Below are 545,316 nucleotides of genomic sequence, written 5' to 3'. Positions count from 1 at the left end.
ACTTGAAGAAATGGCCGCAAATAACCCGCACTAGCATGTTTAGCTACTTCACTGACTCAGTTGCTTCGGATGCAGATGCGGGTTTTCTTCCGTTGGCTTTTTGTCCACACAGTGAAATGATCACATATGAAGCATTTTGGTTTCTCTGTTCAAGTTTAGAATTTTTAGCCAAGTTCTTTTTGTTTCCTTATCTGTCAGTAGGCGATGAAAACTTGCTGCAGCCACAAACTAAACTTGGTCTGATTAGAGTACAACCAGGAGCAGCACAACAGTTACCCCCCAAAAAACCTTCCAGGAATAAGGTGGATAATTCTCCAAAATTGTTTATAGACGTATTGTGCATTTTTGAGCGATACAGATGAGAATAAATTCTATCGTTAATCTCTTTGTTAAATAAATAAAAAGTATTACTTATTTAACCCTCTATGTAGGGCAAGTCTAGAGTATTCACTCCCCTGGTTGGAAAATCCACATACTGGTTGAAGTGAGGGAGAACAGTCTTCATGTTGGCCTGGTTAAAATCCCCCAGCAAAGATGGATAGATATATCTATTTATATATAGTAATGGTAATATTAATAATAATAATTATTATTATTATTAACATCCATCCATTATAAATCACACTAAATCTTTTTGGACTGTGGGAGGAAGCCGGAGCGCCCGGAGAGAACCCACATATGGACATGGAGAACCAGAAAACCCCATGCAGACAGAACCAGGCTGGGATTCAAACCCAGGACTTTCTTACTGCAAGGCAGCAGTGTTACCCACTGAGCTACTGTGCAGCCCTGATGTTTTATTCACACCAAAGGAGAATTTAGAACTAATTAACCAAACAGTGATGACTTTAGATTGTGGCAGGAAGCCGGAGCGCCCGGAGAGAAACCTGCAAACAGGATGTTAACTTTTGATAGTTTATTCACAAAATTCAATGTTTCTTCTTCCTAGTGTCCCTTATATAACAGTAGGCTGACAGGAAGGAGAGGGGGGGAAGACATGCGGCAAATGTTGTCGGGTCCGGGAGTCGAACCCGCGACGACCGCGTCGAGGACTCAAGGCCTCCAAATACGGGTCGCGCTAACCCCTATGCCATCACGGCACACTCCCGGTCCCAACTGATTTCCTCTTCTTCTGAGGTTGAGCTATCCCAAAAGGTGTAGTTTTTCTTTGGGGGAATCAGTAACATCCTGTTATAAATTTCTTCCTCTTCTGGGGTAAAAGTGCACCGTCCGGGGTAGCGTTTTATTTGGGAACTGGGTACTTGTGGTTCCAACAGTCTTTCTTCATCTTTTGCGTTCAGGGCAGTTTTGTGTTTGTCTCCTCTGCCTGGAGCTCCACTGCTGCTCCTGCGTGTTGAAGCTGGGGAACATTTAAGGTCAGAGACCCTGGAGGATGTGCCATTTCTCGATGTCTTCTCTGAACACTCCGGACATAAAATTGTTGAAATCGAAGGCTGAGCTTTGAGATTCGCCGCAGAAGAAACTTCCCCAGCCGGGTCAGCTTGATCTCTGGGAACTGATGGAAGCCCGTCCCAAAACAAGTCTCTCTCAACATCCTGGGAGCTTGAGAAAGGACTCAGACTTTGGATAGAAGAAACTTCCCCAGCCGGGTCAGCTCTATGTCTGGGAACCGATGGAATCCCGTCCCAAAACAAATCTCTCTCCACATCCTGGGAGCTTGAGAATCGATTCAGATTCGCCGCAGAATAAACTTCCCCAGCCGGGTCAGCTTGATCTCTGGGAACTGATGGAAGCCCGTCCCAAAACAAGTCTCCCTCAACATCCTGGGAGCTTGAGAATCGATTCAGATTCGCCGCAGAACAAACTTCCCCAGCCGGGTCAGCTTGATCTCTGGGAACCGATGGAATCCCGTCCCAAAACAAATCTCTCTCCACATCCTTGGAGGTACTTTTGTCCGAGTCATTTCCAGGAAAGAAATGGTCGAATACTTTCCTCATTCCTGTCGTCACCAGATATCCTAGTCCAAAACCAAGTGGGAAAGTTAAAGGGTATGGCATTTTGGAAACACAAAAATCCTCTCTAGACACAAAACCTGAATCTCACTGAAACGTTTGGATTCTAACTGATGTGTTGAGATTCAAGCAGTTAAAGCCTCAGAACTTCTTTGATCTGTTGTGATGTTCATGATGTCATCTGTGACCTCATCAGTGAGGTCACTGTGGTTCTGGGGAGGGTCCTGCTTCTGATCGTTGCTATGGGAACGAACAGATAAGTTCTGCCCGACTCAAACTGAAATTATGACCAAATATTTAATAAGTAATTTTTTTCCCATTTATTTAACATGAATTGATTAACAATAGATTTCTACCTTGGTTTTCTGTACCTGCTGCCATATGAATTGTCTTTATCCATTATTAATTTGGTTCTGGGAGGAAATTGTTCAGATTTTATAAACATTTGCAAAACAAAATTTTCTCTAATCTTTGTTAACTCTATGTTAATGATCAAATTTTATATATTGTTGTTGCGCAACACCCCCCCCCCCCCCCCCCCCCCCTCTTCAGTCTCTCTACTCTCTCACTCTCTACTTCCTCTTCTGAGAGAGGAGATGTGCTACCAGCTCTCCGTCTGTCGGGTTAATTGAGTTTCCTAAATCTGCTGGGTTTTATCCTGTCCAGAACTGAAGTAAACTCTGTTTAAGCTGGCATCGAGAAAAGAGTCGCCTGGTTCCTGACAAACTACATCCAGGTGTCCCAACTTTCTTCCCCCTGTGAATTAGCCAGACTGAGCAGCCTGCAGCCAACTAGTTTCACAGAGCTCACCTGTTAACGGCCGCTCTTCTCTTTATGACAACTGGCACTTGGTACAGAACCAGGTTGGTTTTAGTGACTTGGCGAGTCCCAAGGATGTTGTTTTACATATGGGCTACCAGCAACCTAAAAACATTTTCCACTTTTTCCTCTCCAGAATCAAACATCAGAGCTATTTTACAACCATCAAAGAACTTTAAGGTGACTCATTAACTGAATGTCCACAACATCTTTTAGATTTTCTTTATGCTAAATATTTTATTAGTAAGGCATTTTTGCAAGGGTCAGTACAGCTTAATTCAGTAGCAGAAATAATCAAATAAGTAAAATCAATCATCTAGTCTATCTTTCCCTAATGCTGACACTGAGAACTAAAAAAGGGAACCTTTGAGAGAGACGGACGGAGTTTGGCTTTTCAAACCCCAGACCTGGCCTGATGATGAAGAAGGTGCTGCAGCAGGAGGAGGAAGTTGATCGGCGAAGGCCGGGATCTCTGTAGGTCTGATGAGCTTCTTCTCCGCATGGATGGTGAGGTCACACAGGACTTGGGTGCTTGTCTTTGCCTTTGTCTTCATCTTTGTCTTTGGGGTCTGAACCCAGCTGATGAGAGAAGTGCGATTCAAAGCCACATGTTGCGGGGCTAACGGGTTGGTCCCCATGCGCAGGACAGTCTTCGGCTCTGTGACCCCAGCTCTTCTTCAGCTGCAGAGTTCTTTGTCCAGTCTCGATCTTGGCTCGAAGCTGCCTGGAGGATCCAACCAAAGATTCCTCTTTTGCACCCACCTTTTATAGGGTTTATCCACCCTTTTGGTGCGTTTGCATTGGCTAGCACTGTTGCTGTGCTTGTTTCATTGGCTGTCTGCTTAGACAGATGATCTCATATCCATCACTGTTTTACAGACATTATGTCTTGATGTCTGTGCTAATGTCTCAGGGTTGCCCAATGGTCCTCCTACGTCCGTTGCCTGCACAACCTTTTCTTTGAAACATTTAAGTTGTTCAACAACCTGTTTCCAAATAAGGCGTTGATCATCTCTGCTCTCCTGTTAGTTCTTCTTTTTCCCTTAACCTTTCACCTTTCACCTACCATCTACCTCCAACATATCAGTGATGTTTAATTGCAGTTACACCTTTTTACACCATTTCAAGTTCAATGTCAAAATGGCATTTATAACTTCTTTAGCTTCTCTGATTTAGCATTCATTTATAATTTTATAACCATAACTTATTAATTACTCTTATTATAATCTTAATGTGAGTTATTACAGATGTTTTCTGAAAAGAAACCAATAATAATCCATGATTCTAATTATTTGATACCAAAGTTACAGTTACTTGTTTTACTTGCAAGCATTCCCACAAATGTAAGTGTAAGTATTATTACAAGTAAACCAGTATTAATATAAGTATTTTACTTTGAATCTTATCCAATTACTCAAAATGTTTAGACTTTCATCCTTTAAAACTTTCATGCTTTAAAATAAGGAATAGTCTCAACTATTTTTATAAATTTGCAGGCTGGAAACTTACTTCCTCTTTTTCCAGGAAACCTGCTCTTCCTGTTTAATGAATCTCTCTGTCTGACTATGATTTATTATGATTAGATAGAAAAAATGAATAGAATTAAAGCAAAGTTTGCAGGAGACAAAAACAACACACCAGATTTATTTTATTGATGTTTAAGTCTACTGTTGGGTCACTTGAGTGATTCATTTTAAAGATAACTTTATTTATTATTACTGTTAAACTTAAATCTCCAGCATGGGGAAGTTTTCTTCACAATATTTTATACTACCTTGTACTGAAATGATCAATAATGATGTAATTTGTTGAACAACTAATATTGGGATTGATTAAACTCAGATCTTAAACAAATAATAATTGAATAGAAAAGTATCACATATATGTATATAGATCTATATAGATCTCTCTATATATATATAGATAGATAGATCTATATAAATAGATAGATCTATATATGTGTAGATATATAGATCTATATACATATATAGATCTATATATACAGTACAGTATACTGTCTGTACTGTATATATAGATCTATCTATCTACCTATATATATAGAGAGAGATCTACAGTATATAGATCTATATACTGTATGTCAAAGCCACAACTGAATGAAAGACATAAGAAGTAAGACAAGACATGTAGGGAAATGCTTTTCTTCAGCGGGGTCAGTGAACCTGGTGAACGAACGTTAATGGAGGTTAACACTCAAAACCAGTTTGAGGCTGCAGAATGCTTGAATCTGTTGCAGAGATTCACCTTTCACTAGGAATCATATCCATCTGGTAAAAAGGTCTAGTCAAAGTCCAGAGTTAAATCCAAAAGCCTCAGCAATTTTACAAAGAGGAATGGACAAATATTTCAGTCTGAGTAAAGGTAGTAGAAATATACCTCAAAGTGTGTAAATGCAGGGAAAGTTGGTTTTCCAAAATATTCGCTCAGTTGAACTGAAGATGGTCAATCTGAAATTAAACACGCTGAAGTCTCTGGATGAGATGCAACATAATGTAAAACAAATTCCAGGGGTCTAAAACTTTACAATGGCACTTTATAAAAGATAACCAGGATTTGTCTACAGGTAGTCTGGATTAATTTATGATGCTGTGACTTAAAATATTAACACAACAGAAGTGTCATGTTTCCAACCCGACTGTCACAACCGCAACGTAACCTTCAAATACAACAATCAAGATGCCAAGACTGTACAGGACTGTTTTACATCTGACACAATCTGTGCAGAACTCAGTTTCTCACACGTCTTCTGGACAATCTGTTGGCTTGGCTGGCGTGTGACTCCGTCGGCTGAATGCACTTAGATGATAACTAAGCATGCAGATTCTCAAGGTAAACAGCAACTTTCTCCTCCTGATTTGTATGGAAGCTGTCAAACAAAGCTGTGGTAACATTTCCACTGTCAGCTGAGAAAAATGCAGCTCAAACTGTTAATTTAGCCGTTCCCGAAATTTAGGTCCGGACCCAGCTGTTGCTTGTCAGACACAATGTGCTGGAGATGGATAGGAGAAATAATCACAAATTAAAAAATGTTCTCTAAAGATCAGTGAGGTTGTTTGTCATGTCACGATGTCTCTGTTGAGTTTGTTTATTAGCACATCAGTAAATATCTGCACATTTTGACAAGAGACAGCAGTGGATGAATATTTCTGCTGCTGTGTGTCAGAAAAAACTGCTGATCTAAGTCAATTGGAAATATTTTTTTTCAAGTTTCAGGATCAATGAACAAATCTTTTTGATTAAAACAATTTATACACTTAATGGCTCTGATATCATCTATAAATTAGTAACACCTTCTGATGACTTCCAAATCTCCAATACTCTATGAAAACAAAATAATTTCCTTCTGTCTAAATAATGTGTAAAGGGACGAACAGTAAAAGGTGAAAAGATGTTTACTGGTGTCTGAATCTGGATAAAAGTTGTTGGCTTTGTTCATTTTGAGCAAGTTAAACAAGCTAGCCAAAACTGACTGTCACTGTCTTTATTTTGGCTGCATTCAGACAGCAGCTATGAACTAAACAAAGTCATATGTCCACACAACTTCCCCACTCAACTAATTGGATACACCTGTTCAATTGGCCAACCACATGGCAGCAACCCAGTTCATTTAGGTCTCTATCTGTGGAGAATACAACCTGCTGAAGTTCAAACTGAATATCAGACCAGACAAAAACCAGACATTTAGTTACCAGATGGATTGTTTTGGTCTAGTGAGATCTCTCTGGTTAAAGGACAAAATATCTGGCGAGCTGAGGTTCAGTGGATGAAGATACCTCTGATTAATGTCAGAGGTAACAAAGGCAATAATAGCTGAAATGACCATTTTCACAACACCTTATAACTGAGAAATCCCATGTCTGAATGAATAAGATGTTGAACCTAAAAGCAGATGAGCTACAGTAGCAGAAAACCAAATCAGGTGCATTTTCTTGACATCCTTTAGATCTTTTAGATAAAGTAAGTTTTATTTAAAGTCCACAGCTACTTGGTTGTTGTTTCTGATCATATGTGCATTCTTCTTCTGAGGGCTACTTTCAGCAAATCGCCTTTATGCCTTGCCACATACTCCTGGTGTTGCTGGTGTCGTGGAAGAACTCCTTTATTTTCCGACTGTGGGTTCGCTTTGCTAACCTGATAGCACGGTTCAAGTTGGCTCTCGCTGTCCTCAGTGCCTCCTTGTCGCCAGACTTGAAGGCTGAGTTCCGTGCTTTTAGCATTTCCCGTACCTCCTTAGTCATCCAGGGTTTTTGGTTGGCCCGGGTGATAATGTTCTTAGTGATGCTGACGTCCTCTGTGCACTTGTTGATGTAGGCTGACACCGTCATGGCGTACTCATCGATGTTGATCTGGTCGTTGTAAGTGGCTGCTGCCTTGAACATCTCCCAGTCAGAGCACTCAAAACAGTCCTGAAGTGCCTCCATGGCCCCCTCAGTCCACATTCTCACCTGCTTCACTGTAGGTTTTGTTCTGATCAGCAGGGGCTTGTATGCAGGAATTAGCATAACAGATAGGTGGTCTGAAGAGCCAAGGTGGGGGCGGGGGGGCTGCTCTGAATCCTTCTTTGATGTTGGTGTAGGCCAGGGGTCGGCAACCTTTTCTAGTCAAAGAGCCATTTGGGACCGCCTCCCAATAAAAAGAAAGCATTTGGAGCCACAACCCATTTTGACGTCATATGTATAAAACCTACAGTATATGCTATGTACAAAAATCGATACTATGTTGCGTTTATGAAATCAACGAACTGCTGCAGAGAACACAAAATTTTATTTCTGCATGTAACAAAACGCATTTTACACTTTGTTGATGCTCAATTTCAAACAAAACACCCTCTGTCTATTTGGGTCTTTGTATTTAAGAAATAAAAATCGAAACTTACCCAACCAGCACTGAAGGAAACATAGAAACAGAATGCAGTCACCTGTCCTCCTCTTATTCAGGAGATAAAAATCTAAACTTATCCAAATATTATCCACCGGCACTGAACGAACCAAGCAAACCAAAAAATGCGCAGTCTGCTTCTGTGTCCCGTAGTACGGAGCCCCCTAGGGGACATGGGGAATTTTTTTCTTTTGCGTTCCCTCGCAATATTGTACTGGTCAGTTATGCAGCATAATTGAATACTGCAAGCCTTTCTTACGGTGGCGCCGTACTTTCTGTTTTAATATAAGGTTATGTGAGGTTTTTCCATGAATGTTAGAATCTTTTTGTGAAATATCTGAAGTTTTATATCTTTCTTTAGGATAGAAAGGCGCCACAAACCTACGATATAAACAGAAACCTTCCGTAAGTAGGAAAGAAATAAAAATACATCCTAATTTGGACTATTTCTGAGTTATTATCGCGGGTAATAAATCATCTGACAGTTTCGATTGTGTCTCTGTTGTGTTCTAGTCTGAATGGTTTAAAGAGCTGCTTTCAGTGCCGCTCCATCTCAGCCTTAACAGACATAAACATGCAGTAAAAAATAAATCAATTTTCAATCAGTGTTTTGCACCAAACAGTTTTTACTATTAACAAGTTTTTATTATTAAAAACACGACAAACTAATGATGGTAAAGGGATTAACTCTGGATTAACTCGGGGAATCTCATCTGTCTGTGTATCAATCAACTCCAAACCTTTTCTTTGTTCTGTCACAATTATCGATTTATTCCATTTTGATGATCAGGCTCCAAACTTTGCAAGGACTGACCGCCCCGCTCACCGCTTCCTCACACACACAAAGCCAGTATCCTTCCCATTCATACCTGGTGACGTCACTCCCACGTCGACACACCTAAGTGTCAAAGCCTCCTGCTCCTGTCATATCAATAATTACTTATTTCATTCATATGGCTCTTACAGAGCCTCAGTGAAAACTTGTTTATTATTATTAACTGTTTGGTGCAAAACACTGATTGAAAATCGATTTATTTTTTCCTGCATGTTTATGTCTGTTAAGGCTAAGATGGAGCGGCACTGAAAGCAGCTCTTTAAACCATTCAGACTACGAACACAACAGAGACACAATCAAAACTGTCAGATGATTTATTACCCGCGATAATAACTCAGAAATAGTCCAAATTATAATGTGATTTTATTTCTTTCCTACTTACGGAAGGTTTCTGTTTATATCGTAGGTTTGTGGCGCCTTTCTATCCTAAAGAAAGATATAAAACTTCAGATATTTCACAAAAAGATACTAACATTCATGGAAAAACCTCACATAACCTTATATTAAAACAGAAAGTACGGCGCCCCCGTAAGAAAGGCTTACAGTATTCAATTATGCTGCATAACTGACCAGTACAGTATTGCGAGGGAATGCAAAAGAAAAAAAATCCCCATGTCCCCTATGGGGCTCCGTACGCTTCAGCCTTTCGCATCAGCTCCGAAACGGCCTTTTTTTCTCTCCTCTCCCTCGGGATATTTTTTTTAGCAAAGACAGAGTGTTTGCTCTTGAAATGTCTTTCAACATTTGACTTCTTGTTGTTTGCCAGTCTTTCGCCACATATTAAGCAGACTGGTGAACCAGTTTCATCAGCGGTGAAAGCAAAATGATCTGTCCACGTAGCATTAAATGTTCTGCCATCACTGTAAGCATGGCCCATGGGACGATCCACTTTTTTACTCTTGAATAAAATATGCATGAACCTTTGGGATGGATTATGAGTCTTTATTTTTCATTGAGCACACACACATTCTTGTACCACTCAGAGGACTCTCTGTGTATTGACTTCCATTTATGCCAAATGGAAGTCAATACATATATTTTTCCTTAATCCTAACAACTGAGTGTGTTCCTAACCTTAATCAAAACTAATCAATAAAAAATAATCCACACCATACTTCTAGAATTGAAATTAAAAAGTGAAGACGGGAAAATGTTGTCACTCCACAGATGATCTTTGATTGTTGGTGAAAAATGTCCTCTATATGTAGCATATACAAGCGCACACAAACACACTGACCACTGCAAAGGGTTCTTCAGAATCTATACAAGCTCTTCTTCTTTTGTCATTGCCTCCTCTCCTTTTTTTACTTGTCTTTTTCCTACTTATCTGTGAAACATTATTTGTAAACCGTAAAAAGAAAACCTGTGGATAACACTGGGTACTTGTAAATATGTGGTCAAATGCATACACAAATATGAAGAAATTACATATAAAAAATAAAAGTACACAATTATAATTCAAACAAACGTTAAATTTCTGCACACAATTTTTTTTTTAACTACAACCTCACAAATCTGACCATTAGGAATTCAAACCCTCTTAGTCCTACAAATATTAAAGAAGTACGCACGAGTCGCCTGATACACAGATAAAACTGCATTTACGCACTGATCCGGTTATGAGGGCAAAAGCATTTTTGACTCATTTCACGCTTCAAACAGCCTCAGATTTGTGCATAAGTGGTGCGTTTAAATGCTGGTGAAAAGCTGGGTCATATGATTTTTACTCGGAGTCTAGTGTTTTCATCCTCTGAACGTTTGTCACTGTGCTTGTGCCGAAGTGGCAAAGACGTTATTTCGTTGGAAAAGGGAATATTTACGTACTTCTTTATCCACCTTATTCCGAGCCCCCATGAGGCTTTGCGTGATTTGTGGGCGCGACTTCCGCCGCAAACCGGAACCGCCGTTTGTTTACATGTTAGCAACTCGCTAACCGGCTTTCGTCAGAGCTTTTAGGCTATAAAACATGTGGGAACTCCAGCTATCAAAGCTTAAATGTGGCAATATTGTTTTACCGCTACCTACAGCTAATGCGGGGAGGGATGGCGACTTGAAGAAATGGCCGCAAATAACCCGCACTAGCATGTTTAGCTACTTCACTGACTCAGTTGCTTCGGATGCAGATGCGGGTTTTCTTCCGTTGGCTTTTTGTCCACACAGTGAAATGATCTCATATGAAGCATTTTGGTTTCTCTGTTCAAGTTTAGAATTTTTAGCCAAGTTCTTTTTGTTTCCTTATCTGTCAGTAGGCGATGAAAACTTGCTGCAGCCACAAACTAAACTTGGTCTGATTAGAGTACAACCAGGAGCAGCACAACAGTTACCCCCCAAAAAACCTTCCAGGAATAAGGTGGATAATTCTCCAAAATTGTTTATAGACGTATTGTGCATTTTTGAGCGATACAGATGAGAATAAATTCTATCGTTAATCTCTTTGTTAAATAAATAAAAAGTATTACTTATTTAACCCTCTATGTAGGGCAAGTCTAGAGTATTCACTCCCCTGGTTGGAAAATCCACATACTGGTTGAAGTGAGGGAGAACAGTCTTCATGTTGGCCTGGTTAAAATCCCCCAGCAAAGATGGATAGATATATCTATTTATATATAGTAATGGTAATATTAATAATAATAATAATTATTATTATTAACATCCATCCATTATAAATCACACTAAATCTTTTTGGACTGTGGGAGGAAGCCGGAGCGCCCGGAGAGAACCCACATATGGACATGGAGAACCAGAAAACCCCATGCAGACAGAACCAGGCTGGGATTCAAACCCAGGACTTTCTTACTGCAAGGCAGCAGTGTTACCCACTGAGCTACTGTGCAGCCCTGATGTTTTATTCACACCAAAGGAGAATTTAGAAACGAATTAACCAAACAGTGATGACTTTAGATTGTGGCAGGAAGCCGGAGCGCCCGGAGAGAAACCTGCAAACAGGATGTTAACTTTTGATAGTTTATTCACAAAATTCAATGTTTCTTCTTCCTAGTGTCCCTTATATAACAGTAGGCTGACAGGAAGGAGAGGGGGGGAAGACATGCGGCAAATGTTGTCGGGTCCGGGAGTCGAACCCGCGACGACCGCGTCGAGGACTCAAGGCCTCCAAATACGGGTCGCGCTAACCCCTATGCCATCACGGCACACTCCCGGTCCCAACTGATTTCCTCTTCTTCTGAGGTTGAGCTATCCCAAAAGGTGTAGTTTTTCTTTGGGGGAATCAGTAACATCCTGTTATAAATTTCTTCCTCTTCTGGGGTAAAAGTGCACCGTCCGGGGTAGCGTTTTATTTGGGAACTGGGTACTTGTGGTTCCAACAGTCTTTCTTCATCTTTTGCGTTCAGGGCAGTTTTGTGTTTGTCTCCTCTGCCTGGAGCTCCACTGCTGCTCCTGCGTGTTGAAGCTGGGGAACATTTAAGGTCAGAGACCCTGGAGGATGTGCCATTTCTCGATGTCTTCTCTGAACACTCCGGACATAAAATTGTTGAAATCGAAGGCTGAGCTTTGAGATTCGCCGCAGAAGAAACTTCCCCAGCCGGGTCAGCTTGATCTCTGGGAACTGATGGAAGCCCGTCCCAAAACAAGTCTCTCTCAACATCCTGGGAGCTTGAGAAAGGACTCAGACTTTGGATAGAAGAAACTTCCCCAGCCGGGTCAGCTCTATGTCTGGGAACCGATGGAATCCCGTCCCAAAACAAATCTCTCTCCACATCCTGGGAGCTTGAGAATCGATTCAGATTCGCCGCAGAATAAACTTCCCCAGCCGGGTCAGCTTGATCTCTGGGAACTGATGGAAGCCCGTCCCAAAACAAGTCTCCCTCAACATCCTGGGAGCTTGAGAATCGATTCAGATTCGCCGCAGAACAAACTTCCCCAGCCGGGTCAGCTTGATCTCTGGGAACCGATGGAATCCCGTCCCAAAACAAATCTCTCTCCACATCCTTGGAGGTACTTTTGTCCGAGTCATTTCCAGGAAAGAAATGGTCGAATACTTTCCTCATTCCTGTCGTCACCAGATATCCTAGTCCAAAACCAAGTGGGAAAGTTAAAGGGTATGGCATTTTGGAAACACAAAAATCCTCTCTAGACACAAAACCTGAATCTCACTGAAACGTTTGGATTCTAACTGATGTGTTGAGATTCAAGCAGTTAAAGCCTCAGAACTTCTTTGATCTGTTGTGATGTTCATGATGTCATCTGTGACCTCATCAGTGAGGTCACTGTGGTTCTGGGGAGGGTCCTGCTTCTGATCGTTGCTATGGGAACGAACAGATAAGTTCTGCCCGACTCAAAACTGAAATTATGACCAAATATTTAATAAGTAATTTTTTTCCCATTTATTTAACATGAATTGATTACAATAGATTTCTACCTTGGTTTTCTGTACCTGCTGCCATATGAATTGTCTTTATCCATTATTAATTTGGTTCTGGGAGGAAATTGTTCAGATTTTATAAACATTTGCAAAACAAAATTTTCTCTAATCTTTGTTAACTCTATGTTAATGATCAAATTTTATATATTGTTGTTGCGCAACACCCCCCCCCCCCCCCCCCCTCTTCAGTCTCTCTACTCTCTCACTCTCTACTTCCTCTTCTGAGAGAGGAGATGTGCTACCAGCTCTCCGTCTGTCGGGTTAATTGAGTTTCCTAAATCTGCTGGGTTTTATCCTGTCCAGAACTGAAGTAAACTCTGTTTAAGCTGGCATCGAGAAAAGAGTCGCCTGGTTCCTGACAAACTACATCCAGGTGTCCCAACCTTCTTCCCCCTGTCATTTAGACTGAGCAGCCTGCAGCCAACTAGTTTCACAGAGCTCACCTGTTAACGGCCGCTCTTCTCTTTATGACAACTGGCACTTGGTACAGAACCAGGTTGGTTTTAGTGACTTGGCGAGTCCCAAGGATGTTGTTTTACATATGGGCTACCAGCAACCTAAAAACATTTTCCACTTTTTCCTCTCCAGAATCAAACATCAGAGCTATTTTACAACCATCAAAGAACTTTAAGGTGACTCATTAACTGAATGTCCACAACATCTTTTAGATTTTCTTTATGCTAAATATTTTATTAGTAAGGCATTTTTGCAAGGGTCAGTACAGCTTAATTCAGTAGCAGAAATAATCAAATAAGTAAAATCAATCATCTAGTCTATCTTTCCCTAATGCTGACACTGAGAACTAAAAAAGGGAACCTTTGAGAGAGACGGACGGAGTTTGGCTTTTCAAACCCCAGACCTGGCCTGATGATGAAGAAGGGTGCTGCAGCAGGAGGAGGAAGTTGATCGGCGAAGGCCGGGATCTCTGTAGGTCTGATGAGCTTCTTCTCCGCATGGATGGTGAGGTCACACAGGACTTGGGTGCTTGTCTTTGCCTTTGTCTTCATCTTTGTCTTTGGGGTCTGAACCCAGCTGATGAGAGAAGTGCGATTCAAAGCCACATGTTGCGGGGCTAACGGGTTGGTCCCCATGCGCAGGACAGTCTTCGGCTCTGTGACCCCAGCTCTTCTTCAGCTGCAGAGTTCTTTGTCCATCTCGATCTTGGCTCGAAGCTGCCTGGAGGATCCAACCAAAGATTCCTCTTTTGCACCCACCTTTTATAGGGTTTATCCACCCTTTTGGTGCGTTTGCATTGGCTAGCACTGTTGCTGTGCTTGTTTCATTGGCTGTCTGCTTAGACAGATGATCTCATATCCATCACTGTTTTACAGACATTATGTCTTGATGTCTGTGCTAATGTCTCAGGGTTGCCCAATGGTCCTCCTACGTCCGTTGCCTGCACAACCTTTTCTTTGAAACATTTAAGTTGTTCAACAACCTGTTTCCAAATAAGGCGTTGATCATCTCTGCTCTCCTGTTAGTTCTTCTTTTTCCCTTAACCTTTCACCTTTCACCTACCATCTACCTCCAACATATCAGTGATGTTTAATTGCAGTTACACCTTTTTACACCATTTCAAGTTCAATGTCAAAATGGCATTTATAACTTCTTTAGCTTCTCTGATTTAGCATTCATTTATAATTTTATAACCATAACTTATTAATTACTCTTATTATAATCTTAATGTGAGTTATTACAGATGTTTTCTGAAAAGAAACCAATAATAATCCATGATTCTAATTATTTGATACCAAAGTTACAGTTACTTGTTTTACTTGCAAGCATTCCCACAAATGTAAGTGTAAGTATTATTACAAGTAAACCAGTATTAATATAAGTATTTTACTTTGAATCTTATCCAATTACTCAAAATGTTTAGACTTTCATCCTTTAAAACTTTCATGCTTTAAAATAAGGAATAGTCTCAACTATTTTTATAAATTTGCAGGCTGGAAACTTACTTCCTCTTTTTCCAGGAAACCTGCTCTTCCTGTTTAATGAATCTCTCTGTCTGACTATGATTTATTATGATTAGATAGAAAAAATGAATAGAATTAAAGCAAAGTTTGCAGGAGACAAAAACAACACACCAGATTTATTTTATTGATGTTTAAGTCTACTGTTGGGTCACTTGAGTGATTCATTTTAAAGATAACTTTATTTATTATTACTGTTAAACTTAAATCTCCAGCATGGGGAAGTTTTCTTCACAATATTTTATACTACCTTGTACTGAAATGATCAATAATGATGTAATTTGTTGAACAACTAATATTGGGATTGATTAAACTCAGATCTTAAACAAATAATAATTGAATAGAAAAGTATCACATATATGTATATAGATCTATATAGATCTCTCTCTATATATATAGATAGATAGATCTATATAAATAGATAGATCTATATATGTGTAGATATATAGATCTATATACATATATAGATCTATATATACAGTACAGTATACTGTCTGTACTGTATATATAGATCTATCTATCTACCTATATATATAGAGAGAGATCTACAGTATATAGATCTATATACTGTATGTCAAAGCCACAACTGAATGAAAGACATAAGAAGTAAGACAAGACATGTAGGGAAATGCTTTTCTTCAGCGGGGTCAGTGAACCTGGTGAACGAACGTTAATGGAGGTTAACACTCAAAACCAGTTTGAGGCTGCAGAATGCTTGAATCTGTTGCAGAGATTCACCTTTCACTAGGAATCATATCCATCTGGTAAAAAGGTCTAGTCAAAGTCCAGAGTTAAATCCAAAAGCCTCAGCAATTTTACAAAGAGGAATGGACAAATATTTCAGTCTGAGTAAAGGTAGTAGAAATATACCTCAAAGTGTGTAAATGCAGGGAAAGTTGGTTTTCCAAAATATTCGCTCAGTTGAACTGAAGATGGTCAATCTGAAATTAAACACGCTGAAGTCTCTGGATGAGATGCAACATAATGTAAAACAAATTCCAGGGGTCTAAAACTTTACAATGGCACTTTATAAAAGATAACCAGGATTTGTCTACAGGTAGTCTGGATTAATTTATGATGCTGTGACTTAAAATATTAACACAACAGAAGTGTCATGTTTCCAACCCGACTGTCACAACCGCAACGTAACCTTCAAATACAACAATCAAGATGCCAAGACTGTACAGGACTGTTTTACATCTGACACAGTCTGTGCAGAACTCAGTTTCTCACACGTCTTCTGGACAATCTGTTGGCTTGGCTGGCGTGTGACTCCGTCGGCTGAATGCACTTAGATGATAACTAAGCATGCAGATTCTCAAGGTAAACAGCAACTTTCTCCTCCTGATTTGTATGGAAGCTGTCAAACAAAGCTGTGGTAACATTTCCACTGTCAGCTGAGAAAAATGCAGCTCAAACTGTTAATTTAGCCGTTCCCGAAATTTAGGTCCGGACCCAGCTGTTGCTTGTCAGACACAATGTGCTGGAGATGGATAGGAGAAATAATCACAAATTAAAAAATGTTCTCTAAAGATCAGTGAGGTTGTTTGTCATGTCACGATGTCTCTGTTGAGTTTGTTTATTAGCACATCAGTAAATATCTGCACATTTTGACAAGAGACAGCAGTGGATGAATATTTCTGCTGCTGTGTGTCAGAAAAAACTGCTGATCTAAGTCAATTGGAAATATTTTTTTTCAAGTTTCAGGATCAATGAACAAATCTTTTTGATTAAAACAATTTATACACTTAATGGCTCTGATATCATCTATAAATTAGTAACACCTTCTGATGACTTCCAAATCTCCAATACTCTATGAAAACAAAATAATTTCCTTCTGTCTAAATAATGTGTAAAGGGACGAACAGTAAAAGGTGAAAAGATGTTTACTGGTGTCTGAATCTGGATAAAAGTTGTTGGCTTTGTTCATTTTGAGCAAGTTAAACAAGCTAGCCAAAACTGACTGTCACTGTCTTTATTTTGGCTGCATTCAGACAGCAGCTATGAACTAAACAAAGTCATATGTCCACACAACTTCCCCACTCAACTAATTGGATACACCTGTTCAATTGGCCAACCACATGGCAGCAACCCAGTTCATTTAGGTCTCTATCTGTGGAGAATACAACCTGCTGAAGTTCAAACTGAATATCAGACCAGACAAAAACCAGACATTTAGTTACCAGATGGATTGTTTTGGTCTAGTGAGATCTCTCTGGTTAAAGGACAAAATATCTGGCGAGCTGAGGTTCAGTGGATGAAGATACCTCTGATTAATGTCAGAGGTAACAAAGGCAATAATAGCTGAAATGACCATTTTCACAACACCTTATAACTGAGAAATCCCATGTCTGAATGAATAAGATGTTGAACCTAAAAGCAGATGAGCTACAGTAGCAGAAAACCAAATCAGGTGCATTTTCTTGACATCCTTTAGATCTTTTAGATAAAGTAAGTTTTATTTAAAGTCCACAGCTACTTGGTTGTTGTTTCTGATCATATGTGCATTCTTCTTCTGAGGGCTACTTTCAGCAAATCGCCTTTATGCCTTGCCACATACTCCTGGTGTTGCTGGTGTCGTGGAAGAACTCCTTTATTTTCCGACTGTGGGTTCGCTTTGCTAACCTGATAGCACGGTTCAAGTTGGCTCTCGCTGTCCTCAGTGCCTCCTTGTCGCCAGACTTGAAGGCTGAGTTCCGTGCTTTTAGCATTTCCCGTACCTCCTTAGTCATCCAGGGTTTTTGGTTGGCCCGGGTGATAATGTTCTTAGTGATGCTGACGTCCTCTGTGCACTTGTTGATGTAGGCTGACACCGTCATGGCGTACTCATCGATGTTGATCTGGTCGTTGTAAGTGGCTGCTGCCTTGAACATCTCCCAGTCAGAGCACTCAAAACAGTCCTGAAGTGCCTCCATGGCCCCCTCAGTCCACATTCTCACCTGCTTCACTGTAGGTTTTGTTCTGATCAGCAGGGGCTTGTATGCAGGAATTAGCATAACAGATAGGTGGTCTGAAGAGCCAAGGTGGGGGCGGGGGGGCTGCTCTGAATGCTTCTTTGATGTTGGTATATGTCAGGGGTCGGCAACCTTTTCTAGTCAAAGAGCCATTTGGGACCGCCTCCCAATAAAAAGAAAGCATTTGGAGCCACAACCCATTTTGACGTCATATGTATAAAACCTACAGTATATGCTATGTACAAAAATCGATACTATGTTGCGTTTATGAAATCAACGAACTGCTGCAGAGAACACAAAATTTTATTTCTGCATGTAACAAAACGCATTTTACACTTTGTTGATGCTCAATTTCAAACAAAACACCCTCTGTCTATTTGGGTCTTTGTATTTAAGAAATAAAAATCGAAACTTACCCAACCAGCACTGAAGGAAACATAGAAACAGAATGCAGTCACCTGTCCTCCTCTTATTCAGGAGATAAAAATCTAAACTTATCCAAATATTATCCACCGGCACTGAACGAACCAAGCAAACCAAAAAATGCGCAGTCTGCTTCTGTGTCCCGTAGTACGGAGCCCCCTAGGGGACATGGGGAATTTTTTTCTTTTGCGTTCCCTCGCAATATTGTACTGGTCAGTTATGCAGCATAATTGAATACTGCAAGCCTTTCTTACGGTGGCGCCGTACTTTCTGTTTTAATATAAGGTTATGTGAGGTTTTTCCATGAATGTTAGAATCTTTTTGTGAAATATCTGAAGTTTTATATCTTTCTTTAGGATAGAAAGGCGCCACAAACCTACGATATAAACAGAAACCTTCCGTAAGTAGGAAAGAAATAAAAATACATTATAATTTGGACTATTTCTGAGTTATTATCGCGGGTAATAAATCATCTGACAGTTTCGATTGTGTCTCTGTTGTGTTCGTAGTCTGAATGGTTTAAAGAGCTGCTTTCAGTGCCGCTCCATCTTAGCCTTAACAGACATAAACATGCAGTAAAAAATAAATCAATTTTCAATCAGTGTTTTGCACCAAACAGTTTTTACTATTAACAAGTTTTTATTATTAAAAACACGACAAACTAATGATGGTAAAGGGATTAACTCTGGATTAACTCGGGGAATCTCATCTGTCTGTGTATCAATCAACTCCAAAACCTTTTCTTTGTTCTGTCACAATTATCGATTTATTCCATTTTGATGATCAGGCTCCAAACTTTGCAAGGACTGACCGCCCCGCTCACCGCTTCCTCACACACACAAAGCCAGTATCCTTCCCATTCATACCTGGTGACGTCACTCCCACGTCGACACACCTAAGTGTCAAAGCCTCCTGCTCCTGTCATATCAATAATTACTTATTTCATTCATATGGCTCTTACAGAGCCTCAGTGAAAACTTGTTTATTATTATTAACTGTTTGGTGCAAAACACTGATTGAAAATCGATTTATTTTTTCCTGCATGTTTATGTCTGTTAAGGCTAAGATGGAGCGGCACTGAAAGCAGCTCTTTAAACCATTCAGACTACGAACACAACAGAGACACAATCAAAACTGTCAGATGATTTATTACCCGCGATAATAACTCAGAAATAGTCCAAATTATAATGTGATTTTATTTCTTTCCTACTTACGGAAGGTTTCTGTTTATATCGTAGGTTTGTGGCGCCTTTCTATCCTAAAGAAAGATATAAAACTTCAGATATTTCACAAAAAGATACTAACATTCATGGAAAAACCTCACATAACCTTATATTAAAGCATAAAGTACGGCGCCCACCGTAAGAAAGGCTTACAGTATTCAATTATGCTGCATAACTGACCAGTACAGTATTGCGAGGGAATGCAAAAGAAAAAAAATCCCCATTGTCCCCTATGGGGCTCCGTACGCTTCAGCCTTTCGCATCAGCTCCGAAACGGCCCTTTTTTTCTCTCCTCTCCCTCGGGATATTTTTTTAGCAAAGACAGAGTGTTTGCTCTTGAAATGTCTTTCAACATTTGACTTCTTGTTGTTTGCCAGTCTTTCGCCACATATTAAGCAGACTGGTGAACCAGTTTCATCAGCGGTGAAAGCAAAATGATCTGTCCACGTAGCATTAAATGTTCTGCCATCACTGTAAGCATGGCCCATGGGACGATCCACTTTTTTACTCTTGAATAAAATATGCATGAACCTTTGGGATGGATTATGAGTCTTTATTTTTCATTGAGCACACACACATTCTTGTACCACTCAGAGGACTCTCTGTGTATTGACTTCCATTTATGCCAAATGGAAGTCAATACATATATTTTTCCTTAATCCTAACAACTGAGTGGTGTTCCTAACCTTAATCAAAACTAATCAATAAAAAATAATCCACACCATACTTCTAGAATTGAAATTAAAAAGTGAAGACGGGAAAATGTTGTCACTCCACAGATGATCTTTGATTGTTGGTGAAAAATGTCCTCTATATGTAGCATATACAAGCGCACACAAACACACTGACCACTGCAAAGGGTTCTTCAGAATCTATACAAGCTCTTCTTCTTTTGTCATTGCCTCCTCTCCTTTTTTTACTTGTCTTTTTCCTACTTATCTGTGAAACATTATTTGTAAACCGTAAAAAGAAAACCTGTGGATAACACTGGGTACTTGTAAATATGTGGTCAAATGCATTACACAAATATGAAGAAATTACATATAAACAAATAAAAGTACACAATTATAATTCATAACAAACGTTTAAATTTCTGCACACAATTTTTTTTTAACTACAACCTCACAAATCTGATCCATTAGGAATTCAAACCCTCTTAGTCCTACAAATATTAAAGAAGTACGCACGAGTCGCCTGATACACAGATAAACACTGCATTTACGCACTGATCCGGTGTATGAGGGCAAAAGCATTTTTGACTCATTTCACGCTTCAAACAGCCTCAGATTTGTGCATAAGTGGTGCGTTTTAAATGCTGGTGAAAAGCTGGGTCATATGATTTTTACTCGGAGTCTAGTGTTTTCATCCTCTGAACGTTTGTCACTATGCTTGTGCCGAAGTGGCAAAGACGTTATTTCGTTGGAAAAGGGAATATTTACGTACTTCTTTATCCACCTTATTCCGAGCCCCCATGAGGCTTTGCGTGATTTGTGGGCGCGACTTCCGCCGCAAACCGGAACCGCCGTTTGTTTACATGTTAGCAACTCGCTAACGGCTTTCGTCAGAGCTTTTAGGCTATAAAACATGTGGGAACTCCAGCTATCAAAGCTTAAATGTGGCAATATTGTTTTACCGCTTACCTACAGCTAATGCGGGGAGGGATGGCGACTTGAAGAAATGGCCGCAAATAACCCGCCCTAGCATGTTTAGCTACTTCACTGACTCAGTTTGCTTCGGATGCAGATGCGGGTTTTCTTCCGTTGGCTTTTTGTCCACACAGTGAAATGATCACATATGAAGCATTTTGGTTTCTCTGTTCAAGTTTAGAATTTTTAGCCAAGTTCTTTTTGTTTCCTTATCTGTCAGTAGGCGATGAAAAACTTGCTGCAGCCACAAACTAAACTTGGTCTGATTAGAGTACAACCAGGAGCAGCACAACAGTTACCCCCCCAAAAAACCTTCCAGGAATAAGGTGGATAATTCTCCAAAATTGTTTATAGACGTATTGTGCATTTTTGAGCGATACAGATGAGAATAAATTCTATCGTTAATCTCTTTGTTAAATAAATAAAAAGTATTACTTATTTAACCCTCTATGTAGGGCAAGTCTAGAGTATTCACTCCCCTGGTTGGAAAATCCACATACTGGTTGAAGTGAGGGAGAACAGTCTTCATGTTGGCCTGGGTTAAAATCCCCCAGCAAAGATGGATAGATATATCTATTTATATATAGTAATGGTAATATTAATAATAATAATAATTATTATTATTAACATCCATCCATTATAAATCACACTAAATCTTTTTGGACTGTGGGGAGGAAGCCGGAGCGCCCGGAGAGAACCCACATATGGACATGGAGAACCAGAAAACCCCATGCAGACAGAACCAGGCTGGGATTCAAACCCAGGACTTTCTTACTGCAAGGCAGCAGTGTTACCCACTGAGCTACTGTGCAGCCCTGATGTTTTATTCACACCAAAGGAGAATTTAGAACTAATTAACCAAACAGTGATGACTTTAGATTGTGGCAGGAAGCCGGAGCGCCCGGAGAGAACCTGCAAACAGGATGTTAACTTTTGATAGTTTATTCACAAAATTCAATGTTTCTTCTTCCTAGTGTCCCTTATATAACAGTAGGCTGACAGGAAGGAGAGGGGGGGGAAGACATGCGGCAAATGTTGTCGGGTCCGGGAGTCGAACCCGCGACGGACCGCGTCGAGGACTCAAGGCCTCCAAATACGGGTCGCGCTAACCCCTATGCCATCACGGCACACTCCCGGTCCCAACTGATTTCCTCTTCTTCTGAGGTTGAGCTATCCCAAAAGGTGTAGTTTTTCTTTGGGGGAATCAGTAACATCCTGTTATAAATTTCTTCCTCTTCTGGGGTAAAAGTGCACCGTCCGGGGTAGCGTTTTATTTGGGAACTGGGTACTTGTGGTTCCAACAGTCTTTCTTCATCTTTTGCGTTCAGGGCAGTTTTGTGTTTGTCTCCTCTGCCTGGAGCTCCACTGCTGCTCCTGCGTGTTGAAGCTGGGGAACATTTAAGGTCAGAGACCCTGGAGGATGTGCCATTTCTCGATGTCTTCTCTGAACACTCCGGACATAAAATTGTTGAAATCGAAGGCTGAGCTTTGAGATTCGCCGCAGAAGAAACTTCCCCAGCCGGGTCAGCTTGATCTCTGGGAACTGATGGAAGCCCGTCCCAAAACAAGTCTCTCTCAACATCCTGGGAGCTTGAGAAAGGACTCAGACTTTGGATAGAAGAAACTTCCCCAGCCGGGTCAGCTCTATGTCTGGGAACCGATGGAATCCCGTCCCAAAACAAATCTCTCTCCACATCCTGGGAGCTTGAGAATCGATTCAGATTCGCCGCAGAATAAACTTCCCCAGCCGGGTCAGCTTGATCTCTGGGAACTGATGGAAGCCCGTCCCAAAACAAGTCTCCCTCAACATCCTGGGAGCTTGAGAATCGATTCAGATTCGCCGCAGAACAAACTTCCCCAGCCGGGTCAGCTTGATCTCTGGGAACCGATGGAATCCCGTCCCAAACAAATCTCTCTCCACATCCTTGGAGGTACTTTTGTCCGAGTCATTTCCAGGAAGAAATGGTCGAATACTTTCCTCATTCCTGTCGTCACCAGATATCCTAGTCCAAAACCAAGTGGGAAAGTTAAAGGGTATGGCATTTTGGAAACACAAAATCCTCTCTAGACACAAAACCTGAATCTCACTGAAACGTTTGGATTCTAACTGATGTGTTGAGATTCAAGCAGTTTAAAGCCTCAGAACTTCTTTGATCTGTTGTGATGTTCATGATGTCATCTGTGACCTCATCAGTGAGGTCACTGTGGTTCTGGGGAGGGTCCTGCTTCTGATCGTTGCTATGGGAACGAACAGATAAGTTCTGCCCGACTCAAACTGAAATTATGACCAAATATTTAATAAGTAATTTTTTTCCCATTTATTTAACATGAATTGATTAACAATAGATTTCTACCTTGGTTTTCTGTACCTGCTGCCATATGAATTGTCTTTATCCATTATTAATTTGGTTCTGGGAGGAAATTGTTCAGATTTTATAAACATTTTGCAAAACAAAATTTTCTCTAATCTTTGTTAACTCTATGTTAATGATCAAATTTTATATATTGTTGTTGCGCAACACCCCCCCCCCCCCCCCCCCTCTTCAGTCTCTCTACTCTCTCACTCTCTACTTCCTCTTCTGAGAGAGGAGATGTGCTACCAGCTCTCCGTCTGTCGGGTTAATTGAGTTTCCTAAATCTGCTGGGTTTTATCCTGTCCAGAACTGAAGTAAACTCTGTTTAAGCTGGCATCGAGAAAAGAGTCGCCTGGTTCCTGACAAACTACATCCAGGTTGTCCCAACCTTTCTTCCCCCTGTCATTTAGACTGAGCAGCCTGCAGCCAACTAGTTTCACAGAGCTCACCTGTTAACAGTCGCTCTTCTCTTTATGACAACTGGCACTTGGTACAGAACCAGGTTGGTTTTAGTGACTCGGCGAGTCCCAAGGATGTTGTTTTACATATGGGCTACCAGCAACCTAAAAACATTTTCCACTTTTTCCTCTCCAGAATCAAACATCAGAGCTATTTTACAACCATCAAAGAACTTTAAGGTGACTCATTAACTGAATGTCCACAACATCTTTTAGATTTTCTTTATGCTAAATATTTTATTAGTAAGGCATTTTTGCAAGGGTCAGTACAGCTTAATTCAGTAGCAGAAATAATCAAATAAAGTAAAATCAATCATCTAGTCTATCTTTCCCTAATGCTGACACTGAGAACTAAAAAAGGGAACCTTTGAGAGAGACGGACGGAGTTTGGCTTTCAACCCCAGACCTGGCCTGATGATGAAGAAGGTGCTGCAGCAGGAGGAGGAAGTTGATCGGCGAAGGCCGGGATCTCTGTAGGTCTGATGAGCTTTCTTCTCCGCATGGATGGTGAGGTCACACAGGACTTGGGTGCTTGGTCTTTGCCTTTGTCTTCATCTTTGTCTTTGGGGGTCTGAACCCAGCTGATGAGAGAAGTGCGATTCAAAGCCACATGTTGCGGGGCTAACGGGTTTGGTCCCCATGCGCAGGACAGTCTTCGGCTCTGTGACCCCAGCTCTTCTTCAGCTGCAGAGTTCTTTGTCAGTCTCGATCTTTGGCTCGAAGCTGCCTGGAGGATCCAACCAAAGATTCCTCTTTTGCACCCACCTTTTATAGGGTTTATCCACCCTTTTGGTGCGTTTGCATTGGCTAGCAACTGTTGCTGTGCTTGTTTCATTGGCTGTCTGCTTAGACAGATGAGCTCATATCCATCACTGGTTTACAGACATTATGTCTTGATGTCTGTGCTAATGTTTCAGGGTTGCCCAATGGGTCCTCCTACGGTCCGTTGCCTGCACAACCTTTCTTTGAAACATTTAAGTGTTCAACAACCTGTTTCCAAATAAGGCGTTGATCATCTCTGCTCTCCTGTTAGTTCTTCTTTTTCCCTTAACCTTTCACCTTTCACCTACCATCTACCTCCAACATATCAGTGATGTTTAATTGCAGTTACACCTTTTTACACCATTTCAAGTTCAATGTCAAAATGGCATTTATAACTTCTTTAGCTTCTCTGATTTAGCATTCATTTATAATTTTATAACCCATAAACTTATTAATTACTCTTATTATAATCTTATGTGAGTTATTACAGATGTTTTCTGAAAAGGAAACCAATAATAATCCATGATTCTAATTATTTGATACCAAAAGTTACAGTTACTTGTTTTACTTGCAAGCATTCCCACAAATGTAAGTGTAAGTATTATTACAAGTAAACCAGTATTAATATAAGTATTTTACTCTTTGAATCTTATCCATTACTCAAAATGTTTAGACTTTCATCCTTTTAAAACTTTCATGCTTTAAAATAAGGAATAGTCTCAACTATTTTTATAAATTTGCAGGCTGGAAACTTACTTCCTCTTTTTCCAGGAAACCTGCTCTTCCTGTTTAATGAATCTCTCTGTCTGACTATGATTTATTATGATTAGAATAGAAAAAATGAATAGAATTAAAGCAAAGTTTTGCAGGAGACAAAAACAACACACCAGATTTATTTTATTGATGTTTAAGTCTACTGTTGGGTCACTTGAGTGATTCATTTTAAAGATAACTTTATTTATTATTACTGTTAAACTTAAATCTCCAGCATGGGGAAGTTTCTTCACAATATTTTATACTACCTTGTACTGAAATGATCAATAATGATGTAATTTGTTGAACAACTAATATTGGGATTGATTAAACTCAGATCTTAAACAATAATAATTGAATAGAAAAGTATCACATATATGTATATAGATCTATATAGATCTCTCTATATATATATAGATAGATAGATCTATATAAATAGATAGATCTATATATGTGTAGATATATAGATCTATATACATATATAGATCTATATATACAGTACAGTATACTGTCTGTACTGTATATATAGATCTATCTATCTACCTATATATATAGAGAGAGATCTACATTATCTAGATCTATATACTGTATGTCAAAGCCACAACTGAATGAAAGACATAAGAAGTAAGACAAGACATGTAGGGAAATGCTTTTCCTTCAGCGGGGTCAGTGACCTGGTGAACGAACGTTAATGGAGGTTAACACTCAAAACCAGTTTGAGGCTGCAGAATGCTTGAATCTGTTTGCAGAGATTCACCTTTCACTAGGAATCATATCCATCTGGTAAAAAGGTCTAGTCAAAGTCCAGAGTTAAAATCCAAAAGCCTCAGCAATTTTACAAAGAGGAATGGACAAATATTTCAGTCTGAGTAAAGGTAGTAGAAATATACCTCAAAGTGTGTAAATGCAGGGAAAGTTGGTTTTCCAAAATATTCGCTCAGTTGAACTGAAGATGGTCAATCTGAAATTAACACGCTGAAGTCTCTGGATGAGATGCAACATAATGTAAAACAAATTCCAGGGGTCTAAAACTTTACAATGGCACTTTATAAAAGATAAACCAGGATTTGTCTACAGGTAGTCTGGATTAATTTATGATGCTGTGACTTAAAATATTAACACAACAGAAGTGTCATGTTTCCAACCCGACTGTCACAAACCGCAACGTAACCTTCAAATACAACAATCAAGATGCCAAGACTGTACAGGACTGTTTTACATCTGACACAATCTGTGCAGAACTCAGTTTTCTCACACGTCTTCTGGACAATCTGTTGGCTTGGCTGGCGTGTGACTCCGTCGGCTGAATGCACTTAGATGATAACTAAGCATGCAGATTCTCAAGGTAAACAGCAACCTTTCTCCTCCTGATTTGTATGGAAGCTGTCAAACAAAGCTGTGGTAACATTTCCACTGTCAGCTGAGAAAAAATGCAGCTCAAACTGTTAATTTAGCCGTTCCCGAAATTTAGGTCCGGACCCAGCTGTTGCTTGTCAGACACAATGTGCTGGAGATGGATAGGAGAAATAATCACAAATTAAAAAATGTTCTCTAAAGATCAGTGAGGTTGTTTGTCATGTCACGATGTCTCTGTTGAGTTTGTTTATTAGCACATCAGTAATATCTGCACATTTGACAAGAGACAGCAGTGGGATGAATATTTCTGCTGCTGTGTGTCAGAAAAAAACTGCTGATCTAAGTCAATTGGAAATATTTTTTTTCAAGTTTCAGGATCAATGAACAAATCTTTTTGATTAAAACAATTTATACACTTAATGGCTCTGATATCATCTATAAATTAGTAACACCTTCTGATGACTTCCAAATCTCCAATACTCTATGAAAACAAAATAATTTCCTTCTGTCTAAATAATGTGTAAAGGGACGAACAGTAAAAGGTGAAAAGATGTTTACTGGTGTCTGAATCTGGATAAAAGTTGTTGGCTTTGTTCATTTTGAGCAAGTTAAACAAGCTAGCCAAAACTGACTGTCACTGTCTTTATTTTGGCTGCATTCAGACAGCAGCTATGAACTAAACAAAGTCATATGTCCACACAACTTCCCCACTCAACTAATTGGATACACCTGTTCAATTGGCCAACCACATGGCAGCAACCCAGTTCATTTAGGTCTCTATCTGTGGAGAATACAACCTGCTGAAGTTCAAACTGAATATCAGACCAGACAAAAACCAGACATTTAGTTACCAGATGGATTGTTTTGGTCTAGTGAGATCTCTCTGGTTAAAGGACAAAATATCTGGCGAGCTGAGGTTCAGTGGATGAAGATACCTCTGATTAATGTCAGAGGTAACAAAGGCAATAATAGCTGAAATGACCATTTTCACAACACCTTATAACTGAGAAATCCCATGTCTGAATGAATAAGATGTTGAACCTAAAAGCAGATGAGCTACAGTAGCAGAAAACCAAATCAGGTGCATTTTCTTGACATCCTTTAGATCTTTTAGATAAAGTAAGTTTTATTTAAAGTCCACAGCTACTTGGTTGTTGTTTCTGATCATATGTGCATTCTTCTTCTGAGGGCTACTTTCAGCAAATCGCCTTTATGCCTTGCCACATACTCCTGGTGTTGCTGGTGTCGTGGAAGAACTCCTTTATTTTCCGACTGTGGGTTCGCTTTGCTAACCTGATAGCACGGTTCAAGTTGGCTCTCGCTGTCCTCAGTGCCTCCTTGTCGCCAGACTTGAAGGCTGAGTTCCGTGCTTTTAGCATTTCCCGTACCTCCTTAGTCATCCAGGGTTTTTGGTTGGCCCGGGTGATAATGTTCTTAGTGATGCTGACGTCCTCTGTGCACTTGTTGATGTAGGCTGACAACCGTCATGGCGTACTCATCGATGTTGATCTGGTCGTTGTAAGTGGCTGCTGCTGCCTTGAACATCTCCCAGTCAGAGCACTCAAAACAGTCCTGAAGTGCCTCCATGGCCCCCTCAGTCCACATTCTCACCTGCTTCACTGTAGGTTTTGTTCTGATCAGCAGGGGCTTGTATGCAGGAATTAGCATAACAGATAGGTGGTCTGAAGAGCCAAGGTGGGGGCGGGGGGGCTGCTCTGAATCCTTCTTTGATGTTGGTGTAGGCCAGGGGTCGGCAACCTTTTCTAGTCAAAGAGCCATTTGGGACCGCCTCCCAATAAAAGAAAGCATTTGGAGCCACAACCCATTTTGACGTCATATGTATAAAACCTACAGTATATGCTATGTACAAAAATCGATACTATGTTGCGTTTATGAAATCAACGAACTGCTGCAGAGAACACAAAATTTTATTTCTGCATGTAACAAAACGCATTTTACACTTTGTTGATGCTCAATTTCAAACAAAACACCCTCTGTCTATTTGGGTCTTTGTATTTAAGAAATAAAAATCGAAACTTACCCAACCAGCACTGAAGGAAACATAGAAACAGAATGCAGTCACCTGTCCTCCTCTTATTCAGGAGATAAAAATCTAAACTTATCCAAATATTATCCACCGGCACTGAACGAACCAAGCAAACCAAAAAATGCGCAGTCTGCTTCTGTGTCCCGTAGTACGGAGCCCCCTAGGGGACATGGGGAATTTTTTTCTTTTGCGTTCCCTCGCAATATTGTACTGGTCAGTTATGCAGCATAATTGAATACTGCAAGCCTTTCTTACGGTGGCGCCGTACTTTCTGTTTTAATATAAGGTTATGTGAGGTTTTTCCATGAATGTTAGAATCTTTTTGTGAAATATCTGAAGTTTTATATCTTTCTTTAGGATAGAAAGGCGCCACAAACCTACGATATAAACAGAAACCTTCCGTAAGTAGGAAAGAAATAAAAATACATCCTAATTTGGGACTATTTCTGAGTTATTATCGCGGGTAATAAATCATCTGACAGTTTCGATTGTGTCTCTGTTGTGTTCTAGTCTGAATGGTTTAAAGAGCTGCTTTCAGTGCCGCTCCATCTCAGCCTTAACAGACATAAACATGCAGTAAAAAATAAATCAATTTTCAATCAGTGTTTTGCACCAAACAGTTTTTACTATTAACAAGTTTTTATTATTAAAAACACGACAAACTAATGATGGTAAAGGGATTAACTCTGGATTAACTCGGGGAATCTCATCTGTCTGTGTATCAATCAACTCCAAACCTTTTCTTTGTTCTGTCACAATTATCGATTTATTCCATTTTGATGATCAGGCTCCAAACTTTGCAAGGACTGACCGCCCCGCTCACCGCTTCCTCACACACACAAAGCCAGTATCCTTCCCATTCATACCTGGTGACGTCACTCCCACGTCGACACACCTAAGTGTCAAAGCCTCCTGCTCCTGTCATATCAATAATTACTTATTTCATTCATATGGCTCTTACAGAGCCTCAGTGAAAACTTGTTTATTATTATTAACTGTTTGGTGCAAAACACTGATTGAAAATCGATTTATTTTTTCCTGCATGTTTATGTCTGTTAAGGCTAAGATGGAGCGGCACTGAAAGCAGCTCTTTAAACCATTCAGACTACGAACACAACAGAGACACAATCAAAACTGTCAGATGATTTATTACCCGCGATAATAACTCAGAAATAGTCCAAATTATAATGTGATTTTATTTCTTTCCTACTTACGGAAGGTTTCTGTTTATATCGTAGGTTTGTGGCGCCTTTCTATCCTAAAGAAAGATATAAAACTTCAGATATTTCACAAAAAGATACTAACATTCATGGAAAAACCTCACATAACCTTATATTAAAACAGAAAGTACGGCGCCCACCGTAAGAAAGGCTTACAGTATTCAATTATGCTGCATAACTGACCAGTACAGTATTGCGAGGGAATGCAAAAGAAAAAAAATCCCCATGTCCCCTATGGGGCTCCGTACGCTTCAGCCTTTCGCATCAGCTCCGAAACGGCCTTTTTTTCTCTCCTCTCCCTCGGGATATTTTTTTTAGCAAAGACAGAGTGTTTGCTCTTGAAATGTCTTTCAACATTTGACTTCTTGTTGTTTGCCAGTCTTTCGCCACATATTAAGCAGACTGGTGAACCAGTTTCATCAGCGGTGAAAGCAAAATGATCTGTCCACGTAGCATTAAATGTTCTGCCATCACTGTAAGCATGGCCCATGGGACGATCCACTTTTTTACTCTTGAATAAAATATGCATGAACCTTTGGGATGGATTATGAGTCTTTATTTTTCATTGAGCACACACACATTCTTGTACCACTCAGAGGACTCTCTGTGTATTGACTTCCATTTATGCCAAATGGAAGTCAATACATATATTTTTCCTTAATCCTAACAACTGAGTGTGTTCCTAACCTTAATCAAAACTAATCAATAAAAAATAATCCACACCATACTTCTAGAATTGAAATTAAAAAGTGAAGACGGGAAAATGTTGTCACTCCACAGATGATCTTTGATTGTTGGTGAAAAATGTCCTCTATATGTAGCATATACAAGCGCACACAAACACACTGACCACTGCAAAGGGTTCTTCAGAATCTATACAAGCTCTTCTTCTTTTGTCATTGCCTCCTCTCCTTTTTTTACTTGTCTTTTTCCTACTTATCTGTGAAACATTATTTGTAAACCGTAAAAAGAAAACCTGTGGATAACACTGGGTACTTGTAAATATGTGGTCAAATGCATACACAAATATGAAGAAATTACATATAAAAAATAAAAGTACACAATTATAATTCAAACAAACGTTAAATTTCTGCACACAATTTTTTTTTAACTACAACCTCACAAATCTGACCATTAGGAATTCAAACCCTCTTAGTCCTACAAATATTAAAGAAGTACGCACGAGTCGCCTGATACACAGATAAAACTGCATTTACGCACTGATCCGGTTATGAGGGCAAAAGCATTTTTGACTCATTTCACGCTTCAAACAGCCTCAGATTTGTGCATAAGTGGTGCGTTTAAATGCTGGTGAAAAGCTGGGTCATATGATTTTTACTCGGAGTCTAGTGTTTTCATCCTCTGAACGTTTGTCACTGTGCTTGTGCCGAAGTGGCAAAGACGTTATTTCGTTGGAAAAGGGAATATTTACGTACTTCTTTATCCACCTTATTCCGAGCCCCCATGAGGCTTTGCGTGATTTGTGGGCGCGACTTCCGCCGCAAACCGGAACCGCCGTTTGTTTACATGTTAGCAACTCGCTAACCGGCTTTCGTCAGAGCTTTTAGGCTATAAAACATGTGGGAACTCCAGCTATCAAAGCTTAAATGTGGCAATATTGTTTTACCGCTACCTACAGCTAATGCGGGGAGGGATGGCGACTTGAAGAAATGGCCGCAAATAACCCGCACTAGCATGTTTAGCTACTTCACTGACTCAGTTGCTTCGGATGCAGATGCGGGTTTTCTTCCGTTGGCTTTTTGTCCACACAGTGAAATGATCTCATATGAAGCATTTTGGTTTCTCTGTTCAAGTTTAGAATTTTTAGCCAAGTTCTTTTTGTTTCCTTATCTGTCAGTAGGCGATGAAAACTTGCTGCAGCCACAAACTAAACTTGGTCTGATTAGAGTACAACCAGGAGCAGCACAACAGTTACCCCCCAAAAAACCTTCCAGGAATAAGGTGGATAATTCTCCAAAATTGTTTATAGACGTATTGTGCATTTTTGAGCGATACAGATGAGAATAAATTCTATCGTTAATCTCTTTGTTAAATAAATAAAAAGTATTACTTATTTAACCCTCTATGTAGGGCAAGTCTAGAGTATTCACTCCCCTGGTTGGAAAATCCACATACTGGTTGAAGTGAGGGAGAACAGTCTTCATGTTGGCCTGGTTAAAATCCCCCAGCAAAGATGGATAGATATATCTATTTATATATAGTAATGGTAATATTAATAATAATAATAATTATTATTATTAACATCCATCCATTATAAATCACACTAAATCTTTTTGGACTGTGGGAGGAAGCCGGAGCGCCCGGAGAGAACCCACATATGGACATGGAGAACCAGAAAACCCCATGCAGACAGAACCAGGCTGGGATTCAAACCCAGGACTTTCTTACTGCAAGGCAGCAGTGTTACCCACTGAGCTACTGTGCAGCCCTGATGTTTTATTCACACCAAAGGAGAATTTAGAAACGAATTAACCAAACAGTGATGACTTTAGATTGTGGCAGGAAGCCGGAGCGCCCGGAGAGAAACCTGCAAACAGGATGTTAACTTTTGATAGTTTATTCACAAAATTCAATGTTTCTTCTTCCTAGTGTCCCTTATATAACAGTAGGCTGACAGGAAGGAGAGGGGGGGAAGACATGCGGCAAATGTTGTCGGGTCCGGGAGTCGAACCCGCGACGACCGCGTCGAGGACTCAAGGCCTCCAAATACGGGTCGCGCTAACCCCTATGCCATCACGGCACACTCCCGGTCCCAACTGATTTCCTCTTCTTCTGAGGTTGAGCTATCCCAAAAGGTGTAGTTTTTCTTTGGGGGAATCAGTAACATCCTGTTATAAATTTCTTCCTCTTCTGGGGTAAAAGTGCACCGTCCGGGGTAGCGTTTTATTTGGGAACTGGGTACTTGTGGTTCCAACAGTCTTTCTTCATCTTTTGCGTTCAGGGCAGTTTTGTGTTTGTCTCCTCTGCCTGGAGCTCCACTGCTGCTCCTGCGTGTTGAAGCTGGGGAACATTTAAGGTCAGAGACCCTGGAGGATGTGCCATTTCTCGATGTCTTCTCTGAACACTCCGGACATAAAATTGTTGAAATCGAAGGCTGAGCTTTGAGATTCGCCGCAGAAGAAACTTCCCCAGCCGGGTCAGCTTGATCTCTGGGAACTGATGGAAGCCCGTCCCAAAACAAGTCTCTCTCAACATCCTGGGAGCTTGAGAAAGGACTCAGACTTTGGATAGAAGAAACTTCCCCAGCCGGGTCAGCTCTATGTCTGGGAACCGATGGAATCCCGTCCCAAAACAAATCTCTCTCCACATCCTGGGAGCTTGAGAATCGATTCAGATTCGCCGCAGAATAAACTTCCCCAGCCGGGTCAGCTTGATCTCTGGGAACTGATGGAAGCCCGTCCCAAAACAAGTCTCCCTCAACATCCTGGGAGCTTGAGAATCGATTCAGATTCGCCGCAGAACAAACTTCCCCAGCCGGGTCAGCTTGATCTCTGGGAACCGATGGAATCCCGTCCCAAAACAAATCTCTCTCCACATCCTTGGAGGTACTTTTGTCCGAGTCATTTCCAGGAAAGAAATGGTCGAATACTTTCCTCATTCCTGTCGTCACCAGATATCCTAGTCCAAAACCAAGTGGGAAAGTTAAAGGGTATGGCATTTTGGAAACACAAAAATCCTCTCTAGACACAAAACCTGAATCTCACTGAAACGTTTGGATTCTAACTGATGTGTTGAGATTCAAGCAGTTAAAGCCTCAGAACTTCTTTGATCTGTTGTGATGTTCATGATGTCATCTGTGACCTCATCAGTGAGGTCACTGTGGTTCTGGGGAGGGTCCTGCTTCTGATCGTTGCTATGGGAACGAACAGATAAGTTCTGCCCGACTCAAACTGAAATTATGACCAAATATTTAATAAGTAATTTTTTTCCCATTTATTTAACATGAATTGATTAACAATAGATTTCTACCTTGGTTTTCTGTACCTGCTGCCATATGAATTGTCTTTATCCATTATTAATTTGGTTCTGGGAGGAAATTGTTCAGATTTTATAAACATTTGCAAAACAAAATTTTCTCTAATCTTTGTTAACTCTATGTTAATGATCAAATTTTATATATTGTTGTTGCGCAACACCCCCCCCCCCCCCCCCCTCTTCAGTCTCTCTACTCTCTCACTCTCTACTTCCTCTTCTGAGAGAGGAGATGTGCTACCAGCTCTCCGTCTGTCGGGTTAATTGAGTTTCCTAAATCTGCTGGGTTTTATCCTGTCCAGAACTGAAGTAAACTCTGTTTAAGCTGGCATCGAGAAAAGAGTCGCCTGGTTCCTGACAAACTACATCCAGGTGTCCCAACCTTCTTCCCCCTGTCATTTAGACTGAGCAGCCTGCAGCCAACTAGTTTCACAGAGCTCACCTGTTAACGGCCGCTCTTCTCTTTATGACAACTGGCACTTGGTACAGAACCAGGTTGGTTTTAGTGACTTGGCGAGTCCCAAGGATGTTGTTTTACATATGGGCTACCAGCAACCTAAAAACATTTTCCACTTTTTCCTCTCCAGAATCAAACATCAGAGCTATTTTACAACCATCAAAGAACTTTAAGGTGACTCATTAACTGAATGTCCACAACATCTTTTAGATTTTCTTTATGCTAAATATTTTATTAGTAAGGCATTTTTGCAAGGGTCAGTACAGCTTAATTCAGTAGCAGAAATAATCAAATAAGTAAAATCAATCATCTAGTCTATCTTTCCCTAATGCTGACACTGAGAACTAAAAAAGGGAACCTTTGAGAGAGACGGACGGAGTTTGGCTTTTCAAACCCCAGACCTGGCCTGATGATGAAGAAGGTGCTGCAGCAGGAGGAGGAAGTTGATCGGCGAAGGCCGGGATCTCTGTAGGTCTGATGAGCTTCTTCTCCGCATGGATGGTGAGGTCACACAGGACTTGGGTGCTTGTCTTTGCCTTTGTCTTCATCTTTGTCTTTGGGGTCTGAACCCAGCTGATGAGAGAAGTGCGATTCAAAGCCACATGTTGCGGGGCTAACGGGTTGGTCCCCATGCGCAGGACAGTCTTCGGCTCTGTGACCCCAGCTCTTCTTCAGCTGCAGAGTTCTTTGTCCATCTCGATCTTGGCTCGAAGCTGCCTGGAGGATCCAACCAAAGATTCCTCTTTTGCACCCACCTTTTATAGGGTTTATCCACCCTTTTGGTGCGTTTGCATTGGCTAGCACTGTTGCTGTGCTTGTTTCATTGGCTGTCTGCTTAGACAGATGATCTCATATCCATCACTGTTTTACAGACATTATGTCTTGATGTCTGTGCTAATGTCTCAGGGTTGCCCAATGGTCCTCCTACGTCCGTTGCCTGCACAACCTTTTCTTTGAAACATTTAAGTTGTTCAACAACCTGTTTCCAAATAAGGCGTTGATCATCTCTGCTCTCCTGTTAGTTCTTCTTTTTCCCTTAACCTTTCACCTTTCACCTACCATCTACCTCCAACATATCAGTGATGTTTAATTGCAGTTACACCTTTTTACACCATTTCAAGTTCAATGTCAAAATGGCATTTATAACTTCTTTAGCTTCTCTGATTTAGCATTCATTTATAATTTTATAACCATAACTTATTAATTACTCTTATTATAATCTTAATGTGAGTTATTACAGATGTTTTTCTGAAAAGAAACCAATAATAATCCATGATTCTAATTATTTGATACCAAAGTTACAGTTACTTGTTTTACTTGCAAGCATTCCCACAAATGTAAGTGTAAGTATTATTACAAGTAAACCAGTATTAATATAAGTATTTTACTTTGAATCTTATCCAATTACTCAAAATGTTTAGACTTTCATCCTTTAAAACTTTCATGCTTTAAAATAAGGAATAGTCTCAACTATTTTTATAAATTTGCAGGCTGGAAACTTACTTCCTCTTTTTCCAGGAAACCTGCTCTTCCTGTTTAATGAATCTCTCTGTCTGACTATGATTTATTATGATTAGATAGAAAAAATGAATAGAATTAAAGCAAAGTTTGCAGGAGACAAAAACAACACACCAGATTTATTTTATTGATGTTTAAGTCTACTGTTGGGTCACTTGAGTGATTCATTTTAAAGATAACTTTATTTATTATTACTGTTAAACTTAAATCTCCAGCATGGGGAAGTTTTCTTCACAATATTTTATACTACCTTGTACTGAAATGATCAATAATGATGTAATTTGTTGAACAACTAATATTGGGATTGATTAAACTCAGATCTTAAACAAATAATAATTGAATAGAAAAGTATCACATATATGTATATAGATCTATATAGATCTCTCTCTATATATATAGATAGATAGATCTATATAAATAGATAGATCTATATATGTGTAGATATATAGATCTATATACATATATAGATCTATATATACAGTACAGTATACTGTCTGTACTGTATATATAGATCTATCTATCTACCTATATATATAGAGAGAGATCTACAGTATATAGATCTATATACTGTATGTCAAAGCCACAACTGAATGAAAGACATAAGAAGTAAGACAAGACATGTAGGGAAATGCTTTTCTTCAGCGGGGTCAGTGAACCTGGTGAACGAACGTTAATGGAGGTTAACACTCAAAACCAGTTTGAGGCTGCAGAATGCTTGAATCTGTTGCAGAGATTCACCTTTCACTAGGAATCATATCCATCTGGTAAAAAGGTCTAGTCAAAGTCCAGAGTTAAATCCAAAAGCCTCAGCAATTTTACAAAGAGGAATGGACAAATATTTCAGTCTGAGTAAAGGTAGTAGAAATATACCTCAAAGTGTGTAAATGCAGGGAAAGTTGGTTTTCCAAAATATTCGCTCAGTTGAACTGAAGATGGTCAATCTGAAATTAAACACGCTGAAGTCTCTGGATGAGATGCAACATAATGTAAAACAAATTCCAGGGGTCTAAAACTTTACAATGGCACTTTATAAAAGATAACCAGGATTTGTCTACAGGTAGTCTGGATTAATTTATGATGCTGTGACTTAAAATATTAACACAACAGAAGTGTCATGTTTCCAACCCGACTGTCACAACCGCAACGTAACCTTCAAATACAACAATCAAGATGCCAAGACTGTACAGGACTGTTTTACATCTGACACAGTCTGTGCAGAACTCAGTTTCTCACACGTCTTCTGGACAATCTGTTGGCTTGGCTGGCGTGTGACTCCGTCGGCTGAATGCACTTAGATGATAACTAAGCATGCAGATTCTCAAGGTAAACAGCAACTTTCTCCTCCTGATTTGTATGGAAGCTGTCAAACAAAGCTGTGGTAACATTTCCACTGTCAGCTGAGAAAAATGCAGCTCAAACTGTTAATTTAGCCGTTCCCGAAATTTAGGTCCGGACCCAGCTGTTGCTTGTCAGACACAATGTGCTGGAGATGGATAGGAGAAATAATCACAAATTAAAAAATGTTCTCTAAAGATCAGTGAGGTTGTTTGTCATGTCACGATGTCTCTGTTGAGTTTGTTTATTAGCACATCAGTAAATATCTGCACATTTTGACAAGAGACAGCAGTGGATGAATATTTCTGCTGCTGTGTGTCAGAAAAAACTGCTGATCTAAGTCAATTGGAAATATTTTTTTTCAAGTTTCAGGATCAATGAACAAATCTTTTTGATTAAAACAATTTATACACTTAATGGCTCTGATATCATCTATAAATTAGTAACACCTTCTGATGACTTCCAAATCTCCAATACTCTATGAAAACAAAATAATTTCCTTCTGTCTAAATAATGTGTAAAGGGACGAACAGTAAAAGGTGAAAAGATGTTTACTGGTGTCTGAATCTGGATAAAAGTTGTTGGCTTTGTTCATTTTGAGCAAGTTAAACAAGCTAGCCAAAACTGACTGTCACTGTCTTTATTTTGGCTGCATTCAGACAGCAGCTATGAACTAAACAAAGTCATATGTCCACACAACTTCCCCACTCAACTAATTGGATACACCTGTTCAATTGGCCAACCACATGGCAGCAACCCAGTTCATTTAGGTCTCTATCTGTGGAGAATACAACCTGCTGAAGTTCAAACTGAATATCAGACCAGACAAAAACCAGACATTTAGTTACCAGATGGATTGTTTTGGTCTAGTGAGATCTCTCTGGTTAAAGGACAAAATATCTGGCGAGCTGAGGTTCAGTGGATGAAGATACCTCTGATTAATGTCAGAGGTAACAAAGGCAATAATAGCTGAAATGACCATTTTCACAACACCTTATAACTGAGAAATCCCATGTCTGAATGAATAAGATGTTGAACCTAAAAGCAGATGAGCTACAGTAGCAGAAAACCAAATCAGGTGCATTTTCTTGACATCCTTTAGATCTTTTAGATAAAGTAAGTTTTATTTAAAGTCCACAGCTACTTGGTTGTTGTTTCTGATCATATGTGCATTCTTCTTCTGAGGGCTACTTTCAGCAAATCGCCTTTATGCCTTGCCACATACTCCTGGTGTTGCTGGTGTCGTGGAAGAACTCCTTTATTTTCCGACTGTGGGTTCGCTTTGCTAACCTGATAGCACGGTTCAAGTTGGCTCTCGCTGTCCTCAGTGCCTCCTTGTCGCCAGACTTGAAGGCTGAGTTCCGTGCTTTTAGCATTTCCCGTACCTCCTTAGTCATCCAGGGTTTTTGGTTGGCCCGGGTGATAATGTTCTTAGTGATGCTGACGTCCTCTGTGCACTTGTTGATGTAGGCTGACACCGTCATGGCGTACTCATCGATGTTGATCTGGTCGTTGTAAGTGGCTGCTGCCTTGAACATCTCCCAGTCAGAGCACTCAAAACAGTCCTGAAGTGCCTCCATGGCCCCCTCAGTCCACATTCTCACCTGCTTCACTGTAGGTTTTGTTCTGATCAGCAGGGGCTTGTATGCAGGAATTAGCATAACAGATAGGTGGTCTGAAGAGCCAAGGTGGGGGCGGGGGGGCTGCTCTGAATGCTTCTTTGATGTTGGTATATGTCAGGGGTCGGCAACCTTTTCTAGTCAAAGAGCCATTTGGGACCGCCTCCCAATAAAAAGAAAGCATTTGGAGCCACAACCCATTTTGACGTCATATGTATAAAACCTACAGTATATGCTATGTACAAAAATCGATACTATGTTGCGTTTATGAAATCAACGAACTGCTGCAGAGAACACAAAATTTTATTTCTGCATGTAACAAAACGCATTTTACACTTTGTTGATGCTCAATTTCAAACAAAACACCCTCTGTCTATTTGGGTCTTTGTATTTAAGAAATAAAAATCGAAACTTACCCAACCAGCACTGAAGGAAACATAGAAACAGAATGCAGTCACCTGTCCTCCTCTTATTCAGGAGATAAAAATCTAAACTTATCCAAATATTATCCACCGGCACTGAACGAACCAAGCAAACCAAAAAATGCGCAGTCTGCTTCTGTGTCCCGTAGTACGGAGCCCCCTAGGGGACATGGGGAATTTTTTTCTTTTGCGTTCCCTCGCAATATTGTACTGGTCAGTTATGCAGCATAATTGAATACTGCAAGCCTTTCTTACGGTGGCGCCGTACTTTCTGTTTTAATATAAGGTTATGTGAGGTTTTTCCATGAATGTTAGAATCTTTTTGTGAAATATCTGAAGTTTTATATCTTTCTTTAGGATAGAAAGGCGCCACAAACCTACGATATAAACAGAAACCTTCCGTAAGTAGGAAAGAAATAAAAATACATTATAATTTGGACTATTTCTGAGTTATTATCGCGGGTAATAAATCATCTGACAGTTTCGATTGTGTCTCTGTTGTGTTCGTAGTCTGAATGGTTTAAAGAGCTGCTTTCAGTGCCGCTCCATCTTAGCCTTAACAGACATAAACATGCAGTAAAAAATAAATCGATTTTCAATCAGTGTTTTGCACCAAACAGTTTTTACTATTAACAAGTTTTTATTATTAAAAACACGACAAACTAATGATGGTAAAGGGATTAACTCTGGATTAACTCGGGGAATCTCATCTGTCTGTGTATCAATCAACTCCAAACCTTTTCTTTGTTCTGTCACAATTATCGATTTATTCCATTTTGATGATCAGGCTCCAAACTTTGCAAGGACTGACCGCCCCGCTCACCGCTTCCTCACACACACAAAGCCAGTATCCTTCCCATTCATACCTGGTGACGTCACTCCCACGTCGACACACCTAAGTGTCAAAGCCTCCTGCTCCTGTCATATCAATAATTACTTATTTCATTCATATGGCTCTTACAGAGCCTCAGTGAAAACTTGTTTATTATTATTAACTGTTTGGTGCAAAACACTGATTGAAAATCGATTTATTTTTTCCTGCATGTTTATGTCTGTTAAGGCTGAGATGGAGCGGCACTGAAAGCAGCTCTTTAAACCATTCAGACTACGAACACAACAGAGACACAATCAAAACTGTCAGATGATTTATTACCCGCGATAATAACTCAGAAATAGTCCAAATTATAATGTGATTTTATTTCTTTCCTACTTACGGAAGGTTTCTGTTTATATCGTAGGTTTGTGGCGCCTTTCTATCCTAAAGAAAGATATAAAACTTCAGATATTTCACAAAAAGATACTAACATTCATGGAAAAACCTCACATAACCTTATATTAAAGCATAAAGTACGGCGCCCACCGTAAGAAAGGCTTACAGTATTCAATTATGCTGCATAACTGACCAGTACAGTATTGCGAGGGAATGCAAAAGAAAAAAAATCCCCTTGTCCCCTATGGGGCTCCGTACGCTTCAGCCTTTCGCATCAGCTCCGAAACGGCCTTTTTTTCTCTCCTCTCCCTCGGGATATTTTTTTTAGCAAAGACAGAGTGTTTGCTCTTGAAATGTCTTTCAACATTTGACTTCTTGTTGTTTGCCAGTCTTTCGCCACATATTAAGCAGACTGGTGAACCAGTTTCATCAGCGGTGAAAGCAAAATGATCTGTCCACGTAGCATTAAATGTTCTGCCATCACTGTAAGCATGGCCCATGGGACGATCCACTTTTTTACTCTTGAATAAAATATGCATGAACCTTTGGGATGGATTATGAGTCTTTATTTTTCATTGAGCACACACACATTCTTGTACCACTCAGAGGACTCTCTGTGTATTGACTTCCATTTATGCCAAATGGAAGTCAATACATATATTTTTCCTTAATCCTAACAACTGAGTGTGTTCCTAACCTTAATCAAAACTAATCAATAAAAAATAATCCACACCATACTTCTAGAATTGAAATTAAAAAGTGAAGACGGGAAAATGTTGTCACTCCACAGATGATCTTTGATTGTTGGTGAAAAATGTCCTCTATATGTAGCATATACAAGCGCACACAAACACACTGACCACTGCAAAGGGTTCTTCAGAATCTATACAAGCTCTTCTTCTTTTGTCATTGCCTCCTCTCCTTTTTTTACTTGTCTTTTTCCTACTTATCTGTGAAACATTATTTGTAAACCGTAAAAAGAAAACCTGTGGATAACACTGGGTACTTGTAAATATGTGGTCAAATGCATACACAAATATGAAGAAATTACATATAAAAAATAAAAGTACACAATTATAATTCATACAAACGTTAAATTTCTGCACACAATTTTTTTTTAACTACAACCTCACAAATCTGATCATTAGGAATTCAAACCCTCTTAGTCCTACAAATATTAAAGAAGTACGCACGAGTCGCCTGATACACAGATAAAACTGCATTTACGCACTGATCCGGTTATGAGGGCAAAAGCATTTTTGACTCATTTCACGCTTCAAACAGCCTCAGATTTGTGCATAAGTGGTGCGTTTAAATGCTGGTGAAAAGCTGGGTCATATGATTTTTACTCGGAGTCTAGTGTTTTCATCCTCTGAACGTTTGTCACTATGCTTGTGCCGAAGTGGCAAAGACGTTATTTCGTTGGAAAAGGGAATATTTACGTACTTCTTTATCCACCTTATTCCGAGCCCCCATGAGGCTTTGCGTGATTTGTGGGCGCGACTTCCGCCGCAAACCGGAACCGCCGTTTGTTTACATGTTAGCAACTCGCTAACCGGCTTTCGTCAGAGCTTTTAGGCTATAAAACATGTGGGAACTCCAGCTATCAAAGCTTAAATGTGGCAATATTGTTTTACCGCTACCTACAGCTAATGCGGGGAGGGATGGCGACTTGAAGAAATGGCCGCAAATAACCCGCACTAGCATGTTTAGCTACTTCACTGACTCAGTTGCTTCGGATGCAGATGCGGGTTTTCTTCCGTTGGCTTTTTGTCCACACAGTGAAATGATCACATATGAAGCATTTTGGGCTCTCTGTTCAAGTTTAGAATTTTTAGCCAAGTTCTTTTTGTTTCCTTATCTGTCAGTAGGCGATGAAAACTTGCTGCAGCCACAAACTAAACTTGGTCTGATTAGAGTACAACCAGGAGCAGCACAACAGTTACCCCCCAAAAAACCTTCCAGGAATAAGGTGGATAATTCTCCAAAATTGTTTATAGACGTATTGTGCATTTTTGAGCGATACAGATGAGAATAAATTCTATCGTTAATCTCTTTGTTAAATAAATAAAAAGTATTACTTATTTAACCCTCTATGTAGGGCAAGTCTAGAGTATTCACTCCCCTGGTTGGAAAATCCACATACTGGTTGAAGTGAGGGAGAACAGTCTTCATGTTGGCCTGGTTAAAATCCCCCAGCAAAGATGGATAGATATATCTATTTATATATAGTAATGGTAATATTAATAATAATAATTATTATTATTATTAACATCCATCCATTATAAATCACACTAAATCTTTTTGGACTGTGGGAGGAAGCCGGAGCGCCCGGAGAGAACCCACATATGGACATGGAGAACCAGAAAACCCCATGCAGACAGAACCAGGCTGGGATTCAAACCCAGGACTTTCTTACTGCAAGGCAGCAGTGTTACCCACTGAGCTACTGTGCAGCCCTGATGTTTTATTCACACCAAAGGAGAATTTAGAACTAATTAACCAAACAGTGATGACTTTAGATTGTGGCAGGAAGCCGGAGCGCCCGGAGAGAAACCTGCAAACAGGATGTTAACTTTTGATAGTTTATTCACAAAATTCAATGTTTCTTCTTCCTAGTGTCCCTTATATAACAGTAGGCTGACAGGAAGGAGAGGGGGGGAAGACATGCGGCAAATGTTGTCGGGTCCGGGAGTCGAACCCGCGACGACCGCGTCGAGGACTCAAGGCCTCCAAATACGGGTCGCGCTAACCCCTATGCCATCACGGCACACTCCCGGTCCCAACTGATTTCCTCTTCTTCTGAGGTTGAGCTATCCCAAAAGGTGTAGTTTTTCTTTGGGGGAATCAGTAACATCCTGTTATAAATTTCTTCCTCTTCTGGGGTAAAAGTGCACCGTCCGGGGTAGCGTTTTATTTGGGAACTGGGTACTTGTGGTTCCAACAGTCTTTCTTCATCTTTTGCGTTCAGGGCAGTTTTGTGTTTGTCTCCTCTGCCTGGAGCTCCACTGCTGCTCCTGCGTGTTGAAGCTGGGGAACATTTAAGGTCAGAGACCCTGGAGGATGTGCCATTTCTCGATGTCTTCTCTGAACACTCCGGACATAAAATTGTTGAAATCGAAGGCTGAGCTTTGAGATTCGCCGCAGAAGAAACTTCCCCAGCCGGGTCAGCTTGATCTCTGGGAACTGATGGAAGCCCGTCCCAAAACAAGTCTCTCTCAACATCCTGGGAGCTTGAGAAAGGACTCAGACTTTGGATAGAAGAAACTTCCCCAGCCGGGTCAGCTCTATGTCTGGGAACCGATGGAATCCCGTCCCAAAACAAATCACTCTCCACATCCTGGGAGCTTGAGAATCGATTCAGATTTGCCGCAGAACAAACTTCCCCAGCCGGGTCAGCTTGATCTCTGGGAACTGATGGAAGCCCGTCCCAAAACAAGTCTCCCTCAACATCCTGGGAGCTTGAGAATCGATTCAGATTCGCCGCAGAACAAACTTCCCCAGCCGGGTCAGCTTGATCTCTGGGAACTGATGGAATCCCGTCCCAAAACAAATCTCTCTCCACATCCTTGGAGGTACTTTTGTCCGAGTCATTTCCAGGAAAGAAATGGTCGAATACTTTCCTCATTCCTGTCGTCACCAGATATCCTAGTCCAAAACCAAGTGGGAAAGTTAAAGGGTATGGCATTTTGGAAACACAAAAATCCTCTCTAGACACAAAACCTGAATCTCACTGAAACGTTTGGATTCTAACTGATGTGTTGAGATTCAAGCAGTTAAAGCCTCAGAACTTCTTTGATCTGTTGTGATGTTCATGATGTCATCTGTGACCTCATCAGTGAGGTCACTGTGGTTCTGGGGAGGGTCCTGCTTCTGATCGTTGCTATGGGAACGAACAGATAAGTTCTGCCCGACTCAAACTGAAATTATGACCAAATATTTAATAAGTAATTTTTTTTCCCATTTATTTAACATGAATTGATTAACAATAGATTTCTACCTTGGTTTTCTGTACCTGCTGCCATATGAATTGTCTTTATCCATTATTAATTTGGTTCTGGGAGGAAATTGTTCAGATTTTATAAACATTTGCAAAACAAAATTTTCTCTAATCTTTGTTAACTCTATGTTAATGATCAAATTTTATATATTGTTGTTGCGCAACACCCCCCCCTCTTCAGTCTCTCTACTCTCTCACTCTCTACTTCCTCTTCTGAGAGAGGAGATGTGCTACCAGCTCTCCGTCTGTCGGGTTAATTGAGTTTCCTAAATCTGCTGGGTTTTATCCTGTCCAGAACTGAAGTAAACTCTGTTTAAGCTGGCATCGAGAAAAGAGTCGCCTGGTTCCTGACGAACTACATCCAGGTGTCCCAACCTTCTTCCCCCTGTCATTTAGACTGAGCAGCCTGCAGCCAACTAGTTTCACAGAGCTCACCTGTTAACAGTCGCTCTTCTCTTTATGACAACTGGCACTTGGTACAGAACCAGGTTGGTTTTAGTGACTCGGCGAGTCCCAAGGATGTTGTTTTACATATGGGCTACCAGCAACCTAAAAACATTTTCCACTTTTTCCTCTCCAGAATCAAACATCAGAGCTATTTTACAACCATCAAAGAACTTTAAGGTGACTCATTAACTGAATGTCCACAACATCTTTTAGATTTTCTTTATGCTAAATATTTTATTAGGAAGGCAGTTTTGCAAGGGTCAGTACAGCTTAATTCAGTAGCAGAAATAATCAAATAAGTAAAATCAATCATCTATGGCATGGCGTTGCCTGTAATAAATTGAGACCGTTTCCCTGGCTCCTCATCTCTAGGGCTCTTAATTTGGCAGAGTTTGCTGAAGGTTTGCAGTTTCCATCTAATTGACAAAAACCAGCTGTATGGTATCTGCAACACAACAACAGCAAGAACATAAAGTAATTATACATATAATTTCTACGTCATATGCGACGTTCAGCTCGCTAAATTAGCTCTTATCAGTAACACTGATGAATTACACTGCAAACATGCAAAACAATCACAACAAGCACCGTTGCAGGAATTGCATCATAACATGACTAAACATGTCAACATCGTATGAAACAACATAATCTCACGTTTTCAGTTACGCATACAAAGTTCCTTACATGTGTGTGTGTGTATATATAAGAATAATATAAACTTTGGACTATGGGAAGAAGCCGGAGGAAACATCATTTTGGTGCTATATTCACTTTTCTTTTCTTTTTTTTTGCTCACACCCATGGAGACGTTAGAGAGATCGATTGACAAAAGTCTTGATTTTCGTCCGTGACAGGAAAACAACACGGTGTCTTTAAGTTGTAGGAGACAATCTCTGACTGCTCACCTGGCAAGTTCGAAGGGAGGTCAGGGTCACACGGCTGCGCTGAGCCACCCCCCCACACTGATCACACTCACCAATGTACTCGTCACGCATGTGCTGGATAGACCTTGTCTCGTGCGATTTTAATTGTTTCTTATTCAATGGAAACATAAAGTTCTGTTTTTTCGACATTGACTGAATAACAGCCAAATTTCTGTAATGGAAACACAGCCTGTGATCAGGGGCCACATAAAATCAATACGAAGGCCTACCAATGACCCTCAAGCCACACTTTTGACACCCCGGTGTTAAAGAAGGATCCAATTCAATTGACAGTTTGGAGGCGGCTAGAGCAGATTGAGACTTCCAGTAGAGTGTGTTTTGTTAGTCAGAGTAATCAGCAGCTGGGGAAAAAGCCCTGGAGGACTTGGTGAGAGAACAACAAGGTGAGCTTGCACAACCGACTCTTTTTTTAAACGGTCGTGCAAGGAGACGGCGCAGAGCTCCACGCCCATACAAACCCACACACTTCCCAAGAAAGACACGGGCATCAAAATTAAACTCCATGGAAAGGAGGAATCAAACCTTCCACAGCACATCTGGACTTGTTCGAAAAAGGCTTCCGATTGTCCCCGAGTCTTTCGCAGTTAGAGAGGTTTTCTTCCCACTCGTTTCACCGTCACTGTGCTGGGAGCCAGGACAAACTCACACAGTTTCTGTCCGGAAAGCATCAACGTGAACAGGCAGACTGAAGACTATTGTTGTGTGGGGGGAAAAAAAATATTAAAATTACTCAAATAGAAGTAAAATAGTACAGTGTAGAAAAAAAAATACTCCTAAAACTACAGCTTCTTTAACTCTGCAGAGACGTGGCGCCAAAACAAGTGGCTATACGAAGCATCATTGTGCACAATTACCACTTAAAACACAATAAAACTTGTTGAAATGTTTCCTTTTAAAGTGTAGGCTCAGGGAGAGTGAATCAAGGTTAGCACATCTACCTAAACCTAACGACATAATAAAAACTGAAATTGAGAAAACATTTTCGTTATCTGAAATAAAAACGGTAATTAAACTATAACCACCTGGAACTATCATGCGTTTATAAAACCATCTAAAAATACTGAAATTACAGATATAATATCCTTAGCTTACGTGTTTATGAATGTATTTATCCGTCTTCCGAACTGATGAGAAGTTGATCCCCCCCAGTTCCCCCCAACAAGAGCAGTTTATGTCAGCTGTCGGCAAATTACGGCACTCCACACATGCGGCACTTAAGCTAGTCCGCAAAATGGCGACAGTAAAGTTGGTGCGCCAGAGTCACTTCTTTGTTCAGCAATAATTTCAAACATTTTTATTTTATTTTATTTTATTTTTTGTTGAGTATTCATTACACAATCGATGTAAACAAACATAATCACAATACTTTCAACTTTTTGACTTCTGCACCAAAAATTAAAAGTATGACAAAACTGAAACTAGTACCGTAACTGAGAAAAACTGAAATTGAAACTAAACACTGTTAAACTAATGACTAACAAACACACCTTAAAAACTAATTTAAAAGCCAACTGAATGAAATCATGCTAAACTATAATGAAAACCACAAAACTGTATAACACTAGTGTGAAACATATGCTGGGCACTTGTAATCTTTAAGCCACCATAAGATCTAGTGTTTTATCTCCGTCCCTTACCATGACTCAGGCTGATTACGATCAGCGTTCCAACAAGGTCTGACCTGATCTCTGTGTAAACCAACCTGGGCCAACCCACTTATTACACAGAAAACAAATGAAGGTGCTTAGAAGAAACTGAAAGTGGCTGAAGGAGGCGGACTCAGACGGGCAGAGGCAGAAGAGGCTCATTGCAGTACAGAAGTCACTCCAGTCTTTCAGTCAGAGCAACCAGAGAGACCAAGGTGAGTCCCTGCATTCATTTATTTCTCTTTCTCTGGTTTAACAACATATTTTTTTTAGTGCTGACTTTGTAGTTCTTCCTCTGCTGCATTTTATGAACACAGAGATTTTGACCACCCCTCAGGTCAGCGGTTTTGAGATAGCTCCGCTTTTCTAATCCACCGCTTTAAGCTCTGACCATCATATTGTGTTCACAGAACAAGAAAAACAGGTTACGTCAATTCTTTGCGTATTTTATTTTCACAGGATGTCATTCAGTCACAATTTGTTTCCATTTCTTTAGCGGACTCTGAAAAACAGCCTGAAATCTTTTCAGAACATTTTCCAACAGCCAAGGTTGATTCTCAAAGAGCTGCAGGCTGAAAACTTGGATTAGATATTTAAATCAGCAGCACATATGGCAAATGTCTGATTTGCAAACATAATAAGCTTTCAATTTCACTGCACGCCTCGCCACATTTGTTTTGCAAGCTCCTCTGCACCTGGAGCTCTATTATTAGCTGAAAGAGAAACCACCATCCTTTTGAGGAAAGACTCAAACTGTGGTGTCTGACCAGATTTCAGATTATGAAAACACAAAATTCAAAACAATTTGCTTTAAATATCTTATAAGACTTGAAATAAGACAAAACTAACTTACAAGTGACTTTTTTAGCAAGATGTATAAGGTTGTTTTAAAGGGGCAGTGTGATGTAAAATTTCTTTTTTGGAGCTTTGCAACATGTTATAATGCTATTCCCACATCAAAAACATACCTGGAGTGTTGCCTTTTTCCTTTCATCTCCCATGACAACCATTCAGCTGTGCAAAACACCTGCGTGGACCTAGCTCCGCCTACAATGACAAAGCTCCGGCAGTCATCAAGCTTCTGTGTTTTTATAACAACTGAAGTTAAAGTTATTTGATGGTTCTATAAAATGGAACTATGTGCCTGGAAAACATAACACTGCCTCTATAAGTGAGTATTTTTCATCAATACACATAAACTAGTCCCTTATCTATATTCAAGACAAGTTAATTAAGTTGGTTAGATATTTGCACTAAAAAACTAGACAAAAATACTTGGTAAGTTCTGCTGGGTTTTTTTTAGCGTACCTCACTGAGCTCACAGACTTTCTTTTTTAATCTTCGGACAGATGCATTGCCTTAGAGATGAGGACGCTCTTATCCCGTCACCTCGTGGAAGTTTACCAAAAGTTTGCGGTGCATTGGTGGCTACCATAGCAACCGGGGGACTCCTGCTTCTGTCTCCTGGTAGGCTAATTCACCTGGTAGCTTTAGCAACACTCATAGTGACTCTTGGGCCCCTGCTGCATGGACTCTATCTGCTGCTTGAGGAGCTGCTGCACCATTCAAACACAAGGTTAGCATGTCTTGATGTCTTCACTAACTTTCAGCTCGGTTTGGCGTTTTGACAAAGACTTCCTCTCATGGCTGTCAGTTATTAGACACTTTAGATATTTCAATATTACTTTTGTACTTTGAGGTCAGATCATAGAGAAACCTAACAAGCCTAATTGCATTGCTATTAAGCATTGAGTCCAGTCTGATAAAAGTCTCATTATCAAGTCTTTTGTAACCTCTAGCAAGTTTTGTCCCCATGTGTTAAGCTCCATCCATGTTGCCATCAACTCTGACTAGCTTCCCTGTCTCTACTGAAAACAATAACCACGCAGCATGATCCAGTACCATTCTAGGATGGCGTTTTCAGAGTGATGTTATTTTGCTGTAATGTAACATTTTACATGTAGAAAAGTTGATATTGGTCCCTCTGTCCCCGACTTGTCCTGTTGGAGGATTTAAATTGTGCTACCATAGTACATGTGTCTGTTTGGACCTGTGACTTCGTTCTTCGTGCTTTCCTTCTTGACGTTTGTCAGGTACCGAGGTCGGTCGCTGCTCGGCCACGTCCTGCCAGCCTGTGGATTGGGGCCCAAGACTCTGCTGGCGGCAGCAATGGCCGCCCTCCTGCTGTACCTCACCAGGCACTCTCTGATGCACAAAGGCCAAAGCTGGGAGCTCGTTGTTCTGGTTCCTGTGCTTTACGCGCTCTTCAAATGCCTGGGAGTCCTGGTAAGATACAGACTACACACACACACACACAGTAGGAGTTTTTCTGCTTCTTCTTTGTTGTCATTCAAAAAGACTAAAATGTGCCTAAACCCTACGTTCAGAGCCAACCATTGGTTGCTCCAGGCAACTAACAGTTGACTCTACGCTCTACCAAGAACGGGCTCTGCTTATTTGTTCCTTAGACTCATTGTGAGGTCAGATGTGTCTGTTCTTTGCCTTCTAGCTGATTGTAAAAACAACTTTCTTGCTACTCAGAAAAGAAGGTCCTTAAATGGCCTTTTTAGTTTGCTCCGAATATTTCGGAAGGACTCCGCTGTCTCCTGAGCTGAGGTCCGTGTGTGTGGCTGTGCAGGGTCCGTCGGAGGTGGAGGTGTCGGACATCTGCGAGGAGAGGAAGATGAACGTGGCGCACGGCCTGGCCTGGTCCTTCTACCTCGGTTACCTGCAGTTGGTGCTCCCAAGTCAGTAGCGGAGCACAAATACACGCAAGCATACTTTTCCACATCGTTTCATGTTACAGCCACAAACTTCAGGGTCTTCTATTTGGATTTAGCTTCATAGCAGTGAATATTTATGAATCAGAAATAGAAGGGTTCAGGATTTTCCAAATACTATAAAAAAAAACAATTTGGGAAGTGTAGTATGCATTTGTTTTTAACCTGTTGAGTCAATATGTCTGTCCTGTCCTCATCCTTCATTGCCTTGTTGGAGTCGACATTCAGAAAAGCTCCTCTCCAAAATGACCACACCAGCTGTGTTCTCTTAACTAATGCCAATTGAATTATGGTAAAACTGAGAAGTGAACATATAAACTTTCATTAATACAGCACTTAAATCTACAATAAATTTGCTCTGGAGAACATATTGCAGCTCAAACTTGTAAAAGTTCCTGTAAAATAAACGCTGTCTCCTAATTAGCTGAATTACTTTTAATAAACAGAAATATTAACTGCAAATTTTGGTTACATACCAACAATGCTTTCAAATATCATCTCCAGCTTGAAGAGGTTGGAGTGTTGCTGAGAGAAAGCCATGCTTTCAATAATAATGGCAGACTCTTGAATGCAGTACCTACTTCTGCCACTAGATGTCAGCAAAGTGAACATTATTACAGCATATTACCGGGACATGTCACGAAACTGACGGGCAACGGCACAATATTGTAGAAATATCTTTCACTGCAGTTGAAACTGTAAGTTTTTGTTCACTCCAACAGGTTTTCTAGAACTTGAATAAAACACAGTGATGTTTGTGTCGGTACCATAACAGTTCAGTGGGGGGTTTATAAATACTTGTACAAGGTTAGCTCTAAGAGAGTCTGTATGGATCCGTGCAGGTTTGGAGAAGTCCATCGATTCTTTCCGCGGCTCTCATCGCGACAGCTTCTGGGGTCGCGGCTCCCAGAAGCTCCTCATCCTCATTCCACTTAACGCCAACATATCGCACAAGCTGGAGGACGAAGACGGCAACATCCAGTTCTACGACAGCCTCCCGAACAGCGAGCTGGACAGGGCCGGGGTCCGGGGCCGCGTCTACAAGCACAGCGTCTACAGGGTGAAGGACAAGCGCGGGAAGGTAGGTGAACGTAAAGAAAACACACTTCTCAGGTGTTCTGAGTCTGCTGAGTGTTTGTGCTGCGATTAACATGAATGGGTTTTAGCCACAAATGGCACCTTTTCCAATACGGTGCCATTTGTAATGTGAACTTTATTCACTCCAACAGGTTCTAGAAAACCTGTTGGATATTTGGCAAATACTCAAATTTGAGGGCTTGTCTGAATGGAAAAGCAACAATTTCTTCAAAGCAAATGAAAACATTAGTATTTAGAGGTTTAAATCAAATTCATAACAGATTTATCAGTCAGAATTATGTGGCTGGTTTCCAATGTTTCCGGAGTTTTAGTGTGAAGCTTCGACCAGCTGATAATTTCATTTTTATTTTAAAAACTAGGACATAAGAAAGTATAACAAAATTAAAAATAGTTGTTTTTAGCTTTTGTGCTCTGATAATTGACGATCATCATAGGTTAAATTACACCATAAGTATAAGAGAGTGTAGTCACTTCAGACTTTTACTAGTATAATATAAAATAAGTAAATATTCTATTTGTTTTTCTTTTGTTATTCTTCCTGAAGCTTAAAAGTTTCACAGGATATGAGAAGGACTTCGTCGTCAACGAGTACGTGGAATAAAATCAAACGTACATATTTTTGTCTTATTGTATGAAGTGGAATCAGACAAAGCTTCTCCTGTTCTAGCCCAGTTACAATCAAAGTTATTTCTATTAGCAAAATTCCGCAATAATGACAAAATATGCCTTCAAAATCAAAAATAGTGGCATTGAAACTCTTCTGGCAGCTTGTTTTTTCCCCCCTGCATTACCGCCACCTTGTGGCCAAACATTAAAATTCACCCACAAGGAACTTGAGGCACCATAACAGCGTCATCTGAATAATTGAATAATTACACTCATTATACCGCAAAAATAATCTATGAAACATGTTTCCATCTTAGTGCCCGTCTTTATTCATGTTTCTGAACTTTTGGACTTGGAGGAACATTTCAGAAAAATAATGTACGTTATTAATATTGTGCTGTGATGTAATTAAAACCCTGCCTTTTGTCTGTGTGTAACCAGGCCCATGACTGCGCTGTGGAGTATGCGACCCCTCTGCTGACTCTGTACCGCATGTCCCAGGAGAGAAGCGCAGGTTTTGGGGCGTCTGAGCGCAGGCAGCAGGTCCTTCTCTTCTACCGGACCCTGAGGGACGTTCTGGACCAGTCTCTGGAGTGCCGCAACCGCTACAGACTCATCCTGATCAAAGGTACCAAACTGCCTCTACAGTTTTTCTCAGTCGCTTTGGGGCATTTCTCACAACAGAACTGAAAGTCTCAAAACTACTTGTTCAATCGTCAAGCCATTGAACATAAAAAAAAAGCAGTTTTATATTCCTGCGTAAGTGGTTATGTACAATTATCTGCTTTTTTTCTACATTTTCAATTGGTTTTACTCAAGTTGATTGAGATGAATATTAAACGGGTCTCTGTTGAATTGTCTCAACATCCACATTTAAGCAAAAGTTCGTCGAATAAGTCTTAACATGCAGAATACTTGAAAAAGTTGTCATAATGTGTCAGTGTGTGAAGCATTAGATCGACCAATTTTCTGAAATAGGTTGAAAGTGCATCTCGTTAACCATCCACTAGCAAATATCTAGTGTATATAGCCAGAGTACAACACAGTGCTACATTTCTGACAATGGAAGGACAAGGACTTGGACGCGGTCAGCAGCCAGAGAAGAAGAAGAGGAAAAGGAGAGAGGTTGTGATGCATAAGCATAAGCATGAATTTCGTCCAGTCTCCTGCCATTGATCACCCATAATAACAATTTACATTTCCTGTCATCAAAACTTTAGCCATACATAGTTTAAGAGAGAACATCCATCCCCCTTGGGTACATTGCAATATCGACAACATGACTAATCAAAGTGTCATATCCGAACGCAATGAAACCAGGACTTGCCATTCTGAGACACTGACATGTTCACCGACGCAGATATTTACTTTTGAGAGATGAACTAAGGATTTTGAGAAATGGTGTTTTGGTGTTTGTACAAATTGTTTTGAGAAATGCGTTTCCTGTTTTGCAAATGCCAAGGGGGATTTGAGAAACGCAAACATGAGAAATACTCTGATCTAATCCCTGCAACCCCAGAATCATGTTTGGAAAATGTGAGAATCAATATTACTTCTTTTCTGTGAGATGGAATTACGAGGGGAAACGTTTTCTCAAAGCTTCTTCAGAATCTCAGAAACCAACAGCGACAATAGAAATCACATGAAGTTACTGAGTGAAATAGAATAGTTTGAAACCCTAAAACAAAGGTTGAAATGCATCTTCCTCCTGTAGATGAGCACGAGGACGACCCTAACTTCTTGTCCAACACTATCCTGCGGCATCTGGAGCAGCAGAACAAAGAGGAGTTCTGTCTGAACGGAGCGCCGCAGCGGGAGACCAACAAACCCGTGGAGGTGGAGGACTGGCACAACTCTGAACAAATGAGCCGAGAGCCCACGCTGATGATCAGCCTGGACAGGCCTCAGCCTCTGAGAGGGCCCGTCGAGGACACAGACAGCTTCAGAGCAACTTAAACTGAAGCCCACGGGCAGAGGAACACACACACACACACACACACACACACACACACACACACACACCACTGCCCTGCCCCACAGACTAGTTCCTGGATTTCAGTCAACACTCATTGGAGAACTTAAAGCAGTCTGACTTGTCATTATCAACCTGTGTTGTGTTGCTGTTGCGTGAGTTTCCTGCTTACGAAATTCATAATCTGGATTTTAAAACAAACAGACTTTGAATCGGCGAAGCTGTTTACTGTGTCTTTCTTTATTTCCCCCCCAAAATGTGTTAAATCAATTAAAGCAAGCCCACAGCATCATGGACCCTCCGTTTACTGCAGAACTCGCTTCACTTGGGTCCAAAGAATAAAACTAACTTCCTCTGTCCCTGTGATTCATCCCACAGAGACGAATCATATTTATTTAGGTGCATTTTAGTGTTGGCCTCTCATCACTAAAACTATTATTTTCAAATGTATTATTAATCCTGTTGAACATGCTCTGTGCTAGAGGCGTGCTACACGCAATATTTTGGTTTTGATCCAGTACGAAGTAAAACCTGAGCCAGTATTGCCAATACTGATACCGATACTTGATTATTTAAGCTTGATACATCACCAAACGCAAGACTTTTAGGCGTTTGTGGTTTTTTTCTGTAACTTATTTTATTCAAACGTAGGTTAGAATTTGGACAAAGTTTACAGGTGTATAAATGTATAAATGATAAACAGAAAAAGAAAACAAATCTCTGTATTTCTTACAGCAAAAAAAAAAAAATTATTCTGCAACCTGTATTCAGAAAACCAGTCATGTTGTGAAAACTGGAACATTTTACTTGAAGAAGTGAAAAAATATATCTTTTGTTTGTGTAAACTCGTTCTTTCAAAGAAATCTTATTTAGTTAGTTTTAATAAATGAATAAAAAGCAGATTTTGGTGCAGCAAAGTTCACTTTTGAGGAGAAGTCATGGGTTAGATGTGATCCTGTGTAAATGAAATTAAAGAAAATGTAAAAAGTGTGGTTATTAAAAAACAAATACTTTCTTGTACCCAACATTTTTCAACTGTAAGATTTGAACTTGCCTGTAATATTTTTGCCCCAACTAAAAATACAAAACATCTTCATCTCCTTCCACCTCCTGTGCTTCTTGAATTGCAGTTGAACGCTGCACAAACTTTTTAGGCCGACCAGAGTTTTGGTCCGCATCAGAGTTCGATTGCGCGTTCACGCCTCGCCAAACGGACCAAGACCGGCCCTCCAGGACCGACTTTGGGCACCCCGGAAACGACCGGGACCCTTTTCCCCCGAACGCGGAAGCTGACGTGCAAAAAGCCCATTGAACATGGTGTCAGGAGATTCATTTATGTGTGAACAGATATACAAACTGAACTACTTTTAAACAGCTTGCTAAAATGTAAAGCTAATAAAACACGAGACAATGTCGATTGGGAATCATGTTAAATTAAATGTATTGGCTCGTTATTTGGCGGAGACTGTAATGCGCGGGACCTAAATCTGTTTTCCCATGTTCACACGCAAACACACATACTGGGTTTTGTCAAATCTCGACTACGGTCGGAGTTTCTTAAAATATAATGAATCCTTTTTAGTGACGTTAAAAAGCATTTGCTTGACTAAAAGGCCAAAACACAGATAAATGTATTCGGTTTCCCAGATAGGCCTGAGTTAACGTCCCAGTACAGACATTCTAACTCAACACACACACACACATCTTTATATATGAGAATTAACATGATAGCATAAAACTTGACCTGGTCATGCTGATGATCTTAGCGTGCTTTAATCAAATAAGAATAATAATTAAAAAAAACAAAAACAACAGCAAGGCCCTCGTGGCTGCAGTCATGTGAGACTACAGCAGGCAGGTCAGACCTGTTCACCAGCAGCACCAGCAGCTGACACAGCCAGCACTGCTGATGACGGACGGTCACAACCAGGTCAGTGGGCCAGTGTTTACACTCCTCAGATTAATAACAAAGGCAGAACGCAATCATCTGCAAGCTGTGAAGAAAAAAAAAGAATCTAAATCTACAAAAACACCAGCTTTTATCTCCCTAAGGTATTTTTTTAAATTCTCATTTGCCTTCAGCTTGAGATTTTAGACAAAGAATCTGTGAAGAAGATGCCAAGTTCAGCCAATAAATATGAACGTCTTTACACTTGAAATTACAATTTTAGAATGGGAGGAGTGGATTCAGTTGTAAGACAACATTTCGATCTGTTCACCTGATGACTGTGACTCATATAGTCGTACTCTGACGGTTTCAAGCTTACTTCCTCTTGTCACGTGTCCATGTGTCTCAAGGCATTTAACCCCACTTTGCCTACTGATTTGCATATTGGTATAAATGTGAGTGAATGCGGCTCTAATGTAAAGTGCTTTGAGTGGCCAGTAGGAGCGGAAAGACGCTGCATAAGTTCAGTCCCCATGTCGTTTGATCGACTCGTCAGTCCAAACAATCAAAATTGAAAGTCACCACCGCCAGACATGAGCTTCAGAAGACGAGTCTTCCAACTGAGAACAGGCTGTAAATGTTGAAATAACATCTGAAATTTAACTTATGTTTAACTCAAGTCAATATTCAACACAACGAAAGAAAATCTGGATGGAAATCACTGCACCTCCTATCGTTCCCTTCCTGATCCAAACAGCCTTTCACCCTCTGGTTCCTTCTAAACAACACAATCTCTCTACCTTCACAGCTGATTCTCCCCGGCACGGCTTCCGTATCAGGTTCTGTGTCAGGTTCTGCTGCTGTATCAATCTTCCAGACCACGGCACTGAGGTCCTCTGGTTCTGCTCTGCATCCACAGAACCAGAACCAAACACGGAGAAGCGGCATTCAGCTTCTACGCACCACAAATCTGGAACAAACTTTCGGAAAACAGAAAAAACACCCGAAACAGTAACAGTGTTCGCATTACAAATGTACGTGAAGACTTGTCGATATTCCGAAATGTTGAAAAAAAAAAACACAATTATGGCGTTTCCATTAACTGCGAAACAAAATGAAAATCACACGTGAATAAGTTTGTTCATTAAAATCATGCCACGCGTCCTGGTGTCGTCTTCTTTGTCGTTTTCATCAGCAGTAACATCCGGTTGTTGACCATGTGACTCGTGTGACAAGTGTTCCCATTGCGGTTTAGTGAAATACACACAGCCGACAAATCCCATCATGCAATTTTTGTTTTTGCGAAAAACAAGTTTTTTTTTCTAAATTGTCATGTTTCCATCATTTATTTTCGGAATTCCAGTTTGAGAAATTATATGGTCAATGGAAACAGATTTCATTGAAATCAGTGCTATAAACCCACCTGTCTTTAGTTGCCTTTCATTAGTATTAACTGGAATATCTATCAATATATTTAATGAGCATAACAATTTTGATGAAGGCATTTAACAAAATGTAATGTTTATTGCTTCTTTCACCATTGGTGACTGTCTGATGTTTTAATGATGTAAAGCATTTCGAACTGCATTCTTGTTGCTAAAATGTCCTACACACATAAACTTGACTTGACCAGAACCAAAGCAAACATGCAGATACTGATTTTTACACCATCTGTGTATAAAAAAACCCAACATATTTGTGTTGTTGCTGTTTCAAAATGAAAAAAAAGAAACTGATTTTGTTTGTATTTTTGGCTTAGTAGTACGGAAGAGGATTAGGGCCACCGGAAAAAAAAAAAAAAAAGAATTCTGAGATTAAAGTCAGAATTCTGAGATTAAAGTCAGAATTCTGAGATTAAAGTCAGAATTTTTTTTCTTTTTTCGGTGGCCCTAATCCTCTTCCGTATAGTAGATATTGAATCTGCAAAAAAAAAAAAAAAAACATCTCACAACATTAGTTTTCTAGTTTAGTTTTCAGCGTATCAAACAGTGTGACTGTGTTGTAAGGGCATCCATGTGCTAAACTGCCCTGTCCACAGACCGGATGTGTCAACACTGAAAACATCCGATCATCATGAAGTAACAATTTAACAAGGAGTGCTGCAAGGATGTTACTCGGCTCTATTTCGTTCTATGTTCGTTCTCTAACTCTTAGCTGCTAAAACTTTGGATGATTTTAATATCCAGGAAATACTCCCAAATTCTGCTGTGTACTGGTGGCGTGACCACAGTGGCGTGACCACACTCTGTAATTCCCCTACACTTCCTCAGAAAGACACTTCCTCCTTGGTGCTCCGTCTCTCTCTCTCTCTCTCTCTCTGTCAGACTGCAGCAGCTCTGGCTGTGATTGGCCGCCTGCCGTGGCGTCACAGCCACAGCATTTCTGGGGAGGGTGACTCAGGTGAACGAGAATAACCTGAGAAAGACGTCCTCCCCCTTCAAGTCACGCCAGCACAGCGAACTTTGGACCTTAAAGGAAGGACCTTGTTTCCATCTGTTTGACTTATGTTGAACTAGTTTCACATATTTCTATTTCAGACAAGAGCAAACTTGTTCTCAGATGTCAGTTTCACCCTGAAAAACACACTATATTCCCAATAGGCCAGTTTTCAGTGCTACAGAGGGTCTGTTAGCATAAATAAAAAGTTAAAAAGTGGAATGTTTTCTGTTTAAAAACCCGACTTGGAGTCTGCAGACGACTCCTCGCTCACCTGGTCATTCTACGTGACTCTGGTGATGACTTCATGGATCGGGAAAAATAGAAAGTTTAAAAAAAACCCAACAGTTCTTGTTCACGCTGCCGCTGGTCTTTCACCAGGTGTGTGAGTGACGGTCTACGCCGTCGTGAGTCAGACTGAGTCTTAGTCACCTGGCTGTGAGTAACGGCGGGGTTCGCTTCACCTGTAGTCTACACACAAACACGAGATAACGCTCGAAGCTTTAAAGCCTTAAATCACCTGGATTCACACGAAGCAGCTGGGCTTACCGAGGACAAACATTCACAAATCACTCAAGATTTCTGGAGTTAAAAAAACGGACAGTTTAAAGGTACAACGTGTAGTTCAAAAGTATTCATAGCATTTATTTTACTCTACGTTTCATCGCTCTGTTAAGCCGAGAACAGAACTCCGATTTCAGTCGATTCAGTTCAACCAATTACCTTTTTAAATTCCCATATTTACAAAGCATATTCGCCTGTGTGTGATTTAATCAAGGGGGAGCCTGATAGTGCGACCTAACACTTCACATTTTGATGAAAATATCATCATGGGGAAACATGGTGGTGGCATCACCTCGCAGTGGAGACGATTCTTCTTCTTTTCTTTTAAGTTAATGAAAAGTGGATGCAGGTAAGTGCAGCGTAACCTAGCAAGAAAAACTGGGGCGACGGTTCAGTTTCCAGCAGGACAATGACCCTGAACATTCAGCAAGTGCTACAATAAAATGATCAAAGCATATTCACGTGTTAGAATGACCTAGTCAAAGTTCAGACATAAAAAAAACAGTGGTGACGAGACTTTAAAGCTGCTGTTTGCAGACACTCTCGATACAGTACAATGGGTATTGTATCGTTTATCATTTATCGCGATAGATTTCTTATTGTGATGGAGAATTTGATTTATTGTTGTCACAATGAATTCCAAATAATGATGTTTTAAAGGAAAAAATGCTCCGTGTTCTTTGGATTGTTATTATTTACTACTTCCTCCACTGTTTGTCCAATGAGAGCATCAATAAATACCAATAACTTTGAAAATATCTAGTGTGTGCAGTTTAGTGATACAAATCAGACTTAATTATGAGATTGGTTTCCTAAAGAATCGTGTTTCATATGGGAATGTTTTTCAAGAGCAGTGTTTATGTTCGCGGGCTCTGATTGCTGTGTCATGAACTCACAGCCATACAGTTTCCTACAAAAAGACATAATAAATACTTCTTTGTCACTTTTATTGTTATCACATTAATGCCGCTAAGTATCGCTATAAAAAATGTATGTCCATATCACCATCCCAGCCAAAACTATTAACCTTTAGCTGGGCAAATGGGGTGGACAACATACTCCAAAAGGTATTGGTAGGCAAAGTTTCCATTTAATTTCTTCAGCAGTCCAACTTTCTAAACTAGCGCTCCCATAAAAATAATAGTTTGGTTCAGATGCATCTGAATTCTGACGTAATTCACTTCCGTAGTGAATTACAGAAGCTACTTTACTCATTGCAATTGTAGTAAGTGGTCAACAGCAGAAGGGGAAGTTTGATTCTGAATCACCGTGGTGATCAGCTCCTCATTCGACACTTAACACGCTACACACAGAGATGAATTTCACTCCAAACCTCAATATCTGTGAGTCACGTCTAGGATCTTTCCAACACGGCTAATGTGAGTGTCGAAAGGTTTCACATTTGGGAAAAGTACAGCTGCATTCATCAAGCATAAAAAATGAACAAGAAATATTAAATGAACGACAAAGGAGAGTTCGAGCTTAGTTTTGTTGACTCAAAATATAGAACTATTATATAGTGCCGCTAAAACCGAAATTACACACTTTACCAGAAGAATATATCTTTAATCCTGATTTCCGCTGAGCTGAACTATGATAATCAGTCCATGATTGTGAGATTTTCCATCCATTATTCATTCATTATTGAATGAATAAACCTAATCTTAAGTCTATATTTTAAGAACAGAATCTTAAATGTTACTTTTTGAACATGTGTTTTTCGGTGTCACAAAAGAGCAAAGCAGATAAGATGGCAATACAATAAAACTCTTGAAATTCTATTATGTTTTTTTTTTTTTTTGTCATTCATTAAAAACTTTTGATTTAAAACCTACAGTAGGAGTTGACCTGTATAACTTTAGATGTAAAACAAAAATAATAATAATTAAGATTATTTTTCTATGCTATGTTTTAAGTTGACAATATAACTGTTTAAAATACTGAAACAGTATAAAAAATATTTTGCTTTCAAATATTTTGTCTTATCTGTATAAAATTTGCCGAATACAATGAAGAGTTGAATTAAAATCGAGGCTCAGTTTCCAGACGAATTTCCTTCACAAATAAATGCAAACTATTAGACGCTCTGTATTATTTCCTGAATTATATATTCCTCGATAGGAAGTTCTGTATTACACAAATTATTTAAATATAGTTCAGAATATCTTGCTGCCTGTAAACGAAGTAAATTTCACGCTATTGTAGCATTCAGACTGACGTAATCCTCCGCAGCGGTTGCTTTTCCCTGGTTTACGTGACAGCTCTCAGCTGCAATCCGCAGATAGGTTGCGTGAGCCTTTGAGCAGGAAGCTTCTGGATTCAACCAGCTAAGCCCCGCCCCCCCGGGCTGATGCAAGAGGCCCCTCCCTCTCTGGTATAAAAGCCTCGCGCTCAGCGCAGCGAGCAGCTTCAACCGTCTGACTACATGGAAGAAACACCGAGAACACAACTGGAGGAGACGCCGGAGCTCGACGGACTGCAGTCAGGATGGTCTATATCGCCGCTATGCCCTTTGGACACGGAGTGTCTGTCTTGACGGAGGAGGAAAGCGTGGTGGAGATGATAGGAAAGTACTTCTTCCACCACAACTCCCCGGGCCGCGGGTCGAGTTCGGCCCGGCGGGGAAGCGTTGAGAGCTGCGATGAGAGGGACGGCAGCTGGCCTTGTAAGTAGCATTTATATACTTGATACTGGTTATGCTGTTAATCTGCAGCAATATGAAGATTAAGAGTTTTAATACGTTTCTCTACACTTTTGAATGAATAAAAACATACGTTAATAGTTGGCTTATAGATATTTCTTTTAAATAAAATTACCTATATAATATGGCGGATGACAAATTGATCTAGCTGAAAACTAGCAGCTCTTCACTAAAGTCAGTGATGTTCTGACCTGTAAAATGAGCGTTAAAAGGACTCGACCCGGATGATGCAATGAAGTGGTTCTAACCTTTGACCTCTGTCTCATCACAGCCGCAGATTTGGATGCTGGTGTTGAGGATGAACAGCAGCTCCTCCATCAGGACCTGACCCGGCAGATGGAGTGCTGTCTGACGGAAGCCAAGCCGTCCGTCCTGCGCTGCCAGGTGCTGCTGCTGCCCCGCAACATGATCACCAGGGTCGGGCACCACATCCTGCTCTCCTCCGCCGATGAGCCCTGCGGGCTCCGGGGCGCCTCCATCAGGCTGTACGTTGAGGGCAAAGACGGCCTCAAGTCTGTGGGGACCGTCGTTCCGGACCCAGATGTGACCCCGACCTTTGAACTCTCTGTGGTGTTCAAGGTGGACAAGGAGGATGGCTGGCACATCTTTGATTCTGGAAAAGTGCTGAAGCTGAGGCCGGAGTACCGGCTGATGAAGAGGAAGCTCTACTCCTCTGAAAGTCCCGTGATCCACGAGTTCAGCTAGTGGTGGACGGGGACTGCAGTCATTTCAGTCCATAGTGAATGTAAGGCTGTGTACGCTGTGACGTTTCTGTTTTGATTAACTCTAGTTCATTTTATATATTAAGATAGCTGAACCTTTTTGAGCAGGCCCTCAAACTGACTTTGTTTTTGTTGCTTTTTCACTAATTGTCAGTATTTTGCACTGCGAGTTGTCTGACTGCTTAAATTTCAATCCAGTACTGGGCTGGTTTCACTACTGAAGTGTATTGTTTTTGTATTTTATTTGAGACTTAAACTGTGCAATAAAGTATTTATATGACGTTTTATGTGGGCATTTTGTTTCTTTTGCTAAATAAATGTCAACTTCACTCCTTGGTCTTAAGCCATTAACTGGATTTCTAAAGGCTGAGGCAGAGGACTGACCCCCTTAACTATCATTAGGAAACAATGGATAGCAGGTTGTCCACATCCTTAAGTTGGCCTTAAATAATTGCAAGTATTAACTTATCATGGCAGGACTGTTCTCTATTTAAGACCCGTGTGCCGACATGTATATTGTTCTGTGACTCGAGACTGAGGTTACAGTAACAAGCTAATGCTAGAGAGCTGTGTCATGTTAGTCCCCAGAAATTTTAGCTTTGTTATAAATTTGTCCATCTGTTGAGGGGTCTTAAACTTATTTGAAACCTGTATAAACTCTGGATAGGTGACAAGCTTGAAGATGGACTAGTCAACTTTGGAAAAATGGCATGACCAATGCAGTCATTGCTGTTTTAGTCATAGGCTAGGCTTCGGTTCTGCTCGCCTTAGCTGCAAAGTGAAACTGTTAAAGCTTTACAGTGGGATACAGCAGAATAACCAAATCAGGGTTGGACCTGCTCCTCCCACAGAACAAGAACAGGCCGTCGAATATGAAACCACATGAGGCAACTATCATGTGATGAGAAACAACCCTGTTTAAAATACTTTAACTGTTACACACAGTACAGTATGCTAGCTCAGTCACAACTCTAAAACGAAACCTACAATAAAAAAAAACAAGCAAGCCACTCTGCCCTGTTTTACATTTAAATCAAATCTTTTATTTAACAAATGTACACCAAAAAACATACATACCCTCACTATATGATCCTTCTCAGGTACAAAACTCAACTTTGTACTCTACCACAACACCAGCATGTTCTTATGCCATTTACAGAGCGTTCACACTCACTCACACACACAGGCTACTTCCTAAGTGATGATCAGGGATGAGTAGTCTCAGCAATAATAAACTTTGCCCACCTTGTTTCATAAAATGAGCATATACTTGTTTTAGCAAAATCCTCAGAGGTCATCAGGTTTAAATTTGCTTGATGTCAGCAGGAGGAAGGAGAATCCTTTAGAGACTTTGTGTTTTCAGAGCCGACTTCTAAAGATGAAACCAAATCCTGTTGGCAAGGACTAACTGCAGATCCAAACTTAACAACAGTTTAATGTAATACAGTTAATGAGTTTTAATCCGAAGTGGAACTTTATGACTGAAGTGTTCTCTTGACTTAAATCATGCTTTGGAAAAAGATCTGCAGATATTTAAAGGTATATCCATCTTCGGTACCCTAAAACATGCTAATGTATGCTGTGGCCTAAAGATCGGAAGCATTAATAAAGAGGAAAAGAAAAAAATGCCCAGTGAATTATACTTCAACATGGCCCAAACTGATTAATTGGTCCTGTGTGGCATTGGTCCAACATGCAGAGCTAATAAAACGGCTATTAAATCCTAAGAACATCACGTTCAACACTGCTGCCATCCAGTGTCTTTACATCCACCTTTCAGAGGACACAGTTAGGTGCAGGACAGACTCAGACAGACTGTACTAACATACAAAATGTTGAGTGGGATCCAATCTAGCAGGTAGGACTCAACCTGCCGTTGATTGTTGACCCCAAACAAGCAGCTGCTGGTGAAAATGTTCTCGTTAGAAAGTTTTCATTCAGTTTCATCAAACGGAAATGACTACTCGGGACCCTCGCCAGATACGCTACACACTGGGGTGCAATTCGAAGGAGCTGCGCACTAGCCCCATCAGACACAACCAGGCCACAGGGACATCAGCCATTTCCAGAAAAGCATCCCAGAAGCTACTTCTTCATTTTGAGGTCAGCTTCCATGGCGCTGCGGCGACCCCTGGTGCCTCCATCCTGCAGTGAGAGAGACAGAAAGGGAATCATTGCGTCAAGGCGCCAAGGTCAAAAGATCGGAGACCTCGTTACGTGATCGAGATCCGCACAAATACACGGCATGGTCCAACCTCGGAGGGCTTCCTCCCCACACGACGGACAAAACGGAAGAAAAATAAGGATGGCTGAAAAAAGGGAAAATTAAAAAAAAAAAAAAAGATACAAAGAAGAAAATAAAATAGAGCATGCAGAGAAAGAGAGACACTGAGAAACGCATGTGAAAAAAATGGAAAAACAGGAAAGCGGCGTGGACTGAGAGTTTGTACGATGAGAGGGTACAGGGAAGTTTGCGTGTGTGATGTGATTAAACTACGTGGAAACAGAAGCTAGAGTGTATGAGGGCGTCTGGAGATGATGGCTGGTTTATGAGCCTCAGTGTTTGGAGCAGCAACAGCCTGACACATTTTGCGTGACTGTTTCCCCATCAACCAAAGCAAAAGGCAAAGTCATGCTGAACAAAAACCAAAAAACTGCAAAAACCTTACAGCTACCCGTACGTGTCGGTCCTGTCACATTAAATCGCAATAAACGTTTTTTTTTTTTTTTTAATCAAAAGCGGAGAAAATGTGAAATGTTTCAGGCATCGTATTTAGGATTAAAAGTTATCGACTAACGATTTAATTTAACGAATAATTGATAGGCGTCCGTTTTCTCTTGCATCAAGGGTTGACCGTCTTTCCACAACATAAAGGGCTAATTTGTCATATTATGCTGAATATATGACAAATACACTTTGTGTCAGCCGAAGTTATTACTGATCTCAAATCAAATTTGTGGTTTTCTCTCTCATTAAAGTTGGACATATTTCTAAGATATAACCAAACAGAACCACTTAGTTTGCTCAATAGAAACATAAAAGATGAAAATATGCGACACACTTAATTCCCTATGAACAGAGAGATGTTCACACAGAAGCACTGTGTGTGCTTGCTTTTGAATTTATGTTAAAACTTCGCTCGATAAATTTAATTAACTCACAACAGCCCTCAAAAATAAATGTTGTTGGGCGTGCCGTGGTGGCGTAGTGCTTAGCGCGACCCGTATTTGGAGGCCTTGAGTCCTCGACGCGGCCGTCGCGGGTTCGACTCCTGGACCCGACGACATTTGCCGCATGTCTTCCCCGTTTCCTGTCAGCCTACTATCTAGAGCCCACAAAAGACCCCCTGGAGGGTTAAAAAAAATGTTGTTGATTGAAATTATGGTGTTTCTTAAAATTCTCCATCTTGTTATATTTTTTTCTGCCTTCGCCTTCGTAACACACATCAGTAATTTTTTAAGATAACGCTGCTTCACCATGTAGCACGGCTAAATGAGCGCTTATGGAGAACGAACCGTGGTTATATTTCACAACAGAACCGCATAAAGTCCATTTTTACCTCCCACGCTGGACTCTGTTTGGACCGTTTCTCTTTATTGTTCTGTTATGATGACTCCGCCATCTTTAGCACTGGCTCTGCTTAAGGATGACCAGCCGCGCCCTCTGCTGGTTGGCGGGCAAACTACAACACTAAGAGAAGATCTAGGCGGACGTAATTTGTTTATCGACTGGAACTAATTTTAATCTAGCAAACCATTAATCGTCAATTAATCGTAAATCGAATAATTGTTTACACTGTATGTGTAAAACTGGTTGATTTCTGCATCTGTTTAGTGTTGGATGCCAGTGAAGAAGAAAAGTGTCACATATGGACGGAGTGAGTGATGTTTGCGCTGAGACCTGGTTCTGGTGAGATCTGAGGGAAGAACCTGAATACTTACAAAGAGAGAGAGAAGGAAAGCAGGAGAGGCCATTGGGACACTGTCCTGTAGGAGGACAAACATCGGAGTGAAAAAGAGAAAGCAAAGACACGCAGGCGTGAGAAAGCAAGTTTCATTGGAGTTCCAGTCAGACGAGACGCCGAGGGGTGGGGGGTTGGACCTCATCAGGTGGGAAGCGCAGAAACACACATATCCACAAAACATCAGGATGACACGTCAACACTTTAGCAAGTTCAGATTTGACATTACAAGACAAGCAGGTGAATACGGAAATTTACGTCACAACTCCCATCAAACTATACAGATTTTTTTATTCAAAGATCCTCGCTGAGGAGACCGTCCAGACTCCCACGTCTAGCTCCAATGACGGAGGGCAACGTGCACGACTACGCAAAGAAAGTCCTACTTTAAATGATCTGCGGACACACAAGCATGCAGGTGGAGACAAACAGCTGCAGCCAAACATACAGGACGCGCATCAACTGGGATGTCGACAACAATCGTTCCAATGAGGCAGCGCCGCGGGCAACGAGCAGGGCAAACAAACTATCACAGATATGTAACAAAGGCATGTCCAACTTTTGACGTGCATGTGGAAGCAAAAACAATGGATTCCTGCCAAACTTTTACTGACTTCTAGGTCTGAATGTGAGGCGAACGGAAAAAAGAAAAAAAAGGACCCAGTGGCGGTTTATGGTGACATGGCTTTCTGACCAGGGCGGCACAACCCAATAAATAGAAACAACCACCAAAAATGAAGGAGTTTGCTATTAGTTAAGGATTTAAGTTGTTCTTTCATGCGCAGCTCATGGTCTAAACTTAATGGTCATCTTTAGGAGGCTTGTCCACATGGAAAGAACCGCCCCTGGGTCTACTACTAAAATACACATCGTGATGGTGATGGGAGGAACAAAGATCTGTCATCAAAGTTAAACTATGTTCAATAAAAACAGCTTTACATTATTATTGCACAAACATAAATCAACATAAAAATCTGTTTTCACTGACACTGGGCTCGCTGCCCCCCCTCTCGGTCAGGATTTCTCTCGTACGTCCAGGCTGCATCACAAGGACTTACCCAGAAACCGATGACATTTATTTAAAACTGAATCTGTCTCACAAAAGAAAATAAAAACAAAATTGCTGTTGGTCCACAAAAGTAACAAGAAATAATTGGGCTAATAGTTGTTAAATTTTCTACAACTGATGAATTTTTTTTTCTATTATTAAGTGGAAAAAACATTATTAAAATGTTGCGTTTATTGGTCATATTATTACATTTTAAAAGAAGCATAAACCCAGAACTTTCCACCTGTCAGCCAAAGTAAGAGCATTTTAAATTACAAAACAAATATAGGCAGAGTGAGATGTGCAGGGTTCCATCGTCTGTCCAAAATATGAGACTTGTTCATCGGCGCTTGGTGAAACATTTGATCTTTCAAATAGATAATTTGACGTGATCTTAATGCAACAAATGTCTAAAATCTCATCCATAAGGGATATTTCTCAAAATGTGTCGATTAATCATATTAATCTTGATTAGCAGATTTCTGAAATTATCAACTAATTCAGTAATCGATTAATCGTTAACTGGAATATACAGATCCAAAAACGGCCATTTGATGAAAAAAATCCCCCAAAACTCCAACATATTCAGAGCAGTAATTAATCCAAAACTGTACAAAAACTATATACATTTTGCATTTAAGATAAAAAGAAATCTTTGTCTAAATTCTTTATTTTTTTTGCCAAAACTCCTTGGGTGGCGGTTTTAGCTTCATGTCATTCAGATTTACTAAAAGATTGCATTTTAGGTTAGACAATGTTTATTTTCTTATTCAAAAAAAGGAGCTATTAGCTAGTTTGCATCCTTTATTGTATTTCTAATGTATAAAAAGGTGGTTAAATAAAAAACATGTGTAAGATGTGCAATTTGTTTTATCCGATAAATTGTCAGAACAATCGATTAATCGATAAATAAAATAATCACTAGCTACCACCCTATGGTTCATCAAACCACGGTAAACTTTTTGATGCGTCCTCCAGTTTTACCCTCTTTGGGCGCAGAGTAATTACGTTTCTGGAGAGTTTTTCACCTACAAACACGGTTTATAACTTCAAATGCTCTGTAAAGTAAGCTCCTTCTCCTCCTTCTCCTGCCGCTCAACCCACCTTCTCGGCCGGCTCCCCTGGTTTGCGGTTTCCCTCCCTGCCGCGGAGGCTCTTGGCGGAGATGGCGCTCTCCGAGGTTTGCATGATGAGCTGGGTGGCCAGGAACTGCTGGACGTGCTCCAGGACGTCGCGCTGCATCTCCAGCGCCATGTGGTACACGTCGTGGTCCGACGAGTTGTACATGATGGCGTTCTGGAACATCAGCATGATGTCTCGCTGGAACTCGGCGGTGGTGCGGATCACGCCGGACTCGATGTTCTTCTTTATGGCCGACAGGTCCATGGGTCTGCCGAGAGATTTATTTAGATTTAAAAAAAAACAAACGGGTACATTTGTTTATCGTATGTTCGCTGAAAAGTAGATCTTTAATGGGTATTGTGTTTTCTGACCTGTGCACTATGCTGTGGTAACCCGGGGCGATGTCGTCTGACACAGGCTGCAAGAAGACGCTGGCGTACCTGCAACCGGCATCACATCTGCTTTAATACTAAACTAAAATCAGTTCCACGATTGACAATTAAGACAAAAACAAAGAAAACACTCGTGCTAAATGTGGCTAACAGGGAAGTGCTGGCAGTGTGTGATGTTATTTAGTGTCTATGCTTGCCAACAAGCATCACCTGTGGTTGGCTGCAGCTCTCCACACCAACATGATGGCTTTCTTCCAGATTTTCTGCGCCTGGACGGCCTCTTGGTCTTCACCACACGTGGAGCTGATGCACATGAAAGAAAGAGAGAGACTGTGTTAAGATTTAATTTCTGGAAAATCAGAATTTTTTTTCCCCCACCAATCAACTGCTTGGATTTTCATAGTTCAGAGTGATGTAAGCACAACCAGAGACAACCAACGCTTGTCACACAACAATTTTGTGTGACAAGCATGTTTTACTCCAATTCATAAAATTAAGAATGTTGAGCATCTTGTGAAGTTATACTTTGGTATAAGTTTGACGGATAATAGTTGGTAGAAATACTTATCTGAAGATTTTATTTTTAAGCCATAGTCGCCCAGGTCTACACAACAATAATTGGAAATATGAAGTGGAACACCAGCTGCGTTACCATTGGTCATATATTTGTGCAATTTACTTGACATTTCAAAAGTACATTTGCTTAATAGAAACTCGCCAATTTCGTCGTTTTTTTCCAATAAAATGTTTTTGACCGTATTGAAATTGGTTTATTATACAAAACTGCATTAGAAACACCAGTCATGTGATCAACAACCGGATGTTGCCATTTTCACAAACCATGAAGAAGACGACAGGAAGTATTTAGAAAATGCGTGGCGTGTTTTTTGTAATAAATTGTTACATGAACAAATTATTCACCTGCGATTTTAACGGTTTAAAATTTAATGGGAACACTGCTATGGCGAAATTGTGTTTTTTCAACATTAGCCGAATATCGAGAAGGTTTTGCGAACATTTGTAATGAAAATGAAGTTATAGAAAAGTGCTAAAAGTATTTAAACGAGCTTGTTGTGATGTAGATTTTATAAATTTGATTTTTAGTGCAACTTTTCTTGTGTAATCTGTCCGATTAGAGCAGGGGTGGGCAACTCCAGGCCTCGAGGGCCGGTCTCCTGCAACTTTTAGATGTGTCTCTGCTTCAACACACCCAAGTCAAATAATGAGGTCATTAGCAGGACTCTGGAGAACCTGACTGCACTTAGGAGGTGATTCAGCTGTTGGGATTCAAGTGTGTTGGACCAGGGAGACATCTAAGAGTTGCAGGACACCGGCCCTCCAGGACCAGGATTGCCCACCCCTGGATTAGAGTTTTTAAAGTTTTGTTTTTGGTCGGCATGTCGGCCAACCGTGCACCTACAGCTGGGAGGAGGAGGCTGGGCTGCTGGCCAGGGAATCCACGGTGTAGCGCTGGGACGGCGGGCCGTAGCCATCTTCGCTCTCGCTGGCAGCCCGCTCCACCTCGGACAGGTACGGACCCTCGCCCTCCCCGCAGTCCTCCTTCAGCTCCATCCCGTCGTCCGGGTCGCCTTCGCTCCCTCCCTCCTCTTCCTTCACCTCCAGAGAAAAACAAATGGAATCGAGTTTTCCATGTAAATAAGAGCCGTCGGTGGATGCTGGCGTGTTGATGTGGGTTACCTTGGACTCTTTCCCAGACACGGAGCTGTCTTCTGAGTCTGCAGAAGGAAAAAAAGTTTAAAAAAAAACAGTTTAAGGAAAAACAAACATGAGCTTTGTTTCCGAGTATAAACATCCAGGCGTGTTCCCCACCGAGGCAGGGAGGGTTGGGCTCCGGCTGGCTCCAATCCTCTCCTTCAGTCTTCACTGTAGCTTCAGCAGCCTCCTTCGCACCGGCCACCGCCTCCTCTGTGACTTCGCTTCCTGCCGCGCCGTCGTCAGAAGCCAGCGAAGAGTTGACGTCGCTTCCTGCCGCCTCGGTTCCCTCGCCGCTTCCCTTGAACTGTTCCTCCCTTTTGACGTCGGGCTGGCTCTGCGTCTCAGGGCCGCCGGAAGACGGAGCTGGTGCGGCGGAGGCGTCCTGGTTCTCCTGAACCGAGGCGGCGTGCCGGACCGGAGGCTCCGACGGCTTCAGGTCCTGGGTCTCCCACGGCCCAGGGAGGGTGTGGCCTTCTGAGACGGCTTCCTCGCACAGAGACAGAGCTGCTTCCACGGCGGCGGCGTCTAAAGCCTCCACCGAGTCATCCACCTACGATAACAAACAGAGAAAAAGAAAAATTATTATTTCTTTTAAGGATTTTTTTGGCTTCAGTGGCCTTTAATTTGATAGTGAATCTACAAGAAAGGAGGCTGTGAGCGAGGGGGAAGATGTGCGGTTGACATTTTTGACTTCTGAAACTCAGAAATTTTCTAGAAAAAAAACCCCCAAGGATTTTCTTTGGGTTTTTTTATTGGAAGTTTTCAACTTGGAGCTCAGAAATGTACATCCTTTTCCTAGAAAATTTCTGAGATTAATCTAAAAGTTTATGATTTTTTTCTCACAAATGTTCAACTTTTTTCTGTTTTTTTCTTGCAAATTTCTGACTTTTAGACCTCATAAGGTTACAAGACTTCTCTAGAATATTTCTAAGATTAATTTCAAAGTTTTAGTTTTTTCATTTTGCATCCCACACTAGATTCTGTTTGGACCTGCTGCGTCCAAAAAGTCAATTTCTCTTTTCCATTCTGATATGGCCATCATCTCTTTTTCTTACAACTAGCCCCACTAGTGACCAGCAGAGGTGGGGACTCGAGTCACATGACTTGGACTCGAGTCAGACTCGAGTCGTTAAAATCACGACTTGAGACTTGACTTGAAAAAATGCTCAAAGACTCGGACTTGACTTTGACTTTCATGCCATTGACTTGGGACTTGACTCGACTTGAAGCTGTTTACTTGAAAAGACTTGATATTTTTTACTCAAAGTCTTAAAATTTAAAACACATTATTTATAAAGTGGCGTCATTAATTAATTTCACTCATTCCGTATCAATATGCGCAGACCGTCACTATGGTTTTCCTCTCTCCTTATGTATGTATGTGTACGTAGCTGCAGCACAACCAATCAAATTAACAGGATTTGGACGTTTAAAAAAAACGCGGCAAAGCTGCAGAGCTCAGGGAACGAAATACGAAATAACCGCTCGAATATGCTTCCGCGAGTAATTTCTTTTGGCTACGTAGGTTATGAACTTTCGACTAAAAAACGAACTGCAACTTGTAAAACATGCAAGAAGAGAATATCGGATGGAGATGCCACGACGTCCAACTTTGTCCGGCATTTGAAGCTTCACAAAGATCGGTAGGTGGCACTTTTCTTTTGCTGTAAGATAGTTGACTTTAGCTAACTTCGTGTTAGCATGTGTACTCCGGGTTAAACTGGTGATGATTTACCATAAATCCGGTCCTTCAAATGCCTCCACAAATAATGTGCACCGTGTTAGCTCAGGAAGCCGGTGGATAGTGAGCGGGGCTCCGGAACAGAAAGCAGATTCTGGACCTGAACACAGGGAACAGAGTCTCTCTGTCCCATCATGATGATGAGCCGGGTCTAGTATCATCTAAGGATGGTTGGTGTATTTGAAGACATCTACGTTGGGAAATTATATTGACAATATATTGTTTACTGCAGTCAGTGCATTAAGTCAACTGTTTTTGACTTAATGCACTGACCGGCGTGACTGTCACATGTCGCACAGAACCCATTTCCAAGTAGTATAGCTTTGCTGGGAAAAAAAAAAAAAAGACCAAATACAGTGACTGTCCCAAATAAATTTTGTGTTTAGAATATCTGTCCCATATTTACGGAGGACTGAAACTAACATACTTAGAAATAAAAGCAGAAAAATGAATGCACCAGACCTTCCTGAGTTTACTTGTGATAACTTCATTTATACTTATTTCATTTTTTGAAAACTATGATTGTTGTAGTGTTGATGTTTATTTATGAATAGAAGGAGTAAACTGAAGTCAAATGTAATTCATGAAAGGCTGTAATTTATTTTCTGACATCTGTTTATTTCTGACAGATTTGAAGAATACCAGATGAATAAGAGGATCACAAATGAACCTCAAATACATATTTTAAAAAGAACAAATGGTCTAATATTTGAATTTTATGTATAATTGCAAATTATTAAAAAAATAAAAATAAAAACGACTCGAAATGACTTGAAATTAAAGGTTCCTGACTTGAGACTTGACTCGACTTTTGCGTGTCTTTACTTGAGACTTGACTCAGACTTGAGGACAGAGACTTGAGACTTACTTGAGACTTGCAACACAGTGACTTGGTCACACCTCTGGTGACCAGCGTCGCCCTCTACTGCATGGAGGTCAAACTACAACCCTAAAAGATCAAGTGGACTTCCATTTGTTAATCGATTAGAACCAATTTCTATCTAATAAACCATTAATCGACAATGAATTGTAACTCAATTTTTTTTGCATCCCTAATACAAATAGTTTAGAAAAGGGACTCTATGATCATATCGTCTTCTTCCCTTATGAGAAAATTTTGAGAACGTATAACTTTCATAAAGTTTTTTTTGTGGCATGACTTTATCTTTTGCTTCTTTTTATTTTTTCAAACCTCATGACTCAACCAGAGCTAATACGTTATACATTAGCGTATGGACTGTTTGTTCCTTTTATTTTGTTATTTTTTTACCGTTCTACTGAGACAGGGTCAAACAGCCACATCGTGTAAACATGAAAGGATGACAGCCCTAAATCCCTCAAACCCATTCTGTTGTGATAAACTGCCGTTGTAAAACCGTCATATTTACATTCTCGGTCTTGAAAGCATTTATTTGGCGAGAGACACGCCCGTACCTTCTCTTCTATGATGGCGATGATGTCTCCCACAGTCTCCAGGTCCAGCTCGTCCCCCATGTACGACACAGCTACCAGATCCTCATCTGCTAGCCCCGTCTCCTCGCTGAGCTCTGCCTTCACCGCCGCGTCTGCATCGCCCTCTGCAAACAGACATTAAAGTATCGACAAATGCAAATAGGTTTACACTTTATTCAGAGTTCATTCTGATTACCCAACTGGTCAAACTAGACCCACTCAAGCTGCTCCGTTTACTGTGATTGTTTTTTAATTTTATTCACTATAACATGAGTACAGAGTAGCCATCTCAAGATATTCTTATCCAAAAATCGCAAACTACAAAAAGGGTTTGATAGATCATAGAAGACAGTCTGCCAACAATAATTATGTTATGAAATAAGCAAAGCAGGAGGTATTCACTTGATTTATGAAGTACCTTAAAGGACTAGTTCAAGAGTTTTGAAGTGAGGTTCAGTTAAATGGTTATAAATAATTAAATTACTGGACTCCAGTAGAAAATGTCCACCTCTCCCAGCATTAAGCAACTACAGACTTTTAACTTCAGAGTGGTTTATGTCAACACTATTTTATAAACCTTTAAATTCTCAACATGTTTACACAAGGTTATTATTTATGCAAAAATGTATACTTATTTACACAGGAAATGAAAGATGGAGGCTGTGCGCCACCAATGATCTTCCTGTGTGAAACACGACCTGAGGACAAGCATGTGACTCATTTCTGATCAGAGCAAACCAATAAAATAGTGTCTCACTTAAGTCACTGGAATATTTTGTATTACGCAGCAAATTTGATAAATCAATTTGATCAATTCAACAATTTTTTTTTTGTTTTTGAAAATGTAATTATTTGGAAAATATGGATTTTTTTTTCTCTCTCACTGATGCACTTCCTGGGTTTCCAGAGTGATGTTAACCCACCAAAGAACAACCATCTTGTTTGACGAGCGTGTTTTATGGCTTCTATTCATTTTGACTTTGAATTCAGATCAACTCCCAGAAGTAATTATTGAAATAAAAGTCGTTTTTTTTAAGGATATCTTCTGTCATTTGTAAAAAAAAAAAAAAAAAAAATTCAGAGAAAAGTGAGGACATTTTTTCGTGTGACTAAAATCGGAAAAAAAGTTTTGTTTTAAAAAATGTAACATTTTATTTTTAAACCATGTCTCTCTGCCCTACTTGAAACATTTTACATGCCAGCGTTTCGAGTAGAAAGATCACTGGTGATGCATAAAACTCTAACCTCCATCTCCAGTGTAAATAACTGTCAGCTCATAATTAAAAAAGAAAAACATCAACTGAATGCTAACATGACTATGGTTTTAAGGGCTCATAAAACATGATGTTTTTAGCATTGGAGTTGCTAAATAATCTTTAGTCTTCCGAGACTAGCCGTTAGCTTCATAATAGATGATTTTAGAATTGATTTTTTAACTATTTATCTATTCATTATGCTTCTTAAAGTAGGACCAGAGTTTGAATTTTGTACTATTTTGTACCATATGAGCTGGTATGACAACACAGTTCCTTGAATCCTCACAGGGCTAAAAAATGCCTCTGCATCCACAAGCTTTCATTTGAGTCTGCTTACCGGTGAAGACTTCATGACGGGGGACTAAAGCAGCAGCTGCGGCTGCCGTCTGCACACCGTTGGTTAAACTCGGCGCCGTATCTCCTTCTGATACCTGACGCCAAAAAAATACATCAAATACACCAGGCCAAATATAGAAACAAATAAAAATCCTTACATTTACACAACTTACAAGTCAAAACTGTCAAACAGCTATTTTTAAAATCTAAAATTTGCTAATTCAATTCCAATTAATCGCCAGTATGTTTCTTGATTGTTATTTTGTTAGCACTCACCAGGCGTGGGCTGGCTGAGATGAGGTTTCCTTTCTTTAGCAGCTCCGATAACAGAGGCGACGGCGGCGGCGTGGCTTTCTGCGTCAAGAGTCTCTTCTGAGGCGAGTCCTCCGCCAGAGAAGCCGGGCCTCCGTCTTTTGGCCCCGACACCGGAGGCTCCGCTGCCGGCAGGAGCACGCCCACCCCCTGAGCCTGATGGAGATGGGTGGAGGGAGTCACTCGTCTTGTTGAGTCTCCCGCAAATTTACACCTGATGTCCGGCTGAACGGTTTCCTACCGCCAAGTGGACAGCGGTGTCCTCCGAGGGGGCGCCTTCGGTGTCCATGGGTGGCGTGGGGACCACGGAGTCTGCCTGAGCGTCGTGGGTCGAGGGGCTGGCCCCGAGGGGCGAGCGGACCGTCACGCTGGGGAGGCGCTTTGGCGTGTTCTTCATTGCCAGACGCGCTGTGTGACACACATGGGGGGGAAGCAGAAAGGAGCGACTTTAGATCTCTCGATGAGGAATTCAAAAAGCTGCTACACTGACAATCAGTCATGGATCATTAATAAATATTTTTCACACAGGCCAAAGGACACATGAAGCAATACATCCCGGTACATTCGCTGGTGGCAAATTTTGGACACGATTAGTCGGATTAATCGTAATGGATTGATTATTGAAATAATCATCAACTGAATTAGTAATCGATTAGTCGCTAACAGGAGTTTACAAATTCAAAAAAAAGTCCTTTTGCTGACGGAAAAACACACTCAGAGCAGTAATTCATCCAAAACTCTACAAAACATTTACACAATTTGCATTTAAGATAAAAAAAAAAAGTCTGCAACTATGATAAAACCAAAACTCCTTAAGTGGCCTGATTTTAGCTACACTGGTTAAAATACTGCATATAAAAAAGATACAAATTTGTTTATTAAAACGTTTTGTTTTTAATTAGGGTCAAATTATTACTGACAGTTTTCTTACAAAGGAAAATGTTCAGTACGACAAAGCTTTTGTCTTTTTTGCAACCAAACACTTCTAAGGAGTAGAACCACATCCGTCCAGACATTTTCACTGAGAAGCCGACTTCGCTGCACCCAAAAATCAGCTTTTAAATCATTCATTGAATTTGGCTAAACATTAGCAAGCGTTTTGAAAGAAAGCGACCGAAATCTTGTTTTTAATAACAAATAAATAAATCAAATCATTTGTTGATTTTTATTTTTTTTTCCCCTCGCTCCATGACTTCTTTTGACTTGACAATTTTGGCCTATGTGACAAAAAGTCTAGTCAGCCCCGTTTTAGTATTTATATCCTTCCTCTGAGAATTCACTGTGTGACTTTAGTGCTGAATCTGCTGCGACATAAACCAAGCTGCAGCCGCCGCCTGCAGCTTCCCGTCTTAAATCCAGTGGAAGCAGCAGGAAGGCCGATCGGTCGGTGTTTACAGCGAACGCTCTGGACCTACCTTGGTACGCCATCTCTGTGGCTTTCCTCTTCTGCTCTGCCTCCTCCTCCTCCTGCTTCTTCTTTCTGGAGTTGGAAAAACAAACGCAAAGTTTAAAATGTGAGGCGTGAGGCAAAGGAAATGAGGACGGCTAGCTTGTTGTAAAGATTGTGACAACATTGGCCTTGCTTTAGAGCTGAGGGGGAGGACTTCTGCTGGAAAACGAACTAAAAATTCTGGAGAAGTTGATTTTAAGAGCAGAAGCGGTAGAGGTCAGTAAATAAGAGCTAACCCTGGGCAGCTTACAACAAGATATTTTTCCCATGTTTTAAGTGACATAATCTGCTAGTGGAACCAGTACGTTTTCATCAATATTAAGGAATTATTAACTTAAAACAAACTCCTATATATTGCTGAAAAGTTATTTGCAAGTTAGTTTTGTCTTATTTCAAGTATTTAAGATATTTGCACTAGAAACTAGAACGAAGATACTTGGTAAGAGTTTGTGTTCTTGCAGTGAAATCCGATCCCCTTTAATTACCGTACAGAGGTTGTGCTCACTGTTGCTCTTCAGATCTTTAAAGAAATTTTTTATCGTCGCAACAGAAAGAGACGGAAAGAAGTCTCAAGGGGGGAAAACAAACCAAACATAAAAAGCATCGGAAATTTGACTGCAACTCTTTGCAAAAGGTGCCGCAAAATCAGGAATTTTAGGCCACAACAGTCACAAGGAAACATGGCGACATTCTGGAGGGGCTACAAAGGGAAGAGCCTCACTGTGTGATTTCTGCCCACAAGTCCTTGAGCTGGGAGTCCATGTGACCCGTCTGGATCAGTTCCACCTCCTTCTTCAGCTTCCTGTCAGGACAAGGACAGCAAATACAGAGGAAATCATTTTTATTGCGCCATCATGAGTTTCTATTACGCTTAGTTTCATTCGTCGCAATAAAAGCAGTAACTTTGAATTAATGCACTAATCAGCACACTGTGTATCAGTATGTCCACCTACCTGTACTGCTCCTGCGTGTCTCTCTGTAGTCTTTTTAGCTCCTCGATCCTTTCAGTGGTCAGCCTGCGGACGATGACATCTTCGATGGTCTCCACCACCTCGCCCTTCTCCCCACGCTTACGCCTTAGAACAAGACAAGAATGTTTAGAGCGCCTGTCGCTTTAAGTCGGAAAAGTCAGGAATCAAATTCTGCAACGGTGACGACGCTGCGCCGAAGCACTCACTTTGGAGCTTCCGTGGCTTCCAGCAGCTCGGAATATTGTGAGGCACAGTGCTGAGAAGCAAAACAGGAAATTAGCCAAGTTAGCTAGAAAGACTACAATTCAACACGAGTGACTCCTGTGGCTGGGAGATGGAGAGAGAGAGGGAGAAAGTAGTGGGTTATCGTCTCTCTCTCTCACCTTCTGAGAGAACCAGTCGGGAGGACGACCAGGCTCAGAGAAAGGCTTGATGGCTCTGCTCACAGACACCCTGAAAGACAAATAAAACAAAAATATAAGATAACACTTGACCACCGTAGAGGGAATAGGAGGGGGGGAGGATTTAGTTTGTCCCACCACAGCACACAGTAGAAACAAAAAATAAGTAAATAAATAACATCTTAGAAATAAACAAGAAAAAATAATGACTGTATTGTGGCGTATACAATGTATATATTTCACACCAAAATGTATACTTTTATTGTGAAGGGGAGAACGGCTGCATTGTGGGCATCGTTGGCGGATAATAGCTGGATAAATCGCCAGCCTTGGGTTTTGTTGGGCCTGCGTTCGGCTCCAAAAGAGGACCGGCGGTTTTCTTTAGCCGAGTCCATCTGAAAAGAAGCCATGGTGGCCGACTTATTAAACCCCCTAGTCCAGGGGTGGGCAACTCCAGGCCTCGAGGGCCGGTCTCCTGCAACTTTTAGATGTGTCTCTACTTCAACACACCCGAGTCAAATAATGAGGTCATTAGCAGGACTCTGGAGAACCTGACTGCACTTAGGAGGTGATTCAGCTGTTGGATTCAAGTGTGTTGGACCAGGGAGACATCTAAGAGTTGCAGGACACCGGCCCTCCAGGACCAGGATTGCCCACCCCTGCCCTAGTTGTTACCGTTAGGTATTTCAATTGTTTTGTCTGTTGCTGCTGTTTAGTTTTTCCTTTGTGTGTGTTTTCTTTTATGTACTTGTGATGTTGTTTCGAATGTTATGTGTTTTTGTGTTTATGACACTCTGTGTGTTCAGGGGGGGCCTGTGTGGCGGATACAATGTGTATATTTCACACCCGAATGTATACTCTTATTGTGAAGGGGAGAGGGTGAGGTGAGAAGACACCAACGGTTGTCCTACATTCTATTTTTGGTTTTGAGTGGAAGACATTCAGAATAAAACAAGACTTAAATGATTATTTTGTCTTTTTCCACAATATTACCCTACAATGAAAACAATGAAACACTTTTTTTTAGCAATGAGAACAACAAAGACAGTAATATCAAATCAGATAATTTAAGTCCTCTTTGACTTTTATTACTGTAAAATAGCTTGTTGCATCTCTATGCTGATATTTAGGAGTGTTTATTTTCAAATTAATATAAGCAGGGAAACCTTGCTTAGAGATCATATCTGTGACACCTCAGTTTCCCACTATATCACCTGTTTTAATAGCCAGACAATTTAACTAAGCACCGTCTTGATGGACCTTGTTTGTCTCTTACATCTCTGATCATATATGGTTGATAGGGAACAAATTTACTACAAATGACAAATACTTTCATCGATTTACCAGTTTTGGTCTCCGCTCCTCATCACAGATGACGCCAGGCACAGTTTCTCCCTGATTGACCACGGCTCCGTGGGTCCCACATTCACAATCTTGTGTTCTGTAGCAAAAAAAAAAAAGAATTAAAAAAATTACAAACATCTAATATGTTTGTTCATTTGTAAATGGAGAACGAACTAAACCAGACATAAAACTTGAATTTAGATCATATTTTACAAAAATGAAACTTAGTAAGGGTATAAAACGGCTACCAATAGCAACGGAAGCTGGCAACGTAATTAGAAACGCGAGGATAACTGCAGCATGTTTGACGTAAACAAGCAGAACTAGCTTGCTACAGCTAGCCACAATACTCTAATTAGCCTGATATTGTCTGCTGGACGATTAAAACTCCTAACTTAGCTGAAACGCAAACAAGGCTTATCAACACATAGCTGGCAATATCTCGTATTATTTTACAACCAAGATAAAACGGCACAGTAACGTCTAAATTCTAGCGTTAGCTTAGCAATGTTTGGGGGGACACATTCATGGGGCACACACACATAGCGGTGATATTTGGGGCAGCGAGGCTGCTGTGTCTTTACAAGCTGGGCGAAATACGTCCCCTATGTTATTTTTCCTTCACTGATCCCTAAACGTCTCGAATAACATTAAAAACTATATTATAATATTACTTACTGCCGATGCCGCTCGCCATTGTTTTTACGACGAGACTCCTGGCACAACATCCGCCGGACAGATTTGGGTGATGCACACAACACGCCGCCGTCCTCCCGAGCCAGTCAGAGAAATAATACACTAAAAAAAAAAAAAAGCCCTGAAGCAAAAAACTAGCACGGGAAGTGTCAAAAAGCTGTTTATGCTGTTTCAAATTATAATTAACAGAAAAGGGGCTTTCAAACATCCATCTGCGTGTAATCTATATCATTTGTTTCTATTTTGTTTTGTTTTGTAATAAAGTTCCTGAAATAAATGGGCTTTTCAGTGATATTCTGATTTATTGAATGTGTTTGTACAATAAATACTGGAAGGTGGTCAGTGATATTAACTAATAATCCACATGTCATCTAGACAAGTACAAGTAGTTTTTAATTTCAATTACATTAGTTAATACCTATTAAAGCAGCACTATGAGATGTCATTTTACTGGGCACGGTGATTGCAGGAAAGACTGCAGACTGCTCATTAAATTTAAGAAATCTATATTTTTCTATGTTTCGGTTGAACATATCAATATTATAAATATCCACACATATAAAAATATTTTTATTATCCATTTATCTCTAAGCTTTCTATCCAATATCTGAATATTTCAATACTTGAACCTGGAGATGTGTACATAAGTGATATCTTTCTTCTTTTTCTATCTAAATCTGTAAGACATCCCAGAAGGCTATCAAAAGCCCGCGTCATAGCCTCTACCACCTTAAAATTAAAATTCTGATAAACATTTTTGACATCACCTCCATTTTTGTTCTGTCTGTTGTATATGAATTCATAGCATTCCATCTCAAAGTTGACTTCTCTTTCAACAATTGCTGTTATGTTTAATGAATGTTGAAATGTCTGCAGATAACCCCTGCTGCTATTAAAGTTTTTATTTAAACTTCAGCTACTGCAGTGAATTCTAGAATAATTTAGCTACAAATTTAGTATTATGCTGATCATTGCTGTAGTAGTGACGTGCATTATTTATACTATTTATAATGGAAACCCTGTAAATTCTAGACACTAACGGATACCATAGAATTGCACAAAAATCCGTGAGGGACGACGGAGTCCCTGCTCGAAATTCTGTGAAAGAGGTGTACGGAGCCTCGTGCCAGAAGCTCATTAAAATGCTGTTTACATCGTTTTAAACTGCGTGATTGTGAGCGTGAGTGGGAATAAAAATAGCAACAGGTATTTTGTTCCATATAACACAGTAGGAGTGTAACAGGTAAACCTTTATGGATGCAAACTCGACTAAAACCCACCTGTTTAGGATTGTATTTGAAACATAATCAATTACAAATTTATTGATGGAACCTGTTTTGATTGTTGATTCTATGTTGCATTGTGTTTCTGTGTTTGATATGATATGTAAAGCACTTTGAAATGCCTTGCTGCTGAAATGTGCTATACAAATAACATTTGATTGATTGATTGATATTATTAAAAAACCTTTTGGTTCTGGTGTTTTTAGCCCGTGGAGACCCAGCACAATTATTTATACGATATGCGAAGGCGCCCGACATACCAGAGGATCTCGTCGTGTTGCATTTCTTGGAAAACAAGAAAATCCAGTACTTTGACTTGCTGTTTTTTTTTTTTTGTTTGTTTTGTTTTTTACACAACCAAATCCAGTATTTGCAAGAAACACTCTGACTGGATAAAGTGCAGCATTTCCCCCCACTTTCACTTCTAGATTGGACTTGTGACACTGTGGCCATTTCTCCCAAGATGCCTCCGTACATGTGTCGCGTGCTCTACTCCTTGCGCCACCAGTGTGCCGCCATTTTTTTTTTTTTAACCATTACTCCGGTACGGTATGACTACTCTCTTCCTTGTAGGCTGTTGCGTTTTATTTTTTTTTTTAAATTTTTAACAAACACGTACTCGTATATCCCTAGCGTTTTCCTGTACCTTCGCATATCGTATAAATAATCATGGCCGCCAGTCCAGCCCTGCCACAGTAAACACGTAATGTGATTCAGAGCAGCAGAGGAAACTCAAAAAGAAAAAAAAAAGACAATTCACACTCATTTAAATATTGGAAGTCTTTATTTCCACAAGACTAAGAAATGTTTAATATACATTTTCTCTTACAATTTAACATCTATCTCATCTCGTTTTCTTCCATAACATTTTTTTTTACTCTGACAAGTAAAAATCTGGTGTACTGTTAAGGCCTCTTTTAGAGACATCTAGAAACGGCTGCTCTCTATTTACACATCATTCATACTTTTTCAGTCAGTCAGTCAGTCAGTCACCCTCTCATCAGAGAGCGAGTCCATTCTCTTCTTGTGGGCCAGAGGCAGGCGGAAGGATTTCTAACACCTGTCCAAGTTCGACTTTTCTTTTCCTTTTCTAATTATTTCAGTCATGGGACTGACATTTCTCTGTGGATTGAACATCCAGCAGCCGGACCGTTTCCTGCCAGCTGAAAAACAAAAAACAAACAAACAAACAAAAAAAAAAGAAGAAAAGAAAAAAACGCCACTGCTGCCCTGGCCTGCAAACAAAAGACATTCACCACTGTCACCTGAAACATTTCCTCCGAATGCTTCTTTGACAACTTTGCTCTTCCGGCGCGTGCACAAAACCCTCGCAGAAATGTTTGCGGAACATGAAAACATGGGAAACGTAATGGCAAATGAAGCTGAAGCGCAGCCTTGCTGTTCTTCCTTATAAAGGCTGCGGTACTTTACAATACGTTGCATAGAGATTTCATCAAATCCTTCAAAAACAAGATTGTTAAATTGGAAAATGGTCTAATGTTTACGTTTTTCCTAAGTAGCTTTTTCAGAGCAGAAAAAAAAAACAATTTTTGCTAAATTGTTATTCAAACCCATTTAGTCCATGTAGTAACTTGATTTAAAAATTATTTTTCAACCTATGTTTTTGCTCATCTGGTTTTGATTAATTGAATACTACATCATTCTTTTCCAATCCCGTTAAAATACAGACATAAGTTACTGTACAAAACGCTGGATTTTACGGTTGAAATGTCGAGGATAGGCCGCAAATTACAAAACATCTACATTCTTTGCTTTAACAAATAAAAAAAAAAACAATTAAAAAAAACAAAACAAGAAATGACAAAAAAAAAAAGTACCAAAAAAGTATGAAGACATTAACATTTTGTATGCGCTAATGATTTTTAAAGTAGGTAGATTAAACGGGTGAGTGAATGACGCGGGAAGAATTTCGTAAAATCTACCGTAGTACCAAATGTATTCTTTCATACCAAATAATAAAAAAAAAACGCCAACAACCCTGTAATAAACTTTGCAGATTTTTTTTTTTTTTTTTTTTTTTTTTAAATCAAAACACTCTCCGGTTGATCCTCCAAAATGCTCCGACTTCGCCCGACTCGGACCGTTGCAGAGCCGGACCGCCTTGTGATGAACTGAGCTAACTCGACTCGTGACTCGCCACCTTCTTCTGGGCTGTCGCCGGGGGAAACGGGGGACCGGCTCTTCCGGACCGACTCCGTGTCGCCGGCTTGCATTGAGAGTATTCATGAGGTATGAGATGAGCTGTGCAAGGTGTGGAACTAAAAAAATATATGAAAAAAAAAACCAAACAAAAAAAGAGGGAAGGTTTAGGGTGTTACGATACGCTGACATACAATAACCGGGAGGAAGTTGAACACCTGTTTTGCAACATCTTCCTGTCATTCTGAGTGATGAGTGCTTGAGTGAAAAAAACAAATAAAAAAAATCATGATTTGATAGGCTGATTATCCAGAGTAATTCACAGTTTGCATGTTGTATGAATGATCCATGAGTGATGGACAGCAAGAACATCATCAGAAATATGAAGATGCCTCAATACAGGCACTTCCTGTTCAACCAATCATTGATATCGCTGGGGAGAAAAAAAAAAAAAAAGGCACAATTTGCTATATGTTTGTAACGCTGCAAGCAGAACCTAAAGGAAGTTTATGAAACTGCGAGGTGGGGGGGTAAAACAGGTGGATTTTTCAGACGAAAAATCCCCCTGCCATACACTGATGTCCTTACAAACATACAAATAGTTAATAGTGAAGTTATTGTAATATCAAGAAGATTCTCTCCCCCCCTCCCTCATCCGCCCCAGTCTGAGGTCCTGAAGGCAAGTCTTTTTAAAGTCTCTCTGACAGGGCTCCCCTTCATTCTTGTAATCCTGGTTGATCTTCTCTTCCTCTCCCGTCCTGATGGTCTTTATCTCCAGTGGGGGGCGAGCAGGGCCAGGGCCGGCCCGCAGAGCGCCAGCGCCGGCGCCAGGCTTCCCCGCGAGGACGGCGATGACGAGCCTTTTTGCACCGGTTTGACCCTGGGATTCTCCGGGTTCTGCGAGGTGGAGATGTAGATGTCGTTATCGCCGCACGACGGGGAGTCGCAGCCACTGCCGCTCTCGCCGTCTCCGCTAGCGTCATCATCTGTTGAAGAAAAAACAAAAACCAAAAACAAAATGGTCGGGTCAAAGAGGGTTCCTGTTGGTCAAAATGTTCTGGAGTTTTCAGCTCAGCTTTAAAGTGGACATATGAGTTTAAGGTTTAAATATGGAAGCAAACAAAAACAGAAAACAGACTGACAAGAAAAGGGAGGATGGATGAATCTGAGCCTTCAGAGCCACATAAAGATGATTACAAAACCAGCCTTCTATCCTGAAGAACATTTCCCGGATTAAAGGACTAATATCTCAATCTGACTATATAGCTTGTGAACAAACAGGAATGGAAAAATACATCTGAAAATAAGAAAAGTTTCTCATTCACATACTTTTTCCTCCTTTGAACATAATTAGACTCCCCACCCTCCCAGACTGCGCAGGAAGAATAGATAAAGCTCCAGAGGAGATGATCGGTTATGGCACAGATAGTGAAGGTGGCTTGGCGCCCTCACCCGTTTCAAAAGTCATGTCGTTTCCACTGTGCGCCGCTTTCAACCGGTTCGTCATGTCCTTTAAAACCGCAATCTGGGTGCGGATCACGACATCTGGTTTGGTAATGTCCACCTCAACGTCAGGGTTTGAAACCTGATTGGCCAGCCCGTTGCCAATCACATCCGATTGGTATCTAAGGAGGACAGAGGTGTGATTGTCAGACATACTCAGCAGTTTTCTATTTAACGTAAATAAGAACAGGGCTTGTACACTTTTCTCATAATAGAAGTCAAGCACTTTTCAAGGTAAGTTTTCAAACTTTTCTTGCACCACACTTTGGAGATAAAAACAATAGAAAATTAAGTTTCAATTCACATAGATATATAATTTATTACTGTTATTAATAATGTCTTGAGATCATTTTCTACATTCTACAGCAGGAACAATGCAAACCAACATATAACAACATCTTATGTCTTGAAATGTCTCTCTTACACACATACCCTATACACCCGATTGGTTTGAGAAAGTTACAAAAATCATAATAAAAAATGTTCTATGTTAATAAATAAAAATAATTTTGGCAATTCTAACAAACCTAAAACAAGAAAGGTTTGGTCTGATTTAACTTCCGAAGGTGAGAGAACAAATGTCGATATCTTTAAATATCTGACTTCAACAATAAAAAACGTTTTCCAAATTTAGGCTTTTAGTCGAAATTCTCTTCATTCCCAAACTGCATAGTTTGAGTACCAAGCACTTTTAATGAATTTATTCAGAAATTAAACACTTCCCAAACCTTGAAAACTCCCTCAGTGAAATTCAAGGAGTTCCAGCACCGTACAAACCCAGTAAAAGTAATTCTGTTTTTTCTCTGACCTGCTTTTGGCTGTACCGTTCCAGCACTCGTCGCCAGGTGCGGTCCTTTCCGCTGCGCACACCGTCTCCGGCAACGTCGACCAGAACTTCTTTGCGTGTTTCAGCTTCTTCTTCACCTCCGTCGTCTGTGCGGCGCAAACGAAGCACATTTTAGGCAACAGGACAAACACAGAGCTGCGGCTCATTGTCCGGTTCCTCACCAGCCGATCTAAACTGGTCCCAGCGGCGGTCGTCGGTCTCGCTTCTGGACTGAAGGGCCGGAAGCGGCCGGTGAAGCCCGTTTCCTTCCCTGACCGCTTGGAGCGGAAGGCCTTGTTGGGTTTGGGCGTCCCGCATCCCTGGAAGACCTGTTCAGGGAGGAGAGAGGCTCGGTAAAATGGAATCTGCCGAGTTGGAGGTTCTGGACAAAACGGTGGCGCGGAGGCGGACCCTCTGCGAGACTTGCACGCTGTTCTCCTGCATGTTCATGATGGCCTCGGAGATCTTGACATCGAGGGGGTCCATGACGGACTCGAAGTTGAAGGGCCCTTCGAGCCTGTCGGCCAGGCCCACCATGGCATCTGGAAAGCACAACGCAAGGACTCTCAATCCAGAGCTCATTTTTCACTAGAAATCCACAAATTCCACAACATATTCTGCTCTTTCATGAAAAATACATCAACGTGAAAGGAAAATGGCTGACAGAGTTTCTATATATTTAAAATATGTAACATTATATATCAATTAGCAGCTAATTAGAAAAACGTGGGGTGTATTTGTACAGAGAATGAACGCTCTGCCAATTTTCCCCCTTCAAAACAGCCTCAGATCGGATGAGAGTCAGAACATCTGATTTCAAATCAAGCCAAGGATTTTCAATTAGATTAAGTGTAGACTTTGACTATACCATTCTAAAGAGAAATATGATTTGATCAATCAACCTCTACATTAATTACTTTGGCAAAAAAAACATGGTAAACGAATTAATCAGGGTTTCACCAACTCAAATTTAAAACTTTTTAGACCGATAGGAATGAAATGTAAGACTTTTAATCAACAGAAATGTACAAAACAGTTTTTTTAAAAAAGAAGGTGTATTTCATATATACTGCCAAAGCTTTTTTTGACCAAAAACAAACATGTTACTTTGTAACATTGTAACAACAGAAGTGAACCGGTGACAAAAACAAACCTGGCAACTGGCCTTACCAATGATGGATGCAAAAGCGCTTGCTAGCTAGCACGTGTACATTAGCAGCTAATTAGCAGTAGCCTCAAGTCACAGAACTAAATGAAGAGGTCTGTGTGTGACTCAAATGTTTGCCTAACAAAAAAGTCCCACGAGAAATATAAACTTCATAAAGTATCAGATTAAACGGTCTTCTCAAGACAAAATTTAAAACATATTTAAATTTATATATTTTTTAATGAATTTCAGACATTTTAATGCCTTATTTTTTGATTCATAAATTTAAGATTTAAGGATGCGCCTGTTCATGCTTAGACATAACAACAAATGCAGATCTAAGTAGTTTGTCATTATTTTCTCAAGGAATGGTTACTATCTGCCACGACTGAATGACACTAAAACAGCAGAATTCCTTTAGAACTGCTTTTCTTGTCATTAGGTTGTAAATGATGTGCTTTTTCTTTTTACATCATTCAAATATCAAAATCCTGAAGAAGAAAATGCATTCATCCTCTTCCTGTGAGAATTTTATGTTTTACTTTATTTAAAAATGTAAAATCTAATCAATCTTAGCTAAAATCAAAATTAAATGGTGGTTCTTGACATGACAAATTTCTGAAGGAAGATATTTATCAAAAACGTTGTTTATTTAAAATTGGTCATGGTTATTTGTACTGTTAGTTTTCTTTTACGCAGTCTTGTTAGACGGTAAAAACTATGCCACAGCCTTTTGTTTCACACGTTTGTTATGCAACAATTCAAATTAAACGTTTACTCATCCTTCTTCCTGATCTTCCTGCCGTTTCTTTGGTCTACATGATGCCGTTTGTTCTCTAATATTATTCACTACATTCTATTTAGTTGAATATTAAATGTGCACCACACTCCAGATTTATTCTTTACATAATTTCCTTGAGCATTTTAGTCATGCCCTACTTTGTGTTGGTCTACAACATAAAATCCATTTAATTTTTTCAGTTGCAATAGGCCAAAAATGTGGAAAACGAATTATGTTCACCCGTATACTCTGTATGCTCTTGCATGCCGTTACTAAAATCTACCACTAGGTGGCAGCAGTTCATAAGTGAAATTAGAGCACAGACGCTGCAGCAGAAGAGGAGCAAACAGAAAGCGGAGCATAATAAACAGAGTGGAGAATAGAGGAGATGTGCACCACCCTGAATGTAATGGACCAGATCTGAGTGTGTTTACACTAAACAATAACAGCTTTCATCCTGCAGCCAGTCACATGTACACCCCTCCCTCTCCCTTTACATTACAGTAAATAAGCCACATGTTTGTACAAGATGTCTAACAAAGAGGACCTTCAAACAAAACATTCCTGTTTAGGTTAAAGTCTGAACTGGATTGTGACAGAAGATTCAATTTCTATCAATCTCTGGTGGAAAATGGGAATAAAAACAGAAACTATTACGATCACAAGAATTGGTATTATGGTCGCGTTAGAAGTCTTCTTACCGAGGAAGTTGTTCCACTCCGTGTCCAGGTCAGCCTGGTTAGCCAAACACCCCCGCATCACGTTCAGACAGTAATTCTGGCAGGGCTTCAGGGCCACTTGGCCGGAGCAGTAGGGACAGTACAACATCTTCATGGCTGCTCGAACACAGCTGGGAGATGCGCTGACCTGGAGGAGGTGGGAGGCTGTTAGGAAGGCGGTTTTCCACCAAACCTCAGCGAGACAAACTCATCCAAGATGCATACTTGGACTAGGAAACGGCTTAAACATTTCATTTTATAGGGCTAGGTCCACCAAGCAGAATAATCTAATCATCAATGAATCACATGGAAAAACATGTCAAACCAGTACAGTCAAAGAGGTTTGTGTTGAGACTGGCTGTCTATTGCAACCGCAGCTGGCGCAAACACAAAAGATATGAAGTCAGAGGCTCTGAAGGGAGGGGTCGGCCGACTTCTACTGCCTTTTTTAGTGAAGACAAAAAAAGCTGCGTTCGCTTACCGTGGACACCTTATTCACCACGTCTGGCATGAGGGCGAGGCCTCTCACGAAGGTGCGCGCGGCCACGAAGGCTCGCGTCATCTGGATCCGCATCTTGCGCGGAACATCGCCGAAGGGCTGCAGCTGCTCCGTGTGCTGGCTCACGCACTCCATGTAGGCGTCGCTGAACTCGTACTGGACGTTGACCAGCCGGAACATCCTCTCCAGGAGGTCGGCCCAGAAGTCCGACAGCATGGATTCCAGGTTGACGGCGGAGCTGCCGGAGACGTAGTAGCGGGTCAGCGAGGCGAAGAACTCCGTGAACAGCTGGGAGTTCTCTATGTACATCTTGCCGTAGGTCCGCACGAACATGTTGTGCAGTGACGTCTGGGAGTTTTTCAGGAGCTCCTTGAAGAACTCTGTGGAGAGAAGAAGAATGCGCCTTAGAGGACATGACGGAAACAATCTGAGCATTGTTTCAACTTGACAACTTGTTTTCACACACGACAGTCCAGAAAAATGGTAAATGGCCGGTGCTTGTATAGTGCTATTTAAGTCCAGAGGCAGGTTTAGTGTTTTGCCCAAAGACGAATCAAACCAGCAACCCATCGATTGCGGGACAAACTTCTACCACCGTTGCCACCATCGCTCTGGTAAGCTCAGTTCGATTGGGGACCAAAACTGCAACATCTGTTACATTTTCAGCTGCTGGGATTCACTCTCACACTGCACTGTAAACAAAATTGGAGTAGCGTTGGATTTTTAGCGGCTGTTTTGTCTTTGGCGAAAGACCACAAGATATTTCTCCCACTAGAGCTGAACTCTCAGAATGTCTGGATTGTATTTACCCAGAATGCCCTGCACTTTAGTTTGTTTCCTGCTTTTGGAGCGGTCTTCGGACTGCTCGGCGTTCGGTTAAACCGAAACAAGACCTAGATTTGTCGGCGGACCAGAGTTCACGTTTTTGGCGTGCATCAGAGTTCACACTTCTTCAAACCAACCAGACTTTCTAGGCAAATGAGATTAGGCTTAGATTAAAGCGGACTAAAAAGAGCAGGTGTGAATGCACCCTTATGATCCCAATGAGGAAATCAATGGTTTACAATTACAGATTCCTTTTTGAACATTGTCTATAGAAAGCATTCTTTACAACACTCTTCAAAGATGTTGAAAAAGATACCCATACCTTTCAAATGTCTCTCACTACAAACTTCAAAGGATTTTATAGGGGTTTTATATGACAAATCAACAAAAAGAACGGCATCATTGTGAAGTAAACAGAACTCCGTCACCGAATCCGTTACAACCTGGCTGGAGTTCATACCGTTTGAAGCCTGACTGACGTTTTATGCACTTCACCATTGCTGACTATGCCCGACAGCGAAACGGCAACAAAATCTGATAGTTAAAAGGCCTCTGGGCCGAAGGAGGGGGACGGGACGGTAAATGGTGGAGCTGCATCATGTTGGCCGCTGCGCCGCCTCTCCATTCAGCAGAGTTATCTCTCCGCATCAACGTGAGTTAAACTGACCACCATCAATGGCATTTCTCTGTTGTCACATTCCATTCGCTTTCCCTTTCTGCCAACCTCTCTTGGACTGTCCTTCAGAAGCCTTTTCAATAGGATTACTGAATAATGCGACCCCCTCCTCCCGGTTCGCCTTTGCATAGATGGACCTGTAGCCTCCACACCCCGTCCACCTCCATCCAGTCCTGCATCTCCCTCCCTCCCTTTGCTGCTTTCACTTCATCAGTTCCTTCAGAGAGCTCTCTTCACTAGAGACAGCGAACAATGACCTACTTCATCTTGAGGAATGTCCATCACCCCCCACACCACCGCCACCCATAATCCAAGCCTCTTCTCCCATGGTCACCCCTCCTCCTCACCCCTTAACTTTCTTAATCTGAACAAAATGAGAATTCCTCAGAGTCCCTGAAAATGTTTCGCCTTATGTTTCACACGCATGCAACCAAACACTGACCCCTCACACACATACACTTTGACAGTTTTTTTTTTTCTAAAATCCACTCTCCTCCCCCTCCCACCCACTTGCTGACCCTTGTGGATAAAACTCGTGTCCCGTTGCAGTATCTCTGGGTGCCCACAGCGTGGCTTTGAAATGTAAAGTTCCCATGCTCTCACAGGGGGAGACACAAAACACACACACACACACACACTCCAAGTAGTGCTGTCACTTCCACTTCAGACTGACACATTAAGAAGAAAAAAATTAGATAGACGAGGGGGTGAGGGCATCTTGGGGCGGGTTAAGTTGAGGGCTTTTTTTAACTCCAAATCCCCACTGTGTCGCCAAGGTTACCGGAAACACTGCAGCCCCTCCATTTACCTCCACACCACCACCGCCTCCCCTCCCTTCCTTCAACACCCCCCCCCCACACACACGGAGAGCCAGGGGAGAGGGCACCAAGTTCCACGCTCCACTGACAAAGATTAAAAGTAAACGGTCCACCCCCATCACTGGAATGTCACAGTAGGCACAAGTTGAATGTCAGTGGAAAACACTGAGCTGGAAGATGATGCAGTGCGGTTTATGTCCAGGGTCCCAGGCATTTCCACAAAGCTCATTTCATCCATTTCGAAATGCATAAACACTAAAACTCTCCAATAAGTTTATTGGGGAGTTTACTCATTTGCACGAGTCAGAACTCGTTTGAGAATGCAAGAAGCCCACAAAAAGGTCTGAAGGAAGGAAGTGAAAGAAGGAAGGAAGGGAGAGAGGGACAATGAGGAAGGAAGGAAGGAAGAAAGGAAAAGTGACCAAGGAAGAAAGAAATAGCAAGGAAAGAATGAATGAAAGAATGAACTGGAATTACCAAGAAGGAACAAGTAGGAAGAAAAGAATGGTAGTAAAGTGAAAGAGGAAAGATATTGGAAAAGATGAAAGAACAGAAGACAAACGAAGAAATGACAAAAAACACTGGAAATGAGGTGAAAAACTACAGAGCGACAGAAGCTTGGAAAGAAAGATGGACAGCTGAAGATGGACATGGAAAAATGCAACAAACGACAAGAAAAAAAAGGAAAGATTTCAGGACACAAGAAATGGCATTGAATGAAAAAAAGACTAGAAAAAAAACAGCATTTCACCCCCCAAGGACCAAAACATCTAATCCCATTTACTGCCTTCATCGAGCAGGAAATGGGATTAGATCATCTCAATTTATACATCACAGCAACTGATAGTCACTAAACCCAGAAAGACTGATCAGTTTTAAAGCATTTAATAAACACACGAGGAAGCAAATTTAGTGTTTGAGTTGTTGGTCACTGACCGATCAAGAGGAAACTGATATTTGAGTCTCTGACTGCATTACTGGTGAATCTCTGTGTGTGAGTGTATACTTGTTTAGTTATTCTTCTTAGGACCATTTCGGTCAAATTAACCGACCTTATTAACCAACCAATGGGCCTTATGGGGACCAAAATTCACTTTTTCCACTTGTGATACAGATATCTGAGGTTTCGCATTGGCTGAAAAACTGTGCTGGATTGACTACAAGCCTTTGACTTTTTTAATACAGACAAATGTACTGAATTTCAAATGTACTTGATAACTCTGCACCAGGACAGCATACTTAAATACACCGTTGGCTTCACAAGCTTGGTCAGCTATGTAAACACAACTTTCATGTGTTCACTGTATAATGAATAATAAAGAAACTGAAACTGACGAACACAATAGACTGACTGACGTAGCCAAACATGTAAAAATAAACTGAAAAACGTTCTTTCAAATGGCCCAGGAAGTGAAATTAGTAATTAAACATAAAAAAATAAAGCCCGACGTCGCTCAGAGTACAAAACATAGAATTAGACTTAGTAGATCTGGGCTCTGCTTTTAGGGTTAGGTATTTGTTAGTAATGGTTGGGGAAAATGTCTGGGTTAGGCTTTACTGAAATGAATGAAAGTCGATGCAAAGTCCTAATGGGGTAGAAATACAAACTAGTGTGTGAGTTGTTGTAGAGTCTATCTTTTCCTCTATCTCTTTTAGCCTCTTAACTGCTTACACGCACATGCTGCAACTTACATAACCATGTCTATGTGTGACTGCCGGCAGTCATGCATAAACAGACTGAAACTGATTAGACTACCGTTTAGGGAGGGTACAGATTGCAGAGAAGAATAAAAGCTAAACTCAAGCTACAATCTTTGCCTCACTTGGTTCCATCCATAAGGTTTGCAAAGCGTGGCCCAGCGCTGGACGGTGAATGTATCTGTTCTATTTTTATGACATGTATGGCTTGTAACATTTGATAATTTTTCAGGATTAAAGCCTGTTTTCATATAATCAAATCGCATTATTTCTCAAGGTAATTTACACTCAGGGGTTCTGGTCGGGTCCTGAAACTGGTACACGGACCTGGTGGAGCACAAAGACAAAAATGAATGAACTCCAGCAGAGTGCACCATGTTTCTATATCCTTGTGGGGACCTTTTCCCATCTACCTTGTAAGGTTGTGGGGACCAATCTGGGTCCCCATGAGGGGAAACACTGTTTTTGGGTTAGGTTTAGGAGTAAGGTGTGAATTGAGTTTTGGTTAGGTGTTGGGCTGTAGAAATGAATGGAAGTCAATGGAAAGTCCCTACAAAGATAGAGGCACATGACTGTGTGTGTGTGTGGGTGTGTGTGTGTGGGTGTGTCAGCTCTAAGGTCTTCTAGTCAGAGCTATGAGCAGCACTAACCAGGTTTCTTGCGCTGCCATTAAAACTCAGTTTACGACAAGGAGCCGTCTGCCAACAGGCCGTGGCGCTCAGGAGCTTTTCCATTAAAACACCGCTTGTGGTTCAGCCAGCAGTGTGAGAGAATATGGGTGAAGGGTCAAACAGCAGAGAGGGAGAGGGGACATGGTGGGGGGGAGAGATGGCGTCTGAGTATCAACCCCCTTCACTTCCCCCCTCTTTCATATAACCTCGACCGTCAGCGTTTCAGCATGTAGCGGAGATGAGCAACGATCCATCACAGGAATAGAGAAGCTGACCCATCTCCTCCCACTTCCTCCGGCGTGGAGATTCCCACTTCCCCCCCGTCTGCCTGGCCCCCACCACCACACCACCCACTGGTGGCCTTATAAACCCTGCTCCTCCCAGTCCCAGTCCAGGCAGTAATTGCATCCTATTTGTGCCAATTAGTCGTTGAGCTCCTTCCCCCCATCTTTTTCGGACGGTATGGGATTCCGTCCCTCCTGCTGTTGGATCACCCCGCTCTGTGTGTGTGTGTGTCTTAATCCAAGTGTTTAATTCCCAGACATGGACTCGCTCTGCCGGACGGGGGTCAATGCAGCAGGGACAGAGGGTCCAAGGCCAGGACAAACACCGTGGAGCGGGGCAGAACTATTTCTGGCTTCGGGTCGTAATTGGCTGTGACTCTTCGCTCCGGGGCGCACGACGAGAGCCGACCTAATCACCGTTTCCTGAGTTTGTCCGCCTTCACGTAGCCATGTTCATGTGAACACGCTTCCCCTTCCTGCTCTGGCCGGCATCGTCGCCACCGGGGTTACTCTGGAGGTGAAGACTTTCCCCGTCCCGACGGGAGACGTTAGGAGTCAAGTCCAATGGATCGGGTAGAAGAGACGGCAGCCGAAGGAGTGAAACGATCCGCAGGGACTCAACGAAACTATTTAGCTTCAGTGTTTTGGCCCTTGTACACCAAAAGCTGACATTTGTCTGGGTGAAACATCTGGAAGGCACGAACCCTCCGGCTTATTTAGCGCCTAATCCAGCGCTGTCAAACTCTGAGGTTTTATTTAGTTAGACTTGTCCATCAGTGAAGGGTCACTGTGGAATATCAGGCCTCACATGTATTTGCTATCAACTGTCAGATCCTTGGCTACAACACACTATCAGGCGTTCCAGCTCGTCCGAGGTCAGATGTTTTACTGAAGGAGTGAAACAGAAAAAGGAGGGGAAAAAATCCTGTTGTTTCGCCTGTCACGATAAATTTTGCTGGACGACAAACGCTTCCAAAGTTATTGCGATAAATGACGATGTTGTTGTTTTGAGACCATTTTGGAGTTGTATAACAATAAAGGCATAATAATGTAAGGACACCCTCTGAAAGAGCAATAGATTTTAATTTCTAGCAAATTTAACACTAGAATATGTCAAATGTAAATAAACAAAAACTATTTACTTGAAACAACAAATAAAATGGATACTGAAGTCTCTGTAAATGAAATTGCCCTTCAAAAAAGGGGCTAGTTCAGACCAGATTGAAGACTTTAGTCATCCAGTCTAGAGACGAGAAAAATAAACAATCAGGCAAACGGAAATTATTGAGCTTGTTTTATTTTATCATGCGATTAATTGATTTATTGTGGCAGACTAAGCTGTAGGTTCTCTGGTACTCAAATTATGTCTCAAACCTTCCTCAATTTTTTCTAAAACTTATTTAAAGTGCTTAAAAAACATACTGTGTTTACAGCACTATAATTCTGTTGGTTTTTGGTTTTGAGCCATTATATTGATCAATTTCCAGTATTTGAATTTCCAGTCTTTATCCTATGGATTGGTGCATTTTATCATCGACTCTGCAAAAGGTGACACGATTGTAATTTTCTGTCCGATCACAGATGTTTAAAAAGCCCGACCCGCCAGTTCCAATTTTGTCCAAAACATATTTTTCTGTCAGAAAAGTCACTAAATTTGATAAGTTGCTAAGTTGTAGCTTCCTCAAAAGTATCAATAAATATCAGTGAATTAAAAAATAGGATCCAGGGTGTGCCGTGGTGGTGTAGCGGTTAGCGCGACCCGTATCTGGAGGCCTTGAGTCCTCGACGAGGCCGTCGCGGGTTCGACTCCCGGACCCGACGACATTTGCCACATGTCTTCCCCCCTCTCCTTCCCTGTTTCCTGTCAGTCTACTGTCATATAAAGGACACTAGAGCCCACAAAAGACCCCCTGGAGGGGTAAGAAAAAAAAATGATCCAAAGGAGTTACTGTGTGCAGTTTAGTGGTATAAATCACACTCTTTTAAGTAAGTGGCGTCCTGGAGAAGAGTCCATATGAGAATTTCTTTTAAGGACGTTTGTATGTGTGGCGTTATGAATGAAGTGCCATGCAGCGAAACTATAATATAATAACTACCAAATAATTTCTTTTCCCTCATAATCTTCATCACAGTAGCATTACAAAATATTCAGATCAAATTCTAAGTCCAGATCGCCCATCCCCAGACTGGTAAGCTTTCCAAGCTGTGCCACGTTTGAACAACTTTATCACTCCATTCCTGCATGCGCAGCAACGTCTGGCTGCAGACCGCTGGGCATCTGGCTAAAGGAGAGCCGCAACATTCCCCCCTGACTCATCACAGACAAACTCAGCTGTTTGGAAACATTTCTGGTCAATCATGGCTGTTACTTTCTGCAAGTTAAAACTGGTTGAAAACTACAAGAGGCTTCTCTACGTCAATCGGGCAACTTCTGCTAAATATCGACTCAATAAAGAGCAGAAGAGCCGAAACAGCGTCGTTTTTCCCAACAAGCATTAGTAACCATTTTCCTACTCTTTAAAATCAGCTGGTTACAGACACTTCCAATTTACTACAATAAAATGTTATTTTAGTGGGAACAACTTTTGTTTTTCTGTTTTGTTTTTCAAACTATGGTTAATATTTTTGTAAGTACCCCCACTCTGAAACTCGGCCATGTTTTCACGAGGTTATCACCCCATGAGAGTCTCTATGGTCCCACGCCTGCTTGGCTGTAAATGAAACACAGATGCTTAAGTGACTGTATTAAATCTAAACAAAGTCAACTAAACACTTGAACACACAATTTACTAATACTACTACTAATAATAATACAGACGACAGTGTCATGAGAACATTGCTTTATTCTTTTAATAGTCTCTTTTCTGTGCAGTCGAGCTTTACTCTCTGCTCAGTTGTTGGACAATAAGTTGAGACTGGATGTCCATTTGGGTTTTAGTGCCGAAAGTTGCCTCTGATTCTGGATCAAATGTCAGTTTTAGTTTATACAAGTCACTGCAGGATTTATGTGAAGAGAGCTCACAAATCAACAGAACTGATGTGATCATTTGCTTAAGTTTGCCGAGTTCACAGCTGAGTGGACGCATTCAGAAAAGTGTGGCAATGTGGCCCGCTGAAGGCGCATACGTTTAAAAAAAAAAAGAAAGAAAAAACCAGACACTCCTTTGGTTACTTAAGAAGAAGAATTACTTTATTCATCCCAGCAGGGAAATTATTTCGCAGTTACAGCAAGAATTATTTTTTTAATACACAGATTAACACACACACGACGGGAGCTGCGTCTGCAGGCAGCCAGCGCCATTTTTGAAGGAGGACATGCGGCAAAGGTCGTCGGGACCGGGAGTCGAACCTGCGACGTCCGGGGGGTCTAAGGCCTCCAAATATGGGGCGTGCTAACCCCCTGCGCCACCACAGCACACCACAGTTTGTTTTTTTTTAACGGAAACGATCTATTGTGATCATGTTTTCACTTCATGGTTGTCTCATTTTGATGCTCTCAATGAATTCAACAACTTGCAGGAAAACCCCTACAAAAGCTCAGTACGCTCACTTCAATATGGAGCTCTATCAACTCACAAGAGTACGTGGTCAATGTACCTGCTTTTAAAAACTGTTGACTTACTGTATGTGCATCATAGTATGTTTAATGGGTCTGAACATTGTACTTTTATTTTTTTCTCAGTTTTACGATATGTTTAGATTTTCTGCAGTATGATGTTCTGCTGTATGATGTCTTAATGTTTTCTCAACAGGTCGGCGTTTTCAATCAACTTACCTGGTTAAATAAAAGTTAAATGACATAAACAAAATGTTACAATACATTAGTAAGTAACTTTTATTAAAAAAAAACACATATATTTTTAAAAAAACTGTCACCATGTCGTGACAGTACGATATAAGAGATGATCTGTGGGAAAAAAAACAAAACTAAAAACAAGCTCCACTGCTTTGTCCCAGTGGTAACTAGAAAAAACCAATCAAAGCCAGGAGGCGGGCCTTAGTGCTGCCAATCACCGCTCACACACCAGCGCTTTCTCTCTGCTACTCTATGGCGAGTCCACCACAACAAAGCTTGCTATGAATGCTAACGCTACTTAGCATGGTCACCAGTGATGGCAGACAGTTTATCTGCCAATGGCACATTTATCACCGCGTACACAAGGATGACTGACAGCGCTGAGACCCTCCTGCTGGCTCTAATTGGTTGTTTTTGACCAGAAGTGGTGCATTTTTTCAGACAGCAATAGAAGCACTGAGAAGAACAAATATGTGAAAGCCCCATTCCTTACAGAAGTTACACACTGCAGCTTCAAGGGAAAGTCGAAAGGAAATCTGGTGACATCTGCTTTTGAATCCTATCGTAGGGGGTTTCCCAATAAATCAGGTTATTTTCTCATTGGACAAATTATTAAGACAGTAAATGATGGATGGATCAGCCAGTGAAGTCAGGCCTAAAATATTCCTTCAAACTGCCAGAAGACAAAGGGAGATGGGTGGAGGAGGCAGACAGGAGAGCATACATTAACACACGAAGTGTAAAGTTTAATTTGAACAAGTTGGATGGAAAGGGTAAAAAAAAATAAAAAATGAAGAGGGGGGGTGGATGTTTAGGAGAGAGGCATGAGATGGGCCCAAAGGGCAGCAGGAGAGGAGGAGAGGAGGGTTGGGACAGGCCGAGCCGCCGCATTCCTACACGTCACATTCCTCCTAACATCTGGCTGCAATACACAAGCTCCCTGTTACCGACCATCCCTCGCTGCCTTTCACAGACACATAAGATCCCGAGGTCCCTGACCTGCAAACGCGCAGGAACATATGTGCACACAACACTCTGCCAAACTACGTTCCCCTTAACAAGCCAAATTCCAGCGCCGGAGATCAAATGTATTCCCCTGTTCTCCGGTCAGTCCTACTGGGACCCTCGGCGTCGTCGTTGCGGAGTGACTCCGCGGCGATGCAGCGGGGGGTAAAGGCCAGGGGAGGAGGGTGAAGGGGGGTTCGGAGCCGACCTGCTTCCTCTGTGAGTCAGCGCTGCAGCATGTTCCCATGCGCTCCGGCCCTCGGCAGGCGAAACCCGATCCCGATATTTACAGGCGGAGGAACAGGAAGTACAGGCAAGACAAAATCTGAAGATGTGTGTGGTCCGTCTGGAGTCTCTCTGGAGAGAAGGGAATTCAGCACAACGTTTGGGGTCGGGGGGTTGGGAGGTAAGACGCTGGTAGACAGGTGGACGGACTGGCGGACACAGACCCTACTGTCTTTGAGAAGTGGGCTGGCAGGTGGAGGCGTCCTTCAAAAATCGCTTAGCACAGCTACCGCAACACAGGGACGGTGGCGCGCCGTGGGCCGACGAGCTGCTGGTGTAAACGCGGTGTGTGTGTTTGTGTAAGAGTGTTTGCTTACTGTCAAAGTGGTCGTGTCTCTGTTTGAAGGTGGATTGTAGACTGGTGCTAAGCCGGGACACGGGAGCTTTGATCTCCGTGTGGCTCTGCTGGCTCAGCTTGTCCTCCATCTCGGCCGTGCAGCAGGTGAAACCCTGCGGACACACCTTCAGCGGCGCTCCTGCAACACACCAGACGCTACAGTGAGACTCAGCCACCAACACACACTCTGTTCAACCAATCATCGTCTAGAACAAAAACCTTTGTACATCTTGGACCTGTTAACTTTTTGTCACATTACAAGAGAGTTTAGATCAGGCCTAAAAAAATGCAATCCAGGGATTATATCCAAGCCCAATCCAAAACGACTGATTAAAGACAGACAGGAAGACAAAAAGACAGGAGACAAAGACAGTAAGACAGAAAGAAAGACAAAAAGACAGACAACACAATTGGGAACCAATAGTTGAGCATGCTTCCTTTTTGGGATCTAGACTTTAAGGAGCTAGGTGAGGGGCTTCACCCTTCACCAAATCAAACACACCTTGGCTGTTTAGCCCCCTTCACCGCTCCTAATTGTAACACTCAGCACAGCAGCCTTAAGCTGGCCCACTTCACAGAGCGCGCCTCTTATCCTGGCCCTCCTCAGTCTGATTGATAGTTTAGTGCTGGAGCTCTTTTCTGAGTGTTGGGTCCTTCTGAAACAGGTTTAAAGAGATCTCTCTGGATTAACTCCTCACCCACTTTGCAGGTTAGATGTCCAATTTCAGCCTCAGGCATAATGAGATGCTCATACCTTAAATGCTTAGTTTCCCCCCCCATCTCTGGCTTTCGACTGCCATCCATTAAATAAAGATCTTAAAAATATCCTCCACAGGCCAATGTGTCCGATTTCCTAACAGCACCCGGGTCATGGACTGTTAGCTTTTCTAATCTGCTTCTGTAAACAAAAACAAAAAAAACCTAAACTCTCTCTGCTGGCAGACAGAGATGCAGAAATATTTTTTTCCCCCACTGATCAATGGTCAACATCTGTATCGACATGGGAGCAAACTGGAGCCAGAGAACGTTTTGCGCAACGACTTTGCTACGTCCCGACGTAAATAATGCGTTTGACCAGGAGCAGGCAGTCCGCTTTGTCGAGTTGGACGTCGACCAGAGGTTCATGGGAGGACGAACGCAGCGCCGCAGCTGGAATAATGTTTGGTTTTAAACGTAGCTGTTGGAATTTCAGAGAACACAGGGATCCTTTCACTGCATCTCAGCACCAGCCGTCTGTTTGGTTTCCCCCGCCGGCTTGTTCTCGCTCGCCGTCGGCAGGAACACGTTTCTATAACTTGATGCTGTGCCGCGTTTCGGCCTCATTAAAGCAACGCTGTCCTCATTTGATCGGGCTCCAGGTCAGCTTCCCCAATTAGCTACACGCTGTCTGAAGCTTATACAATCCTCTACGTCTTAAACCGTTTCGCCGTTTGTCGCATTACGAGCAAAAACGTCACAGGATTTTACTGGGATTTTATGACGGAGCAAAACAAAGTACCGTAGTTCATCTTTTTTTTTTTTTTAAAGTAGAAATAATTATGTTTTAGAGGAGAGGTCTGTAGCCTCTACAACCAAAACAGACATTTTGCTCTCAGGACAGACAAATAAAACGGGTTTAAGACCGCGAATGTCACAAGACTTTTTGGGGGAAAAAAGAAATATCTACTTTAGGACATTTCTTGTCATTTTTGTCGGAACAGCGTTTTACTTCTAGTTTTACGATCAAAACCAATGAAACATAAAAGTGAATGGATATATATCTGTAAGATGTGCAAATTTTTGAATTTGATTAAACAATTACTCGTCAGAATAGTCAATAGGAAAAAAAAGATAATCGACTAAAATTACTTGCAGCCCTTATCTGAAGGCAACTGGTTGCACTAGATTTCATTTAGCTGTGTCAGCATAGATACAGGCTTAAAAACAAATCCAAGGCACTTTTCAGATTCCCTTTCTTACATTTCACTATTAATACATGCTGTGTTTCTATGTCACACAATCCCAATAATCCACATTGAAGTCTGTCGTTGGAAGCTCAACAAAACATGAATAGGTCAACGGGCTGTGGATATTTTTGCAAGATCCTGCAGATTAAACTAATGTTGTCTCTACCTGAACAGAGAAGGTTTATACATATATATATATAATTTCTCTGCTTTCCTCTTTCTTTGTAACTTTGTAGGATTTTAAACAACTTCCAGCAATACAAGTATCCAAACAGCCGAGGGAGGGATGCACCACGGCGCCATAAACTGGACCCCTCAGTCTGGGACCAAATCCAAAAAACCCTCCAGTCACTCCATCCCTCTCAAACCTCTCCTCAGGCCCATCCCTCTGCTTCCAACACACACACACACCCCTACATACATACCCCGGCACAGTTGGCAGCGCCTACCAAAACACATTCACACATCACATCACTACTCGACACACGGCTCTTTATGCACTCCTGATTGGAGGTGCAGGGACACCCACACACACACACACACACTTAAAAGTTTTAGGTGAAACAGCCAGCCAGTCTCTCCTCTAGTGGGGCCCCCTGCTTGCCCACAGCAAAGGCGCACAATCCGAAGGCTATATCCATGTGGAAAATAGCCCTAGTTACCAAAGTACACAAATAAAAGTTGAGATGGTCAGTATTTCACAGGAATGTCTGCACACATGTGACACTGTTACCTCAAAGGATTCGCTTCTTGACGAGGTAAGACTGGAAGACGAACTGGTTTTTCCCCCTCAGAATGAAATAATAACAGGTCTTCTGAGAAAGAAAAAAAATCATGCCGACATTTCAGCTTCAAAGCCTTTTTCTTCTTTCTTTTTGGGTTAATGCATCAGTTGTTCTGAACCGCCTCTGACATGAATAGTCCTGTGTAATGTCTGAACCGGCTCTCTGGTTTACTACAGGAATCCCTTCGGGGGCTGAGGGTCTCTGTGTCTCTCTCTCTCTCTCTGGTTTCCCAAGTAATTTAGGAACTAACGAGACAAAGTGCCGCGCCATTGTTCCGGTGTCACTTAGGAGAGAGAAAAGTGCCGTTTATGGCTCGGCGAACAAGACGGCGGCATGCTGTAAACAAACCTGCGACTGCGTATCGTGGCGTTCATTTGCTCCGCCGCATCTCCTTTGTTTTGTTGGGGGTTTAAACGGCTCATAAAATAAGTCACTTCCCTTTGACATTGTCCTGTCGCTCACACTCCGTTCTCAGAGGAAGAGCGGAGGAGGAAGAAGAGGATGAAGGGGGGGGGGGCAGTAGAGGTGAAAACGCCTCGAGGACAAAAAACAGATTAGACACCTCACCACCTCGCGTCCCTCAGCTGCCATCCTGTGTCCCCCGAACCGGATGGACCTCGTAGCGCCCACCGCCCTGCAGGCTCAACCAGAGAGGTCAGGGGTCAATGGCAACTCCTCCGAGAGAGGTTGTGTCTTCTGACCCCTTCCCCCTCTACTCGGCCAGCCAGAATATCCACTGTGCAAGGTAATTTGTGCTTCAATCATGACAATAACCCCGCTAACACGCACACAGAGTGTGGCTCGAACTTTTGCCTGACAAAAAAGTCCTGAGAGAGAAAAAAAAAATACATAAAGGATATAAATGGTGACCAAGCATAAACCTTGGCTTCTTATCCTGCTTTTAGTAAATTATTGGTTTGTAAAGTAGTATTTTTTTAATAATAATGTTAACGTACCAAAATAAAGTGAATCTGAAACTCTGAATATGAGATTAAATAGCCGACCTACATAAGGTCAACTTACATTTTGGTTCATAACTTTAAGACATTTTAAGGCCTCGATTTTATGTACATGAAATTAAGGAGTTTCTAAAGATTCATTGACACTTTTGTTTTCAACATTATTCCCTAACAAAACAAATTCCTAAAAATGGGACCTGCTCTTGTACTCATCCCCCCCACTGCTCTTATACCACCAAATAAAATCAGATACAACCTACAGTCATCAGAAGTTTGATAATCAGTAACGCACACCTAAAAAAAACATGGACTTTATCTGAACTGACAAAAGCAGCTAGAAGGGCTGCAGAGGTGAACAGCTCAGGTGGCAGAATTTACACAAATCTAGCTTTTATTGCAAAATGGAAGCCATAAGAAGATCTGTTTGCCTGTACGGCTGACATGTGAAAGACGGTGCCTCGGTCTGATGAGGAAATTAAGTTACGGGCAGACATGCAAAACATCACGGGCGGTTGGAAACACTCGACAGCACCCTAAACGCATCGCCGTCTCTGTGAAACATAGCGATGGCGTCACTTTTATTCAGCAGAGAGGTGGTTCTTCAGCTGTATCTAAACAGATTCATTCAGCAGAACTGCAATGGAAATACTTTTTTCACATCACACAAGTCACCTGATCAACAGCCGGAAGTTACTACAGGTGAAAGCGACAAAGAAGACGACAGGAAGTGGTAGCAGGATGAAGTTTGTCACTGGTTCCACCAGAGCTCTCACAGCATGGCACAGTGTGTCATTAAAACGTGTTGAAAACATACTGTAGGTCTTCTGTAAAACTGGAAAATACAATATTCCCAAAACACTGCGCAAGTAGTAGCTCCCACGTAGGCGGGGTTCGTCGCTCCAATGCCTGAATGTCTCCTCTGATGTCTGATAGATGGCCAAATTACGAATATATCTAATGCGGCTGTGTTGGAGAATGTTTTTTCCCTTCCCCGACATTAGCAGAATATTGACAAAGATTTGCACACGTTTGTAATGGAAATGCAGCTGCTGTTTGGAGACGGGCCATCACTGAAGCCTTCCTTCTCAGTTTCCATAAATATGAGGAAATTCATTGCTAACACATCAACTCTAGATGTCATCTAACATAGAAGAAGATGGTTCAATTTGATTAAAAATAACAATAATAATTCTCGTTTCTCTGAGTCATCTGTGAAGGCAGAAAACGTGTTCAGCAGCTTACAGTATCCAAAACAGCTCAGGAATGAAGAGGTAGACGTAATTACATAATTGGCAATTATAATGAAGCTCCCTGCTGAGGCATGTGCAGGAGGACTGCTGCCGGTCTGCAGAGTTGTAAATCTGCAGCTCCTGTTGCTCTCCTCCGTCTAAAGGGGGAGAAATCATCAGACGGGCTAACTTGACGGCCCCGACTTTCTCCTCTGCCCCACATCCTGTCGCATAGACTCAGAAGCGCTGAATGGAGAAGCGAATGCTGCTGCTGCCGCCGCCGAGCTCTGAGGTGTGAAGTTTTGATCTGCATGACATCCTTTGTGAGAACAATGATCAGCTTTTTGTCTGTGGGCCGAAAGCAGGGGCTGGAAGGTGTAACCATGATGAGATAAAGTGCTTATGTTGTTATGAAAAATGACTCCTTCCTGTCATTTCTCGGTTACAAACCCAAGGTGTTAAAAACAAAAAGAAACCCAGTTTCTTTCATCTGATATTTAAAAAAAGATGTTTTTTTCCACACGCTGCTCTGTTAAAAGCATTTCTGGAAAAAGTCTCTGATGAGGTTTCTCGGTAAATAGCTGCTACAAACTGTTCTGCTGAAGGAAAAGGCCTTTAAAAGAAATTTAGGTTCGTCTTTTTGACAGAAACCAAAATTAAACTAATTTGGCTTTTATCAACTGTTAATTTCTTGGAAAACCAATTATGTTGTCGGCGTTGGCAACGGAACGTCGAATTAAATCCAACAAGCTTGCAGCCTCGTTCCATTTAATTAGAAAACTAGAGAAATGGCCTTCAAATTCAGACAGAAATTGGTCCAAAAAAAAAAAAAAAATTAAGTGACAGCTACCCACTCCGTAGTGCTATTTTTTTTTTTAGCAGAAAGTTGAGAAAAATCCAATTCCATTGCACCCTAACCCCATTAAAAGAATTCCTGTAGTTGGGTAAGAGCTCGGTTTTTATTTAGAGGACGAAAGCGCACACGGGGGAGTTCAAACATTCACGCTCTGCAGCTCGGTGCGACCGCAGACTCCCGCCTAAAGCCACCGGCAGCAGTTTCAGTCTCACTAAGTGCACGCTTCTAAATACAGTTGATGCTCATCTCCACCGAGCACCAGGACATCAGCTTCACTGCTGGAAATACACAGAAGAACTAAAAAAAAAAACACAGCGCGTCACACAACTATTGAGTGTGATGTTTAAATCTCTTATGTTCCTGTCCTCTTTGGAATCATGTACGGATGGAAACAGACAATTATTAAACCCGATGTTCGTATAGTAGCAATCAGGGCAGGACAACACATCCACCTACTCTTTGTGCGCTTTATATATGGTAAGTGTCATAACCAGAACATAGCCAGAACAAAGGTTTTTTAGGCTTCAGTGCATAAAAAAAGTCCAAAAGACACAAGATATGCTGGGAGGGAAACTCCTCAATCTGAATGATGTGCTTCAATAAAGTGGTATGTATAAAAAGGAAAATAAAACGCCCACTGCCGTTTTCGCATTTGTCCTTTTAAGAGGTTCACTTTGCTCCCGCTTAGTTCTCCAAAACCCTGACTAAATGACTCACTTTGCTCTTTAAGTGAATGTTTGGAGTTTTGCGTGGGTTTATTTACTGGTGACATAAGGAAGAGTCAAGCGTTGAGAACCTGCACAGACAAGCCAGGCTGACGAAGGTTTCTCCTTAGCTCGTTTAGGTCATGAGCAATGTTTAGCTTCTGGAAAACCTAGTGTGTTTATGCACAGAGTGGAGGGAACGGTGTTTGGAGCAAGGCACCAGCAAAATCAAGAGTTGTGAACAAAAGTGCTCTCAAGACACGTCTACGTCCGGTAGAGGTTTGGTAGCTTCACTGAACTAGGATCAAGAACCGCACCGTACTTTGGCGGTCAAAGGTACGGCTTTAGCCAGTCAACCTCTCATGGTCAGCTAAGCAGGGTTGGTGGCATCAACTAACTTACTCACGCTCCATCCGGTTAGCTAGTAACAACCTGTTGAGTGTGTTGCATAGCAGTGTAATGCTGAACCAACAGACTTGGATGTACTTCACTCCTCTCAGCGGACGTTTGCACAAAGGTACGTGTTTATGGCCGCGCATTCATTGATGCACTGACTTGCACAGGAAACTGCTCAACAAGTGTTCACACTGAAGTCCCAAGAACTGAAATCATCAAACTTGCTAGCATCCATTCGGATTGTGGGCAATTATTGAATTTGTCATAAGAAATGAAGCAATTGGTAGGCTTGACTAGAAAATCTCAATCGTTCAGGGTGGACTTAAAAATGAGAACAACAGCTCAAGAGGAAATTGTGGATAATAGAGGAAAGGTCACATCACTAGGTTGGCAGTATTTCAGATAGTTGAAACAAAAAACGAATCAATAATCATTGATAGACTGATATGAATTGCTTGTATCGGGGCATGTTCTTCAGCCATGTTGCCCACCCCTCCTCTAGTGCAAAAAAATTATTTCCCCACTAAATTGGTTAACTTGTTTCTACCTGCAATCAATCAGAATTTTAGGAATTTATTTGGGGAGAAACCAAAATCCCTGATGGACAAGTAGCTTAAAGAAGCTGTAGTGCTTCTATAGATCTGGTTGTGGAGAGATTTCAGGTGAGCTGCCGTACCTCTCACACAACTTTCAAACGACGGACATCCCTGGTATAGATAAGATTGGCAGAACAGCAGCAGCTCCCAATCAGAACCCATTCCTCACTGACCTACAGCTGTTGAAAACAAGCTAGCAGGCTGAAAATAGACTGACCGTCCTGAGCAGACTCACTGTTGCGGTTTCACACCTTGATTTTGTATGCAGCTACAGCACCAGTGCCCTGCTTACAAACACACACCCTAGGTTACTGCTGGACAGTAGGTCAAAACCAGATCCCAAAACAGTTCAAGAAACTGGAATCACAAATTCTTTGATTAGGACCTCCATGAAACAAGGTAAGTTAAAGTAACAGAAATCGGATGAGTTTTAGCTTTGTTGCCATTTTGTCACCAGCTGTTTGGAAACAGAAAGTACCATAAAATACCTAACAGTAGCTGGCAGCCGTCAAGTCACACTGACAAAAACACACTCTGGACACAAGTATAGAGAGAAAAGGACTCAAACGTAGCCATTTTAAGCACCAGTCAGGTCTTTAAGTTGGAATTAGAGACCACACAGATGTTTACCAGTTAGTACAGTGGGTCCACAGTTCAGTATAGTCGTTGTGGTATGAAACTTAAAATTATCTGCAAAATTTTTTGCTCATTTACAAATTTCTTCATATAGCATATCAAAAATATTTAAAAGAAAAGGAAGCTTGGGAAGCTGAAAAACCAATGCTATTTGACCTGCTATTGTAAAGCTGCTGCTGTTTGTAAAGCAGCTAATCAAGGAGTTTATGGTTATGCTAATACAGTTTCCACTGTAGGCATTCATGGACTCTAAGATACAGGGGTTGGATAATGAAACTGAAACACCTCTCATTTTAGTGTGGGAGGTTTCATGGCTAAATTGGATCAGCCTGGTGGCCAATTTTCATTAATTGCACATTGAACCAATAAGAGCAGAGTGTGAAGGTCCAATTAGCAGGGTAAGAGCCCAGTTTTGCTCAAAATATTGCAATGCACACAACATTATGGGTGACATACCAGAGTTCAAAAGAGGACAAATTGTTGGTGCACGTCTTGCTGGCGCATCTGTGACCAAGACAGCAAGTCTTTGTGATGTATCAAGAGCCACGGTATCCAGGGTAATGTCAGCATACCACCAAGAAGGACGAACCACATCCAACAGGATTAACTGTGGACGCAAGAGGAAGCTGTCTGAAAGGGATGTTCGGGTGCTAACCCGGATTGTATCCAAAAAACATAAAACCGCGGCTGCCCAAATCACGGCAGAATTAAATGTGCACCTCAACTCTCCTGTTTCCACCAAAACTGTCCGTCGGGAGCTCCACAGGGTCTATATACACGGCCGGGCTGCTATAGCCAAACCTTTGGTCACTCGTGCCAATGCCAAACGTCGGTTTCAATGGTGCAAGGAGCGCAAATCTTGGGCTGTGGACAATGTGAAACATGTATTGTTCTCTGATGAGTCCACCTTTACTGTTTTCCCCACATCCGGGAGAGTTACGGTGTGGAGAAGCCCCAAAGAAGCGTACCACCCAGACTGTTGCATGCCCAGAGTGAAGCATGGGGGTGGATCAGTGATGGTTTGGGCTGCCATATCATGGCATTCCCTTGGCCCCATACTTGTGCTAGATGGGCGCGTCACTGCCAAGGACTACAGAACCATTCTGGTTCAAACATTGTATCCTGAAGGCGGTGCCGTGTATCAGAATGACAATGCACCAATACACACAGCAAGACTGGTGAAAGATTGGTTTGATGAATATGAAAGTGAAGTTGAACATCTCCCATGGCCTGCACAGTCACCAGCTCTAAATATTATTGAGCCACTTTGGGGTGTTTTGGAGGAGCGAGTCAGGAAACATTTTCCTCCACCAGCATCACGTCGTGACCTGGCCACTATCCTGCAAGAAGAATGGCTTAAAATCCCTCTGACCACTGTGCAGGACTTGTATATGTCATTCCCAAGACGAATTGAAGCTGTATTGGCCGCAAAAGGAGGCCCTACACCATACTAATAAGTTATTGTGGTCTAAAACCAGGTATTTCAGTTTCATTGTCCAACTCCTGTACATTTGGTGTTTTAACTATTATCAGGGTCTGCTGTAATGGGCTTACAAAAGCAGGCAAATCGCAAAGTTAAGCTCCAAACAAAATCTTAAAATATCATCTTAACACTAAATTCCTGCTGTACAGCGACTACTTTCACACGTGGGATAACGTTGTTTCTGCTTATACAATCCATACCCATACATGGGTATACAATCCATACCCATACATGGGTATGGATTGTATAAGGATCCTTAGGAAAACATTTTAAATGCAGTTTTTATATTCATCTTCCTATGTTATATCTTCAAAGAAAGGTCAGAATCTGCTAAATTTGCCATCAGCTTTACTTAAAGTGGATTTTGGCCACAAAACTCTTATTGGTGCCTCTGTCCTCAGGTCTGGGGGCGGGACAATTGTTTTTTATCCATTAACCGTTTATTAATTTGTGGGAATTAATTTTCTTGATTTGTGGGAAATGTGGATTTTTGTTTTACCAACGCACATCTTGGGCTTCCATAGGTCAGAGTGATGTCAACATGCCCAGAGAGTAGCCATTTTGTTTTACAGCATGCATTTAGCTGGAGTTTGAATTTGTGTAAACTCCCAGAAGGTATGATTGAAATAAAAATACGCTTTTAAAAAGTTTTCTGTCATTTGAAGAATGGAAGACGAAAACAATGAGAAATCTTGGGTTTGGCATGAAACAATCAGAGATTTCCCTACTTTAAAAGATGACCCTTTCTAAACCAGTTGTTTGTGGTATGTGGCTGTAACGAACAGCTAAAGCTCTTAAACAGCTGCTTACGGCACTCTGTGCAGAGTGGCTGCTTCCTGCTCTCGCCAAAAGACGAGGAGACGTGCTCGTACATGATGACAGAAAGGTTTGAGCTGATTAAATCTTCTAAAAAGACAGCAAACCACACAACTAGAAGAGCTGCAGTGCCCTGTGCACCAGAAACGGACCCGACTCCGTCTTAAAGCTCTACCAAAGTGATTTGACCCGACATGCAGGAGGGGCTGACGCTACTATGAATCTTGAAAATCCCCTTAAACTTGAACTATGCCTCTTAGTTTTGCCGTAATATTCTGCACGCAGTCAGCTGAGCATGGCTTACATGATGAGTCAGAGCCCTGGTGCCGATACGAGTCATGATTCACCAGATGCGTCAGAGGTTAACGCCGACGAACAACTGCACAGAGCATCAGCAAGTCCCATAAATAAAAAGATCTAAGCCAGGGAGGAAACCCCTCAGTAGTACTGAGAGCTCTGAAAGCACGAGTTCTGCTTATGACATGAGAGATTTATGCCACTCAGAACAATGCCCACAATCCCTTTATGAGTCAGGAAGCTCTGCTTTAGAGCAGTGAATGTTTTCAGCTTACTAGCCCAACACTATATTCTGGGTAATATCTGTTTCCTTAAATAAATCAAAACCGCTCCAAAATACAGATGTTAAAATATTAAATAAATTTACAGTGCCGTGTAAATATTAAAAAAGTTACACGGCACGAGAAGGAAAGAAAGAAGGTCACCCATAAGTCACAAAGCAGGACTCATTAAGCTCCGCAGCATTATATACAGCTTTTTAAAAAATTTTTAAACTGAGCACTTCAGAGTGAAGAATTATCGCATTAAAATGTTAATCTCTGCCAAATCTTCCCTTCTTTTCCTCCTCTGTATGAATTCCTTTCTAAAAGCCAGTCAATTTAGCAAACAATGCCCACGCTGGGATCCATAAATCTGAGCCTGCTGCCACCGGAGTCCATTTCTGATTGCTAAACCAGTCGGGGCGTCAGGCCAATTAAAACTCTCCATTTGTGAAATTCCACAACGCCGTCATCCATGAACATTTACCCAGAAGCCCCTGGGGAGATTCCACAACATTGCCCTGGCCTCTCGCTCTGTCTGTCTGTCTGTTGCCCCCCTGCTCCCTCTCTCCCTCCCTCTCTCTCTCTCCGTCCTGGCCCAGCATCTCTGGCTTTGTCTCCACACACAAAAGCTCCCTGCCTACACCACTTCCCAGGTCACCGCTTTGTCGCAGCTTCAGCTCGTTTCCAAGTAGTCCAACAAGTCACAAACCACAATCCAAAACTCTGCTCTGGAGCTAATCGTTGAACACACACACTTGGTATTGACCAGTTTTAAGGTGTTGCAGGGAGTTTTTTTAAAAATTAGGGTTTCAAATTGTATTTTTCTTATTGTTCTTAAAATGGGTTTCCAACAAAATTCCCAAAATTCTAGATTTTTCCTCAATCATGAATGATATTCTGCTAGGGTTGGGTGATTTATTTGAATTTTTGGTTTATGAAGTTTACATTTTTGGGAAGAAAAATTTTGATTTTCTTTCCCACTAATGCAGTCCTTGGGTTTCCATAGTGCAAGGTGATGTCAGCGCATCCAAGGCCGCCATCTTGTTTGACAAGCTGTGTGCTATGGTTTCTATTTGATTGGACTAGTTTGAATTCATTTCAACTCAATGACAAAATATAAGGGTCAGGCTACATTTTTGGGTATTTCATGAGAACAAAGTCGAAATAATACAAGAATAAAGTAGGAATTTTGTGAGGATTCCAACACACAAAACAAATTGTTCCAAGGTTTTTTTCCCCATTACAACATTTTTCTTGTCATTTTAAGACATTTTTCTGGTAAAACAGCAACTTTTACCAGACGGCCCTAATACGTTCTTCATAGAACTCTCAGAAGGAACGAATGAAATAAAAGCAACTTTTAAAAAATATTTTCTACCACTGAAAATCCCAGACCTCTCGTGACTGTGTAACTTTCCTGCTGCAAAAGTGATGCCAAAAAAAGCAACAAAGTGATCATAGCGCTCAGACTAATGCAGCAGAGCCCCTTCCCCACCTGTTGCTGTACACTGCCAGTAAGCTGCCTGAAAGAATACTGCTACAATCGTGATTAATCTAAATCACTGTCTCAGTCATCAAAATAAAACTGCATAAATATGAATTGAAGTGCAATAATCAGTTGGAGCAGGAGTGGGAATGATCCTTGCTTTTATTTTAATTAAAACAACTTTAAATCACTTAAGTCCAACCCATAACTAGATACCCACCTGGTTTAGATGAACTAAAAAACAAACATTTAACACGTCAAAGCAGCAATATATTGAACTGAGTTTTCTGTCCGGCCGTACAGCGGATGATGGTTGGACGTCGTAAACGACACACAAAGCATTGGTAACTTGTTTCACTTTTTCCTAGTTAAAAAGAAAACTGAGGAGAAGCTTAGGTTGCACAGGGAACAAGTATCAAACATAACTTTACTTTACAGTACTTTACTTTACTTTAAAGGGATAAACACTACAAAATGCACATCACTTCTAATGATTTTTTTCAATCACCTCTAGTTATCTTCTATAAAAGGTGATCTAGAACCTTTCCCTGTGTCTCTCTCTCTTCCTTTCTTGGTGTCTGAGCTTCATATCTGCAGTGTTTGTCCTGCAGCTTGTTTAAACGTCGAGTTCGACTTCGATACTTCACTCCACCCGCGCACCTTTGTTTCTGCACTGAAGAGCGAGAGACGTGGACTGTTATTTTTAAGATTCGCAAAGGACGGCGGCGATTTTACAAAGTGGAAGAACAAGTTGCAGCACAGCGTGATTATCACCAGAGACGACGGAAGCAGAGGGAGAGGAGGGGGGGGAAAAAAAGAAAAACGGGGCACAAAAGACCTTCCTGGCTTGTTCCTCTACATCGGGCCTCCATCTTTCCACTGACTCATGGCACACTAATGAAAACAGACTTTAAAGGAGAAGATGAAAAACACTCTTTACTTAAGGCCAAGTGCTTTACCAAGGGACCCTGCACAAACACGGCTTTGCTGTCAGAGAAACGGCCTACTGTTGAGCTTACAAATAGGCTCTCTTTAAAACGTGCTTTGCGCACTGCGTGAGACCAAATGGACGAGGACATCTGAGGGGGGTTGGAACTGCTGGAAGGCCCGTTGTACCACAAAGATACAATCCCCACTCAAAATAAATGAATTTGTTAAAATTTAGAGTTTTACAGGAATTCTGGCAAAAAAAAAAAACCAAACAAACAAAAAAACGCGATTAGTTTTGGGTGGGTCTCATTTCAGACGGATAGAAACCTGAAAAATGCAACATTTTCCCAGTCCCCGAAGGACGAAAACATCAAGTTAGTTATTTTTAATACCAGGGAGTTGTTTACAATAAAGTTCCTAGAAGCCATTTAAAAGAAAACTGTTTTCGAAAACATGTTTATGGTTCACTCAGACTGCGAGGGAGAAATAGAGAGCAAAACTTTCAGCAGATAACAGAAAGCTGCTCCTTTTTATTCTTTTGGGCTTTCCACATTTTCTTAATTTAAAATGCTGGACTTGCACACAACTAGGCCTGTCACAATAACAAATTTTGCTGAACGATTAATTGTCTCAAACATTATTGCGATAAACGATAATATTGTTTGAAGACCTTTTTACACTGACGTAATAATGCATGCGATTTCCTGCCAAAGATAGATACTTTATTTTCAAAAGAACACTAAACACTGGAACTGATAAACAAAACAACCAAACCAACCAAAAATAAAATAAAATGGATTCTCAGTCTCCATTAACAAAAAACGCACTTGAATAAAAACTAAACAACATAAAGTAAAAGTGGAAATAAATACTGCATTCAACCAAAAGAGTGCAGATTATGAAGTCTGTATATTATGTTGCCCTTCAGTAATAATTAGATTTAAATAGAGAAGATGGGCACATCAACTACCTGATGCAATAGTTCACACTACATGAATTTTTGCTGCTATTTTTCTCCTTACAACAATCTTAGAATGTTGGTCTTTCTAAGATTGTGTGGTGTGTTATGGTAGATCATTGTTGCCGCTCCGATCTAAATCAGGGGTTTTCCCGACTGGGAGCTTTAACTCAACCTGTTGAATGTGACAGGCAGCCAATCAGAAAGCGCGGATTCTCCTCAGCGCTTTCTGAGGGGAAATTACGGAGGAGAATCCCAAACAGCTGACACGACGCAACCCGAAGTCCAGCGGACATTGGAGATGATATGTGGAAACAACATTAATGTTTATTCAACATGCAAAGAATACAGAAATGACAAGGGGAGGAGTTGGAGCGAAATTGCTACGCAGTTGATAAACCCGGTAACTTTTTAGCTGTTCTTCGTTAACGTGACGTAAATAGGTTCTAATGATTTTCATTCAGTCAGGACTTTACGCTGACATTAGCCACATGCATTGCAGGTAGATTGTAGTAAAGCATTGATTAATGCCTGGTTTTAAAATTAGTTAACTGGACTTGTAGCCATTATTTTGTGCCCATTGTTGGACACCACACGGCAGGACCGAACCCGATCGAACCGTTATACCTAGGATTTCTGTCGGGTAATGTGTGGTCTGTCAGGTTTTGAAAATGGGCCGACAATCGGCCGACAGATCTAAGATCGTGCCATGTGCGCTGGGCTTTACACTAAGGAAATGAGGAAGGGGGAGTCTATGGAGAGCACCGGAGTTGAGCTTTTTTTTCATTCAGTGTCATTAGCTGAAAAAGGCCGGAAGAGACGATAATGCCGATAATTGAAATTAGGTCGATAGTTTTAATTTATCGTGCGATTAATTGATTTATTGTTTATCGTGACAGGCCTACACACACCTATAGGAACAATGACTTAAGGTAAAGTGAATTCATTTTCTATGATGTAGACACAGAGACTGGTGTTTACAGTCAGCAACAGTATCTGCAACTGCTGTCCTAAGATGCTAACAGTTTCAAATGTCAAGTGCTACCAGTTAGCATCGACGAAAGCACTGTGCAGCAAATGACATTGCCAACAAAAGAAAACTCAAAGTTAGCAATCGTATCAGTGTTTAAGACAGAGAAAGTACAAAACACTATTTTGTTATGTGTGAAAACATGTCAGCAGCTCTATAGGGCTGTGAGAAAGGGAGAGAGAGCAAGACTTTCAGGTGAAAACAGGAGAGCTAAGAGTAAAGCAAAGTTGTTTCATCTTATTAGGTGTTGGACCTGCATTTGTCAAGGAGCAAGATGAAAATGTTGACAGACTTTTGGGAAACTCAGTTGAGGGAATGACAAACCTTTTCTAGGAAATCCACACAAAGCCTCTTATTCTAGTAATGACTAGCAGTCCCTCCAGGATGTTGCAATGTTTTTGTTACAACTTGAAATGACTGTAGTCAAATTCTTTTAAGCTTTATTTTTGCCATAATGTGGTCTGACAAAATGTTGGAATTGTCGCAAATGATCTTCCGAAAAACAAAGTGAAAAAAAGACATGACTTTAACAGTTGGTATTTAAAGTGTAAATTATATTTTCAAGACTTTCTTCAAATTGGATTTTATATGAATAAAGTCGTGTCTTGAAAAGTTGTCGAAGTACAAAAGATGAATTCCAAACTAGTCATTCAAGTTAACGTGAACTGTTTACATAGAATCAGCAAATCCTACAGAATATCTCAATGTTTTTTGTAAAAACAAAAAAAAAAAAAAAAAAAAGAAAGGCAAATGTCAATTAGTGTCTCATGCTTTCATCGCGTAGTTTCGGCTTCAAGAGACGTCGTGAAACAGGAAGTTAAATTAGAAGAAGGCTAAGGGGATTGGTGAAAATTCAGAGGAGTTGCTGTGATTTAGTCAGAATTGCAGAAAAAGTTGTGGTGACTGGTGAAAATTATAAGTCTGCTCAAGATTTGCATATGACGACTGAATTTGCATTAATAGTTGCAATACCCCAACTTCCTGTAGGAACTGGAAAACCTCTCTCAGCCCAGCTTACCTGAGTAATCACAGCTATAAAATGTGAACACCAATTTAAAATGTCGCCTTTCAATCACTTCGCTTTATTTTGAAGTCCTAAAATTTGCTTTTACATCCACTGCCGTCATAAAATCACAACTGCCAATACAAATACTTAACCAACAGTAGGAAAGAAAGAAAAGGTAAGAAATCTGAATGGTCAAAAACTTCTTAAATTTGTCAATTCTGAACTGATTAATCTCTCCAAAATACCCAAACAACAGATAAATAGAGAGTAGGTCTGTCTGATAGCAAATTTTACTGGACAACAAATTGCCCCAGAAATTATTGCGATAAACGACAATTATTTTAATCATTTTAAAGTAATATATTGACATTTTACTAATAATGGAAGTTTGCCAGCTCAAAGACTGATCAATTTTAAATGAACATTAGATCCTGGAACTGAAAACACAGCAACCAAAAACAATAAGTAAAAACCACACACAACCAGAACCATAAATAAAATGGGTAATGATGTCTAAGCAAAATCTGTATTTAAAAAAAAAAAATTATATATTAGAATCAAACTTACTGGAGTCATTTTAAATTCACCATGAGATTAATTGAAGAGCTGCTGATTGCGACAGGTAAAGAGTTTTGAAATGATCGTCTGCATCTGACCAGATGTTGAGGCAGGACAGAGGCCTGGCGAAGCCCCCCCAGGCAGAATGAGGTCAGGTACAGGATCCGATTTCTGGAAGCTCAAAGCCACAAAAGAGCAACAAAGATTCTGATATACCTGTTGGGCTTTAGGATACTGGACACCGGCGGGGGCGGTGGGAAGAGAACCACTCATCGCTGCCTGTCAAAGGGACCTCGAAAGCCTAAACCTTAAGCTACAAAGGTTTAATGGGGCCTCAGTCATGGATGGCTCAGTCTGTTCCCGATGACATGCTCTCAATGTGTCAATAAATCAAAGCTACTTGCTGCCCAGAAGACTCCCATTATTCCAAAACCCTGCGCAGATTCCTGCATTCCCACACTATTTGTTTTATTGCAAATAAAAAAAGAAGAAAAAAAAAAAAACTCATCTAATGATTTGCAGATTTGGACCCATCATTGTAGAAAATATTTGATCCTTTCATGTGTGGGTTTTTTTCCTCTTTTTACAGCCCCGTTCTCCGGTCGGCGCTAGGCCAGAAGGCTGTCTGCCGTTTGAAAATCAGAGTTCTGACGAGCTGCTTTTAACACATGGCATCAAACGCAGTCAGCTATGCGAAGCGGCTGAAGACACGGCTCGTTCTTTTCTCTTGGACAAAAAAAAAAAAAAAAAAAAAAAAGGCTGAGGTTTTGATCTCCAGCCCTGTAATTTATAAGAAAATGAGTCCAAGAGCGAGCACCGCAGAGCGGGACTGCATAAATATTAGGAAACCTATTAGGCTAACTGAGTTTTGGATATGCGAGCCGAGAGAGAGGCTCGTCGTCAGTGGGAGTCTTGATGCAGGCCTTGGGTGTGATTAGCGGGAGTTACGGCTCCTCTGGCCTGTGCCCAGCAGCGAGGCTTCGGCCCAAACGCCCCGAGAAAGCCCCTGGCTTCGCTCCCCTCCGAACCGCCCAGGCCTCGGACAAGCCCCACAAACCCAAACGATGACCACGACTATCAACGCCGACACGCAGCGGGCCGTGGCTGCTCCCAAGAAATTAAAAACCTCCATTAACCTCGGTAGGGTTACACCTACACGCCCACACGCGCCACTGGGGAACTATGTGGTGACATGACTTCACACTCCACTCTGGCAGGCTGAGATCAGAGCCGGTGGCTGTTTGCCACACTCCTCACAGCTGGCTGAGTGACACCACGAGCGAGACGAGCATCACAAAAGAAACAAACCACTGCTCAAATATCAGAGAGGATGGTAGAAAAAAAGAAGAAGAGATGACAACGGACTTGAGAGAGCATCAGTAGAGTCGATTGTTTAAGAGGAGATCATGTAGCGCAACGTAGAGCCTCAGAGGAGTTGGCCACAAGCAGCCGCAGGGGTGAACTGATCCGAGGTTATTCTGGATGAAGTTTTTCCTGACTGATACGGGTTTCAGTTTTTCCTGGAGGTCCGATCTGCTGATTTAAAAACAACGCACTTTCTTCCCCTCCAGCTACTCAAACCAACAAAGTGCAGCAGCGTGTTTTCCAATAAGTTTGTAGTTCTGAATCCCACAGAAGTTGAAGGATAAGGCTATTCTCAGTTTTAGAAACAAAGTATGATCAGTGCTGCCACTCCCACACCTGTTGCTCCACATTGCCTAGCAACTGACTGGCAAGATTTTCAACTTGTAGGCCAGATTTCAGTCGGGAAATCTCAAAAAGCCTCTCGAGACCAAACGTGAGTTCAGAGGAAACAAACATGGCCGACAGAGAAGAAGCGACAGTGATAGTTTGTGGACTTTGTCCAACAGAGAAAAACAATAGAAAGAGACGTCTACAGTGTCCACCGAAGTTTCTGATGCGCCATAGAAGTTGCTTGTTCGTCAGTGTTTCCGTCACCTCCCTTTCTGATTGGCTACACGTCACATTCAACAGGCTGCATTCTCGTTTGTCCGCGAGCGCCACCACACACATTGCAACATTGGGTCGAGACGATCCAACGTCGATCTAAAATCAGGGATAATCGGCAGAGCGATCCTGACGTCCTTCATGACAGACCACATCACTCTTAACACACCACACACAACACGAACAACTCAAGATCATCTTAATGGTCATTTCAATAATCAGATTGTCGGAAAGGGAACATTGGAAAGAAAAAAAAAACCTTGAACAAAGGTTATTCAAGTCTATTTATTTAAGCTGCAAATGTATATTCTAACTGCAAGAATATATTAGCTTTAGAAGCAGTGTGAATTACTGTTCAATCAAAGCAACTAGATAATGGATTGGAAATTTTGAAAATGTTGTATTTCCATTCAGGAATCTTATTCTGACCCATGCCAATTGTAAGTCAAGTATTTTTTTTAAAGTTTCATAATAAAATAGTGGGGAAAAATATACACTTGGTACAAATCATAATTATAGGGAGTTTGGTGCCTCAGGCGATGTTTATCTTGGAAGAACATCCTCTACATATTCACATCAGCACATATTCTGAACCAGGAAAGCCAAAAGAAAGCCCAGCAAAAGCAGTGGAGATTACAGAGAGGTGTGTTAGAAGAAGCCAAGAAAGGAAGAACCTGTAAGGAACAACAGAAAGGAGCAAAAAGAAAATAAAAAATCATCACTCAGGGATGAAGACAGGAAAAGAAGGGAAGAGAACAAAACCTCCCGCAGGAGCAGCTAGAGAGGGAACAGTGGGACAAGAACATGAACTGACATGTTAGTCAGGACAGATGGGGAGGAAGAGAAATGGCCAACTTTTAACAGCCTGCAAACAGGATGTGTTAACGGGGAACTTCATTGGTGGATGTGGCAGGGGGGAGGGGATCGCTCAGCTCAAAATACGGAAAACCACAAAGCCAGATCAGGATTTCTCGCAGTTTGCTGTGGCCACCAAAAGGATGGAGTCGAGTTTAACTGTGGTCACGAATGCTAAAAATACTCTGACGTGGGTCCTTTCGGGGGAGGAAACCTTTATTGAATCAAGGTGAGGCAGCCATGTGTTTGTAAAAATGCATGTATGTATCCAGTCAGATTCAAATATTCCTTGTGGACCAACTTTTCCCCTGGAAAAATCACTTTGACCCAGAGGAAAAAAAAGCTTTCCTGTCAGTCAAATCCTCTCTCGGCTCTTCCAGCGCTCTCTTTGTTGCCCTGTGTTCCCAGTTCCAGGACTCCTGTGTGCAGGTCTTGGTGGTCCGGTGTGGAATGTGTTGAGAGGAGGGGAGGGAAGGCGAGCCTTAAAAAAAAAAAAAGAGAGAGAGAGAGAGGGGGGGGGTGCTCAATTGTTCCCACACAGAGCATCCACCCCCTACTGATCTGTCGCTCACTTGTCCTTTTTCATTGAGGGGACTGAAGGCACGGACCGAAGCAAAGGATGTGAAGTGATGGAATAACGGACACTCAGCCAACACACACACACACACAGCTATTGAGCTGATGCTACACTCAGAGCATACTAAATGAGCGTACCAGAGGAACTTAACATTCACCCGTTGCTGAGGACTCTTCCTAAAGACTAAACAAGTTCTTGGATGTCAAAACTATTTCCACACAGCTAATTTCACCAACATTCCTGTAGCTTTGGCCGTGCTCGGTCTTGTGTTGGGAAGGCTGGGATATGCTGGTTTGTTTTGGGACGGTGATAAAGCAGCTGTTGCCAGCCATGCAGCAGAGGATGCCACAGCAGCCCCGGAGATCTCAAGGTGGCCATGCTGTGATAGCACAACTCAGATAAGAACTGCCACATGTTTCCACCCCGTTTCCCTTCTCTGACCCCATCTAGACACGCACAGGGCTTTTCCGGAGACAGATCTGTGAATGTGAACCACAGTTGTGTGTTTCCGCCGGAAGAATGAGATTTCCTAACGCCAAATCCAGTCGGGCACTGTGGAATACCAGGTTCATCCGCACGAACCACGACACTGCCCGTGGCCTCATCCTATGAGTAGGAGTTCGAGTAAGAGTTTGTTTGTGGGTTGCTGGCTCGATTCCCACTCTGTGCACCTCTGTTGTTGTGTCTTTGGGCAAGGCACTTCATCCACATTGCCTGATGGTGGTCAGAGGGGCTGGTGGCGCTGCTACATGGATGCAGATGTGGCTGTAACCCAAGGACTGAGTGTAGCGTACAGGCCATTTGCCATTTCAAAGGAGCAACAAACATGTTGGACAACGGGTGAAGGGTTTTCTTCCATGTTGTGTAACGCATTCCATCAATGACACGTTGACGGGATTCCAAAAACCCGTCCCCAAAAACCCGTTGCTTGGTTTCCAAAAACCAACGGTAACAGGCGTTGGCGCTCAACAAAACACCAACATTCAGAGGCAAATGAACCAAAACCTGTTCTAGAACAAGAGCCCACACACACACACACACACACACACACCCACACCCACACACACACACAGCGGCTATGTTTACGCTGCAGATTTGAATGAAATCTGATTTTATTCGCGTGCTTGTTCATACTGATGAATGATGCGACTGTGATATGACTTATGTGTGAACGGTTCACTGCCCCAAGGCAGCGACCAGCATGCGCAGAAGAAGAACGTTGACACAGCAACGCACCGTTTACAGAAGTAATAATGGATGCTCCCATATTTGGATCAGTTTTAAAGTTTATTCAGCAATGAGAGCCAACAGGATTGTCACAAGATCGTAACATATATGAAACTAGTGAAAAGAAAGTACAACTAATAGAAACAGAATTTTGTGGTGCACTGACACCAACGTCTGTAGAAAAGTCTGTTTGAATTTGTGGGAGGAGCTAAGAGTTGTGGGATTGTGGTGTGATGCACTTCACTGGAACAGAAAAGAACTGAAGCAGAAATGTTTATGACAGATCTGGCTTCTTCTGGACGTGTTTCAAATCAGATTTTTGGAGGGGTTGAAAAGATTGGAATTGGGACATTCAAACTGCTGTGAAAAAGTCAGATGTTGGTTACATACGAGTACATTTAAAATTTTTAACATCTTGATTTGGGTCACATTCACCAGACCCAGCAGGTGAATGTGACCCAAATCACATTCACCTGCTGGGTGAATGTGACCCAGCCCCAGCAGGTGAAGGTAGATGGCTAGGCTCCCCCATCTTCACAGGGCCCCAACATAATGAAGCTTAAACTCAATTATAGATCATTAAACTCTTGACAGGTAAGATGTCAACACCAGGAACGATCAAACTATCAATGCTTTTAGCCGACTAGAAGATGAAGTGCGGTAAAAATGTTTTGTTTCATTCTCATTAAACCAAATGCGCAAAAGCACAAGTGTGAACTGAAAGCAGATGTGATCTGTTTAAACTTAAGCTATGCTAACAAACACAAACTCAATAACATAATCTAAAGCCGCCTCAGAAAATGTGCAGAAGAGCTGAATTGGTTCCTGGCACAGCGTTGCAAGGACTCAGCTCATCACTCAGGAATGTTATCAGAGCTCATTGCTCATGCTTTGGCTTTTGCTGCCGTTTTATTATCCAGCCCTGCAAACATTTTTTCTGTAAACAAATCATTGATATTAATGTTTGTGCAGCTTATTCCACCGTGGAAAAGGCTCCGTTTCGATAGTGAGAACTTTTTATAACACATGCATGAACAAAGACTGAACCATAGCCCTGCTGTCAGAGGCTTAAAGACTAGATGCACACATAAGCCACATTTAACATGCAGTGAGTAATTTCCTGACTTCAGCGAGTCAGATTTGTAGGTGTGAAATAGTGATTCTGAAGTCCTTCGACTAAATGTGAAACAACTTCTTACAAACTTAGCAAAGGTTAGACCGCTTCTATGTTCCAGTTATGATTTCTTGAAGGATGGAGCTTCAAATGGTAAAACTAAGGTCATGCTGAAGCAAGAAGTTGGCTTGCTGAACGATATGTGCATCCCACAAGCTTTTAGGCATCGTTTTGGAAAACTTAGAACCCTAATTTTTATTTCTACAAACAAAGCAAAAGTTTCAAGAATCAAGCAAAAATAATCATGTCTTGGTTTAATGTGGTTTTTGTGACTGTCCTAATCCAAGGTGATTCCAATGCCAAGAAACACTGACAAATGTTTCTTTGTGTTTTCATAAATGGAATAAAGGTTTCACTACCCTTTTTTTTTTTTTTTAAGAATCTCTGTTTAATGTGAATTTGATACAATCAGCAGCATCACTTACAGGATCCAAAGTGATGCAATGTGGAGCTTTGTTAGCCAGCAGCCTTCATCACTTACAGTACCTTTATTGTGAAAGGTAAATTCAAGTACTACCCTCCTTTCTTTAAAATAATGACGTTAAACATAGACATAAGGTAATAAACTTGAAACATTTAAGTTTCAAATCCAGCGCTTATTGTCGCATCTTAAATTTGCTTCTCTAAAAACTATTTACAAAATGTGTTTGAATATGAAAATGTTGCCAACAGTAGTAATTGCGACTAAAAACATAAAGTCACACATACAAATTATTTCAATACAAATGAGGACCTTTTAGAAACGCAACAGAGAAAAGTTTGAAAATTGGAAAATTCAGTGTGTTTACCAGCAGTCGGCTCTCCTGAACCAGAGCCAACCTACCTTCACTTCAGTAAATAAACACGTGAAGTAAGGCTGTTAGATACTAGGAAATTGAACTGGAATGCTATAATTTCCAACGCTATGACCTTTGGCATCTTTAGAGCCATCAAAGCGTGCTGGGTGGAGACATTTACTACAGTCAGACTCCATACAGCAGGATTGATATCTTATTAGGATCCATTGTGGTTATTCATGGTGACTGTAAATGAAAACAACAAATATTGTGTTTCAAATCGTCCTTTGAAATGTGTCCATTGATATTGCAGTGATGCATTGTGCAGCCATTCCTTGGATCTCTGTGTGTTGCTAAAAACTGTAGATTCGCTAGAAAACCTTTAGCTCTGGTGAATTCCCCTCAGCAGAGGCTATCGGCAGTTGCCTTCAAAACAAAAGCCGCTGTTTGGAGAAAATAAAAATAAAAAGCAGCCAAGTTATATTTATGTGCACAATTACCACCTTGTCAATTTTTCTGTTTAATTCTTGCCTGGTTGTGGTAAAGCTGGTCCTGATCTCCAGCAGGTCAACGGACGAGTGGGTTGAGCGAACACCGGACAGGCCCCCAATCAAAGGTTTGTGCATGTGTAATTATAAGTACCCCTGCTCCAACACACTTGAATCAAATGAATAATTAATGACCAGGCCTTTGCAGGTGTGTTGGAACAGGAAAGTGAATTAAATACTTTTTTTAGACAATTTAATGACTCAAAATTAAGGAAAGAACGGTCACTAACTTGCTAATATTACAGTGCGTGATGTGTGGTGTTGGTCCAAAAATGTCCCCAACTCCACACACCGATAGCGTAGCGTTGTAGATACACAAGCGACCCGAGAAGCCAGGCCACCTGCTGGTTGTGGAGACGTTTGCAGGGCCAGAAGAGGAGCAGAGTTAAAGCCAAGCCAGTTTCAAGCCATAGCAGCTGTTTTAGAGACAAGATTAATAAATGTACAATTTTGAAGAACACAGATGGACTGTAAGGGGATTATTGACTACTGGAATGGGACTTCATAGCAAAAAAAACAACAACAACAAAAACTATAATGTGTTTATCTAAATAGCGTTGTTGTAGAGTGTGTGAAAAATACCTAACTCACTTTCCTTTTAATGAGAGCTATCGGTAAATAAGCTTAAGACAATACAAGACAACACAATAAAAATGCAAGATGACTTTTTGACTACAGCATAAATTTCTACTGCTGCTGTGGGGAATCCAAAAAGACTTGACATTTTTCTAATGAAGAATCAGAAAACATCTTTAGGCCTTAGATTTGACCTCAACAGAGGAAGTTGAACACTTGGCCAATGGGTAATTTGTTAATTATTACAGGAGTGAGAAACCTAGACGCCTGTTTTGAGCAGAGCCACTCATCCTGATCTTTGGACTAAAACAAAAAATGCCTGCAGACCTTGCACCCTCGTCCGCACCGCCTTTATCTAATCTGCTGAATGTCCCAGCAATGGCCAGCCTGTTATTTCTCCAAACGGTTACACTTCTGAGAAAGCTGCCTCCTCTCCGTTAGCTTAGCGGGAAAGATTCCTCGCAATGCGGGACTGAAGACGACAACCTCTCGATCCGGCCGACGAGCTGTGGTCATGAACACTTCAAGTTTAGGCACAGGTATGATCAAGAGATTTTACTTCATAAAGAAAAAAACCCAAACAACAACAACAGCGCATTGAAGAATCCAGCTAAGCAGTGAGTGCACTCGCTAGTTCCCTCAAGAATTCAAAAAGTTATGGTTTCAAAACTGTTCCTGTGGTTTAAAAACCTTCAAATGAGAAGGAAGAGAAAGAGTCAGAATAATAGGTAATCTTATTTTTGAGATTGTATTTAAACTCCATGATGTTGCTCATCAAAGCGAAGTCTTTCCAGGAAGAAACTATCCAATAGCTGGGACCATGTGGCTTCATGTGGTGACGTCACTTCAAGCTATTGTTATGACTTTGGAGTTAAAGTATTTTTGACTTGACACGTTGTTGTATCCATGTTTGAGACTCTTATTTTGAAGCACAAAGGCAAACAGTGGCCCCACTGTGTTGAAAGAGTCAGCTAACAAAGTAGCAATGGGGCATTTTTTAAATTTAATATTAGTGTGTTAATGTTGTTGTTTAGCTATTACTGACTGGAACCAATTCTAACAACAAGACTTTCCACATTGATGTGATTGTACAGATTTCTCTCTCTATTTAGAGGAAATATGGATGTAAAAAGATATGGTATGAAACTGAGTGAGAGGCGAAGGGAAGAAAAAGTCTGAAGGTTTTCATTTCTCTAAAAGGCTCTGTTGGAGAGTGAAAGGATAAAGGCACAGCTTCAACCTAAATATTTCATATTTAATAGCCAGTTAAACTGTCTGCATACACTGCCTATGGTCCTATAAAGTAGAGAGAGGTAAATATAATTCTATGTGACTTAAATAAGTTGTAGCCAACAAAAGGTGCATTCACACCAGGCCTGTTTAGTCCGCTTTTATCAAAATCTAGTTTGTTTGTCTAGAACAGGGGTGCCCAAAGTCGGTCCTGGAGGGCCGGCATCCTGCACGGTCCTCCTGGTGGTACCAACAATCTTTTCAGCATGTCAGTCTTCTTCCTAGGCCTTCTAACAAGCCATCATTGGATCCAGGTGCGTTAAACCAGGAAGAGAACTAAAACGTGCAGGATGCCGGCCCTCCAGGACCGAGTTTGGGCACCCCTGGTCTAGAAGGTCCGGTTCATTTGCAAAAGCGTGAATGGGAAATTAAACCCTGATCAGGGCCAGAAAAGCAAACTGTGGAGCACAAACCTAGGTCTGGGTTTGGTTGAAGTAAGCTCTGGTGCCGTTTAAAAGCCAAGCGAACTGGAGTGCGCTCCAAAAGCAGGAAGCTAACCACAGCGCAGGGTATCATGGGTAAATACAACCAAAACAAACGTGTGAATCTAGCACCAGCGGGAGAAATGGCTCAAACTTTTACCAAACAAAACCGAAATCCTCAAAGGCTAAAATCTCACACCACTCCGTTTTTATTTACATTTTGTGAAAAAGAAAGTTGCGCTCAGCGTCGTCCTTAGACGTTTTCATGTCATTTATCTCAGTCGTTCTTGGTCCAGCGTCACCACAGGCGAAGTGGTTTTTCAAAAGTTTTAGTTCGCTTGATGTAGAAAACAAAGTGCAGGAACACTGCCTGAAAACTTTTGTCAAAGTACAAGTGAAAAAGAACAAATGGCACTGACGATAAAACCAACTGTAATAATCAAACTCATAGCAGACGAGGAGATAATCATTGCTGTTATGATTTAAAACCGATTTGATCATTTGGCCCAAGTTTACACTGTGATGCCATGACGATGCTGAGTTTTAGTCAAGGTTTTCACACGGTGAGGCTCTTACTTCTAATCTACAAGCAAATAAATTAATTCTCAGGATCTTCACCACTCAGCCAGTGAAAGCCTGTTGTAGTTTAAAGAATCAAATACAACAGTTGCACACAGTATTAGTTGAAAGTCAGGCAGCAAAAACCACCATTTACATTTTCCATGATTGCCAACATTATTTATTCACTGTGTTGGGGAAATTTACTTCCCAATTTATGCAAAATATTCCACCACAAGCCACAAATAAGTCATCCTCTGACAGACAAAAAGAAAACTTGGAAGCCAAGTCTTGAACCGGTTCCATGAGAAGCGGTTCAGCTGATACCATGGGATAACGGAGGAATTTACCAAGCAAGCCTGCTGTTCCTCCGTATCACTTCATTCCGTCTAAACTCGAGCAGTCTGGGTTTCCACTGCAGTTTCACCGCCTAAAAAACATTTCACCGACTCGTGTCTGGTTTCAGATAAAGCGGTGGGTAATTTCGATGGTAACGCACATTAATTCTTATCTGTTGGCTGCCAACAACAATTTGAGAGGCTTGCGGTTCAAAATGCGATCTCTGAATGTCTGTCTCCACCGAGAACTCATGTTCCACACGCTGGATTTATGATGTTTGCGCCAAAGCAAGGGCAAGTCCAAATCTACTTGCATTAAAACCAAGACGAGTGAATCCTTTCTCGATGTGTTGTTGTCACACACGTCTATCGAGCCGAATGGAAAGGGAAATTAATTCAGGATGAGCATTTTGACAACTTCACCGAGTTCAAATTATTGCTTAATTATGAAGTTCAACCAGACATTTTGAGGGTGTATCTGGAGACTCTTAACAGTCTTCCCCCCCCCCCCATTGAATCATTTACTACAGTGTCTATCAAGGAGAAACATCCAAGCCTGGATAAACAGTGTCTTCCATTATTCAAGCATTCATAACCCTTCAACACATTTTGTTTTGTTAGAACCGCAACCTTCAGTGAATTTTATTGGGATTCAGCAAGAAAGACCACAAGAAGTTGTGAAGAGAAAGAAAAATAATCCACGGTTTCCCACACTTCTTGTGAACACAGCTCTGAAGTTGAAATTTTTTTAGGTACGTCCAGGGGTGGAAATTAAAACTTTCTCCGAAAGTTTTTTTTACCAGGATCTCAGACATTTCACCAGCCACTGTTTTTATTTCTTCTTTCGATTACAAACCCCACAAGTACAAGCAAATGATAGGAAATGTATGATTTATTCTTGACTCTATGAAAACCAATTTACTGACAATAAGTTTACCATACACATGAACAGAATAATAAAACATAAAGCATGGACACCTAAACAGGGTTGTAGTGCAATAAGTGAATTTGAAGTAATTACTAACGTCAAACTTTAACTACACAATCCTAACATTCTTACAATCATCTGTTGAACATTTCCACATTTTGGCAACAACCCTCCCTGATAGGATTTATTAAATATGTGTCTAGTCATTTTTAAAATATTTTTAAATTGTATCAATAACTGTTTTCTGTGTCATTTGTTTTCCCTTACTTTTTACAATTATTACTAAAATATCTCAGAACATGTTCATTATTAATTCCACTTGCCATCATCATCATCATCATCATTCTTGTGTTACTCCAGAGTTTTTCTGAGTACCTGGAGCTTAGTGTTAGCTTCCCCCTCACACACACCTGCCTTCCTGCCTGCATGAAACCTTTTCTTCATGAACATTTTCACGCAGCAGCAGCTAACCTGAACTCTTCCTCCATCTATCTGTCCCAAACATTCTTCTTCTTCTTCTTCTTCTCCCGCCCCACAAAATGTAAAGCCGAAGCTCAGTCAGACTGGTGAGAAAAGCCTCCATCCCTCTCATGCTGCAGCCACCACCATGTTTCACTGTAAGGATGGCGACTATACAGCGACAAAGTTTTATCACCATAGTTTGCGTCAGTATTGTGATAACGATAAGAATGATTTATGTCATTTTTACTTAACTTTAGGCCACCAGTCACATTAAGAAGTGAAATCTGTAGCTGCATTTAATAATATTGATGCTCTCACGCAACAAACAGTGGAGAAAATAGTAAAACTACCAATCCCGACAATACAGACAGCTTCAGGGTGTTTAAACACAATTATTTGGAATTTATCATGACAATGTTAGAAACAATTTCTTATTTTGATAAGAAATTTATCACGATAAATGACAAACGATATGGTAAAGGTCTACACCTTGTTTATCATTAAAGAAAATGCTATTACAAGAATTTTTACTTATTGTCGTCTCGATAAATTTCAATTATTGGTGTCACAAAAGACTGAAGGAAATGTTATTTTTACTATATTCTTCACTGTTTGCTCCACGAAAGCATCTATAAATGTCAGTAAATTCAAAAACACAATCAAACGCAGTGGCTGTGAGCCGCTTAGCGACAAAAATGACACCTGGAGACGAAATGTTTTTTGTGTTTAAGCAGCTGTGAATGTTGTGCCAGGAAGTCCAAGCCATAGAGTTACCACAAATGAAGCAATAAATAGCAGTTTTATCCACCTTTTTCTTTTTTTTTTGTCGTCATCTCAATAGTGCCACAAAATATTGCTATAAAATCCTGCGTCCATATCGTTCACGCCTTATTCATCATGATGCACAGTAGTTGTTTTCCCACCACTCAGACTTGAAATAGTTAATCAGAGGACCTTCTTCCACATCTTTGCTATGTGTCCTTACATTGTTTTCTTTGAACATGGCACCTTTTCTTTGAGCAATAGTTCACAAAAATTGGATTTTCGGAGTGCAAAAGGTAAAACTAATTCCTCCATGAGAGGGGCGTGGTTGTAATATTTTAAAAAACGTAAAGTATAGGTGTCCCAATCCGATCTTGATATTGGTCCAATATCAACCCAAAAAAAAAAAAAAAAAAAGCAAGAATTTTTAGACTGCATCTAAAATCGCAGATAGACGCAGTTCGCCCCAGGATTCCACTCCAGCATTTCTATCCAGCAGCACATGTATCCCACATGCAGACCCACTGGTTAATAATAAATGATAAACGACCCAGTCAGTTGTTCTCTAACTACTGTTATTGACTATAACTTTATCAAGCGTTTTCCAACTTTCCACGCTACAAATATGTAATAAAAGTATGCATCGTTTGCATCGATATTGCATCAGGTCAACATCGGCATCGGCCAACACTCAAAGCAGCTATATCGGTATCGTATCGGCATGGGAAAAGTTGCATCGTAAAGGGAATGAATACTTTTACAAGGCAGCGTACATCTGAAAAGCTCATTTTGTCTCCATGCCATCACACACACGATTCTTCTACTAGTGGTGTTTGGCGTTTGCAGATTTGCTGAAGTGCTTTCTGTGAGAAACAACCAGAAAAAAAAAAACCCACCAAGGAACAAAAAGGACCTAGAAATTTGCAAGATGACAAAATAGGCTGTTTTATGCTTAAAATTACAACAAAAAGCTTTGAGTACGACAGAGAAAGAAATTAAACCCAAGTTTTGATATTGTGCACATCAAAACTTGATAAGAGATACGAACAGCCACAACCAATCAACGGAAATCACACCAGAGCATAACCCTGGAGCCACTTCACAGCTGCCAACAACACACTAATCGTTTAACTACTGTTAAAATTAAAAGGTGATGGAGAAAGGTGGGGGAGGGTTTAAGTATGCAGGGCACAGAGGAATTTCAATCCTCCTCCCCTCCTAACCCCTGCTTTCCCCTCAAAGCCTTCACTGTAACAGCCCCCCTACCCAAGTTTCCATTACTTGGCTGCATCCCATGATTGGCTTCATTGACTTGCCCTCCTGCCCCCGTCTAATTCCCAACACATCAGGCCCCTCTTCGCCGGTGCCCTTCGTCGCGTCATGTGCTCTCGTCTGGGCCACGTTCGGCTCAAACAGCGCCAAGCTTCGACCGCAAAAAGCGAGGACTAGCGGAGTCAGAGGAGAGAAATCCACAAGCCTTGTTCACGAGGAATGTTTACTAAATCACCGCAGGCCGCCTGCACCTCACAGCTGCAGGAGCCTCCGCCGAGGAAGCCTGGAAATAAACACAGGCCTGGCCTCGTTCAGCAGGGAGTCGGGCTTTTCTGTCGATTATACCCCCTCATATTGTTATGAATTAGCTGCAAGTATTTCCTACATGGAAAACAATGTTTAGCCATGGGAGAGGTAAGGTGTCGCCACTGCAACACCTACAGTACAGCAGGAGATCTTAGAGATATATAGCTGATGGATAAATTCAGTCCATTTTGTGTCTGACCAGTCCTGGACCTGAAAATCTGATTTACTTTCTACTAGAAAGAGTTTTATGTCAGCATACGACAAGAAAATGAATGCATGGTAGAAAAATTACTGTTTTTTTGCCAGTTCTTGTGGGATATTCGAGTACAAAACGTTCACCTATTTTGGTTTTTACTTTACATGTTTTATTTACAGATCCATTTGTGACTTTCAGGATAACTTGGATCTGTTCAAATCTATAATGCTGGGATTCGATTATCCAAGATTGAACACAGATAACTTTAATTTGTGATTCTGAATTCTATTAAGTAGACATTTCAATCCTCTGCTTGACCTATAAGCTACCTCCAGCTAAAAACCAGGCATCCAACGTAAACGCCACATGCATAACTCACTAAATCCTAGAAATAGCATTGAGATCACAAATGACAAGTTTAACTTTTGAAGGGTGCTTTTTCTGTTCGTTCAAACAAATCTAAATTATTAAAGTATATGATAATGGTCATCTAAAAACACATAAATGTAGACTGTGAAAAAACAAACAAACTTGGAAACTCAACCTTTATCTCACCCTTGATCAATTTTGAATTTTTTTTTTTAAAGGATAGAAATCAAATTTCATGTTTTTCAAAATTCTGTACAAAACAATTCTCAAATGTTTGACTATTTCCAAGTAAAATGTTGTTACCAAGTTTAACAAGCAAAGTTTCAAAAATGCCAATAAAAAAAAAAAAAGAGATTAATTGCCTTGTGCCTTCTGTGACGTCACCAGAGGCACATGCTTGTGGAGGCTGGTTTCTCGGAAATAAATTTTTAATAATAAAATAAATTAAAACAATTTATCAACTCTGTAATTACAGACACATACCAAAACACGTTGTCGTAAAAAGTGACTAACGTGATTCTGATTCATTTCACACGAGCAGCTTTAATGCAACAACAGCTGAGCTGCTGCAGTTTTCAAGACCTGGACGAACTTAAAGCGGTTTAAAAAATAAAAAAAGAAGAGAGAGACATATTTAACATGTTTTTTTTTGTTAGCTAAGAATAGGAAGCGGCTAAAACGGTGACCGAATGTTTCAAGCCAGTTCACCGGAGTTATTAAAGCCAACTTTCCCAACTTAAAAACGTAAAACAAGAGCAAAGGGAAATCTTTACAATGAAGCCCCCCCGGGGCAGCTTCCCCCTCCCCGCCTCGCTTGAGGAGCCTGCGGGGCTTAAAAAGCAGAGCTGAAGGGTAAAACTCACCGTTGACCACTTTGTTGGGGGCATCGTTCATGTTAAAGCCTTTGGAGGTGAACGCCTCCCGAACCTCGTTACAGTTTTTCAACTTTGGCTCCGCGGTCGCCGAGGCGGACAACACAGCCAGCGTGCAGACCGCACACAGCACCGACAGCGACTTCATTTTAAGGTTGTTTTTTGTTGGGTTTTTAAAAAAAAAAAAAAAGATGTTTTCAAAAATAATAAAAGCCGTAAAAAAAATAATAATTAAAACTTAGAATAGGTAGACGGCCTCCCAGGTGTCCTGTGTGTTTTTTAGTTAAGGCAAAGTTGGTGAGTTTCCTCATGGAGATTTTCTTCAGCTCGACAGAAACTTCCTTCACGGCAGCTCCCAGGCCAGCTCTCCGGCAAACAATTTGGGAGCCAGAAAAGAAAAGAGAAAAACACCACCAAAAAAAAAAAAAGTCTAAACCCTGTTAAAACGTCGCAGGTTTAAAAGCAACAGGTATTAGTTAAGTATCAAGTCCCAGACTCGACAAGGGGGGAAAAAAAACTTGTGTGCGAAAACAGCGAGCTGAAAAAAAAAAAAAAACTTTCTCTCCAACTTGAGGCAACAATCACAGCCTCACACACAAACTGCTTCACGGCGTCGACGAACGGATAAACCACGGGAGGACAGCGGACCGCAGAAAGTTGCCGGAGGAGAGCTGGGTTTCTTCTGTCTTCCCTTTTTCTTCTTCTTCTTCTTTTCTTGCTTTCTTTCCCAAATTTAAAGACGCCGTGGTTTCTGCGGCACAGGACGCTGGGCTGTTTGCGACTCGTACTGGGATCCAGATGCGAGTAAAAAAAAAAAAAAAAAAAAGCCCCGGTGGACAGCCAGGAGCGAGAGCGAGTTCCGGGGACAAAGAGCCGGAGAGCGGGAACACCAGGGCTGGAGTGCGGAGCAGGGACTCTCCCCGGCCTGGCCTCGGTCACCCTGCTGTCTGTCTAGACGAGAAGGAGAATCACCGGTGCTGAAAACCAGGACTGGAGCTGGGGGTGGAGCCACGGGCTCCGCTCATTGTCGGACAAAACTGAACAAAATGAAAAGCGGAGAAAGAAAGAAAGAAAAAAAAATCTCAATATGTGCAACTGGAAAGCACTATATCACATAAATATATATCAAATTTACAGCATAACCATGAAAACTGGTGAAAATAGAGATAAATAAATATGCAGTACAAAATGAGGAGTCACGTGATTTTCAGTGCTTTTTTGAATTTCTGTACATTACCAACACAAACATACCAGAACAGACCAATGTAACAGAAATGGAGGAGAAATTACACAGTTTCAGTTTTTTGTTCTTCATAAAATCTAAAATGTGACATGCATTTGTCTCTAGGCCTGCCGCAACAAGAAATAAATCAATTAATCACATGATAAATGAAAACAAACTGAATAATGTCCATTTGCATGATTTATTGTTTTTCTTTTTTTTCTCCCTCTTTCTGCCAAAAACTGGACGACAAAAGTCTTCAGTCCGGTGCTTTGGTCTCACCCAGATGTTTTTTAAGGATAATTTTGTTAACACATTGTTCACTTTATTTGTTGTTTCTGTTGTTTTGTTTATTTACGTTGGATATTTAAAATGTCTTCCACTTCCAGCGTTAAATGTCCATTAAAATTGAAAGTTTATTGATCTCTGATAATGTCTTCTTGCATTATTATACCATTACCATTATATTACTTTAAAATGGTCTCAAAACAACAATATTATCATTTATCGCGATAACTTCTGGGACAATTTATCGTCCATCAATATTCGTCATCGTGACAGACCTAGTTTTATCCCGCCCTCTTTACTCCGATGCCCTTAAATAAAGTCCAATGTGACCAAATAACATCCCCAAATCTGTGTCATTTAATCTCAGCTGCTCTTTGTTGGAGAGCATTAGAGAAGAAACAGCATCATGAAAACAAAGGAACACAACAGTTGGAGAAATTTAATGAACAGGTAATGCATAAAACAATATTACATTTCACACAGTCATGTAAGGTCAAACCAAAACTGAACTTTGCCTTTTTGCAAAAACACTGCACTTTGTTATTCTCACTGTAAAATACAGAGGGAGTAGCATCATGCTAGGGGGATGCTTTCCTTTAGCTGGGACAGAGAAGCTAGTTAGAGTTTATATGAAAAAGGAGGACGCTAAATACAGAGCAATGCTAGAAGGAAACCTATTAGAGGCTGTAAAAGACTTTCAACACTATAAATATACAGCCAGAGATACAGTATAATAGCTTAGGGCAAAGCAGAGTCATGTTTTAGGATGGCCTAATCAAAGTCAAGACTTAAATCCAACCAAGAATCTGGGTCAAGACTTCAAAATTGCTGTTCACGGACACACTCTCCCAAAAATCTGACTATTTCCCAAAGAACAAACAAATAATTAAATCTCTAGACGACGAAAGCCGGCAGAGAAAACTTAATTGCAGACAAATGAGGTTTGTACAGTACGGCACTTACTCAGAAGTAACCGACACAAAACACTGATGTCTTCTGACTTTCATTTGTGAAGTGATGGAGAGCTCTGCATCACCTCCCTACCACCAAAAATCCAAATGAAACACATTGAGGTTTGTCACTGTAATGTGGGAAAACTGTCAAAACGTCCAGGGCTACATTAGCAAGGCGCTAATGCGCCGGACATGGCTCAAATCCTGACATGTTTTTGTGACTGCGGGGTAAAAAATAAAATACAGGCCTGTTTCTAACACAAACAGAGAGGCTTGTGTGCCGTTAGCAGTGAGGGAGTCGTGTTTCTGCCGTGCAGCCACCCGTCATGTAACCTGTCGCCGTTTGCAAAAGACGTAGATGTGTCTGACGCCGCTTTCTGACTGTGACCTTTGCCCTACTTTTAGCACAGATTTTTTTTTTTTTTTTTTAATAATGCCAAGCATTATTTATAAGACGTGAAGAATGATTTGCTGGCATAAGAAGGAATCACAACCTACTATTCAAAACTTTATGAATAATAACATCTTTTTTTTTGATGAGACACAGAGAATACCAAGGTATCATCTGCATAAAGTATGAAAATAGGGAAAAATGTTAAATTAGTGATAAAGTAGGGCAAAGGTCTACTTTTAGCACTATTTATTTTCACATAATGCTAAGTTTTATTTAGCATTCATTCTTCACATGCCAGAAAAGAATGAATCACTGCTGTGTGAAGGAATCACAATGTACAATTCAATGTTTTATACGTACCAACATCTTTTTTTGATGAGAAACTGAGAACACCAAGGTGTCGTCCGCATAACGTCTAACAGCGAAAAATGCTAAATCAGTGCAAAAAGTAGACCTTTGCCCTAATTTTAGCACTGATTTTTTTTCTTTTTCCAGACAGTACTAAGTTTTATTCATAAAATATGAAGAATGAATCACTGGCATATAAAGGAACCACAACCTACTATTCAAAGCTTTATGAAAAATAGCATCTTTTTTTTGATGAGAAACTGAGAACACCAATGTGTCGTCTGCATAAAGTCTAATAATAGGGGGGGAGGAGGAAAATGCATCAAAGGTACAAAAATTATTGGGCACAAAGTTGATGTTTGTATTCTGTTATAGTGGGGGTGGAGGAGGGAAAGGGAAATCATAAGACTTTTCACCCCCTGTGATTTGAACATGCCTGGACTTGTGGGGTGCTTCTGTGTGTGCGTGCACATGTCCCTTTGGTTTGGTTTGGAATAAGCGGCACTTGGCAGAATGACATTCCTCCCTTTGTGTCTGCATTCCTGAGGCAGCTCCATTCATTCTGTGCGACTGCCGCCGTCGCTGCTGCTGAGTTTGCCGAAGGAGCAGGAGGAGGATGCTGGAGCTGTGCGCATGGGAGAGCGTGGGCCCGGCCATCCTCTCAACAGCCCCACAAAGGCTAAGAAAATGGTTTAGTGCCATGGTAATTAGACATGAATGAGCTCTGAATGACACGACATGTCTCAGGCTTTTCTTTTTTCTTTTCTGCGACTGAGGAATTTCCAACATCCAACTTGGTAAAAAAAAAAAAAAAAGAAAGAAAGAAAAAAAATAAATAAATCGGACCGGACTGCAGAACTCTTAAGCTCCTGAATGCCAAAGTTATTTTGATTTCTATGCACTGTTTGATGACCCTTCCAACTCTTGAAGGCACTGAGGGGGTCTAACTAACTGTGTGTGACTGTGTAATTATTCAGAAAAATACATCTGGAAGAGGTAGTACTGAACAGCCACACATCACAGTTGACCTTTCACAAGAACTGCTTTCTTTCAAGTCCCTTTAAAAAAAACAACTTTGCAGGACTTTTAGATTTTGCCACAGCAATCTTTTACACTGAAGGATGGATCCAGGGATCTCAGCTCACTGACTATTTTATTGTCAAAGCAGCAGTATGTCATTTTCATTTAAAAATACATGTTTTTTTTATATATTTGTTGAAACCGTCACTATGTTGTGACAATATGGTGTCAGACAGATAATCTGTGGAACAAAATCCAGCTCCACTGCCTTCTCCCAGTGTTAATTAGAAACAACCAATCAGAGCCAGGGGGAGGGTCTTAGTGCTGTCAATCACCCTTATGTACGCTGTGAAATAATCTGCCAAAGGAACTGGAACTTTTTCCATCAATATCAAGGAATTACTTACCTAAAACAAGCTCCTATATGTTGCTGAAAAGTTACTTTTAAGTTAGTTTTGTCTTATTTCAAGTGGACTAAGATGCTTGCTGTAGAAGCTCGACCAAAACAATACTTGGTAAAATTTGGTGTTTTAGAAGTGTGCTGACAAGGGCTGAAGGGCCGCTCAGACAGGAAGAAGCCAAATGCACCTGATTGAAAAACGTGCTTAGGAGCAAAGCTTACTTTTTGGAAGCATGCCCTTTGTTAGCTTTGTCTTATAAACTAGTCAAAAAAAAAACAACACTTGGTAAAGTTTTGTGTTTTTGCAGTGGATTTCTCTTATTTCAACTGACGTTTAAATAATTTTATTGTTCACGTGAGCTATATCCTAACTTTGTACAGCGGAGGGGTTAAAAAAAACAACCCAACTTCCAACTGATTACTTCATTGATCAGGAGACTCTCACTAAGATACATAAGCTCATGAATTGTACAGTAGTGAGTCACAGACAAAACTGCCCCGCCGATATCCTGCCGACTAACACTGAAGTGACCTTTCGCTCTTGGAACGGCGGCTGTTCCGGCATCGCCCCGAGTATTAGCCTAAGAAATCACGCGGACCCTGCATTTCAATGGCCATTTCTCAAGCCTTGCGTTAGCATTCAGAGAGCAAACCCCCCCATCCTGGGCCAGCTGCTGTTCTCCCTGCTCATCTCCTCATAATCAGCCTCTCTTAACACCTTAAGAGCTGCAATCCAGCTCAGGGTGAAAAGCACAGCTGGACGAGGATGGCTTTTTTTAAAAAAAAAAAATTATTCTTATTATTTTTCTTAATCTTGATCTGCTGGGAAGAAGGTGTGTGGGTGTGACTCACTACACCAGAGGGTTTCGGTGTGTAGAGTGTTTGCAGAGACAAGACGTGGGGAGCTGACCTCGTTAGGAGAGCAGACAGACTTTGAGCGCAAACAATTAGGACTAATGAAGCTTGTTTCATTGTTTCGGGCGTGAATGAGCGTCTGTTACCTGGCAAAGGTGAACGTAATCAGGCCCGTTTAATCAGTGAGCTAATTCGCTAGTTGCGGAGCCCCGCGTGATCCGTCAGAGGAGAGGGGAGGAACAGAAACGAAACGGCAGAGAACGGACGCACGCACACGACCCGCACGTGGCGTGGCGGATTTGTGGAACTCCCAAGTCAGGGGAACCGTAAATTTCATGATTCACGGAGGGCTTTGAAGAGAGGACGAGGGTGTAAAAAAAAAAAAAAAGCACATGGAGCAATATAGCTGCAGCACGGTTTGTCCTCTTCGTCACAGCGTGCCGTCCATTTTCTTTGGGTTTTTTTTTTTCTTGTGGAACAATCATCAAATTGTCAAACCTGTTGCACTTCACTGTGTTTTATTGCACTGGGAAGTTGTGTTTTTTTTCCTTCCCACAAAACACCATTAAGGTTTTTAATACATTTTTTAACTACCCGCCTGCATGGTGAATGACTTCTTTAAACTCGCTGAACAACAAGCATCTTCGCGACGCCGTGCTTGAGAAACAAACTCTTAAAAACGCTCCTACGAGCACGAGAGTGGCACTCAGGCAGCAATATGGCCGACCAAAGAGTCCTGCGGAGGATAACAAAGAAAAGGCAGACGCAGTAAATCAAAGCGATTTATTTGGAGCTAGAGCTTTTATTCCGGCAGCCTTAAGAGTTATTTGTTGCATTTTAACTTTTTCCCTCATGCTCTAATGATAAGTCGGGCATGAGTCAGGGTGATAAGGCTAAATTGCTTTTTTTTTGTGTTCCCTAATTAGTTCAGCCTGAACATAATTGATTGTTTTTGTGTTTTTTTTTTTTCCACTACCTAATCAGAAGTCGGTGGTTTCTCTGGCAGTGACGTAATCCTCCGTTGAAACCATGTTTGCGGTTAGCAGAGCAGCTCGTTCACCGCGATGGAATGGGCCGGTCTCTTAGCTAGACTGATTCTGTCAGACTGCTGTTCTTGGGCAAACCTGCTGAACTCACATTGACATTTTCAGAAATGTAAGCTACTCAAAGGGGCAGTATCGTGTAAAACTGACTTTACTGAGCTTCACGTTATAATTTTATTCCCTCATCAAAAACACACCTGGAGTGTTGATTTGATTCCTCCATGCATGTTTTAAGAAATCCTTCAATCTCCATGGCAACCATTCACTTGTACAAAATGCCTGGATGGACTTAGCACCGCCTTCGAGGACGAAGCTCCTCCTCTGAGCTTCAGTTTCAAAGCTTCAGCTTCACAGAGCAGCCCTGCCCCACTGGGCTCCTTCAGACTAGCCAGCAGCAATTAGCAAACACCTGGTGGAACTGCTGAGCTCATTATATTCGCTGCTTCTCTGTTAGAGGAGCCATGTTGTGAGGACTACCTGAAGGCGGAGTTTCAGAAAGAGCAGGAGCTTCTTAAAGAGACAGAGGCAAAATTTCAAGGTGTTAAATTACTAAGTTATTTTTTAAGTTATATAAACAGATTTGAACAATAACTGGAGGTAACATAGTTACTTGATCGTGTTATGCGCCTAGAAAATACATAATACTGCCCCTTTAAGCAAGTGAAAGATAAATTGCACCGTCTGGAAACATTTTGTAAATCATACTGAAGTGTTCAGACACCTTGAACTTTTCATGCTTCACATTCCAACCTGGAGCTTCAAAGCATTTTGAGATTAACTGGAACAAAACAAAGTATTGCATAAATGTGAAGAGGGAAGGGAGAGGCATACATGCTTTTCAAAACTGTCCAAAAATCTGAAGTCTGGATTGGATTTGTATTCCGTCCCCTTTACTGTGCTACCCCAAAATAGAAATTAACAAACCGTTTGCGTCCAGAAGAACAAACGGCATCGTGATGGCCAGGGAGCGCAGCAGACATCCACGGCGAGAGAGGCAGAGAAGGTTAAAAACAATACTCCAAATCGTCAACAGTAAAAGTTTGGCTCAACTGCTGATCTACCAAGACATGGCCGTCCAACTAAACTGAAACTCTACAGAAGGAGAGCATTAATCCAGGAAGCAGACAAAGAAGAGCAGGCAAGTACTTTATCCTCTGGTTGTACATTTCAAATGTCGATATTCTGCTAATGTAAAATATACTGTATATCTATATATATAACATTTTGCAATTGTGATGTTTCCATTAAATTTGAAATGCAATTAAACTCACACGAATAAGTTTGTTCACGTGGCAAATCACTATAAAGCACACCACTCCAACATCCTCCTCCCACTTCCTGTCGTTTTCTTCATCTTTTCCTCCATTAGTAACATCCGGTTGTTGATCACATGACTCCTGTGGCGCGGAAAAAGTATTTCCATTTCAGCCGCACATCCACCTCATCCTAGCGCTTTTTTTTTTTTTTTTTTTACATTGCCGTGTTGCCATTAAGCAAACTTATTTTCGTAATTCCAACTTGCGCAAGCTGCCGGTAGGCATGCGGCAAAAGATCTGCTTCTTGGCAAATGCCGGTTCTACGAAGTGTTTATTCATGTGGTCCGGACAAAAATACATGCCATACTTTTCAGATTTATGCTCGTAAAATAATGCGAAAACCCCGTGTTGCTTTCACTGAAAATATGAAATACAGAGGTCTGTAGCTGTAACATGACAAAATGGGAACAATTAAAAAAAAAAACGCTCTTTGTAAAGTAATGCGCTAAACCTTTACACACTTCGTGGCTTCAAGTGCCGCAAAAAGAACAAAAAAAGTATTAATTAGCTGCGCAGAAGCAGTGTTAATAACGTAACATCACAAGAGCTGCGTTTTGTTGCTCTTGATTAGAAAAAGAGGCGACAGTTTTCAGAAAAAGAAAGAGAACTTCTCCGTCTGTCCACCGGCGCACAGCCCGTCAGCTGTTGTCTGAACCACGAATCGCCTCCTGCTTGTTGAAAGCCGCTTAACGTCCGCGAGGAAGCATCGCGTCTGCGGTGCCGAGCAACTGACACCGGAAACACTTAGGACGTGCGCGATTACGCTGAGCGGGTCTCTGGCATTAATAGCCGCGCCGCTGCGGCGGGAACACGCCAACATGACCTCACACGTTCTGGAGAAAAGTCGACAAGCTCTCAAGAGGACCAGGCAGCGCACAGCATATGTTCATGTTTCCTTTTCTCCTCTTCTGACTCGGGCCGAAGCAGGCGGCGCCTGGTGCCGCAGAGAGGGACTGTGGAATGACACATCCCGGTTCGGTGTGGTTGTTAACAGACCGCGCCTGACCCCACCCTAATGTAATGACGGGTTGGGCTGGCTGTGAAGTCTAACAGGCTTTAAAATGGGACTGTACAGAGGTGTTTCCTCGAAAAAACTAAATCCCCACACATACTGCTCCGTGGACCACTACAGGAGAGAGGGAGGAGAGAGGGAGGAAGCGTTGGCTAACATTAAACAAGTTAAAAGCATTTTTTTTTTTTTAGCTGCTAAAATGTGTTTAGCTTGTTTAATATTTGTAAAAGTTGTACTTTTACAAAAATCAAAGTCGTTTTCCTCTATCTCTGTTAAAACTGTCATGGTGTGACAGTATGAGGCAGACAACTTGTGAAAACTGTCTTTCTCCTCCGCCTGCTCCCCGAGCTGCTGCTGCGCTCTGAACAAACGCACCCGGACGAAAACAACCAATCAGAGGCAGGAGGAGGGTCTTAGCGCTGTCGATCATCCTACTATACACACTGCTAAATGCGGAGAAACAACGTAGCCGTTTAGGAAATCTGTTTATCCGCCGTCATCGGTGGCAATGCTATTTAGCGTTAGCATTCATGACGGGCTATGCTGAGACCTAGACCCTCCTCCTGGCTCTGATTGGTTGTTTCTGGCTTGAGCGGCGTATGGGAGAAGGCAGAGGAGGTTGATTTGTTTTTCACAGATTATCTGTTTTATGCTATACCATCACAACATAATGATATGTAAAAAAGTTTTATAAGAGTTACATACTGTAGCTCAAAGCATGGCTTTTACAGACTGAATAAATACTGATTTATGGATTAACAGAAATGGAAATACAAAAAATGACAAGAAAATAACTAAATCCTTCCATCCGCAATCAACAAGTGAGAAATGAAAATAATGTAATAAAGAAGTAACGAACAAATAAAACAAATGTGATGTAATTCATTAAATCGTGCCAAATCACTTCAAGCACTTTTCTACAAATAATGTTACATATATTCTATACAAGTGAACAACAGGTGATTAGCACGTCAAGTTTGTTTTGGGGCCTCGTACTTTTGTTTCAAAATGCTGGTTACTTACATCCAGCCACATAAATAAATCTGTTATTGATTAATACATTTTGTTCTCAAGGAAATTTTTGTCATAAACACTTTTTTCTCCCCCATTTAATTTAAATCTACTTGCAAATGAACTCTTTTACATTTCACATGCCTTCCTGCTTACGTTTACATATCAACACTTAGATTACTGTTATGACTTTAGTGAGACACATAATACTTACTTAAGGTGGACTGCAGGACTCTCTGTGATGGATTGCTGAAATGTCCAAGTCCACATTTTCACTCCGACTACTGGAAGAGTCATAGACAATAAATGATGGATGGATGGCCACACGTCTGATGTTATGGAGTCGCATTTTCTGAAAGCTTACCATAATCAAATAAAAAAACAAAAAAAACAAACATCTAAATCACGTATTATTAATGTAAGTGCAGAATTCACAGGACGCCTTTTTATGAGCCAGGTCAAAGTGCATCTGCAGAGCGGCGTTTTCTGTCCTCTGTGAAACCACTGAAGGAGCTTCTACTGCTATAAAATAATAATCATTATTATTATTTAATGCAGAAAGAACTCCAGGATCGGTGATTCTGCGTTTGTTTCTCTCTCCGTTCTGCGGCGGATGGACTGATTTTTACGCGGCTCCCCTGACCAAACATAAATTAAACAAATTAGGACAAAAACCATGACCTATAAATTCAAATCCGCTCACAAAAAAAAAAAGTTAGACGCAACACAAAGGGATCCTCTTTTCTAAGCTTTCTGAGTTTCTCCTGTTGTCATGGTAACCAGGAGCCCATCCACTCATTGACTTGTGAAGTTCACTTTGGTGCACCCAAATCTGCTTTTAAATGCTGCATTAAAAAAAAAAACGTGTTTTGAAATGAAGACTGACTTAGATCCTGTTTTGCTGATGAGAACCGATAAATTTTTTTGTAGATTTTCTTCAAAATTACAAGCAAGCTGGAAGTCATTTAGCAAGTTCTGGATCCATGATCTGGTTCCCATAAAAAAACAACAACAAAAAATTTGGAGTTTCATTAAAATACCTTAAAAAAATGTGACATTTCTGGCGATTTTAGTTATTAAAAATGTGACTTTTTTTTGGCCCGTCATATTTTTGTTGACAGTTGTGGCCAAAGTGACAACGTCTGAACAAAACGTTTTTTTTTACCCCTGAAATGAACCAAAGTGTTTAAAACTAGGACAGAACTGAATTCGAATACGTGCGTTTGATTGAACTGGACTTACTTCTGCGTATAAAGTGGATCAGTTTGTCTTGGAAAGTGCATTGAAATGATGTTTGCTGTGAATGCGAGTTTTCCCATGTATGAATGGTGCAAATTTATTTCAAAAAAGTTTTCTTTTTTCCCCTGTAAACCGTATGATTTACTGTAGATCGCAACATTTAATTGAGTTTTTCTTTTGAACAGACAATAATTTTAACTTTAAAAACAACAACAACAAAAAAACCCAAACAGTGAAATGATCTTGGTTTATTCTTGCTTTGTACTTTCCAGCGAGTTAGAAAACAGTCTGGCCTGCTGCTCCGCTTGCAGGCGGGAAACCTGCGTGGGAAGGAAGCCGCGCAACGGTTTATAATCACTTCCTCTTGCTATGACAAGTTAAACCTGCAGCTCCGAGCAGTCCGCAGAGTCCAGTTTTTGTTTAGCGTCTCTCTGCACATCCATCCTGCTTTCTGCAATACAAACAACACGGGAGCTGGTCTTGTTTTTTTTTTGGCCACACTTCCTTTTAAAATCCCAGTAAAATTAAACAAACAATAACATGAAATGGGACTTTCGACTTGTAGCCCAAAAACCCCGAAGAGACCCAGGGATTAAACGCAAACGTCAGGATTTTGAAAAACCGGCTAGCTGAATGCACGCAAGCACACTACTGAGTTGCACCGTTTCTGTATATGCCATTTCAAAACTTGCCTGATGCACAGGGCGAATGAATAAGCGAGAAAGTTGTAGCGACGTGTCACATTCCAAACAGCGGATCGGCTCACGAACTAAGAGATGGCAAATTAACACATTTTTATAAACGTGGCACCAACACAGGAACACACACACACATCTGTACAGCTGTCAGGCTGAGTCACACACTTAAAGCTACCAGCTTTACAAAACGAAGCAGACTCCGCTCGTAAGAGTGAGAAAGAAAAAAAAAAAAAATCAGACAGAATTCATTTAGTTCATCATATAAACACCCAAACAGGAACGATCAAGAGTTAAAAAGAGATATTTATAGAACAGCTTCTGAAAGGACACTGCATCTTTAAAGGGATAGTGGAGAATTTTTCAGATGAGGTTCTGCTGAGAAGTAATGAGTAGTTAATGTCTTGCCTCCTTCGGCATCTTCACTTGTCGTGAATCCGGATTAGCTAGTCTAAGAGGCTCGAGCTAACGGTTCATCAGAGAGGAGCCGAGATTAAAAACAACGTCTGTCTCAAGAACTCTAGAGTGGTTTACGCAAATTCTATTTTATGAACCATGTAAACATTTGTCATGTTTACATTGGGACATTTTGAACACCAAAGTCAAAGATTATTTAAACAGGAAGTAGAGACAGGAAGTGGCGCCGCACCAAAGATCTTGCTGTGTGAAACGTATTGAGAATAAAACATTTCTATTAAAGTGGCAGTATCATGCAAGATCAATTTTTTTTTTTAGCTTTATATCATGTCAAAAACAAACCTGGAGCATTGCCTTGATTCCTTCATGCATGTTTGAGAAATCCTTTAATCTCCATGGCAACCATTCAGGTGTGCAAAACGCAGGGGTGGACCTAGCTCCGCTGCCTCAGATATGCAGTTTCCGAGCTTTTGCCTTGCAGGGCTGCCCTAACCATCGACTCTCCCACTCAGCCCCTTCAGACTAGCCAGCAGCAGTTAGCAAACACCTGGTGGAACTGAGCATCAGCTGAGCTCATCATAGGAGCTACTTCTCAGTGAAACGCTGGTAAAAACGTTGTTAAAGGGTTAATGGAGGAGCCATGTTGTCATGACTTCCTAAAGACGGAGTTTCAGAACGAGCAGGAGCTTTTGAAGAAACAGAGGCCCAATTTCAAAGCGCTAAATTACAAAGTCAAATTTCTTTTAAGTCGTATATGATATTTATAGCGTTTTTATAACAACTAAAGGTTCTGCACTTGCTTGATTGTGTTATAAAATGACACCATGTGCCTGGAAAAGTCATAATACTGTCCATTTAAGAGTACTGTAACTGTCCAGCTAAAATGTGGTTGGAGTTTAGTGAGTCATTCTGGTTTGAACTTCTGGGTTATTTTTTGTTGCTTTTCATTCTTACATTTCAATATTTTGATCACTTTAATTTCGGGTCATGCTTAATGTTTCTGAGGCTTATTTCGTTTCCCTGATCTCACCGTTTCCCCAGTGGATTCATTCCACACCAATTAGTCATTTTCCCTCAGCTCCTTCAGTCTCTAACAGATGCAACCCTGCTCCCTCTCCCCCAATAGTCCCTCTTCTTGGTTTCTCTGCTTCCCGTCTTAGTTCTCTCCTTGCTGGATTAAACTTTTGATCTCCATGTCTGCCTGTTATTCCTGCTGTGGTTCATTTAATTCTTCTTAGTTTACTACTATAACTCACATTCATAACAAATGTCACCTCAAGACACTTTAAAAGACCCAAGAGACCCAGTTTATTTGCAGAACAATACAGTCAGTCCAACCCAATTATGAAATCAAGTTAAGAGTTATACATCCCAGCTGGATCCCTGCTCTAAAGAGTGTTTTTAAGTTTAGTTTATCTATGAACCTGCCTTCATCATGCCTGGAAAATGCACGCAAGCACACTACGTCTAAAAAAATTAGACACTAGTCTAAAGACAAAGCTCTTTAGACCAGGGGTCTCAAACTCAATTTCCCCGGGGGCCGCTGGAGGTAGAGTCTGGGTGAGGCTGGGCCGCATTCACACACATGGTCTCCTCAGCCGAACCTTTCTGATTGCCTATTACCATATTTGGCCGTAGTCAGGCGCTGTAACAGCCGTAATTGTGTAGTGTCTCTTTAAGATACTCTAGTATTGCTAATGATGTCAGAAGTATGCGCCACGGCTTCTCTGTAGAGAGCGTGGGAGAAACGTGCTAGACGGACATGTTAGCTCCCTAACTTTTTAGTAATGTTACAGGTTGTTTGGACGCTGCTCAATTTTCATGTCTGATAATATAGCAGCCGTTCAACCGGCTTTGTAAGGTTGGTGAAGAGCGTATTTATGAAAGGACAACACTGTGGAATTCCCAGTACCAGTGTGGTTGTGAGTTTTTGACCGTCCTGACGAATCTGCCGCCTCCTCTCCTCCCTTAAACACAACCCAAGCGTTACAGCGCCTAACCTTAATTACGTTACACTGATCAGCAGCTTCGTCAGCAACCGTCTAGACTGGATGCTGAAGCACGTGGAGCGGGAGCGGCCGCGGAAATTGCGCATGTACCGCATGCAAATAATGACAAATAGAAAATGCAAATAGGCCCGGCCGATGTCCCGCCCCCGAGAGCAATATACTCCACCGTGATTGGTAAGTTCGTTCAGCTCCGCACACAACACTGAAAAGTGCCAATTATATCAAACTCGCGGGCCGCACTAACATTAAACTTTCATATTAAGGCGGGGGCCACAAACTATCGTCCCGAGGGCCGCAGTTGGCCCGCAGGCCGCGAGTTTGAGACCCCTGCTTTAGACAGAACTTGTAGAAGTCCATGTTGGTTGAATCCGGCCCACCATAACTTTTAATGTGACCATCTAGACTAGACAGACACGTGGATATGAACAGAGCCTTTAGGATAATAGTTGTGGGCCTAAATATTCTTGTATCAATCAAATCAAAGCAGTTTTTGTCTGCAAAGTCCCAAATTACATCTATCTGGCCCTCCAGTTTGTCACCTTCCAGAGATCGCAGAAATTAACGCAAAAGCAACATATCCCCCGCATAATGCATAATTGTGAGTTTATTGCAAATATTTCACAAATATGGTCAAAAACATCAGGTATAAGTATTGCCAATGTGGCAGTATTTCTTACTGCCACGTTGGCAGTAAGAAATACCAAGGCTGGAAGTAAGGCTCCAGCCTTACTTCATGTCAAGTTGAGGTATGTGATCAAAATTGGGAGTAAGAAAAAGTCACATTTGTTGTCATGCATCAAGACAAATATTGCATAATTCATTGTAAATATCTCTAAAGTAGCTTCACAAATTCAGTTATTTAAATTGCAAAAAAAAAAATAAAAAATCACAAACACGACTGAAAAATCCAGGAGGGTGGGATCAATGTGAAAACATTTCAGTAGTATTTAGTTTTAAAGGAGCAGTGTTGTGTTTTTTCCAGGTACGTAGTGCCTTTTATAGCACAATCAAGTAACGACGTTACCGTCAGTTGTTATGAAAACACTCTATCAAATATGACTAAAAATAAATTTTACTTTGTAATTTAATGCCTTGAAATTGGGCCTCTGTCTCTTTAAAAACTCTTGCTTTTCATGAAACTCCGCCTTCAGGAAGTCATAACAACATGGCTCCTCTATTAACCCTTTAACAACATTTTTACCAGTGTTGCATTGAGAAGTAGCTCCTATAATGAGCTCAGCTGATGCGCCGTTCCACCAGGTGTTTGCTAATTGCTGCAAACTAGTCTGAAGGAGCCGAGTGGAGGGGGGAGCTCTGTGGGGCAGAAAATCGGCTTGGAAACTGCAGCTCTGAAGAGGAACTTCACCTAGAAAAGGGGAAGCAATGGGCCTTCCCGTCCCTTCATCTGTTTTATACAGCTTAATGGTTGCCATGGAGATTTAAGGATTTCTCATTGCATGAAAGAATCAAGGCAAGACTCCAGGTATGTTTTAGATTAGGGACTAACATTATAGCATGATGTAAAGCTCAAAAAAGTCAGTTTTACATAACACTGCCCCATTAAGAAGTACTTATCAAAGGCAGACGCAGCCGCTAATTAATATTTTAAGAGTTTGTTATTGGATTTTATCAATACATTCTTTCACAGTTCTGGCCCTTTAAAAACAGTTGTGAACCAACTGTTAGTTTCTGCCTGGATCAACCAATTTGAATTCACGCTAATCGAAGATCGTTACCTACAGCAGGTAAGACGTTTACATCACATAAGCATTCAGCAGAACCTTGTTTGAAAGCAACTCTGGACTTTCCCTTTAAGTACTTTGATTCCCTATGAGCTTTCAGGTCCAGTGCTGGCAAGAGTTTCCCTCATAGTCATGAGGGAAGATGGAAGCGGCTGACGCTCGGCCCTTCCAGCTGGGCTACCAGTCGGTACAGACAGAGGTTGCACTTATTTACATGTCCACAGTTTAATAAATAATCAGCTTCTCTCCTACCTTGTTGCTATAGAGACAAAGTCAGTATATGAGCATATGAAGCCACAGAGTACAAAAAAGTAAAGTTTGCCAGCTGGAAGTGTCCTTATTTACAAGACGGGATATGGAGTGTGCTTGATTTTGAAACGTCGGACAAATTTGAAAGAAGGAAAACTATTGTTAGAGTAGGAGAAAAAAAAGGGGGTTTTGGTTGTTAATACTTCCTTTGATGGGGCCGCCGGTGTTTTAGAGGTCCAAAAGATTCATCACCTTCTACGTGTTTGTAAGGAATTTATAGCTAAAACAGAGGGCAGAAGGCCGGCTCCGTCAGTGGCGCCAAAGCAGGAGGAGAGCGAGCGTCGCTGGCAGCACGGGGACCAGGCCGCTCCTCGGCAACGGAGCCGCAGGTGACGGGGCCCCTCCCATCCCGGCGGTGGCCAGCCGAGGGGTCAGCAGCTGCTCCTGGAAGGTGAAGTCATCCAGGTTATCAGCGAGGTCTGAGGGGAGGCAGAGAGAGAAAGACAAAAGTGAGCGACGTAGGAGATAATGGGGGCGAGGTAGAGGAAAGAGAAACATGAGAGGGACGGAGAAGTTTAGAACAAACTCGGAGATGGAAACGGAAAAAACACACGCGATGCCGCGTCGGGACAGACCGGACCTCCCTCCCTGCCGCTCCTGCATATAACCAGATTTTAAACGCTATTGCTGCGGACGCACGTCGAACAGCGTCGCACGTTTGTTTAAGTTGGAGAGACTACCGAAACGGGCGGACTTGAAGGGTGCATCTGATGGAAACAGAAAAAAAACCCCAAAAAACACCACAGAGGCTGCATGAAGTCATGTCTCAGACTCAGGAGGAAAAAAAGAGCCAGAAATGTTTGACTGATGCGTGCCATCTGTGTGTCGGCTGAAAGCTCACTGAAACGTGGGGGGAATTATCTTTTATGACGCAACAGATGCTCTTCGCTGAAACAACCGATTTGTGGAACGGTGCTGAGTTCGGGAGAGAGCAACTCACAACACTTTGAAGAATGGGTAGTGCTGCGTATGTTTTCGGTGGCTCCGCGGAGGATGATTTGTGGCGTTCAGAAATAGCTGAGATGGTATTTACGACAGCTACAAACGCCGTTTCCTCATGTCTCGGTTTAAAACCGTGGGGCCGTAAAACGGCATGTTTCCGTCTGCGAGAATGGCAACACTACGTACAGTAAAAACTGTTTAGGGAGCGTTGCACCAAGATACTCTGTCAAGATACCTACTATTTTAAATAGACGGCTTTGGTAGGATCAGTCTGAAATGTCTTTTGGACAAAAATGCAGTTAAAACAACACATTTACATATAAACAACTGCTTTTTCTCACATTAAGCAAAACTTACATTTTACAGTTTTAGGCTAGTTAAGATGATCAACACTATTTCTACTTCCAGATTGCCAGAATAATGGGAGAAATACGTTTTTGAGGGGATTCTTTTTAAACTTTCTCCAAATTCAGATGCTTACCCTACATTTTTATATACAGTAGGTCACGTTTCCAAAAGGTAAGACTGACGTCCCTAATCACGTTTCCAAAGTACAATCAGTTTTTTTCATGTTGCTTTAGGTACATTTGGCTTCTTCATCTCTGAGTGGCTTTTCATCCCACGTCAAAAACAGAAAATCTTACCAAGTATTTTATCTAGTTTCTAGTGGAAATATTTACTTAAAACAAATTTTTGTAACTTGCTGAAAAGTTACTTTTAAGTTAGTTTAGTCTCAGTTCAGGGCAGCACAGTGGCGCAGTTGGTAGCACTGCTGCCTTGCAGCAAGAAGGTCCTGGGTTTGATTCCTAGCCTGGGGTCTTTCTGCATGGAGTTTGCATGTTCTCCCTGTGCATGGTGGGTTCTCTCCGGGTACTCCGGCTTCCTCCCACAGCCCAAAAACATGACTGTCAGGTTAATTGGTCTCTCTAAATTCTCCCTAGGTGTGAGTGTGTGTGTGCATGGTTTCTGTCCTGTATGTCTCTGTGTTTCCCTGCGACAGACTGGCGACCTGTCCAGGGTGACCCCGCCTCTCACCCGGAACGTTAGCTGGAAATAGGCACCAGCACCTTCCGACCCGACTAGAGACAAGGATGTAAGAAAATGGATGGATGGACTCAGTTCAAGTGTACTGAGATATTTGCACCAAAAACTAGATGAGATACTTGGTAAGATTTGGTGTTTTTTGCAGTGTTCAGGACTTGTTTCACTGAGGATATTGATCACGTTACCAGCTTAAGTCAAACTCTTAAAAAGACATTTTTCTTTTGTTCTACAATTGAGTAACACATCCCTGAAGATTTAAAACTTAAAACTATTAGGACTAGTTTTTGGAACCTGTTAATGACCAGATCATTTTTGACGTGTTCTGATTCAGAATACCGACAAACTAAGAGAGACTTTATTTCTGTTGGCTGTGGCACAGCTAACCTGACTATTGAGTTCAACAAATGAGAAATCGAGCTGGGTTTGTGACGTGAAACCAGAACCAAATAAAGTTGGGTATCGTCCTAGTCAAAAGCAAACGCAGTATAAAGTTTGTTTAAAAAGGTCGAGTGCTTCCGAAGAGAAACTTTATATTTTTTTTTATGACTCTTCTGAATTTTTCTAAATTTGGAAGCAGAATCTGTGCTGTGATGATAATCTAAAAAACAAACAAACAGAAAAACCTCAGATTTTACTTTGGTGCCAGTTTGATTGATAGTGTGATTTTTGAATGGTTGTAAATGCCCGCCACATACACAGGAAGTGGAAGATTTTGCTAATGTTATGAATTACTAGCAACAAAAAAAGAGAAAGGGGAAAAAAGGAAAACCTTTACTTTCCTTATATATTTGTTTCTTTCTTTCTTGGTTTCCCTTCTCTTTAGCAGTAGTAGCAGCTTCTTGGACACCTGCTGCCCTCTTCTTTCTTACTGCCGTCTTGTTTTGCATCCATAGCTTTTTCCTTACTGTGGATGCAAGTAAGAAGAGCAGGAGGACTGTGAGCAGGAGGACTCACAGGCAGATCCTCCTGCCTGTGAGTGTGTCTGCGGGTGTGTGTGTGAGTGTGCTATCTTGTCTAGCAGATAGCAGTGAGAGACTGAAATGAAAGAAGCGAGTTATGAGGCAAGCCAGAAGGATATCAGAAGTAAAGCTGCTCCGCAGCGAGGAACGCCAGGTATGAGGCGCGGAGTCCCCAGTCATGCCAGACGCAGACCAAACACACGGTACACGCTGACGAGTTTTTGAAATATCCTTCACGGACTTGGTTGCTCAGCATCATTCCCAGCATTTGGATTCTTCCACGTCCTATCGCTTCGGCTGCAGATTTTGAAGTGCTATAGGGATGTTATACGATTAAAACAAACAAAAGAGAGTAAATTAAGAGGCGGAGGGATTTTTTTTTTATGAAGGGAAAGAATTCAGTATTATGAAATATATGTTTTTTCAGCTTTAAATCATAATGTTATTACCTAATCAAAAACACATCTGGAGTGTTGCCTTGATTCTTTAATGCAAGTCTCAGAAATCCTTTAATCACCATGGCAACCATGCAGCTGTGCAAAACAGTTGTACCTAGCTACGCCTTGGAGGGGTAGCTCTGCTCCTACAGACTAGCCAGCAGAAATTAGCAAACACCTGGTAGAATCTACTGATCTCATGAGCTGCTTCTCAGTGAAACGCTGGTGAAAATGTAGTTAAAGGGTTAATGGAGGAGAAATGTTGTGATGACTTCCTGAAGGCGGAGCTCCAGAAAAAGCAGGAGTTTTTAAAGAGACAGAGGCCCAATTTAAAGGCATTAAATTACAAATTCAAACTTATTTTAAGTCATATTTAATACAGATAGCATTTTTATCACAAGTGAAGCTTGTGCTATAAAGTGATACTATGTGGCTGGAAAATACATAATCTTGCCCCTTTAATAAAATACATTGTAGTTTCAGGTTGACGTGACAAGAAATAAAGAGTTTAGGAAGTGTGAATCCCTTCGTAGGACTCTGTAACTCTCTGAGTTCTTACAGTCTGTGTTAATCTGCGGAGATGTCAAACTAAAGCGGACGCTCGGTAAGAGTGCCGGGTGACAAAAGGGAGCAGTTAGGAGTCTGTGGAAAAGCTTTGCTCTGGTAGAGACACAGAGCATGAGGCCCTTTCCCTCACGCTGTCCATCGCCCTCGGGCCTCTGCGCCGCCAGGCTCCGTCTTAAATAGAGGAACGAGGCAAATAAATAAACCTCCGAAAGCTCCAAACTGCATCTCCCACGAATTCATCCGCAGTTACGACATCTTTTGAGCCGCGGCCCGAAGGACAATTAACTTTTCCCCCCGCCCCCGCCGTGTCCCCTGACATGGCAGTGGGCAGACATTCTCTGGGGCTCTGAAAGGGCGATTTGTCACTTTCGACAGCGGCACACTGTACCGCCGAGCCAATTAAGCTCAAGGTGCAATTCGATACAGCTTTTATACACAGTGTGGATAAGGGGCAGGGCGGGGAGTTGAGGAGCGGGGCGCGTCTGCATTTGTGTGCGGATGATTGAGTGGGGTGGATGTGCCCGTCCCAACGAGCGCTGTGTGAAAAAGCGAGAGACAGAGTGGAAGGACATTGTTCCCGCTGTTGCTGCTGCTATGCAGCGGCAATCATGTGAAGGGAGAAAAAAGAAGAAGAAGAAAAAAGCCTCTGTTTCTGAGAAAAAGAGAAGAAAAAAAAATCCCAGGGAGTGAGAGAGGGTCTTTTTCTCTAGTTTAAACACACGGACGTGAGCGGCACCACAGAGGGGCCTTGTTCCGCAGGATTTTAAAAACAACTCAGTTGGGACTGAGCTCTATGCAACCTAGATCCCTGCACAGTGCTATACGCCAGGCTGGGACTAATAATATCCTGGTATAATTAGTGACCAACACCTGTGGCTGTGTTTCTAGACCTAAATGCAGACAGGGTGGGAGTGAATCGCACAGACAAGAAAAAAAAACTAAAAACAGACAGAAGTCGTCCATATTCATGTTCCTCTGGTTCACTTTTTCCTTTTATGGCCTCGTGGGGAGGAGTGACAATTAGACACAGTATTTACATGCCTCACATTTTTTTGCATTTGTCACGTTACAACCACAAACTTGTTATCAGATAGAGCAAAACAAGGTAATGATTCTCATCCTCTTCACAGGGAGTTTCAATTTCTTTTTAGTCCCTAAATGTAGGACAAGGCAGATTTAAAGAGGCAGTATTGTGCATTTTCCAGGCACAATTCTGAAAATATTTAGTCTACTCTGTTTACTCTGCAAAGTCTTCTCTGACTTTGCAGAGTAGACGTGCCTAGATTCTTGATGGTAGCGATCAAGAGACTACGCTACCATCACTTGTTATAAAAATGACATGGATATCAAATATGACTTAAATAAAATTTTTCATCGTAATTTAACTCTTTAGGTGGGACTCTGTCTCTTTAAGAAACACCTGCTCGTTCTGAAACTCCGCCTTCAGGAAGTCATCACAACATGACTCCTCTATTAACCCTTGGTATAACATTTTATACCAGCATTGCACTGAGAAGTAGCTCCTATAATGAGCTCAGCTGATGCTCAGTTCCATCAGATGTTTGCTACTTGCTTCTGGCTAGTCTGAAGGAGCTGGGTGGGGGAGTTGAGGGTGTGGGCTGCTCTGTGAGGCGGAAGCTCAGCTTTGAAACTGCAGCTCCGAGGAGGAGTTTCGCCTCAAAGGCGGCACTAAGTCAGTGAAGACATAAAATCCCAATAAAACACGCTAAAGACTGTGTTTGTTGTCGTCCTGTGAGTGATTAATGTGAGCCCTGTAAGGTCCCTTCAGGTTTTCAGGAGGACACAGGCCTCCTGCGGCGCATCCATTCAGATCTTACGTTCTCAGACGCCCTCACACTGCAAAAGGGACACCACCTAGCTGGAGCATCCCTGCTAGTTCCACCCTGACTTCAGGAGCTCAAGTTACGACCGAGGCGAAGGGTCAACGGTCCAACCATTGACTGGTAGCCCCATGAATGAGCAGGCCTAGTAGTCGCACGCAAGCCAACAACCGCGGCCGCATTCAAGCTTTAAATTTATGTTGTCTTTAGTGACCAGTTCCTGTCGAGAACAGAATGCGTGCAGACACTGCGGGTCTCTTAAGGCGGGGAGCGGATGTTTGTTTGGATCACCCTGACAGGTCAAACAGAGGCTGGAGTGCAAGTCCCATGTGTGTCGTAGTGGCCTTTCTGTCTGTCTGTCAGAGCAACAGAGGGAGGGCGGGCGGAGGGGGGAAGAGAGTCTGGAGTTTTGTTTTCAGCGGACGCCTACGGCTCGCCGTTTACAGTTGTCACAACAAGCAAACTATGTGGGGGAAAAAAATGGCTACAGGTGAAGATTACATGTTCTGGAATCGATCCGACACAGTCTGGACACATGTTGACTGAATTTGACTTTGCAGAGTAGACGCGCCTTGGTAGCTGGTTGACACATTGCTACAAGCCCTCTGGAGAGAGTGCAGCTTCACGGTGCTGTACAGTTTATTCAGCACATGTGTGCTGCACGCAAACTCCTTTTTAGGGTCAGATAAGTATGTGGAATGTTAAGTCTCCAAACACAGGTGCTTCTTATGAAACGGGAGAGATGGTTTAGATTGCCGCTGCATTGGCAGACCGTGTGTTCACATGGCACACCTAAAGCAGTCGAATTTGATTTAGGCCCTCGAGGCTGGACAGCTTACATTATGGTTCCTGAAGTAAAGCAAATATTTTATCAGTTTGGGTCAGTTCTGTGGAGCAAAAGTTTGAATGGATTTTGGACTCAGCACATTTGGGGGGGGGGGGAAACAAAACAAAGGGGCTTTGTGCAGTTCCTGGCCCGGAGCCACCAAGAAATATAAAAAAATAAAAAATAAAAAATTACATGACTGACCAAATCTGCAGAGTTTGGTTTCCTAAAAGAAGCTGCGTTTCCATTGAGCGTAAAATTGCGCAAATTGGAATTATGAAAATAAATTAACTTGATGGAAACATGCCAATTTAAAAAACAAACAAAAACCTCACTTTTTACGATCCAACATTTTTTCGGCTGTACTGAAATTGGTGCGTCTCGTAAAACTGCAATGGAAACACTTGATCCACATCAGACAAGCCACGTGATCAACAAGCGTTTGTTAAAATTGGCGGAAAAGGTGAAAAAGATGATAGGAAGTGGGAGGATTATGATGGCGTGGCTAGGTCTAATTAATCGCATGATGAATTAAAACCAGCTCAATCATTTCTATTTGCATGATTTATTGCTTTTTGTCCAAGTTTGGTAGAAAACCTGTCATCCAGTTTTTGGTAGAAAACTGGATGACATAGGTTTTCTGTTAGTCATTTTATTAGTTGTTTCTGTTGAAGATATTTAAAATGTCTTCCAGTTCCAGTGTTAAATGTTCATTAGAATATAAAATGCATTAATCTTTGAGATTGTTAATATTATTACTTTCATATCACTTTAAAATTGTCCCAAAACAAAATGATCGTTTATCGCAATAACTTCTGGGACAATTTATCGTCTAGTAAAATTTATTGTGACAGGCCCACTCTTGGCATACCTTTTCAGGACTTATCACATTAAACTTTTTCATGTGTGATTTTAATTGCATTTCTTATTTAATGGAAACCCCAAATGTGTTAAATATTCAACACAGTTATGCGCAGATTTGTAATGGAAATGCAGCTGCTGGTCGTTGGCCGGTTTGTCACTTTGCATAAACAGTGCGGAGCCGCTGCTCATTGACAGACTGGAGCTGGATGCCTTTGTCTGGGTGGTGGGGGGGGATGACAGTCTCACAGACCAACAGGCCGACCACAGGGGCGCACAGAGAGGCTGGGAATGTCGAGCCAAGACAAACGAGACGGCCGCAGGAGGCCCTGCCCCGGGCCTTTAAAACAGCGCCGCTCCCTGAGCCGCTCCTGCCTCACAGCTTCCCCAGCGCTCGCTGTTATTCCAGGCTGAGGGACACTCCCATAGAGAGGGCCAGAATGTGAGACGGGGGAGACGTCATGGCACAGACTGCTGCGGATGTAAAGACACAATAACGTCTGGATGTCTTTCAAACTGGAGTGGAGAAAAAGTACAGTGCAGTCTAATGGGACTGACACCTGTTAAACGTGTTCCAGTCAAGTCTAGCTTCTTTGTTTCAGCAGCAAGGCAGCTGAAACAAAGAAACTATTAACGCTATTAACAAAATACAGAAACCAATTCTGAAATAAGCAAGAAACATTACATTTTGTTCAATTCTATCATCAAAATCATCTAATATACTGATCAATGTTGGGGAATTCACAGTGAGTAGTTGTCCTGTCAACAGCCTTTCCTCACTGAACTGTGGATCAGGGTTTTCATGAGCCTCTTGATTGCTTCCCTAAATGACATGTTGTCCTTTGATACCAGTTTAGGTAACCAGAGTTTCAGCAAGTCAAACTTTTAAGAATTTTTTAATGCCACCTTGAACCAAACTATTAACAACAGGGATGGTTGGGGGATCATGCTGTATTACAATCAAGCGTAGCATTTATTGTGAAATTTCTGGCATCTGTGGTTGGCTCTTAGCAGTGGGTTTGTGCTTCTCACACTGCATGACTCTCTATGGTGATAACCCCTGTAACCCCAAGCTTAAGCATTTAGGTTTTTTAAATTATTTTTTTACAGAATGCACCGTGGCTTCAGATTGGTTGGCAACAGAAGTGAGCCAGTGGCATAAACGTTCGTCGTCTAGCCAACTGACAATAAATTTACACTTACCCATGTCTGACACAACAACCCTGCTGTATTATGCTTGATTGTAATACAGCATGATCCCTCAACCACCCCTGTTATTAATAATTTGGTTCAAGGTGGCATTAAAAAGTTCTTAAAAGTCTTAAATTTGACCATTAGCAGTTGGTTGATTATAGATACATGACTTTACAGACGTGCGGACACCGTGTTGACAGCCATGTCTTGGTAGCTTTCCAGTTGTGCCTGTTCTTCCTATTTTCAGACAATGTATTGAACAATGCTTGGTCAGACGCCCAAAGCTTGGAAATAGAGGCTAACCCTGCTTTAAACTTGTGGTGCTCCTTGGTCTTCATGATGATGTTTGTTCTCTAACAAAGCTTGGAGGCCTTCACAGAACACCTGGATCTACGCCCAGATTAAACCACACCAGTTACCAACAACGCTGCTTCTGGACGCCATCTGCTCTGGTTTTTGTTAGGGAGCAAATGGAGCTTAATAAAAATGCCTGCGAATCCTTAAGCATGTTCAAAAAACCGTGTATCATTTTCCTTCTACTTTACAGTTATGAGCTACTATGCGTTGGTCTATCCCAATAAAAATCGCAATAAAACACACTGAGGTTTGTGGTTGTAACATGACAATATCAGGGGAATTTACAAGGGTGTGGACACTCTAGCAAGACACAGTAAGTGGAATCAGAAGACAAGTTCAGAAAAAAACAAAAAAGAAGATACAAATCTGCAGAACTCTAACTCCAAACCCCACGTCTAATGCCGTGGTTAGCTCTGATATGACTGGAATATAACTCATCACAAAGACTCTTTGTGGCTGGTGGAGAAAATGCAAGTCAAGATCCATTAGTTATATTGCATTGGCGAGGGAATAAACAGCAGCCTGCACTCACTGACCTCGCCGTGCACTGTCCAAATTACATTGACTTCAATGTATTTTTAGTCTCCACTTCCAGTTAACGGCTCACACCATCATAAATAGGAGAACAGGCCCGAGGCGGAGGAGAAGCTCGGAACAGACACATAAATTTTCGCCACAAAATTCCTCACAGTAGCAAAGCTGCGATGGTGGAAAAAGGCGCACACGGCTGAGTGAAGTAAAAACCATAACAAATCACACATACAAAGAGTTGATTCTGTCCTGAGAGGAAGCAGCTTGTTCAGGGTGGGGCGCGGTAGAGCGCCCTGCGAGGAGCTGAGGTTAAGGCTCCGTGGAGGGTCAGAGGTTGGCAGGGAGCCCTGTCTCCGTGTCAGGACACAACGGACAATGACGGCTCTTATCAGCGCCAGAGACATTCTTCGGATGCTGCCTTTATCTTCTTGCGGCTAAAGACCTGATGCACGTGTTTCCATTCTCCTCCCAGTTCCTGAGGTTAGTCCAGTTAAGGAGACGTAGCTGGCACATTGAGATGGATTCGTAGCGGAAATTTTCCAACCAATGAGCGGGCAAATCCCCCCCACATTCCTGCAGCGAGGCAGACTAGGACCGAAGGCACATGCGACAATTTGACCGCAAACTGTGAGGTTCTTCTGTGCAGTTTCACTATCTGCCTCAGCCCTTTCTAGTGGTTCACTTGTGGTTCTCTTTGGCAGTTCAGAGCGAACTTTACAGGGAGACTCCTGCGATGCTCGCAGGGTCTTTGGGTTGCTTTCAAGAACGGTCTGGAAAACTGAGCCGAAGCAGGTCAGAGGAAAGGGGATGGAGGGCAGGGCAAAAAAAAACGAACAGAAGGAGAATTTAGGATGCAGGTGAGAGCGGAGGGTGAACACGAGAAACGCAAACCGCTGAAAGCCTCGACCAAACTTTCAGGACGTTTCCACAAAATGGCTTCTGTGTGTCCCTGTGGCGGCCAGCGGGCCTCGAGAATGGCCCCGCTGTGTGCGGAGTGTTTGTGGACCGCGGCGGAGCTGATGGACACGACCCAGGAACGGGCCTGGAATCAATTTACTGCATCCAAAAAGTGCCTGTGAATGTAAATAAAGCTCTTGAGCAAACAAACGCTTTTCCAAGAGGCACAGTCGCAAACATAGAAAAAAAAAAAAAAGAGTACGGTGCTTAGAAAAGGAACCAACTACTGGAGGGCCCCCCACCCCATCACATGTACTCTGAGAACCGAGTCAACTCTGCGCTCGTATCCACAGAAATTAAAACCAAGGGTCTTCATCCTGCCTTCGGGATATTCTTAAGGGTTTTATCTCTGGACCGATTTGGGAAAGCTTCAGAGTGAAAGAGCATTAAGGGTCCAATAAGAGGATAATTTCATCCATTCCTTCCTCTCCTCCCTCCTTTTTCCTCTCTTCCCCCCTATCTCCCACTCCACTGTCACCCCACTCAGACGCAGAGCAGGGAACGCTCATGGGTTGCTTCAGTGAGAGCGAGATGAGAGGCTGCAGATCCAACTAGCCGTGCCTGTTTACACAGATGGCAGCCGGCTACATCATTTTTGCAAGAGGCGTGGAAGCAGCAGGAAAGGAGAGGGACTGGCTCAATTTAAACAGACTGTTTAGAAACTACAACAGGGATGGTCACTGAGAACGTTGGGTCAGAACATTTCCAGTGGGTTACACGTCATCAACCACTATAGGAAAAAAAACCCCTGCTAAGCTACCCTACAAATTTGACATTTTACAACTTTTCAATCTAAAAGAAGGTTTCCTAAGCTGTGGTGTAACAATGCTGGTTGGGTCATGTTTAGCAATACCAAGTCATCTACCACAAGGTAAATAAAAAGCTAACTAGCTACAGAGTTAACTGGCTACAGCCAAAACGATGAGGTGGTGAAGCAATACCTCATCGTTCAGAAGGAAACTACTCAAGAGAAGTGAAGAAGAGAAAACTTCAAGGACTTTAAGAGGACCACAGTGAACTAGGAACAAGTGCTGATGGCTACGCAATTATTCAAGTAAACCATAACCTGTGGGATATGCTAACTGTTGTGCTATGTGACAAGCTAACAATTAACAATACAACCTAAAAGGCTGTACTTGTTTTTTTTCCATTTTATGGTTTTGTTCCCTTCAAACTGAACATAACTTTATGAATGTGTACAGCACTAAGTCAGTAAAAGAGCTAATGAGACACAAAAAGAAGCACAAATTACAGTACAGCTAAAACAACATTTTAAACAAGCGGTAGCCATTTTACATGAAACCACTGCTACCGTATTTTTCGGACTATAAGGAGCACATAAAATCCCTATATTTGCAAAAAAATCGGCAATGCTCCTTATATTCCAGTGAACCTTATGTATGAACATACCGTATGTTTTATTACAACTTTGGTAAGCGACGAAGCCACTCCCCTTGATTGTCGAAGCATAACCGCTGCTGGTCAGAAACCTCGTGGACTCAGCTTTCTATGCTGTCTAGACAGACTTGTTTTGGGGTGGCGAACCACTTCTCAACTGTCGTCCGAGCTTTCACGAAGGCCGGAATCATGAATGAACAGCCAAGCAACAGCAATGAGACTGAATCGGATGATGACGATGAGGGATTCGGGCTTGCTTGATGCAGCTATCGCCCAACTGTTAAATAATAATTTGGTTCAAGGTGGCATTAAAAAGTTCTTAAAAGTCTTAAATTTTAAAAGAAGGTTTCCTAAGCCACACCTGTTCCTCGAACAGCTGTTCGAGGAATTCGATGGATTCGTAGAAGATGAATGATTGAAAAAGTGAGTGTACTTTTTTGTGTAATATTGACAGCTATTGTTAAAGATTTGAATAAAGTCTGACCTATCCGACTACCGTATTTTGTTTCGCTTTATGCGCCTTATAATCCGGTGCGTCTCATATATGAAAATAGATCCGTTCACTCATACTGCGTCTTATAATCCGGTGCGCCTGATAGTTCCAAAAATACGGTACTTGGAATTCATGACTTCAGGCTTTTTTCTTGATTAATCAAACTTGAATGTTGTACATTTAATCTGAGTGAAACAACCATTACCATGGTGCATACATGCTGTATAATTCTGACAGACTGATAAATCTAAACACTTTGTTCTTGGTGGAGTTGCAATGACTGATGAGCTAATCAGCTAGTCCGGTGGATTGACCCAGTTGACATGGTAAAATAACAATACTTAGGTCGTAAAATTACGGACTGTTAATATACGTTAACATAGCATTCTATCCCATTATGCTTTTCAATTTGAGTAAATTTAAATAGCTAAAGTCAGCTAAAACAGGAAGATCAGGTCTGGCAAGCTGTTAGCTTCCACAGCTTCAGCTGCAAACAGCTGCTAACAGAAGTTGATAGCTTGTCTTTGCTAACAGCTTATGTTAAACTTCTAAGCTTGGAAAACGTACCTAATTTAAGAATACTTGACTTTATTCTACTTCAGGTAGAGGAACCGTCACAGATGATAACTTCACAGAACCTCATGTCAGAAATATGCAACTATCCCTTTACATTGTTACCCATGTAATGCGTGGTACGATCATTCTCCTTTAGGTAAACGTTGGTTACAGAAGTTGAACGTGGATCTTTTGTGTAACCCCAGAGGATTCAGGCCATGTGGGCACCCACATCCAGATTCTTCCTCCTCAGACACCTGCACTCACATCTGGATTGTCTGAGCCTCTCTCCCTTTGGCGAGGCCTCACCTGCAGCACACAAGCTGTAGCTGGCTGCCACGTTTCTCCTGCAACAACATTCATGAAGCTGTGTGGCTCTGGGAAACCAGACAGAGCTGCAAAACTGCAGGAACAAACATCCAAGTTCCCTTGATATCAACAGTATGAATTATGGCCGCGTTGATGAAGACATGTGGCGAACATTAGGGTGCGGGACCGGCGCCCGGTGACTCACCTATCCCATCAGGTGTAGTGGGGGTCAGGGGTGACAGCTGCAGCTAATTAACATACCAGCTTCCTGTACTGGCAGCGTGGTAATTCCACCCACATACGGAGCGAGGAATATTTAGGTTTTCTCAGTGTATCAACCTTTGCAGGTATCAAAGGTGTTTTTGTCTCGTTCTGTTCTATCCCCGTGTTCTTTCATCGCCTCCCTCTTTCCTTATGCGCCTTTGTTCCAGCCTAAAAAAAAATAAAAAATTGGAAAAATTTGAAAGGTGAGCCCGGCCATGCCTCTCATCGCGAGGTGCGTGTTTCACATAACGGGAATATTTCCACTTTGGGTTTCCCTGACCACTGGGAGCTGATAAAATTTTTTTTAAAAAGCTACGGATCGCCGAAAAGGAGCGTTGCTTCAGTGACCGAACGTCTGATCGCGAGAGCGGAACAACAGCTCTGTTCGCTTGTCAGGGTGGGAGCTGAGAAACAAAGTTTTACTCCAGCGCATACTGTTTTTTTAACATTCTCGCAAAGGGCCAAAAAAACTGATTAGCCCACCTCTTCGCACGCAGTTAGTTCCTGAGGAGTTGTTCTAAGATCCCTGAAGTGATTTTGCCCAGAATTTCGGCGCTCTCGTCTCGGTTCATCTCACCTCTCACCTGGAAACTAATGATTAATGTGACCGCCACAGAGACGGATCAATTTAAATCCAATTTCAGCCTAATGTATTCTGAATCAACAAGTTTCTGAAGCAGCAGTACATCTCTGATCTGACAGCAGGAGAGGTGGGGAAGTCTATGAGAGTATGAAGAGAGAGTGAAACCTGTGAGGTGAGGTTTTTTTTTGTGTGTGGGGATGGTGGCGCGTTCTTTTGTTCTCCGCAGAGGCGGTACAGTCGGGGAGCAGGTGTGCATGAAAGCACAGAAACACAGGTGAGCCCTTATCAGGAGCACGTGGAATCCAAGATGAATGGATTTAGGGACAAAATTGAATCCCAAACACCACCAACAGATTACTCCGTGGGCATTCCCACCGATGGAGGTGGGGCATGTGTCCCTTTTTAGCTACGGGACGGATCTGGAAATAGTCACCCGACGCTGAAGTTAGAAAAGGAATCAGCTGACATTACATCAGCTTATTTGAAACAATGCGCAAGCGACAATTTGTATGAATCATCTGACCGTCTCCATGGCGATCTGACTCCATCACATGGGCGAACATATGACTGACTTTAGCAGATCTAAGGGTGGTTGGCAAACTCTAAAACCTACAGCCAGTATGTTTGATGTGTGTTGTAGAAGCACACATAGCACATTGTTATATTTTACCAAATTACAACCACAATCTGCCGCTTATTTGGGACTTTATTCGATAGAGCTACACAAGGTAGAGTAAAACAGAAACGTTAAAAGGAAAAATGATTTTTTGTTGTTGTACCAGTCCCTGTGAGTCAATACGTTATGGTTTATGTCGCTACCAGCTTCTGACTGAAATGTTTTGCACAAGTTTGCAAAATACCCCAAGATCCCTCAGATTGGATGGAGATCGTCTTCAGACGTTAATGTTCAAGTCTTGCCACAAATTCTTGGCAAAAGTTATGTCTGGATTTTGACAGGACCATTTTAATACATGAATATGACCTGATCTAAACCAGGAATCTGCAACCTGTGCAGCCCAAACAGCCATTTGTACAAAAAAAAAAACAAAAAACAAAAACAAGAATGCACTAAAGTTGATCTGAAGTTGTTAAACTACTTACTGTAGGCAGGTAACCCTGTTGAGGATAGAAACAAGGTAAGTAGCGCGCAGAAGTTCACTAGACTATAACAGCATGTGGGCGTGGCTCCACTCTGCTCCGCTCCTGTCAGTCACTCATCCCAGATGATTTGCACTTGACCCACCCTGCGGTCACAACAAGCGGCAAAATGGAGCTGGAGAACGCTAAACAAAAAACAAAAATGCCAGAAGTTACACTGCTTACATAAATGGTGGTCTAAAAACAAAAGCCGTAAAATCTCAATGGAAATAATATGTTGGGTTTACTTCTGCCTCCGGTCTGTAATTGAAGCTAATTAGTCGGATCGGGTTCAGACACAATGCCTATGGGTTCGGGCCGGGTCGGGTTGGATTCTTTTAGGCTCGATCTAAACTATGTTCCAGACTCATTGATAGTAAGATTTTAAAAATTACATACAATTCCTCCTTTAAAGCTACTTCTGAAAGAAATGTAAAAATTGTTTATTTAGGGCGTGGAATACAAGAGTGTAAAGTTTTATATACTTTTTTTTTTGTATTTTGACAAAAAATTCAAAATAAAAATTATTTTTGTCCAAAAAAAAAAAACTTAGCCCATTAGATTATAGGAAGGTAAAAAAAAATCTATAAGCTTTCTTACAAAACATAAAAAAAGATAAAACGGTGTGAACACTTTTGCGAGACCCAGCTCAGTGCCTTACTGTAGGTCTCTCTTTAGGGGTTGTTGCTGCACGGGGGGTCCCCCGTCCTGGAATAGCTGCACTGGCCTGGAATGCTGTGGGGAATGTTTAACCGGGCGCTCTGATTGGTCGGCGGGGGAGGCACGTGTGCATCTGTGTGTGAGTGTGTGAGCGGCGTTAGTTATGAGACGCTCATGGCTGAGAAGAGATCAATCATCGCGCCTGTTTGGGAACATCGTCGGTGTGGTCAGCAGGTTGACAGGGAAGCTGTGTCGGGGTCCCAGCCATGTGTCCGTCCTGTCTGCACCTTGTTGTTGTGGCTTCCACTACCTTTCCCCCCTTCCCCAACTCCAGCATGTAAAACACATATGTGTGTGTGTGTGTGTGTGCCTCGCCTTAGATCCGTGCAGGGGCTTTGTGAAACCAGATCCGGCTCGTCCATCTCAGAGGAGCGGAGCACAGACAGGGAGCCCATTAGGCCTCGTGCTCTACAGGTTGACCTTTGAACTCCAGCCCCCTCCCGTTTGGCCAAAAGGGAACCGAGCGGGGTCAGCGTTTTTTTGCCAAGTCATCGCGAGCTATCGGCAGCTATCTCTGCCAGCGAGCGGGGCGGACTACTCAGGGTCTGCAGAGCGGTGACGCATGAGGGGAACGCACAAAACGGGCTTAATTCATGGCTCTCGCAAGAGATCAGATCAAAGTCTAAAGTGGAGCTTTCAGCAGCCTGTAAGTCAGGGCAGGCGGTGTGATGACTCCGCGCTGAGGCCAGCAGCAAAGGGAGAGAGGGCATCGGACTCTCACGGCCTTCTGAGTGAACCCCCAGTTCCTCTCCCTCCGCCCCCAACCCGACGCTCTGGGCCTGGCAGACCCAAACCTCCGCCACTGGAGGACTACTCCCACCACGGTGACTGCTCAGCTGCTCTGGATTTATGTCGGCAAATCGAACTCACTCGTTGCTCCTTTCTGGCTGGGTTCATCTTCTTTCTTCCAGCAGTTTAAATCTTTTTCATTGTTATTATTATCTACAGCTGAAAACAGGATAGTTATATACAACACACAAAAAGATGCAGTATCTTTTTATCTCAAAGTTTAAGGTATAGGGGGAGTATTATGCGTTTTCCAGGCACTTAGGGCCATTTTGTACCACAATCGAGTAACAATGGTAACTTCAGTTGTTATAAAAATGTTTTGGATCCTTCTGCCCACCTCTGCTACAAACCTGACTCGGTTGCAGCAGTTCTGTCAGGAGGAATGGACCAAAACCCAATAAAGTTAATGTTAGACACTTTTGTAAAGATACTAAAGAAATTCCTGTAAACTTCAAAACGTTTAAGAAAGTAAAGAAATCTTTAAAAAATTCTCTCTCGTTGTAATGCCATTTAGAAGACAAAAATAATTCCAGTCATCCTGAAATTATTCAGGATAATTTCAGGACTTGAAACTTAAAACAAGAACCTGATTTAATCTCAGACCGTGAGGAAACAGCAACGGTCTGCTCGTCTTTTGCCGACCGTGTCTGACATTTTTCGTGAATGCTGACGCCAACGAGTTGCCGGCTACCAGCAGAAGTGTCACGTTGGTGTCAGCATGCGCCGTAGCCACGTAAATGCCCCACTGCCGAGCCCGGGGCTGTGATCTCACCAACTCTGGATCCGTCCACTAGCTCACCAGCATTTAAGTAAATGGCTCTGATTGAGTTAGTGGGCTTGATTGTAAATAAGTCATTGCCCGGGCTGAACGTTTCTTTCTCGCAGCCGTAACTATGAATCCAATTTCGAATAAAAGCAAGTGACGGATCAATATATCACCTCAAAACCAATATTATAATTTATTGTGATAACTACTTGCGCAGTTTATCATCCAGCTGATTTTGTTGTCGTGATGTCGCCTTTTGTGCGTCTGACCTGTGAAGATCCGTAGCCGTTTGCGTCTCGGAGGAGGCCCCAGCCCCGACACCTCGGCGCACTCGTCCTCGTCGTCGCAGTCGCCGCTTGCAAACCCCTCGTCGGCGTCGGCTGCGGCTCCTCTTGAACGCGCTCGCCATCGCTTCTCGGACACCGTCACCATGTTGAGCAGCTGTGGACGGGGAAAAGCACAGAGGTTAAAGGAAGCCGAGCCGCACTGGGCGCTTTGTCACATGAGAGAGCCAAGCAAAGTAGAGCATCATTTCCAGGTGAAAAGAAAGTGATTCATGGTTTTTCAAAATATTTTACTAAGAAAAAATTTTGTAATTTTCATTTAAATTCTGACACTCCTCAATAAATGCTCAGTAAAACTGCTTTGTTACATGTCTCCGATATTTTTGACTCTTCATCTGCTTAAAACCAGTGGGACTGGATGTGAACATCTGATGGATACAACCAGTTAAGTAAATCACAGGCATCTCTTAAAGATATGAAAATCTGGAAGAGTTCATTTCATGCCTTGAAATACTGAGAAAAGTCGTCGTCTTTGGACCAGAACCTTTGAACAAACAATCCGCTTAGTCAATCAGTCGATCTTTATGTTATTAAAATTGGCTTAAAGTGAAGAATCTCTGCGTTATTTTTGACCACAATATATCATTTAAATCCCATCTGAAGCAAGCTTCCAGCTTTTTCCTTGTTTCATCTGCAGAATGTTGCCAAAATTAGAAACGCCCTGTCCAGGAGGGAGGCTGAAACACTCGTTACTTCAAGGCTGGACTACTTTAATTCTTTACTGTCCAGGAAGTCCAAAATAAAATGCAGCTAAAAGCCTTCAGCTGATCCTACATGCCGCAGCAAGAGCTCTGATGAAAATTAGAAAGAGAGATCATATTTCCCCTATCTTAGCTTCTCTTTGTCGGCTCCTTGTTAAATCCAGAATAGAATTAAAGATTCTCCTTGTCACAAATAAACCCTGAGGTCATCCTGAGCCATCTCTGTAGACGCTGCTATTGGCTTAGGCTGCTAGAGGACGTAGTTACCACTTTTTGTCTTTGCTACGTTTTCCTACTACTCTCCAATTTTCATTATTTGTTGTTATTTCAGCTTTTAACTTCACGTTCTCTGAACCTACATATCATCTTCCTTCCATTTCACAATTATGCACTGCTTTGGTGTTGGCCTATCATGTGAGGGGCTCTACATTAACGGTTTATCAAAGCTGGGGCAGAGAAGTAAGGCTTGTCTCCGGGCCCAAGCATGTTCTGCATCATTACAGGAGTATGAGGGGAATTCCAGACAAAAACTCGGCGAGATCTGAGGGTATCGCTGTTTACCAAACGCTTACAATCACCAGGCAGCAAAGCAGGTCTTTTTTTTTTGTGATTTCTGCCAGTTTTGTTATTTTTATCCAAACGTGATTCACTCAAACGGCTGCGGCTCTCGGTCCATGTAATTTACTGGTAGAAAAATAAACTGAGGTGAGCGCACTGGGGCAAACTGTGCGCTTACTGGCAAACACTGTTGTCTACGGCGGTCGTCACAGGGTAACGGCGCAGAAACACACACAACGGCCGGGTGAAAATCAAGGTCTAAGGATCCAAAATTAAAGAATGCTCTGGGAAAGACTGGAAGGAGTGAACGCTTCATGTTTGCTGTGCTTGTAGGCTACGGCTCACCGGGTCACGTAAGGCCGCACTCTACGGCAACCAAAACAGACCAAAAAGCAAGACAAAAAGTGCAACAGCCCTTATGAGACAAACACAAACTGAGCAAGTCGGAGAAAACCGATTTAACAGGAAGTGCATCCAGGGCGGACACAGAAGTAAAAACAGAGATGTTTTCCAGTGAACTTTAGTGAAGTTTGTTATATGTTGAACAACTGGTGAACGAATTAACTCAGAAATGAAGTTCTGAGCTCAGCAATGCAAGGTTAGGAGCTTCTTGAGTCCTTATGAAGACACAGCAACCTGTAATTGTTTTTACCAAATAAATAAGTGAAAATAATAATAATAATAATAATAATAATAATAATAATAATAATAATAATAATAAAGAAATGAATCTGTCATTATTTGTTTGTGTTGCTTTTCTTCAGAATCCAAAGGCAGGTGAAAAGCTTTCAGCAGATTTTTCACAAAAAATTTAGAAAAATTACATTTTCAGTTTTAGGATATTTAATTAGTGGAAATAAACAAACTATTTTTTTTTTTTAAAATCAGGAGTTCACACTGGGCAACCAAAACCAGACTGTGGGTCTATTATCACCAGGGTTACTAAGTAATCAATCAAAATGAGTTGTTTCTGCAGTTTTGATGAGCAGAGTGTTAGTGTCTCCTTTTATTTTGAAAAAAATAAAAACCTGCCCTTCTGTTGGTGCTTCAGGAGTAACAGTATAAGCAGCTAAAAGGTGTAGAAAGACAAACGTCAGCGGTGAGAGAAAAAGGTGCTTTAAACAAACCTTTTTTATTCATACTGTGCTTTTTAAGTTAAGAGCATCAATAAACATTCATTTAGTAACTCTTACTTATGCCAGATGTTCTTCAAAATGGTGTAAATAAGAAAACTATCAAGGCTGGTGATCTGAGCTTCAAGAAATTGCTCCAAGCAAAACTGAACAGACCTAATCTTAACCACATCTGCAGTCAGAGAAATAATTGAAGTTTGAAGCAACAGGAAGTTGGTCAAACCGGGCCAGTGGAGAAGATACCAACACACAGCTAGCAGGACAGTGTGGCTTTAAAAACATACGTAAAGATCAATCACAGCAGCAAACTATGCAGGTTTATATGAAACAAAATAATCATTCAAAGGAAACGAACCCCATGCAAAGTGTAAAGTATGGTGGAGGATGTGTGATGCTGTGGGCCGGTTTCTCTTCTCTGGGGATGTTGTCAGACTGCATAGTATCATGAACTCGTAAAAGAAATTTGGTGGTTTTTACTGGCAAACTGAAAGTGGATCCTAATTGGGTCTGTCAAGAAGGTAATGATTAAAATCCAGATGAACGCAGGAACGGTTCAAAACACAAAATCTAAACGTGGGATAAACCGGATAAAAGAGACAACCCAGGCATGTAGTAGTGGGGATTTTATTAAATTTGAAATTCTGATTGGATTTGAAGTCTTTTAGCGTAATGCTATGCAGCTGCAATAAAAGTATATTTAAGCCCAGGCTTTTTACATACACTGAAAAATCAGAGCAATCGAAATGTACTGCGTTAATTGGTCACAAGTAATCCAGTTCAGTTTATCCAAGTTCATTTATTGGGTTTATTAAGTGGTCGTGTCAAACAAATAGTTTGACACAATTACTTGTGACCAATTTTTTTTTTTTAAGTTGGGGCTCTTATTTTTTTCAGTACACCTTTACTGCAATAAGTTTGGACGGTGTTGTTTGTTAAAAAAAAAAAATCCCCAGAATGGATAAATGTGTGATGGTTTGTAGCTAACCTTCAGAGCCAGGCTCGTGTTCCCCTCCGGTGCCGTAAAGCACTGAGATCCGTGCCAAAGCAACAGATGTGTCAAATTCCAGCGGCCTGCCCTCCGACCGGCGTTTCATCTAACCGCGCTGCCTCCCGCTTGTTTGTGTTTTATTTATTTCCTTCCTCTCTGCACACGTCAGCATGCATTTTTTGGTTGTTGTTGCATCTTCTGGTGGTGGTGGGGAGGGGGGGGGGTTCTGTGGGAGAAAATTGGGTTCGTATGGCCTCGTCTCAGGTCGGCTGCGACGTCTGGCTGGGCTCAGACGTCTCATTTGTGTGCGCGAGACAGAAAGCGGAGGTATATAAAAAAAACGAGTGCTAATTACGTCATTATGTCAGTCCGGAGATAAACATGCCTGCTCCTGCCGCTCGCGTACACAATCTGGGTTTTGGATGTGGCGTAAGCGCCAAAGTTTAAAGTGGGAACACACATCATTCTGTTCCCAGCAAGGCCGCCCCAACAAACCTCCATTCATTTCCCAACATTGAGGCCATAGATGGACGATGACCGCAGCGTTTCTGCAACCCTGCTCACTTTAGACCAAGGGATGGACAAACAGACTGCCAGGCAGCAGGAGGAGGAGCGTTTCCACCTCTGTTCGAGTTAGTAGTACGTAGAGCAAGGCGTCACCTGTCCAGAGAACCGAGCCTGCTGAGGAGTCACGTCGAAATGCGCCGTTATCTCCCAGAAATAAACCCTCACCGTGATGAATAAGACTTTAATGTAGGACAGCTTGTAGATAGCAAAAAAAGGAAAGGAAATAAAATGTCTGAGTTTAAAATTTCCTTCAGGCAAGTCAAAAATTTAAGAGAAAAAAATTCTGAAATTAATCTCAGAAATATCCTAGAAAAATACTTGAAAATTTCTGAGTTTGAGAAATTGATGTGCTGGAAAAAACTATATATTTTTTGATTAATCTCAGAAATGAAAAAAAAAAAAAGTTTGTGAGCTTCAAAAGTTGAACATTTGTAAGCAGAAATTTCCTCCAAAATACAGAATATAGAAATTTTCCAGAAAAAAAACTTGAAATTGTTTTTCACATTTTACTCTTTTTTTGGAGAAAATTTCTTAATTAATCAAAAAAAAAAATCTGAGTTTGTTTCTAGCATTTTTTTTTTTTTTTTTTTTTTTGAGCTCAGAAATGTCAACAAAAAAAATCTAAATATTTCTCAGATTATACTCAAAATTCTGGAGTTTTTTTCTAGCAACTTTTGGAGCTCAGAAATTTCAACGTTTTTTCTTTTACTTTAAAAAGTCTGACAATCTCATTTTGAGTATTTTGGCAAAATCCACTCCTTTCTTCTTCTACAAACAGGAGCGCTAATACGCCGTTGTATTAATGTATTCAACCTTTTTGGCACGAGTTGAATGCATTTCTTCGACTTTCCGCAACGATTTACTGAACTCCTGAAATTCCTTATCGTGGTTTGCAACTTGGGAACTAGCTGGGACTCACCACCTCTAAAACCTTGTTAAAGGGCAAACGGTTGTAAAGATGTTCAAGTGAGGTATTTCAACGCAACCAGAAAGAAGGCGAAGGAGTGCAGGAAAAACCCTTCACAAGAACCACTTGGCTCTTTTAAGAGCTCGGTATTTGCACGTTTGCATCAACAGCTCGCCACATTCAACAGAGAAAAAAAGTGTAAAATAAAATGTGTACAGCTGCAGCTTTGGCTTTGGAGGTTTGCAATTTTTGTGTGGATCTTATTCACATTCGACAGCATCATATTAGATGTTATGAACCATGAATAAAATGTTACTCTGACCCAACAGAGGGAAGAGGTAATGTTGGTAATAAAATGTGTTAAATTCCACGTTGTTGCCAAAGGAAAAGCTGCAGTCATTGCAAGTTCATCTTCTTTGGCCTATGAAGACTTAGTTCATCACCAGTGCAGAGGTCGATGGAAAACCATGACTTGGCTGCTAAGATATGAACAAGTTATTTTTGCAGGTCAAAGTCAAGTCTCAACGATTTGAATCAAATCACTTCATAGCTCTAATGGTCTGTCATGTCACTTAGGTTACATGGTTTGCATTGTGATATGTACAGATTGATCATTAGCTTAAAAACTAAATATTTGCAGATTTTACTGCAATTTTACTTTTATTCATAGATTTTTTCTAACAGATTTGAAAGAAAATGCTAATCGGGCCACGGCCAAACGTTAGCAACTTGGTAACGTTTAAAACTTCAACAGAGTCCACGCCTCCAGGAAGCAACCGCTTCTTAATAGTTGAGAGTCCAGACCCTCTGGACTTAGTGAAGCATACATGGGGGAAGTTAAAATACCTAGCTACAATGCTACTTAACATGCTACTTGCCAGCATCTCCAAAGGAGCCAATCCTGAAGTGTCATCCATTTTCCTTGGAGCTGATTGGCTGTCTCCCCAAGAGCAGAAATAAGAAAGACTATAGATATTTGGTCCTGCAGGAGTGCTAAGGTGGTTTACACTGTGTATTAATCCATATCAAGGTAGACTTTGTGTTTTCAGAAAGTTTTAGAGAGTATTTTTGGATTTCAGCTGCTGAAGGATCCTTTTGTTTACATGTAAAATTGCCAGGTCAGAAGTTGCCAGCAGAACTCATGCAGCTGTGGCGTGATCGAGGGATAACAACAGAGTTTAGGTTAAATAAACGACCCAGCAGTTGGTAGAAGTGTCGAAGCAATGCCGCACCAAGGGGCAGCGTAATATTATCCTTTGGAGACCATATAAATGTTTAATAAGAATATAATAATAATTCTCAAGGCAATTCCGGATAAATTTTCCTGGCTGACCCACAGACAGAGAGACAAACCAACAATGCCATTTTAATAGGCCACGGGGTTAGCGCGGCTCCAGCTACCGAGAACCCGATGTTCTGCTTCCTGACACTCGCAGGGTGAAGCAGAGTTGAGAAAATACCAACGATGGAAGCACATGAACCAAAGTTGAAAATAGTGCATGAAGAAGCGAACTGGCTGTGGCGCAAATGAGCCGTGTCTCTCCCCACAAAGGGATGACTAGTTCTGGCTGAGTCCGCCTTGGCGGGCTGCTGCCCGCTGACTGCCTGACTCGGCCACAGCTGCGGCGGGCAGGGAGGGGTCGCCTGGATGTTTGTTTTGAAAGTGACGCTGCACTTTTGGCGTTGCTGAGCCGCTGCCCGATCAGCTCTGGGCCTCCAGAGTCACCACAAGAGAGGGAGAGAAAGAGAGAGAGAAACCGCGAGCCGGCTCTAGATGGGACTCTTCTGGATTACAAAAATGTTGAAAGGAAAATAAGGCATGGAAGAAACGTGTAAGCTCCAACTATGATGCAGGGTTTTTTGGACAGACAGCTGGACTCGGAGAACGTGTAATCAGTGCGACGGCATGAGTCCCGCAGACCGCAGGGTTCACCTCCTTTTAGCACAAAAAGCCCACGCAAACGGTGCAGAAATGTCGCACGGAGCCCCTAAAGCATGTGGCCTGATTGCTCAGGTGACGAGGGGCCAAGACGCGGAAACACAGAAGCCGCAAGGCTGTCACTGCCTCCCGACACGACATGAACTGCACACACAGGGTCACTGTTTGACACGACAGCCGCAGCTGAGCCTCCGAGCCGCGCCGCTCGATCCGCGCTGACGGAAATCAACCTGCAGCCCGCTGGGCTATCAGCTGCGGGAGACAACACCGAAGCGCACATACAGCTGAAACCAGAGATGGTGGAAAGAGACGCAACATTTTTTCCACACTCTTGTTAAATCATTAAAGCTGGGGTATGCAACTTTAATTAGAAATATGTTGTTTTTCAACTTATATGTCATGACATTATAGTATGAGACAGTTTGTGAAAAAGGTTTAACTCCTCTGCCTTCTTCCTGTGGTTCTAATGCCATCTGCATAAAATACACCACTCCTCATAAGAAACATCCAATCAGGGCCAGGACGAAGGTCTTAGCGCTGTCAATCATTCTCACGTATGCACTGCTCACACCCTCCCTAATGCTCTTTTCTGTTACTGGTTGCCTTCCTGTGAAATTCCACTCGATTCTCATCTCCCTTCACCACTCAGTCTGGGATTTCTCCCATTGAGCTGGATTCTCTCCAGTATAAAGTGCACCAGTCCCTCCTGCAGCAAAACATGATCCTGCCATCACCGTGCTTCAAAGTCGAGATGGTGTTCACACTTCTTCCTTCATGTCAGTACGGCCAAACACTATTTTGTCTCATCACACCAGAGAACAAATCTCCAAAAAAATAAATGCTTTGTCCCTGAGTGCATTTGGACCACAGACTATTAGGGCCACACTCAGAAAAATTTAAACATAAAAGCATAAAATGATGAGAACAAAGTCATAATTTTACAAAAATAAAGTCATACCATCATCACTATTTGATACAACTTTACTCTTGTATTATTACAACTTTATTCTTGTGATACTATAGCTTTATTTTTGTTTGACATTATTCCTGTAACTTTATTTTTTTTTAGCATGGCCCTAATACTCTGTAGTACATTTGTAAACTTCCATTTGACTTGTAATTTGTTTTTGCTTTTGTTCTGTGGTTGATTTGCAGAATTCACACCAAAACAATCTCAATCTCTTCACATTTGAAAAGAGCAAAAAATTTTCTTTTTTTTTTACCAAATGAAAAATATCTTGTAAGCCTAAGTGACCTAAAACACTAAACTCAGATGAAGGGGGCCAGGGGGGAGGAGGGAGGAGGTTATGTTCTTTTTTTATTGAATGCAAATAACTGGTGTCAGCTGCTTGTTTCAGAGTAACACATTTAGAATCTGTTTAGACGAGTGCGGTAAGCTGTGGAAGGCAAAGAGTAAATGCAGAAACTGTGTTTAGAGAAAGGGGGCCTCCTCTGTGGCCGTGATTGGGATCAGGGCCCGCGGTGCGTCCCTCCTCTCTCTCCTTTTCCTTTAACTAGTCCGGACAAGCCCGCATGACTCGGGCCAGACGGAATCTGCTGCTCTGAATGTTTCTATCAATGCCTCGACTCATCTCGTCTGCAAATCTAATCTGCAAAAACTGAAGCTCCAAAACAGACTACTTACTGCGCGCTCCTGACAAAAGCCGGGGCCTTCGCCATCTGATGTTGATGCTTTTTCCCCATAATTGTGCCGAGTTGAAGGCTTAAAATGCAGCCAGTCATCGCGGGCTGTTTTCCAGAGAACATAGCGACGACAGACTGGCCTGATTTGAAGAGTTTCAGACTCAAACCTGCTCTCATCGCAGGAGTTTGGGATATTAATGAAACATGTGGCGGGGAAAATCTGCCGCTGAAAAGTTTGGCGTGAAATTGTATACATCCTCCCCGCTGAGTTGAAGTTTGTAGAATCACCTTTGGCTGCAGTTAGAGCTGCTGGTCTTTTGGCTGTTTTACGTCTTCTATAGAGACTGACATTTGTCTCTTTCTTTCTTTGTCCAGTGAACATTAACAGCTTTGTGTATAGGATTAAAAGAGACACAAATATTTCCTTCTATTTGTAAGGAAATAGAAACTATTTCTAACATGTTTCTTGAATGTAAGCAACTTGCTTATTTTGTCAGGAGACATTTTAAGAAATGTTGAGTTCATTGGTGTTAAGTGGCTTTTATAGTTGGTGCAGGTTACACAAAAACGATGTGCAGCCTGCACATCTTTTTTGAGACTATTAGGGCCACACTCAGATTTACTAAGTGTAAATTGTTGAATTTTGATGCAATATTACCGGGGCGAAAAGGTGACACAATGTTCACTTTGATTAATAAAAACAGAGTTTCTGGTTTTCTCAATGATTAACAACCTGACTTAGTCTTCCTCTCAGTCAGGTTGCAACAATGTTGCCTGTTTTGTGGTTGGTTTTTAACTCTGTGTTAATGTGAATGTTTTACTTAGGGTGTAAAATTCCAATGTCATAATGCGTATCAATTGAAAAATGTGTTAAAATTAAAAAAAAAAATCTCACAAAGCTTGTTTGACCTATACATCTAAGGTCAAAATTAAAAAAATTAAAGGTTTGAACATTGATGGAACCATGCTAACAAATATGTCTGATCTAAACCACTTCATTATGTTTAGGGTAGTAGTCCTTTCAAGATTGCTCTGAATTTGCTGAAGAAACGCCTCTCCGTAGCATAATCCTGCCACCACCTTGCTTGATTGTGAAGGTGTTTCCACATGTTTTCCCCACCAACAATGTCTTTATTTGTTGCTTTTTCCACATATTTCCCCAAACATGGGTCACAAAACCATTCCAAATGTCTACAAATCCCAGAATGCTATGGCTGCATCCGAATAACAGAACTTCCAACATTTTTTCAATAATAATTCAATTGTCTTCCACGCAGTATTTGACTCTGACACCCATGGTTTATCGCATGAAGTCCCAAGAAAATACATTGAACTTTGTGTTGATAACATGAAAGCTCAATACTTTTGTGAAGAATAATAATAATCTTTTAAAAAAAGGATAGAGGCTGGTATTTCAAGCATTTTCTTTTGGCATTTTTAAAGGAATTCTTTCTCCATGTTGAGGAAATAACTATAAATTTGTTGTTTGCAAGACTTCCTGTACAGGAGGTAACAGCCTTCGGCTAAAGAGACTCAGTATTACTTAGCGGAAGCTGTGTGGTGTTATCCAGTACAGGGAGCGGTTCATGCAACAATCAGCTGTTAGGACTCCAAGGGACAAAGCCTGCCTCTTTTTTAAATTAAAGTCCCAGACTCTGATGCTGATACCCAAAGCCATGGCTGAAGCCAAAAAAAACCCATCCTCACCACAGATGAGAAGCGTCTGAGCTGTAGTAGAAAAGCCAAGAGGTGCAAGTGGCGAAGACCAAATCTTAGAATTGGGTGAGAATAAGGGATAACCCACGGGACAAGAGTCATCAGGCCCCAGAAAGCTCTGATTTCGGAGAACCAGTCCCAGATCAACAAGCAAGAATAATAAACTCCAGTTCTAGTGTGTTTATCAGAACAAATTCATTTCACTTGAGAGCAGCCTCATGAGCTGCCAGACTCCAGATTTGTTGTTTTCCTCTCACTGTGGGCTCCCTGCTCTGTGCCTGCACCAGTCAGATCCACTCCTCGGTTGGACACACAGAGCACTGACTTGTTTACCCAATCGGTCTTGGACTCCGGGATGATGTAGACGACCACTAATGCGGTCTTACTCAAGAATGTGGAATTGCTTCACTTTGTAAAATGACTGCATCGGATGAGCTGTGCCTGTTTTTAAGAGCACTGCAAACTCAATAAGCTTGAGTCCCATTAAAGCAATAACTGTACAAAACTTTTAACATGTCAGATAAAGACTTTATAGAGAAAACTGTAATTAGGGTTAGGATTTAGTAAATCTACAGATAACAAATGTTACAAAGCGACTGGTTGTAATAGCATGATCTCATGATTTTCAGTTGGATTTAAGTTGGAGACTGGGATGGCCATGGAAGAAGTTGGGTTTTTTGTTGTCTTGCGATTAATTTCTGTGTTGATTTGCACAAATGTTGTCGATTATTCTTGGGAAACACATAAACTGGCCATTGCCTTTTTATGCAGTTCCATTCAATTCCCATCTTCCTTCCCAGGTGAGGCTAGGATTTCTCCAATTGGCTTGGATTTGTCCGGTAGATTTTCTACCGGGCCAATCAACGTACAGAAGACAAAGTTGTTAACGATGACGTTGATTATCTGCACTGTTTTAGAATTGTAGTCTGCCTGTAGTTTTAGCAATGGTAGCAAAGAAATTGAAGAAAGTTCAGTCCATGTTTGCTATGCTTCCAAATATTGAATTAGCATCAACAGTCGCCTCATTCGGCTCAGCACTTCTCTCTTCACAGAGGAGAATGGTTGTTTGCAGCGCAGGCAATTTCCGGTAAGCTTCATAGCGTCGAACTGGCGCGTTACATATGTCACTGGCAAATGTTAGCAATTGGTTAAAATTGAAAACTTCAACAGAGTCTACGCCTCCAGGAAGCAACCGTTTCTCAATAGCCGAAAGTCCAGACCTTCTGTACAAAGTCAAACAAAGAACAAGAATGACCCAATTTAAGCTATTTGGGGCGACATTGGTATTTGAATGTCTGAATGAATGGCTGAATGTAGAGTAAAGCACTTTGGAGTTCTCTGGGCTAGACAAAGTGCTTTTCAAGTACACTTCAGACACAAGATTTAGAGACAAGGGAGCCACTGTGGCTAGGTGGGTAGGGTAGTCATCATCTTGTAGTCCAAAAGCTGTAGGTTCGACTCCAGCAATCTCTTGTCTGATGTTGATGTGAACACTAAAGGCACTAAAACCCAACTTGCCTACTCGTCTGATCTGAATATCGGTGTATGAATCTAAGTGCAAATGGGAGAAAGTGGCTCTAGTTTAAAACACTTTGAGTGGTCAGTATGACTAGAAAAGTTCTGCATACAATACAATTCAGTCCAATTAGTGTATCTAAGAGATTCTGGTATTTCACAGGGTTCACGTCGTCACTCCAACAAGGTTCCCACTGCTTTTTTTAAGGGCAACATCACCACCATACTTCATAATGGACATATTCCTCATATCCTTCATGCCAAGCTAACCAGGAGAGTTTGTTACTAACCACAGCACAAAGTTTCAGTTAAATTCCCAACAAACTCCATATGTTTATGTTTGTAGTGGTTGGACAGGAAATGCCTTTTTTCCCCCAACAAGTGAAAACAAGATGCTGCCGTTTGCTGCAGATTTGGCTGCCCTATTTGATTTTTTCACACACTGAACAATAGATATGCATTTCAGTTCAAACAATCTCAACTGCTTCATTTGGCAGCCGCAGTCTTCATTAATATGAACAGAACTATTAGAAATGCACGAAGTCAAAGCTGCACCAGCTTGTCCACCAACTTTGTTGCCTTTGTTTCTCTTACAAATCAGTAACCCGTGGTTTTATTTCCAGCATGTATAACTCTCTGATTGTTTGCATGTCTTTCCCCATTAGAAACTTCTTAGCAAAGCGTGAAACACAATCAGAAGGCAGTTTTATTACCCGCAGAACTTGTGCTCGGGCCGTAAACTCAATTCACCTTCTATTTCGACAACAGGACCTAAATGGCCCTTTTATGTTGCAGAACAACAGACATACTGTAACTCTGATATGGTTTCCAGACAATGATTTGCAAACAAACGAAATGGTGCATTATATTATGCTGTGATGATCTGAATGTTTACTATTTGTTTCAGAGTTAATTTATATAGGATAGTTCAAGCCATAAATGCCCCACATGTGCACAACTACTACAGCATTCACACAACTGCTGCTCAAATATGGCAACATTGACCCAATAATATTGCCCCATCTTGTGCAACACGAGTACATTCCCTTTCTGTGCAGGTGAAGATTCACTCGCCTCAGAATGGCAGATCTTTGAAACTGACAGCATGACCTACTTTCTTAAGGTCCTTTTTTAAACAAAGACCAAAACATATATTAGGTACAGAGAACCTTTCTTTCAGATATGCATAATGATTGCAATATATTGCGCAGCGCTGCTCTAAATATTCAGAATTTTTCCTTTAAGACCAAAAGTGTACAACATATTATAAACCAGTGTAGTAACCAGGAGCTAATGCTTGGGTCAACCAGCTTACACAAACACGCTGCCTTTCAGCACTCAGACATCTTCTTTTTCGTTTTTTTTGATAAATGGAGGAAATGGACTTTCCTTCCAGCTAATCCCCACATGTCCAGGGAGCTGCTGGCTCCGTCTCATCCAGGCAGATGTCTGCCCCCCCCGTTCGGAGCTGGGAGCTTGACACAACAGGCATGCGAGTGGAAATGAATGAGGCACTTCTCGGGAGAGAAGAAACAGGCGGAGAGTGAATCATGGAAAGCTCCTCGGGCCGGACAGAGCGGCGTTTTGGGTCGGCTCGTCCTGGCCCGTGTTCCCACCGGCTCCCCTCCCCTCGTTACTCAACTTTTATTAAATCTGAAGAGGGAGGGGCAGAGCGAAGGAGGAGGTTGCTATTTCATTCTTGTCCCTGTTTTCTTCCCCCCCCCCCCGAACCCGCTTGTCCTCTGCTATCTGTTCAACACTTGAGAATGTCATGAAACGGGTGCCCAGCCTCAGACGGTTAATGCAGACAACATTAATTTCCTGCTGTTCATTCCAGTCGGAAACAAAAGTCTCAGAAAAGAAAAAAAAGGAGGGCTTTAGTCCCCGCATTAAACTGGGCGTGTGTCCACTCCACCTTTCTGACTCAGCTTGTAAATCTATTTCCAGATTTCCCTGCTTTAAAAAAAAAAAAAAAAAAAAAAATTCCGGCTGGGTTTTTTAAATGTGTCTGGCAGGAGCGTTAGGACTCTGCTGAGCACACTCTCAGACCTTACAGTTAAATATGCAGCAAATTGTCGTAGTCCTCCGAAACAGAAAGAATGGAAAGTTTCGCTCTGGCTCAGTTCGGATCAGAGGGCCGCGTGAGAGCGGAGGGTTAACATTTGTAATATATCTGGTATGACAGCAATTTTCAGTGTGTTTTGTGAGGCTAACCAAATGAAAATCTTGACTTATGTCTGTGAATGTGGCTGATTGTGAGTTCGGGGTTTAAATGTTTAAGAAGTCTCCTCTTCCTGCACAAGCCTCTGGTTGCTAAATCAGATTACGCCTCTTTAAGACAATCTCTTTTTGTCTGCTGCTTGTCTGCTTTGCACGTTATCGCCGTGGCGTCCAGAATCACGTGTTGCTAAGAGACCGTTTGTGTCGGGGTCAGCAGATGGTCGCTGGGCGTCCCGCGATCACACCTACTGGAAGACAGGGGGCGCTTCGGTGGGTAACAGGACGCAACTCTAAAACTTTTCACATATTCTGTCACTTTACAGTCGGAAACTTTTATATTTTTTTACATAACGAAGTAACATGAATGTTAAGTGGAAGAACTTATTTTTTTTTACAAATTTGCAATGGGTTACAAGAAAATTTATAAAAACAACTAGTTTAAGAAGTCATTTTTTGAGGATAACAACCACAAACCTAACAAGATTCAAATAAATTCACGTAAACAGCACAGGTGGGCAGGCCAATCCAAAAATATCAATAATATTGATACAGAGCAGGTATCAGTATCGGATCAATATAGGAGAGATAAAACTGATACTATTTGAAAATTGATTTTATTTCTGTATTGTAGTTTGTCAAACCTAACTCTAAAAAGATTTAATTTTGATTTGCTCTCAAATTATTTGTTTTATCGCACTGTTTTGGACGGCATGCACAACTAGCACTCCAGGTACTCCGGCATCCACATCACGATACATGGTGATGGAAGAATCATGCTGTGGGGATGCTTTTTTTTCTCCTCCTGAAGAAGAAAGTAAGAGTTAATTGTACGATGGAGGAGCTCAAAATAGAAAAAAAAAAATCTATTAGAGACTTGAAAATGGGGGAATAGATTCAATTTCCAGCAGTATATTCATCCTAGAATGTCCTAATCAAAGTCCAGACATAAATCAATAACTTTGTTAGCTTATTTAATTGAATAAGATTTCTTAATTACCTGTATTGTTGCTGTGTTTGTAATTTGTTGTATCAAAACAGGCCTCTCTTGTAAATGAGATCTCGGATCTCAACTTGTAAAAATGAAGGTAAAAAAAAGCATTAAAAATGTCCACAGTTGCTTTCCATCCAAACCGAATGAGAGGAATGAGCGACAATATTCAGCCTTTTGATTCACAAAGGTGGCAGAGACCGAACACCGCAGTACTTGCAGCTGCGATTGCAGGCAAAGTTTGCGGTCACACATGAAAGCGTTGGCCGCTTTTTATTTAACAAACAACATCTTAAAACCACGTATGATTTTTCCTTCCACCTCAATTACGCACTTTGTGTCGGTTTATTACATAAAAAAAAAAAAAAAATCCTAATTAAACATCCTGAAGTTTGCGGTTGTGACAAAATGTGGAAAAGTTTAACAGTTTTGGGAGACACTGTAAAAAGCAGGGTGGAGTGACAAGCTTCACCGGGTCATCTGCAAAAACCGCCAACCGCTGTCGTCATCCATCTCGCCTAATGATGGATAAAAACCCGAGAATAACAGAAAAGAGGTGATGAAAAGAGAAATGAGGGACAGAACAAACTACTACTAAAAAAAAAACATAGCGGTTGGAGGGGGGTTCGGACGGGATGAGAAGCAGTGAACATGTGGGGGAATGGAGGAGCGCAGGTCGGGGAGAGGCGCCACAACTGAGCCGTGGACCCCCTGGGAGAGCGCTGCCATCCCAAACAAAAGGCAGAGCAGGAACACAGGAGGTCTCTGACCCTCGCGGAGAGACCCTCTCGTGACCCAGAAGAGACAGGAAACAGGAAGTGCGACCCCTGACCTCTGCAGGGGAGGGATCCTGTTGTACGGCAACGTGTGGCTGTGCCCGGCGATAACAGGCCCGGGCCGCGCGGATCGAATCGGACGGGCAACAGGAAGACTCGGCTGTTTGTGTTCCTTCAGCTTGACGGCTGAATGAGAAGAGAGGAAGAAAAAAAAAAAACATCTACTGGCAAAGAGCAGAATTAGAAAAGAGATGATAAGACCTCAGCTGTGATTCCTGGGACGAAAGGTCAACCTTTAAGTTTCACCAACTCAAATTTTAAACTTTTTAAGATTATTTTATAAGACCTGTGTGACAACAGAAAATTAAGTGTACAAAAGTAAAATAACATATTTTACATAGTAGTCCCAAGCTTTTTTTTCCCCAGAATGCACTGCATTGGCAACAGAAGTGAACCAGTGGCAAAGACTAACGTACTGGTGATAATTTACACTTACAAATGATTGAGTTAGCGAGCTAGCTAATAGCTAGCTTATTAGCAGCTATTTAGCGGTAGCTGCTGTCACCTCGAGTCAGAATAGATTGAAGATGTCTGTGTGTGTCTCAAACGTTTGCCTGACAGAAAACTCCCACGAAATAAAATACTACATAGTATACAAGATTAACCGTTTCTACCAAAACAAAATCCAAGATCTGTGATAAATGCATTTAAAGCCAACTTACATTTTTTAAATGAATTTAAGACTTTATAAGGTCTTAATTTAACATTTATTAATTTAAAACGTTTTAAGGATGTGCACACATCCGGCCGTAGGCTGAGCCGGATTTATAAAGGGCTTAGAGGGGGTCTCAAAATACTTCTTTTTTTTATTTGCTTTTATATAAAGTACAATGCAAGACAAGTGTTTTGCATTGTACTTTATATAAAACTTATTGGACCATATCAAATGAATTATTCTAACATTTTTATTAACATAAACAATACTCAAGTATTAGAAAATTAAGATTTTTTTTATGAACATCATGGAGCAACTATTAAACCTACTGCATCAATTCATGAATAGGACTACGTATTAAAGCTGCAGTATGTAACTTTTACTATGTTTTTAATATATTCATTGAAACTGTCAAGTTGTCATGACAACATAAGATGAGACAGATAATCTGTGAAAAAAATTAAGCTCCTTCACCTCCTCCCAGTGCTTCAACGGACCTTACCAGAGGGGCCGCTTTTCATTGGCTGATGTCCGTTCTACGTGGTCACGTGCGTGGCCGTCTCACAAACACACTTAGCTTCCCGTTAGCTAAGTACAGCATAATGGCAGAACTGATACAACTTCTACACCTTGAAGCCTGTCTGCTACACAGTCTTACGTTAGCTAAACAGATCAATATGTAATGTGTCTGTATCTGACATACACTAAAGATTTTATTTTAGCAGAAAAGGCTTTGGACTAAACTGTTACTCGTGTTAGCCACGCTAGCACCAAGTACAGCTAGTCAATCAACCATCGCTGTGTTCAGGGAAGCGCTGATTAATAATCGAGAAATAAATATCAAGCCTGGAAACTTGATACCGTAACGGACTGAATGTTATGTTTTTAACGTAATCTTTGCTCGTCTTGAGGGGCGCAGGCGGTTGCCACGGTAACGGGTGTGCTTAAACTACAAAGAGAGAGAGAGAGTAAAAAGGTAGGAGTGGTTTTGAGTTGATCACCTGTTCGGGTTATTTTACCTTTGTTTACCTTTGCTGTGGCGCATTACAGCCGCTGTAGTTTCTAAACGTTGGACTAATTACCTCGTTCGTTTGTGAGTTTACGTCATTCACAACAAACATAAAATAGAACAAATATATTTCATAAAATTTTAACAAACAAATGGCTTCTACCGCGGTAATTATGTGAAATTAACTTAATTATATCCCAACTTCTGAAGATTTGCCTTTACCTTTACAGAGCTCTTTGGTTCCTCCTATCAGTCTGTAGCTTCTCATATTGACGTCATCAAACCAAATTTCAGATCTACCATAACTAGTGTTAGCATTCTTAGCATGTTTGGTTGTAGTGAGCTAGCTGTAGTGTAGCAGCGTGAAAGATGAAGCTTGTAAGCAGAGCGTACACGAGAATGATTGACTGCGCTAAGGCCCTGATTGGTCGTTTCTGACTGAATTGTGGGAGAAGGCAAAGGAGTTTGATTTTTTCGCACATTATACAGTCAACACATAATAATTTTAACAAACAAGAATTGTAATTCGCATTAGAAGAAGAATTTTACTGTGGTGGATAGGGCACCAAAACACAGGCCCACATCGTTGTAGATGCGGCCCTGCTCAGTCAGAGGAGTGGTAGTGGGGGGCTGGGAGGAGCAGAGAGATTGATGGTGGAGGGGGGATGAGGAGAACGGGTGAAGTAGAGGTATGGAGGTGAGGAGGAGTGGATGGCAGCGGTAGTAGGGATGGTTGGGCCTCATTATGAAGCAGACTAATTGGAAGGAAAAGGGCCCTCACATGTTCTGTCTGCCCTCACAATCAGCAGGGGAGGAAGCCAGAAGGAGAGGGCTCTGGGAGTGCACCGGAGGGTGTGAGGGGGGTGGAGAGGCTGAGTTAGATTTCTAGAGTCAAGGAACCATAACCCGGCAGAAAACAAAGACAGTGTGCTTCGGTGCGGCCGCCCCGCAGCTCCTCGCAGGTTTACACCAGGTGTCACACTTCACTTAAACAACCCTCATGGCTTATTCCTGCTCACAAACATGGCAGCATTACAACACCGCTTCTTCCACCCCCACACCTGCCCACCCACCCTGCTCTGCATCCTGAGCAGCCATACTTCACTTCACACACATAAAACCGAACCGAGCCAGAGTACCGAGGCCCTGAGGGTGTGTGTGTGTGTGTATTAAATGACGCTTCAAAAACCCCTCGGTAAATAACATCAGACGAAGGTGAGGCTCTTTGACGGCGTCAGAAGGAGAGCATTTACAGGACAAGGTGTCAGGCCCGGTCTGACACCTTTGGCGTCTGTTTGGAAACCGGCTGAAGAGCGTCGCTTTATTTAAACCAAGCCTTTTCCACATCCCCGTTTATCACGGCTTGTGAATGTCAATCTGCTGCAAGTTGCATTTGCAGATTACTGCCCGTAAATCACGTGGATGAGGAACGGCCACGGCGTGGGTGATGCTGCACGCACGCGGAGTGTTTTTGGTTTGCGCGCGCATGTCCGGGATCACAGAAAGCGAGGTTGCATGATGGAATTTTGCGGCACTCGGGATCTGGTTTATTTTTCCATCCCCGGATTCCTGACCTGTATACCTGCAGGATTTTCCCAGGTTCTGGCTTCAATTAGGCTGGGAAGGCGCTAGCGTAGGGTGGGAGAGTGTCGGGAGTGGGTGTAGGGGGCTTGGAGGGGGGTTAGGTGAGGGGTAAAGGGGCGACAGAGCTGGAGTCTGTCACACACAACTCAGCACAGCTGTGGAGATGGAAAGGGAGGTGTCAAACATTCAGAGAGGGAATGATGGAGGTCAAAACTAAGAATACAAAATCACAGCTCCGAATTGAAATGTGACAAGTTTGAAAGTGAAGACGATCCAATAATAGACACTTTCAAGAGTCACATTAAAATTAAAATACCACAAACTGCAATGTATTTAAATTGACATTGGGTTTTAATCTTATTCCCTCATCAAAAACATACCTAAAGTGTTGTTTTGATTCCTTCATGCATTTTTGAGAAATCTGTGAATCTCCCAGCTCTTTCAGACTAGCGGCAGCAACAATTAGCAAACACCTGTTGGATCTGTGCATCAGCTGATCAAAGGAGCTACTTCTCAGAGAAACGCTGGTTAAAACGTTGTTAAATGGTTAATGGAGAAACCGAGACAGAAGCCCAATTTCAAGGCATGAGATTGTAATGTTACTTTTATTTTAAGTCATGTTTGATATGCTTGATTGTGCTATATTAAGTTTCCCCCAGAAAACCTGCTGAGCCCTGTGGTTGGGGCAATCGGCAGTCATTCATCCAGCAGCCCGTTGTGTTTTTGAGTTAAAAAAATGTTTAAAGTTGACAGGAAATTTTAAAATACCACTTGATAATTATGTGTTATTGGAAGATTAGTATCTGAACACCAACTATAAAGTCTTAAAAATGCAAAGATTAAAAAAATAAATAAATAAATAAGCCATGCTAAGCCTGGTGGGGTAACAAATAAAGCCTGGTGGCCCACCCTGTATAAATTGCACTATGTCCGTAAAACAATTGCCCCTTTAAGATGAACACAAAGTGGTACAAAAGAAAAATAGTGCATGATTTTCATGTATTTTTACTTTTCTTTTCAAATCGAAAAATGAAAATTGTGTCCTGCAAAATCCACCTTTGACACTTTTTTCACAAAATAAAACCGACTAGATTGGACTTTGAGCCGTTCTAGCACATGAACATGTGATCGATCTAAACCCTTCCCTTGTTTCTCTCTCTGTATAGCTGGAGGTTTCCAGCCTTTTAGCAGGTTTTCCACCAGGATTATCTGTACTTCAACAGAGTACTGCCACCCCTTTATTTCGCCGTGGGAAATAAAGAGGAGGCAGTACTCTAAACCCGTTGATTATCTCTGACCTGAAAACAGCCAACCAAAAAGATCAATAGGTATTAATATGATTACTGTTTCCGTATTATTCGTCATGCAGCTCTACGAAGAGCATCGAATCGAAAAGAAGAGTTTGCTCAAATAATCCCACGAGGCTCTACCCTCCAAATGGCAAACTCATCTGACAAACGAAGCGCTCTGTAATCAAAAGCCAATCACATAATTGGCCTATTTTGCCACTAGCTCCAACATCTCCTGCCAGATTAGTTACTCAGAGGAGAAACCTGATGCCCTGGGAAGTTAAACAGATGTTTTCAGGGGGAGGAAGAAAAAAAAAAAAGAGAGAAAATAAACCAATCCCACCAGAACAAGAAGACATCTTCCAAATAAATATCTTCTAATTTGGGCAGACTGTGTGCAGAAATTCACTCGGCCCCCAAAAAAATCAGAGTCTGGTTTGCTTTACGGGGAGAGGGGGAGAGAGAGAGAGAGAGAGAGAAGGCACAGAGGTTCGCCAGCGTGGCATCAGAGTTATCTTCAAACTGACATGAGGAGGCGAGTTAAACGACGTCCGTCTTTATCCGCTTCAGCTTGCCGTGTGCACAGGGTGCCAACACACGGACGGGGACCTCGCATGGGAATTTGTTGCACAGATTCCTGCGGCCGTGTGGGAGACGACGACTCGCAGCACGAAGAGAGCGCTCTGTTTAAAGATTCCTAGAGAAGAGGAGGCATTTAAACAAAGCCGAGAGGCGGCTCTCCTCTCCCATTTAGAAATGTTGCCGACTCTCTTGGCCGACGCTCAGTCATGACATCAACCGCCTTGGGCGTGAGAAAACAGTGTTTTACAAGCCGAGGCGACCGGCTTAGAGTGCTCTCTCTCTTTCTCTCTCTCTCCCTCCCTCCCCTCTTGGTGTTAAGTTTAGGTTCGCTCAGGCACAAAGGCAAAGCAGTCCGCCTGCCAAACCATAGGTGCCTCCGCCAAATGCCTGATCAACATCGACCACAGTTGGGTAGAAACTAGTTGCTCATTTACATTTACTTGAGTAACTTTTTTTGAAAAAAATGTTAATTTTATGAGTTTTTTTACTAAGCTGTACTTTTAACTTTTACTTGAGTAAAAGTTCTGTGTTCTCTACCCACTCAATGAAAATACATGTTTTAACTAAAAATTGACCAGGCACAGAAACAGACCTTTGCCTGATTTTGTTATTTTTTGTTACCTGTACAAATTATTGTCATTTTGGTCCTTAAAATACCAAAGTTTCCAGGTAACTTTATAATTTGGTCAGTCTGATTACATACGTTTTAAATGTTAAATCATTGGTTGTTTGATCAGTAACTTCAGCAGACTTTTTACCAAATAATTTTTTACTCTTATTTGAGCAATTTATTGAACATCTATATTTTATCTTTACTTCAATAAAAAATATGTTTAAATCTAACTACTCTTACTTGAATACAGTTTTTGGGTACATTGCCCACCTGTGACACCAACCATGTGAGAAGTGACGCATTTCCGTCGCCGCATTTTCGTACAGCTGTCATCACGGAGCATTTACGACAGAAATCCCCCCCTGAAACAATCAAAACTTGGAGGGAAGTTGATTCTGGCCCCCTCTCGCCCCCGCCTTCAGTGTTTGAGTGTGCAGTCCCTGGATTTTTAAAAAGCACAGCCTGACATGCTGTGGTCTGGGGCTAATTTGAAGTTTAAAAGTGGGTCAGAGCAAGCTGGAAGAACCACTGATTATGCTCAGTGTTTCAACCAAAAGGAAGAATATTGCTCATTCGAACGGAAAGTGTTTGCAGGATGAAGGCGTCTCAGAAGAGCCCCAAAGGCCGGCGTGTGGGTGACCCAAGCCCTGAATGCATCACCCGGCGACAACGCCTCAAAAAAGTGTTTATACCCTTTGAATTCTGTCCACATTTCATCATGTTACAACCACAGATTTTAATGTATTTAATATGACTTTGAATTGTAATGCGCAAGGCGAAGTGTTGTGTCCGTTTGCATGAAGCCTCTTTGTGCAGCAATTATTTTTTTTTTGCAAGACCATGCCATGGCAGAAACTTTAAAAAATAATTTTTGCAACTTTGACTGCAACCTTTTGAAAAATGAGCAATTTTAGGCTGCAACAATCACAAAAAATACATCTCAACATCCTGCAGCACACAGTCAGAAATATGTTGTCCAGATCAAACCATAGTCATGTGTTAAAAATGGCCCAGTCAAAGTCCAAGCCAACAATCTGATTAGAATTAGCAAAAAAAATTCAAGAATTGGCATAAGAAAAAAAAAAATCATTCTAATATGCAACGCTAGTGGAAACACGCCCCAAAAGAGAATAATTTCTTCCCAATTTACAACAATAATGCCGATAATGTTGCTCTCATGCATAGAATTTCAGAAGAGAAAAGTAAATTGAAGTCTGTGGCTGTAAAATGGCAAAAGATGAAAAGTTTTAACGGGTGCAAATAGTTTTGCGGTTCTGCTTGTGCTCTGAACGCAGCCAGACCCAGGAGAGTCCACGAGATCAGCTGGTCAACAGCACCGAGCTGCTCCGCTTTCAGGAACATTACACATTATCTAACTTCTGGCCCGCCTTCATACACTGCGCATAAAAAAAACAACAACAAACAAACAAAAGAAAAAAACAGGACATGAAAGTAATTATCTGTGCGCTGAGGGCTGCTCTCTCACATCAGATGGTTAATTAGTCTGTTCCCTTTCAGCCGTGCCTCATCCAGAGCCGCTGGTCTTTCAACTGGGCGGGAGGCGGAGGCCTTGTAAAACTGCTTTTAACTAAACAACATCACTTTCCCTGGTGCCCGCCGAGGATGTTTAAAATACGCAAGCCGAGAGCAGACAGGGCCATGAAACACCGAGGACAGTCAATAAACACTTAGCGGCATTAGAACGGTTTCGCCTCGCTGGTGACGTGTGACATCATATTTTCCCTTCGACAGACTCGGTGGCGAATATGAGGGGAAGTTTGCGCAGCTCTGCCGAAGTGAACAACTTCTCTTTTTTTTTTTTTTTTTACAAAATCCCCCCATTTTAATGATGGTGGCGGGGAGCTGAGACCCATCGGACCGGGTTCACGTTAAACAGATGTCTGCCTCAGGGTCTCTAAGGGCTCCAGGTGTAAGAAAAAAAAACAAAAAAAAGAAGACTGAATCAGCAGGGGCAACGTCTGTTAGTGTGCTGTGTGAAGATCCATCAGGAAACTCAAGGTTTATTTTTTAAAGGAACCAGTCTGCCACTGGTTCCTTATTAGCGCTGAACAAGCTGAGAAATATGCGATGGCGAGAAAAGCAGTCTCATTAGAAACAGACAGAATTTTTATCCTTTGCAATGTTTACTTTTTTTTTTTACTTTAAATTTCCCCTGCAAAAACTTGCCTGCAAATGTAGTGACTGAAGCCTAAGAAGTCAGTTTAAAGGGCAGTATCGTGCATTTTCTAGACACAGGCTCATTTTATAGCCCAATTAAGTAATATGTTGACTTCAGCTGTTATAAAAATGCTGGATGTATCAAATACGGCTGAAAAGAAATTTGGCTTTGTAACTTAACGCCTTAAAATTGGCCCTCTGTTGCTTTAAGGAACTTCTGCTGTTGTTTTGTTTATTTTTGGATGTTTAAGATGTTTTCCAGTCCCAGTGCTAAACGTTCAACAGATTTTAAACTTTATCGATCGTCGAGAATGCGTTCTTGCGTCATCATGCCGTTAAAATAACATTACTTGAAAATGGTCTCAAAACAACAGTATTATCGTTTATCGCGATAACTTCTGGGACAATTTATCGTGCAGTAAATTCTGTTATCGTGACGGGCCTAGGAATAACATCATAACATGACATAAAGCTCAAAAGAGTCGATTTCACACAAACTGCCACTTTAACAGCTTGAACTCTTAGCAGCGCTACATAGCTAGCTAACTGTCACGTGAATTAGGGAGCGTAATTTAATTGGCCAAAACCTGCCAGCATTACGTGAGGTCCGGTTTTCAACTATGAGTCTACTGTTATGTGCCTAAACGAGCAGAAATCCCCCAGACTGTGTTATCAGATGGTAAAACTAAAACATGCTAGCCTCATTAGATGGCAAAGGACTTGTTGAAGTCATCCTGACAACCTTAAAAAAAAAGATACAGAAAAAGGCAACCTATATGCTGGACTTAATTTGATTCAGGACTGCTGCACAACACAGCAAGGCATGTAAGACCAGCATAATGATGATTGGTTTGTAAAAAAAAAAATAGTTATCTGATTTTTGCAAAAAAGAAAAAAAAACCACAGCTAGAAGCCAAACAGCCTCGCTGCACATAAAATACTCAATCAAGCGCAGCGATTCTTCTGTCAGATGTTCATCCAGCGCACTGAAGTGAAGATCTGATGAGAAGCTGGAGCTGAGGAAGAAACACTGAATTACTTCACTTTAAAGTCATCAGATATGACTGTAAAAGCTCCCATGTGGATATAAAACCTGCAGAAATATCAGGAGGTCATGGAAACACCAATCAGAGCCCCCCATAAATGTCAGCATGCGCCACACGTCACCCCATCGGCACGAGCCAATTAGAGAACAGAACAAGGTTACAGAGAGCATTTGATTTGAATGAGTCCATGTGTTTAAGGTATTTTGTGAATGGCTGTAGGAAGTACAGCTCAGCCGTTTTACCAAACTACCTCTCTCTCTCTCTTTTTCTTTCCCCCTATCAAATCTCCACAGGAGCCAATCAGAAACCTGAGCTTCCTCAGTAAATGTAACGGCGCAGGGACGACAGCTGGTCCCTGGAAGCGCAGGACGACGATTCCACCGGAGTGTGTCCAGGGTTTTATGACTAAATGGTGACTGCCTGATTCAATGTTTCAGAGTTTTTTTCTTTTTTTGTTTGTTTTTTGCTGTCACTCTCTATTTAAAAATAAAGTTTTATATGTCATGAAAAAGAAAATCAGCAAGGGAAGTAGTATGTCCCACTTTTATGTTCAGGCACGTTTCAGTTACAAATGTTTGCAAAACTTGGTAGACATGTCGCTAATGTCGAAAAAACACAATTTCGCAATTGCTTCCATTTAAGGGGCGGTATTATCCGTTTTCCAGCCTCATAGTGCCAATTAATAGCAAATATATCAAATATGACTTAAGCGAAAGTTGACTTTGTAATTTAATGATGTGAAATTTGGCCTCTGTCTCTTTAAGAAACTCCTGCTCTTTCAGGAAGTCATCACCCCCTGAGGAGGTGCTTCGTCCTCGAAGGCGGAGATAGGTCCACCCCGACGTTTTGCACAGCTAAATGGTTGCCATGGAGATTAAAGGATTCCTCAAACGTGAATGAAAGAATCAAAGCAACACGCCAGGTATGTTTTAGATGAGGGAATAACATTAAAACACAACGTTAGTTTTACATAACACTTTCCTTGTTTTATTCATTTCTTGCTGCGTAATGTTACTTTGTGGTTTTTATCTCTGTATTAATGTACTTTAAAATCAACCTGCTGATGGGACTACAGATGGAAATATCCCACCTGGCTATAATCTCATGCATTTACTTGTAAATGTTTATTAATACATAATGTCCCATTTTTAAAAAAAAACCTTGAAGAGAGTTGGAGATAAAGACACGATAGAAGAAAACCTGGTAGAAGCTGCATAACACTTGAGGTTTTCTCCTTCCAGCAGAAAACCAGAGCTACAGTGGAACAGCTTACAGCAAAGCATATTCATGTTAGAATGGTCCAGTTAAAGTTCAGACCAGCAATTTATTTAGCAAGCTTCAGAAATCTACAATGGTAAACCCATAGAGCTGTAACTGCATCTAAAGATGATTCTGCTAAGCATTGGCTCAAGAATGCTCTATATAAATAGAAAAAAAGCCACTTTTTGTAAGAGTTGTAGAAATAAAGTTGCAAAAACCACTTCTCAATTACGCATTACTTTGTGTTGGTGAGTCGCACTAACTCGCAATAAAACTCACTGATGTTTTTGGTGAGAAAGTGTTAAAAGGCTAAAAAAAAAGTGTGTGATTGCCGTAGCGAGGCACTACAGCTGTACTATATTATGAAGCTCTTCTCACAATTTACACCCTGCTCTTGACTTTCCGAAAGGCCCCTCTGACACGACGGCGAGGAACAGGAAGACTTACAGTACTTCAGATGTGCGTCGTATCCGCAGAGCCCTGGGCTGTTTAGCTTGGCTCTACAGTTTGGGAGCTGTTCCTGGTATTAGAGGATGTTTCTCAGGTGGAAGTTTTGAAAACTAGCCTGGGGCTTAAGGGGCCAAAGCCCTTCCAGAGCCAGATCTGCAACAGATATGTACGGAGGCCCGTTTGAAGGTGGCTGGGAGGGGAGTCTGCCGTATATAAATGGAGTAAAACAGCAAGAGTAAATGAGAAATGAAGCACATTGTAATGCTTTCGTTGAGAGTCCCTGGCTGTCAGTCAGAAGGGAGGCGACGGGGTTCCTCAGATCTGGCAAATAAAAGGGGGGAGAGGGAGTGTAATCCATCGAGACGTGGGTCTGCTGCGCTAACAGAGTGCATGCATGTGAAGCTGGAAGAGTGCAGGTGGCCGGCTGGGTGTGTTGACAGCTACAAGTGGCAAGATGCTGGCAGCTCCGGCTGATCTGCAGGGCTGATACATCAATCTAAACAGGCGCAGTTTGATCTGGCAGCAATCTCCAGGCTCAAGCGGCGAAATCCAGAGGTTTCCATCAGAGACGAGTAGGGCTGCAACTAACGATTATTTTAGTAATCGATTATTCAACAGATTTTTCCAGTGATTAAGTTGCCAATTAATCTAACAATTAATCGATCATCTAAAAAATCTGCACCTTATGCAGATTTTTTTTAACCTCTCCAATGTTTCTTTTAGACAATCACTTCTCACATCATCATGTGAAAGGTTCACCTCTTTCTGCCTGACTTGGCGTCAAACAGCGTAGGTCTGAGCAAGCTTCATTATGTTGGTCATTTTTTATATTAACCAATTTATTATAGGACAGAAAAAGGTGTTTAACTCTCCCTCAGTCTTAAGAGACGGGGTCCATTCGAGTTTACCCTGTGTGCGGTCCAGCAGGGTGGGACCGATGCCACCTGCGCTCTCTTTGTGTCGTTTCGGGAACTGACGGTATGACTGGACAGTCACCCCGCCGTTGTCCGACCGTGACATTTGCCGCGCTCCTCCTTGGCGTCACGCTAAGACTACAGGAGTGTTAATTGATTTATTTATTTTTTTAAAACAGATTTTGCACTGGGTGAAGCTAAAATTGTTACCTGATTTCGGTGTACAACATATTTACAGACAAAGGGTTTTTTTCCCCATCTTGAATGCAAAATGTTTGTATTTTCTGGCCAGTTTTGGCTCAATTACCGCTATGAGATTCAATAATCTGCCTTTTTTGGAGTCTATATCCTCCAGTTAATGATTAATCCATTCCTAAATTAGTTGACAATAACTTCAATAATCGATTAATCTGGATTAATCGTTCCAGTCCTAGAAAATAGGCCACGAAGCAAATTTTAAAAATGTTGGTGAGTATAGATTTTGACGTAGATGAGCTGAAGTGGAACTCATCTCTTTGTTTCAGGAGAGGAGACACGCAGAAACACGCCATGTAAAGGAAAGTTCAGAAATTCCTGCTGCCAAAGCACATTTGGTGCAAACAGAAACCGAAGCGCTGGGCCCTTCAGCTCACCTGGTTGATGTGTTTCAGTTTGTCAATGATCTGGCTGATGACCGGCTCCGGCTGCTTGTTGCTCTTAGACTCCGAGGCGGGATGAAGCCGTTTCTGGCTGGGCCCGGCAAACCTGAAAGAAAAAAACAAAACAAACAAGAAAAACAATAAGTGTTGCTGAATCTTTCCTCTTTTTTCCTGTAATCTGTGCTTGCAAAAACCACAGTGAGAGCTGCCATGTCTCCCCAAATACGGTGTTTATCACCATCTAGTGTCGGGAAAATTGATGACAGGTCTGAGACGTTTCCTTCCAGAAACCTGAAAAGTCCATTTGTAACTGAGCTCTGACTGAATGGAGAGCTGAGCCCTCAGTGGAGAAACATTTCTAAAGTTAGAAACAGTGTTTTCCAGGATTTAATGTCTTAAAATAGATTTTGTGGTAGATAATAAAAAAAACAACAACAATGGAATCCAAATGGGATTTTCTGGACAAGATTGAACATAAATCTCCACCAGCCTCTGCGCGTAATGGGTCTTAAGCTTCTAATAAGTGGATTTACACGAGCAGTTTATGCACATATTTTGTCGAGATGAGGCAAAAAATAAAAATAAAATCCTCACACGGTTTCAGTCATTATGCAAAGTTGAGTTGGAGATTAATTTTATGCATATTAACTTGCCACTTAGCGTTGCTTTAATCATCCGTGTCGATGCAACGACTTCAGGAGAGATGCGCTTCTGAGCTGCTGCTGCAGCTTGGAGGGTGAATTTAGCTCAAGCAGCCAACAGGCGAGTGCTTACAAGCCTCCATGTGTACCTTAGGAAGCGCTGCTCTGTTGACTCGTTCGTGTGCGTGCGTGTGTGTTAAGAGGAGGAGGAGCTGCTGTGTCTAAAAGGTGTGTCCTCTCCCCCCAGACTTTCATGCTGAGACTTTCCTGCACACGTTTGCTGAGTTCAGGCGGCGCCGCGATTAACCCGTTCCCAGCTTTCAGATTAGCTACTGCTTCCAGGTACTACCAGATTTTTCCATCCATCTTCTAACACCCTTGTCCCTAGTGGGTCGGGAGGTGCTGGTGCCTATCTCCAGCCAGCGTTCCGGGCGAGAGGCGGGGTTCCTGGAGAGGTCACTAGTTTTTTTTTCATTATCACAACAGTGCCAGGAAATATTGTGATAAGATTTTAAGTCCATAGCACTACTTGACAAGACTTTAAAAATTAGCTTTAGTTTGTGTGTTCATCTGTTTCACACTTTATTACTTTATGTTTATCTTCTGTAAAGACCATAGGGAAGTGTGTTAAATTAACAGATATGTTTTTCCAGCATTAATACAGAGGGTGGAGCCAGGGTTGTGTATTTTAGTCAGCATTGAGCTTTTTAAATCTGGATTACTCCATAGATTTGGAAACAAATGACATTTAAGGCGCTGCGAGGCAACACGTTAAAGTGTTTTTTTTCTTCTTTTTTTGCAGATTGCATTGTTTTTGTGATCAAACTTAAACTGAAACACAAATGTGGTTGTTTGCAACCTGAACCCAGATCCGGTTGGAGATGAAGTATCATCCTCTGCAGTAAATGATTGAAACCTGAATGTCTAACTCAAATCTGGACTCTTTTCTTCTTCTTCAAAGAAACTCAGTAAGCCTCAAAGAGCCTTGAGATAAAAATATATGAAGGCATATGTGTGTGTGTGTATGTGTGTGTATGTGAGGTCATTCTCTGCTCTCATCTCTGTGACACTGACCTGACTGCTCGCCCTCACACACACACACACACCTCTCTCCTGACGTCTGCGCTCATCACTCTTTCCCTCTATACTCAAAGTCAGACTTTTCATTAAACTCGAATTACGTTCCCCCAGTTATTTATTCTCCTTATTAGCCATGATCTCATCTCCTCTCAGCTCCTAATTATCACATTAATAATGGAAAGATGTGTGATCAATTAGTCAGAGGAGAAAGAGAAAATATGGGTCGAGGAGAGAGGATCTGGGGAGAGGGAGATGGAGTGAGAACGGGGAGCCGAGGCAGGTTAGCATTTCATGTGATAAATGCCACTCAGATAATTTTACCACAGGATCATTTAACACGCATCGCCGCGTTTCCCCACCCACTCCGTCTCTCTCTCTGTTTGTTATCCAGTCTCTGTGTTGCCGCCTGCCGAGCTGATCAGATGGGTAAACTCCTGCGATAAACTAATCTAATCACACCCCGATTACCGCACTATTACGCCCAGTCTGACCGGGACCAGCGCCTCCCACACCGACACAAACAGACGAGGAGGAAATAGGAGTCCAGGTAATGGAGTGTGGAGTCTGACACGTTCATATCACCTGATGGATCACGCCTCCACCCGGTCCCGATAAGGGCAGGCAGGCGCGCAGGTCACGGTGCGCTAACACTGCGGCTGCTACTGCGGATGGAAGAGGAAACCAGTTTTATCTGGAAGGGTCGGTAATTGAAACTCAACAGCAGCTTTATTAGTTTTCTGGTTGTTATAAAGGAGCTAATGTGGTCAGCACCGGTTCAGCGGTGACCTCACGCAGAATGGGGTTTGATTGTGTGTGTGGGGGTGTGTGTGTGGGGGGGTGGGTGTGTGTGTGGGTGTGTGTGGGGGTGTGTGTGTAGGAGTGTTTCATCGCAAGCAATCAGTGCTCAGCTTTCATGGTCGCATATGGAGGCTCACACTGCAACTGTGTATGGAAAATATGTCCAACACTCTACCTTAGCCTCAAACATTTTTACATGTTTTATTCATAGCTACATTTCTGAAAGCGGTTGTCCACTCCCTTATGCTGGTTTTGTATGAGGGTCTAACAATCACATGTTTAAGATTTTTATGACCTTTTTAAGAGAACAATGAATGAAATTTAACACCTGTATCACGGCAGAAATGCACAAGAGAAACAGCCATTACTGCTGTTTTTGCCCTTTTTAAAATGTATCTATACACAGAATGAATGTAGCGTTGTTATGGGTTGGCAACATAAAAGAAATGGTAGCAAGGACAAAAGTCATCCAACCAACTGGTGTTAAATTTGCACTTAAACCATGACAGTCGCAAAAAAGCTAGCTAGCTTTTCTCCTTCTGTTTTCACTGCATGACCCAGAACCAATGCTGCTAATTTAGCTGCTAATATACCTGTCAGTTAATGTATTTATTTAAACTGGGACAATGTACAACATTAAACCACATGAGGAGAAATGTACTGCACCAGGTTATAGATAAAATTGCTAATTTCCACCTTTAGTGCCCAGAGGGAAATTAGCTAGCAAGCCTAACCAAAGCTAGTTAGCGAGGGTATTTTAGCACCTGGTTAGCTTCAACCTCCATGAGTCATAGTAGCAGCTATGATAAATAACTTATTTTAAAGGTTTAGTGATACAAAGATAAACTTACAAGTCTTTCAAGGACAAAAAACAAGCATGGAAAAGGAAGAATCCAGCACTGATGTATGGACAGAGTCGCTAAGTGACAAAAGAGGCAGAAACTCTAATCAGCTGTGATAAGAGGGATAGCAGAGAGACTGGAAATGATCTACGAAATAGAAATTCAAGAAACAGAGCAAAAGAGTATACCAAGAAACTAAACATAATATGGCAAAATCTTAGAAACAATATTAAACAGAGAAATGAACTGAATATGGCAAGACCTGTGGAACACAACCCAAACGAGACAATCAAACACAAACAATAACCAAAACCCAAAGAATGTGAAATTAGTACCACAATAGACGAAGACAAGCATAAAAACCACCAATAAGTGGATGAGGACAACATGAACTTAGATATTTAACACTGATTATTACAAATTCCTAAGAACAAGGTATGTTATTTAAGAAAACTTTACTGAAAACAAATCAAAGTCTCGTGTCGTCTGAAAACGTATGGCTTGTGCGTATTTTTTATTTACTTTTTTTCCCCCAATTTGGCTGAAATTAGAAAAAGCAAATGTAACAGAAAGTTTTGCTGTGCTAAAGTATAGATAACTAAGAGTTAAATGTTGGTTTATTTTTTAAGTTTAAACATTTGTATTTGTTTTTTTTGTTTTTCAATTAACATTACGGCTCCATATTTTAGCTCCTTACTGGAGCTTTTATCACTCCTTGTGATTTTCCAGCATCATTAGATCCAAAGCAGGTAGGGAAGCCGGATTCTGCATCGCATCTCTCTCACGCCTATCGGCGAGGCGCTCTTTGATGTGGAGCAAAGTGTTGCTCCTCTGATCTCGGTTCCAGGTGGGGTGGTAAACACACGCCTGATTAAAAAACAAACAAACAAAAAAGAAAAAAACGCCTCATTTAGCGCCAAACGCCGCTCCTAAAGCATGTCGGAGGCGTTCAGCAGTCGACCTCTCCGGAGCTCACCCCTTTCCCCTCCTCCCCGCCTCGTCTAAATTTAACAGCGTGAGACAATGCGCCTGGTCCGGGTTTCTGGAGAAGGTCCTAAGAGAGAGGGGATAATGAACGACGATCCGGAATAGATTGAAAACGAATCCCGGCTATATTTGCAGGCGGAATGCCCTCGCAGATGACACAGGAGAATTGCTTGCTGCAGGACGTTGTAATCTCTCCATCATTTTGTCTCCCTGCCTGCCTCCCTGCCACGCTGCTATCGCGCCGTTCGGTCCAGCTTGCAATCATCCCCTCAGGACAGCTTCGCCCTCCTCTCGCCAAAAACTGATGTCTCCTTCACAGGCTGATGCCAGCTTTATGGAAAGATAAAAGAAGTTTGAGCAAAGATGGGAATTTAATCTTTGGAAGGCAAGAGGAAAAATATTAACCCGCAGGGGACTCCTATCTCAAATTTGTTAAGACTCATAATTAACAAAACAAGCGAGGAAGAAACAGATGTGTGTATCTGCCCAGGCTAAAAGTATGCAATGTGTAACAGTTTTTTTGTTTTTTTTACATATCTGTTAATCATTTTTGCTGTGACAGTGTAATCTAAGACCAATAATCTGTGTAAAAGTCGAGATCATTTGTCGTTTCCCAGTGCTACCACAGAAACAGCTCAGTCAGAAACAACCAATCAGAGTCAAGAAGAGGGTCTTAGCGCTGTCAATCAAGCTTATGTGAGCATGGCTCACAACCTTCCCTTTCGCTCTCTGCTAAGCTGCAGCTTCTTCCTGACAGCAGAACCTGTTACTAATGCTAAGGCTAGTTAGCATAGTGGTGGATAAACAGTTTTCCTGTAACAGTAAGTTGTTTCTCCGCCATTAACACATTTAGCAGCGCGTACAAAAGGTTGATAGACAGCGCTAAGACTAGGGTTGCTGACTGTCCCGAATTTTTAGTCAAGTTGAAGTGTGCCATACGGTATGCTCTTTCAACCGTATTTTTATTGCCATCTGTAATTTGTATTTACAAACACTAGATGGCACTCCTCCTCTTACTCAACATGACCTACATAAAAAAAGTAATGTGGAAGTAGAAAGCGAGTCTCTGGAGGAGAATAGCAACACTTAAATATTCTTGCATGGGCAGATGTAACGCCAATGTTGGGGAAATAAGAAATACTGCGGGATGACGTAACAACGGACGAACTTGAACTGTATTTTGGAGGTGCTGAGTTGGCAACTTAGCTAAGCCCCTCCTCTTGCCTATGATTGGTTGATTTTGATAGGGAGCTGTGCATTTTTTTTAAAGCTCATTATAGTAGCTCAGGGAGGAGGTGGAGGATCTAGATTTTTCTTTCATAGATTATCTGTCTCACACCATTAAAACATGGTGACAGTTTTAATATGTAAAAAACTGATTTAATAAATAAGTAAAAGTTACATTCTGTAGCTTTAATGGGGAAAAGTGTGCAACTGGAGCCACACAACAGGGAGCAAGTGAAAAAGCGCTCAAAGCAATCACAGTTCTGCAGGGTGCAGGAGATGTGCTGGAGGCGGGAGGCAGAACAACGGAAACAGCAGTTAACTGCACGAGGAGAAGGGGACAGCACGCTTGACATTTATAACATCCCATAGAGCCAAAGTCAAGATTTACACTCACACTCAGCTGGAGGAGAAGGAGAGAGGAGGAGGAAGCCCTTCAGCTCGGGGAAAACTTACCCTTCAAGTCACCTACGCGCTCCGAGACGTGAAATCAACCCGCCGGATCGAGGATCTGCTCGTGAGCCGATACGCTTTAAAAGCTCCGTGGATTTCCCAGCAGATGCGCTCAGAAATAAATGCCATTATTAATCCGTACCTGTCTGTCATCTCCTGTCCGTTCCAGCAGAGGGAGTTGTTCGCCGCGGCGAGCTCCCGACTGCACAGCGCCTCCCCGAGGCCGCTGTAGAAGGAGCTGAAGCTTTTCAGGTTGGTGATGAACTCCCTGAGGTGAAACGGAGAGAGAGACAAAGAATAAAACTATCACAGAGATAAAGAGAGAGAATTCAGCTTAATAAGACTGAGAGCAAGTTGATTAGATCCACCCCGACGCCCCCCCATGAGACGCAGAGATTAAAAGGGGCCAGAATAGGCGGCTGTCTCTGCTCCTTAATTGACATTAATCTGACCATTTGGAGACTGAAGCCTGCAGTCCTGCTGGGCAATTACGGCGCTCAGCTGGGGTCTCGAGTGGAGAGAGAAAGAGTGTTACAAGGAACCTGGTGAGACTGTGAGGAGCCACTTTGCATTTTACATTAGAGATCAAAAAACAGCAGGGCATCACTGGGAATTTAAAAGACAACGATACATGGTTTTAAAGATTTCTATTTAAAAATCTCTGCTTTCCTGAATCTTAAGAGTGTGGCATGCTTTTATTTTCAGCCATTACTCTGATCCCCCAACATCAGCAAATCCATCTGTGTAAATTATTTTCTTGTTGAAAGAGCCACAAGAAGCCAAACTTTCATTAAACTTTGACAAAAATATAAAACACTACAAAATGGACAAATTATTCCAACCAATTGAAGTATATGAAATTATTAGATTTTTAGCAAATTTGTTCAGAGCACAACCAGAAAATTCATCTTAAAGTTATTTGGTGTCCCGCCCCTTTCTTCTAACGCCACCCTGGGCAACTGCCCGCATCAAAACCCGTCCCTGTTTCCAGTGATTTCCTCACCTGCGGAGTCCAGCCAGCGTCTCATCGGAGTCTGAGGGCTGAGCGTCCCGGGTCGCAGATGCAGCAGGAGGCTGATGGAGAGGAGGGGCCTCTACAGAGCGGGAGGCTCGCTTCGTAGCGTGTCCACACATGCCGCTCACCTGCGGAGCAGAGAGGAGGAGAAACCGACACTGAGTGAACGAATTAACTTCCCTCTTCTCCCTCCAGCTTCAACCTGTTTATTTCATCTCCTATAAGAAGGGATGCTTTAGAAAACAAGAACCTGTCAGCAGCCAAACCGGCGGCACTTCTTCTTCTTTTTTCCCCCACTGAGCCCCTCTGCAAATTGTCATCTGTTTTCTGTGTGTTTATTTTTGGTAAGGAAGAAAGCAGTGGGGGTGAAGATGTGGGGGGCTAAGGGGGGCATTGTATTTGCATAACAAACAATTCACTGGATCCTCTGCCAGCCGCCTTGTTCAAATTTGTAATCATAACTCTCCCCGCCAAAAAAAAAAACACGAGCAGGAAACCGAGGCCTCCGGTTCGTCCTGTCTGTCCGCGCACTGTGGCTGCCATTGTGTCGTCCATGTGGGATGACATTACAATAACAAATAAGGAGTCCCTCTCTGTCTCCCGGAGATAATGGAGCTGGCACATTCTTTTCAGGTGTAATAAAAATGCAAATGGCTGCTAATGTTTAGCTTGTGATTTAATGATTTGGCGGATCCTTAATTTCCCCCGGGGATGCCGGCCCAGGCTTAATTCTGCCATGTAATGTTAACAGCTAATTGTGCCCGGCTTCCCTTAAAGCGAGCTGCCTGGAGAGACTGCAGCTGAATACCAATGGGTCCGGACGGAGCAGCACCGTAAGTCTTCATTTGGTTGTAGCAAAGGGCCACAAGCTCTCTCACACACACAAAATCGTGTTTTAATGACTTGTGGGGACTTTACATTGATTTCCATTCATTTTCAACAGCCCAGCTCTTACCCTAACACTAACCATCACATACCAAACTCCCTAACCCAAAAACAGCATGTCCCCTCATGAGAGGAACCCACATTGTAGACAGAGATAGGTCCCCACAAGGATATGAAAACAAGGATATCTCTCTCTCTCACACACACACAAACGTATGGACATGGTCGTGCGCGAAGACATACATGTTTTACAGCTTAAACAAAAGTTCTTTCATCTATTATTCACTTGAATAATGCACCTGAACCCATTAACATGACAGTGCTACATCATACACACTCACACACACACGCAAGCAAACACACACGTTACTTAAGCATTTATATTCAACAAATGCTGACAAGCGAAAGTGCTTATTGTCAAGAACACCGATTTATCAGGGTTAATCTATTCAGCGCTGCAACAGCACACACACACACTCCACCCTAACAAACATCAGGTCATCACCATGGCGACTTCCCTTCACTTCAGAGCTGACATCTAACCATAACGAGGAACACTGAATGCAGTTTAAGTCCCGTTCGGATGGATCCGCGGTGCCTGTGAGGCCGACTTGTCCTGACAACATCCGGGTTTAGAAAATGAGCGGATTGTGGGGAGATACGTGCGGTACGTTGCCAGGAGTATTACGATATCACTCCATATCGGTGAATCTGAGTGTTACAATCACTTGGATGTTTGAAAATCGAGCAGCTACACATTCAAACTGCTTCTGCAGACATCGGTGACTGTCTGCAAAGCTTAGAGTGACAGAACAGGACTGGGCAAAATTCAATAAAATCTTGCATGTTTAGTTTATTGTTGAGCAGATTAAAAAATTGCACACTACATTTATTTATACAGTTTTATTCATCCATCCATTTTCTAACACCCTTGTCTCTAGTGGGTCAGGACGGGTGCTGGTGTCTATCTCCAGCTAACGTTCCGGGCGAGAGGCTGGGTACACCCTGGACAGGTCGCCAGTCTGTTGCAGGGTAACACAGAGACAGACAGGACACAACCATGCACACACACACTCACGCCTAGAGAGAATTTAGAGAGACCAATTAACCTGACAGTCATGTTTTTGGACTGTGGGAAGAAGCCGGAGTACCCGGAGAGAACCCACGCATGCACAGGGAGAACATGTAAACTCTGTGCAGAAATACCCTGGACTGGGAATCGAACCCATGATCAAGGCAACAGTGCTACCAACTGCGCCACTGTACAGCGACAGTTTTATTCAATTAAAGTAAAATTTTGACGCAACCAAAGTGGTTTCCACAAGATGATTTTGGTTCTTCTGGTAAAAAGTTAATAAACAACGTCCCTAGGCGCAAAGCAGAGTTCGCTGCCACTGGACTCCAATTTTTCTCTTTTCTTTCCCTACAATATAAAATAAGAAATAAAATAGTTTTTTTTACTTGATCTTTATCGAAAGGGTCATGCAGCTCTACGCTAATCATATTAGTAGAATGGAAGGTAAAAATGTCTCTCTGGATTGCAAAGGGCTTGCTCTAGAGCAGGGGTCTCAAACTCCAGTCCTCGAGGGCCGTAGACCTGCAGTTTTTAGATGTGCCACAGGTACAAAACACTGGAATGAAATGACTTAATGACCTCCTCCTTGTGTAGATCAGTTCTCCAGAGCCTTAATGACCTAATTATTCTGTTCAGGTGTGGTGCAGCAGAGGCACATCTAAAAGTTGCAGGACTGCGGCCCTCCAGGACTGGAGTTTGAGACCCCTGCTCTAGAGTGACGCATCACGTCTCCAATGAACAAGTCTGGGTTTGGCAGCTGCTAACAGAAGACTACTTTCCTGACTGCAAGAGTAAAGTTTGGTGGAGGGATATTCAGGTGTGGTGTTGCTGCCCCCTTAGTTCTGGTGACAGGATGTCTTGACGCAGCAGCAAACGCGCTCATATATTTTGGTTTGTTACATACTCCCAACTTTGGGAGCGGCTCTCTGTAGTTGCTACATGACTGTACACCAGAGCACATAGCAAAGTCCATGAGGACACGGATGAGCAAGTTTGATGTGAAAGGACTTGACTGGCCTGCTGTCCTCAACCTGACAGAGTACCTCTGGGATGAATTAGAGCAGACACGGCGAGCTAGGGCTTCTTTCCCAATGCTCTCCTGGAAAATCAGTCAAATATTCCCATAAACATGGCTTCAGAGTTCACGGACAGCCTTCCTAGGACAGCAGAAGCTGTTGTAGCCACAAAGGATATTGGGCCAACTCCATGTTGAAGCCTTGTGCATTATGTGTTTTCCAGGCACATAAAGCCATTTTATAGCACAATCAAGTAGCTATGTTACCTCCAGTTGTCATAAAAATGTTCTATATATATCAATTATGATTTAAAAGACATTTTACTACTAATCACCTTTAAATTGGGCCTCCGTCTCTTTAAAAAGCTCCTGCTCATTTTGAAGTTCTGTCTTCAGGAAGTCATCACAACATGGCTCCTCTATTAACCTTTTAACAAAGTTTTTACTAGTGTTGGACTGAGAAGTAGCTCCTATGATGAGCTCAGCTGATGCTCTGTTCCACCAGGTGTTTGCTAATTGCTGCTGGCTAGTCTGAGGGAACTGAATGGGACTCCGTCTCTTGGTAGCTCAGAGAAGCTGCGTCCTTGAAGGCGGGGCTAGGTCCACCCAGGTGTTTTGCACCGTTTAATGGTTGCCATGGAGATTAAAGGATTTCGCAAACATGCATGAAAGAATCAAAACAACTCCAGGTTTGTTTTTCATGAGGGAATAACATTATAACATGGTGTAAAGCTCAAAAAAATTAATACTACATGATACTGCCACTTTAAGAATGGGATGCCATCAAAGTTCACGTGAATGTTTCTTAATGCTTAAGGCAATGTAGTTTGTCGAGACTTGAACTCAGATCCGAGTACAATTTGCTGTGACACAAAGTAAACAGGTGTTCATATGTATTTGTAAAATGTTTTTGTCTTTTTTCTCCTTTATTTTGTAATGCGTTGTTGTTGCTCACAACCAGCCTTAGATGTAACAACATCTCCAGTGACTTTGTGTATCCGCCTGACTCTACCAATCACTCAATCTGCAGACACCTACAGTGATGCTGGTGATTTGCTCCCAGATCTCACTCACAACTCCTCGACCCAAACGCTCTCTGGTGCTGCTGGAGAGGCTACTAGCTTCCAAACTTCCACGACAAACATAATAAGCAGTTTGAATATTATCTGAAAGCATTTTTCTGAACCATCTGAATGATCTGCCCTAGTTCAGTGTTGGCGTTCAGAGTGCATGAGGGTCATAAAAAAACTATAACAACTTATTTCCTTACTGATTCACAGCATTAATGTCCTAAGCTAAAATACATCTGCCTCGATGTTCCATCTACATAAAAAAATATGTTATTAATTAAAAAAGAAATAGCCGTGATTGCTTTACTGTGCAGCTCAGACTGCTCAATCACTTGTCATTCAGTCTGAGATGAGAGACAATCAGACAAGATTGATGAGGAAAAGAGTGTTGGAAAAATGCTAATTATACATTTATGCTCATCAAACAATGCAGTGACAATATATAAGATGATCCTGCTACCGAAAAGCAAAGAAACTTCAGTCACTTACCTGTAAAGCATGAGGGACAGTATTAGAAGTAATGACATCATGTCTCTGATTTAAGCTAAATAATCACTCCTTTAGAGCAAACCAAACTATTCTTATACGTCAGACTTATCGAAATAATAAATCCCAATTTAACTACAGACCCACGATTTATCAGTATTAACATCGGTATCGATATCATTTTTTTAACATATTGGTATTGGTCTGACAAAGTCAATATTAAAACGGATATTTATTTCCATCTTGTTGCCGTTTGTTTCTGGAGTGGAGGAGGTTGGTCATGTGACAGTGATACTTGTGCAGCGAAGGATTGTGGGTAGTTTAACTGAAGAAGACAAGTAGTGGTGACGTCACTGGTTTGGCCGTTCTTTTCAAGATGTCAAAAGGGCAGCAAAATATAAGCAATGTATTGGTAAATATCGGTTATCGGTACCGCCAACCTCTGCTGTCCCATGCATTAAATAAAACCGACATCTCTGATCACCAACAATCTAAACAGCGTCCATGGAGAAAATACCAACAACACTGTAAGGTGCCTCTCTGTCCGTTTCTCTGCCAGCTCATTTCCTCCCCTCACATCTTCCTCTCATGTAACTCTTTCATCTTTGCGGGGCCCGCAGCGAGCGCCGCCGCTCCCGCAGGCCATGATTAATGCGATCGGAGCTGCGCTCGCCTTTCTGTTTACGCATTCCCGGGAAGCCGGAGGGGACTTGTGACACGAGCAGGAGAGGGCCCAGAGGGAAGCAGGGACTGATTCAGCACACAGACTCTGCCCTGCCCGATTGTTTTCAGATTCTTCCAGGAAGGGGGGAGGCTCATTAGCCAAGCATGAGCATCACCCAGGCCTGGACAGACACAACCAACAGGAGAGTCTGCCGATAAAGCCTGGCTCTGCGGGGAGAAGCGGAAAATGTCTGTGCGCCTCTGTCCATCCCAAGCAGTCCACCTCGCCGACACACACCGTCACACACATGTTCTGCTGAGCGTCTGCTCCTCAGCGTCTGTGTGGCACTTTGCTCGTGCAAACACGCCGTAAAGATAATCTCTAAACAAATCAATGGGAATGCCCATGGGCCAGGAACAAATTTATGATGAGGCTTTTACATTGTCCTTGATCATGAGGATTTACAGCAACTACAAAAAGAGAAAAGAGCCTCCGTCCATTGGTGAAGCTGGAGAATATCCGATGAGGACCCAGTCAGTCCTCCTCCACCTCCTCCCTCTTCTTCTTCTGCTCCCAAATGGACTCTCGTCACCAGCGGTAAAACTGACAACTGGTGAAATCCATGTGTTATTTCCACTGAAGACCTTTCAAAGGGGGGATAGTCTTAAAGTGAGTAAAAAGTCAAACGATATCCAGCTGTCACAGTTATCTCCAGAGGAAAAGAGCTCTGGCTGTGTTGAAAATGAAATATTGTCTTCCACTGCTTCACACTGATAAACAAAAGAAAGAAAAGAAGTTGCACTGTAAAGAAAAAGTTTCATTTAAAACCTTCCCAACTCCAAACTCTAATTTAAAAGTGGGTCTCTGTTAGGCAATTACTATTAACTATTTCCTCTCAATAGGAATCACACTGTAAGGATATTAGAGTCAGATGCTAGCTAGCATTAGCTTTCACTTGGTTGGTATCAAGGTGCACCGAGGTCTCCAGTTATTCTAGTTTAACATTCTGGGGAAAAAAAAATCTAGTCTCATCAAAGTTGTGGAGCATATAGTAACACGGTTCTGCACCTCCGCCCAAACAAATCCAGTCTAACCCAGAACAAACCTATAGATATCATCTCCAAGTCCACGCCCGAAGTAAACCTGACATATTTATACTGTATTTAATAATATTTTACTGCTTTTGTTTTTAGACCACAATTTACACAGCTGTGTAACTCCTGCCGTTTTTAGCGTTTGTTTAACGTCTTCCTGCTCCATTTAGTCGCTTCTTGTAACAGCAGAGTGAGTCAGGTGCAAATCGTCTGGGATGTGTGACTGATAGGAGCTGCGTGCACATTGTGCTGTGCGTTGCGGTTTTACAGCCCAATTAACTTCTGCACCTTAATGTCTTCATGTCCTCAACAGGGTAAACTAACTACTCTATTTAGACTACAACAAGCAGATCGTCACAACTTTATATCATGCATTCTTGTTTGGTTTTCTCTCTGTTGGATGGACTAAAAACTTATTAAACTCGCCACTGAAGCCCGACACCGACCCGACCATCAAGCACGTCGTTTTTCAGGAATTTCAGGTCGGGTTTGGTTCGGGGCATAAATCTAAACTCTCTAAGGATCGGCCTCTGCTGCTCCAACACAAGGAGCTGAAGAGTCGCCCACGCTTCCGCAGGAAGGGGTTTATGGTGAGAGCAAAAAGTCCAGCCTGGCCACTGGCCGCTGCTAGCTGTGAGGCGTTATAAAACGCTGCCATCCTCGGTGAAGAGGCAGTGGTCTACATAGAAGGTGCGAGAACAGAGGAGAGAGAGGAGTTGTATAATCAGAGCGACTTCCAGGAGGAGCGATCGTCAGACTCACATCCGAGAAAAGGGCAAACGCAGTACCACCTCAGAGTGGAGCACATTTCTCTCCAAAGAACCCGAGGAGCGTTTTCCACTTCATGACTGTTCCTGAGTTCATTCTTTGTCTGGTTATTTTTGGACAAGGTCTAGGCACAAATGCAATCAGGACATTGGCAGGCTGCACGCCAGAGTTTCACTTCAGGAAACTGCAAAGAAAATATACGGCTACTAGCAGCCAGTTCCCGTAGCCGTGTGTCATGTTAGCCAACTACTGTATCGTTGTCTCATGTTTGTCAAATGTTGTAACATTTAAGAGATTTCCACCCCATGATTAGCAAAAGGTGAACACACACAGTACTCTATTTTAAGATATTCTTTTTGAAAATAGCTGAGCTACACACAGGAAGCCCGTGGTAACTCCGGAGGAGCCCCCGGGTACAAAATTCCTCAAGCTAAAGTCTTTCTGAAGGAGAATTAAACACAGTGCAGGGATGTAAGCGCTTGTGTTGTGGTTGCTGCACACAAACTCGACAAAAAGACCCATCGAAGAGACACGGAGCACGACAATGATTTACACAAGCACAATTGCAGCTAATGCTGTGATCAATATTTTCAAGCAAATTTAGAACAACGAACAGCTGAACGGTGTTGAGAGAAGTTACACTATCGTGGGAGAAGTGCTCTGTGTTTTAGAAACAATGTGAAAGTGCTGGCTGGACGTATAAAGAAAGGGTTGCGTTGTGCTATGGAGGTATTTAAGCAACTACTCAAGACGTAGACCAGGAAGGTAACGTCTGTGTGTCCTGATCTTAGTCCTATCGAAAATATGTAGCAAGATGGCCCACAAACCTGACCCAAAACACACACCTTCAAAGGAAATCCAGCTAAATACTAATAAAATTCAAATGTATAATTTGGAGAAAAGTAATAAAAGTCTTGTTATTCTGGAAATTGAGCAAATAAAAATCGTTTTTTGTCATCCCAATTTACCTAAAACATAAAAAGCTTGGTCGGATTTCACGTCAGAATGTGAGAAAAAATGACTGTCTTTTTTACACCTTGTACGTAAACGTCTGGTTTTGAACAATATCACAGTGAATAGTGAGTGAAATTCTGCACTGAGCAAAAAAAATCTGTTAAAAATGGCTTTAAAACGCACAAAGTTTCAAGCTGAATCACGTTTCCAGCGTTCAAACCGGCGATCAGAAGTTAATAAGCTTAATGGCTGAATTGATGTTCATTAACTTTTAAGCATTTTGCCATCGTTTCTAGAGCAACATCTATAAAACTAATTGGTTTTTGATGAGTCCTTCTTTTTTTTCCCCTTCCTGTTTGTGTTTTTGCGACCGGAGGGCCGATTATTCATCTATCATCAGACGAGCAAACTGTTTGTTTGTCAACATCAAGCGAACCACTTAGCTTTCAATTATTGTCAACAAAACAACAAACAGTTCCTTGGGGGAGTTTCGAACAGCATGGCCCGCCTTCTGAAAAACTGGGTTAAACATGACTTCATTGTGTCTGAACAATGAAAACACACTTGACTTGACGAATAATAACTTTGATGATATTTTGCAGCTCCGGCGGTGTTTACATTTCAGGGCCGAGTCTGGCTCCTGCCACGTTAGAGCTGAGTAATCAGAAAATAAAAACGCAATACATGATTAATTGCTGCTCTTGCTCCGTCTTTGAAGCAACAAGTTGGATGTAATTTAAGCTCCCTGAGAGCAAAGGTAAAAGGAAAAAATGTATATACATGTATATTGCTGATTGAAAGTGTATTATTGAGAGAGAAACTCAAGGAGGTATTTGATATTTAACTTAGAAAAAGAATTATAAGTATTCTTTCACCTTTGAACTTTTTTTTTCTTTTGTATTTTGCAACCACAAAGTTCACACAGCACAGGAGTCGAGAAGGTTAAAGCAGGGTTAGGTTATGAAACAACAGTCCAACCAACCTGTGAGAATCTTAATGAGCATTGTTCAGTCCTATCAACTGAAAAGTGCGGCAAACACGTAAATCTATCGAGATGTGAAGGGACAGGCCTGGCAGGGAGACGGCAAATCAGAGAAGCAGACTAGAGGTCAGCCATTAGCCTAAGAGTGCAAGTCACTCAGCCAGAGCCACAAGAAAACGGTTGACTATTCAGATCAGAGCATGTGCTAGAAAGGCCCAGTCCAAACCTAAATCCAATTAAGAATCTTGAATATTGATCTTGGCTAAAATATTTGACGGGGTGTGCGTAAGACGGACATGACACCATCATAAACATGACATAACACCTGCTATGAACATGAAGGAGTTTTCAGGAATGTTTACAACTATTGTCATGAAGTGTCAATTGGTAAGTTATTACACTCATGATGCAAAATTGACTATTTGGTCTTTTAATACAAATTTTATTACGGCTTTGTATTAAAAGTGTCATTATTTACCGAACAATGCAAAACTGACACTTTTAATGGACTTTTAATGCAAATTTGCATTAAAGGTGTCACTATCTACCGAATGACACATCATGATAACAGTTGCAAACATTCATAACTCCTTCATCTTCATGACAGGTGTTATGTTTATGACAGCACACCCCGTCGAATATCTGTCTATAGGCATGCAAAGATGCAGACATACTGTAGAAAAAGTCTTGAGTTGTAAAAATGTTTTGTAAACAATTTAAAAATTACATTTAAATTAAAAAAACAAAACATTTTATTTGTAAAACATCTTAAGGGAGTGGACGGGCATTATGTAAAATCATAATTTTTCAGTTTTGTTATGTTCATCATAAACATGCCTGTAGTGACGCTTTGATTCTTTCATGCATGCTTGAGAAATCCTTTAATCTCCATGGCAACCACATTCAGAGGTTCCTAAACGGTAATTCTCATAAAGTGCCACCTCTTTCCATACAACTGCTCTTTGGAGCCGAAGTCTCCAGCTCAGCTCCTCTAGACTAGCGGCAGCAGCAATTAGCAAACGCTCATCATAGGAACTACTTCTACCTGGGAGGCTTTCCATACCAAACAGTGTAATGATGACTTCCTGAAGGTGGAGCATTGGTGAGAGCTGGGGCTTCTTAAAGAGACAGGGGCCCAATTTCAAGGCATCAAATCGTAATGTCAAAATTTCTTTTGAATTCAGTTTGACATGCAGACATTTCAACAATTGAATGTAACATTGTTACTTGATTGTACTACATGGAAAAAACCACCACGAGTCCTTTTCCTTTTCCTTCCCAGATACAATCATGCACTGACTTGTGTTGGTCTACCACTTAAAAATTTCTGATGTTACCCTTAAAAAAAACAAGAAACAGTGAGACTTACACAGACATGAATGATTTTCTAGCAACGTTTCAACGTGCAGAAAATCTCTGATCCTGCTCAAATCTGTCACATTTCCGGCCTCAACCTACTTCCCCTTCTTCATTTTCAACCGAGCGGGTCACCAGGTGATGGATACCTCTTCCACAATCTCCTGTCCTCCTCCCCCCCTTGGGCTCACTTTGACACCCCACTCCCCCTCACCTCCTTCCCCACTCCCACACCAATCTTTTTCCTCCCTGGTTCTTTGTCGCTCTTTTTCTCCTGTCCTTTTCCTCAGTAACTGGTAAAAATAGAGCTTCATAAATCATGCATTTTTTTCTCACAGCAGAGACAGAGAGAGAGAGAAATAAAAAATGGGAAGGAAAAGAAATAAATGAGGGGATGAAGGAGTGGGAGAAAAAGATGTCGAGGGGGGAGAGAGAGAGAGACGGGCAGCGGACGGAATAAGAAAAACTCCATGGGAGAGGAGGGAAGCTGACAGGGGAATAGATTGGAGCGGTCGGCCTCTCGGCTGCCCTTGCCGAGCCTCTTAACGTCGGTTGATTTACCCTGGAGTTGCACTGGATGGAGGGACTGAATGTTAACACGCCAGAGAGCGGGGCAGGGCGAACCCTGAGTGGTCATCTCGCCTGCGGAGCTGCTTGTTCAAAACCCGCAGAGGAGACGTCTTCCTCTGCATCTCAAGGACTCTCTTACTCAGATACTCAACCCGTCCGCCTCCTGAAGCGGCGGGGGCCTCAGTCCCACTGGAGGGCGGGTTAAGTGGGAGACGGAAACGACAACCACATGACACTTGGAATCGCAGAGCACCGCAAAACAAGGCTGCGATGCGTTCAAGATGTTAGCGGTGTACGGCCGAGTCGCTCTGAAACGCTGCGGGTTTCTCCTCGTCTCTTCAGACGCGTCGCTGATTCATTTCATCCCCTCCCACAAGCATTTTAGAAGAGCGTGGAAAATGGATTATATGCTGCTTAAATTGCTGTTATTCACACTGTGGTTGTGTGCTGAAACATACAAGGTTCCCATGTCACATCAGTCCAAAATGCGGATATAGGATTTGTCTTAAACTGTGTAGAAAAATAAAACAAATAACCAAAAGCAGATTTGATTAAAGGGACAGTATAATCTGTTACTAAGGCACATGGTGCCATTTTATATCACAACGGACTAACTAAGTTACCTTCAGTAAAATATTCTATATATCAAATATGACTTAAAATAACTTTGATTTTGCAATTTGATGCTTTGAAATTGAGTCCCTGTCTCTTTAAGAAGCTCCTCCTCATTCTGAAACGCCACCTTCAGGAAGTCATTACAACATTCCTCCATCAAGCATTTTTTTTTTTACCGGTGTTTTACTGAAAAGCAGTTTGTATAATGAGCTCAGCAGGTGTTTGCTAATTGCTGCTGCCGCTAGTCTGAAGGAGCTGAGTGGGGGAGTCATTGTCCGTGAGGCGGGAGCTCGGCTGGAGGTCTGCAGCTCTGAGGAGGAGCTTTGTGGAAGCAGGCGCCGCTTTGCGAGAGCGGGCGTTTTTACAAACCCGACTGGTTGCCATGGAGATTAAAGAATCTCTCAAACATGCATAAAAGAGTCAAATTAACACTCCAGGATTGTTTTTGATGAGTGAATAACATTATAACATGATACCACCTCTTTTAACTACTTTCCATCTGATTAGTTCCTCTGGTTCCTTTGTCATTTCCACCCATGCCTCAGCACATAAACCCCCCATTTTGTTTCGTTTTGTTTGTTTTCTTTTTATCGTTCATGGCTGGATTCGTCCGGTCTCCGTTCGCCACCTGCATTCCTCATCTCCACGCATCATTTTGCGTAAGGTATTATTATTTTTTATTGAAGCACACCGGAGTTTGACCACGGCTTTCCATGCATTTGGGATTTTCCAACAACAAATCATGACAAGAATTTTTTTTTTCCACCTAAGAAGCAATGTACTTGTAGATGTAGTGCTGAAATAGAAAAGCTACAAACACAACAGCTGTGACACACACGTCGAATCTGTCATTCATTAAAGTTGAACTTCTTTAAGAAGAAAGGCAGTCGCACGTGCTAGCAGTGATTGAAGTGGAATAAAAAAATAAAAAAGTGCCAGTACTTGGCGTCAAGCAAACGTGGGACAGAAACATGAATGATATATTTATATAGATCTATCTATTGATCTGGGGATCAATAGTTGCTTTGTACAAAAATGACAAAGAATAAAAAGAAGCCGGTTCTTAATCAAATCCAATTGAGTCCAAAGTGTCGCTTCAAGCAATGAAAAATAACACCGAAAAAATAAAGATACCAAACAAAAAGTTCCTTAAAAACGTACAGAAACATCGGGCGTGCCGTGGTGGCGTAATGGTTAGTGCGACCCATATTTGGAGGCCTTGAGTCCTCGACACGGCCATCGCGGGTTCGACTCCCGGACCCGACGACATTTGCCGCATGTCTTCCCCCCTCTCCTTCCCCGTTTCCTGTCAGCCTACTGTCATATAAGGGACACTAGAGCCCACAAAAGAAAAAAAAAAAAACCCAAAAAACGTACAGAAACATGTAGAGAAGCTTATGGCTGTTATGGTTTCCTTCTGTAAAACATGAGGGGAGACTGGGGAAAGATGAGCTATTTCGTAGGATCCCTACATTAAGGCAACCTTAGGTTTGGTCGCTAACTTGTGTCTCTGCCTGTATCTCAAGATATTGTACATTCCTTCATACAATCACCAGTGTAAACATATAACATAATAAAGTTTGTCACGTGGTTCAGCATAACCCGTGTGTGGGGGTTATGCAAACCTTATTTGTTTTTATTAAGCAAATAAGGTTTATTTGCTTAATAAAAACCATTTGCGGGGTAAATGTATTTTATTTGTTGTAACACAGTTTATACAATTACTTTTTTTTTAAATTGTTACAAATTACTGCTAAACTGTACCGTTTAGTAAATAACGATACCACCAGAATGTTTTTAGTGGACCTAGAAGGCAAGCGTTTGACGTCAGGAAAGAACCTGGAAGAAAAATTTTAATCCTTCCTCCAGAATCATAAAATCTTTCAGAGCACAACTGATATATTAAACAAATTAAAAATATCTACCATGGTCTAAACACAATTCTTATAAAAGTTATGATTCACTTTCAAGAGTGAAAAATGTTTTTTATTTTAAAGGGGGAAAAAAACATCTAAACACTTTACCTCTGAGGTTCGCACCTTTCCTAAACTTTATTAAATGATGCCTTCCTCCTAACTATTGGGCCGCATGATCAAAGTTTTCGTATTTTTAATATAGTTTTTATTATGTTAGCTCATTTTCTTCCCAATTAGGCCTGACCTCAACCAACCCACTGCACTTTAGCAATATTATTGTTATGTTAACATAATATTAGTTCTATTTTTATCTTTGATAAATAAAAATACAAAACTACATGCAAAGGTGCAAATAAATAGTTCATTACTGCAGCTTTTGCCATATTTAATATGTGTGGCCACCATATTGGATAATGAAACAGGGGTTTCTTGAAGACCTAAAACTGAATTCTGACTTCAGGGTTTGTGTTTTTCTCACCGAAAACTCAGAAAATCTAAAATTGTTCATTCGGGGGGTGGCGCCCTCTGCTGGTTTGGCAAGTGGCTTCGGTAAACCTCAGGCCAGCTCTGGCTGCAGTACTGACATTAGCTTGTACATAACAAGCGAAAGAACAAAGTGAAGATTCATTTTCATCTATGTTATGGTTTCATTTCTGTCCTTGAACTGAACGGAGCTGCTGATGGCATGTTTTGCTAGCACCTTTGCTTAATAAAAATCCAATTTTTAAAATAAAGATGCTGCTAATGAAACGTTGTAATTTCCCTCAGCCACCACAAGAGGGTGAGCTGCAGTTCCTCTACCTTTTCTTTCTTTTTTCTTTTTTTTAACAAAACTATATTCCTCCACTGCAACAGACCGCTAATAAAATATATTTTTTTAAAAACCAAAGAGTGACGTTTCTGTATGAACTCAGAGCTTGTTTACATATTAGCATGTCCTCATCAGCCTCAGGTTTGCTCAGATCGTCTCGATGAACAGGTCAACTGCGGCGAAACATCCAGGTGTGGTCTAATTGTGGCTCATCTCCTGTGGCTCGGTGAGGCTAAATTAGCCGGCAGGAAAACAACGCCTCTGTCCCCTCGAATGACACCAAGTGGTTGCATTCGAACCTTACACAGGAAGCAGACAGACTCCACAAACTTAATGTGAAGTCCGCCGTGCCGTCAAACAGACGCGCACGTCAAATTGGTTTAAATTTAAATGAGAATCCCAAACGGCAGGCTAAACAACCCCGCCATGGTCTGCTACTCACAGATACAAGCGCTCCCTCCTGCTGCAGAGTAAGTGAGGTCAACCTGTGTGTTAATAAATGATGGCTTCTGAGTGGAAACCTGGTCACCGCGGGGATTCGGGGCGCGAGAGTGAAAAGTTCAGCAAATATACAGGAGCGAGGAGCACATCCAAGCTCTGTGGCTCCAGAAGGAAACAAGGCCCTTCATATTTTATGAGCTCGCCTCTCCGCCTTCGCATGAGGGCTGCGAACTACGCTGAGAGTTTTATCACACTCCACATTACGGGTCACTGCCGCTTATGAGTAAGAGACAGATTTGAACAAGACATGCTGGGAGAACCTGTCTTTAGAAACAACTAGAGGGATTTTTTGTTTTTTTACCTTTTACCTGTTTTTTATAGTTCTTTCATGTGTTTTCACGTCTCATAAAAACGTAACATTACCACAGGCTTAGATGTGGTAATGTAATGCATTGCAAAAACTTTATATATGTTGGACAAACTAAAGATGTGTCTGATCAATGCTGTGGGGACAAGCAGCCGTCGGGTTATGAACATGTTTTACGTGATTTCTTCGTCTGGTTTTCTTCTACAGAGATTTAGGGTGTTTTCACTCCTTACAGTCCGGTAGACTCGGTTTAAAATTGCAACATTTGTTACATTTTTAGTTGGTGCGATTCGATTTCACAATGCACTGAATCAAACATTCCAAACTAATTTAAAAACCTGTTCCCCTCCTCGCCTGCGGTGGCACTGCATCAAAAACCACTGAAGGAAACGACATTAGTGATGGGATTTTCGGCTCCTTTTCGAGATGCGGCTCTAATGGCTCTTCTTACTGTGGAGAGCCGGCTCTTTCGGCTCCCAAACGGCTCCCCATATATATTTTTGACATTATTAATTAATTAATAGCTTAAACCTAATTTTATAATATTTTGTTTCATTATTGACATTGTTAAGCACTTATGATGAGTAAAAATGCCGCATAACAATGCTATAGCAATACCGATGCGTGTGATGTCCGCATGTGCCTGTGCAGGTTGTTTGTCCAGCCTGCACGATAGGAAATGCTGACTTTGCACAGTCTGCACTCTGCCCTGGAGCTTGATGTAGCATTAAAATGAGTCCAAATCTTGCTCCGTTTTCTGTCACTCATTTATTTTCACCTATTCAGTTCTCACACTGACTCCCCTTCTTTCTGTCGTGCTTCCTGACCGCTGAGTGAGTGTCTGTACATAAACACCTGCCGACGAACGCTATACAGCTTGGCCAATTGCCTGCCGTTTCCACAAAAAAAGTGGAGATAAACTTTTTTTTCAGTGTTTTCCCGCCACATTATTAATTGAAACTATGTGTGATTGGTCAGATGTGTGGAGCACACGCTTGACATGAGGGCAGTGGACCGACCGAGGGAAAAAAAACTCTCCGCTCTAGCGCTGGCAGAAGAGCAAAACGTGAAGGAGAGGGAGAAGGGGGAGGAGAGACAGCGAGGCACCGCAGGACAAAAAAAAACGATGTGGGGAAAAACTATCGGCTCTGGCACTTGCAGAGCACAAGCACAACAACAGGGAGGCGGAGAGACAGCGATATACTGTAGAAAAAAACCCGGCTCCCAAATAGGATCCTAAAACGGCTCCCATTGTGGAGCCGGTTCCAATCGTTCACTTCAAAGAGCCGGCTCTTAGAGCCGGATCGTTCGCGACCGACACATCACTAAACGACATGAAAACCTCAGAAGAAGACACTGAGCGCAACTTCCTTCTTCACAGAATGTAAATAGAAGTGGAGTATTGTCAGATTTGAGCAGTTGTAGGATTTCTCTTTCGTCTTTGATGAAAGACCATGAGCAATTTCTCCTGTTAGCGCTACAAAATAGCTAATGTTTGTTTTAGCTGTATCAACCCAGTTTCAGTGGTTTCCGCTTTAGGACCAGAGATCCCTTCAACTGAACCGAGACCAAGGTTTGTAGGCGGACCAGAGTTCATTGTTTTGGTCCACATCAGAGTTTGATTGCACATTCACACCTTCCCAAACAAACCAGACTTTCTATTTCTAGGCAAGTGAACTAGAGTTTGATTAAAACAGACCAAACAACAGGGCTGGTGCGAATCCATCCTTAGAGACAGTTTGCCAAATATGTCCTTAAACCTGACGGCATTTCCTTTTTTTGAAAAGACGCCTATATTTGCCCCCTGTTCTTCCCACTTTCATCGACTGTTTTAGGGAAATGCTCACACCCGGCAGCACTGCTACTCCAATTACTGTAATTCTCTTCTCTGTGGTTTGCCACACAAAAGCTATTAATAAGCTTCTATTAGTTCAGGCTACCGCTGCTCGCAAGTTCACCAGAACCCCAACTAATGAGAACGTTGCACATCTACCATCCTCTCTCCAAAATGCTCCTGCATCACACCCCATCCGGAATTATGATTCCCAAAACTCTCTCTCTATTCCTCCAAGAATTTTACAACGACGTAATAACTTTAAATGACTTGGATCCTAATCATGCATAGATTGTGTTTTTTTTTTTTGGTCACTCTTTTTTTATCTGTTTATCTTCTATTATGAGTGACAAGAAATTAAGTTTTGATTTAAAACAACCGATTTTTCCATCCATCGAGTCCATCGTGTGATCAGCTGGTTAGAAATACCAAAAATCCGATCTTTTTCCAATCAATGAATGCGTGAATGCAGATTGCAAAACCATCGAAACTCTTCAAAGAGGACACTGTCACTTTAAACTTATTTATTTCAGTATCAGTTATGTTTTTAAACTGAACTTTGCTCTATATGTACAGCCTTATCAGTGCTTCATTCAGGTGCTAGCTGCGCTAACTATGCTAGCTTCTAATACTCTGTTGTTCATGTTTGTTTTAAAGGAAACTCTTACACATTCTAAAACTACAGTACAAGTAATGAATAATGATCAAGCACATCAGGAAGACTGGAGAAAAAGATTTTCAAAACGGTTAATTTTAGTTCTTGAATATGACTCTGATTACTGTGCCTTATCTGGTTCTTCAATTAGTTATCATTGAATGTGGGTTAATTTTCTAGTCATATTCCTACTGATGTTTATGTTGTAATGAAACCGTGTCAAAGGAGAATTTCTTTCTCATCTGGTACAGACAATAAAGCATATCTATCTACAAGAGAAGCAGTAGAGCCGATTTTCTGCTTAAATAATTGAATGGCTAAGGCATCTGTAAAAACAAAGCTGAATGAATAAAATTAGCAACATTACACTAACTGAGTAAAAATATTCTGTTGCTTCATTAAAAAGGCTTAAAAAGACTTCCCCATGGAAACCAGTTCTGACAGCTTCAGGTCCTTTTGTAAATTATTTCAGTAAAACAGCGGCTGCATATTTGAAAGCGCCTCTTTCTAATTTGGTTCACACTGAACAGTGACGGCAACTCCGGCTCGTATAAACGCACATGGAAAAAGTCCACAGACAGACAAAGATGGATATTTAGCTGCGACATGCAGAGATTTGTGAAGTGCGTCATTCACACAGCTAGCAACGCTAACTAGCACAGTGACGGTTAATTGCAGGTCTGGTTCAAACAGCAGTTCGCCATAAACACACAAAAATTGAAAATGCTAATCTGGAGAGAGAAAAAAGGTACTTCAGCTGGGTTTCCCCCAGAAAACCTGCTGGTGCTCAGGGTGTTAGGGCAGTCATTCATCCAGCCGCCAGTCGTGTTTTTGACTTAAAAAATGTTTAAAGTTGACAGGAAATTTGAAAATATCACCTGATAGTTATGAATTATTGGAAGACTGCAAGATTAAGGCCTAAACATAAACAATAAAGTCCTTAAAAAAAGCAACAATTACAAAAAACTAAGATAAATTAACAATGCCAAGCCTGGTGGGGCATAAATAAAGCCTGGTGGCCCACCAGGCTTATAATATACTGAGGGAAACCCTACTATAAGGGAGGAGAAAAAAATCAAGTTTCAGCTTCTAATACAATGACAGGTAAGATGATAAATCTCAGAGTCTCACTGTGAGGACCTTTCACATTTGAGAACATCATAAACTTCCTCTTGTACGTCTGTAGCTCTAATATATGTTGTCTTAAGTTACACCGAACAACATAATAGGCACGCCGAAGCAAATCGGGAGTTTGAACTTCAAAAGAGACAAACGATAAAAACGTGTCAACTTAAAAAAGCACATTTGCTTCATTATTAAGACAGTTTATATGTACCATGAAGAAGAGAGGTCCCAATATCAAGCTCTGAGGAACTCCAGTGCATGATGGGAGAAAAACATGTGAAGGGTTCAGCAGGGCAGACACACCGTATTTGACCTGATAAAGTGGAAACTAACTTGCCGGTCAGCCAGTGTTGTGTGGTCAACCGCTTTCATAAACCGCTTTCATAAGAATCAACCAAACGAGCAACACAGCAACATTTTTTTCAATCTATGGCTTCAATAATGCCATGTATCACTTGAAGAGCAGCACGTACTGAGTTATATTGTTGTCAAAGCCCTTGATTGAGTAAAGAACAGTATTTCTGTCTGTTTTGACTGGAAGGGCTTTAGAAAACCTGCGTAGCATTTTTATTATTATTGAATTATATTTCTAGAGTTACTTTGAAGTAGCTAAAGCTCTTACCTTTTAGCAGGTCCTTTGTTCAAGTCTTGATTGCCTTCAGGTGTGTGTGTGTGTGTGGGGGGGTGGGTGTGTGTGTGTGTGTGTGTGTGTGTGTGTGTTCATGGCTGTTAGTACTGTTTGTATCTGTGCTTCCTGGTGTCCCTGACTGCTAGTTTCCATCTCCAGTGGGATACCGGACTGTCAAAGTCACCACTCCCACCCAGCAAGGGTCGGAATAGAAATTGAATGTATAGAATAACATTCTGGGGATTTAGCAAATGGAACAAACCTAATTAATAGCGGTGCACCAATTGCAGTTTTCTAGCCCACTCCCGATTACTGATCTGTAAGAAGCCTGATCTGCCGATACCAATGTTGGTCGATACTGATTTCTTTTTGTCTGAAATGTTGTTAAATATACAAAGAAAGTCACTGAATTGGCAACAGTGAGGTGACTGTTGTTAACTACAAATGTGCAGATATTAGCTGATGGGCCGGTCTGTCAGTCAAACACCTCTCGCGGCAGAGCAGAAGAGGACATTGGTTGAGTTGTAGATAAGATCGGCTTCACACGTAAGTATCGGGCCGATTACAGATTTCCCAAAATGGAGGAAATTCTGCCCGATAAATCAGCTGGCCGATTTATCGGTGTACCCCTACTAACTAAAGCCGTATCCATCTCCGTGACACACATTTGGTTTTCAAAAGTCGGTCTTTAAAGAGCCCAAGTAGTTTCAGCGGTTGACGTTATAACAAAAGCCAGAAGAACAGTTACGTTTTGAGGATAATGTTGATGTAAATGAGAACCTGCGGGAATGTTCCTCCTAGTCAGAGCTGTTGTCAGTGTGACGGTTCACTAGTGTGTGTCGGTGAATGATGCTCACCAGGGCGCTGAGCCGGCTGCGGGCGTTCACAGCCTGCTTCAGAGCCAGCTTAATCAGCGACGGCAGCCTGAGAACAACGGCCTCCATATCCTGCTCCCCTCTCATGCCGCTTGCCAACTTCCCCAGTCCGTCAATGTAGCTCCTCCAGTGGGGCTGAACCTCGGCGGCGCCCCCCAGGCAGCCCTGCATTGCCGTCTGACAGAAGCCTCTGCAGGCCGGCGGGCTAAGCATGCCCTGGCAGTGCGGGCAGTACCACAGTCTCAGCAGGGCCCGGCCGCAGTCCCTGCTGGGCCGCAGATGGTCCGTGGTGTTGACTACCTCTATGCCCAGGTTGAGCGCCTGCAGAAAGACCCTTGTGGCCAGGAGGGAGCGAGACAGGCGGGTCATGATCAGCTTGGGGTAAGGCCCAAATGCTCCGGAGTCCTTCCAGGCTCCCCGCACGCACTCCTCGGACTCGGCGGACGTACCGCCGCCGAGCAGCCGGCGGTACGTGAGGGGAAAGAGTTTGCCGAAGAACGCCGCCACCATGTGGTCCACCGTGGAGTCGGAGCCGAGGATGTAGAGCGACATGTCAAGGAAGAGCTGCCCCACGGAGCTCTGGGCTCCAGGGAGGAGAGCCGGGAACTCCGACTTCAGCACGGTCAGGGTGGAGTTACGGCCGTGACGCAGCACCAGGTCGAAGGCCTCTGCAAGGAAACGACAGAGCACAACGAGAAAAAGTCAACTGAGGCGAAGCTAATTATCATCCACGTGGTAAATAACGTGGTAAGCCCCAAGTGTTTACAGATGCTGTGTCAAACTGTCAGAAATACAGGTCACAAAATATAAAACACAGATAGATGCTTCTCCCTCCTCAACAATCACAGGAGAAAACCACACACTCTCCCACTCTTATTCGATTTACCCGGTTTTTCTTCATCCACTGCTTTCTCTTAAGGGATTACTTCTACATGTCCAGATAAAAAAAAAAGGAAAAACTCTGCACTAATGTGTGACAACTTGAAACAAGTAGGCAACAGCATCCTCCAAGAAAATCTTTGCGAAAGAAAAAGCATTTAGGTCGATAAATGTGTTTGGCCGTGAAGAGTTTCTTTGAGGAGCGAGAGGCGTGCAGAACAAGTGAGGATTGTCGATGCGCAGAAATAAAAAATAATCAGCGCCATTTCCAGTCACAAAGAGAAGCCTTATCAACAAGGTTGCATGAGAAGGCGGCGCGCCGCCATCAACCCGGTGGCGCGGCGACAGAGGGCCCAACAACAGAGGGGATTTAAAGCTCCATTACTGAACCTAGCAGGGGAGCTGAGAGTCGGTGAAATGAAGCTTTGGACTGGAGAATGGCTGCAGACGCCTGAAATCCCATTTACGCCACAGCAAGGCCACTTAATCACTCTGTCGAAAGTGGTGGCCGCCAAACTGCTCTTTGAGGACGGAAACACTGGTTGAAGTGACGTTTAGACAGACTCGGTTTTTGTGCTGGTCGTTTCATCTTTCTCATTTGGTTTTCCTGCCTGGACAGTTTCATTTGTTTCTTGTCAGGCTTCTCTGGCGTCAAACGAGGCTCGTCGGCAGACTTTTAGGTCTCTGGAAAAAAAAAACCCAGAGAAACAATCCGACAGCTCTCTTTGTTGGTGGGGTTATGTTGAACTTGTAATGTAGTTTTTTTTATTTATTTATTTTTTTGACTTGCAAGTTCAAAGACATCTGAAATTAATATCAGTTTTTCATTATGGAAGTGGAAATTTTGTTTAACTCATAAGTTACGGGGTTGATATCCCAAATAAACTCTGGGAAGAAGAAGGGAAATGTTTCTATCTTTTGGTTTTGCTACGTTTGGGACTCAAAACAGACACAGGCGAGGCAGAGTGACAGTTAAAGATCGGTCACCACTCCTCTTCCTTCTGCCTGCTCAGAGTCATTACCACTAAACGTCTTTTCAGTTCTTTAGGAACGGTTTTCTGTGTGTTCACTGAGGTTCTGATCCACCTTCATATTGATCAGGTCATGTGTTTTAAATCGGTTAATCAGCTGCAACGGCACATGGTCCAACGAGACTTCTAGGATCTTCATCCATCCATTATCTAACACGCTGATGCTCGCGAGGTCGCAGAGGGGGCTGGCGCCTCTCTCCACCGGTCAACGGGTCATCGATTTGTTGGACGTCTGAAAGAAAGATCGTCCCACAGCACCACAGGTCCTCCGCTACATTTACCAGAGAGCGCAAGGAGGGCGCAGTTACACATTTTTATTTGTTTCACATCAGATCCACATGAGATATTTGGTTGCTCGCTCTTACATGCGTGTCAAGCTATTGTACACCTGCTATACGCTTTAGAGGCATTGGGAGACATAATAATAATACTAATAATGACAATAATAATGAATGAATAATTTTGCACTATGGCATACACATTTTGATCGCCAGGTTGCAACAGATTTTTTAAAAATATATTTCTCTTGCTAAAAACACAACTGAAACCTAAATGATAACCCTAACAACAACAACCCAATAATAACATTTCTTAATATCAAGGCTGGTTGAACCTGAACGTGAAACTCAAGGCATTCTTGACTGATTAATTTGCCTCATAGTCATAACTTCTAGAGTATGGAGCCCCCTAGAGGACATGGGGAAAAATTCTTCTTTTGCATTCCCTTGCAATAAGCAAATGCACCCTGGTTTATTTTTTATACAGTCACAAATGTAAGATATATACACACTTAAAGAGCCTCAGTGAAAACGTGTTTATATATTCTTAACTCTTTGGTGCAAAAAACTGAAGATCAATTTATTCACTGCCTGTTTATGTCTGTTTGTGAAAGGTTGAGAAGGAACTGCACATGAAAACGACCCTTAAACCATTCTGATCATCAACACAAAAAGACATAATAAAACTTTCAGATATGACTTTAGCATCCCCGTTATAATAACTCAGAATTAGTCCAAATAGTTTGGATGTAGTTTTTATTTCTTTCCTTCTTACGGAAAGTTCCTGTTTAGATCTTAGAGGAAATGGATAGAGATGGAAAGCCCATGTTTGGCCTGTTTTGCTTTTGCACATAAGTTCATGGTGCATTTCTATCCTAAAGAAAAAGATATAAAACTTGCGATATCTCAAAAACAAAAGACTTTCAGTATTCAATGATGCCGCATGAATTCACCAGTATGTTCTTGCGAGGAAAAGCAAAAGAAAAAAATATGTCCCATGTCCCCTAAATGGCAATCACAAAACACAGAAATTTAATGGATTCGGAGGTTTTGGGGGGGGGCATTGCTATGAAAAAAAATAAAACATAAAATGAGACCGTGACGGAAAAGTAATGCACCCGGACATGATGCATCAGGCCTCTGTGAAGTCCATCTCATTGGTATCAGTATACAGAAACCTTTAAGAACAGACGCAGACGTAACACACACGCATCATACACGTGTTTGGTTCTCACTGACACACACCGATAAGCAAAAGATTCCCCCATTTTAAGCGCAGCGTTAAATTTCCCCCAGTTGCAGGTTTACTTTACGTGTTGAAACCGCGTCTCGACTCGCTGCGGAATGAGAAGGTGAAGGAGAGACTGGGAGGATGTTTGGGAGCAGCTCACATCTGTTTGGCTTCCCGGGCTGCGGCCGCCCCACTGCGTCTGGAAGCAGCTCCCTCTGTGATCGCTGAGCAGACAGATGTGCAGATTTCCCACCGAGACGAGAAAGCAGACCGAGAAGCTCAAACGCGTAAAAACTGAAAGACCTACTTAGAAGCACAAAGTTTTATTTTCCTGCATGGAAATGAGAAGACGTCTTGTTCCCTGTTAGGTTATTGATTGAAAACTGCAGGCTGAAATTAAAGCCGTTTGCTTCATCTCCTTCTTTCTTCTTCTCCTTCACATTTATATATAAAAAAAACTATTCCGGCAAAGCCGTGTAATTAAGCCACTATCTGTAACATCTCTTATATCCACTTTGCAGGGGTAAAGAGAAAGACTAGAGGGTTCTTCATAAATGCCTTTCAATGACTCTGACTCACTGGGTTCACGGTGAGAGCCATTGTGAGCCCATTTCCTGCGCTCATTCACTGTCATCAGTGAAAACCTCCGCGGGATCAGGTATCGTTTAATGGAGGGGAGATGGGCCGTGTGTCAGGGACCTGTGACATGCTGGATGCAACCACACGAGGTCAAGAGCCCCAAGCTGTTAGAGACGGGCTTAAAATTAGCAGCCAGAGGTGGACCGACGCCTGCCGACAAAACCCGTTCCTTGTCAAAGTCGCATCAGCCGAACCCGGCGGAGGGAAATGTTCCTAGAATGTCCTACTTTACCTTCATTGGGATACAGCAGCCATCGACTAATGTTTACTCCGAGGATTCGAGGCCTCTCGGCTTACTGCCCTTATCAGATCCTAAAGACATAATCTGGTTTTTGTCAGGTACTCTGTCACATGGTGATATATTATTTATGCATGCGACGTTACCTTTGTGAACGCCTGCTATCCTAATGCGTTTCTGCACATCTTGTCGTTTTTCACTCACGGTAATTACATGGAAAAATGCAAAATCTCAACGAATAATTTTGGTCTACTTTCTAGTGCAAATATCTTAGCAAATGTGACTTACAAGTAGTTTTTTTTAACAAGCTGTAGAGGCTTGTTTTAGGTAAATTATTCCTTAATATTTCTGACAAAGTACTAGCTCCATTGGCAGATAATTTAACTTGGAACAAAACACTTTTCCCATGTTATAAACTCATTTATCCACCAATGAAACTAGTAATTTTTCATCAATATTAAGGAATTATATACTTAAAATAACCTCCTATGTGTTGCTGAAAACTTACTTGTAAGTTAGTTTAGTCTTATTTCAAGTGTATTAAGATGTTTGCACTAGAAATTGGACCAAAATTACTTGGCGCCGACATGTTCATCCTGATTCGGCGACCAATGCTTCAAACTGAACTGGATGAAATAAGTCGCCGTCAATGAACGCCGACAAATACCCCATCACTCTGTCTTTCACATTAACTAGACATTAATACAGTCTTACATGACGCCTATCTAATTATCAGACATGACGCTAAAGGGTCTATCGGTCTCGTTGTAGCGTCACTCTCACGGCCCCTGACTGACCGTCGTCTGCGGTCGGCGCTGTGAAGACAGACACGCTCCGTGTTGCCACATCCATCAGCCGGTCGTACTCCCATTATCCCACAGGAGAGGAAAACATCAATAAATTACCAAGCCAATGAGAGCAACTCATTTGGTTGATGGGGCTTCACCTCTAGTTTTAAGGAGTAGTGAGTGTCCTATGGCTGGGAAGCTTAAACATTTTTACGTTACAACCACTTGCTTTAAAAATAGTATTTGTTTTTGCATTTTATGTGACTGGCCAACATAAAATAACTTGCGAAGTGTGTGAAATAGAAGGAAGAAGGAAGATGATTTTTAAGTTTTTAACAAATAAAACCCGAAATTTGCATCTATATTCACGTTCTTTTGTTGTTGTTTTTTACTAGAAATAACTGAGTGTGGATACGTCTGCAATGTGTGCAACTTTATTACGCATGGTCGCATCTCCCATGTTTGTTAACCTTCACAATGGAAGCGCTCGGAGAAATTTGAAGCAATGCTAGGTCATAAAACAATATCCCAAACATTTCAAATCTCTCAGCGTGTCGTGTTCAGACCATGACGCGAAAACAGGAAGAGGATGGCAGCAAAGCAAAACCTCCCAACACACGGCCGAGGAGAGCGTCTGAGCAAGAAGCAGCGATGACTCTGGAGGCGCTGCGGAGACTGCCAGCTCAGGTTGGAAATTTGCTGACGTGTTTTCAATGAGCTCTGCTCTCCAGAGTCCTGGCATTTTACGGAGAAGTGATAAAAAGAACGGCAGAAGAATTTCATTTCATTTCGTTTCACCAAAACAAAACTCTGTGGCCTACACACAATGTCACTGTAACATGACAAATTGTGGAAAAAGTTAAAAAGGGGTATGACCAGTTTTGAAAGGCACTGCATCCGCACAGTCAGCAGAAAAATGACAGACACTTCCAAGCTGCCGCTGGAACCAGTCAGGAATAAGCGAACTGGCTAACCCCCAAAATCAGAAAGAACTGTAAACAATATGCTGCTGTAGGAGGCGCAGATTTATCCGGGGCAACCTGGTAACCTAAGACTTGGTCGACCCAACGTCCCCTCTGCGGTGGGACGGCTGTGTGTCCGAGAGCCGGAGGCGGAGCGGAGGAGAGCGGGGCGAGACCGTCCCCTTCCAGGAACAAAGCAGACAGGATGCCCGTAAGGCCCAGATAGCATCACCAGCGGACCGTAAGGGCCAATGGACAGCGGGGTAGAAATGAAGCATGGATTAGGTTACTCCATCTGTTAGAGACCATGTCAGCTGACACACACACACACACACACTGCAATCACAGCGCACAGCAGCAGCCAGGTGGTGACAGCGTGGGCGAACATTTGGCAAATCGTAGCTGGAGGTAAAGGTGTGAGTCAGGTGGAAGGACACACACACACATCCACACACAGATTTCTCTTTTCTTTCATTGAACTGAAACCCTTTGAGTTTCTGAAGGAAAAAAATATATCACAGCAAGACAGACTGAACAGATTTTTTTTATATATATATTAAACTCAGGAATGTGACAATTTTTTTTCTTTTACAAAGCAATGTCTCAGTTTCAGGGCTATTTTTGTGTAGTTGTTTTTTGTCCCCCCCGCTACGGTCAAACCTCGACAACAAAGCAGGCGGTCGGCAGTCCGCCACTTTTAAAAGTAGGGGAGCAAACCTATTTTCTTCAGCCTTAGTTTATTTCCTCAAGATCTGATCTCTCCCTGCTGTCAGACAATTTACTAAGCATGAAGGAATTTATTTATTTTTTTTAACAACAAACTGAAAAATTAATATTGAAGCGGGGGGAAGCTAAATTCTCATGTTTAATCAGTCCAGTTCATCCAATAAGTCTGTGACATCACAACGTACTGTAAAGGTCAGGGATCTGAATCTGAATATGTTTTTATCATTTTATAGTTCAGTGATATGATTAACAAAGTTTGGACACCCTGTTGAATGATTCATGTAGCCATCAACATTACTTTCTAGAGCACTGAGGAATTCATGAAATATAAATAAACAACTGAGAAACATTTCTGGAAGGAAATAAATGAAGACATTCATGGCATTTATTCTCACTTCAAACACTAAACCACCACATGCCCATTATAGAATAAAAGAAAAAGGCTTCTGACGACAACAGAGATGAAATGTAACTCTACAGGCACGAAAAGTCCAACAGAATATTTATTATGCACCGTCTAAGTAGTCTCGACTCTTCTCTCCATTTCCAGACCCGAGGAGCGTTCATGGTCTCGTCTTTGCGTTGGAGCTTGAACCGTTTCTTCAGGTCTCTGTTTGGCCGTTTTAAATTCTGCACAAACATCCTGACCTGCCGCCTCCTAAACGACTCAGACAAGGCTTCATTAATAATGAGGAAGGTTTCTTCGCCGCTGTTTTCTGCGTTCGGTGTTTAACTCATCACTTCGTGGTTTTTTTCTTCTTCCCAACATGAATTTATACTCTTTTAGGTAACTTATAAAACAGGGGGCAAATCAAAGAAATTCCAAAACGGTTCAAACTCAGCAACTTTCTTGTCATTGAGGCATCATGTCTTTCAAAAGGAAAATATGAAATACTAATCAGTAATGAGGAGCGTATTGTAAAACGTTACGTGTAACCACTGGGAGGCAAATGCAGAAATCAGACAAAGAAACTGTGCAATTCCTGACGTTTGGAAAACGTGGACGAGGATGAAGAAGCAGGAGCACACGGCTCCTGGTGACGAGCAGAGACCAAAATCAGTCTTTAAAAACACACACAGTCTCAAAAAATTACTTTCCAAAGAAGTAGTTTTAATACCAATCAATCAATCAATCAAGTTTCTTGTATAGCTCATTTCAGCAACAAGTGCAGTTCGAAGCGCTTTACATCTATTAAAAAAGAGGATCATTTAATGCTAGCTTTGGACAAAACGTTTGGCTCCTGCTTCCTCTTTTAATTTTGCCCGGGATCTTCGACGAGTGACGTTCTCAGTGGGCGACGTGGAGCGACGGCGTGCTGGTAAAACGAAACAACAACAAAACGTGTTGACGTCACAGATCACAGAGTTTAATCTCATACAAAGCAATCGACAACAAAGCTGCAGAGGAACAGAGATATGCATTTTATACAGACAAGGGGAAAACAGACAACATGAAACACAGAGACATACAAAGGCGCCCACGTGGAGTAAAAGATGGAAAAAACTCTCTCTATTTTAGCGCTACATGTAACTTTATACTGAGTAGGTGTTTCCTCACTTTAATATATGCAAAGAAGGCGTTCTGCTCTTCGACCAATTAGAACTCCCTCAGGCCCCCAGAGAGAGCCGGGACTCCCTGACCTATAGCAAAGGTGTCTGTTTCTTATCTAAACAAAGGGTGGACTACCCCGTGCTCATCTCCATCTGATACGGGCAGATCCCTGACGCCAAACATCCTAAGATGAGATTTCACAGACACCTTCGAAGTCCCACTCCCATTAGAATGTAAATTTTATTGCTTTGTGTGTGTGGGGGAGGCAAAAGGCCCTGCTTTGTCTGCTATTGTCCGTTCCCACATTTTCCACAGAAAACTGTTCCAAAGTATTGGCTATACCTTTACACATGTCATATATTAGCTGTATTAACCACCAAAAATAATCATTTTTCTCAACACATCGTAAAAACACAAACCTCAGCCAACAACATGAGAATTTGTTCTAATGAATAAGAGTCTGATCTGTTAATAAAACATTTCTTTCAGAAATTTGATGCAGAAGAAGAAATGGCTTTTAAAAAATGTCAGTATTGGGGTTTTTTTGTTTGGTTTTTTGGTCAAGATTTTCTGCAATAAATCAACACAAAGTTGAGCATAATTGTAGAGTGCAAAAAAAAAGAAGAAAAATTCAGTTTTCAGCGGTCTTCACTCTGATACTCGTAAAAGCTCCCCAGCTCAGTTCATTTTCCTGCAGGAGAAACCTAACAACGGCACACATCAGCCCGAGCGCTGCCACGGTTCCACACGGCAGCGGCGGCGTCAAGAACGGACAATGACTGATTTGGAGAGGGGGGGGATATGGGACGAAGCTTTGAGAAAACCTGTCAGAAACGTCTAAAGAAAACCTGAAACTGACACGGTCAGAAAGAATCAAAGAAGCAGCCAAGAGTCCAGTGCTAACTCTGGAGGCCGCTACGTGTGGTTGATGACCAAAAACCATCTCGGCATGAAAAGTGGTGGTGGCAGCATCATGTTGGATGGATGCTATTCACCAGCAGAGACATGGAAGCTGATAAAAGTCGATGGATGGAGGAACCATCCTGGAGGAACACCTGTAAGATCACCTTTCAAAAGGACGATAACAGTAAACACAAAGCATATACGTATGTCAGAATGTCCTAGTCAAAGTCGAGATATAGAATCATTCAGAGGCTGGGGCAAAACTGCAGCTGTAGCTGGATGTTGATGCACCAATAAATTGATCTCTGTTTCCTTAGTTTTGGGAGATCGGTGATCGGCCGATATTTAGACGTGAAGCTGATCTAATCCAACAATCTTTTCGACTTCGGCAAAGATCTACAAATCAACAACTCTCCTCCTTTTCTTTACCATGAGAGCGGTTTGACTGTTAGCCCTACCCACCAGGTCATGTCTCCACGTTTGCATTTAACAATATTCACCCCACTGTTATCAACTCAGCAACTTTCTTGCTTTATTTAGCAAAATTTTAGACAAAAAAATATCGGCAACTGCCAAAATCAAAATCGGCAGGTCAGTCTTTTTAAAGATTGATAATCGGCCAGAAAACTGCAGTCGTTGCATTCCTATCGACAAGGCATTAACTCAGGTGGCTGAACGCAAATGTATGACCACCATATTAAGGTTATTATGTGTTAAAAACTATGTAGCCTTTCCCTTAACAATATGCAAATTTTTCTGCAAGTTTGTTACACAAAATCCCAATAAAATCCATTCAAGTTTGTGCAGGAAATATAATATATAATACAGAATAATAATAATAATAAATGCCACCATGTTTCTACCAGTCGCCATTGACGCTATTGATTTCCGGCGCCACAATCCCCACACAGGTCAAAGTTGAGTCAGGGCAGAGTTTGGAGGACACAGCGAGATGCGAAGGACGGAGGGAAAAGTGTACTGAAAACACACACACACACACATTCAGCAGAGAGCTAGAAGGAAAGGGGGGGAGGTGGAGTGGGGTTAGGAAACGCTGCCAGATCGTGTGGAGGGAAACATTCAGCGAGGCAGGCTTTGAAGCTGCATTCAAAGGCAAACGGAGTCAAGCAGCGCCAGAGCTGCGAGACACATCACACACACCTCTCGCCAAAACTCCGCCACAGCTGAGAGAGACCTGACACCCCAATCAAACACTCGCCTCGCAGACATAATACACATCCTCGCACTCCAAGGGATCCTGCAGCTGAGGAAAGTGATACTTGAGTGAAAGGCTATTCCAATAATGGATTTATTTCCAGCACGCAGGCGGACACACAAACACACCCACAGCCCTCGCTGCTAACTGTGATTTGAGAATCTGGCAAAAGATGGAGAGGAAAAAAACAAAAACAACCAAAAAAAAAAGAAAAACAGCCTGCAGCCCATCCAGAAGATGAGTGAGGTCACGACTAACACAGCTTGAGAACCCCAAATTAAGCCTCCCCGCTCTATTAATCCAATACACGTCTTTGTGTGAACGCTCCGCTTTCAAATGAACACACACCCACTCGTTCAGCCTCAATCCAGCTTTCACGCTCGCGACGCATCACGCCCATGCACCGGCTTAACTCCGCACAGCTCGCTTTCACACGGAAACAAACGTTACAGGGGAATTAACGCACGCGGTGAAGAGCAGAAAATGCTAACAATTTCAGAGAATTATTTCCCCCCTTTTTAAAAAGAAAAGACAAAAAAAGGAAAAGTTGGGCTTTTTGAGACAGCGGGCCGAAGTGAGGCGAGCTGAAGAGTAGCTGCTGGAGGACGGGCAGAGTGTTATTGAAGTTCTGGAAGCAGATGGGTGCGCAGTGTGTGACGGAAGACAAAACAAGAAGTGTGATAGATGGAGACAAGCGGGTGGAAGGAAGCAGTGAGGCCGCTGCCTCGACTGGAACATGCTGCAGGCGGAATCCCTTTGAGTGGATTAGAAAGCGATGTTGCCATAATCGCAGGAGAGTTTTCCGTCCCTTCAGCTGACCTCTGCTCTGCCTTTTTATTTTAGTTAATGTCACCTTCAGACGGAGGATGCATTAAATCGGCACAACACGATCAAGTAGTCGCTCTCTCTTAAGATGACAAGGAAATAAACCGAAGGAACAAAGAAGACTTTTTAATTATGACCGGATGAATTTAATAACGTGGAAGGACGGCCAGCGACGTTCTGCCTAACCGACCAATTAGAACTTAATGTGGAAACTTTGCAAAAAAATATTCAACATTTCATTTTGTCACATAGCAAACTCACAAACTTTGATTTGATTTACTGAGAGGCTGTGTCCCTTTGTGCTTCCAACCACTTCACCAAAGAGACTCTTTAACTCATCTTTATCACCATTATTGGTATAAAAAAAAGGAGGAAAAAATCTACAATAAATAAACAAACAATGCTCAGCCTGGTGGAAGTGCAAGTTAAGTCTGGTGGCCCGCCAGGCTGATAATACACTCCGGAAAATCCTAGATGTTCAAAACTGGTAGACAACACCCCAAAAGGACAACTACACAGTAGTAACCGAATTTAAATGCATGATTATTTTTTTCTGATTTGTATTTGGTAAAATAAAAAATTACTAAAACAAGTTATAGTTTCCTTCCACTTCAGAATTATTGACCACTTTGTGGCGATCAATCATATATGGTCAACACTGAGGTCAGGGGTCATTATTTATTTACAGGACCTCCATAACAAACAGTTTCCTGTAACTGTAAGTCGTTTCTTCGCCTCTAGCACATTTAGTACACATTCACCATGTTGATAGACAGCTCTAAAACCCTCCTCCTGGCTCTGATTGGTTGTTTTTGACTATAAGAGGTGCATTTTTGCAGACGGCAACAGTAGTGCTGGGAAAAGCTCAATTTCTTCACAGATTATCAGTCTCACATTATGCTGTCATGACATGGTGTCAGTTTTAACAAATATGTAAAACACACTATGCTGCATACTGTAGTTTTAACTGAATTTAATTCATCTTAACTAATCCTGTCTGTCGTGTTCCTTAGTCTTCATGATGTTTGTTCATTAATGTTCTCTAGCAAACCTCTGAGGCTTTCACAGAACAACTGGATTCATCCTGAGAATCACACACAAACACACAGTTGTGTTTTTGTGTCTTGTGAGCACTTTACATTGACTTCCATCCATTTTCTACAGCCTAACACTAACCATCACATACCTAACCCCTAACCGAAAATTAGCAATTCCCCTCATAGAAACCTAGAAAATGTCCCCACAAGAAGCAGTGGTCCCCACAACCCACATTGTAGACAGAAATATAACCACACCCCCACAAGTATATAAAAACCTAGTATATACACACACACACACACACACAAAGATGGGTTCTGTTAGCTAATTAGGGAGCCTAGATTTAAGGGTACAACAAAAAGGGAAGTAGAATACATATGCAAAACACACTTTTTAAATGGTTATTTATACATATCAAAGTAGATCTGTAATAACATACCACTTTGTCTTGGTCTATACCAGTGAAATACATTAAAGTTTGTGGCTGTAATGTGAGAAGAAGTGAAACGTTTCTTGGGGCATGAACAATTGCAGTGCATATGAAACGTGACACGCTGCTGTATAGTGCATCCAAAAAGCTTCAGGACAACTTATTCTGTTCCTCAGATGGACTCGGAGCATCTGAAGGTCGAAGGACGTCAGTGACAGTCTCATTACGAGGCGACAGAGTGAAGCGTTTGCTGGAGCTTCTGAAGGCGACCCAAAACCAACGACTCAGTCTGACTTACCAAGGAAAAGAAACGAATTAAACTCTAGGAAACCGTTTTTCTGTAGCTGAGCTGATAGGGGGCCTCTGGGACCGAAAGAGCAAACAGACTTTGATGTAGAACATGGTAATACAATGCTTTCTTACTCGCAGCAGTAAAGTGAAAAAAAAAGAAAAGTGCAGGAGAAAGGTGCAAGCTATGACTTTTGTTGCAAGGCTGAAAAATAGCCGTAGCAGGCTTTTGAATGCTTGAACAGGATAAAATGTTGCAGCTCGCAGCATAGCAGTAGCTGTCACACAGAAGTGAATTATAAGGGCTGAAATGCGTGGTCAGGAGGGCGGCCAGGTCAGCCGATGAGGACGAAACAGCTGGCTGAGCCGCAAAACGCTAGAGGCCGAGAAATAAAAACGGTGACAGTGACAGCCAAGTAGATCAATCTAGGAGCAGAAAAAAAACCCTGGAAAGTTATCAAAATAACTTGAACATGTGGGAAATCTCTCTGAGTCGGAACGTTAGAGGATGGTGCTTTACACCGGCTTACTGACACGCAGATGAAAGCTAAAGAAGGTGAGCATTTAGCATTCATAAAAATCATTTTTCTCGCTTGTTCCTCTTCACACAAGCAAGTTAAGAACACAGGCGGCCGTGTCTAGACGACGCTCGTGACAGGTTTTCTGTTTGCAGCTTGTTTTTTGAGAAACGCAGCAGCACATGTAGCTGACAGCCCATCAGCCTCCTTACCGCTGTTTTCTCCAGTCAGAAGTCGTTACAGCTCTTTTTATCTGCTGGAATCACGCATCTTCAAACACTTTCCAACAACAAAAAAGTGCTTTATGCACGTAATTGTGGAAACTGTGTTGGAGCAAACATTTTTTTAAAAAGAAGAAAAAAAAGACAGCACTGTGGAAAAGTAATTTCCCTCTTACTTTTTTATTGTTACACAAGCTGGTTTTAAATGGTCATTTTATTTATCCAGAGGAAATCAGTTACCCAAAACCTCCCCCGTCATGTGTGGAAATATATTTGTTAAATTTTGACGTTCTATGATAACCACATCTTTGCACAGCTGAGTTCGATTTATCTGGCCTGACTGCTTCCTGAGCTGAGCTAAATAGAACCGTTCTGATGACATGAAGTGGGCTAAAAGATCTCAAAAGAGCAGAACACTGTGCTCCGATCTAAACAGGTTAAAGAACATTCAAAGTCAATCACATATATAACTGTGCAGAGTTGAAAAGCTGTTTTAAAGGGCAGCGTTATGTGTTTAGTGCCATTTTATAGCACAGTGAAGTAAATGTGTGAACTTCAGTTGTTGCACAACTTTATGCAGATTGTTCATGCACAAAAATCTTCCAATATTTCAGCGTTAAAAGAAATCTGCAAAAAAGAGTGGGTCAAACTTTCTCCACGGTGATGTAAAAGAAGACACGTCTGCAGACGTCAAAAATGCTCGAAGGCAGTTGCTGCTGCTAATCAGTTGTTAGGTTTAGGCCTCAATTATTTTTTCCATTCGGGGCCAGGTTGGCTTTGGATACATTTTTTCCCTTAATATTTGTAAAATCTGTGAAATGAAATATTTAAATACGACGGAGTATTGAGGTCATACTAAGAAAAATGTGAAAAATAAAGTAAAATTACAAGAGTAAAGTCAAAATATTAAGAGTCGCAACAGAATAAAGTCATAAAACAATGAAAATAAAGTCATAATACTACGGCTTTTTTCTTGTAATTTACATTTTTTTATTTTATTAGTGTGGCACGAATAAGTGCAGCAAAGAAAAAAAGTAAAAAGAGGAGGAATCTGAAAGGGAGCAAATACTTTTTCACAGTGAAAGTGTTCGACAGCATCCCTGCATAAAGGGGGCGACGTAGAGCCGAGCGTTTGAGCGGAACAGCGGCTTCCAGTACTCACAAACCAGAAAATGAACAGGTGTAATTAATGCGATTAAGCAGTGTTACACTAGAGATAAATACCTGCAGCTCTGGAGGTGGTTACAGCAGGCGCTACGCGGTGCAGATGTGTCTGCTGGAAATGTAACGGTGACCTTACATCTGGCGAATCCAGCAGGTTACCTGAGTGTCATTCAGTCTGATTCAAACATCCCACACAGACGACCCAGAGAGGCTCAGCGCCACGCAGGCTTTGTTTGGCTGCTGGAGCAAAAAAATAAAAAATTGCTGATAAGAGGAAAACTGGCCTTCAGAATCCTTGGGAACACCACGATCTCCTTGCATGTTTTTACTCTGACCTTTTTATAATAAAAGGTGGAAAACATTAGAGTCTGACGTTGCAAAAGGCCTGTGTGCCTATGTGAGTGTTTTCTTTAATGAGACAAATATTGTGCCTCTCAAGCTGATTTTGGCTGCAGACTTTCAGCTGCAGTGAGGTTACAGGTAATTATAACCAACGATGCACCGATCCACTTTTTCCACTTTCGATACTGATACCGATACTTGAGGTCTCTGATACAGGAAAACAGCAATGATTTGACTTAAAATGTTTCTTTTCTAAACACAGATAGAAATATATTGAATCAGAAATTTATTTGAGAAATTTGCACCAGCACAGCCACTTCAATACACCAACAAGATAAGAAGCTCGGTCAATCATGTAAAAAAACAAAACTTTCATTTGGTCAGTCAGGATGTAATTAGGATGTACAATAAATAATAAAGAAACTGACAAAAACAAAAGGTTGACTATTTTGGTCAAACATGTAAAAAAATAAAGTGCAGTAAATCTTCTTCCAAAGGGTTCAGAAAGTGTAATTTGGGATTCTAAATATAATTTCAAATAAATAATAAATCATGATGTCGCTCAGGGCACAAATCATAGAATTAGACTGAACAGATCTGCCCTCAAGGACCAGGAACATTTTCACAGATCTATATTGATTTTTTTTTTTCCGATATTGAATTTTCTTTCAATATCGGGACCGACACAGATGATAATATCAGATTGGTGCATCTCTAGTTACAACTAGGATCAATGTTTAACTACTAAGCATGAAGACATTATGAAATTAAATCTATCAGATCAATCAGCCAGTGATCGTGTTAAGCTAATTTTTCTGATTTTGATTGGCTCAGTGATTGGCTATTCAAATACAAACAGATCATGTCTTTTTTCTTCTGTTCATGAAAAGCAACCAAAACGACATTTACCCTCTACAAATACATCAACCAATAATACGTCTTTGATCCACTTTTTTGAGATTAATAAAAATCAGATAAGGGGGTACAATACGTACGGTTTGGTGCATAAACAGGGATGATCTTATCATTGTTTCATTTTCTATCGATTTAGAACTACTTACATCAATCAAGGAACTTTTATTCCTTGGTAAATGTAGATGTTGATGGATTTTTTTTCATCTCTTTTGTTTTATAGTTCAGAATCGTTCAACAACTGGGCTGCAGGGCATCTGATGGTAGAAGGTTTAATCTCACCGTAGGCGCTTCAGGAACAACAAATATAAACGTTCATTGATCCTCTGTTTCATCTCTCTATTCAGCTCAGACCGCGGAGACTGAACACCCAACAAAGTTTTTATATCATATTTTATGTTATGTTTTTAGATATTTATGAAAGTCTGTTTTTTACAAGCCGTCCTGATTTCTGTCTCATTTTATGTCAATAATCGAGTTGCAAGATAATGAAACGTGCAAACAGAAAGTACTTTCTCATCTAATCTACCTTTTCTTACAAAATGGACTTGAACTTGGAAAAATGATTTCTGGACATCTCTGATAAGGCTTATCTGATCACAGGCGTAAAAATAACGAGTTGGATATAAATTTTATATATTTATTTGATACAATTAAGACAACAGCTGTTGTGACCCTGGTGAACAATTAACGTACTATGTTAAATTTTAACATACTTGAGCATACTTTAAGTCAGACTTATCATGAGTATACTTCAAGTTCACTTAGAATTAGTTAACTTAAAGTGTCATTTTTGAACAACTAATTTTGTGCCTAGTGTACTTTAATAGTATCTAAATTGTATTAAAGTACAATTTCAAGTGTACTACGCACTCTTTTTGGACAACTTAAGTTACACTTAGTATACTATCGCTTTTTATGTAATATAAATGTGCTTGATTAGTATATTTTCACCAGTCCATCACAGTGCCCTGATAGGCAACAACAAATAAAATGTATGAAGGAGAAATGGCAGATTAACAAGGGGAATAAATTCTGTCCAGTTATTTTAAAATCAAATCATGTTTATTAAGCACTTAGTGTTGGTAACACACCAGTTTTTGCTGTTGAAAATGTAGCCAGCTGTTAGTTAAAAACTAATCTTTTGACGATGTGGAGGTTCATCCTCAGAACTGGTTGGTGATCTGATGGAGCCAGAGCCTCTTCTGGAATGTAATTCCTGGCTTTCTCTTTCATCTTAATTTGCTTAGACTGCAAAAATATGTCGAAGATAAAAACAATGATGAACGAGTTATAACAACAGCTTCACAATATCAACGTCTCTTTGTCATACGGAGCTTAATTAAAACCAGGTTAAGTTTATGAACTATATCAAGTCGCAACACACAGAGCCTCCATACAGTTATAACATGTACCTGAATGATTGTTATGGTAATAATTATAAAATACAATTGATAAAATAATTATTTCTGAAACCATCGTAAGTTTGTTTATATCTTTACTGCACTGTTTATAATTAAAAAATAAAAAGATAATTAATAAGCAAACTTACCACCAGCTAGCAACACGTTAGCAGCCTCATTTCCATCGGTTGTTGTCCTGTTGCGTTGTCGTCTAACTCAGACTATGACGTCACCAGCTTGAATTTACCAACACTACTAACTATTATCAAGGTCCTCTGTACTTTTAAGGCAATATTATGCGAGTAAAAATGGCGAATTTGAACAGCGTCTGTTATCTTCTCTGGCTTCGTGGCGCTTCTTTTTGTGGCGCTTTTCAAAGAAAAAAACTGAAAAAGTGCAATACCGCCACCATCTGGTCTGGAGTGTGAACTGCAGCTAATGCCTTTCAATAATAGATCTTGCATCAAACATCTGAAAATGCATTGAGTAAAAACAGCTCCCGTGTTTTAGTTAAAAACTGAAAACAACAGATCATATTCGGAGCTACGTAAAACTGAAGATACCTGCTAGATTTAGTGTTCAGGACAAGTATTGTTTTTGTTGTAGGATCTCCGTCACTAAACTGTCAATGTTTGATATATAGGCATGAACACATTAGTTACTTTGTTAAACAACATTACATCAAGTTCCACTATAAGGATTTTTTTTTTAATTCTTTGCCATTTTAACGAAAATAGCTGTAGCTTGAGTTTGACACATGTGGTGTAAACATAGTCCATGTTAACTTGAATGACCAATACGGCATTCTTCTTTTGCACTTTGACAACTTATTGAAACATGATTTAATTTGTATTAAGGATGCTATTCCAAGAAGCTACTTTGAAGAATGTATTTTCACTTTAACCCGTATTATGGCAAAAAAAATAAAGTTGAAACAAACTCTTAGAAAAAGGTGCTGCAAAATCGATCACTCTTAGGCCGCAACAATCACCAATAATAGAAACATCACAACATCCTGGAGCGAATACACAAACTGAATTAAACTGAGTTGGATCCACTAGTTAGCGCAACACCATGGGAATTTGCTATATGTACACGGATCTCAGGCCCGAAAGCTTAATGCTACAAAAGAGTCTCAGTTCTGACTCATCTGTTTTCTCCTGCTTTGCTCTTACATCATATCAGGGTTCCTATTAAGCATGCCTTGGTTTTTTTTTTTTTTTTGGTGTGCAGCTGTTGCATCAGTTCTCACCACATAGTATCATAATGTGAGAATACACTATCATGACTTGTGGGATTAATTTGTGTGGATTTCTCAAACTGCAGTCTCTAGTTTCTGACACCTAAGGTGACCCTCTTTCTTGTTATCGCTTCTAACTAGGCAGCAGTTGTTCGTGGCGCGCCGTTGGACATGTTGTATGAAAGAAATTAGTTTCATTTACTGTTTTACAACATCTCAGTAAAATATTGATATGACACAATCCTCAAAGAGAGAGTTTAACAACCCACCCCAGTGTCTCCTCTGAGCAGACAAGATGGTGGGAGATGGTGGAGTCTGTCGGCTCACGATAAAAAAGAGAAAAACAAGAGGCAAAAAGTAGAGAAGAAGGAGGAATTACGATCCGACTCTGAATGCTTTAGACAAATCTCTATCTGGCCACAAACCCTTTTTATCTGTTGGCAATTATTTTCTTAAGCATGGTAGCACAGTGGTTGGCAAATGATAATGAACCATCACATTTAAATTTATGAAGAAAATAAAAGTAGCTCCAAAAACCGACTGGCATCGTGTTCAGCAAGCAAGGCAACAGAGCTGAAGATCCCTGCCTTGTTCAGTGACGTCTGGAAAAATACATTCGCCTTCAAACGCACGTCGCGGCCCTGTTTCACAGCAATTTTAGAGAACATACAAATGCTGTAATTTCACCCCGGCTCGTGAAAATTGTCGTGCTCGAGGGCGACGCTCTCTCCCTTTTAAATTCAGCTACGTAGGAAAAGAAAATTGTTTGGGATAAGCATCAAGTTAGAACCGAGAACAGAGAAGAGAACAAACATTGGAAAACGAGCGGACCTCAGACAAACACCATCCGAAGCAAGATGGCTCAAGATTTTATGATGTGGTAAAGAAAACCATTCAAAGTGAGTAGATATAGAGTATTTTATTGGCCCAGCAACCGTTAGCTACTAAATCATTTATCTGTTTTAAAACATGTTTACTGTTTATTTAAATAGATATTAAGGCCTGTTAACCTAAAGCAACAAGTGGTCAGCTAACGGGTAATTTGCTAGTGAACGAGCAAACTGTAACTGGTTTTATCCTCTATTCCATATAGTCCATGTATTGTATGTATCATCTTCCCATAAACATCATTTTGTGCTAATATTTCTATGTACAGAACAATCTTAGCTCACACTGTTCTTGTCGTTGGCTCTCAGTTGCTAAAAGAAGCTAACAAATGCTAGCTAGGAAGGTCTCAGTGATTTTGAAGATTTTTTTCACCCAGAAACTCTTCTTCTGCCAAACATTCCCAACTTATTTACACAGTATTCATAGTAGACATCAACTAGCATACAGTTGCCTCTGTTTTTACATTAAATGCCTACAACATGATGATAAAAAATGAAAACGTTTCCTATTGCTGCTAGAGAAATATGACATCAAAGGAATTTCTACACAAGACTAAGCAAAAATATAAATTAACTATTAAATGTAGAATACATTTTTAAGTGTTTTTGGTGCATGATAAAAGTATATTATCAAATTGATTTTAGCCAATTAATTAGTTAGGTCATCAACTCAGCTAGCTAGCTAGCAATTTGCAGCTTCCCCCAGTCATAGGGAAGAGATCTGATGCTACACTTGTTTAAGTTGCATTAAAGTATTTAATGATCATCTGTGTCAAAAGCTTTTTATGCCTTTAAAAATTTCAAATGCATTCTCTCTTATTTAGTTTTTGCATCAGAAGTTTGTCTTACGGTACAAAATCCACCAGGTCCAGTGTGGCAGTCAGATTTGTTTCTAAGACTATAGTCATTGACAAAGTGAAGATGTTTAGTGAGTTAAGATTTTAAAAAGTGATTCACAAATTGTCTTTTGGTATTTCGAAGAATCGAGGTAATAATTAAATCTCTCTAGAATTTGGAAAGTGTTAATCACCAGATTGCCTTTTTTTTTTTTTTTTTTGAGGAGATTCTCCAGCAGTCAGTGACTGGTTGCATGTCTTGACAATTTGTAGCGAGTCCCAGATCTCAGTGGCAGCATCTCACCAGCCAATTTACTGGCAAATGAAAGCCCAACATGAACCGTCTGAGCGCAGAGACCTGTTCTGTCAGGAAACCTTCCACTTCTCGGTGTGTACTCACCTTTCCTATTTGCTCACCATGTTTGCGGCGGAATCTAATCTTCTCCTGTTAGCTTTTTCTGCCTTTCTGACGCATTTCCTTCTTGGCCTCCTTTGTGCTGCTGTAGCGCCGGCCTTTTCCCATCAACACCCTAACACGGGGTAGTGTGGGGGAGGGGTAGGCCTGCCACCTTGGTATTCTGACCGGTGTTCCTTTGTGGCAAAGTGGCTTTGTTTGCTAAGTGACTGAGTGCTGGTGGTTCATGGGTACTACTCTGGAGGTCCATGGGGGTGGTTCATCTGTCCTCCTTGCGGGCTTTGAGTGCCCTAGCCCTGGGTAAATGAGCTCCATGAGTCCCCTGGTTCTCTGGAGGACCAAGGGGTGGTTCATCTGTCCTCCTTGCGGGCTTTGGGTGCCCTAGCCCTGGGTAAAGGAGCTCCATGAGTCCCCCTGGTTCTCTGGAGGTGCATGGGGGTGGTTCATCAGTCCTCCTTGCGGGCTTTGAGTGCCCTAGCCCTGGGTAAATGAGCTCCATGAGTCCCCTGGTTCTCTGGAGGACCAAGGGGTGGTTCATCTGTCCTCCTTGCGGGCGTTGGGTGCCCTAGCCCTGGGTAAAGGAGCTCCATGAGTCCCCCTGGTTCTCTGGAGGTCCAAGTGTTCAGTGATGATCTGCCCTTGTTCTCTACATTAGCCACATCTGCTAGTGCTCATCTCTTTGTTGATACCCAGGTGGCAATAATTACTCCCTGGTGGCAAAGCCCCCCCAGAGCAGGGGGGGCATCAGAGGAGGTTGTGCCTGGTTTCGTTTATTCTCTCAAGTGTGTGTGATGACCTGAGCCCACCTTTTGCCCAATAAATGCACGGGACCCCCCCTTAAAGCCCCTGTGAATGTTGGTTCCCATATGGCAGAAATCCAATTCAAAATGATACCCGGATGGCAAGTCCTCCAGCTCTGCGTCCCAAGCTGGTATCGAACCAGGCTCTCCCGGGTGGGAGGCAAGTTTCTTAACCATTGTGCCACGGGGGAGTGAAGGTTGGTCCGCCCAAACGGCACGGCATTTGTGGTTCAATGTCCCCCTCAGAAAAGGGAGAAGGAAAATGAGTTGCAGGTGCAGCTTGTTAAGTGCTCCCGCCATACAACACCTATGATTGGCCACTGCGCGTAACATGAGCTGATGACTCATCTGCCTTATTGGTGGCCAGGTGCAGGTACTTCAGCGCTCAACTCTTTGAGGGGAGACTGCGTAGGAGATAGTGATGGGATTTTTGGCTCCTTTTCGAGATGCGGCTCTAATGGCTCTTCTTACTGTGGAGAGCCGGCTCTTTCGGCTCCCAAACGGCTCCCCATATATATTTTTGACATTATTAATTAATTAATAGCTTAAACCTAATTTTATAATATTTTGTTTCATTATTGACATTGTTAAGCACTTATGATGAGTAAAAATGCCGCATAACAATGCTATAGCAATACCGATGCGTGTGATGTCCGCATGTGCCTGTGCAGGTTGTTTGTCCAGCCTGCACGATAGGAAATGCTGACTTTGCACAGTCTGCACTCTGCCCTGGAGCTTGATGTAGCATTAAAATGAGTCCAAATCTTGCTCCGTTTTCTGTCACTCATTTATTTTCACCTATTCAGTTCTCACACTGACTCCCCTTCTTTCTGTGCTTCCTGACCGCTGAGTGAGTGTCTGTACATAAACACCTGCCGACGAACGCTATACAGCTTGGCCAATTGCCTGCCGTTTCCACAAAAAAAGTGGAGATAAACTTTTTTTTCAGTGTTTTCCCGCCACATTATTAATTGAAACTATGTGTGATTGGTCAGATGTGTGGAGCACACGCTTGACATGAGGGCAGTGGACCGACCGAGGGAAAAAAAACTCTCCGCTCTAGCGCTGGCAGAAGAGCAAAACGTGAAGGAGAGGGAGAAGGGGGAGGAGAGACAGCGAGGCACCGCAGGACAAAAAAAAAACGATGTGGGGAAAAACTATCGGCTATGGCACTTGCAGAGCACAAGCACAACAACAGGGAGGCGGAGAGACAGCGATATACTGTAGAAAAAAACCCGGCTCCCAAATAGGATCCTAAAACGGCTCCCATTGTTCCAATCGTTCACTTCAAAGAGCCGGCTCTCAGAGCCGGATCGTTCGCGACCGACACATCACTAGTAGGAGAGCACAGCAGAGCTTTGGAGCACAGCAGAGTTTTGGAAGCGACACTTTTTGGCAAAGATTCCACATCCCAGAGCAACACTCGACGGTAAGTTGCTTTTAATTGTCTTACTCGTGTTAAAATGGCTTGATTTAAAACGTCTTTATTTAAACCGTTCTTCTTTATTTAAGAGCACGTGGTCTGTGATTTTACACCAATTTGTCATATTAAAATAATTAAAACTATCTTATTTCTTCTTCTCCTCCTGCTCCTTTTCATTAGAAATGACACCGCCCAAGAACACAGTGTGCTGCCCAATTTGCAAGTATCAATACACCTACTTGGGCAAACACCTTTCCAGCCGGCACAGCATTGTAAATAAGGTCGAGAAGCGGCTCCTTATAAATCACGCCACAGGGTAGGTGAATTATCGTCACCTTCCCTGCCCAGTACCACAATGCGGCTTCAACAAAACCAGGGTGGACCGGCACCTGGAGCAGGGGCACCCTGAGTTCAACTCCGCCGAAATCCAAGACTTCATCACGGGCATAAAAAACAGGGTCACTATTGATGGATTGAGGGCGCTCCGGGCGTCCAACCCCAGCCCCCCGATGATATCCAGCCTAGATATCGGTGAGGATGAGCTCCTCCTACAGGAATCTGTGGACGATATGCCCCCCAGCCCCACCTGCGCCTCCTGCACACAGCTCACTGCACAAGTGAAGGAGCTTTTGCGTCAGGCGAGGAATAAGGATCGCAGGTTGAAGCGATACAGGGCAAAGATAAAGTCTCTGGAACAGGTATTTAAAATTCTTTAACATATTCACTTACTTAGTTACTTACCTGGGTTCTTGCCACTTGGTGGTATCTGTGAAGGGCTCTAAGTGGCAGTACCTTCTTTAGGCACTTCACTGAGTTTCCTTCCTTCCTTCCTTACTTACCTTAACAGGCTCTCCAGAATCCCACAATCAGGGCACAGTCTGTGCAGCCCCCCCCATTTGGGGACAGGTCCTCGCCCTCACCTGAGCATCAGCCATCGTCCTCGAAGAAATTGAAGAGGCACTCCCTCTCTCTTTCAAAATATGAAAAGGACTTCCATCACCAATACGTAAGTAACATAACTGCTTACTATATTGTTCTATTTTACAAGCCATAAAAGTTATTTTTCTAACCTTTTTTCTATTCAGTGGACTTCATTGAGGACTACTGGGTGCATCTGAAAGGGTCAATGGGCTCCAGGAAGCATAAGGAGAACCAAAAGTCAAAGCTTGGTCGCATCTTCCACTTCCTGCACTTCGTCAATGAGGAGAGGGCGGTGCTGCCCAATTGGACCTTCCTAAACAACATCAAGAAGGTTCATGAGTGAGTATCTCTCTCTCTAACATGTATTTGTTCGTGTTGAAGTTAGAACATTTCTTTCTTAGCAGGTGGCCGGAGAAGCTTTTTCAGGAAGGGAATGCGATGACCACGATTCGCCTTTACCTGGTGAACCTCTCAGAATTTCTGAGCTTCTTCCGGGACACCCCGCCATCCACCTCGCGCGTTTCAAAGAAAACAATGGTTGCTATCTTGAGGGCGTTGTCCTCAGATTTGAAGATGCTCACCAGGCAGGTCGTGCTTAGGCAGATCCAGGTGAAGAGGAAGAAGTCCAGAAACATCATTTCGAAGCAGGAGCTCCACTGCTGTCAGAAAAAGGCGCAGCGGATAATCCCAAAGCTGCTTGGTAAGACTTTAAGAATTAAAATGTTTAATTTATTCAATTACTTACCAGAATTCCTGACATGAAGCTGCCATTTGGGCTCCTTAACATGTACTTCCAAATGGCAGCTTCATTTCTTCACCCACTCACTTACTTACTTACTTACCTGAGTTTCAATGTATGTTTTTGTAGACGAGATGCAAACGATCCCCACCTGGTTGAATGTGCGCAGATTTTATGGCTACTTTAGTGCGTACATAGCAAGCATCTACGGCCACCGAACCGGCGTTCTGACGAACATGTCGGTGGAGGAAGTAGACGAGGCCAGGTTGGAGGCGAAGATCAGCCACGTCGGCTTTGTGATCAATGTAAGTGCAATGATGTAGCACTTGTTAGATCTACCGGAGTTCCTGTCATTTGGTACCCTTCACAGATGCCACTAAGTGGCAGACTCCAAGCTGCCACTTGGTGGCATTCACGGATGCCACCAAGTGGCAGCTTGGAGTCTGCCATTTTGGAACACTCACAAAGTTTCCTGAATGGCAGCTAACATGCCCTTTCCTGTGGCACTTGCAGGTGAAGGAGCACAAGACCAACAAAGCCTTTGGTCCTGCCCAAGTCTACCTCACACTCGAGGAATTTGGGTGGATTGAACAGTGGCTCCAGATAAGGGAGACCCTCAAGCCCTCAACAAATCTCGTGTTTTACAACGAGAACAGCAAGAAAGTGAAGAACCTCCAGCTGTATGTTCAAACAGCATGGTCCGAGATGGGGCTTTCTGGAACACCCACTCTCACAGATTTCCGTAGCTCCATTGCTACTTGTGTAAGTAATTATATCACTCTTTCAGTATGAAAACTTAAAATAAAAACGAAACATTGAACAACAACAACTTCGTTTATTTTTCAAGGCTAGAAATGTGTTGTCACCTTTCCTATTTGCTCACCATGTTTGCGGCGGAATCTAATCTTCGGTTAGCTTTTTCTGCCTTTCTGACACATTTCCTTCTTGGCCTCCTTTGTGCTGCTGTAGCGCCGGCCTTTTCCCATCAACACCCTAACACGGGGAAGACCCAGGAGGCCGCCCTAACTTTGGGCGGCTCTAACAGCAAAGTGAAGCCATTTTGTCCGTTTGCCCGCAGTGATCTTATTAAGTCGTAGGAAGGTGTGATTGGTATGCTGGCCACCTCGGCCAGGACTAATGATGCATGGAGCCGTAGCCTCTGGGTTAGACGTCACGGACCACAGGAAACCAGCCGGGCTCCTGCGAAAACGCCGTAATCCCTCATCCTTCGAAACATTAAGCACGTCAAAGTGTGTAATGGATCGGCCCAATTAGCATGTAGCTTTGACGGAGACCACACTTGTTTGTGCATCGCACTCCGACGCATCGTTCATTTGCCCCGCAATTGTCTCGAAGTCTCTCTTCACCAAGGTGGATGCAATTTCATTTCACAGCCGGGTCCTCGGCTCTGTCAGCAGACTATTAAAGCTGAGTGATTATTCCGAGTAGCAACGCAGACAATGAATTTACTCTGAGAAAAGAGGTGACATAATGCCTCACACCCTCCCTGCAGAAACTTTAGAGCCGTCTCCTACATTCAGGCTGGATTTCATAGTGAATGTGGTGTGTGTGTTTGCGTGGGGGTGTGTGTGTGCGTGTAGTTGTGAGGTTTGACCCTGAAGTTCAAGGACAGTCTTGAATGTGCCGCCTCTGGCTGCTCCCGTCTGTACCCAAGCGGTTTTATTTAGGGACCTCGTCTGCCCACACTATCTCTCTCTCTCTCTCTCTCTCTCTCTCTCTCTCTCTCTCACACACACACACACACCTGCACACGTCGTAGTCACTTTTTTTTTCTCCTGTAGTTTATCCAGTTTTGTTTGGATAAAAAAAAATACTTGTCTGGAGTATCTGTTCTGCTCACAGTAACACACGCACACCCACCCCACACGCACACACACACCGTCTCACTCTGATACACTGTCTTGAAGCGGCCCGATGTCCTGCAACCTACTGGATTAATTACTCTCCCCGCTGCCTGTGATCCCCGAGAGCATCTGAGCCGCGTTAGCCGGCCTCTGCCTCTCGCTGGTGGGCATGGAGATGGCAGCGCTCAGCCATTCATCACCTTGACTCGCTGAAGAGCGGTACGAGGGATGAGAGGTGGGAGTGGTGGGGTGGGGGGAATAAAAGTAACAAGGATATAGGAAAGGAAAGGATTGAAGGTGAGAGGAAGGTGGTGAGAACAGGTGGGGAGTGAAATAATAGTAAAAAAAGGAAAAAAACCCAAGTCCCCTCTGACTGAGACCCTGATTAAAAATTAAAAGTGTTGCCATTTCTGTGGTTCCAGGGGTCCAGATTGTAATGAACGGATTGCTGATTTTATTCCCGAGGCAGGAGGAAGAGGAGGAGGAGGAGGAGGAAGGGGAGGAAGTACGTTTGCACGGTGGGAGAACAGAGGTGTAGCTTCACCTGAAGATAAATAACCTTACATTGCAAAGTGCGGGGACTGTCCCTATTGTTTCCACACCAAAAAAAAAAAAAAAACTCCCATTCATTTTTTTTATCCTGTCTTTTTTTTCTCTCCACAGGAGGATGAAGGCTGGGATGGGAGGGGCGGCAGAGGTCCAGGGGACGGCCGGGCCTGAGGGGCGTCGAGGGGCTCTGACGGCTAGCGCGGCTCTAATTAATGACGACAAAACACAAAAGAAGAAGACAGAAGTGGGAAGGGGGAGAGTGCGTAAGTATGTGTGCGCGGAGGCAAGTCTGCCTTTGATCAAACCACTCGTCAGGCTGCTTTTGAGAGCTTCCGAGCCCCGGCGCGTCTCATTTATGTTCTGGTGGCGGAGACGAGCTCCGCGCAAAACTGGCATCAAGCTTAACAAGTGTGTTTCAGGGAGCAAACAAGGGAGTCCTGTTCTGCTGGAGGGATGAGAGAGACGAGTGAGAGGAGGGGAGAGAAGGAGACGTGTGTGTGTGTATGTGTGTGTGTCTTTAACCAGTCAGGCAGCGTAGGCGTAGGGCTTTTATCTGCTCGCTAACACTCACAACAAAGAAGTTTTTACCAATTTTTTTTTTCTGTCGAATAAAATACTTTTTTTCCCCTCATTCTCACTTATTTATAGAAACACAAGTGCAAATGTATGGCACAGCCTCAAACTCTATCTATCTATCTATCTATCTATCTATCTATCTATCTATCTATCTATCAGCCTGTCTACTCATCCATCAGAGCACCTTTGCTTTGTGTTGGCGTTCTGCATTATGAATGTGCAGTAGCTGTGATGCTATCGTGCCAACATGGACTGAAATCTGCGGCCCAGTCATCATCAAACTTGATTTGAAGCCCAAATTAAAAATAAATGGACCCTCATCCAGGATGTTGAAAGACTCCTGTATCTGTCCTGTGTTGGACCAAATCACCGGTCAACTGTCCCCCTCTCTCCTCCTCTCCACCGTCCGCTGCTTTACCTCTCTTTCTCCAAGCTTTTCATCTCTTCCCCGTCTTTTAATGTCACCCACATTAAAGACTTTTCTGGTTTGATGAATGTTTTATTAGCACTCGCTCACCTTTTTTTTTTTTTGAAGGGTAAATACAAAGAGGAAGTGAGGGAAAAGTTGATATCTCCGTCTCCCTGTAGACTCCATTTCCATATCTGTCAGTCCACACGGTGACCCTCCTCATCTTCATTCATCCCTAAATGCCTCTTCTCTTTCATTCAGTCTCTTTCTTTTCCCATCACCATATCTCGCTTTACTGGAAACCAGCTCTTGGTTCATTAAAGTCATGTATGAGTAAAAAAAAAAATAAGTAGACTCAAGTTTCAGCACCTCATAAAAGCATAAAGAAAACCTAATTTTGGCTTTCAGCTGCTGCACCGCAGCAACAATCGCCCCATAGCTGAACAAGTATCTTTTATTAAATTTGCAAGCAGCTCAAATATGTTTAAGGGCGCGGAGGACTTGCTGGTTGCACTTTGGAACGACTTGATTCCTCTGCTGCTCTGCTGAATCCTACATTTAGCCCGAGGCTCCTGGATGATGGTGTTTCCTGTGCTGGTAATGGCTGCCTGTCCTGTGGGGAGGCGTGTGCGCTTCCCGCCTTGCGGCACCCCTCGGCTCTGCTGCTGATTGCTGCTCCTCCCTGGATATGTGGGTCGGGTTACGTGGGCTGCGGCGTGACATTGACTTCCACCAACCCTCAAGTACGAAAACCCCATGTCAGAGACACAACAGCGCTCACACACTCACACACTCACAGGGCGCTTTGTTACGACTCGTACCGCAGCGGAGCTCCTCCTGCCGCCAGAATTGCCGTTAATTCTTTGTGGCGTCGATTCAACAAGGTGTCAGAACCAATCCTCGGCTGTTTCTGGTCCATATTCACATACGGATGATATGGACTTAATTACCGTATTTTCCGCACCATAAGGCGCACCTAAAAACCTTCAATTTTCTCAAAAGCCGAGAGTGCGCCTTATAATCCGGTGCGCCTTATATATGGACCAATATTGAGCCACAACAGGTCTCGCAACTACGGTAAGCAGCCTCCGACTTCATTTTCCCCCGTAGAAGAAGAAGCGCGGTGCACGCTGGGTTTTGTGTAAAGACCCCAAAATGGCTCCTATTAAGAGACACGCTTAAGACGCAGAGTTTAAGCTCAAGGCGATCAGTCACGCAGTAGAACACAGGAATAGAGCAGCAGTGAGAGAATTTAACATGAACGAATCAAAGGTGCGGAAGTGGATATATATTGTGATTGCACCAATGTTTGATTTACAGTAACAGTATCAGACTGGTTTTTACATGTTTATTGAATCGAGGAAAAGTTCCCCTCCACTATATGTTATACCTTGCTGTTGTTAAAAGATAAACTGTGTCACGAAAATACCACGTCACTGACTTTACCTCGGGGAAAATAATAAAACAGCTGTTTATTCATTTTGGGAATGAACGGAGTTTTCAGAACGCTGGTTTGTAATCTATTAATAAAGTTTGACTGACCTATCTGACTATTTTGTTGACATTCCCTTTAGTGCAGTTCCATCTAATGGAGGCATAACGTAACCCCAGCCTCTACTGGAGCGTCTATTCTATGCGCCTTATAATGCGGTGCGCCTTATATATGAAAAAAGTTTTAAAATAGGCCATTCATTGAAGGTGCGCCTTATAATGTGGTGCGCCTTATAGTGCGGAAAATACGGTATTTATCACGATTTCTTGGGGTACTATTCCGATAACAATAAAAATGACAATAAGAGCGATTTATTGCTAATTGTTTTAGGTAACGTTATGGTTGTGACTTCATCACACAGAGCTCAGAGCTCCCCACAAACTCAAATACTGTTCTTTACAAAGATACCTGTTTTTAGGTCTGTCACAATCAGTGTTGTATAGTAACGAAGTAAAAATACTTCACTACTTTACTTAAGTATATTTTGGAGTACTTCATACTTTCCTCGAGTATGAAAATTTTTGATAACTTTCACTTTTACTTCACTATATTTCCGAACTTAATTGCGTACTTTTACTGCGATACATTTTCAGTGTGTGGTTTAGTTACTCGTTACAAAAAAGCGAGAGAGAGAAACGCAAGTGTTTTGACCCCACCTACTGATTGACTGCAACAAAGTCGGTAGCCTGCTTGCCTGGGCTTGTTCATCACCACCAATAGGATACACCTGTTTCGCTTCTCCCATTAAACACAAAGCAAGTCTCGCAATCAGCAGCAGCCACATGGAGGAGGAGACGGAGACCACAACGACTGCAACTACGTCGGACACGGCTCCAGGGGAACCACCAGCTGGTGATGAGAGCCCATGGCCTTATTTAAACACAATATACTCTTTCGTGGGTGTTAAAGATTCGTCGTAGCGCATGCAGTTTATGTTATTCCTGCCCAAAGATGTGGAAATTCTATCTTACAAAAACTCCCCGTCCAACTTGAAGAAACACATCGAGGTAACTTCTTATGAAATGGTTATAATCCTCCTGTTTCAGTAACTATAGCTTGGTCACTAGGCACTATTGTGAAATCTTGAGCATAACGTTTCCTGTATAAACGAACTTTGTTTGGCATTGTTTCAGTTCCACATGTGGTGTATTTAGCTTAGGCCTAATGTTGACTGTAGCAGGCTACCTAGACTCCTCTGTTCAAGGGGGGACAGAAGCCATAGCGATAGCAATTTAGACTAAATTTAACGAATATAGGAAAGGCATGCAAGTTCAAAACCACAAACCATTAACATGTGCTACTCTTTAAAACTGGAACAATTTATTAGCAGGTTTAATTTTGCCTGCACTTGGTTGTGTACATTATTTTAAGTGTATTTGACAAGTTTACCAAAATATAAAAAATGTCATTCAAACTGCATTTGCCTTGTTTTACTTTTTACTTATACTTTTCATTACATTACTTGAGTACATCCATTTTTACAGCAATTTCCATACTTAAGTACAAGAAGTTTCAGATACTTTAAGACTTTAACTCAAGTAACATTTCAGTCAGTGACTTGGACTTTTACCAAAGTCGTATTTTGGAGAGGAACCTATACTTTTACTTGACTCTGAGATTTCAGTACTTTATACAACACTGGTCACAATAACACGTTTCTGATGATAAATTGTCCCAGAAACTATTGCGATAAACAGTAATGTTGCCATTTTGAGAAGACTTACAGCTATTATATTAAATATAATAATGGCATGCTAATGCAAGTTTGCCCATATAAAAATAAGATATTCAACACTGGAACTGAAAAACATTCTAAATATCCAAAATAAAAAAAAAGCTATCAAAACAACAATTAAGATGGATTATAGTCTCTATATACAAAATTGCATAAAAAATATCAATCAAAAGTGGAAGTTAGGACTTGTAAAAAAAAAAGTGCACAGTAACTTTGTGCTGGGTGTCAAATATTTGCCATGGTTTTTCAAAATGCTGGCTTTTTGACAATATTGCTTATTACTTAACGATTATCCAGTCGGACATTATCAAGCTAACTTTGATTTATTACGCTATTAACTGATTTATTGCTTATTGTGACAGGCCTACCCATTTGTAACGCCTTCCTTTAGGACAGCTGTCACATAAATAAGTGTGATTTGTATCACTAAGCTGCACGCAGTAACTGCATTTAATCATATTTTCAAATGTATTTAATATATTTTTTGAACAGTGGGGGGAAATAGCAAAAATAACGATCCCAACAATATGGGTAGTTTCTGGGGGTTTTAAACATCATCTATTGGAATTTGTGGTAACACTTTATTTGACGGGTTGTGAATAAGGCTGTCATGACACCGTCATAAACATGACATAACGCCTGTCATGAACATGAGTAAGTCTTCATGAATATTTATGACTGTTGTCATAAAGTGTCATTTGGTAAATCATGACGCTTTTAATACAAAGTTGACATTATTCAAAATATCTTTGTTAAAAATTATGTAGCTTTATGTTATTAAAGCTAAAGTTTAATCAGTAATACTTTTATAATAAATCTATGTCAGATCATGATTTCTTGGTTAATGTCAAGTTGTCATGACAAAGACATTTTGAATAATGTCAACTTTGTATTAAAAGCGTCATGATTTACCGAATGACACTTTATGACAACAGTCATAAATATTCATAAAGACTTACTCATGTTCATGACAGGCGTTATGTCATGTTTATGACGGTGTCATGACAGCCTTATTCACAACCCATCAAATAAAGTGTTACCGAATTTATTATGAAAACGTTGAAATCAATAGGCTTTCCATGATAAGGAATGTATCACAATAAATGATAAATGCCCACTCCTGTATTTGCATGATATTCTCTCTCAGCAGACATCTTGAGCTGCACATCCATAATGTCATTATTCCCTTCTGCCACAACCCAAAGGCGCTCTATTGGATTGAGATCTGATGACTGTAGAGACCAGTAGAGGACAGGAAATTCATAGTCATGATGAAGACACCAGTAAACCTCCTCACTCCCAGCACACACACATTACACCACAACCAGGCTTATCCATCGACATGAGGCAACAGGAATCAATGCTTTCACGTCATTTACCTCAAATTCTGACCTTACCCTGGAGACTCATCGGACCAGGCAACGTTTTTCCCAATCTGTTATTCTCCCGATTCTGGGGAGCCCGTGTGAATCGATAGCCTTAGTTTCCGTCTGCCTCAGGGTTCAAAACGTCATATTCTGTTGTAAAGAGTTTGTGAATTTGAGAATTTGTGCCTGCATTTTGGAACAGTCTACCCATTCTTCTCTGATCTCTGACACCAACAGGCCCAGCGTCAGCCGTGCCCCCCCTTGGGCTGGAAGCTGTTTGTTGTTTTTACCTCAGAGTCGCCAACTCTCTGTTATTCCTATATCAATTTGATACAGTAGGGGCTTCCGCACTTCCCATATCTGTGTCCTCTGTCAGTTTCTTCAGCGGTTAAAACTGTTTAATTGTTGTTAACACGTCGTGACCTGTTTTTCCGAGCCGCCTTAAAACACAGCATGAGCGCTAAGACGCTCGCGTGGGGTTTACACCTGTGCGGCAGCGAAGGATACCTGCTGCTGCTGTGCAAAGATACTCAGGTGTGTTAGAATCATGGCAGCAATCCAGCAAAACGCAAAGAACTTTGTCAGTTTCCCCCAAACTAACAGAGTGAGTTGAGTAAAGCTGCTGGATGCAGGTAATGTTAGCTAAAAGATGACTAGCTAATACCAATACAGCACCTTAAACTTGTTAACAAGTAGCCTGTAGGCTACTGGTGTTGTCTATGTTCAAAAGTGGGTAGCACTTGTTACACTCAGTTGAGTAACTTTTTTGTAAAAACAAAAGTGTTAAGAGTAGGTCTTTTTAGTAGTATAACTTTAGTTTTACTGCTCTGTACGATTTTCTTTTACTTGAGTAAAAGAGAAGAAAAAATTAATCTATTACATAGATTAATTTTGCCCCCCCAAAATAGGCCGATGCCCCCCCCCCCCCCCCCCGTTAAACTCGTCTGGAGTCGGGGCTGGACACCAACTCCTCAATGGAGATTTTCTCTGTTCCGGATAATTCTCCGTCAACCTGAAAGGTGGTTGTGCCTTAAAGCTGCAGTAACTTTGACAAAAAATATGTTTTTTATCCATATTTGTTAAAACGGTCACGATGTGGCGACAGTTAGGTATGAGACAGATAATCTATGAAAAGATAGAGCTCCTCCACCACCAAGATAGATGAGGGTCTGTCAATCAAGCACATGTACACACCGCTAAATGTGCTAATGGGGAAGAAACAACTTACCGTTACAGGAAAACTGCTTATCTGCCGTCATCTGTGGCTATGCTAACTAGCCTTAGCATTTGTAGCAGGCATATACGTCTCTAAATGTATTGGGTTGCCACTATGTTATTGGATTTTTCAATTTTGTGTTAAGCGACAGGCGTTTTATCTAAAAGTTGCAGGACAGCGACTCTTGATGACTGGAGTTAAATTAACTATAACTCTGACCTCTTTCAGTTCATGTTGCATGCTGGGTAGTTGGTGTAAGACGCATATAATCTGGACAAAAGCTGAGCAGCCGCAGGGATGGGTGTTCATCTGATGATTCCTGCAGTACTTCGTCAACACTGATACCAACTCATAGAAAGGAATACCATACCATACCATACCAACTTTATTTATAAAGCACTTTAAAACAACCACAGCTGATACAAAGTGCTGTACATCAAAACACAACATAACAATAAAAAAAAACATAAAATAAAAACTTACAGTTTAAAAACAAAAAAAAAAACATACAATTTAAAACTAGATCCCGCTAGAGTTAAAAGCCAAATAAAATAGATGGGTTTTAAGACGAGCTTTAAAAGTGGACAGTGAAGGGGCCTCCCTGACCTGCAAAGGCAAGTTGTTCCATAATTTGGGGCCCATGACAGAGAAAGCCCTGTCCCCTCTGAGCTTCCTTCTTGATCTTGGTACCTCCAAAAGCAGCTGATCTGCGGACCTAAGAGACCGATAAGGTATGTATGGGTGAAGAAGCTCAGAGAGGTAAGCCGGGGCAAGATTATGTAGTGATTTAAAAACAAACATAAGAATTTTAAAATGAATTCTAAAATATACCGGCAGCCAGTGAAGTGAGGCCAGGACAGGGGTCACGTGTTCCCTCTTTCGAGTTCCTGTCAGCAGTCGTGCAGCAGCATTCTGTACTAGCTGCAGACGTGAGAGCAGCGACTGACTAACTCCCAGATAAAGTGCGTTACAGTAATCCAATCGAGTTGAAATAAAAGCATGGATCACTGTTTCAAAATGCTGCCTGGAAAGAAAAGATTTCACTGACGCCAATCGCCTTAAATGATAAAAGCTGGACTTAACCACAGCTCTGATTTGGCTATCCAATTTAAAATCACTGTCCACCTTAAAACCAAGATCTGTAATAACAGGTTTAAAATAAACCTCCAAGGGTCCCAGGTCAACAGAGGAGGACTCACAGGAGCCACTGGGTCCAAACACCATCACCTCTGTTTTGTTTTCATTAAAATTTAAAAAGTTCAAGGCCAACCAAGCTTTAATATCACCTAGACATGCCAGGAGATGTTTGATAGAATGTACATCCTTTTGCTTCAGGGGCAAATAAATCTGACAATCATCAGCGTAACAATGAAACGAAATCCCATGTTTCCTGAGGACAGAACCCAGAGGCAGTAAATAAAGAGAGAAAAGCAGTGGGCCCAGAATGGAGCCCTGTGGGACGCCATAAGGCATTGAAGCAGTAGATGATTCAGAGTCACCAATCTTGACCGAGATTGTTCTCTCCTCCAGGTAAGACCTGAACCATTTAAGAACAGTGCCACCAATACCTACAACGTGGTATAATCGTGATATTAAAATGTCGTGGTCTACTGTATCAAAGGCAGCAGTTAGGTCAAGTAAAATCAGAACAACATGGTTACCAGAATCACATGAAAGAAGGATGTCATTAAAAACTCTTATTAAAGCAGATTCTGTGCTATGAAGAGTTTTAAAACCTGACTGGAAAACCTCCAGAATGCCATTGTAATCTAAAAACTGTTTCAGCTGACAGTACACAAGTTTTTCTAAAACCTTAGAAAGAAAAGGCAGCTTCGAAATAGGCCGATAATTAGCCAGAACAGTTTGATCAAGGCCCGGTTTTTTAAGCAGTGGTTGCACTACTGCATGTTTAAAACTAGCAGGGACCACACCTGATGACAGACTGCTATTTATAATTGCAAGAACAGGCTGCCCTATGCTAGATAAGATATCTTTAAAAAATCGTGGAGGGACAGGATCACGAGGGGAGCCTGATGGCTTAATATGGCCAACCGCGTCCTCTAAAAGTGCGACAGTCACAGGCACAAACTGATCGAAAGCAGCCGAGCGAGGGACCAAAACAGAGGGGTCAGAGTCAGGAGCTGTGATAAGAGCCCTGGTACTACCAACCTTTTCAATAAAAAAATGCAGAAAATCATCACACACATCAGGAGAAGCTTCCAAACAGGCATTCTGTGGAATATTAAGCAGAGAGTCAATGGTGTTAAATAAAACACGTTGGTTATGGCAGTTTGAGAGAATATTTGCCAAATATTCCCTTTTTGCCTCTTTAACCGTGCTCTGGTAGAGACGCCAACAGTCTTTTAAAATCTGAAAAGTAATCTGCAATTTATCCTTTTTCCACCTGCGTTCAGCACGACGACATTCCTTCCTTGCAGCACGAGTTCTGTCATTAAACCAAGGCTCAGGTTTAATCCTTGGCTGCCTGGTTTTTAATGGAGCAACCGAGTCCATGATGGTTTGGGAGGAAGAGTAGAACCAGGACCAGAGCTCTTCTGTATCAGAGTGGAGAAAGTCAGATGATCCACAAAGCTGAAGAAAGGCAGTAGAGAACTGAGTGGCAGTGGAAGGGTTAATAATCCGACAGCGCCGAGCAGCAGCGCGAGTTTTAACTGCAATTGGTGTCAAACTGACATTGAATAAAACAGGCAGGTGATCCGAGAACACGGAGTCACAGATTTCCAGGTTAGTCACAGGCAGACCACAGGAAATGACCAGGTCCAGTGTGTGTCCGTGCTCATGTGTTGGGCTGGATACAGCCTGCACCAAATTAAAAGAGTCCAGAAGGCTTAAAAAGTCCTTTACCAGAGGTTTATCAGGACAACACACGTGTATATTGAAGTCTCCAACAATAAGAACATGTTCATAGTTAGTTATAATCCCAGATAAAAAGTCAGAGAAATCGTTTATAAAATCCTTATTATATTTGGGGGGCCGGTAGACGACAGCACAGAAAACTGGGTTTACGTGTCTCATCTCAAATGCCGTAAACTCAAAGCTGGGGAAAGACGTCTGTAGAAAACACTGCTTACATCTGTAGTCCTGTTTGTAAACAGTCGCTGTGCCTCCCCCTCTTCCCGAAGCCCGTGGTGAATTAAAATAAGAACAGTCCGCTGGTAAAAGCTCAGATAGAACACTGGACTCACCAACACTCAACCACGTCTCAGTCACGCACAGGAAATCCAGGTCTTGGTGACTAAAAAAGTCCCGAAGAATAAAAGTTTTATTCCCAAGCGATCTGGCGTTTACCAGACCAATCCTGACAGGAACTGGATCATGGGCTTCGACAAGCCAGGAAACCCGACACAGCGGTCTCAGGTTTTGGAGACACTGTCGGCGCATGTTGAGCCGGGAAAGGCAAGGGCGGCGGTGCAGTGGGGCCTCAACGCCGACCACGGGCACCAAGCAGACATCAACGGGATCCAAGAAACGCCGAGGCACCCGAGAGCCTAAAAATGATCCATATGATGATCGGGTAAAAGGAGAGCAGTGCGTCAGATAAAATTTCAGCTTCACCAGCCGGCCGCTTCGTCTACCACGACGACGTCTCCTCCGTGGAAGCAGCGCAGGAACCCGGAACAGGTGACTCGGAATCTCCGACAAAAGCGGGGGCAGGGATTGTTGGCCAGCAACATCAAATAACATCATGTCCTGGACCAAAGGTTGGAGGTCTAGTAGTGTGTTGCGATCATACACCAGCAGAGACTCAGTTTCGTAAATGACACAGGTCAGAAACAGTACCAACATGATCAAACGAGAGAATGACAGACACGCAGCCACACACACCGGCGCCATCTTGAATTTCAGAATGATAAATCGCTCCTTCCAGCGAGCCAAAAAACCGTAACACAACCTGTAACAGTGATTCAGGGTTATTGGCAAAATCCAAAAATGTCTCAGGGATAAGAAAGAAATTAAAAGAAGTTGGTGATTTGGAGGTTGAGACAGACATGAAAATATTTTCGCTGGACGTTTTAGGAAGAATCTAAAACGGCACATAAAAACAGTTTTAGGGAATTTCTTTTTGTTTACCCCTCCAGGGGGTCTTTTGTGGGCTCTAGTGTCCCTTAAACGATAGTAGGCTGACAGGAAACGGGGAAGACATGCGGCAAATGTCGTCGGGTCCGGGAGTCGAACCTGCGACGGCCGCGTTGAGGACTCAAGGCCTCCAAATACGGGTCGCGCTAACCACTACGCCACCACGGCACGCCCAGTTTTAGGGAATTTTAGTTTGCCCAGCATTGCCTGGATTTGTCACAGTGACTACAAACCAATGGGAAAAGAACAAGTCTGATTGAAGGGATCAATCAAAGACCAGAACGCAGAAATGAACTAAGAAACGCACAGGAATGAACTCACGGCAACACCATTCATTCCAGCAACGATGCAGCCAGAGGACGGAATGACATATGGCAAGACCTTATGCACATAAATGAACACGACGAGTAAATGATGAAAACACAAATGGAAACAAAAACCCAGACACAGAAAGAATTGTGACATTTAACTTTCTCACATATTTGCTCCTCCATAACAGAGCTGCAGAATCAAAATCATTCGACCTTTCTGCTGGTAGAAGAAAAAAAAAACAAATGCAATGAACTCATAACACTGACTTAAATTGTAATAAACTTATGAAAATATGTAAATAGCATGACTGCAAATGCCGTGACTGAATTCACTTAGCCTTACCCAAGTGGAATAATTACTGCATTTTTGTGAATCCGATGGAAAATGAAAGTTTTCACTAAAAGCGCCACACGATGAAAAACATTTTAATTTTTAATTTTTTAATCAAACTTCTACTTCTAAGGTCAGCAGAGACTAATGATTATTTTCAATGTGACATTCTTTCATGATAAATTTCATTTTATTTCCAAAGAATAAGAGAGAGAAGGCAGAGGCGTGACAAAGAAAGCATAATTACTGCTGGGAAACACATCAAACATGGGAAGGTTAGGGCCTTGGAAAAGAAAATGAAGGCATCAATTTTTAACAGTTGGTTAATGCACGAGTCTGTGATCTACTGACGTATCTATCAGCGAGTAAAAACATTTCCACAGGGCTGCGAGGATTCATTTGAACCCAGTGAGGCTTTTTTTAATCATTCCCCCCCACCCCCCATCTTCACAATTATAATTGGATTTCAGATTTCTGGTTTTTATTTTTCCATCTTTTCCCAAACAATGGAAGATAATGTTGAAGAAAACCAAACACAGTTTGTATAAAAATGTGATTCAGACGAAGGAGCAGCAAGCAAATATACTGTAATTCTATACACCAAAGAATATCATTTATGCTTTCTGGTATTACATCCCAGTGTAATAGAGATAAATGACCACCATGATGTCTCACTGGTCATAATTGGCAGGACAAAGACAGCAGGATCACAGCACTGAATGTGTGGTTTTATTTCATTCTCGAGTCCAATTAACAGATTTTTAAACTATTTATTCAACTGAAATTCAACATAAAGCTATGTATTACTGTCAAAGAACTTCAGGCGCTACATAAAACATTTCACTGAGTCACTAACTAATTGGAAAGGACACACATGTTCACGTTCAAAGCTACGGATTAAGAGAGACGCTCTAGAACAAAGCCTTGCTGAACTCCACGTGTGACCTTTATTTGACTAGAGCTTAAAAACCTGCTAAATTGTCACCCAATGAAAAAGCGTTCAAAATCAATTTGGCAACATTTGGTAAGAATATCATATTTTAGGTAATGTGGGTTCAAAGGCTCTGCATGCTAATAACATATCTGACGAGCTGAACTGACTCTTATGGTGCGCTCACACCAAACGTGTTACACTTGTCAAAACCGCATCTGACGCTTCAAGTTTGACGCATGTGCACTTTTGGTGCGTTCACACCAAACGAGTTTTGAGCGTCGGACGCGTTGGACACGCTCGGCGCGTAAAAACGCTCCAAACGGTTCAAATCTCGCCACGCTAGACTCCCCAAACGCATCGCGACGGCCCTCCACATAGACTTTGAATGTAAACCAGACGTGACTGACGCTCAAAACGTGTTTGCTGTGAACGCACCATCACTGCCTGAAATCCCCAAACCTCATGAGTCCTATCTAAAAGGGTGGCGTAGCTCTCATTTGTAAGAGGAGTCTGTTTGGTGTTAGATGTTGGGAATTAGTAACCGTGTTACTAAATAACTACTAGCTTGCGCAAAGATAGATTTTACCACAATCTCTATAACTGGAATAACAGGTAACATGTTGACTATTCAAAGCTACTCCTCAATACTAAACTTTAAAACAAACAAGCGATCAAAACTAGCCCTGGCAGGTCAATAATAGATCTGGATAATTGCAGCTCCAACACTGTTCAGTTGTGTAAAAACTAATGAAGCAAAATCAAAACTCGCCGTCGCAGGCGGAGAGATCAGGTAATGAATAAATAATTACTGTTGGTCTACCTGATCATTACGAGTGCTCCCATCTGTTTCCCGATGTCAAAGAGAAAATCAGCCCTGCGATAAACTGCAGCCACATTGCACATGAATAGATACGCAACAAAGACGTGCCACAAATTGCACTGATTGTTATTCCGCCGAAGAGAAACACAACAGATGCAGCCGTAGGGGGCGACGCCAAGAGTGCAAAAGAACAAAGGGACATGTAAGGAATAATCATTCACCAAACGTAATCACAACAAACAAATTCAGAGCAGCCTCCAGTCTGTTAAAGATTCATCACTGGAAAAAGCTGCAGCATGGCCCACTGGGAACCCCCTAAAATTACCCACCATATTGGATCGCTTGGCGGAGTAATTGTCCAAAACCTCAGTGCACTCCTAAAATGATAACATTTATCTAAAATCATGAGGAAAGCTACAGATGTCATGAATTGCGGTGCGGTGTTGGTGGTGAGGCAGACGCAGCGGACCCAGGTAAGATGAATAATGATTTAATGAAGAAACTCACAGTCTAAAACAACGAGCAGCAGGCACATGGACACACTGACAACGAACAGACTAGACACTGACGTTGACAAGGACCCGACGAGGAACAAGGAACACAGGTGGATTTAAATACATGGGAGGGTAATCACAGAAACGAGACACACCTGGGAACAATCAAGGGGAAGACAGGACAACGAAGAGACTTAAGGACACAGAAAACTCTAAATAAACACAGAAAAACACAGATCCTGACAACAGAAGCTTTTTTTTGTGTGTGTGTGTGCAGTAATAAAAGTTAGAGATTTGGGGATTAAGTCTGCTAAAAATAAAAGAAGAAGAAGAGTTAATTATGTTCACATTAAATACCCATTTCACATTTTCACTAAATGCATTTTAAAAACATTATTTTTCTCACCTGTTGCTTGAACAAACAAACAAAAAAAACCATTATGGAGCTAGAGTGGATAAGAATGTTAAATTTAATATCAACATACATACAGTATATGGTTGTTTTAATGCTGCTGGACAAAAATCAGCCAAGATTTAAAGACTTTCATGCAGTTTTGCGTGAAAGTCATGCAGCCTGATGCATGTCAATGTGGCATTTTCATTAATTTAATTTGTTCTTGTTGAGATGAACAATTATATTGTAAAATAATAATTACGTCGTAAAAGGCTGATGTCGTAAAATACATTTTTAAATAATAAAAAACTACTCTTATGTTTTGTCTCATATGTAGAAGGGAAAACACGTCTTGCTTCTGACTCCTCTTTTATTCATTCCCTGCTAGAAAACTCATTTTTTCCCCCATCGAGCGAAAGGTGCGAGCGATGCGTCCTTCACAGTTCGTTCCTGACAAACCGGCAAAACGAAACCTTTTTGAAGAGCATGTTCTTTTTAGTGATGTTTGAAAAGTGCTAATCTCTGAGAAATTAAGCTTCCATTGTGTAACATCCTGCGTTAATTACTGGAAAATCTGCAGTAGTTTTGTTAAATTAGATTGAACATTCACACACACTTTCAAAATATTTCAAAACAAACATCGTCTCTTTTCTACCCTCTTTTTTTTAGCCTTTATAAATAAAGATGTTTGGCTGTCGATCATAACTGGCTTCACCAGCAACCGGTAGCTGGATGTAAAATCAAAATAAACTTTTTCTCATCAGTGAACGAACCGTTAGGTTTCCATCTTAACTATTTTCAGCAGCCGCGATCACAGTTCTGCTAACGCGCTAATAGTGGGGCTAATTTTTTATGACGTGTTGTGGCATTTTGCCAACTTTGAAAACACACATTTAGCTTCTGCTAAATACAGTTTTCGGATACATTTTAAAGCGCTAATTTACGTGGCTGTTTTGTAAACTTTCAGCTGAATGGCTGCAACGGGCAACAGTGGTTAGCTATCGGCTCACTACACGCCATGTGACATGCCTGGCTGTCTCAGTGGCGAGAAGCCAAATGTAGCATCGTGTAACTCTGCAGCCTTGCATTGTTTTCAGCTGGAGCGCTTTAGCTTTCTCTAAATACCATGTTGGTTTAGCGTTTTAACGCTCTTAGCGTTAGCAGAACCGCCGCTCATAAACAGAGCTTTAGGGTTTGCGCGGCTAACGTTTTAGCTACCTGAGAGCTGCATTTCCAGGTATAGATTCTTATACAGGAAGAGATAAAGAAATTAAATGGCATTAAGTTAGTTAAGGCTGAAACGATTAATCGGACTAATTGCGATGAATAGATTATAAAACTAATAGTCAACTAATTTAGTACTTAATTAATCGTTAACTGGAGTAAACAGACTTTAAAAAAAGGGCCAGTTGCTGAAAGTCAGTCAGAGCAGTAAAATTAAGTCAGACCTGCACATAAATATATATATTTAGCATTTAAGTAAAAAAAAAAAAATCCTTCAATAAATATGTCCTACCTTAAACTCCTCTAGTGACATATTGTTGTTTTGCCCTGCTGAAATTCGGTAAAAAGAAAAAAAGGCACCTTTTGTTTTCCAATGATTAGGAATCATCTGTTTATTATATCTTTTAGTGTATTTTCCAATTTTGTATAGAAAAGGCCTAACACATCTGCAGAATGGGCCATTTTTTTATCCGATTATCACCAGAATAATTGATAGTTTAATTGATAACTAAAATAATTGTTAGTTGCAACTCTAAAATTGACACAAAGTGTCACAAGTTTTTAAGACACTACGCCTTTAAACACATATAGAAATTTTTAATTTTGACCATACTTCTTGCTGTCAAAGTAACAAAGCTACATTACAGTAGAGCTGCGACGTCACAGCGAATCAGAAACATTTATAAAAGCTCACTGATGACACATAGACCAGCAATGCTCCAGTTTCGTCATGTTATTAGGTGACACGTTGGGACAACGCAGGCTGAAAACAAACGGGCCGCATCCTGCAGGAAGGCAGAAAATGTGTTGCATGTATAAATCATGTTTAGCCTCTGATGTTGCTGCTGATCTTGTTCAAACACGCACTAGGCAGCATAAACCAATTTTTAAAAAAACCAAACATCAGAAAGTAAACTGTCTTGAAATGGCGGCGTTTTCAACCAGGAGTTTTTCCCCACTTCCCTTGAAGGGAATTTCAAGAAGCGGGAGCACGTTTCCACCTGAGAAGAACATTACAGAAGCCTCTCCAGCTCTGATCACAAATTCACAGAGTGGAGAAACCTAAGAGACGCGTCGACAGCCTCCAGGCCCGCACCGCGAGAGCCCGAGTTCACGTCTCACTGGGGGGGCTCGTCACTTTTCTGTCTGTATTAAGTAACTCAGGCAGAGCAGATCACATGCATACAGAAACAAGCCAACACACACATATACTGTATATATATATATATATATATATATATGCTCAGAGACACCCACACACACTTGTACGGTTGTTGTGTTGCTCCGGTCGGCTGTTTGTCTGTCACACAGTCTGTGCCGAGCCAGACAGACTCCAGGGAGGAAATCTGGCTCAGGCAGAAAGTGGCGCCTGATCTCGTGGTGACACGGCCATTCCACACCGCGAGAACCCGAGGCTCGTGCAGCCATCTGATATTTACCGAGATAACTCTGACCATTTACTGAGAACCAAGAAACTCCCTCCTAATGTTTCTTCATGTATGTTTCTCCATCTAAGCACGTCTCCTTGATGTTTCCACCAATCTCACAGAGACACAAATCTTCTTTTTTCACTGACTGGAACGGCAAACCCACAATTCAGCGACGCGTCCATTTCCCGAAGCGTCCCGCCACTCTCACAGCATCGGCGTGCCACATATGCTCCAATTTGTTCCAGCTAAGTGGAGCACAAAATGTAAAAATATGTCCTTCTCAGGTCAATGCCAACTCCGGAGAGCCAGAACAGGAACGTCCAACATTTACTGCTGTCGGTAAACCTCCACCAACAGGAGAGGAAACGCGCTGTATGTGCTCTGAAACAACGCAGAGCTTTTTTATTTGGAATACGGGTCAGGTCCGTTTCATATTTTTTTAATCAGGAAAAGGCTGTCGCCTCACAGTGCCACACAGAGCGGATGGGTGGAGGGATAGATAGATACAGCATTTGAACGGCGAGATAAGAAATAAGTCAGGAAATGGACTTTTTAAAAGAAACATATTTCTTTAGAACAAATCTACACAATATATAGTTGCATTTTCCTGTGTCTTCCTGGCAGCAGCCAGTCACTGCGTGTTGGTTTGTTTCGCTACATTTAGTGCAAGACCTTCAATCTCCCTGTTGGTTTGCGATCCAAAATCAGACAAAGTCCAGCCGTTATAGAGCTCTAAAACTTTTCTTTATATCAGTTCTTTGCACATTACACTACCATTTTCACACTGACAAACATTCCAAACAAGAGGGAGCCACACCTCTGATTCAAACCACCTGGCTTTTAAAGCATGGCCAGGACTAATTAAGGGGCGGAGACAACAATTACATTTCCAGGTAAACGAAAGAACAAACATTTGTGCTAAACAATATTTCTGAACAAATATTCACAGAATTACAACTAACAATTTAACAAAAACAAAAATAAGCTGAGACCAAACAAAAAATAAAACAAACATCTCTCTTCCTTCTCAAACAATGGACCTTCCCATTAAGGTAAATTGGAAACACCAGGTCCTAGGCATCACTGCTCCATGGCAGCACATGACCTCAAAGGAAAGAGAGGATGATCAAAACAAAATATTAAATAAAGCAACAACACAGGAAGCACAAAAAAACAACAACACCTGTTGAGGGGGGTAAATCCCTCACACTCCCAATCTGGCCAATAAAACCTTGAGGTCAAATTCTAGATTTCTCCATACTGCATTTCAACCCTTGATATGGGTTAAATCTGTAAAATTTGATATATGCATTTTAAATTGTACACCACTGACTAGAATACCAATGTCGGTGCGGATATAGCGTGCATTCCTACTGCTAACTTACTCTGTAGCACATTGTAAACTCTTATAGTAGGGCTGGACTATATGGCTGAAAAACCTGTCACAAAATAAGTGTTTCATTCGATATCAATAATTATTGATTGCCTGAGTGGCTAAAGTCTTTCTTCTGCCTACATATCCCAGAATGCTATGCGGCTCCGGATCAGAGTACAGTGAAATGATCGAATAGTCTATCAGGTGCATTATCTATTGATATTGATCACGTGTCTACTGTGATATCTGCTGTTATTGATTCGTGTTGAATGTCTTCTCAACAGCTGAACATAGCAGGGTCTAAAAGTCTAACCTCACAACCCATCACATCACATGCCAGTCAGTTTTTATGCTGCGAAGCTTAATGGTTACGCTTAAATCTCGCCGTAACGTTAATCAAGTTATCTTATCACCAAAATCTCACCAAACCTTTGGGAACAAACCACAATAAAAAAAAAGGAATTAAAGAGAAGTGTGCTTCAAGCAGAATGAAAAGCCTTTAAGAGGCTGAAATGGACGAAGCCAAACAGAAGATGCTGCCGGGCAGGAAACCCAGGAAAACATAAGAAAACAAGGATCCAAAAATAATCAAGAGATTGGCAACGGGGCTGAAAATACAGGTGGTGAGGCACACAGAGAGCTGGCAGGAAGAGGAGGGAAAATGTGCAGGATGTACATAGTGAGGGGTAGCAGGTGTGACAATCACAAGGACCAGTTGTGCTGGGAGGACAGAAACTCAAACCAGGCTGAGGAACAACCTGAGACACAAAAACAAGCAAATGTGTCACCATGATGCATCTAAATGATATAAAGCAACTGAAATGCAAAAAAAAGTCAACAATTACAGAAGAAGTCAAACAAACAAAAAATCAACACACAACATAAGAGATGCATCAAACAAAGTGTTTTCAGTAGACATTTTCATTTCCCTTTGGGATCAATAAAGTATTTTTGAATTTGAACTGAGTCAAATAATTAAAAATCAGACGCCAAAAGAATCAGAATCGTTCAAAATTCACCTTGCAAAAAAAAAAAAAAGATCAGTACAATTCATTAAAATCCTGATTGGTGCAAATCTACACAACACAATAAAACCTCAACAATGATCGACTCCAACATGCTCCACTCTAACTGTCAGGGATCGGTGCGGCCGGTCAGACGGAGCTGTGGATAGTCTCCAGTTCTAATATAGTTGAGATCCTGTAGCTACCAGGAGTTTGTTTGTGGATCTATTGGCCCCAATTTGTCATCACCATTTTATGCCACCTGCCACTTCATTTTCTTTTCAGCTTCTCAACAAAGATTGCGACTTTAAAACAGTGAATCTGAAGTGAATTCAGCAGTTTGTCTGGCACAATAAACAGGAAACAAAACCTCAAGGCAGTAATTACATAAAGTATTTCCCGCTGTTGTCAAGTTATCTTGCCAGCTTGTGCCGACTCCATGATGAGACGTCCTACTTTCCTGCTTTACACTCCAGCTCTATCCGATCTGTAGCAACGAGGGCAACTAACGAAGAAACAAAAAGCAAGCATTGTACAAAAATCAAATTCTGAGCAATATCACCGCAGAGATTGCAGCGCATCTAAGGGCAGAGAGCAGAGCTCGGCCTGGTTCGCTTGGCAAAGCCAGGCTCGCAGACACAGAAGGTGACGCTGATAACTATGCCGAATGCCAAAAAAGATGAATGGAAATCGTTCAATATTCAGAGGGCATAGCCCTTTGCCAAACGTATGAGAATATTGTGGATCCAGGCCATAAATGAGCTCCAATGGGAGCAGAAGTCTCTGCAGGGCCTAAAAATACGAACCCTGATACCGTGTTACAAGAATTTATTCCTTGGAGCTACGCGACCAAAGGAGACGTTCCGTATGTGTGAGGTTGCATACAGATTGGTCTAAAAGACTGGGATTCTCACTCAGATTTGGTCCCACAGAGACATACATCATCTAGTTTGTTGGGGGTTTTTTGGTTTTGTTCTTTTTACAGTTTTTCATATTTATTGAAATAGGTCATGACTCTAGCAGTGTCGGCCACAGTTCTGAACTGAACGGCTGTTAATCTTGTCTTATTTTTAACAGATTGTGTCATTTAAAAGTGGGTCAGCTTAAAACACAAACTGCTTCACGTGTAGGTAGTAGTACAGAAAACCAGACCTGGGTCAGAGAACCAGGAGTGATCATGGGGCGACTGTAGTCATCTTGTGATCGGAAGGTTGTAGGTTCGAGGCCAGCTTCCTCCTGCCACATGTCAATGTGCCCCTGGGCAAGGCACTAAACCCCAAACTGCCTACCGATCTGCGTATCGGTGTATAAATGTGTGTGCGAATGGGTGAATGTGACTCTAGCGCAGTCTTTCTCCCCTAGTGGTCCGCGAGGCGCTGCATGTAAACGGCCGTTCATTTGCCGTGACTTGAGCTCAAAGTGCGACGCTACAGCTAGCTTACCAAAGTTGTTAAAACTGTTAATGGAGAACTGGCTTAAGACCGGGTTACTCAAAAGAAAAGCTGCAGATACTGGTGGAAAGACTCCAGGAATATTATGTGATCAGAGAAAGCTAAGTCATAGCTGCTGAGTGTTGATGTGTCGTTCACTAGCGATTGGATTCCTTTGAACGGCTCTATGCGGTGAGCGGTAGGACTCGGCTTTTTTTATGACTTTGCTTGGTAATGTATTTATTTAATTAGAAATTATGAAATTAATTAAACACCATATATGAACGCAATTGATAGAAATGGGTTAATTATTTTTATATGTAATGGTGCAGAAAAGGATTCTTTTGTTTTTGTTAAAGCAACTCAAGTCTATTTTTCTTGCTATATTTTCGTGCTTCTAAATCACAAATAGAGAAAACCACCTTTGTAACGTCTGACCTTACCTGCAGGTCTGAGCTAGACAATCGTCTGTATTTATCTGAAGAGAAAAGTCTTCAATTAGAGGTCTGAATGCGTACTGGAACAAAATGCATGTAGCAATACCTTTAAGTCATTGAATGCGAAGAGATTTATATTTCTAAAGAGCGAATCTGAGGCTGTGATTCCATTACAAAATTTGTTGATACTCCGCTAACGTAGAAAAAACACTACTTTGCAGTTGCAGTGTTTCCATTAAATAAGAAACTAAATTAAAATCACACGTGACAAGTCGTTAGGAAATATACTGCGCCGTCATCCTCCTACCACTTCCTGTCACGGTCTTCAACTTTTCCGCCAATAGTAACAGCCGGTTGTCAATCATGTGACTCGTTTGAGATGAAATAAGTTTCAATAGAACCAAAAAACACCGCATCCCAGTGCAAAAACTTATCAAAAAACGTCTTTTTTTTTTTCAAAATTGGAGTGTTTCCATTGAGCAAATTCATTTTCGTAATTCCTGTTAGTGCAACTATTTGGTCAGTGGAAATGCAGCTACTGCATGTTGTGTGAAACACCTTCTCGCATTTACGTTCCTTATTACACTTTAGTATATTTGTGTTTGCATTTCTTCATTTCATTCGACACCCAGGGCTGCTGCTGCAGGGTTAATGCTGCGCTCCTGACCTCTGGAGCGCTCGCTGCAGAACAAAGACGGCGATCGCAGTATCAGAGCTCAGCGTGTTTCCACGGCCCGACCTCCTTTCAGAACAGGGACAGGCGGTGGAACGCTTCATCTCCGATTTCTCCCTGCTCCTTCTGAACTCGCTTTCATTAGAAAGACCTCAAAATTCGTCTGTAGGAAGTACAAGGAGGTCAAAGGTGAAGTCCATCATTAAACCGCAAACACAGGAAGCAACAGAGTGAGATTTAATCTTTGCAAGGACAACAGTCGAAGTCAGACTCATCATCACACTTGTGAGGTCAGTTTAAGACTTTTCAATAGAGGTTTTGTTAAGAAGCTGTAGGCGGTTAATTGCTTACCTACAGTAGATAAATCTGTCAAGGGCTTCAGTTAGTATATATACAGAATAATTGGTCCGCTAAAGCTAACGGCTAGTCCAAGATGTGCTAAGTATAAAGTAGACCTCTATTGTCTTAAAACAACTACAGTCTCAAAGTAATTCATGGGCTAATGCAAAAATTACTGAGTGAATTCTTAAACCATCATCACAGTCGCACTGTATGTTTATTTACAAAGAGAGAGACGAATACGTAGACAGGAAGTGTGTAAATAATCACACTTCCTGTGTGATTATGTGAGTTAAATCTGACATCTCTGTTTTTAGCAACTTAAATGCGATTTGGGTCTAAAGTGGCAGACAATGGTCTGCATCTCTGGAAGAGTTTGAGACGCAACAAAAACATTTGTGACATTTGCCTTCTCAGCATCTCCAAACGGGCAACGCCGCATCCCAAAAAACCGCTGAGGCGCTCTCGGTCAAACACGTGAATGAAACCTGGCATCTAAAGTTGGGGAAGATTTGAGCGAGAGCTTCCGGAAACGTCTAAATGCCAGCGAGCGATGGCCGCGATGCGGCCCCGCGGTTTGTTCACGGAGCAACGTGGCCGCGCGCGATAGTGGAAAGCAGCAATTTCAGTTTCCTCCTTCACACTCTAACAGCGTCGTTTCTTGACATTATATTGTGGTATTTCGGTAATTGCATATTTCCGGACTTTTCACATGCTATTTTCCCCTCGCAGCTGGAAATCTTTTTATCTCCTTTCTGACGAGAAATCTAATCCGACGGTTTCAAGGTTAGTCCCGTCACCACGGGGCGAGTCCGGTGGCACCGAACTGAACCGAGCCAAGCCCTTTTCTCTTTTTGATGAACTGATCAGCTTTATCGCCCTGCTGTGGTTTCAGATAAATGCGGCTCGACTGCAGTTCGTTAAGACACTTCAAAGAGAGGCTTTGAAACGAGGCCGTGGAAATGCCAGCGCTCTGGCGGAGCGTGGCGCTGTCCTTTAAAGTCTGCTCCTGGCTTCCTGGCGGCGCGTTAATGATGAACAGATCAAATAGGCAGCTGACGTTCCTCCGTCTCCGTCGGGCGAGGACGCGGAGCGGCGGGGCGCCGGCATGCGCGGCCGTCTGTCGGCTCGCCGCCATGTCGCTACGCAGCGTTGATGTAGCCGGCTGTGTTCTTTAGCCTGCGAGCACAAAGGGTTGCGGATATGTGGTTTTTGTCTGAGTACGAGGCAGCAGGCAGTCGGTCTTATCGAGGAGCAGGAGAGGTGGGTTGTGTAATTATTTTCACTGGCTTTGATCCAGAGCGGTCTCTTCGAGACACCTGTTGGCCTCTGGCTCCTCTCAGAGGCCCGATAATTAGACCCACAACTATAAGAGCAAGAGGGGACACACACACACACAGAGAGAGAGAGAGAGCAGTTCTCTGCTCCGGTTTCCAATAATATTACCGCAAAACCTACAGAGAAGGAAATCCTTCTCTCGTTCCGCATTCTGGAGCGAGTCTTTCCGAGGGAGAATCTGTGCAGCAACTGGTTAAAAGAGAGTCACGGGCCACGTCGTCGTCAGTCAGACTGCAGCTCCTTGTCACAGATTTCATTTCTTCTGCGTACCTCTCGCCGGCGTCTCGCCGAGAGCCTTGAAGCGGCCGCATCCTCGCCGTCGCTCACATGGCACACGCTTTACAAAAGACACTGATAGCCAAAGACTTTTCCCGCTGCTACGACAAAGGCAGCAGCTATTGATTATGCCTCCCTTAACAAGGAAACGGATTTCTTTCATTCGGATTTTTTGTTATTTGTGTGAGTTTTTTTTTTTTTTATTCCTTAAAAAGAAAATACATAAAAAACAAGCACCTGAAGGAGAACGGTCAGTGCTGCCTTAGAGAAAAGTTTTTATAGAAACACTAATTCAACAGGAAAGTCATTTCCTGACATGCTTTGTCTTGTTCTTTCATTTTACCACATTCCCAAGGCTGCCTATTATTTTTCAAACACCGTCTCTTTCTGCCACCCGAGCCAAAAGAAATTCAATGAATAGGTGGTCAAATCCGCCCCAAAGCAAAACTTTCAGTGAATGGCGTCACGTCGCCTCGTTTCACTCCGTGTTTTTGAGAGAAGCGGTTTTGATAAAACTTGGTTTTCATGTGGAAGAGGCCTGAGCGTTGGGCTGCATTCACACCAGCTTCTGTTCAGTTCGCTCTAATCGAACTCTGATTCGATTGTCTAGGACGTCTGGTCTGTTTGGGAAGGTGTGAATGCGAAATCGAACTGTGATGCGGACCGAAAAAAGCAAAATCCGCGGTCCGCCTGCAAACGTAGGTCGGGTTGGTTGAAGTGAACTGTGGTGCGCTTCAAATGTTTATGTGAACGCCAAGTGGACTGGGGGCTCCTCCAAAAGCAGGAAGCAGCCTATAGTGCAGGGCATTCTGGGTAAATACAACCAAAACAAATGTATGTAACGCTAGCAGGAAAAACGGTATTTTACCAACGACAAAAAAGTACAACCGCTAAAATCTGACGCCACTCCATTTTTGTTTTCATAAAGAAGTGGTGCTCATGTCTTCTTCAGTGGTTTTTGGGTCGTATCCTTCAGTAGTTCTTGGTGCAGCGCCACCACAGGTGCGGAGGGGCACAGGTTGCTCAAAGGGTTTGGTTTGTTTGACACAGTGAAGCGTGAAATCGAAACATAGGAGCTGAAAATGTAACAAATGTCACAACTTTGATCCCCAGTTTTGGTTCCCAATTGAACCAAGTCTACTGAACTGTCAGGTAGTAAGAATCTAATCTAATCTGAACTGAACGCCCACAATCCGTCATCATATCAGGAGGATATGGTGCTCTGTCCAGACTGGAATGGTCAGCAGGGAATCACGGTACAAAAAGTGTAAAAAAAAAAAAAAAAGTTAGTTGCTCAGAATAGATTTCCATATTTGCACATTCAGTCAATAGGGACTGGGCTTTCCTTTGCGTTGTGCAGTGAAAGAATGTTGTGAAAGAACCAATGCTAATTAACAAGTGAAAAAATTAACCTGCACATAATATTTCACGCTTAAATATTTCTGTCAGTATCCTGCTCCTTAGATTGAAAAAAAAACTCAAAGACTTTAAAACTCTCCGGTTTATACTTCTGTCTCCGTTTCAAAGTTGGGTCTCCTCTGAATTCAGCATCAGCAGCGATATACGCCACATGTCAAACGTGACAGATTGTCTCTTTAAATAAAGTGGAGCTGAGTTATCTTTTATCTCATCGAATTAGACAAGAAGAAAAAAAACACACTGCCCTAGAAAACAAACGCTCTCTGTTACTCACAAGATCTCATTTGGAAATCTCTCAGCAGGTAGCTGGTTAGATGAGTTTATCAGAACATTCTTTAATCTGAAAACAGCTGCAGGCTGCAGCTTAAAAACTAAGCTGACAAGAAGATATTGTGAGGTTATGAATGTAAATGAGTACTAAATAGAGCCCTAAAAGCTGTACACAACGCAATCTGAAGAGAACAGAGGACAATGGCTTTCCTCAGGGACCCTAACTGGGCCAAACCGTCTAACAATTTGCATCGCCGTTTAATCAATTGTTGGTTAAAAGTCTGTTGATTTGTGCACCAAAGACTTAATATTCAAGTCTCCTACTGCCCCTCTCCTCTCTGCAGCTGCTGTCGAGCACGTTTTCCCTCACGTCGGTCATTAGCCCGCTGCACTTGTCTAATTTTTACCCTCTTAGCCTAACGAGGGCATCTCTACCCATGCCGCTGCGCTGTAAGGAGATCCAGTCACCAGCACACCCATGGGTCTTGTCAACAGTTTGCTCTCAAATGTTGTGGTTAAACCCAACACTTCTCAGGGGATTTTATCAGGATTTTGGACAGTTCTCGCTGTATGTGTGCCATCTGAGTTGTATCAACCAGGAAGCTTAAATTTTGCAGCTAGAGCGCGGCTGGTTCTGTTGCGCCTGTTTCTTGAATGTCTGCTACGCAGCCGCACCGAATGTGGTATTTTTGCCACGTTCAAAACTGTTAAGATCAAAGGAGTTCAAGCAAATAAACAGACGGTGAAGAACGTCCTTTGTGGAGTTTTTTTTTTTTCAAAGAAACACTGTGACTTCTTTAAGCGCTTTGAAAACCCAAGATAATGTAACGTCCTCTACCATCTGTACACATAAAGAACTTCTTTCTTTAAAATTAACAAAGACAGATACGTAGATTGAATGCAAGAAGACTTGCCTCAGATTTTTACATTGGAGTTTCGCAAGGTCAATCTAACAAAAATAAGTGTCAGAGCTTCAAACCATTCCATTGTTGCTCTGGTTTTATGTTTATGATTTAAGAGATTCCTCCAGCCAGAGCGGACTGGCCATCGGGAGCATTGGGATATTTCCCGGCGGCCTGACCATTGGTCCGTTCAGCAATCGCCAAAGGTTCGGTTCAGATCGTATCGGCCTGGCTGAAAATCCCACACCCTGCAGTTGCAGTAGGGAAAAGACACACCCACCCCCACTCTTTTTTTTTGTGAGCTTTGTTGTCACAGCAGTGCAGAGAGATATACGTCGGGTTGTGCACAGCTTTATGGTGAAAAGCGCACGCCTGGTAAAATTTGGATGCCCTGTCGCAAGAACACAATTTGCTCAAAACGGAGTGAAATATGACCGACGAGGCAACTTACAAACAGGCTATTCATATTAACATGTTTATTATCTATTAATACCTATGACAGGTGCTGTTTTTAGGTAGATTAATGAAAAAAACTAATGGTTTTGATAACACGTTTGAGTCAAATGTCTAAAGTCTGATGAAGTTATCTGCTCCCCACTTTTTCTACCAACAAAACAATAACTTTACGTTATAATAAGTTCATGAGTATTGAACATTGAGTATTGAATAACAATACTCAAGCTATGGGTGCAGTCTAAGTTAAAATAGCATTTATAACCATAGTTGATGGTAAGGGGCACTTAACTTAAAATTTAACTCAGTCCTGGTGGCTAATTCAGTAGTGGTGGCCTGTTGAGGTAAGAAATTCCTGGCCTGGATTATTGTCCCCATCCCATCACTGCCTCCAATATTGTAAAATATTTAGCTCCACCTATTGTCCCATCAACTATGATAAGCCCCCTATTCTCCACAGCATGATCCTGCCACCTCCATGGTTTAATGTGGGAAATGATGTGCTTGATGTGCAGTGTCAGTTTTGAGTTTTGCCTGTCGATATGAATTCATCAACCTTACTGCAGAGGGTCTATGAATAACAGACTATGTGCTCAGAGACAGACACGTGAGCAACCGTTCAAACTTTCCCAGGTTGCTCGGCTGTACAGTTTTGGACAGAGCACAGTCTGGCATTAAACAGAAAAGCTGCATAAGATCCAACATCCTACAAGGTTTGCAATCTAACCCGCCTGAGACAAAGCCGAAGATGGGAGGTAATCTGCAGTGGCTCAGGCACCCTGAAACTATTCTTTTTTCCTTACACGCACACAGAAACGGCCCTTCCCTCCTGTCCCAGCGCGGTCCCGGCCCTTAAAATGATGAGTACCCCTCACCTTCGTCTTTCAGATTACAGAAATGAAGTGGGTTCAAAGGAGGACAGGGGAAAACTCTGCAGTCTAATGGGAGCAGGAGCGTCCCGCAAACAGCTGTGACAAATCCCGCTCATCTCGGGAGAACAGAGAGCCTCCAGATAGGGGGAAAAGGAAGAGAGACGAAGATAAAAAGAACATTTGACCTCAAGAGGTCAGTTTAAATCCTGCCTGATCTGGTGTGTTTAGTCACATCTTTTGTCTCCGCGGCGTATCCTCCACAATGGCTGGTCTTTACTCAAAGGATCGTTTGGCGAGAGACGGATATGAGGATCAATAGCGTATGACCTTGTATATCGCATATCTCCTATATGCACCGGGAATAAAGAGCTATCTGGCAGTTGGCTTATCACAAATGTAACTTTGAATGCTTCAGAGACAAACAAGATACGACAAGTTATTAGAAAAACCTTCATCTGATGTGATTTATTTTTTATCTTCCCTTGTTTTCCTGTCTGTACAGCCGGCTTCTGAGTACGGACTCGGTTTCAGAGAACGATGTGAATTAATGGCAGATGCCATCAGCCTCAGGAGTTATAGCTCACCTGAACCGATCAGTTTTGGTACGCGTCAGGAAACCAGCTGGGTTTGTTCAATGGCTCTGCTGGCTTACAAACATGAACATCAATCTCTGCGATTTCCAAAAAGGCTCATCGTATTTCCAAATGCAACGTGTTCCATTACAGACGGAGGCTAAAAGCGAGTTGAGGAAACGAGTCACGGAAAACATGTTATTTGTAACACGCCTCTAAAAAAAGGTTAAATAAAATAAATAGTATTGAGATGATATTTTTGATTACGATCAGCCACAATGTTCCTTCCATTTCATCATCACAGTCCAAGTCCTTGTTCCTGAACTTTAGCTTCAGGACGGTCACTGAAAGTCCATTCAAGAGTCCAAACATATTCCTGATTAAAATGAAGTTTGGACTGCAATAATTATTGTCTAATACAATCAAAGTTTTATGAACTTTTCAGCCTAATGTAACATTTAGTCAGTGTTGTACTTTCAAGGTTCCATCACAAGTCTGACTCGACAACTAGCCTTAGAGTTCCATTTTAAATACCTCCTTGTACTTGTTTACTTCCTCAAACCTGATTTTTTTACACGCCACTGATGCTAAAAGTAGCTAACTCTGATTCTTGTAGCGTCTTCCACACCAAGACTTGCAGCTAGCATGACCTATTTCTTCCTGCTATCGCTGATCAGAAAGAGATCTGAGTTTCTGACTGGTCTGGTTGGCCAAATTAATAATTGGCAGGTGGCTGTCAACCGATTTTTTTCAGGCCACCTCTTAGTAAGACTATGAAGTCACAATTTGAAGGATGTTCTTGGTTTTCCTAGTACTGGCATTTCTAAATATGGGCCATATAAATATACCCATGGAGTTATTCCAAACGGGGCACGACATGAATACTTGGGCAAAATAAAGAAGAAGAAAAACCTTATGCCGTCTTGCTGTAAGCACTGTGAGAAAATATGGTTATACAACTATTGGCTTGTGTTTAAAGGATATTAAAAAAAATTTGTCATCTGGACTCCATTTGATGATCTTTTGTTCAACATATAAAATACTTCTGCTGCGTTCCAGTTGTTCTCAGAACCGGAAAAGTCCAACTTCCCAGTCTGAAAATTCAACTGAACGCCCTCTGAAGTTGGATTTTCCACTGGGAAACTGGGACCAATTCCGACTACCACTGGGGAACGACTTATAAGGCCGACTTCGCCTTTCAACATGGCTGTTCCTCGCATCAACAGTGGCAAGATGAGGTGGAAATATGTTTATTTTACAAGACACACATGTAAGAGTGCATCTAAAATGTTAAGTGTAGAGCCTGTAACTCTAAAAGTCGTGTTTGCTTATGGAAAGTAAAGCTTACAATGATGTTTGTTAGAGGTGCTATTATGAGCGTCGATAACGCCATGTTGAATTTCCAACTTCTTAACCAGATCGCCGTTACCTCGGGTCTGACGTGAAACCCAGCTCCAAGTTCCCACAAACAAACAATATTTTTTTTAAATCTAAACATCTTGTAGACTGGGCGTGAGTGGAGCCCCCTAGTGGTCTGCCATAGTTTCACAATTAATATATATTTAATTTATTAGTCATAAATTGGTGTAAGACGCAGTAGGACGGTACAATTCATGCAAGAACCGCCTCTATTCCATGGAGGGCTTTCACCTACTGTACTTTGTTTTAAGTGAAACAGAGTTGTTGTCAACCAGTTTAGTGACCCATAACCGATGAAATGCTGCGCCTTTTAGGAGACATGATGCACAAACCTAAAGAAAGAGAGCACTTTAAGTACAGAAGTGAACAGAGAGGCTGTTTTCCATGGCTGGCATGAATGATACCGAATATGTCAAGGGCGCATTACGTAGTCTGACTTTGAGATTTCATGTTCATCCAGGGAGGAATTTAAGAAATCCAATAACGTGAAGCAGGAAGGGAAAAAAAAATTACTGGAAAGGCAAAAGAATGTGGAGGATGCCGGGTGCAGGAGGAATGTTTATTACTTTTCCTTTTATTGTGAAATAAATTGAACAACAGTATAATTGTTTGGGGAAAAAAAGTGCCTGAACTTCCATTTCTCGAGGTCTGAACATTTGTGTTACCTAAATTACAGTGTGGTTGAGTTTTCGATTCATGAGAGTCGGGTTTAATACCAATAAGTCGTAGTTTTAGGGTCTTTGACATCCCTTGTAGTTTGAATGAGTGTTGAGGACAGAATGTTTATTTATCTTTACAGTTCACCTCAGTGAAAAAGTATTTAGTAGACCTACTGCAATTCATTGTTGAAGAGGTGTACAATATATAATGGTAACGTAATATGTGTAAGATATTTGATTCGATATGCTGAAATATTATGTATTTATATCAAAAATAAATCTGACTTAAAGTCACAGTGTGTAACTCTGATATATTTTTTAAATATTTATTGAAAGTGAAACTATGTAGTCGCATTATGGTATGAGACAGCTAATCTTTGAAAGAAATTTTAAAAAAATCGATCTCCTCTGCCTTCTCCCAGTGATAACTAGACACAACCAATCAGAGCCAGGAGGCGGGTCTATCAATCACCCACGCATGCGCTTGCTTCCTGCTTCCCCTCTGGTACGTTACAGCTTCTCACTGAAAACAGAACCTGTCACGGATGCTAGGCTAGTTAGCATTAGCATGAGCTCAGCAGATGCACAGTTTCTCCAGGTGTTTGCTAATTGCTTCTAGCTAGTCTGAAGGAGTTGAGTAGAAGGAGGCGGGGAGCTTCCCTGTGAAGCTCAGAAGTTTGGAAACTGCAGCTCAGAGGAGGAGCTTAGTCCTGGAAGGCGGGGCTAGGTCCACCCAGACATTTTGCACAGCTGAATGGTTGCCATGGAGATTAAAGGATTTCTCAAACATGCATGAAAGAATCAAGGCAACACTCCAGCTATGATTTTGAGGGAATAACGTTTGAAATTTTATTTCAAACTGCCTCTTTAAAGAGGTTTTTCTCATATTCATCACGTCTGAGTATCTATGTCCATCTCTTATGGACGGCCTGCGCTCAACATTCCTTAAAAGGCAGCGCTGAGAGGAGAGTGGCCCACATTCTCCTGAGATAACACACATCTCTGGTTTCTAGGAATCTCAAATGACAACATCTTACTTCGGCTGAATATGTTAGGTGATACAAAAACAAGAAATTATGGAGAGGGTAAAAAAAAAAATCTATGCCATTAAAGCTGCATAAAGTCTTGAACTCTGACTGTCGAGCACCGATATGCTCACGGAGGGAGTAAGGGCGAACATGTGGGCGAATGCCTGTCATTACCTTTAGAGTGGTGGGAGAAAAAAATAGGTAGGCAGAGATTGGTCATTAGTCAACTTGGACCATTCACGGGTGACAAATAAACAGCGCAAGCTCTCATCAGCAGCATCCAGATGAATAACAAGGATATTTTTACTAATTGAAAAGGAGATAAAAATGAGTCATCGCTGCACGGACGGAGAATAATCGACAGAGGCTGACAGGTATGGGGCTGCACAACGAAGCTCTCTGACGGGTTAGGGGGAAGAGACCGACAGAGGAGCAGCATCCCTCTAGAAGCTCAGGGGGGAGGCACCGCAGAGTGGGTGACACCGTCAGCTCCTCGGCGCTCTCCAGGGAGGCCTGGAGCATGATCTGTTAAGTAAACAGCTGCAGCGCTGAGAGCTCCTCAAATATTAATGGCTAGTGATCCCCTCCAGTCGCCCTGTTCGAGCTGACAACCCCTGAAGTGGACCACGGTCAGGAGGAGACGTCCCCGCCCTTTGTGACACACCGTAGGGCCATCGGGGCCACCCGCAGCACCCATCACACCTGTCAGGGTGCCGGTCAGTCCCTGGACGCCCGCCCATGTGGAGGTGGAGAGCCCCCACCCACCCACCACGCATCAGCAATCCCCTGGCGGCTTGTTATCGTCACGAGAAAACTCTCCGGATTGCTAATAAAAACGTCTTAAAACGGAGCCCGGCCCGACCCTCTTCCATCATCCATCTGCTCCCCATCAGACTGAGATGAATTATAAATGTAAGGGTGCTCAATCCGAGAGGATCAATACTAACAAGGTCCGAGTTAGCCGTGACACAGTTCTGCCTGTCTGTTTCCGCCTCCCACTCATCTGTCTCTCAGGCGCCGGAGAGAAAAAGCAAGCCGACCTCTTAATGCACTGAAAAGTCAAGCTAATGAGGCAGAATTAACTACTTTTTAGAGCCTTCATTAGAAAGTTACTAAAAAGCGTACACACGGCCCCATGATGGAGAGGGGAAATGACTGAGACCCTGGCTCTGTTCTCCTCTCTTCTGATGAACCTCCCGCTCCTTCCCCCCACTCTCCAATACCCACCCGCCCGCCATCACCTCCTCACTGACAGGCCGACCAGGGGAATTGCCTGAGGAGAAGTAATGGAGCTTGTCGGAGAGCTCCTTGCTTCATACCACTTAGCCTCTTCTTCCAGTCGAGGGTTCAGGAGGCGGGGCGGTGGAGGGGTGGGCTTCCCGCTGATGAGGCTCCACCGGGACACGGGGCAGACTCCTCACCACCCAAACATTTCTCCTCACATCAGTCACGCCGTTCGGGCAGAGAAGCGTACGGCTGCTCTCCCTCCACCGCCACCTTCCCCGCTGCTCTCTCTTTTCTTTGTTAAGTTGTTCGGTGCTGGCACACCCTGGGGCTGTTAGTGCGCTCCTCGCACCCGCCTGCTGGGGCATGGCGGTGTCCTGCTTCATCAATAATTCCTAGGGTCAATCACTCTCTTAAGGCCGACTGTGCGCTAGGCTGCAACCTGAGCAGCGGGGACGTTTGCAGGACTGGGAATGAAAGAACCGTTGTTTCAGTCTCAGCTGATGGGATCAAAAAAGCAGAGATGCCAAAGTCTTTTTTGCCATGTGTGCCAAAATTGTCCAGTTGAATGACCTTGGAGGCCACAAAAATCTGATTTTTAAAATAAGAAATTCAAAAGTAAATTTATTGTGCGCTTTTTACAATAAACTAAACACTGCAACATGAGATGATCTGGGAAAAGATCGATCATCCCCGTGTATGTGCTGCTAAATGTTCCACAGTTACTGGAAAGCTATCATTGGTCTCCATGCTAACTAGCATTAGCATCCACAACAGGGGCCGTTGGGGATGCACACAGGATGATTGACAGCGCTAAGACCCGCCTCCTGGCTCTGATTGCCTGTTTCTTGTTAGCACTGGGAGAAGGCTAACAAGAAACAGCCTTCTTGTTAGCCTGAAGGCTGTTTCTTGCTTCAGGCTAACAAGAAAAAACAGTGTTTTTTTTAAAACAGTATTTTTACAAAAAACTGTATGTGAAAACAGTTTTTTTCACATATTACCTGCCTCATACTGTACTGTAATGTCATAATGATAGTTTTAATAAATGAGTAAAAAATGTTTATATAAGTTACATACTGCAGCTTTAAAAATGTTTCATTCTCTCTGTTTTTAATGGCCTTCATTAACTTTGTGATAATGTCTTCATTTCCAAAACAGCTCCTCTTATTGAGATATTTTAACATTTTAGTCATCAGAGAATAAAATGTGTTGACATCTGAACTGAAAAGCAATCGGTTTGGGGCATTTTGGACTCGCTGTCAATTTCCACTTTCTTGTTGCCGTCTAATCAAAGTACACAAGGTTGTTGCTTTGGCCTTCAAACTGGTAAGAGGATCAGGCAGTAACGCTGGACGGCAGCCAGATACTGACAGCTCCATGAGAAGTAGAAGCACATTTATGATCACTCTTTAGTCGTAAAATCTAAATACATCCACATGATCTACTGTATACATTTGGCCAAAAGGGAGTTAAAACAGCACAATGTACCCCCTTTTAATACAATCATGCTCCTGTTTAAGCATATTAACAGAGAAATCCCTCAATTATGTAAAATAAAGACATAAATCTGTGCTATTATTCTGATTATATGACTTCAAATTAGTCAAAACAAACCAACTCCAACTGAGCTTGTTTGTAAAATTCCTTCCTAAAACTAGACAAATCAATGACTTCATTCAAGTTTGTCATCTGGATAGTTCAGAAATTCAAAAAGCTTTCAAGTCCATATTTTGTAACTAGTGCTGAAGATAAACCTCTGCTTTATTTGTTGATCACATGTTTAAAGTAGATGACTATAAAGTTATCGACATTTGAAGAATTGAGAAAAACTCTCCGATGTCTGAAGGAGTGTTTCACACGATCGACCAATCAGAGGTCGGTTTCATTTACCGTCATTTCAATCCGTTAAAGAAAAGACATACTGGTCTCTTCACCACTTCCGTTTAATTCCAGCAAATTTCCTTTTCTTACACTTAAAATTACCACTTTAATTAACCACAATGTATCAAACTAGTCTTGCAGGCATTTACGTTTTCTGATGAATTATGGAGACATATAATCAAATGTGAAATATATAATTTACTGGAGATTTTACAATGTACTCTATTTTCATGGACTTCGCTGCAGATCAGTGTTTGGAGCAGCTGACTCTGATGAAATAGGACAGGTTATAACCCCTGATTACATCGAAACAACCCTCAACAACCTCATGCTGGTCGCTATGACTTATTGGAGCCACATTTGCTTACAGTAGACTATGAATATGTTATGGAAAATAACTTTAAATCATCGGTTGTCAAAGCAGAAACTCCAAAAGGCTCCAATGGAGCCTAATGGGAGACGCTGATAATCTAAGGAAAGCACAACCAGCTAAACACCACATTGGAATAATAGTTTTGCTGCACTGTCACGTAGCGATAATGTCTTATTGATTACATAAAAAATGATATCTGGGCTCAAATAAATACTTTTAAAAACATACATGGGAAGAAAATGGAAAATTAGCAGACTGGGATTCAAACCCAGAACCATTTTGCTGCTTGTCAACAGTGATGCAAAACTTTCTGGATGTGGGGTTAGCGGGTTGAAGTAGGGTTAAGCGAAATGGACGATCAACCCTACTTTGATAGGGTTGGGCGCCAAGTCAAACCCTACCAACAAAAGTCCTATTGTGATAACAATAAAGTGACCATGAGAACTATTTATTACTTATTTTTTTAGGCAACTGTATCAGTGTGACTGCATGACGCAGCATTAATATCCCCACTAACACAAAAACTGCTCTGGAAAGACATTCTCATGCACGTGTAATACGCCTCTGCTCACAGTAACTGCATTTAATCATATTTTGAAATGGGATGATTTGATGCGCTCACCAAACAAACTGTAGAAAATAATAATATTCTTTTTTTAAAAACAGTCCCGATAGTCTGAATTTATCAGGACAATTAGTCAAAATTTTAATCATCATGAGAGATTTATTAAGATAAATGAAAAACAATACTGCTGGATGGAAGAGCAAATTTATAGCAGCAGCCATCAGGGGTGGGCAATATATAGTTCGAATTTTATCACGATTTTTAAAAAACTTTTTTTATTTTTAGATAACTGCATGACAGTATTCATAGCACAAACGTGAATGCTGCTCTTGAAAACCATTCCTGTTTGAAATGAGCTACTTCAGGACGCCGCAATCTGAACGAAGTGGTTTATATCACCGAACTGCGTACAGACACTTCATTTAATCATATTTTAAAATGAACTGATATTTACTGATGCTCTTGTCAAAAAACAAAACAAAAAACAGTGGCAAAAACAGTAAAAATAACATTTTTGTCAGTTTTTTAAACATTAACTGGAACTTATCGTGACAACGATAAATCAAAAACCTTATCATGACAAGAAATCTTTCATGATAAATGATAAACGATACGATAAGTGTCCCCTCATCACCTCAGCCCCAGCCTCCTCCACCCAGACCGACTCATGGTGGGCAAAAATAATAATAAGTAAAATCGCAAAGCTTCAAAATAACCAGGATCCGTTTGTGCTACGTTCTGCACTGAGCGAAAGGATTTCCATTGATTTTACTTTCTATGTATCTTGACGATACTTCTGTTCCACTACATCTTTTGCAGCCTACAACAGAACCGCCCTGCAGAGAAATGAGAAAAACAGAGTCAGGTGAGTAGGTGGTCTTTAAAGGCAGCTCTGCTCGGCACGCTGCAGCTCTATACATAGACACGGCTGGATCAGATCGGTGAGTGTGTTAACCACACCTTCCCAGACACTGCAGTAAATCTAAGAGAAAAAAAAAGTGATTTAATTAAGCTCGTAAAACGGTATGTAAGTAACTCTGCTGTTGTACTGAATGTGATGAAAGCGGGTCTCGTTTATTGAGCTTAACGGTTGTGACGGGTTTTTTTCCTGCAGATAAACTTCCGGCGTGTGGAAATCAGCCCTTCTGCCTGGCTCCACCCTGACCCGGCGCGCTCGTTACGTCCGCACGGCTGAGTGCGCCTTGCGTAAGCGTTTTTAATATTTCAAGGCCCGAGATGAAAAATGCATCTGTTTGAACTGTAAGTGCATGATTGGAGTTGGACGAAAAGGTCACAACGGAGCGGCCGCGGGTGAGGGAAGTGTTCATAAACGGGCTCCTTTCCTCGCTTCTGCAACGTTTCTATTTGAGAGGAAGAGAAACAAATCTGACGGCATGAAAGCTCCCAGAGTTGTTGACAACTTCACTCAGACAAAAAGGAGGCTTTCTCACGAGCGCAGAGGCGTCGCGGTTTAATTCTGGGGCAGGTGTCCCAGGCCGCGGCCTGCCAAGCGTTCTGCACGAAAAGGTAAGATTGACAAAAAACGCCTTCAGGTCTGCCTCTGCGGAGTCCCGTTCAAAAAAAGAAAAAAGAAACTTCAGAGCCCGCTTTGAAGGATGGTGGAGAGGAAGGCTTGCAGGCGGGACGCGCCGGCTACGCCGAACCGTTCCGAGGTTCAAGACGAATATGCCGTCTCGGGAGTCGGAAGGAAGCAAACAAAGCGACGTCTAAAAATAGACTCCATTTGCGTTAGGGCGAAGACGAATGTGGACTTTTGAGAGCGAGTCTCGTTAGTAGATTTGGCTGTTCGAGTTTGCATTGATTGAGCTCGGAGAGTGGCTTTGATTAAAAGGAACCGTGGGGGCATTTTGTGAGAGGCGCTGGAGGAAAAAAAAACAGAAAAAAAAGCCCCATGATGCACGGAGGCGATGGGTGATTGGTTTAAAACCGCTCGTCGGGCCGATACGATGTGCTGTGCAGTCAATACTCGGCTCCTCTCCTCTCTTCTGCGTCCCAGCTGATGCAGCAGGAAGCAAAAAGGCTCCTTCTCTCAGCTGGAGCTGGGAGGAGCTGTCAGTCCCTTCAGCTCGGCTTGATGGTAGCATTTCAAGTGACACTTTGATCCTCGCTCCTCACTGTTTGTTTTTTCCCGGTGATGAAATTCAGCTGGAGAGGCGTGCAACAGGGCGCATCGTTACAACGCCGAGCAAACAACCCGGGCTTGTCCCTAGCAAAAAAAAAAAGGCTCACGACGATTTTTTTTTTTTGTTTGTCACATCTGCTTAGAGAACACAAGACGGGGTGGGTGGCAGGCAGACGCGGAGGCCCACCACCCCGCCCCACTTCACCCTCCGCTGGGACTCCGCCGGAGCGACGCTGGAGCTAAACTCTGGAGAATAAACGAGTCTGGCAGAGCGGAGAGTCGTCTGAAAGAAGCTTTTAGGAAATTCTTTCTATACAGCCAAGGAGAACATTTAAGGGTTACCTATTAACGCAGTACAAAACATGTTCATTACACTTTTTATTTTTTTATTTTACAAAACGTACAGCTGTCTCTCTTTGAAAAGCAGAAGTGGAGTCTCCTGCACATCCAACAGCAATGCAGCAAGTTTTTTCTAGACTGTAAGTCAACAGCAAAACAATTTGTCTCTTCCAGAAGCCGTTGTACCGCGTAAGACAAGCTGACCAAACGTGCTGGAGCTCTGCTTGGGTTGCTAGGTAACAGGCTCAACGACTGTCAAATGTGGCTTAGCAATCAAGAGGTTTTTGAAACAACACCAAATGACATCTGAGTGTATTCTTTAAGCGCTTGGGCTGTTTTAGAAGCAGTAGAGACCCAAATGGAAGCACAGAAACATACAACATATGAGTTTTGCTTAATAGGTTCCTTAAAGAGTTGCCAAACACTGCCCCTAGAGGACTGGAGTTGAATCCTCCTTGACGTACGCCTTGAGCTTTTTCACTTTTTGTCTCACAAACTTCAACATACAGTATGTTATTAGGATTTTACGTTACAGGTCAACACAAAGTATTGCATATTAATTTATGGGAAGAAAAAAGATGCATGGCTTCTAAAATAAATTTAAAAATAATCTGTGAAGGGGCATTTGTTGTCTGAGTCATTGTTCATTTTGAGGTCTTTTGGGGTTTGTCTCTCCAAACCGGTTGAATAATGTCTGAACATCAACTTACCAAATCATTTCCAAAAGTAATAAGGTTTGGATATCAAGCAGCTCTACCTGTATGTTCACGTATCTTGTGGAGCTTTTAGTAGTTTTTTTATTCTCTAATTTGTGGAGTCTTCTGTCAACAGATTCTCCCACGAGTCGTGGATCTCTGCAGATAAAAACATCTTCAAATCCATGAAAAAATTTATTTGTTTCTTTCGCTGTTGATTGAAAACATTCAAGGACACAAATTTGATGAACTGAGCAAAACAAAGATAAACAAGACATTCCCCTCTTTTGAAGTAGATTTGCACTTTTCTCTTTTCTCCTTCCTCCTCTTTTATTTTTAATTTCTATTTCTAAAAGATCACAAGCGAAACTCAGCAACGGGTCTTTTCACAGCCATAGTAAACTGAATTTACCGAGTCTCAAGAAATGAGTCTTCGCTTAAAATAATAATGGTAACGACTAATATGAACAGCTCAACAAAAAAAAAGATATACAAAAAAAAAAAAAATCCGTCTGGAAGTGTTGGCTCATTTCTTTCTGTAGTGATAATGCTCCCATTGAAGACTCCCACAGTCACAGCTGAAATAATATGCAAATATCCAACCCGTGGGGCGCTCACTCTCTGACACGGTATCAGCAAAGAGACAGACGTCACTTTTTGGGGGCTTAAATGTGCCGGAATCAAAAGACGGAGGCATGATTAAAAAAAAGTGTACTGCAAGGCAGGGGAGACAACGGGAGCACTTTAAACAGGATGCCAGCCCTGCTGGGAGCGCGCTGCTGAGGCATCCTGCAGAGCCGCAGCGCCTGGCAACCCAGACGAAGCCGCTGGAGATAAGACGGGGCAGTTTGGAAAGCTAAACAATGGGAAATGAGAGCACGCGAGAATGGAAAATGAAGTTTATCTGGGTGAATTAATAAGCAGACCTTTCAAACGATGCAGAGTGATACTTCTACACGGCGTCCTCGCCTCGTCTGGGGGCCTCGATAACAGCAGTCAGTTGTGCGGGGCGACATGTCTGGAGAAAATCTTAGCCTGGAGTTTAAGCCTTGGGACACATGACCCCATTTCCACTGACTCTCGAGGCTCAGCACGGCTCTACCCCACTCGACCCCACTCCACTCTGCACAGAACCTGGTCCGTTTCCACTGGGAAACTGAACTCTGAAGTGCTGGCTTGAAGCCCCGCCTCCAGAGTCTTCCTCTCTTATACGTGACCTATTATGCTTCCTTGAACAGAGACGTATAACAGCGATGGGTTAAACAGAACCTGCTCATTACATTTTTTAAATAATGACATTTCAGTCGGCTCAGTTCTTCCTGTTTTGAGTTGTTTTCGGGCGTCTTGTCACTTTAAATCCAAATAAGCTGTTGTGGGCCACACCCTCCGCAACTCAACTGTAAACCCGTATGTGAAAATGGCTGCAAACAGATGAGCAATTATACAACCGTACATCTTTGAAAAGCAGAAGTGGAGCATCCTGCACAACCATCAAGAATGCAGCAAGTGGTTTTTGGATGGTAAGACGACAACAAAACACTTTCTCCTTTCCAGCAGCCATTGTACAACGCATACAATGGTAAAACCAGCTGATCAAACATGCTGGTGTTCTGTTTGGGTTGCTAGGTAAAGGTGCAGTGCCCAACGATTGTTACTCAATAATTGGGAGGTTTTTGAAATGGCTCATTTTCCGGACACCAAAGTTATTCCCTAAGAAAGCACTTTGACTGTTTTTAGAAGCAGTAGAGACCCAAATGGAAATATAAAACATGCAAAGAGTGAACTCTGCATAATATGTCTTCTTTAACTGTTGCTGTGTGAAATCATTAATTTAAAAAAAAAAAACACCATTAAATATTTAGAATTTTAATGTATTTGGACGTTTCTTTATTTGATGGTGTAGCTATTTATTTAATTTTGAATGAAACGGCTCTACACACTTTTGGATCTCCTCTGTAGCGAGATCCTGCCTTGTTTTTCACACTCTCAGTTGTCTAAAAACAACATTGCCAAGTTAAAAAGCAGCAATTTTCCCACAGCCCTTCTCTAACATATCAAGAGAAATACGTCTCATTTCAATGAACTGTTTTCTTATAAGCTTGCAGCCGATTTCCTGAGATACGATCTATTTCTGCATAAGAACTCAACTCCTGCCCGCATACAGGTTTGTATTACACCACCAATGATTTGGAGGTTTTCGACAAATACCACCATCTGAGCAAGGTTTTCCTGACAGAACTGGTGCATTGTGTTGCTTTGATTAAATTATATTTAGGCTCGTTTTCTAAATACATAAAGCAACTGCTGATGGGACAATTCCTCTTTAGAAGGAAAGGCTTTTATCTATTATGCAAAGACGACGCAAACACCAGCTAAGCACCATCGCCTCGCAGCAAGGTCACTGTGTGTGTGTAAGTGAGTAGTTTTCATATTCTCTTGGTGCTCTGGTTGATTTTTTTTTTCAGGTACCTGTTTCCTCCCACAGTCCAGTAGTAGCATGTCGGGTTCGCAGGTGGTTACCCACTATGTGAATGTGTGTGCATGCAGGGCTGTTTGTGTCTGTACGATCGTCCTGGTCAATATTGCCCACCTCATGTTTGGTGCTCCAGCTCCCCTGGCTGCCCACCTGCGACAATGAAAAGGACATTCCAGGTACACAAAGGGTACAAGTGACTCCACCAGAGACAAATACCTCCTCTTTGAAACAACATTATAACGTAAACACATTCCAACAAAAAGAAAAATAACTTATAAAAGGCTTTAACCAAATTAATGCAGTAAGTTTAACTTTGGAATATTCTTTAGAAACACTCAAGCTAGCACTACATCTAGCTTAATGTCTAAGCTAGCTTGCTATATTGCTAGCTTAGATATTAGTGTCTAAACTGGATGGCTAGCTTAATGTCTAAGCTAGCTAGCTATACAGCTAGCTTACACAATACATCATTTGGGCTAAATAAATATGAATTTAAGTTCTGTTTATCTTTCTTACCTGGTAATGCCTGGAAGCAGAAGGTTTTGTTTAGTTTTTTTTCTACTCTGACTGTTTCCTGTTAGTTTCTATTTCCTAAGGTCAACAAGCTAGTGATTGAATTGAGTAGTTTCATGTATAAGCTAGCTCTATCGCTAGCTTAGATTTTAAATCATTTAGGCTGAATGACTGAACTGACTGTTTGTCTTTGGGGCTTTTTTCTACCTCAGTTATTTCCTATTCTATTAATAGAAAATGTTAATTTTAGTTTGCGCGCCTCCGGATTTATATAGGCAACCTCAACACAGATTTTGCACAGGAGTAGACTGGTTTACTTTGAGACTCCCTAATCCAGTAGTTATCTCAACAAGTACGAGATGTGGAAAATTGCCTAACAGTGCCTTCTTTCTAAGAACCGACTGCAATAACTTTAAGTGAATATGTAATGAAGACGACATGCAAACAGTCTTTAAAGAATTTGGCTTCTTTAATGTGAAAAAGCACTTTAGCCAATCAAGTGTAAAGGCAGAAGGATAAAACAGTCCAGCTCAGATTTATTTTCATTAAAGTGAAGACATTCCCCTTATTTAACCTCGAAAGATGTGCAAAACATGCACAATGAAAAACTAAACTTTTTTGAATAAAATATACATACATACATACATCAGAGATACTTTAGTGTACTGAGGTATAATGCAATGTAAGAGTGTACTGTTGCACTTTCAGAGAAGGAGATTGTATTCCTCTTTCTAATAAGTAAAAGAATAAAAGAAACAGAGCTCGTTCCTGAATCCATAATCACGACCACAAATCCCTCTGAGATGTAATGAGTGGAAGCACTCTGCAGTCGGAACCATTAAGATCAGATCCAAAGCGGGGGGCCAGTTTGCCGCGTTTGGGAAGTTGGGCTTTTTGTGGATCAAGTTTTGACTCGTGATGCCGCAGCAAACCGACCCCTGACCTGGCAAGTGACATTACAGCTGCGGTGTGAGCGTCGTTTACCGCCGGGACAAACAGGAAGCTCGCTGCGCTGGAGTCACCGACCACCTGCAGAAACAACACGCTGGATGAGGCAGGAGACGAGATAATGATCGCCACGAAAGTTTCCAGAGGATTTATTTTTAATTAAATATTTTAAACGTCCTTTTTCTCGCCCTTATTTTGTTAGGCACAGTTAGATTTTCCTGGGTAAAGAAAAAACATTAAAAGAGATGCACCCAGAAAATGGCTGAAACCATAAAGTTTTATTTTCAGCTTGATCGGGCCTGACCAGGACCGGACGAAAACTCAAAACCCAGATCTCAGCGAAGCCGCGGCGGCTGAGCGTTACCGTGTCACTCTTCGGTGCTGACTCTGTCACCGAGTGAAGAAGCTTTTACGGTATCGGCGAGGTGTGGGGATGACATCGGAGGAAACACAAAACCTGTGAGAAGATGTCTCAAAGGAAGCTATAGTTTCTACAACATGTCGAGATGTGTGCAGTTCATTTTGGCTGCAGGACGGCGAGAGAAAGCAAGACGGTCAGTGGATAACAGGAAGGCTGAATATAGTTCAGCAGATTTGCACTGTTTTAGGTTTTTCAGCTTTCAACCACCATCTATCATGGAACTTGTTGGATTTGGAAACTTTGTCCGCCTTTGGAAATCTTAAAAGTTGAGGTAAGAATCTACATTCTCAAGTGAATGCAGCGCTGTTCTTGTAACGCTAATCGCTAATAAAAGTTGACAGAAGCAGCTTAAAATGTTGTCTAAACATTTTACTGTAAGATATCAGTAAAGCTACTTTTACAGCAGCTTCTCCCTAAGCTGCAAGGTCTGGCTTAGAGAAGCCCTGATCATAATATCTGTAACTAATAACTCAGAGCAGATACTAAAATATATATATTTTTTTATTATTGTCATATCTTACGATATTATAGTTATCAAAGAAAAATCAGTATTGTCAACTCAAAGGCCTGGCTACGGAGCCTGACTATTGGCAATTGGCCACAACATTAGGATCGGTGTGTCTCAAATTTAAAAACAACAGACTCCAGATCAGATCAGAAACTAAATATCTCCAGAAATTAACAGCTGAGTCTTTAATGGACTCTTTTGGAAGTAAAACAAGCTCCCTTAAGGTTGTTTCCACCGAGTGAAACACATCTATTTTAGTCTATTATGTTATATTTTTTTCTGCTAAATCTTCTCATTGCCGACTTTAGGTGAATCTAGCAGAGAAAAGAAGCAGCAGGCTTCTCCCTGACACACATGAGGGGGGAAAACACGACATGCTGCAGCGGAACACATTTTAGATCTTAATTCGACGGTAAACTGCACCCATCAACATCTACTTTGTATTTGCCTCTGGTGACATGAGTCCATTTCCCCAAACAGCAAACTGGATAATGAGAGTAAAAGATAAGAAGCGGCACCGATGGATTACGCGTACCTGAAATTTATTTATTTTTTCTCCCTTTTTTTTTTTTTTTTTTTTGAGGCTCTCTGTGGTGCTTCTGCTGCTGCTGCCGTTTCCTTCCTCGGGCTCAAAACACGCTACAAATGTTCCGCCAGGCTCACTCAGAAGCGGCAACATCCTTCCTTTTGTGGCTCCGAGTGAAACCTCAGAAGTCAGAGTTATGCCGCTTTATTAAGTATCAATCTGAACAACAGTTTGCCGGCACAGCAGAGGGCTCAAAAAGTCTCGAAAATCCCATTACGGGGAAAACTAATAAGTTACGCATAATGATAAAAAAACGCAGCAATCAGGTTAAAACCAAATTACGAGCGGATCGGAGAAGATGTGGTAATGGCTGGCGAACCCCATCGCGTCTGGTAAACGACGCTCAAAGGAGCCCATTGGACATCGGCGAAACTGCCTCTCCCCGAGTTATTAGATTAGCCCCGGGGCAGAAAGTAAACAACTTCAGACATCTCACAGCAGGCGTACATCCCTCCAGCCCTCGCCGTTATTGGATTACTCAGGGAAACTTCTCCAGAAGACAAAACGACTCCGTGGAGAGAGCGAAGCAGGGGATGGTTATTGGCGGGCAGATGATGCAGAGAGGCAGAGGGCCTGCTCGGGCCGGACGCCTGCAGCACTTAAGGATTGAGCGGACGGCTAACGAGGGGGAGGCGGTGAGGGGGGAAATTGCCGTCAGGGGCCACCAGGGTCTCGGTCTGATTATTGGCTAACAGCGGTCGGGCTTCGGGCCTGCCAGGATCTGCGTCATCCATCTCCTGTCATGTTTCATTTGGGCCGCTGCCACAGCGACCGTCCACTCAGCATAATCGGAGACAAACAAGGGCCAACCTCTCGCAAGGTCAACGACCGTCTTCTCCCGGGCCACTGTGGGGGCTTAGACGGAGGTTCTGCCATTCCAATTCCTGATACACTCAGAGTAATTAAAACCCAACGAGCGGAAGAAGCAGAAGTCGATGGAACTTCTTTTTTTCCCCCCTTTTTTTCTGAGACTGCTAATGAGATGCTAATTTGTTGGCCCGCTAGGAACGAGGTACGAGCGACTCAAGGACACGAAACCAGATTTGTACACACAATCTGAGGGGCGAACTTTTTAAATGATGACGTGAGCCGCTTCCAAACTCCAGGTCGCTTACACAGCGCCGGTGCCTCTGGGTCGGAGAACGTCTCAGCTCAGACTCCATCGGATCGCCCTCATGCTGCCTGAAAGTAGTCCAATTCAGACCTGTTTTCGAACACCCCACTGTGCCACCCCCCTCTTTCTACACATTGACTCATTCCAGGATCACCAGGCTGGCTGGCTGGCCCACTTTTTTTCTTTTTTAGCAGATATCACACAGACTCTCTGATATCTTCACACACATTTATAAACAGATCGCACAACCTTCCCCTTCCCTTCTCTTCCCCAAACCCCCCAACCTCCCAATCGGGCCAATCCTGGTCCTCTCATGTTTATTAATCAGGGCTGCTCTTTGGACGTGCGCTCGCCTCCCTTCACCCGGTGGCATGCATCTCAGGAGTGCTGAGCTGTGATGAAACCAAACAGACAGTTGTGTGGCCCCGCTCCCCTCAGCCGAGAGCTCGTTTTCTGATGTGTCAGTTTACATAAGACGCCCGCAACAACCCCGCCTGCACCGTCAGTCAGCCCCTCGCGCCAAAATAACTTCTGCAAATCATTTTTTAAAAAAGACTAAACAAACAGATGTCTTATTAACAAAGAAGAACAATTGGATTTTTAATCTGGCGTCTTGGGGTCGCGCCGAAGAAGAATCCTGAAGGACGCCATTGCTGGGAGAACAACAATTAGAGCTGCCAATCATCCGTAGCGCCAGAAGACAGTTTTGGTTGAACTACTGCTTCGTTGAGTTGTTACACCGGGGATGAAGACAGCGCAGGATGTGGGGTAACTTGGCACATGAGAGATATCAAGTTAGCAAATATCAATCTGTGACTTTAACTTTGCATCAATGGAGAGTTGTTTTTTTTTAAGTTAGAAGAGGGGCAAGGATGGAAATATCATGGAAACTGCTCATTTAGCAGCTTTATCAATTGACATATTTACCGTATTTTTCGGACTATAAGCAGCTATTTTTCCCCCCACGCTTTGAACCATGCGGCTCGTAGCCCGGTGCGGCTTTTCTGTGGATTTTTCTTCAACCACCAGGGGTCTCTTTAGCAGGAAGTGAATCATCGGAAGTCAAAATTGGAAATCAAAGAAGAAGAGCTAAATTTTTATTAGAACAAGCTCATGCTAGCAGCAGGCAGGATGGAGAAATTTCTTCAAACTCATACCTCCTCATCATGGAAACAACACGAAGAAGTTCATATGATGCAGCTTTTAAGTTGAGGGCTATCAATCTGGTAGTACAGGAGGGAAGTAGAGCCGCTGCACGTAAGCTCGGCGTAAACGAAACCATGGTTGGAGACGCAGGGCTGCGTCCTTAATAGCAGATTTATTCAGGACGCAGCCCTCTGCTACGTCATTGTTGAAGCGGAGATATCAGCAGCTTATAGCCCGGTGCGGCTTATATATGTACGTTTCCTGGTTTTTTAGGGGTTTGTTTTACTTTTTGGGTGCGGCTTATAGTGAGGTGCGCTCTATAGTCCGGAAAATACGGTATGTCAATTCATACCAGAGGTGGAGATGTTTGGCCCGGAAGCCGAGATCAGACGTTTACTGCATGTACTTTTCCCCAATGGTTTTCTCCAGATAACGAGTTGATTGGTGTGTGTGTTGAACCATCCTTCAAATGCAGGCCACAACAACAGGACAGGACTTAGAAGAGCAAGTCGAAGCATGTATGGGTAGCCATAACTCTTTATCTCAAGAAAATCATTGTGAAAAAGCAATACAGCCATCTCGTTATCTCAAGAAAAGAAATAATGTCTTCTTCTGAAGATGGAATAAATGATCTCATTTGGTGATGACCATATGAATTTCTCTTGATATCAGGAAAAGAAAAACACGAGTACAGCCACTCTGAGCTTCCGTAGTTTTGCATGTGCTTTGACAACAATTGGCAGAGATTGTCTTTTACCTGTACATAGAGTATGTGGTCTCATGTCTTACAGAAAACATCTGCAGAAGATTTTAAATGAAGGGTTGCGCAGGTATGAAAGGCTGATTGATGAATAAATCAGTAAGTCATTGGACCTCTCCAATGACTGTCAATCAATGTGTTATTTGTTGTTTCAAACAAATAACTCATTTCAATATTTAATCGGCTCAGCTCTCATTGTGCTGCCTGGTGCACAATGAGAGGGATGGAGCCTCATCACTTCCTTCCTCTGGAGAAATAAACCGCCTCAGCCTGTGAGCTCTGCTGTCCGGTGTGACTTCAGAGCCGGCACCGATACCAACATGAAGCCTTTAGTCCGTTTGGGACGACATAGTCTCCCCGTCATTGACTCAAAAGAATGCATTGTGTTTGTCTTGTGAGCGGGGTGTGTCCAAAGGGTGGCCATTTTTGTACCCAAGTTAGGACTCAAAGTTGTTTTGTGACATTAGTATCTCACCGCTGACATAAAACCTTCATTAATCTGACGTTATTTTCTCCTCATGAGATTTGTAAGATGCTGGTACTCTTAGACTCAGTGTTTCCAAGCCAAACAAGGCCTAGATAAGGGCCGCCAAACTCATTTTCATTCTGGGACGTATCAAAAGTTTGAATGTTCTTAAAGGGCCGGTTGTGCCAGGATCTATTTCTAGAACCCATTAAACTGTTAAAAAAATCAAAAAAACATCAATAAGTAGCTGTTGGTTTCAGCATTTAATAACTGTTTCTTAAAATTAAAATAATATCAAACACCTTTTCAGTCCGTGATTGTTTTTGTGGGGTTTTTTTGCAATCAAATTAATAGATTTTGCGGTGCTAATATAGAAATATTTATAGGGAATTGTTACGATATTTACGCTAATATTTGAAAAATTATTTTAAAAATAAATAAATAAATAAATATCGCCGCATCGATCGTGATCACGGACTATAATTTGACATCAAGTAAGGCTGAGGCAGCAGTCACTTTGACCCAATGTTTTTGGCCAATTTTGAAAAGAAAATTGCAGTAAAATCAGATACAAATCAAAAATATTAATTTTGTGTGAATTTTGCAGATTTGAAAAACTGGAGGGACTTATTGATGTAATTTGGAGTTTAGAGGGCCACACAAAAAGCTAGAGCGGGCCAGATTTGGCCCCCGGGCCTCGAGTTTGACACGTGAGATCCAGATAGAAGGGACTCTGGAGCGACGCTCAGCCAAGACTAACAGCTGACTTTTCTCCAGATTTCAGTCGGAGTTTGAATGTTTATGCTTTTTTTTTTTTATCCTAAAATAGAAAAAAAAAAAAACACATTCAAGCTTTATTGCCACAAGAAACTTTTCTGTGAACTTTGCTTATTAAGTGTTTTTGGTGGAAACAGCTTAAGGCATGTTTTGGGTTTTTTTCTGTTAAAAAATAATGCCACAGTTGGCAGTGAATTTCACAGCAATAAACATAGTAAAGACGTCCGTGTCATTTTTTTTTTTTTTGAAAAAGGGGAACTAAAACAGATACTCTGAGGTGTGAACGTTGTTTTTCAGCTGTGATGTTAATACAGTCACGCAATTACACCAAATATCAATTTGCAGCAGACAAAAAAAAAAAATGTACCATTAAAGCTGAAAAATCTCAGCTCGAATCTGTGCTAGAAAAACAAGAAGACGCAGCAGCTAGTATGTAATCCTTCTTCACCAGCACTTATACACATTGCCGACTAGATTGACCGACACTAAATAACACTGGGTGTAAAACATTGCTATGAAAATTCTTTGAGCTTGAACAACTTTTCTTTCTGGCTGTTTGTGTTCATTAGCGCTAAATCCCAAACAAGATTTACAAGGGGCATCTATTCATTATTCAGTGTTTTACCCGTAACTTTGCTTGTGGACTAATTTGCTTGTATTTCTTTGTATATGTGAATTACCTGTTGGGAATTTTATACCAACGGCCCCATTAGAAATGTTCAGACTGAGACAATCGTTTACTTTCCGTACAGTGAAACAGTGTGGGACCCTATCAAGTGCTACACGGACTCTCTGTGCATTTTGTTCAAGCTTATTAAAACCCCTTCACGCCACTCTGGAGTATTTCTTCTTCTGCTTCTACAAACAAAAGATGTCTAGCAATGTAATGCACACATGCGATATGATGCGCAGGATTTTGTGGACAGTACATGCTCACATATCCATGTGACATTTTTGGTCTGATAAAATCACGAGTGGTTTTAAATCTCTCTCTTACACGCCGCTGAGACCGTTAGCGATCTAATTGTGTGGGAGATATTTTTGGACCTCTAGTAAAACTGCCGTAGTTTAAATGCCTACCTGAGTGTTACTGCTGCAGATCATTTCCCATTCCTAAGTGACCAGAGTGTACTCATCGTCTCCTCACATCATCTTGTTTCTTCAGGATGACGGCAAGTCTTTCACAGACACCAGATTTCAATCCAAAAGTGCATCTTTGGAATACGGTGGTACGGAAGATTTTGATTGTGGATATGGAGACGACTAATCTGCACCAACTGTGTGACGCTTTCAATTTTAGAGGAACTTTCCCACGCCTGGTTAAGTTCTTTGTTACAAACAATTAAGGCAGCAAAAGAGAATCCAGCAGTACAAGTAGATCTAAAACCGACATGCCCAACACGTGTAAATTCTCACTCTGCTTGGTTCTGTTTCTTTGAAAAATAGGATGTGTGAAAAAAAATAAGTTTGTCATTTTTTCCATACATGAGGTTATTGTTATTTTTCTGTCTGAATTAACAAAACCGAGTCTCGTTATGTCCATCAGCTCAATCTGAGAGGCTTGCTGCCTTTTTAAAGTTAAGAAAATTGACATTCCTGAAATCTGTGATTCTCCCATTAGTGGTTAATAGTTAAGAATCTGACACTTCCAGAGTGATTTGAGACTTTTTAACGTTGCTCTTTCAACTGTGTCAAAACTCTTCAGGTGTGTTACCTGCATTTATTGTGGCGATGCTAAAAGTGATGATAAAAAACATTCAGCAATAGATTGTATAGATATGAGTGCACTTCTTTGCAGTTAGAGCCTTACAAACATGAATACTTCCCTTAAAAAAGCAAAAAAAACAGAACAACCAACTTATTTCTGGCAGTGCAATGATTGCATTTGGTCATATTTTTTAATTCATAAATATTTATTGTACCTTTGGTGGAATAAACAAAGAAAAACAGTGAAAGTAAATCAAAATTCTTATGCCAATAAAATAAAATTACAATCAATGATAAATAATGCGATAATAGTTACTGTAAATTTGAAATGATCCATTCTGTTTCCCAACCAGTTCATTCATAGTGGATTTTCACCACAATAATAGTGTGTAGTTGCATGGCAGACAGACTATTAAGTTACTGCAGAACATAACTATCACTTAAAAGACACTGTTGCTATTCCAGACTGGTATTAAGGTTCATGTAATCTCAGTTTTATCGACTATTGAGAAAAAAAAACTAAAAGTTAGTCTGAAGTGCAACTAAAAGTCAATGGATTGTGGAAGTTTGTCGATGCAAAATGGACAAAATGGACTCCTGAATAGCCACTATCAACCAACAGCATGCAGGAAAAGCAATATGCATTTGGGAAATCGGCTTGATGATCTCACTTATGTGAATTAAAATGAAATCTTTTCATCTGTCATGTCAGAAAGGACGCTGAAGTCCATCCATTACGTTGCGTATTGCTGATACTAAGAGATCAGCTTGCGCTCATTAGATGGTCAAATGGCACTTAAGATGTCCACAAGGGGCCACGCGTCATTAGAAATTCCCAACATAATACCTACTGTATTTCTAGGTATCGATCACAAAGAAGCCTAACATTAAGGCTGCCAGTCATCTAAATGCTTTAAAGACAGCCATTACTTTGCAGCTGTTTGGAGAAGTTGACTTCAAAAGGGTGAAAACCTCTGGTGTGTTGTAGCGCTTGGGAAAGAGGAGCACATGGAGTCAGTGGGAGAGAGATGGGGGGATGCGGGGATGGCGAGAGCATACAGAGATGGGAGATAAAGGGGTACAGAGGGGAAGGCCTTTGATCTCTGGCAGGAGTCAGCGATGAAGAAAAGAGACGGAGAGCAACAGAGACGATTACAAACAAGGCATGCACTCAATAATTCCCAACAGCACCGCGAACACAGGAGGAAGAGACAGGAAGGGGGAGAAAGAAAAGTTGAGCAGATTGGGAGAGACAGGACAGGGTCACAGAACGAGAGACGGAGAAGAAAAGCGAGGATGAAAATGAGGCAGAGGGAAACAGATAAGACCAGGATGTTAAAAGGATTTCAGTCCAGAGGCTGTTTGGGGAGTTCTATCAAACGCTATGCTAAAGCAATTAGTATTGAGCCCCTTCTTGGAAAGTGAAGCCAAACCACAGCGGCAGTCTGTAACATAGTTAGGGCGTAACAACCAAGTCGAGCAAACCCCACGGTCCCCATTAAACCTCAAGTTTTAATTGGCGTGTCAGGATGGTGCTGCTTTTCACAGCCCACAAGTGGGCACGGTTGAAGAGGTTGGCCCAGCGAGCACATCCCGCTTCAAGAGGAAATCCCCGAGACAATAAACAGCGCTGCTTTGGCAGATTAAAAGGGTCTGTGTCAAGTGGCATCAAAAGCTCAATAGCGAATGCAAAAGTGAAATCTGATGACAACAGTTGCTAGCATAACGGCAGGGAATCGCTGTGTAAATCTTACGTCTTACGGCGCTGGAGCTACACAGCTGAGGCAAGTTTGAAACTAGGGAGTAATAATAACTTTTATGATACAGAGAAATCGAATTAAAAGTATGTAAACAAGAAGGCTACATATTAGCTACCTTCAACAACCGGGGCAAAAATCCCAAAACCTCAATTTTACAAAGAGGTTTTAAGGTCTCAGGGGCTACACCTGGTGTCAAAACACACCGAATCATTTCTGCTTTTTGAAAACTAGCAAGCAACCACTTCAAACTTAAAAAACTATAACAATATCTTATAATACAAGAATGCTAACTGCTAAGGTTTGAAGCTTACAATTTATGTGATAATCATTATTTCAGGAAGGATGATGGTGAACCGTAACAGAGTTAAAAGGACCTGAGTGAATTATGCTGCAAGAAGCAAATGAAGCAACATGTTGCTAGCTAGCTAATAAAGCTAACTGTTAGCTAACACTGAGGATCTTTGTCATTTGTCATTTTAAGATACAATCGTGCAATAAGTCTGCAGGAAATGGTCAGTGTCTGCTGCAGATATTGCTAACAAGTATCTGGACAGTAAATATACGAAAACAGACAAAAGCAAGATTATCAAAACCTCAAACGCTTTGAGATATATTAAAAACCTGTCAGTTTGTTTTTGTTGTTGTTTTGTTTAGGATATTACCCAAAGAAATATGCAATTAACACAAAAGCAACAGAACAAACATAGTTTAAGTGCTACAATCCATGACTAATCAACTAGAGTGTATTTCTCACTTTCACTAAAGGATTTAAAATTTTAATGCAAAAGAAGTGCATTTGATCTGAACTTGTTTTCTTGTTTCGGTTAGTGCCCAAAAAATAAATCCTTATTTACTGAACAGAAAATAAATGAAAATCTTCAGCCCTTGAGAGGCATTAGCTTCATTATGAACTTCCAACCCAACGTTATCAGTTCACCAGCGTTGCTGTTGGTCATTATCAGCACTGGATCTGAGATTATATGGCATCTCTCTGATGCGTCCAGATAAACTCTGTTTGATGTTCAGCTCATCTTTGTCTGCAGTCCATCAAATACACGTAGAATATAATGTGATGTATTCAGACATTCAAGAAATTGAAGTGGAACATAATAAAAGTAATTCTGATAAACATTAAGATTATAACCAGGTAGGGCGTGCCGTGGTGGCGTAGTGGTTAGCGCGACCCGTATTTGGAGGCCTTGAGTCCTCGACGCGGCCGTCGCGGGTTCGACTCCCGGACCCGACGACATTTGCCGCATGTCTTCTCCCCTCTCCTTCCCCGTTTCCTGTCAGCCTACTGTCATATAAGGGACACTAGAGCCCACAAAAGTTCCCCTGGAGGGGTAAAAAAAAAAAAAGAAAAAAAAAAAAGATTATAACCAGGCATGGCTAAAGTAAAACTAATAAAAGAACAATAACTGCATCAAACCTTTCAAATGGATCAGAAAGTGCAATTAGGAATTTTAAATATAAGTAATAAAACATGACGTTGCTTAGAGCACAAAACATAGATTTTGCCTCAATAGATCTGCCCTTATAAATCAGATTCATTGCTGTGATACCCGATCTAGAATTTTATTCTGAAATACAGCTCTGGAAAAAATAAAGAGCCCACTTAAAATGATCAGTTTCTCTAATTTTACTATTTATGTTGGAGTACAATGAACATTGCTCTTTTATTCTATGAACTACTGTCCACATGTCTCCAAAATTCCAAGCAAGAGGTTTATATACTGTATATTTGCAGAAAATGAGAAATGGTCAAAATAACGAAAAACATGCAGCGCTTTCGGACCTCAAATAATGCAAAGAAAACAAGTTCATATTCATTTAGAAACAACAATATTAATGTTTTAACTCAGGAAGAGTTCAGGAATCAATATTTGGTGGAATAACCATGAGCTTTTAGTGCAGTGGGCTCTTCGTTTTTTCCAGAGGTGTATATTTAAACTTAGTTGTATTTTCAGTATACTTATACATTAACTGTTAAGCCATATATCAGAGTCACAATGTGCTGCTTCCAGCCTCCTGTCTCCTCATTGTTCCTTCTTACAGCAGTCACTGCCTCCTTTGCCTTCAGCGTTTTTGCTCTCAGCCTGCAGAGCTCCAACAGCATCAGCATCTCTGAAGTAGCACATTTTTCACATCAGTCCGTTGTCATTTCACATACATCTGTTAGCTTTAACGACAGACACCAGTATCTGGTGGCCACTCTGATCCAATGGTTCCAGGGCTCTTTCTCTCCCTCTCTCTCTCTCTGTGAAAAACACTCTGCAGCGTGCCAAGTCCCAGGAGGCTGTCACTTTCAGGAGAAACACGTCTGGGGGGGCCGACAGAACTACATCTAAAGTCACTCAAACCGCATGTGTCTGCCATTCTAACATTTAGTTGAACAGCCGCTGAATGTCTAGCCTCTTTCTGATTGTGCTTCAACTTTAACGTGCGACTCCCCAGAGAAGCGAGTCCCCGACGCCAGAAAGGCAGCACGGCGAGAAAAGTGAACACTGCACAGATTTGAACTCATGCAACGTCCGTTTCAGGCGGGTACGGCCGCAGTGGCATCTTCTGCTTACCTTGGAAGATAGCAGCGTTCTGAATGATGAGGCGTTTGAGATGAGCGCTGACAACCTGCAGCCCCGACTCCATGTTGCTGCGTGCAGCTACCTGATACCGCTCCTCCATCTTCTTGGAACAGCAGGTCGGGCCTTTGGTTTGGCAAACCTGCAGATCTGCACCTGGCAGTGAACCAGCAGAGACAGGATGAGCAGAGGGAAGGAGCTGCAGACCCACTCTTTGTTTTAATTTTTAGTCTAAGACAGAAGCCTCTTACAGCTCAAACACACACAACAACAGCAACAACAACAAAAAGACTCGGCATCATCCTCTGCAAGCTAAATGTAGAAAATGTAATTTTCCACACATTCTGCACCCTTAATTAGTGTATTATTTCTGTGTACATGCCGTGTTATCCGGCACAGCTGAAATCAAAAATAAATTGTGGTTTGAAAATGACTCATTTTGATGCACAGTCATGCAACTCAGAAATGTTTTCCAGCTCCCCTAAGAGATCGGTTTGGTCGACAGAAAACCTTTTCACCACTCAAGGCTACACTTGATCAAGAAAATAATCATTTTAGGCACAAGCATCGGCAAGAGAAGACTTCAGTATGTTTGATTGAATGAAACAACACTGGTCCATCTGAATGTGAAAACTATTCACACAGGTAAGTAATTAGACTCCTGGAGCTTTTATGAACGAAACAGATGTATTAGTAAAATGTAAGAGGGACTCTTCATTGGACTGATGTAGCTGTACGAAACTAGATAATCAACACTTTCACAGAAGAGTAATTAACATGTTTGTGCACGGACATAATGACCCAGCAGGTAGAAATGATCAGATATTAGGATCTAATCTATTCAGACAGATCTAAATCATTTCTCCTTTTTTCCTGTTACTATATGGTCTCAACATTTCATTTAACTGGAAACAGGAAAAAAAACAAACAAAAAAAACAAATCCAAACAAGTTTAGGACGTCAAAGTGGATGTGAGTCCCTGAACTTTTCCCCACAAGTCGATGGGGTTGGTGACTGTCTCTTTCAGTCAAGCCGAAGACCATACATGTAAGACCAACAGTACCTTGTTAAAGTAACCACACCGCCGATTGTTTTCACATTTTATCACATCTCTGCCACAGACTTCAAATGGTTCATTGGGATGTTTTCTGTGAGTTGGAATAAACACAACAGAAAGGTAAGAGACAAGTTGTGGAGAATCTTGTAAGTAGGACGTAGATGTAAGTGAGGCTACGACACAATGTCACTAGTCTGAACTTCTTAAACAACGCTGTGGCACAACTCTGAGCCTGCAAAGAAAGAAAAACACACCGATAACTGGAACAGGTAGGAAGAAGAAGGATGGAGCTGTCCCACAAACCACAAGACTAAACTTCTACAAACTGTTAGACTTGAATTATTTCAGTCACACACCTTCATGAGGTTTCACACACATTCTAATGACTAGAAAAATCTTTTAAAATAGGAACTCATTCCAAGTTTCTGACTATTTACATCCAGTTGTGCTCATTGTAGCCTTTTACTGGCAACACTGAGGATTCTGAGGAGTGCCGACTCTTTACCAGGTTAGGCAACATCTAAAATCCCCCTAGTGAGTTCTGGTTTTTCCAAATGTCTTCTCCCAGTGAGATAGGCACCCAAACCACATTAAATGACTCCTTTTTATCCTGTAAAGAGGGGCTTCCAGCTCAATCCCATCTCTAGGTTTGAGTCTGGCCACCATTCAGAGGAAGTCCATTTCAGCCACTTGTATCCGAGATTTCATTCTTTCTGTCATGATCCATATCCTCTCAGGTGAGGGCCAGACATTGGATGGACCAATAAATCAAGAGCTTTGCTTTTTGGCTCAGTTCTTTCTCCACCACAACAGACACTTGAGCAACACTTGCATTACTTCAGACGCAGCCCCAAGCCGTCTGTTCGACTCCGGTTCCATCCTACCATCATTTGTGATACTTTAACTCCTCCGCTTGAGGCAGAGACTATAACCCTTAACGCAGAGGGAGCAGTCCATTTATTTCCAGGCCAGATCAATGGTCTCAACCTTCCAGGAACTGACTCTTATCCACCTTGCTTCACTTTCAGCTACAAACTGCTCCAATGCACGCTGGAGGCCTTGGTCTGGAGACACTAACAGAACCATGTCATCTTCAAAAAGCAAAGACGGGTCCCCATACCCGTCACCGTCTTCTCTGTCAATACAAACTGAGATCCTGTACAAACACTTAATCACTTAAGGAACTTGACCCGCATTTTAGATCTTGACTCAAAACTAGTATGTTTGTGTGAGCAAGTCCCAAAACTTTAGCTTACATGATTAGGAGAATTGGACAATCTGCCACTACTGTTTTAACAAGACTTACGGTGATTTTAAGTCTAGTGCTTACATTGACACTTTCTGGTCTCATCCACTGCCACCAAAGCCTTTTGCACACTAATAGTTGCGCAGGATATCGCCATATCCACTTGTGCTTTATCACGATTAGGTGGATACTAAACTATATTGGTCACAGAGAAAGTTGGAAGTCTTGGACTTAACTCAACTGACTTCCTCTTTGCAGGGTTTCCCAATGGTACAATTATCTAATGGCTGTTTACAACAAAACATTGTAGAATGCATATTTTTGAGCCTTTGCTACAAGATAATCTTGCAGCAAAGCTGTTACCAAAGTTTGATGCTAGTCTGAGCCCATAATAGATAGAAAAAGTGATCAGTTCCTTCCGTTCCAACTGGGAATTCACTTCAGCTTTTGTCGTACGCACTACCTAAGCAGTGCTGACGTCAGTGAAAGAAATCTTGCTGGATTTCAGAGTCATGGGTTTTGGAGTGAATGTTTTACAACAACAATTTCTGTGATACCATGTTAAAGATGCTTTTTCAGAATGCAGGCAGCAAGTTTCCTTCTTTCACCCTACCTGTGTACACTGACGAATACAAAGAGATGTAAGTAGGACTCAAGCACCCAGTTTGGAAAACAAAAAGGAGTTCCAGTGAAAATGCTTCCCTTCAGTGCCTCCCCCTTCATGCCATCCAGCTGCCTGCAGATCAGTGGAGGCCGCAGTAATAATGTGCCAAGCTGCGTTGACGAGTTGTTTGCAGGATTGGCTCTTGAGAGGCATCAGTGACAAGGGGTCTGATTGATGGTTCGGTAAACAAACGTCAGGGGAGTCTGCCAGCTTCCATGCGGGATGTGCAGGATAAAGAGACAGAAGCAGAAAGATTAATTTGGAAGTTGGGTTCTGAGTAGGGGGATGGTAGGTGTATGGGTGGGGGGGGTCTCAGAATGCAAATGCATCAGAAAATGCCTGATAGCTTGCTTGTCAAAAGATAGGGAGGCGTCTTTTGTCAAGTTGGAGGATTTATCTTAACCGCAAAGGGGAGTCTGTTGGTGTGACTCCTCCAGATCTTCAGACAATAGAAACAATGCAGACAAGGAAAGTTAATCTACCTGGAGATGCAACAAAGTGACAGACTGGATGATTAATAAGTGTGGAATCAAACAGAGGACAGCTTCTGTAAACTGCTGACAGCCATCGAGGTTTAGGGGGTGCAGCCTAATGAGCAAAAGAGGCAATAAAGCTGTCAAACGGCACCTTTTGTATGCAAACTGACGTGCTTAATATCTCAAATCAATACCAACAAAAGACTCCTGACAGATAAGATCAAGTTAATTTCAGACTGCGGGGTAGAATTATTAAACTTTTACGTGAGGTGAGACGGGTCGCAGCAGAGAGGAGACGGGGATTTGGCAATTATTTCCAGCAAAACAGACAGATTTATCTGCGCGTTTTGTCGTGCTGTGGATGATAAATGTGTTTCATTACACAAGTTCCACAGCAGTGAGGGGGAAAGGGACAGGATTCCCACTGGAGTTTCACAAATAATAAAATCACACCGTCTAAATATAAAGCCTTTCTTGTGACTGACAGATCAGTTGGGAATAAGCTTCCTCCGTCTCTCCTTTCGCTCAAGGCTCAGCTTTGGTTCTCCTCCCGCTGCTGTTCGCTGTCTTTTTTCAAAACTTTTTTCTCTCTTTCAGCTGTGCAGTTTGGCGCTGAACTTGTTTTCACTTCTCCCACCTTGAGTTTAACAGCTACTGGCTACTGGAAGCAGCTTTCTATCAGCCTGTTATTGGTTACTCACTTTTGTGTGTGCAGGTGTGTGTATGAATACTGGTTTTTGTTGCCTCCTCAGGACCTTTTATGGTATAACATCCAACCGCCTCGGGACTGATTGGATTTATGGACCAAAGTTCAAACCTGATGCAATAGAACATCTTTTTTTTTTACTTTAGGACAAAGCTAAGGTGAGAATTGACTAGAAATGTCTGAAATTTGACATATAAAGTTGTGGAATTTTATCGAACATGGTCATTTGTGTATTTGCTGTAACAAACCTCCAAAAGTCCAAAAGATCTTTCATTGACATACACAGTGAAAGAGCAGTAATTCAGAGCAGGTCTTGTCTGCTGTGGTTGCTCAGCTCTCCCTCTTATAAACACCTGAATGCATCATAAATCTATTTATTAGTGGCTAAGACTCGCAAAGTGGCTCATTTGTGACACAGAAAAACAGCTCTGATAATAAGTTTTGTCCAACACCAACATGTTCTGATCCGAATGATCAACTAGTTTCCTCTCATCACAGAGAGGAAACAAGCCAGCATTAGCTTACCGGTACCATTTCTGTAAACTCTTGCCTTAGCAGAGATCCTGAGATTACCTTTTTTAGCCATATATGCTGAGTCAGGTTGCCATTTAGTGATAGATGATGAAGCTACACATATTTTAGGTGACATATTGTTCCAGCTAAAAAAGCTTATTAAAACTAAGTTAGCCCTATGTTAGACTGAAGAACAGCCTCCAGAAACTCTATAGGATGATATCCGATGGGGAAAGAAGAATATCTTTCTCTGCACAAAAGCTTCCCGACCCTCATTATTGAAGTGCAAATTAGAACACCTTTGCAAAAGTTTTCATTCTACAAAAGGGCAGTTTCTTGACTTACATGTGAAATTTGTGTGCTACTATTCTTACAACAAAAATTGGGAGAGATATCTGACAGGAACTTTGCAAATATCTAACCAATTAAGTTATTTTAACTATCTAATGAGATACTTTTTAAGGTTAAAGAATGAGCCCAAAGCCCAAGTCCCACAACAAGAAGTGCTGCTTTTGGGTTATGAGTTATAAGATAAGATATGATTTGAGTGTAGGTTAGATTTAGCCATGCACCTGTGATGTTTAGATATAGGGAAACAGTCAACCTTCTTTCTTAGGTTAAAGAAAAGAATTAAAAATGAATAGAAGTCAATGCAAAGTCCCTGTGAAGATAGAAAGACATTCTACGTGTGTGTGTGGGTGTGTGCGTGTGCGTGTGTGTGTGTGCGTGGGTGGGTGTGTGTGCGTGTGTGGGTGTGTGTGTGTGTGTGGGTGGGCGTGGGTGTGTGTGCCTGCGAGACTGTGATGGACAATTCTGTTAAACAAACTAAAGAAGGACAAAGATCCAGGCCAGGAGCAATTTGCATGTAAATTCCCCCATCAGACAACCTTGAGGCGACACCTTCGAGTCATTACATACATTCCATCAATACTCTGCAAGGTGTCAGTGTTGGACTATTTCCCATGCAGAGCAGCTGCCAGTATACAGGCGCCTTGCAAAAATAAGAATTTATCTTTTATCTATCTGCATTTTGTCAGAAAATGCTGAAATGTATATTGTTGGTGAAATGTCTGTCTGAAATAAATGATCATCAATCAAAATTACCATCAATCAATTGATCAATTAATCAAAACACACAACAGTATTTTATGATGACAATAACTGAATTGTCTGAATACTGAATTCATTATAACTGAATAACAGAATTCAAAATTCACTTAATGGGTTAATTTTAAAAACATTTTTTATGTGTAAAAAAATAAAAACAAAGTCAAATTTTCCTTCCACTTTACAATCATGCACTACTTTCTGTTGGTCATATTATAATGAATAGAAATTCTTGAATGTAATGAGACAAAATATGAGAGAGTATTAATTCTTTGTCACATGAAAGCCAAGAAATCTGTAATCAATTGAGATTATTTGAGTCTTCATTACTTTGTAATGAATGTAGTTCTGAAACTTTGCCTCCAATTTCTGCTTGGAGTTCCTTCCTAAAGCATCCATGCAACTGAAGTTTACTCATCAACCTGAATGCAACATGTCTACTACTAAACAAACTTGATGAAGGCTGAGGTTCACCTGCCAGCAAAACCACAACCCTTACCAAAAGTCCAAGCTTCAATTGAATGGTTTAGATCATAACATATTCAGATGTTTAAATGGTCTAGTCCAAGCAACGTTATTATAGTTAATAAAAACTAGCCAATACACTAAACTCTAAAACTAGCTGCATTAGATAAATAAAAAGTGACTTGAAAATAAAACTAAACTATCACAAGAAGCCCAAAACTATTACAACCCTGATTCAAAGCCCAGATGAGAATAGATGCTCTCTATCCAATCTCATCCTGGGTTATTTTGCAAAGAAGAAAGAGAAAGAATTTTAGTCTATAGTGGCAGAAAGCTGGTAGAGAAGTACCCCAAAAAGTTTACAGCTCTGACTTCAGCAAAAGTTGGTTATGGGAAAAAAAAAAAAAACCCTGACTCATTAAGGCCGCATACATACTTTTTTTTTTTTTTAAAGTTGAAAACCATATATCCTTTTCCCTCTGCATCAAAGCTACACACTTTGTGCCAGTTTACCACTTAAAAACCCCGTAAAATACACTGAAGTTTGTGGTCGTGACATCAATATGAAAACTAAAATCAAGACACATCAGTGCAGGCCACTATATTGTGATTTAAAACACAGACTCCATCCGACCATCCCTCGCCGCTTCCCTCCGTGGCTGAAATGTTCATTTTGGATGCGGAGAAAGGGAGCTTAAAATGTCCAGTGTACACACACACAGACAAGACGAGTCCGTCTCCTCTCATCTTTTAACAAGCTCGGGGACTCCGAGTCAGGGGAGCGGGGGCATCCACAAATACAGTACGTGTCTAAGTTTTCCAGCGCCAATTAGAAAGCCTTGGCCATGCAAGTTTAATGACAGAGAGCAGAAGAAGAAAAACAAGTGGTGTTAAGATATAGAATATGCTAAAAGCCGTTCATTATGAGCATAAATTATACAGCAGCTCCCAGTGCAGAGGGGAGAAAGCACGCGGGAATCTGTAGCTGCCTCTGCGGGAGCAAATAAGTCGGTGTCACTTTGTAGAGACAATAAGTGAAACAAAGACGGAGCAATTTAGAGCCAAGCGAAGGAATGCGAATATATTACCTACTGGGGATTGCCATTGTTTCTTTGGAGGGGGGGGAGGGGGGGTTGAGTATTTTTAGAGCTTTGTTCTCTGTTCTAGTTTATGCATTTGATGAAGCAACAATTTGAAAGCTGGAAGCCCGAATGTGAAAGTTTTTTTTTTTTTTTTTTTTTTAGCAAAAACAAAACAATGAGGCAGTAAACAGCAGCTTGCCTTCATTAAAGGAAAAAGTGAAAATGCAGTTAAATTAGGGTTTATTAGGCATCAAGAGCTGCAGCTGCACTTCAGAGTCGTGTCGACTGGTGTGTATTAGACAGCGGAGTTATTTGAAATTGTATTACTTTGGTAACCCATCTTAAAGGGGCAGTGTTTTGTAAAATAAACTTTTTTTGAGCTTTAAGTCAAGTTATAACGTTATTCCCTCATCAAAACACATCTGGAGTGTTGCTTTGATTCGTTCATGCATGTTTGAGAAATCCTTTAATCTCCATGGCAACCATTCAGGTGTGCAAAACACCTGGAAGGAGCTAGCTCTGCCTTTAAGGTGCAGCTCCTCCTTCAAGGTGCAGTTTCCAAGCTTATGCCTCACAGAGCAGTCCCACTCAGCTCCTTCCGACTAGCCAGCAGCAATTAGCAAACACCTGAAGGAACTGCACATCTGCTGAGCTCATCATAGGAGCTGCTTCTCAGTAAAACGCTGGTAAAAACTTTGTAAAAGGGTAAACAGAGGAGCTATGTTGTGATGACTTCCTGAAGGCGGAGTTTCAGAAAGAGCAGGAGCTTCTTAAAGAGACAGAGGCCCAATTTAAAGGCATTAAATTAATTTGTTTTAAGTTAAATTTGATACATATGACATTTTTTAAACAACTGAAGGCAACAAAGTTAACTGACTGTGCTCTAAAATGGCACTATGTCCCTGGAAAATACATAATACTGCCCCTTCAAAATTAATCTAAAAAAGAAAAAAAAAGTTGGATCGTTAGCAGCACCAGCATAGAACTTCCTCAGCTCAGCCTGCAGCAAACTTTTATCCCTCTTCCATTTCACGAGCGCCTCGTATGATCCAGAACTCGTGCTGTTGTCAGAGAACCGCCACGTCCTGCGACGAAACTGACATCAGCGCATACGGAGCCGTCTCACACTTTGTTGGGGGGTTTTTTATGCTGATGCTGATGGTGACATGAAGGAGTGAAGTTATGCCTCGTCTCTGCTACAACCCTTGCCTCAGCTCAAACAAGGGTTCCCACTGGTAGAAAAAACAAATCTAAGACTTTTCCATGACCTTCAATATAATTTTATATGACCCACGTACAACAGGTTCGTAAAGAAAAGTGTATGACTGGAAGACCAACACCACCAAGTGGAACAATAGCGAACATGTAACAGTGCAGAGAGGTAGGGAGAAACATAAATGACAAAAATGAGAAACTGAAGCCCACACAGACAGATAAGAACTGAAAAATGTCAATATATTGACTGAGGAATCATATGATAATAATGTCATTGCATAAACAAAAACACATTAGCAGTAATGCAAACACAAGATTGTACATGTATGTAATGAACTACTTCTACAAAGGTTCAGAACAGACAGGTGTGGCACATAGTCGATGTAAATTAATGTTGCTTTGTGTTTTATTTATTCGTTGTGAGATATTTTCTGAATAATTGCTCTAACTATGGTTCATATAATAATGCATTTTTGCCTTCTCACAGACTAAAACACTAAAATGTTGTACAGAACCCCCCACATTACAACTGGAAGACTTTTTTAATGTCCAGAATGAAACAACCAAAAACAAATAAAAAGGAAATAAAAGCCACACACAAACAAATTCGTAAATATTATGAAGTCTCTAACCAAACTGCCCTTCAAAAAATATTAATCATCAAAATGGAAATCATATAGCTCATTTTAATTGATCATGCGATTAATTGCTTATTGCAACAGGATTACCGATACAATACACGTATCACAGCTTTGAGTATCGGTCAATACCAATAGTGACCTGATACGACATCAGCATAAATCATGCACACCTTTATTAATTATTTTGTAGTGTGAAATGTTGGAAAAGGCTTCATCAAGTCGTATTACTCAAACAGAAAACAACTAACCCATTTATTATTAACCAGTGGGTTTGGGAACGGGATACAAACGCTGATGGATAGAAATACTGGAGCAGACCAAATGCTGGAGCGGAGTTTTATATCGGCCTTCATAGATTTTAGATGAAGGTCAATATAATCCGATACTCACTGTTTGGTTGATGTCGGACTGATTTCCAATATCATATCAGGACACCCCTTAAATCATCTAATTATCAATCAAAGTTGCCTTGAAACTCCCACAGCAGCAGCTGCAACAAAGACGTGTATGCCAGTACTCCCACAGCTGCACTGGTTTTTGTTTCTGTGTGATGCTGTTGCACTGCATTCGCAGTGGATCACACTGGAGGAAACAGCAAACTTTTGTTTTTTAAGGGGTTGGGGGAAGTTTCACCCTCAGGCGCTACATATATTACATTTCTGATTCGCTTTCCTACGGACATGGCTGTGAGTCAGCTCCAGCTCCTCTCTAATGATACAGGCCACTTCTCAATTCCCCTGTTGCTCATATCATCCTCACTGTCACATCTTTAACCTTTGACCTGCAGCACTGAAAACATGTCCATGCGCAAACATCCACAGATAGACAGTAGGAGGTGCTAGAGCATGTAACTTTTTTCCTCGATGATAAAGTGCCCTATTGAAATCTTTATTTTTTTTGGCAGTACTGTTTTCCACTTTTCCACTGTTAACCACTCGCGTCTTTTTCTAAAACCCTTTTTACGCTAAGATGAGGTGGTTTTTCAGCTGCATCAAAATTTATGAATATTGCAAAACTGCAAAGGAAACAGGCACGTGCAGAGGGGGGGAGAAAGGGGGCAAAGGGGGCTTGAGCCCCTACCCCTTTTATCCTTGATACCCTAGTGCCCTTTTTGAAATTTTTTTTTTTCAAAAATATTTTTTTTAATTTTTAATTTTTTTAAATCTGTATGTCAAAAGACCTGTTTGTGCCCCTCAGCAATAATATTTAGCTAAATATAATAATTTAGCTAAATAAACTAGTCTGGCTGCCCTCAGTCTAATAATGACTCTCAGAGCCTCCATGTTGTTCAGACTCCATGGTGAGGAGGAGGAGGATTTGTGCCTCTAACTATCAAGTTATGGGAAAGAATATTTTTCACACACTGGTTTGTGAATAAAAACGTAGGTCTGATGTTGACGTTAGAAAAACTGTTTCTATTTATATTTTTATAATCGTCCTTGCAATAGCAGGACAAAACCCGCCTCGCCCTAAACACAGAAATGCTTCGGCTGCAGAGAAAACTTCTGACTTTAACTTCATCATTCTGCTAAAAGCCCGGTTCACTACAGGCAGTCTGGGTCGGTCCCACCGACAGATAGAAAGAATATCTGTCTTTATATCAGACATCCTGATATAAGACACGATACTGCGACTCACTGCGAGTCGTGATTATTGGTTATTTGCTGTGATGTATTTGTGAACAAACCCAACTCAAACACAAAGATTACACCATATTGTAGCCATGGTAACAAAACAATCAAACTATCAAGATGATTCTTTGAACTTTGTAAACTTCCTAATTAAATCCTAAATGTACTATTTATTTTTCTCAGCTGAATGCATTAAATAAAATGTAATAACATTGTCATTCTCCATAAATGATGCTACAGGTTTAGATCTACGGTCTGTGTTACAATTAAACCATTTCTAGAGGCCCCTGAATGTCTGGAGGCCCCTGAATGGCCCCTACCAGCAGCTACTGAGTTTTCTTTGCCTTGATATCTCAGTCTTATAATTCTAGGTCTTAGAGGTTTAACATCAAACTATTATATAGATTAAAACCCCTTTGAGCTTTTTGGCTCTATAAATCAGTCTGCAGCCAAGTTGTTCTAGAGGTTAAATAGATATTATTAGGGCTTCATTAGTAAAATGGCAGCAGCTTATTTCATAACTTTATAACCAGAGACCTTCTCTCCTCTGGCCTGTTTAACAGGCAATGGCAATGATATAGTAGGACCCAATTAAATTCTTGATTAATATGGGTTGTTGCTATGTTGCTGTATGGTGTTTTAAGATCTTGTTCAATGTGCCCCTTTTTAACTTTGAGCCCCCGCCCATCCAAAGGTCTCTGCACGGCCCTGAGTCACATGAACAACAAACTGATGTTTCTACTGACAGAAATGACAAAAAGACGACAGGAAGTGGTAGCGCTGCATGTTTTTTAAATGACATCGAGTGTACCGATTTCTTCACATGATTTTTATGGTTTCTTTGATGGAAACACCTCAACTGCAAAACTGGTTGTTTTTTTTCCCCCAGATTAGAAGAAGATCGACAAAGTTTTGTGCACATCTGTAAACACAGCTGGTGTACTGTGTTCATAACTGTCTGTATGAATGTTTGGGTTGTTCGGCTCATACAAACGTATAATCCTGACAGATTAGCCATCTACTGGCACAAATTAAATCATAAATTTCCAATAAATAACATGGATGTACTGTTGACTCTGCCCACATCTGCTGTTTGACCAGTTAAACAACTTGGTTCTTTCTTACAGGCTTTAGCGAAGCGTCTTAATGCCCTGCTAAAACATTTAGTTAAGCATTAGCCGGGAAGCATCAGCAAAGATATCACTGCCAATGTAAATATTCAACGAGCAAATCTCATGGTGGTAAATTTGCAATAACAATAAATGCATTATATACTCTGTAACTCTAGTCAAATCAATGCTCGTGGTGGCAGGATAAATATGTGTCTCATTCCAAGTTTGTCATAGTTCCAGTTGCTCTAAACTAGTGAGACGTGAAATAATGACATCAGAATTGTTAGTCTTTAGCATATCATATCAGCCGGATAAGTAAAATCAGACCAATATTAATAACCTATATTTATTTCCATCCTGTTGCCATTTGTGTGTGTTTTTCTACGGTTGGGAAGCTCTAGGGGGGGAAAAAAAATATCAGAATATCAATAAATATTGGTTACCGGCTGTCGCAGTGATATTAATATCAAATATTGCTATTGGTTGACTTTTATATTGGAGCATTGCTACTCTAAATTTAAGAATTGCTCAGACTGCAGATGTCAACAGTCACCACCTTCCTGAACTCCTGCAACGGCATTAGCCTGGTTAAGGAAGGCAACAGTGAGCAAAATGTGTGGTAATTATAATTGATACCCTGCGATATTCAGCACCACAATTACAGCCGTTTGTTTTCCTGATATTGCCTGCGCTTTTCCAGGGTAAACAATAAAATTGGATGTTGTTGTGTAAAATGTTAGTTTTTAAATCAAAGGCTCACAAATGTGAAACGCAACTTAACTATGGCGGAAATTCTCTAAAATGTGACATGAGGACCGAATCGGCTAAAATACGACACCGAGTGACCAACAGGAGAGAGAGAGAGAGAAAAAATGTGCACAAAGAGTCGCAAACACAGTTGGTTACACAACGCAAGAATAATAAAACCATTTGTCTCGACGATGAGAGGAAAACAACCTTCCAGATCGACGCGTAAAATGATCCTGACCCGCTGCAATAATTAATCAGCGAATTCTGTTTATAAAACTTCCATGATGTCATGGATTCAGCTGAGAACTGTGGTGGATAACGATGAAAAAAATCTAACCTGCGTTATCGTTTGAAGCTTGACAGTTAAGACAATTTTGTCCAATCAGGCCCATTAAGCGTTGCTGACCTAATTTTCTGTGTCGACACCGACGTCCGGGCCTCCTTTTACTGCCTGATCCAAACGGACTTTGTGATTGATTTGCTGAAGTTGTCGCTCCACGCCTGAATCCCCTCTAATAAACCAGCCTGCACCCTTTTCCAGCTGCAGTAGAAGAGCCCTGCTAGTGGCTTGTGAACTCATTCCACATGAGCGCCGGCTCTGCGACTGAAGGTTGACTGACCTACTCTGCCTCGGCTTTGGGGAGGCTAAATATTTCTCTCAGCCCGCTGCTGTGTTTCGCCCTCTGGCTGCCAGATAAAACGCTGGATGTGCCCTGGCGGAAGGTGTGTGATTAAAGATGGATGTGTGGAAGGAAAGGAGGGCTCAGCAGCCGGCGATTACCTTTACAACGGAGGGGGCTGGAGAGAGCATGACACAACGGGCTTCAAAGTGTTTTCCTCCACAGTGTTTCCCGGTTTGTCTCGCTCTCTGGAGACGACGGAGCGTTTGCAGAGTCGTGTAGGAGCAGGAGGATCCCATGCTAGGGCCGGGGGGAAAGCCGTTAACCCGGGGAACCTCCCCATGCCGACATGACACTAAAACACCCAATTAACATTTGCGGCCGGCTGTGTGTTCAGCCGCACGAGCGGCTTCCGCGTTGAAGTGCCGAGTCGGAGCGGAAGCGACGACATGCTGGTTTCTGCACAACGGAGCAGGAGGTCGGTGCTGAATGCATCACTTTTTAATCACATTCCAATCGCAAACGTAACGGATTTTATTAGACGGATCAAATGGCGCTCAAACGAAAAGACAAAGAAAAGTTTGCAGGGGGGGAGTTGTATTCGCTACCTCTTTTACTCTGACACCCCTAAATGAAGTTCAGCGCTACTAAAAAGCAAACAGTATGACAGAGTATCGGCGCCATATTAAAAGAATTTTTAAAAAATCATAATATTATGACTTTATTCAAGTACAACTTTGCTTCTTGCAATATAACTTTATTTTCACAACTTTATTCTTATGCGACTTTATTCTCGTTTTTTTTTTTTTCTACATGGACCTGATACTACATCATACAAACTATGTTTGTAATTTAATCTCAGTGTAATCTGTTGAAGGTCTCCGAGGTTTGCTGGAGAACAAGCGGCGTTACATGAAGTCCACAGCTCAGGAGGGACAATCTAGTGATTTCTCAAATTTTGCTTTTACAGAAGAATGCCCACCTTCCCCCAAAAGATAAAAAAAAATAATAGGAAGCTCTATAGTAGAAGCAGGGGACACAGCAAACATGTGGAAGAACAAGCTCAAACCAACAAAGACGTTTCTGGACTGCATGAAGAACACGAGCGTATAGCAGCGTCGTGCTGCGAGGATCCTTCTCTCCCGAAGCTGGTCGGGAGATAAATGGAGCTAATCCTGAGGAAAACCTGCTACAAGGCTGCAGGAGACCTGAGGTCTGGGTGGAAGTTCACCTCTCAGGAAGAAAAGATTCCCCTTTACGTCCCGTAAAATTTCATCCACACTTAAACCCCATCGATCCGCGCCGGGACTTGAAAAACCCGACGCTTCGGTTGCGGAGACGTACCGTTGCGAACTTGTCACAAAGTGCGGTTCAGCAGTCTTCAACGCACAGGGGCTGGATACAAAAGCACACCACACTTTTCAGATTTCTGCTGGTGAAAACCCATTCAATTTCACCAGTCCCAACTACGACTGAGAGTCTCATCAAACCGCAACAAAACCCCACTGAAGTCTGTGGTAAGATGTGAAAGTTGAAGGGCTAATAAATTCTTTTTCCAGACAGCGTCTATTTATTTGTTTCTCAGTGTTTTCACTCCCAACATCAGAGAACATTAAACTTAAGAGTTTCCAACAGCTGCAGGCAAGATGTTCATATCTGCTTCCAGATTTCGGGCTGTAAAGGATTACGTCTCGCTTTCGTGTTTGGATCGATATTAGAACAAATTGATTCTCTACAGTTTTGCAGACGGTACCGATTCAGCGCGGCTTTAACAAGATGCTCAACGTGGGCGATAGATTTTTTTTTATATATATATATTGGAGGAGGTTCAGCCGAGGAGAATGAAGAAAGGACCAGAGGAGAGAAAATGCCTGAAGTGCATTCTGGAACTTAAAAGAAAAGAAAAGTAAAATCAACAACATCAAATCTAGATGTGGAAGTTACCTGACACCGGGCTTTCAGGGACCCACTTGGAGCCGGGGTGCAGAGCGTGAAACGCAGCGCGCACCTCCTGGCAGTTTGGTGCCTGTCCGCCGGGAAGCGGGAACAGCTGGAGGAGGAGGGCGCACAGGAGGAGCGCTCCGTGGACCGATGCGGCCACCATGGCAGGGAGGCCGGCGGAACCGGAGCGAAACCGGACGTAACGGGGGGAGAAAGGGGAAAGAAAAAAAAACTAGCTGATGTGAACTTCAGCTCGTTAAAAAGTTACAGACGGAACAACCCGGGTTGGCGGTGATGAAGAGAAGCTGCAGCTCCCGCTGACTCTGCTTGGATCAGCATCCTTATGTTTCCCTCCTCACTCAGCCTCCTTTTTTTTTTTTTTTGGCGCTGAAAGCTGCTCCACTGAAGCTCCTTCTCCAAACCACACCGAGGACAGCAGCTTAACCCGCGTCCCTCTTACCTCCAAAAAGAAAAAGAAAATCACAGCTGTGCGCGCAAACGGACCAGCCCACGGTATGTGTGCGCGCTCCCGCAACGCGCGCGCCGCGACCTGAAGCGGCTCCCCCCTGGTGTAATAGTAGCTGGTGATGATGTGGGCTGATACACCGACCGGCCGCGCGTGGGTGGGTGCATGAGTGGGCACGCGAGGAAGGGATTGCTGCTGCCGTCTACTCGGATGAATGGCAGCGAAGGTAAAAGAGAAGCTGAACTTTTACGGTTTACCCGTCAGTCAGTGCGGCGGGCTTGGAGCGTCGCGTCACATACAGCCGCGTTCAAAATGTTTAAAAAGGGAGTGAAGTGCAAAGTTCTTGGAATGCCAAAGCAACAATCTTCTGTTACAAATCAAAATCAGAAGGAAAAATTATGTTTTTTATAGCACAATCACGTAATGTTACATTCAATTATATATATATATATAAAGGTATGTATTTAAAATATGACAAAGGAAATTTGACTGTAATTTAATGCCTTGAAATTGGGCCTACGTCTCTTTAAAAGCTCCTGCTCTTTCTGAAACTCCGCCTTCAGGAAGTCATCGCAGCATGGCTCCTCTATTAACCCTTTCACGACGTTTTTACCAGCGTTGCTCCGAGAAGTGGCTCCTATAATGAGCGCAGCTGATGTGCAGTTCCACCAGGTGTTTGCTAATTGCTGCTGGCTAGTCTGAAGGAGCCGAGTCACAAGAGAAGGGTGCTTTGTGAGGCGGAAGCTCGGAAACGGCAGCTTTGAGGAGGAGCTGCGTCTCGAAGGCGGAGCTAGGCCCACCCAGGTGTTTGCTGTGTGCCGTAACATCTGGGTTGTCATGGGAGATTAAATGATTCTTCAAACATGCATGAAATAATGAGGTGAAAATATAAGATTACATAAAGCTAAAAAAAAAGAAGTCACTTTTACATCATACCGCCCCTTTAAATGCGTTTCCTCTAAAATGACAGGAAGTGAGGACACGGGGATGCCAGGCCGTTCAGAGTATAAACATGAGATTTTTCACCTTCCTGTGAAGCATTAACCAAATATAACAGCTGTTTCTGTGAACTGCTACACATCAGTGCTGGAGTCAATCAACCGGCAGGTGTTCCAGCCCAGGATAAATTAACTACACTCCAGAAATTCTCTTCATTTCTCTGTTTTGCCTCAGTTTAGAGTCATTGTGCCACCGAGTCATCCACTTAAAAAGCTTCTCTTTTTTTTTTTAAACTCCAGCATAACACAACATATTCAAGAGTTTTTTTTCTTCAGCCATGTTCACATGTTCAGTAGATTGGCATTCTGATGAGGCCCATTTGTTTGCACCATTCAAATGACAGACATGGTAGAAAACTGAAAATCTTTTTTCTTGGTCATCTTTTTAGGGTATCAGGTGTCAAATCGGCTAATTTTCTGCATGGCGAGGCCAGTAAAAATTTAAGGCAGGCACAGCTAAACTTCATTTTATAAAATCTTATTTATTGGGTTTTATATTTATCTCTTAATTGAAAAAGATGAGTCAGTAAGGCCTACTCTGACCTCATCATGATGATGATGTAAAGCACTTTGAAATGCCATGCTGCTGAAATGTGCTATACAAATAAAATTTGATTGATTGATCATGATTCCTTTGGGTGGCCAACATTTTTCAGGAGGGGGCCAAGGCCCCTCGGCCCCTCCCTTGGGGTCACCACTGTCTCAAACACAAAAAACATAAAACATTGCAGGATTAGCTGCTATGTGGTTTTATTGTAACAGAATAATCTGGAACCAACAAATTAAAAGTTACATCAACCAGCCTCATTTTTATCATTCTTATAATGGAATGATAATATATTATAACCTTATAATATAGAGTTCTAAGTATGATGCTTCAAAATTATGTTTGTATATTAGCGTTAACGTCACATTGCAAAGAATTTTTTTTTTTTTTTAGATAAACTGCTGCAATACATATATTACTGTAGATCCAGAACTACAAATGAACTATTCTGCTATTGTAGTCCTTTACCATTACAGTTGAAATGGCGCCATCTAGTGTTAGGTCTGCCACACAGCATCTCATCTGCTGTGGAAAAAATAAAAAATAAATAAATCACATCAGTTCAAATTCCCGCTTTCCACTCAGAGTGCTGCAACTTAATACATCTGCTTCGCCACATCTAATGGCTTCCCCCATGTCAGGCGCTAGAACTGTGATGTCCTCCATCAGCAGCTTGTTCAGACATGTTCAAATACCGCCGCCGACGACAACAACAACATGAGAGGGGCTCCTCTCTGGTGCCTGCAGTGACAGACATTTCTCGTCTTTTCAAGTGTTCTTCAAAGCCCGGAACAGGCGGAGAACAAGAGCAGCACCTCTGTGCGCCTGAGCCGCGGAGAGCTTTGCATGGATTTGCACAGCAAACACGGAGAGAAGCTGAGAGCAAACCGACAAAACTCGCCGTGAACTCAGCTCACTTCCGGCCTTTCACGGCAGCGCGGAGAGGAGAGGAGAGGAGAGCGGGTGGGGAGGCGACCGGCAGTGCTTTAAGTGCTCAGACTGCAGTAGTGCTGGGTTTACTACCTGCACTGAGAGCACTTTTCAACTGCAGAGTCGACAGCTTAAACAATCCGAGGCAGGAATGTCTGTGAAACAAAAACAACAACATACTGCTGGAAATATGACGGCAGCTAATAATACTGCTTAAAAAAAAAAAAACGTTTATAGATAAAGATATGAAAAGTGGAACATCAGTTTGTGTTCAGCTCCGTTTCTCTTTACTATTAATGTAGGAAAAAACTATTTTGGAACTGCTGTGTTTTACGTAAAATAAGAAACGCAATTGAAATCGTACGTGAATAAGTTTGTTCGTACGCTAATCGCTAAAAAAAAACATGCCGCGCCGTCATCACCCTCCTCCCACTTCCTGTCGTCTTCTTAGTCTGTTCTGCCAGTAGTAACATCAGGCGGTTAATTGCATGAAGTGTTTCTGTTGCAGTTTTGCAAGATACGCAAATGTTACCACAGCTGAAAAACCACTTCATCTCAGCCCAAGACCTTCTTTAGTGGAAAACTTTTTTTTTTTTTTCAAAAATTGGTACGTTTCCGTTTAGCAAATTTGTTTTGCGCAATTCCAATTAGCGCAACTATATGATCAATGGAAATCCAGCTATTGATGCTGGTCCGAGATGATAAAAAATACTTTAACTCACTGACTCGGAGAGGCTGAATACAAATGCATGCCACACTTTTCAGATTTTACTTTGTAAGACATTCCCAATACCAGTCTTCCTTCCACTTAATGTATCCCTACTTCATGAGCAAATCACATAAAAACCAAAACACAATACACTGAAGTTGGACAATGGCTCCTGACAAAACATGGAGAAGGCCTATTAATATTTTCAGAAGGGACTGCAACAGAAAAAAGAAACACAAATCATCATCAGAGAAGCAAGACATTGGAGATCTGCAGCAGATTTCACTGCAAGAAGTTCCTGGAAACAAACAAGCCCTCCAGCCAGAAGGAGCAACTAGGGCAGTAGATTCTGAAATAACTCACTAACTACACTAGATGCACCTTAACTAGAGGGCTGTGACACAGGAAGAGAGAGGCTGAAAACCAAACCAGGAACACCTGAAACACAACAAAGGCAAATGTCAGTAGCAAATGATTAGAAATATGCAATTTGATGCTGAACACAAAGTCCGAGCAACACTGAGGCATCAATCAGGCATGAAATCATGTGTAATGTAAAATCGCACTTCTACAACGAGCCTGGAGAGTATTAAGCCAGAAGGAGCTTAATACTCAGAATGCAAAGTGGTGCCCTTTGTTTGGGCATCAGTTCTCTGATACGCAGCTTTTGATTTTGGACTCGAGTAAAAAGTTCTGTTTCACCGCTTTTAAATCAACTTCGACTTAAGCTCTAAAATACCTAAAACAGGTCAAGTCTGGACTGGAACATTTGTACGGCGAGGACAGAATGTTTGCAACCAATTTCGGTTCTAAACAAGTCCAATTTCACTCGGATTAAAAATCCTCCAAAACGCGGCTTGCGATGCCCGACGCCTTTTCTCCAGGTGTTTGCGCACAAAAACCAGGGATTTCGACGTCATTGTATTCGGCAGGCGGACCTAAAACAAACACACAAAAACACCTAAAACATTTCAGTGATGATAATCTGAATTTGTGATTAGTGTTGATCCACACGATTCTCTTTCATACCATAATAATCTACAAGAGGCTTCTCATTACATTCATATTAAACAACAGTTTGTCCAGAATGACATAAATCTGTTGGGGTGTCCTCCACGGCTCTATTTCGGGACCACTTCGATTTCTTATTACTGTTAATTATTACTGTTGCGTTACTCATTACTTTTAAGTAATAAATAACCAATCGACATAAGTAATGGATTACTTATTACTTGGTTTTATAAGTAACCCACTAAGGCTCTAGGTTGTGATAAAGAAATAAAGGTGTAGAAATGCTGCATTTCGTTTAAAAGTATTCAAACTCCTTGAATTTTTTTCCCCATATTTTGCCACATTATTTAACAGACCAACACAGAAAAATGCATATTTCTGAGGTGAAAGTGAAATTAGAATGTTTAAAAATGTTTCACAAATTGAAATCTGAAAAGTGTGGCATACATTTGTATCGAGTCAGCACTACAGAACGACCTTTTGACCGAATCACAGCCTTCTCGTCGACTCGTTTGCCGTGTTCCTTCATGAAGCCGTTTGATCGATAGTGTCCTCTGAGGCCTTGCTACAACACTTTGATGCGCACCAGGGGTCGGCAACCTTTACATTTCAAAGAGCCATTCCTACCCTCCGTCCAGCTAAAAGAAACTTGTTTGGAGCTGCAAATGTTAGACGACCTTTGGAAAAGAAAAAAGAAAGAAAGATAGTTTTTGACAAATATGTAGAATAGGAAAAGTCATTTGTGAAGAACCACAATTTAATTTCTAACTTTATATATTTACATAAAGGCGGAGAAAATTGTAAAAAGAGAATGAATACCTTTTCTTCAATTCGATGTCGATATCTGGAAAACGTCAACGTCGAGCTAGCAAAAAAGGAAGAAAATAAAAAAGAGAAATGGTTGGAAAAATATCACTTGTACTTTCAGCATGTTTCTGTAATGTCTCTAATTATTGCATGCAGAAATAAACTTAACTGCTACAATGTGCAATTGTGATTACATCTATATTTAATGACATTAGTTGGCTCTTTATCATGTTTTCAAAGCGATAAAAAGCCATTGTGATGGGTCCAAAGACCCAGTGGCTCCACAGGTTGGAGACCCCTGACTAATACAAACACCATATTGCACATAAGTCTACTCTGTTTAGTAATGATGAGACTGAAAGTGATTAGTAGAACTATCATCTTCACCTGCTCTCTCTCCACAATTATGCACCAATTTAACGTGAAATCATAAAAACAATTTGAAGTTTGCTGTTGTGACGTAAGACGTGGGATGGCTGTAACGTACTTTTTCAGGCTACACTCACTTCAGCCGTTTTTCACAAGGTGGGGAGATTACTAATAACTTGGGAAAAGTGGAGAAAATGCTTCAACCTGTTGACAGTAAAGTTCATTGTTGCTCCCCCCCCAGGTTGTTCGGCCTGTTGGACCCAGCGGAGTCTCCTTGCGCGAGGCTTCAAGGGGAAATTTCCACAAACTTCTCCAGTTATCCGCATCACGAAGGCCACGAACCAGGGCGGAGTCTAAAATCAACGAGCTTCATTCAAAAAGAAAACGATATCAACTCAAAATACTTTAATTTGACTCTGGATAGCGGGGCCTGTGTTGTTATCGTCTCAGCTGAGCTCCGTTTTTCCGACACTTGGCGTCGTTTAAGGTTTTTTTTAGCCCAGCTCAATAAAGCTCAGTTTTAAAAGTGGCGCCCGCACGAGGCCTCTATGAAGCTACAACGAGCATGCGCACTGCCAGCCTCAATTAAAAAAAAATAAAAAAAAATGGAGGCTAATTTATACAAGCTCTACCAGCTCCTTAAACCGCGTGAACGTAAATATTAAACCGCTTTCTCGGAGTTCCGGTGCGAAACTTCAAAACTCAGACAATATTACACAAATAAAAGAGAGAAATGTGCTTAACTAATCAGTCAAACATAGCACGAAAACATTTAGTCCCATTTTTTAGTCTTAAAAACACGACAAAGTGGGTTGTAAGCGCATTAAAGCAACCAGACTGATTGGGAGACAGCCTACCTCGGTCCTGCCCGGTTTGAATGGAGCCATGTTGTTAACCATCAGTCTCCCTCCGTACCTTGCAGCCCCCTCTCCCTTTGCCAGAAACAAAAAGTTTCGTCAGGCATAAAACTGCGAGAGCATCTTTCTTTAGTTGTTCCTCTCTTTGTGGGGGGTGGGAACAGGAGTGCTCTGTCGGGATGCCCCCCCATTAATCCTTCCCACGCCAAGGTAGTCTGTCTAAACGTGGCTTCAGACGCCAGGAGAGGTCCTCTCTGTGAAATCCAGTTTTACACCGCAGATGCGAAAACGGGATTTCTATGATCCAATTTCCTCCGCCGTCTAATGCCGAGCTGGTCAAGGAAGCCCATGAGGCTTGTGACCTGTAACCCCTGTTGAAACCCTGCCCCCACGTCCCACACCCACCCGGCCCCACTCAAGAGCTCAGTAGTGTCACAGAGCAGAGCCAGGAGAGCTGATAGATGTAGATCCTCTTGGCAAAGCGTGGTGACACTCCCCTTCTCTATGGGAAAGCGCTGCAGCTTTGCAGGCCTTCTTCTCCTATTCAACTTTAACCTACTTTCCCATGCTGCTGCTATTTTCCTGATTAGACTGCGATTGGTGAACTTTAAGGGTTATAGATGCCTTTCGTCTCACTCTGCCCTGATTTGATGGAGCCTGAAGGCAGAAAGATTTCTTATGGTCTCATCCTGGGGAGAAAAAAAAAAAAACAAATCGGGTTGCAGTTTTGCAAAAATAGTACCAAGTAGTCCCTTTCAAATTCAAGCCTCTCTGAGGAAAGAAACTGGATGCACATCAAGCATCAAGAATAGGTTAAAGTCCGGGTCCGTATAGGGTTCTCATGTCCAAAATTGAGTACTTTACCAGACTCAAATTTCCAGACTAATTCCGATTGTAGCCCATTTTTCAAAAGTAAATATAAAAGATCTCTGCCCTAAATATGCAACCTGCAGTAGCCAGTCTAGATGGATGGAAGACAACTAATAGATGGAAGACAACTTTTAGAGACAGAATAACATTTTGTGGGGGGGGAAATGATTCTGGGAAACCCTTTAATCGAGTCCTTTCCAGAATGTGTAGGAATCCTCAAACGTTGGGTTACGTTTCGGGCTTAACCTAAAGACACTGGGGACTTTAGAGAGAGAGGGGATGATCATCAGAAACACCCAGACGGCTCCCTCTCTGGATCTCTGCGCAGATGATTGCAGTTAAGCTTCCTTCCATGACGCCTTTGAAGTCATATTCTGCAGGAAAAACCTGAGACTCTTTGAAGCATGTGCATGAGTTCTGGTGATAAGCCTGTCCTACTACAGTACGGGGAGGGGAAAAGGAAAACGTTGTTGGCGGACAATGCGGACGCTGGTTCTAATGTTAAACACGGTGGGAGCACAGTTCCTTGGAGCCGTCCTAGCCAGCCCAGACATGTGGAAGCTTGAAAAGAGAAAGGAAAAAAAAAATCATGGGAACATTTTGAGTTCAATTGGTTCTGACTAAAACATTTTTATTCATTAAGAATTCCGTTTCTTCCAAATATAGGAAGATGGGTGATTGTCAAAAAGGACTTTAATATTTAAAACTGGAGCTTTAGCTATGAATAATTGTACAGAAAAGTTAAGGAAATGTTCAGCGTTTGTTAAACCTGGATATCTTGTTCTGGATTATTTTGCGTCCTTGATGCCCTCTTGGAGTGATTTTGATGAAAAGGCTCTTCACTGTTCCATGTTTTCTCTATTTGTGGATAACGGCTTTAGTTCCCTGGAGTCCCGAAGCTTTGCGACGCTCTCTACATAGAAAGAATCATTTCTAGATTCGCCAGTTTCCAAACTAGCCTGGCTGTGACACTTTGAACTCCAGATTTAAGCAGATACATTTTCTAAAAATCACTTTTTCAGTAGTGAAGCCCACTGTAAAGATGTTAAACTGCAAGAAAACCAAGACGAAGGGCAGCAAAGAAATCATTGTGAAGTTTATTGGGTTATGATGTCAGTACTTTACTTAATCTGAAAAAGAGATGCAGCATTAATCAAAAACCTTAATTATGGCTTTTGCGGTACAAAGCTATTTTTTTCAGCAGCTATGCCTTTTTAATCATATTTATGGTTTCTTTTTGGTACATGGTCAAAAAAAATGACTGAACATCCTTCTCAAGTACTGATTCTAGGTTTTTGTCCTGTCGGTTGTGAACATAAGCATAGAAAAAAATCCACGCAACACAACACAAGTCGCCAAAACACTTTTATTTTCATAAATGCGTTCACACTTCAATTATCCTTTGTTATGTACACTTAATTTGCTCCCATGGTAAATAAAATATCCAGTGTGGAAAAAGTAAGGGGTGAAAAAGAGAAGGTAGCAAAATAATGAAAAACTAATAAGCACGAGATAAAGAAAACTTAAAAAAAAAATAATCAAGGAATATATACTATTGATCTTTAATAATTAAATTTGATGTATACATGGTGTTGCTAGAGATGTACAGGACTGTGCAAAAGTCTTGAGCCATGTGTTTGAATTTGCTTTCAAAGACTCGCATGCTGCAAGTTTAAAGTGGGTCCAAGGATTGGCTCTCCAGGCTCTCGAAGGTTCTTACAACTTTTCAGTCATTTTTCAGTCTTCTGTTTTCGTCTGACCATTTTTAGAAAAAGATTCGTCACTTTTCTTAACCCAATAATCACCTCTGAACTCTTCAACATTAAAAAAACGCATTAAGTTCAGGCCAATCTGTCAGATAATTTATTCAATTTTCAGGTCCTTGTTTTTCAATATCAAAGTGGGACACTCTTGACACAGAACAGGAACTCAACACTTTATATTCCTGAAGAAATAACAAGGGGGCCTACCAGTAAGAGCTCAGTTAGTCCTGGCATAGACTACCTTTAACCACATTAGAATAACACAAACTCTGATTTTGCCTCATCTGTTGCAGTTCCATTCCTGTTTTTGCATGCTTCAGTTCATCAGCAAAATATAAAGAGAAGAGACTTTTACGCAGTCCTGTGTTATCTCCCTATAAGAGGTAGGGTTCCAGAAACTTGAAACGCTGCGCTTGTACAACTTTAAGCGAGGTGCCCAGCTGTTGCCTACAGCTCCCCCTGGTGGGAACAGCTGTGAACAACACACCCTTTTTTTTTTCTTCTTCAAAGTGCATGTCATGCCTGGACTTAAATCTCAAAAAAAAACAAAAGGATTCCATATTTACATAATCGGCAAATAAAACAAAAATGTGTTTAAAATATAAGTTAAATCGAAGTCTTGTTTACTTTTGTTAGACGCCAGTTTTAGTACTCCTAAACACAGCAAGATGTTTAAACTCCTGGGGATGTAAATTTAACCTCACTACACATTTTGACACCCCCCCCCCCCTGCCCCCCATGTATGTTAACAGAATTGTGCTTCACGTTGGGGAGTTACAAATGATTATTTTAAAGAGATTTCTGCATTACTTTCAGAAAATTACAAAATGACATCTCCCGTCATTGTGACTTTGGCTTATAAGCATGATCAGAGGTCTGGAGTCTTACACAACCTTTACTATCAGTTACATGTCTTTAAATAAGGCACCATCACATCCATCACACGGTGGCACAGTGCAATTCGTTATGAATTAACATGAGCTACACCAACCAGAGAAATGTCAAAAACTTTCTTTTCCACTGAGAAATTGAAGCGGCACAAAAGTGCTCGCGTACATGTACTGTCTTTTCAAAATGTTCTAGTAAGGTGGTAGATAACCATTTTCAAATGATGATTTCTTGACTTTTGGGTTTTTTAATCGCAATGGCAAGGAGAAAAGGTTTAGGATGAATCACTCTAGCAGGATATTTAATGCATATTAGCGGTAAAACCAGCACTGGTCCCCAACGCCGCCCAAAGACTCAGGCAGGCTACGCTCTTCAAACTGTCCTTCTAATTTTACTATGTCGTGACATCCGACCTTCCCCAGTATTATTGTAACATCAAACATATTAAAAGTCTATTTAAATTATTCACCATAAGCAGAGATGCACTGAGACAGTAATTGGTGGCCCGAATAGGATGATTTTACGCTGCACCAGTTTTTAAAGTTTGTGATCAGTGAACACATCACGTATGAGTTCGCTGGATATTGTTACCGAATCAAGAGGATTTAAAACACGCCATCAGTAGAAGGAAGAAAAGCTTTAAGGCGGTTCCAGAAAGAAAGGTTGTTTTTTTTAGAGACGCGTGTCAGCTGTGACGGCAGGGAGTTGTTTAAACGAGGGAATAACAGGAAGGCTCTGTTTAATCTAACTCTGTTAGTCATGGAACATTCTGAAAGTGAAATGCAAGTCTTTGGAAATATTAGAGTTAAGGTAAAGTTTTACTGACCGTAGGAATACACACAGAGACTGCTGTTAGCAATGCTAGCTGTGGTAATCCAAAGAGTTTCAAACGTTACCTGTAATCATTTTGTCTTTGGTTTGAAACGGCATTAAAATCCTGCTCAACGGCAGAGCTGTGTAACACCAACATCTCACTCCCTCACACAGTGTGACATCACCTCCGGTTCTAAAATAAATAGTTAATGAGTGATCACAGAAAGGCTGCTTAAGGCAATAAATAAATCAATGGCTTAACAATACACCAGATAACAGCAGATATGTATTTTGTTATTAAGTTGGACACTGATGTTATTCATTTTGAAATAATATTCCAGAAAAGAAATGGCGTCATGAAATAGGTGATTGGAAACTGGCCACCAGACTCTAATCGATGCATCTCTAAACATATTTAGATCAACAAAACCTAAAAACCAAACTGTTTGTCCAGTTGGGGCTGCATCCATAAGTGCAGCCATTACCATGCAAACAGCTGTTATTAGTTATTAAGCTTTATTAATGTAGTACTATGAGTATTCTGCATGTGGAAATGACATGGAGTGCTTTCTGCGAGATCAATTGTCTGGCTGAGAACCCTGCAGCGTTATTTGATTCTTTGTTTCTATTTCAGTCATGTAAGCGTTGCCAGACGCAACCTCAGAATAACAATATTAATAATAATAGTTAAAAAAAAAAAAAAAATCCGCAACAGATTTGATCGATTCCTTGTCGCTTTTGACTTGTGCTCCCCTGCATAGACAAATACAGCACTGCTGGATTCACGTCCGACTGCTGCCAGACGGGCAAAAGCAAGCAAAGACCCTGGCTGCCGACCCTGCCAACAAAGAGAGACACATGCCACTCTGCCACGGCCGCATTTCAAAGAGATCATTCAACTCCCACACAGACAGACAGAGAAAATGTACAATAATGCAAATAATAAAGCAAACTGGATCGCTTAGAGGAAGCAGTTACATTAGAAAAATAATATATTTTACCTCTCAGCATTTCAATCTTTATAATATAGACAAGTTAAGGAAATTTGCTTTATGAGAACATCTCTAGAGCCCGTGGAAATGTTGGGAAGTTTTAAGCAACACTCTACGTGAAGGAGTAACAGTTTGAGATCCAACATTGCACAAGCAGAGCAAAGGCATTCCACTGTCACTAAATAAAAAGCACTGTGGTTTAAAGAACAGTTCTCGGCCCACCCGGGTGACGTACAGAGTCGCCTCCGTATTCACGCTAAACCAGAAAAATGAGAAATCGAATCATCTTTTCCTATGTTTTTCTATTTGAAATTATATTCTTAAAAGGTTTGGGTTTTTTTCCACTTTCGACTCACTACGCTACTGCCGGAGGAGAACGCTTCGTTCCTCTCCGGCTCTAAGACTCCTCGGATGCGGTCGGTCTCTTCAGGTCTCGGATCTGCTTGATCAGGTAGTTCTTCTCGTCGCAGAACTGCTCGTCTTCGGACCGGTCCGTCTGGAAGTGGCTCAGGAAGTCCACCAGCTTGGCCTGGTTCTTCAGCAGGATGTCTAGTACTGGCTGCGTCTTGTTTGGGTTTGCAACAAAAACCTTAAGAAATAAAAAAAACAAAACACATTTTCCATATAAATACACACAGCTTCTATGTGAACCAAAGGGGTCATATTAATTTGCATAAAGAAAGGGGAATGATTTTCTCCCAATGGGACAATAGGGTGGTATGAGAATCTTCACCTGACAATAATGTTAATCAAGTACAATACAGCATTTCTACACAATAATTTGACAAAAAGACAGCACAATATATTGAATTGCTCTTTCAAAGTTTGTAATATCGCAATCGCAAAGATGGTGTGTTCTGCGCATTGCATGATGGTAAAAATGGAGAAGTGTCAAGAAAATGCTGGTTAATCGCAATTAAGGCTGAAACAATTCCTCGAATGACTCGAGTACCTCGATTATTAAAATTCCTGGAGGAAAATTTATCTGCCTCGAAGCTTGGTTAAGTTATAGTTTATTATGTAGCGCACCGTGTTCCGCCCGGATCATTATTTGTGGTGAGCACAAATAATCTCACCTCCGCCTATGAGTTGTTGTGAAGTGCTTGCAGCATGGTGTTGAATTGTGCTGCGTTTTGTGAGGGTTTGGGGGAGAAACAAGGATTGTTGAATTTTGCAAAGCGATGGTTGGACTATGACAGCATTTGTGGCGTCGGAATCACGTCGTCACGGTTTTAGAGCGAACGGTAGGAATGGCAGGGAGGGAGGGGAAGAGAGAGAGAGAAACAGAGAGAGATCCGATTCCTCAGATAATCGTAAAAATATTCTATAGAGTACTCGATTACAAAAATATTCTTTTACAACAGCCCTAAGCGCAATCAATATTTTCCACTTAAAGCTGCAGTTTGCAACTTTTATAAAAGATATGTTTCTTTTACACATTTATTTAAACTGTCACCATGGTGTGACGGTTTGTTATGAGACATATAATCTGTGAACAGATCGATCTCCCCCACCACTTCCCTGAGCTACTATGGTCATCTGAAGAAATGCACCACGACCAATCAAAAACAACCAGTCGGAGCCAGGAGGCGGGTCTAAGTGCTGTCAATCAACCTCATGTTCTTGTTGTGCTAAGAGGCTAAATTTTTTCATAGATTATCCATCTCATACCATGCTGTTACGACATAGTGACAGTTTCAACAATTATGTAAAAACATGTTTTTTTATTAAAGTTACACACTGAAGCTTCATGTACCAAAATTAAATATTTTCCGGATATTAACCTCTTCTTGATACAAAAAAATGCAATGTATATTTTATTTAAAGCACAGACAAAAATTCTAAGAGGAGAAAAGCGAGAATGTTAAAAGTTTTGAGGCCGTTTCTATGGTAATAATTTTGTAATTTCAGCCAAAAATGCAATGTCATTCTTCTCTCAACCGCCTGAATCCCAGAACGCAATGAAGATGTCTGAGTGCAACTCAGACTTTTGCCTGATAGAAAACTCCCAGGAGAAGAAAAAATATGCACATCACATCACAAAGGACACTTCTCACCCCGGACATTCTCTGTTCACACTGCTGCCTTCAGGCAGAAGATACAGAGCAACCAGAACAAGAACCAACCGTCTCAGAGACAGTTTTTACCCGATAGCAATAACAGAACTAAATGCAATCAAAAACAACCGTTAATCATCATAAATGATGTATGTGAGAATGTGGCTGTTCTTATTTATTAGTTGTTTTTTTTTGTTTGTTTGTTTTTACCAGTTATTTGTTAATTCTTACATTGTGTGTGAATTGTGAGACAGTTATTTTTTGTTTTTAAGCATATGCACTGACTGGTGGCACCTTTTAAATTTCGTTGTCCTTGTGACAATGACAATAAAGATTTATCTTATCTTATCTTATATATACACACCACACATATAAGATTAAATATTCCTGTCACGACAAAATTGAAGACCTAGAATTAATGTATTTAAGACCAACTTACATTGTTTTTAAAAGAACTTAAGACATTTCTAGGTATTTAAGAATTTAAGACTTTCTAAAGAGGCAGACACCCTGATTCAGATGCCAGAGAAATCCCCTGAGTTTTCTCTTGCTGTATGAAGCATAGACTCATTCTTGCCATTTTACTTTAAAATATAAACATTTAGATCGTGCATGTAGATCTTTTTTGTGTCAATACAATGAAGCTGTGGTATTTTCAACCTCATCATACCGTGAGAATCTCGGGACGAATTTGACATGCACACCTTAAAGACGTGGAATGCTTCAAACTGGATGTTGCGGCTGTTGTCTCGCAGGAGGTTCATCATCAGCTTCAAGTTCTCTGCTCGACTGATGTAATTTGTCATGACAGTGAAGTTGTGTCTATCCAGCAGGAGTTCCCCGAGGAGCTGGACAAGCAGTAAATAAATGCAGTAAAGCAAAAATGTACGCTCAAATCAAAGTGTAATTCAAACAGAATATGTATGTGAACCTTTAAAGACTGCCGCTTGGTGACGTAGTTATCAGAATGCAGCAGTTTTTCGTACTCCGTGAACACCTGGTGGAGATTTTAAAAGCTGGTTAAGCACAGAATAGGCAACGTTTGAATAACGGAAAAGTTCAGACTAGAAAAGCAAAAACACTCACCCTGTCATAGTTGTTCTCCAGAAAATCCGCACACATCATCTTGTGTCTTGTGAGAAGATCCTAACAAGGACAAAAAAAATAAAATAAAGGACGACCAATTAGCCAGAAATGATCGGGCGTCGTCCGGCAGTTAAAAATAGAAAGGGCGTACCTTGAAAGAGGCGAAGGCGTCCGAGGCGATGTCGAAGGTGGAGAGCTCCACGTAAAGGAAGAAGCAGTAGAAATCCTCGGAGAAGAGCACCGACCGGGCCAGCGGCTCGTGACGCAGACACTCTCTCAACATCATGCCGCAGTTCAGAGCCACTTCTGGGCTCTCGTATCTGCACAGGTTAACACATGTCAGCGCAGCCGCGAGCGCAGTCACACACAAAAACTCAAAGCCCGAGCAATTAGACGAGACCGCACAGCAAATGAAACAAACGACAAGCGCTCAGGCCCTTGAAACGCTTTTGATCCGACAACAAAATTGTATCTGCGGCTCTTCTTTCACAGCGAGGTTGCTCATTTTGGAGCCTACCGGGTAGCTGGCCAAAATAAAACACAGCCGACCGCGCAGACAGGACAGTACATGAGTGGCGAAATAATTTACCGCATCGGCATTAAATGTCAACGTTTCAAGTCTGCCCTCCCAACAATTACGCTAAAAGGTCTTCTTTGTCTACATGACATTTTAAGAGTTTAGGTTCAATCAAAAACGTGCAAAAAATAATAACAATCCATCACACAGCTGCCTGGGATGGTATTTGATCTGCTGAAAGTTGCCTGAGACAGCCCCAGTTCAGAGCAGCTAAAACTGAATTTGGTTCTTTACAGCATGGTGGGACGTTTTTTTTTCTTTGTTTTTCTTCAAGAGCTGTGAAACCAGCGCTCTTCTATCTCTCCATCTGCATATGAAACCACATAGGTGAGCGCAGCGAGTTTCTGCTTGTTCTTCTGGGAGCTGTCGAAACTCATACAGTGCGCGGAAGTGCAACCTACCGCCATGTGTAAGGAGATCAGAAAAAAATATATATAAAAAAAATCCAAACACATGAAAGGAAACAGGTTTGATTCTTGTTTGATTATTTCATTCTTTATTTTGTTCAACCTTAATGCATGGATGTTTAAACACAAACCATCACACAAGAGCATTCAGGACTCACCCTTTCAGAAGCATGAAGAGGATTTCTGGGTGCGTGGAGATGTATTCGACGGTGGGTGTGCGGCTGCCAATCTGACGTCTCACAATATTGCTGAACAAATGGACCACATCCTTCTTGCCCTGCAATAAAATGACTCAGCTCAACATGCGGCGTTCGGATACAAACAGGAGTGTAAACTCTGATCGTTTCAGGTCTCTGCAAAGCTAACTTTAAAGAGGAAATAAGTCGCACCCCCCCACCCCCCCCACCCCCCCGCTCCCCTACCTCGAAATCAATCTTCTGCAGGTTTGCGATGAGTGCGATGAGAAGGTTGGTGTTGTATAATTCTTGCGCCAGTTGGGCCACAGCTTCAGTTTGAGGCTCCTTGTCCCCTGTCCCACTCAGCACCTCCTTCAGGGAAGCAAGGTTTTTGGACACTTCTTCTGCAACCTTGAAACAAGAAGAAGGATAATTGGGTCGTGTAATGCAAATTAACAATGCAAAAAAAAAAGAAGTTTAAAACAAGCTAAATCAAAACAACAGCAACGAGAACGTCTCAAACCTTTTCACACTTTTTGCTGTCTGCAGCATCCAACTTCTCCATGTGTGCAACATTCTCCTTCAAACTCCTGACTATTTCAGCTGGATTCTTCTGGGACTTTCCGAAAGGAAAAGGCATGACTGAAGACAGGTAACAGGTAATCCAATCCTTAAAAAAAAATTTAAATAAAATTTAAAAAATCATTGCAGAAATAAAACGTTTTAATTAGAGATGAACGATATAACAGCGATGACATGAGTAAAACCGGGGTAATATTAATAACCGATGTTCGTCCTGTTGTCGTTTCTGTATGCGTTTCGGGAGGCGGATGAGGTCGGCCATATTTGTTTGGCCATGTGACGCTGATGCAGCGCAGGACTGTGTTGTGTTTGACTGAAGCAGAGAAGCGACCTCAGTGAGGTTCCTGACGTCGCTTTATTTTATTTTATTTTTTTCAAAGTTCAAACAGCAGGGAAGTACACATGGAATATTGATAACTACAAATGTTCACATCGCTTAAATATGATACACGGTTTCTGCAGGTTTCTCCAAGACAAATTTAAGGCCTTTTTAAGACCATTATGAATGGAATTTAAGAGCTATACAGCCAAGGAAATGTACGAACTCAGTCCAGCCAACTGGGGATAAATTCGCACTTACCCATGGCAGATACAAAAAAGCTAGCTAGGTACCAAGGGGATGTTAGCAGTGAGTCACAGAACGCAATGAGGATGTCTGAGTGTGACTGAAACTTTTGCCTGACAGAAAAGTCCAGCAAGAAGAAAAAAATTTTTTTAATAGTCCTGTCAAGAGAATATTTAAGACCTGTGATTAATGTATTTAAGATTAACAATTTTTTTTATATATGAATTTAAGACAATTTAAGGCCTCGACTGTTTTCGGATTCATTAATTTAAGACTTTTTAAGGATTCACAAACATCATGTGACATACACCACACTTGTAAATGTGTGCACATGTTTCTACATCTTTGTTCTTGTAGAATATGGCTCTAGTCTCTCAGCTCCAGCGCAACTAAAGCTACGAGCTCAATACCTCATGACCTCTGGAGGCTCTCATACTTTAGTTACATGCAAACACACGAAAACCTGAAATAATAAAGCTACAATGTAAAATAGGGAGACACAAATTTCCTACGTGATCAAATCAATTCAAAAAAAGCAAAAACAAATGACAGTTTGACAGATTAGTACCTGGAATGGTTTAGAGAGAAGCATTACAAATTTTAGAACTGCCATAATGAGGCAAACATAAAAGCTGAGATACAAAACAACTAAAAATAAACTCGTTGGTATCTCAGGCAGGTAATCGTTAGTTTGCCAATTATTGCTATAAATCATGAAGATAAGAAGGAAAATGCCAGAATCTAACACGTAACTGTATTTGAATGCATGCTTCATTTTTGAAGACTTTGTGCTGGATATTTCCATTTGTTGTGATTACTTGTTTGAGCCCGTTTAAACTGATGAAATATGACAGATTATAGCTACTGTTTTTTAACAAAAGTAACTCTACTAGTAGAAATTTAATGCAGTTACAGCAGACTACAAAAGATGACAGGATTTTTTTTTTTACGTTATCAGAGCAGGAACAAAAGGATTCCCGGGCTGGAAGGAGCTTAAGAATTGTTAGAACACTCTGTCCCTTGGAAGAAAGATCAATTTCAAAGCCAGTGGCACTAATTTGTAGTGGCCACCCCTACAAATTAGCTGGCAAGCCCTTTATACATAAACATATTTAATGCATATCAAAATTATTAATTCAAGACAGGAGAGAATGAGCTTGAACTAGTTGAAAAGGTTAATATATTTGTGCATTTCTATTTATTTATACTTGTGTACATGTTTGAATAATATCAACCTCTATAGACTACAACAACATGATAAAAATGTAATTCTGCTATATCTTTTGGGTTTATTGAGCCGCCCTAATGTTATTAATTGCTGCCCTTTTGAAAACGTTCAAAAATGACCTTTGTGCATAGCCAGAAATGGCAAAAATTACAACCACTTAAAATAGCAAAGCAGTAAAATTACCCACATTAAACAACTACAACAGGTCACATGGTCAAACAGGAAATCCTAAATAACTAACAGGTGCAAAAAAATAAGAAATAAAAAGAAGTAACATGGCGCTAAAATGTAATTGAATAAAGAGAGAGAGAGAGAGAGAAGGGGGGCTTGTGGGCACCTTGTTGCCCCTGGAGCCAGTTGTTTCATAATCCGTCCGTGGCTAAAGTTAGCTCTGAAAAATATCACAACACTGGTAAACTTGTATAACTTTAAACTTTTTAAAGATAGTTTGCTACTTTTGTCCCAACTATTACATACATTAATGTTTTGTGTACAATGATATGCCAGGCGAGTGGAAAAACGCTAACTTTCAACAGCAACGTCAAGGAGGATGTTACGGCTAAAATGACGTTAAAATGTCAACGTTACATTCGGTCCATCAGGAAAGTACAGCTTAGCTTCTGACCTAGTTAGCAGCGCCGAAGACCGGCCGAACTAACGACAAAAACACCGTTACAAGTTATAAAGAAACCTCACAGAAAAACAATAAATATAAATTCCAGGCTATCAAAACTCACCAAATGAGGTGTCGCCCTGAAACCGAAAGACACTCGACTGCTAGAGGTTAGTTAGCGAGATAGCGAGTTGCCTCCACTTTCTTTACTGTGTGTCGCTGCTCTAAACTGTAGGGAACGTTATCTGATAGTCCCGTAGCTGAGTGACACTCGCTAACTGACGGTCATAGCGCTGATTTTGTCATCTAAAGCTGCCTTCTGAACTTGAAAGGGGCCGAGTTGAACGTGGAGAGCTGCGGGGCTAGCCTGTCTGACAACTTCATTTCCCTGTTCTTTTTCTAGCGAAACAGCCGTCCTCTCTCATCCCGGGGACACTGGGCGGGTGTGTTGCGCTCTGCTTGTTCTGTAGAAAGTGACGATCACCAGTGTCAGCCAATCAGCGCGTCCGCGGCACAACTCCACGAGACGCCCTCTTTACTGCGGGGTGCGCCTGTTTTACGGCTCACGCTTTTTTTTTGTCGTAGAGGAGGGAAGCGCAAAGTCATCAACGGCAGCCCTTCTGACGGGCTGCCCCGCGACGAAAATTAAGCGCATCTGATTTGTGTAAAAAATAAAATAAAATAAAAAATAAAACCCGACAAGACCTGGGGCTATTTCATACCATTAAACTAACGGTTTAAAATAAAGACAAAGAAACTATTAAAGAAACTAGAAAATGTTGGAGACAAAAAGTAAACATATTAATTTGTTTAAGGTACTTAGCACAGACAATTATTAAAAATCAAGCAAGTAAAAATATATAGAATTATATAGAATTAAACATTAGGCAAGTCTGGAGATAAACTTGAAAAATAAAATCTAAAAAATTAAACGAGTCCAGTAACAAGTAAATACATAAATAATTTTAATTAATTGAAACTAACCGATTAACTACAACTATTTACTGATTCATTACACATGGCAGACAATCAATTTAAAGTATTTATTTATTTGCTGCATGTTGTTACATGATTCCTTTCTTTTATAGACTGTACAAGAAACTCCCTGATATATATATTTTTTTAAACAAACAAAAATCTTTTTAATTTAACCAGACTCAAAGCTTTTTACACACACAAAAATTATTTAAAACAAAGCCATCAGAAGTTACCTTTTTAATACGGCAGCTGAAAATATTGGTTCTTATTCTTGGGCTCTTTGGCGACATCTCATCACATCAATATCTCACATGCTGCGCAATTTTGCAAACAGTCTCGGAGCTGCATAAATTATTGTTACAATTTATTATTTAGCAGAGAGTTTGACTGACTAAATAAAGCTCCTGCGTCCTAATCCAGTCATGAATTGCAAAAAACGTATACACTTTAATCTGCACGTAATTGCAAATAATACCTATACGCAAAAGTAGATTCTGCTAAATTCTCTTAAAACTAGACTGAACCAAACAATTCCAGTAATTCAAAGCAAATGTGTTACACAAGGATTCTCACAACCTCTCGTATAAATACAGATTACATCAAATACTTATTAATAACTCATATTTTGATGTTGACAATTTCACTGACAGAGTCAGTGACATATGCTGTATATAATCTTCTATTATGTTTGATGGATGCGCTGCATCAGCTGTATATTGGAACGCGCCAGCATATAGACGCATTATAGTTTCTGCATTTTCTCAGATGACTTGGAAGGAACGAACACAAGAATCATTTTGAGAATCAACCGTATGGAAGAATATATGTCAAGATAGCTACATATACCCAGACTTAGTCAGGCATGCACGAACAAATTGTCGTTATTTTTAATCCAAAATTAGCAACAACCAAAAAAAAAAAATCTATAAATGAATAAATAATAAAGCATTGTGAAAAATAAATAAACCTAAACCTGGAAATCCTTCACTTCTCAGGAAAATAAATAAATAACTGCATATGCAGCAGAAAGAGAGCGCTTGTCGACTAACAAGCTGCTGCGACTGCTTGACTGACAGGAAACGAGGCCCGAGCAGCTGTCCTGTCAGCTTAAACAATGGGAAGGATTTGAAAATTCCTCGGAGAAGGAGCCACGACATGTTGGCTGCCGCGGTGCTTCTGGAGTTCACCGAGCAAACATGCCGGGGAAGTTAGACCAGGGACATTTACTCGCAGAGTGAGAAAGAGGAGTGAGAGACATAGCAGACAGATCTTTAAAAGAATCTGTTGGAGGGGAGAAAAAAAAAAGGATATTACTTCAATTTCTTTCCAGCCAACTCTAAGCATAAGAAGAAGGGGGGAAAAAAAGGTTTCAGTGACTGAAGTCATGCTTCAAAATGAGTCAACATTAGAACATGCAAGAAGCTAGTTTGGGTCTTAAAATTAAAGGAATTCACATTCATTATAATTTATTTATTTATATATTTCATAACAAACACCCTAACTGTAAACTTCAGAAGAAAGGAAAGGTTTATGCCTGTAGTGCTAAAAGTAAACTGCATCTAGGACAAAAGCATATGTTGGTACAAGAGCAGCCTGATAACTGAAAGATCGGCCTATATTTCTATCTTCAGAGGTTGAATTGACTAAAAAATGTAAACAGTGAAGAAAAGAAGCTGATTTAACCAGTTACTGACAACATGCAGATGAAGCAAAGAACCACAATATATGGTTTTTATGCTGAATTAAGCCTCGAAGTCTCAAAGACTTTGCTCATCAAGTCTGAATGCTTAGGATAGACATTTCTGTGGATGATAACCAATGTGGTCAGAGCATTAAAACTATTCCTCCTGGACACGGTCCGATGACGTGGCCCAGCAAAAAAGATAGCTGTGATTTTGATTGAACAATAAAGTTCAATCAAAGAGAGAAATGAAGTTGCTATCCTGCGAGGTTCACACGTCAACTGCTAAACAAGAAAAAAAACGAAATCTGCGCAAGGATAATTGTTTCGAGATAGTAAAGTCCATGATTTACAGAATTTACTGAAGCTCGAGATCAGGCGTAGCGTGTTGCCGGCATTGCAGTTGGCTCCAGCTGGTGGACAAAAGTTAACAAAAATCTGGGTTTCAACACATTTTCATTCTGAAATGTTACTTTTCCGTAGCCAACTTTCTAGATCTTTGTTGTCATATTACAGCATTTTGACCTATCATGTGAAAAATATTTTTGCGAACTGCTTGAATAATAGTTTTATCTCTAGGTTCACCAAGTCACAATAGTATGTCACCATTTCTCTGCTTAATTTGAATCTCGATTTATTTAGACCATCTGGAAGTTTGAAAAACGGCAGTATACCAAAGTGCTTAACATATCACTCACAGGAACCGTTTAAGGACCACGCTGCAGGTCAAGCTGAATGTAAAGATGTCTAGAGTCCACAAAGTTGTGAACCAAACCGATTCGCTTTTGGGACATGTGTGCAATCAGTCAGTAAGTTGAAAAACAGAATGCTGATGTGTAAAACATAAGGTGTGATGAGACAAATCAATGATAAAGCGTGTGATTTAATATAAACATGACATTAATATAAAAATACAGATTTTTGTCCTTTAGCAAATTAAAAATAGTTTGATCAATCAAAATTTTTTCCGTACTTATCCAGACCTGAAAAGTACAGAAAACCAGAGCCAGAGCCAGTTGGTTGGTCTGCTTGTGTTGTTTTTGCTGTTTTCCTTTTATGACTTAAAAAGCAAAACGAATAGTAATTGTTTACCACAACTTAATTACGACCTTTTAACACAGCTCCACTTTTTTTTTTTTTTTGGAAAACGTTGCAAAATACTCGACTTTTATTCCGAAAGGCACAGCCGGAAGTTGTGCTGTGCTGCGCCGCGGCTAGCTTCATGCTAGTAGGGGGGGGAAAAAAAGCACACAATCACTTCTGAAGGACGGAAAGAAACGCCGCCGTTGTCCGGAACATTTCCCCACGTTTCGTACCTGCTCAGCGCCATAAGATAAAATCAGCAGGTAAGAAGCGAGCCGTGTCTCCGCGGCTGGATGTTGTCCTCTGCGCTCCGTGGCCTGGTGTCGGTTCAGGCCGTGCCGCTGGCGCTACAACACCGAGCTGCTCGCTTTGAACACGGACTCCACACGTATGGCGCTCTTTGCCTTCGAAACGACTCGCGAGGACCCGCGCCTGTCATGATAATTTCCCCGCATTTAAAGGGAAATAAACGCAAGTTTCTTCGGAGGGACTTCCAGAGGGAAAAACTCATGTCGGAACATACACATTTTCCTACCACCGACCTTTATTTTCCCGCATCATTTGCAGGCCGTGGGAGAACATTTCAGGGGCGCTGGGAATGTTCACAAGAGAAAATAGTTTTCAGTTGAGGCTTGTAGTTTGTTGGAGAAGCGAGTTACACGCCCCCTTTAATTCAAAACTTTGGAGGAGAAATTTAGAATAATTCTCATTTTCCTCGTTTCCCCCCCCCCACTACAATTACTCAACGACACCCCGGTTTGTTACGAGACCGCTGCATGGGAACATTTTAGAGAGCAGAGGCTGAAATAAAGATGATTATTTGTTGTTTACCCGGGGCTGTGTTCGTGTTTTCGCCGCCGCAGTGAAAGCCTGGCCCTGCTATCATGGCTGTAATGGCTCTCAATCAAGGCGCCGCAGCACAGTGCTGTTTTGTTTTATTATTTTAAAAAAAATCTACTTTTATTTATGAACTAGAACAGATTCGTATTAGTCTCCACTTAAATATACATTCCTGGGGATCTTCCGGGTAATCCGGACAGCATGGCAGCGGATTTCAGCAACACAGGTTTGATCTGTTGCGTTCATGCAGCGAATGCATTGCATAAGAAGATTTTTTTTTTTTTTTTTTTTTTTTTTAAAGTGCACTAATTAAAAAAAAATAAAATAAAAAGGACCAACACATATACATTTTTTAAGCTACAACTCAGACTTTTTTGTAAAATCATCCAACCTCCTTTTAGATACAGCCTGTCACTCATAAAATCATAAAAACTACATGTAAGAGTCAGTCCCCCCCTCCTGCCCATTTGGCTGTAAAACGTTTTAATGGAGATAAAAGCTACCATACAAAAGTCAAACTTCAAAGCACCCAAGTCTCTGGTGACGTCACATAAGGCAGCTGATCACCATTAATTTAATTCAATTTGTACGTAGATTTTTGTCTTTTTTAAAAAAAAAAAAAATTAAATTCCCTTTTCAGAAGATGAGATCAAGCCAAAATCGATTAACAATTTTGGGAATTTTATATCTTAAAAAATACAAACAACAACAACAAAACTTGTAGGTCTGCCCTGGAAAGGAATTCATTCAAATTTCTTCCTAACAAACTACTGTAACACAGAAGAGGAAAAATAAATACTTTTGAATGTAACAGGACATGAAACAATATGTCCTGTTACATATTGTAACAGGACAATATGCTACTGCAGAGCTGCAGATCTTCACTTGATCTGCAGTTTAATTTAGATTTTTTTCCTTTATTTAAATGCATAATAACTAATAAGTCCCACCATTTTCTGTCTACAAGCACATCAACTCGAAGTATGTGCTCTTATTTTATTCTTTTTTGTTGTTTGATTTAAAAATCAGATAAGAGGGACATATGGTTTAGTGCATAAACATTGCTAGTCTTGTAATTGTTTAAACGGATTTTGCGTTTAAAATCCCTACCTCAGTAGAGATTACCCCCAACGCGTAATAATGTCTTTATCTTTTAATTTCCTATGTATTGTAAACCTATCATAATCAGCAGGTCAAAACAGCGGAATAAATGAAACGTGGCATCAGCCAAGAAATGTTTCATTGGAGGATGGCTACATCTCTCCTCAACCCCTGATTTGTTTTTATTTTTTATTAAACTGATAAAAGTGCATGCTGTTTTTTTAGATTATTTGCTGCTGATTTATTTTAAAAAATAGCCAAAAAATGAATCTATTTTGGGAGTGTTTGAGTCACTGGTCAACAACCGGAGCCATTTTAGTTCAAATTTGGCCAAATCAGATGTTTTGTTTGGCGTCTTTTTTTCACTAAAAACCGTCTGATCAGCTCGGCTCTCGTGCCTCTCGTGATGTCATCGACCCCAGATCCGCACAAACCGGAATTTGCTCGTTTTACTTTGCGAAATCCTCCAGTTGAAATCTTTACTCGATTGCTCAGCTGTGTTTGCCTTGTCCCGGTGAATGTTTGGTTGTATTGTTTTTGCGCGATTTTGAAAAAAGAAAATAACCACTGTAGAGCATCTTTAAGAAGACGATGTTGTAAAGGCTGCAAGTATGACACAGCAGTTCAGCCCCGCAGCATTTTTCAGTTCTTTCACACGGATGTTTTAGGAACGAGGCGGATGAAATGTGGAAGAACGCTCATGTCGAGTGCAAAACAGGCTGCATGCTGCATCATTTTCAGAAATGCAGGGGGGGCCGGTTCCTGCCGTGGCACCGAACTAAAATGTAACCTGCGTCTTCCTGAGTCATGCATCTGCTGTCTGCGCTTTGTTGTCATTTCTGTAGCAGCGTAGAGGCTACGGCCGCGTTTCCATTCACAAAACTGCTGTGGGTGAAAAGTGCCTCCTAAAATTCAGCAGATACGTCGATGACCTCTGGCTGCGGCACTTCAGAAAAGTTTCATTTCCTCCACTTAGACGATGAACGTCTACATCACCGGGCTGTTAGAAGCTCATCCATATTTCAGCCGGATCAGCCAACGTCTCCCGTCCCGCGTTTGATCCGTTTGAAGGCTGTGCTGAGCTAAACTTGGTGGTTCTCGCACACGGAGCAGCTCTGTTGTAACAGAGTCATTTCAAAGTCATTTAACTGCCGGTTGATCCAAAGTTTAGTTTCCGGACGTTTCTGGGATCGCTTCTCCTCTCCAATGGGTTTTATTTGTGATTCTGTAATACTTGTATAACTTTTTACCCTGTTTTGTTTTTCTGAGGAGGAATTTCAAATCCTACAGTAGTGTTCAGCATGCAAGCTAATCGATTAGCTATATATTTAATGACAGCAGTGATAGTTGAACAGCTTGGCTGTAGACATTTACCTTTTAAGAAAAAGAATCTATTCTAAAGAGCCTGAATATTGCTGACAGCGCCAGCCACTTTTATTGACGCTGCTGGTAAAGATGACCACAAAACCTTATAAATATTTTTTTTAAAGCAGTAGTATATGGTCACAGAAAAAGTTTAGGAAGTAAAACCTTTAATTTGAGCACATTTACTTAAGAGGGGACGACATCCTACGTTCGAAAATAATTGTTTTTCACAAAATCACTGGTGACATAACAATCCATTGCTAACAATCCATTTATAGCAAGTTTAACTGAAACATTTGGTTTGGTTGAACTTTCTTAAGTTAACAGTTTCTATGAATTTTGAATTAAATGTTTTTAACTTTGAGTTTTCCCATGATTTAGACAAGACATAACACAGATAATTGTTTATTTTAGCCACGGGTCGCTAGGTTGGGAAAACATCTATAGTCCGGTGTCCATTATACACAGTGGAAAGGTAAAAAAAAAAAAAATCTGGGCCATATTCTGGGTTCTGGGCCATATAAAGAGTAAGGCTGAAACGATTAATCGTGATTAATCAATTATTGAATAAATCGTCAACTAATTTAGAAATTGAGTAATTGCTAACCGGAGTATACAGACTCAGAAAAAGGCAGTTTTGTAAAAATTCCCAACATATTCAGAGCAGTAATTAAGTCAAAGCTGTAGACAAAACAAACACAGTTTGCCTTTAAGATAAAAACAGCTTTGTCTGTAAATATGTTTTAGCCAAAACTCCTCAAGAGGAATAGTTTCAGCTTTTGTTTTTCTTATTTAAAAAAGAAATTGGGATTATTTATTTGTATCTTTCGATGTATTTCTAATATTGTGTAAATCGACAGAATAATTGATTAATCGACAACTAGATTAAGATTTTTTTTTAATCTTTGATACTTTATCTTTTAGTTTTTATACTTGCTGCAACATCAATTGCCCAATTTGGAAAATGAATAAATCTGAAATCTAAGATCATCGATAGTTGCCGCTCCAATAAACAGTCGACATTACAGTGCTGCAATCAAAGAATTAAATTTAAGGTTTCGTTCACAGAACTTCCAACAAATGTGTCCAATTGAAATGAGATGGACTCGAGAGAAATCATCTCTCAGAGTGAGAATTGATTTCTTAACTCCTCTTTAAAAGCTTCATCACCCTTTTTTTTGTTGTTGTTGTTTTTCCTTATTATTGGACGACGTCCCCGCGTTCCCACCTTCACGCCTCTGACGGGTTTCTAATTGTCCTTTTTCTTTTCAATCAGAGTCTCTGCAGCGCGTCAGAAGCTTTGGCAATGTCCGGGCAGAGGAGAGGAGCCGCAGCACGGCTGCCCAAATGTGCCTTCTGCAAGAGCAGCCGGGACAAGGAGTGCGGCCAGCTGCTGGTGTCCGACAGCCAGAAGGTGGCAGCCCACCACAAGTGCATGGTGAGAGGAGTTCCTTGTTTTCAACTTTTACTGCCTCGCATCCCTCAAGCGCGCGCGCGTCTTATTTCCAAAACCCTCCCACCAACCCACTCTGTATGTTGAAGAAATAAACATTACAGCCTAAATAGAGCCACTATTTCTGTTGGACTCGTGTAGAAACTTAACTCTATGGTTAACTCTGTATGTCTAAATATAAGCCAGGATGTCCTTCTACTAGAAAAATAAATAAATAAATAAGCAAACCCAAAACTATCCGACAAATATTTCAGATTTAAAAGACATGAAATCCAGCTGCTCGCTGTTCTGTTTCTCCTCTCCACAGCTGTTTTCTTCGGCTCTGGTTACGTCACACTCAGACAGCGAAAACATCGGAGGGTTTTCCGTCGATGATGTAAAAAAGGAGATCAAGAGGGGAAGCAAACTGGTGAGCTCCCACTTCTCACTACTGCATAATGGTAATCGCTGCTCCGCAGAGATGTTATCTGGAAGCGGGCTTCAAATTTTCCATATTCCTCCATCCTTCATCTTCTTCTTCTGTGCGCATGTTGAATTTCATAGCAGATGTGTTCGTGCTTACATTAGCCAAGAAAAGAGTCTTGACATTTAAGTCTGAAGAGTGTGGGACTTTAACTTTATAAAAATGCGTAGGAACCCTGATTATTATTTGTTTATTTATTTTTTGCTGTGTCGACGGCAGAATGGATCAGCGCTGCAGAGATTTAAATAACTTGTGCACAGGGGCTCACCTCATGGGTCCAATCAGAGAGAAAAACAAACATATGTGTCCAGAGATAATTTGTTCACCTCCGGGGCTGGAGGAGGCTTGCTGGAGCCACCACAACTCGGATGTTGTTTGTTTTTCTAGGTTTTGGCGTGGCTCTCCGTAACTCATGCCGACAGCATGATGCATTGCTCCCTGCTGCGTGTGAGGGGCAGGGGAGGAAACTAAGAAGCAGTAACTGCAGAGTTGCTGTTCCCTGAGTGAGCTAGAGATGCACCGATCGCAGTTTTCTGGCCGATCGCCGATTACAGAGCTTTTAAAAAGCCTAACTTAGCGATTCCGATTTTGACCGATACCATTGTTTTTTGTCTGAAATGTTGCTCAATTTTTTCAACAAAGTTGCCGAATTAGCAACAATGGGGTGACTATTGTTAACTGTAAATGTGCAGACATGACCGGCCAGTCAAACTTCTCTCAAGGGGAGAAAACAAAAGCACAGGGGTTGATTTTTAGACCTTTGCCGAGGTTGATAACATCGGTGGATAAGATCAGCTTCACATGTAAAAATCGTCCGATCTCCCAAAATTAAGGAAATTGACACCGATAAATCGGTACACCCCTAGTTTTTATGGCCGATTTCCGATTTGTAGGCTGAGTTTAGCTTCATAATCTTCATGTTTAGTGGTTAGTATTAGGACTAACATTACTAAATTTACTAGCTTTAGCTATGTTTCCATCTAATTGTCATGTGAATTTTAAGCAAACTTTTGAAATGTTGCAAAAAATGAGAGAAAAAGAAAAAGGAAAATGTGAATGTTTCCATTTAACATGTAAGATGTTGACGCTGTAATAAACAAGATGCAGAGGTTGCAAGCTAGCATGGCTAATACATTTTTGAAAAATTTTGTTATTCAGTCTGAACTACAGCAAACCAAGGAGTGGTGAAATAAAAAAAAAAGTCAAGATTTTTCAAAAATGAAATCTTTGTAAGCATAAAATTTGATAAATGGATACAATCTATTTATCGTCCAGAAAGAAAGAAAGAAATGGAATCAATCAGAATCGTCAGGCTTTTTAAATAATCGGCGATCAGCCGGAAAACTGCAATCGGTGCACCTCTGACCTGTACATTGCTGAAAATAGACTTTGCTGACCTGCCAAACAGAAAACAATTAACCCCAGAATATTTCAAATGTGACGCCTTTTATTTTAACAGCGCAAATATTTAAGACCCTTTTTTTTGCTTCAGATGTGCAGTGAGTTACTGAACCCCTTTCTACATAAATCCAACACCTGCAAAACATTTGGAGGCCACTGCCCTCGACATTGTTGATCCTTTACTCTCAGACTTTTAAGAAATTGAATTGTCCTTGAGAGACCGGTCGTGACCGGTATTTAATTTTAATTGGGATCAACAAAGTATGTTTGAATTAGAATTTTAAGGTAAAGAAGAAAATGTTTCTGTTTTACATTCTGCCTTCCCATTATATTTTGGAGTGTTGCTTCCTCTTGCCCTCCTCCAGCCACAAATGAATTGCAGACATGTCTTTTTTTTCTGCAACAATTTCTTTCAAATAACTTCTTGCGCCTCTTTTCATTTTCTAAATTTATTTTTAAACATCCTGCTGATGCTAGAAATGGCTAAGCTTGAGTTTTCATCCTCTTCACTTACAGCATCATCACCAAAGAGTGGCATTGTCAGCCCAGCCTGTTCGCATTTAACGTGGTGTGTTCAGTGACTGGGGACGAGATGGATCTTTTGGGTTTCGAACAGACCGGCTGAACTGAAACCCTCTCCTGTCTCTAGCCAATCTCTAAGATGAAGATAAACCCTCTGAACTCTGAGAGACATTATAAACCCAAACCGACTTTTTCAAGGCTGCACTTTGAAAAGTTTTGCCACTAGCCAACATCAAACTTGGTGCAACTTTATCTGATTCCTGTAGTGATTCCAAAGCAGCAACTTTGTGAAAAACAGGATCATTCTGGATGTTTTGTGCTCTCAGTGTTATGCTCCAACTTATTCCTTTTTTCTCCTCTCCGAAATCTGGATTTAATCCTCGAATAACAACATGTTGACTTGCTTTCTGATGTTTCTCCAATACCGTTGTCTTTTTCCTCCCTGTGAAATGCTTTTATTTTCTTTCAGAACAAGGAGTCTGGAGGTCTTGCTTTTATTTTTCCACAATGAGAGTTCCTTTTAAAAGCTTGCCTTGGCCTTTGGTTATCAGTAAGAGTTGATTTAACATCCTTGTGGAGTCGAATTTACTTGGAGAGAAAAAAAAAAGATGATTGCATTTATTCAGCTTCCTGACACTTCACAGGTTTTTCATGCCTAAAGTCAGACTCAGTTTGTACGTTGTTCGATATCAGTGATGCTTTTCCTTTAAAGCCAAATTCCCCTTCAGAAACATAGTTGGATATTCGAAGGTGGCCTTTCTCTGGAGAGGAATTATTAAATAAGAAATAACCTCAAAATCTCACTTTAATGAGCTTGTTCACATGAAAAGTCATTAAAGAGCATGGCAAGATCTGCATTGGTGTAACAAGACCCTTATACTTGGGAGCGACTATGTATGCAGCGTTTTGAGAAAATTGTATACGGTAGTTGTACAGAAGAGCTCTGGAGTCAACATGTTCTGGTGGAGTCCAGAAAAAAATAAACTATAAACCACAAAGAAGTCTACTTCCTGTCGTCTTCTTTGTTGCTTTCGCCACATCTGGCTGTTGAACACGAAACGTTGCAGTTTTGTGAAATTCATCTATAACGACACGGCTGAAAAACCACTTCATCCCAGCACGACTTTTTATCGAAAAACAAAATTGGCGTTAATGGAAACGCAGCTACACGTCGGATGTTGGCTTTCGTTAAAGCCATCCTGCCTTGAGCCTCAGCCGAATCTCTGCTTCCCTCCTCTTCAGATGTGCTCCTCCTGTCACCGGCCGGGCGCAACCATCGGCTGCGACGTCAAGACGTGCCGGAGGACGTATCACTATTTCTGCGCGGTGAACGACAAAGCCCAGATCAAAGAGAACCCGTCGCAGGGGATTTATCTGTGAGTTTAGTTCTGAGCTCTTTTTTTTTTCCCCCCACAGCAACATAAGCAGATTGTTATTCCTTTGGTGGGTTCACTTCAACTAATTTCTTTGTGTTGGCAGCGTTTACTGTCGCAAACACCGGGATGCGTCTCAGGATGATATTCAAGGTGAACAAGAGTTCGCTCTCTGCTGTGGGTCGAATCTATCTAGAGCTACTATAGTTGTGAATCTAAGCGTTTTATTGGGAACGTTTCAGCAGATGCAGAAGAGGAAGGCGTGGCCAACGACTCGGACTCGTCTCCTCCGCAGAGTCGAGGCAGGGGCAGATTCGAGAAAAGCCGAGCTAAGGTGACGTCCCGCGGCCAGTCGGAAGAAACCCGCTCCACTTCCTCCTCACAGGCTGCCGACGAGGAGAGCTCCTCCCACGTAAATGCACTCACCGGTTGAAAACCGATTTGATTCGGTGCGCGTGAGCTCGATTCTGGGTTTGACCTTTATGCCGTGTTTCAGCGGGACAGGTCACCGCTTCGAGCCAGCCTGGGAGACGGCGGCCAGCGCTGTGGCTTCTGCCACGCAGGCGACGAGGAAAACGAAACAAGAGGCGTGCTGCACACGGATAACTCCAAGAAAGTGGCCGCACACTACAAGTGCATGGTAGGATCAGTCATTCAGCCTCAGGATATGCTTACACTGCCAATAGGAGCTTTATGTGATAGTCTTATATGGCGTTTCTCAATTATTTTATGTCACGCCCATAGTGTTTTTTTTCACGTCTTCCAGTTCATTTTATGGTTTTACGTGTCAAACAATTTCCAAGTTCGATTTAGTAATTAAAGACTGTGATGTGTATTTCTAGACTTAACACAGTAACACATTTTAAAACAGCAAACATTGGCTACATGTCAGCTTTTTGAGCTTATTCTTTTGCTAAAGGTTTATAGCTCTTTAACATGTTTTGTGCAAAATTTGCAATTTGCAGTATTGCTCATAACAGATATCTCTATCTATCTGTCTGTCTGTCTGTCTGTCTGTCTGTCTGTCTGTCTGTCTATCTATCTATCTATCTATCTATCTAATGTCAGAAGAGGAAAAAGTGCATAATGTTTTTCATTCACAGTAAACCCAACGGTTACGTAGGCTTCGTCTATTTCCTGGCATTCTTCTGCTACTAGTTACTTCCATACGTTGGACTTTTAGGGTTAGACTAATAAGAGTCTAACCCTAAAATATTTTTTCCCTATTTATTTTTTCCTCATATATGGGAATAAAATAAATTTATAACTCTACACTAGCTGTATCAAATTAGGACTATCGAGTGTCTTGTGAAGTAATAGTTTATCGGTTTTACAAATTATTTTCAGCTTTGAAACTATTGTTTAAAAGTCTGAGTCTGCTTCAGAGAACAAACCACGGACTCGCGGAGCTTTTCCCGTCAGATCTAGATAATTCTATCAAAAGGTTTTTAAAGACGTAATTTTGCGTCTTTACTCTGCGATGGTATAGCTGTTCTTGTAATATGAGTTTGGTCTCGTATTATTATGACTTTATTCTTATATTGTAAAAAATTATCTTAGTCCTCCTGCTTCTCACGCCCTTCACTACTTGAAAAGTACTGGTTTAATATATACTTGGGCATCTTTGGGAGCTTAAAAGACCTGATTCATGATTTTATTAATAAATAAATAAAGGTCCTTTTCCTTCCTCTTTACAATTATGCACTACTTTGTGTTGGCGAAGCATGTCAAATCCTTCTAAAACATGTTGACGTTCATAGTTGAAGAAATTCAAGGAATGAGACTATGCTTCCAGGGGTCACTGTGTATTTCTCAAGATCTGTGATGCGTTGCAGCTTTTCTCGTCGGGGACGGTGCAGCTCACGACTACATCGCGGGCCGAGTTTGGCAACTTCGACGTAAAAACGGTCATCCAGGAAATCAAGAGAGGCAAAAGAATGGTGGGAACATTCATGCAACATCAGGTTTTTGAATTTGAAGCTGACTGCTTTGCCTGACTTACTTTAGTATTTGTTTTTTATTGGGGGTTTTTTCTTTTCTTTTCCAGAAATGCACACTGTGCAGTCAGCTGGGTGCTACTATTGGGTGTGAAATTAAAGCCTGTGTGAAGACCTACCACTACCACTGTGGGCTACAGGACAAGGCAAAGTACATAGAAAACATGGCCCGCGGCATTTACAAGTGAGCGCAACATTTACTGCAACAGCAAACGCGTCGAATGTTTTGCTTTTGAATTTTCTGTAAAATTATCAAGAGAAATTTCAGAGTGACTTAATAGTGAATGCAGAGTTTACATATAAAAGGGTAAATTTCTAAACAAAGGCTGAGTCTTTTCATGTTTTCACCACATTATGTTGGTTTATTTCTGTCAGCATAATTTTAAAAACCAAATACAAAAATTATTTCTTGCAAAACTCGTTGCTTTTTTTTTTTCATAAACTGGATCTTGATGTCACCCCCCCAACCCCCCCCCCCCCAAAAAAAAACTTCCCAAAATCTGCATCAACGCCAGCAAAATTGATTTCCGAAGACGTGCACAGCTATAATTTCTGAATGCAGATTCAAACACTGCGGGTAGTTTTACAACAATTCTGTTTTTCCTTTGTCACTTTAATAAGTGTCCTAAGTTAATAAAAAAGGATATGAAAGCAACTTGAATGTATTTCATATCAAATGTAAATTGCTGATAGCTGTGTGAGTCTTCCTGTTTCCTGATGTAGCTCTGTATGGTTTTTAGTTACTATTTCTAGTTACTACATACGTACTGCAGAGTGAACAGTTTTAGAGCTTTAAAACCACTTGGCCTCATCCACATCTGATTTTCAGATATGTTTATTTCCATTTTATTGTAAAGCAAAAAAAAAAAAAAAAAATAGACACTGCCAAAATAAGATTAAAACGGTTCAAACCACTTCTGCTTTTGATTGTTTGCCTGACGATAAACAGCGTTTCAATGGTAGTTAATGAAACTTGAAGTACTGTTGTGGTTTGTTTTTTCTCTTTTTTTTTTTTTTATAAACACAGCTTTTTTTTGTGTTTCCGTTTTGTTCTTAGACTCTACTGTAAGAACCACAGCGGGAACGAGGAGCGGGACGAGGAGGACGAGGAGCGAGAGAGCCGTAGCAGAGAGAGGGCAGCGATCGGCCACGGAGGAACACCGGCGACGCAAGTAAACGGCAACTAGGTGGGGCTGCACCCACCCAAATACAAGGCGCTGCTCTACACAGCAGAACGTCTTTTGAGATTTTATTCCCTCAAGGAAGCGCAAGTCACACACACAGTGATATGTATGAAGTGTTTGTTTTTGTTGACTACGAGTTACAGCTACCGAACCAATGTGTGAATGTGTGAAGTCATTCTTCAGACGGAAACATCATCAGCATGGGTTAAGCAGAAGAACTGGATTTGTCCAAACATCTGCTTTTCAGATTAAAGTAAAGTTTGCATTTCATTTGGAAATAAAGATCCCAGAGTCTGGAGAGGAGGAGGTGGAGAGGCAACGGATCCACGTTGCTTGAAATCCAGTGTGAAATTTCCACAGTCGGCGATGGTGCGGTGTCCCAGTGTTGGTCCACTCGGCTTTGTGACGTGACAGTTTACTACAATTAAACCATAAATGTCAAAGATTCCTACCTGTCATCTTTTAATTTCTATTTTCCATCTTGTCATTTCTCTCTTCTTTTTTCCAGTATTCATTTGATTTGTATTGTGTTTTTAAAGCGTCTCGCATTTGGGCGACATGGCCGAAAATATCCCGACATATCAGTCGATGTCGATAATTATTCAATAGTTTTTTTGTTTTAAATATCTGAAGCATGCCAGACTGGTCATGTGATCTGTCAAGCTGTTGTACTCATTTTCTTTGTTCTATTTACACCTTTGTTCTTTTATATTTTTAAGCAGTTCCTAGGCAATTGGCAAAAACTTGAAATTGCTGCTTTGCCAGTTACTGAACAGGTTGTTGCTAGGTAACCAAAGAGTGAATGAGTGAGCTGGTTGATCCTACCAACCTTTTTTAGCTCGCTTTGAGAGGTTGAGCGGCTAAAGTTTTTCTCCAGCCTACATCCCCCAGAATTCCTTTTTCTTTTTTGCTTTATTCTTAAACTTGTTTAATTTTGATCTATTTGCTGTGTTTTCTCTTAAAGTGTGTTGTCTTTGACTTCTTTGCATAATCAATCAATCAAATGTTTTTTGTGTAGCACATTTCAGCAGCAAGGCACTTCAAAGTGCTTTACATCATTAAAAACACAAAAACATAGTCATGCAACATACAATCAACAAACAAAACATGACATTAAGTCAGGTTCCATCATTAAATGTGTAATTGATTACGTTTCAAATACAATCCTAAACAGGTGGGTTTTTAGTTGAGATTTAAAGGAAGTCAGTGTTTCAGCTGTTTTACAGTTTTCTGGAAGTTTGTTCCAGACTTGTGGTGTATAGATGCTGAAAGCTGCTTCTCCTCGTTTGGTTCTGGTTCTGGGGATGCAGAGCAGACCAGAACCGGAAGACCTGAGAGGTCTGGAAGGTTGATACAATAAAAGCAGATCTTTAATGTATTGTGGTGCTAAGCCGTTCAGTGATTTATAAACTAACAACAGTATTTTAAAGTCTATTCTTTGAGCTACAGGGAGCCAGTGGAGGGACTTTAAAGGGTGTATGTGTAGGGTGTTATGTGCTCTATCTTCCTGGTTTTAGTGAGAACGCGAGCAGCAGCATTCTGGATCAGCTGCAGCTGTTTGATTGATTTGTTGGACAGACCTGTGAAGACGCTGTTGCAATAATCAATGTGACTGAAGATGAACGCATGAATGAGTTTCTCTAGATCTTGCTGAGACATTAGTCCTTTAATCCTGGAAATGTTCTTCAGGTGATAGAAGGCCGACTTTGTGACTGTCTTTATGTGGCTCTGGAGGTTCAGGTCAGAGTCCATCACTACTCCCAGGTTTCGGGCCTGATCGCTGGTTTTTAACTGAAGCTGTGCATTGACTCTAGATCGTTCCTCTTTAGGTCCAAAAATAATAACTTCAGTTTTGTTTCTGTTCAGCTGGAGAAAGTTTTGGCACATCCACACATTTATCTGTTGTAAGCATTTGTTCAGTGATTGGATGGGGTCAAAGGTCACCTGGTGACATCGTAATGTAGAGCTGTGTGTCATCTGCATCGTTATGGTAGCTAATATTATTTCCTGTTATAACCTGAGCTAGTGGGAGCATATAAATATTGAATAAGAGGGGTCCTAGGATTGAACCTTGGGGTACCCCACATGTGACCTTTGACCTCTTTGATGAGAAGTTTCCAATTGAAACAAAGAAATCCCTGTTCTTTATGCAAGATTCAAACCAGTTGAGCACTGGACCGGAGAGTCCGACCCAACTCATTCAGTAAAATATCATGATCGATGGTGTCAAAAGCTGCACTGAGGTCCAACAGAACCAGCACTGTGGTTCTCCCACAGTCTGTATTTATATGGATGTCATTGAACACTTTTACGAGGGCGGTCTCTGTGCTGTGGTGAGACCGGAAACCAGACTGGAGGGAGTCAAATGTATAAGCAATTTGAGTTGTCTTCAGCTGAAATGTGCTATATAAATAAAGTTGCCCTGACTTGCCTAAAGCAACCCCGGTTTCCTTAGCGACAGCCTTCATGTCAGGCTGAAAAGTTGCTGGAATTCAGAGTCCTGACTAAGCTTAAGCTGTACATGTTTTTGATTAGCTGACATTTCTGTATTTAAAAACAGGTTGTTCTTGTGTTGTACTCTTTATTTTCTGAGCAACTTTAAACCAGTAATCATCAAAATGACCTGAAGTAAATGCTTATAATATATCACTAGGTAATGAATTTGTATAATGGGCTTCATATCATTCATTGCTAACGTGATATTTTGTCTGTCCTTGCAGGTTTGTGACATGGAGAGAAACTGAAGAAGGTTTTTATACTAAATTTTAGCCTACTCACACAGTCATGGTCCAGGAGCTCCCTTTGGCCTCCCACGTGATTTTTCTTTCTTTTTTTTTTTTTTTTTATACATTTCCCAGTAAAAGGACATAAGGTTCCAACGTGCACCAGATGTCGTCTTTATGAGAACCTGCCTGGAGTTGGCTGGGTACTTACCGCAGATCAGTGTCACCCTGTTGAACACTGGACCTTCAGAGCGGGATGAAAAGCAGTAGGCTAATCTTTCTCCAGATTCGTCATCATGGGGTGCAGATTAAAGGCATTAGCATGAACAGATGGACTGTCAGTTTTTGCCCCTCCATCCCCCGCGCTCTCTCCTCCCCAGATTACACGAGCCACACTCATGGAAAGCCGAGACTTCTTCCTGCCTCCGTTGGACTCACTTTTAAGAGGGGTCTATTTGTTACTAGTCTTTCTGAAGTTGTGCAGTTTGATTACATTGTTTCTGATACCATGTCTTAAGAAGTACTCTTCATGTTAGCCTTTCTTTCTTGATAATGTAATATTTTGCTACTGTACTCCCAATCGTTAGTATTTTGAATATCCGGATTTCAGACGGCGACGAGCTTTGCCAGCATGCACTTGGATTTTCCCACTGTTAAAGCTGGTGTTTATTTTTGTTTTGTTTGTTTTTGTTTTTTATCTGGTTGCTAAAGAGCAGCGCAGAGCTCTTTGGGGGAAGGCGGGTGGACCTTGTTTTGGTGTACTGTTTACTTGTAACTCAAATGTATTCATGGATGATTGGAATAGAAAATATTTTGTTTTACACATTGTCGGCTGAGCCGGGTCTTCATTTTCGGTCCTTGTACAGTTTCCTGGGAAAATGGCGGCTGCACCACCATATTTCTGTACATTACAGTAGTGTAACTATTTCTCACATCCTATTGTGAAAGCTAAACGGAGAAGAGTTTATACGGTACCACATTGGTCAACCTTCGATAAATCAGTGGGAACATTTTAGTCATGAATATAGTTGGCACAAAGAGTTTTTATGGTTATATTCAAAAGTAAAGGTTTTTCTGCAAGGTCCTAAACAAAACCAAATCTTGAATTTCATTGTCTTCATTTTAGGCATTAAAAATCTTAATTATACCCAAATCTTCCACACCAGCCCTTAAAGGTGAGAGATTATGTGTTTTTGAACAGGTTATGATTGGTCTATGGGCTATGCAGTACATGTTCATCACATTTTATGTACAAAATAATTCTTGGATAATGAGAATGAGATGTTTTAGAGTGTCTTGTCACTTTAAATCCAAATAAGCTGCTGTTGGCCACGCCCCCCCAACTCAATATTTACACTCGCTCGTGAAAATGTCTGCAAATCGATGCACAACTGTACATGATTGAAAAGCAAAAGCGGAGCCTCCTGCACAACCAACAGGCATGTCGCAAGTGGTTTCTGGATGGTAAGTCAACAACAAAACTCGTCTTTTCCAGCAGCCATTGTGCAGTGGTAAAGCCAGCTGACCAAATGAGTTCTGCTTGGGTTGCTAGGTGACTCCACAATCAGAATGTATGCTCATTTTCCATACACCAAAAACATTAACTTATTGCCAAAAGACCGCTGGGAAGTTTTTTTGGGCTGTTTTTTAGAAGCCGTTGAGACCCAAATTGAAGTACAAAAACATGCAAAATCTGAATTTTGCATAATGGGTCCCTTTAAATTTGAGTTAAGTCTTAAATTTTCCTTCTTTTTTTAATACATTTTTACCTTGATTTGTAACTGGTGCAGGAATTGTGGTCTTTTTACACTGACAGAACTACAAAACTTTGGGGGAAAAAAGTTCTGGTAGTGTTTACCTCATGGCTTTTGCCTTTTTAATGACTAATTTTAACTGTTTTTAATAGAATGAGACAATTACACAACTCACATGAAATGATTTCTTAACAGGTAGCTACATGTTGTGGGTTTTAATGCCAGACGTCAGAGGCTGTTTCGCTGTATGTTTTAGACGTCTCAAAAGGTAACTTTCAGATATCTGGAGAGCTATATAACAGACCGAGGAGGTAATTCAACCATTTCAGAAAGCTCTGATGGAGCAGGGACACACAGCTAAAATGTGTTTTTATATTTTCCACCTCTGGCTTTAATTGTATTTAAGTTAGTGGTTTACTGAATTCCTTCTCAGAACCAGCAGTGAAATTTGTATTAAACAATGAACTCAGTGAATAAACTAGTACAAAAAACCCCGTTGAAATCATAAATTATGGATACTCAGGAAAAGTCTCTGTGGAAGAAAAAGACACAAGTTGGTAAACATTGCAACTGTCTAATTCCAAGTGACAAATTTTAACAACATTTCAGCCGAGCTGCACCAAACTCACTGTGATTGATCCTTGTCCACCACCTAGCAGGAAGGTAGTCCAACATTTGGTGGGCGTAGCCTAATTACTCCACAGCGCCCCCTCGAAATCCTTTAAAAAAAAAAGTCAGCTCCAAGCCATGCTTAGGCCAACAATCATAAAATTTGTCACACATGTAGATCTTCACAGGAGGTTAAAAAAAGTCTTTGGGAGCCATAGCCTAAACCCAACTGGAAGTCGGCCATTTTGGATCAAGGCCGCCATCAAGTTTTTTTTTTATACACAATGTCTCCGAGCAAACTTGTCCTACAGCTTTCAAGATCCAGTCTTCAAACTCAGCCAGCAGTCTTGAGGCATTGAAGGTCAAAAGTTATCAAAGGATTTTTCGTACGTCAAAGCATGTGGGCGTGGTCAAGCCTCAAATCTGACCATTCGCCATGAAACATCAAGGTGGATTAACTTCCACACATAAGCTCCCGGCTGCATCGAACTTCATTTGTATCATCACAGACCAGAGCTCTTCACATTCACATGGTCAATTGGTGACATCAGTTTCGCCTTGCGCCCTTTCAACAGGAAGTCACCTGTTTTCTCACTGTTTTTCTTCCTTTTACTCTATGTTTCATGCAGATTTTAACCTGTCTTTAATGAAATAGAACAACATGATGGTATATCCTCCTTTCAACAACACTGGCTGCTGACGGGAGCGTGAAGGCGTGGCTGAATTCTAATCCCTCGCCGTTTGCATATGTTACGCATTTCAAATGGATGGAAACAATTGCAACAAATGATGTTTGACTGTTATGTCTCCGCTTCCCCTTTCCTCTGGATGGAAAACCTGGAAACATGACTATATTGCCTCAGTGAATGATGGAGCGGCTGCCGTCTTCTTCCCCGAACTGCCTTCTTATTACAAATTCTCGAAATCATGAAATGACACAATAAACGTTCCACAGTGTAATCATGTCCCAGTGTCTTTTTGTTATTCTAAAACAACCCTAAAGCATCCACTTCAATGAACAGCATCAGTTGCCGTCCCAGCATCAAAAGGTTAAACCAAATCACTTCAACAACAAATTTAAATCTTACAGATTTACATGCAAAAAAATAAAAAAATACCACCCATTTCTCAAGTGCAACAATATTTTAAGGGTACCAATTCCCTTGAATTGTAATAAAACTGAAAGAGATAAATAATCATATTACTGCTTATATAACTAAATATGGATGACCATATACACTTTAAGCTCTCACAGGATTTGAATAACTGTCTGACTGACTGTAGAATGAAACAGTGAAATCTATTACACAGTGAGGAAGATTGTAGCTAAATATGTAGAGATGTAGCTGAGAGTAACCTAAAAACTTCTACACATTAAACACTCTTTTCTTTTAACAGATCACCACAAAACACATCAGGATACCACAGACCGTAATAGAGTTGGATCGGGGAGAGTAACACGGCTTGTACTGTAGATACTCGTAGCCATCTCTAAAATGGCCGCTGCAGCTAACAGCTCGCTAACCGCGATTATGAAAGAAATCGCTCTTTTTTAACGTCTAAGTATGGGGTCGCGAAATCATTACTGAGATAATTTATCACTTTACACTTTAGGGGGGACAGTTTTCACCAGCTTCACACATTACTAACCTGGAAACGTGAATAAATTGCCTCAGTGAACGAAGGAGCGGCTGCCGTCTTCTTCCCCAAACTCTATCTGGGTGCGGCGCTCCTACTTTAGGTGTCCTGGTGAGTCAGCATTTTGGTTTTGTCTTTTTTTTCCTTTTGATTTAACATGGTATTTTGGTCAGTTTCAGTCTAAAAAAATAATATAATATTATATAAATATATATATTAGCTATAAATGTTATACAAATATATAACACATTGGAATTGTGTGTTGCCTCTCGCTAGTAGTACTAATAAAATTTATGTGGCGGCTTATACTCTTTTAAGCAGATTTTATTCATTATAGAAACAAGCAATGGTTCAAATCTCCCACTTTATGATGTATCACACATACAGTGGTTGTTTCTAGTTTTAGTGATTGTTTTTAAATGTGTTTATTTTTAATTATATCTTGTGTGTAATTTTATTATATTTAAATTTAATGTACAGTTTATTACATGGTTAAATACAGTTTTACGACTCAGTTAATTTGTTTGTGTAATTATGCTAATTTATAACAAACTTTGTGTTTTAACTTAACTGAATCCCTACGTGTAAGTGTTTCTTGTTTATACTGGGTCTGAATCTTATCTGCTTCTAAATGGATTAATACTAACTATTACTACTACTTAGTAATAGCTAGTAAATACCAACTATTACTACTACTTAGTAATAGTTAGTAATACTATTACCTAGTAAGAACTAAGTAATTACTTATAAAATATGTTGATTTCCCAGCTTTTAAATGTGTTCATTATGTTTGCAGTGGGATTTTAGAGAAAAAGTTATAACCGTTTATGTAATCCGGTCAGACGAATCAAAATAGCAGTTGATTTAAAACCACATCTACGAGTTTACACACGAAAACAACTCGGAAATCTGTTGACCTCGCGCAGCTGGAAAGTCAAAGCTGCCTCGCGCTCTTTAGCTCGTGAAGCCCTCCCGAACCTCGCCGCAGAGGGGCGGAGCCGAGTCTTTCTCCTCACACGTGATTGGCTTAGCGGGGCTCCTGCGCAGGACCCGGTAGCAAAGCTACGGAGAAGCTCCGGAAACACACGAGCTCTGTTACGGTTCACTCGCCTCCATGTGTATCTCTGACGAGACTGCGAAATTAACCCGAACATAAAATTGTTGTCTCCTCTGGCAGAAGAGCGAGGTAGAACATTTAGCATTTTAACGCTGGGGGACCGACACGGACATGGCGACATCGAGCTCCTGTGTTGTGGTGAGTTCTTCCCTCTAGTGAAACAAGAGACGGTAGGTGTTCGGGTGTTACCGCTGTTTGAGCCCAGGGGAGTGACACGCTGTACTGAGACGCTGAGTTCACTGAATGTGCTCTGCATTGTACAATTTAACGCTCTGTTCTTTCATGTTCAGCCCTTAAAAGCGTGGCCTGCGGCTGGGCACAGGCACGCGCTCTCCACGTTCAGCTCAGTGACGTAGACAGGACATGGTTCGTCGTAAACTCACAAAACAAGACGTGTGGGCTGCTGCGCTTGTCGGCAGCTGTAATTGTGCAATTACATAATTATATAGAGTTAATCAGGCTGCTGTTATGATTACATTTACTAGCAGGGGGACGTGCTTAAGACAGACTTTATTTAATAGTCACGTAGGTGCAGTTGGTCCATAATTAGGATTATTTACCGAGGTATTGCGATTATTGATGTGCAGTGTCGTTCTCGTGTTCTCACCCCAAATAAAGACAATCCAGACAATGGTTTCTGACTTCAACACGTCTAACACGGATTATTTCAATTCTCTCTCTAGTTTCTAAACAGTCGTTACATCAGCGAGTTGATCAAAATGCAGCATACTGACTTCTGATTGGAGGAAAACTATGAACACACTGACTTCTGGGGCATTGGACAGGAGGCATGTACACCCTGGAAACCTTTAGACACACGTCACAGGGTAACCAAAAGAAAAACAACTTCACACGCATGTTTTCATAACTTAAAGCCTGAGATGCACCAAAGAAGTCCTCCAGAGATCGTAATCGACTTCTTTGATCATCTCAGTCTAAAATACAGAAAATATGACATTTTTATTTTGCCCCTGCTCATTAAGTGTATCAAAATTAAGACCTAAATGCATGAACTGTGATGCCGTTTTCTGAGTGAAAATCGGAAACATGCTAGGGACGATGGATAACGGGATGATTTTGTTATTCTTTTTTTTGTTGCTGCACATAAAAAAAACACATTATTGCAACACATTTGTTTTCTTTGTGTGAGGAAAATTATACAGATCCTTCACATTCGGAACAGGCATGTCAGATTTCACAGAAAACTGGTGCTTTGTACTAAAAAAGTACCGGAAAAGCATGACTGGTGCATTTTACTTAACATCCATTTCTTTTCATCGTCTTTTAATCCTTATTAATCAGGACATCTTTTTTTCTTTTTAAAATTTTTTTTAGTTCATCTTTATTGTTTTTACTGCTGTTTTGTAAATCACTTCATCCAACACAACTAAAGAGAAACATTTTGAACTCTGAGCTGAAACAAAATGGATATTTAGCTACTTTAAGTTAATCCTATTAAATGGGTTAAAAAGAATTGTCGTGACTGAAAATATCCCCAAATTGCCACAGTTTGTATGTAAACGGTAAAAAGGTTCAGAGGCTGTCGTTTTCCAAACTGACCAGCAACAAGTAGGGGAGGGGCAGTTCTCTGGCATCTTGTTACCACGATTTTACCTGACAGTTACGTCATAACTGACAGCGCTGTCAGTGTTGAAGCCAGAATATATTAAATCCTTGCAGGGTTTCCCACAGTGTATTATAAGCCTGGCGGGCCACCAGGCCTTACTTGTGCCCCCACCAGGCTTAGCAATGTTTATTTATTTTAGTTTTCTTTTTTAATCGTTGCCTTTTATTGGTGTTTGGGTATTAATCCTCCAGTCTTCCAATAAAGTATAACTATATTATTTTCAAATTTCATGTCAACTTTGAACATTCTTTGACTCAAAAACATGGCATGAATGACTGCCCTAGCTCACCAAGCTTAGCAAGTTTTCTGGGGGACATCCTGCCTTGGTATACTAACATAAACATAAAAATTCAGCTAATACTGTGGTACTGCTCTGAGCTTGAGATATTTGAACTCGTACGCCCCTTTGGTTGAATCGGGGCATGTTTTTGTCTTTGAACGTTTGCGTCAGGCTAAACTCCATTAAGGATGCTACAGACCAGAAATGCGTTCATCATGCAATGTTTTATTTTCAGAGCACAAGGTCCTGCTGTGTGGGATGAGACCGTTCGGTAATATTTGATTTACAGCGCTGTGACGAGCCCCACGCTGGAAAAAAAGTCAAACAAATATCCGGTTCTCTGTTTTCCAAGAAATGGTTGACGCAGTTCAGATTGTGATTAGTGCTGGAAAGAAAAACAGAACCACTGGTTGAACGGCAAGTTTGCTTTGACTCTTTAGACACAGGAGTTTTTCTCTGCCACACCAGATTTAAAATAGCACCATGTTTCTCAGTATAATCACAATCTTAACGTTGTTTTTTGTTCCTGTGACCTCGGATCAATGATTGTAGAAATAATCTCAGATCATGTGACCATCAGAACATCTGGGTTTATCGGCCGTTATTTTTTGTAGCTGAATTGGTTTAATCCAAATACGCTCTGCAGTCGTTGGAGTTTAGCATGCACCATCTGGTCTACTAGGAGCTGGATCACCTGATATGCTCTAAAGATTTCCACTTCCACGCTGCATCTTTGCAGAACCACATCCCATCATTCCCACACTCCCTTCCCAATGTCACACGATTCCAGTTATTCTGACGACCGGTTGACCCCGACAGGAAATTCAATTTTCTAAAATGTAACTGGAAAAGGATTGAAGCGTCAAAGGAATTTTCAGAGAATACGGCAAAACTGTTGACGTGTTTTTCTCTGGAACAAAGTGTTTTCTCAAAGGTGAACCCTGAGCAGGTAGAAGGATGTCTGGAAATGTAAGGCGTCTTTCTGAGCGCCCTGGGTGGGGATTCGCGGTTACTTGCTAATCTTTAACAAACGGGCCATGTCCTCTATTTAGTGATGGATAAACTGTCTGAGTTGTAAAACAGAAGGTTTTTACTGCCCTCTGTCTGGTGGATGATCTTTACAGGTTAACAACTTCCAAGATTTGAAGCATTTCTTATGTTTTTTGTTTTTTTGTTTGTTTCCAGATTAGCGATGAGGAGCAGGGTTACGACTTGGATCTTTTCTGTATACCCAAGCACTACGCTGCCGACTTGGAGAAGGTTTATATTCCTCACGGACTCATCTTGGACAGGTGGGTCGCCTTGTTCGTAATGACTCAAAACAAGTTAGTGAAAGCGGTAAGTTACAAGGTCAACAAAAGGTGGCTGCTCTGTTTAAATAGTGGATTAGATCATAACCTCTTGCCTAGAACAAGAACACAGAGCATCTTTAAAAAGTTTGTTGTTTCCAACAGTGTGACAACCTCCCCATTACTTGAGCCATCCATTTGACTTACTTTCACTTTTTTCGCTTCCTCAAGTTTATCCTGAATTTCTATGAATGCGTAACTTATCAAAAGAATTCAGATCAGACTGTTTATCTGGTTTTCTCTGAAGAGCCTGTCTGTCACAGAGATTAGTCTATTACCTAGTTTCTCTTTTTGCAACATCAAGTTACAGTATTTTTTAATGCAACTTAATCTATATTCATAAGCTACATTTAGAGGCAGCACAGTGGTGCAGTTGGTAGCACTGTTGCCTTGCAGCAAGAAGGTCCTGGGTTTGATTCCCGGCCTTGGGTTTTTCTGCATGTTCTCCCTGTGCATGGTGGGTTCTCTCTGGGTTCTCCGGCTTCCTCCCACAGTCCAAAAACATGACTGTCAGGTTAATTGGTCTCTCTAAATTCTCCCTAGGTGTGAGTGTGTTTGTCCTGTCTGTCTCTGTGTTGCCCTGCGACAGACTGGTGACCTGTCCAGGGTGAACCCTGCCTCTCGCCTGGAACGTTAACTGGAGATAGGCACCAGCACCCCTCCTGATCCACTAAGGACAAGGGTGTTAGAAATGGAGAAATGGTTGGACGTTCAGAGGCAAATCTACAAACGCTAACTTAAATACAAAATGCCTTGTAATTTTATACATACCACAAGTTTTCATACATTTTGTTATGCAGCTTTCGTAAACTTTAATGTATTTTGTTGGGATGTTAAGATGAACCAATAGACGGTGGTGGGTAATTTAGAAGCAGAAGGCAAATGGTACCTCTTTTTCAATAGTTTTGGAACTTTAAAAATGTTGCCATGTATTTGTACATGTATCTTGTGTTATTCTTAATTAGCATCCTTAAAAAGTCTTACATTTGTGTATCTAAAATTGAGGCCTGAAAATGTCAGAATGTCTCATTTAAAAAAGTAAGATGGTCTTAAATTTTCTTATTTAATCTCGTATATTCTACGGATCTCTTTTTTTCTTGCTGGACTTTTCTGTCAGGGAAGTTTGTGGTTGAAACATAAAACACTTCATTGCTTAAGAGGAGAGACTACGATTGCAAGTTTCCCTTTAGATAAGACAGCTGTGCCTGTTGGAGCAACTAGAAAATAAAGAGGAATTTTGGCTGACTGTTGCACAAAACGGAGCTGATAATCCTAACTGTGTTTCCGTCTCCCCCCTACGTTGTCTCAGGACAGAGAGGCTGGCGAGGGAGATCATGAAGGAAATGGGGGGTCACCACATTGTGGCCCTTTGCGTTCTTAAGGGGGGTTACAAGTTTTTTGCAGACCTGCTGGACTACATCAAAGCCCTGAACAGGAACAGTGACCGCTCCATCCCCATGACAGTGGACTTCATTCGCCTCAAGAGTTACTGTGTAATGTATCGCTTCACCCTTTGTTAGCTGTTATTTACATCTGTAGCAGCTCGAATCGTGATTGCAGTACAGTACATGAGGTGTTTCTCCAGCTTATCTGTGGCCTGGTCAAGGTCGCCCAGGGTTTCCCAGGAGGCTGCATGGAAACTGTGTGATTAAAATTAATTGCAGCATGAAAAAAACCCTCACAATCAAAATCACACGTTTTCATTTGATGTTCAGTCATTTGTCCCCCCCAAAAAATAGAACAACTACAACATAAACCCAAAGATCCCTTGTACCGACTAATTCAAATTTACCATTGTCATTTAGGATTTACACAGTCTCTGTGTCAAGTAGAGTAATTCAGATGATAGCAAGCGTGAAACATCAACTCCGACATTGTAGACCTCACTCTTCTAGAAATTCATATGAATCTGCAGAATTTTATGTGGTTTTAGTGATTTATTAAAGGGTCACTTTGTGGGATGATGTTGATAGCTTTCCCATTTTTTACCATTTAAGTATCGTTATTATTATTCTGTGTTCCTCTTTTTTTTTTTTTATCATGAGTTATCTTTAAATGATGCCCTGTATTCAAAGGGTTGCAAAGTAAAGCAGGTTCAAATTAAATTCTACTTAGTTATAAATGAGTATTTCCTTATCCTACGCTACCGCATTGTTTTGAGGCAAAAGATTGAGTTTCTCTTTGCCAGCCCCAAGAACTTCAATTCACTTAATGTATTTTAACAATACTCTTTAATTAAATGAGTTACAACATTCATGTTTTATCAACATACTGGATACAATTTTAAACAATTTCAACCTGGACAAGCACTAATTTTTGCTTGTACTTCCAGCTTCTGTGACAGCATGGTGACTCTGCTAGCTCACCAGTCTTCTCATCCTTACAGAACGACCAGTCGACCGGTGAAATCAAAGTGATCGGAGGAGACGATCTGTCAACTCTGACAGGAAAGGTCAGTATGGAGAAGAGAGCATTATAAGCACTTATGGCACTCTCCAGGATTATTGTCACCATTTTTAAATTTACAATGCAATGCATGTGTTTATAGCCTTTAAACATTTTCCTACTGTCTCGGGATCAAACCACAAATTTCATCCTGATAGCTGATTACATTTCTCAAGTGAGAATATCAACAGAGCAAACCTTTATGTATTTTATTTGGATTTTGCGTAAAGCGCATGCAAAGGATCAAATAATTCTGTGTTGAAGGGAAAAATCTACAGGGTCTTCTTTAGTTCTGTTGTACAGATGCACATCTGTATAATTTGCTCCATCATCTCTTATACTTTCATATACGTTCCTTTTACATGAAAGGACTGGAATTATGAACTTTGTTTTTTGTCTAACATCAGTATTCAGTATATCTTTGTGCTGCTTATAGAGTAATCCTGACACAAGTGTCCACAAATTAGTAAATCTGGTGAAAGAGGAGGATGCATTTCAAAAATCTATATTTGAAATTACAAATTTGCTTGAAACGTTCACCACTTTAAAATCTCTCTTACCAAAATAAACTCCTTGTCATGTATGTAACGTGGCCATATGTTTTAGTTTAATATGTCCGTGTAATTTTTGTATGCTTCCACATGTTCACTGATTCCACTTGTAGCAAGTAGCACCACATTGCCACAACAGATTGATACGGACACAAATTATGTGATTAAATATTAACATTCTCTTCTTCTCTTTTGCACAGAACGTCCTAATTGTGGAGGTATCGTCTTTCTTCTCCTCTCATCCTGTATTAAAGCAAAGCGTCTCTCCGATCCCACTTTTATAAGCTCCTCTCATGCTTTGTCTTTAGGATATAATTGACACAGGCAAGACTATGAAGACATTATTGCAGCTACTCAAACAGTACAATCCCAAAATGGTTAAAGTAGCAAGGTACCTGAACAACGTCCTTTTAATACCGACACATGTAAATTGTGCAGCAGTTTCTTCTTTCTATTGATTGGTGCTTTGCTCTTAGTTTGCTGGTGAAGAGAACACCGAGGAGTGTCGGCTACCGACCGGACTGTAAGTGACTTTCTTTGCGCAGCAGCTAAAGTTTGGAAATTAGAGGATTTGTTGTATAGTGCCATGACACTGATTAGTCAATTTTCCCAACATTAAGGACTGTCTGGCAGTGAAGGTCCCAAACAGCAGAGTGATTAAAAATGAAAGTTCGCCCCAATCCTTATGTAAACCATTGTTAGTCGGTTCATTGTAATTGAGTTTTTGAAATGCAGTTGAGGGAAGAAGATCAGCGTAGCAGCCAGATCTGTTTCTTGGATCTGTAATGTGAACAAGATTACAGGCTAAAAGGGGTTCATCAATTCCTTTCTTCAAATTTAGAAATGTACATGCAGTAAGGTCACTACTTATTAATATATTATTATATTAATATAATATTAATGATTAGGGATAAAAGCAAAATGCTTTTTGAAGACGGTGACTGTTATGTTCTGATATGATGTTCTGTTCTGTACGAACATGGACTGAAAGGCCGCTCAGAGGAGAAGAAGCCGTTCATTTCAAAAGCAAGATATAAAACAAACACTAGATTACAGTTTAGAAATGTTGCACATAAAGTCTTGAAGTTTTGCGGTCACATCCTGCAGTCTGCTGACAATAAAACTGACGGTTTTGACCATAAGAAGCATCATTACATTTGGAGGTAAAAGAGCCAGGAAGTACAGGGCGGTTTATACCAAAACCTTTGACCCAAGTCATACAGAATAAAGCGTAATCCAAACAAACACTCAAGGATTGTGTTTGAATTAGAAGTTCAAGAAATCTTACATTATTCTGCGTTCTTAACAGTACAGTATGATTATACGTGATGGGAGATAATATTCTACCCCATAATCCTGTAGGTCCCTGGTCTCCGTGGCAACACTACTTTGTACTGATTGACATCCGCATCAATATTTGAGGTCAGGATGATGAGTGTGAGCAACCTGTGAAAACATCTTTTAGTTTGGGGAACTTACCAATCCTGATGAGTGAAATATTGGTCTATATCGGGGGGGAGACTCGGGAAATGAATCTCACAGCTGGCTTGGGAATTCCAGGATGTCCTTGGAAAACCTGGAAAACAGGAGAGGAGTGTAGATTTCTTTAAGATTGTAGATTTTTAAAAATATATTTTCAGTTTTATGTTGCGCTGACATCATTTATTGTCAGTTTCATTTTATTGCAGTTTATTTAAATGTCTTAAAACCTTGCAGACCTTTTGTGAAACTACAAACATACGAGTGAGGGGGAGCGCAGCTCGCATATTTACACCCTGAATTCACTTCAACTGGCTATCTGAGATTCACTCATGTAAACAGACGTTCAGATGGCTTATGGGTTTATATTCCACAGTGTGAACACATACAATAGTTTGGTTCACTGTTCTTTCTAAAATCAGTTCATCTAAATAATGTTTAATTTGGGGTTTTTTTCTGTTAAATTGTACATCATAAACTTTCAATAATGTGTCAATTGTTATACTATCCACAGTTGAGAAAATTGTTTTTCTCTTCTTTTCTTTTTTTGCTGTAGTTGTAGGATTTGAGGTCCCTGATAAATTTGTGGTGGGATACGCTTTAGACTACAACGAGTACTTCAGAGATCTGAACGTGAGTATTACATAAATGTAAACAAAAGGAGCCAAGTGGCTTCATTTGTGTTAAAAATAAGAAAAGTGTGTTTGATGTGCTTCAACATTTAAGGTGCTGTTTTTCCATTTCAGCACATCTGCGTGATTAGTGAAACCGGGAAGGAGAAGTACAAGGCATGAGAAGCACTTCAGTACACTTTTTTTTTTTTAATGTTTGGTCAAAAAAAATTCCCCTTTGCAGTTCATTTTGTATTTGATTATTTCATGTTGTGTCATAATGAATGCTGAGCCTGCTCAGGGTCCCAGAGGATGCACCGAGGCGGTGGTCCTGCCGCTCTGTTTCCTTCGCCGCGCACCTGCACGATTGCCTTAAGATAGAAACGAGCCCACCACAAATTAGTACGACGCTTTTATGTTCCCACACTGACATTTTTTAATGCTATTATTATTTTTTTTAATTGAGTAATTTATTCAGGGAAATGCTGCTAGCGTAAATGTTAACAATTGAGCTACCAAAAGATTTTCAGCCTCCTATTTTAAAAGAAACACACACAAAAAAAAGAAACCTTCTGCAGCCATTTGGTTGCGCTCTTACAGAGAACAAAATATTTCTGGAACATTTTTTTTATTATTTTTGTCCATCTTGGACAAAAACCTGAACTCTTCTTTGGTTACTGGCATACGTGCGAAGACTTTCTTTGAAGTGTTTGTTGTTGTAATGACTCCTAAATGTTTGCTGTTGTCCCCCAGTGGGCATGCTAAAGATTAAAAATCCCTCTGTTGGACTGTAAAATACGTCTCCATATACTCCCAGTAATTCTTTTAATTTTTTAATAGATGGGGAGCCTTTAAATACTACGAAGCATCCTAAGTTTACAGGTGAAAAATGATGAGTTGCTTCCGGGGGTGAGTGTTGAGGGGTTAAACAGGGTTTGAGATTGTGTTTGTTTGGTTCACATCACAATAAACGTTCTTGTTCACTTTCTGTAGTCCTGAACATTTCCGCACAGACAATTAAATGTTTTTACCCCTCTTGTGACTCGTGCACTTCTGTACAAGGGTTATAGTTTCTAATTACATAGTCAAAAGGCACCTTAATGATACAACTGCATGTCTTCAGTCAGAGGCATCCTTTGAACAACTGAAACAAAGGCTGCTACAGGATACCCTTCATGAATGACTTAAAAAGAATATTTATTGAGAACTTCAACATTTATTGCCCTTTTGATAAATTATTGAAGTTTTGTCAAAGGTCCCAAGCATTGATTTGTTTTTGGGGTTTTTTTGCAAAGAAAAGTATTACTGTTGTGTAATCTTGACACCAATATATCTATGTGACTGTTAGATTTCAGAAAAATCAGTAAGAGTAAATAAAGCTGGGTAAGGTAATTGTGTGAAGAAGCATCGCTTCACCCCATATATTAAACTGTGACTCATTCATCAGGAGACTTCATATAATTCATTAGAGTTACAATGTTGGGGTTATAAAACAACATGATCATTGATGAACATATGACAGGTCCCATTTAAGTTTGGCAGGAGCCAATAAAACCGCAAATTTGCGTAAGAAGATGCGCTTATCAGGTTTGGGTTGTTTGGTTGTTTTTACACTTTTTGGCCTGCTTTGAAAACCTAATGTATGGTGGACAGAGTTGGGTAGTAACTCGTTGCATTTACTGGAGTAACTTTTTTGGGGGGGAAAAAATGACTTTTAGAAGTATTTTTCCTGTGCTGTACGTTTTACTTGTGCTTGAGTAATTTTCTTAGGAAGTTTCAGCACTGGAGTATAATTTCTGGATCCTAGGCCCACTGTTGGTAACGTCACTGAACGAAGAGCAAGCTTGTTTCAACCAAAAAGTGACCAAACACACACCTGCAGTTTTTGTTAAAGTTTCATGTTTCATATTGAAAGACGTTTCTTTGAAAAAAAAAAAAATAATAATAATTTTACCTAATTTAGCTTTTTTTGCACTTCTGTTATATTATTTTAATTTTCCACATAGCTTTAGATTTATTTACTTTTGGTCCATCTGATGATGTAATTTTAAAATATTAAACGATTATGTTTTGATCATGTTGGGAATAAATGATTGTGTTTTCCTCCATCTCTTTTAGCTGCTCGCATGCACGCACACGTGCTCGTATATACACACGCGCGGTTAAGGAAATGACTTCAAAAGGGAACGCCGTCTTGAGCTCGTGGCTCAGGTAGAGGCTTAGAAAAGGAACCGGAAACTGTTCCAGTCCTGGGCTGTTTTCTGTGTTTCCCATATGGAAGCATGACGATGGACCTGCGCTATAACGGTAAACCATTTCTCTGTTGTTCCAAAACAAAGTTATCACTTATTTGGCCTTAATAAACTGGACTGATGATATTAACTCTGCTTTCAGAAAAAAGGTCCGAGGCAACAATCAGTTACTCAGTGCTTGAGTAGCCTTTTTAACAAACACTCTTATTTGGGTAATTTCTTGGACGGCTACTTTCTACTTTTTCTTGAGTAAAAATATGTTGAAGTAATAATATTCATTATTATTTTATAAGGTCTCTGCATTTCACCCTCGGCACACCATCCTGGTGTTGATGGCAGGTAGCGACATGAAGCCTGCATTGGAGCCGAAATACAACTTTTCCGATTTTTAATTTGTGTTTTTAAAGTGTCGTCTGACGTCCAATTCACAGTAATGCGCTACTTTATGTTGGTCTATCTATCACAGCAAAAATACACTTGCGGTATTAGTTAAAATGTAACTAAACGTAGGAAAGATTATGTGCCTGCTTAAAAAAATAAACTTTGAAACAATAAAATTAGTGTAATTTTTCAATTCTCCAGCTATGGACAAAAGTATTGAGTTTTATTGTATTTTTGTAAAATTATTAGCTACATAAATGGGGACACCAACCATTTTTATTTTTATTTTTTCAGCCTACAGTGTTTGCTGTCACGCCGGCAAATGAAGCGGTCTCATTGGACAGCTGCGCTAACGTTGAAAGGGGCGTGAAGTTTCGTGCTAACACCTAGCTTCAATGTAATAATCTGTTGGGACTCTGGTTCATTCTTGGCGGTGCATACCTGGCAGAAACCATATAAATTATGCTGCTGATTCTAAGGGCAATATTCTTAGTAGACCGAGACTAGTTAGTTCTGTGAGCCGAAGTGGTTAGCAGGTTGGCGGAAGAAAACAACGCTTAGAGGAATAAGTGATGGCACTTCAATGCTAACGTTGCTAGTTAGCTTCTCCGGCTACCTAGCTCAACCATCTGGGTAGCGAAAATGAGTGGAACACTAGCTGAGCTGCGTTAGCTAGGAGGTATGATAATCTTTTCATAGCAGCGTCGTTCCAAATTAGACTTACAGGAGCATTAAAGCTGTACATAAATCAACTATTAGGCTAGTTTGGCTAAACCTGGCTCGTGTTAGGAGGCAAAGTGTAGTTATAACTCGGTTCTTCGCTGACACCCCGCCGCCTTGCACCAGCAGACTTAACGGGTCAGCAGCTAGCAGCTACTGGGCATTGTGTAGTATGTAGCCACGGCATACTAACCATCCATCTGGGAAGTTTTTGACCGCTCATAACGTCACAGCAACATTTGAACAGCGTAGTTGGAGCTGCATATAAGGCGCATAAAACACTGTCATGGTTAGAAACCGTTGTTAACTTGTCACGTTGAGGAAGGGGCCCTGCATATCGCTCTGGGTCGTCTTAACATTGTGCTAGTTGGCTCGGCTTATGTCGCCTCAGCTTGATTGATTTGGCCAAAATTAATTTCAATCATGTAAAGCCGGGTAAAGTTCGACGGTCAGTAATGTAGCTTTACTGAGCTGGGCCGCCATTTCAGGTTCATGAAGCCGTGACGGGCAGCATTGTCGAGCAGAATGAACAACTCCGGAGTCATGCCACAAGAAAAGATGGAGCTGGACCTGGAAATCCCAGCTGCCTTAGTCCAAAGCGATGGACACCTGAGGAGATCAAACAGTGCACCCATGATTAATGGATTGAGGTTCTGCAATAGTTTTTTTGTTTTTTTTCCTTCCTCCACCTAAATCACACATCTTTCAGTGAATGAGTTTTTCCTCTTTCTAACGCAACACGAGTTGACAGTACGACTTTGACATGATGGCTGACGGACACATTTTGTTTTGTCATTGCAGCGATAACGCTCAAGTCTTCCAGAGAGAGATCCTACGTTGTCGCAGGAACAGCACTACGGTTGTCAACAGACCCAGCATGGTACCGTTTCTGCAACTCGGTCATGTTGCTGCAATGTAAGCCTGAATCCCACAGCACTATATGTTCTTGCTGTGCCACAGGTCCCTTCATCCCCCATCCGCGTGCCCAGCACCAGGCTTCACCAGATAAAACAAGTAAGTGTGTGTATATATATATATATATATATATATATATATATATATATATATATATATATATGTATGTCACCAGTGTTGACTTCTGTGGTAGAAAAAGTGGTAGAAAAGTCTCTTTCTGTTGTTTGTTGATGCCATGCGGCTTTCTAAAACTAGATTCTTTTCCTAGCTGGACTTAGCTTGCCAGTTGAGGTCGTAAGCTTTGAGTCTGGCAGCTGCGATGTCTGAAGACTGCATTTTAATTTACAAAATCTACTGCGTTTCAGTTGTAGAACACCGACTTTTGTAGTCATTGCTTTTCTTGTTCATCTTTACAGGAAGAGGGAGTCGACTTGATGAACAGAGAAACTGCTCACGAGCGGTACGACCCCGTCGGCGGCCGGACGGAGACGTTATTCTCGCGTGAAACGCTTACAAACCTGATCTACGTATTTTTGTCCACACAGGGGAGTTCAAGTCGCCATGCAGATGAGCCACTCTTGGGAGGAAAGCCTCAGTCTGGTAAAAAATAACAAAAAAAGAACAAATAAAAAAACAACTATAACCCTTATGGGGTTAAACGATTATGTTTTGATCATGTTAGGAATAAATGATTGTGTTTTTCCTCCATCTCTTTTAGCTGCTCACTAAAAGAGAAGGACGTTGATCTCTTGTGGTCAACCTCCATGTGGTTGATCTGCTCTTGTTTTTAGGGTGCATTCCTCAGAGTCAGCAGCAGCTGTATTTGTGTGGTGTAAGCATGCTTTGGCCAAGAGGCCATTTTTTTCGTCCTCTCTGTATGAATGTGGCGAGGACGAGTATAAAGCATGCTAGATTAACTTTTGGGAGTTAACAGGGCCACCAGCCTTTCAAGTCCAGGCTGAGTCGGTAGTATAATACTCCCACAGTCTTTGACTTTTTACTTACAACTCCCTGGGCCCCCCATGTGAGAGGGCGTCAGGGGATTTACTTGCTTTCAGCATCTGGTGCTGTTGTGTCCGCAGAGCGACAACGACATGGAGAAGTCTTCGTCTCCGAAGCGGATCGACTTTGTGCCCGTGTCGCCTGCGCCGTCCCCGACCAGAGGAATAGGAAAAAAGGTGCGCGCTCTTACCAGATTCTACTGCGACGGCTCTTTGTCTTCACCTTTTTAAAAAGCAAAATTTCTTAATGTTTTGAAAGTAAACGGTTAGCAGACCTCTGGTGACCTCATCACCATGTTTTTTTTTTTTTTTGTTTCTTTCCCCGTCCCCTCAAGCAGCAGTGTTTCTCTCCTTCGCTACAAATACTTGTCAGCAGCAACGGTCTAACGCCCAGCCCGATACCCAGCCCAACACGCCGGTTTAGGTCAGTAAGTGTTTTTGGAGTTGCAACCATTGTTAATCTGTTCTGTTTTTGTTTAGTTCTGTTTTTTTTTTTTTCCTCCAATCCAGAGGTGTCCAAACTTTTTGTCATGTGGGCCAAATAAACCAAAACTAAAAAAAACCCCTACTAAAATCAAGCAAATAAATTCGTCTTTTTATTTAAGTAAAAGTAACGTTATTCATTGTACATCCAAAACTCAAAAGGGATTTTGAAAGTTTGCTGTGCTTAAAAGCAAGCCATCTAGTTTTCAACAAATCAATTCACGGTTCTAAGAACAGGATTCTGGTCACTTCCTTTTGAAATACTTGCTACGTTTAGCCAGGCTTGATAAAATATGCAAAAGCTGATTTGGATGCAGCAAAGTCGACCTTTCAGTAAAAAATCTCCAGGTAAAACGTGGCTCTACTTATTATACGAGTTTGGTTCTGAAAAGACGGAGACTTTGTGATGTACTTAATATTTTCCATTGCTAGGAAATTGTCAGTATTAATTTTGCACCGATTTAAAAATTGAAAAATTTTGATCAATTTAAATCTTTCTTGAAATGGAGTTGGGGGACTACAAAAATAAATCAGCCCAAGGGCCACAAATGGCCCATGAGCCGCACTTTGGACACCCCACTCCGAGTCTATATGGCGTCAAAACCTTCCCTAGAAACTCGCATACACAAGATGACAATAAAAGATTGATGTTTATATCGTTCTTAAGGATCAGTTAAACCAGTGTTGTGTTTGTGCTGCAGCATTTTCCGGATGTTCACTGTTGCTTCAACCTTTTATTTTGTTAATGTACTCCAAGTTTTTGATGTTGGAAAGTCTCCTTATCGTCACCCTAATCTTTGGCTCCTTGCACTGATTATTACAGAGCAAGAGATGTCTTCTGAAGAGTCTTTATGTGTAAATATGTCTTATATTCTTTGAATGATGGTGACCAACAAGAATGAATAAATCTCGATTTGGCAGGTTTATCGATCTTTCGCGTCGCTTTTATTAAACGTTTGCGGTGAATGTTTGTGCTCGACCGTATGGATTGGAATCGATCCACCATAAAATTCAAGTTTTGCATCCAGACCTTGTTTCTGAAAATCTTTAAAACGCATTTTCCGAAAGCTCTTGTCTGACAATTGAATTTCTCAAAATATTGTAACTTGAATCTTCTGACGGAAGCTGTAACTTTAAACGAAGCTGCCGATTTCCTAAACGCCTGCTACGACACGCCAGACAGAAATCTGCTTAACGCTCGACGCTTCTGCTCTCTTCAGCCGACGGAGTCAAAGTCCGATCAACTGCATCAGGGCCAGCATCCTCGGCCCGATGAAGCGCAAAGGTGAGACCCGCTTCCTGTGCTTTTTCGTAAGAACCAAAACATTTCATCCAAGTTTGACTTTGCAGTCCCAATGATTTTCTACTTGGATCAGCGTATATTGATCTTTTCAAAGCCGTTTCTGTTGAAGACAAATGTAATCGACGCATGCGGAGAAAAATCCATGTTTTGTGTTGATTTTAAAATTGGAAATTGCTTAGAAAAAGATTTGATTTGTAAGAGGTTAAATGTAGTTTATGTCTGTTGACTACTTTATCTTTGTAGCTAAAGATCTTTGTGAAAATACAGGGGAGATGGAGACGGAAAGCCAGCCTAAGAGACTCTTCCAGGGAACCACCACCATGCTGTCGTCTGACATGTCCAACCTGTCAGACCTCAGCTCCTGGTAAGGGACAGACACCACGCGGTTTGATGGGTAAAAAAATAAAAATGAAATCATCTACCTGTTAAAGGAGATTAGATTAAAACTTAGATGTAGTTTAAGATAAAATCAGCAGGTTGACTCAGGTAGTGCAGGTTTGGGAATGGAGGAAAACAAATAAGCTGCACAAAAAGTTTGAGATTCTCTCTTTTTTTTTTTAATGTATTTTTGCCTCAAATTCTGGTAACAAATCAGACCAATAAATAGTGTCATGTTATGCATTTTAAATATTTTTTTTCTGGTGGCAAGTGAATTCAATTAACATTTATTTTATCTCTACATATTTTATGTCTATCTCTATAACTGCTTCATGCGTCAAACTCGAGGCCCGGGGGCCAAATGTGGTCCGCCGTAGCTTTTTGTGTGGCCCGTTAGACTCCAGATTACATCAGCAAGTCCCTCCACTTTATCACAATTCTGCAAAATTCACACAAAATCAACAACGCCCCACAATTCTTCTGATTTTACTGCATTTTCTTTCCTAAAAATTTAAAAACAAAACAAGAAAACCAAGAAAAACATTGGTTTGAAATGACTGCTGCCTCAGCCTTGCTTGATGTCAAGTTATAGTCCATGACCAACACGGCGATTAGTACAATGTCACATTTAGCCTCATATATTAGCGCAAAACACAAAAATTCCTTACAAGTATTTCTAAATTGGCACCATAACATCTGTGATTTTGATTGCAAAAAAACAACCAAATTTTTTTTTTAAATCACAAAATCCCGGAGGGACTGATTAGTGTGAAAAGATGATCAATGTTTAATTTTGAGAAACTCTTATTGAATGCTGAAACAAATAGCTATTTATTAGTATTTTAACAGTTTAATGCCACAACCGGCCCTTTAAGAACATTCAGAGTTTTGATATGATCGACAACGAAAATGAGTTTGACACCCCTAGCTTATGTCGTATATTTTATATATATATTATAATCCTCAAAAAACCTAGAGATGGAATAACTCGTGTTTTTTACTACAGAACTGTGAGTGAGTAGAAAAGCATAGCAAGTCTGTAGACGTTTCTTCGGTTTTGGTTAACATGGTTGTCTTCCTCTCTTTTAGCCACTCTCCAGATTTGCTGGACGGGAGTCTCAGCAGCATCGGCTCCTCCACGGACTCCCCGGGAAAGATGGAGGGCGTGTCCCCTTCGTCATCCAGCAACTCGCCCTTCACCTCCCTGCAGGATTTGTCTCCGAAGTGACCAGCAGCGATGGCCACCATCTTGTGCGTTTCGGGGGGGAAAAAAACGGCGTCTTCCTCAACCCAATTGATCCCATTTAGGCCCGCATCTAGTTTACATGGACCATTTTCTTTTTTCGTTTCCATATTTGCCTCTGTACCACTGTTGCCATGGCTACTCTCTAAGAGGCTGTAGACGGGTTCAGGTTGAGGAATCTAAAGCCACGCATCTGTTTGGGTATCGGAGGTTACGTCTGAGCGACACTGACTGAAGACACTGTGAGCGGCAGCTGCTACTTGACCGTCTGAGGTGATGCCTGGTTGCTGAATGGTGTGGTGTATTACTGGCTTTACTGCCATTTTGTCCCACATGTCCCCAATCACCTCAGAGATACGCCGAGTATTGGACAAAAAGACTGATCCTGTTTTAGTGCTGGAAAGCTTTGTCCCATATGCCTTTGTATGTACACAGTCTGCAGATTTTATTATTTTTTTGTGTAAGAAAAGATTTAACTTATTGTTTTCCTGCTTTGTTGTGTAAGTATGTACATATGAATCTAGTATATGTATAGTTTTACATTTGGCTGTGAGGTGAATGTAGGCACACGTTTTCTGGGGTACAGCTACGGAGAGTTCCTCTTTTGTTTCTTTTTGGAGAAGATTTTTCAGAATATTTTTGATTATAGACTGTGAACTGTGGTGACCTTTTTTTGGGGCGGGGGGCAGATTTTTAGTTATTTGCTGCGACCATAACAACCCAGACGGAGCGAGCGATGCAACGAGCAGGAACTTGTGAGCGAAACCTGTTCATTTCTGGTAGTCTTTCAACACTAAGAGGTTGTGTTTTTTGTAGGTATGGAAAGTGTTAAAGATTACCCCTCATTCTTCAGGCAAAGTGTTTATGGACAAAATATATGTATATATAATTGAATGTTGATAGGTTTTTTCTTAAATCGGACAAAACTTTAAGAATGCTAAAAGGAAAACAGAACCATCCCATTGGGAATGAAGAGACTGCTGTTGCTGCCATGTTTTAGGTGCGTTGCACAGGATGCTCATCCAGCCTGTGTCCTAGTCTTAAGCAGGAAAGATGTAAAAGTTTTTTTTGTTTTTCTTTTGGTTTTGAGGAAAAACAAAATGCAGAGATTCAAGCCTGCACTGTGATATTTTGCACCAAAATGTAATCGTTGGGTTCTGCTGGGTCCGTGTCCGTACTCTCCCGTGTTTACGCTTCCTCAACCTCCGTTGCTCTGTCGCCTTAAATGTTCATGTACAAAATGAATTGATTGTAAATCATTTCATGTAAGTGATCCCTTTTTAATTTAAAGAGGTTTGGTTTCAGATCTTTTACGGAATGACTCTGTTTTAACTTTATTCTTTTGTAGGAATTAATTGTCTTTTTTTTTGGTGGTGTTTATTGTGTAACGCTGCCTTTGATCGCTGGCCACATTGATTGAATTATATAGCAAAAGGAATTCAAATGCAACTCAAATCAAGAGTCACTGTGGGGAGGAAGGATTTCCAGTAGCAGTCAATTGGCTTGGAAGAAACCTCTGACTGAAGACTTGGTATGTGACCTGTGACAACATGCTAACCACTTCATATCCAGACAGCAGAGATATTTCACAGTAACCTGTCCAGGATGAACAGTTGATGCTGCTAATCCACCTCCTTTGCTTTTGCAAAGGAGAAATGGATGTTTGTTTGTTTTTTTTTTTTATTATTTTTTTTTGGATTGTCCTGTAACATCTGCAGCTGGGGTTTTTGTTTTCTTCATTTTTTTTTTTATACAGTATATATCCAAAGATTAGTTTTTTGTTTCTATGGCAACCTTTCTCTGTGTTAATATTTTTGGGTCGTTAATCTGCTAAAAGACCAAACGACGACTCATTTTCCGATTACCGGAAGAGACTGTGTTTTTATTCAAAACCTGGTATTTCAGAGTTTGAGCTCACACACAAGATTCAGAGCCTGTGGAGGAGAAACGGGCCCGCAGCATCACAGATCCTCCACCTTACTTAATATTGGGGGATATTTTCCCGCTTATTCAGAATTTGCTTGACATCAAGCCAGCTGGAGTGTTGAAGTCCAATCTTTCATCTCATTTGACCAAAGTTCCAGCAGAGGTAAGCAAACTAAACATTTGTGATGGTTGGATTAAAAAAAACAAACGTCTAAGTAAATGTACTTGAATTAAAGATTGGATTTTCTTGTTCCAATTTTTCAATATTGAATTATATTTAATACTGAAATGTAAGATCTATTTATTTCCATCTTATTAGAAAAGCAGCTTATTTACCTAAAGCTACGGTAGATTTAGAAGAAATATTAAAAGTTGCAAGATGCGAGTAAATGTAAACATTTCTATTAAGTGGATTGTTTTCTAGCCTTATTTACGACTGCTGGCCTGAATAGTCAGTGCAGGTTTATGTGACAGACTTTTGAGAATAATCATGCTTTTTGATTGGAGCTACTAGCACTACAACGCAGCTGCATTAAGACTTTATTAAACATGAGTTTCAATGTTGCGTCAAACTCTTCGGTGAAATGTAAAAAGTGTCTCAAGGGTTTACGTGGGAGATAGAAGCAGCCACATGCACTTGAATGCATCGTCTTCAGTCTCGTGCTATGAAAGCTTCAAAACATCAATATGACCACAGTTACAGGTGCATATCATGACGTTTTAATGGCTTTATGTACACGTTTGCATGTAGATTTCTTCACACTCAAGTTAACCATATTGAGTCACACAATGGCAATAAAATTACGAAGAATGCATGACGGTCCAGGCGACGTCCAAGCGCCTCGCGTCTCTTCCCTGGCCGAGGCTCAGAGGCGGCGTCTGCTCAGCAAGAGTTCCCATAGAGCGTCCCGTTTTTTTTTGTTTTTTTTTGTAACAGCCCAGAAAACATTTATGTATTTGCAACCAATGTACTAAAATGTATTTGTCAGCGGATGGAGTGATGGAGCTCCACCAGAGCGCTGAGAGCTCTGCTCGTTGAAGTCGTGCCTCTGGTTCCACGATGTTGATAATCACAGTTACAGTCATTGTCACGTTTCTCTTCACGTTTCTCTTCACCGCTTAAAACGGTTTATCCTCGTCCTTTCAGCACAGTGCACTTCATGTACGTAGGATGACCATAGTCAGAAGACCTGGAAAATAAACAAACAGAAAAATGTTAGAAAAAAACACTTAGAAAAGAAAGATTTTTTTTTTTTTTTTTTACACGAGGCAAACGTAGAGATGCACTAACTAGTCTCTCAAGGTTCTCTTCAAGCACTGTAATATATGCATAGGCATGTTGTAGTATGTAATGAATAGATTAATTGGATGATAAAATGAGCTTACATTAGGATGATTTAAAAAATTTTAAGGGCACTTTTGTTTCCAAAGATAATCCATTTTATTTATCACTTTGGTTGTGTGTGTTATTTCTGCCTATTTTTTTGGTTGTGTTTTAATTAAAATGTCTTCCACGTCCAGTGTTAAGTGTGTTTTGTCTTTTTTTTTTTTTTTGCTAAATTAAAGTTTAACAGTCTGTGAGAGAACGAACTTGCACTGTTATGTCATTATCAACATATTACTTGGAAATGGTCTCGAACCAATAGCATTATCGTTTATCGCAATAATTACTGGGACAATTTATGGCCTTGGAAAATTTATCATGACAGACCAATATATAAAAATTAAAAAGAAGCATTTCTCCCCTTATTGTTGTGAGCAATTCTTAAAACAAAGACAAAATGAAGGCAAAGTTGACTGGCGTTTGCAATTTGTGTAGCTAGTCGTAGTTAGCGCGGTTAGCATTACAGAAATCTCAGTCTCTGTGCGTACGCTGTACTTCAACTCATTTTTCAGAAAAAAAATATCTGTCTAAATTTCTCTGATTTAGTGAGCGTTTTTACAGCCTTACCAAGAACATAAGCAGCTACCAGTTTCTTGTTAACACTTAAGTGGAGGTAGACAGGCACAGTGGATTCTTGCTCCCCCAGCGTTGGAAGCATCAGGGCGATCATGCACACGAGTCCCAGCAGCACTGTGAGCAGACTGGGTCCTCCAGCAACGGGACGGCTTTCTATGAATACAGGAAGCAGCACCGGAATGAATACCATGCATCGCTTGCCACAATTTACCTGCAATATCGAAGATTATGATGACTTTAGAAATGATCTGCAGCTCAGAAATATTATTCCAAAAGTGGACAAAATAATTTTGCGCATTTGTACAATTCGAGGTTTTAGAACATTGAAGAAAGCAAATGCAGATATCTGAAAGGTGAAAAAGATTTTTTTAAGTGTGGTAGCTTTATTTTTGTGCTGCTATAACTTATTTTCAAAGACAGATTTCTATCTGGGTTTGTGTATCAGTTCAACGTTGCCTTTATGCTTGGAACCATAGACAGCATTTTTGTCTTTGAGCAAAAGTTCATTGTTAAAATACACAGTTCAAAGACAGAGACAGGGACATCTGCAAACAGATAAGGCTTGGGGAAAAAGTTTCATTTCTTTCTAAATAAAATCCATTGCACCCTTGATATTATATCAGAGCATTTACTCAATATGTGATATTAACTTGTCCCATACATATTTCAAAGTCTGAGTGGATGTGTGAAAAATTCTTCAATCAGTACATGTTTTACAAACTTACTACAAAAATGTTTTCATGGCCTCAGATGATTGAAAACACTAAGAAGTGGTTTCAATGTTCTTTGGCTCCATCTAGTGGTGGTACGTCGCAACGGCCGCTTACCTGTCTGAAACGCAGTCTGCTCAAAAAACTCACTGTCCGCAAACTGCTCCTTAATCCGGCGCTCCTCGTCTTGGCTCCTGGCGCCGGACGGCTCCTGCGAGGCCGAGGGACGGAGCGTGGCGGTCACCTCTTTGCGACCCAGCGCTTTCCGCTGACTTTGCTCCGACACCTGCAGTCGGAACTTGTCGTACGCGCCATAGTGGCACGGCCGGACGTCTCTGTGTCGGATTACTCTGCGTAGATGTGCAAGAATTTGACTTGATCGCCTTATTTATTTCGCCCGAGACGAGAAGATGCGAGCGCGAGGAGTTTGCACTTACATGTCAACGCAACACTGCGGCTTGACGGCTCCCGTGGAATCAACCACAGTGTACTTGTTTGGCGCTGTGCACAGCACTGCAAGTGGGAGAAAAAAATAAATAAATCATTAAAATGAACATTTTCGATAATTTCATATGCCAAAAGAAAGAAATATATCGACTATTTGCCCCCTACCTTTGAATTTGAGCGCGAACTCATAGGGATTGTAGAGGGTGAGCACCTGCTTATGAGACGACTGCTCATCCGCGTAGAAGACGAGCTCGGTCGGGAACACGAACACAGGAAGGTTTCCCTCCGCTAGCTGGTGCTGCTGCATTGGCTCCGGCTGAGCTCTGCCCCCTCCCTGTCCACTCTCTGACCGGGCCCCCCCAGTCTTCTCAGGCAGCTACCCAACGGTGGGAACACCCCGACAAACGCAGAAAGAGCTAGCACCGCTCTCAGCTCCTCAGGGCCATGGCGTGCTCCTGTGAAGAGCCACATGAACAAAACAGGTGACCAAGATCTGAACTTTTCAGGATAACGGTGCGATCTGTGCAAGATATTGAATTAAATAAGAAATTAAACAGATATTGAGTGTTCTTTACTATTGTGCTAACTGTATCTTATCCAGAAAAATTTATTCGTTTAAGTAGAGATGTACCATTTAAATGGGCAGAGCCTGACATCAGCTAGTTTTTCCTTCATGGGCCAAAACATTGAAAAACAAATAATCATCCTGTTTGTTTTTTTTGGAATGTAATGTTACGGAGCCCCCTAGGGGACATGGGGAATCTTTTTTCTTTTGCGTTCCCTTGCAAAACTGTGCTACGTAGTCAGTTATGCAGCATAATTGAATACTGTAAGCCTTTCTTACGGTGGGCGCCGTACTTTATGCTTTAATATAAGGTTATGTGAGGTTTTTCCATGAATGTTAGTATCTTTTTGTGAAATATCTGAAGTTTTATATCTTTCTTTAGGATAGAAATTGGCACCACAAACCTACGATATAAACAGAAACCTTCCGTTAGTAGGAAAGAAATAAAAATACATCCTAATTTGGACTATTTCTGAGTTATTATCGCCGGTAATAAATCATCTGACAGTTTTGATTGTGTCTCTGTTGTGTTCATAGTCTGAATGGTTTAAAGAGCTGCTTTCAGTGCCGCTCCATCTCAGCCTTAACAGACATAAACATGCAGTAAAAAATAAATCAATTTTCAATCAGTGTTTTGCACCAAACAGTTTTTACTATTAACAAGTTTTTATTATTAAAAACACGACAAACTAATGATGGTAAAGGGATTAACTCTGGATTAACTCGGGGAATCTCATCTGTCCGTGTATCAATCAACTCCAAACCTCTTCTTTGTTCTGTCACAATTATCGATTTATTCCATTTTGATGATCAGGCTCCAAACTTTGCAAGGACTGACCGCCCCGCTCACCGCTTCCTCACACACACAAAGCCAGTATCCTTCCCATTCAGACCTGGTGACGTCACTCCCACGTCGACACACCTAAGTGTCAAAGCCTCCTGCTCCTGTCATATCAATAATTACTTATTTCATTCATATGGCTCTTACAGAGCCTCAGTGAAAACTTGTTTATTATTATTAACTGTTTGGTGCAAAACACTGATTGAAAATCGATTTATTTTTTCCTGCATGTTTATGTCTGTTAAGGCTGAGATGGAGCGGCACTGAAAGCAGCTCTTTAAACCATTCAGACTACGAACACAACAGAGACACAATCAAAACTGTCAGATGATTTATTACCTGCGATAATAACTCAGAAATAGTCCAAATATTAAATATTTTTATTTCTTTCCTACTTACGGAAAGTTTCTGTTTATATCGTAGGTTTGTGGCGCCTTTCTATCCTAAAGAAAGATATAAAACTTCAGATATTTCACAAAAAGATACTAACATTCATGGAAAAACCTCACATAACCTTATATTAAAGCATAAAGTGCGGCGCCCACCGTAAGAAAGGCTTGCAGTATTCAATTATGCTGCATAACTGACCAGTACAGTATTGCGAGGGAACGCAAAAGAAAAAAAATTCCCCATGTCCCCTCTGGGGCTCCGTATAATGGAAATGTAAACTTTTGACTTTTTTTTTTTTACTTACATGCACTTTTAGTTGATCACTGGGTAAAATAAATCAGAGTGTCTGCTAGGCATGAACTAAGTGGTGTAACCAGAAAGCTGGTGGTATGTGGAGGTCATCTTGAGGAGTGGGAGTGGGAAGAGGAAGCGTGGTTTCAAAACAGAGTATAAATTTTCTGCTTGATTCAAAGCTATAAAACATGGAAAAGAGCCTCCGAAATTTAACCTATAATCGTTTTCGCTCTTTATGTCTTACGGTTCTCTGAAAAAATTGAAATAGGTCAAAATCTGATGAAGTGGGTCAGACCAGAAAGAAAACTGTGAAACAGTTTAAACAGGTAGAGGCTGATCAGTGCATCTTTTATACGTTAATACACATCTGGAACAAAAGTCTTAACTTTAAATAAAGTAGGTTTGGGGAAAAAATGACCTGAAAATACTTGGTAGGTAGTTATGTTATTCTGTTTTTCTACTAAAAACTTGACAACAACACCTCAAATTTAAAGAACAAGAATGATTTCCTGATATTTTAATTTCTACCGTAACTGTACGGCAGTATGATTGAAAAAAAAAAACACATGCCGGACACGCTACGCTTCACGGCAGTTTGACAAATACATTTCACACAAACGCAAGGTTGTTGGGTAAAAAACAACAACCAAAACAGCGTCAGTATGTGGGGTAACTCCCAATAAAAGGATATGATGTCGGAGTTTAACCCTCGAGACAGGTGGAGTCCGCGCGGCTGGTCACGTGGCCCTCGGTCTGTTTACATGGATACGCGGTTGGATCTCGCGGACCGAGCCTAGTGTCGCAACACTTTCTATGTTGGCCATAATTATTACTATGGAATCACGACGTTATTGGCAAAAAAAAATTCTGGCAGGCTTTTCGATATGTGAATGTTTTTTTTGTTTATAATTTCTTGTTTATATATATATATAGTCGTATTTGTGTTGGTTTTTATGCAGGGTAAATAATCATGATATGCACAAATTTCCATTAAGTTATTCCATAAGGGCTTACTCATAATTGTGATATCGATATTTTACTTGTGGCGACTGTAAGCTAAAAGTAACGTCACCATGTTTTGACCCTGCCGCCGTTGCAACACATCTTTATACAGCATTATTGTGCCTCTGTTTACTAGCCTAGCATTAGCCAGCTAGGATATCTCCAGCTAATAGCAACTTCACGTTGTACCGCTGCTGTGTCATAACAGAGGAGAAAGCATATAGTTGTTTAAAGGATACAAAAGGTAAGAACGACACGTTACCTTGTTGTCAACATACGTTTATGAGGAATACGCCAGGCACAACAGGCGTCTGTAATCCCCACCCTGTTGTCTCTCTTTAGCCTTTTTTCTTTATGCTGCAGACGGCGCGGTGCATGCTGGGACGGAGGAGGGCAGCGGTAACGTGTTTATTATAATTTCATAACGTCTGAAAACTGTGGAAATCCCCTCTAACAACCGCGGTACAAGAAATTTGACCTTTAATAGACAAATGTCACCTGAGATTCAGAAATAATTTGTTTCACCATCGGCAATTAGCCTACAGAACCGATTATGCTTTGAACTCTAGTGAACAGATTTGGTCATTTTTCTTCTTGAGATGAATGACAAAAATATTTGTCAGTCCAATTTAACATAGACTTTCTGCAACAGTGCATGCCTACGAAGCCTTAAATTGACTATTTGTGGAGGTATAAATGAACAAATATTCTAAACACAACCACATATATTCCAACTATTTCTAGCTTTTGTAAAATAAAATGGAACCTTGAATCTACAATTATATTTCAATAATAATAATAGTGATAAAAGTAATAATTAAATTTAGCAAGCCAAACAAATCTGGAGTTTTCAACTCTACTATATATATATATATATATAAAAATGTGAATTTAAAATGTTCCTTGTAATGTAATGTTTGTTATTGCAGATATTTATTAAAGCTGAACCTGTTGCTCATTTGGTGTCTCCTGTGGGGAAAGCACCAGTGTTCTTGCTGCATTTATTTCACATCTGATAAATATTTTTTGCTTATTTGAGTGATGTATTTCCTGCCCTGCTGAATGTGACATTTTATCTATATTTTTTCCCGCTGGTCTTCACAGCGTTAGAGTACGTTTTTATCCTCCGTTGCAAATATCTCTCAGGAGCGACATAAACATGAGTTTGACATCGCGTTCACGTTGCGAAATGTGAACGCTGTCTCGCTGTGTTGTGGTATGTTTAAGTTTCCTTCTGAAGCTCCTTGAACGCAGCACAAGAAGGGAAGCATAGTGAGAGAGCAGCTGTTATTGTACGAGGAGGCGGGATAAAGTGGGAACTGACAAGAAATGTCACTTCTTATTATGATTTATATATAAATAGAACCAATCTTTTTTTTGTTTTTGTTTTGGTTGTTGTTCTTTTCTTTGTAGGTATTTGAGCTCAGTAAAACATATTACTGGAGCAAACACATTTTTACCAATAATCTGTTAGTTCCACATATTGAACCTACTATTGATCGCAGAGTGCAAACCGTTACTACCTCTTTATATAATTATATTTACAGGGGGCGTGGTCAACAGACCGGGGCTTGGCCAATGGGCTCGCAGTTTGGGGAGCGGGGCGTTCCATTCGGTTAGGAGCAGAAGTTGAACAGCGCGAGCTGTGAAACAGCCTCAGAAAGGCAGACACAGAGAGGGCAGATGCATCGGCCCTCTGCTGGAGGGGGGGCTTATTATAACAAATATATATGCACACATGAGTGAACTGTTTGGCTGCACGATAGCTCATATGTGGGTAACGGTTATTTTAGGAAAGCATACCACCGCGGCTTTACATTTAAAATGCCTATTTTAGTTTTTCTGTTAGACACGTCCGCCTCTATGAATCAGCGCACTTATTTGGGTACGACGTATCTGGACGTTGCTAAAGGCGCGGTTGAGATCTTTATGAAGGTAAAGATGGATTCTACCCGGATTTCTTCAGCAAGCTCGCACCTTTGGCGAGCTCAGGGTTCCTTGGCGAAAGTCGGTAAACATTAATATATGCTGTTTTGGTTTTCTTTTTGACAGCTGCGTGCCCGAGACCCGGCTAGTAGAGGCGACAGGTACATGCTAGTTACATTCGATGAGCCACCATTCGGAGTGAAGGTAATTAGCAAATGATACCATTTTTACACTTCCAAGTCGAACGTGTTTGTCTGTCAGTGAGACTTTATTTTCCTTCAAGTTCGCCGGTGGCGAAAAAACGGCAAATTACTGCTCCAAACAGCCGCAGACCCGGAGCCGCACTGCATCCGAACATCCAGCGGACATTTTGCTTTTGTGTCGAGAAAACTCTCGGGCGTTGAGATGGAGGCGGGGAAATTTATTATCCCTCGTGACGTCACTCGTTTTTCACAGAACCGCACGCAGACTGGCCGAGGCCCCCGCCAGTCACGTTTCACCCCGCCCCCTTCATCAAAGTTGCACTCCCATTGGCCGTCCCTGGATGAAAGTTGATAAGCCCCGTTCATCATGAGATTCTCTTTATGTTTGTACGACTTCGCTGGAACAGGAATTATCATCATTCACATGATAATTATTTGTCATACTGATGCTGTGAGAGGCTTCCTGCATAGAAACTCCCGGTAATTGCCTTACACAGAAAAAAACAGGACATGCAACCTCTCAATCTCTGCAGCAGTCCCCCCACTTCCTGCCATAAAAACAGATGTACTCATCCCTATTCTATTGACTTGTTTATGGCTTGGCACACATCTCAGAGGTTTTCCCTCTTAAAGCACAATCCCAAGTATGCACACAAACCCCCAAATTACGTAATTTCCTTCAGTGGCTGTTCCATATTGTGGAATTCATCAGGCTGGCCCAACTTGTGTCTACAGGCTACAGCGCCTTGCAAAATTATTCACTTCCCTTTAACTTTTACACATTTCATCACATCACAATGCATTCTCAAGGTGATTTTATGAAAGACCAAAATAAAATGGTGAACAATTGTGAAGTGTAATACAAAGGTTGCATGTGTTTAAACTTTGATTTCCAGTTAAAAATGTGAAAAGTCTGGTGTGGATTAGTAATAGTTTTTGTTTTTTTTTCCTGTTTTACAAAATACAAACAATACTGAGCTAATCTGAATGTTAAGGATATTTATCTTTAACTTTGCATCACGTTTTAAGAAGTTTAAAATCAGATTTTTGCTTTGTGCACTTGTGTCACAAATCAAATCGCTATAATTAATGTCCACACAGAGCGTCTCCAAAGCCTTACAGTGCAATGCAAAAGTATCTGAACCACAAACCCCTTTATTTGTTGAAGTGAAAGGAGAACAATACATGGTTTCCCACAGTTATTACAAATAAAATCTGAAGTTTACAAAATGCATATACATATTCAACGCCCCTAAATAAAATCCAGCACAACCAAACAAGCTTAGCTGGATATCTTTTTGAATAAAAACTGTGGCTTCTATGGAAATCTAAAGAAAAAAACAATAGCTAATAAGATTTGTTTTTAAAAAGCTAAAAGACTTACAGGACCTTATAGATTTATGATGACACTTTCTCCTCTAGCAATATATTGATGTACAAAGCCCAACTGCAGACTGTTTGAAAAGGCAAATATGTTTCAGTATAACCGGAAACAATGCAAGTCGAGTCCACGCTTGCCTTTTTCATCTTCTAAAATTGCATAAATAATATTGACCCCAACCTACTTCCTTTTTTTATATATATATATATATTATATATATATATTTTTTTTTAGTACCCCGCCAGGACATTCTTTTGTGGGCTCCAGTGTCCCCCATTTTTTGAAAGTAGGTTGACAGGAAAGGGGGAAGGAGGGAGGGGGAAGGCACGCGGCAAACGCCGCCAGGTCCGTGAGTCGAACCTGCGACGGCCGCGTCGAGGACATAAGGCCTCCAAACATGGGTCGCGCTATCCCTCACGCCACCACGGCATGCCCCCTACTTCCTTTTAGGCTGCATGTATCACTGGTCTAATTGAATCTTAAAAGTCTAACTTTATCAATGTGGTTTATAGTTTTGGTTTTTAATAGAAAATTGAACGTGTTTAATTGTTTATCATTGTCCAGCACTAGCTCGGATCAAATATGCATGCGTTAGAGCGGCCTAGTCAAAGTCCAGGCCTAAATGGACTTGTCGGTAACTAAAGAAAATGACTGAAATGACACTATCTGCATCAACCTTCTTTTTTTTTTCCCACGTAACCCACAGCAGAATAACTGTTTTTAGCTCATGTCCCCACAGTGGGAGTTTCACTGCTCGCAAGTGTGAAACGGGTGCAAAACCGTCGCAGGTCGGTGCTGTAGCTTTCGCAACAATTTGTAAATGCGGCCAACGGACAAACCTCTTGTGCATCACACACCTCGATCAAACAAACGAGGATGTGATTCTCCTTCCGTCTCATAAAGCCGCTGCCGCCTGACAGGGCTTTCCCTCGTCTGTGCAGCGAGTCTTGAACTGCTCTCTCTTCCCCTCCCTCTGGCTGCTTGTGGCCCGCTCCGTGAGCCGCGCTGAGCTTCACAGTGAAAAGATGAGGTGGTACTGATTGGGGCCGGTGTGTGATTGCACATTCACAGATGCAATAAATTGTTGATGTCGAGGAAGGGGAAGAGGGGGAGAGAAAGAGAGCCATTGAGATAGGCTTGTGCAGAAATATTCTGTAGTCTGAATTATTGAGCGCAGCGTTTCTTCTGATCTATGCAGGATAGTCTGGGTCTGATGGGGCTGAAGTGATTAATTGTGATGAAGCCATTATTCAAATAATCATCAGCTAACTTACTAATCGATTAATCGTTAAATGGATTCAAAAAAGGCAAATTGCTGACAAAACCCCCAACATATTCAGAGCAGTATTTAAGCCAAAACTGTCCAAAATATATATACATTTTGCACTTAGGACGAAAACACCTTTGTCCGTAAGGATGTTTTACCCAAAATGCCTTAGTTTTAGCTTCACTCAGTTCAGAATCACTAAAGAAATGTTTATTTTCTCAGTAAAAAAAATCATTGAATTATTTGTTTGTACATTTTAACATATTTCTAATATTGTGGTTAAATGACAAATCTGTATAATGTGCCAATTTTTAAAAAAAAAATCCGATTAATTGTCAGAATAGTCAATAAAATAGTCGATTAGTAAAATAATTGTTACTTGCACTTACAGCCCTTGTGTTTGGTAACTTTAACGTCATCATTCTGAATGCATGACAGTTATTGTACAATCTCCTAATACTCATGTAGCTGTATGCTCGTCCTACAAGAATCTGTTGCTGTTCACCTTTGTGTGTTTGCAGCCTCTTACCCTCCTTCTCTCAGCAGAGGAAGATGTAAAGCTTGCAGGTCATCCTTAGATTAAGCATAAAGCTGCAGCACTAAAGCAGTTGACCCCGTAGGTAAAAGTGGAAAAGCAGTTGCACACTCGCGCTCCCTCCTGTGGGAGTAAAAGTCTCCCGCAGAGGACGTACAGCAGTGGGAAGTGTATTCCTGGGTTCCTCTTACGCACGAACTAAACGGCCGTCTCTGAACTTCAGCGTTCATCGGCCTGCGGTCGGTTACGTTGCGTCACTCAGAACCGACTTTACTTTCTCCCCCGGCCACCAAAAAAGGATCTGAATCATTTAATCGGTTTGATTTGCATGAGAACAAAACTTGTTGTTTTTTTTCTTCTTCTTCTTCTCTTTTGTAATAACATAGCATGCATACGTGTGGGTGTGCGTCTATTTTAAGTCGGTAGATGTTTGCCGACTTCGGGCCTTTTCTCCGGCGCCTGTTTCTCTCAACCTGAACTCAGTCTGTTTGCGTTTCAGGCAGGCTGGAAGGAGAACCATGCTACCTTCATGTGCGAGCTGAAGAACCTGCAGGCGTCTGGGCTCACCAGGCTTGGGCACGCACTCCGCACAGCGTTCGACCTGCTCAACCTCAACCGCCTCGTCTCTGGCATTGACAACTATGGACAGGTGTTGTGACAAGCCACGATCACTGAGCTTTGAGACAGTATTTTTCAATGTTTTAGTTTTTATTGTTTTGTTGTCTCCTGGTTGGTTCGTTGATATGCTTTTGGAGTAATTTTGGCCACCACTGTTCCATTTTTTTTCTCCATTTATGGAAAACAGACACAAGTTGACTTTGTTTCTACTCTGTTTTTTAAATGTTCTTGGGGCTGCGGCATGCTGTGTTGCTTTTTGAGATCTGTTAGCCAACTTCCTGTGTCACACAGGTTCTTACTAAGTGATTTCTTGAATTTACAGGTCAAGAAATCACTTGACCTGTGACTGGACTGCTAGTTAAGCTGAACCAAAACATTATAGTTTATCAGAGTTCATATTGCATTTAACAGATGATTATATATTCAGTTTGATTTGACCAATTTTTTAACCTTAATAAAGAATTGGTCATTTAAAAACTGTTGAATTTTCTTAGATTCTTATCATCTGATATTCGGATTTATTTAAAACATTTCAGTGAGACAAAAAAAAGTGCAAAATGGAACATTTTGATTGCAATATTTTACGTCACTGTAACTACAAATTCTTCTTACTCTTGTTAACTAACAAAATATACTTAAAAATTAAAAAAATAAATTAACTGACATGAAGTAGTACAATGGTTAAGTACATGAGTATGAAACAGTTTGTTTACAAGTATGAACTATGGAAGTAGACTGGGACAAAATGGCAACGCTCAGGTACAAAATGCGAGAAATATGATATGGAAGATGTTTTCGACTAATTTAAGCAAGATTTGTAGCTTTATGGACAAGAAAACGAACCTTTTGATCCTTTTAATACAAGTTAATAAGATTTTTTTTGTGTTTTTCTTACTTTTTGTTCACTCTTTTGTCTAAAAATAGCAAGGGGAAAATTGTCTTTTAGATGTTGCCTAATCCAATCAACATTCCCCCCTTTTTTTTTATCTCGCTCTCTCCGCTAGAAGGCAGAAATGGATTACTACAGTAAGACAACTTTTGTACATCAGGAGTGTGTGAATCTGCTTAGGCATTCCCCATGTGTGTGAATTAGAGGAGACTGACCTCTGCTGCGCTGCCCTCAACTAGTAGCACAAGGACATTATGACACAAAGCAAAGATTAGCCGCAGCTACAGCGGGCTCATGTTGGATATTACATGCTGACTTCTGTTTAAACATTTCTGTAAAGATTATGTCATTAGCTTAAGCCAGCAAGTGGAATTTCTTTTGCTCAGAGCCAAGATTCAGGTTGTGGAGTATAAAGGCAGGAAAGCAGAGTAGTGAAATTCACTTGGGTTGGAACGATTAATCGTATTAATCACGATCAATTGATTATTTAAACAATTATCAACTGATTTAGTAATCGATTAATCGTCAACTGGAGTATGTGGACTCCAAAAAAGACTATTTACTGTTGGAACAACACACCCAGAGTGGTAATTAAGCAACAAACATTAAAAATATATATATATACGTATATAAAAAAACGCTTTGTAAATATGTTCTACCCAGAAATCCTAAAGTGTCATAGTTTTCGCTTCACCCGATTCAAATTCTGTAAAAACCTAAATTTCCCATTAAGCTTCTTTTGCTCTCCGATTATTAATCAGTTAACAAAAAAATTAATCAATTTCTCTTCATATGAACAAAATGTTTGTTTTCTTATTTAAAAATGGATTTTGTATTCCCTTTTTATTTGCATATTTTAATGTGTTTCTAGAATTGTATATGAATATTCAAGTGGTTAAATGAAAAATTTGTATAATGTGTAAGATAGTTTTTTATACGACTAATCGATTAATTGTCCGAATAATCGATTACTGAAATAATCGTTAGCTGCGGCCCTAAAATGGACTCGCTGCTCTTCAGCCTGCTTGCTGAATGCGGCTGTTTTCCCTTCAGGGCCGCAACCCATTCTTCCTGGAGCCATCCGTGATCATTACCATCACTGATGGGAATAAGCTCACAAACAGCTCCGGGGTGCCAGATGAGGTGAGACACACGCAGACACAAGTAACACCAACATCCTCCGTTTCATAGCAGCACCAGCTGTACAGCTGCCGCTTCGGAAGCTTCTTAGCTCTTTGTGTTGTAGTAACGTTGAATGTCTCGAACCGCCGTGCAGCTGCACCTGCCGCTGAACTCCCCTCTGGCTGGCAGCGAGCTCACCAAAGAGCCTTTTCGCTGGGACCAGCGGCTGTTCGCTCTGGTGCTGAGGCTGCCGGGAGCAGCCGCGCCGGACAACGAGCAGCTCGGCAGCGTCCCCACAGATGAGTCGGCGATCACGCAGATGTGTGAAGTCACGGGAGGTTTGGCGTTTTCTTCTTCTTCGCCTCCTTCTTCGGTTCGTTGGTTGAGTTTTTCCCGCTGGAACGAGAACTCATTGTGAAGTTTGATCCTCTCAGGACGGTCGTACTGCGTGCGAACACAACGGATGCTAAACCAGTGTCTGGAGTCTCTGGTGCAAAAGGTTCAAAGCGGCGTCGTCATCAACTTTGAGAAGACCGGGCCGGATCCGCCTCTCGGAGGAGAAGGTGAATTTTTGATGTACACACAACTTAAAAGCTGCAGGTGGAACAATGCTTGCATCCACCTTGAAAAGGTTAAGACCGAGTCCAGTCAGGTGCATACAGTCAAATAGCACACGTTTTGGTCCTTTTAATACAAGTAAGTAAGATTTTTTTTGTGTTTTTCTTACTTTTTATTCACTCTTTTGTCGTGAACATTTCCTACAGGTAACCGAAGCAAACATAATGTTGACAGGAAACAGTATTTTTAACGTTTGAACAAAACAACTGATCCACCTCCTGGTTTGTTTCATTGATTGGTGACATGAGAGTTTCTAGGGGAAAGAAAGCTTTGCAAAAGTATTCACAGTACATTGTATCTCATTACAACAATGTACCCTGATAGTGGCGCACAACTGTGAACTGGAAATGCAACTATTCAAGTATTTCACTACGATAACTTTAAATACAGTCCAATGAAACCACAGAGTGCATCCTTAAAAAGTCTGGCAAAGTCTTAAATTCTCATGCATGCGTTAAGACCTTAAAATGTCTTGAATTTAGATTAAAACATCATTTGACTTTTAATATGTTAATCACAGGTCTTAAATTTGATCTTGACAGGACTGATTAATCTTTTATATTTTATGAGGTTTGTTTCTCTCAAGATTTTTCTGTTTGACAAACGTTTGAGTCGCACTCAGGCGTCTTCATTGCATTCTGTGACTCAAGACAGTTGAGGCTACCGCTAACTAGCTACTAATATGTCATTGCTAGCTAGCGAGCTTTCTATCATGGATAAGTTCAATTTTATCCTCTCAGCCACTGGGTGAAGTTTGTACGTGGAGAAATGGGTCGTAATTTATATTCATGGTGGCCTTAAAAAGTCTGAAATCTGAGTTGGTGGGACCTGCAGAAACCCTTAAACCAACTGCCATCAGAGGTCACCTAATTAGTAAAGAACATTAGTGAACAACATTCATCATGAAGGCCAAGGAGCACAGGAGAGAGATCATGAAGGAAGTTGTGGAGAATTCTTAATCAGGATTGCTTTTTAAAAAAAATATTCCAAACCTTAATCATCTTCCCATCCAAGCCATCATCTAAATATTAGAAAGTATGTCACAACTTTTGGCTAAACCAAGATATGGTCGTCCACCTCAATCGTCAGGCCTTGTCATCAGAACTTGTAAAGATAGTAGGCAAGACGAGGGCCGTAATACCGCAGCTGGTTTGTCTGGTTTGCAGTTTTCCAGAAACAACAACCAGAGCAAACATGTGGAAGAAGGTTGGTCAGATGAGTCAGAAGTTAAACATTGTGGCCTACATGGACGATGTGATATAGATGCGCAGAAAACCAACCTTGTACATCCCTGAGTATGGGACTTGCTTTTTAGATTTTAGTTTTTTATAGAAAGTACCAATAAAATACATATAGGTTTTTAGTTATAATGTGACAAAATGTGGAACATTTGCAAGGCACTGTGTATAAGCTGTGTTAAAGATCCTAAATGGTAGCAATATCTGCATATTTATTGGGTTTGTTCTGTTGTTTCTTGACCGTTTTAGACAACTCTGTGGAGTCCAGTCGTCCCGTTTCAACCTTCAACGCACAGCCCTGGCACAGCTGCCACAAATTAATCTACGTTCGACCAAACCCAAAGACAGGGGTCCCGGTCGGCCACTGGCCCATACCAGAGTCTTTCTGGCCGGACCAGAACTCTCCAAGCCTGGTGAGCAGTTCTGTGTTAGTCTGCTGCTTTTATTTCGGCTTTCTCATCTACTATTTTGTTGCGATTTATGGGTTTTTCTTGGTGTATTTGAGGTACCGTCAGAGTATCCAGCAATTCAAATCTTTGAGCTAAATTCCTGTGCTGAATTCATTTCTTCATGCTCCCCCCAGCCGCCTCGCACTGCTCACCCCGTGGTGCGTTTCTCCTGTGTGGACTGTGAGCCCATGGTGATTGACAAACTTCCCTTTGACAAATACGAGATGGAGCCGTCCCCACTCACCCAGTACGTCCTGGAAAGGAAATCCCCGCACATGTGCTGGCAGGTAGGCTTGAACGCCGGTCGGGTTTCCCCTGTTTTTCTCGTGGCTGTGATGTTTAACTGGATCGTTTGACGCCTCGTCTTCAGGTTTTTGTTAGCAGCAGCGGAAAGCAAAACGACCTGGGAAAACCGTTTGGCTACCTCAAGGCCAGCACCGCCCTGACCTGTGTTAATCTGTTTGTCATGCCTTACAACTATCCGGTCCTTCTTCCGCTCCTCGGTAAGAATCCCAGCACTAATCCACAGAACGCCTGGGTCAGTAGATCACAGCTGGTGCCAAATTCAAAATGGCTTCCTGGTCACAGCATCGACGTTATTTATCATTTAACCGATTTTATCGAATGATTAATCTATTTTATAGAGCGATTAATTGATTGTATTAATTGTTTTTTAGAGCTGGTGCTCAATTCAAAATGGCTTCCTGATCATCACATTGATGTTATTGCTCAATTAACCAATTTTATCTAACGATTAATTGATCTTAATCAATCGATTAATCTACTTTATTGAGCCATTGATTGGTTTATTCATTGTTTTTAGAGCTGGTGCTTAATTCAATGGCTTAATCAATTGATTAATCTATTTGCTCACTTACCCTGAGTTGCTAAAAATGTCTCCGGCAACCTTTTTTCTCCTTTCAGACGATTTATTTAAAGTTCACAAATTCAAACCAAACCTGAAGTGGCGACAGGCCTTCGAGATGTACCTGAAGACGATGCCTCCGTACTACCTGCTGGTAAACACCACTCGGCGTTCTCTGGTGTTGCTTTTATTGGTTGATTTATTTCACCCAAACACTGTTCTGCTATGTGCTGACAGCCCTTAAAAAAGGCAATGAGGATGATGGGAGCACCAAACCTCATCGCCGACACAATGGACTGCGGCTTGAGTTATAGCGTCATTTCATACCTGAAGAAGCTCAGCCAGCAGGTAAGCAGCAGTGAGGGATGGAGAGACATCCTAATGTAATCCAAACATACTGTTACTGTAAATGTTTATCCATTCCACCACATCCTGAACACATCAGTTATGAATATTTAGTTCATTGTCTCTATATCTATTATTTACTTGTTGCCTCTAGGCGTTTCAGCGACAAGGCAGTTAAAGTGCTTTACACCAGAACATAAAACAAGCACTTAACAGCACATTTTGTCAAATGTCATCATCCATGTCATCAAGCAAATATAGATCAAATATATTGATCAATGTTCCACTTACTACTTATCGAAGAAAACTATGAATAGGTGGATTTTTGGCCCTAATTTAAAGGAACTCCGTGTTTCAGCATATTTTCAGTTTTCCGGAAGTTTGTTCCAGATTAGTGGAGCATAGAAGCTGAAATGCTGCTGCTCCATGTTTGGTTCTGGCTCTGCGGATGCAGACGAGGCTAATTGGCTAATTACTTATTTCCTCTTTTTGTCCATCTGAAACTATAGCAGCTTCCACATTTATTATTATTATTATTAACAGCCTCATATTATTACTATTTAGCTGAAAAATTATAATGCCCAACACAAAATTTTTTAACTCATTCTCACACTTTCAGTTTTTCATGGTAGATTCCATAAGTATTAAAGTGTCTTTTGAACTTTTGATTAACGCTCCATGACTTCCTGTTTTCGAGAAACATGAATATGACTCGACACAGAGCCACTCTCCACACTGGGAAAGACTAGAAAACATGACATTCAGTTAGAGCCAATTAGAAGTGCTTCAAATGGAAATGTTCCAGTCACATAAAAAACACCGCAACACTGGTAACCCAGTTAAGGTCAGGTCGCAGAATTGCTTTCAGAAAATCTCATACACTAAGGGTATCTGCAATAGTTATAGATGCAGTTTCTTGAATCTTTTGTTTTTTAATCCAGAAACAACCAACATCCCAACTCTTCTGACTGATCCCCACTATTACAATCAAGAATCATTTTACTTCACTTTTGTTCTGCTGTCGGCAAACGTAAACAAGCGCACCTGGTTCAAAGGTTTACTCTGTCTTAATTTCATCCCGCTGCATTTTTGTTTCCTATTTTCTTGTTTGTCTGTTTTTTTCACCGAAGGCAAAAATTGAATCAGACCGCCTAATTGTGTCCGTGGGGAAAAAAGCTCCTCAAGAAACGGGCATAAAGGTGAAGAACCACTCCAGCGCTCTCTCTCTGGCCCACCGGCGGGACTTCAAGCAGCTGCTGCAGGGAATCACCGGAGAGGGGCCTCTCCGCCTGGTCGACATCAACTTCAAAGAGTTCGCCGGCTTCCAGATCGCTCTTCTCAACAAGGTGAGAACGGCAGCGCGCTTTCTCTGCAGAGAGGTCTGGTGTTCACGCAGCGTTTCGCCATCAAAATGTCTCCCCAGGATGTGAAACCGCAAGCTTACCGGAACGCCTACGACATCCCGAGGCGAAACCTCTTGGATCAGCTCACCAGAATGCGCACCAACCTGCTGCGGACCTCGTTGAAGCTGATCCGAGGCCAAGACGAAGGTACGACCGAAGTCTTTGGAAATTCCTTCTGTAGGAGACGCAGATGTCCATTTTGAATCTGAATGTGTTGATATGAGTGTGTCTGTTGTTGTTAGACTTCCTGCACAGCATTCCAGTGGCCCAGATGGGCAACTACCAGGAGTACTTGAAGATGATGCCATCTCCGTTAAGAGAGATCGATCCCGATCAACCCAAACGGCTTCACACGTTTGGGAATCCTTTCAAGCAGGATAAAAAGGTAAACATTTGCCAACCCCTGCAGCGTGCAGGTAATCCCTCGAGCTTTTTCACATCTTGTCAAATCACAACCGCAACTCTAAATTGCTTTTATTGTGTGACAGACAAACTCTGAGCGCTGAGTAAACGGGAAGGGAGCAGAAAATGATACACGGTCGTCAAATGTTTTATTTGACAAATTTTGTTCCAAAACATCTAAGCCACATTTTTTGTTTTTTGTTTCTAAAACATTTTGAAAACCATGCCTCGTTTTGCTTCTACTTCCTCCTGTCTTATGAACACCTGTGCAGCGTGTCGGGTCTACCCGGCCGGATACGGACACGTTGTCTTGGTTCTGCAGTTCTGTTGTCTTCTCCACCGTGTTCCCCAGGGCATGATGATCGACGAGGCGGACGAGTTCGTGGCCGGTCCTCAGAACAAGAAGCGGGGCCACTCCGGCGACCCCAACTCCAGCGGCACCGTGAAGCGAAGACGGAGCATGTCCCCGTTGCTGCGGCGACCGCAGACCCCGCCGGGCAGCACCAACCATGTGGCGGTGGGGAAGAGTCCAGGCCAGCAGAATCTCCTCAAACCCCCGTCACAGCACAAAGGTAGGATGAAGAAGTAAAGCCCGATTCTGATGTAGTTCAGAGGGATAAAAAAGCCCACTAATTTTTTTAATTTTTATTGTGAACAGATGGGAACAACATGGTGCTCACCGAGAGCAACGGTGACGGATTCCTCGGCCTGGACTCTGGCGAGATCTGGCCCGGCGAGGCGGACGCAGAGGCGCTCTGTCCGTCCCCGTTGATGCTGGAGGATAAGACGGGATTGGCGGAGCCGTTTCAGGCGGAGGAGGCGAGCGCGGTGGAGGACGAAGATCACCTGGAGGAGCAGGCGACGGAGGAGAGGCACAACTGCGACCGCCTGAGTCCGCAGAGCGAGCTGGACGGCAGCGAAGACGACTTCGCCGCGCTCGACACCATTTACATAACCCCGCTGGACGGCTGCCAAGCCGAGCTGAGGAGCAGAGTCATCAAGGAGGTCCGCAAACCTGGACGGAGTGAGTACAAACCAGGCAACCGGACCTCAGTGTGGGAATCCGTCAGTTCTTACCTTAATCTGTCTGTGTTCGTCCCCAGACTATAAATCCATACTCAGTCTGCTGCAGCAGGTGAAAGGACCGGTGAACATTCGAAAGTACTTCATCCAACATGCAATCAAAGAAGCTTTGAGGTAAGAAACAAGAAGCTGTACTTTTTTTAAAGGGGCAGTATCATGTGAAATTTAATTTTTTGAGCTTCACATCACGTTATAAAGTTATTCCCTCATCAAAAACACATCTGGAGTGTCGCTTTGATTCCTTGAAATCCTTCAATATCCATGGCAACCATTCAGCTTTGCAAAACGCCTGCTTGGACTAGCTCCATACTGTTGGCACATCTCCTCCTCAGAGCTGCAGTTTCCGAACTTCAGAGCTTCTGCTTCACAAAGCAGCCCTTCCCCAGCTCCTTCAGACTAGCCAGCAGCAATTAGCAAACACCTGGTGCAACTGTGCAGCTTAAAGATTGTTATAGGAGCTTCTTAGTGCACTGCTGGTAGAAACATTGTTAAAGGGTTAACAGAGGAGCCATGCTGTGATGACTTCCTGAAAGCAGCATTTCAGAAAGAGAAGGAGTTTCTTAAAGAGACAGAGGCCCAATTTAAAGGTGTTAAGATACAAAGTAACATTTAAGTCATATTTGTTACATGTAGCATTTTTATAACAACTCAAGGTGGCACAGTTACTTGATTATGCTATAAAATGGCAATGTGCGCCTGGAAAACACATATTGCTGCCCCTTTAAAGCAGATTCATGTGTTAAGAGTGGCCTAGTCAAAGTCTGGGTCTAAATAAATAATAGAAATGAATGTTCTACATCCAGTCTTATTGTGCCTGAACCAAAAAAAAAAAGGTCTCATCTACTCAAGTTCTGCTGGGTTTCCCCCGGGGTTTCTTCCTCTCCTCTGAACCTTCAAGCCGCTCCGTTTCCTGTCTGACTTCCTGCCTCCGCCTCATGAAGCTTCGTTTCGTTTCGCCAGGTTCAAGAAGCGCGTGTTGATCCAGCAGCTGGAGACCGCCCTGGCCGAAGTGGAGGACGACACGGCGCCGTGCTCTCCGCTTCCCAACGATCACGGCAGGTAGTAAACCCGCAGAAACCCACCAGCGTCCTGTCCCGTTTTTCATCACCGCCGGGTTTCGCCGCCGCCAAAACACCTCCGCCGCGAGCGGAGGATTCGGAGATGCAGAGAAGGAAAGCGCCGCCGTCGCGTTGTTGTCGTTTAACCGGATGGGGGCGAGGGGTCCTTCAGAACTGAGCCGCTTGCGACGAACACGCTGATGTCGACAGAGACCGTAAACTCCCGGACGGCTTTCGTCAGTGAGGACAAGTCCAGCAGACTCACACACTCCTGTAGACGAAAAGCCACACAGCTGACCTGATCCTCACGTGTGTCAGATGCTGGTCATGTACTGGTTTCCTCCCCCAATAACCCCAGCTGTTACAAACAGACCCGTTTTCAGCTGGTCTGAAAGTCGTTCTCATTTATGAATATTCTTTTACGCGACTAAAAAAAAGAAAAAAGAAATAGAGAAAAGCTTAAACATTCATGTAAAGTTGTGGCTGACGGGACGAATCGGGTTAAGCCAGATTACGTCTGCAACAAAAACAGCACACTGATTTTATTTTATTTATTTATTTATTACTCTTTTTTTTTTTTTTTATCTCCGTTGATCCTGTTACCTAATATCTGACTATTTTTAGTTGATGCTGACATGTGTTGGCATGAGGGGTTGTGCAATATGGAAAAGAGCTTAACAAGAATAAAAATAGGAAGAAATCTGGAAATTCAACTAATATAAACATTCCAATTAAATAAAAGATTAATAATTTGGATCGTTTGGCAACAAAATAAGTGTGATTATTATTTAAAGAGACAGTACGCAGTGCTGAAAAAAATGACTCGCACACAGAAAGAGGAAAGCTTTGCTCATCAATGGCAGCAAATCCCTCAAATGTCTAATAATTGTAACGGAACAAAAATATTTACGTTACTTTAAAATGTTAGCCTGTATTGTGATATTTCTTAGCTCATATTGACACATTGCTCAACCTCAGTCACTATTTGTTTTCCAGTCCAAATATTTCTCATATATGTTGTGTATATATATATATATATATGTATGTATATATATATATATATATATATATATATATATGGTTTTAAGCATCCAAATTGGATCACCTTTCTTACTATTTGGACATATTGTCAAGATTTAAAAATGGTGTAAATTTTATACTTTTTAAAAAAAAAAATCCTTTTAAAATGCACCAGCATCTGTTTGCATCAGTATTTTTGGGATACAGAAGTTAAGACCGTTCTTGACGCTGCAACACCCTTCAAAAACTGTAAAATCATTTCCTCTTTCATTGCTGTGGCATTATCTCACACGGAAACATGTAGAAGAAGAAAAACAAATCTTTAAATTGGAGTATATTCACATCACTGTCCTGTTGAAGGACTTCAATGGTGACATGTTTTTATTTTACTGACTTGTTCCACCAGAAACTGGCCCACAGCTTTACAAGTCCTCTACCCTACTTAGCAGTGAGTGTGATGTGCTTTTCCACATTTTCATTCTTTGTTTCACGCATATTGTGAAAAAGCTCAACCTCACGATAAACCTCTCATCAAGCACACTAGCTAAACCGCGTCAGGTACGCTAAGTCAGAAAAGCTTTATTTTTTATTTTCTGGCATTGCTCCAAAGCCCCTAAATAGGATCCGTGATCCCAAAACGTCAGTTTCTACAGAACTGACATTCAAAATTCGATCAAAAGTTTGAATTTTTCTCAGATTTCCTTTGTGAGATGAGACTGCAGCAGTTAGAGGCGTTATCTTTACTAGAATTGTGGAGGCTGCTGTATCTGACACAAAGCAGACGACGGTGACTGGTTCTGAAAATGAGCTTTCTGGTCATCAGCCAGTACAAGTTGCGGCTAACTCTCACCGCCTAGCACCGCCACATGCTACAGTCAACTGTCACAGCGTCAGAGTCGCTCCGATGATCCCATCAGTCCACCGTTCCCAGCAGTTTTCCTCCTGGAGTCCAGGCTCAGCTGACCCTCTGTTCAACAGCCTCTACTCGCATACCCTCCTCCTCTCTGCAGCTTTTCTTTGTTCTTCTGGTTGTTTCTACAAAATGTACACTACTTTTTAATGTTCATAAGCAATATAGATTATTTTTGTGACTTTATGTCAGAGTTAAAGAAATATTTTGAAGGCCATTTTTTTGTAAACTGTTAAATACATATATGAAGCGCAAAGTTTTAAGATAATCTTTTTTTTTTTTAAATAAAAGTTCAAACGAACCGTCTAGATTGGCGTTTAATGTTTGGTTTTAATGTGTTTTCATCTTACAGGAGGATTTTAGTCCTCCACACATTTAGCAATAATAATTTTATACAGAGAACCTACCAGCCAGTAACCATAAAAACATGCTTTTTTTTCCTTTAAGCCATTTTAAAATCCACTTGAAGCTGCAGTATGTAACTTTTGTAAAAAAAAAACAACCAAACTTGATTTTTTTTTGCATATTTGTTTAAACTGGCAGGAAAAAAGTCAAGCCTCTGAGCCACTCTTTCCATCTGCAGAAATAAAAGCTCCTTGTCAGAAAGATCCAGTCAGAGCCAGGAGGAGGGTCTTAGTGCTGTCAATAATGTCATGTACATGCTACTAAATGTGCTCATAGTGACAAAAACTGCTTATCCGCAGTCATTGGTGGCCATCCTAACTAGCTTTAGCATTCATGACAGGCTCTGCTGATGGGGAAAAAACTGTAGCATGTGTACACAAGCATGATTGACAGCACTCTGATTGGTTGTTGCTGACCTAGCTGTCTTTTTATGCAGCTAGAACTGGGGGAAAAAGCAGAGGAGCTCTTTTTTTTTTTAAAGATTATCTGTCTCATGTTAACCGTCACAACATATGGACAGTTTTAACAAATATGTAAAAAAAAAAAAAAAAAAAATGACATTAAAGAAATACTGCAGCTATAATTGGCATAATTTGCACAAGATTTGCATTCCTCATCTTTTCAAAACTTTAAAATGCAGTTTTGTCTTCTCAGTGTAAAGAATTTGTATTTCAATATGTTATGAACTTTTACATTTTGCTCAGTCAGTCTGAAAACATACTCTTCATCTACCCACATTTGAGGCTACTCTACTGCCACCTAGTGCCCAACACCAACAACTTGTCTTTCATTACATGAAGTGGTCACAGCACATAAACTACAATTATTCAGCCACGTAGTCATAAAATAGCATTTTTCATTTTTATCATCAAGTTAAAACATCAGCAGTGATTGAAATATATAAATAAAAAAACATCCACTTTGTAAAACCAGTATGAATTTTATTAAATTAAAAAGTCTGTAGGATGTTAACAAAACGTAAAAATAATGGAAAACAAAACTCGCGGAAATGAACAAAGTTGTTTGAATTTTAAGGTCCAAAGTGTCATTAGAAAGACCGTAATGTTTCCTGCTTTCACTTCTCACCTCCAGCCTGATTCCCTGGCTTGAAAACAAACAACTTCCCTCGCAAACGGGACACGCTGAGGCAGCAGGACGTCGTTCGGGGAAACGCGGGGGATCTTTTGTTTATAAAGCTCACATCTACAAACTGAAAACTTGGCCTGAGCAGCGGTGGTAGAGAAGTGAGAGGGTGAAATTAAACCACCGTGGAAAATCAATTCAAAAAGAGCAGCGCTATTCTGATTTAGCTCAAAAGAGGAAAGAAAAGCAAAAAACATCTGAGTGTCTTAAGACTCTAAAGCCATCATAGCATATATATATATATATATATATATATATATATATATATATATATATATACACACAAACACACAAATCTGCATGGAAAACAGAAGGGTTGGCACAGTCAGTGTCGCTTATGGGGGTAACCACTTTATGGACAGAGATGCTAATTTTGGACAGCATATTAGTTTATTAATAAATAAAACTTTTTTTAAGTGGAAGAAGTTAAGTTCTCAGAGCCCTCCCCCTCACCCTGGCTAACAAAAACAAATCCTATCAGGGCGGTGAGAGGGTCTGAGGCGGGCGGGGCGCCGGCTCAGTGCTAATGCTCCAGCTTGCGTAGCCTGATGGGGTTGGGCAGAGCCTGTTGGTTGGAGGACGGCTCCTCTTTCGGCGTGCGGAACAGGACCCGACCTCGATGGTTGAAGAGGTAAAACGACGGGTGATTCCTCAGTGTGTCAAAAGTTCTGAGGAGAGAAAAAAAAATTAAAAAGATCAATTAAAACATGGTTCTAGTCCAGGGGTGGGCAACTCCAGGCCTCGAGGGCCGGTCTCCTGCAGCTTTTAGATGTGCCTCTGCTTCAACACACCTGAGTCAAATAATGAGGTCATTAGCAGGACTCTGGAGAACCTGACTGCACCTAGGAGGTGATTCAGCTGTTGGATTCAAGTGTGTTGGACCAGGGAGACATCTAAGAGTTGCAGGAGACCAGCCCTCGAGGACCAGGATTGCCCACTATGATCTAGTTACAAATAATACAGCTGGACACAAACCACTGGGTAAGCCAGTGCTATCCTTACTTTACTTGTTACTTGAGCACTGTTAGACGAAGATGTTTTGTCATTAAAAAGACTGAGATCAGTTGTTTGGAAACCGGGCACCAAACATGCAAACAGGATGCTTCCATGTCATCGCAACTTAATTGTCTGATTCACACTTTCTTCTCCGGAGAGTCGTTGTTCCAGGGTAAATAAAGGTGGCTTCTTTAGTGATCAGCTCTCCTACGGTCCACCATAATCTGCTCCTCAGAGTTTCACCAAGTCAAACTTCATTCATATGACACTCCTAAAGGTCCTAACAAGCCTTAAATCTAAGACCTGGAATGTAACAAGAAAAATTGCATTTTATATAGAAGTGGTTCTAGGGCTGCAATGAACAGTTATCTTAGTAATTGATTAATCCATCAATTATTCTGACAATTAATTGGATAGAAGAAATGGCACATACAGAGTTTTAATTGAACCACTTGAGCCTTTTTTTTATATATACAATATTAGAAATATGTTAAAATATGCAAATAAACAATTCAATTCCTCTTTGAAATAAGAAAAACATTTTATTGGCTAAAATGCAACAACATAGCATTCATTTCACGAATTTGAGCTGGATGAAGCTAAAACTGCGCCACTTGAGTTTTGGCTAAAACCTATTTACAGACAAACATGATTTTAGGTTAAATGCAAAATGTACACTTATTTAGTACAGTTTTGGTTTAATTACTGCTTCGAATGTGGAGAAATTTGCCTTTTTTTGAGTCTGCGTACTCCAATTAATGATTAATCTACTACTAAATTAGTTGACTATTACCACAATAATCAGTTAATCACGATTATTCATTTCAGCCCTAAGGGGTTCCAGAAAGTAAACGCAACATCCTATGGGTTAACAACAGAAGTGAGTCAGTGGTGAACATGAAGGTCATTCAGCCAACTGCCGATACATTTAAACTGACCCACGGCAGGTCCAGAAAGCTAGCTTGATAGCAAGAGTATATTAGCAGGTAGTTAGCAGTAGCCGCAACCCGCCTATAATCACAGAACACAACGACGGTGTGTGACTCAAATGTTTGCCTGACAGAAAACTCCTGCAAGAAAAACTCCCATCGGATGTGAGACTGAATGGTCTCACCAAAACCAAAAAATAAGACGTGTGATTAACATATTTAAGGCCACCTTACATTTTTATAAATTTAAGACAGAATATAAGGTCTTAATTTTACGTACACTATTTAAGACTTTGGTACGCCTTCCAGAACGCCAGTTTTGTGTTTTTCTTGGAGATAAGTAGCTTCTTAGCTGTCCAGCCTCAGCCACAGAGCACATGCAGAAACACTCATACCCGTCTAAAGCCTTTCCTGGACAAACTTTGCACAAGTGGTAGTCTAATAACGTAGTTGAGACCTCTTTAAGAGACACTTCCAACACTTTCTTGATTTTCCAGAGTTTTCACACAAACCTAGACTAAATGAAAATACTGACCAAGACTGTAGGTTCCCTGCATTTTCCTGAAATGCTTGCTTCATTGCTAGTAGTGGATGGAGTGGCGCAGAAGGTACAACATGCATCTGGCTGCACAATAATAGCTGGCCTTGACGTAACAACCGTGTTATGGGACTCTGGTTAATGTCTTGGGTTAAAGCCCAACAGAGCTGCGCCTATAAATGCATCTGAAAGTGCGGAGGCTCTCCTGTGACAATGGGAACCAACAGTTCCCACATGGAGGGGATTGGTGCGCCGCTCTTACTTGTTTTTCAGCTCCGAGGAAGCGTCCATGTCCTTGAACTCTCCAGCAATGTGGACAATCCCGTAACAGGTCATCACAAATGACAACAAGGTCTGCAGGACAATCTGAAACAGGGGGGAGGGGCAGCGAAGATGAAAGAGACGAGTAGGTGATACTTATAAATATGACATTTATTTGTGTGTTTTCCTTCTGTGTATTCTTTCATTCGTTAGTTTTCACGTGTGTTTTGCATTATTGGCAAGTTTTAGCTGTAAGTACGGGCACGTCAATGACTTCGGAACCATGGAAATGAGATCAAACTGCATGCAGTGTAATTGTGTTGCAGGACATCTTCTTTGAAAGAAAAAAACCCTGGAGTTACTCACGTCAATTGGTAACGTCTCGTGCTCCTTCTCTGTGAGCCGCATGTATGATCGATCTGCACGGAGAGACGGGATTTAATGAGACCAGGAAGCACCAAACGGCATCAATCAGTACCAAACGTAACGACAGTTAAATATTGTCGCTCGGAGCCTTGACAAAACAGAAATGTCACCGCGGGGAATGAATGCGTCAGTGTCAAAGGTGAGTATTAATGCCTTTCCGCCTCAGAGCTGACTGAGCGGAGCTAAGCTGCCAGAGAGGCAGGCCCGTGGTGCCGATCTGTCGGTCAGAGCGACCGGAACCGACCGACACCGGCGGGGCTGCCACCGCTATGCGGAGAAACTCACGCTGTGCCGCCGAGAAAGCCGCGTGGGCTAAGGCAAAAAGCCCCACACCGACAACACCTTTCCAGAACGACGAAGCCATCTCGAAGCTGGGCGCAGGGGAACTGTGGGCACTGCCGTAAAACGTCAGACAGCGTCGTAAAGAGTCGTAAATAGCCACTGCGTCATAATGTTGAAAACGTTATACCAGATGGAAATATGGGACAAAAATCCATTCCGACATAAAACTAATGATTCCGGTTTTCTGTGAAAAGAAAAAAATCATAAGGGTTTTGGGGGAGGTGGGGTTCAGTCAGACAGCCTTAAGGAATGGTGCTTTTCTTGTTACCTCGGAAATAATCATTTCCAATTTCCCTGTTATTTTTTTTACTGTAATTTAGTTTTTCTTTTTATCTGTGCCACATGCCTTTATCTTCAATTGTCAGTCTACTGATTAGTTGCACACAAAACTGTCAATATACATATTTCTTAACATGTATCTTGTTTACGTTTCTGGAATAATAATTTTTAAAAAAAAACTTCCAAGGGGCGTTTGCCTGCCAGGAAAGCAGAAATCCCGAGTTTTCGATATGCATTGAACGCCGCACAACATCCTGTCTGCCCACCGCTTCTTCCTGTCCGCTCGCACTGAGCTCTCACGTTCTGCAGTTAAGCTTTTTTGGCACATTTGTCTCACTGATAACGCCGTTAAAAGCAAAAAAAAAAAACAACAACAAACATGGCAGAAGCCATTCAGAAGAAGTTAAAAGCGGAAGTTGAAAAGTACGCACAGACGCAGAAAGGTGAGGGCTTACGAGCCATGCTGCACCGAGCTAGCATTCCTTATTGGGCCAGTTAGCGGTGTATAAATATATCATGTGAACGCATTTATTTAGTCGTGGTAGCGGTCCAGGTGTGCTGACGTGCCGCTGTCTGTTTTCAGATGTCAGTAAGAGCGTTTCAGCCCGACAGAAGCTGGAGACACAGATGGCAGAGAACAACATTGTTAAAGAGGTACGTCTTTCTCTGTTGACCACAAATCAAGCACCGCCACGGGGGGTTTCTTTGGATCATTACCATAACGCGTTTCTCTCCAGGAGCTGGGTCTGCTGGAGAGCTCAAACACCGTCTTCAAGCTCATCGGCCCTGTGTTGGTGAAACAAGATTTGGATGAGGCTAAAGCCACGGTAGCAAAACGACTGGAGTACATTAATGGAGAAATGTAAGGGGAAAACTCTCGTCTGTTCATCTGTGCCTTTACTTTACAGTCCACACACTTCATATAGAGATGACATGCAGTGGCTTTTGAATGTTATAACTGTGCAATGTTTTACACAGATCTCTCAAGATAACATTTAGTGCAACAGTAGCTTTAGGAGGAAAAAGTCATCCAGTATTTCCCAGCTGTGTATTATGTGACGAAATGTGGCAACCTCCGGGGTGAATTCCTGTGTTTTATTTAGGGGGAAAAAATGTATATGTGTGACTGCATCCTTTCCCGCAGGACAACATGCCAAAAGGCGAGGGCTTAATTTTAAATTTACATTTTAAAGACAATACCACAGAAGAAGAAATAAAAAGGAGGGGCTTCCCATCTTAAAGTAACACGGTTAAAACAGTGACAGGGTTTTTTAGAGGTGTTTCAGTCGGGGAAGAAACAATACAAAAAAAAAGAAGACATTTTGTGTAATTATAACGAAGATTTTCATTGGAATTATTCCCAACAGCGTGTCTATAAACAAGTTACTCTTTGCTATTTAAATCAGTGGGCCTCCTGTTGTTGTTCTTAATCCCGCAAAGCCAGTGAATCTTGCACTTTATTCAGGATTAAGTTTGAGATTAGCCACGATACTGAGGAGAATGACTGAACATTTGGTAAATAAGTAAAATAGCAGGAAATGGTTGACTGTTAAACAAGGAGATCAGCTGGGTTTAAGTTGTTTGTTGTGTGAAACATCTTTTCATGGTCCTTCCTACTTTCCCACAATAATAATATTTATATACAGCAAGTCAACAAAGCGTATTGACAACCAGCTTGTTCTAAATGTCTCTTTACGTCTCAAGACTTTGGCAGATTTTTCTCTGCATCAACCCAGGTCAGACATGTTTGGTGCATTCTTACCTTGCGCCGCTTTCCTTCCTGTCCCATTGCAGTCAGAGATACGAGACGCTCCTGAAGGACTATCAGAAGAAATCTGAACAGCAGCGAGAGGTCCTGACCAGTTTACAGCAGGACCTGCAGAAAGCCCAAGGCCTCCCTCCTGGAAAAGTATGATGCGGAGACCCTGGTGTATTTCGAGCATGCTGAACACCCAGCCGAGAGACGATGACACAATGTAAACCTGTTTCATGAGCTGAGTCAATTCTGCTCGCACTTTGTCGTTAATTTGCAGCGTTCTTACTGTGACTGTTTTGATGTTACTAATAAACATTTGTTTTCCATTTCCCTGTGTGTTTTATTGGAAATGTTTAAATGATGTAACATTATAAACGACTGTTATAATTATAATGAGGGAGAAAATGTTAGCCCTCAGAACTAGTGGTTACAAGATCATTTAAAACGAGTGTTTACGGTAATAAAGACGGAAAAAAAGAGACTTTCTTCAAAATAAATACCCCAAAAGGTCTTGTTGGCTTGTCTACCGCTTTTATATGTTAGTTTTTCAGACGTCCGACTAAAAATAATATTGCGACACTGCCGTGTTTTCTGCACGAGCCGTTAACAGTGGCGCACGTGGAACAGCGGAGCAGTTCTCACCTTCAGGTGCGGCGTTTTTGTAGCGCGCGCGAGTTCAGCCAGGGCCTGTAAAGACGAGCGACACGTGTCCACTGTTGTTGTTGTTGTTGGTTTTCCTCAAATTGGCTCGCGCGTCTCCAACAAAAGAAATCCAGGAAGTCACTTCTGGTTGGTTCTTGTCCGTTTTCACTGGATTTAGCGGCGGTAGCCATCTCAGTATGGCACTACATACGTGACGGACTAGTCCCTGAAAGTATATCGAGTAATTAAAGCTATTTTTAATCGCGTCCAGATGAAGCTGCTCCGCGGACAGGACTTTGTGTTGCTGTGTTGAAATGGAGAAATGGAGCGTGGGAACCCAAAGCCTCAGGCGGTTTTGCCGCAGCCAAAAGGCGTTCGGTCACTTTTCCTTTATTGCCTTCTGTCTGCTGTGGGAACCACCAAACACTTGTCGGAACCAACTGGGAACAAGTGTAACACTTTGGACATCTGTTCCTAAAGATTCAGCTGTATTAACACCTTTTGGTTTTGTTTAAATGGTTCTATTGGGCCGGTTTAATCCGCGTTTAAGATAATTCCTGACCTAATGAAAGCCCTAATCTGATTTCAGCTTTAATTGATTCACTTTAGTCCTGTGTGGTCTTTTCTTTTTTCGGCTTAAAGCTGCCAGGCGCACCAAAGGGCATCCTGTCCGGCGGTCATCCCAGCGGGACTAACGCCTCTTTGGATGCGGATTGTTTTCAGGATTTAGACTCATCCATCCACCTCCACCCCCCCCCCCCCCCCACCCCCCCTCCCAAAAAAAAAACAAAAAACATAAAACCCCCCAGCTACAATAAAGCCTCTGGAGGATGAATGGGGATTTCTGAGGAATGTTTACCTTAAATGTGTTATTTCCACTATTTACCCAACATTTGCTTGCTTTTATGGTTTCAGCATGTTGATCAGTTTTTATTAATCCAAACTGGATTAATAACCTTTTGTTTTTCAACACTCTTGGACTTTTTTTCTTTCTTTAGAAATACATTTTAAATATCAGCATTGAAATTCTATTAGTAAATTCATCTCTTACAACAAAGAAATACTTTTGAATTTCCTTTTTTTTTTTTACACTTTAAAAAGTCAATTCTGTCCCTCATGCATGAGTCGGTAGTAATTTGCAGTATGGGAAAAATATCTCCACCTAGTGGAAAACAATAAAACCTGAAATTCCGAGGAACGTTTTACGCCAGAAAATGGGAACAAATTGAAATAAAAATCAAATGCGAGTCAGTTTTACAAAAAAAAACAATGCACACTCTGTTTAGTTTAAAAGACTTGGAGGATAATTGACTTAAATAAAAATGGAATTTTGTCCAAAGTACAGCGAGGCCACATTGCATACAGTTGACATCAACACAGCCAAAATAAAATAAATAAAATCAAAACACACAGAAACATGTCCTGCACGGTCAAAAATAAATTCGTACTTTAGTAAGACGTTTCCCCCTTTGCCCTTTATCATCAGGACAGATTTGCATCCAGACAAACGATTCTGAAAACCAAGACTTTATGTTTAACCAGAGGAGGGCAGAGCGGACAAAAACTAGACTCAAGTAAGATTAGCACAACTTCAACATGTTTTTAATGAAGTAAAAGTGACAAGTAGCCGTTGAAGAAATTACTCGAGTGTAAAAAAGCATTTGGTAGAAGGTCCAGTCAAGTACTGAGTATTTCATCAGAGGATCAATCATCTGATTTTTAAAACGTACATCAACACACGGAATACAGTTAAGTAGAAATGTTGGTATTTTATGGGCAAAAATGACAACATTTCACATGACTAGCAAAACATAACAAAATCAGGCAACTGATTATGTTTCCAAATCCGTTTAGTAAAAAAAAAACAAAAACGTTGGAAACTCTAACAAAAACTGCAGGTGTGTGTGTGGAGGTTTTTTTCTGGTGAATTTTTTGGTTAAATTTGTTTTTCTAGAGAATCTAGAAATTTTACTCAAGGCAAAGTAGTGATACTTCATAGTAAAATGACTCAAGTGAAAGTAAAAAGGCCAGCCTAGTGAAGATACTGATAAAAGTACATATTTTCTAACATTCAGTTTTATTTCTTTATTTTTCTTTTAGGTGAATGGATTTCTAACGTGTGCCACGTCTGGCATTCAGAGCCACGGATGCTTTGCAAACGTTCATTTCCATCACAGCTGGACGGTTTCCGGAGGGGTGTCTCTCCCCGTCGTTCATTTGAGTAGATCTCAGGTCTGGACTTTGACTGGGCCGTTCTAACACATAAATATGCTTTGATCTGAACCGTTGTGCTGCAGCTCTGGCTGTGTGTTTAGGATTGCTGGTAGCTGAACCCCCCACCCAGTCTCAGGTCTTTCACAGCTTCTGTTTTCCTCAAGGATTGCCCGGTCTTTAGCTCCTCTCTTTGCTGAAGAAAGGAATCCTCACAGCATGTACTGCTGGTAGTTTTCCATCAAACTTCATGATTTGCATTTAGACTGAAACAACTCACATTTGGTGTTATTTCACAAGAGCACATTCCTCCACATGTTTACTGTGTTCAAGACAAACTGAGCCAATCGGTTTCTTCTGGTCACTCTTCTATGAAAAGACGGATCTGTGGAGAGTATTACTGATAGTTGTCCTGTTGACAGAGGCAATGCCAAGGGGGAGCTGGGGGGGCATGGGGCCCTCTGGAAAAATTCCAATAATAGATAATCATGTGACAGAAAGGCACACAGAGTAATTTATTCAAATAAAACATGTACGTAAAACTCAATACAGAAATACAAATTAACTACAGGCAAAGTAAGTAAATAAAATCCCTTTTTTTTTTTTTTTTTTTTTTTGCTTATTGGGCTGGGCTGGCTACCTCCTTATAAAAAACAAACACTTTTCATATTTTAATAATTTTCCTTCCAGTTCACGACTGTGCATTGCTGCTTTGAATCACATGAAATAGCTATAAACCAGTTACAAAATAATAATGAAAGATTCCAATTAAGCATAATATTAATCTTTGTTGCACGACTGAAATGTTTAAGAAGTTTAAACATTGTAGTTGAATAAAAGCTCAGTGAGATATGGCAAAAATCTAATCAAATCATGGCCTGTGTCACTTTTCTTTGCCAAAAGACGATTTAGGAAAAAAAATAATTTTTGGCAAAAAATGACATAAGTCGCTAGCTTAGGAATGTGATGATGTATTAGTTTACTTGCCAGCACTGATTCCAGGTCATGTGCTCCTAGACAGACATTAACAGGACAAACTTTGTTTGTATTTGTTGTATTTTTATTTGACAAGGAAAAAAGAAAGAAAGAGTGTGAGTTTCACTGCGAGACGACCTCGCGGGGCTTACGCCCTGCTGTGGATTAGACGCTGCCGAAGCGGTCTGCTCTCTGAACACGCGCCAATCACAGCAATCCTCTCCCACTCTACATGTGAAAAAAAGTCGTCCGAACACCATGTAGAGACGGCGGCTCTCCCATCTACATGTCAATGGGCGTCATAACTGCTGTCCAATCTGGATGGAGTATGTGTTAATGTTCCTCTGGAGGCTTCTCCAAAGTGCAGCTGCAGGAACCTTCAAGAGGCCACTCTGGAGGAAGGGCCAGGAAACTGCGCTGCTGAACGGAGGACGATCCTGCCGATGTGTGTGTGTGTGTGTCTGTGTGCGAGAGCAAAGCGACAACACACCACCACCCGGTGAGCTACGGAGAGTAGAGAGAGACGTGGAAGGAGCAAGAAGATAACGCATGCAGAATAAAAACACAGCTTGAAAAATTCACATTAGAAATTCACTGATATTAATATCTGCATTGGTCATGATATTGGGAAAACAATCTAGATCAGGTATTGGTGACAATGCGATCCATCAAGGGAGATCTACGCAGTCTAATTCTATGCTGTGTACAACATGTTTAAAATTCCTGATTAAATTTTATTTTTTCCACACGTTTGACCAAAATAGTCGACCTTTTGTTTTTTTTGTCAGTTTCTTTGTTACTCATTTTGAATGGGCTGTTCTGCTCCGAATTGAAAGTACTGAACAAATGAAAGTTTTGTCGTTTTCACACGCCTGACCAAACTCGTGAAGCTGTGGAAGTGTGCCGTGTGCTGGCGCCGACTCATCAGATGCATTTTGGAATCCGGTACGTTTATGACTTTAAATGTTTAAAATAAACGTTTAAAGTCAATTCAGCTCTGCTTCCTGCGCGTTGGATCGGTATCGGCCGACACTAAGCCTCAGGTTTTCGGTGTCGGAAGTGACAAAAAGTGGATCGGTGCGTCCTGGGTTTATATAGGTATGTAAAAAAAAAAAAAAGGGAAATATGTGAAAACTAAAGAAGATCTGTGCAAAAAAAAAGTGTCCATGCTGTACAAATCTGTCAACGTGTCCGTCATTTAGGCCAGGGTCTCCAGACCGGGTCGGGCACTGATGCGGAGGAGAGCGTCTGCCTGGTTTCGGACCCCTGCGAGACGAGACGCTGAGGGGAGAGTGCGGCGGGGACGTCACCGGGGGCGACCACCGCCGTCAGAGGCCCCGAGAGCTTCAGCGAGGCCTGCAGCGCGTTGGCCTCCTCCAGCTCCAGGCTCTTGGAGGCGATGAACTGGCTGACCCGCAGCAGGCAGGACCTCATGCCGTCGTGGTAGCTGCGATGGGGGCCGCCGGCGGGCCCCTGCTCCTCGGGAGACGCCGTCCTCGCGGCCCGGTGGTCCTTCTCCTTCTTCAGGAAGTCGACGACGCTCTCCAGGATCTCTGCCTTCTCCGCCTTCGGGTTCCTCAGCTTCTGCAGCAGGAGAAACGTGAGAGAGAAGAAAAAAAAAAATCACTTAAAAAAAAAAAAGTGTTTAAAAACAGCTGCAGGTCAATTCAGCTGGTTTTGCTCATTTATTTTAAAAACAGCAAAAGTGTAATAGAGGTCAAACACCTGAGAGCAGCAGGACGTTTCAGTCCTTTATGAAACCATAACTGGTTTATAAGTGAATGCTTTAATTTATTTATTTGCTCTATTTACTTATATCTAAAACATATACCAAAAGTATAAAACTCAGATCACAAATAGCCAAAGTCTACAACTTGATGACATGGTTTTCTGACGATATTTTACAAGTGAACACATTTTGATTTCTCTGAGGTATAAATGTAAAACATGCATTTTCGCACAGATTGTGAACTGTGCATTTAAATTAGATTTTTTTATTTTTACTTTTTTACTTTCCACACTACTGGAAAAAAAACTACCGATGACATTTAGTCATTTTTATGTAGTTTACCATCCACGGATACATTCATTTATGAATCTGTTACACTTTTGCGCTATTTTAATAACCCAGTGTGAAAAGAATACATGTTTAACTGTAAATCAACTATTTGTGGTTTTGGAAAAATCGTTTACAGTCAAATTGACTCATGTAATTTGATCTTTTTATGTCCGTATTTAGGATAAATCCAAAAATACCCAACTGCACATAAACTGACCGACAACATATTAATTAAGGGTGCAAGTTGTTTTCTTGAAAGTGGGAAGTAATGAAATGAAGGCTGAATGGGACGTGACGCTAATGGTGAATTAGGGGACAAATTAGAGCAACTAGGTTAGCCTGGAGTTTCCTTACAGGCGGAAATATGTCATTTTATATATATATATATATATATATATATATATATATATATATATAGATCTAATCAGTTGCCTAGACGACGCGAAACTTGTCGTAGAAAACGACTTCTGTTTCGTGGCTGGTACCAAACGACCAAAACTACCAAATGACTGAACCTCGTACAAAACACCCCTCGGTTTACCGACAGTAAAGCGTCACGTACCTCGTTTCGCGTGTTTTCCAGCATCAGTAGCCGTAAGGCTTCCAGGCTGCTGTTGATTCGCTCCCGTCTGCGTTTCTCCATCATGGGTTTGGACGCCTTCAGGACCGAGAAGAAAAAGTACTTTATTTTATTTTTGTTGGCTGTTGTCCTTAAATGAAAGTAGCTGAACACACAGTCTGTTCTCCTCACCTTCCTCCTGGATTTGTGTCCCGGAGTCTCGGGTGACGGTACAGTCTTCATGCTCCGTGTTTGCCCCGCTTCCCTTTCCGAGCCAACGTGGAAACTGAATGAGCCGAACGTAACGTTCCTTTCATCGATTCTCTGTTGATGTCTCCGCCGTTAGCCACGCCTCCTCCCGTTCTACGTCACTCAGCGGCCGCACAGGGTTCGTGTTAGGCCCGTTTTACGCACGGACGACTTTCGCTTGCTTTTGAATCCACATGGTAATCAGAAATGGAATACAAACGCGACTTTTCGTGAAAATATAATTACATTTATTTTAGCTGTGGGTCGCCTTTTTTTTTTTTTTTTTTTGGTCGCGTCTTCTTTTAGCATTATAAGAATTTTGTTCAGTGCTCATCTATTGCTCTCTTAAGACTTAGGAGCTAACTTTGACTAAAAATAAAAACAAAACGCCACGCTGCATTTATAAGCTACAACATTTCCTTTTCCAAACCGGCTACTTTCATTTTTTTTTTTTGTCTTTTTGCTAAACGTGAAAAACAAAACAAAACAAAAAAAAGAACCTTCCTTTTAGTAAACAGTTTATCAGGCCCTCTTGCACAAAGTCCCAGTTTAACCATGAAGCCTTTTGCGGACATAAAAATAGTATTTCATAACCAACACAGTGATCCTTAAACAGCGGTTTGCTGAAAACCTGGCATGCTGCAGCTGACGAATCACTTCTCAAGTTTGGACTTTGTACTTTTCCAGTTCGCGCATTATTTATCTCATTTCGTTTTAAACCCTTTACATTTTACCTTCTGCATTTCTGAGTGAAGTTTACTCAATATGCTACAGATGAAACATTCAAAGTCCAAAGAAGAGACAGGAACCATGAGGAAGTTTGAAAACTGCAGTGATTTCTAGATGCCTTATATATATATATATATATATATATATATATATATATATATATATATATATATATATATATATATATATATATATATATATATATAACCATATTCCTCCTGTTAATTGATACGTCTTAAGTTTTTTGCTTTCATACATTCATTTGACTTATTCTTAAACAAATGATCTGACATCAACAACCAGCGTGAATACATGATGCATATTGTATATATATATATATATATATATATATATATATATATATATATATATATATATATATATATATATATTTTTTTTTTTTTTACAGTTATCGCACTTTATCTTTTTTCTTTTTTTTTTTCAATGTCCACAACTCTACTACATTTTCAAAATGACTATTTATGACAATTTGCACTGAAAAATACTGTTTTATGTTAACGAATTAGGTTTGTGGAGTGTGAGGTTATTAAGTAAAGAAATAATACTAATAATACTAATACTACTACTACTACTACTACTACTAATAATAATAATAATAATAAAGAAAGCAAAAGGAAATTAGGATTTAATGTATTAAGGGAAAAACACCAAACCAATCAGACGACTGACCCCTGAACTCTGAGCCTGGTGCAAAGATCTACTGTCTGCCATAAATAAAACTGGAAAAGGTGAAAACATAAAGTGTCTAACAAAATACAAGTAACACAATAAATCAGTTGAATTTTGGCACGGTGCAGCTCAACAGCATATCCTCACCCCTACTGAGCTTTTTGGGTCTTTTTGTGACGTAACAAACTAAAACTATGATAAATAATCTGATCAAACTCAACTGAAAAACAGCAACAACAACAAGAATCTTGCTAGAAATTTGCAAAGACCTTGCTGCATTTTTAAGCGTGTGCACCCTTAAACTAAGGTATCTCAGTCTTTTTCACTACTTACCTGAAATCAGCTTATTGAAACTAAATAACCTGAAATATATCTTAGCTGTCCTGGTGCAGGATTTTCCTCTCTTCTCCACATTTGCATAATTTAGCTTTAAACTTAGTTTGAGCACAAGTTACAGGGGATAAAATAATAATAACAACAACAACAACAACAATAATAATAATAATAGTAATAATAATAATAATATGATTGGACAAAAGTATTGGTCAGGAGAGGGATGCAAAAAAAATAAAATAATCCACATAGGGGAAATGTTTATTTGTTAATTGACCACCTTAGCAAATGATCTTATGAAAATGATCATATTTAGATTGGTTAGTGGTCTCCATCTGACAATAACCTAAAATAAAACAATAATAATAACAATAATAATAATAATAAAATAAAGCAGGCCTCCCCTCTCAGATAATAAATTCGGGGTTTCCTCTCTACTTCCTCTGATCCCTATAGTGAGGGGATAACACCGGGATGATGGGATCAGGACGCCCCGCAGAGATTAAGTGGCTTTTCAAGCGACGACACTTCCGTTTGAAACCAAAGAGCGGAGAGATTAGTGGCGGTCCAGAGACCAGCGCTGGTTGCCATGGCAGCGAGGCGGGAAGCCCGCTCCGACGCCGGATGCAGGAGTTAAAAGACCGTCCGGGGCCGCATTTAAGTCGCTGGACTCGTCGTGAAACGTGCCGGCGCGAGCCCTAAACGTCCGGGACACGCGCGCGCCAGCCCTGTGAATAAACCTCAAAGTGCGCTCGCGCTGCAGCGCGTGGAAACTAATTGGTTTAAAATCCGCTTTCTGTTCGCGGAGAAACGAAACGTCTGCGTTTGACATCGGGACCGCTCGCGTGTGTCGCGAATAACAACAACAACAACAAAAGAGTAAAAAAAAAAAAAAAAGCAGGAGGAAAGCAGAGAAATGAACAGCTGGCTCGGTTTCAGCGGAGACGTTGTGGGAGAGCGGTGCACACTTAACACCCAGGTGTAACAATCCTCCTCTCGCGGCCCGCTGGCACGTTTCACTCCGACCTTTTGCTCCAGGAGCCCGTTTTGTGTTTTCTGATGTCAGACATTTACATTCAATCCATCCAGAAATCTACTTCTTCGTGTATTAAAGCGGAAACAAGCTGACCGTTCAAGGTATTCACGCCCCGTGTTTTGTTTCGTTTTTTTTTGTTTTTTTTTAATTATCGTGAGCTGAGCCTTATTGTCTCACACGTCATAAAAAGCTGTCATAGCCGCTCATTTTCTCACTTTATTTTGGTTCCCACGAGTGGGAAGACGGGTTCCCAGGGTCTCACTTCTCCACTCCGTCCACAAGGACGTGTTAAGAGAAACCAGGATGATTTGCAATCATTTGCAAACAAGTGATAAGTCACCTGCGAATTAAGGTTATTTATGTTATGACCGCTTTCAAGCATTTTTCCTTCTTTCCTTCTATCTATCTATCTATCTATCTATCTATCTATCTATCTATCTATCTATCTATCTATCTATCTATCTATCTATCTATCTATCATCTATCTATCTATCTATCTATCTATCTATCTATCTATCTATCTATCTATCTATCTATCTATCTATCTATCTATCTATCTATCTATCATTCTGTCCTTCTGTTGTTCTTAGTTTTTTATTTGTTTGTATTCTGCCTTTCTGTCTTCCTTCCTTTTTTCTTTCTCCTTCCTTCTGTCTATTTAGCTATCTAACCAGCTTTCAATCTTTCTGAGTTTTTTTTTTTGTTTCTGTTCTTTCTTTCCTTCCTTCCTTCTGTTCTTTCTTTCACTCCAAGCGAACTGATGTAAGATTGGGACGCAGTCCTATTTTCAGTTTGTCTCAAATAAAACCAAAAATCCAACTTTTGGGTCCTACAAACCAAATTCTATCTTTCTTGTGGTGAAACACGGCAGCGGCAGCCTTATGCTGTGGGCACGCCTCCCTTTGATCAGCAGGTCAGTGCATCAGAAAGTAGACGTCATCTACTGAGTTAAAAAAAAACAAGTATATGTCTGTGCATCTTTAATTACAGTGGTTTAAAAAAGTCGCTCACCTCCCTGGAACATTTTAGCGTTTTTAGTGTCACGTTGCAACCACAAGCCTCGACGTTTTCTACTGAGGTTTAATGTCAACAGAACGTGCCAAGAATAGTGCACAGCTGTGGAGACAACGCAAAATGACACACAGGTGCTTATGAATGAGAATCTGGAAAGAGTGGCACGCATTTGAATATAAATAAAATCAAGTGTGATTTTCTCCAGAAGTAGAAAAATGTTGAAAGAACGACAGGAGGAGGCAACATGCCTGGGAAACCAGCAGAGATCTGAGACCAAACTATTTGCTACGTGGCAGCAAGTTACCTCCATACGTGAGCTGGAACATGAAACATGGCAGAGTAGCCAAAAAATATACTCAACTAAGAGTAGCACCACTTCAACCTTATTTTACACAGGCAAAAGTAACAATAGCCGTCCAAGAAATGACTCAAGAGCAGAAAGAATATTTTGCAACAAGGCTCCTGCAGTACTGATCAAAACGTCGGTCAGCTAGTGTTTAAAATTACATCGTCAGTGTGAAACTACGTGGAAATTTTCATATTTGAAAGACCACCATGAAAATAACATGATTGCAAAATAGTGAAATAGTGAAGCAAAAGAAGCATTTATTAGCAATTTCAGTTTCTTTCTCCTTAAAATTTATTTCGTTTTCAAAAACTGCAGGTGTGTGTCTGAGTCTGGTGATTTTTTAATATTTTATTTTGCTTGTTTTTCATTCAGTGACTCACATTGAATGAGTCAGTGGGACAGAGGATCCAGAGATGTTACTCAAATAAGAGTAGCAACACGTGGTAACAGTATCACTCAAATAATAGTGAAAAGTACAGTGTAGTAAAAATGATTTTTTTTCAAAAACTTACTCAATTAAATGTAACTGAGTGAACTGAACCAGTTTCACTCACTGTGGGAATAAATTTCCTCTTCAGAGACAAGAGAACTGGTCGAGTTATATCCAAAAAACTTAAACAGAATCACAGCAACAGTGGTTCTGACTTAACGGGAGTTTGATATTATTATTATTTTTTTACATTAAAATTTCTAGAAAATGTAGAAAGTCATCTATTGTTTAACTTATTAAAGTCACATAAAACCTAAATAAAACACATGGACCATTGCAGCTGTAATGTAGCAGAAGGGCAAAAGGTTTGGCCCACAATAAACTTCTCCCCCCAAGCGACCTCACTCACACCCGCCAGCCAATCAGAAGCAGGCTTCATGAACCTACTTATAAGCACACGCTGCCTTCCAGGCTGCGTTTCCCCCCCCAAAACCTCTGCAGAGAGTCTCTGGACAACATGACCAGGAAGCGACAAACTCCTGAAGACGGGAAGAGTAGAAAAAGGGTAGGAAACGTATTTCTTTGGGCCGGTACCGGTGTGCATTTCTGTTTCCAGTGGCCTTCCTTTGTGTTTGACTCATTTTATGAGCATTGTTTGATCTTTGTGATGCTCTGTCACTTTTAAGCCAGCTCTTGGGTTGCCAACTTGAAGTCCTCTTGCAGGTTTGTTCAAAAGACTATCTGACCTTTCTGACCTTCTAGTGAGAAAACAAAAAAAAACAAAAAAACAAAAGAGAGTTTCGGATCCAAAACGATCCCCATAACGTTCACGATAAAGCGCAGTGGCTTGTCGGCGCAGCGGGTGTCTTTGTTAACTGCTTTGTAAAGCCCCGAAAACTTCAATTTACCTGTTTTTAGATTTTGAAGCCAGTTGTGGAGAAGAAGAGAAGGGATCGAATAAATCAAAGTCTCGCTGAGCTGAGACGTTTGCTGTTGCTTTCCACATCCGATCCTGTGAGTCAAGTCAAAGCCGTCACCTCAGCTCCTACTGCGCCGTGCAGAAAGTCTTAAGGTCAATGATGTTTTTGTGTTTCTTCCCCAATTTACTTCACCCCGTTGTGGACACCAGCGACTCCAGAATCCTAAAATAGAGAAAGCAGAGATTCTGGACTTGGCTGTGGAGTATCTTAAGAAGTGGGCTGATAGGAAGGACTTGAATAATGGTCAGTTGTGTCAAACAGTTCACTACCTCCTCACAGTTCACGTTTTGGCGGCAGGGCTTTGAGATTGTGCGTTGCTCTTTCTCTTTATTCTCACTCTGCTTTCTCCCGGTGCAGACTTGCGGCCTCCCGCAGCTTTGGGGAAATTTGGACCCGCTGAGTCCAGATTTGCCCCTCTCGTCCGCAGTGAGAGCGCAGGCTTCCAGCAGTGCATGGCCCAGCTGAACAGCTACATGCACAGGATCCCGCCGACTCAGAGGACCAGCCTCACCGAGGGGCTGAAGCATCACTCGGCGAGCCGGGAGCCCAGGCTCAACTCCGTCCACGGCGTCTGGAGGGAGCCGGAAGCCGCGTCCGGGGAGGCAGTTTGCCCCTCGGAGGGCAGAGGGGAGTCTCCCTGGCTGCTCTTCCCTCCCCATCCCTCCTTCCAGCCTCTCTCCTGCTCCACACCGTGCCACGACTACCTCTCCCCGCCTCCCTCTCCCTGGTTCTCGCCCTCTTTCTCCACTTTCACCGCCTCGCCTCCTTTCCCGTCCTTTGCCTGTCCCTTGGCCTTCCCCCCCAGCCTGTCACCTCCGTCCTCCTCTAATGCCTCCTTCCTGAGGAGCATCTCCCCCACACTTCCTCACGCCAGCCCTCTGGGCCTCCATGTGCCCCCGCTAACGTCGTTAATTCCCCCGCTGCACCTCCCACACAGGGAGGTGTCGCCGGCAGACTCTCTGTCACCCGTCTGGAGGCCCTGGATGGGATGAGAGGCCGGGACACTTGACACAGCGACAGCAGAGCCACCTAGAGGGAGTTCTGTGCAACTGCGGGAAGCGACTCCCCCTGACTGTATAGTGTACAAAATGAACAAAACTGCCTATATTTTCTATTTACCCTTGTAAATAAATACATTTATGTATCTAAAGCAGACAAAGCTCTCTGTACGTTTATTTCTTTAAACACGAATGTACCTGAATGCAGAGTAAAAAAAAAAAAAAAAAAAAATGTATTTATCTACATATAACATATAGATCGTTATATGTTATATACTCCCCCACCTTCCCTCAAGAGAATCAGGTTCAGGTCATAGAAAGGCACACATAATAATCTTCAAAAGACATAGAACTAAATAAATAAACACATTTATAAAATTAAAAGTGAATTTAAAAAAATTATATATTCTGTATATATACAGCTCTGGGGAAAAAAAAGCCCTGTGCACTAAATCCCATTGAACCTCCTGGTTATTCCACCAAATATTGATTTCTGAACTCTGAGTTAAAACATTAGCATTGTTGCTTCTGAATTAATATGAACTTGTTTTATTTGCATGTTGAGGTCTGAAAGCGTTGCATCTTTTGACTATTTATCGTTTTCTGCAAATAAACACTAAACATTTGTTTGGAATTTCAAAGACATGCTCTCAGTAGTTCATAGAATAAAAGAACAACGTTCATTTTACTCAAACATTTACCTATAAAAAGTAAAATGAGAGAAATTGATCATTTGGTCTCTTAATTTTTTACAGAGCTGTATTTATCTTCTGTACATGTTTGTACAGAAGAATTGTCTATATGCCTAAGCATGTTATTTCATTTTTAATCTTAAATATAACACAGAACCTAGTTTGAAAATTTAAAAAAAACTTACTTGGTTGAGGATAAAATCCGTATGGACTTTTAAGTCATCCTTCATCTGACCGGAAAAAAAACAAAAATTATTTTTCAACCCAATGCAAAACTGATTACTAATGATTGACTCTCAAACCGACTAAAATATTTTCGGTTGCAGTGTTTCGGATAAAGCAGAAAGAAACGTGTGAACGCACCAGTAGCGGGTTAAACAGTTGTTCAACCCGGTGACCCGTCAGCTCTTCAGTTCGCCAAACCACACACACACACACACACACACACACCCCCCCACACACCCCCCCACCCCCCCACACACACACACACACAAACACGTTTGCGCAGCTATCTTTGCGGGGACTTTCCATTGACTTCCATTCATTTCTACAGCCTAAACCTTATCCTTACCCTTATCCTAACCCTAACCAAAACTCAATTCACACCTTAGTCCTAAATCTGACCCCTGACCCAAAAACAGTGTTTCCCTTTGTGGGGACCAGGCTTCGGTCCCACAAAGAGCAGTGTGTCCCCACAACGTAGTATATGTCAGAAAGATGGTCCCCACAAGGTATTAGAAACAAACGCACACACACAAAGCTCATAAACCTGCGACCCGCCAGAACCGCGCACGGTAAAAAGCTTTGGCCGGATCCAAACGACCGATCTTAGAACTACAGGAGGATTCAAACTCCGCTCGTTCGTTTTTAGCTTACAGAAAAAGCGCCAAGCCGCCAAATTTACAAAAGTACACTGACCAATCAGATTTAGGCTTTGTGCGGACCTCCACGGACTCACACAGACTCGCTACGTACAAGATGTTTTGACACAATAGATCTTTTTTTCTCCTAAATGTCGTTAATAGTGAAGAGGGTTAGATAATAAAAAAAACTTCAAAATTTATTCTTTTCTGTTTTACTTGAAGGAAAATCTCAAGGTGACAGCGCACAGCTGGGCGCCCTGAGCTCAGCTACTTGTTAAAAGTCCAAAATATGCCCAACACAGCTACAGGACAGATATGACAAAAATCAACTGGTCAAATATTTGGAATATTAAAACAACAATAATAAAATAGATGTCAAATATCCTCCAGCAAGGCCAATTTAGAGCATCAGGACAACCTAATGGATCATCATGTTACGGCGCAGCAGTGCTACCTGGATGCTGTGGGTCTGCAACCAAAAGGCAGCGCAGATTATATTTGCTGCATGTTCCACAAATTGTGCGGGAAAGAGATGTATGAGTGGGACAAATAACCAGCCAGACTGCTGACAATATTTTTGCATTAAAAACAAAATGAAAAACACCAGGAATAAACTTTAATGTGCTTGTTATTCAGCAGACAAAAGTGCATTTCAACAGCTAACAGAGACCTGAAAGCCATCATGGCTACTGATGGCTGATTGGCTTTTGGAAGAGCAAAGACGGAAAAAAACAACAACAACAAAAACAAAAAAAAAACCAAATTCACGCAATTATTTTTCGACCTGAGCCAAAACGATCTGCTCTGGGCAAAGCGACAGCATTTGGTCCGGACCAGTAAACGGACATGGGCCAGATGTCTTTTCTTTTTCTTCAACCCAATGCGATTAGGAAAAAAAAAACATCGTCACAGTTCTTTAAATGGTGACAAATACAGAAATCTCATTTAAATTTCAGGCAAAATTGGTTCAGACCTGGACCGGATCAGAGTCAAAGCCTTTTTTCAGATGTCAGACCGGTTCATGATCCCAACCCGACCCGAAGCTGCCGCATGTGCGTAAACCTTCGGGTGACTGTTATGCGATCTGGAACCTTAGATTTGGTCCAGATCTCAGTGCTGGAGGTTTTATCTGTACCTCTGTCTGCATATAAACACAGAGAGATGTCAGTCGCGGATTGTCAGAGTTGTGTGCCGTCTGTGTAAGTGTCTGGCGGGACCAGCGGACGGGCAGGGCCGTGCAGGGGGGCCCAGGGAGCCACTGGTCCCCCCTGTTCCAGCGCCTGTGTCACGTTCATAGTATAATGTCATTTCATAAAAAATTCTTTTACCAACAGTGTTTTTTCTTTCTTCTGAATCGTCTTTTGACAATATAGGTTTTATTTTACTTTATTTTTCCAAAGTCACTTATGGAAAAATAGAAACAGAAATTCACTCAGAGACCATGCATTCTGATCTGTGGTCAACAGAGGGCAGCATTGACACGCCAATGGGCTCCGCAGCAGCGCTGTGGATCTGGATGTCAGCTAACGGGGTCAGAACTGGGGGGGATAGGGGGACGCCACCGAGCCTCTCCATCAGTGATGAAGAGTCCGACGTGCCTCTTCATCATCCCTCACTCTTTCACTGCTCAGCTCGGCCCGTATCTCAAGATTAAATCTCCATTTACGAGCTCTAAATATTTCCAGCAAGGAGGCATCAAAAGGTTTGGCCTGAGAAAACAGAATTTAGCGCACGATACAACATGTCTTTGGATAATTGTTACTTTTTTTTTTTTCTTGCCCTCTTTGCGCCCCTTTTCACCGGAGGAACTTTCTCTGTGCGCGTGCCATCTCGGTTATGAGGCGGCCATTGTTCTTTGTCAGGGAAACAAGCAGGCCGGCGCGTCACGGGACGCTCTCTTCTCCACGCTGCGCGTTTTTGATCAGTCTGCGCCGACTCGTGAATGCTGAGAAGGTCGTTCGGTGAGAAGAGGAAGTTTTCTGCGGCTCGGCGCATAATTAATGGGGAAATAAATCACGACTCGGAGTGACCTGCCAGTGGCTGAAAACTCCCTGGCATTTTCTCAGAAACGGGCTAAATAGAGCCGATCCTGTTACCCTCTTTAATCATTGCTTCTTCTGCTTCTTCTTCTTCTTCTCTTTTTTCTCCCCCTTCCTTTCTTCCTTTCGCTTGCGTGCATTCCTGATTTAAAGGTGTTGGGCTGTGAAGATGTCTTGGGATGTCACGTCATGGCCTACTGAGAGTCTTTGAATTCCTGCATGTTGGTGCATTTCGCGAAACCAAATGCGGAGACAATGCTGGTGTCAGCCCCGTCCATCTCACATGTATACACTTGCAGTCCTCGACAGCGTACGCGGTAAACAGCGTGCATTCTTTCTTTTAGCAGGCTTCTGGCTCACTGGTTTGTGTTGTCATGTCTTATTGTAGATCCTTTCTGTTTATCACATCGGCTCCCTCGGTGGCACAAGAGATCTGTAAATGTCACTCTAAAAGGCAGAAGCCTTATGTAGAGCTTATTTCACCCCCTTCCTAACGGATTTTATGTCTGCTCAGAAATTTGATGCCTCTGTATTCCTAGTTTTAGCGAGAACACGAGCAGCAGCAGCAGCATTCTGGATCACTTGCAGTTACCTGATGGAAATGTTCTGCAGGGGATAGAAGGCCGACTTTGTAACCGTCTTTATGTGTCTCTGGATATTTGTATTTTTTACATAAACACAGTATGTTATGTATAGCAATTCTCTTGTACTATGAATAACTTTTATTAAAGTGTAAAAACAACTTTTTTGAGCGTCACATGACAATCCATTCTCACTCCATACTCGTCATATATTGATGCAGGGGAAGGTCCGTCAGCGTCACATGTTGGCGCGCAGGGTACCCCTTTCGCGTCAATATGTGACGCGAGGGGTTTTAACCTATGTCTTACCGTAATTTTTGCCCTAAACCTAACCAAATCGTTGGGTTTTGAAGGTTCGGCAGCGGTTACGAGAACCCTTTGCGTCAATAATCCACATAAAACACGTGACCTCCCCAGGTCGTCAACATGTGACGCTGAAGGATCCTTCCCAAGTCGTCACATATTGACGCGAAGGGGGTACCCTTCGCGTCAATATGTGACGCATGGTCAGAAATCGTCCCAACTCGTCAATATATGACGAGTCGGGAGTGAGAATGTGTTGTGTGCTATAATGTTATTCCCTCATTGAAATCACACCTGGAGTGTTGCCTTGATTCTTTCATGCATATTTGAAACACTTTAATCTCCACTGCTGGTTAAGAAAAATGTTGTTAAAGGGTCAATAGAGGAGCCATGTTGTGACGACTTCCTGAAGGCGGAGCTTCAGAACGAGCAGGAGCTTCTTAAAGGGACAGAGGTCCAATTTCAAGACGTTAAATTACAAAGTAAAGTTTTTTTTAGGTCATGTTTGATATGAACTGCATTTTTTTTAACAACTGAAGTTAACAGTTAGTTGACTATGCTATAAGATGGCACCATGTGCAAGGAAAATACACAACACTGCCCCTTTGAACAAAGGAAGGGGGCGACTAGCTTTTATTTAAAAAACAACTCTTAAACAATGTATTGAATTTTTAAAAAATTCTAATATATTTTTTAACACAAGCAACTGAAATTGTCAGTAATTGTGTATAAATGATGTGTTACATTACAAACATATTAAGCTCAACGACAGGCGTGAAAGATTCTCTGTGTTTATTGCAGGATGTGGTAAATCCATCAAATCACCTTTAAATAACGACACACTGACTGGATGGCTGGATCATTTGTGGCTGGTGTGCTTCAAGACAACGTTACCTCTTTTTTAAAAAAAAGAAAGAACAACAAAATGCTAAACATGTATTGGACCATGTAGTGTCTTTTTTTATATATATGTTGAGCCTTGAACTCTGCAGTCTGGTGTGTTATCTGCTAGGCTGTCTATTTGTGCAGGAGTGACGGTGCATTCTTTTGGAGTTGAGTCAATTTGTTTAACTTTGCTGTTTTCTGGAAGCCGGCCAGCGCGCTCGCCGCTCTTCTTTTCTTTTATCATTTATTTTATCAGTAATATGTAAAAACCGCTGCAGACTCGGACAGCATCCCCAGTGGAGGAAGACTCCTCGCTCAGATCGCATGTCAATACTCAAGAATGTAGATCTGTCACTACCCACAACTAAATATCTTATTTTTTTCCCCCCTCCCTTTCATTTCTCGCTCTTTCTCCATTTTTCTCCCTTTTCTTTGCAAAGGTTCTTTGAAGCAAACAGTGAGAGGATCCCAGACTGTAGCAAATTACCTGAGGACTGAAACATTTTTGACATAAGTCCCGAGAGACGGGAGCGGGCCACTTTTCCCGGCGGCCTCTTTGGCGTTTTTTTGGGGGGGTTTGTAATCTGAAGGCCGAGGGAGACAGCGGCGCTGACAGAATGATGGGACAGCTGGACATGCTTCCAGGCCAGGAGCAACAAGCAGAGGAAAATCCAGGATAAGGGCCACTGCCGACGTCTCAGCATGGAGCCAGCAGCCATGGACAGTTGACCGAAGCGGGACGGAGCATAAAAGGAGACGGGATAAGAGGGAAGACATCAGATTAGAATGATAATTAGTTGTTGTTTTTTTTTAAGTTTAAATGTCCAGCATTCATGAAAAAACAATGTCTGCAGATGTCACAGTAGACGGCAGAAGATGTTGAAACAACAACAAATCTACTATTAGTTTAAACTTACTGAGCACTAAGTTGGTAAGTATGCAGAAGTGATCATTTTAGGTCTTTAGATCTTGGAGAGAAAAAAGAAAAAGAAAAAAAAATACTCCACTGTTTCATGCCCTATGAAAATATTGGAAATATTCTGTTCCCTGGTCAAAAAGCATGAGCAAATGTAGAAATGTATCAGTCAAATAACATAAAAACGATCAGCAATTAGCCAATGGCGGCTGAAGCTCCAAAGTGACAACTCTGGCACGGCTTTCTTAAGACGGGCTCTTTATTAAATGCCGTGAAAACTACAGAAATAAAAGACAAAGCTTTAGACATAGATACATTTACAAACAGACAGGTGACGCGTGCTTTAACAAAAAGTTACCTCGTGGCCGCCTGCCACTTCGGAGGTCTTTAACAGAATGATTCGTCGTTGTTCACTCTAAACCAAAATATTAAGTAATTAAAACACCATAAACAATAAATTCACAAAACATTACAAACATAACTACAAAATACCTTGATGACTACAGGACACTAGGCTGCTACACGTAGCTCTGTTCCAGGCTTCTGCTTCTTCTATGGTTATTTAAGTCTCGCAGCCTCACACATGTACACAAATCTCGCGATAACTTTTGACAAAAATAATTTGACACGAAATAAAATACAATCATTTAACACAAATCTTAAAACGTGAACCAAACAACTTAAAATACATTATTCTATCTTTTAGAAATAAACATACATTTTTTCAAGAAATAAACTATTTTATTGACACTTACACTCCCACCAAAATCACTAATTGGTTCTCAATGTGATTTTCCAATGAGTGTCAACAGTAGAGTCCGTTTTACTCTGTATTAGACTCAAGTAATGTCACTACCTTGTGAATAGGTCTTTCTAAATATATCAACCTTGTCAGTGGTTTTCCTTTGTCAAATGTCGTTTCACTTGTCTTTAGTTTCACCTTTCGAACCTTGCCATCTGGGCTTTCTAGAGCCTCTACAACTAAAGCTAGTTTCCATTTACATCTTGGAGCATTGTCATCTTGTAGGATCACAATGTCATTAATGTGCAGGTTCCGTGAAACCTTCTGCCATTTCTGTCGCTGTTGGAGATTTAGCAGATATTCTCGTTTCCATCTTTGCCAAAACTCGTTTGCTAGAAATTGTACTCTTCTCCATCTTTTGTTCAAGTACAAATCCTCTCTGCAAAACTGTCCTGGAGGGGGAAGAATAACTGAAGACTTCATCGTTAATATGTGATTGGGAGTTAATGGCTCTGGACCCAAGGGATCATTAAGATACTCTACACTTAAGGGTCTGCTGTTAATGATGGCCATTGTCTCGTAAAGAAGTGTTCTTAGACTAGTTGTATCAAGTCTGTTTGAGAATTTATCTAACATTGCTGTTAGTACGCTTCGTACTGTCCGAATTTGGCGTTCCCAGATGCCTCCCATGTGGCTAGCTGATGGAACGTTCATCACAAACTCGCAACCAATAGCTTTTTGTGGTTCTTGGTCCATATCCTTCATTAGCTCCAAAAACTCTCTTCTGGCTCCCACAAAATTCGTCCCTTGGTCACATCTTAATTGTCGAACAGGACCTCTTATGGCGATCAGAACCCGAAGAGCGCTCATGAAAGCATCAGTTGATAAGTCATCAAGTGTTTCAATATGCACAGCTCGTGAACATAAGCAGGTGAACAATAATCCATATCTTTTGACTTCCTTTCTTCCTTCCTTTACCATGAATGGGCCAAAACAGTCGACACCACAATATGTAAAAGGAGGTGCTGTTTTTGTTCTTACTTCTGGTAACTCTGCCATCTGTTGGACATTTGTGGCCTTTCTATATCTTCTACATTTAACACAGTGGTAAATGTGTGAAGAGACCATACTTCCACATCCTAGAATCCATATGCCATTTGCACGCAATTCATTTATGGTCATGCCTCTTCCTTGGTGATGTACACGTTCATGATAGTGTTTGACGATGAGGGCTGATACATGGGACTCCTTGGGAAGAATTGCGGGATGTTTGACATGATGATGCAAGGCTGATTGAGACAATCTTCCTCCCACCCTGAGAACATCGGATTTGTCCAAGAAAGCATTTAGCTGCTTTAGTCTGTTATGCTTGTGCAGAGAATTTTCCTTCTGTGATCTGATTTTCTGTATTTCCTCAGTGAAAGCTTCTCTTTGCACTAGCTTGATAATGAACACTTCTGTGTCTCTTCTTTCTTCAAGATCTGTTGCTTTGTTTGTTCTTTCTTGAACACCTTTAAACTCTTTTATGCATCGTTTGAGTCTGGCAATAGCCTTTACAGCTCTCGACCAATCAGAGAACTTCTTTAGACGCTCTAGAACAGGGTTCACTTCTTTTGACTGCACGGTGTGTGCATGACCTGCACGAAGTTCAGGATCTGTCTCTTCAACTTCTCCCACCATTTCCCTTTTGATTGGAAGATCCTTTCTCCAAAGGAAATCTGGACCCTTCAACCAGTTTGATTCTTTCAGTTGTGCAGCGGTTAGACCCCTTGAGGCCTGATCAGCCGGATTTTCTTCTGAGCAGACATGCTGCCATTTGTCAGGACTCGTACTGTGTCTTATTCGTTGAATCCGATTGGCAACGAATGTGTGAAATCTTTTAGCGTCATTGCTTATATATGCCAGTACGACTTGTGAATCTGTCCAATAATATTCTAGTAGATTTTCAATTTCCAGTTCTTGTTTGATTACATCCGCGTTGCGGACTGAAGTTACAGCCGACGACAGTTCAAGTCTTGGAATGGTCATTTGTTTGATGGGTGTAACTCTTGCTTTTCCCATGATGAGTGAACAGCTTATCTGTCCTTCCTTGCTTATTGCTCTAAGGTATGAACATGCGCCATAACCGTCGAGGCTCGCATCCGAGAAGTTATGCAATTCATACTGTATGATGTTGATGTCTTGTGAGTAGCTTCGTGAGATCTTCAGAGCTGCCAGCTTAGGCAGGTCTCTCAACCATGCTTCCCATCGTGGTAGAATGTGGTCTGGAAGATCATCATCCCAGTTAACCTTGTTTTTACATAATGTTTGGAGTATTTGCTTTCCAATCAATGTGAATGGGGCGACGAACCCAAGAGGGTCATAGATGGAAGCGACAGTCGAGAGTACCCCTCTTCTGGTCAATGGGTGCTCTTTAACTTGAACTCTGAACTGGAATTCGTCTGCTTCTACGCACCATTGTACTCCAAGTGCACGTTCAATGTGGAGTTCTCCAAAAGCCATGTTCTGATCTTTGGACTGAGCTTGTTCTTCTTGGGGAATTGTTGCAAGCACTTCTTTATTGTTTGATACAAACTTATGCAGATGTAGTTTGCCTGTTTTGCAAAGTTCCCTTGACTCTTTGACCAGCTGTATAGCTTTGGCTGTTGATGTTACACTAGCAAGTCCATCGTCGACGTAAAAACCTCTTTGGATGAACTCAACAGTCTCTTTGCTGAACTTGTTTTTACCTTGCGATGCAATGTGTTTGAGTCCAAAATTACAACATCCAGGAGATGAGGCTGCTCCAAAAAGATGTACTTTCATCCTGTAAACTGAAGGTTCGGAGTTCAAATCACCTTTGTCCCACCAAAGAAATCTTAAATAATCTTGATGTTCCTTAATGACGTGGAATTGGTGGAACATTCTTTCCACATCACACATAATGGCGATGGGGCCCTTTCTAAATCGGCATAACACTCCGACCAGTGTGTTGGTGAGATCCGGTCCAGTCAAAAGATGATCGTTTAGAGATGTTCCCTGGAAGCGTGCAGAACAATCAAAAACCACACGTATTTTCTCAGGTTTGTGGGGGTGGTAAACCCCATGGTGCGGGATGTACCATGCTGTCTTGTTGTCCAGCTCTTGTTCTGGCACCTTTTCTGCATCTCCGCGAGTTATAATATCATTCATGAACTTGACATAATCTTTATAGTATTTCTCATCCCTTTTGAGTCGACGTTCCAATGAAGACAATCTGTGTTCAGCACTTTGCTTGTTATTTGGGAGATTCGGATTGTCTGTTTTGAATGGTAACGGAAGTTCGTAATGACCATCTTTCTTCTGTTTTATGCCTTTGGTCACCTTTGACATGAACAAAATGTCTTCCTGTGAAACTGGATTGTCATCTGTTGCATGTTCAGAGAAATCGGATTCCAAAGCCTTAATCACATCAGTTGGACTGACTTCCTTTATTTGAGTTCTGCATACAAAATGCACTTGTTGCTTGAATTCAACTGCTGGTTGTGAAACAGGAAATACTTCACGAACAATGATTCTGTGACTTGTACCGATGATATCATTGTGATTTTGAACTTGAGACGAACAACCAACTATGCTCCAGCCGAGATCAGTTAACTGTGCGTAAGGTTGGTTCTCTTTGCCTGCAAGAACTTCACGTGGTAGGAGAGCTTGTTGACAGTTATAGCCGATAAGTAGACCAACTTTGCATTCAAGCAGTGGAGGTAACTTATCTGCCAGCTTTTCCAGATGAGGCCACTTTAAGGCAGTTTCAGACGTTGGGATATGTGATCTGTTGACAGGGATAAACTCTCTTGTATAGACCGGTGGCAATGTAATTTTCTTTTCATCCTTATATCCTCTAACTTGAAGGTTTACCAGCTTGTCACATGGTATAACTGTTGACTTGGTAGACATAGTTGACAAGCGCAGATTAACTTTACTTTTATTTGTGTCAAAATCTTGGGCCACTTCATCCAAGATGAAGGATGTATCACTCTGTGAATCAAGGAGTGCATAAACTAAAACCTCTCTGTCTGGGTCATTCTTTGATGAAACCCATACAGGTAGTATAGAGGATGTCAATGTGCTTGAAGTTGCTTGAGTTACTCTGTTAGAGATCGCAACCGTTGGTTTGTCTCCTTCTTTAGCGTCAGCTTCGTCCTTGTCTTGAGACTTTTCAGTCACTGCAGGTATTACCTTTTTACGCTCAATGAATGTGTCATCGTGCAGACATGTTGGATGTCTCTTTTGACATTTTTCACATGTGCTCCTTTTGTCACACTTCTTGGAATGATGTCCTCTCTTTAAACATCCAAAACACAGCCTTTCCGCTTGTGCAAACTTGATACGGTCTTGGAGTGGGGTTTCTTTAAATTTGAAACATTTATCAAGTGGGTGACCATTTCTTTTGCAGAAAAGACAGGTTACAGTATTTGTGTGATTTGAGTTTGTTGTTAGTGTTTTTGCTTGGATGACTTGGTTGCGTAATTGTTTGGGTTTACTTATTTCCAAACCTTTAAGAGCTTGCATTGATGCTATGGGATCACATGCTAAGTCTGCTTCAGTGGATACAAAATCAGCAAACACATGAAAAGATGGATATTCTCCATCACTAGCTCTTCTTATTTTCATGGCTGTCCGGTTCCATCTTGTGGTCAACCAATCTGGAAGTTTTAGCAAGAGTTTCTGGATTTCCATACAATCATTGAGAACCTCCAATGACCTTATGTGCAACATTGCAGCTTCACAATTCTTCAGGAAGTCAGCAAATTCTCTCAACTCACTTCCATCCTTAGGGTTTATTTTAGGCCAACTGTGAAGCTTATCTCTGAAGCATTTTCCTATGGTGAATAGATCTCCAAAACGTTTTTCCAGCACTTTCCAAGCTGAGTCATATGCTTCATCTGTCCCCACTAGAAGAAAACCTTCCACTGCTCTCTTCGCGGGTCCACCAAGATACTTTCTGAGATAATAGAGTCTCTCATTCTTTGGAATGTTTTTCCTTTCTATCAGGGTTTCAAATGACAACTGCCAATCTTTGAACTTTAAAGGATCACCAGTGAACAATGTCGGTTCAGGAGTTGGAAGACGATTAGCACTTATTGCTTCTGCTAGTATTCCAACTAGCTCGTAATTTGACTGTTGTTGAGCTGCAACAGAGGGAACCTGTGTGGCTTGAGGGGTGAATGGTGGACTTGATGCTTTAAGTGTTTGGCTTATGGTGGCCTTAGGTTGTTCACCAGGACTTTGTTGAGTTTGGTTTATTACTGTAGGAATATGTGGCACAGATCCAACAATTGTAGCATTATGGAACTGAGTAGCATTTAGAGCTGGAGAAGAACTGTGTGCTCTGACAGGGATTGCTTGGATTTCACTTTCTGCTTTAATGCTCTGTGATGAACTCTGACTTGCAGAAATACTTTCAACTTCATCATAAACCTTTGCTCGTGCTTTTGCAGCATTAAATTTTTTAACTTCTTCCAAGCGTTTAATCTTTCTTCGCTGCTCTTCCATTGCTTGCTGCCTTTCCAAATTCTCACGTTCCAGTTTTTGTAACTCAATTGTTTCCTTTTCTTGCTCTTCCATAACTGCTAATATTTCTTGTGATGCAGCTGCCTCAGCCTCTGCTTCCAGTCTCTTGGTTGTTTGTGAGCTTTCTGAGCTACTTTTAGACCTTCTGGATTTTGACCTTGATGTCGTACTTTCAGATCCTAAGCATGACCCAAAATCTGGCCATGGCTCTTCGTCGCCTTCTGCAAAGTGTCCTTGCAGTTGTTTCTCAGCTCTTCTGACAATAAATGCAGAAAGTGATGTACATGCATCTACTTTGCGCCTTGCATCTGCATCAGGAGTTTGCATTTGTCGTATTTCTTCATAAATGGTTTGCATATCTCTGCAGGTGATGTTTACATTGTTAATCAGCTCCTTTAATTCACTGTCTGAAGCTTCTTTTCTTAGTTTTACTTTGCTCAGTCTTGCTTCATATCTCCATTTTTCAAAACCAACTGCATATCTGTGTTGAAGCGTTTTAAGTTTCTCCTCTTGAAGTTCTTTACCTTTTTCAGTTAATGTTCTAACTCTTTCACTTCTTCGAACAGTCTGTGGTTCTGAGATTTGCTCAGTATCATTTTCCTCCACTTCAGTACATGATACAGCATAGAGCTCTTTATGATCTTTGTCAGTCATCTTATAAGTCTGGTTAAATGTCACTCAATGCTCTATTTAAATTGCAAAACACTCCTTACAAATTCTAACTTATGTGACTTGAATATTACTTTTTATATTACTGTACCTGTAATGAGCTTCACTCTTAATACACAACACTCTTTTCTTAACAACAACACATCACTTCGAAGTTCAGTAGAAAATAAGTAACCTTTTGACAAATGTTATAGAAACTTATTGTGGCTTTAAACTTCACTTAAACCACTCTTATTTTACTCTTAACACTGTCCTTTCTTAATTTCCACCTTACTTCAGTTGTACAAGGTTGTTGCTGCTGTGCTTGACTTCTTGTGAACGGTGAGCTTTTCAAATGGCGCCCTCTTGTGTTACACCACGGTACCGTCACTCACTGCAGCTGCCGTCTTCTTAACGAGCTTCTTACCGGCGCTGGCTGGGCGAGTTTTCACTGAAGCTCCAAAGTGACAACTCTGGCACGGCTTTCTTAAGACGGGCTCTTTATTAAATGCCGTGAAAACTACAGAAATAAAAGACAAAGCTTTAGACATAGATACATTTACAAACAGACAGGTGACGCGTGCTTTAACAAAAAGTTACCTCGTGGCCGCCTGCCACTTCGGAGGTCTTTAACAGAATGATTCGTCGTTGTTCACTCTAAACCAAAATATTAAGTAATTAAAACACCATAAACAATAAATTCACAAAACATTACAAACATAACTACAAAATACCTTGATGACTACAGGACACTAGGCTGCTACACGTAGCTCTGTTCCAGGCTTCTGCTTCTTCTATGGTTATTTAAGTCTCGCAGCCTCACACATGTACACAAATCTCGCGATAACTTTTGACAAAAATAATTTGACACGAAATAAAATACAATCATTTAACACAAATCTTAAAACGTGAACCAAACAACTTAAAATACATTATTCTATCTTTTAGAAATAAACATACATTTTTTCAAGAAATAAACTATTTTATTGACACTTACAGCGGCCTTGATTGTCAAATATCGGCGCCGCACGTAAAGAACTTCACCTGCAATGTTGATTTTCCACTAAACTTTGTGCCGTTGAGGCCTGAGCTAATAGAAATGTCTGGATATTTAGCTCATTTCTGTAGATAAGATCATTTCATGGGACACCTGGTGGCCCGGTTGTTCTCCATCAGTGTGTGTGGGTCGTCTCCAGGTACTCCGGCATCCTCCCGTCGTCTGAAAGCGTTTATGTTAGCAGTGCCGTGCACAGACGCTTTAGTGTGTGAGATTTAGTAGAGGTCAACACTGCAAAAAAGGAAAAAGATCTCAGAAGGTCGCTTTTTTGTCCAGAGGAAAAAGAGTCTACCTGTGCATGCCCCTAACCCGATCAGTAACCAGTGACAATTGCTGCTGAATGGACTTTTATGTGATATTTGTATGGTTTGAAACACTCTGTTTTAGCTTTTTATCCCTTTTCTCACCAGCTTTGTGGTAAATCTTGAAACTAGGTCAGCAAAAGGTGCAAAAATGCTGACAAGTGATATATTTCTCCTACCGTCATGTCAGAAAAACACAAATTGGAGAAAAATTACTACAACTTGCAGCATTTCTTGTACGAATTGAAATTATATTGAAGGAAATTTTGAATGTATTCTTCAAAAAAAAAAAAAAGAAGAGGGCAAAATGAAAGATAATTAATGACATTTACCTGGACCTGAACGTCCCCTCATCCATCCTGGATCTTCGTTGTCATGCCAATCATGCTTTAAGCAGACAGGAAGTAACCTGAGCCAAACAGGAGGGAATCAAATCAGAGCTCGCCTGCTTGTTCTTCAGGGCAGACCAATTATTTCTGACATAAGGCGCTTCTCACTCATGCAGCGGTCCTCTCTGTTTTCAAGGCCCGCTCTCACATTGGTCTACTGGCTTGCTTTTTTACATCTTCTCGAATAAAAAAAACAAAACAAAAAACGACGAACAATGGCAGCCTTTTCTTCTCTTCCTGAGGGACCCTGGCTGTAATCAAAGAGCATCGCCGAGCGTCTGCCTGAAACTTTCCGGATTGTGATATATATACATTTTTTTCCTCCCGCTGCTCGCAGATACGTTTCGATTCCAAGCTCGATTGATTTATTGCCGGCAAGATCCAACTCGAAACCGGGTCTCGGACGGCTGTGCCACGTTGCCAGGCCGATCTCAAACAATGAACTCTGTGAAGGCAGCTTCTTCAGTAAAAGGATGTAGACGTAAGACTTCCTGTTTGTCTGTCTGCCTGCCGGTGTTTTCCTGTGTTTTTTGAGAACCGCTGCACTATCTGAGACTCAACTTTGTCCTCCAGCTTTTCTCTGCCAGCTGTGAGCAGAGGTCGCGTTACGCTTTTTCGTTGTCCCTCATTTTGACTTTGAGTGTCGGGTAATGAAACCCTGTCATGATTTATTTTAACCCGTCAGCTGAGGGTGCGACTGACGATCACGTTGGTATTCGATTATTCTGGCGATTATTCAAGCGATTAAGCGATAAAATTGGCACGTTGTGCAGATTTTTCATTTAACCACTAAAACATTTTCATCCAATATTGGAAATACATTAAAAGCAAATAATTAAATTCATTTTTTAAATAAATCCTTTATTTCCTAAAATGCAGTAACATAACATTCCTTCTCTGAATTTAAACTGGGTGAAGCTAAAACTGAAACACATGAGGAGTTTTGGGTAAAACAAATGTACTGACAAATGTGTTTTTATCTTAAATGCATTTTACGCTTTGTGCAGTTCAGTCTTAGCTGCTGCTCTGAATATGCTATTTTCTCAGCAGTTAGTCTTTTTTTGAGTCTGAATCCTCAAGTTAGCAATTAATCAATTACTATGTTAATTGCCGATTATTTCGATAATTGATTCATCGCCATTAATCCGATTAACCGTTTCAGCCCTAAAACCATCAAACACAACTTACCATGTCGATTTTGGCATCTGACATGGGCATTTCGTTTTCGTTCTGTTTAATAGATATTCAACAAGCTGAACAGGTAATCCATATCGTGTCATCATCTGCAGTCATATGGTTTTGAAATCAGGTAACGAGTTGAACCAGTTGTAGTGATCAGAAATCGGCAAGACGCTACCTGACCGATCAGCAGCAGGAGAATAATCCTGCAGCAGTTCGGCTCCAAAGACTCGTGTCTGTAACTCTTCAGCCATCCGCTCTCAGATTAGCATCCAGACCATGTTGGATTTAGTGAGCTCTGTGATGTTCTCTGTGCGTCAAGTTGAAACCATCTGCGCGTTTGCACCGACCGGTCATGTGTGCGCAACACGGCCGTCGGATTTCCACGTCGCCGTCTAAAAAAACAACCCGGCTACAGGGCCCGGGAGCGAACACTTTTTCCCGATGGTTTTCTCGAGATGGTGAGTTTGTTTTCCATCCGCTCTCAGAGAACAAACTTTGTCTTCTCGAGATCAGGAGTCGATTGCTGTGTGTGTGTGTGTGTGTGTTAAATCTGATTTCATTCTTCAAATGCATGCCACCAAAACAAAGTTTGTCTTCTCGAGATTCAGTTGTTATCTCGGGAAAACGTTGCTCTCTCGGCCTCCGTACCCGGCTGTGACCCAGGCTACCGACCCTGTATTCCAGGGCTTCTCTCTTTGCCTCTTTTTAATAGTCACTGACAAACTTAAGGGTCAAAGGTCAGCCATTAGAAACTTACATCAGAGTCAGAGTTGCCTCTGACGAATGTGTTACCATCTAAAAAAATACTAGCTCCTGTCAGTTTTTATTCTGAGAACTTTTGGTTTATTCCGCCGCATTTCGTCGCGAACGACAACACAGAAGGGTGAGGGGGAGGTTCGGGTTTGTTCCCAAAGAGGCGGCCTTAACACTGAGGATGTCCCTTTCTTCTTGTGTAACCTCATACTGCTGAGAAAATGTCAGAGTGCAGGAGAAAGCGTGTGTGGACATCAGATTGTCTGGGACCTTCAGGGGCCCCTGCTGACAAACAGAGCAGTCACTCCTTATCGGCTCCAACAACCCGAGTCTTTGCCGACTCAAAGTCGATTTCTGACCAATTGAGTGGAGATTAAGAAGGATCCGGAATCAGAGCTGGTTCAAGCCGCTGCTGCTGCTGAGGCAGGATGTGACGATGAAACAGGGTCTTGACCGCGCGCTTGTTCTGAATCTACCACTGGGGCCTCGAGTTCAAAACCAGCAATCACAACAGCAAGTCATAGAGTAACATAATAACGCATCGTCAGTGTGAGAAAGTGTGTTTTTCTTTTACACTAACACCTGGCAGCACTGCTGGAGGTGGGAAGAGATTATTCTTTATTGGGGATCTGGGGATTCCCACTGGAGCCCCCATGCAAGGACGAGCACCAGAGCAATGGGAAGGGGGGGAAATGACACAGCGTGAGGACCCAGGTACTGAGGCAGGGCTGCAGAAATGCAGCAACGGCCTGAAGGTTTTTTACCAGAGTCAAACAGTTCATTGGTTCGTCATCGAGGTAGCTCCGTAACATGTGGACATTGTGATTTGTCCCTAAAGGAAACGGTGGTGTAAACGTCTTTATCCACCCAGTTCTTAAATATTTGACCTGAAATGTTTCAGCTGCACATTCTGGAAACGTTGAAAGGCTGCACATAACCACATCCGTTAGATATTGATAAGCCGTGCAACATGTTGTTTGTTGAAGCGCCCCACGGATCAACTCACTTGTCTTCCACAATGTATATCTAACTAATCATAGATCTGCTTTCTTCACCATTTAGACCAAGTAAAACTGCCTGTGCAACGGCTGCTGGAAAAGACAATCGTTTTGCTGTTGACTTACCATCCAGAAACCGCTCTCTGCACTCTTGTTGGTTGCGCAGGAGGCTCCACTTCTCCTTTTCAAAGATGTGCCATTGTATAACGGCGCATCTGCTTGCAGCCGTTTTCCGTGTTTGAGTTGAGGGGGCGTGGCCAGCAGCAGCTTATTTGGGTTTAAAGTGACAAGACGCCCTAAAACTGATCGGACTGAAATCTCATTATCTAAGAATGATTTTGTGCAAAAAAATAAATAAAACAATTTAATGAACATATTTTGTATAGCACGTCTGTCCTAACCTGATTAAGGAAGCATAATAGGTTATTAGCTACTAGCAACGGTCGGTGGACTATGATGTACACTGATGGACTCTTCCCATTATGTATTGATTTACATTTGATGTCTCTTTTGGTATATTTTATTGTTTTGATTCTTTAACTTTGATACTTTGTCGTTGTAGTTTTTATACTTGCTGCAACATCAGCTGCCCATTTGGGCCCCAAATAAATCTAAATCTAGATTAGTCTTAATCCACACAGTTTTAGTGGTCATTTATAGGGAATATTTACTTTATAAGAAGTAAGGCTGCTTTGTGGCACATTCATTCATAAGTTGCTTCACAGCCAGAAGGTTGTGGGTTCCAGTCCTGGCCAGAGTCTTTCTGTGTGTGTGTGTGTGTGGGTGTGTGTGCGTGTGTGGGTGTGTGTGTGTGTGTGAGGGATGTTGATGTTATTTGTAGGGACGCACGGTAACATTGTTGCCACGCAGCTGGAAGGTTTGCTGATTTGAATTTTTTGAATTTGCATGGACCGCAGGACCTCCTAGGACTCCTGCAGGGTTTAGTTAGGTACTCTGTCCTGAGGTGTGACTGTGCTTTTACTACGGTTCTTTCCTTGCCAAAGATTTGAACTATCCTGCCAGGATAATTCACCAGCCCCAGCCTGAACGCTATTCAGAATTTTAAAAAAAAATTTGCATGCGTGTTTCTGCAAATCGAAAAGAAAAGAGTGTCAAATCTCTGCTTCCCTTGGTCTGCTTCAAACTCACGCTACCATCATTGTGACTGAGTGCGATAGACATCTAGTGACATCCTGAGACATTATCACAGACCCGAGGAAGAGGACGCAGCGTGCTGCGAGGGAGTCCGCTCCTCCTGAGACTAAATCTAACCTCCAGACAAGAAAAGGCAGCTCAGCATTAGGTTGTCTTCTTCTGTGTTTATTTATGATGGCGAGATTCCCTGCATCCTCACATGTGCAGCCCCTTTTTAAACCTCCACAAAAGCTTAGGGAGAGATGAGTTCCCTATCTCTGTCTGAGAAGTGTTGCGTGAGACGACGTGTGCCGTTTATAGGAGCTTTTCTTTCTTTTTTGCCCTTTTCATCCAACTCCTCGTTTCCAAGCTCCACACTACACCCAAAAGATGCCTCAGCCTGAACAAGATGACACTTATCTGTCATTGTGGTTCCTCCCGCTTCTTTTCTCTCCGGCCCAAACGCTCAGACCACCAACTTCTCGTCTCTCCTAGAGAGCAAAGACAAGCAGATATGATGAAACAGAAGAGACTGCGCTCAGAGCTACGGGACCTGGTGGTGCTTTGTCTGGCCCATCTAGATCGTCCTGATAGGACGCGGCGATAAGAAACATGAAAGTGCCCTGTCATCAGCTCTTTCTCCTTCATCTTTTCTACGACCTGCAACATCACAGCAAGCGGAGGAGACAATGCGCGGCGCTGCGTCTCGGAGAGGAAACGTCGGTGGCTTCAAACAAGCCCGAAAGGACGGAGCACACAGGCTCAGCTGCGGCACGCATCGAGGCTGGCGGTGAGGAGGCAAAAGAGACGGGCATGTTTCTGCTAATGATCTGATGCTCTTTCAAATTAAGCCTGAGATCCTGGCTGCCAGTGCCGGGGCAGCTGGGGTTGTGTGATCTACGGTGAGGTCTGGCTGTTGTGCCAAGCGTATTTTCACTCTTCTTTGTTGGTCTTAAAACAGCAGTTCTTCAAAGCCGGCTAATCTGACTTTATCTCCAGATAGCTGCGATGGCTGACTGTGAGACTTAGGGGCCTGTTTCATGTTGTGCTGAACAATCACGCCGCTCTTTCTGCAGCGCCTTATCCTCTGCATAAATCTGCCTTTTGACTCGGGGACAAATTTGTGGTGGCCTTGAATTTTTTTGTTTGTTGTTGTTGTAATTCACATTTTCTCTCGTTCCAACCACAGGCATGTTTTACGACTCAAAACGTTTTAAGTGTTGGTTAGCACATAGGGCCACAGCTCAGATTGGGAAATGTATTCAGACACTATTCAATCAATTAATCAATCAATCAATCAATCAATCAATCAATCAAGTTTATTTTGAGTGGTACATTTCAGCAACACAGCAGCTCAAAGTGCTTCAAATAGTAAAAAACCTAATAAAAACATCATATAGTCAACAGTTGTGAAAACCAGTAACAGGCTTTACATTTTGTCAAGTTCCAGCACTAAAATCATCGATACCCATCGAATGTTTCGGTTCATATTCCACGTATTATGGTTCTAAGGCAACTCCAACCAGCTGCGTTTTTTTTGTCTTGATTTAAAGGAGCTCAGTGTTTCAGCTGTTTTGCACTTTTCTGGAAGTTTGTTCCAGTAACTATTAGAGGTGAACTCCACACAGCCTTTATGTAAGAATGGCAGCAAAGCGACGTGTAGTCCACAAGTAGCCAGATATTGGGGGAAAACAGACACATTTTTATGTTTTGGTCTTTCACTCACATGAAAACTTTGTTTGATAAAAATAATTATAAAAAAAGCGGAGATTTAAAATAACTCTGTATTTGCTCTGTAATAACTCTGTAAATGAAGCTTTAGAGTCCTTTACAATCAGCGCCAATATATCCACATACTTGTTTCGGCACAATTGCCAAATTTTCTTAATTTATAAATATAGACAAATATTCTAATAAGCTGTTTAAAGGTAGTACAACTTATATATCAGTGAGCACAATTTAACCTTCTGATGCCATGTTTAATTCCTAACAGGAAGTTGAGGTTGTGTTGACGCAATCTGATTGGGCGACAGCTTTTAACTGTGCGCTACACTGCCCGCTAGGGGTTTGGCATGTTCAAAACAACGCTGACGGGTGAAATCGTGCAGGTTTCTGTGGATGGAAACTTTTCAGAAACTGATCCTGTGTCCAGTATTGTTTTATTAAAAATTATGTAGCGGAAAAGTTTGTTTTTAAAAACTGTTTTACAAGACCTTAGACTAAATAATGTCCCAAATATTCATTTTCTGTGCCTTTATTTATGTTGCAGTGCAAAAGAATCAGATGTTAATGTTTCAAGTTCGTTTTTGCAATAAAGTACAGATCCTGCCTCCCTCTCTTACAGACACGCCAAGGTGTCTGAATGCGGAAATGTGTGCCGGCAAAATTTATCTGAAATCCGTTACCATAGTTCATACGCAGAGAGTCTGGAAATATTTTTCTCGTCTTTGTGGGTGTAACTGGCAAAAGAAACAACGTGAGACTGATGCTTTTTATTGATTGGATGTCTCCACTTCTTGTGCAATCTTGGAGCTTCTGTCTTGTAACGTGACTATATCTGGACCAAAGCAGGACGAATGCATGCAAACCACACGCAGGAAAGCTGCAGCAACCAACAACTTTGCCAACTACGCAGCACTATGCTGCCGAAAAATACGTTTAGGGAACTCTAAAAATAAAAATAAAGCAGTACACCCTTTTTATTGAGAGAGAGAGAGAGAGAGAGAGCCAGGAAGTAATTTGTAAAGAATGACAGAAATGTGTGCCAAACTGCTCAACAATCAGTATTGTTGACGAGCTGTCACACCGTTTCCAAACAAGACAATAAAGATTTTGTGGTGTGTGTATACTGGGATCAAGGGCGTGGAATTCACTGAGTTTTGTTGAGTCGTAATCGGGTGCAGCTTTGCAGAAACAGCACTGTTTGCTTTTTAACGAGTGGTGCTCTATTAGTGGGCAAGTATTTATTAGAACTCTTTTCTCTTTCAGTTACAAGCATCTTGCATGCTGAGGTGAGTGAGCGGTCATCAACACAGACAGAGCGTCTTCGTAGTGTTGTATGAGACTAATGTAAGTTAGCGTTGGATCAATGTTGCAATGTTAGCATAGCAGCTGAGTAAATGCTGCAGCAGGAAATCGATTCTGGGACAAAATGAATCAAACGCACCATTCAAACTCCAGGCAGATAATCTTGTGACCAAGTCAAGTAAATAGATAAATAATCCAACCAAATATATGTATTACCTTGAGTTATTAATTTCTTTATATTTTTAAAGAATGAATCTTTTGTTTTACCTTTAACCTTAAACTAACAGACCTCTGTAACACCAAACAGCAGGCAGTGAAAAGGAGATCCGAGTGTTTTCAGTCGCTTTCAATTCAAATAAAATGTTTTCCACAACTACCAGTCACAAGCTAACCCAAGGGTGGGCAATCCTGGTCCTCGAGGGCCGGTGTCCTGCAACTCTTAGATGTCTCCCTGATCCAACACGCTTGAATCCAACAGTTGAATCACCTCCTAAGTGCAGTCAAGTTCTCCAGAGTCCTGCTAATGACCTCATTATTTGACTCAGGTGTGTTGAAGTAGAGGTACATCTAAAAGTTGCAGGAGACCGGCCCTCGAGGCCTGGAGTTGCCCACCCCTGCAGCTAACCACTGAGCTGACAATCTAAACCAGCCAGTCAAGTCACAATCTAACTTTGTGACCAACCTTTACACGAGCGTTGCCATGTTTGCTACGTTCGTTGGGTTTTCTTTGGAGTTTTTTTTTTTGCTTCTTACCAAAAGCAAAGAAACCGTCTGCAGAACGAATACCTGCGTCTTCCGGGGCCACACTGAAGGAACGAGGCAGCCGCTGTGAAAATAAACATTAACCGCGAGACGTATTACACCAGATTGCAAAACGTCCACCAATGACAACATAAACCCTCGCCTATCTCCCCCCAGGGCCTGGGATTGTAGGTGCCACCGTGATTGGTCAGCACAGGTGAGGCCTGCGAGGGAAACGGCATGCCTCCCTTCTTTACAGAAAACTTCCTTTGTTTGCCTCTGACATGGGGAATGCGTGGCTAAGCGTCGATGTGGCCCTTTGAGGGCTGGAAACGAGTCCCCCCGTGTTTCCCTAATGCGCAAGGAGAAATACTTTGATCCCACCAGGCAGGTGGGAGTCGCCGGCTGAGACACGGTTTACGGACCTCCGTGGCTCATTTCTCTTGATGGAGGATTCGGTTAATTTTTCACTTCGTTTGAACCCGAAAGGTTGTTGAGTTTTACACTTGAAGTCGGTTTCAATATAATAAAACGTTTAGGATTTATACAGTCAGACTGTTTGGTGTTTTTCCTTCTGTTTTTCCAGGGGTAAACACTAAACCCTGAGTGACCTACTGCTCTGCTTGTTGGTGTATAGATGTGTGCTGGTCGGCGAGTGCAACCAGGTGAATGTGGCTCCAGTGTAAAACGATTCGAGTCGTCAGTATCATTAGGAAAGTGTTGCATAAACAGAGACTGAGGTGAAACGTTCATATTGATGCCCAAACAAAATTTCACAAAAACATCCCGATGACGTCACGATGAGCCAAAAGTGGAACTTTCTAGAAGGAGTTCGACCCAAAATCGATCCTAACCTCTAAGAGATTTAGGTTTAAAGAAATCCCTTATTTCTTCTACCAAGTTGCTTTTTTTGACTAACAAAATCAGTGGCAACATTTAGAAGATTAGGGTGATGGAAAGGAGCCCTTTCAACTTCGGAGACCTTCATGTTATTACAAAAGATGAACAGTAAAAAATATCAGTGGAAATATGCAGAAAGAAACTGTTTAAAAAAAAAACTTTTTTTAAAAACAAACATAATTTAAGTAGTAAATCTACTAGTATTGTGAAATATTGTGCGTGTAACTTGGTTTGGTGTAAAACTGACACAGCTCTCCATCACGTTATTCATTCATTTAAAAATGTTGCAGTTTCAAAACAAATTTCTTTGTTTGAAGCCAAACATGTATTCAACAAACTAACGATTTCGCTCCAAACTATTTCTATAGGAAGCTAAAAATTTAGCTTGAAACTAAATATATCTTGCTAGCTAAATATTTAGTTTGAAGCTAAATATTGAGCTTGCTATCTAAATAGTTTATTTTGAGCTAAATATTTTGGTTTTTAACTGGATATTTAGCTTGCAAGCTAAATATTTAGCTCCAAACTAACTTTTTACATCTATTTACTATTTAGATCGCAAGATAAACATTTAGTTGAAACTAAATATCTAGAAGCTCAGGATTTAGTTTGAAGTTAGATATTTCTTTTATAATGTAAGTAGTAAAGAGGTGCAAATAGTTTGTAGCTAAATATTTTGTTTAACTAAATACTTTGCTTCAAACAAAATATTTATTGAAAGTATTTGCCATTAAAGCCATACATTTAGCTTGCAGGGTAAATATTCAGTTTGCAAGGAAAAATATTTACCTGGCTTATGTAACGTTCAGTTTGCATTCGTAAATACCAAAACCATCCAAAGAAGTCCTCCCTTCTCTCTGCCTACTTCCAGATCTTGAGGAACGCGTTCTTGCAAACTCAAATATTCCTTCTTCCCGGTCAAAGCGTGGAGGGGGGAGAAGATCTTGAAGGGCTCGAGTGAAGCTCTAGAAAGCCTGAATATGATATTTCCTGTGCACTCAGCTCCTCTCTTCCAGGCCAGATCTGTCGGGTGATTAGTTACTGGGACGTGGAGAGGTATGCATGGTCTGTGAGCAGGAGGAAGAGGAGGTAGAGGCCAGAGCCTCAACACAACCCCTCTGTGTCCAACAACTGCTAATCTGTGTGTTCTTGTTAGACCGGTCAGTGAACTGTGACGGGCTCTCAGCGGCCCGGGTGTATGTTACCCCCTGGCATATCGGCCCTGTCATTACTCCTGCTGACTTCTCCTATGACATTCTCCTCAGAGGGAAAGTTGTGGTATATTAGCCGTGAGGAAGCTAACTGTTTTGGTTTTGCTGGACGTTCCAGCAGTCGCCTGCGACGTTCCCCTCCGCTGGAGTTCAGACTCATGGCCTGAGCTCAACCCGAACCTCGGGCCGGATCAGACCAAAGGAGAAGACACGATATGAAGTTGTGTTAATCTATGTATTAAAGTGTAAATAGATGAGCAGATAGTGTAACCTGTTGAAGTAAAGAAAGTAAGTAGGGTGCAGACGTTCATCTGCCTGTAACAAGAGCAGGGCTCTGCATGCGGCTCCGCTCCTGACAGTCACTCATCCCAGATGATTTGCACTTGACCCACCCTGCGGTTACAACAAGCGACAAAATGGAGCTGGAGAACGCTAAACAAAAGCTAAAAACAGAAGACGTTACACTGCTTACAGAAATGGTGGTCTCAGAACTCCTCCATGGGGCTGTAGCTTTCACGGCTCCCCCACTCAGCTCCTTCAGACTAGCCAGGTGCAATTAGCAAACACCTGGTGGAGCTGAACATCAGCTGAGCTCATTATATGAACTAAAAATGTTGATGAAGAATTGATAGAGGAGCCATGTTGTGTTGAGTTCCTGAAGGCGGAGTTTCGGAAAGAGCAGGAGCTTCTTAAAGAGACAGAGGTCCAATTTCAAGGCATTCATTTACAAAGTAAAATTTCTTTTAAGTCATATTTGATATAAACAGCATTTTTATAACAACTGAAGGCAACGCAGTTACTTGTTTGGGCTATTAAATGGCACTGTGTGCCCCTTTGAGGGTAGTTGGGTCGGATCGGGCTCAGAAACAGTGCCTGCAGCCTCCTGCCGGGTCAGGTTGGACGTTTTGAGCCCAATCTAAACTCTACCCTCCATCACTTTTCATCCACCTGGTGTCTGTTCTAGATGGGCCAGCTCTTTGCAAATCCAACCCCAAACTGTCCTGTCACATGTATACCAAAGGACATCCAAATTGGATGCCTTTTAAAAATCTGTTGCTTTAGATTACCTGCATTACATTTCATCTTTGCGTTTAGGGTTATTTAAATCTGAGGCAGCTTTGGTTGAACCTGCCCTGTAAAGCTGTCTGTGGGCTGCTGCGCTAAACCAGCCTTGGCGTAGCCTCGGTAGTGGAACGATGTCTCTCTCTCTCTCTCTCTCTCTCTCTCTGGGCCAGGGGATTTCCTTCTTCCAGAAGCGCTCAAAGTTATTACTGTGGAGGAGGATCTAAGCCCTGCTGCAAAGCCCGTTTGATGTTCCCCACAACATTACGGCCCGCTAACACTCCCACAGATCACAGCGGAGCAGTCAAAGTGCAAGTGAGCTCACACACCACTAAGTCAGAGTTCCTTCTGTTTTAATTAAACAATCACTGTAATCTGAGGCTACAGAACATCCTGACAGTTTCACCCAGCTGCTGTGCTATGCACGTTGCACAACACACATGTAGAAAGATATCATGGCATTTGTAGTGAAGTGTAAGACATGTATCACACTGAAGTATTTGGTTCGCTTGTCTGTTTTTATTCCTTTAAAAAAAGGGGGGGAGTGAGAATCGAAGCCTCAAACTCGCCAGGACTTGTTCTGGCGTAGCCCTGTGATTTATGCAATGTGGTTTAGAGAACTACAGATTATTGTACCAAACGGATCGTTCTGTTTACTTTGACTACGACAAAAATTTTAAACTGAAGACATGCGGGTTTAAAGCGACTCAAGACATAAAATTATTCAAACTCATTTTGTCTCATAATTAATTTAAATTTAAATTAAAAACATTCCTGAGAGAAAAGCTAAAGTGACTCTAAGCTGCATTCTGTCCAGCGGCCTGTAGGGGGCTTATTTGTCCGGTTGCTGAAGGGTCATAAACATATAAATCTATATAAAAAAAACCTCATTCTTTATTTAAATGATCGAAAAGCAATGTTTTCTTATAATCGGAGGCTCTAAACAGCTAGTTTCTTGCTCTTTTGTTACATAATCCCGTTGTAAATTGTGGGTTTACTTAGTTTAGATAACAAAGTAGATGATGCTTCAAGACAGGCTCCAGTAATCCAGTTCAGTTCAATTCAGTTCATTTCTATAGCGCCCATTCACAACAAATGTTCTCTCAAGGTACTTTGCCTAAAAAAATATTTTCAGTTCAATCACACATGCATTACAATTGATCCTAGCTATAATGCGGTACAGTGTGCTCAATTAGTATTCAAAGTGGCTCAAAAAGTATCCAAACTTTTTGTTTGGATTAAGTGTGAGTTGTCAAATGTTGAACATACCCCAAAGTCCTGTCTCAGCGTTTGACCCTGACCATGACCTACTCTGCTATGTTCCACTTTCTGTCTGAAGCCTAGCAACTAGTCAACAAAACTTCATTTACGTGACACTTTTCAGTCTGCAGAGCTCAAAGTCTTGGATTTGAGTCAAAGTCAAAGTCTTGGACCAGCAACTACTGGTCACATGACCTCAGAGGCCTGCTGGAGACATCGGGTTATGCAGGTTATGAGACGTGTGAGAAAACGTATAGCCTGCAGACGGTTCAAGGGTGTTTGGTCGAAGTAGGTAAATAATGAGCCAATCTCGAAGAAACTAAATAGCATGGCAGTTCAGACGGCGATACCAAACAATTCAATGTAACAATATTTCATAAGGGACAATGGTCAGCTTTTATGGCCGTGTTCATGTAGTTAGTCTGGGTCGCTGCACAACTCTGCTCGATTCTCGTTTTTCTTCACCGTTTGGACTTTTTCCCATTGAATGGATTTCAGTAGACTTTCGACCAGGCCGATCAGTGAACAGGAGAGGTTGTGAACAATGACGATGATTTTCTAGAGTTGTGAATGGCAGCAGAGGGAATGAACGAAGTCATTCAGTCCATGTTGGCCTCCAAACATCGAAGTGACATCAACAGGCATCTGGTTCAGTTCAGGTTCAGTTCAGCTCTTCTCTCTTCACAGTGGCCTGAACCAATCAGAACTGTAGATAAAAGATTTAATTGCAGTAGATAACGCAGGAAAGTCACAACAAACAAACAATTGAAAGAAGTTTCTAGGATGCTGGAAATGTCTGACACAGTTTCAAAGGCAATTCTACAAAATACTAAGGAGATGTCTAGAAATGTTTGAATTTTAAGAAAGTACAGACAACAATCCTTGACAAAATGACTTACTAAAAAAATGTTCATTGAAGAATCTCATTAATCTGGCATTTAGCAATTGGCAGACGCTTACATACAAGATCCACAAAAATGTTGCGTGATGCTGGTAAATGCTTAGCCTTCAGAGCATATTTGCTCCTTTTGCACTAACGCTCAAAGTGTGTTGTGAGAAACGGTGACAGCTTGGAGTCTGTTCCAGAGCGAGAAGTCAATCAAGCAGTGAAAAAACATTGAAATGTTGCTGTTATTATCTCAAATCACGCAGTTGGTGTTTTCAAGTCTGGGAAGACATCGTTTTAAGCCTGTAAGAATGTTCTGCGGTCACACGCAGAAATAATTAGCGGTATTCTCCCGGGTCTGGATGGTGGCCAATACCAGCATTTTCATCTGCCACAGTTAGCTAAACGTATTTGGGTTCAAACGAGCTGAAATCGCCAGCAGAAGTGCAGGATTTCATGGCGAATTCTTCTCTCGTATCGTTTTTCTCTCCCCCTGCCTTTAAGTCTCTCACTCTAAGCCCTCTTTTCTCTCCTTCTCCCCTTGTTTTTTTTTCTTTTCTTTCTTTTTTTTTTACCTGGGAGGTGCAGGTGTGAAAGGGCGAGGCCGTGGAAAAACATTCGATTCTACAAACTTGTCATGAAGGAATCCATTTACTGACCTCTGCATCTTGGCACACAAAGACAAATGGGTTCGCAATTTTCCGCCTGACTGGGGGGCAACAAAGCACATTTCCACTTTCACCGGTAGTCAGGGTGCCAAAGTACCGTCTCCCTGCAGAACGCTGTTAAACCGGGACAGCGAGCCTTTTGGCTTTGGTTACCTAATGGTGAAAATAGACTACTACACCTGGAGTGAAGCATCAAGACAAATAAAAGTCTGACTTCACAGAGTGAACTCATCTGCTGATGAGTTATTTTTCTTGACTTTTAAAGCAGGTTTTTGTTCTGTACATTAAAGCCTTTATTGCAGCAGTTAACACAAATATTAAAGACATCTATGGCTACTATAAGGTGATCCGGTCTCAGTCAGGATTTAGTTAAAACGATTTCATCTGTTAGATTCTGTTTATTGTCTCCAACAACAGACAAAATACTGTTTCTTCATTGGTTCAAGTCAAGTCAACCAATGAAGATCATCTATTGCTCTTGCTTGTTAGGGGCCCATGCGCTCCAATTTTATTATGTAGGTTCTTCTTGGTCTGGACTTTATCTTTATCTGTTACCTGTTAGTGCTGTAAGGCAACTCAAAAGACAATCAATGTCCCATTCTGATCCCACGTTTCCAACGTCTCTCTGGACATTAGAGAAACTCTCCAGAGGTGTGAGTTGAAGATCGTTGTAACAACCTCAGTCTTCAGACGTCACCAGCTCTCGTTTTACCACCCATTTGTGTTTACCAGATCTATCTGGCGGTTTGTGCTAATACCAATGAACTTAACTCATCCCTTGAGTCACATGATGCCAATTACAGTTTGATCTGGACATTGTAACTCTTGAATATGGTTTAATCTAAACCATATTCCATAGTAGCTCTGGTTGTATTTGTTACAGTCCTGTTGGAAGGTGAACCTCTAACCAAAGTCTTTTGTGGACTTTAGTCAAGTGATTTGGAAAAGAGTCAGCCTTAACTCACAAAATTAATGACAGAAAAGGTTTTCAACTAGACTTATAGTGCACCAAGCAGGCCAGAGACCACTCCAGAATCAGGAAGCGGACTATAGTGCAAGGCATTCTGGGTAAATACATCCAAAACAAACGGGAGTGTCTAGCCCTAGAGGGAGAAATGGCTTGTGGGCCTTTGCCAACGACAAGAGAAATCTAACGCTACTCCATTTTTGTTTCCATTTTGTGAAGAAGGAAGTAGCGTTGAGTGTCTTCTTCAGAGGGTTTTATGGTGTTTCTCTCCATAGTTTTTGGTGCAGCGCCACCACAGGCGAGGAGGGGAACCGCTTTTCAATTAGTTTGCTTGAAAATGTAACAAATGTTGCATTTTGGTCCCCTGTCGAACCGAGTCTACCAGACTATCAGGTGTGAAAACACCCTTCGACTTTTACAACTAATTCTTGAATTCACTTGGACTTCTTCTGCTTGATATCTCAGCACCAAGCAGAAAAACAGAATTTCACACAGTTGTGTGTTTTTCCAAGATAATTGCTTTTTATTTAAAGTGGCCTCATCAAATTTGTGATTATCACCACATAAAACCTCGACAGATCATATCTGTGAATGACATTGCGTGCTGTGTGTGTCCTACTAGAACCAACCAGCTCAGTCGTAATCCCCTGTAGGGATGAGTTGCCATTATGCTGAGGGTCTATTTGATGTCTGATGTTATTTAGTGGGGAATTACCACATTTAGTCGTCAAGCTCGGATTTCCCAGAGGAAAACCCAAACGGCAGCTCTGCAGAGACTCCCACACAGACTGGGTCAGCAGGCGTGAGGGGAGCGGGGTCCAATCAAATGTCTGCTAGAAATTAATCAAATGCATTTATCAGCCTCCAGTTGAACCTTTATTATTTTAGACAGCAACACAGCGTACAAGATTTATCCACTACTATTTACTAAATCAGGGAGGGAGAGGAGAGGTGGAGGTAGATGGACAGAATGAAGGTTCAGGAAAGAACAGTGTTGAGTCGGTTTTTAGAGCTGGAATGGAGGGAGAGACAGGTGAGGCAGAGGAGGTGATGGAGTTGGAGGCTTCTGCCCCGATTAAGAAGCGAAGCAAAAGGAGGAATGTGGTGGCTGCTGTGCAGATCAGCAAGCTGGCTGCAGAGAGGAAGGAGGTGTCGGACAGCAGCGACGCTGAGAGCTGGTTCTCTGACACCAGTGAGGTTTCTGTGTCTCAAACTAGCAGTAAAGAACCAAGATACCCTGTAGAATCTTTTAGAACATTTTTACAGCAAACTAAAGGATTTAGAGGAATAAAAATCAAAAGTTATTTTCCTAATTTAAGATCATTTTATTTCTCAGCAAGATATCAAAGGAACAAAGAGGCATCAGGTTTATCGGATCAGGAAGATTTTAGGTTAAAGAAAATAAGTCAGAAAACAATTTTGATCAGAATGATGCACATTAGCACTTTAATATGTTTTATAGGTTTTTGGTGTGTTGGTTTTAGCTTCTTACCCAATATGGATACTTTTAAAGTAACATCTTTGAATCTTAACGGGGCGAGGGAAGCTGAAAAACGTGCTTTGATTTACCAGACGTTGAACCAAAAGAGAATTGATGTCATTTACCTACAAGAAACTCATGGTGATCATTTAGCTGAAGCAGACTGGGGCAGAGAGTGGAGGTCATTTTTTAAGCCACGGCGCCTCCCAGAGTGCAGGGTGGGCTTCCTCTTCTCTAAAGCTTTCAGCCCAAACTCTACCGAAGTGGAACACGTCATTCAGGGGAGGAGTCTTTTAGTCAAAGCAAAGTTTGATCATTTTAACATGGTTTTTATTAATATTTATGCTCCCATTACCAATGCAGAGAAAAAGCATTTTTTTGAAAAAATTGGGGAAAGGTTGGGTGATTGTGGGTCTGAGGATTATGTTTTCATGAAACTGACTTCTTTTAAATCTCAACTAAAAACCCACCTGTTTAGAATTGTATTTGAAATGTAATCAATTACAAATTTATTGATGGAACTTGACTTAATGATTGATTCTATATTGCATTGTGTTTCTGTGTTTGTAATGATGTAAAGCACTTTGAAATGCCTTGCTGCTGAAATGTGCTATACAAATAAAATTTGATTGATTGATTCGTTGATAGATTTTTATAGGCGTGGATTTTAATTGTACAGAAAACGAGTTTTTAGATCGTAATCATGCAGCGCTGCATCCGGCGGCCCAACATGCTCTGCGGCAGCTGGTCTGGTCTCACGGCCTGGTGGACGTATGGAGGAGGATGCATGCAGGCTCCAGGCAGCACACATGGTCCCACTTTAAGGAAAACTGAATCTCTTTAGCTCGACTTGATCGTATTTATTGTTTTAAACACCATTTTAACGTGTTTAAAACATGCCAGATTTTACCGGTGGCTTTTACGGATCACTCGTTGCTTTTAGGTCTTTTTTTTATTAGAAACATTTTACCTAGAAGCGCTTACTGGGATTTTAACTCAGTTTTAACTTATGATCAAGGTTTTAAAGAGATTTTAAGTTATTATTGGACTGGTTTTAGACAGAGGAAGTCTGATTGTACCTGTCTGAGACAATGGTGGGACTATGGGAAAGTTCAAATAAAACTGCTGAGTCAGCAGCACACTCTCAATGTCACCAGTGACATTACCGGATCTATCAGAGATCTGGAGATGAACATCGTGGAATTAGAACAACTTAGTGAATCCACAGGAAATCGAGAGCACATTGAAGCTCTCAAATCTAAAAGGCTAGTTTCAGCAAACCTGCTGGAAAATAAAGTCCAAGGTCCCGGAACCAGAACATCACGGAGATGGAGGCTCCATCTGGCTTTTTCTTCGGCTTGGAGAGGAAACACGGGCAGAGGAAGCTGATCCACTCTCTGCTGTCGGACACAGAGCAGCAACTGAGTGAACCAGGTCAGATCAGGAGGAGGGCTGTGGAGTTTTACCGTTCTCTGTTCCACAGTGAATACAAAGAGAACGAGAAACTGTTCAGGGAGTTCTGGAGTGAACTACGCCAGGTCTCCGAGGAAACCAATACCGAGCTGGAGCGCCCCCTGGGGCTTCAGGAACTAAACACAGCCCTCCTCATCATGCAGGGCCAGAAGACTCCAGGCATTGACAGGCTCACTGTTGAGTTCTACAAGGCCTACTGGGACATTCTGGCCCAAGACCTGCTCGATGTCTTCAATGAGAGCCTGCTTACTGGTTCACTCCCTTTGTCTTGCTGCAGGGCAGTCATCACCTTGCTGCCAAAAAAAGAGAACCTGCAGGACATCAAGAACTGGCGCCCTGTGTCCCTCCTCTGCACCGACTACAAGATCCTCTCCAAGGCTCTGGCCACGAGGCTGGGAAAGGCTGTGGAGCAGGTCATCCACCAGAATCAGACCTATTGCGTCCCCAGCAGGTCCATGGTTAACATCTACCTAATTCGGGACGTTTTGGAGGTCTCCGGTTCATTGGGTTTACAAACTGGCTTGATTTCACTGGATCAAGAAAAGGCTTTTGACCGCGTTGAACACGGCTTCCTCTGGAAAACCATGAGGGCGTTTGGGTTCAGCGAGGGTCTTATCGCCAAGATCCAGGTGCTGTACAGTTACATTGAGAGTGTGCTGAAGATCAACGGTAGCTTGTTGCTTCTGTTAGGGTGTGTAGAGGCGTTCGACGGGGCTGATTAACTGATTTTAGTCTTTTAAAGTTAAAGGGGTTGCCTCAGTTTTATCAGAGTGTTTTTAAATCCTGTGCCTTTTTTAAACTGCGCAGATCAAAAATGCAGAATTCTCTGCATTGGCTTTTAGAAGAACCGCTAGTCTGTGGAGCAAGACTGGACCTCCGTGACAGCACCGTGCCGGGCCTTTCTGAGGCGCTGTCCAGGTCCAGGACGGTGACCCTGCGGCGGTTGGTGCAGGTGGCTGGACCAGATTTTTCTAAAGTCCAAGAGGTTGGCCCGCTGCTTGGGGTCCAGTCCGCCAGACTGGTGTGGCGCTTCCTGGAGCTGGTGAAGGAGCGGATGGCAGCTGAGGAGAGGCGACTCCTGCAGCTATACATCACAGAAAAGTGCCTACCTGACCCGAATGACCCGTTCCCAGATATGTTCCTGCATCCGGATTTTGAGGAGGACAGCAGTCCCCTGCTACACTTTACGGACTCAGGGATGGACTTATGCAAAACGAACCCAAAAGTACTGAACAAATGGTGTACAAAACTCCTGACCAAGAGAACTGTCCACAACAGAGCAGTGACTGTATGGAGTGACCAACTCAGAGGACAAAAACCTCAGTGGAGAACTTTATACCAGCCTCCAATAAAAAATCGGACTGGTGACCTTCAGTGGAGGATTCTTCACGGCGCCATCGCAGCAAACTCGTTTTTATCGGTCATCAGTCCTGGGGTTTTAAATGAGTGTCCTTTTTGCAAATTGTCTGAGAGTGTGTTTCATGTTTTTATGGATTGTGTACGGTTAAGTTAGTTTTATAAATTTTTTAACGAGCATTTTTAACCTCTTTGGTTTGGTTTTTACCAATTCCGTTTTTATCAACGGTGTACATTACAGTCGAGCCACTAGTTTTAAATCCCAGATTTTAAATGATTTAATTTACAAAGCAAAGATGGCTATTTATTTAACTCAAAGGGACAAAATGCAGGAAGCTGGACCTGAACTTGATGCGGTGGCTCTGTGGAAGGTTAACATCAAGGCCAGGATGAGGTTGAAGTTTTACTTCCACAGAGTCACCGGGGATCTGAAGGGTTTTTAGAAGAACTGTGGGGTTTGAAGAGGGTTTTGTGCACCATTTCTGATCAGAAAGAACTAAAATATAACAAACTGCTAATGTAAATATATATATATTTTTTTTGTTTCCTTGTCCTGATTCAATAATGTTTTTTTATTGTTAAATTACTGTACAATAAATGTTTTGTTAAAAATATATATCTTCTTCTACTTTTTTGTTCAGCAGCACCTAGACGTCGCTGTTTTCTGCTAAAGTCTCCATGGAGACGCAAACAGGAGCGTATTTTCCACCGCAGCTGGCAGCTTAGCAGTGCGGACTGTCAGTGAATCAGGTGTGTTGCTGTAATTGCCACTTGCAAACGACAAAAAAAAAAAAAAAAAAAAAAAACAGGAGAAGAAAAGAAAATCTTCCAGGCGTTTTGACACAGTAAATTGAATAAACCCCAGAAGCAGAACGCGTGGAGCTTACATTCCTTCTGACCACATGAAAACAAGCAGAAAACAAAACGGAACAAACAAATAAAACATCGAAACTGACGCTGTTGATTGGGTGGACTCTCATTAACAGCCTGGAGAAGCCATCCAAGTGGATAGCTCTATACTTACACTTCTGCCCGCTGTAATCCCGTTAAACACGCGTGCAGCTAATAATTTGTGCGCACAGCAATTTTACTAAGTAATAAACAAACAACAAAGAGCCTGAAATCAATAGTTGCAGGATTGCGACGACACGAAGTTGCAGACGCCGTCCCCTCTGCGCAAAACACACTCTTTAGAAGTGGGGCCCCTCGCTTTAAAGCAACAGGTGAGCTTCGCGCGGCACCTCCCCTGTCTTTCCCCAGCGAGGCTCTCTAAATATAGAAATTATGCTCCGTGATAATTGGGGGCAGACAACAAAGCCAGCAATATTTCCACCCTCCTCCTCTTCCTCCTCCTCCTCCTCCACCGCCTCTTGTGTTGCTGCTGCTAAGTCGCATCTCCAGCTGGCAAACAGCAGGGCCCGACATCGGAGTTGCTGAGGGGAACACCTGCGTTGGCTGGCTGGGGCAGTGAAGATGGATGAGGAAGATCACTGACTTCCACACCTGTCCGTTTGTCCCACGCCGCATACGCCTTTGATACTTACGCACACACACACACACACACACACCCACACGCCCACGCACCCACACACACACACACACTTGGTTCGTTTTCCTCGAGAGTCTGACGAGGCGCTGAAAGTCGGGGATCGTCCGTTTAAGTGTTTTGTTTTTTTTTTCCTGTGAGAAGCAGTGGAAGACCACCTGTAGCAGGAGGAGGAGGAGTAATGTGGGGAACCAAAAGAAAAAAAAAAGAAAAGAAAAGCAATGTGAAAAGCAAAAACACCAGTTAAACAGGTGCCAAAAAGCACTTGTGGGCATCAGGTATCACAGGTCAGGATTTGCAGCGTTTAGAGAGAGAGATCACCCTGAAAATCGTCAAAGGGAACACCGGGGAGGTGGGGATGTGAGAGGGGTGTGTGTGTGTGTGTGTGTGTGTGGGTGCGTGTGTGTGTGTGTGTGTGTGTGTGTGTGGGTGGGTTGGGGGGGGGGGTTACACTCTTTGATTTGCACACTTTTCACAGGGTGAAACTCTAGACTTTGTCAGAGGGGGGGAAGAAAGAAGAAGAAGAAGCAACAACAACACAAGGCTGTGATTAATGCAGGACTCATCAACTTGAAAAGCTGCAATAAAAACTGCGTTTTTTCCCCCCCTTCTTTTTAACAAGTAGTGAAAACAACTGTCCAAAAACACCAGACGCACCCCCACTCTTTTCCCCCCCGCTTCTATTTTTTTTCTTTTTTTTTTCGTTTTGCATGCTTAGACGATGGACGGGGGATGTCCAAGAGCGCTCGGGTTGTAATACACTCCTTGGGTGCTGCAATTAATCGACGGCAAGCCGCCGGAGCTGTGAGGTGTGTGCGGGTTGGGGAAAGCCCCCCCCAGACTCACAAAGTCACAGATCGCACACGGAGCTTTTCAAGCTCCAGCACAGGTCTGCCGTCAGCCGTGAAGGAAACCTGCGTGGAGAATGCGTGGCTCCTGCTGGGGGAAAAAAATCGATGACAAATTCTGGAAAGTTTTCTCAGAAATGTAGATAACAAAGAGAGAGAGAGCGGCAAACATGGCCTACTTAAGAGTCTCATCTGCCTCTGCTTCCACTGTTTAATACGATGTGTCAACAAGTGGCGTCTAACCCGGTCACTTAATCCTTATCGCTCTGACCTCCACTTTTATTCATCTGCTTAAAGCTGCAGAGCCTCAGTTAAAGGTCAGGTTTTATTTGGCCCCGATCGGCTGTGGCGCGGATTCTCCGGCCACAACTTTCTGCTTTGAAGTTTTTTTTTTTCTTTTTTTACGTTCGCACCGAGTCTGTCGGCATAACAGCGTCCATAAAGAAAGACAACACTGATCTCGTAAGCGGGTTTACATGTTTAAACTCTGAAAGTCAAAGTCAACCACTAAAACAGAGAGAGGGGGAGGAGGTTTTTTTTTTTTTTTTTTTTAAATGTCTGTTAAAAGTTAAAAGGTTTGGTATTTTGACAACAGTGTCAATTCCAGACTAGAGGGCAAAAAGTGAAAAGAAAAGAAAAAAAATAATCATTTCTGGTCTAAATGGAGCCTTCTGGTCAGAAAAATTTGTTTAAGTCATTTATTTATTTATTTTTTTACTTCAGACACTTTCAAAAGGCACAGGCCAGTTTTGTGGGGTCAGTTTGTACTAATTAAACAGTTATGGTTTGAAATCCTACATCAGAATTTGCTTGTTTAACTGACAAAGTGCTACAAGGCGAAGAAAAATGCCACATATATTTTACCTGCTGCTCATCTCCAGCCGTCAGTGTTTCAATTGACCGTGTAATTGCGCGAATTGGATTTACGGAAATAAATTTGCTTAATATAAATACGGCAATTGAAAAAGAAAAACAAACAAACAAAAACCCTTATTATTGTTGATAAAGTTTTTGCACTAGGACGAGGTGGCTGTATTGAAATGAGTGTATTTTGCGAAATTGAATTAGAAATGATTATTTTCTTCCCGCATCACAAGAGTCGCATGATCAACAACGGGATGTTACTACAGGAGAAAACCACGAAGAAGAATAGCCGACAGGAAGTGGTAGGAGGATAATGGCGCTGGGTGGGTTTTTTTTTTTTTATCTCTTGGACAAACTTATTCACTTGTGATCTTGAATGAGTTTCTTATTAAATGTAAACACGGCAACTGTTCCCCCCTCCCAGCCCCCATTGACAAAGTTTTACACACATTTGTCATGGAAACGCAGCTAATGGGTAACAAGCGGGGCTCACCATGGGCAGGTCTACAGCCCAACACGGGTCAGACAAATATGTATGCACATTTAGAGAGACATGTTTTGTTCTTGTAATGTGGGAGGAAGTCAGAGTACCTGGTGTATATATATATATATATATATATATATATATATATATATATATATATATATACAGTACAGACCAAAAGTTTGGACACACCTTTTAATTCAATGAGTTTCCTTTATTTTCATGACTATTGACATTGTAGATTCACACTGAAGGCATCAAAACTATGAATAACACATGTGGAAATATGCACTAAACAAAAAAGTGTAAAACAACTGAAAATACCCCTTATATTCTAGTTTCTTCAAAGTAGCAACCTTTTGCTGTGATTACTGCTTTGCACACACTCTGCATTTTCTTGATGAGCTTCAAGAGGTCGTCACCTGAAATGGTTTTCAATTCATAGGTGCCCTGTCAGGTTAATAAGTGGGATTTATTGCCTTATAAATAGTCATGAAAATAAAGAAAACCCATTGAATTAGAAGGTGTGTCCAAACTTTTGGTCTGTACTGTGTATATATATATATATATATATATATATATATATATATATATATATATAATGTATAAACATTGGCATTTAGTTTACAGATAAAAATGAATGCATTGTGTATTTGGTAATCAGCCTCTAATACAAACTGTCTTCAGACATGGCCATACTTGGTAAGATGCTAAATCTCGACGTAAATCCAGCCGCGTTGTGAAGGCCTCAAAGGTTTGTCAGGGAACTCTAGTGAACAAAAAGCTTCACGAACATCAACAAACACAGGTTAGATAGGTCAGGGAGAAAGATGTGGAGGAGTTTAAAACAAGGCCGGTGTTATAAGGTAACAGCCAAGTATGTGAATCCCCAAAGAGTGATGTTTAATCCTTCAACCGACAATGGAAAAGAGGGTAGCACAGCATGGTTGTTAGCCTGAGCTAACAGGCTGAGTGAAGGGCCTGCATCAGGGAATCATCTGGGATGCAAACTGCAAATAAAATGCTAAAAAAAAAAAAAAAGTTTAATAGTGTGGCATGCTTTTGAATTCAACTCCTTTTACTTCAATACACCTGAACAAAATCCAATCCATTTAATTTGCCTTCAGAAATCTCCAAAGCCACATAAAGAGCTCACCAATGTGTACATTACATAATATTTTCCCGGTATCAGGCTACATGCTAAGGCTGGAAAAAGTTGAGTTTTTGAAAATTTCCATTAAGCCATCAATACAGCTTAAAGTCCTTTTATTCAGGTGTCAGAGAAGGAGGTGTAGTAATAGTAGTAATGCAGCACTTTCCCCCCTCCCTCATTTGTTGCTGAGCACTGGTGGTCAGCTGGCAGAAAAGGAATGCTGCCACATCATTTCCTCATAAAAAAACAAAGTTGACTGGAAATATTTGCAATTTGTGAAAACCACAGTCATGGCGAAGCCTAAAATGACGACTCCCGTCACTCCGTTGCAGTTTTCATACCGACGGCGTTTAGCACGATTAGCACGTTTACGTGAAAAAAAGTAATTAGGCGTGTGTTTGTTTCATGCTTTTTATTACACCTGAAAGATTTGTCACATTATTTTCAAGGTCAGAAGAATAATTCTGTTTTAAAATTTGCACTAATAAATCGATTTGGATCATTTTTGTGGTAAATATTGTGTTAGTGTTTAATTTTTACTCAGTGTTGTATCGTGGCGTCCCTATCTGATGCGTTACAATAGCATGGCCATAATTACTAATTAAAAAAGACATACAATTAAAAGCTGGGAGAGAGTACATGTCAAATTGGCAGAGATTTTCAAAACGTTTTACAATTTGGATCAAATTACATAGCATCACTGGGTATCACTCTATCACTTTATGCCTATTTTTCTGGTATAAAGATCAAAAAAATATATAGCGTCTCCGTCTTTATATAGATGACATGGTTCCAAGTGGGGATTGTTTTTCTTTTCTATATGGCGTGATTCTACCTGTAAAAATATATTCTCCAATAAATAAATATATAAAGATAAATATGTGTGTCTAAAAAAAAAAAAAAGAATAAATAGACTTTTACACTTTTCAAAATGTCTCGACACAGGTCTGAAATAAAAAAACAAAAACGAATTCCTTCAAAGTCCTTCTCAACCAACGGCAGGTTCTCGCTCGAAGAAAAGGATCGCCAGGCAAATCCGCGGCGGGACTCCTGGGCTCCGCTTCCCTGCTCGTCCCCCCTGGACTCATCTTGGGACAGGACGCTCCGGCCTCCAGAACAAACGAGCCCCTCATGCCGAGGCATTCTAGCCTGTCTTCGTGGCCGCTGAGAGATGGCCACTGTGCATTCCTACAAGATGCCCCCTCCTTCCCCTTCTCCCCCCACCCCCCACCCCCGGTGCCTGTCATGGTTCGCCATGCCTGCGCCCGGCATCGTCTCGGCCTCGCTTTTGTTTTTGCTTCTTTTTTGTTATTATTTCGCACCCTGCCGAACAGGGGCGTTAAAGCAGCTACTCCCCGATCCGGGACCTTGGCGTCTCAACTGTGTCCCAGGATATCCTTATACAGTTCTGGCACTCTCTCTGGGTCCACGGGCCTGGGCAGGAAGTGTGTGAATTTCTGGTGCCGTCGGGATTTCGTCCCGTCCCTTGGAGTCCCATCTTTGTTTAAAGCCACAAAGTAACGCGTCCCTTTGTCTCCGTGTTTGTAGAGGTTGGACGAGTAGGTGTTGTACCAGTTTTCCTCAAACTGCTCCCTGAAGACGCACTCGGCTGTGAGCTTCTCCTAAAAAGAAACAAACAAACAAACAAACAGACAGACAAACAGACAAACAAAACAAAAAAAAGCAGAGGTTTTGTCTCAGCAAAAACAAACCAAACTCCTGTTACGGCTCTTTAAAGGGGTGAAAACGGGGGGAAAAAGGGTCACAAAGAGTTTGATGGGTCTCTATGAATTGCAAACATCTATTTATTTCTGGTAATTTAGGTCAATTTCCAAACTCAAATTAAAAAAAAGAAGGTTTCAACACAGAAATATTACGCTAGGGTCAAGTCATGGCCTCCGTAGTCATGGAGACGAGACAGTTGTTCAGCAGACAGTCCCTCCAAAAGTAGGGACGCTGAAAAATGTCATTGGTACGGCTGCTAGCTGGTCACAAAGTGTCCTTACCAAAAATAAATCAATATATATACAGTACAGACCAAAAGTTTGGACACACCTTCTAATTCAATGGGTTTTCTTTATTTTCATGACTATTTATAAGGCAATAAATCCCACTTATTAACCTGACAGGGCACACCTATGAAGTGAAAACCATTTCAGGTGACTACCTCTTGAAGCTCATCAAGAAAATGCAGAGTGTGTGCAAAGCAGTAATCACAGCAAAAGGTTGCTACTTTGAAGAAACTAGAATATAAGGGGTATTTTCAGTTGTTTTACACTTTTTTGTTTAGTGCATATTTCCACATGTGTTATTCATAGTTTTGATGCCTTCAGTGTGAATCTACAATGTCAATAGTCATGAAAATAAAGGAAACTCATTGAATTAAAAGGTGTGTCCAAACTTTTGGTCTGTACTGTATATATCAATGGAAAGTTGAGTGGAAGGAAAAACTGTGCTAGAAAAAGGTACACAAGCTTTGAGAGGACTGTGAATCAAAGGCCATTCAAGTGTTTTTTTGAAAATAAGGACTGCAAATGCAATACTTATTACGATTCACATGTACTTTATGGTCTCTGACGTGCACTACAACCATTCAAATAATAATTATTACAATCATTTAAACATCCAACAGTCACGCCTCACAACAGATGCAGGAATATATAGGTGAATTCTTCAACATCAAATGTCTCTATGCGACACAAAAATGCAGCAGGAAGGCGAATGTGTTCAAACTTGGTGTAAAGCGGAAACCAATATTCAAGTTTAAAGAGCATCATCATTATAAAACATTTCTGTTTAACTGCATCTCACGTTTTCTCGGCAGAAGGAAGAATTTCTGATTTCAAGTTCAAGATATGAAAAGTCATCCTCACTTTCCTTTTTTTGTTTTTGTCAACATTCATCCAAGGAGACGCGGTACTTACAGAGCCATAGAGCTCCCCTTTGTCGTTCATCCCCAGGTAAAGCCCGCTGTCCACTCCTTTTATGCTTATCAGTCCCACAGCGAGGCTTATGAATTCCAAAATACCTGCAGAAGAATAACACAGTTGTTTTGCGCATGATCAAAGAAGCTCGGAAAAATCTGGTTTCAGCTGCGACTCCTCTGACTGAATCCGGTCAGAATATTCCCGCGGCTTGTTTTGTGTTTTCGTTAGTTTTACGTGGCTAAAATTGGAACCTGTCGTCTACGTGATTGGATTATACCGACTCGATCGACTAGAACAGAAAAGTGTCGCGTAAAGAGTCCTGACTGACGTTTGACCGTGAACTACAGCGCTCTGTAAACGCCGATATGGATTTGAATATTTACCATGGCGACTGTGGTCCTTTCTGGTCCCCTGCACCGTGCCGTCCGGAAGTATTTCCAGATGAAACCCCGTCCTGCAGTACAGCTGCCGCCTCCTCAGAATGCCCTTTAAGTGCTTCAGATCCGGCGTGGTCGGCAGGTACCGCCTGTCCCCGGGGGCGAGGTGGGGCTCCCCCAGCAGAGTCGGCCCGTACCCGGGAGGCGTGAGAACGAAATGGGAGCCGACGTGAACGACGCCGTCGATGCCGTGCAGGACGCCTCCAACTTCCCCGAGAGTGGCGGCTGCCATCGCGTCAGGGGCGGGAGTGGAGGGGTAAAGTTCAGCAGGTCCGGTGGGAGCGCTCTGGCGTAGCGGCGGACCGGGATGCCGCCTATTGCATGTTTGTGTCCTCCGTTACTTAGCGCACGTCCCCCCGCGGCGGCACGGGGAAAACACTCGCCGCTTCCCCTCCGCCGCAGAGAGAGTTGGTCGGATGGAGGCGGGCTGCAGTCAGCGGCCGTCGGCGCTCATGTTTGGACACCTGTCCGCAGCGTCGGCCGGCGGTACGCCTCGGAGGAAGCGGTCGGTGCTGGCTGCAGGTGAAGCAATCCCTGGAGGTCTGAGCTCAAAGTGGCTGGGTTGGTGAGGCAGGTGTAAAAACCACAGCGCTAGTGATGGGCGTGCCCTGGCAGGCGATTTTTAACCCCCCCTTCTCCTGAGGCACGGAGCAGAAGAAACACGGGAGATATGGGAGGAAAAAACACTACAGCTGCTTAAATTTATACCAAGCATCGACATTAGTTTAGGACTCAACCAACACTCTGTTCTTGTACAGAAGAAGATTGGGGCCACAGGGGGGAAAAAAAACAAAAGGATTCTGAGCTTATTCTGAATTCTGAGAAGAAAAATCTCCATAAATTATAAAATAATCGAAAATATATTTGATTCTAAAGCTTTAACTCTCCAGGAGTCATCATGTTCTGCAACTTTGTTTGTTTGTGACCCTTATTTTTGCCATAAAGTGAAACTCGTCGATTTTGAAAGTCTGTTTTACAAGAGTGTCCTGGGATGGATATCCAGCAGCAAAACCAGATGAAAACAAGACAATTTCAAACACGACTCTAACAAAACAAATCACATAAAACATCTACAGTCAGTGGTTTCTGTCCCTTTGTGATTGTAGAGTCCTTTGAAACTATTCGATGAAACCGTAGCCTCAGTCATTAGATCCTTCTGCAATTGGTTCCAGTAATGAGGTGAGGGATATTTAAAGGCTTTCTGTCCTGGTCTTTGGTTCACACAGAGAAACAACATCTTGGAAATGAATCTGTAACCACTTGAACTCGTTTGGATGTATAAGTGTGAAGATACTGAGGCGACTGACTTTAGTCAGACCGTCCGACAGCTGAGTGGAGTTGACAATAGTGAGTTAGCCCTTTAAGATTTGATGTTCTGTAATAAAAAAACCAATGGACCAAGCAGGTGGTGCTGAAACTTTGCTCTGTGACTTCCATTCTTCCTCTAGAATCTAGTAAAGATATTAAATATAAAAATGATTTAAAACACAAAAAGTGGGAATCGGGGGGAGAGATCTGAATCTCACCTCATTTTCAAGCTGAATCCTGGTACAAGACATAAAAAGCCTTAAAAATGATATTTGAATAAATATATCCAAACTCACAAACTATGTTTCATAGAAGTTACCTGGAGTGTAGAATAACACTATCCAGATTTGACCAGTCATGCTTTGTAGTTTTTCCATCCTGTTCAAAGCAGCAAAAAAGCCTTTAAATTTAGAATATTATCATTCAATTCAGTCCGTTTTCTTAATTACTTTTTGCCATGTTTGTAATTATTTAGTTTGTTTTACCACAATAGATCACAATGAGACAATAAAGATTAAATAAAAAATATATACATATTTAGCATTTTCACAATATATATTTTTAGAAATCAAACACTGACTTTTCTATAACCTTTTAAATGGCATCAAATAATTCCAGTTTAACTCTAAGTGTTTGATTAGCAGGTAGTCCAGAGTCGCTAAAAGCAGTGGAATAGCGCTTTTAGATGAGCGCTGACTCTACATGACGCCCCTCATCTCGTCTCATCTCAGCGTCCCCGCCGTTTCTCGCGATGTCAGAGCCAGAATAAACAACCATGGCCGCCGCACTGCGCAGGCTGGTCGCTTCTCTCAGGAATGGAGCGCTTCCCCAGCGAACACCGTCAAACGGCAGAAGGCAGCTCACAGCGGTCGCAGCCGGCGCTTGTGTCGCAGCCGCGGCCGGCGCTGCGGCTCTCTACTGCGGCTCGGTGGTCGGTGTGGGACCGAGGAGCCGCGTCGAGGCTCGGCTCGTACATCTGGCGCTGCCGACCGTCTCTGCTGCCGATAAGGTACCGTGAGGACGTCCGTCACGCAGCTGGCTACGTTCAGCTCCGAAACAGTCGGGAGTCGGACGCCGACAGCAGCACTTCACCGGCTATTTATCGCTCACGTTTTAGGAGATGAGGGTAACTTTTCTTCGGCTGGTTGTTGTCTCCTTTCGGGAGCTATCCGCGACCTTTGGTGCTGAAAAGACTAAACGGTCGTCCGAACTCACGTGACCAAGTGTTGTTTTAAAAAAAAAAAGAAAAAAAGAAATTAATCTGTGTCGCTTTTTGTAAACATTGTTCACACCGGAAATGGACAAAACATCACAACTAGATGACATGCGGAGACACTGCTGATGTTTCAGACTTACACCGACGCACTGTACATTAATCCCTCGAAGTGAAAAGATCTTCCGAACCGGATGTATCAATATACAAAACATGTTATTTCATTGCAGGACGGATATGCTGCATCACATAACTGTTTTACATTGATGCTAAATAATAAACATACTTGTTGCTGTAGGAGAACGCAATAATTGGAGCAACTATTTAACACAAAACGACTGCACAGCTATTTGTGTAAATAGACGTTTGATTATTTGTCAGCTAGAAAAAACGTAGCTGCCCTTTATTGCGTAAAGAGCTGCTGAAATGTCATTTTTAGTTCTTTAGGTTCAGTTCCCCCAAGAAACAACTAGTCAGACGAGCCAGTCAGTACCCTGAATCGAAACATCGCTGTGTTACTACTGATGTTTCTCAGCTTTCTTAAGTATGCACTGCACTGAGAGCAAACACCAATCAGACACAGCATTATGACCACTGACAGGTTTGTCTTTTACCATGATGGCTTATGGGATAATTTAGGCAGCATTGAAAATTCTGTCCTCAAAGTTGGTGTTTCAGAAGCAGAGAAACTGTGTCTGTAAGAAGGTGGACACTGACAAACCTGGTGCGGCATATGTCAAAACAACATCAGAATTAGGCCCGAATTTCACTGGACGATAAATAGTCCCTGAAGTTATTGCGATAAACGATAATGTTGTTGCTTTGAGACAATTTTCAAGCAATATAATGGTAAAATAATACAAGAACATATTCTCAAAGACGAATAAACTTTAAATTTGAATGAACATTTAATACTGCATCTGGAAGACATTTCAAATAACCAAAATAAACAACAGGGGGGGAAAAAACAAATAAGTGCATTATGAAGTCTGTGTAAACAAAATGGTCCTTCAAAAAAAGGGGGGCTAGTTAGATTGAAGACTCTTATCATCCAGTTTTTAGTAGAAAGAGGAAAACGATAAATTATGCAAATGACTGAACATGTTTTAATTTATCATGCGACTAACTGATTTATTATTTATTGTGACAGGCCTAATCAGAATACACAGCACATGGAGTTTTGCTCCATATAGGTCTGCGTAGTTCCAGACCGATCATACTGATCTCTAGAGGCTGTGGTCTCTTTCAGTAGGATTATACAACCTGCCACAGTGGAGAGAAAAATGGCTTTAGCAATGCTTGGAGGGTCTAAACGACAGGTTTGGAGTGTGGGGTTAATCTCCAAATATCCTAAATCTGAGTCCAATCAAGTGTTTGTTAGATGGTCATCAGGTGGTTGTTGTTTTACAGCGTAATGATTTCAGCCTAAGACGGTCCGGGTATTATCATTGTGTAGGAAAAGTAAGCAAAAATGTCATGAAAAAACTGACCTTGATTCAGTAACAAAGTAAACCCAGCGTCCTTCCTCCCAATATACAAACCTAACTTTATGCTGAAAGCTAGATTTTTCAGAAAATGCCTTTTATGTACACATGAACGGAAGAAAATAGTGGTGACATCAGCCGTACAGTCTGTTTCGGCCATCTTTAAAACCGTTACACAGCGCTCCCCAGCTCTATTTGAACTCTTTGCACTATTTCTCCAAACTCATGTAGCTGCGTAATTAGATAAGATCCACCAAGTCTCTATAGCTCTGGCACATGCTGAAAATGCTCGGGGACTAACAAAGCATGCACACTTAATTCCCTGCAGAGGAACAGTTTCCTTGTTGGATGTTAGTCGGTATGAGCCGGGGATTGCTGCCCGGTGTCCTTACACAGAAGCTATCCAGGGACACAAGAAACTGGACACTCTGGCTTGGCAGAGGGCCTGATATTTGAAGAGGCGGGGTGGGTGGTGGTTAGAGGAGGGGGTTTAATGGTTAAGCAGAGGGGGGCACACATTCCCTAGGTGTTGCCAGTGGACCTGGCAGTGGGCCACCTGACAGAGAGATCCACTCTGTCTTCACCAATCCAGCCGTCTGATCCGGCTGGGTCGGAGCAGTTGTAGGGACATTATCTACTGTACTGGGATGAAAAAGAAGGCATGCTGCCCATTACTGGACCAAGAGAGGCATTTTGTGACTAGGAAAGCTTCAGGGGATTTTGCAAGGTGGATCTTTCAGACAGTATTATCACTGAAACGAGTCAGTGTTTCTATGAGCTGTACAGTGGGGAAAATAAATATTTGATACACTGTGGAATGCGTCAAGTTTCCCCACATACAAAGAATGGAGGTCTGTCATTTTTATTGTAGATATACGGCAACTTTGAGAGACAGAATGTTGGGGAAAAAACCGTGAAAATAATGCATAATTTTTGAATAGTTAGTTTGAATGTGGTACAATGGAGAAATAGAACTTAGTATTTATTGCTGGCAGTAAATACTAACTTGCAGAGGGTAGGTATTTCCAGTAGTTCTTGACCAGGTTTCACTCGGCAGCAGGGATTGTGGCTCATTCCTGCACATCTCCTCCAGATCTTTTAGCGTTCAGGGCAAACCAGAGTTTCAGTTCCCTCCAAAGACTTTCTTTCTGTTGGGTTCAGGTCTGGAGACCGGCTAGGTCACTCCGGGACCTTTGTCTCACGGAGCCACTCCAGAGTTACCCTGGCTGTGTGTTTTGGGTCACTGTCATGCTGGAAGACTGAGCCACGACCCATCTGCAATGAGGGAAGGAGGTTGTTGCCCAGAATGTTATGGTACACGCTCCCATCTATCAGAACAGTCATGGTTCAGAAGTGACTTTTCAATGCTTCACGTTGGGGATGGTGGTCTTGAGACTGTACTCATTCTTCTTCTTCTTCTTCTTCTTCGTGTGAGAGGAGGGTGTTTGCGGAAGAGCGGAAGAAGAGTGAAAGAGCGAGCGATTGTGTATTTTTCTATCTTTGGTTTTTTCTTACTGTTTATTCACTGGGTGTTTGTGTTACTTGTTTAATTGTGATTTTGTGTTAGTTTTGTCACGTTTTAAGGGGATTTTGTGGGTTTGGGTGTGGCCGTCAGGCCGGCGTCTCAGGACGCCATGGTGGCTGGTGGTGGGTCTTTCTCCACGCTGACGCGGAAGAACGGCATCAAGGTGGGTGCTGGTTCTCCGTGCAGCGTGGAGGAAGTTTGTTTGGCTGTGGGTGATGTGATTGGGCACGGGAGCATAAGGTCGGCAGCACGGATGAATGGAGCGGTGGTGTGTTTTGTGGAAAAAGTTGAGCAGGCTCAACAGCTAGTGGAGGTGGGCGTTTCTGTAGGCGATTTGTTTTTACAAGTCTCGCCACTTACCTTACCTGCAACGAAGGTAACGCTGTCAAACGTTCCTCCGTTTATAAGTGACGAGTTCTTGATTAAAGAGTTGTCGAGGCACGGTAAGGTGGTGTCGCCGCTAAAAAAGGTTCCAACAGGGTGCAAATCACCTTTACTAAAACATGTTGTATCCCATAGGAGGCAACTCTTTATGATTCTAAATCGAAAAGATGACGAGTTAAATTTACGATTTCACGTGAGGATTGATGAATTTGACTATGTTTTGTTTGCCACGTCCTCAAATATGAAATGTTTTGGTTGTGGCAAAGAAGGCCACATCATAAAAATGTGCCCAGACAAGGCCGAACCGGCCCCGCAGGGTCCGGCGAAGCAGCAGGCGGCTGGTGAGAAAACAGGAAACCCGCCTAGTGAGGGTAGGGCGGCGGAGGAGCCCGCTGCCGCTACGGGAGAACCCGCTGCCGCTGCGGAGGAATCCGCGGCTGCTGCGGGGAAACCCGCTTCCGCCGTGGAGGGACCCGCGGCTGCTGCGGGAGGACCCTCGGTTGCTGCGGAAGAGGCCGTGGCGGCTGCGGGGGAACCTGCGGTGGTGGTGGAAGAGCCCGCTGCAAGAGAACTGGAGAGAGGTACAGTCGTGAGTGAGGGAGCGTTGGGAATGAGTGTGTGTGTGGGTATGGATGAGAGCACGGTGGTGTGTGGTGATGAGGTGAATGGTGGTGAGGGTGGAAGTGTTGAGGGGGAGAAAGACGGTGTGCAGAGAGAGCAGGAGGAGGTGAAGGGCGATGAGGAGCATTTAGTGTGTGGAGGTCAGGGAGAGAGAGTAGAGGAGGAGGTGGGTGGACAGAATGAAAGGAGGAACAGTGTAGAGTCGGTTGTTGGAGCAGGAGCGGAGGGAGAGACAGGTGAAACAGAGGAGGGGATGGAGCTAGAGGCTTCTGCCCCCATAAAAAGGCGCAGCAAAAGGAAAAATGTGGTGGCTGCTGTGCAAGCCAGTAAACAGGCCAGCAAGCTGGTTGCAGACAGGAGGGAGGTGTCAGATAGCAGTGACAATGAAGACTGGTTCTCTGACACCAGTGAGGTGTCCGTAAACCAAAGTAGCTGTAAAGAACCTAGGTACCCGGTAGAATCTTACAGAACCTTTTTGCAACAAACCAAGGGATTGAGGGGAGTAAAAATAGAAAGTTACTTTCCAAATTTAAGAATATTTTATTTTTCTGCAAGATATCATATCAGAAACAAAGAGGTATCAGGTTTTACAGATACAGAAGTTTTTAGATTAAAGAAAATAATGTCAAAAGCTAGGAAACAATTTTGAGTACAAATGATGTACAGTAGTATTTTATTATTTTTTATAAGGTTTTTATGTTTTGGTTTTAGCTTCTTACCCAATATGGATTCTTTTAAAATTGCATCTTTGAATCTTAACGGGGCGAGGGAAGCTCAAAAACGTGCATTGATATACCAAACATTAAACCAAAAGAAAATTGACATCATTTTTTTACAAGAAACTCACAGTGATTCCTTAATAGAAACAGACTGGGGCAGAGAGTGGAGGGGGGAGGTCATTTTAAGTCACGGCACCTCCCAGAGTGCAGGGGTGGGCTTTCTGTTCTCCAGAGCTTTCACCCCAAACTCCACAGAAGTTGAGCACGTCGTTCAAGGGAGGTGTCTTTTAGTCAAAACAAAATTTGATCATTTTAGCCTGGTTTTTATCAATATTTATGCTCCCATCACCAATGCAGAGAAAAAGCGTTTTTTTTGAAAAAATTGGGGAAAGGCTGGGTGATTGTGGGTCGGAAGATTATGTTTTTATAGGTGGGGATTTTAATTGTACGGAAAACGAGTTTTTAGATCGTAATCATGCAGAGCCGCATCCAGCGGCCCAACATGCTCTGCGGCAGCTGGTCTCGTCTCACGGCCTGGTGGACGTATGGAGGAGGATGCATGCAGGCTCCAGGCAGTACACATGGTCCCACATTAAGGAAAACCGAATCTCTTTAGCTCGACTTGATCGTTTTTATTGTTTTAAACACCATTTTAACGTGTTTAAAACATGCCAGATTTTACCGGTGGCTTTTACCGATCACTCTTTGCTTTTAGGTAGTGTTTTTATCAGAAACATTTTACCTAGAAGCGCTTACTGGCATTTTAACTCTGTTTTAACTTATGATCGGGGTTTTAGGGAGATTTTAGGTTATTTTTGGACTGGTTTTAGACAGAGAAAGTCTGATTTTATCAGCCTGAGACAGTGGTGGGACCATGGTAAAGTGCAAATAAAACTGCTGTGTCAGCAGCATACTCTCAATGTCACCCGTGACATCACCGGATCTATTAGAGATCTGGAGATGAACATCGTGGAGTTAGAACGACTTAGTGAATCCACAGGAAATCGAGAGCATATTGAAGCTCTCAAATCTAAAAGGCTAGTTTTAGCAAACCTGCTGGAGAATAAAGTCCAAGGCACATTGGTCAGGTCCCGGATCCAGAACATCACGGAGATGGATGCTCCCTCTAGCTTCTTCTTTAGCTTGGAGAGGAAGCACGGGCAGAGGAAGCAGATCCACTCTTTGCTGTCGGACACGGGGCAGCAACTGAGTGAACCAGGGCAGATCAGGAGGAGGGCTGTGGCGTTTTACCGTTCTTTGTTCCACAGCGAATATAAAGAGAACGAGGAACTGTTCGAGGAGTTCTGTGACGAACTGCCTCAGGTCTCCGAGGAGACAAACACCGAGCTGGAGCGCCCTCTGGGGCTCCAGGAGCTCCACACAGCCCTCCTCAGCATGCAGGGCCAGAAGTCCCCAGGCGTTGACGGGCTCACTGTGGAGTTCTACAAGGCCTACTGGGATCTTCTGGCCCAAGACTTGCTAGACGTATACAATGAGAGCCTGCTTACTGGTTCACTCCCCCTGTCCTGCCGCAGGGCAGTGATCACCCTGCTGCCCAAAAAGGGAAACCTGCAGGACATCAAGAACTGGCGCCCCGTGTCCCTCCTCTGCACCGACTACAAAATTCTCTCCAAGGCCCTGGCCACTAGGCTGGGAAGAGCTATGGAGCAGGTCATCCACCGGGATCAGACCTATTGTGTCCCCAGCAGGTCCATGGTAGATAACATCTACCTAATTCGGGACGTTTTGGAGGTCTCCGGTTCATTGGGTTTGCAAACGGGCTTGATTTCACTAGATCAAGAAAAGGCATTCGACCGCGTCGAACACGGCTTCCTCTGGGAAACCATGAGGAGGTTTGGGTTCGGCGAGGGTCTTATCGCCAAGATCCAGGTTTTGTATAGTGATATTGAGAGTGTGCTGAAGATCAACGGTAGCCTGTGTGCTCCTTTTAGGGTGTGTAGAGGCGTTCGACAGGGCTGCGCGCTCTCGGGGATGCTCTACGCACTCTCCCTGGAACCCCTCCTCCAGAAAATACGCTCGACTGTTCACGGTCTGGTTTTACCCGGTTTTAAAAACAATATGGTTTTATCTGCCTATGCTGACGATGTCGTTGTTTTTATTAAAGATCAGCGGGATGTCACTGTTTTAACCGAGATCACGAAAAAGTTTTCAATTCTGTCCGCTGCGAGGGTGAACTGGGGAAAAAGCGAAGCCCTGGCAGTCGGCGAGTGGTCCAACGGGCTCCCAGTTCTCCCTCAGGGTCTTTTATGGAAAAAGGATGGTTTTAAATATCTCGGTGTGTTTTTAGGCGATAAACATGTTGTAAAAAAGAACTGGGAAAATATTGAAGAAAAAATGAAAAACAAGTTATCAAAATGGAAATGGTTACATTCACAAATGTCCTACCGAGGTAGAGTGTTGGTTTTAAATAATCTAGTCGCTTCACAGCTGTGGCACAAACTTGCGGTGTTGGACCCGCCATCTGGGCTACTTGCAAAAATCCAAACAGAGATGGTCAATTTCTTTTGGAACGGTCTGCACTGGGTGCCACAGTCTGTCTTGTTTTTATCAAGAGAGGAGGGGGGTCAGGGCCTCGTCCACCTGGCCAGTAGAACGGCTACTTTTAGATTACAGTTCCTCCAAAAGTATTTGACAGGTTCCCCTGTATGGAAGGACGTGGCCAGCTGCATTCTCAGACGTGTTAATTTTCTGGGGCTGGATGCTGCTCTGTTTTTAACTGATTTTAGTTTTTTAAAGTTAAGGGGGTTGCCTCAATTTTATCAAAGTGTTTTAAGATCCTGTGCTTTTTTTACACTGCACAGGACAAAATCGCATAATTCTCTGCATTGGCTTTTAGAAGAACCGTTGATCTGTGGAGCGAGATTAGACGTCTGCGACAGCACCGTGCCGGGCTGTTCTGAGGCGCTGTCTGGGTCCGGGACGGTGACCCTGCGGCGGCTGATAGTGGTGGCTGGACCGGACTTTGCCAACGTCCAGGAGGTCAGCACACTGTTGAAGATCCGGTCCGCCAGGCTGACACAGCGCTTCCTGGAGAGGGTGAAGGAGCGAATGACGGCTGGGGAGAGGCGGCTGCTACAACTACACGCCACAAAAGAGTGCCTGCCTGATCCGAATGACCCGTTCCCTGACGTGTTCCTGGATCCCAATTTTGGGGAGGAAAGTGGCCCCCTGCTGCAAAGCCCAGGATTAGGGATGGAGCTCTGCAAAACGAGGCCAAAAATACTATATAAATACTGCGTAAAGATCCTGAACAAGAGAACTCTTTGCAAAAGATCCGTCAGTGTATGGACTGACAAACTGGGAGGGCAAAAACCTCAGTGGAGGACTTTATACAAACCTCCGATAAAGAAACGGACTGGTGATCTGCAGTGGCGGATCCTGCACGGTGCCATCGCCACAAACTCGTTTTTATCGGTCATCAGTCCTGGGGTTTTAAACGAGTGTCCTTTTTGCAGTTTGTCCGAGAGTGTTTTTCATGTTTTTATAGATTGCGTACGTTTAACTAGTTTTTTACATTTTTTAGCGAGCATTTTTAGCCTCTTTGGCGTGGTTTTTACCAATTCTGTTTTTATAAATGGTGTACATTATAGTCGATCCACTAGTTTTAAATCCCGGATTTTAAATTATTTATTAGCCGAGGCCAAGATGGCTATTTATATAACTCGACGGGACAAAATGCAGGCTGGACCTCAACTCGACGCGGTGACTCTGTGGAAGGTGAACATCAGGGCTAGGTTGAGGTTAGAGTTTTGTTTCTACAGAGTCACCGAAAATTTGACGGGGTTTTTAGAACTGTGGGCTTTTAATAATATATTGTGCATCATTTCTGATCAGGGAGAACTAAAATATAACAAAGTGTTAATGTAAATATTTATTTGTTTTAGTATCTTTGACCTGATTTATGTAATGTTTTTATTGTTGAATTATTGTACAATAAATGTATTGTTAAAAATCAAAAAATCTTCTTCTTCTTCTTCTTCCTCCAAACATGGCGAGTGAAGTTTATACCAGAAAGCTCTACTTTGGTCTCTTTTGGATCATCCAAATTGTCATTGGTAAACTTTAGACATATCTGGACATGGGCCGGCTTGAGCAGGGGAACCTTGCGCACACTGTAGCATTTTAGTCCATAACGTTGTAGTGTGTTACTATGGTAACCTTTCAGACTGAGGGGTCAGCTCTCTGCAGGTCATTGACCAGGTCCTACCATGTAGTTCTGGGCTGATCCCTCATCTTTCCTGTGGTTGTTGACACAGGAAAGATGAGTCTTTTCTGTGTCTAAGATGGGAGGTCATCTTACATGGACCTCAAGTCCAAGGGACACTGATGATAGACTTCTTGAGTTTCTTCCATTTTCTAATAATTGTGCCATCAGTTGTTGCCTTCTCATCAAGCTGTTGGCTCATTGTCCTGTAGACCATCCCGGCCTTGTGCAGGTCTACAGCTTTTCCTTAGGCAACTCGTTGATGTTGCCCTTAAAGTCGAGCAGGGTTCTCCAACCCTTAATCTTAAGATCTCCTGTCCCACAGGTTTTAGATGTATACCTGCTCTAATCCAACTGAATCAGACAATTGAATTATGTCTTCAGAATGGAATCAACTTTGGCGAAGTCAAACGAGTCATTAATTTGATTGAGATGTGTTGGAGCAGGGTTCTGTTTAAAATCTGCAGGACAGTAGATTTCAAGGACTAGGGTTGGAGACACCTGGTGTAGAGGTTGGAGTCTGACTGACTGAGAGTGTGGGCAGGTCTGTGTGAACCAGACGTTTTTCTGGTTGGTAGGAGATCAAATACATATTTCATGCAATAAAATGCATGACATTTTCTGTGTACATACAATGAAAACCACAAACCTCTCCATTCTTTGTAAGGAGAGAAGTTTTAAAAAACCAGCAGCCTATCAGGTACTTATGTTCCCCACTGTGTGTGTGTTTCCAGGCGAAGACCTACAACCTGGACGATGGGGACGTTTACATGTCGACCTATGAAAACAGATTCCGGCTCTTCAGCTCGGTGGAGTGTGAAGGCCAGCTCTACATGACTCCTCTAAACTTCATTGAGTCCGTCACTCTGAACGAACCAAGGAGTGAGTAAACCTGTAGCACTCAGTTCATCCCCACTGATAAACTAAATACAGGAGTCAGCTAAAATGTAAATGATGTGGACTCATCTAGCCCTCTGTCAAATATAGAGATTCTGTTCACTGACAGTAAACTCTTCTTCTCATTTAACACAACGTGGTGGTAGCATTTCATGTACAGAGTTCAAAAATTAAAAAGAAGTTGAACTTTTTGGCTGGCATCCAATCAAGCACTACTGTAGGTTAGCCTTAGCAAAAATCTCAATTAAAATACATTGTTTCTGTTGGTTGTAATGCTAACGGGGCTGTTAGCGTTTTCCAGCCACATAACGCTTTTTGTAGCACAATCAAGTAACTGTGTTACTTTCAGTTGTTACAAAAATGCTGCATATATCAAGTATGGCTTAAAAGATTGCCAGACTTATCCATATGCAAATCAGTGTTATTTCATATCTTACTGCATGTCTAAGGATGTAAATCCTGCATTACACAACTGTCAAAGTGGAGGGTAAGTTTTACATTGATACTGAATATTAAGCAACTGTACTTGTTGCTGAACACCAAAGCAATGATTGCAGCAGTTTATGTATTTGAAAATTATTTTAAATATTTTTAAAGGGGCAGTATTCAGTGTTTTCCAGTAGTTGTGCCATTTCGTAGCACAACTACGTTACCTTCTGTTATTAAAAACAATGTTATATATATCAAACATAATTTAAAAGAAATTTGACTTTGTAATTTAACTCCTTGAAATTGGGCTTCTGTCTCTTTAAGAAGCTCCTGCTCTTTCTGAAGAGCAGAAAGAGCAGAACAACATGGCTCCTCTATTAATCCTGTCAAATGTTTTACCAGCACCTCACTGAGAAGTAGCTCCTATAACGAGCTCAGCTGATGCTCAGCTAATTGCTGCTGGCTAGTCTGAAGGAGCTGAGTGGGGGAGGTGCGGGGGAGGGCTGATCTGTCCCACCAATGCTTTTGAATGGTTGCCATGGAGATTAAAGGCAACATGCACGAAAGAATCAAAGCAACCGTCCAGGAATGTTTTGGATGAGAGAACAACATTATAACATGATGTAAAGCTAAAAAAAAAGAGTAAATTTTACGCAACACTGCCTCTTTAAAATATGTTCTAAAAGTTCAAGAGGCATGGATACTGCAGCAGGGCGCTGTAAAGTATCCACTGTCAACTCCCGTTTGCCTAATTATATCTCTATCAACAGATCCCAACCCTGCTTAGTTATGCAACGCTTTAATAACAGTTTTACCAAACGCTGCTTCCTGGAACATTCTTGCTGCTGAGAGCCTCTGAAGTGTCGTCGGACAATAAGTCAGGGCTTGAAGTGCTTCAGTCACAACACCTGCATAAAGATAGACATCTTTACCAGCAACCCTACTTTTATGGCTCATTTATGTGGCAACAAACTTGCAGGGACCCACAGAGACCGAATTACTCTGCGCGGATGCCGTAAATGTCACGATAAGACAGTGTTGCCCTGTGATGTATGGTGTGTGGCCGGCCATAATGTGCTGGGCGTGGCTTTTCCCCGGCGAACAGCAAACAGCACTATAACACGTAAGGCCCCATTATCGTCACGTCGCTAATTGCTCATTTGTCGTAAAAGGAGAGTTATGGCGCTTCACGGCGGTGTTGCGGCGGGTGTTCAGGAAGGCGAAGCAGACGGAGGGAAAGGAAAATCACAAGACAACTTTTGAAAACTTTGTCGCTAAATTCTTCACATTCATAATGTTTTTCAGCTTAGGAAACAAGGATAGAAATCGACTCTGTCTCTTAAATGTTTCCCTGGAAGGTTGTTGTTAATGTTATTAAACGTTACCTCCCAGTCAGATTTTTTTTTTTTTTAATAGCGACACACCTCTCTTATCTGCTGCTTTTACAGGCCACTGGAATGTGTTCATCGTGATCTGCAGCATAGGTTTCTGTCCATGCAAACACCTGTTTTCACTTTTGCTTCACAGATTTCTTTATAACCCTCACTTTTTTTCCCTCCCCTCTCTCTGCAACCCAAAACATTAACTTTGACTCTTTCTTTGTTCAGGTAGGAGAGGATGGAAGTCCCTCGCTAAAAAGGTGAGTTTTCACTCCATCAAAGCTTCTGAATCTCCTCTTTATCTGTGCAAAGCAGCTGTAATTACTGTAATGCAGACAAACGTCGGGATTACTCAGCGATCCGGGATTTTCTTCTATTTCCCCAGGAGTTAGACAAGGTGCTGTCGGATACTCCGCCTGTTTGGAAAGGATCATCCAATTTGTTCAGAAACCTACGAGAAAGAGGTAGACCTCCCCCACCCCCCACCCCTCTCGCTTGATTTACTACAGAGACAAATCCCTCCAATGTAAATAATTCCCATTTGCACTTTTTTCAAGCTCTCGGGGTCGCCTCATTCAGAGGACGTCTCTGCTGTCGTACATGACTGGGATCCACAGCAGAACGTTGTCTTATTTCTCCATCAGTTCTTTCTTGAATGAAAGAAGCAAAGGGTTTAATGTTAAGGTGCACAAAAATGAAGTATAGAAAAACTGAAATGAACCAAATCAACTGAAGAGTCCTTAAACATGGTTTCTCTTTTTAATTAGACTGAGAGGCTTTAATTTGTAATCAGGGACTTTTCTGTTTCCCAGGAGTCTAAAGATGAAATAACAGAGGAAGAGTTCTCTCTTCAAAATGGAAAAGACAAGAGAACACCTCGTCAATTGAGCGTGTAGACTATATTCCACTGTTATGAGGATGAATTTTGTTCGTTTTACCCACCTGCTACGTTACCACGGCAACTGGGAATGGTATTAATACTCCTCGACCTGTTTCACATTTTCAGTATGCGCCACCCGGGGTTGCTAACATGTAGCATAGTGAAGAGGAAGAAAAATAACTGAAACATGAGTTTCAGCATAAAGATGTGAAAAACATGGTGTTTGCGTTTGTTTCGGCCCCTTTTGCTTTGATGCCACTAAATATAATAAATAAAACTGCCTTCACGGAGGTTCATCTTTCAGAAACACGACGGCCCTGGACAGTGAGAGCTACATTCAGATGGCGTAGAGATAGAAGAGCCCAGGCAAAATCAAAAACGAAATTCAACTGATAATCTGACGAGTGGCGAGTCTTGAAATTTCTGAGTTTTTTGGTGAAACTTAACTCCGTTTTTTCCCCTTCTATCAGCATTGACCCTAAAATGTCGCTGCACTAGCGTACTGAATAACTGATCAAATGATCAAACATTTCATATTTAAATATTACATCACCAGACAGATCAAAATATAAAGTTAAGAGACAATTTTCGTATTTATAGGACCAAAAAAAACAAGCGGGTAAAGGATTTTTTTTTGTTCTTATTTATTGAAAAAAATAACAAAAACTGAATTTTTGAATTTGAATTTTTGGTTAAAACATGTTTGTTTCTTTCATTCAGCGGATAGAAAATTAAGAGATTTTACTCAAGTAAAAGTTGCAATACTTCATAAAATTACTCAAGTAAAAGTAAAAAAGTTCAGTGTACGTTAAATATACTTATAGAAGTAAATTTTTTCCTAAAAGTTAATGTAATTGAGTTAATGCAAGTCATTTACTACCCAGCTCTGCTCATTGACATTGGCAGCCATGATGTCTCTGGATTTCGATTGTTTTGGGTCAATAAACGTCCTCGGTAATCTGGTTTCATGGCTTCCAAAGGCATTTCTGTAACACAGGAAAGAAGCCAGTTTCCCCTCCATGCAGGTTGTCACGGTATCTTTACATGAACTCAGCAGTAAAAGGAGCGAAACTCCTTTTAAGCACTCCCACCTGGGCCTCCGTGTCTCAGGTGAACTGTTCCGCTCTCTCCCCTGTTGCTTTAGCTAAGTGCCGATGCCGGGATTTGGGACGTTTAATCCTGCTGCTGTTAAACACTACAGCTTTGTCAGGCCAAAAAAGAAAAAAAAAAAAAAAAAAAAATTGGATTGATCTGCGCACAAAGCGCTGCTTTAGAGAATGAGGTTCGCTGTTTGAACCCTGCTGTGTCAAGACACGTCCCGTCGGCCACCGCGGACATTACGAAGCCAGGGAATAGCATTGGATTACATCTCCGGGACTGCCACTCCGTATGAAGTGTTTCTGAGGAATTCTGTCTTTGTATTGTCTGAAAACATCTACTTGAGCTGAGAGGCGGAGTGAAGGTGTGTGGTATGGAGACGCGGCAGGAATCTTAAAAGATTTCTCCTGAAGTTTAAGCTCCAAAGCCTGTGACAGTTGAATTAGAGGAACTATAATGGAGTTTTAAAAAATAAACTAAAATTTGCCTAATTAAAAGCTGAGAACCTTTTATAAAAGCGTCTGACAGCAACACTGTTTTTCCCCCCAAATGACATATTTTGTTTGTATTGTCGTTTCTTCTCTTGGGTGTTCTGTCTTTCCCCGTTCCCGAGCTCTTTTCCCAGAACACCCCGGCCAGTCACCCGGAACTATCTGCGCTCGATTCCCTATCATCCCCCGCAAACAAAAGCTTGGGAATGCTTTCAGAGGCAGGAGGGAGAAGCCTCCCCGAGTCGGCTGAGATGTCTCCCAGACACTTTACTCTTCCAGCCTCCGTGTCGCGCAACAAAGGCCCGAATCGGCCATTCTCAATCGGTGACTGATCGCCCGAGAATGTATCACACCGCGTCGCCCAACAGAACCTGTTTGGGGATTTTCTTTTTGCCGTGACGACGGGTCGGCTCGGTTGTAAAAAGCCTCCTGTTTGTGCGAGGGGAACGCCGAGCGTGAGGTAAAAGGCACCTTTTAAGATGTTATCAGGAGATTACTTACGTCTGGAGGCGTGCCCTTGTTTCTGTGGACGGCTTACTCACTTTGAACATCTGTAAACACCTTGAGCTAACCGATTAATGCCACCCGATGCCGCCCCGGGTGCAAAATAAGGGGGGACATTCTGGCTTTTGTTTCATGCCTAGCCTCATTTCCTCCTCTCTCTCTCTCTTTGTTCCAGGTGCCATCAGTTACACAGAGTATCTGTTTCTGCTCTGCATTTTAACAAGTCAGTATTCACCCAAACCGAGTCCAACACAATGATGCTGACAAAGCTCTCAATGCTTTAAGGTGTTCGTTTCTTTTCAATGGCAGAGCCCCACGCAGGATTTCGGATCGCTTTCAACATGTTCGATGCAGATGGCAACGAAATGGTGGACAAACGGGAGTTCTTGGTGGTATGAATCTATGGAGCTACATTGGGGCCATAACGTTTGTTAAAAAGAAAAAAAAAAAACCATAAAAACAGCTGAAATAAGAAGATAGTTGATTGAAAAAAGATGTGAAACTAGAGAAAATGTTCAACAATAACTTTTCAAATTCAATGATTTTCTCCCCCCGTTTCAATATTTTTGTTTCAAACTTTTTTTAATTTTCAAAATAATTTTTCAGTTTCAAATCTTATTTTCATTTTTGCAGTTTCAGCTTTTTTATTCTTTTTAACAAACTTTATGGCCCCAATGTAGCTCCATATAGACCTCACCTTGACGGCAAACTCTTCTGTACCGACTTCTCCTTGATGTTTGTTTCCTTTCTTAGCTGGAGGAAATTTTCCGTAAGAAAAAGGATAGAAAAGAAGTTGCCGATGACGTTCAAAGACAGGAGGAGCAAGTAAGTTTTTGTCCATTTTGGTGCCATTACACATGGAAAAATAATTTCTACAATGATTTTAAAGGCAGGACACAAATAATGGGTTGATCTCTTCCTCTTATTGCCTGCTGCTACTGTTGGGGAAATATAAGATCTCAAACGTGTTTACTGTAAACTTAGTGTTTGTCACTTAAATACCCTTCGGTATTTAAAAATCCCCAAATCTTTTTATTTTTTTATTTTAGTTTGCTACTCCTGTAAAGTTAAAATCAATAACTTATACACTGGTATGATGTAAGCTAATTACAAATGACGCTAATGATAGCAGGTATGCTGCACACATTGAGTAGCTTAGGAATAATAAAACATCTGGTGTTGGTATGGGGGGACTGGGGTGAGGCTTAGGGCCCCAAAAAGACTTGGGCTGGCCCTGCTACCATCCTCTGACTGAGTTGCTGTGCTTCCTATCTGCTTCCACGTTACAATAGTTGACTGTTGAGGTGCAAGACCATTGCAGAAAAATTGACTTCTTATAGCACAGGTAGCATCCTATCACGGTCCCACGCCGGAACAGTTCTTTCATCAACTTGCAGCAGTCCTGGAGGGAACGGCGGCTGCACTGGGGTGACTGTGGTCATACAGGGTAAAACATGCCTGAGGCTTTCATCTCCTTAGGCCTTCTTATGCTACATGCAGGTGGATGTAAACAGACGGGCTGAGCAGAGCGATAAGAGATACTCTTTGAGGTCTTATCGCGCTAAACAAACAACGCCGCGGAGCTCACTCCTCCAGGGCAAACGTTAGCATCTCTGGACGGCCTAGAATGCATCTTACACCCGTATAAGTATCAAAAAGATCATTAGAAAGGGCACTTTAGATTTGGGAACATGAGAGCGGAAGGGTTTTGGTGGATTCAGGAAAACTCGGGACCGTTTCTAACCTCGGCTCACGTTTAAAGTCCCGTCAAATTGGTCCGACGGCGTCAAAAAATCATCCTTTTGCCTTTTGACAAATATATTTACTTTGCTTCTCTCCTTTGCATTTTAGAGCCGGCAGCTCTATGGTCACGGCAAATCCCACACAAACAGTGTACGTATTGTTCTTTTCCCGTGAAGGAAAATGAACCGTTATGCTTGTTGCATGGCTTTTTTTTCTTTTTTGGATTCATTCTTCCCAATCTGAACGAATGATAGAAAACACTCGAGCTGACACCACTCGCACTTCTCCCTTTTAACACCAGGCAACCTCAGCTGCATATGCTGAAATTAAAATATGTCACCCTACACATCAATATTACCTGACATATCGCCTCTATGTGTGTGTGTGTGTGTGTGTGTGGGTGTGTGTGTGTGTGTGTGGTAGAGCAGGAGATACAATACAGATGAATTATGCTCTCACCTTTCGACAACATTGGGCAACAAATTCCACTTCAAACCCCCCCACCTCCCCTCGCCCCTTGCTGAAGACTGACATCGTTTCTGTCTGGACCCACATGTTCCACAGTTACAGTGGCATTCGGGTTCAGGTTACCTTTTCAGATGGGTTTGACCATGAAGCTGCCAGTAAGTCAGAAGAGGAAGCATCAGCAGCACATGCAGGCTTTGGTTTTAATTCTTGCTACTTTATTTTAGGCACTTCTCCAGAGTTCAGTCAGATCTTTTCCAGAACTGTGACAGGCCCGCCTCCGGTGCTGCGGTTGGGTTTTTCCCCTCAGCATATTCTAATTACAGCTGTTTCGGGTCGGGCTAGGTGAGTTGGAGTGGGGCAACATCGGGGCAACAGAGTGAGTTGCGACGTAATTAGTTGCGGGATTGCGCCGTAAATCTCTGCTAAAAAGCTGTGAGGCGCAGAGGAAGAGCTAGTTTGGATCAGCACCGCGCCTCGGGCTCCGAAGGACTCGAATCCAAACCGGATGCGCAAATATAATTAATTACGAGATCAAGGAAGCCGCAGCTGAATGTTCTGATTTCTTGTTCTGTGTGTTGAGTAGGGGGGAAATCCAAAACACACTGTTTTGGTGTAGAAGTCACAGTTTTGTGATCACAGATACCAATTACTCTACAACATAACAATAACAGCCAAATTATTTTTCAGCAGTTGTGTTTGACATGGACTGTAATGATAATAATAATAACCAGGTGATTTCTCATGACTTCACTGAGGAAAACATAGTGGCTTGTTGCGTCAAGCGGCACATGTGGCGCAGACGAGAGAGCAAAAACAATGCGGCGGTTCCAAGTATAACCCCGTTTCACACAGCTACGCTCCAGATGGAAAAGGTTTTTTTGCAACCTGCATTTACTTCGCAGCTCGGCATCCAATCGCGACTCTGACGGGGCTCAGCTGCACGAAGCCTCGCTCAGGTCTGGTGCGGACATGTGCTAAGCCAGGCTAGCGCTGCGGCGCCTGGCCAAAAGGCTGCACGCATCGCTGCAGAACAGGCTCGTGTCAGACCCCACGCTGCTCCTGCATGCGTCTGTGCCCCGAGAACAGGCAGCCCGCACTCCCTCGATAACGTATGCAAAAATTGTTTGTTTGTTTTTGAATTATTTTTTCACTGTTACAAACTCGACTGGTTCCCAAAACGTTGCGTATCATTGTAAAGTGGGAGGAAAAATGATGCAGTGTTTTTCCAATTTTTACAGATAAAACAATCTGCTAAAGTGTGACAAAGCATCTCCACTTACTCTGGTGCCCTGAAATAAAATAGAGCGCCATCATAAAACCGAAGACAAAGTGAAACATGGTGGCTGTCAAGACAGTCGGTTTAACTTAATGTCTTATTTTTATTTATTTATTTATTTATTTGTTGGTCTGATTTGTAAAAACCCAGAATTAAACATTGGAGGTTGTCATTGCTAACTGTTAGCAAATTGCTAAATAACACTCTCCTCAGCTCTCCTGCCTCTCACTTTGTGCTCCGTCAGATTTTGTGCTCCGTCAGATTTTGCTCTTGCCTCCTCTAAAGTGCTAACATGTACTAGACGTGTTTTGTCCTCCTAACCCGCTGTGCTTCAACTGCGGTCACAGGTTTGTAAAAAAAAGACGCCCAGCATGCGGGGACCCCGGGGCATGCGGGATGTTCTCAGGCGCGCCACGAGTCCAGTTCTGTTCTCTGGTCTCACTGAGGCAGCTGGTGTCTCTTTAAGATTCAATGAACACATAGAGAAAGTGGACTAATTCATGTTTCTGCTCTGTGAGTAAAAGTTAATACTGAAAGCAGGTTATTGTTTCCCTAGCTGAGTCAGGATCCACACAGGGCGTGGCACGTTCAGCTGCATGGCATGTGTTTGGATCATGAAATGAGAAAAAAATGCCACAAGTGATTGATTTCTGAATTATTAACTATATTGTTCCGCATGAGGAGCTCGACATGCCTAGAGTCGTCTGCATATCCTTAAAAAGTCTTAAATCCATCAATCTAAAATTAAGGCCCTGAGAAACAATAATAAAAAAAAAGTAAGTTGATCTTAAATATGTTAATCACTGCTCTTCAATTTGTTGTATTATGACTATTTGATTTCATACTATGTCGTTTATTTTTCTTGCACGACTTGTCCGTCAGGGCAAGCATATGGAACTGCAAAATTGCCACAAATCGCTACTTCTGCTGCACATATGGCTGAGAAAAATCATGCAAAAAAATTCTGATTTATGACTCAGGATGCCATAAAATCCAGCAAAAATCAAAATTCCACTTTTTACACCGTCATAAGATTATGTTGTGGAGGCTGAAAATGATGGCGTTTATTTGGGTCATTGAACACTGCTTTGAACTCTGTCAAAAAAAAGTGCTGTTCATTGACCTGAATACATTTGGTGTTTTTTGACATTCAGAAGTTAATCTTACAATGGCGTAAAAAGTGCAGTTTTGACAGGATTTCTGCTGTATTTTGCGGCGCCCCAGGTCATACTCCGGTAAAAGTGATGATTTGTGTCCATTCTGGCCTTCCATACATGCAGACATCTTCACTGTGTTCTGAGGCGTTTGAGGCTACTGCTAACTGCTATTGTACCTTTGCTAGCTAACTAGCTTTTGTACATCTATCAGGGTTAATTGTAGATTTGTTGTCAGTTCATCTTTCCCACTGCCTCTCTTCTGTTGCCAAAGCATACAATGCCGCGTACATTCTCTGCAAAACGCTTTTCCGTGCTATATAAAATATGTAATTTTATTTTGTACATTTCTATTGTGATTCAGGCCTTAAATTGAATTCATGATGATCTTAAAAAGCCTGAGTTGGTGAAACCTGAACGTGCTTAGGCTATCTACAAGGTTAAATAATACTTCATTTTGTGTGTTTCGTATAGAAAGTCTCTCTGTTTCTTTTGGTGTTGACTTTGCTGAAAGCTGTGACGGTCTGCTGTATTTTTAAATCGAAGCTTTGCCAGATCTAAAACCATACTTGGCGGAAACCATTTCTACTCCCTCTTGTAGCAGGTGGATGAGAAAACGGAGACGACGCTGCTTGTGCACTTCTTTGGAAAAAAGGGCAAAGCCGAGTTAAAATTTGAGGATTTCTACAAGTGAGTTAAGAAACCTTTAATCTTCAACGTTTCTTCGATAGAATAATTATCTACTTATCCACTCTAAGGCCATAAATCGGGTCTCTGTTAAGTACTTGTCGCGCTCATTCAGGTTCATGGACAACCTGCAGACAGAGGTGCTCGAGACGGAGTTCCTCTCTTACTCCAAAGGCATGCCCACCATCAGGGAGGAAGACTTTGCTCGCATTCTTCTTCGCTACACAAACGTGGACGACGTCAGCGGGTACATGGAGAACGTACGCCACAGCATACCGGATGAAAAGGTGGGACTTTTTTTGTGTTTCTTCAAGACTCACTTTGCTGGTCCTCATTTGCTCAAATTTAGAAGTGAAAAATTAGATCCAAGGTAATAAACAGAGTTTTTTCTCTTCTGTGGAGCTCCATCATATCAACTAATGTGTTTTAGAAATTATTTTTAAAAATCAATATCTGGCTTAGTTCTATTTCCAACTACAGTGCTTTTCACCCGTGAACTTCTCCGCATATTGTCACACCGCAATCGTAAACTTCAGTGTATTTTAGTGGGATTTTATGTGATAGACCAATAAAAAGATTTGCATAATTGTGAAGTAGAAGGAAAATGGCACTGTTATGTATTCCACCCTCTCCACTCTGATATCTCTAAATAAAATCAAGTGCAACCGTTTGCCACCATAAGTCAGCAGTAATTAGAGTCTAGCTGCGCGTACTTCAGCCTCAACTATTTTACATGAACTCTATGAATCTGGCATTTATGGAAAAGCGGGAGAAAAAGATGTCGTTTTTGCAGATTACCACAAGCCGTATAAGGGACGCACGCTGCTGCTGATGCCACCATCTTTGCTTAGCCCGGCAACGAGAAGCTGAACAGCTGAATCCTTTCCTCTGCTTACATCTCCCAGAATGCTGTGCTGCTCTGGACCAGAGTTCAGTGAAATCATTCAACATTTTATCAGATTTATTGATATTGATCACGTGTCTGTTGCTATACATGTTGTTATTGATTTATCGTCCTTCTCTGGCTAAATCTAAGTGCTGAAAAACCATAGCAGCTTCCCTAATTATTAGATAATAAATTTTATTCTGAACTCCTGTGAAACTCTGATCTTTGCATAAAAAAAACAGCCGGCTTTTTTTTTTTTTTTTTTTTTGAAGTCTAACGACCTCCGACCACTTCGTTCATCAGACACAAGCGATGCATTTCCTTCCGTTCTGCCTTTTTAATTTGAATGTTTCCTAAAGGTGTTAGTGTTGCTGGACGTGGAAACGTTTAACACCGTCTCTTTGGATAACATGAATTGGCTGTTGAGTGAAGCGGCCTCATTTCCCGCCTTAATGCGCCTCTCCTCTCAGCACCGCTGACCTCCGTGAAAAAGCTGCCGGCGGCCCCTCAGCCGCCTCGAGTAGCCTGTTGCTAGATCTCCATTGACAATCAAGTGGAACTCGTCGTCACGCTAAGTGATATTTTATGTTTCCCCGCATTGTTAGAACAGCAAAGCGTCACAGATTAGTCATTACTCCATTTGTTAGGCGCTGTGTGTCGTCTGTTGCGCCTCCACCCCTCTGAGCCCCCGGCGGTAAGAAACGGCTAGTAGCCGCAGGATGGTTGAGTGGACATCAATGGGCTCAGCGTTTGAGTCATCAGCCGAGCCTGAGATGTTTGGGGATTCATCACTTTTGTTTTTGTTTACTCAAGTATCAGGTTAATCTGCCTTAGAAAAGTCTGCAAGCCGCCTGACCTCTCCCCCCCCCCGCACCGCATCACCACGCTGCTGACAGCTCGGCGTGTCCATACCGCGCTGGGAAAATCCAGCAATGTATACTTTGTCTGTTTGGGTGTGTTATCTGACGACCTCAAACATCCCTCACACACACACACACACACACACACACTAAAGGGATTCCTTTGGAGAGATGAAAGGAGCCCGATTATGTTTTGTGTGAATTTTGGCACTGACCTCTCGCAGGAGTGTTGACACGTGGAGCTCGTCTGCTCCATCATCTGCATCCTGGATAAAAAAAATCGCAGGTACGATTTCCGGGTCTTACTGTTTTTTAGGGGATCAGCTTCGAGGAGTTCAGATCCTTCTTTCAGTTCCTGAACAACCTGGAGGATTTCACCATCGCCATGCAGATGTACAACTTCGCCCACCGCTCTGTCGGTCAAGGTAAACGATCACAGCATCGTCATTTTAATGCCAGTTTTTAAGGAAAATGTGTTTGAAAGTTTTAGAAGTTTTCTTTTAATTTAAATACAGCTTCTGTAGCAACGATGCGACTGATTGATCAGTCTGCAAAAACAAGTATTTCAGTCTAGATTCTTGTGCAAACCTCTTAGTATGCTTAAAATGAGAACAAAATGACAAACTTTTCAGCAAAATATAGGCGCTTGTTTTAAATAGATAATTTCTTAATATTTTTGACAATTTACTGGTTTCACTGGCAAATTATTTCACTTATAATATGGGAAAATCTCTTGTTAAAAATGAAATAATCTGCCAGTGTAACTCTCATGAATATTAAACAATTATCAACTTAAACAAGCTCCTATATCTTTCTAAAAAGTAACTTGTAAGTTAGTTTAGTCTTATTTCAAGTTTGCCAAGATATTTGCACCAGAAACTATGCAAAAAGAAGTGTTTATAAAAATAAGTTTATATTAAATACTTGATTTCGCAGTGCAGATTTTTTTTTTCATATTCTCAAATTGAGTTTGACAAATGGGGGCTCGTCCGGTATCATTTGTCACAACCTGGTTCACAAGGACAACAAAAGAAAGGGAGACCCACCGATGTTAAAGGAAAAAATGACAAATGTTTATGACATTAACGTAAGTTTAAACAAAAAAAGACCAAACTGATCTAAAGTATGGCAGAACGCCAACCTAAAACACACCAAATGAGAACTGAGACACTAACCAACACAAGGACCTAACTAGTTCAAGAAAAGCAAACAAATTAGACATAACAAACCCAACAAAAATACCAGGACTGTTTGCTATGTGGGAAGCAGGAGCAGCTCCTGGTGTGAGGAGCATCCAGGCTGGCCCAGGTGCTCCCAGTCAGGGACTGACTCCAAGCCACGCCCACTTTACCTGGGAAACGAAGAGACAGTTAATCAGGGGAAGGTGGGAATCGTCACATCAGTCAAACAAAAACACATTTTGAACTTACGGAGTTTTAACTTTACTGCTTCAGTTCTGGTGGCAGTTTGCATCAAATCTTACGTTGTTTTGAAGAATAATCAAATCAATGGCATTTTTGTATATACACTGCCAAATTACAAAAATGTGAGACAATTTTAGAAATTCATTTTCAAGAACTTCTCATTGAATTCAGAGACATACAGTATATTCATATTTTAACATCAATGGGTGATTTTATTGTTACATCCTTCCAAAACCGGCCATTCGAGGAGATTTATGATCTTTATAAGGCCCAAATAGAAAATGAGTCTGGCACCCCTGCAATATGACTGCTAGTCAGACCCACATCAGCCACTTGTGGGAGACAGACAGGCCGGCGAAGAGGCCTCAAATGTGCAGGAAAAAACATCCAGGAATGATTAGCATTCTGCAGACTGAATTCAAAAGTAGCAAAAGTCTCAAAATCCTGAGAAACGTCTAAAATGTTTCAGTGTGCCTCAGAAATAGACATTATGCAAAAAAAAATAAATAAATAAAAACTCAAATTTGAAGTTTTGTTTTGTTCCAGTAACTTATTTTGTGGTGTTAATGCCTCTTTGCTTTTTAACAAACGCTTGATGATGGCTCTCTTTTCTTTTTCTCAGATGAATTCACCCGGGCGGTTTACGTTGCCACTGGGATCAAGCTGAGCCACCACTTGGTCAACACCGTCTTCAAGATCTTCGACGAGGACCACGACGGCAAACTGAGCCACAAGGAGTTCATCGGAGTCATGAAGGACCGCCTGCACCGCGGAGACGGGGTGAGACGCCCTCCATGTTCCTCCCAAAGCCGAAACGGGACACTCTCCTCCCTCGAGGAGCTGCCGGTGGCGTGTTTGCTACTGGATCGCGCCGCCACCGGCTAGATGTTGATTTGAGGTTCTACTGCCATCTGTTGGGGCAAAATGTCATCACTTCCTGCTCGCTCACTCTCGTCTCACACGTCCTCAGGGCGTTAAAGCGGAGGAGAAGTTCATCTCTTTTAAATCCTGCATGAAGAAGGAGCTGTCAAGCAAATAGGTGAGAAAAATGTTCACATTTTTGCCACATTTATTCAAATGAAGCAGTGAAAGTAAAACAAATAAGAATAATTTGTTTAAAAAAAAAAAATAATAAAAAAGGCCGACTCAGTTTTCTAAAGCTCCAGGTAGTTTAGAGATGAGGCCCACGCTTTCCTGGCCTGAAGCATTAAGTTACACTGTAATATTAATGCCTGAACAGCTGCCACCAGACACCGGCTTAGGTCTGCATACGAGAGCAGCGAGCAGCGCGGTTTAAAGCTGTATAAGTGTTTCAAAGAGAAGGCACCTCACACGGGGAAGGCTTAATAATCACCCTCAGTAGTGAGGAACGAGGAAGAGGTTGATGCCTTTTGGGGGGAAAAAGAACAAAAAAAAAAAACAGGCTCAGTGAAATCAAAATCATTTTTAGAGAAGAAAAAATGGAGATAGGATTTGACATTTTCACTTTGATGATTTAATAGAAGAAAATGTTTTATTTGTACTTGCATTTGAAGACGTGAATGTACAGTGGCTCTTCAAGGGGCACACGTTGATGTTTAAATGGCAGGTTTTTTTTATTTCTGATAGAAATAAATGAGACCAAGGTAGTTTCAAACGCTTTTCAGTGTGAGGTCTGTCCTGTACAATTCAACCTTTTCTCCAGTGTTCTTTAGTTAACTCCTCCCAGGAGCTTCAAAGAATCTGATAAACCATAAAAGACAGATAGTGAGCGAGAGAAAGAAATATCGTATTAGAATATTAGCCAGTTTCTCACTGAAACTGCCGGCCGTCTGTAAAGAAACAAAAGATTAGATTTTTCAGCACAACCACGAAGTTTAAGCATTAATGCAAAACAAAAGAACAATGTCACTGTGGACAACTCAGTCTGTTAGATGTAGAAACCTTTTATGAGGTAAACTGGACAAACGTTGTCCAGTCCGAAGCTTATGCTTGAAGGATGTTTCAGAAATTCAAACTATTTGCATCATTTTACTTTGACGATGAGGACGTCTGACTTCTTGAAGATGTAATAATTGTGTTTGTGTCGTTGCCAGGTGGAGAGCCAGTCGCCGCTGCATGTCTTACAGTACGGATGAGTCGTGCCTTCCCTTTCATGTGTGTGTGTGTGTGTGTGTGTGTGTGTGTGCGTGCCGACGCAGGAGTTTATGCATGCTGCAGCATCTCAAGCTCTGGGAAGCTTCACCGACTCTTCACAGAAACTAAATTAAGAAACATTGAGACACCCAACAACTTTACTGCGTGTTAGTTTTTAAGTGTTTATAGGAATTATTTATTACCATACATACTTATTTATTTATTCATTTATCTAACTACACATATTTTGAAAAAGAAAACCAACAATTTAGTTGTTATTATAAACAACTAAATTGTTTGTAATAACAATTATTATAAAAATGTCCGTTTCCTGCTCCGTCAGCTTCCTTTGCTCCAAATGAATCCTAACCCTGGTTCTGTTTCAGATGCAGAATGCTCATATTCTTTGTTCCTCGGTTATCTGCAGAACCCCCCCCCCCCCCGCCGCCCCTGCAAAATTACCTTTGTCCACCCCCCGCCCCGAGTCCTTGTACTTCCTCTGGAGCGCCGCAGCTGGAATCCTCCAGAGGAAGCAGACCTGCGCACACTCGCTCGATCCGAGGCTCGCTCACTGTTTAACCGCGGGCAGCCAGCACCGTTAATCATTTCTCAGCTGACACAGAGAAATGGCATGAGCAGAAAAAAAAACAAAAAAACCAGAATGTGTTTCACGTTTAAATTATTGTTTTCAAAGGAATACATCTAAATGAGATTCTGGATGAGGAGTGATCCCTCTGTATGCATCTGAGGATCTTTGTTGGACGATAAAACACTACAGTGTCACTCAGAGTAAATGGACTGTATCCGAGACGACTGGTTGCTCTACCTCGTTTCCTGTAAAGCCTGGCTTTGACTGTTACGCTTTTCCACTGATGCGTTTCAATAAATCTGACGTACTGTACTCCTGGGTTTTCTGATCTCCTTTGTTACTTTCACACAGGTCGGGTGACAAACTGGCACGTTTTTACCTCTCTCTGTGTGTGTGTGTGTGGGTGTGTGTGTGTTTCCAAATGATCTGTTTCAGCTCCAGCCTGAAGGAAAATCATTAACGTTATTAATCACATGGAAACTCGGGTTTTTGTGTGGTCGCTCGAGACTTACCAGAAACTTGTTTTTATCTTTAAATGATTAATCCAGCGGGGATAATCATTTCCCCACAACCTGGTTCCCCACCCAACGTGCAAACACCAGAAGAAGAGATTTTACATGCTACAATGATTGTAGGTAGTCCTTTAGCATAAGTGGGAGCATTTTATAGTTAGTAGCAGTAACTGTATCTTTAAAAGTTTGTGTTTGCTCTGTACACGCACCCTTATAAAGTTTTAAATCCATTTATATGAAATTATGGCATTAAAAAGTCCTAAATGAATTTTTTAAAAAAGTTAAAAGTTAACTGAAAAAACACAAAATCTTACCAAGTAATTTTGGTCCAGTTTCTACAACACTTAAAATAACGCAAAACTAACTTTATAATCAATCTTTCAGCAAAATATAGGAGCTTGTTTTAAGTCAATAATTCCTTAAAATTTCAGAAACAAAATATTTATTCCATTGGGAAATTATTTCACTTACAACATGGGAAAAATGTCTTCTTGTAAGAGAAATAATCTGCCAATGGAATAATATGTCATTTTTTTTCTGATGTTTTAAGGAATTATTCACTTGGTACAAGCTCATATATTTTGCTGACAAGTTATTTGCAAGTTGCTTTTTATATTATTTCTGGTGTACTAAAATATATGCACTAGAAACTAAACCCAAATTATTTGTGTTTTTGCAGTGTTGACCTTAGATACGTTAATCACAGGTGTTCAATTTTGTCTTGACGTGACTATTTCATTTTGTTAGTGTATTTTTGTTTCTCATGGGACCTTTCTGCCAGACACTCGGACATCTTCACTGCAACCCCACACACTGCCACTCAATGCTAATATGACCTAGCCAGCTAGCAAACAGCTAGCACTCATTGCCAGTTGGCTGGACGAAGTTCGTGCATTTACTTGAGGATAAACGTATTAACTTCCACTCATAAAGGTCTTAAATTTGAGTTAATAAAACCTACAGAAACCCTGCCGAGACAGACAACCACACACACTTAACTTACAGCCAAATCAAAGCTAAAAATAACATTCGAGTCAATGAGCTTTAGGAGAAACGCCACACTTTCGGCTGACCTGAAATTGTCAAAAGTGATGGTTTCAGCCCAGACTGTTTGCTGCGCAGCAGATAAAGTAGGTCTCTGGGACTGAGTGGCTCAAAAAGATTTGTTTGCTTAAAAAAACAAAATAAAAAAAACTTGAATTAATAGGTTGCTGCTTTCAGAATAAAGTCCCGTTGACCGAGTTAAAATCCACTGCAGAGATTTGAAAAAAACCGTGTAGTGATTTACAGGGGTTTACAAGCAGTCAGAATTGGCATGTAGTAATATTTTTAGCATTTTTCCATGATGAAAGCCATTTTAAACAAACATCACTATGGATCTATATGAATATCCTTGAAGGGGATAAAACCTCCAAAATGTTTCTGATTTGATTTTTATGCACGTTTTTCTGAGTGTACTCCGTGTTTCTTCTCTGTGTATTTGGGGATTCTCCAGGAACTGCTGGTTTATATATTAATTGTGGGCTCTAAATTAAACCTAGCAGGGCTTGTAATCATTATTCTGGTTTGTCGCTCTGATGGACTGGTGACATTGGGATGTAGAATATGTCATATAACAACAGACATAATGTTCTGTGACAGTGGATCTGAAGTTTTTTATTATCACAGTAAATACTTTGTTTTCCAAAAATCACCATACTGACCGACATTTTTATTTTGAAGCAGCTGTAGGACTTTCACTTTGTTGGGTTATGTCAAATAATTTGAGCTACAAAAAAAAATCTGTAACTTTGTAAATAATTAAATCCATAAACTTTTTAAAAACACCGATAGGATGTCTTTTTTTCAGGTATTTCATCTGCATAACTGGCAACAAACTCAAATATTGACTCATTTTAGAAAAAAAAAATTCTCCTCATTTAGAAACATGCATTAGAGCCATCAGTGCCACAATAAAATAATTTTCATTTCAGATAAATGAGTCCTGGGTGTTTTCCTTCTCTCATAAATGTGTCAATGTGTTATTTATTCACATTAATGCTTTTGTTTTAGTTTTTAAAACACAAGAATTAGAGCATAGTTTTGTAGTTTTAGCCTATCTGATGACATTGTAAAACATTTAATCTGATTTTCTGTTCATTTACTCAGTGCTTAAATAGCCACATGCCGCCCGCTGATGAGATGTCGCTCTGGGTAATCGCCAAGGCCGACTATATCAGACACTGCCACTGATCGAAACTACACATAATAAACAACATTTTCTTTATTTAAAGGATAAAAACAGAAACGAACACTGGTTGAGCAAAATATGTTTCAATATGTCTAAAGTGTTTTTAGTTAGAATAATTTCTCAATGCTGTGTCCCGTAACACTTTCTGTTAAGACAAACTACAAACTTACAGTGCATAGCTAGTGGATGACAACTGATTCTACGTGGTAAATTGTAGTTCTTTACATACTGGTGAATTATAGGACGTTTGAGCGCCAACAGCGTCGGACGGAGTGGGACTCGAACCAGTAACCTGCCGATTGCGAGACGAACGTTCTGGGTCGGAAGAGCAAAGGCCAGAGTCCGGCTAAATATCTTGACCGCATAATATTGAGCAAACACGGACATTGTAATTAAAACAGACGTTTGATAACGTAGGAAGGAGACTGCTTCTAATAAATATTAAACGGTGAAAACGCAGGGCATGATGGGAGGCGGCTGCCTTCACTACGACTGGACGAACTGGTCCAGTACATGTGAGTGTGTGTGTGCGTATATATCCAGTCTGAACTCACTGAACCTATCTCCTGCGCGCGCAGAAAAATGTGCCAGGCTTGCAGCATCCCGTGGACGTCATGGCAACGTGTCGCGCGGCTCTGGCTCTCAGTCAGACTTGCGTCTGTGCGCGCGTGTGTTTATGTGTGAGAATGCGCGCGGCAAGCAGTCTGATGTCGTCTTATCCGTAGTAGGAGAGAGAGAGAGAGAGAGAGAGAGAGAGAGAGAGAGAGAGAGAGAGAGAGAGGAAGGGGGGGCGGTGCGGCAGAGAGGCATCAGAGGAGCCCGGCGGGGATGTTGCGACTGAGCTCCCGGTGAGGCTGATGATCGCACTCGGAGCCACACGATGCAGTGACGGCGCCTACGAGAAGAAGCAGGAGACACGCGCCGCGGGAGAAGAGGAGCAGCACTCGAATGCGCACGGTACGATGATCGGCTCGTCGTAGACCATGGCGCCGTCGGGTCCACGGAGCATCAAGCGGGGCTGTCAGAGAGTCCTCTACTGGATCCCGGTCCTGTTCATCGCCCTCATAGTGGCGTGGTCCTACTACGCCTATGTCTTGCAGCTTTGCATAGGTAAGAGCCGGCTGTCTGGGTACTATGAGGGTGTGTGTGTGTGTGTGTGGAGGGGGGGGGGGGGGGGGGGTATAGAAAGAGGAATGCCTCTGTCTGGTATTTTGTCTCTTTTGTTATTGAGGAGGAAAAAACGGGTTTCAGTTTTGTTTTGGGTCCGAGACAAAAACTGTTCTGTTTTTCTCTTTTAATGGTGCAGACGCAAACTGGGGCCAAGGCATAAGCAAACAAAGCTGCTTATAGGTCCCCTGGAGCCCAACAGGGGATGGGTCTTAATAGCAATAATACTCTAATGAAAGTCAGTCAATTGACATTTAAAATGTCCTTTTATTAGAGTTCAGTGTTTTAATTATTTCGTTATTTGATATTGACAGATATGAAAGTATGTCACAGTGAACATAGGCGTAGCTAATTCACAACACTCCTCCCTAGAAGGGCCTTTAATGGTTCATTAAAATGTAAAGTTAAGATCAACAGTAAAATAAACAATATTTTAAAATGAGTACAATTCTGGTCCATCTTTAGTCTTTTCTTAAGCCTCTAAATGAATATTTGAAATGAATATTAAGTTCAAGGCTTAAGAATTGCGCCTGGAAAAACGTTTCAGCCCCTTTGAGCTGTTTGTCGCATTTCAACCACAACCTTTAATGTGCTTTACTGCGGTTTTTACTTTCATTGACCGACAGAAAGTAGTGTCTGACAGCGGCGTGTAAGGGAAGGGATTAAATGTTATCAAAAACGTTTGTAGGAAAAAAATCTGAAAAGTGTGGCCAGGATTTTTTTTCTCTCATAACAGATCCCTTTTGTAGTGTGTCCGACTGTATGGTTGGTGTTGTTCTACTGGACGGTGAACTTTAAGGTGGACCTGCACCTTTTGCAGCATTTACCTCTTAGGTCTTACCAGCGCTCCTGAAACGTCCCCACAGCATGATACAGCCACCGCTTTGCTTACTTTCAAGCTATCTCTCTCTCTCACCTTCCTCCACATGTTGCTTACTGCATGGCTTGAGACAAAATTGTAAATCTCAGTTGTCATAGTTCTATTATCACACCCATAAAGAACTAGCTTGATGCTATCTTTCATGGAATATATTTCCAGAGCCTTGCATTTATATTCCGCATGACAATGTTTCTTTGTACCTGTTACCGCCCTCAAACCACATGCTCATTTTCAGGTTGGGTATGGGACATTGTGATAGAGGAAGGAGAAAGAATGAGGAAAATGTAGTTTAGTCTGTATTGAATACTAATGTACAATTAGAGGTTAGGGTAACCTTAACCCTAAGGCTAACCCCATTGTGCAGCTCCTCTCAACAATGGACTTTTTCTTTCCACCATCCCATGAAGTTCACACTCGTAGAGCGCATCACGATCAGTTGTCGCGTCTGCAGAAAAGCCGCACCACAGCATGACGCTGCCACCACCAAGCTTCACACTGTGCGAGGCTCGTGGTTCAGATGAAGGCCAGCTCCGTCCGCTCGAGTTTGTACGTAGTTGTGATGTGACAAAACGCGAAGCTGTTCGGCGAGGTCTGGCGTCCGATTTTAGTCTGTGTTTCTTTTCTCGCTTTCGTTCCTAAAAGAAAATGTCAGAGAATATTTTCAAAATGTGGCTTTTTTTGAAAAATCATCTCTTCTGAGAGTTGTTTGAAGGTGTATTAAGGTCGGACAATTTTTTTTTGTTGTTGATTAATTACAATAATATAGTCAAACGACATAATTATCAGAATGTTCTGAGGGAAAAACGCTTAGATACATCAGTAAACATCTGACATCAGTCCATGTGGTTCTTTGCTCAAAACAGACTCAGTTGTTTGCTCAGATGTTTCAAACTCCAAATTATTAGTTATAATTAGATGCTAATGGGTTAAAAGATTAGATATTTCTATTAAGGATCATATGAACCAAAGTATAAGTACATATATTGTCATGAAGTGCGGGTGGTGTTGGTGGTGAGGCAGAGGCAGCGGACCCAGGTTAGATGAAAATGTTGATTTAATAATAAATAAGTCCAGTGACACGGCAGCTCGCACAGAGACACACCGACGACGAACAGACTAGACATTGACGAGGACCCGACGAGGAACAAAGAACACAGGTGGAGTTAAATACATGGGAGGGTAATCACAGAGACGAGACACACCTGGGAACAATCAAGGGGAGGACAGGACAACGAAGAGACTTAAGGACACAGAAAACTCTAAATAAACACAGAAAAACACAGATCCTGACATATATGTATACTTATACCAAAGTATAACTTCACAAAATGCCTAATTCCTCATTTTAATAGTTTGTTATTTTTCATGTTGGAGTTCTCATAAAATTGCGAATTTATTCAGGTGATATTTCGACTGTATTCTTGTAATGTCACGCCTTTCTTTCTTGTAAATAAAAAAAAAAGAAGAAAATCTTAGCCTGACCCTAATATTCAAGTCCAAATACAAATAGAATCTGTCAAACAAGATGGCGGTTCTGGGTGTGCTGATGTTTTTCTTGACTATAGAAACCAAAGAATTTCAATGGTGAAAAAAAAAAAAAAATCCCGATTTTTCAAAAAAAAAAAAAAAAGTAATGTGGAACAGGAAGGCTCGTTAGTTTTCCCCAACAATGATCAAAATGAGCGGGGTGATATTTATTTGACTTTTTAACGGTTTTAACGGTTGTTGGACAGCGTGCTTTCGATTAATAGTTCATCGGTAGCGCTTAATGTTAGCTAAAAATCCCCAACATTCAGTTACCGCCTTCATTACGTGACGACAGTCATATGCTAGCATCTGCGGTTTTACACGCTGTTGCAAAAACATAAACCGCAGGACAATATAAACCAGTGTGTCTGAGGCGCACTCTGTCGACCGGTGCAGCGTGACAGGATATAAGAAACAGATTAGACCATCTGATTCTCCCTCTGCCACTTCATCATCACCAGCTTAAAGTCTTACAGTGAAAGCTTCAAGGCTCGTGTGCTCACCCCGCACCCGCCGTCCAAATTTATATCCACCAGCACAGACACAATCAGCATTATCTGCTGGCAAAAAGCCGGACCCCTAATGGCTTTTCTGCGCGCGCTCGGACCGGGCTTCCTGAGTTTACGGGGTTGACCCGGATAGTAATGGTTTTCTAGGATGTCTCGCTCGCGCTCCATTTGGCAGCAAGAAGTCAGAGCGCGTGGAAGGAGAGTCAAAAAAAAAAAGAAAAAAAAAGTGGACTGGGGGGATGAAATGGAGACGGTCTAATGAGAGAGGAGAGGATGTTCTGACAGCTTGTTCCCGAAATATTAACCTTCTTCACAGAATCAACCCTTTATTACAGATCAGTGAGCGCTGGAGGAAAATCCAAAATAAACCCTCCATCGGCAGGCTTCTTTTCCCCCTTCTTCTTCTTCTTCTGTAAACCGTGTTCCTTCGCATGCCTCGTCACAAGACTGAAATTGTGATGCATTCAGGTCACACAGATGAAAACAACAAGCAGCTGCTCCGGGTCTCCCCCCCCCCCCCCCCCCTCTCACTCAGCAGCAGACAGGACACACAGAGTCGGTTGTGTGAAAGTATCATCAGCTGATGCTCGTCCGATCACTTAATCCCATTGTCTGGTTTGCATAACTCGCCTCCAGAAATCTGCGGTCGACCCATTTTCCGCCATAGCGATACCAAACAGCATCAGCCTTTCAACCGAGCGCCTAGATCAGGTGGCAGTTTGGTTGTCGGAGACCAAAAACAGAACGCGTTTGTATCGCTCCTGCAGACATGTCAATGTAACATCCCTGCAACTGCCTTTAAAGGAGCGGCATTGTATGTTTTACCAGGCACATGGTGCCACTTTATAGCACAATCAAGTATGTTAACTTCAATTGTTATAAAACTGCTATCTCAAATATTGCTTAAATGAAATTTGGCTTTGTAATTTAGCACCTTGAAATTGGGCTTCTGTTTCTTTAAGAAGCTCCTGCTCTTTCTGAAACTCCGCCTTCAGGAAGTCGTCACAACATGGCTCCTCTATTAACCCTTTATGAAACGTTTTTACCGGTGTTGCGTTGAGAAGTAGCTTCTATAATGAGGTGTGCAGTTCCACCAGGTGTTTGCTGATTTCTGCTGGCTAGTCTGAAGGAGCTGAGTGGGAGAGTCACGTGACAGGACTCCTCTGTTGAAGGGGAAGCTCTGAAGGAGGAGGAGCTTCATCTTCGAAGGCGGGCCTAGGTCCAACCAGGCATTTTTTTTGCACAGCTGAATGGTTGGCATGGAGATTAAAGGCTTTCTCAACCTAGCATGAAAGAATCAAGGCAACATTTCAGGGAATAACATTAGAACATGATTTAAAGCTTAAAAAAAGAGTTGATTTTAGATGATGCTGACCCCTTCAGCCTCGCACACGTTTTCTTTCGTTTCCACATGTTCGCTGCGGAGGGCCGCCGATGTATTCGATTAACCGCGTCCACTATTCCTTCCTGCAGCTCTCCACCAAACGAGGCGTTCGCGCGTCTGCGCCGGGTTTTCTCAGGGAATGATATCAGAGGCACATTTTCCGACAGACTCAGTGAGTCAAACCGACCGGCGTGTTGCATATCGATTTTGCGTCTGACCGCACTGAGCTCAGGAACCGAAGGCTCCACCAGCTCAGCGCTTATTCACTTCCACCGCTCTGAAGTCAAAACGCTTGACTTTTTTCCTACAGCTGCGCTGCGCTCACCCACAGCATGTTTCCTCACGCTGACTGTCTTTCTTCAATGGTTTGTTTTCCAGAATCCATCGAGGACACAGGAGAAAAGGGTAAGAGATCTATGAGATCTATTCTTCCATTCGAACAAAGAGAACGGCGCTCCAACTTCAAAAATAATCTGATAGTTGGTCACAACTACTTGCACAACTACTTGAATTAAATTGATCAAACGTACTTTATTTACATTTATCTAACATGACAGTTTAATAAATTGACTTGGATTAACGTAATTTTGTCACTTGTGACCAGTTAACACAACATATTTAGGTTGGATCACCTGTTTTCTTTTTTCGGTTGTTTAGCCACGACAAAGCTTTAGGTATGAAGCTTTCCCAAAGTATTCACACCCTGTACACATTTCCTTGTTTTGTCATGTTACACCGATTTCTGTGAGGACTTCATGGAACAAACAGCATCATGCACTGAAAAAAAAATATTTCTTTGAAACAACTTTAAAAAATCTCTAGTTTGTTATGACTAATTTTATTAGTTTTGCTCAAACTATAATCCTGATTTGATTGAAGATGTGATTGGAATTGAAAATTGAGAAGGAGACCAAATCTACCCATTTCTTGCCAAGGTAATAGTGAGCCAATATATAGTTCACTAATATAATTTATATAGAGTTGTTAAACATTTTGGGTTACCATGTAAACATAATTCTTTAGCACATACTCTCCTTCTTACTCTTAATTAATGCATAATAAACAGTCATTAATGATTTATAAAGTGCTTATAGAGGCATGGATAACATATAAACTATTTATTAGCCATCTATAAGTGTTACCGCTGAGTTCTACAGTGAACAGCCACCATGAATACCAGGCATTGAATGCTAATAACAGTGTAATAACTGAGGTTTCTCCTATGAAGGAGAAGGCGTGGTAACACTGTAGAAATTCCCGCTGTGAACACGCCCACACACACACACACACACACACACACCCACACACACACACACACACACACACACCCACACACACACACCCACACACACACACACGTGCGCACCCCTACACGCGCACGCCCACACACACACAGACTGTTGTTCCTGTCGGTCTGCTTGCAGTCGTCTACCTGCTGGCCTACCACGCCATCTTCATCATGTTCGTGTGGGCGTACTGGCAGACCATCTTCACCAAACCCATGAACCCCCTGAAGGAGGTGAGTGTGTCCGGTCGGGATGATGAAACGCTACAGGAAGCGGGCTACAGCTTAGAATAATAATGCTTCCTGGTAGAAGCGCCTAAAGCTATGCAGTTTAACGGCTGTGATTTTGACCGCAGAGTGATCACATGAACACATTTCACCTCTGCATTGACTCACCTATGAGATTCCTCCTTATGAGACGTAATGGATTGATCAGTGGAGGTTTCATCCAACTTAATAAATTCTCTCCGCGCCGCCTGTTATTATCATCTGGGTTATTTGCTTCCACTGTTCAATCGCATAGTTTTTTGGGGGGGGTTGTCAGCAATGTCCAGCCAGCTCTGCGCTTGTGGCACAAGCAGGCTGAGCTTCCTCTCTCCCCTCTGCCCTGCGTAGTTCCAGCTGTCCCACTCTGACAAGGAGCTGCTGGAGCGCGAAGATCGCGGAGAGTCCCAGCAGGAGATCCTGAGGAGAATAGCCAAGGATCTTCCCATCTACACGCGCACCAACTCCGGAGGTAACGACACGCTCCACGAACAAGCCGTACGGGGTTCTGTAACTGCCAAAAAGTACTCAGCCCGGCCCGGCTCGGCCTCTTTGGGTCAAGTGCTAAGAGAGGCCGCGGCGGCTGATTACTGAGTGATTGAACTGACTGTGTCTCCTCAGCGATCCGTTTCTGTGACCGCTGCCAGCTGCTGAAGCCTGATCGATGCCACCATTGTTCAGTCTGCGATAAGTACGCCTCCCCCGCACCGCCGCAGCACAGATCATATAACAATATAGCACGATAGCATGCTGACAGGAGGAGTCCAATTTAATTACAGTGATGTTGACTCGTGCTGTGTTGCAGATGCATCCTGAAGATGGATCACCACTGCCCCTGGTACGTACAGCACCGCACCGTCGCCCCGACGGCAATGTAAATAAAACTATTTATGGTACGTCACTTTCCGTTTGCGTTCGGACTAGCCGGAGTTTTCCGTAACGCCGTGCGCAGAGCCTCGTGAAAGTGTTCACACCCCTTGAGCATTTCCAGTTTGTCACATTGCAGCTGCCAGTGGCAGCTCTAGGAAATTTTTATAGGGGTGACGAGACCGAGCCAGAAAAATGTTTAGGGAGGGAAAGGCTAAAAAGAATGTGGAAGAAGAAGAAGAAGAAGAAACTGTGTTCAGAAAATAACTTTTTGGCCAAAAACGCTAAAACCTGAATATGACATCCCCAAATCTGAAAACGTGTTGTGGTAAAAAAAAGTTTCCTCGGAGTTGAAAGGAATAAAGATGGAGCCAAATGCAGGGCGACCCTGGAAGCAAGCGAGCAGCAGGACCACAACACCTGCGATAAAGCCACAAAATGGCCCAGTCAAAGTCCACACCTGAATCCAAATGAGAATCTGTGACAAGAACCTGACTTGTCTTGTGACAAAATGTGGGAAAGGCGTATCGATACTTTTGTAAACACACTATTATTATAATAATTCAAGCGCAGCCAGAGAGTCGACTGTCTGCAGAAGGGAAGAAGTCCAAGCTGAGTCATCGTTCAACCTGAACGTGATCTGCTCTCTGCTGAGTTTTAACCAAAAACAGTTGTTCAGATGACACCCTGTTTGCTCACCAACCAGCAAATAATCCAGCAGGATGAACTAAAACGACAACAGGATAGCAAATGTGTTGCTTATCGTCTCGTTCGGGGGGTTAACTCTAATGACCTTTCTTCATCGTCTGTCTGCAGGGTAAACAACTGTGTGGGATTCTCCAACTACAAGTTCTTCATGCTGTTCCTGGCGTACTCTCTACTTTACTGCCTTTTTGTTACCGCCACAGATCTCCGGTACTTCATCAAGTTCTGGACAGTAAGTACAGATAAATCGGCACCTTCATCCTGTAAAACATATAAAACGGCAGAGTGTACTGTTTGTTTGTTTGTTTGTTTGTTTGTTTCATAATGTGACGTTTGATCTTTCTAACAAGGCTGGAGGTAGAGCACATTTCCGTCTGAGAGAGTACCTGGTACGAACCACTCGGCTGGTTAGCGATGCACTAAATGAGAAACTAGAAACAGTGGCACGCAAAAGTTTGAGCTCCCCCTGAAATATTTAGCTTGCTTTTTTTTTTTTTTTTTTTCAAAGCTTCCTGTTTGAGCCGCGTTTTGGTTGCTGTGCTGCAGCCGGTGACATTGAGAACGCCTCTCTGCTAGAGGAAGACGGGGGTTTTCACCGAATACCTGCCGAGTTTGGAAGGGAGCGCCACGCCATCTGGAAAACAGATGGAGGCGCCTGTTTCAGCTGACAGTAAAGGGCAGGACGGCCCGTCAGAAACAGCTCATGGTTCTGCTCGACGGCGAAAGAGATTCTGTTCAGGGGAACCAAACTTGTCTGTCACTGTGTGAAGAGCTCTGTGGAAGCCCATTTTCAACAGCAATTTATAGGAATTAAAAGAAAAACAACCTAATTATTGAGTATGCCATAACTATGAGACTGCATCTCACAATTATTACTTATCGTTTTTATTAAACACTGTCAAAGCTCTCAGATGCTGAGCTCTAATCATAAACATACGCTTTAGATATCACAGTCTGTTATGATATTATTAATGACCGTTTTAAGACAGTAATCAGTCATAATTATTAACAGTGAGCTTAGAAGAAGACTAGCATATTACATGTTGATTTTCATTTATTTTTTTTACATAAGTAGGGAGTAATTTAAAACTAATGTCATCCGGATGGCTAATTAGCACATGCTAAGTAGTAGCTTGCTTGTGAGCAAATGCATGCTAGCCTTATTTAGCTTGTAGTGAATGATGCCGTGTGTTTAAAATGATGCTCTTTGCTTCTCTAAGTCTCACTGGTCTTACTGGTCAGCGATGCTGATGTAGTTTGTCTTAAATGGAAGAATAAAGGACAGAGCCGAACATCTTCAGTCACAACGTTAGCCAAAAGGCAAAGCTGCGGTGGCTTAAAGCTAACTTTAGCTTTTGCTGGATGCTAGCCAGCGTACGGCTAACAGGACTGCTGCACTAAACACAAGATATGCTAAGCTAATTAGCCATTTGCTAAATACCTTGAATTGTAAGGTATTTAGCATTGACAGGAAATCTCTACCATTTCTGCCAAGAGGAGAGTTCAAATGTCTTGTGAGAATTTTACCAGAAACTCATTGATGGGCGAAAAACCCCAAACAAAAAACAAATCACCACACATTTAGCTTGACATTGGTATGAATTTGTATTTATTTGAATCCGTATGTATAATATAAAAGTGCGCTATGGCTTCAAACTTATTTATGCAATTCTTGTTTTATGTTTCAGTGAAGTAATTGTATTTAATTCTTCTACACAGAACAAGGAGCATGGTTGTATGTAAACTCCTCAATGGGAACTCTTTGACTCATTAACATGACAGTTAGTTTGTAATCACTATGAAATCTTTAATAGCAGCACTTTTAATTATGGCTTCGTTGCTCATATTTAAAAAGATAATATCTCCTAATTGAAGTTTTTCCTTTTGGAGCTGGGCTTCCACAGGGACTCTGTAGGACACCGAATCTCTAATTCCCGTAGGTCCAGCCAGTCCTCTGCCCCTCAGAACCAGCGGGTTTATGGTAACGTTCTCCGTCTTCCTCCCTAGAAGGGCCTCCCGGACACCCAGGCGAAGTTCCACATCCTGTTCCTCTTCTTCTCGGCCTCCATGTTTTCCGTCAGCCTGGCTTCCCTCTTCATTTATCACTGCTGGCTCGTCTGCAAGAACAGATCCACGTTGGGTGAGTGTTGTTTCCAGCGACAGTCACCATCTGAGCCAGACCGGGGCGGTCACCCAGAGCCGCAGGTTTTGGGGCGGGGGGCACTTTTTTATTTTATTATTTATTTATTTATTTGTGTTTTTCCATGATAAAAACATTACACAAAAACCTGTTATGAAACCAGAAACAAACATTGCAATTTGTCAAATGCCATCATCAAAATCAAGAATAATCAGAAAATATATGTTAAGTATATTAATCAGTGATTCAGTTATTAATCAAAGACCAGCTCTAAATAAACAAGGGGTTGATTTCAAGGATCTCTGTGTTTTGAAGTTTGTTCCAGATTTGTGGTGCATAGAAGCTGAAAGCTGCTTCTCCATGTCTGGTTCTGGTTCTGGGGACGCAGAGCAGAACCAGAACCAGAACCAGAGCCAGAAGACCTGAAGGGTCTGGAAGGTTCAAACAGCAACAGCAGATCTTTAATGTATTTTAGTGCTGAGCATTTGAGTGATTTATAAAATAACAAAAGTATTTCAAAGTCTATTAATTCTCTGAGATACAGCGTATTGAAAAGAAAGAGGAAGTCGCTCCAACATTAAAATATGTCGTGTGCAATCGAATTAAGTTAGTCAAACTTAATTAATTTATGCCTGTTTAACCTGACAACCGAATAAACTTACAATAACAGTGACCTGCGCAGTTCGATGGACACATTGTGGCTGCGCTGCATCTGATAATCATGCAACGGATTAATGCGCAAAATAATAGTTGCGGTGATCTGTATGTGTAGATAAAATAAAATCCTGTTTCCCTGTCTGATACTGTTTTATTCTTACAAACACCTCTGTATTTAAAATATTCTTAAGAGGTTGGATATTCAGATGAAGGAAGTGATATTCTTGTGGTTTCGTCACATGTAAATTGTTTCGATGCCGTTTTGGACGCGTAGCACTGACAGACAGACTCATCTATCTATCCGTGCTGCGGTAGGAAAACCTGACGAGGCAGCACCGACGGTCAGAACACCGGGATGCGTTTGCTCATCTTTTCTCCTCTGTCTGTCTGTCTGTATCGTTTCAGAGGCAGTGCGTGCTCCCGTGTTTCGTCACGGCACGGACAAGAACGGCTTCAGCCTCGGTTTCACCAAGAACTTCCTCCAGGTGTTTGGGGATGAGGCCAAATACTGGCCTGTTCCGGTTTCCTCCAGGTGAGATCACCCGTCACAGCCGGTTGAAGCCAAACGGTTTTAAAAGTGTTTGTGATGCTTTTTCCCCCCCTCTGGGTACTCTGGCTTCCAACTAAAGTACAACTTATATACATAAGCTAAATTATGGAAAATCAGTTCATACATTAAATGTTTATTAACCATTTTATTGGCGACGTTCAGACAGGAGGAACTTGCTCTCATAGAGTGGCAGCCAGTGCAGTTAGCGAGAGGTTGATCAATCCCAGGTGAGGCTCAGCTCGCTGCTGCCTCACCTGCTGCTCTTCCAAACTTTTGAATGGGAAATGAAGAAAATTCAGCGATTTTGAAGAAAAAAATAGTCAGAATTGGTTAAACTAAATGAAAAATAAATACTTTATAGTACAAACCCCAGGGTGAAAATAGCAATATAAATTATTTTATCATATTTTTCTATTATCACAGGTGAGTCTCTGCCTCACTTGCCTCCCCTGACCGCACGTCACTGGTGTATATCAAGTATGACTTAAATAAAATTTGATATTGTATTTTAACACTTTGAAATTGGGCCTCTGTCTCTTTAAGAAGCACCTCCTCGTTCTGAAGTTCCGCCTTCAGGAAGTCATTACAACATGGCTGTTATATTAAACCTTTAGCAACGTTTTTACCAGCGCTGCTCTGAGAAGCAGCTCCTATAATGAGCTCAGCTGTTCCATCAGATGTTTGGCTAATTGCTGCTGGCTAGTCTGAAGGAGCTGAGTGGCGTGATCTTGTACGTCCCACCAAGTGATCTCATAAGACAAGCTCGTGTTTGACGAGCAGATGGGGGATTTTGTGTTCAGACGGAGCAGCTTATGCTGTCAGTCGGTGAAGAGCCTCTGCATGCACATTACAAGCTGCCAGACGAGACGAGTCAGGGGCGTTTCTCATCCTTCACCCGCCGCCCCTGTTCTCCTTATAATCCTCGTTGAGATGTAATAACGTACAGACGTGGACGCTCTGTTTTGTATCCGAATATAAGCAGGGCCCTGCAAAAGTGTTCATGCTCCTCGAACGTTTTTCCACATTTTATCACATAAGAAATGCCGATATCGGCGGATTTTATTTAATAGACCAACGCAAAGCCGTGCAGGAGTCGTAGAACGATGCATGCTTCTAAACATTTTTTTGAATGTTTCGACCAGGCCTAAATGTGGTCAAAAACGAACACTGCACTCTACACATGGCGCCACCATGGTGAAACATGGCGGCGGCAGCGTCTTGTCGATCAGAGCGTATGCGAAAATAGAAAAACGGAAAAGAAAAGAAAAAAAAACATTCTTCAACAGCCTTTTGAATCTATGGTTGAATTTGAGTTTGAACGTCGCACTTTGTAATTATTGTCTGTAAAAAGATTTATTTAGACGCGTGCCATTTTACTTTCAGTTAAAGTTGCAGTACGCAACATTCATAAAAATATCTTTTTTTAATATAGGCTATTGGTTAAAATTGTTATTATGACGTGAAAGTTTGAATTCAGCCGTTTTCGAACACAGTCTAACTGATGTACATTTTATACATGCATGAATGAAGTCAGTGTTCAACCTGGAGCTATCTGAGCCCGGCCACTTCCTGTCTAACAAAGTGCTTCAACCGACTGAAGGTCCCGGCGGAGCGCTGCGACCGCATCAGCAGCATCGCCGCTGTAAATCAATACAGAGGCTGCAGCTCCACAATCTCACTAATTCCTGCTGACAGAACAAGAAACACTCTGATTGTATCACTGCTGACGGACAGGAGGTCTAGATTTCCCTTCGGCTGTAAAAATCTATGATTTGAGTGTGCTGGGGAACTTCTCGCAAGTGAAAACAACGCTGCAGACGAAATACTGAACTCTGTTGTCACGTTCATGCACATGTAAGCTGCAGGAAACAGGAGCTTCTTTTTTTTTTATTATCATTAATGCTACCTACTTTTTTCAGAGTTTTCTTAATATCTTCTGTTCATTATATAAATCTGGACATTTTTATTTTCTACTTCTCTCTTTGCTTCTTTATATGCAATGAGAAGAGAACATAAACTATGTGTGTTTGTGCAGTGAACAGGGCCGGATTCACAAAGATAAGGGTCCCTGGGCTAGAGTCTGTTTTGGTGCCCTATCCGAAAAGAAGGGGGGAAAAAAGCGTTTAACTCATGCAAATTACAGTACATTAATAGGTTGGCCCACAACACATAAGCAGGTTTAAAACGTCCCATGTCTGATGGCGCCATGTTGGTCCCATAAAGATCTAATTTAAGTTCAGAACTTTCAAATATCTGAGAGTTTGTATACATGAACAACATCGTATAATTGTATGCCGAGTTTCATATAAGTTATAATGTAAAGCATACATTCATTACAAAAAAATTCAAAATCTTTGGCGCCTCCCTAAAAACTTGCTGCTGCCCCTATGAGCTCTTCTGAGAGTTCAGCCCAGGAGGGTGAAAGTAATAAATATAAGACCAGAGTTAAAATAGATCATTTGACTTTTATGTACAGTATCAGCAGCTCTCCTTCCTGTGTTGTCTCTACAGTTTAGGTGATGGATGCTCATTCCCGACCTGCCTGGTGAATCTGGACCCTGAACAGTTGTCGTCGCCCTCTGGATCCAGCTCAGCCAGCAAGAGGTGACTCTTTTATCCTCTTTCACTTAAAATGCAAGAGAAAAAAGACAAATAACGAAATAAAACTGACTTTAGGTTTCATCCAAGCATATAGAACTATTTTCTTATAAACACAGTTTTATTAGTTGGCATCTGTTTGTTTTTTGTAGTGCAGCAGAGGGCCGCCAGTTCCCGTCCAAACCGCTCCGAGAAAGCCAGAGTCGACTGCTCATCAGCACCTCCTCCTGGTCAGAGAGTGAAGGTGCAGGAGACAAGGACAAGAAGGGCAAGGCCACGGCACTGAATTTTTCGAAAGCATTCTTTGCACCCCTTTAACACTTCCACATTTTGTGACGTTGCAGCTCAAGATTTCAATAAATTGTGATTTTTATAAACCAACACAAAAATGATACATCTTAGCTGGTCGTCTGATTTTTAAAAAAAATTTTTTGAAGTGAAAAAATGTAGAAAAGTTCAAGGGGGATGAATACTTCTGCAACTTTTTCTACTTGTTTTACCTCACTGGAGTGTTTTACGTGTGTTTATGTGTGTGTGTGTTCAGGTGCCAGTAACCCGGTGATGACCATTGAGAACGAGGCGTAACAATCATCACACATGACCAGAAATGTAGGTAAACATAATCCCAACAGCCAGGATGAAACCCAGATCATCATCATCATCAGTAACTGTTTTCATCCTCCAGGTCAATGCTGCCCTCCTCCGTGTTTGTGCCTATCAGAACTTGGCGTGATTGGCGGCGACGTCCTCTGACGTCTGCCGTCACGCAAAGCGACTCGACCGACGAGCGGTCCGGGATTTACCGCTGCCGTCAGAAAGTCAAGTGGAGTGGAAAAAAAATGTATTAATTGAAAAAAAAAAAAATGGAGATTGCATTCCAGTCATCTGCTCTTCTTTGGATGTAAATAAGCACAGAGATGCAGTCGAGAGAGGGCTGCATTTTGTTTTCCAACTTAGCTTTTTTTCTTTTATGTTGCGTTCAAGAACCACCTGCTGCTGGTTTTTACCTGATTCTTTGGCACATCAAGAAAAAAAAAAAAAAAAATTGCTGAGCGACATCGACGCTCTCTCTCTCTGACATTCCTTTCTCTTGTGAAATGTTTGTTCTGTTCGTTTCCACACGCATCATGGTGAGTATTGTAAACGTGAAAGAGTCGCATGCTCTCATCTCAGGATGTCGACGCAAACGCAATGCTGGTAACGACATAAAGAAGAAGAAGAAGAAATTGTAGTAATTAGTAAAAAAAAAAATTTTGTTATTAAAAAAGGGCTCTTTTGACTCTGAGTGGCCTGAGTGAGGATGTCACTGAAACATCTGCTGGAGCTCACGTCTAACTGCTGCCCACACGCTTCCCGACTGTTTCCGCTCCTGGACGGAGTTTCTGCAACCGGCGACAACCGGCCGCCGTCGAAAAGCAGAGACTGTTCAGCGTTTGGCTGAATTATTGAAAAACAAAACAACAACAAAAAACAACATGTCTTGTACAGTCACTTTAGGCTGGAAATGACTACATTACTAAACTGTAACTCAATAGTGCTTTCAAGAATGTACACTTTGAAAAGCTTCGTTGTGACTTCTATTTTTCTATCTTTCTGTCTGTGAGACGACGTGGATGTGCGAGGCGGGCGACGTAACAGTTGAGATGCCTTATGGGAATAAAATGAGCTCATCCTCTGTGTCGGCGTGTTTTGAAGATTTCAAGGTTTTCATCAGAAGTGTACTGAACATTACAGTACATGCACTCGGTTCTTGGTCTGGGCTCCTTTTACACCAATGCGACGATTGGCGGCTGCAGCTTTAACCCTTTGCCGCATGAGCCCATCTTGACCCGCCAGCTCCTGTGAGAAAACACCTAAAACACACTGCAGAAATATTAAACGTTATTGAGTATTTTTGGTTTCCAGAACAAACGACGGTGACACTTTTTTTTTGACGAGGTGTTCTTAACGCTTCAACATAACCCCTGTTATGAACACGAAGGAGTTTTTATGTTTATGATTGTTGTCATGGAGTGTCATTCGGTAAATAATGACACGTTTAATGCAAAGTTGCTTTAAAAGTCCATTAAAAGTGCCAACTTTGCATTAAACGTGTCATTATTTACCAAATGACCCTCCATGACAACAGTCATGAACATTCATAAAAACTCCTTCGTGTTCATAGGTGTTATGTTTATGTCAGTGTTAAGAACAAATAAAGTGCTACCCAAACACCTTACTGCACTCGAAATAAGACCAAACTATTGACCAAAATTGTTTTAAGTCAACAATTCCTTAATATTTATTTAAAAAATTATAAGTAGAGTAGGAGATTTGGACTCTGCAGTTGTATCACCATATTTTTCGGTGCTGTTGTGATGAGGAGTATTTATTGACTGTACGGCTGTGACTGAACAGTAATAAAACATTCCCGTTTGCAATGTGATTCTTTACACGTAAAGAAGCCTGATATGCATCTCTATAATGTACTGATATTTACTGATGCTCGCTGAACAAACGGCGGAGAAAACAGTCAAATTAATTCAGACTCGTCGGACAGCATTTGGGTTTCTCAAACATTACTTGGAATTTATCATTAAAAGGATGAATCCAAACTTCATATCATGATAAGAAACGTGTCAGAATGGATGATAAAGAAAAGTAACGTCTCATTTTTAGTGGTCAATTTCCAGCAAATTTTCATTGATTATTTTTGTCTGTTTCAAGTTTGTGGGCTTTTCTGTCATTAATAGAGACGTACCAACAATTTGATCCACATAATAATAATCTTTGTTACTATAGAAACCATGCAGTGCGCTACATGGATTATAACAAAATTGGGTTATAAATGTTTAGCCCTTTTGGTTTCAATTCTTTATTTTTAAGTTCTGTTAAGCACATTATTATTCTGTTATTGTATAAAATGGTTTTATAAAAGACCGATGTCTGTGTGCTCTGACATCAGCTCCAGTCCATGGTTTGGCCTCACATCCTTTTCTACCAAACTTTTCCCCTTCCACTCAATTTTCCATCAATACGCCTAAATACAGAGCTGTCCCTTTCACTACCTATTAGCTTTTGAGTGTAACCATAAATGGGGTAACGCTCCACTGAGGGTGTAGCATAAAAATCTATTTTTAATCAGTTCCATTCGAATTTTCTGAATCAAAATTTTAATTTTAATTATTTAAAAAAAAAAAATCGAGAAACAACCCCTGGAAATACTTACTTAGTTATATTTATCTCTTCAAATTCACTTACTGCAATGAACTTTCCAGCGGTTTATTTAGATGACCAAAAGATTTCACTGCAGAGAACTTTTTTTTTTTTTCTGGTAGAAAAATTTCAAGCCTTTATTTACAAAAAAAACACCTAAAAACATTCCTCTCTTTATGTTGCATATTGTTTTTTTTTTTTTCTTTTACAGTGTGAGAGATGAGCTGCAAAAAAAAAAAAAAGGAAAGGAAGGGCAACGTCACGTTCGGAGGCAGAGGTCAATATGAAGCCGCTAACCTACGACCTTAACACGCCTAGAAGCAGGATGTGGGAACCGAACAACAAGTCCGCTTCGAGTCCGACGTTTTTAAACGCATGCGGTCCGTTCTGCGCCCGAAACCGGACAACTTCACAGGAAGGAGGCATTCCACAACTCGAGTGGTGTGAACTACCACTTCGAAGAACAGGGTTTTTTTTTTCTCCCCCTCCCTTTTATCTCGTTGAAACAATAAAAGAAAAACGTACTCCGAGCAGAGTAGTTCAGGTTGACGTCAGCATGTCCTACTGGGTTTGTTTAACGGAAAAGGCTGCTTGTGTCACCGGTTGATACAAACAGAGCTCATGCATCTGACTGCCAGCGAGAGCGTTGACACACACACACGCCCACACACACACTCACAAAAATGGCACGCGTTCCTCCGAGTTAAAAGCATCTGGATGCATGCGGTTCCTACGACAAGGAAAAACAAACCAAAAGAAAGACAGAAATGATTGGATGTGGAGGAGACGTTTCTCACAGTGAAATCAGAGCTCATTCAGGTCGATGCAAACATTCTCGTCACGTGAACAAATCAAGAACAAAAGATTCAAGTGTCGGCGAAACGCACTCGGCGAGGACTTCTCCGTCTCCATCCGTCCGGATTGCTGGACCGTTTCATTTATATTTTGTTGTTGTTGCTTAGTGTTGAATAGGGTCACTAGTCGACGTAACCGGCGCAATAAATTAAAAAGGTTTAAAAGAAAATAGCGCTGCTATTGTTAAGGCCGAGCGTGGCGAGAGCTGCTTTCGCGGCGGTGGGAGATGTGTTCACGATGTAAACAAAACAGGAACACGGAAGGCAACGGAGACGCACCGGAAACGTGTTCAGCGTTCCCGCATAAAGTCGGGGTTAGAGCTTCTTCTCCTTTCGTTTTTTTTCTCTTGCTTTTTTTTTTTCTTTCGTAAAGTGCAAAAAACATGTCTTCAGAACACTTGAGGAAAACTAAAAATCCCATCTTTTCAGGCGTGCTCAAACCGAACCAAAATGAGTGTCGTCTTGGCGCCGCCTCGCGAGGGATAAAAGACTAAACTCGTGCATGCGGCTCGCGGCGCGGACGAGGAACGGCCGCGCTTCTTGTTCGCTCGTCTGAGAACGGCGCGGCCGATGGGGAAGAAGAAGAAGAAGAAGAAAAAAAAAAAGACAGCTAAATAACGCCGCCTCGGAGTCGTGCCGGACTGTGGGACGGTGGGGGACTCCGGCGATGTCACGACTGCTGCTTGTTGGCCTCCTCTTCGTAGGCGTTTCCCGTTCCATTCTGCACGTAGGCGGAGCCCGAGCCCAGCCCGTACAGGTGGCCACAGTACTTCGCATCGTCGATGTGATCCTCGAAGAACATCTGGAGGGAAGGAGGGGGGCGGACAGCGACACAGACGTGTGATTACGTCATGTACTGGAAAAATAAAAGAAGTTTGATAGTCGCGCAAAGAATTATCAGCAGAAACAACTGGGACAGAAACCGACGACTAGGTGAGCTACCAATTAGCATATCGGATGTTTAATCGATTAATCGGATAAAAGAGCATGTGCACCTTCTGCAGATTTTTCATTTAAAACTTTTATGTAGTATATAAAAACAATACAATTAAATAACATTTTTACTTTTTTTGTTGCCTAAAATGCAATAACTGAGCAGTCCTTTAGTGAGCGCTTCCTCATTTGTAGCATCTGCAGCTAAAAATGGCTTCCAACACGAAATGCTCAGCCAGTTCTGCTTCTATTCTCCAATTAACGATTAATCAATGACGAAATTGATCACAATTAATCTGATTAACTGTTTCGACCGTAATTACGATCATAAACTTTCATTCATTTAAGTGGATAAACGTGGTAAACAAGTGGTTTACAAAACTGGGATTGGAAGACTCCGACTGGTGGTGTTAGGATTCAAGTTTTTTTTTTTCCCCAGAGGAAAAACAAAAATAAAATAAATAATAACCAAAAATTGTTTTTGCTCTAAAAGCCACAGAGGTAAATAAAAACACCTGTTTGTGACACTGTTCAACTGGAATATTAGTAATGCTTGTACTGTTTTAAACTGTAATCTGATGATTAATTAAAAAGAAAAAGAAAGATTCTCTTTTTAAATAAGTAAAAACGTTATTGCCTAAAATGAATAGTATTTCTTTAGTGAACACTTGATTATTTGTAGATTAATTGCTAAATTCTTGCATTAACCGATTAATAATTTTATAGCCATAGTAGCTTAATAAGAGATTTTATGCAATTTCTGACTAAATTTGAGCGAAGTGAAGCTAAAACTCTGCGTGTGCAGAAACACCAGGAGTTCTGGGTAAAATGTATCTGCAGATTGTTTATTTTTCTAATCTTAAATGCAAATGTTTAGATTTTTGTCCAGTTTTGGGTATGTCGTCCTAACAAATGGCCTTTGTTTTTGGAAAATCTACTCAAAAAGAAGAAAAGTAAAAAGCCAGGTTAACCATTAATCAATCCCTAAATTAGCTGACAATTATTTCAATAATCAGATTAATTGTCTCAGCGTCTTGTTTTTCATAAGTGTATTATTTCGTGCGTCTTTGTGGTTTGGCAACAATTGGAACACACCAACGCGACATCTCGACTTTGACTAGGCCATTTTGATGATGCTTTCATCTAGATTTTCACACTGCAGCTCCGGCTGTACGTTTAGGCTTGCTCTTCTGAGAGAAACGGTAAAGTTGACACTTGAAATAGGCCAAATTGTGAAACAATATCCAGCAGAATCAACATTCTCCCCTGGCATTGGAAGCCGAGAGCCAAAGTAAGCGAAGCTCTACGTCAGGCCGCTGACTCGGGGCTCCTACCTCTCTCATTTTGAAGAACGCCATGCCGGTGAGTAAAGAGTCCGAGCCAGCCTGGTGCTGCGGTCCGATCCTCTCCAGCTCCAGCTGCTCAGCTACTTCCTGCAGCCCGCCCTGAACACAAAAGTGCCGTCAGTCAAGCTCAGCAAATCCACATAATGGAGGACAACACCGCTAGCATGCCACGCACAGCCTGTCTCTAGATAATACGGTTGTGTTTCGCAGACGGAGAGGCAGCTGGGAACACCGCAGGATGTTGGGGACTTAGAGGGAAAAAAATGGGGTTATTTTTGAGAGAGCCACAAAAAATAACTGGTGAAATAAACTCAAACACAAACTAAGTCTATAGAATAATAGAGACGAGACTTTTTCTAGGCAGCTATTTGCCGGCTGGACGTTGCAGAGAAGAATCGTTTGAAGAAAGCAGGTTGCCTGGAAGAAACTCAGGAAAGAAAAAAAAAACAAAACCTTGAACTGGTCCGGTCCAAAAACGCTTCGTAAGCAACATTAAAGTCAGCAGAAAAAAAAAAAAGTGTGAAGCACAACGGCTTTCTGCAAGTTCCCCAGAGAATCGGCTCTCCTGTTTTCTCCGTTATTGCAGAGAGAAAAGAGCTGATCAGACTTTAAGTAGGACGTTTTTACACATGCTCAACGCAATCAATCCAAAATAAGAGCTTTAAGCAAGTTTTAAGCATTTTGTTTTTTAATTTAATAAAAGGAACTGCAACAAATTCACACTCAGATAAACTTTTACTTTCTTTGTTTCCTTTTATTGTGTCTATTTGAACTTTTTTCTTGGTCTGACTGTGATGACGCTTGAAAGCGACTGGTTTTTACTCAACTCTAATGTCCTGATGGAAAGAAACTCTGCAAGATTAAAAATACAAGAAATTAATAAAAACTATAAGTTTCAACTACAAACTACAATACATACAAATAAATCTGATATTAGTAGACAGAAGTATTTGTAAAAAAAACAAACAAGCTGAGCCCAAACAGGAAGTAAAATATATCTAATTTAGAAATCTGAAACGCGTTTTTTTTAACTTTTTGTTTCTTGAACACCTGGAAACAGAAAAGTCCTCGCATATTAGAGCAGCTTGGCGCAACCAAAGTCTCTGTCCAGCATTTAGCTCTGAATTGCTGCTGGACGTGTTTGATTGTTTCCATCAATCATTTATCGGATTGTTGCCGCACGGCGCCACGTAACGCCATTCGGGTCTCCGTCCTGCCGTCATCACTCTGCTCCAGCTGCAGCGTCGGAGGCAGCAAGGCGGAACTGAGGCCGTCTGGCAGAAACGTTAACGCTTTCTGTCAGCTCCAGAGGTTTGATGTCTCAGATATCAACCCTGCCTGCTGCTTAGCGCGTCCGCTGCGGGACTCGACTCGCGTCCCCTGCAACGCTGCCGCTGTACGACTTGAACGCAAACGAGATCCAGACGAAGCGGTCGTCACGCCGTTCGACTGCTTGCTGACAGGAACAGCCTGATCTCTGACTGTGAAATGTCTCTGTCAGCAGTTTGGGATTTTTTGTTTTGTTTTGGTGTGATGAATAAAGCAGCTTGGATCTGCTTCCTTCCTCTGTAACTTACTGCACCAAATACTGTAAACACGCAAATATTTTAGTAATCAATTATGCGATTGATTATTCTGATGACTGATCGCATAAAAAACTTGCAATTAAAGCTGAAGCCTTTTCTTTATAACGTTAGAAATACACTAGAGGATGAAAATGAACCAATATTTCCATTATTTTGTTACGTTTCCACATAACAAAATAATCATTTTATTGCCTAAAATGCAATATCACAACTTTCCTTAAGTGAACTTGAAGTGGGTGAAGCTAAAACTTCGCCACTTGATGCCTTTTGGGGAAAACATTTTCACAGACAAAGGTGTTTTAATCTTAAAAGCAAAATTAATCCACTAATTTTGGCTTCATTGCTTCTCTGAATACGTTAATTTTTCAGCAAATGGCCTTTTCTAAAAAAGAAAATCTGTATGTTCCATTTAATGTTTAATCGATTACTAAATAAGTTCACAATTATTTCAATGATTGATTCATAACGATTAATCCGATGAATTAATAATTTCAACCATAATTGAAAAAAAATAAAAAAATTCTGTCGCAGCTACTCAAAGTCTACATCAGGAATCAGAGGTTCCTAAAAGCAGAGATCCTCTGCCGTTTCTCAGAGTACCTTCAGGTTCTTGCAGCTCTTCATGAGGTACTTGACATCATAAATGACCGGGAAGTACAAGCGGAGAATCTCGAAGAAGTCCACCTCCTCCTCGGGCAGGTTGGCGTTAGACAGGATCTTGATCAGGTATCCAAAGTCGTAGCCGCTGCAAAACAAATGAGGGAACGGATGGGGAACGTTGTTTAAAACAAAGCGATTTAAACAGGAAGCGGTGCCGGCGCCAGCATTCGTTTTGCCACATCGGACTCTTGGCTGCGAGCGGCGCACCTATGAAAAGACAGCCACTTGACGCCGTCACACAGCACCACTCCGGACGTCATCAGCAGCTCTGCAAAGTACAGCGTCTCGATGCCTTCCTCCTCGTGCTTCTTGAACTGAATCCCTGAAGTGGTCAGAAGCTCGATGGAGTCCTGTGCATACATATCTTCTCTAATGAAGAGAGAAACAGAACCGCAGAGTTCTGATCTGAACTACTCAGCTCGGCAAGCGCGCACACACACACACACGCACACACGCACGCACTAACACTAGTCAGTGACTGTCAGGAACAGTAAAGTAAAGTTTGCATGGGTCAAACACTGCAGCAGATGAATCCTCAAAATGGCGGCACCCAGTTGGATTGTGGGATTTTTGTTCTTGTTGCTAATTTCACCCTGACAGCAGGCTATTCTTCATATTCTGTGCTTAAATATTATAATTATGATTACTGGTGGGATGTGATTAAAGTGTTTAATAGGGTTAATTACACAATCTGTAGTCAGTTAATCACCTTTTAATCAAAAACCATATGTTGACAAAATGAGCAACATTTTCAATTCAAAAAACTTTTTTCCTGCTACATTAATGAATAAACAGACATATGAGTTTAACAACAAAGACATTTATTGTTTTTCATCTGTTGTTTAGCTTATTCAACCATCAGATTGGTGTTAAATGTCATCCAGCTTCCAGGCATTTCAACCTCTTTGACAAATCCTTCTTTAGAAATGTGAACTGACATTAGCGTTTAGCTTCGAGATGCTATTTCAGGCCTGAATGGCTTTGCTAACAGGCTAACTCTTTTTAGCGCTATTTGAAAACAACAATTGTATTCTCAAGCATCCCCTTAAATCATCTTTTGAAACAAAAAAATTCAGCCCCAGTGAGCCAAGAGAAGTCACTTTGTCGTCCGTTGCTGTTTGGGGATGTTGCTCGTGCATCAGATTTACCAGCGTACCAGAAACACACGAATGCAAAGGTTCCACTTGGAACTTTTGTAGATAAAATTTTTTTTTTTTTAATTAATTGTGCTAAAAAAAATGTTAACATTAAAATCTATGTAATTAATTAATCAAAATTGTTGCATTAACGTCCAGACTTTAATTGTGATTAATGAATATATATATAAAGTCTAGCTTGTATGTTCCAGTACAAGTTGTATTTCTTACATTTTGGTAAACTCTGCAAATTTACCCACGCAACATAAGAAGCTGACAGGGCGGTGATCTTACGTGAGGTTGAACTTAAAGTTGAACTGCCACGTTGACGTTCCTAGAGGATATTCTCCCTGCTCGTTCATGAATGTCAGGCCCAGCTGTATTATCTTCAGCAGATCCACGTTGCAGCGCAGCAGCTGGTACTGGTAGTCAGCGTTGCTCCTGAACTCCCCAATCGGTCTGGCTACGACGCCCGGAAACTCCGTGTCCTGCAAGAGAGCGAGCCGCTGTTACCCAGTAAGGGGGCTGACGGCGACTGTGAGACCAGCAGGAAAGAAACAACTACCAGTTTGTTGCTGGTGAGTCAATAAATTACAATGTGATTAAAAAGTTTAGTTTAGTATTTGATTATCAAATCAAATAAAACTAAATATTTAATACACAGTAATTAATTGTGTTTATTTCAGTTAAGTTAGATAAATTAATAAAAAATAATTTCTTAGAAAATTTAAATGCACATGGAACAGAGTCATATGTTCCATAGTCTCACGCTGTTGCTTGTGTCTCACATTTTTTCCTTCCACCGAACATTCTACGAGTAGTACATTTGTCCTTTATACCTTGTAATTTTTGTAATCAGTATTATATAACATTCTAATTTTAAGAGAAAGTTCATTTTGGGACAATTGTTAATCAAAATTAGCACAAACATATAGCAGAAATGTTTCAGATTGTGTGCTTGGTGAATTCAACTTAGCTTGTGATCGAGTGATATGATGAAAAATATGACCAATGCCAACACCAACGTGGAAATAACAGCTCCATTTAGCCTGTATTAATACCTTTTGCATATTTTCACACACATTTTAACGCGATAATGCTGATATTCAATGGCTTTGCATGCAGCGATTCTGACACAAATTGCTCAGTTGAACAATCCCAACCTACCATTGCGATATAGTTGTATTTTCGGATGACCTGTCGGATCCTCTTCAGCTCCTCCTCCAGGTTGTTGGCCCAAACCTCACATATTCTTTGGCTGTGATCCACAGTGGCTGCGGGCATAGTGCCGCTTCAAGCACAACGCAGAGAACATACAGGCCAGTGATTCAGGGAGCTGCTGTTTGGTGGACAACATGTCATGTCAGGGTGAAATTTAGCTGCAGCTTCCTTAGATAACCAAAACTCTCCACTAATAAGACTTTTGGTTTGCAGCAGGAGGCCATTTATAACCAGTCCAGTGACTTTTCAACAAAGTCACACAAACGCCAGGAAATCTTACATTTCACAGCGACAGTAATTGTTTCGCAGCACATTTCAGCAGAGCGTTAGCATGGCAGGAGCACAGTGGGAGAGCGGCGTGTCAAACGGGACGTGTTCAACAAACATTAGCTCGGCTCCACAGCTGCTCTCTGACTAGCTAGGTTACCGGTTAGGAGGTTATCCACGCAGAACCGCTGAACACCAGTGGGGAGCGTGGACTGAACGCTGTTTATGCTGTTGTTAGCCTCCCCAGCTAAACAGCTAGCGTCACAATTTAACAGGAGTGTATGCAAAACATGAAACAAACGAGTTGAAGTCGCAGCGCAGGCACACACCGGGCTCCACTTTGATACAGCAAAGGTGGACGTTGCTTCGGTAACTTACCGTTCCCCTAACCGGGCAGGTGTGTGTTAGCGCGTGTGCTATCTGAAAAATGTTACTGTGTTCTGTGTTATTGTGTCGGGGCTTTCCCGCTAACTTTGAGATACTTAATATTCTGTATCGTTTTGATGTCAACCTACGGCTGCCATCATAGCTGAGCCTCCACGACGTCATCACGTAAAATCGAAACGGGCGTGTAAAGTAGACGACGTTTTACGTTCTCTCTCCCCCTCCCAGTGCCCAACTCCAGCAAAGTGGCGATGGGCCGTCCGTCTCTTCTCTAGGATTCGGATCATTTCGATTAATTTGGCCGGCTCTTTCATTTCTCAAACGAATCTTCACTTGATGCCTCTTTCAGGTAGTAAAATTTAATAAAGTTTTAATCTTTATTGAGCATACATGTATATGGGAAGCACCAATACGTGTTAAAATTGATCACATATTTTGGAATTCTTTGAATGCAATAAGTCAATATTATTCTTGATGCTAAAATCAAAGAAAAAAAGAGAAACATAAAGTTTTAATGATGTACATACAGTAGATGGATGAATAAATAGTGTTTAATGGTAACATTAGTATAATTAGGAGATGTTTCAGACTGCAATAGTCTACGTTTGAACGTGTTTCCATAAATTGGTGACTTGACAGAAAACAAAATGGTAGCGTTACAGCCAAAGCTATTCTTATATACTGTATATATAATGTGATTAATGAAACATGACTTGAAAACTGGTGAAGACATTGTTTAACTTGTAAAATGAATCGTTTTCCATCTTATGTCTTTGAAAGGACATTGATAGTAACAAAGCAAGTTTACTTGTAATTACTTTCAGTATAATTGCATTAACTCCTTTAGCACCAACACACAACAAAGATTGTCTCAAGGCTACTTTACAAAAACAGTCAGTCCAGTCCAATCACCCGGACAGACTCAAAGTCAATGACACAGTCTAATTTGATCCTACAGTTATTTAGTTTGTACATCACCCTTTCATGCATATTTTTGTCATTTTTTTTCTTTTTTTTTTTTTTTTACTTGATAAATTGTGTGTCCTCAGCAAGAAACGTTGCGATTCTCAGTAATCTGTGGAGGGTAAGCATGTATCTAAGCAGTCCAAGAATGGAGCCGTGGGGAACACCGTGTGAGATTTTTGCTTGGAACGCGACTTTCTAATTGCTGAATGAGACGCAGGAAGCACAAACCAAGCAGAGCTCTGCTTTATGTGTTAAAGAAGTACAAATAAGAAGTATAAATCAAAACGTTATACTTAATAAGTATTCTGGATTTCACAAAGTAGACTGTAATTGACTAGAATGACATATTTGAGAGGAAACTCTTGTCACTATAAGGAAGTTAATTTTATTATTTTTTTTCCCCACAGATGTGCCCAAACATCTACAAACAACATCGCTGGTTATTCTGAATGTGTGTGAACCTTTAGTTCATATAAACACAGAACCAATAACATACGTATAATGTTATATTTATTTCACACGATGTTTCCATACCATTACATTTATAGCAGTTGTAGTTGGTCTTTGCTTACCCGAACAAATAAAACCACTGGTGAAAATCTGTAAAGCTTTTTTTTTTTTTAATATATAGGTATATAAATAAATGCAACATTCAATTCGACTGATATTTTTGTTCCACTGACAAAAAAACAAATAAAAAAAACAACAGGCATTTAACATAAAAATATAACAAAAATAATAGGTCATAGTACAAAAATATGCTGCCATGCATTGGTTTATCATCTCTTGTTTCATTGTATAATTGCACAGTAATATATGATCCACACTTAAAAACACAGCAGATTTAAAACAAATAGTTTAATAGTGTCTATAGTAGAAAAAATACTTTGTAAGGTGAATTACTAATCTGAAGGAAGCAATACGTTTGTGTTCACGTGCTCCCATCACTTCCTCCACTCAGCCGCCGTGGTCCTGTAATATCTCTGACATTCATTAAATAATAAATATTCAACAAGACAACTATTGCTCTCCAGGCGAAGCTAGAAGCCTCAGGTGTAGGATGCACAGCAACATTAATGAGAACAATGTGCCACACAAACAACAATGGATGTTTCACAGCATCAACAAAACACGTTTGTTGCCAAATCAGATTCAGTTCGAGTCTCTTCTCGTCTGACTGCGTTTCTGATTTCGCGTGGGAACAAGTCGGGGTGCGGTTTGTCTCTCTGGTGCCGGTGGACGGATCCCTGCAAACCCGTCGTTCCTCTGGAGTTTATTCGGATTCTGCCAGGTTCCCGCTCTGAACTTTGACGCATTGAAAATGAATACAGAGCGAAATGTAGCGGTAGTCGTAGCGTCATGCCGTGGGCACACTTTTCTCTGATGGGGAAAGAAAAACCGAGGGGAAGACGGATGAGGCTAAAACCTGCGGAGGAGGTTTAACTTCCAGCATGACGAAAACCCTGAACATAAAGTAAAAGCATATTTATGAGATCGAATGGCCTAGTCAAAGCCCAGACATAAATTCAGTATTTGCGGGAAGACTTTTGTGGGACGTTTTCGTTCACAGATGCTGTTCGTCCAACCTGACTACGCTTGAGCTACTTTTCAGAAAAAAGTTCAGCCAAATATTTCAATCTGTAAACAAACACAAAAAAAAACAACTTCCACTTTGGTTTATCAAATGAAACCTCGACTGAAGTTTGCGGTTGTAATGTGACAAAATGGGAAAAGGTGAAAGGGGCATAAACACTTTGTAGTTAAACTTTCTGGACGATCGCATTTTACAAACAGGCATGGACGTTCATATGGCTTCCTTTAGTCTCTGTAAGTCGATCTTAATTATTACGCCTTCGTGGAAGATCAGATTAGACAGCTTAAAAATATTCAGCGATGTACTTTTCCTTTTCTGTACACTACAAAAAAACGGGACTCAGCTACAGCTTCGGGATTGTGGGAAACCAGGCGCTGCCCAGAATCACTGTAAACTAAAAACGAAAGTTGGACGCGCGGCCGTTTGTCGGAGTGATGTTTTCAAACCCCGGGGCGTTTGCTACGTTTTTGCTCAGGCGGCCGAGTAGGCCGCCTCGTCCGAGTCCGGGTCCCTGGCGCTGTCCTCGCTGAGGGGGGAGCGGCAGCTCACGTCTGCGATCCCGGACTCCGGGTCGCTGCCGTTGGAGAGGTTGGGGTCCGCCGTCTGGTCGGGATCCTGCGGCGCGAGGATCAGCGGGCCGTCCGCCGCCACGGGAGTGCCGACGAGGAGGCCGCCGGTGTAGTCTTGAGGAGTGTTGGCCAGATCGAGGTTCTTCCCGAGGGCCCGCGCCGTCGAGCTCTGATCAAACACGGCAGCTTTGTGGACGTCGCTCCACTCCTGTGCCTGCTCCAGCTCGGCTATTTTCTGTTGACAGAGAAACCGTCGTTAAAGCCAGAAACGGTTTGGCGGGACGTTCGTTTCTCGTCGTCCACCATCGTACCTGCTTGTGGGAATCCAGCTGCTCCTCCAGCTGCTGCGTCTCCTCTCGGATGACCCTCAAATAATCCTCCACCGACTGTCGGGGGTGCATCCCGCGGTCAAACCGGTTGTACAGCCCTCTCCAAAATCTATGCCAGGCAAAGAAATTTGTCAATCTTGATTATTTTTATTGTTTGTCTTCTGTTATATGTGCGACTTTTTTCTGCCCGAGTGAAATTGGCGCCCCGCAAGGGAAGTTCTTCAAATCAAACAAGATCTGCGTGGAACGTTTGTGCAGCAAAAATTTCGTCACCTTCCTACAATAATAGCACGAGTCATTTGTTGCCAAAAGTGATATTTTAGGCCGTCATTTCAGGAAGGTGACAATTTTAAAAAATATTCACGTTTCCAGAGGTCAGCCAGAGTCGCTCACATTTACAAAAAAACAAAATTTGGTATCAACCTTTTATTTATTTGATGAAACCTTTATTTTACCAGGATAAAAAAAAAAAGAGAAACAAAAACACTGAGATTAAAAACCTCGTTTTCAAGGGAGTGCTGCCCAACAGGCAGCAACAAATACGACACAAAAAATGAAACCGTTAAAAGAAAGAAAAGAAAAAAAAAAAAACACACTCAAGATCTTTGCTTGGATGTAAAATAAAAATAAAAATTGCTAAACGAGATCAAGTCAGTCAAAATTTGTTGTGATTTTTGCTACAAACATTTTAGCTGCACAAACACAGCAAAATTCATTTTGACCCATTTTTATTTGATTTTGTCAGTGTGCAGGTGGGAGGGGCAGGCTGACCTCTGGAGACGCTTTTTGAAATCTTTAAAATTGGAGCGGCACCAACCAAACAAAATGTGTGCCGCACAGTTGATTGCCGACGTGTTTCGTTTGATTTTGCCACTGTGGCCCGGCTGGCTGACGTTCGACGACGTCTGGAAACATTTATTCACATCTTTAAAATGATGGAAACTTTTGCTGCACAAACGTAGCACAAATGTTTCGTTTAATTTGAAGAAGAAGGGGAGAGGGAGGCGCCAACTTCACGCTGGTCCTTTTTTCCTCCTTCTGTGCACAGACAGTGTACCTACTTAAAGCAGTAGGGGGCGGTAGACGGTCGGAGGAGTCCTTGAGACTGGCTGTGGTTCTGTCTGTACAGGGGGTTGATGAACTCTGCGTGGTTCGTCCAAAGGTAACTCCACAAAGAGTGAGTCTTTTCGTGAACACTTTTCATGAACAGCGACAAAGAAAAGACGACATTAGCGTTCACAGGTTCCTCAGACCAAGTCGTCACCATTTTAAAAAAACAAAACACCAAAGTGGTAAAAGGAAAATCCCGGCAGAAAGTTTCAAACCTCACCGGAGCTCTCTCCTCTCCCGCTGGTTGTTGCCGATGAAGTTCCCAAACTGGCAGGAGTAGATGTGGCCGTGAATCGTGATCAGGAGATTCTCGTTGTATTCGAAGGCGCAGGGGAACTGCTCCATCAGCTGCCACACGCACTCCAGGAACTGATCGACAATCGGAGACACCTCTTTGGGGTCTCCCGCCAACTGGTTGCATCTGGAGAGGGAAGACACTCAGTTATCCCTGAACACACAGCACAGAAATCCCAGTGAGGTCTGATACTAGACATCACAAACCATTTTATTTGAGATTTTTTCTCTTTTTCTTAGGTAGGCCAAAACGAAGAGGTAATTACTGTAACTGTGAAGTTGGAGGAAAATGCCTACATTGTTTGCAAGTAAAAATCTGACAAGTGTGGCATGCACTTGTATTCAGCCACACAAAGTTAAAACTTTGTAGAAGTACCGACTTCTTAAAGACTGAAAATTTTGCAGATTTTTTTCTTTTTGGAAAAACATCTTAACCTCAGTCAGACTGAATGGAGATCACATGTAAAAAAAAAAAAAAAAAAATCTATTCTTGCCACAGATTCTCAACTGAATTCAGGCCTGGACTTTGACTGGGCCATGCAAGCCCCTGATTGCGCTTCGATCCAGACTTTTCATGGTAGGCCTAGTTGTTGTTGTCCTGCTGGAAGCTGACCGTCCAACCTCTGCAGACCAGAATCGGCCTGTATTCGGCCGCTTCCGTCTTCCAATAAATTGAGCTGCTTCATCGTCATCCTTCGTTTCCAGATGAACCGTGGTTAACTGCAGCTGAGACCCAGTTACACATTAATTAGGCGACCTCTAAAAGCAGTTGATTGGATTTTAAATCGGGGGTATCAGAGTAAGAACACAGAATGTTGAAACCCATTGGTCAATCTTCTGCTTAGGAGTCATTTTGAATCGGTGCGAATGATTTTGCAAGACGTTACGATTAGAGTCAAACCTTTGAGTGAACTTGTGTCCAAATGAGACCCAGTCTTTTTCAATGAGGACCTAAGTGCAGAAAAGAAAGAGACCGTAACCAATCAAAGTTTGGACGTGATAATCGTCTCCTAACCTCAGGGATGATTTTGCATAATATGCTTCAAACACATATGGGAACAGAAATGTTTTGCGTCCGGCACCATCAACTGGAGCCGGAATGAAGTTGATCGAATTTAGACAAGAGCAGTCCATCATTAGAGGTTAAATGAAGAGAAAGATGGTTGAGTGGATTTACCATGAGTCCTTTCAGGGTCCTGTAGTAGGGATCCAGCAGCACGCAGGCCACTGAACACACCTGGGCTGTGCGGTCCCACCCATCTGAACAGTGGACCAGGACACTGATGCCTTCTGCAACAGCCTGCGTGTAAAAACAATCAGAGAGACACACAGCCGTTTTCATTGCTGACAAAAACATTCCAGTACTCCGTCTCATCGACTGGTTCTGAAAATCAGCCTGATTTCTTCTACTTTCAGCTCCGTGCATCGTGCGTTATTTACAGAACACAGAGTTTAACTAATGGAAATGTATTCCCACATGTGCTAAACCTGCCAGCTCCTCCCTGGGGGGGGAAATTCGAAGGCGTTCCCAGAAACACAGCACAAAGCACACGTAGAATGCTTGAGCGCACCCCCATGGGCTCGTCCGGTGCTGGTCACGTCAACCGGCTGCAGAGCGTACGGGCAAAATCCTCGTCTCTAAGTTGTACCACGGAGCAGAAAGCTGACATCGTTGGTTCTCCCTCCCATCCAGCGGGCGGCGCAGGTCGCTACAATCGACAGCAGCCACACAGGCGCACCCGCTAGCAGGAAACAAACGCACCCAGTACAACACTTTCATTCTATTGGCTGAGAGGTTGCCAGGCGACGGTACTTTTTGTTTCCAGAGAGAGCAGAAGACGTTGCACGAGCGAGCAGAGAGGTTTGCGAGGGGACATTTGAGCCGACCAAATGTCCGCAAGTTTGGAGCGCGAGGAGAACGGTTTGAGAAAGTACAGCGGCTATTTGGAAGAGAGGAGAAATTTTGAGAACAAGCCTTACAGGTTTTGAAAAGACAGACAAGAAATCCTGCTTTCAGACTGAAAATGTGTGCTCTCGAATTATGGCAGAAAAATTCCCCCATCAATAACCCCTGAATAGACCTCACCAGAGAGGCTTAGGAGTGCAATTTAAATTGAATTTAAAAGTGATTTCCTCTTTATACAGTGAAAATTATACAGTCAGGCTCATCATGATGCTCGTCTTTGACTTGGGACAGCGCTTCTCAAAAAATTACACCAATAAATTTGAAAGTCTCTTTACTTCTTTTTTTTTTCTTTTATGTTTCGACATTTGTAGTGAAAATGTATTTAAGGAGTGAGCAGCAGAATTGAGTACAGTATGTGTACTACAGCCTTTAAAAACTAGGAAAATCCTTCTTGCCCAATCACGGAATGTCAACCTAGCATTTCAAAGTTTGACATGAGTTTTCCAACTGGACAATGATCACAGGCACACATCAAAATCAAACAAGCAAAGATTAAGCCTCTGGTATATTCTGAGTCCTGTTGGAAACCAATCGAATTAAATTAACTCTACCGATTCTGCCAGGAAAGGCAAACAAATGTCCTACCGTAATTATACCAAAAAACTGATTCTCATTTTTAAAAATGAAGTTAAGTCAATGCATCTACTCCTCCTCACTACTTCTCCAGCATACTATGCAGAAACAAACCGACACAGACAGCAGGGATTAGCCTCCAGACTGACCTTAGCGATGAAGACGCCGGTATCCAGAACAGCTTTGATGTGCTTCAGCCAGCCTGAGCTCTCCAAGCCCTCCAGGAAGTCGGACATGGAGGGAGAACGAAGCTCGCACACTGAAAGCACAACACAGCTGTCTCAGTGGCAGGAAATGCGAAGCAGACCTGATCGCTGGAGTTTATGGAACATCATTCTCTCCCACAGCGTGCAATCTGTGCGTAGCTGGTCTTTCCCCCCCAAGACAGATTTCTCTAATATCACAGTTTAATCTGTAACAAAGTAAAAATGTAGCTTCTAGGTCGAACACTTTAGGCTAGATGAACATTAATTGGAGTTTAGCTTTCCTAACACAGTTTGTAACTTGTGAAGTTGTACAAAAATACGACTATTGTTTTCTTGTTTTTTTTGTGAACTCAACATTACCATTTTGTCTATAAGAAAATGTGGTACCACTTTAAACAATACTATGTATTTTTAAGAGTAAGTCTGAAAATAATGAAGTTGTAGCACTTTATGGACAAAATTTATGACAAATGTACTTTGCAACATGACATTGCAAGGATAGGCAGGGATATACAGTGGATGGATGGATTTTATACTTAATGCAGAATCACAATTTCTTAATATAATAATAATAATGGCTAAGTGCATTAGTCATTTAGCTAATGCACTTAGTAATTCTTTATACACTGCTTGACTAAGAACTAATTAATAACTTACTGACAGTAATTTATACCAAAAAATTGCAAGTGACATTTCAAAACTGTCATGAATTTAGCATTAAGCAAATTATCATATGTTGGGGCAAAGCTGAGAGAATATTGAGTGGAGACAGCAGTGGAGGTCAGCAGCACACAGTAAGCTCCTACTCAACACAGGACGGCAGCAACTACCCACCGACTGAACATATGAAGAAGCAACACAAAGCTGAAAAAGGGTGGGACTAAAACATAAAAACTTATTTTTTAGACTAGTTTTTCTGCCATCCCCATCTAATGCCGCCCTGGGTAACCACCTTCTTTTTACCCATATCCAAAACCGGCCATTTGATGAGGAAGTTGAGTACATTAACAATAAAGAATTGTGTAAAAAATAATACTAAAAACATTGGCTCAATTCTCAATCAATATCACACAGGTAACAGAGACTCCTGCTGACGCTGCACCAGTTTGTCTGACAGGAGAGACGCAGGTCATCGGGTTGACTGAGCCGGTGGCTCGGTGAACGGGCCTCTCCTGGGAAGGTAATCCGAGTTAATGGTGCCAGGCTGGGGGGTCCTGTAAATCTCATTGAAGCGTGCAGTCGTGTAGAGTGCTGCCGTCTCCTGGCATCTGAAGACTTCCCCTTCAGTCCCAGGGGGGCAAAGAGTTATCAAAACTGAGCACAACTCTTAACTCTTCAGACTTGAAATCACATCGTTCTCACGCCCTCCGTCTCCCTCCAGGGGGATAACGTTAGGGACAGTCCACTCCGGGAAACCAAAACCCTCCGAAATCAAAGCCAGCGCCCCTGGACGATACCCAGGAACCCTCCTGGAGACTCATTTGAAGCTAACTGCAGCTCAGTCTGCATGACCACAGCTGAATAAAAGCACAGAGGCCTCAGATTCACTCGCTGTGCTTCAGTAAAGGTGAAGAGACAGCGGATTAAAAGAAAACATCTTAAAAATTAGACAACTTTTACTACACAAGCTGAAACTACAAATACAATGCTGTGAAAAAGTATTTCCCTTCCTTACTTTGAATCCCCAGAACCAAACATGAAGAAGCAACATTCAGTTTTTACGCTCCGCAAATCTGGAACAAACTTCCAGAAAACCGCAAAACAGCCGAAACACTGAGTTCCTTTAAATCTCGGCTGAAAACCAACCTGGTTAGAGTTACTTTTGATTCTTTTTTTTTCCTCCTAAAAAAATTTGTTGGTTTTATGTCAGGTGTAAAAAAACAAAATCAAGCACTTTTGTTTCATCGATCAGGAGAATATCTGCCCAAAAGTGCTGAGATAGTTTGGATAGTTTATCGTTCCGGCTCATGACTGAAATCATGAATTAAAATCTACCTTTTTGTACTCAGTCAGGTTTTTTTTTAACATAAACATTTTGTTTCTGCATCTGAAGCGTGAACTGGGATGTCATCCGAAGAGAGCGCAGCAATTTCACCTTCCAGCATTTTCTGCTGGCTGTTCCTCATGACGTGGATGTTCTCGATCCCCATGAACTGGAACTTTATGTTGGAGTAGTTGTCTTCGTTCTCGTAGCCTTTTCCTGCCGCCCTGTTCGCGATGGCGTTCAACTGAAGAGACAAGACAACACACACACACGCGCCCACACACACACACACGTCGACTCCGGTTCATTTCAGCCTCCGTGTCACAGGAAACCTTGCGCACAACCAGGAAGTCCTGAGGACATGCAGCTGTTAAAAACAAACAGCTGAGCACATGTTACTGCCGGCGGCTCGCGTTTCCACATAGGGCTCACCTTGGGCCTGGTGTCCACCACATACATGAAGTCGCTGCGGGGATTGGACCTCAAGATGGCCTCCAGCATCTGCTCGTCCTCCAGGCAGCGAGCGCTGAAACCCGACAGGGGCTGGCTGCTGCGGCAGATGGCAGCCTGGGAGGGATTTGTGATCAACAGGTGAGCGTGAGACGGACTGTTTTAGATTTCTGCATGATATTAGAAAAAACACGAGGTGGCGATTTTATTGTTCACAATTGGGATCAGAGGCGGGTAGAGTAGCCAAAATGTGCACTTACTTAAGAGTACTTCAACATGTTTTTACTCGGGTAAAAGTAAAAAGCAGCCGTCCAAGAAATTACTTAAAAGGAGAAAAACAACAAAAAAGAAAAACGACTACTTAAGTACTGAGCATCTGATCAGCAAAAATGATAAAATGATTGAGAAAAATATAAAGTTATGTGGAAATAATTGTGTTTTATACAGGCACATAGTCTAAAATAGTGTTTTAAATGCCAAAATTAAAATAATTCATATAAATAATTCCAAGTACAAAATAACAAAAATCAGAGAATAATTTTCCAAATCAGTTTTTTTTCAATATGAAAACTTGAGAGACTTTAACTAAAACAGGTCTGTGTCTGAATTAAGTTTTGCCTAAAACAAACTTGTCCTTCATTCAGTGAAGTTACTCACAGTGGGTTAGTAAAGGAAGAATCCTTCATAAGAAAATTACTCAAGTAAAAGTCCTAAAACTACATTTTTTTCCCATAACGTTAATCAAATAAAAGTAACTAGTCACTACTAAGCTCTGGTTGCGATTAATACAAGTTTTTCTTACTATTCTCTTTCTTTTCCATCGTTTTACTTTCACAACTCTTTCTAATTTTGCTCCGTATCGAGTGTTGGCATTAAGAGACGGAGAACGCTAATCCAAAACGCCTGATATAGAACTAGGAAAACAGAGTTTCAGTTCAGATATTTCCAAAAAGTAAAACAATCAGCAGTAGATTCATGTTTAGCACATCTCTTCCTGCATGTTGCATTTGGACTCACAGAGTCTCAGTGTCTCACATCTCCATTTAAAAGCCACGAAGGAACTGATCTGAACATGATCCAGAATATAGCAGACACAGACCCCCCCTCCCCCGAGCTTACCCTGGGAATCTGACCCCGCAATGCTGCTTGACAAAAATCAGCATTTGGGAAAACATATTTTCTGAGAGGTAAATTTGTCAAAAGAAAAACTAAGTTGCAGCCACGCTGCTTTTTCATAATTCCTCTGAAGACGAATCTGGAACATGGCTTTGTGGAGCTGTGTCACACAGATGTGTTGTGGCATTAAGAAGGTAAGTGTCAGAGTTAACTAATAAAATTCATGGTACATATATTTCTACACAATTGGTTAGTGCAAAAAAGTAATCAACCTACAACTACAACTGATCAAGCCTCCCATGAAGGAATGCTTTCTTACTGCATTTTAGGCAACAATATGTTTATTTTCTCATTTAAAAACAGAAAGTTAATTATATATTTGCATCTTTTAATGTATTCAGAATCTCTCTCTCTTTCTTTCTCTCTCTCTCTCTCTCTCTCTCTCTCCTTCCCTCCCCAGATTGCGAAACGTCTTGCCTGCGAGACAGAAGAGAAGCTGCCACCGAGCAAACAGACCCGTTATTAATCAACGTTGTTCAAGAAACTGGCCCAAGAACGTCAATATCTCCACTAAAACGTTGCCCCTTATCTTGATTATTTGTGATTTAAAAACAACAACAAAAAAACGTAATGGTTCGAGAAGGAGACGGAGAAATGGAAATTGCGATCATCGTTGCAACCCTCCCACCGGACCCTTGTGATGCTAAAATAGAAAATGGGACACGCAGGCAACTTACATGGTTTTCTTTGGAGTAGTAGGACAGGGCGGGGAATCGGCCTCTGCTTCTGAACTTGGAGCTGCCCACCAGCACCGGGGGCGCGGCGGAGTCGGGTACAAACAGCTCGGCGGGGTAAGTGTCGCTCACCTTTAAGAAAATAGAATTACAAACAACACAAATTCAATAGGCAAACAATCACCATACTACAAGTGACTGCTGTGGCCAAAAATGTATTATTTTGCAGCACCTTTTTCAAAAGGTTGTGGTCAAAGTTGCACTTTTTTTCCAGCTTTATTTTTGCCATAACGTGGTCTTGCACAAAAAAAAGTTCAAATTGCTGCACATAATCTTCCCAAAAGAGACATGGTTTTAGCATAGTTAACATTTAAAATGTAAATAACACGTTCAAGTACCTTCTTGAAATAGCACCGTTAAAAGGGACAGTGTTATGCGTTTCAGCCTTCAGCTGTTATAAAAATTTAATATGTATCAAAGACGACTGAAAAGAAATTTTACGTTGTAATTTAGCGCCTTGAAATTGGGCCTCTGTCCCTTTAAGAAACTCCGGCTCCATTTCTAAAACTCCGCCTTCAGGAAATCATTGCAACATTGCTCCTCTGTTAACCCTTTTGTGTTCTTTACGAGAGTGGCGCTGTGAGGAAGCTCATGTTAAGGAGCAGCAGTGAGGCGTTTGCTAATAGCTGCTGACTAGTCTGAAGGAGCCGAGTGGAAACTTGGAAACTGCAGCTCTGAGGAGGAGCTACGCCCTCGGTCCCCGCCAGGCGTTTTGCACAGCTAAATGGTTGCCATGGAGATTAAATGACTTCTCAAACATGCATGAAAGAATCAAAGCAACGCTCCAGGTACGTTTCGGATTAAGAAATAACATTATAACATAACGCAAAGTTCCCCACCCAAAAAAAAAAAAAAGTATTTCACCTAACACTGTCCCTTTATTAAGTCATGTCCTGATCTCAACCTCCTGCAGGGATCAGGATTAAATCTGTCCACTCCAAGGTCGGCTCTTTGACCTTATGGTGTTGGTTGACCGGGGAGAGTTTCCACTGGGCGTTTGGGAGTCCCATCCGGCTGAAGTCGGCCTTGAGGTCAACGAAGGCCCACTCCCGCCGCCTCGCCTCCTCGTCGACATTGGGCTGGTAGGAGAAGCAGTACAGTTCCTCGTAGCGCTCTGAAAGGCCCGGCGCAGAGGGAAAGCGGGAGTTAGATTGCAAAGATGTTCAAGCAACTTTAGCTACTTTTCTTTCTTCTTTTCTTTTTTTGTCAAAACGCTTCAAAATGTTTTTGTTTGGATTTTACACGATGCGCTGAAATTCATTACAAAGGATCTCAAGCTCATTCAGAGAATATGGAGAAGGTCTGTGAACAACAGCTGAAGTCTTGCCACATATTCTGGATTGAATTTAGGTACGGGCTTTGACTAGGCCATCTGCAGACATGTGTATGCTTTGACCTAAACCAGGGGACTGTCGCCTCAGGTTCCAAGAGGCTCTTTGGACCGTCCACAACAATAATAAACAACTAACTAGTACTTTTAATACAGATATATTAAGAAATGTAAGGTTTTGTGATTAATCGTGCCTTGTAGTAAATTAGAAAATATTTTTCTCATCTTTAAGTTGAAACACTAAATGTATCTCTCCAATTTTTTTTTTATTTTTTTTTTACAAAATTTCAAATTTTTTCTTTTTTTTTTCCAAAACTTAAAAAAAAAAGAAGAAATAAAGCAGTGGTTCTTTAACAATGACAACATTCATTTTGTATATATTTAACTCTTTGGTTCTAAACAAGTTTTGTTTGGCTGGACTGGGGGTGAAAACGACTCTTTGGATGGTAAAGGTTGCAGACTCCAGGTCCGAACCGTTCCGTCGTTTTAGGTTTGTTCTCCTGCTGAAAACTGAATCCGTTCCTCAAAGCCTTCGGTAGGTTTTCATCAGATTCTGGTTTTGAAAGTAGGGTGGAAAATCCCACGTTAGCGTTATCTGATCGTTACGCCCTCTTCCGGAAAAGGACTTCCTCATATTGACCGGTTTTCTTTCTTTCTTCTTTTTGTTTTGTAAACTAGTTGTACTAACAGATTTTTATTTTCACTTTTAATTGAACAGATCTGCCAGTGGAACTAGTGCTCTGTTTTGTGAATATCCAATAATTTCTTACATAAGACAAGATCCTACATCTTACTGAAGAGTTACTACCGAGATATTTGTACTAGAAAATAAATAGAAATACCCAGTTAGATTTTATGTTTTTGCCGTTTGGTTGTTTTTTTATGGTGTAAATATATATACAGTATATATATATACCTGTATCGGTCTTGATATGGAAATATTCTAGATTGGGAATCGTGACAATGTGCCTGATACATAAGGACAGATCTATGCAGCCTAATTCTATGGTTTGTGCTCTGACCGAAGTCATGTTTTGTTATTTATTTGACATTATATTTGGAATCCCTAATTGCACTTTATTTTTAAATGTTGGCCATTTAAAAATAACAGTTGGTTATTATTTATTTTATGTCACCTGTTATACTCCTAATTAGAGGTTTGCTTTTTTTTTTTTAAATGGCTGCCCAAGTTTATGAAGCTGTTTGTGTGTTTAAGTGTGCTGTACTGCTGCAGTCGTCAAATAAAGGAGTAATTCAACACATTTATGTCTGTGATTAAAAAAACAAAGAAGCATTTTAAGTCAATGCAGCAATGTTTGACTATATCGGATCGTAATCGGACGATACTAGGCCTCAAATATTGGTATCGGAAGTGAAAAAAGGTGAATCCTTAAATATTAATGTTGGATATCTGCCCAAATGTTCTTCTCAGCGTGTCCTTTACTATATGCATTATAAAAAGTGAGTGTATGAATACTTTCCCCAGCCTAATACTAGTTTTAAAGAACGGGTAGAGAGGAGAGTCTGAGCCTTCAGAGCTCACCGGGCTGGGAGAGCCGCTGCAGGGACAGGTGGACATCCTGACAGTCCTGCTCTCTAGGAATGCTGAAGTGAAGAATCTGGAAGTTCTTGCAGCGGATCAGCAGAGGACACCCCGAGGCGCTGGCAGCCTGTTTGTCCACGCTGCACACCAAACCGTGGAGCACCTGAGGAAAGCACGCGGAGCCCACATGACATGAACACAGAAAAATAGCGACACATTATTTCTGCCCCGTGGGGGGTGAGTGCGCCAATAATGAGTTACCCATGTTTCACTGCGGCCTCCAGTCTCGCTCTCCACGAAGATGCTGTGGGTGGCCGTCAGGTAGAGGGTGCCCACCCTGCTCCTTCTGGGGGACACTCTGTCCAGCAGCCGGACATTCTCCACCTGCAGGGAGGACACGGATACATCAGACACACTCTGCCAGCGTGGCAGCAGCAGCACACACACACACACATACACACACACACACCCTTTACGTCGATCATGTGTGTGTTTGTTTAATCAGATATATAACCCACAATCTGTCTGTGTTTGTCAGTCTGACGCTTTTCTGCTAATGCGGAAATACAAGCTAAGCTAATCACAGCATCAGGAGGATCCGCGGTTACCTTCGGCAGTCGGATGTGCTCCATCAGTGGCTGAGCGGGTCCGGTCCAATCAGCTCCGCAGCACGGGTTCGGTACACCATTTATTACGGTTAAAGAAGCGGCTCCGCGAAGCTCTCAGGTACAACCAGCCATGTTATTTCTATTGTCTGGGCTGCAGTCAGCCGCTGGGTCCTAAAGCCCGTCACTTCAACGCGTTTAAAGGGACAGCTCTATTTTTTAAATTTATTTAGTTATTTTTACCTATAATCTATGGAAGCCCGTTGCCGCCACTCTGGTCAAAAATAAGTAAATAAATCAATTATCTCATCATTTTGAGATACTTTATTGAGAAAGTATCTCAAAATAATGATAATAATTTTTTATTTTTTTATTTTTTACCAGAGTGGCAGAAACAAGCTTCCATAATAATTCAATAATTCAATTCTCACTAGAGATTGAAATAACACTTCTGTTGTAAAAATAAATAAATAAATGTTATATTTATAAAAATATATTAGACAGCCATGCTACTCTGATCCAGTCATTCACGCAGAAGGACTTACATTGTCCAACTGACATTTCTGTAATAAAAGTTTATTTTGTATTAGCTTTACAACATATTTTAATTGTCTTAAAAACAGAAAAATGGGTAAACATCCTCGTAATTAAAAAAGAAGTTCAATTATTCAAGTATATTACTGTTTTTGTGCTGAAACGTTAAAATTCAGTCCCCCTTTTTGACTGGAGTCGAAATAAATGAACTTGATCATATTCTGATTTACTGAGATGCACCTGCGTGTTTCCTTAACCTGTTTGTCTTTTTGACGTCCTGTTTTGTTGTACAAAAGTGTTTATTCAAAGTCTTTCCAGAACAAAATAAAGACCCAATTTTGTCATGCAGGCCACTGCAAGCAAAAAAAAAAAAAAAATTCACAGTCGAGTGCAACTGCTGCAGCTGAATGAAAGGTGTCCCGTTGTGAGTGCTGTGATCGGGACTTGGACGTTGATGTGAAAGCTTTTTTTTTTTTTTTTTTCCAGTTGAAATCCTCGACAGTCAGGATATAAATATTACACATATCACTTTAGACCACAGCAGCTCACCTAAGAGCAATGTTTGACGAACAACATGAGTTCTTTTTAGGAAAGCAGTGCCAAAAATGCTAACATGTTGTTTGTGTGTGGACCTCGGCCCAGTCAATAAACAAAAGCACAAACAGCACCTGCGACGTCACGTGAGCCAAGTGGAAACTGGTTTCATGTCAGAGCAGCTGGGCGAAGTTTGTCTTTCTTATTGAGGATTCTTAGTTTCAACCAAACGGCGCTGCTGCAGACATTGTGACATGTCATAGCAGGATGAGCAGAGTTGGGCTAAAAAACAAGTTCATTCCAGTGAGGGGTTGGAGTTGGAGCCAGCTGGCTGTCTGACAACACTCACAGGGAACAGTTATCAGATACAAACCATCAACAAGGAGACTGTCTCCTGCTGTCTTTTTATTTATATATTTATTTTTTACAAAAAAAAAAAGTGTCTATTACCTCAGTAGAAGAGCCCTCACTGTAAATGTTAAGGTACAAGGGAAGTTTATTTAGCTAGAAATAATTCACGCACCAGGCAATTGAAAGTACTGCACACAAACTCAAAAGAAAGAAAGAAGAAGAAAAAATATATATTTTAAATGTGATATGATCTTAAATCTCACGCTTCAAGAAGTCATCAGTGTGGCACAACGTTTCCGTCACTCTTTGATCAAAAGCTGCTTGGTACATTTATTTAAATCCATCAAGAAAGATTATAACGACAACAAAAATCTATGTTTAACCAAGTTACCAACCTTCCCAGGACGACAGATTCCTGGGAAGTAAAATCGCCTGTCAGGCTGGACGTGTCATGAATCCAGAATGATTGTTTTTTATTTATTCTCGTCTTGTGGTTGAGTTTTTCTTCTCCTTTCATTTCTCCTGTCTTACCTGCAAATTCTCCTGCTGCTTATCGTCTTGCGGCTTCCACGTGTGATTGGCTCATCTGTTCGGTGAGTCTGTTGTACGGATGTGTTTTACTTTATGGTCAAAGGAAACTCTACGACTTGGGGATCTTGCATTTATTGAGTCAGCCGTCACGTTGATGGGAGGCTATCTAAGAGCTACGGCTTGAACAGAATTAGGTAATCAACAGGTTAATGATGCCAAAGTCGGCGGCAAAATCTACCAAAGTAGCTGCAAAAAGAAATTAATCGATGAGCTTCATCTGTTCTGTCAAAGATCTGATTGAACCTGATTGAAAATGTATATAAAGGTACCCCAACTTCAGTGAATTGGAACGATGGTGTAAAAACAAATGGGACAAATTTTCGCCACAATGACGTGAGGCACTCATAAAGTAAGTCAGAAACGGCTACTACAACTTCCAAAATGTGTTTCTGTAAGCTACCGAATCACTGGATGATAATTCACATGCTACTCATCGCCTATTTTGGTGTTTTGATTATCAAGACTGTGTGGAATCTGTGTTTTTGTGCGCCTTAGATTAGACTGAAATCATTTTAGGACATGGTAAAAACCAGATATGTTTCATGGTTCTCTCGTACAACAAAACACACTTGAATGAACGTCTGCTTTCTTTTCCCATGACCGTAAATGATCAGCGAGCACGCAAAAGGGAGAAATATATTTTAAAAAAGCATTTATGCAACAGGAAAATTTTAAATGCATCCAAAAATTGGAGATGACAAGACATCTAAAAATCTAATCTGACGGCTGCTTTTACACAACAAAGTGCCGAGCCCCCTGGCTCTGGGTATAAATTTTGAGGATTGCTCAAGAGATTGTCACAATGTTGAATAGAGAGTGAGGATTTTCTGGAGAGGTTTCCAAGTGCACACACAGATTGGTACCATGTGGCCAAAAGGTTGAAGCGTGCATTCAGATTCAAACTCAATGTGTAGCAAGAGCTCTGCAAATATTGTCGGCATGGTTTTGGTAAGTGCTAAAATATTTTAAGCGCGCTACCTCAGTTTGTGAGCCATAACTGACTGAGGTATGGGGTGGAGGACTGAATCTGAACTGCAAGACGTTATGGACCGAGTCCAAGTCCCCCCCACTTAGTGACTGCGCCCTCTGCACCTCACTCCTGTAGACCTTCCCTCTGTGTGCCTCAGTGTCCCACCAAATGTCGTCGCCCTTCCTGTTTGACTGGTTGGGTCGTGTCCCACAACCCACATCAGTCTATACATGTGGTCTGCATTGTGTAATAATTATTTTCATTGCCCAGTTTAGCAAGTTTCTCATTCCTTTATGAAGAATTCGATTGTTAATTGTTGGGGATTTTTTTGTTCTGTTTTTAGCAGCCACATTGGGTTTAAACCTACAGCGGATTCAGCACTGAAGGGGAAAGCCGTGACGATGCATTTCCAACATGGATGACTACGGATCAAACTATGCTGATGCCACATGCTATAGGAAGCAGAGGTGGGGACTCGAGTCACATGACTTGGACTCGAGTCAGACTCGAGTCGTTAAAATCACGACTTGAGACTTGACTTGAAAAAATGCTCAAAGACTCGGACTTGACTTTGACTTTCATGCCATTGACTTGGGACTTGACTCGACTTGAAGCTGTTTACTTGAAAAGACTTGATATTTTTTACTCAAAGTCTTAAAATTTAAAACACATTATTTATAAAGTGGCGTCATTAATTAATGTCACTCATTCCGTATCAATATGCGCAGACCGTCACTATGGTTTTCCTCTCTCCTTATGTATGTATGTGTACGTAGCTGCAGCACAACCAATCAAATTAACAGGATTTGGACGTTTAAAAAAACGCGGCAAAGCTACAGAGCTCAGGGAACGAAATACGAAATAACCGCTGGAATATGCTTCCGCGAGTAATTTCTTTTGGCTACGTAGGTTATGAACTTTCGACTAAAAAACGAACTGCAACTTGTAAAACATGCAAGAAGAGAATATCGGATGGAGATGCCACGACGTCCAACTTTGTCCGGCATTTGAAGCTTCACAAAGATCGGTAGGTGGCACTTTTCTTTTGCTGTAAGATAGTTGACTTTAGCTAACTTCGTGTTAGCATGTGTACTCCGGGTTAAATTGGTGATGATTTACCATAAATCCGGTCCTTCAAATGCCTCCACAAATAATGTGCACCGTGTTAGCTCAGGAAGCCGGTGGATAGTGAGCGGGGCTCCGGAACAGAAAGCAGATTCTGGACCTGAACACAGGGAACAGAGTCTCTCTGTCCCATCATGATGATGAGCCGGGTCTAGTATCATCTAAGGATGGTTGGTGTATTTGAAGACATCTACGTTGGGAAATTATATTGACAATATATTGTTTTGACAGGTCAGAGAAAAGAGGAAAAAACTGCTGTTATGGTTCTTTGTATTGTGCTGTGGAAATGTCAGCATTTTCGTCTTTTTTTATTGAATATCAAGTTTAACAGAACTGGGCAATAAAGTGGTCCAATTTAAAAATGTTTTTTATACTTTGTGTTCAGCTACACATGTTCTATCATTTGAGATAAATACATATTTTAAAACGAACAAATGGTCTATTATTTGAATTTTTTGTATAATTGCAAATTATAAAAATAAAATAAAATAAAAACGACTCGAAATGACTTGAAATTAAAGGTTCCTGACTTGAGACTTGACTCGACTTTTGCCTGTCTTTACTTGAGACTTGACTCGGACTTGAGGACAAAGACTTGAGACTTACTTGAGACTTGCAACACAGTGACTTGGTCACACCTCTGATAGGAAGCAATACTAAACAAAACAACTGTTTTGTCACCTCTGTTATAACCTCCATAAATAACCCAGCCTCCATCCATACGTTCGTCCGTTCATCCATCATCATCTGCTCAGTCAGTGGTCAGATCATAGGAGCATCAGCCTAAGCAAAAACCCGGACTTTAGAGTTTAGTTTGGGGGAAAAAAATTCCAACTGGACCCGGCTCTAGCCCATGGACATTGCGTCCAAGTTCTATCCAAGACTAATTAACTCTAACTGGAAGCCTGAGCCCCAAGCAAACCCAACATGTCGCTTGTTGTAACCTTAGAGTGAGTCAAAAGCAAATCTTCTGGAACCTCTGAAGTGTTTGAAGCCCTCCCAGGTGTGAGAGTTGAAACTCCATCAGACAAGAGACTCTGCCAGACGTTACCAGCAGAGCAATACCTTTGGGCATCTTCCCCTACCATCACAATCTTTCCCTTCCCCAGAGGGTTCTAGATTTGCGGCTGCAGATCAGATGGGTCGACCACAAAGTCGATTGTGAAACTGCAGCCTTAGATGCCCTTCCTCTTGCTTGAACATGGTGTTCGTTATGGACAATCCATAACAAGCACACGCTAAGAGAGCTAAGAGATGTACGTCAAGGCAAGTCCAACAACATCTAGCTGAAATATTATTTTCTCTTAATTACAGTGCACCCTAGAGTTTAATGTTTGGCACGTTTGCTATACTTGCTCTAACTGGGAATGGGAATTTCATCTAATTGTAACCACATATAAGAAATAACTAGTTAGTGATAACTAGCTATCAATGTGTCTTTATTCTGCCTGAGTCTTCTCATTTTTAGAGCTTTCAGAAGATGGATATTCTATTCGACTTCATCTCCATAGAAGATTTGTAGGACATTATTGGCTAAATGATGGGATTAGATATAGCATTTTTGCAATGTACCAAACACAACAACCAAAACATCTCGACGGAAATGTGCGTGGCCAGCCCTTTGATGCAGCTCATCCAAGGATTATGAAGGAATAAGGTTTTTTTTTTAGGTTTGATTTATGGTTTACGTGTCTGTAGCTCAAATCAAGAATAATGCCACTAACTGATTGACTGTAGAGGATTTTGGTTTTTCAGGAGGGGTGCCTGGGCTGTATTTAGCCTCCAAAAAACACATTTTGAGATATTGTCTGATGTATTGTCTGCAACTGGAAAAGGGTTCTTCGCATTCAATGCATCGACTGAGAACGCAGAAGACAATAAAAGCAGTCAGACTGGATTCATGTCTTAATTTACATTCTCTCCCACTGCGTGCTCATGCAAAATGAACCAGAGAACCCCCCTACCCTCACCCCCTGTGAGCATTTATTAGTGGAGAGTTCATGTTTGAGAGTAAGTGCATCCTGAGGGACTTGAACATTGAGTCAACTTTAGGTCAAGATACTTGGACATGACTATAACATTTTAAAGAATTTATTAACCGCTCCCACATGCATTAAAAGTCACAAATTACACTTATTGGTTTCCATTATGTTTTTTTTTACGAGATAAAACTTAATAAACGACTCACATTACAACATTTGAAACTGTATAAATTTGTTATTTTTGGACAACAGCCATCAGTTTTTTTTTTTTTTACCCCCTTTCTATTTGAATCACAGAATAAATAACCACCATACACACATTTTAAAGTTGTTCTCTCTGTAAGACCAACCCAGATAGACAGGGGAAATCACTTGTCTGTAGAATCCACAAATAATGCTACATCCTTGTACTTAATAAAAATAGTATTAAAGTCAACCTAAGTACTGGT

At 41.6% G+C, this 545,316-nt stretch overlaps 21 protein-coding genes, 5 long non-coding RNA genes and 1 other non-coding gene across 41 annotated transcripts; 12 read left to right on the top strand and 15 right to left on the bottom strand.

Moving 5' to 3' along the window:
* Positions 1-45,805: 45,805 nt before the first annotated feature.
* Positions 45,806-47,723, bottom strand: LOC116714933 (uncharacterized). The gene is made up of 2 exons (XR_004338147.1): positions 47,659-47,723; positions 45,806-46,713 (listed from the first exon to the last, which is right to left on the bottom strand). It is a non-coding gene; the product is annotated as an uncharacterized LOC116714933 (long non-coding RNA).
* On the top strand, positions 47,505-55,229 carry sting1 (stimulator of interferon response cGAMP interactor 1). Its single transcript, XM_032555753.1, has 7 exons — positions 47,505-47,882; positions 49,017-49,243; positions 49,761-49,953; positions 50,306-50,414; positions 51,290-51,528; positions 52,593-52,779; positions 53,866-55,229. The coding sequence occupies exons 2-7, from the start codon at positions 49,017-49,019 to the stop codon at positions 54,105-54,107; spliced, it is 1,197 nt and encodes a 398-aa protein (XP_032411644.1). The 5' UTR covers positions 47,505-47,882; the 3' UTR covers positions 54,108-55,229.
* A 6,178-nt stretch (positions 55,230-61,407) lies between these two features.
* LOC116714375 (DNA damage-inducible transcript 4-like protein) lies at positions 61,408-62,721 on the top strand. The gene is made up of 2 exons (XM_032554908.1): positions 61,408-61,676; positions 61,984-62,721. The coding sequence occupies exons 1-2, from the start codon at positions 61,499-61,501 to the stop codon at positions 62,415-62,417; spliced, it is 612 nt and encodes a 203-aa protein (XP_032410799.1). The 5' UTR covers positions 61,408-61,498; the 3' UTR covers positions 62,418-62,721.
* A 728-nt stretch (positions 62,722-63,449) lies between these two features.
* Positions 63,450-80,709, bottom strand: brd8b (bromodomain containing 8b). Of its 4 annotated transcripts, none has more exons than XM_032554904.1 (19): positions 80,616-80,709; positions 79,938-80,034; positions 78,576-78,645; positions 78,399-78,448; positions 78,175-78,297; positions 77,943-78,023; positions 77,187-77,251; positions 76,013-76,179; positions 75,736-75,927; positions 75,461-75,554; positions 73,850-73,992; positions 70,789-71,224; positions 70,657-70,694; positions 70,379-70,578; positions 69,169-69,261; positions 68,938-69,006; positions 68,549-68,834; positions 66,377-66,421; positions 63,450-64,579 (listed from the first exon to the last, which is right to left on the bottom strand). In XM_032554904.1, exons 1-19 carry the CDS (start codon positions 80,632-80,634, stop codon positions 64,520-64,522), a joined length of 2,328 nt encoding a protein of 775 aa, XP_032410795.1. In that variant the 5' UTR covers positions 80,635-80,709; the 3' UTR covers positions 63,450-64,519. The 4 variants fall into 4 exon arrangements, with proteins under 4 accessions (XP_032410795.1, XP_032410796.1, XP_032410797.1 ...); XM_032554905.1 differs by having other exon boundaries at positions 70,379-70,575; XM_032554906.1 differs by having other exon boundaries at positions 70,379-70,569.
* Positions 80,710-82,681: 1,972 nt separating this feature from the next.
* On the bottom strand, positions 82,682-133,181 carry gpc4 (glypican 4). The gene is made up of 9 exons (XM_032554965.1): positions 132,348-133,181; positions 99,927-100,085; positions 89,534-89,931; positions 89,035-89,200; positions 86,817-86,947; positions 86,588-86,734; positions 86,388-86,512; positions 85,529-85,701; positions 82,682-85,062 (listed from the first exon to the last, which is right to left on the bottom strand). The coding sequence occupies exons 1-9, from the start codon at positions 132,502-132,504 to the stop codon at positions 84,845-84,847; spliced, it is 1,674 nt and encodes a 557-aa protein (XP_032410856.1). The 5' UTR covers positions 132,505-133,181; the 3' UTR covers positions 82,682-84,844.
* A 6,831-nt stretch (positions 133,182-140,012) lies between these two features.
* Positions 140,013-144,301, bottom strand: LOC116714417 (uncharacterized). Its single transcript, XR_004338053.1, has 2 exons — positions 142,433-144,301; positions 140,013-141,321 (listed from the first exon to the last, which is right to left on the bottom strand). It is a non-coding gene; the product is annotated as an uncharacterized LOC116714417 (long non-coding RNA).
* Positions 144,302-147,786: 3,485 nt separating this feature from the next.
* Positions 147,787-319,215, bottom strand: gpc3 (glypican 3). Its single transcript, XM_032554987.1, has 8 exons — positions 318,426-319,215; positions 303,191-303,352; positions 221,642-222,327; positions 201,462-201,601; positions 200,601-200,726; positions 194,428-194,539; positions 166,429-166,600; positions 147,787-149,048 (listed from the first exon to the last, which is right to left on the bottom strand). The coding sequence occupies exons 1-8, from the start codon at positions 318,583-318,585 to the stop codon at positions 148,879-148,881; spliced, it is 1,728 nt and encodes a 575-aa protein (XP_032410878.1). The 5' UTR covers positions 318,586-319,215; the 3' UTR covers positions 147,787-148,878.
* LOC116714416 (uncharacterized) lies at positions 253,618-287,344 on the top strand. The gene is made up of 3 exons (XR_004338052.1): positions 253,618-253,661; positions 259,101-259,105; positions 284,780-287,344. It is a non-coding gene; the product is annotated as an uncharacterized LOC116714416 (long non-coding RNA).
* Positions 319,216-327,338: 8,123 nt separating the features above from the next.
* Positions 327,339-338,192, bottom strand: cab39l1 (calcium binding protein 39, like 1). Its single transcript, XM_032554844.1, has 9 exons — positions 337,858-338,192; positions 335,269-335,415; positions 334,992-335,156; positions 334,728-334,846; positions 333,737-333,905; positions 333,586-333,645; positions 333,431-333,496; positions 333,204-333,347; positions 327,339-331,031 (listed from the first exon to the last, which is right to left on the bottom strand). Exons 2-9 carry the CDS (start codon positions 335,383-335,385, stop codon positions 330,840-330,842), a joined length of 1,032 nt encoding a protein of 343 aa, XP_032410735.1. The 5' UTR covers positions 335,386-335,415; positions 337,858-338,192; the 3' UTR covers positions 327,339-330,839.
* Positions 338,193-338,738: 546 nt separating this feature from the next.
* On the bottom strand, positions 338,739-345,401 carry LOC116714680 (uncharacterized). Its single transcript, XR_004338105.1, has 3 exons — positions 341,709-345,401; positions 341,502-341,617; positions 338,739-339,992 (listed from the first exon to the last, which is right to left on the bottom strand). It is a non-coding gene; the product is annotated as an uncharacterized LOC116714680 (long non-coding RNA).
* Positions 341,608-356,723, top strand: phf6 (PHD finger protein 6). Of its 2 annotated transcripts, none has more exons than XM_032555384.1 (11): positions 341,608-341,738; positions 346,058-346,219; positions 346,542-346,643; positions 349,863-349,996; positions 350,100-350,146; positions 350,239-350,405; positions 350,490-350,633; positions 351,829-351,933; positions 352,041-352,174; positions 353,048-353,177; positions 355,895-356,723. In XM_032555384.1, exons 2-10 carry the CDS (start codon positions 346,088-346,090, stop codon positions 353,175-353,177), a joined length of 1,095 nt encoding a protein of 364 aa, XP_032411275.1. In that variant the 5' UTR covers positions 341,608-341,738; positions 346,058-346,087; the 3' UTR covers positions 355,895-356,723. The 2 variants fall into 2 exon arrangements, with proteins under 2 accessions (XP_032411275.1, XP_032411274.1); XM_032555383.1 differs by having other exon boundaries at positions 350,236-350,405.
* Positions 356,724-360,934: 4,211 nt separating this feature from the next.
* Positions 360,935-370,636, top strand: hprt1 (hypoxanthine phosphoribosyltransferase 1). The gene is made up of 9 exons (XM_032555090.1): positions 360,935-361,153; positions 364,108-364,214; positions 365,581-365,764; positions 366,658-366,723; positions 367,468-367,485; positions 367,576-367,658; positions 367,744-367,790; positions 369,303-369,379; positions 369,493-370,636. Exons 1-9 carry the CDS (start codon positions 361,127-361,129, stop codon positions 369,538-369,540), a joined length of 657 nt encoding a protein of 218 aa, XP_032410981.1. The 5' UTR covers positions 360,935-361,126; the 3' UTR covers positions 369,541-370,636.
* Positions 370,637-372,349: 1,713 nt separating this feature from the next.
* pabir2 (PABIR family member 2) lies at positions 372,350-379,346 on the top strand. Of its 2 annotated transcripts, none has more exons than XM_032555558.1 (10): positions 372,350-373,360; positions 373,512-373,590; positions 373,671-373,724; positions 374,042-374,085; positions 374,171-374,225; positions 374,708-374,803; positions 374,965-375,050; positions 376,330-376,394; positions 376,656-376,776; positions 377,880-379,346. In XM_032555558.1, the coding sequence occupies exons 1-10, from the start codon at positions 373,236-373,238 to the stop codon at positions 378,016-378,018; spliced, it is 864 nt and encodes a 287-aa protein (XP_032411449.1). In that variant the 5' UTR covers positions 372,350-373,235; the 3' UTR covers positions 378,019-379,346. The 2 variants fall into 2 exon arrangements, with proteins under 2 accessions (XP_032411449.1, XP_032411450.1); XM_032555559.1 differs by having other exon boundaries at positions 372,351-373,360; positions 376,680-376,776.
* LOC116715054 (small nucleolar RNA U109) lies at positions 374,460-374,613 on the top strand. Its single transcript, XR_004338177.1, has one exon. It is a non-coding gene; the product is annotated as a small nucleolar RNA U109 (small nucleolar RNA).
* Positions 379,096-386,575, bottom strand: mospd1 (motile sperm domain containing 1). 2 transcript variants are annotated; one of them, XM_032555560.1, is made up of 6 exons: positions 386,431-386,575; positions 383,242-383,531; positions 383,067-383,142; positions 382,747-382,979; positions 381,911-382,072; positions 379,096-381,149 (listed from the first exon to the last, which is right to left on the bottom strand). In XM_032555560.1, exons 2-6 carry the CDS (start codon positions 383,381-383,383, stop codon positions 381,118-381,120), a joined length of 645 nt encoding a protein of 214 aa, XP_032411451.1. In that variant the 5' UTR covers positions 383,384-383,531; positions 386,431-386,575; the 3' UTR covers positions 379,096-381,117. The 2 variants fall into 2 exon arrangements, with proteins under 2 accessions (XP_032411451.1, XP_032411452.1); XM_032555561.1 differs by having other exon boundaries at positions 386,447-386,548.
* Positions 386,576-387,810: 1,235 nt separating this feature from the next.
* ints6l (integrator complex subunit 6 like) lies at positions 387,811-403,937 on the top strand. The gene is made up of 19 exons (XM_032555557.1): positions 387,811-388,103; positions 388,221-388,298; positions 391,980-392,129; positions 394,041-394,130; positions 394,264-394,447; positions 394,544-394,672; positions 396,215-396,378; positions 396,549-396,701; positions 396,785-396,917; positions 397,339-397,433; positions 397,517-397,627; positions 398,755-398,970; positions 399,048-399,174; positions 399,270-399,412; positions 399,782-400,001; positions 400,088-400,453; positions 400,533-400,626; positions 401,473-402,615; positions 402,659-403,937. The coding sequence occupies exons 1-18, from the start codon at positions 387,993-387,995 to the stop codon at positions 401,573-401,575; spliced, it is 2,667 nt and encodes an 888-aa protein (XP_032411448.1). The 5' UTR covers positions 387,811-387,992; the 3' UTR covers positions 401,576-402,615; positions 402,659-403,937.
* A 608-nt stretch (positions 403,938-404,545) lies between these two features.
* mmgt1 (membrane magnesium transporter 1) lies at positions 404,546-408,753 on the bottom strand. The gene is made up of 4 exons (XM_032555564.1): positions 408,484-408,753; positions 408,139-408,191; positions 407,774-407,877; positions 404,546-405,716 (listed from the first exon to the last, which is right to left on the bottom strand). The coding sequence occupies exons 1-4, from the start codon at positions 408,560-408,562 to the stop codon at positions 405,572-405,574; spliced, it is 381 nt and encodes a 126-aa protein (XP_032411455.1). The 5' UTR covers positions 408,563-408,753; the 3' UTR covers positions 404,546-405,571.
* Positions 408,754-409,033: 280 nt separating this feature from the next.
* Positions 409,034-410,904, top strand: pfdn6 (prefoldin subunit 6). Its single transcript, XM_032555563.1, has 4 exons — positions 409,034-409,262; positions 409,403-409,473; positions 409,557-409,681; positions 410,614-410,904. The coding sequence occupies exons 1-4, from the start codon at positions 409,199-409,201 to the stop codon at positions 410,732-410,734; spliced, it is 381 nt and encodes a 126-aa protein (XP_032411454.1). The 5' UTR covers positions 409,034-409,198; the 3' UTR covers positions 410,735-410,904.
* A 4,244-nt stretch (positions 410,905-415,148) lies between these two features.
* On the bottom strand, positions 415,149-417,497 carry her5 (hairy-related 5). Its single transcript, XM_032554368.1, has 3 exons — positions 417,214-417,497; positions 417,025-417,120; positions 415,149-415,987 (listed from the first exon to the last, which is right to left on the bottom strand). The coding sequence occupies exons 1-3, from the start codon at positions 417,262-417,264 to the stop codon at positions 415,598-415,600; spliced, it is 537 nt and encodes a 178-aa protein (XP_032410259.1). The 5' UTR covers positions 417,265-417,497; the 3' UTR covers positions 415,149-415,597.
* Positions 417,498-422,368: 4,871 nt separating this feature from the next.
* LOC116714901 (transcription factor HES-7-like) lies at positions 422,369-423,927 on the top strand. The gene is made up of 4 exons (XM_032555699.1): positions 422,369-422,416; positions 422,770-422,865; positions 422,981-423,074; positions 423,189-423,927. The coding sequence occupies exons 1-4, from the start codon at positions 422,369-422,371 to the stop codon at positions 423,821-423,823; spliced, it is 873 nt and encodes a 290-aa protein (XP_032411590.1). The 3' UTR covers positions 423,824-423,927.
* Positions 423,928-430,375: 6,448 nt separating this feature from the next.
* Positions 430,376-438,057, bottom strand: LOC116714770 (uncharacterized). Of its 2 annotated transcripts, none has more exons than XM_032555507.1 (2): positions 437,631-438,057; positions 430,376-437,550 (listed from the first exon to the last, which is right to left on the bottom strand). In XM_032555507.1, the coding sequence occupies exon 2, from the start codon at positions 437,034-437,036 to the stop codon at positions 430,932-430,934; it is 6,105 nt and encodes a 2,034-aa protein (XP_032411398.1). In that variant the 5' UTR covers positions 437,037-437,550; positions 437,631-438,057; the 3' UTR covers positions 430,376-430,931. The 2 variants fall into 2 exon arrangements, with proteins under 2 accessions (XP_032411398.1, XP_032411399.1); XM_032555508.1 differs by lacking the exon at positions 437,631-438,057 and having other exon boundaries at positions 430,376-431,097; positions 432,204-437,619.
* A 25,951-nt stretch (positions 438,058-464,008) lies between these two features.
* Positions 464,009-468,206, bottom strand: fgf20b (fibroblast growth factor 20b). Its single transcript, XM_032555218.1, has 3 exons — positions 466,082-468,206; positions 465,696-465,799; positions 464,009-464,393 (listed from the first exon to the last, which is right to left on the bottom strand). Exons 1-3 carry the CDS (start codon positions 466,365-466,367, stop codon positions 464,148-464,150), a joined length of 636 nt encoding a protein of 211 aa, XP_032411109.1. The 5' UTR covers positions 466,368-468,206; the 3' UTR covers positions 464,009-464,147.
* On the top strand, positions 468,205-494,806 carry micu3b (mitochondrial calcium uptake family, member 3b). 3 transcript variants are annotated; one of them, XM_032555208.1, is made up of 14 exons: positions 468,205-468,452; positions 478,349-478,496; positions 480,548-480,579; positions 480,705-480,783; positions 483,468-483,515; positions 483,602-483,684; positions 484,046-484,117; positions 485,144-485,185; positions 488,535-488,623; positions 488,736-488,907; positions 490,683-490,791; positions 492,413-492,570; positions 492,761-492,829; positions 493,866-494,806. In XM_032555208.1, the coding sequence occupies exons 1-13, from the start codon at positions 468,219-468,221 to the stop codon at positions 492,827-492,829; spliced, it is 1,335 nt and encodes a 444-aa protein (XP_032411099.1). In that variant the 5' UTR covers positions 468,205-468,218; the 3' UTR covers positions 493,866-494,806. The 3 variants fall into 3 exon arrangements, with proteins under 3 accessions (XP_032411099.1, XP_032411101.1, XP_032411102.1); XM_032555211.1 differs by lacking the exon at positions 468,205-468,452 and adding an exon at positions 468,549-468,569; XM_032555210.1 differs by lacking the exon at positions 485,144-485,185.
* A 3,217-nt stretch (positions 494,807-498,023) lies between these two features.
* On the top strand, positions 498,024-513,448 carry zdhhc2 (zDHHC palmitoyltransferase 2). Of its 2 annotated transcripts, none has more exons than XM_032555213.1 (13): positions 498,024-498,346; positions 503,082-503,108; positions 504,128-504,222; positions 504,604-504,724; positions 504,874-504,943; positions 505,058-505,090; positions 505,936-506,056; positions 507,832-507,964; positions 509,027-509,153; positions 511,683-511,775; positions 511,922-512,013; positions 512,314-512,378; positions 512,455-513,448. In XM_032555213.1, exons 1-12 carry the CDS (start codon positions 498,220-498,222, stop codon positions 512,352-512,354), a joined length of 1,080 nt encoding a protein of 359 aa, XP_032411104.1. In that variant the 5' UTR covers positions 498,024-498,219; the 3' UTR covers positions 512,355-512,378; positions 512,455-513,448. The 2 variants fall into 2 exon arrangements, with proteins under 2 accessions (XP_032411104.1, XP_032411103.1); XM_032555212.1 differs by having other exon boundaries at positions 498,026-498,346; positions 511,922-512,037.
* Positions 501,717-511,674, bottom strand: LOC116714574 (uncharacterized). Its single transcript, XR_004338080.1, has 2 exons — positions 509,780-511,674; positions 501,717-502,346 (listed from the first exon to the last, which is right to left on the bottom strand). It is a non-coding gene; the product is annotated as an uncharacterized LOC116714574 (long non-coding RNA).
* A 1,689-nt stretch (positions 513,449-515,137) lies between the features above and the next one.
* On the bottom strand, positions 515,138-523,531 carry cnot7 (CCR4-NOT transcription complex, subunit 7). 4 transcript variants are annotated; one of them, XM_032555216.1, is made up of 7 exons: positions 523,346-523,530; positions 522,647-522,818; positions 521,774-521,967; positions 520,551-520,712; positions 520,284-520,428; positions 518,086-518,196; positions 515,138-516,620 (listed from the first exon to the last, which is right to left on the bottom strand). In XM_032555216.1, the coding sequence occupies exons 2-7, from the start codon at positions 522,761-522,763 to the stop codon at positions 516,489-516,491; spliced, it is 861 nt and encodes a 286-aa protein (XP_032411107.1). In that variant the 5' UTR covers positions 522,764-522,818; positions 523,346-523,530; the 3' UTR covers positions 515,138-516,488. The 4 variants fall into 4 exon arrangements, with proteins under 4 accessions (XP_032411107.1, XP_032411106.1, XP_032411105.1 ...); XM_032555215.1 differs by having other exon boundaries at positions 522,647-522,770; XM_032555214.1 differs by having other exon boundaries at positions 522,647-523,530.
* Positions 523,532-524,810: 1,279 nt separating this feature from the next.
* Positions 524,811-538,947, bottom strand: mtmr7a (myotubularin related protein 7a). 2 transcript variants are annotated; one of them, XM_032555005.1, is made up of 14 exons: positions 538,784-538,947; positions 538,437-538,592; positions 538,176-538,338; positions 536,259-536,416; positions 535,246-535,374; positions 533,375-533,509; positions 533,054-533,186; positions 530,902-531,011; positions 529,391-529,513; positions 529,115-529,164; positions 528,140-528,340; positions 527,871-528,005; positions 526,792-526,918; positions 524,811-526,715 (listed from the first exon to the last, which is right to left on the bottom strand). In XM_032555005.1, exons 1-14 carry the CDS (start codon positions 538,805-538,807, stop codon positions 526,383-526,385), a joined length of 1,977 nt encoding a protein of 658 aa, XP_032410896.1. In that variant the 5' UTR covers positions 538,808-538,947; the 3' UTR covers positions 524,811-526,382. The 2 variants fall into 2 exon arrangements, with proteins under 2 accessions (XP_032410896.1, XP_032410897.1); XM_032555006.1 differs by having other exon boundaries at positions 538,437-538,559.
* Between the last annotated feature and the right edge of the window lie 6,369 nt (positions 538,948-545,316).

The sequence above is a fragment of the Xiphophorus hellerii genome, chromosome 23 (assembly GCF_003331165.1).
Source record: "Xiphophorus hellerii strain 12219 chromosome 23, Xiphophorus_hellerii-4.1, whole genome shotgun sequence".
NCBI lineage: Eukaryota > Metazoa > Chordata > Actinopteri > Cyprinodontiformes > Poeciliidae > Xiphophorus > Xiphophorus hellerii.
The sequence above is the reverse complement of the archived record's forward strand: the minus strand, read 5'-3'. Positions and strand labels throughout refer to the sequence as shown.

Excerpts from the sequence above, each read along its gene's own strand:
- sting1 (XM_032555753.1), top strand. The coding sequence starts at position 49,017 with ATGCATTGCCTTAGAGATGAGGACGCTCTTATCCCGTCACCTCGTGGA. Across the intron at positions 49,244-49,760 it reads CTGCACCATTCAAACACAAG|GTACCGAGGTCGGTCGCTGC; the intron begins GTTAGCATGTCT and ends GACGTTTGTCAG. Across the intron at positions 50,415-51,289 it reads CCTGCAGTTGGTGCTCCCAA|GTTTGGAGAAGTCCATCGAT; the intron begins GTCAGTAGCGGA and ends GGATCCGTGCAG.
- LOC116714375 (XM_032554908.1), top strand. The coding sequence starts at position 61,499 with ATGGTCTATATCGCCGCTATGCCCTTTGGACACGGAGTGTCTGTCTTG. Across the intron at positions 61,677-61,983 it reads GAGGGACGGCAGCTGGCCTT|CCGCAGATTTGGATGCTGGT; the intron begins GTAAGTAGCATT and ends GTCTCATCACAG.
- brd8b (XM_032554904.1), bottom strand. Across the intron at positions 75,928-76,012 it reads ACACCGCTGTCCACTTGGCG|GCTCAGGGGGTGGGCGTGCT; the intron begins GTAGGAAACCGT and ends CATCTCCATCAG. Across the intron at positions 70,695-70,788 it reads GCCCAACCCTCCCTGCCTCG|ACTCAGAAGACAGCTCCGTG; the intron begins GTGGGGAACACG and ends TTCCTTCTGCAG.
- gpc4 (XM_032554965.1), bottom strand. The coding sequence starts at position 132,504 with ATGAAGTCGCTGTCGGTGCTGTGTGCGGTCTGCACGCTGGCTGTGTTG. Across the intron at positions 89,201-89,533 it reads TGGTGAATAAGGTGTCCACG|GTCAGCGCATCTCCCAGCTG; the intron begins GTAAGCGAACGC and ends CACCTCCTCCAG. Across the intron at positions 86,513-86,587 it reads GGACCAGTTTAGATCGGCTG|ACGACGGAGGTGAAGAAGAA; the intron begins GTGAGGAACCGG and ends TGCGCCGCACAG.
- gpc3 (XM_032554987.1), bottom strand. The coding sequence starts at position 318,585 with ATGGTGGCCGCATCGGTCCACGGAGCGCTCCTCCTGTGCGCCCTCCTC. Across the intron at positions 201,602-221,641 it reads GCAGCCGGCTCAGCGCCCTG|GTGAGCGGCATGTGTGGACA; the intron begins GTGAGCATCATT and ends TCTGCTCCGCAG. Across the intron at positions 200,727-201,461 it reads ACGCTGGCTGGACTCCGCAG|GGAGTTCATCACCAACCTGA; the intron begins GTGAGGAAATCA and ends GTTTCACCTCAG.
- cab39l1 (XM_032554844.1), bottom strand. The coding sequence starts at position 335,385 with ATGCCTTTTCCTTTCGGAAAGTCCCAGAAGAATCCAGCTGAAATAGTC. Across the intron at positions 335,157-335,268 it reads ACAGCAAAAAGTGTGAAAAG|GTTGCAGAAGAAGTGTCCAA; the intron begins GTTTGAGACGTT and ends TCTTGTTTCAAG. Across the intron at positions 331,032-333,203 it reads AAGCATTCCACGTCTTTAAG|GTTTTTGTTGCAAACCCAAA; the intron begins GTGTGCATGTCA and ends TTATTTCTTAAG.
- phf6 (XM_032555383.1), top strand. The coding sequence starts at position 346,088 with ATGTCCGGGCAGAGGAGAGGAGCCGCAGCACGGCTGCCCAAATGTGCC. Across the intron at positions 349,997-350,099 it reads CCGTCGCAGGGGATTTATCT|CGTTTACTGTCGCAAACACC; the intron begins GTGAGTTTAGTT and ends TTGTGTTGGCAG. Across the intron at positions 350,406-350,489 it reads ACGAGGAGAGCTCCTCCCAC|CGGGACAGGTCACCGCTTCG; the intron begins GTAAATGCACTC and ends GCCGTGTTTCAG.
- hprt1 (XM_032555090.1), top strand. The coding sequence starts at position 361,127 with ATGGCGACATCGAGCTCCTGTGTTGTG. Across the intron at positions 361,154-364,107 it reads CATCGAGCTCCTGTGTTGTG|ATTAGCGATGAGGAGCAGGG; the intron begins GTGAGTTCTTCC and ends GTTTGTTTCCAG. Across the intron at positions 364,215-365,580 it reads CACGGACTCATCTTGGACAG|GACAGAGAGGCTGGCGAGGG; the intron begins GTGGGTCGCCTT and ends ACGTTGTCTCAG.
- pabir2 (XM_032555558.1), top strand. The coding sequence starts at position 373,236 with ATGAACAACTCCGGAGTCATGCCACAAGAAAAGATGGAGCTGGACCTG. Across the intron at positions 373,725-374,041 it reads GGCTTCACCAGATAAAACAA|GAAGAGGGAGTCGACTTGAT; the intron begins GTAAGTGTGTGT and ends TCATCTTTACAG. Across the intron at positions 374,804-374,964 it reads CCAGAGGAATAGGAAAAAAG|CAGTGTTTCTCTCCTTCGCT; the intron begins GTGCGCGCTCTT and ends CCCCTCAAGCAG.
- mospd1 (XM_032555560.1), bottom strand. The coding sequence starts at position 383,383 with ATGCAGCAGCACCAGCTAGCGGAGGGAAACCTTCCTGTGTTCGTGTTC. Across the intron at positions 382,980-383,066 it reads CCGCAGTGTTGCGTTGACAT|AGTAATCCGACACAGAGACG; the intron begins GTAAGTGCAAAC and ends ACATCTACGCAG. Across the intron at positions 382,073-382,746 it reads GCAGACTGCGTTTCAGACAG|AAAGCCGTCCCGTTGCTGGA; the intron begins GTAAGCGGCCGT and ends CTGTATTCATAG.
- ints6l (XM_032555557.1), top strand. The coding sequence starts at position 387,993 with ATGCCTATTTTAGTTTTTCTGTTAGACACGTCCGCCTCTATGAATCAG. Across the intron at positions 394,673-396,214 it reads TCCGCCTCTCGGAGGAGAAG|ACAACTCTGTGGAGTCCAGT; the intron begins GTGAATTTTTGA and ends TGACCGTTTTAG. Across the intron at positions 397,628-398,754 it reads TGAAGAAGCTCAGCCAGCAG|GCAAAAATTGAATCAGACCG; the intron begins GTAAGCAGCAGT and ends TTTTCACCGAAG.
- mmgt1 (XM_032555564.1), bottom strand. The coding sequence starts at position 408,562 with ATGGCTTCGTCGTTCTGGAAAGGTGTTGTCGGTGTGGGGCTTTTTGCC. Across the intron at positions 407,878-408,138 it reads ACGAGACGTTACCAATTGAC|ATTGTCCTGCAGACCTTGTT; the intron begins GTGAGTAACTCC and ends CCCCTGTTTCAG. Across the intron at positions 405,717-407,773 it reads TCCTCGGAGCTGAAAAACAA|AACTTTTGACACACTGAGGA; the intron begins GTAAGAGCGGCG and ends TTCTCTCCTCAG.
- pfdn6 (XM_032555563.1), top strand. The coding sequence starts at position 409,199 with ATGGCAGAAGCCATTCAGAAGAAGTTAAAAGCGGAAGTTGAAAAGTAC. Across the intron at positions 409,474-409,556 it reads AGAACAACATTGTTAAAGAG|GAGCTGGGTCTGCTGGAGAG; the intron begins GTACGTCTTTCT and ends GTTTCTCTCCAG. Across the intron at positions 409,682-410,613 it reads GAGTACATTAATGGAGAAAT|TCAGAGATACGAGACGCTCC; the intron begins GTAAGGGGAAAA and ends GTCCCATTGCAG.
- her5 (XM_032554368.1), bottom strand. The coding sequence starts at position 417,264 with ATGAAGACTGTACCGTCACCCGAGACTCCGGGACACAAATCCAGGAGG. Across the intron at positions 417,121-417,213 it reads GACACAAATCCAGGAGGAAG|GCGTCCAAACCCATGATGGA; the intron begins GTGAGGAGAACA and ends TCGGTCCTGAAG. Across the intron at positions 415,988-417,024 it reads TGGAAAACACGCGAAACGAG|AAGCTGAGGAACCCGAAGGC; the intron begins GTACGTGACGCT and ends CTCCTGCTGCAG.
- LOC116714901 (XM_032555699.1), top strand. The coding sequence starts at position 422,369 with ATGACCAGGAAGCGACAAACTCCTGAAGACGGGAAGAGTAGAAAAAGG. Across the intron at positions 422,417-422,769 it reads ACGGGAAGAGTAGAAAAAGG|ATTTTGAAGCCAGTTGTGGA; the intron begins GTAGGAAACGTA and ends ACCTGTTTTTAG. Across the intron at positions 423,075-423,188 it reads TAGGAAGGACTTGAATAATG|ACTTGCGGCCTCCCGCAGCT; the intron begins GTCAGTTGTGTC and ends CTCCCGGTGCAG.
- LOC116714770 (XM_032555507.1), bottom strand. The coding sequence starts at position 437,036 with ATGACTGACAAAGATCATAAAGAGCTCTATGCTGTATCATGTACTGAA.
- fgf20b (XM_032555218.1), bottom strand. The coding sequence starts at position 466,367 with ATGGCAGCCGCCACTCTCGGGGAAGTTGGAGGCGTCCTGCACGGCATC. Across the intron at positions 465,800-466,081 it reads AAAGGACCACAGTCGCCATG|GTATTTTGGAATTCATAAGC; the intron begins GTAAATATTCAA and ends ATTCTTCTGCAG. Across the intron at positions 464,394-465,695 it reads AAGGGGAGCTCTATGGCTCT|GAGAAGCTCACAGCCGAGTG; the intron begins GTAAGTACCGCG and ends GTTTCTTTTTAG.
- micu3b (XM_032555208.1), top strand. The coding sequence starts at position 468,219 with ATGGCCGCCGCACTGCGCAGGCTGGTCGCTTCTCTCAGGAATGGAGCG. Across the intron at positions 468,453-478,348 it reads CCGTCTCTGCTGCCGATAAG|GCGAAGACCTACAACCTGGA; the intron begins GTACCGTGAGGA and ends GTGTGTTTCCAG. Across the intron at positions 483,516-483,601 it reads TCTGCTCTGCATTTTAACAA|AGCCCCACGCAGGATTTCGG; the intron begins GTCAGTATTCAC and ends TTTCAATGGCAG.
- zdhhc2 (XM_032555212.1), top strand. The coding sequence starts at position 498,220 with ATGGCGCCGTCGGGTCCACGGAGCATCAAGCGGGGCTGTCAGAGAGTC. Across the intron at positions 498,347-503,081 it reads TGTCTTGCAGCTTTGCATAG|AATCCATCGAGGACACAGGA; the intron begins GTAAGAGCCGGC and ends TTTGTTTTCCAG. Across the intron at positions 504,223-504,603 it reads CCATGAACCCCCTGAAGGAG|TTCCAGCTGTCCCACTCTGA; the intron begins GTGAGTGTGTCC and ends TGCCCTGCGTAG.
- cnot7 (XM_032555214.1), bottom strand. The coding sequence starts at position 522,763 with ATGCCCGCAGCCACTGTGGATCACAGCCAAAGAATATGTGAGGTTTGG. Across the intron at positions 518,197-520,283 it reads AGAGCTGCAAGAACCTGAAG|GGCGGGCTGCAGGAAGTAGC; the intron begins GTACTCTGAGAA and ends TTTTGTGTTCAG. Across the intron at positions 516,621-518,085 it reads CGTTCTTCAAAATGAGAGAG|ATGTTCTTCGAGGATCACAT; the intron begins GTAGGAGCCCCG and ends CCTTCCCTCCAG.
- mtmr7a (XM_032555005.1), bottom strand. The coding sequence starts at position 538,807 with ATGGAGCACATCCGACTGCCGAAG. Across the intron at positions 531,012-533,053 it reads CCAGCAGAAAATGCTGGAAG|TGTGCGAGCTTCGTTCTCCC; the intron begins GTGAAATTGCTG and ends TTGTGCTTTCAG. Across the intron at positions 526,716-526,791 it reads AGCTGGATTCCCACAAGCAG|AAAATAGCCGAGCTGGAGCA; the intron begins GTACGATGGTGG and ends CTCTGTCAACAG.